Source organism: Anolis sagrei, chromosome 1, assembly GCF_037176765.1.
Source record: "Anolis sagrei isolate rAnoSag1 chromosome 1, rAnoSag1.mat, whole genome shotgun sequence".
Taxonomy (NCBI): domain Eukaryota; kingdom Metazoa; phylum Chordata; class Lepidosauria; order Squamata; family Dactyloidae; genus Anolis; species Anolis sagrei.
Window position 1 is genome coordinate 27,000,615 of NC_090021.1, and position 426,403 is coordinate 27,427,017.

Consider the following 426,403-nt stretch of genomic DNA (forward strand, 5'->3'; position numbering starts at 1 on the left):
ATATTTTAAATATCGAAACAAAAAAACACCCCAATTACGAATTGATTTTAGAAACAAATTTTTTCTTGATCAAACAGGCCTAATAATTACAAGTGAATATGGGACCAGATGAGATTCTACACTCAATTTGCCAATGCCTAAAATTCAACACTGCCTGAGCTCTGCGAGTGCAGCATTTTTCTCAATGAAGCAGAGAGTGTTTGAGGACCGGGACATCCGTAGGGATACCAAAGTGCTTGTTTATAAAGCTATTGTCTTGCCAACCCTGCTATACACCTGCGAGACATGGACAGTCTACAGACATCACATGAAACTTCTGGAACAATTCCATCCTGCAAATCTCTTGGGAAGACAAGCGGACAAATGTCAGCATGCTGGAAGAAGCAAAGACCTCCGCCATCAACTCCACTGGGCAGGCCATGTTGTCCGGATGTCCAACCATTGTCTCCCAAAGCAGTTGCTCTATTCCGAATTCAAGAACAGAAAACATAATGTTGGTGGGCAGGAAAAGAGATTTAAAGATGGGCTCAAAGCCAACCTTTAAAACTCTGGCATAGACACAGAACTGGGAAGTCCTGACCCTTGAGTGCTTCAGTTGGAGGTCAGCTGTGACCAGCAATGCTGTAGAATTTGAAGAGGCACAAATGGAGGGCAAAAGAGAGAAACGTGCCAAGAGGAAGGCGCATCAAACCAACCCTGACTGGGACCGCCTTCCACCTGGAAACCCATGCCCTCACTGTGAGAGAAGATGCAGATCAAGAATAGGGCTCCACAGTCACCTACGGACCCACTGCCAGAACACCAATCTTGGAGGACCATCATCCTTGGACTACGAGGGATCGCCTAAGTGAAGTAAGTAAGTCCATGCCTGGGGAGAGAATGAGAAAATATTCAGGCATGCTGGTAGTTTCCATGTCACTGGCTCCACTCCAGGTTTCAGTTCAAAATTTAACAAAGCTATCCAAGGTGCTGAAGCCTAATTCCAAAATTAACCCCTTTAAAGTTTGGACTGAGTGCCAATACAACATAGTGGTTTGAACATTAGCAAGATCTGAATTCATATTGAGCCATGGATACCCACCGGGTAACCTCAAGCAAGCCTCAAAAGAAGGCAAACGCAAGCCCCATCTGTACAACTTTTGGCAAGAAAACACTGTGATAGTTTGCCTTAGGGTCACTGTTAAATCAGGAACTCAACAAGAGCAAAGTTTGGACTAAAACTCGGATCAGATTAGCCATCCATACTGACATGTAAACCACTAGCCACCAAAATTTCTCTCCCCCAAGAGGCCAAACCAGTGGCTTTGGGTGTCCCATTTAATAAAGAAAATCCATCATGACCATCACATATTTGTACTTGGTTATATCTACATGCATCATTTTTCAAATGGTATGTCCCCATGTAGATTTTGGAAGAAGGTAGACAGAATGAAACATATCTTTGGTCACCTCCCATGTAACTGTGCTAAATTTCATCATTCATCCATCCAATGCCCTGTCTTTCTCCCCATTTCAGATCCACTAACTTAGTGGTTCTCAACCTGCGGGTCCCCAAATGTTTCAGCCTTCAACTGCCAGAAATCCTAACATCTGGTAAACTGGCTGGGATTTCTTGGAGTTGTAGGCCAAAACACCCGGGTACCCACAGGTTGAGAACCACTGCACTAACTGAAGCACCAGATACCTCAGGGAAAGGCATAACTGGATCCAACTATTCCTTTCTGGCTTTATGAAAAGGCTGCCCGTAGAAGATTGGCAAATGGAAGAATGTTACAGTCTAGTTCCAAATTTGTCAATAAGCTTGTTCTTAAGATATGTAATCAAGACCCAATTCTAAATAAAACAGCTTTTCTGTGTGTGAAGAATACCAGGAGCAGGATAACCTATGTGACTTTTCATCAAAGGCCTTTTCTTAGCTCTCTTAGACATGTCAGCAAGGTGTCACCAAAGCCCAGGGCAAGCTTGAAAAGATCCAGAGACCAAGATGATATGTATCAGCCATCCACTCATGGTAATAAAGAACCCTAGCTGCATTTTTAAATGATTGATATTATTTTAAATGATAGTTATCAGCAGATGATTTAAGGATAGGATGCTATTCACAAAATCACTTTACAACGCAATTTAAAATAATTTATTTAAATAAAATAGAAACTGTGATTCAACAGTTCAAAAATAAAACTATACCTTCTGGTCTCTTCTGTAATTCCATGCTTCTATGAAGAATTGCCCACAAGGGTTTTAATGTGAAGGCTCCCAGTTTCAGGGCCCAGGTACAACTAAGGCCCTTTCTACACTGCCATATAATCCAGGTTTTCAAAGCAGATAATCCACACTATCTGCTTTTATTTATTATTTACTTCATTTCCATCCTGCCTTTCTCTACCCCAGAGGGGAGTTACAAATATGGTAAAATTCAATGCCACACAGGTAAACAATAAACACATTTCATCAAAATATAGACATTTTAAACATATAAGCAATTAAAACACATATCAATCAATTAAAACCATATAAAATGCCGTGTCGTCATCTCATGTCCAAATTGTTTTCTAAAATCCATAGTCAGTTATTCAAGTTGTTGAAATGTCATTCTGTAGTTTCCCATTTACCAAACACCTGCGAGAAGAGCCAGGTCTTAAATTTTTTTCCCTAAAAACCAGGAGGGATGGGACCTGTCACTGGGTAGGGAGTTCCACATCTGAGGAGCCATCACTGAGAAGGCCCTGTCTCTCATCCCAACAAATTGCACTTGCGAAGAGGTTGTGAAAGAGAGCAGGGCCTCCCCAGCCGATCTTAAAGCTCTTATAGGTTCATAGAGGGAGATGTGTTGGACCAGAATCATATAGGGCTTTATAGGCCAAGACCAGTACTTTGAATTGGACTCAGAGGCAGACTGGCAGTCAGTGGAGCTGTCGTAACAGAGGAGTGGTATGCTCCCTGTACGCCACCCCAGATAGAAATCTGGCTGCCACCCGTTGGATTAATGGAAGCCTCTGGGATGTCTTCAAAGGCAATCCCACATAGAGCTCATTGCCGTAATCTGTACAAGATGTAACAAGAGCATGGACCATCATGACCAAATCTGACTTGAACTGGATTATATTAGTTTACACTGCCATATAATCCAGTTCAATGTGGGTAATCTGGATTTTATATGGTAGTACAGAAGGGGCCTAAGAAAGAACCCTGCCTACAGCCCCCGAAGATGCACAGCCATTCATTGTTGACAGTACTGAGACTTCTTATGCAGAGAACACAAGGCAGCTTCTTATTTACTACCACATCACCTTGAACACATCTTGTAACCTTGCTCATTTAAACTACCAAGCAGAACTGGGTCTATCTAGTACCAGAATGAAAGACTAATAAAGAATGCAGGTTGAGTATCCCTTATCTGAAAATGCTTGGGGCCGGAAGTGTTTTGGATTTCATTTTTTTTAAAGGATTTCCTGTACTTGCAAATATGCACATAATGAGATATCTTGGAAATGGAACTCAAGTCTAAATACAAAAATTATATGTTTAATATATATCTTATATACATAGCCTGAAAGTAATCTTATACACAGTTATTTTTTAAAATCCTGAGGTGAAATGATGTTTGTGTACATGAAATCATCAGGCAGCAAAGGTGCCACCTATGTGGACAATTTATTAGCAAGTTCTGCACCTTATTTAGGAATTGTATGAAGAAGTCTGTCCAGAATCTGTCAGTTACTTTGGTGATGGGATAGCTTGGAGAAGACTTGAAGGCAGGCCCTGTGAACCACTTGGATTCACTTCTTCTGGAGTAGCTGCATTAATTTGGCAGGTCTGGAAAAAGTTTCTTTTGGACTACAACTCCTAGAAACCCAACCCAGCAACCAGCTGGGGGTCCATCCCCAAAAATTTTCAAATTATGGAATTATGAATGGGATTTGTAAAACCCGAGGCTCGGTATTTCTAAGGCTTACTGACACAGCGAGAATGCAATGGCTTTTTGTGACTAGATGCTATTTGGTTTAAGTCTGAAAATAAAACCTACAATTATGAGAGCTGTTCTACCAATCAAGCCTTCCAGACATTTGCTTGTTATTGTTCTCATTCTTGTCCTTCATAGGTCCAAAGTCTAGACCACCTACGTCAGTAATGGAAGATAGAGGCTCCAAATTTACTCAATGGTTTAAAAGGATTAGGGAAAAGACACTCAGAGTTAATGCATATCTTAGGTTGGCTTCTTCCTAGGTAATCAAAAGCCATTGCACAAAGTCCAATACACCTATAGGGTATATATAAGACAAAGGGATTGCAGATATGTGGGTCTAACACTGATGCCACCGACATTAAAATTGCTTTACATATGATATTTCTCCCAGTACTGACCTATTATATGAGGCTGAGTCTAAAAGTTTTGCCTCCTATGTCATAAAAATGTTATGAACGAAAAAATAACAGCAGAAGTTGATGCAGATCATAGCCTGAGCTATCCTCTACACCAAATGACAATTCAACATAGTCACCATCAATTTGTACACATATGCACCATCATTTAACCCAGGCATCAAAACCATTTTGGAAAAATTTAAGGTCTTGCTTTGTGACCCATTATTTTAAAGCTGTTTTAATATCATTCAAGTCTTTGAATCTGAAACCACATAGGTTGTCTTTCAGAGGTCCATACAGGCAAAAGTCAGAAGGGGCCAAATCAGAAGGGCGGGTGAGGCACTACTGACTAGCCCATTGCAATTGCCTGGGTTGTGAAAAATGACATGTGTGAGTGTGCATTATCATTTAAAGCAGTGTTTTGGGACACACAGGTTGGTATTCTTGTTGATTTTCTAACATGGTGTCACAATTAACAGCAAAACCTATGTAACCACACTTAAGAAACTTAAGGAGGCAATAAGAAAGAAGAGACCACTAAAAGATATTTGTTCCATCAAGCTTCATCACGATAATGCATTCCCACACACGTCATTTTCACAACCCAGAGAACTGCAAAAATGGGCTGGTCGGTAGTGCCACACTCACCCTACAGTCCTGATTTGGCCCCTTCTGACTTTTACCTGGTGGTGGTCCTTACCAGTTGGGTGGGAACTAAGGAATAAGGCAATTCAGACAATGAAGGGGTTCCTGATATCGACTGAGGGGAGGAAAAGAGTATGTTCATCTGTCGAAGTCAAGGGTATTTTCTCTGTCCAATGACTTCATCAGACAGGATACTTTTTGGAAGCATACGCCGATTCACCTTCCCTTTTGTGATTGAGCTCACCAGCTCCCATCCCACAATGTAAAGCTCCTTCCAGTGGGGCTCTGTCATCAAAGGAAATGTGAACCGGTGTATGCCACCACCGTAGCCACATGGGAAGCAGCCCATGTTACATAGAATGGTGGACTCTTCCCCCTGTGGGATGAAGTAGGGAGGAAGCTGGGTGATGCAGGATCATGCGGGAAGTAGAGCGATGGGTTCCCCCCACCAGCCGCAGCCGGATTCGGAATTATTTGTGGTGATTCCGGTGGCCAGTATGATGTCACAAGTCAAGACCATGGCAGTTAAAGTGGTATCAGAATAAATTAATTCTGTTGCACTAAGCATATTTCAGTCAAGTCCAGTGCAGAAGGCACAATAACATTGCACCCAGGCTAGAGGAAAAAGAACAGAAAAAAACACTTTACTCTTATCAGCAGAGTTAAAACATAAACTTGCAATGTTACAAACAGTGCAACAAACTTACACAGTTTTTGTAAGCAATAGAGAAAAAGGTTTCCTCATCTTCATCCAAATGAGAGAGCAGTAGAAATGGTTGAGCAGAAATGCCTGAGCAAAGGCTCCTCAGAGCAAAAGCTAAACTGTATTCTAAAAACCATACAGTTGTACCCCACCGAGTGTGGTCCTAACTTACTAGTTGACCCACTTTAGCAGCTGCACATAATAATTTACAGCATAAGGTTTTCTTTAACAGACACACACACATACTTGATCCTTTTACAACTTACCGTAACAAATTCTAGATGCACCCTGTGTCTGCACATCTGCCAGGCACAGTAGACTTCCCTCCCATGAGGTTTTATCACTTCATAATGCATTGGTGGATATTTTAGTTGAAAGCAAACCATACCAAACACTTTATGCAGAAAACTTAGTCTTTTAGTATCATAATAAAGGGATTGGACAGATTCAGATCAGTTGATCACAATAACATAATGGCAATAACATAATCTCTCTTTTTAAACTGTAGTCAACATTTCTAAATTTATCTCTCAACAAATAAATGAGGATGTGACATTTCCTGCAAACTTAGGCCTTCTCCCTGTATTCCTTTTTGGCAATGCATTTCCTCTCAGTCTTAATGTATAAGTAGCTATTGTTGGAACTGTTGCTGTTCCAATTTTAGAGAGATTTTTTGTGCAGAAAGATCCTGAAGTCCAAGAAGCTTGTAATGGTCAAGTTTATCCTAAGCTTAGATTCTGTTGTCTGTGTAGCCCATGATAAAAATAGTGAAGAATTATAAGGTGGATAGAAAAAGACACCAAAAAAGAAACTTGAAATTTTTTTTGGTAAACAGGTGGATTTTGGCTACTGAAGTGAATCTTTCAATTGCATTTTTCAAATAGTTGTAAAGTTGTTAGGCTTGTATCCCCCCCCCCCCCCCCAAATTAACAAGCTTGGCAAGCTTGGCAGGTTTCTTTCCCCTTTTAACTGTTTCACCAAGCCTGGGGCTAATGCAAGAACATCACAGCTCTGTGCAAATTTCCGCCAAATGTCTGAAAACAAGTCTCCTGCCCAAAAGACTAAGGGAGAGATTAGCAAAAGAGAGAGATTACCAGAAGGAATGCTTTGGATGAGAGAAAAACATCAAAATGAAAAGCCAGCATGAACTGAAATGGGACAATATAGTTGATATTATTATATGAGCTACAAGCAAGAATTTACCCTATGGCCTTGCTCCCATTGAGGCTCAGACATGACCTGTGATATTATGAATTGTTTGTTTGCTTGCTTATTAATGTGTTATTGTTGTTATTTTTGTTGTTGTTGTTGTTGTTGTGTACTTTCAAGTTATTTTCAATTTAGGCAACCCTAAACTGATTTGGAGGAGGATAACATTGGGATGATAGAAGAAAAATAGGGGGTGTTTCTACCAGTTAGAAGGCGGGTTTGTTTGTTTTACAGGTTGAGTATCTCTTGTCTGAAATGTTTGGGACTAAAAGTCTTTTGGATTTTTTTAGATCATGGAGTATATATTTTAATATATGTACATAATCTTTGAGACGGAACTGAAATCCATAGTGCTCAACAGGAATCAATACCTTCTGCATTTCACAGATTCTCACATCTCCTTTCAGCCTTGCTACTTGCATTGTGTCTGAGATGCAAGGATGGAGAGAGACTGAGCATCGAAGAATATAAAGAACTGAGAATATAGGGGAGCCAATATTTGGGGGAAACAGCAGTATGGTACTGTACAGGATATATCTGAGGAGCCTGCCAGCTCCTCCGCCTCCATCTTAAGAACAAATTGATAGGAATACCTCAGTAAAGGTGATGAACGGCACCAAAAAGTTTCAGATTTTGGATTTTAATGTTAGGGATGCTCAACCAGTATTACGTTTCTATGGGTTCATCTATACCAGAGCTTTCCAAATATATAAATTGTAATAATTACATGTATGGAGACACAACATATACCCCAAACCCTTTCATGTATGTTTTTCAATAATAATAATAATAATAATAATAATAACTTTATTTTTGTACCCCGCCTCCATCTCCCCGAAGGGACTTTTGGCGGTTTACATGGTTCAAACATAAAACAACAAAATTCATTTAACAACTTCATAAATAATATTAAATAAACCACTCACAACACAATATAAAAATAATCATCAGGCAAACCACCAATGGCTTGAGTAGTAAACAGTTTCTGAGCTTGGGTGGGTGGGCTTTAACATAGACTCAGAGGTTTCTCGCTATGTTCACACTGAAGCCAATACACAAATGTGTTGCAAAACATAGTTTGGAAAGCTCTGATCTACATTACAGAATAAATGCAGTTTGACATCACTTTTAACTGCCAAGGTTCAATGCTACGGAATCAGAGGAGGGATAGTTTTACAAGGTATTTAGCCCTCTCTGCCAAAGAATGCTGATGCATTACTAAACTTCAAATCCCATCATTCCATAGTATTAAATCATGGCAGTTAAAGTGCTGTCAAACTGCATTCATTCTACAGGGTAGATGCACCCTACTTGGCTTTCTTCCATGCTGCTTAAGGTAGCATATTTATTTTTACAGTTCAAACTAAAATGAATTTACTAGTTGCCCCTAGTTATTTGTGGACATTTCCCTAGTGGCTTAACTAAAGTATCTGCCTTGTTCTAGGTAGCTGTTTACACCAGAGATTTGTGGGCAGCCCACAAGAGAAGGTTCCAGATGGCAGCATATAAACTAACATAATCATTTTTGTAATTGGAGTTTCTCCTGTTTTAATCAAACTCACTGAAAGTGTGCAAGCATGCAAAGCATGGAAAATCTGGATATGTTGGCACTTGTGTGCGTGTTTGACATGTGAATTTCCATAGAGGTGCAGCTGAACTACCTTTATCTTTATTTTTTATGTACATGCAACTATATGGGGTCCATATCTGTACCAAATATCCCCATACTGTATTTCTGTCTTAGGCTGGATCTATACTTAACTATATTTGATGTTTTGATCTCAGATTATCTTCTTATCCCAGATTATCCGGCAGTGTAGACTCATATAATCCAATTCAAAGCAGATAATCAGGGATCAGATCCTGGGATATAGGGCAATGTAGACCCAGCCTTAATCAAGTATACAGGTATGGATTTGTGCTTTCTCAGATAAGTTCAAAGACATATTGTGAAATGATGGCATGTTTATAATAGACCAGTCACACGAGAGAAAATTCTGTAACCCTCCAATGCATATTTTGGATAAGAAACCAACACAGCATAGTTTGCATGCAATAGATAATGTGGATGATAAACAAAAGATGATGAACACAATGGAGAAGGGAATAACAAGACTCCAGTAAAACTAGTTTTGTACACAGACGTCTTCAGATGCCACAGCAGGTATTTTTTCCCATTGACAATAACAAATGAAATCAGAACATAACATGAAACCTACAAACAATTTTCATCCTGCAGTCAAGGTGAAAAATTGCCCTATTTGTATTACCAAATACAAATAGATCCAATCCTCAAGGTTATATATGGGTTTTTTCTCTCTTTAGAATTAAAAATGAATACTGATCTTTTTGCCTGAATCTACATACACTTTATCATAAATGTGTGTTTTTGGAGTTTTTAGCTTCCAAGTTTAGTCCATTCATGTAACCTTGTCCTTGCTGAAGTTTACTAGGCATATTTATCATAAACAGTGAATGGAATTTGTGGTTATTGTTTTTTCTTAAACAAAGGGACAGTCAAAAACATCTCCATGGATAAGTCAGAGGGAAGAGAAGATTTCGTGGTGCTATCACAGAAGGTCAACCCATCAAGACATAAATAGGTATCTGCTTGAAAGAATAAAACCTTAGATTTGAATTGTAATGGCTTAGAGGTACTTTGAGCCAATTCCATGCTCAGTCCTGGGATACTCCAAACACAACAACCCCGAAAGAAGCCCAGGTTCTTCTTGAATATCTTATGTTTTTATGTGCCTTCAACTTAACACCCATTTACATCAATCTCACATGGTGTTTTCATGATAATTTAATCATAGAGAGTTTGTCATTGCCTAACTCTAAGGGTGAAGGAGTATGGCATGCTTAAGATCATTCAAGGTTAAACATGGATTATGGAGCTTGGCTCATGGAATCATAGTTGGACAAGACCATAACTGTCACCTAGTCCAACGCCCTGCCACACAAGAAAATGCAAACAAATCTGAAGGCTTTAAAAAAAAACCTAGAGAAAGATATTCCACCACAGTTCAAAGCAGCTTGTTCCACTGTCAAACAGTTCTTTCTATCAGGAAGTTCTTCCTAGTGACCGCATCTCCCTCCATAAACCTGCACGAGCTCTTCAATCTTCTGGGGAGGCCCTCCTCTCACCCCTACCTTTATCACAAATAGGACTTGTGGGAACAAGGGAGAGGGCCTTCTCTGCAGTGGCCCCTTGGTCCTGGAACTTGCTGCCAAGTGAGATTAGGCAAGCCCCATTCTGGCAGCTTTTAAGAAAGACCTAAAAACATCGCTCTTCTGATGTGCCTTTGGTGAATGAATATATATTCCACTTTTAGTCCCAACTACAGCTCTGTCCTCATGATGCACTTTCCTCCTGTCCCTAATGGATGTTTAACCCCACTGTTTGGCCATTTTGAGTTCCCTCCTCAGAAACACATTCTCCCTATCTCATCCAGGGTTTTATCAATTTTTATCAACTTTATTTCTAGTACATTTGGCTCGCCCACTGTGTTCCATTTCTCTTTCATGTCACTTTAGAGCTGTTTATTTTATTTCATTATGTTATGTATTTATTTTGATGGTATTTTTGTTTCTTTGTATTTTACTTTGCTGTATCTGTATTTTATTTTGTTGTAATTTTGGGCTTGGCTTCATGTTAGCTGCCCCAAGTCCCCTTTGGGGAGATGGTAGCTGGGTATAAATAAAGATTATTATTATCTTTATTTTTATTATTATTAGGTGGAATCTCTATTCTTGCCATTTGAATCCATCGCTCCATATTCTAGTTCTTAGAGCAGCAGAAAACAAGCTTGTCCCATCCTCAATGTGGCATTCTTTTCAACATTTAAATGTGGCTATCATATCCCCTCTCACCCTTCTTTTCTACAGGCAAAACATCTCAAGCTCCCTGGGTTGTTTCTCATAGGGATTGGCTTCCAAACCTTTAATTGTTTTGGTTGACCTTTTCTGTGTTGAGTGATTTCAGATACCATGAGAACCGTGGGTTCGGTAGCCATAATATTATATAAAGTATTCCATAATTTGGGAGGTTTAATTTCTTGATATCATCTGGATTACCCACTGGTTCTTAATTCTTATGTGTTTAATTATAGACTTCAATACATACAACAAGGGAAAACCCAGTATATCAGTGTTTCTCAAGCTGGGGGGGGGGGGCAGTGGGTGTCAGAGGGGTCGCCAAAGACCATCAGAAAACACAGCACTTTATGTTGGTCATGGGGATTCTGTGTGGGAAGTTTGGCCCAATTCTAGTGTTGGTGGGGTTCAGAATGCTCTTTGATTGTATGTGAACTATAAATACCAGCAACTACAACTCCCATATGTCAAGGTCTATTTTCCCCAAAATCCACCATTGTTCGCATTTGAGCATATTGAGTATTTGTGCCACCTTTGGTTCTAATCCATCATTGTCTGAGTCCACAGTGCTGTCTGGATGTAAGTGAACTACAACTCCAAAATAAGGACTTGAAGATAATGATCAGACTTGCCCTGCTATATTTTTCTAAAGCTCATCCCTGGAAAGGGAATTGTACATTGAGATTGTATGCAGAGAATATACTGGGAAAATGGCTTCATTGTCTAAAAATATTATATCTATCTTTGAGGGGCCTTGGATTATTTCTCAGTTCAATCTTCCTCAAATAATTGCTGTGTGGCAGAAAACTTACTAATTTAGACTACTTTCAGAATGTCCCAGCTTGGAGATTCTCAAATATAATAATAATAATAATAATAATAATAATAATAATAATTCCTAAGCAATCTAAATCTCTCAAAGTAACTTTTCTGAGCTGCAAACAACCTCAGTTGTTTTATTCCCCTCAAAAATTGCCGCATGCCATTTCAAATACCAGAATTGTGTTTTATTAATTTAAAATATTTTTATTTTAAACACCTGGTCTTGATTAATCTGTGTATCCTTGAATACAAATTCTCCTCTTTGTGTTTTCCAATCTGTAGCTTTACTTTGCTCCCTTAATCCTAATAGAAATGGGGCCGTTGCTTGGAATGATAATGCCTGTCTAATTTTAAAATGCATGTACAATTCAGGTTTTGGCAAATCCGAAATTGGAGTCATAATTTTTAAGGAGCACAGAATTCTGTTTGGGATGAAAGGTAGTATAAAAATGAAACATGTTATTATTGTTATGTCATTATCATTATTATAATAGGCATAATGAAATGCCTTTTCAGGGAATATAATTAGCTCTCTGCGTTAAGAGGATTGCTTCTAGCAATGATTTGGCTACAGTTATGTCAGCATTTCTAATATAAACTTTCTTTCAAGAGTCTAGGTTACTCAGTAAGCAAAATTATGACTTTGAATAAAAAACTTAGCCGAAGAAACCTTAGCAGAAGCAAAGCTATGTCGTGTTTCACTGACACATTACAATCCTGTTTTTCAAAGGTGATGCAACAGTCAAGAAGCAAACAGAGATCTGGAAACTCATATTGCCACCAGCTCAAACTTTGCTGCAAATGTTCAGCCAAATGATCAGAAGAGTTCTAATACATATCTCCCATTTTAAAAGCAGCAGAAAAGGGGATGACAGATTCATCAGGACTGTCTTTGACAAATTGGGACAATTGGAGAGCATGATATTGTTGCTCACTTGTGTGCATTGCTTATGCTTGTGTGGATATGCCTTATTGATTTATTTATTGCATTTCTATGCCACTTTTCTCACCCCTCACACATATATATATATAACACATTACCTATCTAAAACAATAACATATAACTGTAAATTAAAATAATTAAAAACTAAACAAACCATCATACATGATCGTTAAACATTTTAAACATGAAGGTTCCTGACAATCTGCGGCAATCCCATGAAATTCATTGGGATTTTAAGACAAGGAATAGTCAGAGGTAATTTTGACAGTTCCTTCCGCTGAAATCTAGCCTGCAGCACCTGCTATTCATTGGCAGTCTAAGGCCTAAATACCCTAAAGGCACCAGATCTTGACTGATTTTGGAAGCCTTGCAGGGTCAGCCTTGGCTATTCTCAGACAGGAGAATGCCAAGAAACCCTTGGTGCCAGATTTCTGAGGAAGACACTGGCAATATCATCTCTGAGTATTCCTTGCCTAAGAAAACTGCATGAAATTGTTGGGATCTCCATAAATCGACGAGTAACTTGAAAGCAAACAGACAAACCCATCTGAGTGGAAACCAGAGTGGTCTCTACTTAACTTTATATGGGATCTGGAGTCTTTAGGGTATACTATTTAGGGCTTTGGTTATTGCTCACTTACCCAGTGTATAAATTTGGATTGATAAATGTGGTTGGTAACAGTTTATTCTTCCCATGCTTACTAGTTTTTCCCTGTATGATCCTTTCTGCCACTTTTCTACACTTCATTTATTAATTCAGTTTATGGTCTACTTTTCTCTCAGCATGGGGTACCAAAGTGTCTTACAACAAATTATTACAAAGTACAGCTAAATCTTTTTCATGAAAAAGCTAAAAAAAACATGAAAAGCCCAACATTTATCAATTATACTAAATGGACAAATGAAAACAGTTTGAAATTGAAACTGGCACCTAACAGCTGTTTAAAGGATGGTACTAAAGACAATATGGAGCTGATGAACTTCCTCCAGCCACCCATTCCTTCCTGCCCAGAGACCAATGTATTCAATATTAATACATTAATATTAAATATTTCTTCAATGTGTTAGCATTTACTATGTGATACAGTTTATAATGATATGCGGAGCCCCAGGTGACACAGTGAGTTAAAGCGCTGAGCTTCTGAACTAGCTGACCAAAAGTTCACCAGTTCAAAATCATGGAGCGGGGTGAGCTCCCGCTATTAGCCTCAGCTACTGCCAACCTAGCAGTTTGAAAACATGCAAATGTGAGTAGATCAATAGGTACCACTTCGGTGGGAAGGTAACGGTGCTCCATGCAGTCATGCTGGCCACATGACCTTGGAGGTGTCTAAGGACAATGCCAGCTCTTCGGCCTAGAAATGGAGATGAGCACCAACTCCCAGAGTTGGACATGACTGGACTTAATGTCAGGGGAAAACCTTTACCTATATAATGATATACCTTGAATGGATACATCTTTTCAGGTAAGGCTGATGTCCATAGACAGAAACCTGTTCTTTGGGGGTAAATTTGTACTTCTGCAAAGCTTTGAAGTTACAAAGAACGAAGTGCATTTTATATAGTAATGATGCCAATTATATACATTAAAAGAAGGCTCAAGACTTCAGATAGAGGAAGCCAAATGTTCGTCTTCTTGTTTGATGTGCTACCAAAAGACGCATAGAAGAAATTTCAGCAAGAAGATGCTCAAGAGGCATTTTATTGGTCTGTACCCTCCAGACACAATTCAGGGTGGAGTCAGAGCATAATGAAAATTATATTTAGCAGTCATGGAAAGAGATAGGCTTTGCTTGTCCATATAGCATCTGTACTCAGACAACCCTGGTTATACTTTAGCATGTCAAGGAAATGAAAATCGTCTGGCATAGTAAAACGACTGAGAGCCAATCAACAAATCTATATGCTTAGATATGTTACAATATTGTATATTTTTAGGGCAGTGTACAATAAACTCACTTTAAACAACTTTTTTTTAAACGTACAAGCCAATTCAAAAATTCTGAAAACAATGTTAAATTTTAAAGTTAAGTTGTTTTTGTGTGCCTTCAATGCTGGATCTACACTGCCCTATATCCTAGGATCTGATCCCAGATTATCTGCTTTTATATGAATTTACACTGCCAGATAATCTGGATAAGCAGAAAATCTGGAATCAGATTCTGGGATATAGGGCAGTGTAGATCCAGACTGACTAATGTTGATCCTATCATAGGAAAGATTTGTTCAGAGTAGCTTTGCTTTTGCCTTCCTCTGGGACTGAGAAGAGCAATAATTTGAACCTTGGTCCCTGCAGAGTCTTAGTCCAATGCTCAAAACAACTACACCAATCTGACTCCGTAGTTAACCTATATTTTCATGTATTAAGTGTAGAAATTCTAGTCAAAAATCATCCCAAAAAACCTGGGTCAATTTATCCATGGGTCAGTGTAAGCACTTGTAAAAAAATGAGCCATTCCCTCTTCTGAGTAGAGTGGTGAAAGGCTCAGTTCACCCCAGGACGGGCCCGTAGCCAGGATTTCGTTTCGGGGGGGGGGGGGGCTGATTTTTTTCCAGGGGGGGGTTCAGGGGGGCTGAGTTTCGGGGGGGGGGGCTGAGTCTGAGTGAAAGAGGGTCTAGCCTAGCAAACCTTTTGTATCATTACCCCAATACCCCCATGCATATGGGATATATTGAGTATGGTGATCAGATCATGATATGGATAAACATAACAGTTTAAATAATGCACCAGTAAGGCCTTTTTGCGAACCACCATGAGAATTTCGGGGGGGGGGGGGGGTGAAGCCCCCCGAGCCCCCTCCCCCCCGGCTACATGCCTGCCCCAGGAGAACCTAAAAGAAGCACAAACCCCCCTCGATATTTTCTGTAATTTCTGGCCTTTTTGAATGCTTGGATTGGGAAATGGTCACTGGCCCCCAGTGGCAAGACCGCTGCTTTTTTCTCTCCAAGGAAGGACCCTTGACTTATCCACAGGTCATATCAAAATCCATATTTTTGGCACCAAAGCCTTCTCTCGACTTATACATGAGGTTGACTTACACATGAGTATGCGGCCAATTAAAATAATTTCAATTCATTTGCTAGATAAAATCATTAAACTCCAAAAGCTTTAATGGAAAGCTATGTTTTACTCAAAGTCAAAATGAAGCAACGTGGGCACTCTGAGGACCCTTCCACACAGCCCTATATCCCAGAAAATCAAGGCAGAAAATCCCACAATATCTGGTTTGAACTGGGTTATCTGAGAAAATCCCATTCAGATAATGTGGGATTTTCTGCCTTGATATTCTGGGATATAGGGCTGTGTGCAATGGTCCAGAGTCTCCAAGATGTTCCACAGCAGAGGAGCCACAGCAGAGAAGTCTCTCCTCTACATTTTCACACAAAATATTGCTCCTACTGGTGAGACATATAGAGAGCTGTCTATCAAATCTGAAACTTTGGGCAGATGCATTCCTTCTCAATCATGAAAACTCACTTAGTGGCCTTTGAATAGCCACATTCTCCCAGCCTTGGAGGAAGGCAGAGGCAAGCTCCCTCTGAGCAAATGTGCAGAAAACTTTGTTATAGCTTTGCCTTAGTCAGAAATGATTTGAAAGGACACAACAACAAAGTCCAAAAAGAGTTAACTTTTCCAAGCTTTGGTATAGAATGTTTATGCTCTATTTGGAAAATGGAGAGTTTCAAAAACAGTTACATTGCTCTTTCTAAAGGACTACAAAGAGATGTCCATGTTCCCAAGAGTAAACCCTACTTAAGATGGTTAGTGGGTTTTGATAACTTGTACAGAATTGCGGTGCAGGTAAACCAATCTAACACCACAAACCCCCTTCTTAAAGCATGTCTCATTTTTAAAGAAGCAGAGGTAAAGAATATAATTAAAAACACAAAACAAACCTCCATGTGCAAAATATGAACGACTCATCTCCCCTTAATATCACAAGCAGTACTAGAGTCTACTTTATGGCAGCTTTCCTTCCTGGGCAAATCCATACTGGATCCATACAGCAGGGTCAAATTCATCCTATCATTTGTTCTTTGGTCTATAATGGCCTCTTCCTTCCATCCATAGCAGTTGGTATTTGCTAAATAGAAACTGAACACGGGAGACTCAATCTCATGCTTAACCCTTCTGAGCCAGGACGAGACATTTCTTATCTTTCGGAGCCACGTTTTACAGATATACCTTAAGATTAAGGTATCTGAAAGACTATATACTCCAGAGTTATAATAGTCCAATACCCAAACTGCCATACCACCCTGGCTCCTATAAGGCTGCTAATTTTATGGCAAACATGGGACTTATAGAATCATAAAATTGGAAGAGACCTTGTGGGCCATCCAGTCCAACTCCCTGCCAAGAAGCAAGAAAACTGCATTCAAAGAACCCACGACAGATGGCTATCCAGCCTCTGCTTAAAAGCCTCCAAAGAAGGAGCCTCCACCACACCACAGGGCAGAGAGTTCCACTGCTGAACAGGTCTCACTTAATATTTCCATTGATTTGAAAAGGATTGTGTTTAGGATTCCTGCCTTCAGTGATTAGGTAACTCATTCTTGTGGAAATCCGATTTCAGAATGAAGTACTATTTGTGAAACTTAACATTTTCAGAACAGAGTGCTAGTATGAAGAGGACAATGAGTTCTAAAGAACTCATAGACCTGCTGAGATATGATTCATGCAATGAAATCTGTCTGATCCAAATGAAAGGTGTGGTTCCTTCTGCTCTCCAGGTCTTGTAGATCACCTATCGGAGAGAACATGTTATTACTCAAATGCTATCAATTCATTAATCTCAGGAGCCTCATTTTGTGGAGACTGCGAAAGACGTCAGACAGTTGCATAAGCAGCACTGGCTGCTGGTACCTGTCAGGAGTTTAACTTAACCGAGCTGAGATAGGGAGAGATTTGCTGTGCTGATTGGGAGGACATAGTGTGGCCCCCTTTATCTGCAATACACATAGACATTCCTGCGGACATCTTACCCCACCCAGAGCCTGCCTGTTTTCAGAAAAAAAATTAAGAAATGGCACAGGAACAACCCTTCAGGCGACAGGTGAGGAGTTCCAAACACGGGCTCTTGGTGAAAGATGGGCATAATTATAATGATTGCTTTAATGCACGCTTTGCTTACAGTGTCAGCATTAGGAGGGAAGACAGACAATAGATAAATGGACAGGAGAGATATGGAAGATCTCCAGATATACCAATACATGTTTTTGGATTAGTATGACATCTGCTACACATGACACTCAGCATTACTACATTTCTCCTTAAGCCTCCTCATGATGGAATAAAGTACTTCATGAAGCTGAGATGGTATTGGACAAAGAATGGATCTGAGCCTAGATTTGGATTCAGACATAGGCATGAAGTTGAGTATCTATCTATTAACCAAAATTTTTGGGACAAAAAATATTTTGGATTTTATTTTATTTTTGACTCATCTATTTGCATATATGAGCTATTATAGAGATGGGATCCAAGGTGAAATATGAAATCAACAGAATGGAGGTGGTTGAAACTTTCTTTTTCAGGTCCAGTTCACGTCATGATTGTTCTAGACCAGTGCTACTCAGCCTTCCTAATGCCATGACCAGAGGTGGCCCTAGGTAATTTTCAACGGTAAGCAAACAGTATTTTGCCCCCCCCCCCAACCAATCACTGATATATATTTTCTGTTTGTTGTGGGAGTTCTGTGTGCCATATTTGGTTCAATTCCATCATTGGTGGAGTTCAGAATGCCCTTTGATTATAGGTGAACTATACATCCCAGTAACTACAACTCGCATATGTCAAGGTCTATTTCCCCCCAAGAGCGCCTCAAGAGAGCCCCTGGGCAAAATCAACTATACTGCAAATCCTTACTTTGCGTAATGGGTTGAGCCACTCCTGGCCATGACCTTTTAATACAGTTCCTCATGTTGTGGTGACCCCCAAACAAAATTATTTTCATTGGAACTTCATAATTGTAATTTTGCTGTTGTTATGAATAGTAATGTAAATATCTGATATGTATTTTTGTTCACTGGACCAAATTTGGCACAAATACCTGATATGACCAAATTTGAATACTGGTGGGGTTAGGGGGGGGGGGTTTATTTTGTCATTTGGGAGTTGTAGTTGCTGGAATTTATAGTTCACGTACAATCAAAGAGCATACTGAACTCCACCAACAATGGAATTGAACAAAAGTTGGCACAAAGAACTCCCATGACCAACAGAAAATACTGGAATGATTTGGTTGGCATTGACCTTGAGTTTTGGAGTTGTAGTTCACCTACATCCAGAGAGCACTGTGGACTCAAGCAATAATAGATTTGGACCAAACTTGGCACGAATACTCAGTATGCCCAATTGTGAACACTGGTGATGTTTGGGGAAAATAGACCTTGACATTTGGGAGTTGTAGTTGCTGGGATTTATAGGTCACCTATAATCAAAGAGCATTCTGAATCCCACCAGTGAGAGAATTGGGCCAAACGTTCCACACAGAAGCCCCATGACAAAAAAAAAAGAAGTGTTTTCTGATGGTCTTTGGCGACCCCTCGGACACCCCCTTGTGACCCCACCAGGGAACCTGACCCCCAGGTTGAGAAACACCGTTCTGTACTGTAGCTTTCCAGACTCTTCATGTTGGTGACACATATTTTAGCTATGGATTACTTTGTGACATAGTAATTCAGTTTCATTGGCTTTTTTTCTTGTCAGAAACGACTTGAGAAACTGCAAGCCACTCCTGGTGTGAGAGAATTGGCCATCTGCAAGGACATTGCTCAGGAGATGCCTGGATGTTTTGCCATCCTGTGGGAGGCTTCTCTCATGTCCCCACATGAGGAGCTGGAGCTGATAGATGGGAGCTCACCCCACTCCCCGGATTCAAACCAACTACTTATAAGAGATACAGACACATAAATAAACTGTAATAACAAAATGTAGGGGCCACAACATATCTCATGAAAATCTTTCTTTTATATATTTTTAATAAATATGATTTATTGATTATTTCACATAGACCCCGAGGTTTCTTGTTACATTCACACGACTAACGTATCACAACATACAGTTTGGAAAGCTCTGCTCTAGATACTTCATAAACCATTAAGTAGTAGGCTTGTGCATTTCGGCTGAACCTCGATCTGTTTCTGTTGGTTGAATTCTCGGAGATCCGTGGATCTATTTTCGCGCATATCCTGAAAACAGGCAGGTAGCCGGATAGCTGTTTTCAGACTGCAGCCAAAAAATGTTGCTAGATCTGACCTATTGGTGGCAATTGGGGGAGGGCTTCCTGGGTTTTCCTCCCAAAGGATTATTACTAATACTTATTATTATTACTGTACTTGAAATTCAGAAGGCGGAGCACAGAGAGAAATATAAACAAGAGAGAACTTGTTTACGAAGGAATGAAATTATAGATAGGTAGATGACTGGTAGTAGTTTTCTGAGAATGAGGCTTTACTTTTTGTTTGCTGGGATTATTATTGGTAATTATTATTATCTTTTAAAAGTATTTTCTGAAAGAGAGGAAGGGAGGAGAAAAAGAATCTCAAGGATCTCAGAGCCACCCAAAATTTTCTAAAAGCACACCAAAAGGAAAGAGAGATGCTTCCTTTCTTTTTTTCTCTCGAGTCCCCAAACGAGCATGCACACCCCACCCGCCTGTCCCACATGTTCCCAACTCCCAGTCAGTCCCACTAAATAAAAAGAATCAAGAAAATAAAGGAAAATTGAAAAGATCCAATGCTAGAGAGAGGCCAAGCCAAGCCAAGCGAAAAAATAAAGCTGAGAGTGAGCAGCAAGGTGTCAACCAGACTGAAGCACCTCTCTAGAGCCAGGACATACATCACAGCATTCCTCTATTCTGATTGGTCCAACAGGCAGGGCTCACAAGGAAACACTGTGCAAGCAGCATGCAGCAACCTCCAAGATGCCAAAAGATGGGAAAAGCTGATACATACCTCTATCTATGCAGAATTATCTTGTTTCTGTATAAAATGGCATTGAATGGTTGCCGCATATGTATGTTCTGTGATCTGCCCTGAGTCCCCTGTGGGGTGAGAAGGGCTGAATATAAATACTGTAAACAAATAATATATAAATTATCCATCATAAAGGATAGAATGAGGTTTTGGAACTTTATAGAAGGCACTGTCCTTGATTCTTGAGATGAGGAAATCTCAATTTTCTAAAAAGACTGGTAGCATTTTGTTAAATATTTGCACTTGTTTGAGCAATTTTCTCCAAATAATATTCAATAAAAGGTGGAGTATGCATGTTAATAATGAAATTTAAGTATATCATTCATTGGTATTTTAGAACTATGTAACAGATCCCCAAAAGTCTCTGCACCACCTCTTTTATTAGAATTTGAGTGACACAGTCTTGCTGTAAACTTAAATTTAGATTTTCCAAGACCAAGCAAATTCTATTTGGGACAGAAACTAAATTTATTTCCTGATTAAAGAAACCTCTGTTGTTAGTTTGAAAAATGCCCTGTTCTCAAATATTTGAGCAGAGTCAACAGATGAGAGAAACAGAAACCAAAGAGTAAACATCTCAACACATCAGATACATGTGCTAGTAAAATTTTAGAAAGGGGCTGAACACAGTGGTCAAACATGCTCTTCTTTCCTATTGTGTTGTAAAAGGGAACCAGAGTTTTTATTCAATGAGAACCTATCTGTTCCTAATGGCATCCTATATGGGAAAAGTACATTCGAGAGAAATGGCCTAGGTTCAGGACACCTCCATTCTTACTTGCTTTATGAGTTCTACACTGCAGAATTAATGCAGTTTGATACTACTTTAACTGACATGGCTCAAATCATGGGAGTTGTAGTTTGACAATGGGTTTAGATTTCTTTGCCAAAGACTGGTGGTGCCTCAACTAAACTACAAATTTCAGGATTCCATAGCTTTGGGCCAGGGCAGCTACTGTGGTGTCAAACTGCATTAATTCTACAGTGCAGATACACCTTTAGAACTAAACGGTATAGGGCAAATGTATCAAACGCAAGGGCCGAGAGTGGAATCTGGCCCAACATGTCATTTTATCAGACCCTTCAGATGCTGGACTACAACTCCTGGATTCCTCATCATTGAAGCTATGGCTAGAGAATTAATGGATACAGAGAGCCAAATGTATTTCACTGTGTATCATAATTGATACAAATACTTTGGAGAAAGGCCCACAAACTACAGCATTATTCACTTCTGAGTAAGGTGCCTTTATGTTCTACTTTAGAGGACAGTCCTCTATTTGAAATGATGTCAGAGATTGGTTTGTATAGAAATAATACCCTACTGTGTGCGCTTCCAGACAGCATCAAAATGTGGGTTTTAAAAGTGGGGCAAAAAATCCTAGGACCTGACAGCAAGTCCACACAAAGATCTGTCAGTCCTGGGAAATGCTTCCCTGCAGGCCTGTAGCGAGGGGGTGGTTTTAGGGGTTCAACCCCCCCCCCCCGAAATGTTTCAGATTTTTTTTAAAAAACCTGGTTTACTCATGAATTTTAACTGGTTAACCAAATCCCCATGCTAAGTCAATGAGATGCAAAAAATTAAGAGTCCCTCCAGAACTGTAAGCACTATCTCAAGCAAATATTGACAATTTATTCACACTGTCATTACTTGCAGCAATAGCCGATGTAGTGAAGCAACCAAGTTGGGGGTGTGTGTGTTGAATGCTCTCATTAAGGAGGCCAGATTTGGTGGAGGTGGTTGACAGGGGCGGAGCTGCAGGCTATTGAAGGCTGCTCTGCTTGCTCTGCCCCCTGCTGTGCTCTTTGCTTCAGCGTGAGCTAGGAGGCAGGTTTCAACCCCCCCCCAATTTTCAACCCCCCCCAAATTTTCAACCCCCCCCCCCCAATTGTCAACCCTCCCCGAAATTTTTTTCTGGCTACGGCCCTGCTTCCCTGACATCCTCACACTTTCCTTTGAAGCAGATTTTACAAGTTCGCAAGATTGGGGGGAGGGGGGAATCCAGTGGTAATTTTTTAAACAAAATTCTCTCTGAGATGCACTAGATCTCATGCAAAGATCCAAATGTATACACAAGAAGATTTCTTATTCCCTCTCTCTACCCAATTCTAAATTCAAGATATGTTTAATACTATAAACATTAGAACAAAGGAATGGTTGGTCTAATTGCTTTTCAAACGATGCTTTGGTTGAATTGTTTGTCCGTGGCTCCATTTTTTGACAGCTCGATTATCTGTTTCAGGCTTTTAATATGTGCACGTGTGCTGGAGAGATCCACACAGGGGGCTTGGAAGGAAGTCACATGTTTTCCATGACTGCAGGGATATACAGTCATGTGAAGATCTGCATTTTGTGGGTGGAATTGGATTTTAAGCGCACGTTTTAAATACATGCATTTCAGATGTTGACCTGATTCTGTCTGTACTTTCCCCAAACAACATTTAGCTGCCACCACCTCTTTCTCCTGGTTTCTTCTGAGTTTTTAGGCATGTGTAGAAGGGCCCTGTAAGAACGGTTCTGTTTGAGTAACCATGTATAGGATCATGTTGCAAGGTACATTGATTTCAGTGAGAGATCAGGATGATAATTCACAAGTTCTACTCATCTTAATGACTCTGAATAAGATATAACTGCAACCCAAAACACAAACTGCAGAAGAGATATCCCCCTAAATGCAGAAAGAAAGATGAATTGAAAACAAACCCCGATATCCTGTCTTTTATGAGTTGGTCAAGTTCTGTCTAGAATAGGCAGAAAACTGTGAGAAGAAAGAATGGTAGCCCTGAAATGTCTTTCGGGCTGCATAGGTCCACACCAAGCTAAAATGATCAAGGGTCTGGAGAACAAGCCCTATGAGGAGCGACTTCAAGAGCTGGGCATGTTTAGCCTGTAGAAAAGAAGGCTGAGAGAAGACATGATGAGGGCCATGTATAAATATGTGAGGGAAAATCATAGTGAGAAGGGAGAAAGCTTGTTTTCTGCTGCCCTGGAGACTAGGATGCGGAACTATGGCTTGAAGCTACAGGGAAAGGGATTCCACCTGACTCCCTTTTTATCTGAGGAAGAACTGTGAGAGCTGTTCAGAAGTGGAACTCTCTGCCCCAGAGTGTGGTGGAGGTTCCTTCTTTGGAAGCTTTTAAACAGAAACTGGATGGTCATCTGTCAGGGATGCTTTGAATGTGATTCTCCTGCTTCTTGGTAGGGGTTTGGACTGGATGGCCCACAAGAGCTCTTTCAACTCTATGATTCTATGATTCAATGACTCTTTACAGTGAGGAGAGGAATCCTCCTGCCATCAGAGAAGAAGCACAACATGGCAACTTAAATCCTCATCCATATGATTATCTGTTCAGAAATAAATTTTATTGTCAAAGAAAGCTAATCATTCTAAACTTTTAACATCTCAGCTCCCTCTTCTACCTTACTTTAGTTCAAACGTGGCCCTAATACTTGAGTGTTTGTAGATAACTGTGCCCATCTTAGAATCTGCCTTTTTTCTCAAACAAACAGCAGACAGACTAACGAATGGAAGAGCAAATGACTCAGGTCCTCTTGCCTTCTGGAGACAGAGTTGGTTACTGATGTTCCAATTCTTAGCCTATCTTGCTCTTCAGGCCCAGTTCGACAGCCTCAGAGACGCCTTCCCCGCATAGCATTCCGTCTTGCATTCCTCCGGGGGAGAAGAGACTATCTTTGAGGTTCAAAAGCCTTGAGGGGAATGTCAGGCAGGGTTTCCTTGGCTTTTGGGTTTCTTTTAACCACAAGTTTATCACTAGTAATGTTCCTTAGTCTTGTCAAATGTAAGGCGAAGAGCTTATTACCCAAAAGAGGAAATGCATCACAGAGACAGAGAGAGGACGAAAGAAGGCATGGGAGCATCAGTGTAGGAAAGCAAAGGTATCTTGCATCTCCAAATAAGAATTCTGCCTCCCACAATTTATTTATTTACTATTTATTTATTTACAGTATTTATATTCCACCCTTCTCACCCTGCAGAGGACTCAGGCTGGATTACAATGCACATATACATGGCAAGCATTCAATGCCAGTTAGACATACAACATATATAGACACACACAGAGGCAATTTAACATTCCAGCTGTGCCCAAGCTTTTCCAGCTTCATAAGGTATGCTGGATTCTGGCTCAATTCCACTTCACTGTGACACTGAGTCCTTTGATGGAGTACTTCCCCATTCTTCTGCACACTTCTGGAAGGTTTTATGACATCGTAAATTAGTTAAATTAGCCTCACCACATAAAGTGGTATCTAAATTTCCTACTTGACAGATGCAACTGTCTTTCGGGCTGCATAGGTCAATACCAAACTAGACAAATGGTTGGAATCACACTCCGATCCGGGCTGGCTTCAAACTCATGACCTCTCGATCAATAGTAATTTAATGCAGCTAGCTCCCAGCTAACTGCACCACAGCCCGGTCCTAAAATGAAATAAAAATTTCTTAAAATTCCCAATGTTTGCATTGCTGAAAATGTGACACTTAAAATGATGCACATCTAGGTTTCTTATCATTGCTGTGTTTGCAGCCCCTTGATGCCTTTAACAGTTTTTTCCCTCCAAAGCTGTTGTTGTGTGCTGTCAAGTCATTTCTGATCCATAGCAACCTTAAGGTATACCCATCACAGGGTATTCTTGGCAGGATTTGCTCAGACATTTGCCATTATCTTCATCTGAGGCTGAATACTTAACTGTGCTTCTAAGGGCTTTAATAAAGTTCTAAGTTAACTGCAATGCAAGAACTTTGGGGAGTGAAGGAAAACTTCATTTGTGGGAGGATTCTTATTTATGGGACAGTGTCCTCCTTTAGCCCCTTCCCTCCAATGTTTAAACTAATCACCCCTCTGATTTGTCCAACCATCCTGTCCAGGAAAAAATCTTAAAATCTGGATTGGCATGAGCTGCTGACTCTCAGCCCAGCTTACTGTTGACCTAAGCAGTTTGAAAACAGCTTTCACTGTAATTAGAGAAAATAGGTACCGCTAGAAGTGGGGGAGGTGTTTTACGACACCATAAAAAAAGAAGATCAAAAAAATGCTGGGTGACCAAAAGGAAGGAGGAAGTCCTGATGGCTCTTCGTCATAGAGGATGCAGCGACAGAACCCTGTGGCTGGATTCGAGCCCAATCTTCCATGGCACCAAAAAGCTGGACATTGATTCAAAATAACACATCTCCTTCTGTTCTGTCTGTCTCTGTATTGCCTATACAAAACGGCATTGAATATTTGCTGTGTATGTATACTGTGATCGATTCTGACTCCCCTTTGGGGTGGAAAGGGCAGAATTTACAAAGTGTTGTTGTTGTTGTTGTTATTTAATCCTATGTTGTCCTGTTTTTTCAGATGTTTTTAGATGCCTCAGTTTCTCCCTCATCCTTTATCCCTGGCTTACTTCAGCTGTTGAAAACGGTGTTCAAAATGCAGAAGTAGTACAGGTGAAATGTTTCTTCTATTGTTTCTTCTATTGTTGCAGCCCCTTTTAGCTTGTATATTCTTCCTCATTGTTGCCCTTTACCATCCTGATTACACTCTACTGTATATCAGAGAGGATTCCTCTTGCCAAAGGGTTCCTCCTCTCCATTTCGAAGCCGAAGAGCCAACTTTGTCTGTAGACACCTCCAAGATGGAGTGTCATTACCTTCCCGCCAGAGTGGTACCTATTGATCTACTCATATTTGCATGTTTTCGAACTGCTAGATTGGCAGATGCTGGGGCTAAAAGCGGGAACTGTTAGCTGGATTCGAACCTGCAACCTTTCTATCAGCAAATTCAGCAGCTCAGCGGCTTAACCCACTGTGCCACCAGGGGCTCTTCTGCATTATATAGTTCACTGAAAACTAATATTGGGATGTTATTTTGTCCCAAAACATTACATTGGATAGGGCATACACACATATACAAATATTTTTGTTGGGGTAATTTTGTTTTTCCTGAATATTTTTTTCCTTTTAAACTTGTACATGGCAAGTAGCAAAAATGTTAGAAACCATTTGCAACCATTCCACTGACAATACTTCAGGTCCTCTTGCCTTCTGCAACTAAAAGTTGCAACTAAACTATGTGACTGAAATGTCCTGAATTGGTGCTTGAGATTGGAGATAGGAAATTTCATGCATAGATTTACTAGTAGCCACACTTGTCCTTCAAACTACGAACATGTCATTTCTATAGAGTACTGCCTTTATCTAAAGATGCTATGTGCATGCTCAGAGTCATATTTTATTATTGCCTGAAGATCTAAGTTTTAGTGGTATAGGGGATAGTTGGGATCACTGCTTGCAATAAATCTTTGGACATCCCTTTTAAAATAGTAAGATTAACACAGTCTACGTAGCCTTACACAAGGCATGATGTGCTCATTTGCCTGCCTGTTATGGAAATCTTCCCTTGCCGGAAACTGAAATTTGGGCTCCAGGGCATTTTCATTTTCAACTGTAGTTTCTTGATTTTCAGTCAAGTTTGGAAGAGCATCCCTTTTATTCGAAGACACCAGGATATTCAGCATCCAGGGAAGACGACTGATCAAAAGTCACGACAGCTATCGGCAGTGAGCCAAGTATTTGATGTCAGCAGTTATCTCCCATTCTTGCTTGGAAAGCTCTCTTTGGAAATGATTTCAAAGATTGCCTTGGTTTTTCGTCACTGAGCATCTGTGACAGAAGACGACCAGCCAAATGAGTAGTTTCTTTCACTCATTGTGGGTTGTACGCATAGCCATAGCACAAAGTGGATGGCTTTCTGTGTTGTGTTTGGAAGCCAGCTTTCAAAGCCAAGTGAGGGGGGCAAAGCGGAGAGCGCCCATTAGCATCTCGATCAAGGCTCTCTTTTCTAAATCTCCATCTAAATCAGTATGTTCTGTGGGGACATACTCAGAAGCCTGGCTCTGTAATGGCTTATTAGGTGGTCACATGCTTTGAGAAATATGTTTCCCTTTATCCCAACACTTCTTTTTGTGAAGCTATGGAAGAAGGCCAGCAATTTCTTTTTCCGCTCTCTTTCTCAAATCAACTCTTCTGAACTGACACTTTGCAAAATGAATCATGAATGACTCTGCTGTCCCAAGCGGCCAATGTGTCCTTCTTCTTTTAATCCATTCAAAGGCTAGAATGCATTCAAAAATCACAAAACTCAGGAGATGATATTTGTGCTCCTCAAACATGTTTCTGTTAGCAAGAGGAATTACCTGAGCCACAATTTCTCAAATCTTGCAGCTTCCAGTATCAAAAGTTTATCTGCTTTCAGAGAACGGCAGTGTAATTTCATCATCTCGCTTCCAATAGAAGATTAGCTGAGGGTTGGCAACGCTTTCCATGCAGATGGTAGGGGAATTCCCATTTTCTGTCCAGGGAGGGAGGCTTGAATTGCTTAAGAATGTACAACATGGAATGCTGGGTCAAAACAATGCACTGCATGTGAACAATCTCAAAGAAGTGATGTTGCCCAATTGCAGCCAATGACTTACATGTCACTAAGGTGGTAGATGTGCTGCAAGTTGGAGTCTGAACTTTAAAGGAGTTAAATAATAGCTTTATCCTCAAAATAATAATAAACCTATCCTCAAAAATAGCTTCAGCACCATGGATGTGTTCCTTTAAAACAGTGGTTCCCAACCTGTGGGCCATAAGACCTAAAATAAGTTCTGCAGCTCTTAATTATTAAATATGTTTTTGTGTGGGTGAGCAGATGGTGACTACTGGATGGCCTATGTTCTGTATCAGAAACTAGAACTGATGTGGTCTATCCAATGCAATTTTCTCAATCAGCATCCCCAAATAACCAAACCAAATCTAAAGTTGTCCAAAAACTGATTTGTAACCCCTTTGGTACTAATGTTGGAGAGTGGTCCCTGGTCAATGTGGTCCCTGGTCAAAGTGGTCCCCGGTTAAAAAAAGATTGGGAACCACTGCTTTAAAAGTTCATACTGAAACTCAGAGTGGATTCCTTGCTCTCCTGCCATTGAAACTACCAGGTACTACTAAGATTGGCAACTGACTGGAAGACAACCAAGGTCTTTAACAGCAGACAGTTGTGTCCTCATGGCCTAAAAAAGTTGACTCGTGTCTCAGCTGCTGCAGAGAGTCTAGACATCATATAGCTGAATTTGTAGCAGAAGTGCTGTATCCAACCATTGGTGCCAATCAAGAGGAAATGGGATTTACTTCGGAACTTCCATGAAACTCCAGAGTGATCCCAGAGTTTTGGAGATGTGGACCTCTGAATTGAACCAGATCTGATTTGGGAACACCATGTTTGCCATTTCCCCTCTACTATCCCCCCAACATCTGAAACAGAAAAGAAAAATACTATTGGTGCTACAATTTTAATTCGGGCACATTGTTAGTGGTTATGTCTATGTGATATTTTTAAATCCCCTATCTATATATGATAGTTGTGATCTGACTCGGTTCCCCTGCATTTACTTGAAACACAATGAAAAAACGAGACTTTTCAGCATGTCACCTATTTGTCCTATATTGATGTTGTTATCTGGGAAAAGATGGAATAGGTGACTGGATTGCACGCTTTTATCCTGACAAAAATAAGCACTTTCTAAGAGTCAGAAGGGACTTTGTTTTAGAAAGATATTGTTGTTGAATAGATGGTTGAGAGATCACTGCCACACCTCTGGTTGGGCACTATTTGCATTTGGGCTTTCCTGGTCCACACCAGTCCAATGACCACATTTGATGACATAACCAACCAACACTGTTTTGTGAACCCTTGCTGGCTGTTGTACACTAATGTGGATGTTTTGTTTAGGTTTAGATTGATGTTATTGTAGAATTTTGTCTGATTATGTGTAGTTTAATTATTGGTGTCAGCTTTAATTTACTGATGTTAGGTCTTAATTTAATGTTAGGCTTTAATGTTACTTTTATATGTGGGGGTTTTCTGGGATTTTATTTTAGTATTGTGTGTTTTATTTAGGCACTGGATGTTTGCCATTGTTATGCTGGAATCCACCCCGAATCCCCTCAGGGAGATAGGGTGGGATACAAATAAAGGTTGTTGTTGTTGTTGTTGTTTTTATTATTATTATTATTATTATTATTATTATTATTATAGTAGTAGTAATTCACATACATATCAAGCAGATTAAGAAAAGTTAATTTTTGAATGGCAGCTCCCAGAAACTTGCACTCATTGTGATCATACTGCCCAGAAATTCTAGGAATTGTAATACAAAATCTTTTTTAAAAAACTATCTGTTTGATCTCAATTTGAGTCAACCATAAAGTCTGGTTCATTCCATACCTTCAATCTGTTTATCTAGAAGAGTCCAAATGCATCCACTGTCATCCAACGTTTTCAGTGGCTTTTAAACTGTTCAAGTTTCTCTCTCTTCCTCCCACTTTCCTCCTTCATCCTCAAGTTACAGCTGCAAACCAAGTTTAAAGTACAAAAGTAGTTTGAACTTATTTAACTCAGGGGAGAGAGAAAAGGAGGAGGTAGAACCTTCCTCTTCCCAGTGGATTCAGGAAAAAGGAAACTGCAGTCAAAAGTATTCCAGCTAGTGTGTTCTTCCTCATTAATAAGCTTTTACTACATACAACACCTTGACTACAATGCGATGTTGCCTGGCTACATATGCTCTAGTTTTTATCTGTGGAATATTGGGTGCTGTGCTATTCAGCACACAACCCAGAGCTAATGTCTCCAGCCACCACCCGATCACAAGCTCAGAATTTTGTTGAGTTGGAGATTGCTGCTTTGGAAATGTTCGTGGCTGCCTGAACTCATTCATGATGGCCAGCAATTAAGTATTATGAAATCAACCATTGCAGAGCACAGCATGTGTCTTGAAAGAGCTGTCCTTTGGGAAGCTGCAGCTAGATGAAATCCTGCAGCAATTTTTGTTAATGAATTGTTCCAGGACAGCAATTGATCATCTTTCTCATCAGCTAAACTGGACTGGCTAAAAGCATCTAATGCCTATCTCTACTCTGTCTTTTAAAGCTACATAGTGTGTGAATCACAGTTGTAGCATGAAACACAGTGCCATGGAGTGACCTCTTTTATTTGGCACAGATAGCTGCGTATGAGTAAGACTGGGGAAACCCCTTCTGAGTTACGGGTATGCAGCTTTGTCTCTTGGACCAAAAGGCAGGGCTGGCTGTGGCTTTGGCTTTATACCAGCGCAGATTCAAACTAATCTGCAGCTTGCTGTCATAAAAGGGTCATCACCTTTAGACGTAATGAAATAGTGTAGCTTTTTTGGGTCAGTTTTGGAAGAACAGTAGGATCCTACTTACACTATTTTCAATATATGGTACTGCCTCTATCATCTGTCTGTCTGTCTGTCTGTCTGTCACAAGAAACCACAGGTTCCCCGACTTATGCACAATTACCTAGGAGTAAGATATGCATAGGATTATAAGGATTATAAGTGTGATGGTCAGTATGATGAGCTTTGGACTATGACACTGCATACCAGGGTTCAGGCATGACACCAAGCATAATCGTAGCCTTAAGATGCATCATGGCTGTTGCATAGCTATGAAGCATTCTCATTAGTAAATAGCATCATTATGTAACTGAAGCCCCTTGTGGTGCAAAGGGTTAAACCCTTGTGCTGACAGAACTGAAGGCCTACAGGTTGCAGGTTCGAATCCGGGGTAGCACGGAATTAGCTCCCTCTGTCAGCTATGGCTCCCCATGCAGGGACACGAGGGAAGCCTCCCACAAGGATGGTAAAACATCAAAACATTCGAGCATCCTCTGGGCAACGTCCTTGCAGATGGCCAATTCTCTCACATCAGAAGCGACTTGCAGTTTCTCAAGTCACTCCTGACATGAAATAATAATAACTGATAGGGCTGGGCAACCACGGAAAAATTTGTTTCTAAACTCGATTAGTTTTTTGGGGTTTTTTGCGTTTCGATATTTAAAAGAATTCTGAATTTTTTCTTTAAAAAAGTTCGATATTTACGAAATTTCGTAAAATTACGAAACAATACGAAACTAATACGAATCGATTCGTTAATGGCGGACGCGACCGCGCAATACGCTAAAAAACCTCCATATGGGACAGGGGAAACTTTTGAAGCTTCCCTCTCCCTCTGTTGTTGACTGTTGGTGTGATATTTATATTTTTTTTTCACTGATTAAACAAACAACAGCTATAAAACTTGCCCCAGACATGCGGAAATAATAACGAAACTATTTCAAAACGATTTTGAAACGAATACGAAACGAATACGAAGCAATTACGAAACGAATTGAAAAATTCGTTTCGTTTTTAAGATGCTCCTGAATGGTTCAATATCGCTTCGTTATTAAAAAAAATAACGAATTTTTAACGAATTACGAAATTACGAAACGAAACCGCCCAGCCCTAATAACTGAATGCAGACAAATGTGCACACACGCCTGCATTGTGAAATGCGTGTCCACATGGAATATGTATGTTCATTCACAATGTGCATACGTGTCTAATGACATCATGCACCCAACTTCACTTCTGAAACTTCAAACTGAATATATCTGTTCCAGCATCAGACAACAATTTTGAACTGCTTCCATAGGAAAATGACCAAATGTGTAAGATAACTATGGCTTAATGAGCAAAGGTTCAAACTCAGACTTTTACTAGTTAAGTATTCAAAGCCATGTGCTTAGTGGGTAAATCTATCAGGTTTTTAATCAGTGTCCTGCGTGCATTAAAAATTATCAATGTTTTCTAACTCAAATATAAACAATGTTAAAATGTTCTTGTGTGCACCTTCATGTAATCTGTCACCTCAAGGAGACCCCATAAATTTCTTCAGCAAGAAATACTCAAGAGAATGTTTTGCTAGTTCCTTGCTCAGAAATATAACCAACGGCACCTGGCATTTCTTGGTCTTCCATCCAAGTATTGGCCAGGACTCACTCAGCTTAGCTTTCGAGCAGGATGGAATCTGGTGTCTTTAGTGTATTTAGATATTCTCTTAGTCTATTAGTCTTTTTACCTACAGAGAAAGTTTTCCTTGCTCGTGGGAGAACAGCCAAAGAAGCACACCATCATTACCACTCAGAAGCCTTTAGGGAAAGTTTTATCACTCAAAGCCCTCAAGCAACCCAGGACCTTCTACAGCTGTTTTAACAAATGGGCTGATTGTTCCTCCAGAGAGAACAGGTGCCTCTTCCCAGCCAGAAAAACCAAACTATTTCATCTTGAGCACTAATGGCCAAATAATCCAATTGAGTCATGATCCAATCTCATCCCGCTTTGTTCGTGAGAGCTGCCAGGCAAACTCCTTTATTGCACTCATCAAAGACGCAAAACCTGCTCTGTGAGAGGTAAACAACAGTCCGATCTATTAATTTATTATGTAACTTTATGAGGCTACATTTGCCAATTCATGTTCTGAAAGATTATAGAGAGGGATAACTGATAAGATACTCTCGAAAGCACTGTGTGAAACCATAGCCATAGGAAACAAGACTACTAAAATGGGTGGTATGGCAAAATGAGTTCAAAACAGTGAAGTTTTGGATGATGTTCATTTTGCATATTAAGAATTATTGACTGGATATGGTAAATGCCAAGAACTCTAAAGCCTGTCTCTGACATTTATGCTAAGTAATTGTTTTTAAATATTTCACGTGGATCTTGGTGTGAAAAGTCAGGAAAAATGGCCAGTGGAGCCAAGGAGTTGCGTTCAAGACTCATCATGTCTTTAAACAATTATTCAGTTTCATCTTCGTCTGCATAACTCCGTCATGTACAATGATAAGTTGATAAAGGTCTAAAACAAGCCTCATGAAATATTTGTTTCTGGCATTTATCAGTAAACAGAGCTATCTCAGTATTGAGAGGTCAGGGAGGTCTGTGGCAGAACATCAAGAGCACTGCTGGATAAAGGTGGCTAAGATGGGAGATAGTGGTGGTTTTGCATTGATTTCTTTGTCAATGTTTTATTTTTTTAAATTCACTCTCTTCTCATTGAAACCAATGAGAGGGAAGTAATTATGCTACCATTAGGACTGGTGCAATTTTAGGGCTTTCCTGGCTTCCTACAATCACCTGGATGTTCTCCATTTGGCCCCCTGAATGGCTTCATTTGGTCGGTACCTGTGGGATGCCACAGGTGAGTCAAGGATGGCAACTAACATTTTGTTCTCCGGCTCTCCTGATTTGGATAGACACAGTTCTAATTAGGTTCTTGTGGGTTTTTTCGGGCTATAGAGCCATGTTCTAGAGGCATTTCTCCTGACGTTTCGCCTGCATCTATGGCAAGCATCCTCAGAGGTAGTGAGGTCTGTTGGAATTAGGACAATGGGTTTATATATCTGTGGAATGGCTGGGGTGGGGCAAAGAGCTTTTCTCTGCTGGAGCTAGGTGTGAATGTTTCAACTGACCACCCTCATTAGCATTTGAGGGAAAATCTATTGCTGAGAGGTGTTAAGATGTGCCTGGTTGTTTCCTCTCTGTTGTTTTGCTGTTGTAATTTTAGAGTTTTTTAATACTGGTAGCCAGATTTTGTTCATTTTCACAGTCTCTTCCTTTCTGTTGAAATTGTACACATGCTTGTGGATTTCAATGGCTTCTCTGTGTAGTCTGACATGGTGGTTGTTGGTGTGGTCCAGCATTTCTGTGTTCTCAAATAATATGCTGTGTCCAGGCTGGTTCATCAGGTGCTCTGCCATGGCTGACTTCTCTGGTTGAAGTGGTCTGCAGTGCCTTTCATGTTCCATGATTCGTGTTTGGGCGCTGTAATGGTTCTCGATCTTTGGGTCCCCAGGTGTTTTGGCCTACAACTCCCAGAAATCCCAGCCAATTTACCAGGATTTCAGGGGAGTTGAAGGAGTTGAAGGCCAAAACATCTGGGGACCCAGAGGTTGAGAACCACTGCTCTAGTGTAATGACGCCCTGTGAAATGTTTATGCACATGTTTAGCTTTTGAATGTATTGCAAAGGCAACGGCAAGCTGAATGTTGGTTTTACATGCACGACATTGAAAAAATTGCACGAGCCGCTACACATATTGCCTCCCAATGTCCTCATCCCTTGGCTGGCATCCCATAACTCATGTATAAGTCACACTATGCAGACAGGGTGAATATTTGCCATGATGCAAGAGACATATTCTGTTGACTGCAGCAGAAGTGGAGTAGGGCATACAGAGATGTTATGTATTGTAGTTTCATATTGCAGTTTCTCATTGCACAGTGGTGCACAATCATTGGTATGAGTTGCCCAATATTGTTACTCTGCATGGGGTTTGCAAGGACATGGCGGGCATTTATGCTGTATTGCGGGGACATTGGATTGTAGCAAAGATGAACTAGATTGGTGTGTTTATTAGTTGCATATCTCCATGATTTGGAAATGTATAGGTCTTACCTACATGTGCTTAAAATGTCCTCTCAAGTCCATACGCCTGAAAGTGACTGACATCTTTGCGTTAGTGATTACTTCATTGCATTAGTGTTGGAATTTTAGCAGGTGCCCAATAGAACAAATGAGTTCCATTAATGCAATATGATGAACAAGGATGATGTCCAAACTGCTCCCATCCTCATAAAGAAACAGATTATCATTGTGTCTTATGGTCAAGCTAGGCAACATGTCTGCCATGTATTTAGGAGACATGCTCCCTCAAATGTGCTTTGATTGTGCTTTTCCTGCATGGCAGGAGGTTGGATTAGATGGCCTATGTGGTCTCTTTCAACTCTATGATTCTATGATTTTGGAATTTTCCACAGGAAATTTCCACCAAGAATTTACCAAGGGAATAACCTGTACAGTGTCATCTTGTTGAGGTCATGCATTTTGCATTTTGCACATTTTGTGTTGTGACCTCTAGGCATGTACGTATCTCTAAGGAAATTCTGTTGGTGGGAAGAAAAGGGCCCCAAGTTCTGGAAATATACATTCCTAGCAAAACCACCTCCAAGTATTTCTTCTGGGATTAGTAGTTCTGTGAGATACTTTCCTATTTCTGTAGATAAATCGAATAATTCTGTAGCATTGAACTATGGTTGTTGAGGTGGTGTCAAATTGCTATAATTCTGCAGTTTGACTACAGTCTAAGAAGGCCTTATGAAATGCATGGGGTTGTCACACATCAACAGGTTACGTGAAAGCACATGTGCATGCACACACAAAATGAATGAATGAATGAATGAAAGAATGAATGAATGAATATTTTATTTTGGTCAATGACCAGCATTTGCACACAATGGGTTGCTGTGAGTTTTCTGGGCTGTATAGCCATGTTCCAGAAGCATTCTCTCCTGATGTTTCACCCACATCTATGGCAGGCATCCTTAGAGGTTGCCTGCCATAGATGCAGGTGAAATGTCAGGAGAGAATGCTTCTGGACAGGCCCGTAGCCAGGATTTTGTTTCGGGGGGGGGGGGGGTGAGTTTGGTTCGGGGTGGGGCTGAGTCTGAGTGAAAGAGGGTCTACCCTAGCAAACCTTTTGTATCGTTACCCCAATACCCCCATGCATATGGGATATATTGAGCATGGTTATCAGATCATGATATGAATAGACATAACAGTTTAAATAATGTACCACTAAGGCCATCTTGTGGACCACCATCAAGCCTCGCCCCCGCCTGGCTACATGCCTGCTTCTGGAACATGGCCATACAGCCCGGAAAACTCACAGCAACCCAGTGATTCCGGCTATGAAAGCCTTCAACAGCACACTTGCACACAATGTCCTAAACGCTGTGTTTTAAAGTCCATATAAACATATTTGGGGTTTTACTAGGAAGTGATGGATACCTGGGAAAATAATTGGCATTGTTTTCCCATGTAAAATGGCAGCATCCATATGATTGTAAGCAAGCAAATATGCTGCACATAAATCCAATAACTGATTCAACAGGCAGAATTGTAGCTGCATGAGTAAACATACCGAGAAGGAACAATTATACCATCTTTCCAAATGTATTCCCCACCATCCTCCCAATATGTGTTAAAGTACAAATGGTCATGCTTGCTGGGGATGAAAGTACAAATGGTCATGCTTGCTGGGGATGAGGGAAATTACAGTCCAAAAATCTGAACAGCACCAGGTTGGGAAAGGCTGGGCTTCTATGTTAATCCTCCAGTGCAAGTTTTAAATGTTTCCCTGACCTCCTAATCTTTGCTTGTAAACAACAGATTCCAGGCATTCTCCTTGGAACCATACACTTTCAAGGCAGAAATTAATCCGAGTCGTAAATATTCTTCCTTAAGCAACAAGAAACTGGAAATGGAAGAACAAGAGAGACCTTGAGCATGTGTGTTATGAATATGGAGGAAATCACTTTGGATCTCTGTTGTAGGCCACATTTCCCGAACTAGGAAAAGCACACTGCCATGACATGCCTTAGGAACAGCGAGAATAATGTCATTTGGTTACAATACACATTATGGAAATTCTTCAGATATTTACAAATTAAATGAAACTTCCCATTTACACTTAGAATCATAGCGTTGGAAGAGACCTCATGGGCCATCCAACTTATTTGTTATTTATTTACTTACTGTATTTGTATACCGCCTTTCTCAGCCAGTTGGGGACTAAAGGCGGTTTACAATAACATAATACAGGTCAAAACATCAAAACAATATAAAACACAACAGAAGTAATAAAAAACAACATAATTAGTGTCTCCTTATTATACTTAGCACTAACTGCACATTGGAACAAATTCCACTCCCCCTTCCTTTCCTCTCTGCGGAGTTAACTGAGTGCAAATGGGTTCTTGAGTACAGTTTTCTTCAATTATGCTGAAGAGCCTGGGGATTTCTCCTCCAAAGCAATTTCATAGTCAGCTTCCAGGAGCAATCACCTCCCCAATTTTTTAAAAATCTGTTTCTTCAGAATTTTTCACTTTCACGGGGGTCCTGTGCCAGGTACAGGACTGCAATCATACTCCATAGCTGAATTGTGAAACTTCACATGCTGTTTGATTGTTTTTGCATGTTGCCGTGTTCATTGTGCCTATATACATTTGAAGCTTTAAGATTATATTTCATGTGATTGAGGAAGTAGGTTGAAATCAGAAATAATGCTAAAATATATCTCTTAGGTGGCCGCGGTGGCACAGCAGGTTAAACTGTTGAGCTACAGAACTTGCTGACCTATAGGTCAGTGGTTCAAATCTGCAGAGTGGGGTGAGCTCCCATTGATAGCTCCAGCTTCTGCCAACCTAGCAGTTTGAAAAGATGGAAATGTAAGTATTTCAATAGGTACTGCTGTGGCGGGAAGGTGACGACCCTCCATGCAGTCATGCCAGCCACATGATCTACGAGACGTCTATGGAAAATGTCCACTCTTCAGCTTAGAAATGGAGATGAGCACGAATAGACTTAATGTAAAGGGGAAACCTTTACCTTTACTATATCTCTTAGACTTATAGGTGCCATGAGAGCCTTTGATGTTTTATGAGTATGTTTTTAACCAGCCTGTTAGATGTTTCAAATGTAAAAAAGCATTCATGTACACACGCAAACACATTTCTGTATTGAAATATATGTGTCTGGAGGGCATGTAAATTTGGATCCTCTTTGGTGTGTAGTTATTGGGGTGTTAACATTTCAAAGCTCACAATAATATCCAAGTTAATATATACACAGTGGCTATGAGAAGCTCTTCATTCCTCACTTGGAAACACGTGGGAAAGAGTGAAAACAAATTGAGATTTTAACATCATTGTATTTATTGGGTTCCGAAACAATACACATTCACATCCTTTAGAATACAGTACATTTGGCACAGTAATAATGGCTACAATGAAATAACCCTAATGAATGGCAAGAGAGTCATATTACAACTGTAAGAAAAATTCTGTACAAAGAAAGCCTCACAATAAAAAAGACAACCTCCCCACTCCTGTAAAAACGGAATACATTTCATTATTTTTTTTTTTGCCAGAACTGTTCTGCACACAATGTCAAGGGAGATCTCTCTTTCTCACTTTTTAAACCCCTTTAAAAAGAGATAGCATTATTTTTACTGTAGGGAGGACCCTATCGTCCCATCATTAGGTAATGTGTCTTTTTTTTTAAAAAAAGTAAGAGGAAATAAAATATCACAACTCCTCCAATGTTTGCTCACTTGGTCTACTGACATGAAGGACTTCCTGCATAAGACTATCACTGAGTTGTACTAAATATCCCAGAGAGGACATATATATGTGTGTGTGTGTGTGTGTGTGTGTGTGTGTGTGTGTGAGAGAGAGAGAGAGAGAGAGAGAGAGAGAGAGAGAGAGAGAGAGATTTGGACGTTAACTGTCATGGTTTCATCCTTTAGAATCCTGGGAATTGTAGTTTTGGTGAGGCAGTGGAGCTGTCTGGCTGAGAATTCGAAGTGCCCAACTCCAAATGGTAAAGAGCAGGATTCCATTGGCCAAAAGCAAAGCAGTTGAAGTGCAAAAGAATAGCACTATATTTTTATAATGCAAATGTGTGGATACATGCAATACCAGATACATGCCACATGGATGTGGACAGACTGGCCCATTTCCATCAGTTTGGTCAGATTAGGATGGAGATCTGCATTTATTATGGCAGCAACCAACTGCCTAAGTGTGCTCACCTGCATGGAATCTTTTGCTTGTTAAAGGCAAAAGTTGCAGGACTGCAGTGGTAATACTTATCCACAAGTTTCTGACTTTTTTCCCACTTAGCAAAGCGAAAAATGGCGGCGGTGGAGCATTTTGGGTACAAAGTTTTGTTAAGAGATTTCTTCTCATACAGGAATGAGAGAGTAATACAGTCCACAATTTTGAGTCCAGCATCTTTGTGGAATGTGCCGATCGCCTTTAAAAGAATTCTCCACTTTGTCAAAAGACCTCAATAGTGCATGGTACAACAGTTTTTCATTAGAGCCAAACTATGAGTAGCTGCAGAAGGTAACTTGTGTCACTCTCCAAACCTTCCCTTTCCCATGGCAGGGGTAAGGTAACCCGGGGTTGTCCAGTTGTTGGACAACAACTCCCATCAACCCCAGGCCATGGATCAAATAACTGGCATGATGGGAGTAGCAGTCAGGTAATGTCTATGGAAAGGACTACTTTGCAGTGTCAGTCCTTTCACTGGACATCCAAAGCTAACATGTGGCAGAAACACATTCAACTGGTATTACCATATAGAAAACTTGTGGGTGATTTTTACATGAATCCCCCCCCCCTTCCCGGCAGATAAACATAAAATAATGAGATGATGTAACCCTTGCGACATCTCTGTGCTTACACTCCAGAAGCGAGGGAGCTTTCTGACCCCCAGCCTCCAGCCCTTACATTTTTAGCAAAGATAAATTAAATTATACTAAAAGGTTTGATCCATTATTATATTGGTAAGCCAGTCAACACATGACTTGATATATTTTATATTTTGAAATCATCATATGAATACATATACATATATATGTATATATAATAATTACACCTGAGTTTTTTTTTAAAAAACACCAACAATGGATTTGAAGGTTCTCCTTGTGGAAAGGAGGCTGTAAATAGCCAGCTGCAAAACTCACACTAACCAAACCTATATGCTTGAGAAGATATCTTGGATTCAACTACTCAAAATGCTCTTGCAGTCAGGTAATCACAGAAGTGTTGCAGGAGCCACGGTGGTGTAATGTATTAAACCAGGCATGGGCAAACTTGGACCCTCCCAGGGTTTTGAACTTCAACTTCCACAATTCCTAACAGTCTACTGGGGAATTGAAGTCCAAAACACCTTGAGGACCCAAGTTTGTTCATGCCTGGGTTAAACCCTTTGCCGGCTGAACTGCTGACCTGAAGGTCAGTGGTTTGAATCCATGAGATGGGGTGAGCTCCCATCTGTCAGCTCCAGCTTCCCATACAGGGACATGAGAGAAGCCTCCCACAGGATGGTAAAACATCTGGGCCTTCCAGGGCAACATCCCTGCAGAAGGCCAATTTTCTCACACCAGAAGCAACCTGCAGTTTCTCAAGTCGCTTCTGACACAATACAAAAGCAGTGCTGTTTTGTCTCATGTTCCCTCAGTAACATGAGAAGCTCCAGACCAGTTTTCCACAATCTCATAGCCTCTAGCTGTGTTCAGCTATTTCCATGTCACATCTAGATGGATCTTCTGGGAGCTGACAGCCCAACATAACTGAAGAGCACCAAACTTCAGTTTGGTCCAGATTAGTTGGAAAAGCTTGTGCCTGTTGAGAGCCCATACCAGTGGAAAGCTCATGCTAACATCTGCCAGTTGTCCCTTCGGAAAACCAGGATATGACATCTCCATACTTGATGGGGTATGGAGACCACACTCCATCTCATAAACCTTATTTGTCAGTGAGTTCCCAAGCAGGGCAGAACCATTCATAGCAGGCAGCAATATTTTAATCAGCTATCCTACAAGCAGCATCAGGTTACTGAATGTAGACACTCATTTTAATTCCCCCACTTCAATGTCCTGGCGTGTTGCTAAATCAAGGGCATTTGGGAGGAAAATATGGCAGGTGGACCAAGACGCTGATGCTGGCCCTGGGCTTTGGCATGGGGCTTCTCTGCTTGGTGCACGAGAAGCAAAAGAACAATCCTTGTTGCAGCATGTTCCCTGCTAGTGGGCCAGCGTCAGAATGGAGTCTATTTCTCCAAGCTGGTAACTTGTGTTTCTGGCAATAATGACCCTTCTTTGCTCCACATTACTTTCATTTCCTATAGAATTGGAAGAGAACTATACAGAAGGTTTAGTACAGCTTAATATAGCTCTACGTCTTTTTTTTTTTAACAAAAGAGAGAGAGAAATGAATGGGGGAAAACTCATTATTGACAGTAACTTGAACCAATACACAAACAGAGTATTGCACATGGACATTATAATTATTCTTTCATAGGCTAACTTTTTTATATAATATGCCTGAACATGCAGCAGTTGATACCTCTATATTCATTGAATTCCACAGGCCTTGCAGTAAACACCTATATACAAAATCCTCACCTGTACAAAAGGCAACCCACCCACCCACCCTCCAAAAAGGGGAAAAAGGAAGAAAAAAAGCTTCTTGAGTGCTACTCTGCCGGTCACAAATATATATATATATATATATATTTATATCTATATTTTGTGCAATTGGAAAATCCAAGTGCACCAAGTATAATGGATTCCCTTAGCTGCTCATTCAGTCCAAATGTGTATTTATGCAGAAATGTGTGCATTTGTCTATCTATATATTTATAGATATCCACACACAACACACAAACACACATTAATCTCAACAATACAGGTACACTCACATGCACGCGCACACGCACACATAAACACAGGGTACTCTCAGAAGAGTACATAACACTGTCAGCATATCTACAGGTGGTAACGTCACGTTTGTTAATGCACGGTATTTTCCACATGAGTTACCATAGTTTTTTTAAATGACTACACAAGAAAATTCATTTACAGTTTTCAGCAATGTCAGTTGTAATGTTGCATCTTGATCTTCAGTCTCTCAATACACTGTCATATAACACATGGGTTGGCTTTGAAATTTTCCTATATAAGCACAGTTTTATACCAGATCCCGCCACCCGACATTCAATAATGAAACACAAAAACCAGTAGTCCTACTGGGCATGACTCAGTCTAGTGGCAGAGCATAACATGATCTTCACCCCTTCTTCCCTTCTGACCTTCGGATGGGAACAAAAGTGCAGCTTGAAGATGACAACTAGACTGGATGTTCAATGAATCTTCCCATTTAGCATGCATGGCTTTTGAGAACTGGAAACAGCATCCTTTGGAAGGGTTGATAAAGACCAGGGTTGAAACAACTCGGAGGCACTTAACCCTTGCTTGCCTTGAAGTCCATGCAAAAGATGATTCCTTTGGATTTTCAAAGCGCATGAGACACAATTACTGTAGACACACTGCACTATGGGACATTCACATGAATCATTAGTTGTTTGACACCTGCAGTTCTTTCCAGTCCAAATTCATATGCACAAACTACATACAACCAGTATATATGGGTCTACCCTATCAAGTCCTGGTTGATGCCTTGCAGTACGCCATTCGTGGCCCAAGGCCAACAAGGAAGAGACAGGGGCAGTACAGTCAATGCACAAAGGAGGAATCATGCCCATTTTTTTGGTCAAAGTCTGCAAAAGTAACACACTGCTATTCATTGCAAATAAATATCAGTCTGACCTAATACAATGAAATAATATGGTAGTGAGGGGGGAGAAGGAGTTCAATCCTCTTCACATTACATGTGAAGTGAATCAGACATTAGCTTTTACTATGGCAGGATTATCATGTATGTAATGAAAAAGCTGTAACATTTGTAGAAAACCTACTTTGCTTTATTAAAGCTGTAATAGGCTTTTTGGCAAATTTGTCCATTCTTTAGCCCTTTAACACCTGTCTTTAAAGTATCTGTGTGTATATGTTTTTTGTCTTACATTCTACATATAATGATTTTAAACAAAACTTAAAATCATTGTATTGTCAAAGGCTTTCATGGCCAGAATCACTGGGTTGTTGTGAGTTTTCCGCGCTGTACACCCAATGTTCCAGAAGCATTCTCTCCTAACATTTCACCTGCATCTATGGCAGGCATCCTCAGAGGTGGGACCTCACAACCTTTGAGGTTGCCTGCCATAGATGCAGATGAAATGTCAGGAGAGAATGCTTTTGGAACATGGCTATACAGCCCGGAAAAAACACAACAACCCACTTAAAATCATTGTTATATATTCTTACAAACAATATTTTCCAGGACAATTTCATGTGACTAATTTAATTAGTTATACTTTTTTTCTGTTGGATTGTTTTCCAACACTCTTTCGATCCACAATCTGCTTTGGAAAGAAATCTTGACTGTATTTTTGCCCTATTTTCTTAAGTCTTATTGCAACATAGCCTACTGGTAGAATGGGTTCACACATAAGTATGGAGAGAAAGTGCTTGGGAGGGATTTCTCCTTCTAAAATGGCCTATCTTCCAGGGATAAAATGTTACCAGGAACAAAGTCCTGGAAGAATTTCAGAAATGCATTCCATATTCCTCTTTAACTTCTCAACAGATTCATTCAAGCCAAGGGCTCTCATTCCCAGGTAACTATGTTCCACGATAATACTGTATAACTATGGGAATGTTGTCCTTCGCCTCATCACTACTTCCATCACAATAAAAATAGAGATGATCTTTCTTCAGCCTTTTCTTTTTGGTACGGAGATGAAATTTATAGTTTTGGGGAAACCAACAACCAAACAAGTCCTTTATTTATTATTTTAATTTATATGCTGCCTTTCTCCCATAGTGGTATGCCCCACTTAGATAATGTGTCATTGAATTCTACCTATTTTCCAGATCTACTTCTCTAATAAGATCAAAGCATGGAGATGAAATCAAGCCACATGGAATCTTCCCCTGAAAAATTTGAGGGATTCATGCCCTCTTCAAAAGCCATATATCAAATTTTAAGCATTTCTATCATTAGCAGAGACGGTTTCCCATGTTCCCTGCAAGAGGTTAGATTCAATTAAATAATTCTTTTTCACCACAGACCTTTTCTGCCTGCATGCGAAAAGGTGCTTTTTGCTTTGAAGGGGTGGGACAATATACAGATACAGAAGATACGTGTCCATGTGTCTTTTGGAACACTTTTCGTTCTTCATTAATCTGCTCCAAGAGAATATAGCTATATCTCTCAATTATTTCCCTTGGAACCAGGTACAAGCCTTTCTTCAGAATATGAACATATTCCAATTGTTGGTCTGAAGAACACCGCAAGTTATGATAGGTATACTCCAATCTATGTTTGACTGAGGAATGGCACACAAGAGCATTGCATCTTGCATTGCAGTGACATATTTGTCTGCACCAGTTTGCCTCTTACCTGGGAGAATTTTTCTAGCCCTCAAAAGCAAATGGCTAGCAACATGATTATATCTGTTGCAAAGAGATTTATTAAAGTCAATATAGCAGCCAAATTAAGTGCACTAATCATGAGAGACTGAAATAGTGTTTCCTAAAAAGTCATAAGATAATTCAGTAGCACCTTTGAAACTAACCAGTTTGAACATAAATTGATTTATTCTAGCATAAGCACGCCATGACTGAAATGAAATCTCTTGTCTCCTCAATCTAGTATTTGAAGTGGAGTCTATAAATAAACCATTTCCAAATTATGCTAGAATAAACCAGCTAATTTGAAATATGCCACTGGATTCCGTTATGTCTTTTTATGCTGGCATTCTGTGGGTGACATAGACCTTTGGTTGTTGGGATGAGGGAAATTCTACACCTTCCTTATGCAACAATCCCCAACCCATCAAAACTCGCATGCCTCTTGCATTCTCAATACAGCCATTCCATGGCTAGTGAAGGAGAGCATGGGGCAAGGGAGTGTCCAATTATGTTCCTATAGCCAGACACAATATTTATTTATTTATTTATTTACTGTATTTATACCCCTCCCTTCTCACCCCAAAGGAGACTTAGAGTGGCTTACAATGACATCATAATCTGGAAAATGCTTTGCTGGTCCTTGAGGAAGTCTTGTTGCTTTGTGTCCAGTTATGGGAACATAATTAGACTATCTATGTGAGGCTCCTGGTTTCTACTGGCCACTGTGGAGATGATGGCTCAAGTGGCAGATGATTTATGCGGGAGGAGAAATGGTGAATCTATGTGGACCTTTATGCTGTGTCTCTCAGTCTAAGACCTCAGCTAATGTCAGAGATTCAGTGGCAGATTTCTCAACTATACATCTCAGGTTTATTGTTTTATGCTCATTAGAAATCCGAGATAATAGTCTGAAACCCCTTAATGGAGGGAATTTCCTCAATTTGGTAACTTGTTCTTTTAAAGATCAAACTAGAAATGTCTCATAAATGAATTGGAGGATTTTTCTTCCTTAATGAAGTCCTGTCCTGGGTTGTCCATTCTTTCCTGACCGGTTCCTACAGGTTGCACTGAGAGGAGAAAAGCGATCCGATTTCATTCCAGTGGAAGTTTTCTTATAGGGAAAACTGCAGGTCTTGCCCCACTGACCTAGATCAGGACCACAGCAAGACTTAATATCGTTTATCTCCATTCCAGTGCTCTGATCTAGAGTGTACCTACAATTTTATATTTTTCAGATGCTGCTCACTAGGAGCATCTAGTTATGCCTCAATGTGTATCCATGTGCTTAGAAATGGGCTACAAATCTTTTATCTAGCCCTACCCATGCTGCTGGGCACGCCTTAGATCTGTACCCAAGCTGTCCAAATACCTGCACAATCCTGTCAAAACACAATGGAGTCGATCCTGACTTTAGCGTACATAGAGTAGACCCAGGGACTTAACTGATATAAAGCTTTGATCCAATTGTTAGTGTCAAATAAACTAGACCCACTAACTCATGGAACTTGCATAAGTGGTGACTTTCCAAGTCCACACTGATTAAATAGGCCTACTCTAATTGGAAGTAACAATTGACTTTAGATCCCAAAGTCTGGATCCAATATTATGTTGGTACAGTAAATCCTATATCGTATTTGTAGGCTCAGCTCAGTGGCATACTCCCATGCATGGGGGTGGGGGTGGAAAGGCGGGTGCACAGCCTTTCTGGGAATTAAAAAAGGTCCAAATTGAATTTAAGAACAATAAAGCAGCAGCAAGAAACAACAGCAATGTGTTACACTTACAAATTCTGATACAAAATATTTTGCATTGTTTTGTGATACAGATGTTATGAGAGCCTCCAGATCAAAGATGAGAGAAAAATAATAAATAGATAGATAAGGAAGGGATGGGGGGTATCTGGGCTCATGGTAAGAGCAGTAGTTCTTGATGTTCTGTCTGGAGGTTCTTCCCAGGACCACGTCTTGCAGAGTCAGTGATCTGGTGGTCACGATTTGAGGTGCAGGGAGGGCTCCTATGGCAGCAGCTCTTCTCCAAAATACGAGAAGCCTTTAAATTCCTCTTGGTTGATTTGCTTTATAATTGCCTCATCCACTTGCGTTAATATGGGGTCTTCTCGTGTAAAGTCTTGATCAAAGTTATTTACATCCCTTTTGGTTTTCTGGGGAAGAAAAGCAGAAAGTTATGGATGAAGGGTGAACATTACTGGCACCAGCAAAACCAAAAACACAGAAATAGTGTTGTGGGTGGTGGTGGTCTGAGGTTGTTTTGTTTCATTTGTTTGACTTCTAGGAGAAGTCAGTTCTTCTGAAATGACACATCAAAAGAGCCACTTCATACAGGAGAAAATGTAGATGACCAAGCAATATCGCAGAAGCAAGAATGGTTTTGGATAACTAAGCCAGTTTGACTCTTACGGAGAGGTTTGATAGTGATGGGATGGAACAGCAGACAGCAGAAAGTATGGTTCGGAACAGCAATAAGTTTGATAAGTAAAACATGGATTCAATTTTATCTTGCCTGCGAGTGTTATAATCATTTGATTTTAAATTTGGCATGAACATGACAAAAAAGGCAGAAAATACTGACACTGTGACTAACTGGTGCATCCAGACTGATCAAATAGTCCCAGGTTTTGTTCCTGTTCTTTTATACTAAGTTAAAATAACTAACTAGTATGAAAAGTCTCTTATCCTACCGGGAGCTGAAATAAAATGTTTGGAGATAAAACTTGTATGAATCCCACAAATAACACAGGGAAGAATAGGAACAAAATCTGGGACTTTCTGGTCTAATAAATCTGGACGTACCCTTAATCCAGAATTAGAAAACTTTACTTTTTAGGTAAATGGCTGATTGCTAGTTCTGGTAACTGGGGATTCTGGAAATTGTAGCCCAAAGAAGACTCTTTCAATCCCTATCTTTATCCATGCCAATGTTCAGAATGGTTGTTTACTGACAATTTTGTTTCCTTTCTCAGACCTCTTCTCAAACTTTAAACCTCTGCCCTCCACTCTGAATATATTTGGCTAAGAAAATAGTGACTGATGTCAGGCAAACTCTGTTCTTAGCCCTCCCATACCTTATGAAAATAAGCAAATGTAGTATTTTTTAGGCCAACAAAAAGTATAGGTCTATTTTGTTTGTCTATTACAGTTGGTATAAGCATTAAAGTCGCACTTTGTGTATGCGACTAACCTCTGATCACTGTCGTTACTAGGAGTGAGACTGGGAAGGGAAGTTACAGGATTGAAGTTTCCAAAGGTGAAGAAATAACGCTATTATATGTCCGTACAGGATGAAACTAAAACAATAACTGGTAGTGTTGAAATGAATTTGAGTACAAAAACCACATGGAAACAAATTCCTTCAGATGAAAGAGATATGTGCAAATACTAGAACTATACATTTCTACCACCAGGACCAGTAAGATATCAGGGTTCCTCTTTGCAAGAAGTCTATCAACATGTACAGAAGATATCTCATCTATCTGAGCCATCTTCCTGCTTTACAGTGGTTATCAAGCTGTTGTATTATATTTCCACCATACTGTCCCTTTTTAAAAGATCTGTTTTGTGGTCACTTTTCTACCTTGGTATATAATGGAATTCAGTGTGGACTGGGGAAACCACTATTGATCCAAAACTATTGCTTTCCAAACCCAGTCTTCAATATGACTGCAGATCATGGCAGCAAAAGACAGTGAAAGCTTAAACTTCCACCAGGCTGGCTGGCATGACACCCTGGCATAAGAAGAGAATCAGAAGGATATTGGTTATTGCAAGATTTCATGAGGAATCATGTATCACAAAATGATGTTTGGGATGAAGTTTATATGTATTGGTCCGATTTGGAAGTTGTCCTTCCTCAACAGAACCTAGGGCAGCTCCCAAACCACATGGCCTCACCTGTCTCCAACTAGAAAAGTGAAGGGTCCTATACACCTTATTTTGAAGTATGGCTACATTATGGACTTCATCAGACGGTGTGAGGGGAAACTGGGGGAGAGCGAAGAGAACCATCTCAACCCTTCCCTTCCACTTTTCCCTGTCTTTCCCCATCTTGGAGGATGGCCAGTCATCTCACGTCCTTACCCATATTTCCCCTGTCTTTCCCCTTCTTTCTGGAACCTGTCTGGAGCTGGGTAACACCTGACTCCTGAAGATGGGCTTCAGGCTCCATTTCCATGCATTTAGGAAATTGAACCCAAAGTCAGTAGGATGAAGTCTTAAGTGGTCATCCCTTTGCAGTCTGAGGAGAAAAAAATAATGCCGAGTAGATTGGTGGTGGAAGGGTTGGCATGGCCATATCATGAGAAGATATGACTTCCTAGAAAAGACAATAAAGCTTGGAAAGGCAATAGGAAAAAGGAAAACTGCATTAGAGAAGGGTAGACTCAATCAAACTCTAAGTCTGCAAGACCACAACAGCATTGTTGATGACAGAGTGATTTGGACGTCTCTTTTTCATGGGGCTGCCATTAGTTGACATAATTGTGGATAATGGCACCAAATGGGAGAGGGTTGCTTCCAAGACGTACACTAGCCCACTCTCTGCTTGCCTTCTATTAGAAGTTAGACTTTTTAAACAAGCATTTGCTTGACTAACTGGTTTTGCTGTGTAGTATATTCTTTATTATCTTTTTAAAATGAGTTTACATTGGTTTAAGTGAGTGACCTCTCAGTATGATAAGTTATTCTTTATTTTAGATACACCTTGTTTTAAAAATATCAGCTGCCTTGGCTCCCATATTGGCTCCCATATTGAGAAAAGGGTACAATACAATATAATAATATAATACAGTTAGTCGCACCTATTAGCAGTTTGACTTTTGATATTGATATTGGAACTAAATGGTTGGGAGGGGGATAGAAGGAAAAAAACATTATTGGATCTACTGGAGACAATAAAAGGCAACATAGCGTATATCAATTCTACTTTTAAATATCGGAATGCTTGTTGCACCAGGAAGTAGCATCAATTGTCTTCTTAACACAGAGAATGTCAACTGAAGCAAACAACCCAATTTTTTCAGGCCACATAAGGGTCAAAGGGAACTGGACCACCCCTCCAAAAAAAAACTGAAAAAGAAGCAAATGATGAGAGAAGCATTACTGAGATTTTAAAATAAAAAAGATATCTAGGCAAATAATAAAAATGGAAACTTAAGGGAGCTAGGTCTTTGTATTTTGTATATATTTGCACATGCATGTGAACTTTTGTATATGTGTGTGTATATATATATGTGTGTGTGTCTGTGTGTGTGTGAAAGAGAGAAAACAGGGTGTTTGCGTATGTATACATAAAAATACACACATGAAAAAGGTATATTCCACTGAACTTATATATTTAGCTTGCATCCTGTTAGTGACATATCCATGTATTACTCAATCTTATTCTAGTGTAGGCCTTGCTTTTCTAGTTGTTGCAAGGGTAGGAATTTACTACTTTTCTGGCGTGTGTGAATGAGTGACAAACTGCGTACAAGAAAAAGATGGGATCTTCTGGATCTGAAAATTCATATGGGATATCCCATATCTGTAATCTCAAAATCATTGTGACACTCACTGATATGAAGCCAATTAGTAACCTTCCCAAATAAATCAATTTTTACAATTTTTATGATTTCCTGCTCTTTTTATTTAAACTTAAAAGTGATAAAAGGTCAGACACTAGTAATCCAGCATCCACCTTATTGCTATAGCATTTTGATGTATTTCTTAGGCTGTCTTAATAAAATAATGGTTTGCTCAGTGTGTAACATGATGGGTTTTCTATATGACAGAGTAGAGGGCATAATCAATGCCTTTCCCTTATGAAGTTACTAATGGAAAGGGGCCTTCCCGGGTTCTTTCCCAGTTGAAATTGTACATTTTCACTTAAGGAAGTCTATTTTCTCCCTCCTCTCAGCTTTCTGGCTATAATACCCCACTAAGGATTGAAGAAATGGAGAAGTCAGAGATGCACATACAGAAATAGCCTAACAAAAGAGTACTGTAGAAGAGTACTTCACATTTCTGCAAAGTAACCCTCTACATTCATGGTGGTTAGAGGTGAAGGACCACATCATAAGTGGAAAAACCATAATTAAAAGCTTTTTTTGCTTGAGAGAAGACCTCTCTTGGAATCTCTAGGTCCTTCAGAGTGATTCTATGGTCAACTTCTGGTGGAAATTGACTATAAAGGACTTAGAGATAACAAGAACATATTACTCAAATCAGAAAGGACCATCTGATCAAATGGGACCAGGATACTTTAGAACAGTAGTTCTCAACCTGTGGGTCTCCAGGTGTTTTGGCCTATAACTCCCAAAAATCCCAGCCATTTTACCAGCTGTTAGGATTTCTGGGAGTTGAAAGCCAAAACAGGTTGAGAACCACTGCTTTAGGATGTTATGGAAAATGTCCACTGAGAACTGGCAACTGTACCTTTCCCCAGTAGTGGCCTCTATTAGATTGAATTCCTTTTCATGAAAGGAAGGTGCCCTTCTGTGCATAGAAGGGTAAATCAGAACCCAAACAATAGTCTTTAGTCACCTCACCTAAAAAATTCTCACCAATAGGGTTTCAGATATTTAAAATGATAGCCTATGAACTGTGCATGAGAATGTGTCAGTTTCCTTGATGGAGATGCATGATGCTTCATAGGTGCATCAAAGGGCAACCTGCTTACCTAACCATCTCTTTCTATACCAGATAGAAACAACCCTGCAGATATTCTTGGACTGTAACTCCCAGCATTCCTCACTATCAGCTACTCTGTCTAGGGCTTTTGGAAGCTGCAATTCAACAACATTCATACCTTTTCTACATTACAATAGTACACTGCTGGTTCTCTGTGGAAAATGTCATTTTGACTGACAGATGTTGAAACTGGATTTGAAATATGCTGTTTCTCTTGGTCTTCATTTTGGTTTCCTGATATAAGTAATCTTAGGTATCTTACAATGAACAAATACTGTATATACTCGAGTATAAGCCTAGTTTTTCAGTCCTTTTTTAGGCTGAAAAAGTCTCCCTCAGCTTATACTTGAGTCAATGTTATTTATTATTTTACTTTGTTGTTGTTGTTATTATTATTATAATATTATTATTGCATTTATTATTTTATTATTGCTGTTATTATTATTACATTTATTATTTTACTCTGTTTATTATTGTTATTGTTACATTTATTATTTTACTCTATTATTATTATTATTTTACTCTATTTATTATTATTGGATGACATGTAAGCCTATTTACATTGAAAAAGGTTAGAATAATGGTTTAATCAGAGTTGGACAGTCTTATCTTGGATTACAGTTTTATGTAAATATTCAAAAAACATTTAACCTACTAATGCCTAAATTAATATAATTTTATTGGTATCTATTTTTATTTTTTAATTTACTAGTAGCTGCTGCATTTCCCACTCTCGGCTTATACTCGAGTCAATACATTTTCCCAGTTTTTTGTGGTGAAATTAGGTGCCTCGGCTTATATTCGGGTTGGCTTATACTCGAGTATATACAGTAAGTTTACAAAAAAAGGAGTGATTCATACTTTTCATTATTATCTTCCTGCCTCTCAGTCATTACTATACCATATCCATGAGCTGAATGACTTTGTGGCTACCTAGAGTCTCCTTAAGATCTGAGAAAGCATTTCAGGTAAGCAATCTGTTGACTTGAGTCACAGCTATAATTGAAACATCATAAAGAAAATGTTTATCTTTTAGCAAGCATTTATTTAGTAATCTTCCTCCCTGAATTTCTACTCTCACAATACATTTTTTGAGTTGCTAGTTCCTAAAATGGGATTATTAGGCCAATATTAATAGGTACTTTGTGAATTGATGCCCATACACCAAGGAATGAAACATTATTTTCAGAATTTTCTGTGGAATGCTTGTGTATAATTCCTATGTAGGGTTTCTGTCCACAGTCTAGTTTCTTGGTTGCCCTGTGATGAAGCAATCTACTGACTTGACTGAAGCAAATAAAAAAAGCATGTTAGTCTACAAGTTGTAGTTTCAACTGTCACCTTAGCCTAGGCACTGAAACTATCTAGCTCCTCCTTCCACTGTTTCTCCTATGCACAGAGGATTTAATGAAATCCTAAAACCTGAAAAATCAGTATTCCTATTCATATGGAGGGACTCTATACTGTGGTCTTCATATAGGGAGAGGGATGATGAAAGAGGCAAGAAGTTGGGTATTCACATTCCATACATGTTCGCTTTAATTCTTTTTTATACACTTGAATAAGACTCTTTTTGTATTTATTTGTGACACAGCATCAGGTTCAGAGCTGCTTGTTCTAGAAAATGATTTCTCCAAAGAACCAATACTTGATCCAGTGACTGAATAGCTGGCTAAGTTCAAGGCTACTCTAATCCAGTGATTCTGAAACATTTAGTATATGAATGAAATGTTAATTAAAACTGAATAAAATCCTCAATCTAAATCTGTCCAGAAGTGGCCCACAATATTGCCCAAAGAACAAGATGGTTTCCTCCCTCCAATTCCACTTACAAAGATAAGTAGAGGAACAATTTAATCTTATTTTCAAGCCTGGTGAGAAGATCATGAGTGCTTGGCTAACTGAGGGATGACAGAGCAAGCAACATGGAGCATACAACCCCCTGGGGGTTGAGAAGGGCGGGGTACAAATGTTTGAAATAAATAAGTAAATACAACTGTGACTTCCAATATGGAGGTACAACCAGGAGGTTGCAGTTGCCTTCCCCACCCATGTCTGTCACTTGTGGCCTTCAGGGATAATTTCACTCTGAGAAATGGTAGGATTGGTCTTGACTTGCCCAGTAAACCTTGATCTGCCCAGCTGTGAATAAGGACATGCCAATTGGTCCCATGACTTCTGCTGCATTATTATCACCCTCAATGTATTGGACAGGCAACTCCTACCATATACAGAAAGACCAGATTCTAAATGAAGCAGGGTATCCTGTCTTGGAAGCTAAGCATGGCCAGCCCTGTTTGTAACTTGCATGGGAGACCACCATCTATAACAGGTGCTTTAAGCTATATTTCTGAGGCAGGAACTGGCAAAACAATCTTTGAGTATTCCTGCCTTAAGAAATTTCTGTGAAATTCATAGAGTTGCCTTAAGTTAACAGGCAACTTGATAAAACATGCACTATGTGGGTCGAGTCACTGGTAGGATTTACTTTACAGTACATACTTTCAGCTCTCATATATGGTAAATGGCAACACAGGAAGTCAAGAGAGTGTAGAGCTAATGCATTTATCTCTATCCTGCCCCTCATATAATGGTAATCCCAGGTAGGCTATGGAGGATGATGGAGGAAAATTTAGGTTCAATGGTATTCCCACTTAATGCAAGTGTGCACAAGTTACCTGTCTTTAGAAGCAGAACAGTAATGCAATTCCATCAACAAGTAAAGATGTTAATATACATGGTTGATGGACTTCACTTAGGACCTCATCCCAGAAGCAGGGGGAAAGCAAAGGGAACCATCTTGCCCTCTGGGATAGCCAGTCATCCCACATCCTTTCCTCACCAAGGTTTGTCTTTCTCCCACTTTCCCCCTTTTTGGAGTGGAATACTAATGCATTCTGAGCTCTATTTTCATGCACTGTGGAAATGGAGTCCCACAGAGTCCCACTGGAAGCACTCTTATGTCATGTGATGGCCTCTGTGGGATTCCCGTGGGATTCCATTTCCGAAGAACATGAAAATGGAGCCCAGAATCCATGGGATGAGGATCTTAAATACTACTAGAAACATGTGAAGAACTGCTATTGCTGCTGGAATAATAGTGAAGATTTTTTTCTGACATGGTCCACTCTCTCTCCCATTTCAACCTTTACTCAGGTCAAGTTTCCACAGTATTTCTCCTACAGCCACTGATCTGGGTATGTTTGTCATATCAAGACCAGGAACATGTATAGAAACTCAGGGGAAGGCAATTTTTAGAGGAGCAAATCCTTTTAACACTGTAATTATTTACCTTCAGAAAAAGTTGATTAGAAGAAGGGACATTTGAAAGACAGATTCTTACAGAGAAACAGTGTCAGTCTCCTCACCATATGGAGGTTCTTATAGATTCTTACAGAGAAAAAGTGTCAGTCTCCTCACCTAATGACTCTTAGGTGCCATTAGGGGTGAAATCTATTTATTTCTTAAGATAAGCATAATACTAAAGCTTGACACAAAATATGGTGGATATTAGGCATATAATGTAATACTTGGAAACTTTTCCATCTGTGGTGAGAAAGGACATTTTGACACATTTTGACAAGGGAGAAGCGATTGCTCATTTTTCAATGATTTTGGTAATCTATGACTTTTCTTGTTGAAAAAACCATTAGTATAGTAAATAATTAATGGAGCACACAGATTCCCCCCCCCCCCCCCCCAAATACTGTATGTGGAAAATATTTCTTTGTTTTGCACAAGAACATGCTTTGCACAAACATGATTTTATGCTCATGAAATTTTCATGAAAAAAAGTCTCCAAATACAAAAGTCATTGAAAAAGTGCAGAAACGTTTTTCAGTCTTGTTCAATGGGGGGAGACCCTTTGAAATCATTCATTCTTGCAACCATGACCAAATACAAGCTTATATCGCTTGGAGATTCTGCTCTAACCCTCTACATTCATTAACATTATTATATTAGTGGGTCTATGCTAGGTGCAGGCCAGTTAGAACATTTACTCCTATACCTCAATCCAATCACCAAAAGAAACATCCTGATCTTAGAGTCCATAAAGAGTACAAAAGGAACTTGAGGGAATCCATGAAATAGTGTTTTACAATGGTTTATGGGTCAATTCCACTGCCCAAAGTTGCTCTGAGCAAAATACATTCCATGCAAATGCATGCAGTTCAGCCCCCTCCCTTTGTGCTCCCGCCGCCTGCTATATGCCATTTGCCATGCATCCCAATGACTGAATGGAAATATATGACACTGGGGTGGGGGGGTGGGGTGGGAAAGACACCTCACATTTGTATTAGGCCTAAAAATGGACCTACCTGAACATTTTTCCCCACACTGTAGACCTTACCTTAAAGAGGGACATTCACACTGAAGCAAACTTGAAAAGAGAGAACATTCACACAAAAAGAAATTTACTTGGCCGGTCCTTTCTAGTGTTCCCATTTCTATTAGTGAAGGACATTACATTTTAAGAAGGGATTTGCTTTATTTTATTTTATTTTATTTGCCACTCAAACTTCAAAGACATATTCCTTTGCCTAGGACAAGTTTGGTGAAAAACTGCTTACGTGACATTATGACTGCAACTGAGCAGAACATGGGGAGGAAAACCCTAGTTAAAAAGTACATCTCTTTGGCACATAATTTGTTCAAGGTGATTAAAAGGTTGAAAACACACAGAGCAAATTTCTACTAGGTTCTTTCTGTTTAAATGTTGCCTCCAGAAGGAAGGTCCCTCTTTAAGGATTCCAGTCACATTTTTTGCAATCCGTTTTCTGCTGCAACTCTACCATTCTGTACAGTGGGAGTGTAACAAAATGTGGCAATGTGCAGTAATTGTTGTTTTACTGCTCAACCCACTCCATTTCATTCCCACATTTCCCCTACCCCATTGAGGACATGGAATCCTCATTGGGTTTTGGTGGATATGTGTTTCCTTAAGGTCCCTTAAGGTCTTCTTTTTAATGGTGTTTTTAGATTTTGGCAAACATTGTGGTTTCCTAGAGCCTGTCAACACCTCCCTCTTATGTGGTTGGTGGCACTTGGGCTACAGCCTCAGATCGTGATCAGGTAAATGGGATATTTATTTTTGTCTGCACAAAACAACTGTTCAATGCAAACTATTGGAAACTGTCACCCTGAATCTAAGGGCACAACTACATTGACTACCTAATCGGGGGTAAAATTGGCATAGGGGAAACAGTTTCAGTGATTACATTGTAAGCTCTGAAATTGGTTCTGGGGCTGGATGGTGCTTACATGCACCAAAAAAGCTGCCTTCAAACCAATTTCAGGATCTGCAGTGTCTGCAGCTTGGCAGCTGCAAAAATGTTTTTTTCCCCAATTTCTAGGGACCGCTAGTGCTGATTCAGAAAATTGCATTGTATAGACTACATCAGCTCTAGTTTCTGATACAGAACATATGCCATCCAGTAGTCGGCACCTGCTTGTCCACAGAAAACCATACTTAATAAGCCTCTGCACTATAAGAGGGTTTTGCAAGACTCTCTTTGCAATTGTGTAGTAACGGATATTTCATTCTTGCAGACCACTGGTGGTCCAAGGACCACAGGTTAGGAACCACTGCACTATATTCATGCTGATGTACCTTAGGGGATCTGTTTTGGAATATCCCCCAAATGTGTGTATCTTGTTTTAAAGCCCTTAAAATGCCCTGCAACATGTTTGCAACATACAAATACTACACACTGAAGCTGCTTTCAAACAGCATTAAATGGTGTGTGTTATCGGTGTCATCACCATCTTCTACTTCTTCTTATATTAAATAATAATGACAATAATAATAATACATTAATCACATATTTTATGTAATGTATGGTGTTGTGTGGCAGAAATGTCTGTCTCTGCACAGTTTTCAAAAACATTAGCAAAGGAAGACTTTGGAAAATTGTGGTTTCGTTCCCCCCCCCCCCCCCCCCCCGTGTAATGGCTGACTACATTTGGTAGATATGAGGATTCCTAGTCCTTTTCTTTTAGCAAAGGGGTTATTCAAATGAGAATTTTTGCTGCAGCACAACACTGGAAAATCTAAGATGTTGCTGGTATAATTAAACAAGATTTATAAGGAGCAAGAATACTGCATGGGCAGTTTTAAACAAAATACATATATAACAATTTTGAATTTAGAAATTGCAGCTAGAACTATGGCATCAGCATCCTGTGATCTGAGAAGTTGGGAGAGGGGTGGACAAGCACAATTTCATCCTAGGATGGTGAACTGAACTCCTTGGGGTGTTGGTGGACTACAGTAATTATGTTTAAACCTGGGGTATTGATTGACTATGGTTTTATTCAGGTAAAGGGGATAAACACCTAAGCCTGGAATTAGGAATCAAACAATAACCACACAGGCAAATGCAATGCAACAATCACACCAGAGTCTTGCAGTTTACCAGGGGCTTTTCTGGTTTTTCTGCCTGCCTGGAATTGCAATATAAGGGTTTATGTGGATTTGACAAACACATAGAGGACATGATTCTTAACAGGTAGAGTACATTGCCCTTGTGCTGCTGGTATTAATGACAATAATCACTGTTTTAGAAATCCTTAGAAAGAATGTTATTAAAGATACCGCCTCCAAACTAGGAAAAATTAAATATGCATAGGTTCTATTTCTCATAATGGCTTCAAAACATCTGGCCAGTTTTCATATATACTTTGTGGGGGTTGGGTGGGTGGTGTGCATTAGGCCTGGTATTGGTCCAAAAGTGGGCTACAGGCCCCTTTCCCCATGCAATACTTCTGCCTTTGCCTTGGGCTTCCCTCAGCAGAGCAGACCTTGGGCCCTTTCACACAACAGAATTACTGAACTATGATCCCACTTTATTGACCATGGCAACATCTTATGGAACTACGGGATTTGTGGGTTTTTTTTGTTAACTCCCATCAAGCAGACTTCAATTTATAGCAACACTATGAATGAAAGACCTTAAAGTTACCCTATCATCCACTGTTCAGGTCCTGCAGATTCAAGAATGTGGCTTTTGTGATAGAGTCTATCCATTTGAAATGCATCTTCCTCCTTTCCTACTGCCCTCAACCTTACCAAGTATTACTGTCTTTTCTAATGACTCATCTCTGTTTATGATGTGTCCCAAAGTACAGCAGTCTCAGTCTTGACTTTCAGGTGAAGTTCAGGTTTGATTTGCTATAGAAAACATTTGTTCAGGGAAGGGCAATTAAGTTTCTCACCCAAGGAACTCTAATGTTTCACCAAATTACAAGATTTGATAGGATGTTGGTATGTCATTCAAAATTGAACCATAATACTATGGTTCAATGAACAGCGTAGGTGCCTGCTTTGAGGGCTTACACACCCTGTTCCACCCATGGAAAGGAGTTCCATGTAGAGTGCAATGTGACCCTCACTAGTTCTTCTAGCACCTATCTTGCTTGAATAAGCAACACACTGCTTTCAATCAGATCTTACTAACTGGTTGGAGCGCATCTGACATTGTATCTTCCTGGATATGAAGCTGAGTTGTTAGTTCTTTCTGTCTAACATTAGAAGCAGTGCTTGCATGATAAGGAGGCCAAAATGAAAAAGATCCTATCACTCAGAGATAGATGATGTACTCATGTAGGTAATTAGCAAAATGGCCGTTGTTAATTATGAGTGAGGCAAAAGGCGAAATGAAGGACTGCAAGGACCTGAGAGAAGTAGTATTTTGCATGTTTCCTTGGGATTTGCTTCACTGTAAGTCAAGACACTAATATCACAACCAGAAGAGAGGTGCTCCCTGAATGTTGTGTTTGAACTTAGTATAAGATCCAGTTATTTCTTCCTGTCAGGACCACAAACCTCCTGCCACCAATTCTGCTATTTCCCAATTAATTTGAGTCTATCCAACTACAGTGCAAATTGCAATCTGAGCCCTGTGCCCAACTTCTGTAAATAGGAATGATAGAGAATTTAGGTTCAATCTAGCTATTAACAAGAATGCATATTTTCTAGTATTTGTTTCTTTTCTTCCTAGAATGGAACTTCCCGAGAGATTAAATGCCTCAGTAATTAGTGTTACAGATCTGTACTTTCCCATGACCAACCACAAAATAAATGTATGGAAAACAAGCTAAAGAAAATCACTGGTTATGACATCTTTCACTACTTAGGGCAGCACCCTGGGGTTGTTATGATACACGTTTTGCCTAGTTTGACCTTAAGTCTCTTCTTAAAACAGGACTAGGAATTGTGTGACACTACAGATACTTTATATTATAAATCCCAACAGCTTTAATTAGGGGAGTTAATGGTGAACAAATTGGGATTTGCAGTCCACATTTCTCCCCATCTTTGACACAGAATAAATGTAAATGGTGTTGAGTTCTTGGGTTGTGCAACTATAACATTTTACAAACACCTGTGGATTTGGTCATTTTCCCTGATCTAGCACTGGAGGTACATTATATTCATAGGATTTGACTGTAAGAAATATCAATAGGGATAATTCCAGGATCTAATTATGATCTGAATCACATTTCCTAAGCCTTCAAATTCTATCTCCACAAATGTAAGTAATATGGTCTGGAGCTCAAAACATGCCAAAATGAGATTATAGAATAAAATGTGTTTAAAACAAATTACTGAAATGCACCTTTTCACATAGTTTTTAATTTCAAAAGTTGGAGATCAATGTGAAAATGGAAGGGAAGAGGCTTATGAACATGAGAAGCTGACACAGACTGGAATTTGAGTCGTTTCTGACTGAGTGTACTTGGCAGTTGTTTCGCCTTCCAACTGGAATGAGACCAGCTCAGAAAACTGAGTCTGGTAGAGTTACACTGGGCCCCCTTGGATGACAATGGAAGATTTTGCTGTGATTGTGGCTGAAGTGGTATTTATTAGTACAACTGCATATGAGACAAAGAATTATCCATTGCCTCTGAAAACTGATTAGAAGGAGCAAAGCTAGAGCCTCAAGCAAAGGTATAGATGGCTAGCTTTCTCCAAGGCTTTCATTATTTACATATGGTAGCTTTTCAAAATTGTAGTTATTTTGTTACAATTAAAGTCAGAATTTCTCAGTAAAGACACAACACCCAAGGCACATGGTTTTTTAAAAAGCAAGCTGATGCATGGCAGGGGGCTGGATTGGGTGACCCTTGTGGTCTCTTCCAACTCTACAATTCTATGATTCCATCTGCGAATCTATATAAATAAAAATGTAATGCTAGTTTGTGGGATTAACATAACTCAAAAACCACTGAGCGAATTGACACCAAATTTGGACACAACCATCAAAGTCCTCCCAACAGTTGGCCATCCAGTTGGAAAGGTGCCACAATGGCCATCCAATCCAACCTCATTGGGCAGTAAAGGAAGACACCATCAAAGCCTACCCGACAGATGGCCAACCAGTTGGAAGGGAGCCCCAAAAGCCATCCAGTCCAACCCCCTTTGGCCTTAAATATATGTGTCTGTCTGTCTGTCTGTCTGTCTGTCTGTCTGCCTACCTACCTACCTACCTACCTATGCTCTATCCATCTACCTTCTGATCCATCTGTCAATGTCCCTTCCACCTTCTCTTCTGTTTATTGTTTCATGCCTGGAATTCCTCTGTTTTCTGAGGGCCACAGCAACGCATGGCAGGGGACAGCTAGTAAGGTATAAAATAGGGGGAATAAACTTGCTGGGGCTTCAATTGGAAACCTCTGTTTCTGTGCAGAGCTGACTCATGTGATGAGCTAAAAGAAATGCAGTTTAGTATACCTTGCTGTGATGGTAGCTTATTCTTCGGTTGTGATAACCTACTTTCATCTCTTGGACAGGAAGGAGTATAAAAGACTTCCTGTTTTGCTTGGGATCTTGCCTGAGCATTAAGGTCTTCCTGGCTTTTGTTTAGATTTCTGTGCACTCTTTGCTCTTGGACTAGTCCTGAACCCTGACTCCTTGTTCACCTTTGAGAGACGCCTAGAGATCATATTTGTCACATATCTTGGGTGATGTGTTATCTCTACCTCATCCCAATAACCCACTCCTTTTTTCTTTCAGGTGTCACAAAATCTTAGAGCTTCATTCCTGGGCAAGTTCCATTAACCTCAGGCTGCTACCTCAATTGGAAGATCTAATCAGAGGTGTGAATGCTATAACTTTATATTGAATATATGTCTAATGTGGCAAATGACTATCTGGCTTCTACTATCGCTATTCCAACCTGCAGTTTATTTTAACTACCACATGGAGAAGCAAAATCTTAAAGAAGCCCAATATATCAAGTTTCGGGCAACCCTTCTATCCACAACTGACAGGGCTGATGTTGGTGCCATCATTATTATTAGTAAGAAGAAGAATGAGAAACCATTCAAGAGGGTAAATGAAAGACTGCATGGATAAGAGCCAGCAAATAACGTATTTAATCATAATGTGCATGGGAAAAAGATGGATAATGATGAGAGGGAAATACAAATAAGTTCACTGGAACTCTGTATTTAAATCTTGTGTATTTTTTAACTAAAGGACTTCAAATTGTGATAGAAGAGGGTTAGAAGAGAACAGAATTAAGAGGGGATATACTGTAAATGACAACAACAGAACTAGATCAAATGTGAAATAGTTAAGACTACAAACTGGGTGTAAATAATACATATTAATGAGGACAATTCAAGATAGAAAGTTTTGCTCTTTTATCATCTGATACATCTTGGCTTTCAACTGATGTACACTTTCAGTTTCACATCAGATTGATACTGGGGCATACGAAAAAGACCCATTTGCAGTAATTAACCTGAATGGCTTACTATCCAAGATATACCTTGCTATTAATGGGCATAATATGTGTAAATCTGTTCTAAGGTTTGGAATCCTTGGTACAATTTCTTTTTTTTTTCCAGAAAAACCTCAGGTAAAATCTGCCATAATCTTAATATATTTCTTTTAAAAAGTGATAACAATGCATAATCTTATGTTGTTGTTGAGCATTAATATATACTCAATAGACCATACATTTGAGTCCACTGAAGCATGCAGGGGAAGTATTATCAAGCTATCAATTGTAAAGTGAATCCTTTGAGGTTATGTTTCCATGGCATTAGAAACAAGTTGTTGGAAGTATTGAGAATGTCCATCGATTGTATATGCATGCGAATATGTGTGTATACACACACACATACATACAATATTATAACACTGCTCAAGCAGTTAGGTAAAAGCATAAGAAGGAATGATGTCCAAGGAAACTTGAAGCTTCTTAAGACATATATTTATTTTAAAGGATTGAATACAGAAATGTGTACCAAGGACATTCCTGTGCCCAGGAATCACCTATGGAAAATGGGGGCTATAGTAGTCTCCACAAACTCTCAAGTGCTATCAAAATTAACTGAATTCTAAGACTATATATCTAGTCAAAGGAGAAGCTGCTAAAAATATCCTTAGCCCCAGCCAATAGCTCAATAAGTCAATGCAATATGATTGGTGGGAAAAAGAAAAAAAAGGAGAGGACTGTTCTGTGTACAGAAACATTGGCTGTAAAAGGGATTGAAATCTCCCTGAACTGGCAAATCCCACTGGCATGTCTCTCAAGTGAAGTCTTTTCTCTTTGTTATTTTTATAAATACCACAGATCAAAGCATCCCTAGTGTAGAGACTGTTGCAGTATATATTTGGAGTGAATGTCCATTCCAGTATGGATATGTTTTGATTAGAGATACCATGGAAACATATAGTAAATTCATATGCTCAGAATAATGCAGTAGAAGATAGTCAACATATGATTATCTTACCTGTGAGTTTAGTGATGAAAAGGTGGCAGTGGGATAAGTTTCCTAATCAATTCATGATAAAAATTTAGCTGAGAACAGGTATCCTCTTAGAGATTTAATGTGTGGACCCACTTTTTCAAAAACAGGATCCCATGAGTTAGTAGGAGAGATGAAATGTTTTTTTTTCCAGTTCACTGCATCATTCACTAACATGACACTTACCTCTGAAGAAACCAAGCCCTTGATTATATTTAGCACAGGGCATATTCCACCATATGAGCTTTTGCAATATTGCACTCTGAATATCATAAATGAAATCAATCAGCTGGTATGCTACACACTTTCAACCACTTTCTCTTGTATAAACTCAAATCACTACTTACAATCCGAGGTTTGAAGGGTGGCTTGATTTTCCTTTGTTCTAGAAGAACCCAGTCGATTTCCTTAAAGAATGGGTGTTGCTTAATGGCATCTTCACCATTCTGGGATGCCACACAGCCAAGTCGCTTATTTGGATTTTTTGTCATGAACTAGAACAAAAACAAAATATATCCAATATTATCTATACTGTGTGTGTGTGGGTGGATTATATTGGCAAACTGCAACTATCAAGCCAAGTCACTTTGATAGGTTTGTGTATATCAACCGAATCTTGATCCATTTCTCCTGGCTGGATTCTGGTAGACCGTATCTGTTTTTGTGTGCCTTCCAAAAACAGAGGGGTAGCCGGATAGCCATTTTAGGTCTGCAGCCGAAAAATACAGATAGATCCAGCCCATTGGCGGTAATGGGGAATTTACGAGGTTCCCCTTTCTGTTCCTGGGATCCTTTCCTTTTTTCCCTTCAAGGGAACTTAGATTTCAGCAACAGGGTTAAGATAGCATACTTCCTTGGATACTTTCATTTTTTTCCCTTCAAGGGAGCCGGGTTTCAGCATCGGGTTTCATAGATCTAGACACTATGCTCCTATTGATGCAGGCCAAAGCCAATGGGATTTTGGCCTGCATCAATAGGAGCATAATGTCTAGATCTAGGGAAGTAATGCTACCCCTCTATTCTGCTTTGGTTAGACCACACCTGGAATATTGTGTCCAATTCTGGGCACCACAATTCAAGAGAGATATTGACAAGCTGGAATGTGTCCAGAGGAGGGCGACTAAAATGATCAAGGGTCTGGAGAACAAGCCCTATGAGGAGCGGCTTAAGGAGCTGGGCATGTTTAGCCTGAAGAAGAGAAGGCTGAGAGGGGATATGATAGCCATGCATTAATATGTGAGAGGAAGCCACAGGGAGGAAGGAGCAAGCTTGTTTTCTGCTTCCCTGGAGACTAGGACGTGGAACAATGGCTTCAAACTACAAGAGAAGAGATTCCATCTGAACATGAGGAAGAACTTCCTGACTGTGAGAGCCGTTCAGCAGTGGAACTCTCTGCCCCGGAGTGTGGTGGAGGCTCCTTCTTTGGAAGCTTTTAAACAGAGGCTGGATGGCTATCTGTCAGGGGTGATTTGAATGCAATATTCCTGCTTCTTGGCAGGGGGTTGGACTGGATGGCCCATGAGGTCTCTTCCAACTCTTTGATTCTATGATTCTATGATCGGGGTTAAGGACGCAGACACAGCTTGCGTAAGACATATCATGGCATTCCTCTATTCTGACTGGCCTAAGAGGCAGGGCTCACAGGGAAGCAGCACACATCAGTCTCTTTGCATGCCTGCATGATGCCGAATAGGGAAGGAGAAGCCGTGAGCGGCTGCCACATGGTCTCATAATGGGTGAAAAATGTGATGGCTGGGTCCTTGCCGTTATGGCCACCTGACGAAGCCAAAGAAGCCAGATTGACTGAAGGGAAATGGCTAAAGTGGACCCATGCACAAGCCTACAGTTTGACTTGGTCTGATCTAACTTTCTGTAGTGATACTACAACAAAAGGAATATATTCTGGGCTTCATCAGTAACAATATTATACCCCTTCTGCTGAGTTGACCACAGAATCACACTGGAGGGCCTATAGATTCCTCGTGTGAACATTTTAATCAAACCTGCAGATAATCAAATCCACAAAAGTCAAACCCTCAAATATGGATTCATATTTAAGGATGCTTCAACATCCTTACTTTGACAACCTCCAGCAAACACCTGCAGATAAGAAAAATTAAAAGCCTGCCTGCCAAGATTAAAACAGTTCTGGAATCTATGGTTTCCACTAGCTTTTGCAAACCTGGCCAATGGTGAGAGAGAGAGAGTATCAAAATAAATGCTATGATTTGTAACACTTTACTGCTTTTGATAACAACAGTAACAACTACTAACATAGTTACTTTTGAAAAAGTAGCATGACAGACTATAATGTTGCTAAATTCTTTTGTTACTGAATTAAATAATGGATTAAGTATCTTTGGATACTACTCTGTTACTTTTTCGAAGTACTTTGGGAAGATTTCCATTTTAAAGTGTATCTCAAAACAAATAAGTAACTCAAAAGGAAGGTAACCAATGAACAACATAACAACCTGTTCTCATGTAAAAAAAATCATACACACACACACACACACACACACACAAACTGATTTTCCAAGCTCTGATAAAGGATGGTTGATGTGATAGTTGGTCACCATCTGGAGGACTTCAGGCTTCTGGTCTGCTCTTGAGCTGCCAGGGATAATTTTAGGGCCTTTTGCGTGCAGAGCTAAGCTGCAGTTCCTCCATTCTCCGTGTTATTCTCATCTTTTAAGGGAATTAAGTCTAAGCCTTAAATAAAGGTTTTGAATTCCCAGAAGTCACAAGATACTTAAACATTTTAATAACTTCTGGGCTGTCTAATGTCAAGAAAGCTCTGGAAATGGATGGGACCTTGGCCAAAAGAGCACTGCAAAGTTTCCTTTAGAGAAACTAAAAATATAAGATTCTCACAGCTTTTAGTTTCAAAGCAGCCCTGGTTGCAGAGATTGTATAGTATTTCTGGAAGACAAAGATAAATACTGCAAAGAAAATGCAGCATTGAAAATACTTTTCATGGGCACCAAAGGCTATTCTGCAAGAGTGACTCAAAAATGCTTTTAGAAGTCTAAGCAGGGCTTTGATTTACAGTGCCTGATGGAGAAAACCCATGTCTAACAATACAATGTAAGGAAACAAAGCGTTCCAAATCTAATCCCTTGTTAATATTCGGCAGTCAAGTACATAGACGCCCCGCCATTTCCTCTGTTTTTCCTGCTCCTTGGTTTAACACCATGCCACTAAAGTACAAGGAAAAGAAGACGCTTCTGCCACTAAGCCCCCTTAAAATCTATTGATAAGAAGGCTTTCTTTTCTCTTTTCTCTCATCCCCTTTTCTTTGGGAATTAAACTAGAATCATTCCTGAGTGAAATGGTACTGCTTTGTTAACCTCAACAGTGGTTATGAAACCACCATGAATTCCATGGGTCACAAAGGTAACTCAAATCTTACAGCCCCATGGATTTTATGTTGAGGCCATGAAGTGTTCCTCTGGGTGGCAGTACTCCATCCAATGGACCTAAGATCTTTGCCGCATTTTATTCTAAACTCCAACCTAACAGTAGACGTAGAAATATTTTTATGTCAAGATTGGATAGCATGTTTTTCTTATACAGTAAGAAAGCCATAACCTTGAAACCCTAATCTGCAGTTTCACTTACCTGCACCTGAAGAAAAATGGTTTTTCTAGAAATTTGTGGTATGCTTCCCTCAGAGGTTACCATGGGGTTGAGTTGAAAGATGTAATGAATTCCTAGAGAGAATATCTCTCCATGAATTTCTAGGTTCTGCAGATTAACTCTATACTGTGGTGGGTCTGGAAGTAAGCAAATTTTGAGACGTTTGGTCTTATCCATGGTCTCAGGTAACTATGGTCTGGCCAGGAACATATCTCCTCCAGATATGGGGGTCTTGTTGTATTATATTCCAGTAGCTTATCCTTCAAAACACTGCATTTAAGCTCAGGATAAATTATCTGCTTTTTCAGGAAGTTCTGTATTCCCTGTCACACCTTTCTTATTTGACACAATAGGTGATTGCAAAATATGGCATCTCGTCATGTTATTTGCATCTCAGAAAAAAAAAAACCATGTTGAATTGGTTGAGACTCGATGAGATATTCATTGAAAACTAATTTTTCAACTATAGCAAAATGTGCTGTGGGATACCCCGCAAAAACAAAGTTTTTGCAGTTTAATAAACATTCCCCGTGTTTTTATGATAGATCCATTTATAACCCAGGAACAAAATCATGTTACATAGTGTAATTAACCAATGCAGCATGAAGAAGAAAGCTGGAGGTGGGCTTGGGATGGGGGAAAATGTTCAGTCTTACATTCTTTCTAGAATATAAGTAGAATTATGATAGCTGCCTATACCAGGATCTGGGAATCTATTCCCTTTTGAGAATTTATTGAATTTGCTGTAATTTTACAGAAACTTCTATTCTCAAAAAATCCTGTTGGTATTAGTATAGACAGAGGTCCCTTCTACACATTATCTGCTTTGAACTGGATTATTTAAGTGCAAAGGTAAAGGTTTCCCCTTGACATTAAGTCTAGTCAAGTCCAACTCTAAGGGGGGGGGGTGCTCATCTCCATTTCTAAGTCGGAGAGCCAGCGTTCTCCATAGACACCCCCTAGGCCATGTGGCCGGCATGACTGCATGGAGCGCTGTTACCTTCCTGCCGAGGCAGTACCTATTGATCTACTCACATTTGCATGTTCTGCTAAATGGCAGAAGCTGGGGCTAAAGACAGGAGCTCACCCCATCCTGTGGATTCAAACTACTGACCTTCCGGTCAGCAAGTTCTGCAGCTTAGCGATTTAACCACTGTGCCACCGCAGCCTCTTATCTGAGTGTATCTGAGTGTACACTACCATATAATCCAGTTCAAAGCAGATAATCTGGATTGTATATGGCAGTGTAGAAGGGGCTAGAATGTATCTGGCAAACCCGTGTTTCAGCGTAGGGAGTTTCCAGCCAGCCATGTCTCTTCCTGGATACTCAGTTTCTCTTTCCTTTCCCTGTGGTTTCTGGCTTCCTGTGGTCAGAATTATATGTGCAGTGAGCATGTTTTGCCCTGAAGAGCTTGTTTTGGGAGAAGGAGTGGCTTTCCTTCCTGAGGGTTTGTTTTTTAAAGTACTAAACATCTTTGCTACTTTTACAAACTTCTGGTTATCCCCTCTGCTTGCTGGTATCTCTCTCTCAAATGTTCATATTGTTGCTTTTCAGAGAACTGAAAACCTATGCACTTATTTGGAGTTGGGTGGACAGGATTTTTTAAAATTTGTTTTAAAAGTTAGTTCACTGTCAGAATCCATTTATTTAATGAAGGGTAGATATATTCATAATTATAGTTTAAAAAACAAACCAAACAGCAGAACAGAGCTATTCTTTTGTTCTAAACGAACAGTTCATGCCTCTTTTACTGGACCATAGAGGCCAACACCTACTAAATTAACCATTAACCATAACTATTATAATACTTTAAAAAGGGGGCAAGTCAACTGAAAACTTTCAAATGCTAAGAAAGCATATAACATTTGCAGAATGTAAGCCTAGGCAACCTTTAAGGAATAATTCACATCAAAATTAATATGATATACGATTAACCATAGAAGCGTTATTCAGTTTCAGTTACTTGCATCCAAGGGGAAAATGGCCCTTATAGGAATTTGCTAGCTCTTCCAGGTGATTCTATGGTATGCTTTCTCTGGAAGTTATCACAAAATACACTGGAGGACTTAGCAAATTCCTAGACTGAGTACCTCTCAGGGAATTTCAAGGCCTTTTGACACAACTCTAATTTAATAGTGTTCAATGTATTTGTTGCTGGAAACAGCAACAAAAAAGCCCACTATATAGTTCAGATATGTGGATGACACCTTCATCATTTGGAGCCATAGACAAGAAGAACTAAACAGGTTCCTGGACCACCTTAACAGCAGCTACCCAAACATCCAATTCACCATGAAAAAAGAAAATGCAATTTCTAGATGTCCTAGTTATCCGCATACCAGATCAACAATCGGGTCACCAAGAAGCACCAATGAAGCCCTGGCAGACCATGCAAAAAGAATCTGCAAACCCCACCTCCTCCAAGATGAACTGAACCACCTAAACTGAGCTTTACAGGCCAATGGATACTCCACTACAGACATCAGAAGAGCTGCAAGACTGAGAACAAACCATGAGAGTAAAGACAAAGATCCACCCAGAGGAAAAGTGTTCTTGCCATACATCAAGGGAACCACATACGGAAGCTGATGAGGAAACACAACATACAAACTATCTACAGACCCACTAAGAAAATCCAACAAATGCTACATTCAGCAAAGGACAAGAGGGATCCCCTCACCTCTGCAGGAGTCTACCGTATATCATGCAGTTGTGGACAAGTCTATATGGGGACCACCAAATGCTGCAGTGGGCAAACACAAATCAAGGAACATGAAAGGCACTGCAGACTACTTCAACCAGAGAAGTCAGCCATAGCAGAGCACCTGATGAACCAACCTGGACACAGCATATTATTTTAGAACACAGAAATGCTGGAGCACTCGAACAACTACCATGTCAGGAGCACTCAAACAACTACCATGTCAGGCCACACAGAGAAGCCATTGAAATCCACAAGCATGTGGACAATTTTAACAGAAAGGAAGAAATCATGAAAAAGAACAAAATCTAGCTACCAGTATTAAAAAAAACTCTAAAATTATAACAGTAAATAAAGAACAAAACTCCAGACAAGAAACAATCAGGACCACCCAATCACCTCTCAACAAAAGATTCCCACAGGCAGTAACAAGTCATACCTATAAACTGTCAGGCCATCAAATGCTAATCAAGGTGGCCAATTGAAGTATTCACACCTAGCTCCAACAGACAAGCATTCTTTCTCCCACCCTGGACTTTCCACAGATATATAAACCCAATTTTCCTAGTTTCCGACAGACCTTGCAACCTCTGAGGATGCCTTCCATAGATGCAGGCAAAATGTCAGGAGAGAATGCTTCTAGAACATGGCCATACAGCCTGAAAAACCTACAACAACCCTTAATGGTGTTCACTCATATCCACGGTTTCAAGTAACCCCAGTCTGGCTATGAAGTTTGCTTCCATAAAATGGAGGTCCTGTTGTATATTTAAGTCAGGACTGGGAATCACATAGACATCCAGATTTATTGGAGCACAACTCCCAGCATTCCTCACCATTGGATGAGTTAGCTAAGGCTGCTGGGAGATGTAGTCCAGAAGGGCTGGAAGGTTGCATGATTTCCTCCTTGAACTAAGTTAACAAAGTTCAAGAGTAGGTTTCTGGTTTGTTAAGTGTGTCTTGGATTGTGGCCCAATATAAATATGTGGACTGTATTTCTTTAATTACATAATCTTTTCCCCTCTATAGCAGTCATGCAATGTGCAACGTCAGCTTGATAAAGCACTTGAGTTTGCTTGTGTTTTCCCCCTCCTTCCTGAAACATGATTCTCAAGTGCATAGTTTTATACAGTAATACGGCCACAAGGAACACAAACATTTTGTCCCTTTCCCACAAGAAGTGTAATTCATCCTGGACCCCTTTAATACCGTCATCGGCCTCTGAACTGTGGCTGAACTCCCAGAGGTGACTGTCCTTTAATTGTTGTAGGAAAATTCAGATTGAAGAAAGAAGACAGATAGATATCTTTTTACAAAAAAAAAAAAAAGATAGAAGGGAAGAGGGTGTCTTACGGCTTTCAAAATGCTAACGGCTTCTTTGCTAAGCCACACCGGATACAGGACATCATCATGCAAGATGGACTCAAAAAGGTCGTCTTCATTGTCGGCTTCAAAGGGAGGTTGCCCAGCCATCATTTCATACATGAGGACACCCAGCGCCCACCAATCTACTGAGGGACCATATTCTAATTCCTGGAGGATCTGTTAGGAAAACAAAGAGAGTAGAAGGGAGAAAATGGATAAAAATTAACACATTTGTGATTTTCCCTTCTTATTTCAGGAGGAACCAAACTGAGGGTGTGTAGGGTTCTTAAAACAGTTTGTGAGTTCCACTTAAAACCTTGAAAGCATTTGTATATTTTTTACAGCTCCACTGAAAGCCCATTTTAATATCCAGTGATCCAAATCTCCATTAGTCCCAATTAGAATACATCTACTGAATAAATTGGACTTCCCTATCTGTTGATTGATCATAGTCTGACCACTGAATATCTGTGTCTCTGAAAATTATAGTCTATTTTGTAATATTAGCATTGGAGAGCGAAGAAAGCTGATAGGAAGAGAATCAACTCATCAGAAATGTGGACCTGGAGGAGAGGTTTATGCATAGAATGAACTGCCAAAAAGGCAAATAAATGTGGATCCTAGAGCAAATTAAGCCTGATTGCTCCCTAGAAGACAAAATGACTGAACTACAGCTATCATACTCTGAGTATGCCATTAGATGACTGTAATCATTAGAAAAGACAAGAATGTTTGTAAGTGGGAGGCATAGGAAAGGAGATTGATTGAGATAAAGGTGGACTGAGTTACAGCCATGAGCTTTGCAAGACCTGAGTAGGGTTGTTGATAATAGGGCAACCTGGAGCTGTTTCACTCACAGAGTCACCACCAGTCAATGTTAACTTGACAAATATTAGGAACTGGGTCACCTGATAAAGCTGGAGATGCAGAAAAAATGGAAATACTGTACTTTTGTACATACTTAACTATGGTAAGTAACATGGGCAAATTCATTGTGGATTTTACTACCAACGGTGATCAACCGAGATGAACTATATGCTAACCATTTTGAGTAGAATAAATCATAGAGTTGGAAGAGACCTCATAGGCCAGCCAGTCCAACCCCCTACCAAGAAGCAGGAAAATCACATTCAGAATGAGAGGCAGCAGTTGCCTAGCATATAAATGGAAAGGGACTGTTGCTCTTATTTGTGAACTTCCGAAAGGCAGCTGCTTGGCTAAGAGAATGTTGAATTAAGTTATACTTAAACTTGATCTGACATGCCTCTTCTTATATTCTTGTCATGATACAACAAGGAAGAGATTAGTATTGAGTGAAAGTGGCTTTATCCTACTATTTGTATGCATCAGAACTAAATTTCTCATTTCCCATAGTAACACCTCCTCAAGAGCAACAAAAGGTAGTAGGATGATATTATATCAATGAGTTCTGACATGATGAAGCATGAAGGCTATCAACCATTCAAATTGCAATTTACAAATATTATCTTCCCAGTACGAGCAAATCATAGGACACTCAGTTTGTTCAGGATATATATCTTTTGGAGTGATGTACCCATATCTTGGCCATGACTAAGGTCCTTTATATCATCACCATCTCCTGTTTCCTGCATGTCCTTGGCTGCATAAAATCATCCCTGCCTCAGCCAGAAGTAGACATCTATATGGAATTACAGCAAATCCTAAAATTCCAAGAAGCTCTAATGGATCCCACAGAACTTCCGCATCTTCAGGGGATTACTTTGGATCCATCCCACTATCTTCATAGGTGTGGTTGGTGAGGATGTAGGAGAGAGCCTTTCTTGTGGATGCTTCCAGGCTGTGGAATGCCCTTTCATGGGAAGTCTGCTTGGCCCCCTCTCTGCTTTCATTCCACTAGGAAGGTGTTTTGAATTTTAATCATGTATGTAAAGTGGTGTCCTGTATTTTTTTACTCTTTAATGGAAAATATGTTTTAAATATGTTTCAAGTGTTTTATTTGGTTTAATTGTGTTTTTATACATTTAAAAACTTCTATAAAATAATGTTTAGCTCGACTGTTTAAAATTATTGTAAGCCATCTTGAATCCCATTTTGGGAAAAAAGGCAGGATCAAAATGCAATAAATAAGTGAGAATTGTTGTAATCCCATGAGGTCACAGAGCGGTGTGGTTCCCAAATCCTGTGGCAATGTTGCCCCCTAGTTACCAACATTTATTGTCGAGTGTGCCTTCAAGTCATTTCTGACTTATGATGACCTCAAGTCAGTGGTCCTCAAATATTTTGAGCAGAAGGATAGCTTATAGTCAGATGGTTGGGGACCTGAACTATAGTTTGAAAAACCATGAATGAATTCTAATGAACACTGCACATATCTTATTTGTAGTGCAAAGAACACGAAAAAACCAATATAATATTTAAAATGAAAAACAGTGTTAACCAACCTAAACTTATCAGTATTTAGCCAAGTTAATTAGGATTGTTGTTGTTGTGTGCCTTCAAGTTGCTTCAGACTTAGGGCAACCTAAGTCTAAACTTTACATCGGGGGCCAGATAAATGACCTTGGAGAGTCACATCTGGTCCACAAGCCTTAGTCTGGGGACCCTTGCCTGAAGGCAACTCTATCATGGGTTTTCTGGTCCTGAGAGTCTGTAAATCACCCAATGGGTTTCCAACAAAAATCAGAACCTGGTCTCCTAAGTCATAGTGCCACACTCAAACCATTGCGACATACACAAATCTAACTATGATTGTACAGAAGGAATTCAGGGGAGAGATCCTCTGTTTATGGTATGTTTCTCCACACATTTAGATGTAAAATGCTATACCTCTGGAGCTATGTAGTCTGGCGTTCCACAAAAGGTAGTAGTTGTTACTCCATTCAAGATCCCTTCCTTGCACATTCCAAAGTCAGCCAGTTTACAGTGGCCTTCTGCATCAAGAAGAATATTGTCCAGTTTCAGGTCCCTTGAAAAAGAATAACAAGAAAAGTTATCCCATCTTAGAAACACAAAAAAGGCTTCAGTCTTTCAAAAACCTGGCTTCTTCTTTTCTACTTAATAGAAGTAATGAGCTTATGTACAGAATCAAATTCACTATATATGTGCCTTTGACTCATGTGCACATTTTTGCTAGGTATATGCTGGTTCATATTAGATTGTTTTATGAAGATAATTCTCATATTGATAATCAAAACTGGATGGTCTTGCATGAAATGTTCCTTCCCAACAAAAGATGCCCTTATTTGCAGGTTGGAAAACCTTTCCTTTTATTTATATGAAACAACATGCCAAGACTGAAAAAGACATTTAAAAGCCTATATTTTGGGAGGTGGACAGAAATATGTGTATCATGTCATTTATGGACAATATGTTGGTTTTACAGAGAAATATATAGCTAAATAAATAGAAATCAACACTGTTATTTGACATTTAGATAGACAAATTTGTTCATAGTTCCATGTTGATTGTTCATCCTGTGTGGCATGAACTGTCAGGTAATATAATTTTGAAAACCTGGCAACACCAGCTGGCAATGTGAAATGTTTTCTGCTAAACAAGAACGACACTTTGATAATGTAAGAGTTCAGAGATTTTCAGCAACTCCAAAAAAATCCTGTTGGTAGATTAAATGTGTAGATCCTGAAGAAGGCCAACCAAAATATAGAGCCGAAATACCTTGAGTTTTTATAAAACAGTGCAACCTTTCCAATGCTGCAACCCCTTAATACAGTTCCTCATGTTGTGGTGATTCCCAACCATAAATTTATTTTTGTTCCTACTTCATAAATGTAATTTTGCTACTGTTGTGTATTGTAATGTAAATATCTGATATGCAGGATGTATTTTCATTCACTGGAGCAAATTTGGCAAAAATACCTGATATGCCCAAATTTGAATACTGGAGGTGTTGGGGTGGGGGAATTGCTTTTGTCATTTGGGAGTTGTAGTTGCTGGGATTTACAGTTAATCTTCAATCAAAGAGCATTCAGAACTCCACCAATGATGGAACTGAACCAAACTTGGCACACAGAACTCCCATGACCAACAGAAAATACTGGAAGGGTTTAGTGGGCATTGACCTTGAGTTTTAGAGTTGTAGTTCACCTACATCCAGAGAGCACTGTGGACTCAAACAATGATAGATCTGGATCAAACTTGGCACAAATATTCAATATGCCCAAATGTGAACACTGGTGGAGTTTAGACCTTGACATTTGGGAGTTGTAGTTACTGGGATTTATAGTTACCTATAATCAAAGAGCATTATGAATCCCACCAATGATGGTTTCGAGCCAAACTTTCCACACAGAATCCCCATGACCAAGAGAAAATACTGTGTTTTCTGATGGTCTTTGGTGACTCTCTGACACCACCTTATGACCCTCCCCAGGGCTCGCGACCCCCAGATTGAGAAACATGGTTACAAAATAAGATACTCCAAATCTTCATTTACAGAATAAAATACAACCACCAAAAAGCATGTGAGGACTTGTTCCATCTTCTGCCTATGAATGTCAGGTTTATGCCCATCTCCTTTGACTGAATGAATGAATACTATGTTTCCTTCCCTAGCAAAAAAAGAACTCTGACAAATCAATATGCAATTGTTGTATGCCTTCAAGTAATTTCTGACTTATGGAAACCCTAAGGCAAACCTTGCATGGGGTTTCTTGGCACAATGCGTTCAGAAGCGGTTTGCCCTTGCCTTTCCCTGAGCTGAGAAAATGTGACCTATCACAATTTGTGTCTGATCATGGCATTCAAGAAGGCAGGAAAGCTTAGAGAAGATAACTATGCTGGGGAAAATGGAAGGAAAAAGGAAGAGGGGCCAACGAAGGGCAAGATGGATGGATAGTATCCTTGAAGTGACTGGCTTGACCTTGAAGGAGCTGGGGGTGGTGACGGCCAATAGGAAGCTCTGGCATGGGCTGGTTCATGAGGTCACAAAGAGTCAGAAGCGACTGAACGAATGAACAATAACAACAACATGGCATTCAATTACTATGGAGTAAGTCAAAGTCAATACATTAAGGTAGAGGCATTGAAGTGCACATGTATTTCTTTTTTTGTGTGTATCATCTAAATCCTTTAAAGCACCAGAGCTTAAAAAAAAACCTGGAAAAAGACATATGTTGAAAGATGATTTAAGAGTAGGATGACACTATTGAGTTCAAGTCTGATCAAGTGTGAAGTCTGAATGCTTAAAAATGAAGCGAAGCATGTCCTGAGAGGCCAAATTGATCTACATGCACGTTGCTAAATTTTACATTTGTACTGGTTGAAAAGATTAACTTGACTTATCAAACAAATCCTTGCTTGTTTTGTTCAGGTGCTTTCAGTTCATGTATAGATGAAATGTCAAACTACAGATGAAATGAAAACTAATGATGGGAAATCATAATGCAAAGCCAAACAGCAGCTGGGCTCCAGGAGCAAGATTTATGCAAAGGCAGCAGTTCTCAATCTTTCGTGCCTTAAGTGCTCTCCAATATCTCCAGCAAGGAGTGTGGATCCCACAATACTAGTAACCAAGGCCCTAACAATCACATAGAAGTAAATGTTATGGACAACAATTGCATTAGTATTAAAGGGCGACACTGTCCCTGGCAAAGTGGAACAGTTCAAGAATATGTCTGAATAAGAAGGAGGATTAAGAGAACTAGGAATGAACACTTCTTTTGGGGTGGAAAACATCCCCAAATGCCCCATCCTCCTAACCAAAATGAGGAAGGAAACACTCTTTCAAGGAACTATGATCTTTTTGAGATCATTAGTCAGTAAACTAGGCCTGGGCAAAATCCAAATCCAAAATTTGCATTTTGGTGAGGCATCAGGGCTCTCTGGCATTCTAAGCATCTCTTTCTTAATTTCTTATCCCAGGATGCAATGGGATTGAACCATGTCAGTTAAAGTGGTATCATAGTGCTATAACTTGTGAAGGGGATCTTTCCCTCTGGCAATTTCTATGTTGAAAATCCCAAACTTGCAAGGTCAAGGTGGCCCAATCTTCAGGGATTAAAGTTCCCACCATTTAGTAGGCATCTTGTTGGCATTCCATGATATCCCAGGATAATACAGCATTCCTTTAATAAACCAACAGATTTCCCAGCTGTGCTCTCCAGGGTCTTCTGGGGGAAGGAAACAAGCCGCTTTGAGCTCCCTGCTCCTTCCCATCCCCACAAGTTTCCACTGCCAAAGGATGAACTTTGCAATGGGAAGTCATTCTACGGGCAAATTTATACAGATGACTGTTACATAAAAACAGATGTTCATCTTATTTATGGAACTTAAACATAATGAAATAATGCACCAAATATGTGGTTCCCTAACAAGCTGTATTAAGAGGAAGGAATTTTTTTCTCTTACTACATGGCTGCCAAACGCAAACTGCTGCTTTTGCTTGTGTATGTGTAAAAAATGAAGTTGTGTCTTCATGCATTGGAAGTGAAATACCCATTGGTATACTAAAAAGGTTTTGTAGATCTAAAAGCAAAACATTTTTGTCTGTCACAGAAGCAGCCAAGTCATGTTTCATTAGCTTGGGACTGCAGGAGTCCTATCTGGCATAGCTTTTTTCTTGATTTAACATAGAATTAAGATGCTAACTTTGGAAATCCTTATAATTAGATATTCTGATGAATATTAAGATCAATATCCTCCAACTGTTCTGATTTGGCAAGAAGAGTTTTAGCAATCTTCAATTTCTGCAGATCCTTTTATAATGTCCTTAAATCTATCTAGGACTTCAGTGCCACAGTGGTGGAATGGGTTAAATCCTTGTGCTGCTGAACTGTTGACCTGAAGGTTAGCAGTTCGAATCCACAGGTCGTAGTGAGCCTCCGCTGTTAGTACTAGTTCCTGCCAACCTAGCAGTTTGTAAACATGCAAATGTTGCAGAAATTGAGAACCTTTTCCACACAATCTACCATGCAGCTCTCTTCAACCTGGGTTGTTTCAAATAGGATCAAATTCTACTGCCAAATCTTTGATGGCAAAAGCATAGGGAGATGGGGCAGATATGACACTATGAACAACTTGGCAGGTTTAACTGGGCTGAAGTATGTTGACATCCTCTTCTTTTTATAGATGATGGATTGATGAATAGATATAATGATGAAAGAACTTATCTCTATTCTTTTCATGGTATTTCTGCTTCTGGTACCAAAATGTTCAGGAACACGTCTACTACCAAAACTTTCTCGCTATGTTATGTGTCTATATAATATATATGGGGTTCCACCTTTACTGAACATACTAATATTTATATTTTCCAACTTGGGAAGACAATATAAACTTGTTTTTTTCCTTGTTAAAAAAGAGAATAACTCAATAATGTAAAATAGTTGACTTTAAAACAGAAGATAAAATATGATTCCCACACTTCCTCTCTACAGAATTAGTTTGCTGTTGTTATCAGACAGAAGCACTGGTCCCCTTCCTACAAAACGCTACAGGAAAACGGCTGCCCTCTCAGGAATGTAAACTTGGCAGCCTTTTTGGCAGCCTTCCACTGTTTCTCCCTTTCTCATTTTAACAAAAGAGCCACACTATTCTCCTAAGCTTAAGGTCAAGGCTCTGGCTTAGATGATACACAGCTCTACAGGTGGGCATTAAAGAAAGGAAAATCTTGTAAGATTTGAAAGAAATTCCATAGAATGTTTGGGGATATTTCTGTTTGGACTACAACTTCCAGAATCTTCCAGAGGGCTGAGAATTTTATGAGCTATATATATTAGGGGCCGCGGTGGCACAGCGGGTTAAACCGCTAACCTGCAGAACTTGCTGAACAGAAGGCTGGCAGTTTGAATCCACAGGACAGGGTGAGCTCCCATTGTTAGTCCCAACTTCTGCCAACCTAGCAGTTTGAAAACATGCAAATGTAAGTAGATTAATAGGCACCGCTTTGGTGGGAAGGTAATGGCGCTCCATGCAGTCATGCTGGCCACATGACCTTAGAGGCTTCTATGGACAATGCCGGCTCTTCGGCTTAGAAATGATAGATGAGCACCACCTCCCAGGGTCAGACTCAACTAGACTTAATGTCAAGGGGAAACCTCCCCCCCCCCCATATATATATATTCAAGTCCTGATTCATTATAGGGATGATGGGAATCTATCTGGGACCCATTCACACTGCAGAATTATAGTGCTATCATTGAATGTTAATTGTCATAATTCCTTTGTATGGAAATTTGTGACTCAAAATTGGGGGAAGGGCATTTAAAATTCTTACCAAGAGTGTTCTAGTTTCCTACCAGTGCACTAGTTGATGGATTCCTTAGGATGGAAGTGAAATAATAATGAGATAGTGTGAATGGGTTGCAATTTATTTAAGTATACAAGTTGGTCCTCCAGATCCACCGATTTTGCATCCACAGGTTCAACCACCTATGGCCAGAAAATATTTTTTTAATTACAAAAAGCAAACATTTGCCGTTTTATATAAGGGATTCCATTTTATTACTCCATTGTATATAATGGGACTTTTGCATCCATGGAGATTGGTATTCAAGGAGGCCCTGGAAACACTATACATCAGAACTTGGGGATAACTAGATGTAAAGAAGTTGCCTGTAATTTCTTTCTTTTTGAGGAAACAAAGGTATTACCGATACTTTATCATGCTATGATAATATGAGATAATGTCACTCAATTTTATGGAGGAATTATAAAGTTTTAGCAGAGGTAAGGCTGGCAGAGTGCCCTAGTTAACCAAGCCAACAACAGGTTGAAGGTATTTCTCAGCCTGAAGTTAAGTAGCAAATGATAATTCCTATCTACTCAAGTCAAGCAAGTTAACTTGGCAAATGAGGCTAAAACCCACAAAAATATAAATATAACCATCACAATTCAGTAACAAACATACTCTTGCCATTTCATGATACCCAACTGCTTGGGGTAGTTGCCTCACTCTGCCTTAACAGTGCTCTGCTGACAGGAGCTTTGCATTGTATTTAGGAGAGAGCCTTCAGACTGGAGAAATTGCTATGTTCCGGGAAGGTCTTCAGATTCTCCCCCACCTCCAAACTCAAGGATCTGATCCTTCAGATGAAGTGGCTGGGGCAAGGTGTACCTCACACCTGAGCTTTAGACCTGGTTCAGCGATCCACTTCCAAACTGTCTTGTTTGGACAAACCCAGAATTAATTCACTATCCTAGATGTCTCTCATATAATTCTAGGTCACCTCATGTTTCTGCTCTGACGCTAATCTCTTAAGGATTCAATAATATAATAATCCAAGACAACCTTTAAAGACAGTTCAAGAAAGCAAAGGGCGGTGCGCTAGAACAGGATGGACTTTGATATAACAATGTACCTTTCTATTAAAATATTTATGTGAACTAAGAATGTGGCTTTTGTTTTCCTTACAACCATGGGAATCAGATAAGGATATATGAATTCAAATACATGTTCACGAAAATGAGTTTAAACAAGTGATCATGCCAGCCTGAAGGTACCAAATCCTGTCTAATCTTGGAAGGTGAGTAGGCTCAGCCCTGGTTAGTGGCTGGATGTACTGTAGGCAAAATCAGGGAAACGAATTGGAAAAAAGCACTTCTACTTATGAAATCCACAGGGTTGTCATAAGTTGATGGACTCACACAACTTGAAAACATACTCACATGAACCGTTTTTCTACCTCTGGAGCAACACTTTCTCTCAATGCCCAGAAACTTGTCTTCTTTCGTAGCTGCGGTATAATTGTCCTAAGGTCAATCTGAATTTTGCATCATTTTGGAGGGATGAAACTTGAATGGAAAGAGGACTTATTTTTCCAAGGGTTGAGTAGTCTCTAGCTTTTTAAAGAAGAGGAGCTATTGTTCTCCAATCAACAGTGGCTCTTATTTCAGTGGTTAACTGAATCAACTGCAGGTTTCAGTCCAAATTTTACATGTTTTGTCCATGATGCTAAACAGTCAAATCTGCCTCCACTGATTTGGCACTTTGGATAGGATTTTGAAAGTTCAGACCCAATGGGTATTCCCCTACCTACTGACACTGATTTCACCAGACTCCTCTTCTACACATTAAAATCACTGCAGGAACAACAAATGAACCCCAGTAATACTGTATGGGGCACCACCTGGCATCTGTTGGGAAGTAGCAGTCAATAATAAAAGGACGAAGGCAGTCACATCTCTGGCTCATCCCCTGTTCAGATATCAGCCACCATGCCAATGCCTTAAATCTAGAAATAGTTTTTTAAAGATCTACAATGCTACTCGCGGGAACACCTCAGCAGGCAAAAGTACAAAAGTAGCAGGCTCAAACCCGGAATCTCAATCCTTGGCTGATATCAGATGGGAGACTCTCTCCTGGACACACAGAAGACTGGGTGACTTGGAAGGCTGCACTCTGGCACCTTAAGAAATGGGGCCACAAAGTGGAGTCCACAACATGCGAGTGTGGAGAACAGCAAACCACAGGCCACCTATTACAATGCAGTCTGACCCCTGCCACATGTACAATAGAGGACCTTCATATAGTAACACCAGAGGCACTCCAAGTGGCCAGTTACTGGTCAAAGGACATTTTTGTGTGTTTTAAAATACATCACAACTGTACCTTTGGTTTGCTTCTGATACGAACATAGAATCATAGAGTTGGAAGCGATCTCGTGGGCCATCTAGTCCAACGCCCTGCCAAGAAGCAGGAAAAGTGCATTCAAAGCACCCCCAACAGATGGCCATCCAGCCTCTGCTTAAAAGCCTCCAAAGAAGGAGCCTCCACCACACTTTGGGGCAGAGAGTTGCACCGCTGAACGGCTTTCACAGTCAGGAAGTTCTTCCTAATGTTCAGGTGGAATCTCCTTTCTACTGTTTGAAGCCAATGTTCCGCTTCCTAGTCTCCAGGGCAGCAAGAAACAACCTTGCTCCTTCCTCCCTATGACTTCCCCTCACATATTTATACATGGCCATCATGTCTCCTCTCAGCATTATCTTCTGAAGGCTAAACATGCCCAGCTCTTTAAGCTGCTCCTTATAGGGCTTGTTCTCCAGATCCTTGATCATTTTAGTCACCCTCCTCTGCACACATTCCAGCTTGTCAACATCTCCCTTCAATTGTGGTGCTCAGAATTGGACACAGTATTCCAGATGTGGTCTGACCAAGGCAGAATAGAGGGGTAGCATGACTTCGCTGGATCTAGGCACTATACTCCTATTTATGCAGGCCAAAATCCCATTGGCTTTTTTTGCTGCCACATGACATTGTTGGGTCATGTTTAACTTGTTGTCCACAAGATCTTATTCACGCGTACTGCTGTTGAGTCAGCCGTCTCCCATTCTGTATCTTTGCATTTCATTTTTTCTGCCTAAGTGGAGTATCTTGCATTTGTCACTCTTGAACTTCATTTTGTTAGTTTTGGCCCATCTCTCCAATCTCTTCAGATTGTTTCTGAATTCTGCTCCTGTCTTCTGAGGTATTGGCTATCCCTCCCAATTTAGTGTCATCTGCAAAGTTGATGATCATGCATTCTAACCCTTCATCCAAGTCATTAATAAATATGTTGAACAGGATCGGGCTCAGAACAGACCCCTGTGGCACTCCACTCATCACTTCTTTTCAAGATGAAGAGGATAAATAAATAAATCTTGCCCCACAGCCCACTGAGAACCATACTGCATCATTCTACTGTATGTGTCTTGCATCCCATTTTGGAAGAACGCTAGGCTATAAAGTAAACAAAATAAATAATATCTCAAGAACTAGATCTTCCAATATTAACATACTTGGGCTCTAAGACATTCCAGGGATGGTCTTAGTACCAATCTCCTTCTAGGTTTGTTTGATGGAAACAAAAGTGATTATCTTCTCTGTGACATCCCCTATATAGAACTACAATGTCGTCTCTTGTCTATCCTTCTATCAGGAAGTAAAAATTGATTGTTAGAACTTTTAATAGTTTACAGATCTTAATTGTCAGTTGATCTTAATGTTTACTTTGGCATAACTCTGTATTGCCTTGGTGCAATAGCAGAGGAAACATTCTCACTGCATCCAACTGCTACTTCAGGCTTCCATTCTACCTATGCCCAGAAACAGGTGAAAGACCCTCCTTCCACCCTAACTACTACTGCCCTGGTCCCAGAAGAAGAGAATAAAACTAAGGTATAGTTGCATCTTGCTTTAGGGGCAGATAAAAGGCTCTCCCTTCATCCCAACTGCTGCTGCTCTGGACAGTAGGAGGAGAGAAAAAAGCAGACACAGCTCCATTATGCCTCAACCTCAGCAGCATCCGACGAAAGACCCTCTTTTCATCCCAACTGCCACTGCCTTGGCCTTGGAGGGAGAGAAGTAGAGGTATCATTTGAAAATATTGGGAAAGTTACTTTTTTGGACTTTCTATTCCAGATTCACCAAACTTTAGTCTGAAAATGTGGCTTTCCTGTGCCCTGCCTGTCCTAGGTTTTGGTATTCAGAGGGCCATCTGACAAACAGGAATCAAAGTGACCTAACCTTACAGATTTATTGTCAAGTTTGACCCAGTTAAGGTCAAACCAAACCCGCCAAGATGTCCAGCAAGCAAGCCAAGGAAACGGCCAACAAGAAGCGTCCTCAGTGTGCCACCTCTAATGTCTTTGCTATGTTCGACCAGTCACAGATCCAGGAATTCAAGGATGTGTTCAACATTATAGACTAAAATCATGGTGGGTTCATTGACAAGGAAGATCTGCATGATATGATGGCATCTCTTGAGAAGAACCCCACCGATTAATACTTGGAAGGCATGATGAGTGAAACTGCTGGACCCATCAACTTCACCATATTCTCTCCATGTTTGGAGAAAAGCTGAATGCAACTGATCCAGACGATGTCATCCGCAATGCTTTTGCCTGTTTTGATGAGGAAGCCATGGGTTTCCTTTATGAAGACCATCTACGTGAACTTCTCACTACTAAGGATGACCGATTCACAGATGTATAGGTTGATGAGATGTACTGAGAAGCCCCCACTGTCAAGAAAGGCAACTTCAACCACGTGAAGTTCACCTGTATCTTGAAGCATGGAGTCAAGGACAAAGATGATTAAAACCAAAAGGGATTTCAACTTCTGGGTCACCCTTTTAAGATCTTAATCTCCTTGATCTGCCTTGAAAATGCCTATATCAGAATGGGCTAACCTGAAAGGGATATGTTTATAAACATGAAGCCAAACCCTGATCTAAATGAAGGAAAGGCTTGTCACACATTCACATATGTTACGCATGGATCTGAACTGATCCTTTTTAAAGCTACTCCTCAGTTCTGTACATACAGAATAAAGTACAAGGTATCATTCGTTGGGCTTAATTCTCACCCTCACTGCCACCCCTGCCCTTCTGGGCCATGTCTTCAATAGATTGTGAGCCTGAAGGGAGGGAACTGTTTTATGGTTCTATTACTTGTAAACTGCCATATCCAATGATGATTCTATAGAAAGAAATGATAATATTTTGATTGATTTAAATTTCTGTAAAACAATTTAACTGCATTTTAAAATAGCCCCTTGTTTGTTTTTACTTACAACTTTGTTTTCAGTCCCAGTGCTGGGAGAAGCATCAGATATAAATTATGATGATAAATCATGTGGCTCTACATTTAACCGTGATTTCAATGAAAGGCTAGTGAGTACTGAATGGCGCACCTTACATAACCACAAAGCAGCTCTAATATATGCTGGAGTTTAGAAAGCAAAGACTAGGAAGCTCCAAGTGGCCAAGAAAGCTAGAAAGCCACATCCACTTCCATGTCCTCATGTGCTCACAAACACGCATTCTTCTTCCTGCTTCATGTTTTCTGGGGCTTGCCAGTCAAATTGCTGGTGTATCTGAGCCAAACCCTCCCGCCATGTAAAGTGTGAATAGAGCTTTGTGGCTTGCACCCTCCTAAAGCACTTCATGAAGGAGAAGTGATCCTGCAGCCAACTTCCCTGAACTGCAGTTCATTCTGTATACTCCTGCCAAGATTTATCTGAAACAGTGAAATGCTGCCAATTTCTGGTCTCTGTGTGTATAGGGCTTTTTTTCCCCCGAGGGTAAAAAAAAAAGGAGAGGAAGGGTGCAACGACAAGATAAAGGCCTTCATAAACACAGAGATAGTAGGTGAAAATTTCTCAAGTCGCTCCTTGTTTCTAATAATAAATATTTATGCCCTAGTGCATTCTTCACAGCGTAACAAAAGATTTGCCTCTTATGTTTTGTTATTGTTTAGATGGCGATCTGGGGAGGCCAGGAGCAAATTCAAAGGGCATAATGCACAAAGCCGCACAAAATGATTATCCCAGGTCTATCAGAATGGAGACAACTAGGACAAACAAACTCAGGAAGTGGCAGGGAGTTCAGAAATGGCGGAAATTGATGGCAGAAGGGGAAAACCAAGGAGATTGCAGGGAGCTGCTGTCAAAGTCAACCCCAGGTCACAGCGTGCCAAGCTTTTGTAGAAAGCATTGCTTGTCTTATAATACAAAACTGGCACCCACAGCTGGCGATGGCTGCAGAGACGATTCAGATGTTAACATTGGAATGATAAACAGCCTTCCTGCCCCCTTCCCGTCCTCCAAAGGAAAGAAAGGCAGAAGTGGGGGAAGGTCTATGTAAGCAAGCAGAAGCAAACAGCCAATCCAGTTGCTAAGAAACGTTGGATGTTGGCCAATATCGAACCAAGAGCCTGAAGAATTCCTTATTTCATCCCCACAAAGAAAGTACCTGTAGATGACGCCGTGTTGGTGGAGGAACATGAGTGCCGATGTGACTTCTGCTGCGTAGAAGCGGGAGCGGGGTTCATCAAATTTGCGTGAGCGTTGAATCTGAAACATTAGGTCTCCTCCATTGACATACTCCATGACGAAAAAGAGGCGGTCCTGAAATTCAGAAAGATAGAGCCGTTGAGCCGATTTCCTCCTCTTAGTTACACAAAGATGTCACTGTACATAGGTGGCTAGCATCAGGTCTGTAGCGAGGGGGTGGTTTTAGGGGTTCAAACCCCCCCCCCGAAATGTTTTAGATTTTTTTAAAAAAACCTGGTTTACTCATGAATTTTAACTGGTTAACCAAATTCCCATGCTTAGTCTATGAGATGCAAAAAATTAAGAGTCCCTCCAGAACTGCAAGCACTATCTCAAGCAAATATTGACAATTTATTCACACTGTCATTACTTGCAGCAATAGCCAATGTAGTGAAGCAACCAAGTTGGGTGTGTGTGTGTTGAATGCTCTCATTAAGGAGGCCAGACTTGATGGAGGTGGTTGACAAGGGCGGAGCTGCAGGCTATTGAAGGCTGCGTTGCCCCCTGCTGTGCTCTTTGCTTCAGCGTGAGCTAGGAGGGAGGTTTCAGACCCCCCCCCCCACAAAATTTTCAAACCCCCTCCAGCAAAATTTTCAACCCCCCCCCCCGCAAAATTTTCAACCCCTCCCGAAATTTTTTTCTGGCTACGGCCCTGGCTAGCATACTGTGAAATTGCTTTTTAGGTAGAAGTAGAAGCATAGTAAAAGTTTTGAACAACGGGCAGGAAGAAGGGATCCTGCAAAGCACACAGGCTTGTCAGATCTCAGCATTTAGCCCCAAGTCTCCACTTTCAATGCATCATCTCTAGATAGGATACTAAGATACAGATTCTCCAATTTGGGGCAGACTCCGTTCCTGGGAAGAGAAAGGTCTGTAAGGGTACATATCTCTAGCTCAGCTAATAGCCCTGCTACATTTTGTAAGAATTTCCTTGGAACTTGCCAAGACTCTCAAAGTCAGCAGTTACCAAGCTGTTTTGGTCATGGAACCTTGTAGAAGACTCCCCCCCCCCCCACCACCACCAATGAAACCCTAACTCTATACTTGATTTTCCCCTTGGAACCCTGTCTCTGTCCCTAAGCATTGTGAACCCACAAAGGTCTCCCTTCTTTCATCTACCCCTACTGTCTGGGTATACTGTAGTAGGTTTGGAAATAATCAAAATATTGCAGGTTCTAATCCAAGGAGCAGCATGAGCTCCCGCTGTTAGCCCCAGCTTCTGCCAACCTAGCAGTTCAAAAACATGCAAATGTGAGTAGATCAATAGTTAGCGCTCTGGTGGGAAGGTAACAGCACTCCATAAAGTCATGCTGGCCACATGATCTTGGAGGTGTCTATGGACAATGCCAGTTCTTTGGCTTAGAAATGGAGATAAGCACCAACCCCTAGAGTTGGACATGACTGGACTTAATGTCAGGGGAAAATCTTTACCTAGAGTTATGTGGAATACAGTTTGGAAGCCACTGTTCTAAGTAGTCTAAGTATTTACATAGCTCCTCCCTTTGTTTTTATTGTAGCCTGAACACTCACCCTCCTCTCTACTCTATGTCTAACTTCAGGCTAGAGGCAAGTGTGTGTGTGCCTTCAATTACTTGTTGGCCACCCCCATGAAATTATATGTTTTTCTTAGGCAAGGAATACTCAGAAGTGGTTTTGCTAATTCCTTCCTCTGAAAAATAGCCTACAGCACCTGGTAGTCATTGGTCATCTCCCATCCAAGCACTAAACTTGTTTAACTTGTTTCACTTTCAAGGTGAGGGGAAGGGTCTAGTGTCTTTCGGGTATTTAGCAAATATAGGCTATATTAAATGTCTCTTATTCTGTCTCCCTAAATCAGAAAGTAGGAATAAAATCACTTAATTTCATCTTAATCTGGGCAGAGTTCCCTTAGTTTTGATTTCTGCCTTATTTTCCAGATAGGAAATTTTTTTTATGTCTCTGTAAATGTGCATTTTAATGACAAGCTGTGGTTGGTATTTAATGCCTAACAGATAATGTTATCACCAGGGAACATCCATGTCTCAGATTTTAGCCCAGAAACCTCGGAACATGGGACAATCCTGAACTAGCAACCCTAAAAGCTCAGATTTAACTAATGAAGAGCAAAGAAATCATTGGAATCTGAGGCAAATTAAAAAATACTGGGAAACGATACACATTTTTTCAGACCTACTGAATTTGCTATTCATTTTTTGAAGAATTTACTAGGAACTTCTGCACAAGTCTTTTCAAATTGCACATCCTTACTACCCATTCCCAGCAAACATTTTATATAAAAGAGATGACATGATCCAGAGAGGAATTATTCATATGTTCCTGCAAACATATCCATATTTGTAAAAAAAATTATTTACAGTGGTGGAGTAGTTCAAAGACTCCATCAAGCTCCAGCACCAATATAAAACAGGAAAAGGTGGAAGAGCCACTTAAATTCCCCGTTCTGATGAGCCTTTCATGTTAAGTGTAAACCTTTCATGTTAAGGCCAAGACTATTGTTAAGCAGAATGAGGCTGGTGCGGCAACCGAGAGGGGTCCTTTCATGCTACACAAATGTAATGATATGATTTCACTTCAGCTACCATGGCTGTATCCCATGGAATTTTGCTGAGTTTGCTTATTTATTTACTTACTATATTTCTATCCCTCCTTTCTCAAGCCCAAAGGCGACTCAAGGCAGCTTACAAATTGGCAGCAATTCAATGCCATAGCAACCCACAATATACAGTTAAAACATTTAAATCAGCATTATAAAATCAATACAATACAAAACTCATTAAAAACATATAATAACCAATGTCTTTCTGTTAATCTCACTTTCCAGTAGCATAATCTAAGCAGTTCCATGTTTCAAACTTACATGATTCTGTGTTTGTCCATTGTACTGCATTTCCAAAAGCTTGTTCAAAGACCCAGGATTTTACTTTTTTTTTTTTTGAAAGTCAGGAGGTAGGAGACCAATCTAATATATTTGGGGAGGGAGTTCCACAGCCAAGGGGCCACCACTGAGTAGGTCCTGTCCCTTGTCACCAAACATGCAAAGAAGACGGGATTGAGAGCAGGCCCCCTCCAGACAATCTTAAATTCCTAGATGGTTCATAGGAAGAGATACGTTTGGACCGGTAAGCTGGGCCGGAACCGTTTGCTTGAAGCACTAAAACTCTCTGGCTGAGATTCACAAATGCCCTTTCCTAAACTGTCAGTCCAAGGTTTCCATAAGATGTTGCCATAGCAATTAAAGTGAAATACAATTGTGTAATGTAAAAAAGCCCTAGATTCCAAGAGATAGCAGCAATATATTAGATAAGAGGCTGGGCTGAATGGAGTTGAAGTAAAGCAGCATCTGTTTCACTTTAATTTAACCATGTATGTATTTTTGTGTGCCTACCTGTGCCTGTTTTTCCTAGTTAATGTGCTGGGAACAAAGTAATAGGTAGCCTTGACCTAGTTCAAAGGCCAATAGACAAGGGTGTGGCCTCAAAATTTGAAGTACAAGTATTCAGCATGACATCTGTTATAAGAAAATCCAAAATTGCCAGCAGTTGTGTTTATCCATTCGTGGGACTCCAATTTGGCAGTATAGAGAAGCAGAGTCCACAGTGCCAATGACACAAAGTGGAGGAACAAGGGGGAAAGAAGAGAAGGACATGAGATTGCATAAGATGAACCTCGACAGGAGGGAAACAGAGTACGGCAGTTCCCTCTGCTGTCCCCCACTTTCCCTCTGCTCATGTGACGAGATCCTTAGTGTTAATTCCAAGACAAGCCGCACCAAAAAACTTTGGATGATGATAAGGATAGCTTATGTCCCAGTTCAAATTGTCCCAGTTTCTCTTTCCTCCTGTCATCTCTGTTCTTCTTTTATTTTATTTCAGGGTTATTAACCTTTTTTCCTCCAAGGATCCCCTTTGCCAGTCAGGTGAAAACCATGGATCCCTTCTCAGAATGTATCAGCTGATAGTTTTATGACACTCAGCATAAGCATGTCTTTAAATTAAATAGTTTGTAGACAGCAGGACTGTGACCACGTGTGATCAAGCATTGAGTCTAATAACTACCATAATTTCAAAGTACGGGTCAGTGTAGGCATTTTTTTGAGGCATGCAAGAACTGTAACATGATATGAAATGAAGACTTCTATAATACGCATACAGGGGCGGCTCAACCCATTACGCAAAGTAAGCATTTGCAGTATAGTTGATTTTGCCCAGGGTGCTCTTGAGGTGCTCTTGGGGGAAAATAGACCTTGACATATGTGAGTTGTAGTTACTGGGACGTATAGTTCACCTACAATCAAAGAGCATTCTGAACTCCACCAATGATTGAATTGAACCAAATATGGCACACAGAACTCCCACGATGAACAGAAAATATATATCAGTGATTGGTTGGGGGGGGGGGAGGGGCACCAAAATACTGTTTGCTTACCGTTGAAAATTACCTAGGGCCGCCTCTGTACTCATACATTGCACACATCCATGAATGAAGAAAATGCTAGATTTCAGTTAGAGGTCAGACAAAATAAGGATAAGTAGTTGTTTTTTTCCAATTCAGGGTCACGGTTCCCCCCATCGTTCCATGGACCCCCAAGGAGTCTGCATAGAATTGCGTAATCCTTTGATCACTCTTTTCTCCGTCTCCTGGCTCCTCCTTGCTAAAGCCTTCCTTACTAGTCTGAATAATTTGAGGAAATTGGTCTGTTAGAGCCAGACATCCTCTGTCTGTGGACCCCTGGTTGAGAACCCCTGCTTTAGTTGCTGAAAACTGAGTTCAAAGTGCAAATGTATTTTGTATCCAATTAATTCAGCTGAGGAAAGCCATAGGGGGTTTATCCAGTAGGCTCAGGCAAAAGTCAGCTTCTGTAGCCTACCTTAGTTTTCCCTCTTCCTCATCGTTTTTGCTATCTTCATCACAATCTGACATTGCTTTGGCTACATGTGTTCCAGTTTTCATCTGTGAAATGCTGGAGGAGACGCTTTGTCTATTTGTTCATATCCTGTATACTGTTTGTCCTCTGACTCCTTTTTTGATTCCAGCTTTGATCCTTCTTAACCTCTCTGTATTTTGAACCTCTTGTTCCAAAATCTACCTTGCTTCCTTCAGTTGGCTGTTTGCTCAATGCTATAATCACTCCTTCTCCATTCCTCTGGCTTCTCCTTACTAAAGCCCTCGGGACCTCATCACACTAGAGAATGAATCCACTTTAAATCCGGATTCTGCCTCCTGCAGAATTCTGAGGTTTGTAGTTTAGGGAGGAGCCTTTAACAGCCTCACTAAACTACAAACCCCAGAATTCTGCAGGAGGCAGAAACCAGATTTAAAGTGGATTAATTCTCTAGTGTGATGAAGTATATACGTCTGCTTAAACATCTGTAGAATTACAGCAAATTGGCCAATGGTAGCCAGACACCCTCTGTTCACTACATGCCCCTTTTATATCACAGCAGTTGAGCCAATTACAATCAATACTAATGGGTAGTCCATCAAAAACAATGAAACCTAGAAGGGTCTCTATAAATCTCCTGGTTTTGGTTGGGAGCTGGAGAGAACAGAAAAACAAAGACACTAGTTGGCTATAACAGGCATGGGCAAACTTTGACCCTCCAAGTGTTTTGGATGTCAACTCCCACAATTACTAACAGCTGGTAAGCTGGTTGAGATTGCTGGGAACTAAAGTCCAAAACACCTAGAGGGCTGGAATTTGCACATGCCTGGGCTATAATCTATGCTTTTGAGGTAAATAAGGTGTATCCAAATTCATTGTCTTCTTGAGTTTGACAGTGTAAGTTGAACCATGTTGCAGTTTTTTTTTAAAAGGAAAACTTCTTTTTTTTAAAAAAAAAAAACAAGAAAATGAAAAACTAATTACTTCTCAAGATGCACTGGCTAACTTTATAGGGAACATGTTCTTGTTTTCACTTCAGAGATGCCAGAAAGGGATTAGTCTATAACTATTTTGTTTGTTATCTTGACTCTTATTTTAGTTTACATAATCCAAGAGTTCCCAGAGCTGCCTGCAATTTATGGAACTTCTTGCAATATTGCTACAGCTATGGAGTGCCAAACAAATAATAATTTTAGAATGTATAATATTGTGGATTTTGAAAACATTGATTGTTAAGTCCTTTACAGACAAGGAACAGGTGGATAGAAGGAATGAAGAGCACGTCTGGTAGACTAAACTACCATCCATTCATCTATGATACGCGCACACATACACCTCAAAATGTAGAGGTTTGAAGCTTTCAACCTCCACCCCCCAGTTTCTCCTCTGAGGAGAGGAGAAGGAAGGCAATGCTGAGGAAAGGGAATGCATCAGGAGTTGTGGCACATAGAGTCAAGTTCTTGGCAGAAGGCCCTTGACTCATGTCCTTGGGGCAGTTCTTCCAGTCCAGCTATCTACACCTCAACTCAGAAACTATGACCATTTTGTATATGGGTGCCCATATGTTCTGATGCACAATGTAGAAGTTGATGTGATCCAGTTAACCTCTTTTCATCATACATTCATTTCACTGTTTCATCATGGGGGTTACTGGAAGCTATTTTTGGTTTTGTCTAGGCTTTGAGTAACCACCAACCACTATCCATCCCTTTATATATACCATATATAGTATTTTCTATCATAGCTTTGAAGAATTTTCCCATAGGCCTGAATGGATCTCTTTAATTTTGCTCCTTCAACAGTACTGGACAAGCAAATGTATGCAATCCCTTTTGAACAAATCTTGCCAAGAAAACGCTGTGGTAGAGTTGTCATAGGTAGAAAATGACTTGAAGGTACTCAACAACAAACAACAAACCTTGCCTGGTGCCCATACATACAAAGAGGTCTGTCTGTCTACTACGATACAACTGATCAATTTGCTATGGCAACAGTACTCAAATTGATTATCAGTTGACTGTGAGTCACCAGCTCCAGGTCCCAAGTGAGTTTCCAGGAAAGCATGCAAAAGCAAAAATAATATGCCACAAATATGGTACTGATCCATCACCTTGCATCTGTCACACTGGACCTATTGCACAAAAGCCCCAATGTATCTGGGAATAGTACCATACCCGTATAAGCATAGTCCAATCATATGGACATGAGAAAAAGTGGGACCATGAAATCTCACCACATGAGAGTCAACACGCTTCTCATGAAAAGCAAGGACTTGTTGCATTGTAGTACACTGATACTACATGCACATCCAACCCACAGTTTTTGGATTCTTTCGCATGTGCTCTGCCCTTTCATGTACACCACCATAGTTGCAACTCCCTTAGAATGTTACCCTTCTCACTTGTGAGAAAGTGTTGACTGCATTATCGTTGCTTCCAGGATTATCTCAATGTAAACCGTCGAGAAGAGAATAGGGCATTCCTTATGAGAAATTATGAGTGATGGTCAGCAGCTTCCTGTGTGGAAGAATAAATATTCGTGCCAGTTGGTTTTGTTTTGGTCCAAGACCGTCCACTCACCCCTTCAATGTTTACACATGGAAAGATACCATCAGTGGGGGAATGAGACTTCATGTAAATTCCAGACAAAAGGTAATGCCTTTGACGCATTGTTTTCAGTCTGAGAAAGTCTGCATAAAGAATATTTTTCTTTTCCCTGCCATTCTGCTTTTGGCCCCTGGATTCTAACAAAACTTAATCCACCTTTTCATTTGTTTGTTTGTTTTTCCACTGTTTAATTCAATGACACTGTATTACATTACAGCATGAAGAAAACACACTTAGTAAAGAGCAAAAGGGCGTGCGTGATGAATAGAGATTGCTAGAAATCCAGAGGAAAAGATCTCATCCTGCTCTCAGCTAAACTGGGAAAGTTGGGCAGCCTGGTCAGGCAACTGAAGACAGCTTGATTATCTGAAATGCCTCAAAGCAGAAATGTAGCACGCAATGTGTTTCCCACTTTTGGGTCAGAGACGTGTGTCCGTGCTGTGTGTCAGGCAAGCCACATTGTCACCACTGGTCTGAGACTCTCAGAGCTGCCCTGGCCTCTAGCTTAAACCCCCCAAATCAGGAAAAGCATCATACACACACACCCCTCGATAGCTAGAATTCACAGCTGATAAGACTTATCTATGTTTTCCAAGTGGCATTTTCCACTTGTTTTATGTTTCTCTTATAAATGGGTGTGAAGAAAATTTTCTTGATTCCAACAAGTCCTTAGACTTGAGTTCACTGTGTCAATATAGTTTCTATTCCTCTTTCCCTCCTAGCAAATATTACTGTAAATGGCATTGTTTCTCCAAATAATAAAATATATTACAATTTTGGGGGGGAGGAAAAGAAACATTTTTTTTTGCAAATTGCCAGTCTCTGGAAGCCAATATCTCAACAGACATTCAATACAGAAAAGCATACCTTTCATTTGGCCTTACTACTAGGTCTCTACTCATACCGCAATGCTACTACTTGTGATAACCCTCTTCTGCTTGTCTCTGTGGACTCCTCTTTTAAATAAATGCTGTTATCTTGTGTAACAGTCTCCTGTGTTGTTGTAGGTTTTTGTCGAATTGTATGGCCATGTTCTAGAGGCATTCTTTCCTGACGTTTCATCTGCATCTATGGCAAGCATCCTCAGAGGCGAAACATCAGGAGAAAATGTCTCTAGAACATGGCCATACAGCCCCTCCCCCCAAAACCTACAACAACCCAGTGATTCCAGCCATGAAAGCCTTCGACAATACAATCTCCTGTGTAAACCTTTTTGTACTAATGCTTTTCCAACCATATCCCATTACCAATGAAATCAACTGCAACTGTATGTCCACCATTATCACAGATACCACCATACCTGACCAGAGCGTCAATAACCAGTATCGTGATCCAAAAAGACATAATAATAATAATAATTATTATTATTATTATATTTATTTATACCCTGCTTTATCTCTCCCAAAGGAGACTCAAAGCGGCCTAACATAAAAACATCAGCATAACCATTTCAAATATATGAACATTAAAACGAGGTTAAATATAAACTGTATTAAAAATTTACAGTTACAAATCATTAAAACAAATTCAAAGTTAAAAACTGCAGCACTCCCTGAACTGATCTTCAGAACCCAACATTTTTTAAAAAAAACTATTCACAGTTGTTTATTTTTGAAATGCATATTATTACAATATAATGTCCAAGATCCGGTATCGGTAGACATAGATGTGATTATCTTCCATTTCCTGTCTTAATCCACCTTTCCTTAGCTGTAGCCTCCTGAACCTTATATTAAGTCTGTTTTCTGTGGCCGAAAATGCCATAGCCTACAATTCTACTGTTTAGCTGGTATTGCACCACCTGACATCCATCGGGAAATACCAGCCTATACTCAAAATCCCAAGGCAGTGACATCTCCGGCCCATCCTCTGTTTGGATATCAGCCAGCAAGCCAATGCCTTAAATCAAGAAATAGGACATAAGATCTACAGAGATACTTGCAGGAACACCTCAGCAAGTGAGATTCCAAAAGTGGCAGGTTAAAACCCAGAATCTCAACCCATGGTTGATACCAAATGAGAGATTCCCTCCTGGTCACACAGAAGACTGGCGACTTGAAAGGCACTGAATAGACTGCCCTCTGGCACCATGAAATACAGAGCTAACCTTAAGAAATGGGGCTACAAAGAGGGGTTCATGACATGCGAGTGAGGAGAAGAGCAAACCACAGACCACTTACTACATTGCAACCCTAGCCCTTCCACATGCACAATGGAGGACCTTCTCACAGCAACACCAGAGGCACTCCAAGTGGCCAGCTTCTGGTGAAAGGACATTTAATCAACTACCAAGCTTGCAAACTTTGTGTTTTGTTTGTTTGTTTGCTAAAAAATGCAATACAAATAGTTTTGATTTGTTCCTGACACAATAAATAAATAATTTGCTTCTGACACAATAAATAAATGCCATGGAGCACAATTCAAACACACAGTCATGTTAGACTGGATCAGTATGCAAATGGTTATGCTAGTATTTTTGAGATTACTGAGAGAAATAAGGTTGCATGTGATAGGAAGAAAATAATTTGAAATGTGACACTGGAGATGAGTAGTTCAGATATTGTGGACTACTTTAAAAAATAAATACATGGGCCCTAGGGCAAATGAAGCCTGAAGTCTTCCTTGAACTCAAGTTGATGAAACTAAAGCTGTTGTAGTTTGGCCACATCACTAGAAAAGATGACACTTGGTAAAGTACAGGGCAGTAGGAAAAGAGGAAGACCACATTACAGGTGGAAGTAATGGCCCTAAATCTGCAAGACCTGGGCAGGGGTGTTGAAAAGAAGGTAAGTTCACAGTCTCTTATTCATAAGGTTGACATAAGTTGAAGTTAACCTGAAGGCAGTTTGCAACAACAAGCTGTTAGATAACTATGGAGAAAAACAGATGAATAAGTAAGAGAGACCAACCACTTGGAATAGCTGGACCTGTCCTTAAGCAGCAGGTCACTCAAATTAAAGAACTAGTCAGCTTTATAGTATCTTGGTGGAATACTATTGATTCTTTTTGCTATACGACCATTGCTGAAATGGTAGCCAGAATTCTGACTGCTTCAGTAATATTGTTGAAACAAGCAGAGGACAAATTCGGGTGTTTTTTTCCTGGCAAGCAACCTCAAAAAAATAAAAAAATAAATAAGGTGCCTCGCAGAACACCACTTTTGTACTTCTATATTAGTCTGCCTAAAATGGAAAGATACATTTTGCCCCATCAGCGCAAAAGTCCTTAAGCCGGGCAAAATGTTGTATCCTTAAAACGTCTTGTAAAAAGATATTTTGTTGAGAATTATGAGGGTACAAAATTCTTTCCCAGCTCATATAAAATTATGATTACTTAACTCTATTTAAACAGGATGCTCAAACAGTTTGTTTAAAATTACTGAAAATTGCAGCAACTGTCCCACCCATTTAGGACTTGAGTAAACATTTCCTGCTTCTGATTGAAACTGCACAGACACTTTAAACTCAGTACACAATATTAAATGCAAACAAGAGAAGGGACTGAACAACAACAATCCTATATTCAGAATTGCAAGGTCTCCATCTTGCAGGATGGCTGATGGCAAAGAACAAAGTGAGACACAAAAACATGTCTTGCCAGCAATGCTCCATGAGACATGGACAAACCTAAGTATTGTTTCATTCAGAACAACACTTACTGGAGAAGATTTTCCATCTAAAACAATTGTTTTTAACCTGGACTTTTGCATACATTAAGTGGGTGCAAAAAAACCAAACCAAACAAAAATCCTTTGCTTTGAATTCTTCCTACCATGTTGTATTTTAAGATTTTATGTATTTCAGGATCAGGGCATTTTTAGGGAGACCAAGATGCTTGTTTATAAAGGCATTGTCCTCCCAACTCTGTTATACACCTGCAAAACATGGACTGTCTACAGATGTCACACTCAACTTCTGGAATTATTCCATGAGTGTTGCCTCTGAAAAATCTTGCAAATTTCTTGGGAAGATAGGCAGACAAATGTCAGTATTCTGGAAGAAGCAAAGACCATCAGCACTGAAGCAATGATCCTCCGCCATCAACTCCGCTGGACTGGCCACATTGTCCGAATGCCCAATCACCCTCTCCCAAAGCAGTTACTCTATTTCCAACTCAAGAATGGAAAATGGAAGGCTGGTGGACAGGAAAAGAGATTTAAAGATGGGCTTAAAGCTAACCTTAAAAACCATGCCATAGACATTGAGAACTGGGAAGCCTTGGCCCTCGAGCACTCTAACTGAGGGTCAGCTTGTGACTAGCAGTGGTGTGGAAGTACTAATGGAGGGTGAAAGGGAGCAACATATCAAGAGGAAAGTGCATCAAACCAACCCTGATCAGGGCCACCTACCACCTGGAAACGAATGTGGAAGAACATGCAGATCAAGAATAGGTCTCCACAGTCACCTAAGGACTGGCCACCAAGACACTACACTTGGAAGGCCATCATACTCAGACAACGAGGGATTGCCTAATATAATGTACATTTTTTAAAAAGCTTGCCATTTTGAGATTTTTTTTAAATTTCAAAGAAGCCTCTGTAGAGGAAATCAATTCCCAATGCAATAAAATATATTAAATGCAAACTTTTGTGTGCATATTTTTATACAAAAGCCAGCACAGTATTGTGGTTTGAGTGTTGGACTACAATTCTGGAGAAAAGAGTTTGATTCCTATGGAAACTCACTGAGTGAGTTTCCACAGTCATATACTCTTTGCCCCAGGCAAAAGTTTGCTTTAGGGTCACCTCAATGCACAAACTATTTGAAGGCACACACCAACAAAAGCACATATTTATGTATGCATATTTTTTAAGAGAAGAGGTCCAGAGCTTTCAGCAGAATCTCAAAAAAAAGATTTTGGGGACTCAAAAAGGATACAAACTACAAATCTAAAAATTTTGAGTAGTCTCCTTTCTTGGGAAAATACTTCAATATGGAGAAAAAATAATTTGTGACTAAGAGAGCTATAAATGTTGTTACCATATTTGTAGACCAAGGAATGTAGAAAATCACTTTGCATGGAATAATTAAACTCTACATCCATTTTTCATCAGTACATTTTGTTCCAGACCTCTAATGCTTCATTCAGGTGGTGTACCTAAGGAGAAAAATGTCTCTTACATACGTATGCATTTCACAGCATTCATACAGCTTCTGCTCGTCAACGATGAAGAAATAGTGGGTGGTATGGGTAGTGGAAAGGAGTTAAGTATGTCCCTCCTCATGCTGTTTCTTTACTCCTCAACCAGTGGTTCTCAACTTATGGATCCTCAAGTGTTTTGGCCTACAACTCCCAGCTACTGGGACTTGAAGGCCAAAACATCTGGGGACCCACAAGTTGAGAACCACTGTTCTAGACCTCTCTCCTTAAGCTGCTCTTCCTTCTTACTAACTGCTGTCAGGTTCATCAGACATGTTCACATAATGTGTCATTGGATCCCATGAACACTCATTGGGGAGATAATTGTGAGCGAAAGCAGGAAGCCAACTCTCCTAATCCTCCTTGACCATAGAAGTGTTTCAGCAAAGTTCCCATGTACTTTATATGCGAAGGTCAGCCAGTCACAACAGTAAGCTCCAGCTTCACAGCACAGCAGGAGACTTCTAGAAGCACTGTGATCCTCCTGAATGGAAAATTTACAAAAATGACTGTGGGGTCGCAAACTCTGCCCTTGGGTCCAAGACATAGCTTATTTTCACAATTTAACTGTACACAATGTTCTAAATAACTTTAAAGCCACTGTATTTCCATAAAGCCAGACTTCTTTTCAAAACAGCAGAGAAGTTCTTCTGGGATGGAAATTTAGCATGAATTAGACAGCTGGAATGTACAAAGGCAAATATCTCGTGTGATTTACTACAGAAAATCCCTGCAGAGGATAATGGCTTCAGTGGGTCTACTCAAGAGTAAGCAGGTTTAGAGGGATTGCTGCCAAGGATCTAACTGATTCCCATTCAAGAATCCAGGAGTTGCGCCAACAGTGAAGCATCAATATGACTTACACCACTGGAGAAATTATACTGTTTAGCCGGTATTGCAGAATCTGACATCCGCCAGGAAGTAGCAGCCAATAATGAAAGGACCAAGGCAGTGACATCTTCGGCCCATCCTCTGTTTGGATATCGGCCAGCATGCCAATTCTTTAAATCAAGAAATAATTTTCTAAGATCTACAGACTCAGCAAGCCTGAGTCCAAAAGTGGAAAGCAAAAACCGGGAACTTCAAGTCATGGCTGATACTGAATGAGAGGCTCCACCCTGGGCACACAGAAGACTGGGTGACATGGAAGCCACTGAACAGACTGTGCTAAGGGCACCAGGAGATGCAGAGCCTAGCTTAAGAAATGGGGCCACAAAGTGGAGTCCATGATATGCCAGTGCAGAGAAGAGCAAACCACAGACCACCTATTACAATGCAGTCTGAGCCCTGCCACATGCACAATGGAGGACCTCCTTATAGCAACACCAGAGGCACTCCAAGTGGCCAGCTATTGGTCAAAGGACATTTAATATGTGCCAAGTTTTAAACTTCATATTTATTAACTACATTACAACTGTACCCTTGGTTTGCTTCTGATACGATAAATATAAATATATATAAAATCAATACATTGACATTGCTAACGGCAGCGGAACCAGTTGAATTGCTTTCTGGTTATGAAACTTATACGTAAGTGCACAGGTTTGAATGAATGTAGTATTTCATTTTTTATTGTTCTCCTTGTCCTTCTTCTAAAAAGGTTAACTAGCTCTGGGCCCTTCGTTGTTGTTAGCTGCCTTCAAGTCAATTTTGATTTAGGGCAACCCCATGAATGACAGACTTCCAAGTCACTGTATCATCAGCAGCCTGGTTTGTATTCAGGCCTGCTTTGTTCTAGGATCCATTTATTTCTCTTTCTAGGAATCTATATTTTCTTCCTGTGAATGATTGAGTCGCCGATTTAGGCTGAGAAATAGCGGTATACAAGCGCAGTAATAATAAAAATAATAAATAAATAAATGATGCCATTTTGACGACTAGGCACTTACAAAATGAGTTTGCTATAGAGTACACCTAAAAATCTGTAAAAACTTCCTCACAGTAAGTATTTATTTATTGTGTCAGGAGCAAGCCAAACAGTTGTATTGCATTTTTAACAAACAAACAAACAAACAAACAAAAAACCACGAAGCTTGGTAGTTGATTAAATGTCTTTTGACCAGTAGCTGGCCACTTGGAGTGCCTCTGATGTTACTATAAGAAGGTCCCCCATTGTACATGTAGCAGGGCTCAGGTTGCATCACAGCAGATGGCCTGTAGTTTGCTCTTCTCCACACTCGCATGTCATGAATTCCACTTTGTAGCCCCATTTCTTAAGGTTGGCTCTGCATCTCGTGGTGCCAGAGTGCAGTCCGTTCAGCGCCTTCCAAGTCACCCAGTCTTCTGTGTCCACAGGGGGGAGTCTCTCATTTGGTATCATCCATTGGTTAAAGTTCTGGGTTTGAGCCTGCCACTTTTGGACTCTCGCTTGCTGAGGTGTTCCAGCGAGTGTCTCTGTAGATCTTAGAAAAGTATTTCTTGATTTAAGTCGTTTAAGTGCTATTCAACAATTGAATATGTTGTCTTGGAATGTGTAGGACTCTCCATTCATTCCTATTTACCAATATTATCTTCTATTTCCCCCCAGTATGTATATAATCTTTGATTGGTTTTAAATTTTGTCTTGGTTCCAGGGGAAAGGTAGGATATAAAGTAATTATACACATATACAACTAGAATGTGGTGGGGAGATTTTTTTCACAAAACAGGGAGAGAACTTGATAAGGAGGTGTTATTTTGGGCCACACCTTTTTGCTAATTATAATATATGGATCTTTTCACAGTTTGTTATCAGCGTGGAAAAAAATAACTATGGATTAGTTACTTGCCGTGTGGGAATTCTCATAAAAAAGAAAGGTGCTTGTAAAAAGGAATTTATAGAATGGATTTAAGATAAGCTAAAACTGATAATGGATTGCCTCATCATGGGAGTGTCATGGCAAAAGAAATAGTTTCATTCTGCACAGTTCTAACAATAGTTAAAGTACCACTTTAGAAACTCGTGAAATCCTTCACTATTAAGAAGAAGGTCGTTATTCAAGATATGCTTCAGGATTTGGTGAGAAAAATGATATTCGACCATGACTAAGCATACATATTCATTTAATATCCTTTTTCCAACTGAATACAACTGCTTCCCAGAATGCCTAAACAGGGACAGGAAAGGAATTAGAGCTTGGAAAAGAGGCTTTTTGAACTACAACTTCCAGAAATTCCCAGTAAACTACACTGGCTGGGGAATTTCAGCATTTGTAGTCTGAAAAAGTTATGTTCCCAAACAACTGTGGGGTGGAACAGAAATAGTTATATTCAGAGGCACAACTGCCTGCTCATGAATAAGACGTACCGAAAATACTGTCTGCCATAAATATTAAGTATTATATAGCTATTGGGCTTTACAGGTTCCAGATATTATAGAAATAGTGTGTGTCTCACTATGAAGGTCAGCTAATCACATGATTGGAGCCACAACTTGGAAAAAGTACCCTTCGGATCTGAAATCTCCAAGTTCGCCAACTAACATTCCCTCTGGCTTTGTGAAAATGGGAGTTGTGATCCAAACAGGTAGGTTTCTTTCCCTTGATCATGGTAGGAAGTGAGTGGATATGCGAGTATTAAAAATACATTATAGTCCTCTGAAGATGCTAGGTACGGATGCAAGCGAAATGTCAGGAGAAAATGCTGCTAGAACATGGCCCTACAGCCCGGAAACCACACAGCACCCCAGTGATTCCAGCCATGAAAGTCTTCAACAGTACACTATAATTTAATGAACTGGGAGATGCCACTAATATAATTTTGCCCCTTTTCAGAGAAGTTTGACTACATAGTTGCCAGGGAATTATGATCTTATGCAACAACAACAATAATAATGATAATAATCCTCCCTCCCTTTTTATCTGAGCTTTCTTCCAAAGACAGACAGAAACTGGTTCACTTATAAGAACTAAAAGAAAATATTACTAATACACAAAGTAAGATTAATGGTTAAAACTGTAAAAAATAAGGATGCCTCTACATACTATGGAATTAATGCAGTTTGACACTACTTTAACTGCTATGGCTGAATGCACTAGAATCATGGGAGTTGCAGGTTGGAAGGGTACGAACACTCTTTGGCACAGAAGGCTAAAGACCTCAAAAACTGAAACTTCCACGATTCCTTAGCACTGAGTCCTGACAGTTAAAGTGGCATCAAACTGCTATTGTTCCATAGTATAGATTCACCTAAAAGAGCAATTTTGAAATTGATTAAAACAGAAAGAAAGCCCTATCGATATTTACAAGTGAGTTTAATAATATGACACCAAGAGGTGGGCTTTTGCTCAAGAAGAAATGCATGCAACCTATGCTGGGTTCAGGAAAAAGCCTGCATTATAACAAAAACAAAGAAGGAGCTTGGAGCATTGATTGCAAACTGCCCATAATATATCTTAAGTGTTGATTAAGATCAGGTAACATTAGAAAACCATTGTGATTCAGTTCCTTAAGTAACTGGGCTGGGAGAGCACTTCAAGAAAGACTTAATCCAAAGCCAGATTTATACTCTGAATAACTTCATAATACTCATATGTATTCTTTCCAGTCGGAAGTCTCATGCAGTTCATATTTTATGTCACCCTCATGGAAGTATTCCCCTCCCTCCCAAAGTCTATGGAACATAGGGAAAAAATTAACTGAAAATCAATTCACACAACCTCAAATGCCTCTTAGACAACCAGTTCCGTTCCCTTGTCAGGTGGACGTTTTCAGAGACCAGCCAAAGAAAACATGTTTCTATGTCTGTGCTGAGTGAGAATAAAACAATAAAAATTATTTCAGCTGCTGCAGCTCAGGAAGTAAAACAAAAACAATACACAGGAGCAGAAAGGAAAAAATATTTCTGGCTTTCAGACTTTGAGCATTATTGTCCAGCTCCTAAAATAGGCACCCAGCTGAAGTTAAAAGCATGCCGACTTGCTTCAAACACACACACACGGAGCAGAAATCAAACAGGCTCCCAGTTTGGTTTGTCATCTAAATCCAACCTGCTCTGCAATGGACCAGACACAGCCGAATCAGAATGTGTACCTACCAGGTAGCAACTACAGTCACCTTTAAATATAAACAAGCGGGCCTTACAGTAAAATGTTGCAGTGTCTTGTCTGGACTTTGGAAACTTTATTTTTTGTCCTGCAGTTTTCAAAGAGTATGGGTTCTGCCTCTGGGATTCTGGGAGTTCTCTTACCATCTAATACGGTGGTTCTCAACCTTCCTTAATGCCCCCTTAATATAGTTCCTCATGTTGTGGTGACCCCCAACCATAAAATCATTTGCATTGCTACTTCATAACTGTAATTTTGCTATTGTTAAGAATCATAATGTAAATATCTGATATGCAGGATGTATTTTCATTCACTGGATCAAATTTGTCACAAATACCTGACACACCCAAATTTGAATACTGGTGGGATTGGGGGAGGGGGGTTGATTTTGTCACTTGAGAGTTGTAGTTGCTGGAATTTATAGTTCACCTACAATCAAAGAGCATTCTGAACTCCACCCATGATGGAAATTTACCAAACATGACATACAGAACTCCCATGACCAACAGAAAATACTGGAAGTATTTGGTGGGCACTGTCCTTGAGTTTTGGAGTTGTAGCTCACCTAGAGAGCACTGTGGACTCAAACAATCATGGATCTGGACCAAACTTAGCATGGATACTCAATAGGCCCAAATGTGAACACTGGTGGAGGTTGGGGAAAATAGACTTGTCATCTGGGAGTTTTAGTTGCTGGGATTTATAGTTCACCTACAATCAAAAAGAATTCTGAACTCCACTAATGATAGAATTAGGTCAAACTTCCCACACAGAACTCCCATGACCAACAAAAAATACTGTGTTTTCTGGTGATCTTTGGCGACCCCTCTGACACCCCCTCATGATCCCCAGGTTGAGAAACACTGTTCTAATATTTTATCACAAGAACATAAACTTGAACACAATTCATGTACACTACAGCTGGTAATATCAATGTATCACATTGAATTTCCTTTTAACACAGCTAAGGAACAGACCACTGGATAGGAGTGAACAATGAATGTGATGCAGCAATGCAAAGGACAGGAAAATCGGAGATGGTGAGAACCATTTTTTCACTTCTGTATACACATACACACCCTACCATGAGACATACCAACACAACCAGATTTAATGTCATTTACTTCTGTATTTTTTACAATTTATTGATAGACTTTTTTCCATTTTAAAAGGATGCTGAGAGGCTGTGTGGTTGTGTGAACAAAGCCAAGGGGGCAAAAAAATTACTCTTTAAAACAGGCTTGCCCAACCTTGCAGACAAGAAAGGCTATGAATGCAGCCCAAACACAAAATTGTAAATGATACTTTTTTGCAATTTATTATTATTATTATTATTATTATTATTATTATTATGTATACCCCATTTTTCTCTCCAAAAGGAGACTCAAAGCAGCTTACACTAAAAGCAGTTCAATACAAAATATAAAACTATACAAACATTAAAACAGAATTAAATATAAACAGTATTTTAAAATTCACAGTTAAAATCCACACAAACATAATTAAAGCTAAAAACTACAGCACCCCCTGACTTAATCCTAAAAACCTTCTTCTTTAAAAGCTTGCCTGAATAAAAACCAACTGAGCTTGAGATGGAGGTGAGAACGAGAGAAGGGCCTCTCAGGGCCCAAGCAGATTTGTACAAGAGATGCAGTCAGTTAAATAGCTTGGACTTGAACCATCTAGGGCTTTAAAGATCATAAGCAGCACTATGAATTGTGCCCAGAAACAAACTGGCAGGCAGTGGAGCTGCTGCAAATGGGGGGTTGTCCGCTCCTTGTAGCCCGCCCCAGTTAGGAACCTGGCTGCAGCTCTTTGGACCAGCTGAAGTTTCCAAGCACTCTTCAGAAGCAGACCCAGGTAGAGTGCATTACGGTAATCCAGATGGGTGTAAATAAGGCATGTACCACCGTGGCCACATCCGGCTTCTTAAGGAATAGACACAGCTGGTGCACAAATTTTGATTGTGCAAAGGCCCTCCTGGCCACTGCCAATACTTGGGCCTATAGGTTCAATGCTGAGTTTAGGAGGACCCCCAAACTGCATACCTGTGTCTTCAGGGGGAGCGGAACCACATCCCACAGTGCTGTTAATGATACAGGAGATGATTTACAGTCTGACCACCCTAGCAACAAGTACAGTGGACCCTTGGTATCTTTTGGAATTTGTTTCAGGACACACACACAAGTGATTACAAAAATTTGAGGACACTCAAATCCCATTATATACAATATCACAGTAAAATGGAATTTAAAAAAAATTAAGCCAGGGATGATTGAATTCATAGAATCAGTGGATATGGAGGACCAACTGTTCCTCATGTTAAAATCAGCTCAACTCAGAGGGAAGAAAGTAAAAGTGCTTCAAAGAGATGCTGTGTAGTGTTGGTATCTGCTTTCACACTTTAACGCTGATTGGCTTGGGTCGCATGGGTGGATTTCCTGTAGCAGGTTCACAGTGTCCTTGTAATATGGAAGTCCCGGCAATGTGCCCTTTGCTAGTTCACATAACAAACAACCAATGTGCAAATTTTACTTCCGATATAAATTTTCCCCTTCTGATCCTCAAGTAAATTTGAAAGTTAAACGTTATCCAAAATGTTGGAAGAACTGAGTGAATAAATATTTAATCTTCCTACTTATAACCAGACAAAACATTTGTTCCTCCCAAACATATCACCCACACATAGCTGACAGGACTAATTTATCTGAAACTATAAAGAGGAGCAGAAATAGCAAAATGTATATCCTTTGAGAAATTTGGCTACTTTATGCTTACTTGCAATATTTTTGTTTGAAAGTCACACTCGTAAAAAGGATCTACACATTTTTAGGAGGAGACTCCATATCCTATCAAATTACTGTGAATTACAACAAAACATTACACATGTTGAGATCCTGTTAAATTGTAACTTCAAAAGAGATGCCAAGTTCATGAGTGAGAAAGGCGGGATATAGTTCATTTGAAATTGCTCAAGCTTCTTGCCTGCATATGCCAATAGTAACTTGCACATTTATAAGTTATCTAAGCATAACATAAACTCAGCCAAAACTCAGACCCCTGGGACTTTGCTGTTCAAATCCTTAGCTTATATTTTTATCTTTTTTCCATGCTCTATTTTCTACTGACTCTTCTTTGCATGGATTTCAGCAGGTAAGGGGCTTGCAAATATCAGTTAGCATCTCTTTAATGTCACATTCTGGCAAAAGTTCAAATTATATCTGCATGTGTCACCCTCTCCTTTGTTGTCATCAGAGAGCCTTGAATTCTCTACCCTTCTTGCATAATAACAGATCTTTGCTAAAACCTTACATTTATCATGGCATTAAAGCAGGCATGGGTAAACTAAGCCTCATCTAATGATTAATTAAATACTTTTAGTAGAGATATTTAAGTAAATCTACAGGCCTGTGAATATATTAGTCTTAGTAATTAGACTCATAAGCACTTCATTCCCTTACACGAGAGGCACATTCAGAGCAGAACAGGGCTTTTTTTTCCACCTCTCATCACAACTTGAACCTGGACCTCCCAAACTCCTCTGGCCTGAATACTATTGGTTAACTTCAACTAAATTAGATTCACTCAACAAAGTCACTGAAAGGTGAATCAATGGAAGGCGTTGCTCAAGAAACTAGCCCTGAATCAAGAAGAGATTCTGGCTACACAATATGAAGAACTTCCAGATGCAAAGAGGTGTTAATCAGACTGCCTTGGAGAACCTTCCTTCTTTGGAGGTCTTTAAACCCAGGTTTAAAGTGACTGGATTGGGGTGGTGACGACCGACAGGGAGCTCTGGCATGGACTGGACCATGAAGTCACGAAGAGTCGGAAACGACTGAACGAAAGAAACCCAGGTTGGATGACCATCTTTCAGGAGTGCTGTAGTTATATATTCCAGAATTACAGGAGGTTGGCTCACATGTCCCTTGCAGTCTTGTCCAATTATATGACTCAATATATTGGTCAGGTCCATTGATACAGAAGATCTATTGTAGTTTGGTATAATTAGTTGGGTGAGAATTGTGTGTTACTCCAAATGCTATTGAACTGCATCTCCCGGCACCTCAGACCATTGGCTATGCCGGTTAAGGCGACTGGAAATGGCAATGTAACTATTTTTGGAAGGCAACATGATTCTCAGTCTGGACTAACAATAGGATTCAAGCTTCCAACTGTTTTGCCATGTTGCCACTCTGTTTGTGAGCTTCCTAGAATTATCTAATGAGCCATTAAGGGAAACAAAATGGTAAGCATCACAGACCTTTGGTCTAGCTCATGCCTAGAGCAATTATTATGGCTTTAGTGGGCAGTGTTTGGGTGTGGTAAAAAAGAAAATGAATTCCTGCTTTTTCTTAGAACTCCTTCCTTCAAATGAGCTGGTCGGACTCCTTGGAAACTGCCTGCAAGAGATTTATAGTACTGAGTCACAGGAAAGTTGGGAAATGGTTAAGAGATAAAAGTGTCTTAACACATTAGAGGAATAATTAACAAACTTTTTGTTTTCAAGGAAGGGAGAGGGTTTAAGTTCTCTCTGCCGGCATGAAAAATAAAATAGCAATCAATAGTTTGGCAGAGTCTTGAACATAGAGCTTTCAACAGATTGCTCCAACTATCTAGGGACACATCACAAAGGCGGCGCCAGGGTAGGAAGGCACAGTTAACCTTGACAAGGAGGAAAACGGGGAGGAGAGGACTTCAACAATAAGCATTTTCTTTTTATAAGCAGCAGGCTTCTTGAACTTCACTTAAGCTGCGGAAGTACTGTACAGCTGGGCCATTGCTGTCATAGACTTTGGTTCTCTACACTCCCACCCCAAACTTTTGAAAGTTTGGGCATAAAAGAGGATAGTGGTCGAGAGACACATGACACTCCTGCAAAGCTTATCTTCACCCCTCTCAAAAGATTGTGGTTGCCCTATGTATTTTTAATCTATAAATTGAAAGTATTGCAGCAATGGGCAGATTTTACAGACTACACAGAATTTGTTTATTTTATTAACTCATTTCCAGACTTTATTTTGATCTCGCCTTTCTCCCAATATAGGGACTCAAAACTTCATTTTCCCTCCAGACTTTTAATGGAGAGTTACAAAACCTGGGCAACAAAAATACATTATATTTTGTTATGTTTACATTATACAACTTAATGTATCATTCTGGAGGGACTCTTAGCTGTGCCCCATCATTCAGGACAGTAAGGTGTGGGGAAACATGGGAAAGGGCCTTCTTTTCTGTGGCACCCCAGTTACAAAACATGCTCCCCTTGGAGACCTGATTGTGACCAACACTGCTCATGCATTAAGTGCAAATATAGTTCATGAAAACTTTTGGGAGCCAACTGATATTACTAAAACTCTTGCGTGTACATTGTTTTCATTTGTTTTAAACTATTTAAACTATTATGATATGCTCATTAAAATGTTTTTTGTCTTATACAATCAATTTAATTATTCACACTGTTTTAAATAGTCCAGCTGAGCCCGAGGATCCTTCAATATGAATGCAAGCTATAAATATTTCAACAAACAAGCATATAAACCCCCCCCCTCTTTAAAGCAAATGACCACTCAAAATGAGTAACGATAGCCTAAATCCTAGTGTCAGTCCTGACTGCTGTAGAGTCATTAAAACAGTTGGATTTAACCTATGTGTTGATTCCCCATTTAATAATTGATTCAGTTTTTTTTTGTCATGTCAGGAGTGACCTGAGAAACTACAAGTTGCTTCTGGTGTGAGAGAATTGGCCGTCTGCAAGGACATTGCCCAGGGGACGCCTGGATGATTTTTTTGATGTTTTATCATCTCTGTGGGAGGCTTCTCTCATGTCCCCACATGAGGAGCTGGAGCTGATAGAGGGAGCTCATCTGCCTCTCCCCGGATTCGAACAGGGCTCCTCCTCCTGAATTGATTCAGTTGGCCCAATGTAATGGAGACTAACCAACAGAATTATATAATAAATAAGAAAACTATATTTATATTCTGCCCTATCTCCTCGAGGAAACTCAGGACAGATTCCAACGAACAAAAAGGGAAAATATTCCATCCAATATCTTAAGCTAATCAATAAAAAACGTAAACATAAACTAAAGTAATAATTATTTTATGTAAAGTAAAATAATAACCTACTAATAAAAAGTACCAAATAACACATGATAATGTAACAATACAAGAATATGTGTTATCACTGGGCTTATTTATTTATTTATTTATTTATTTATTTACTATATTTATATATCATCCCTCTCAGCCGCAGGTGACTTGGGGTGGTTTACAACCAGTACCAAGACCATAAAATACATTTAAAAGCATGAAAATCATATAAAACCATAGCAAAATCAATAAAAAAAACATGTATCATTAGTGTCTCCTTGTTAAAAACATAATCCAATCACCTCATCTAGTCATTACATTTACCTATGACTGTTACACTGTATTTGCAAATGCTTGCTCAAAAAGCCAAATCTTAACTTGCTTCTGGAATGTTACAAGGGAGGGGGCCGATCTGATATCCCTAGGGAGGGAGTTCGATAGCTGAGGGGCCACTACTGAGAAGGCCCTGTCTCTCACCCCTGCCAGCCGTACTTGTGACGAAGGCGGGATCAAGAGCAGGGCCTCCCCAGGTGATCTTAAAGTCCTGGAAGGTTCATAAGGGGAGATACGTTCGGACAGGTAAGTTGGGTCTGAACCGTTGGGTTTAAGGACACACAATCCCTTTGAAGATGGAAAAACTTTTAAAAAATAACCACTACAAAAACCGCATAGAAATTTTAAAAAATCACATCTCTAGGAATGTGTATGCCCTCCAGAGAAACTCTTTAAACTCAGTTTGTTAGAACTAAATATAACATGATAAGCAGGAGCTTATTCTTTTGTTATCAGGAGTTTACAGAGAATAGTGCACAGTGCATTTTTGGAAGGGACAAGATTGCATAATAACTGGACCACCTTCTCCTGCCGTTCCAACATTTCACAGATGCAAATTAGGACAATGTGACCCAGAAAGATTAGGGTGGTCAAGATAGCAAGTTATTAATAAGGAGGAGAAGAAGTTAAGAGAGGCTGTAACAGTTTGCTGCTGCTTGAGCTCACCAGGGCATTACTCCCTCCCTGTTAACTGAGCTCACTTTGAATTCAATGTAAACAATTCCAGCTTTGTGAAACAGGCTGATTTTGGAAAACAAAGTTGGTGGTGGTGATGGTGGGACATAACTTTTTCCTTCCCTCCAAATCTTCATGTTTCCAAAAGAAATCACATTCCATATTATCATAGTCAATCCAAAAACAGGAAGCAGAGCTCTAAGACGAGGATGTAGGGACAACCATAAGGGATTAGCAGAAACGAAAACCTTGTGCAGAGCAATTACTGGAAATTAGCAGCTGTTGCTGACATCAGTCGAAGGAAACGAACTGAGAGTTCTTAGAAAATATAGCACAGAGTGAGAAAGTACATCTTTTAAATAGAACAAGATATCTATGAGTTTATTTGGGGCAAAAGGGTGCTCCAGACAAATAGTGGAATATTTATTTTGAATTATTGCCCACCAACTCTTCCTGAGGTTACTGGCAAAGAGGAAGAGGGTGTGTGGGTGGCGGTGCATTTGCAACAATGCCCTTTGTTCAAAATGCAGGCTATGGCAGAGACTTGCTAAAAGCTCTCCCTCATGAAATAAGTGAAAGGGTAGACAGAAAGGTCAAGAGTTCAGAAGACCACGTTTTGTGATATAGGCAGTTTTAAGAACAGACTATTGGATGATGCAGGACTCTCAAGTTAAGCTCACACCTTACTGCAGCAATCGTTAAGGTGTCGCTCCCATGAAATGTAAGAGAGCAGTTCTTAGCTCCAAGTTCTTGATAAGGAAAGCATTGTCTCAAAAATGACATTGAATAGCAGCTCCATCTACTGTATGTATTCTAGCCTAGTTTTACAGCCCTTTTGTTATGCTAAAAAAAGCCCCCTCAGCTTATACTCAAGTCATAGAATCATAGAATCAAAGAGTTGGCAGAAACCTCATGGGCCATCCAGTCCAACCCCCTGCCAAGAAGCAGGAAAATTGCATTCAAAGCACCCATGACAGATGGCCATCCAGCCTCTGTTTAAAAGCTTCCAAAGAAGGAGCCTCCACCACACTCCAGGGCAGAGAGTTCCACTGCTGAACGGCTCTCACAGTCAGGAAGTTCTTCCTCATGTTCAGATGGAATCTCCTCTCTTGTAGTTTGAAGCCATTGTTCCGCGTCCTAGTCTCCAGGGAAGCAGAAAACAAGCTTGTTCCCTCCTCCCTGTGGCTTCCGAAATGCTTACTTATTATTCTACACTGTTTATTATTATTATTATTATTATTATTATTATTATCATCATCATGACATTTATTATTTTACTCTATTATTATTATTACATTTATAATTTAACTTTATTATTGTTATTATTACATTTATTATTTTACTCTATTATTACTGTTATTACATTTCCATTATTTTCCTCTGTTATTATTATTATTATTATTATTATTACATGTATTGTTTTACTCTATTTATTATTATTGGAAGGATACGTAAGCACATTTACATTGAAGGAGGTTAGAATAATGGGTCAATCAGAGTTGGACAGTCTTCTCTTAGATTACAGTGGGGAGGTATTTTACGACACCATAAAAATGCCAGTGGTCAAAGAGCAAGGAGGAAATACGATCAAATGACTTGGTGTCATAGTGGATGAAGCAACAGATCCCCTCTGTGGCCGGAATTAAGTATAACCTCCAGGCACCAGACACCTAAGTGGAAATGCCAAAAAATAACTCTATCGGTCTGTTTCTCTGTATGTCTAGAAAACAGCATTGAATGTTTGTCGTGTTTGTGTGCATTGCGATTCCCCCTGAGCCCCTTTTGGGTGAGAAGGGTGGAATATAAATACTGTAAATAAATAAATAGTTTCCCTCTGGACATATTATCATTTTACATGTCATTGGTCTCTGGCTCACCCTCTGTACCAGAATGCATCCCAGAAGGATACTGAGCAATAGAGGTGTGTGTGTGTGTGTGTGTGTGTGTGTGTATTCATTTGGGGAAGATACAAAACACTGGCTTGAATAGAGTTCTGTGGGTGATTAAGAATAAAACTTTAGGACATGAAGAGATCTCTGGAATTATATCTCAATGGGTTTCTTTGGGAAACCATCACATTCTATTCTTCATTTGTAAAATGTAAACAGCATCATCCTTCCCCACAGGGATTTTGAGAGATAAAGAAATCTGCAAAAAATTTGAGACATACATTTGGTCACGCAAGAGGAAAAGTTGAAAGTGCATCCTTGGTTGATAATTGGTGTCAATGACTGATTTTTTCTTGGGAACCTATGCTTTAGGTTGACATTAGGTTAGGTTAGTGTCAGTACTTTTAAAAACAAAACAAAGAGTTATCCAGGACCTTTCCCCAGGTGGTACAATAACACCAAAACATCACTAGACATTAGTTCTAAAAGACAAATGATTCTACTTGGATAATGGGGTAAGAGGAAGGCTCCATCATCCTTCTCCAAAACCACCTGCACCCTTCACCTTTGGATACCCTGCACCACTGTTTGAAGGAGCTTTGTGAGCCTTAAAAAGGATCTCAACAAATATCAGATGAGGCTCCTCCCCGCCCCCCTTGCCGGACCCATCATTGTGCCATCCGTTCCTAGCTCCTGCTCTGGCTGAAAGCGGGAGGATGGTTGGTGATGCCTCTCGTGCTTGCTGTGCCCTCTCATGCAGGAGGGGGCAGGCCCATGGAATTCATTTGCGCACATGCTCTGTGTTGTCTTCTACCTTTTTTGTATTGTAAGTTTGTTGTGGTTTTGGTGATTTTTTGAGTGATGGGCACTTCTTTTGGTTTGTAGGTATCTTGTAGACAAAATGTGGTGTCATTTCATCCACTGGTTTTTGCGTTATGTGCATTCGACAAATGAACATTACATTATATCTATATATCTATATCTATATCTATCTATCTATCTATCTATATATATATATATATATATGTATATATATATATATATATATAGATTGGTTTTATCTTCTATTGTATTGTGTGTTTGTTTTATGTGTTGTTTTAGGCCATATGTAAGCCATCCCGAATCCCTTCAGGGAGATGGAGGTGGAGTACAAAAATAAAGTTATTATTATTATTATTACTATTATTATTATTATTATTATTATTAGTAGTAGTAGTAGTAGTAATAGTAGCAGTAGTATTTAAAAAATCTTTATGTGTTTACTCAAAAGTAAGCATCACTGTGTTTAATGCATGGATATAGAATGGATTTGAACTTAACAAATAACTATGAAAGGAACTTTTGATCTACTGAAATCAACAGCAAAGCTCTACAGGACTTTCTAGGCCCAAGTATATTTACTAAATGACCTTAGTGGGTCACTTTACACTCACAAATTTACAACGAAGGACATGAAAATATCATTCAAGCTGTCAGTGGCTTTACTGACTAGCAAGCAGCTATGGTTTCACATCATACTTGCATCTACATCCTTTATCTCCTATCACTGCTTCTAAAAGTCTAAGATTTATTTGCTTATTTTACATGAAGACCTGAAATGTGGGCAAGTAATGGCCATGTCTAAAACCTGAGAGAATCTCAACCCAATAGGCAGTAAGGCAACTTTACATCCACAACTTGAAAAAGTTATGTTTCGGGTTATAGCTCTCAGGATCTGGAACAGCATAGAGACTTTGTGTCTGCAAGATTCTAGAAGTTATGCCCTCCATATAAAACCTTTTCTAATTACATGTTAAATTTAGAAACTAAATTGGTTGGAATATATCACCACCACCTCAGTGTGGAAAGCCACAATCCACAATGAGCAAATCCTCAACCTTTGTGAATGTGAGGCTGGCTTGAAATGAAATTTGCACGCATTGTCAGTCAACTATCTCTTTCCCCCAGTTTCCTTCTATTTGGAATTTACTACTTGGAAGGGGTCAATGACTAGTAGTGACACTGAAAAACCTTTTCTATAGCAGGGACTTCTTGAGCAAAGCTTGAAAATGTTGCTCCCAAAATGCAGCCAGTCTTGATACTTGCCATTCTGGCAGTTTAAAATGATAACTTTCCCAAGCTCTGTTCCTGAACATTTCCTTTATGCAGGTAATAACTTCTGTTAGATCAAGTTGCATTCCGATTTAGGTATATGAACAATTTCTACGAATTTCTCCTAAAGTGTATGAGTTTGAAGCAAAACAAACACATACAATTATTCTTTCCTCTCACTTTGGAGAGCATGGGTGTATAATCGGTCCTCCAAATGTGCATTTTTGACTTTTGCAGATTTGATTATTCATGGATTTAATTAATATGTTCTCTCTACGATTCTAGGTCCCCCAGCAATACTTTATGACCAATCTTTGCCAAGCACTAATTACACTATGTAACACGATTTTTGTGCCTGGGCTATAAAGGTCATTTCCTAATTCGTTCTGTCATAAAAACAACATGGAAAAATTTTGAGGAAGCTTGCCATAGATGCAGGCGAAACGTCAGGAGAAATGCCTCTAGAACATGGCCATATAGCCCGAAAAAACCCACAAGAACAAAATGGAAAAAGTTTATAAATTTCAAAAATTTCATTTTTGCAGGACATACTGCAATATATTTTGCTATAGTTTTTCACAGAGTCCCAATCAATTCAACCTCCCAAAAAAAGAATTACTCCAGGTAGCAACCATCCATGCTTTGAAGCTGCAAGGCTATTCAATGCTAATCAAGGTGGCCAATTGCAACATTCACTCTTGCCTCAAACAGACAAGAGTCCTTTCTCACACCTTGGACATTCCAAATATATAAACTCCACTTGCCTAGTTTCCAACAGAACTCACAACCTCCGAGGATGCCTGCCATAGATGTGGATGAAACATCAGGAGAGAATGCTTCTGGACCATGGCCATACAGCCCAGAAAACTCACAGCAACCCAGTGATTCCAGCCGTGAATGTTTTCGACAACACAATTCAACATAGTTTGTAGCAGCTATAAAAATAAAGTTCTGAAATATAACAACTACTTTCATAGTAAGTACTACACAATTAAACAGAAAATAACACTTTCAAACCAGGAACAGAATGTATTTCAGTTTGTTACATAATGTTATGGTGGCATTGGAGGACCTAAGGATTGTTAGAGAGAACACTCACTTATCTAAGTAGGTTACAATAGAATCAACTTCCTTTGCTATGTCAGTCAAAGACTATAGAGTTATTTTATTCACATTTTTCACCACTTTTGCAGGGATCCTGTACCCCTAACCTCACCAAATATGGAGAGGCCAATGTTTTAGGTCGTTTCCTCTGATCAGCAAACAGTCTCAGCAGATTGTGTGTTGTTTTTTGCTGTACAGGGAGGGTATCCTTTTATACAAGAATGGCTGGCAAAAGAAAGAGGGACATACTTTGATTTGGAGTTTTTAAAGCGCGTTTTAAAAAAGCACCAACACATGAGCAATGAATGAGCACCATAACAGAAGACTGTGCATGAAGGAAAACAAACTGAAGTATTGTTTTACTTATACAGTTGAGTTCACAAAGTAGCCCTTAGAATTATATGCAGCACTTCACAGGGTTTTTTTTAAAGGAACCATAACAATACAACATTAGCCTAAACTGTGGGCATAGCATTTAATCTCTTTGGGCACATCACCAGGAACAATTCTTTCTTGGCTTTTTCCCACCAAAGGATCATTTCAGGTCGGGTGTATCTGGAAAAACTCAGCCATTTCACTTAATAAAAACATCCAAAGTTCTGACCCTTAACCAAAGCTCAAGGCTAAAGCTCCAGTTTAGAAATCTTATACTATTATCAGCTGCCTCCTTTTTCTTTTTTTCTTTTCTGTTTTGGGATAATTCCCAAAATAGCAGAAAGCCCCTCCTTATGGTATTCAGATGCAATGAGTAATGATGAGCCAATAGGCTATATTTTGCAAAAGTGCAGGAAAGGGAATTGAACATACAAGGTTGAAATGGTAAAGGGAAAAAGAGGGTGTCACTTTTTCCATAATGGACATGCTAACTGTAAAGAGGTTTTTTTTACCCAAGCCCAAGAGCACAGCCATAACCTAAATATAATTCACAACCACTTAACAAAGCAATCTAATTAAATTGTCAGGAAGTTCTGTCCTAGAAGTAGTAACTTGTCTGAAGCACTGTGCAAAATCCATGTGAAACATGATTCCTGGTGCCAACAGCTATTTAACAGAAGAAGTGTTTTGGCCTTGTAGAAGCTGTTTTAGACCACAACTCCCATAATCCATTTGGTTGTTGCACACTGAAAAATGCCACCCTCACTTTAATTCTTAGTTGTGGTAAGGGAGTGCCTTGGAATTGTGTTTGACAGTCATCAGCATAGATGCCATATTTAAAAAGGTTCAGCAACCCTGATTTGGCAGGGAAGAGGACAATTGTGTATTGTGTGTTTTCAAGTCATTTCCGACTTTTGTGACCCCAAGGGTCACAGGGTTTTATTGGCAAGATTTGTTCAGAAAGGGTTTGTCTTTGCCTTCCTCTGAGGCTGGGAGAATGTGACTTGCTCAAGGTCACCAAATGCGTGTGCTTGGTCGAGTAGGGATTCAAACCCTGGTGTCCAAAGCTTGAACCAAAACATCACACTTTCATTACTACCAAAAAGTGCCAATCCTAGCTGACCCATGGCCCATACAGCCTGTAGGCATTATAGAGGGGCTGCTCCAGATGACTTGTAGGGACTGACAATTATGTCTAAATGATGCATTCAAGCCAAGATGTAGACCTCAATACCTTTTTCTCTCCACTGCATCATCTGAATATACACAATGCCTTTCAGATATGGGCAACACTTCTGAATGTATCATCCCCTTCCTGCCCAAATAGAGCTCTACAGGAATAAAAAGTTTAATCTGGGAAATAAAATGGAGAGGAAGTAGAATTATAGAGTTGGAAGAGATCACATGGACCATCTAGTCCATCTCCCTTCTGTCATGCAGGAAAAGCACAATGAAAGCACCCACAACAGATGGCCATCCAGGCTCTGTTTAAAAGCCTTCAAGGAAGGTGCTTCTACCATGCTCCGAGGCAGTGAATTCCACTGCTGAACAGCTCTTATAGTCAGGACATTCTTCCTAATGTTTAGGTGGAATCTCCTTTCCTGTAATTTGAACCCATTGCTCCGAGTCCCAGTTTCCAGGGCAGCAGAAAGCAAACCTGCTCCCTCTTCCTTATGACAGCCTTTCAAAGTAATCCTCCACTATTGCTTTGCCCCAAAGAATAGCTTCTGAGTTTTGAAAAATAAAAATAGAGCAGGATCACAACACACAATCACAGATTTTCTATGCAAATTCTCTTTCAACCTTGCTCTACACTGGGAAATCAGGACATGTGTTATTATTCACATGTTTTGTGAAGCCTTCTTTTTAAAAAAACAAACTAAGACATCTGCAAAGTTATATTCAGGATGCAAACATAAGCTCCCTGTCATTTCCCATGGTAAAATACTATAGAGTACACTACACTGGCTGTCCTGTCCACCTTTATCTTGCAAAATACTAAAGTGCAGGGTGGGGGTGGGGAATTCCAAGTATATTTTAGGGTAGAGGGAGGGAAGCTGCTAAAGAATTGAGGGTTGCTTTTCCCTGAACATTTCTTCAAGGATGCAAAGTTATTCATTTGAAGGAAAATTAAATTATAAACATGTGACTAAAGGATCTTCCCACAATTATGAGACCGTGGAACCAGCAACAGAATTTTTGCAGTTTGCAATTATTAAATAAGAATTGCAGAAAAAGAAGATTGCATTTTCCAAAACCTTTTTTTTGTTTTGAGATATTTTTTTTCAGTGTTTACTACAAATGGATTCAGAAGTGTTTGCCAATTCTGGAAACACTGACTTCTCTCTAAATTAATTTCACTGTCCTTGATGATCTTCATCATATAACCGAAATATGATAATTCCATCTCATTCCAGATGTATGTTTTAACTCTTCCCACTCAACCTTTCGCTCTCAAAATGTTTTGAGGTGCAAATCCTAGCAGTTCTGGCCACTGACCATGCAGGCCAGTGACTAATAGGAGATAAGAGTCCGACTAATTTGAAAGATACTACATTAGGAAAGGTTATGCTATGTGATCCTTAATTGTCTAGGGCTGCTTTTGGGATGAAGTCCTTAGGTTTAATCTATTGGCTTTAATCTAAATCTAAAACTGATCTAAGATTAAGATTGATCAACTTCTGCAGGCAGCAGTGGCTCTTTGGGATTTCATCAGATTCCTTCCAAAACTCTCTTAAGTTCTCTGGTATTCCCTGGTGGACGTCCATCCTTTCACTAACCAGACCTAGATGAGATTGGGCATGGTCAGTAAGGTACAGTTCTTGTATTGCATTCTTCCTTAGCTATCCATACTTTGAGAAGAAACACTTAAACTGTATACATAATCCAACTCCCAGTGTTGGCTGATGACATTTGGCATCCATGGCCAGGTAGTGAAATGGACTGAGGATAAAATGCTGCCCCTGCTATGAAATCATTGTGCCTCATATGAAGGACAAGACATGCTACAACCCTGTCCTGCTACTCCACGTAGAGAAGCAAAACACACATCAACTGTGTGATGACACTGTTTGGGAGAATAAGGTTCAGCACCAGTTTTAAAACTTGGATTCACACCCAGCATGGATTCATCACTCCTTTGGCATGTAAGCCACTGACTGTTTCTACTCAACAGGAAGAGAAAGTGTTTTTCAGAAGGTTGTAACATTTGGAGAGCCATATGAAATTCATAACTCCCTGATATTTTCAAGAAACCTGGTGTAAATGACCTCACATTGCTGGTGGCATTTCTAATCTCTCTGCCACTAGTATACACAGACCCATATACTGTCTTAATGAGCTTGTGCTGACTAATTCTCACTCTAAGTGTTATAACAAAAAGGGCTACTTGAAACAATAGAGCTTCAGTGAGCTAACCAGGCTTTAATAATTTTCCAAGGACAACAAATCAGCCAGTATTTCCGAAACCAGGTCAACAATCTGAACAAAACAACAGGGGCTTCTGTCTAAGGGACAATAACAACAACAACCAGAATTTGCTCAGTATTGCCACCCTGCTTATTCCTCTCTTTCTATCCCAAATAAGCACAAAAAGGTTCCAAGGTCTTAGGCCTGAACGGATAAATATTTCACTTTCTTATTTTCCCATATTCAGATTTCAAGTTCTTTCCATCAAATAAATGTTTATTTATTATTTATTTATTTACTATATTTCTACCCCGCTCTATCTCAACCTGAAGGAGACTCAGAGCTTAGAATTTTGGCAATAATTCAATGCCATACTGCAGTACAAAACATACAAATACCAAACATCAAGCATTAAAATCAAAACAAAACATATAAATACAATTAAAACTGTTAAAATATAGCACCTAATCCCCTAATCGTCATCCCTGTTGTTTCATTTATGTTGATTTCATAAAATTATATTGCACTTTGGTATGCTACTTGCCAAATGCCTGGTTTCACAGCCAGGTCTTAACTTTTTTTCCTGAAAAACAGGAGAGAAGAGGTTGATCTAATATCACTGGGAAGGGAGTTTCATAGCTGAGGGGCCACCACTGAGAGGGCCCTATCTCTCATCCCAACCAATCACGTTTGCGAAGGAGGTGAGACCAAGAGCAATGCCTCCTCAGAAGATCTTAACGTCCGGGCTGGTTCATAGGGGGCATTTTTGTTCATTTTGGGGTATTTTTTTAACCACAAGCAGACAGAAATGAAATGTATTGTCGAAGGCTTTCATGGCTTTCTTGTGAAAATTGCCTCTTGTATTGTATTTTAAAAGAGAAGACCTGGGGGAATGGGCCATTTTTGAGGGGAAGAATCAGGACTTAAAAGCCAAGTGTCACATATGTAAGAGGAGAGAATGCCTCTAGACCATGGCCCGAAAAAACCTACAACAACCCAGAAATGAAATGGTCAGCACCCTTAGTAGAAATATAGTGCAAATAACTCCAAAATGAGACAACTGTAAAGAAGGTATGGATGAAGTATACTTCAAAAGAGCAAATGTATTTTGTAAGCTTTGGAATGCTGATATTTGGTAATACATATAGTTCAAGATTGCCTAACTGCTGGAAAAGTTTGGAAGATAAAACAAAAATTTGCAAGAGTCAAAGTTCAGGATGCCACACTCAGGCCTAAGAGAGCAAGCAAAGGCACACATGGCTCATCTTTCTGGGCTGTGGGAATTCCACTAGCCCTTTGAATCAGCACTTGGTAGGTTTCCAGTAGCAATAAGACATGAAAGTACTACCAAAGAACTTAGTACTAAATTTAGTACTACCAAACACAAGGGATGGGAAAGTCTGCTAGATCCACATTCCACATTCCAAGTTTTTGCAAATGTTTCCAGAATGGCCCTAACCCAGCTCATTTTTCATTGGCAGGTAAAAGCTTTTCAATGCCATTGACTGGGTGTTAATGAACTGAGTAGGGTTAGGCCTTTAAAGACTGTTTATGTCCACTCAGTTTAATATTTTAAATGTTTAATGGTTTTAATAGCAAAAATTGCTTAATTATTTTTTAAAATTCTATATTTAAATTTTAATGTATCTGCATTAAGTTTAATTAGCACTATTTTATATTTTTTGTTAGCCATCTCAAGTCCCTGTAGTGGGAGAAAGGCAAGATAAAGATCAATAAATTTTGGGAAATTCTTGAAATATGAATGGATTCTTTGCATGGAAAGATCATGTTGTATCTGCCACCATATATGTATTTCTGCCAGCAGGTAGAAGACTTTATCCTATATGATAAAGAAATCTTTGGGTAACTATTTGCTGAGTATTTTAAATTGCCTTCTAGCTATCTATCTATTTATCTATATAGCAGAAATGCAGAATTTCATAATAACTTCTGGCAATCATAAATGACAGCCACCAAGGCTCAGAACATGAAATATAGCCCTTGCAAGGTTCTAACGTGACACATGGCAGACATATTGGACAATATAAATGCACCTTAAATGGATTATATCCATATAGCAGAATCTAGACAGCAAGTTTAGCTGCTTAGCAACCTACACATAAGACAATCAACTAAAATGGATTACAAATCATTGATTACTCCAGACAACTGTAAGAGTCACCAGCCAGACAGTCTAATTTGCACTCTAAATCATATGCGACATATTTTCCCCCTCGAGCTGTTATTCAAAGATAAATTTAGGGTTGCTTTCCATTAATCAAGCACTGCAAAGTTGCCATGACACAGTTTGTCAATGGAACCTGTAGATAATAGCTATTTGAGAGATGTTTCTGCAAGGAGAAAACAATTTTATCCTAATGAGAGGCAGACAAATAGAGATAATTCCTTTTTAAAAACATAAGTGTAACAAGCTTGTGATATTAGGTAGTATCAAAACAATATTTCATCACACTTCTCCTCCTCCTCTTTGCAAGCTGGCTTTACAGCAAATCATCATCATATTTATACCATGCTTTTATCTCAGGGACTGGCACCTTTCATCCAATGAGCTCAGGGCAGTGCACATGTTTTTTTCTTCTTCTCAACCTCATTTTATCATCGCAACAGTCCTATGGGAAAGATCTGTCTGAGCAAGAGAATTATTCACCGAAGTTCACCCAGGCAATTTCCTGGATATGTAGGCATTTGAATTTGAGTTTTCCAAGGCCCCATCTACACGTGCTTTAAAATCCAAAATTATGAGAATTATAGGGGGAGGCCAGAAAAAGGATGCCCCTAATATAGGCACCACATGGAAAACATATGTTTAAAAAGTCAGGTGAAATTGGAAATTTGCAACAAATGTGCTGCAGCTGGCCAGTGAATAGATGCTGAAGAGCAGAAATTCCGGAGTAACATGTGCAGCACTCCTGGAAACAGCACCACCACTACAAAATTCAGATGAAGGAACTGGATATGGTACTCTCTGGAAAAGTAAACAAACATCTTTTCCCCCTCTCCAGAAAATAAATCACCGCCCCCCCCCTTCCAGGCTTTTTTTTTTTTTTTTTGAGATGGGTTCCATTGCTGATCCTGATGGGCTGCTGGAGTACAGTGCACTTCTCTCAATGGAGTAAGAAAAGGAAGTTGTTCTGTTGGGTCGATTTGGCATGCAAGGAGCTTTGTTGGTACCATGGTAGCTTTTTTGCAGTTCCTGGAGTGCATGTAGAGACTCGCTGGAGTGGAATTGGATTTCTTTTCAGATTATGATCCAGTTGTGTAGAAGCAGCAAAGGTAAAGGTAAAGGTTTCCCCTTGATATTACATCTAGTCGTGTCCAACTCTGGGAGTTAGTGCTCATCTCCATTGCTAAGCCGAAGAGCTGGCGTTGTCCGTAGACACCTCCAATGTCATGTAGCCAGCATGACTGCATGGAACACCATTACCTTCCTGCTAAGGTGTTACCTATTGATCTACTCACATTTGCATGTTTTTTAACTGCTAGGTTGACAGAAGCTGGGAATAACAACGGGAGCTCACTCCGCTCCCTGGATTCGAATTGCCAACCTTTCAGTCAGCAATTTCAGCAGCTCAGTAGTTTAACCCACTGCGCGACCAGGGGGCCTGAAGCAGCCCAAATCTAACTTTGGGATAAAAACATGCAATAAAGAAGAGTGCATACTTGTCCAAGATAGTCCATTTCAATGTAGAACAGTTTTTCTGAAACTTTGGTTGGAATATCCTTTTTTTGTAATTTAGATCCAAATGTTCTTCCTGTTGCTGGACTGCATCTCCTTGCAGATCTAAACAACTTTTCCAGTAATAAAAAATGCAAAGCCCAGCAACATCTAGGAGGCCACACTGTGTCTAACTCTGTTTTAGTTACTCCCACTTGCTAAAACACCCAAACATGAGTGATTGCGCAGCAAATCACAGCTGATTTGCTCATTATTGATAAGATAAAATTCTGAAGATTTCTGGCTCTGTTTGTGTGAACTCAGCTGCTGTCACAGATTTTCCTAGTGTAGAAATCCAGTGCATATACCTTGATGATATTTTAAACGAGATGTAGTTGAGGTGTATATAATCCTTTATTTTTTTCTATCTAAATTTCTTTATCTTACATTGTTCTGGGATGAAAACCAGCCACTGGTATTCCAGCTCTGCCTTTTTCCAGAGCAGATTCTGTTTAGGATTTCTGATATGAAATTCCTTCTCTGAACTGCAGTCAAAAGCATGTAAGGAATTTGGTGGTCTGCTGAGTTTAGTAAAGTTATGTTTCTAAGTTGTAGGAAAACACATTATTGCAGTGTTTGAAACATGCCCTTAAACCACAGATTTTGTAATATGTTGTAATGATGGTGATATTGCCTACACAGAACCATAAGCATTGAATTTCAACAGAACTGTATCTGTCATGATAGTCCTTCACACAAATGATGTCTCACTCCATCATTATAATTTCAGGTTGTTATTGTGCATTATGAGGTCCTTGTTAGGAAAATGGAGCCGAGGCTGAAAGTTTATGACTTTGCATCTAGTAAGGTAGTGACTGGAAACTTCCAAATGTGCACTTATAGACATTCAATACACATAGAAAGCCCAATTTGATCCATCAATTAGTCCTGACCAATACTATAGAGACAAGCTGGATGATCTAGAAGGTGCCAAGAGAAGACATATTTTGTTAGATGAGGGTAAATGAAACTGTGAGTACTGGATCTATGAATATAGGAGTTGCATTGTATAAACCTTGGGGGTCCGTTTTCCATTAGTCTTATCTTTGGAGGATGTCTCCAGTTCAGGAGCTCCATTTGGCCAGTAATGGCTGGAGATACAGTGGCTAGAAGTAATTGTTTAGATGCCAAATTCTACCATTATTTGTGAGGGGATGCTGGACCTCATTGCTGAAAGGATTGGCATGCTGTAAACCACCTGCTGCATCATTTACTATATGCCACAACAGTAAAGTTTATCAGGGATCAGAAGCAAACAAACTTTTGGGTGGGGACACCTGAAACTGGAAGTAGTCTGAAACAGGACAGGCTTTTTTCCAGCTCTATGATTTCGTGGGCATCTGGAGGGCCATCCTTTCCTCATCAGTGTGTTAAAGTTACCAGGTACTGACCACAATAGTAGAATCACATCCAAATCCAAACACCATCTACACGGATCATTTAATGCAGTTTGATGCTAGCTTCAAACTGCAGTGGCTAGACAACAAACTCCCGCAAAAGCATACCAGAAAAAAGCCCACTGTGCACCAGTGCTTTGTGGTTTCTATAATCACCACCTGGGCATCAAACCGGTTCCAGGATTTCCTATGTAATCATCTGCACAGCAAAACCAATTTCTTGAATAGCAGTCTGAAAGTGAGTTAACTGGTCAGTGTAGAGTGCTCTTTGTTATTGTCTTATCTAAACGAATTTGAAGCAAAATTAAAAGGTGGTTGACAGATTGTTTTTATAGTTTTTATTGAAAAATTTTAAGTTTCTGATTTGGGATGGATATTAAAGTTTGAAATTAACGTTAAGCTTTTCTGATCTGGTAAACTCCTGGTTAGTTTCACTATAAGTACTCCCACTTATATAAAAGGAGCTGGGTAGGAAATGTGTGCTCCTACATATTGCCAATTAGCTGACTGCCTTACTGATGATAAACAGAGATATTATATTAGAATAATACTATATGCAAAGTTGCAGTTGTTCTACATAAATGTCAATGTTTTGTGCCCATATTGATATTAAACATGGATCAAAATATCATTGCATTTGACAGTTTTGACAAAGTTAACATTTGTGCAACCAACTGAACTTTGTTACTAGAAAAACAAGCATCTTGTTACCAAAATTCACAATGTTTGAGGTACTTAAATGTTTACATAATTTTTGAGGTTCTTAGAAAATGTGCATATTTTAAAATATGCACAGGTAACAATGTATAGAATCAAAAAAATCATTATAATGAATGTAGGAGAAAAGAAGCACATAAATGTCCTTTCAGGAAAATTTTAATTTATGAGGGAAATGGTTCAGGGAGGCCTTATGGAAACAAGATCAGAAAGAAAACACACATCCAGATTTATGAAAAAACAGATCCGAATTGAATTTTCACATTCCTCCTGGTATACCGGAACAGTGTTAAAATAACTTTAACATTTATTTAAATACAGTGGCTCTTGATATTTGTACAGAATTATGTAACCAGTAATTTCCTTCACACAGAGAGAGAGAAAAAGGAAAAAAAGAGAATTGAAGAATTTTTGTTGTATCCTTAGTGCCATCTTCTGGCTCTTGAGGGGCCATACAGAACAACTACAGGCAAGATTTCTTTCTCCCACCCAGGACATTCCACAGATATATAAATCTGACTTGCCTAGTTTCCAACAGACCTCACAACCTCTGAGGATGCCTGCTATAAATGTGGGTGAAACATCAGGAGAGAATGCTTCTGGACCATGGCCATACAGCCTGGAAAACTCACAGCAACCCAACTATCTGTTTGTTCCGATAGGGTTTAAACCAGAGTATTTTCTGGTGGGTTGTGAATATTTTATGCATAGGAAATACTGAGAGTGAAACAATGCACAGTAACGGACACAATTCCAAGTACAAAATTCAGATTAAGATGTTCTATAAATTATATATCAGGGGAGGGGGTCCAAAGAGGGGGCAGGGACCAATTCCCCATGACGACTACCCACAAATTGGCTGCACTGATGTATTTTGGCAAAACAAGCTAATGGACGAAAGCATGACAAAACAACCTATAACACAAATTGCAGCCCAAAACCAATCAGTAGCCCCAACCGTGGAAATCCATTGTTTGGAAAGTTGCATCCTCTCAGTTTGAGAGGAAGACAATGGCAAACTTCTTTTGAATCAATGTCAACAAGAAAAACCTTGAATCTGGCTGTCTTAAGATTGATTTGACTTGAAAGCACATAAGAGCCACAGTTTTGAAGTCTTGCTACTTCAATCCCCCACTAACAAGGGCCCTAACAACACAGTTTGAAGCTGCATTATATGGTCAGTGCAGACTCATATAATGCAGTTTAACTGCATTTAACTGCATTATATGAGCCTAGACTGACTATATAACGTAGTTTGAAACTGCATTAAAATGCAGTGTAGATGGGGCCAAAGACTTTACTACAGAAGTTAGCTTGGTAATACCAAACTTCTCCAAGTTATTTTCCATGGACAAAGCACACCAATTCTTTGTAGAGAATTTGGGCCTTACTTAGGGAATAGATTTAGTTAACCCACCTTGGTCTGGAAGCAGCAGTAGAGTTGCGTTAAGTAGGGATGTTTCCGTGCTAATGCCAGAATCCGTTTTTCTGTCATTGTGCAGTCCACATCGTCGTCTTGTAGGATGACATCTTTCTTTAGGACTTTCACTGCGTATACTTCGTCTTTGCCTTTTAGCTCGGCTAGCATGACCTAACATCAAGAGGAAAAATTAATTCATCCGGACTGCAATGTGCTTATGCTTTATTTCTTTACTGCCATTAACCTGATACAATTCAGAATTACAGCATCAATTTAGTGGTGGAGACAGAAGCCCTACATACAAACCATATCAATAAAGCAGCTTGCGGCCATTGGAGTTATGGCTCCTTCAACAGTGCTTATCTCCACACATTCATGATTTGTACCAAAGCTTTCCAAACATTTCATGTTGGTGATATACTTTTTAGATAGGCATCATTTCGCGACACAGTAATTCTGTTTTAGTAGCAAACTGGATGTTTAACCATCCCCTTGTAAGAGATTCAGACACATACGTAAATTGTAATAACAAAATGTATGGGGAAACAATGTATCTCATGAAAAACTTCCATTTACATTTACATTTCACATAGACTCAGAGGTTTCTCATTACATTCACACAAAACACCTATATACTGTAGCTTCCACACTAATGTATCAAGACACAGATTCTTACATTTGGTGCAGGATATAATTGTTTAGAAATAAAACCAATCCACATTCTTAATACACCTAGCTTGTGGTATAAATATTGTGTGTGTGTAGCTTTTAACCTAATTAAGACTTTTAAAAGGTTTAATCAACTATAGTACTATGAGGACCCTCTGGTTTCGCAGTGGGTTAAACGGCTGAGCTGCTGAACATGCTGACCAAAAGGTCGGCAATTCAAATCAGGAGAGCGGGGGTGAGCTCCTGCTATTAGCTCCAGCTTCTGACAACCTAGCAGTTTGAGAACATGCAAATGTGAGTAGATCAATAGGTACCGCTTTGGTGGGAACGTAATGGCACTCCATGCAGTCATGCTGGCCACATGACCTTGGTGGTGTCTACGAACAATGTTGGCTCTTCAGCTTAGAAATGGAGATGAGCACCACCCCCAGAGTTGGACACAATTAGACTTAATCTCAGGAGAAACCTTTACCTTTACTATAGTACTATGAGTAAGATTGGCACCATCATTAGACAGACTGAGCTTCCCTCCTTCAATAACAGATTTGGGATATCGTGGAAGAGCAGAAAATTATTTGATTTGCTACTAGGGGTGGTGGACAGAATTGACTATGAGATAGTTCACCATAGATTCCAAATAATTTGGCTGATTTTGGATATTATGCAGATAAAACTAGGTGGGGTCATTTGCTACTGTTCCCCAGGAAGCAACATGTCTTAGGGGAGTCCTAAGTCTAGACATGTAGGCATTGTAGGGTGCATTTTCACTGTAGAATTAATGTAGTTTGATGCTACTTTAACTGCCATGGCTCAATGCTATGGAATCCTGGGAGTTGTAGTTTGATGAGCCCCCAGGCTGAAATTACAACTCCCTGGCTTCCATAACATTGAGTCATGTCAGCTCAAATCATGTCAAATTGTATTCATTATTATGTTATAATTAATTATACATATTATAAATAATTTACGGCAGTTCAAATTATGTCAAACAGTATGGATGCAACTGCAGATTTCATATAATCACCATATACCTTGTTAGGAAAAGAAGCAAACATCTAAGTTTCCCTAAAAGCCAGAAGCCACACGAGAGCCAAGAAAAGGAGGCTCAAGGCTGCCACTTCCATCATCATTAAAATCACCTCTACAACTTCACTTTGTGCTGAAGCGGTAGGAGGCAGAATAAACAGACTTTTCATGCCTTGTTGAGTTTGCACAGTGGCTGGTAAGTAGAAAAACAAAACGATTTGACTTTCAAAATCAGAGAACGCAAAAGCAAGAATCGCCTTCAGGGAGAAGAAATGTCAACCCTCCTACAGAGCACTTTCTTTACTCAGGTACAGCGGCAAAGACACCCACTGTAGCTTAGCATTTCAATCCACATACGTACTTTCAAGTTAACAAACATAATGTAATGCTGACATTTGGAAAAATATATGAAGTAATCCAATTTAGAAATCAGAGAATTATTCACCAATGTAGGCTCTATAGAAAATACACTTGTATTAGTTACGATTACAGTTTGTTTCAGTGCAAGGAGGCCATCTGTTGTTCTATTAAAAGTATTCAAAGAACTATCAAGTTTTGTTAGAAGGGAACTTCATTACTTATACAGGAGCACCCGACATTTGAGTACGAATTTAGATAATCATCTGCTGCACCTAAATGTCCTAGATTTAAGGGTGCGAAGTCTCGGGTCCACTTACCAAGATCTTTTGGACTCCAGTTCACAAAAGACCAAGACATGGCTAGACCACAGGACAGCCAGAAATCCACATTTGCTGTGGTTAGGGGCTCAGTACCACAGTGAGAGTGGGAAAATGCCAATAACAAAATTTCTCATTTTTTTAACTTGAGAGGACACCTATCTATGAATGTATAGGTTTTCCAGCATTACTTTATGGTCAATGGCTGCTGATGTTCAAGAGAGGTGTTATTTCTAGACATCTCTAGCATGGCTGGAGGAAGATGACCATGAAGTCGGAATCGAGTAAACCTCCAGGCACCTAAGTGGAAATGCCAAAAATACCTCTGTCTGTCTCTCTGTCTGGAAAACGGCATTGAATGTTTGCTGTGTATGTGTGCATTGTGATCTGCCCTGAGTCCCCTTCAGGATAAGCAGGGTGGAATAGAAATACTGTAAATAAATAAATAAATAAGTCACAATGGAGGACCTAGAGATGAGAGAACATTTAAAATGAAATCTGTGAATAATCAAATCCACAAAAGTCAAAAATGCAAATGTGGTGGAATGACTGTAATAATTCATTTTTGCTAGGAAGAGATAAACAATCTTCTCCCTCTTGGAAAGAGTCGTTTGAAACACAACACTTTTGAGGGGGGAGTTGTTTGCAAAGATAGGATTCCCTGCACAGAAAAAAATGTGGATTTCCTTGACTCCCCTAGGGATTTTCTGTGTGTTTAGGACAATATGATTGCCTACAACAGAACTTTTCAAACTGTGTGTTGCAACTTGTTAGCGTGTTAGCTGATGTATGTAGGTATGTCATATACATATAATGGGAAAGGACAAAAATCTTACAAAATAATAGAAATACATTTAAAATCTTACAAATTACAAATTATTTATCATGAAAAATATAAATGAAAGATTTTCATGAGGTATGTTGTATCTCCCAACCTTTCGTTATTCTAATATATGTATGTTATAAGGAGTTGGTGAAACCTCTGATTTCCTTGTAAAACTGAATTACTATGTTGCGGAATGATGCATATCTTAAAAGTGTATCATCATGAAATATTTGTAAAGCTCTAGTCTACAAGAGAGCAGCTGGCTCAGAGGATATATTGCTATGGGGAAAAAATCCTCTTTTCTGTGAGCAGAAGTCTGTGTAAGTCTTTATAAGAAGTTCTTCCTTTCTCTGCCTTCTCTTTCTTTCCCGTAGCCTGTCATAATCTTGCCAAGTGTATATCGCAAACCTTCCAGAGAAGATCTTGTGCATGGCAAGAAGGAATTGATTTATGGAATCTATTCTCTATTTATAAAACTCACCCTATCAGCAATTCATGAACTTAAATCAATTCTGCATTTGGAAAATACATATAATTAGTTACTTCGGGGAAACTGGGGTTCATTTTTTGCCCTCTCCTAGTCCTTGGCAGAGCACATGGTCTCCAAGCCTCTCATCCAGAAAAACATATTCACTTAAAGTGATAACATCTTGTTTTTTCTCCTGTTTCTAGTCTGACACCAGGAGCAGTGATTTCGCATCTGGATTTATATCCACTTCTTTTGCAGCTGTACACCATGATTTTAGAGGAACTCATCTGCTGCAAAACCCTCTTAGAACAGAGTCCAGCAACAGAATTGCTCCCGTACAACTTGGAGCTGCTGAAGAAGAAGCATCTGTACAACTGAAAAGGGGTTCAAATAAACTGTAAGGCAATGGGGCAATAGATTCACGGGTGACTCTTCTGCATTCTGAAATACCTACAAGCATATTTGTAATAGAATCCCTCTCAAAATGGTGGCCAGAAGTGTGGCATCATTTTGCGACACAATTTCAAGAGGAACTCTGAAGAAAAACAAAGGGATTCATTCTATCGTGTAGGTGCACCTTGTTCAGAAAAGAAGCAAACATCCACATTTTATTTCTTGCCAGAAACCACCAGAGAGCCAAGGAAAAAAAGATTAAAATCACCTAGAATCATAGAATCAAAGAGTTGGAAGAGACCTCATGGGCCATCCAGTCCAACCCCCTGCCAAGAAGCAGGAATATTGCATTCAAATCACCCCTGACAGATGGCCATCCAGCCTCTGCTTAAAAGCTTCCAAAGAAGGAGCCTCCACCACACTCCGGGGCAGAGAGTTCCACTGCTGAACGGCTCTCACAGTCAGGAAGTTCTTCCTAATGTTCAGATGGAATCTCCTCTCTTGTAGTTTGAAGCCATTGTTCCGCGTCCTAGTCTCCAAGGAAGCAGAAAACAAGCTTGCTCCCTCCTCCCTGTGGCTTCCTCTCACATATTTATACATGGCTATCATATCTCCTCTCAGCCTTCTCTTCTTCAGGCTAAACATGCCCAGTTCCCTAAGCCGCTCCTCATAGGGCTTGTTCTCCAAACCCTTGATCATTTTAGTCGCCCTCCTCTGGACACATTCCAGCTTGTCAATATCTCTCTTGAATTGTGGTGCCCAGAATTGGACACAATATTCCAGATGTGGTCTAACCAAAGCAGAATAGAGGGGTAGCATTACTTCCTTAGATCTAGACACTATGCTCCTATTGATGCAGGCCAAAATCCCATTGGCTTTTTTTGCCGCCACATCACATTGTTGGCTCATGTTTAACTTGTTATCCACGAGGACTCCAAGATCTTTTTCACACGTACTGCTCTCGAGCCAGGCGTCACCCATTCTGTATCTTTGCATTTCATTTTTTCTGCCAAAGTGGAGTATCTTGCATTTGTCACTGTTGAACTTCATTTTGTTAGTTTTGGCCCATCTCTCTAATCTGTCAAGATCGTTTTGAATTCTGCTCCTGTCCTCTGGACTATTGGCTATCCCTCCCAATTTGGTGTCGTCTGCAAACTTGATGATCATGCCTTCTAGCCCTTCATCTAAGTCATTAATAAAGATGTTGAACAGGACTGGGCCCAGGACGGAACCCTGCGGCACTCCGCTCGTCACTTCTTTCCAAGATGAAGAGGAAGCATTAGTGAGCACTCTCTGTGTTCGTCCACTTAACCAATTACAGATCCACCTCACCGTAGTTTTGCCTAGCCCACATTGGACTAGTTTCCTTGCCAGAAGGTCATGGGGGACCTTGTCGAAGGCTTTACTGAAATCCAGGTACGCTACATCCACGGCATTCCCCGCATCTACCCAGCTTGTAGCTCTATCGAAGAAAGAGATCAGATTAGTCTGGCATGACTTGTTTTTGATAAATCCATGTTGACTATTAGCGATGACTGCATTTGTTTCTAAGTGTTTGCAGACCGCTTCCTTAACAATCTTTTCCAGAATCTTGCCCGGTATCGACGTGAGGCTGACCGGACGGTAGTTGTTTGGGTCGTCCTTTTTTCCCTTCTTGAAGATTGGGACCACATTGGCCCTCCTCCAATCTGCTGGAACTTCTCCCGTTCTCCAAGAACTCGCAAAGATGGTTGCCAATGGTTCCGAAATGACTTCCGCTAGTTCCTTCAATACTCTTGGGTGTAGTTGATCTGGCCCTGGGGACTTGAACTCATTAAGAGCGGCCAGGTGTTCCTGGACGACTTCTTTCCCAATTTGGGGTTGGATGTCCTCCAATCCCTCATCCACTCCATCTTGCTGAGGTTGAAGACTCTCTTTTTGTGAGAAGACCGAGGCAAAGAAGGCATTAAGTAGTTCTGCCTTTTCCCTATCCCCTGTCACCATTGCCCCATCTTCTCCTCGAAGAGGTCCTATCGCCTCCTTGTTTTTCCTTTTTCTACTGACATAAGAATAGAAGCCCTTTTTATTGTTTTTAATGTCCCTGGCAAGTCTGAGCTCGTTTTTTGCTTTAGCCTTGCGGACCTTTTCCCTACAGGTGTTGGCTATTTGTTTGAATTCTTCTTTGGTGATTTCTCCCTTTTTCCACATCTTGTGCATGTCTCTTTTGTGTCTTAGCACAGTTAGAAGTTCTTTGGACATCCATTCTGGCTTCTTTGCACTTGTCCTATTTTTTCTCTTTGTTGGCACGGTTTGCAATTGCGCCTTGAGTATTTCACTCTTGAGAAATTCCCATCCATCCGTAGCTCCCTTGTCTTTTAGTATCTGTGTCCACGGAATGCTGCTCAGCGTTTCCTTCATTTTTTGGAAATCAGCTCTCCTAAAGTCCAAAATGCGGGTTTGACTTGTCTTAGTTTCGGCCTTCCTTTGTACCTCAAATTGCAGGAGCACATGGTCACTTGCCCCTAAGGATCCTACCACTTCGACCGCATCGATCAGGTCCTCCGCATTTGTTAGGATGAGATCAAGAGTAGCCAATCCCCTTGTTGCCTCTTCTACCTTCTGGACCATGAAATTGTCTGCAAGGCAAGCGAGGAATCTGTTGGACCTTGTACTCTTGGCCGAGTTTGTTTTCCAGCAAATATCGGGATAGTTGAAATCGCCCATGACTACTACATCTCTTTTCTGTGCCTGTTTGGTCAACTGTTGGCAGAAGACTTCATCAAGATCTTCCTCCTGGCTTCTTTATGGTAAAGTGGTAGGAGGCAGAATAAACTTTTTAATGCCTTGCTGAGTTTGCACAGCTAGAAAGCTGAAAAACCCACTATAATGCAAAAGAAGAGTTGGAAAATATGCTCATAGACCCTCCAGAATTCTTCACAACCTCCAAATACTTGTGTTATTGCCAGAGTTCCTCTCAAAATGTCAACTAGAAGCATGGCATCACTTTGAGACACCATTTTGAGAGAGATTCTGAAGTTGGCAGAGTTTGGTGGACACTCTTTCTTTGGAGGCTTTAAAACAAGGGCTGGATGGATATCTGTCAGGGGTACTTTGTGCTTTTCCTGCATAGATGGCCCATGTGGTCTCTTCAAACTCCATTATTCTATGATTTCTCTTCTGATTGAGCTTTATTTGCCCCCCCCCCAGCCATCTATCCCCCCCCCCCCAATTTACAAAGTCACACTATAGACCTTGTGGGATTACATCATGCTTACTCCTGTATGTGTTGGCTCTGTCACGCATCTTCAAGAATATTCACAGCCAGCCATGTTCCTTTCATCAAGGTATATTTTAAACCAAATTTTAAACCAGGAAGAGGCATGTAGAAACAAAAGGCTATTCACCTTTCCAAAACTGCCTTTTCCTAACACCTTGATGAAGTTGAACTCTTCGAGGCCCATGCGCTTTGTCTGTGCTTTGACCTCTCCGTTTTCCCCATTCTCGCCGGGTGTGTTGAGCTGGTTGTCAGTTGAACTTGTTGCTGCTCCCCTGTGTTCTTCTCCTCGGTTATCAAATGATAATGCTTTCCTAATGTTATTTTCAAGCTCTTTAATTTCTGTGAAAATATTGCAGGATAATGAAATAATGAAAAGGGACAGAAAGGGAGGTAGGTATATTATTTGTTTTACAGAAATCACAGCTGACTCTGCAATGGTATATTAATTCTGGAGAAAGTAGAAGAAAACAATGCCTTGGGGAAAATGCCCTTTGTTGTTATAGCTCCCAGAATCCCCCAGACAGAAGCAGCCATGATGATAGAGGAATTTTGGGAGTTATAGTCCAAAAAGATAACTTTCCAGTCATTGTGGCTAAAACTTCAAAATAATCTTGACTGTATTGGCTAGGGCTGCTGTGACTTGGTGTTCAACAGTGTGAAGTCCAATCACATAATTCTCAATAGTACTTTAAAACAACTGTTGAACCAAAAGGCCTGAGACCAAATACTGAGATCTCTTTTGATCCAGTTTTATTGTATCCCATGTCAAAGCCATGGTGAATCATTTCTGAGTTTCAATTCAAACTTTAAATGCACCGTCCAGTGTGCTGAAACTATTTTGTAGATATGGTTCAGCACCTTGGATAGCTTTTAAAGGAGAAGTATAGACTAAAACCTTTGGCTGGTTCACCACCTCGCTGCCTTGGGGGCTGCAAGCTGTTACTACTCTGAATAAGACAGTTCTGGGTTTGAAAGAGCCAAACAAATTTGAATGGCTCTAATGTTTTCTAAAAAATATTTCCTTTTTTATGGTTGCTAAATCTGAGTTGCTATGGTTCAATGATTAGGAGCAAATAATACCAGATTATTATAATATTAGGAGTCCCTGGTGGCAAAATGGGTTAAGCCCTTGTGCTGGCAGGACTGCTGACTGAAAGGTCAGTGGTTCGAATCTGGGGAACTCCCATCTGTTAGCTCCAGCTTCTCATGCAGGGACATGAGGGAAGCCTCCCACAGTATGGTAAAACATCAGGGCATCCCCTGGACAATGTCCTTGCAGACGGCCAATTCTCTCACACCAGAAGTGACTTGCAGCTTCTCAAGTCACTCCTGGCATGAAAAAATATATATTTATTCATTTGGAAAATAAAAGTTGGCAAACCTTGATCACAAGGGGATGTTGGGGCTGACTTTGACCTATCATCTTCCGGTGAAGATCCAGGAACCGGAGGTTGAGATTCTGCACCTGGAACAAGCTAAAAAGAGAACAACAGAAATACTTAATGATGTGTTCTTCTCATGCAACCTTTATCAGTGAGCAAAGAACTAGAATTGGTGTGAAGAGAAAGCTTATAAATTGCCAGACTTGGAAGTATAGAATGGGACACAGAACCCAACTATATTGCATATGTATTTTTGTCTTTCTTAACAGTTTCATTGTCAGTTATGTTCGACATCTGATGTGAAATAGGTGGCTTAAAAATAATGATATACAAAATACTAAAGATTTTTATCCAGCCAATTTTTGCAGCAAGTGACAACAGGACTGCAGTCCAAAGGAGGGAAAGGAAGACCACCAGTAAGCAATAGCAGCCCTTGAGAATCAAAGAAAAGGAAGAAAGGGGACAGTCCAGTGCACATCATTGGAAAAAACCACAGTAAAATACAATGCTTCTGATGATGGTAACAACATTTAGAAACTCCTCCGTCTTTGATAGTAGGCACAACTCTCTGTTTGGGGTTGGGTGAAGAGGCACATGATGAGGGTGTGAGTCTAAGAGTAAAGTTGGCCAAAGTACTGCTTGTGATTTGCAATATGTGAGTATTTCTTTGCTCCTCACAAAGACTTCAGGACCTTGAGAGAGAAAACAATCTTTTGGAGCCTGAAAAACATTTTGGAGCCTGAGTCACCATTCATGAGTGCAGTTCATTATGAGTAAAGAAGGGCCTGTATGTACAATCTTGGAAATGTAACTTAATAAGCTATGATTGCCAAGTGGCATAAATAAATCTAGATAAAACTATACAGCCACATATAAGATCACTAAAAGCAGAGGTACTTTTTATGACTTAATGTTTCTTCTGAATTCTAAGCCTGTCAGAATCAAAGGTCATAATTAACCGAGCGCAAGTCCAATACATACTCATTTTAATATCATCAGTAGCTCTGCATGAGAGAAATTTGGGTGGATATCAAAATATGACTTCATAAAGATCTTTAGCAAGTGCATATTTCTAAATTCTGAATGATTTGTTCTAAGAGTATAGTCTAAAACAGCCTTCCCCACTTCACCAGAAGGAGTGCAGTTCTTGTTGTTGTTGCAGTGATTACAGTGTTCATGAAATACCCCATGATTTACTTATTTTTGCCCCAAATGAAAAACGGACCAGTTTCTGAGGTGTCATTGTGAACATCAGCTGAATTCTCTTTCTGAAGAATGTTATTTCATTGTATTCCATCACTGGAACATCACAGAGGGTTGGGAGGAACATCTGGCAAGGAATGATCTCATGCCAGTTTTTCGACTAGATAAGAATTATTTATGTTCACATGTGTTCCCACAAGGGGACATCAAAGTAGTGGCTTTGATGTTTACATGGCTTTCTGACAAGAACGATCCCTTCTGACAACTGAAAAATAATAAAGTCCTTCATGACTCCATTATGACTGAGGTCAAATCAGTTGAAGGGACAAGTTGAATGTTCTGCTTAATGTGGAGCATGGAGATACTTCTAATTTCTTTATGGAATTTCAGGCAGGGAAGAGATTTGGGGAACCTTGTCACACATTCTTGGTGCCTCTCCTCTGCCCCACACCAGGCTTTTCCACATGAATAGAAACATTTGATACCAATGGGAATTGTTAAAAAAAAAACCCCTCTTTGTACTCATGTATAAGTCAACTTTATGTCAAAGTGGTCACAATTAACTAAGAGAGGGGAAAACACCAATGTCTCCATAGGGCCCAACCATCCCTGGATGCTGCTCAATTTTCACATTCCGGGATTCAAAAAGGCAAGAAGTGGTCCCATAGCAGAGAGGATAGAGGAGGTGGGTCCTTCTTTTAGGTATTTCTGGGATGGACTAAGCTCTTGCCTTTTGCCACTCATATCAGAGAACAGAATGGTTTCCTTTTTTAAAAGGCTTAAGGTCTACTATTGCAGACCCAAGGATGAGTCAAGCCAAATTATGGAATTGATTTAAAACGTGTAGACTTATTCATGCGTATATACAGTAGTAAGGTTCCTATCTGTATGAATAAAGGGATTATCGAGAGGTGGCTAAGTCCTCCTTAAGTATCCTGTCATCCAACACTGATTACAACATATTCTCAAGCTGCTTCCATTAGACAGAAACAATCCTGAGCAATCCTTTGCTATCCCACATTTTCACATGCTTTGAAAGTATTTGCTGCAAACTGAGTTCAAAATGTTCATAGATTCTGTGATCCTCAGCTTACTTCAATTGCTGCAAATTGAGTTAAAAATGTAAAAATAGTTGGCACTCAACTAGCCAAATAGTGGAGAATGTCTCATCCTTTCCAGTAGGATCAGTCAAAAGCAAACTGCTGCAACCTCTCCTAACTAGTGTCATTAATCAAGCTGCTCTATTGACCACTCACAGATGTTTGTTGCCAACTGCTCCTATTTTGTTTGTAAATATTAGAGGGTTTTACAGCTAAGATTTGTAGAGATGCCACTGCAAACATGTGAACATCTGCAGTAAAGACTGAAAGATTTGTAAATTTCTTTTTGATAGTCAAGAATGAATGACTTTGTCATTCCTCTCTCCACTCCCCAGTCAGAAGTTGGATTTGCACTTTCCAGACCTCCATTTAGCTCAGAGGTAAGGAAAGCCTAGCTCAGGTTGATTTTTAAATATTGTATTTTAAGTAATTTTAACAGGTTTTAACTCTACGGGTGGTTTAGTTGTTTAAAATAACTTTTAGCATTCTATTTTTACAAAGTTTTTGTAAGATATTTTAAATCTGCCACAGGTGGCGCAGCGGGTTAAACTGCAGAGCTGCTGAACTTGCTGACCGAAAGGTTTGAATCCAGGAAGCAGGATGAGCTCCCATTATTAGCCCCAGTTTCTGCCAACCTAGCAGTTCAAAAACATGCAAATGTGAGTAGATTAATAGGTATTGCTCTGGCGGGAAGGTAATGGTGCTCCATGCAGTCATGCCAGCCACATGACCTTGGAGGTGTCTATGAACAACACTGGCTCTTCAGCTTAGAAATGGAGATGAGCACCACCTCCCAGAGTCAGACACGACTAGACTTAATGTCAGGGGAAAACCTTTTTTTTTATCTCTTTCAATAAATAGTAAGGTGACTTCAGTCCTATTGCACAATTGCATTGACAAATGGAAAGAACCAAGCTGGAGGATCTTACCCGTATTTTACAATGCAGAACAGTCAGACATTAGATCATGTTTTAAATGGTTGCTTTCATTACCTTCTTCCTTCTTTGTCCACTATTAGTGATTTTATCTGGAGTGACGCCAAGATCTGCGAGGACTTTAGCTATCCCTCTTGCATCCACTCCGCAGTTTGGTGCCACATTTGATTCACAGCGTCTATGTACATTCATCTTGCAAACTGTAATTTAATCCAAGAAAGAGAAGGCAATAGTGGTGGGGAGGGGAAAGAAGAAAAATGAGGTTGAAATTGGTTGCCTTCAAATATCAATGACTACCATCCATCTTAACTGCATTTGCGGACAGCCAATTCTCTCACACCAGAAGTAACTTGCAGTTTCTCAAGTTGCTCCTGACACACACACACACACAAAACCAGAAAAGGGTTGAAAATGGCTTTAAAACCATCTGCTTTCTCCATGTAAACTGCAAATACATAGAATGGTTAAACTGAGCACAGAGTTGAACTAAGAATATCTACCTAGTTGTTTATTTAATTCACAGAACAAACCATTCTGGGAATTCTGCCTTCAAATATATAAAGGAAACAGCAAATAAACCAGCATCTTAAGATTCAAACTCTTTATTTATTTTTGACAGACTAATAATGCTTACTAGCATCCCTTTTATTTGACTGCCCCCTTGCGGAAGAAAGGGTGGAAGTGCATTTTTTTGTGGTGCAAAACTGTGAGTACATAGCTACAGAGTTTGTAGGAAAAATCTGCTCCTCTAAAGACAGTTATTTATTTATTTGTCGTGTCAGAACAACCAGTCAAATTAAATTATCTAAAGACAGTGACGGATGTCGACGATAGTGACAATTATGATGATGTACCTCCAAGGCATTTCTGATTTATAGAATTCCTAACATCAGGTTTTCTTGGCCATTTGTATCCACATTAAATTTGCCATAACACTTGAATAAGGCTGAGAGCTTTGCCCGAAGTCATACAGTATGTTTCCATGGCTGAAGGGTGGTCCAAACCTTGTTCTGCCAAAGTCTTAATCCAACATTCAAACCACTATACAACACTAGCTGACAATTGTGGAAGGCGTTATTTCTGTGTCTTAATGTGCTGGAATTAGTGTCATATTTGATCCCGTTAGCTACAACTGTTTCTTTCTTTCCTGGAACCTCTTCAAGTCCAGGACCCAATGGCTCATGGGTTGGAATCCCCCTTTATAATGATGATCAACCAAATGCTTCTAGGCTTCTGATACATAGAATATGAACTGAAGAACCAAGCACTGTTCATGTGCCTCAGCACCTGGCCTGACTCAAGTATATCCTTAGAGCCAGTGCCAGGTTGCAGAGCTTTCCCTTTGGGATTAAACAGTACATACTGGTATATATTCAATTTCTTCTCAGGTGATCCCTTGTAGCCTGAGGATGATGGTGTACTGTCTTGGCAGTGGGTCCATAGGTAGAGCCCTATTCTTGACTTGCATGTTCTCTCGCAATGAGGACATCGGTTTTCAGGTGGAAGGTGGTTCCGGTCAGGGTTGGCTTGATGCGCCTTCCTCTTGGCACATTTATCCCTTTCACCCTCCATCCGTGCCTCTTTGAATTCTGCAGCACTGCTGGTTACAGCTGACTTCCAGTTAGAGTGCCCAAGGGCCAGGGCTTCCCATTTCTCTTTGTCTATGCCACAGTTTTCAAGGGTGGCTACAAGCCCATCTTTAAATCTATTTTCCTGTCCATCAACATTACATTTCCCATTCTTGAGTTGGGAGTATAGTAACTGCTTTGGGAGACAATGATCAGACATTCAGACAACGTGGTCAGACCAGTAGAGTTGATGGCGTAGGAGCATTGCTTCAATGTTGGTGGTCTTTGTTTCTTCCAGCATGCTGACATTTGTCTGCCTGTCTTTCCAAGAGATTTGCAGGATTTTTCCAGTATTCTGGAAGGTACTGGTACTGAAGAACAAAGCTGCATTTGTCCCAAACACAGTGTGACATCCCCTTCCCTTGCTTAAGTGCAAGAAGGGCAACCTGTATTGATCTAAGGGTGCATTTGCACTGTAGCATCTATGCAAGTTGACATCATTTTAACTACCATAATTCAATATTATGGAATCCTGGCAGTTGTAGTTTGATGACGTGCCAGAACTCTTTGACAAAGAAGGCAAAGACCCTGTAAAGTGATAATTTCCTTGATTACATAACACTGAGTTGTGGCATTTAAGTGGTGTCAAGCTGTATCCGTTCTTCATGTAGATGCATCCTAAGATTCCATTACAAATCTTAGCACCTTTCTGTACATGGAAATAGCCATGAGGGTGTGCTATTCTGACCAGGTTTGGAATGCCTTGAGCTAGCCTTGATAATAACTACAGACCTCCAATTGATTTTCTCATATGTCACATGCTGAGCGCTTTACCCGAAACATCGACTGAGGAGAACTGCTCCTGATGTTAACAACAATTTCCCTTTGAGATCAAATTGTTCCTTGCACTCTTGCCTTTCTGGCACCAGTTTTTAAAAAAATCTATTTGTAGACACTTTCGGGAAATAATCAAGGGCTTGATCTGTCCTTTACTACTGCTTGTTCTTATTGATTTACTATATTTCAGTGTCATAGTAGGCAAGGCATTTGTAACATATTATCCTAAATAATTGAAAATTATTTAAGATAATATATTACAAATGCCTTTCCTACTAGGTCAGAGTTAGAAAGGATCAACCTTGAAAGGATTTTGGAGGAAACTCCAATCACTTCTAGCCAGAAAAGATAATGGTGAAGGATGTTATTGGCTCCAACAACATCTGGAAGGCTACATTTTGCCCCCTTCTTGGTTTAGGTTTTTTTTTTAACTTGTAGTTTTTAATTTGTGTTTTTATGTTGATTATCTAATTCCTTTGGGGTATTAGAAAGAAGGTGGGTATAACTGAAATCACCAGCAGAACAGCCATGCAGGAATTGTTTTAATTTGGTTTCATTTTGCTAACTAATAACAGAGTGGACCAGGTGTTGAATATTAGATTAGCCCCCTCCCTCCTGACCTTCCGAAAGAGAAGGAAAATGCGGCTTTGGGATCAAGCCTTTGGAGAACAATTGTAGTGCAACAGATGGATATGGAATTATGTGTAATGATTATTGGAACGGCCCGGATTACGATTGCAGATAGCATGGTTACTAGTGAATGTAATGTTTTTAAATGCTTTAACGTGTTTTAAATTCTAGCTCAAAATGTCTATTCTAACCTGATCTTTCCAGGGAGGTCAGATTGGCACCCACCTTGGACACCTTCCGTAAAGAACAAAAAACATGGATCTTCCACTGTGCTTTTGACTAATTAGTTCACGAGATAATTTTGGTCCCTCCAGCCATAATTCAATATCTGGCTCTTGCACTTTACCGCTGTCCCTGCCCTATAGTTGTATTGCTTAAATTAATTCGGCCCTTCTAGCCCAAATGTATCATCTGCACTTTCTCACCAGCCCTGTCCTTGAAACCGTATTGCACAAGCTCCTGCCTCGCCCCTTAGCTCAGTATATGGCCACTATGTTAGGCTACTGGTTGTTCAATGTGTTGTCGAAAGGTTTCATGACTGGAATCACTGGGTTGCTGTAAGTTTTTTGGGCTGTATGACCATGTTGCAGAAGCATTCTCTCCTGACGTTTTACCTGCATTTATGGCAGGCATCCTCAGAGATGTCACAACCTCTGAGGATGCCTGCCATAGATGCAGGTGAAATGTCAGGAGAGAATGCTTCAGGAAAATGGCCAGACAGCCCAAAAAACTAACAGCAACCTTGCTGGTTGATGTTGATTTATATGTTTTTATAATGTTTATATTTGTAAATTTTTACTGTGTTAAATTTTAATCTGTGTTTGACTGGGCTTGTACCCATGAAAGCTGCCCTGAGTCCCTTCACGGAGATGGTGGCAGAATACAAAAATAAAGTTATTATTATTATTATTATTATTATTATTAATTGTACATTGTTTTAAGGCATTGAATAGTTGCCTATATGTAAAGCTGCCTCGAGTCCCCCCGGGGTTGAGAAAGGCAGAGTATAAATGTGGCAAATAAATAAATAATGTACAGATTCTTGTATCACTCAAAATGGTCAAAAAGTGGGTCACTGAAAAGCGGGAAACACCTATACACTGTATATTGAACCAAAAGAAAGGCTACATTCAATGACAGCTGATGGCTTCCATGTCAGTGGGGAAGGGGAACTCTTCTGGAATTTGCCCAGCAGTTTAGGTGAGCTAACCAAAATCCTAATCCCTGTTTCCCAAAACAGGGTCTACACCTTGGATGGGTCCTGGAAAAAAATGGGAATTAAACCTGGACTGGATTCAAGCAACAGCATCGAAACCATCCATGTGCTAAAGCTGCCATCCTAACTCCATTTACCTGCCAATAAATCCCAGTGAGAACAGTGAGAACAATGGGACTTTTTCTTGACTAGCCATGTTCTGGATTATACTGCAAGACTAAACCATTCAATCTGGGAAATAAAGATGTATCAGTAGAAGAGCACCTTACCTTTACATTGTAAACCTTGTCTCAGAAGACCCCAGAGCAACGAACCACAGTGGTCACAGAAGGTGGGCACTTTGTAATTGTGAATGCTGAACTTGTGAGGCATGTTGACACTGAAGCGCTGGGAGCCCACCTGGAGAGAAAGCAGGAAAACATGACACCACCACCAAATGCCACACTGACCACAGTCCTTTTCCAGTCAATGACTGATGAGCTCATTATCACCAGACTCAGCTCTGCAGGGCTGGATCCACACTGCCATATAATCCAGTTTCAGAGTGTGGATTAACTGCTTTGAACTGGATTTTATGAGTCCGCATTGCCATATAATCCAGTTCAATGCAGTTAATCTGCATTCAGAAACTGGATTATATGGCAGTGTAGATGGGGCCCAAGATTATTCTTATATAGTCACAACAGCACTAGGACCAGAGGATTATCAACAGGACAGGCTGCAGGGTTCTGTCAGGGATGCTTTGATGGAGATTTTCCTGCTTCTTGGCAGGAGGTTGGACTGGATAGCCCATAAGGTTTCCTCCAACTCTATGATTCTATGATTAATGAAAGCCCAGGATTGATACAACTACTCCTGAAAGGAATTTGGAAAAGAGGGGTTCTAAAATGTGTGTGGGGAGCAAAAAGATGCTTGATGTATTTGGTGGGGGAGGGAGGGATATCAGCAAGACAGTGTAATTGCAAGGAACTTGGACAGAAGTTGAGTTAGACAACTGGAAAAGCCACAGTTGGAAAGTTTCAATAAAGGTCTGGAGACACTGACATGATGGAAAGGATATTCAAAACAGTTCAGAAAATATTAAAATGTATGTGGCTTGAATTTCAGGAAACTGGTGAACATTTTCACAGTTCAGGACTTGGTCCATGAAAAATGTCTGTGCAAGGAGTACTTCATTCCTTGAATAAATTGTTGAATTCTAAACATAAATACATTTTACATATGACAAATTCCCAACTATACCAATTTCTATGCAGGAAACAACATTTTCCACCTGATATCCTCTCCTAATGGGGAGAGAAGTGTATGTTGGGATACTACACTATGTATCTCCAACCATGATCATTTTTGTATATGTGGAAATAAATTAAAATCTTAAAGACTTGAATGTCAAAATGTTCTAATTTTAATTTAATAGCATTTCTTCAAATTCCACCTTTTTTTCTCCTTTGTCTGATAGCGACGTGCAAGACTTTTAGTCACTAATTTTCACATCTGTATCTGCCTTTTACTAATATACACAATGAGGAAAGGATACAAAAGAAGGCAAATTGTGAAAATATGGCATAGGAAAAAGCTATAATAGATATAGAACAGTATAGTTTTGGAACCATGGATTATTAAATAGTCACTCTGTGACCTAGTTCTAGATTAACAATCTTCTAAAAGTTTTTTCCCTTTTTACAGCTGTGTCTGGCTGTTCTAGTTAAGTTTTGATAAATATGTGAGTACATAAAATATTATTATATTAAGTGGCATTAAAGTATGATGCCTGGGAAACCTACTGGGTGAATCACACTTTCTCAGCCCCAGTAAAACCTATGAGATGTCACTTTAAGTCAGAAACTATTTGAAGGCACACAAAAACAACAAAAGTATGCTGAAAAATCATAAAAAGAATAATGCTCATTTCCATCACAGCCTTGGAAAAGTTACCCCTTTCAGATTACCACTCCTAGGGTCCATCTACATTGGAAAATTAATGCAGTTCAATACTACTGAATAAATGGTTTAGAAACAATGGGAATTGCTAAGCTAACAATTATATCATTACATGTAGAAATGCTTAGCTCTAAGATCCAAACATAACCTTTTATTTATATTTTAGACTAGCAAACATTAACTTTGGATGCATCTATACTGTAGAATTAATGCAGTTCGACACCACTTTGAAGCCACGGCCTTCCTCTGCCAAAGATGCTGGTGTCTTACCAAACCAAAACTTCCAAGATTCCATAGCACTGAGCCATGGTAGTCAAAATGGTATTAAACTGCATTAATTTTATAATGTAGATGCACCCCAAGTTCTGATTCTTGCATAAACCTGCCATAGTAGTTCTCTGTACATGAAAAAGTAAATGAGTCTTTAAATGGACCGTAGAATGAAGACTCATTTTGTTTTCAAATGGGAGGTGGCAGTTTCTTGAACAAACAATATATAAAAAAACTAAACAACAACTTGCTGACAGTTTACTTTTATCTAGAGCACTTACCTCGTCGGGGGCTTCCTGCTTCTTCAAGCCAGCACATTTTGTTATGATAAGTTCATGGCATCGCTTGTGGACTACGCAAGTGCAAACTGTAAGCAAGAGAAACCATCAATCTAACAAAGGCCAATTTATTATTTTGGTCACAGTGAAGGAGAGTACTTAAATAAAGGGAGTTCTAAAAGATTGCTCCTCCAACACTAAGGGAAGTGGGTGAGAAGTGGGTGAGAAGGGATCTATAACTATACATGGAGCCCCCAGTGATCAGATCAGATGAACTGCTGATCGAAAGGTTGGTAGTTCGAATCTGGGGAGCGGGGTGATCTCCCGTCTGTCAACCCCAGGTTCCCATGCGGGGACATGAAAGAAGCCTCCCACAGGATAGTAAAACATCCGGGTGTCCCCTGGGCAATGTTCTTGCAGACGGCCAATTCTCTCACACCAGAAGCGACTTGCAGTTTCTTGAGTCGCTCCTGACATGAAAAAAAAAACCTGTAGGGGTGCATCTGCACAGTAGAATTAATACAATACATTACTTTTCAGTATTTTTTAAAATACTCTTGAAATATAAAAATGGTCCCAAATCCATTCAAACAATGCCTCCAGAACAATGTTTCAGGTGCAATATTATTCATTATGTTTATAAAGGAAATGAGGTTGTGAGTTACATTACTTGTTAAAATCAAGGGACTGTAACAGATCACCATTACAACTTGCAACACATCATTTGCAAGCTCCATGATTGGCTGCAAGGCACACATAGGAGTCAGAAGCATTAACAAGAACATAGACGGCAAACAATAGAATGACCCTATCACTTTTTAAAGAAATGGCAAATAAGCCTGCTCCTTAAGTATTTCATTGATATGTGCAATGTAAACTCCTTACCTTGACATTGGTACCCTTGCTTTCCTATTACTCCCCTGTGAATGAGAAGACACGAGAGAGCATATTAGAAAATGAGAATAGAAAAACTATCCAAAATATATAAAGAATTACAAAATACATGTTAAAAATGCAGACCACATGAAGGCACATTCTACAACATGTGCTGGACATGAAATAAGGAGTAATTTTTTGGGAGATGGATACAAAGATACACTACAAGAAATATTTAAGATAAGGATAAACTGAAACCAGAAGTGTTTATCTTGGGTATTCCAGATGAGCACATTAAGATGTCATATTAAAGAGTACTGCCTTATATGATTCTGGCAGCCAGAAATCTATGCACAAAACTGAGGGGAAAGAACCAATGACTACAATTGAAACAAAATTAAATGGCTGACAAATTCTCACCAATAATTAAAGAGAATTGAGTAAATAAATCTATGAAGTACTGGGCACTGCTGGGAAAAGTTTCTAAATTATCATAGACATAAATATAAATAAGAGGGAGGCATTACACTTGGAAGTTCTGAGCACTAAATCCTCTGCAATTGAAAGACTGCTAGAACAGTGTTTCTCAACCTGGAGGTTGGGATCCCTGGAAGGGGGGGGGGGTGTTGTGAGGGGGTTTCAGAGGGGTCGCCAAATACCATCAGAAAACACAGTACTTTCAGTTGGTCACAGGGTTCTGTGTGGGAAGTTTGGCCCAATTCTATCATTGGTGGGGTTCAGAATGCTCTTTTATTGTAGGTGAACTATAAGTCCCAGAAACTACAACTCCCAAATGTCAAGGTATGTTTTCCCCAAACTCCACCAGTGTTCACATTTGGGCATATTGAGTATTCATGCCAAGTTTGGTCCAGATCCATCATTGTTTGAGTCCACTGTGCTGTCTAGATGTAGGTGAACTACAACTCCAAGACTCAGGATCAATGCCCACCAAACTCTTCCAGTATTTTCTGTTGGTCACTGGAGTTCTGTGTGCCAAGTTTGGTTTAATTCCATCATTGGTGGAGTTCAGAATGATCTTGGATTGTAGTTGAACTATAAATCCCAGCAACTACAACTCCCAAATGACAAAATCAATTCCCCTCCAACTCCATCAGTATTCAAATGTATTTATTTATTTATTTGCATTATTTCTACCCCGCTCATATCAGCCCGAAGGCGACTCAGAGCGGCGTATTGGGTATTTGTGCCAAATTTGCTCCAGCGATATATCCTGCATATCAGATATTTACATTATGATTCATAACAGTAGCAAAATTACAGTTATGAAGTACCAACAAAAATAATGCTGAGGTTGGGGGTCACCACAACATGAGGAACTGTATTAAGGGGTTGTGGCATTAGGAAGGTAGAGAACCACTGTGCTAGAGGATAATTGGAAATATCTATAAATAAAGAAGGCTTTATGACTATGTTTACTAAAGTATAATGCACCATCAAATGTAATGCACACCTCAATTTTGAAGGTGCACATTACAAAAATGGTATTTGCCCTCGAATGTAATGCACCCAACGGTGCAAATATAGCACGTCAAGGAGTCAGGGAGAATGAGTGAGGCCATTTAGGAGACCATGTCCCTCCATCAGGCTAAGGCTGGCAAAAGGCTGAATAGTTCTTTTTCCTGCCATTTGAATTAATTGCTCTATTGTATTCTAGTCTCCAAAGCAGTTGAAAACACACTTGTCCCCTCCTTAATTGACATCCTTTCAAATATCCAAATATGGCTTTCACATTCCCTCTCAGAATTATCTTCTCCAAGCTAAACCCAGCTCCCTGTCATTCCTTAAAGGGCACAGTTTCCAGAGCTTTGATAATTTTGGTCATCTTTCTCTGGACACATTTCACCTTGTCAGTATCCTTTCTGAGTTGTGGTGACCAGAACTGGACATAGTGTTATTATTCCAGGTGATGTCTGACCAAAGCAGAACAGACTGGGAATATGACTTTCATCGATCTTGACACTATGTTCCTATTGATGCAACCTAAAATAACATTGGCTTATTAAGCTGCTGCATCATGTTTCAACGTAAGAAAAATAGGCTAAGCAAGTTCACAATGAAACAGCATTGCTAGATGAGCATAGATTTTGGCCAATTTGTTAAGATAGCGGTTGGTGGCCAAGACTAATCTTACTGCTTTTGGTGGGCATGAATATCCAGATAATTGGTGCCTATAGGGGTGGAGCTGTACCCAAGAAGGTATTGAATCCCTCCTTCTGCAATGACCCCAAAAGCAATCAGCAGAATTTCAGTCCTGGGCAAATAAATTGCGTGGAGGGCCATTGCTTACTGCATTCCTATTTATTTCAGGGCAATCTTCTCTTGGCTGCACAGATGGAATTCTCACAGCTGAAACTAGCGCTTGCTTTTTCCCCTCCTACATTTTGTAAAATGCCACCAAGCTATTCTTTGTTGAAATGTCAAGTTCTAATGGATTCTTGGCACTTCAGGTTTTTTTTCTGAAATATCCCCCCTAAAAAACACAAAACCATGATTATATGACAGAAGAAGCTGTATGTGTCTCTATGGCCAGTCAGAAAGGATTCATTGTATTGTTAAGCTTGGAGAACTTAGTCATTAATGGGTGCAGATATGCCTGTATTGGGTGTAATACAGGATAAGGTTTGGAAAATACTTGGTTGTTTTTTCCTCCTCCTTTGTTTTAGTGCTTAAAGGAAAAGATAAACAAATTACTCACCGCCTTACAACCGTCTCACCATCTCTTACTTTATTTTTATATACTTCTCTTAATCAGAGCCATAAGATTATATATAGACCATCAAACAAAAATTTAAAAGTGCCTTTTCAAACAAAACAAGTACAGCAAAAGGGAATGCCAAATTGTTTTTCAGCAGTACTCATCATCAAAGTTTTGGTAAATCAGATCTTGTCTGAGATAAGACTATAGCTGTATCTACACTGACATATAATCCAGTTTCTGAATCTATATTATCTGTTTTGAACTGGATCATATGAGTCTACACTGCCATATAATCTGGATTCAGAAACTGGATTAAATGGCAGTGCATTGGAGCCTGAAAGTGCAGGAGACAAGTCAGTTAGGAGTTTGATAAACTAGAGACATGTTCTTGCTTCCGGGGATTCACCTCTTAATACTATCATGAATTGTTGAAGGCTTTCATGGCCAGAATCACTGGGTTGTTGTAAGTTTTCCAGGCTGTCTGGCCATGTTCCAGAAGCATTCTCTCCTGACACTTTGCCTGCATCTATGGCAGGCATCCTCAGAGGTTGTGAGGTTTGTTGGAAACTAGAAAAAGGGGATCCCTCTTGTCCTTTGCTGAACAAAGGACAAGAGGGAACCTCTCGCCACTGCAGGAGTCTACTGTATACCATGCAGCTGTGGACAAGTCTCCATAGGGACCATCAAATGCAGCATTGCCCAGACACGAATCAAGGAACATGAAAGGCACTGCAGACTAACTCAACCAGAGAAGTCAGCCATAGAAGAGCACCTGATGTACCGACCTGGGCACAGCATATTATTTGAGAACAGAGAAATGTTGGACCACTCTAACAACCACCATGTCAGACTACACAGAGAAGCCATTGAAATCCACAAGCATGTGGACAATTTCAACAAAAAGGGGGGGGGGGACATGAAAATGAACCTAAGTTGGCTACCAGTATTAAAAAGCTCTAAAATCATGACAGTAAATAAAGAACAACACACAAAAACAGGGGAATTCCACACAATAAACAATCAGGGGCAGCTAATAATCTCCCAACAAAGGATTCTCCCAGGCAGTAAGAAGATTGAAGATGCTAGGCAATTAAAAGCTAATCAGGGTGGTCAATTGCAACATTCACACTTCCCTCAAACAGACAAGAGTTCTCTCTTCCACCCTGGACATTCCACAGATATATAAACCCAATTTTCCTAGTTTCCAACAGACCTCACAACTTCTGAGGATGCCTGCCACAGATGCAGGTGAAACGTCAGGTGGGAATAATACTTGGATGGAAAATTACCATCAGGATCAATCTCCAGGAAGGCTAAGAAAGAAACCCGTCCAAGATCATGCACAGTTGCTGGTGATCAAAACTGATATTAATGGACTAGGTTGGTCTACAAACTATTCCAATGTTCTTAACAATGACATTGCTGGTTGAGGTTATAAAACCTGAACCAAAACCTGGAATTTAAAGACATAGTGGGAGAAGTTCAGAAGTTTTTCAATTCAAACTTAGTTCTCTACACTTGCTAAGTGATACCAGTCACATGGACTTCAGGTTATTTAAAGAGACATAAGTTGCAATCACCTTAGGCTATGGACATTTTAACTCAGACATGGGCAAACTTCGACCCTCCAGGGGTTTTGGACTTCAACTCCCACAATTCCTAACAGCTGGTAGGCTGTTAGGAATTGTGGGAGTTGAAGTCCAAAACACCTGGAGGATCGAAGTTTGTTCATGCCTGTTTTAACTTGTCAGACAAACTGTAACTTTATGAAATTTCCTTCTTCTGAAATATAGCCTACAGCACCTGGTATTTCTTCACAGTCCCTCTTCCAGGAACTAACTTCCTTGAAGCTAAGCAGGCCAGAATCTGCTTAGCTTCAAAGATAAGATGGTGCCATTCATACTACACAACTGCAGCACTATTATTCCACTTTAATTGCTCTGGCAACATTTCACAGAAGACTGTGAAATGCCCCTTCCCAAACTACAATCACTTCCCAAACTACAATCCCAGGATTCAATAGGGTTCAATCGTGCAGTTCAAGTGGAATCATAGTGCTATAACTATGTAGTGTGAATGGCTCTTAGGTCCCATTTACACTGCCATGTAATCCAGTTTCAGAATGCAAAATAACTGCTCTGAACTAAATTACTGTATATGGTGTTGCAGACTCGTACAATCCAGTTCAACGCAGTTCAAACTGCATTATATGGCTGTGTAGATATGGCCTTAGTAACTAGAGTGTTTAGGCAGAAATAAATCACTGTGTATTGATTGTGTCTCACTTTCCACACAGTTCAACTATGATTATAGCTTAATTTCACCTCACTGCTACAAGGTGTTAAACATTTGTGGTCTATCATATACGTTTGCTAATGTTAATGATCAGTGATAATAACCATGATGATTGAGCTATTTTCTCCTTAAAGCTATCTGACCAAAACGATAGCTGACAATTATACTACTATGCAAATACATACCAGTCAACAAAATAAATGATTCCTTATAATTTCTTTACCATATAAAGTCTCGGCAATGTGAACAATAGGTTGGTTGTCTAAGATAGGTGGCCATAAACTTGTGCCCGTTGACTTGGTGGACCCGGCGTCGCACTGCCCCCTGGCGCTTCCTGGGGCGCATCCGCTCCCTAAAAACTCGTTCTTCATTGTCTTTGGGTGCTGGATAGAAGAGAGAGAGAGAGAGAGAGGAAGAGAGAAGGTAAACAAAAGGAGATCAACATGGAAGCTTTCTAGATACATAGAGCAGTGAACCAAAACATTCATGCATTTACTTTACATTCTATCTTTCTATCAAGAGAGGATCAAAGGCAGTTTACAATGTAAACTGAAACAGATCACAGTTGACCCTCCATATTTGCATGTTTGACTTTTGTGGATTTGATTATTCATAGATTTGATTAAAATGTTGTCTGTAGGAATCTATAATTTGTGGCCAACCTCTAATGCATAGTTTCTCAAACTCTTCTCCTCCAGGTGTTTTGGACTTCAGCTCCCACAATTTCTAACAGCTGGTAAAATGAGTGGTATTTCTGGGAGATGAATAATAGAATCATGGGGCATCTAGTCCCATCATGTAGGAAAAGCACAAATCACCCCTGACAGATGGCCATCCAGCCCCTGTTTAAAAGCCTCCAAAGAAGGCACTTCCACCACATTACGAGGCAGAAAGTTCCATTGCTTAACACAGTGGTTCTCAACCTGGGGTCCCCAGATGTTTTTGGCCTTCAACTCCCAGAAATCCTAACAGTTGGTAAACTGGCTGGGATTTCTGAGAGTTGTAGGCCAGAAACATCTGGGGACCCCAGGTTGAGAACCACTGCAGATCTTACATTCAGGAAGTTCTTCCTAATGTTCTGGTGGAACCTCCTTTCCTGTATTTTGAACTCATCGCTCCAAGTCCTAATTTCCATGGCAGCAGAAAACAAGCCTGCACCGTTTTCCTTATGACATCCTTTCACATATTTATATATGGCTATAATGTCTCTCAACCTTCTCATCAGCAAGCTAAGCATACCCAGATCTTTAAGATGAAGACCAAAACAACTGGAAGAGCGGAGTTTGGAAACACTGCTCTAATGGAAGAGTGATGCTGGAAGATCTAGGGAATATCTCTCTAGGAATCTCTCCACCACAACTTGTAGTCCTCCAGGTGTTTGGACCTCCAACTTCCAGAAGCCCTAGCCAGCTAGTCCAATGGGCAGGAATTCTGAGAGAAAACCAAAACACCAGGAGAGCCACAGGTTATGGAGCCCTGCCTAAGTCATCCAGTGTGATTTTATCATCCACTTCCAGCAGAAGTTGAACATCAAGTTATGTTTGAAAACATAAGGTTTCCTGGAAAAGTTTTCTCACAAGTATAAAGAGAGCAATTTTTGATTCACTGTTTTTCATTTTCGTGCGGGTCCTGTGACACTAACTACAACAAATATAGAGGGCTGATCATATAGCAAACATAATATATAATTCAATTTTTACATATTCAATTTTTTAAAAATTAGAGGATTCGTTTGAAAGATTTAAAAAATAAAAATTAGAAACATAGTAAAGATTAAAATATATCACATCCCCCTTAAAAACATCCTTCTGCAAATACCAATTTGCAGGTTTTTTTGTCTGCCGGAATAGTAGGGAGGAGTGAGACACTTAGAATTCCCAGCTTTTAGTGCCTCACCAAACAACAAACCCCAGGATTCCATTGGTTGTTGCCATGGCAGTTTGTGTGGAATCATAGTGCTATAACTGCGTAGTTGGAAGAGTCCACCATCTTCCAGATAATCTAAATACAATATGAAATCTGCAATTCCACTCCAATATAATGCACATAAACATTGCATTATATGTCCCAGAATTCTGCCTGGGTAAAGGTAGATAGGAAGGGCAATGCGGCTTTTCCATGTCAGCCACCTGCAGCAAACGCTTCGGTCCGCTGCATCACAGATGCTTTGAATGGGATTGAAAAGCTTTACATAATCCAAACATTGACAATACCCTTCCCACAAAATCTTACAAATGCATTCCAATTTTCCAGGAATGCATGAATATATCCCATAAACAAATCAATACAATAACATAAATGTGTGCTTAACATTTTCTCCAGAGTTATCTCCACCCAGCAACGGCTTGAATAAATGGATCTGTTAGCAACACAGATAAGAGAAACAGGTGTAGGCTCTGTTTACTAAGCAGCATAGAAGATCTGAATTAACCTCTGATATTTTCAAAGCTTGGCTTTCTAAGAATTATAATACTTAAAGGTCACTTTTCCTGGCTCTGGCTATTCAGTGGACACGACAGAAAAGGACCAAGGCATCCTTTGCAACTGTGCTACTTTAAAAAAGGGGGCCATACTTTGCAGTTTGCCCACGTGCTTTAAAAATAATATTCATTTCCTTTCCCTATTCCTGTCTTGTTTTTTCCCCTCTGAAGTGTAGTATAAGGCAAAATGTGGAATTCAAGAGAATGGTTGATGCAACACAGCATGGCTAGCAAAGGCTCTGGTAGGCTAAGTGAAAGAAGTGGGAGCATCAAAGATGAGAAGGAGGGTGATGACGTGGCCCTTAGCAATATGTTGTGGGTGGTACACAGCAGCAATTGTGACAGTAGAGGACACCATTTCATCTTCTTAGCCTTGTGCAGCACAAGCAAGGCAACAACAGCCACTGCCACCACATCCTCCTTAGCTCAGCATTAGTTCTTTATTGAAACTTTCCAGCTCTGGCTTTTCCAGTTGGCTAACTCAACTACTGGATGGATGGCATCCTTGAAGTGACTGGACTGACCTTGAGAGAGCTGGGGGTGGTAACGGCCGACAGGGAGCTCTGGCGTGGGCTGGTCCATGAGGTCACGAAGAGTCGGAGACGACTGAACGAATGAACAACAACAACAACAACTCAACTACTATCCAAGTTCCTTGCAATTACACTGAATGACTGGTTTTTAACTGCCTCCCCCCCACCCCTGCACAGCCCATAAACCAAGTACCCCTACTTTCCAAATTCCCTTTAGGAGTAGTTGTATTAATCTTGGGTTTCCATTAATCATAGAGTTGGAAGAGACCTTGTGGGCCATCCAATCCAACCCCCCTGCCCACATTCAAAGCACCTGCAACAGATGGCCATCCAGCCTCTGCTTAAAAGCTTCCAAAGAAAGAGCCTCCATCACACTCCAGGGCAGAGAGTGCCACTGCTGAACAGCTCTCACAATTAGGAAGTTCTTCCTCATGTTCAGGTGGAATCTCCTTCCTATAGTTTGAAGTCATTGTTCCACATCCTAGTCTCCAGGGCAGCAGAAAACAAGCTTGCTTCCTCCTCTCTATGACTTCCCCTCACATATTTATACATGGCCATCACGTCTCCTCTCAGCCTTCTCTTCTGAAGGATAAACATGCCCAGCTCTTTAAGCCACTCCTCATAGGGCTTGTTTTCCAGACCCTTGATCATTTTAGGCACCCTCACATTCCAGCTTGTCAACATCTCCCTTGAATTGTGGTGCCCACAATTGGACACAGTATTCCAGGTGTGGTCTGACCAAGGCAGAATAGAGAGGTAGCATGACTTCCCTGGATCTAGACATTATACTCCTATTTCTGCAGGCCTTTTGGCTTTTTTTGCTGCTGTATGACATTGTTGGCTCATGTTTCACTTGTTGTCCACGAGGACTCCAAGATCTTTTTCACATGTACTACTGTCAAGCCAGACATCCATTTTTGATTTAAAGCTCAAATTTGCAAACACAATAAAAACCATAGCACACAACGGACAGCGATTATTTACACAGGTGAACAAGGCAAAATGAAGGATCATTCAGCAGACTTGCAAATTCGTTGAAAACATGGCAAAGAAGTACAACTACTCAAGAGTGACTTTGTTGTTTAGTAATTTGTGAATCAGAATTTCCAGCCATTGGAGAAGCTGTCTAGAGCTTCTGGGAGTTGGGGGCCCAAATACCTGGAGAGCTGCAGGTTGTGCAGGCTTTCTTTAGAGCATCACGTTCCCTTTAACTGTACCGATAGGAGCCCCTGCCAATGATCCTGGCCTAGGGTCCTGTTTCAAGATATGAATGATATGGCTAGGACTGCAAGAATGAAAACTGAAGGCTGCTTCTTGAACTTTAATGTTTGTGCTAAAAAGGGAAATTCTGCAAGTGTTGTTACCCAGATACGCAATAGATACATTATCCGCTTGTATGGCAGAAATCATACCCCAATTATCATCTAGATAGCTGCATTGTGGAAAAGGAAGGAGGAACCCTGAAATGTTGGTCTCTTGCACCAGTACTGCAACCCCAGTATCCAATCCCATGCCTACACTTTGAAAATGTTCCCTTTGGAAGGACAACAATTCCCACAATCCCTGGACACAGAGTTCAGGAACACGTTTTTCTACCAAATAGTTTTCACTGTGGTGCACTGCTTGTCTACAGCAACTGATGTGAATTGGTTGTAGCTAAATACATCATTTTTGCCTCTTAATGAAATTGTAGGGTTTTACTGCAATTGCAAGAGCACAAATGTGAAGTATCAGCACGTCTTCTGCATCAAATAGAAATTAATTCTCAAGATGAGGAACAAGTGATTCCCTCAGCATATCTACTTCCAAATGTCAAACGTTCAGCATATTTGCTTGGGTTTCGTTTAGGCAAACAAGAGACAGCATGATAGATACAGGAGCAGCATTGATCCGATCTTTTCTTTTCATGATGCTTCTTCTGTATACTGAAGGGAGCCAGGTTTCTTAATAAAAGGAGTAGACAACGAATTCTTTTTCATCTTCGACTATTGTATTAAACCAAACACTGCTGGGAGGCTCGATGTGCAAAGAGATCATACATACAACTTTTTGGCTCCAGCTGAGACTTTACCTTCAAAGCAAAGTCATGTTGTTTCTGGGTTGCTGCTTCCAGCTGTGTTACATTTCACTGAGTCAGATACAGCTCTCACCCTCCCCCCAATATCTATCACCCTGGCTTGGTAGTGGGGTGGAGAGCGGGAGAATGACAGGAACCAATCAACACTAGTTTCAGGGAGTACACGCAAAGTGAAGCAAGCACCTTCTAAGTGTCCAGAAGCCAATTTTTCATCTTCTGGATGGACCACTCATTGTACTAAGCCCCCAGAGTAAGTATTTTTTCAACACACAGCGACTGGAGTCTAGAGTTATGTAGAACAGGCAATTTTAGTAAGAGACATGACAACTGCTTAAATTCTCTCATCTGCAGAGATATTCAAAATACAGGAACCCTTTCCGGTTTTGACTCTGGTAACTTTGCTGGACTACTTCCACAGCAGTGGTTCCCGAACTTTTTTTTAACCAGGGGCCATTTTGAACAAGGATCACTTGACCAGGAACGACTCCCCAACATTAATACCAAAAGAGTTACAAATAAATTTTTGGTCAACTTTCAATTTGGATTGGGTACTTGAGGTTCTGATTTAGAAAATTGCATTGGATATAGTTTCTGATACAGAACGCATGCCATCCAGCAGTCACCTGTTCATCCTCCAATGTGATATATGTCCACTTTTGCCAGTAATGCCTCATTATATTTTATTATTTTCCCATTTCAGTCTCCTCCCACTAAAATATGTGTTATAAATATATGTCTAGAGAAGGAACACTGCATGTGATAAGTGGGTTGCAATAAAAAAGCTTATGCTTTGTATACCAGATAACGCTTGTTAGCTTTTAAACCACCATCAATAAACTCTGCCTTCATTTCAGTGTGGCAGACTAACATTGCTACCTCCTTGGAACTGTCACTTTAAGTTACTGTAATTATTTCTACATTTCCATTGAACCGATTCAACTATTACATATCACTTTTATATGACTGTCTGCTTTTGGTGATGTGTAATGTGTTAGGGAAGGCACTGTGGGCTAGATCAGGGCTTCTTGAATCTTTTCCATTCATGACCCCATTCCACCCGAGAAATGTTTATGTGACCCAGAGCATGTACAGTAGGTATAAAGATAGGTAGAAATACCAAACATTTACTGGTAATATATCAGCATTGGCAAGACTGGCTAGATAGGGTGATTTCCATTTTATGAAGTACAGCTCAAGCACCTTCTACAGAGATCATTGTAAACACTGTATAAGATATGTTTAAAACTGCCACTGGGTGATATTCAGAAATCTTTTACTGTTGCCAAATTTTTCATGACCTCAACATTGAGCTAACCACATTTGGGGTTGGAACCTACAGTTTAAGAAGTGGACTAGATGGATCAAAGGTCTGATTTAGCTTAATATTTTCTAAGCTTATATGAGTACTTTCTTACACAGGTAGTGCCATGTTAAAGGTGGGAGTTATAGTTCTTTTTCTTCATGGAGGACATTTTAGGCACTGAGCAGTTTTCAGAATCTGCTCTGCTATCATCTGGAGTACCTTCCTCTGAGGTTATGACGCTAGAGCTTGGGAGTGTTGCTTTTTGGAGAACAACTCTTGGAATCTCCAAGCCACTGGGAAATTCCAGAAGCCATAGTACCAAATATAAATTTTCCAAACTTGGCATGTATGTAACATAGAGCCACGCCAGTTAAAATAGTGTAAAAGGCAAAGGTTTTCCTTTGACATTAAGTCTAGTCGAGTCCGACTCTGGGTGGTGGTGCTCATCTCCATTTCTAAGCTGAAGAGCCAGCTTTGTCCATAGACACCTCCAAAGTCCTGTGGGCAGCATGACTACATGGAACGCCGTTACCTTCCCGCTGGAGTGGTACCTGTTGATGTTTTCAAACTACTAGGCTGGCAGAAGCTGGGGCTAACAGTGGGAGCTCACTCAACTCCCCAAATTTGAACCACCAACCTTTCAGTCAGCAAATTCAGCAGCTCAGTGGTTGAACCCGCTGGTTAACTTTTTCTCTGTAGTCATTATTTTGTCCCAGAATGTTTCTTTATCTGTGAATCCTATTATTTTACCTTTATGGTAATATTCTCTTAGTTGCCTATATCGAAACCAGGAGACCTTCTTGTAAATTACATTGATCTTCTCTTGTGTCTTCATCTCGAAAATTTCCTTTTTCTTCTTCAGGTTGTCTTTATAATTGGGCGATTTTTCCCAACCTAAAAGTCCCCTCTGTTGTGCTTCTAGTGGCAAAATCCACAGAGGTGTTTTGAGGTTCTTGTTGTTATTTCTAGTGGGCCCTGACACAATCTCATAGAGGTATCATATCAAGATTGTTTAGATTCAGAAGCATGACAGAAACTAGCAGAGCTTAGGTTATTCTTGTGGCATATTTTCCTAGAATCCCATACACCCTGCTTCCAATTCACCAGGACACTGTGGAAACGGTACTCCACCAAATTATTCTCTTACCATCTGATTACTTCTTCTTCTTCTTTTTATTATTATTACATTTATACCTTGCTTTATCTCTCTTGAAGGGGACTCAAAACAGCTTAACATAAAAGCATTAGTACACAATTTAAAATAAACCAATATACAATATACAAAATATTTATTACATATTTATTTATTTACAGTATTTATATTCCACCCTACTCACTCTGCAGGGAACTCAGGGTGGATTACAATGCACATATACATGGCAAACATTCATTGCCATTTAGACATACAACATATATAGGCAGACACAGAGGCAATTTAACATTCCAGCTTTCTGGCTTCATGAGGGTATGCTCGATTCTGGCCACAGGGGGAGCTTCCACTTCACCGTCCACTTGTGATACTGAGTCCTTGATTGAGTACTTCCTTATTCTTACGCACACTGCTGGAAGGTTTTATGGTGTGGTAAATTGGTTAAATTAGCCCCCATGCATAAAACGGTACCTAAATTTCATACTTGACAGATGCAATGGTCTTTCAGGCTGCATAGGTCAACAGCAAGGTAGACTATTAATAATCAGGAGCTCACTCTGACCCAGCTGGCTTTGAACTCATGTCCCCTCGGTCAGTAATGATTTCATGCAGCTGGCTACTAACTTGCTGTGGCACAGCCCGTATTAAAATTCAATTAAAAACCTTTCAACATATTCAATGCATATTCAAATTATAGACTTGAATGTAGGTTTTCAGAAACTTCAGTTCAAAGATCTCAGATTAGAACATTGGTTCTCAATCCCCAGTCCTCCAGGTGATCTAGCCTTCAACCCCAGAAATCCTAGCCATCATGGACAATGGCAAAGAACTTTGGGAGCTAAATCCAAAAAATCTGTCAGACCAAAGGCTGAGAACCACTGTGTTAGAATGCAAGAAAGCTATGGTCCTTCAGACCATACTGAAACAGACAGCTCTATGATCCAACTCAGGAGCGGGCTTAAGTATTAATATGCCCGTAAATTCCCTTCTCTTCCATATGTGTTTCCAGGAACAAAAACATATGAACGATCCTGTTCTATATTGGTGCTGGCCATGGAATATTCATGCTGTAATTTTTATATTAAATAACAGCAGGTATACACAGTAACCTAATTTTCCAACCTCAGTTTCCTGGAACTCTCAAGCAGTCACTTACAGCCTAGCAAAATCAATGATGTAATGAAAAATCATTACTTAATTTAATTTTTGCTCCACGCCCGGTGGAATTTGGGATGAAATTTAGTGATGAGCCCTGATCCAGCCGAGAAGTGCCAAAATATATTAGATCAAATCTAAACAAACTGGTTGGGCACAAATGAAGCAATTTAGCACTAGAAGGCAATTATCGCTGGGCAAAATGCTGAAAGATGAGCTTGTCCTGCATAATGCCGACCAAATCTCCTGCAGCTTTGCCTTTTCTAAAGTGATCACATTCTCAAAGTATTCATGAGATATTAGACTACAGGCCCATCTACACTACAGAATTAATGCAGTTTGATATCACTTGAACTGCCATTGCTCAATACTATGGAATCACAGGAGTTATAGTTTTACAAGGTCTTTAGCCTTATCTGCCAAAGAGGATTAGCACCTTACCAAAGTACAAATCCAATGGTACAATAGCATTGGGTCATGACAGTTAAACTGGTATCACACTGTGTGAAGTACAAATGCACCTTTGCCTCAGCAACTAGATCAGGACATAATAATAATAATAATAATAATAATAATAATAACACTTTATTTATACCCTGCCACCATCTCACCAAAGGGAACTTGAGGCGCCTTACATGAGGCCACACCCATCAATACAGAAAACACAATATAACACAAAAACAAAACATAGAAATGGACCTTGGACTATCATATCAGAGTATCTATCTATCTATCTATCTATCTATCTATTTCTCTCTCTTTTTCATGTTGATGGCCTTTCCAACAAAATATCACTGCTTCTCACTTTTCTAGTTTCATTTAACACAAGCAAACAAGTCTAAGCTGGTGACAACATCTCAGGGTTCACATCTCAGTAAAACGATGCAGGAAATTATTCCAAGTAACCTTTGCTTGGATTGGCTCAGAAAATAAATGAATTTCAGGGAGGATTTGTTTTATTTCTGAGCTTAGCCAGGATGAGCTTGTGCATCTCAAATTGCAAGGGTCAATGAGATAATTGTACAACAACTAAGGATGTGAACATCTGTCAGTTTGGTTTTCATGGTGTTTCTCGGAAGCCAACCAGCATTCTCTTCCCATCCCATCCCAGTATCTGGCTGTGAAATCACCCCACCCTTCCGCAAATGAAAATCCATGTGCATTTTCGTGCTATTTCTACTAATGCAATTTTGGTGCAATCCCCTCAAATCTAAAACAGGGGTAAGCAAAGTATGGTTGCTGTGGCTATTTTTCTGGCTCCCAGGTCCCTCCAGGTGAGTTGTATTTTTGCTGCAAATAAATGCTTTTTTCAACATATTTTTTTCCTACTTTTTCTTTCTAACAATAATTCTAAAACTGTATAAGTGGTATAGAATGTTGCAGTAAGAGTTGTTCAGTGAGAAAAATCCAGCTGCTTATGGGTGCATCTATACTATAGAATTAATGCAGTGTGATGCCACTTTAACTGCCCCAGCTCAATGCTATGGCATCATGAAAGTTGTAGCTTTACAAGACTTTTAGGCTTAATGGTGTAACATTAGAAAATGTTGACCATTTCTGCTACCTTGGCAGCCACCTCTCCACAAAAGTCAACATTGACACTGAATTACCATGCCACCTGAGCTCTGCGAATGCAGCATTTTTCTGAACGAAGCAGGGAGTGTTTGAAGACCAGGAGATCCATAGAGATACCAAGGTGCTTGTTTATAATGCTATTGTCCTCCCAGGCCTGCTATACATCGGCGGAAGGTGGACTGTCTATAGATGTCACACTCAACTCCTGGAACGACAGGTGAACCAATGTCAGTGTGCTGGAAGAAGCAAAGACCACCAACATTGAAGCAATGCTCTTACACCATTAACTCCGCTGGACTGGTTACGTTGTTAGGATGCTCAACCACCGTCTCTCAAAGCAGTTACTATACTCAAGAATGAGAAATGTAATGTTGGTGGACAGGAAAAGAGATTTAAAGATGGGCTTAAAGTCAACCTTAAAGCTATGGCTTGGACACTGAGAATTGGGAAGCCCTGGCCCTTGAGTGCTCTAACTGAAGGTCAGCTGTGACCAACAGTGTTGCAGAATTCGAAGAGGCATGAATAGAGGACAAAAAGGAGAACTCTGCCAAGAGGAAGGCATGTCAAGCCAATCCTGACTGGGGCTGCTTTCCACCTGGAAACTGATGTTGTCACTGTGGGAAACCATGCGGATCAAGAATATGGTTCCACAGCCACCTACGGACCCACCTCCAAGACACTACATTTGGAGGACCATAATCTTCGAGCTACAAGGGATCACTTAAGTAAAGTAAGTAAGCCATTTCTATCAAAGAGTGCTGGTGACTCACCAAACTACATCTCCCATGAAAAGGATACCAATTAAAGCGGTATCAAACTACATTAATTCAACAGTGTAAATGCAACCTTTCACAGAGACTTTCAAACCAGATGAAATTCTTTTTCTAACTGCCATTCCAAAATTGTATCAGTGCTATTGAAGATCTCAGTAATGGTTGTTATTTAATGAGTAGAATCCTGCTCTTTAGCATATGTTTTTCCTCTGCCTTTTAACAATTCTATGAATGAGATATTTATGCAAAACCAACAGCTACAAAACCTTCCTTTCAGTCCATTACAATTCTTTCCAACAGGTCCCACAATTGCATTTGGTACATATTAAAATATGTGAACATATTGAAACATATTAAAAGGGAAGGCTGAGAGCCAGGCACACCTCATTTCACTTCAAAGTTAAAGCATCGTGAGACATTCACTTGCCCGGCCATAAAAACCACTATATTAATACAGCTGCAGAAAAGGATACATTCATGGAAAATACCTTTTGGAGAAGGTGAGAGCCTCCTTTTATTGTAACTTATATCCCAGTTACAGAAATCTTTCCTGAAATTAAGCTGTACTCATTTTAAAAGAAATTAACTTGTGTTATTCTTACTGGCAGGTGGCCCCACGTTCAGTCCCTAATATCCAAAGGTGCATCTACACTATAGAATGAATGCAGTTTGACCTCACCCTGATGTGCATTCTGACTTCTTGAGTATCCCTGACTTTGCTTCTCCCTGTTTAAAATTTTAATGCGCTACGCTGTGCACATTCATAGCATACATAATCTAAGTTGTATAAACACATAAATAGTTTTCAGTTCTGACCAGATTCTTATTTCTCCTGCTCTTAGTACATTTCATCCTGTTTCTTTATCAATTTGCAATTTTGTAAAAAGTCTGCACACTATACCTGTTATGCTAAAGGGCCAGACTTTAGCACAGCAGGGTAACCACCAGCTGCAGTAAATCTTGCCAACCAAAAGGTTGACAGTTTGAAGCCTGGGTCAGGGTGAGCTCCTGGTCTTTAGCTCAGCTTTTGCCTACATAGCAGTTCGAACGCAAATGTGAATTGATAAATAGATACCGCTTTAAAGCAGGGAAGTATTTAAGGCACTCATAAAGAAATGCTAGAGAAATGCTGGTGATTTGATCAAGGAGAAAGTTTATGGATAAAGCTCTTTGGCAGGGAAGATGGAGTGACAGCATTCCTCTGTGACCCAAAACGAGCACAAGCCTCCAAGATGCCGAAAATGGGAACGTCTATATATACCTCTATCTATGTACAGTTGTCTGTCTTGTCAGTGTATAATGGTATTGAATGTATATGTGTTCCGCTCTGAGCCCCCTTCAGGATGAGAAGAGCAGAATATAAATACTCTAAATAAATAAACAAACACTGTGCTGTAAGTGTTCAATGTAGACGTGTAGTGTGATAGAGTGGTTTGATTAGAACTTCAGAAAACTATTTTCGGCCATGGAAGACCACTGAGTGATCTTGGGCAAACCACACTCCCTCAGTGTAAGAGAAAAGCCATGCCAAACTTCCTTTGAATAAATTTTCCCAGGGAAACACTATGGCGCAGTCAACTTACAGGCACATACAGGCATAAAAAGTTCCTACATTTGCCCTGGAGAAGTCAGTGGTCTTGTCCCCTACTTCTTTCTGTTGCAGGACAGAAGTCTGTGTACATCTCCAAATCTAACTTTCTGACTTCAGATGACATAAAAAAACTATAACTGGTGCTGAAGATTATATAGCCAATCCAGTTGGCTTGAATAGGTGTAATGCAAGGAAGGGACATCTTGTATTTTGCCTTAGGCAGGAACATATCTTGGACTAGGTCTGCCTAAATGAATAATAAAATTTAAGGGATAGAAATAATAACTTTGAAAGAGACAGGAAATCGGACTGTACGTAGACAACCTTCTGAAAGTGCGATGAACATTATGCAGAGAACAGGCTGGGCAGCAGGACCATTAAATAGGTACGAATACTGAAAAGCTACAGTTGGAGAATATAAAATAGCTGTGCAATGAGCAATAATAGAATGCTGTCCTGAGATGGTTTTTAAGCAATTGATTTTAAAGTGGATATAAAGGATTTTAATGTTGTATATATTTATGGTTTTATGTCCCGGCATAGAATGTTTGCCATATATATGTTGTACTCCGCCCTGAGTCCCCTGAGGAGTGAGAAGGGCAAAATAGAAATGTTTTAAACACATAATAATAAATAAAATGGTGGAAGCTTGACAAATGTACAAAAGGTGTATGCAGGCTCTAACAATCCAGACTAAAACTTTTTCAATTTACAGAAATGGTTTCTAAAAATGTCTTCCTAACTCTAGTTGTGCCATTGTGTGAACCCTTCAGAAGCACACCAAAATATGATTATTTATAGCAAACGATTCATACTGAAGTCAAATTATACAATTGTTACTTCAAGCCCACACAAGTGATTCATTTCCCTCCAGGTCAGCAATCTAAATTATTCTTACACGCCACTGGGGGTCACTCTAGCCTGGCAATTAAAACAATATCCAATGTTTTTCTTTTTAATTATGGAAGGACTGAGGCCTTAAGAGCCACTTTCCCAACAGTCTTTACAATTGAGCTGACTTTCACACAAAATATGTGAAAACCCTTTGGAAGAATCAATCAATGTGTGTGGGAGAAAATCTACTTGAAATGTTTCTTATAATCACAAACTTCCCAGCAGAAAGATATACAATGCAACATTGGTTTATACGTGCATGGGAAAGACTAACTTTAAAAAAATCCAGAAATTTATTCCAGCAACTTGTTAAAACAAGCAGAAAAACACTGAAGCCTGACCATCTACTTTCATTAGAATATTGTGCAAATGAAAGTAATTATGAAAATTGTATCAGTGACTAGAATTCACAAAACCTTGCTGTGTAATGAGATATCTCCTGTATGTACATTGTATAGTTAATGCAGCTTGGCACCACTTTAACTGCCACGGCTCAATGCTATAGACTCTTGGGAGTTGTACCTTGAGAATCCAGACTTGGTCACCATAGTCCATGCTCTCGTTACGTCCTAAATAGACTGCTGCAACACGCTCTGTGTTGGGTTGACTTTGAAGACTGTTTGTAAGTTTCAAGTGGCCCAATGGGTGGCAGCCAGATTCCTCACTGGGGGAGCATACAACCCTCCTGTTGCGTCAGCTCCACTGACTGCCAGTCTGCTACCGAGAACAATTTAAAGTGCTAGCTTTAGCCTATAAACATTCTGGTCCATCTTACCTGACTGAATGTATCTCCCTCTATGATCCACCTCCTAAGTTAATATCTTGTGGGGAGGCCCTACTCTTGGTTCCACCTCCTTTGCAGGTGCAGTTAGTGGAGATGAGAGTCAAGGCCTTCTTAGTGGTGGCCCCTCGTCTGCGGAACTCCCCCCCCCCCCCCAGCGAAATTAGATCAGCTCCTTTCCACCTGACCTTCAGGAAGAAAGTAAATACATGGTCATAGGACCAAGCTTTTGGATAGTAATTTTCAGTGCAATAAGTGAATACAAACAGTGAAATGATGACTAGAACAGCCTTGGATTATGATTTTGGACTGCGTGGTTTAATAATTGGTTTTAATTTTGATATGTTTTAACTCTTTGATTTTAATATATATGTTCATTTTATTGTATGTATGTTATGCAGCATCGAATTGTTGCCTACTTGTAAGGCCACTCTGCATCCCCTTTGGGGTGAGAAGGGTGGGGAATAAATATAGTAAATAAATAAATTGTAGCTCAGTAAGGCCCCGGTACTCTTTGTTGGGAAAGGTGAAAGACCTTTTAAAACTATAACTCCCATGATTCCATAGCATTGAACTACAACATGAAAAATGATGTCAAACTGCATTTATTCTAGAGTGTAGATCAGACACTGGCAAACTTTGGACCTCCAGGTGTTTTGGACTTCAACTCCCAGAAATCCAAGCTGTTAAGAATTATGGGAGTTGAAGTTGAAAACACCTGGAGGGCCGAAGTTTGTCCATGCCTAGTGTAGATCACTCTAACTCCCCCCCCCCCCCATATTTGGAGGAAATATGGGATGTAGATAAATAAATGTTGTTAAAGATATAGGTGCATTTGGCACACCCATTCACAGAAATAAATGAACAGTTCAATAAGAAGCCATCAATTTTTATCCTATTTTGCAATTCTATTATTGTGACATAAGATTTGCATTTCAGTCAGAAGTGGCTGGATTTACTTACTTAAATATGAATAACCCAAACTTTCTAGGTTAGAACAATAAGGGTTTTTCTGGGCTCACGTAAGATCTAAATACACAAAAAGATCAATAGAAAACAATCAAAGCTAGCTTGCTGTCTAAACCATCAGATTAAAACTAATCCACCACAGTCCATCAACCAAGGAACTGCTGTACGTTGCAAAGCCTTGTTTAACCTTGAAAAAGTTTAGACATCCAAGATCTTCTAGGAAACCATTATCAAAACAGTTTGGCAGGACCTCCTTAGCCAAAAAATACCACCAAAATGGTCTACCTCTTATAGGAAGTAAATGCAAATTCACACATATTGTTAACAAGCCTCTTGGAAGCAGCTGTTTGGCTCAGGTACACAGACAAAAACTCATCTGAATAACCCAATTTAGCTGAGGACATCTCTTCTGCCAATTCCCCAAAGGATTCTGAATTAGGACATGTTATATCATCGAGACCATCAACAAAGCCTCTGAAAAAAGGGTTTTGGGTTCCGTTGTTTTTGTTAGGAAGGTATGATGCTGGGAGGAAGAGATGAAATACCCTGATTGTTATCCCACTAATGGTGGGATAGATGATGAGTGCTTTGTAATTCTCAGTTAGTTTAGCAAATAGAAGATAAGTACAGTTAGTCTATATACACATATATAAGTGTAGAATTTTAATTTTTTAAAAAATCACCCCATAAAAACTGAGTCAACTTATCCATGGGTCAATGTGACTACTGTACTTTAAGTCTGACCAAAAAATGAACTAATCCCTTCTTTCCTCCAAATGCCAAGGATGCCATCCTGCCCCTAAACCAGTGCCTGTCATCAGTGAGGGCTAATAAGTTGAAAATAAATCCAGACAAGATGGAAGTACTCCTGGTCAGTAGGAATGTGGATCGGATATGAGATTACAGCCTCTCCTCCCACTGTGGCTTGATCTACATTGTCCTATATCCCACGATCTGATTCCAGATCATCTGCTTTGAACTGGATTATATGAGTCTACACTGGTAAATAAACTGGAATAAGCAGATAATCTGGGATCTGATCTTGGGATATAGGACAATGTAGATCCAGCCTGAATGTCTTGCTCTGACTTCACATTGCTCCACCTCTATGAGTTGTCCATAAAAAGAATAATTTGTGAGCATGCTTTTTTCCTCTTGATTTTGACTCAACCTGATGCCTATGGGAAGCTGTCCATCAATGTAACACAGCTGAACAGGACGTAAATGTCCTCACTTATCAATAAGTTGTTTTTTTTAAAAAAAATGCTGATAAGTGTGTAACTCTGTACTTGTACTTTTTCATAACTCCCACCTGAAACCTTGGGGATATATTGACATTTCTTTCAGGCTCAATTTTGTCCTTTTATGGTTTGTCAAACATTGATTCCCCCCCCCCCCCTTGCTTTGTTCTTTGCTTAGTTTTTAAAGTACCACAGCTGTCTTAGCTGTAGTAATGGCAGGGTTTTTTTTTTAACATGCAGTGCAACTGCCAACTTCTTCAGATATCCTTTTAATACAGCCTCTCTTTCCCATTTCACTTTTACACCAGGATGCTATTGATTCTGCAGTGTACAGGCTGACTCCAGATTTGGGGCACTCTGGGCAGGAGGTGCTTGAGGACCCTATTCGAGGAACAAGTAGAATTACCAGACCAAAAACTTCACATTTCCTGAGATTTTGGAACCAAAATCTTTGACCAGCAGGATATTTGTGCAACAATTGTAAAGTAAAGTTTGTGAGTAATAACACCGGTGCTCTAAATCACCTCCTAAACAAAGATTATATACAACACTTGGATGACCAAAGAACTCAATTTTGTGAAATACTCCCAATTCCCAAAGAACTATGCAAAATATCTATAAGCAATTTTGTCACCTGAAAATGGCAAGCAACACCAGGTGCTAGAGGTTATGTTTCAGAGAAAGGCAATGGCAAACCTCCTTTGAGTATTCATTGTGTAAGAAAAGCCTAGGAAAACAAATCAACAGTTGACTTGAAGGCCCATACACATCCAACATGAAAACTTCCTAATTAACTGACATTGCATTTGTTTGTTTGTGTAACAAAGGAAAAGCCATCTTCGGGCTGATATGGGCAGGATACAAATGTTGTAAATAAATAAATAAATAAACTCAGTATTATCAAATGTTCCCCTCCAACCTGAGAATTGTCTCTTTGTCTAGAGTTCTGGACAACAACCCTCTTGGTATCATAAGTTTAATTGACACATTGGAAATGAGTTGCACCATAATGAACCCAGACTAGAGTGTTAGTGCATATTGTATTGAGCATCAAAAAATAAGCCAAGAGTTATGTTTGTTCATTGTTCACACACTGCAATACAGTGAGATATGGACTGCATAGTAGTGCAATGTTGTTCCACTGGGAGATATTTCCATTATGATAAACTAGTGTAGGGTCTCAGACTTGGAAAAACATGGCAATCCCTTGAAACATCAACTTTTGCCCTGAAATATGGAAGTATTAGATAAACTTACTCCTCCTTGACATCAATACAACAACCGCCAGCCTTTGCATCTCCTTCATAATGTGTAAGCTTACTGGCTCTTGGAAGTCCAGTAATGTCCCAATTTTTCTAATCCATTGATGATCCACCATCATCACTGGGTGTGCCTGGTCATATGGGAAGGATGGGAGCAAGCCATTTTCATCTGATTACTCAGCAGTTGTTTCCCATGACACATTCATCACGACTGGGAAATCCCCCCTGGATGGAGCCAAAATAAGATGCCTTGGGGCCCATGTAAGGTACAATTGTAGGTGAAAGCAGGCATGCTACAAATTAGAAGTGGAGACCTCCCAGAGATTTGTGATTTCAGCTTGCCAACATGGGCAATGAAACATGATGATGGATTAGCACTTTGAAACATTTGGAGGGCCAAGTATTTACCTTCTGGAATAAACCCTAGTAATTTCTGCCCAGATATCATGGGCCTCAGCATCTGCTCAGGATGTTGTATTTTGATGCTTGCAGTTTAGATATTTATAAGATTTATATCTCAACTTTTTTAAATGGACAGAATAAATCTTATGATAACAAAATTTTATTCAAAGTATAATGGCATATATATCACCCCACAAAAATAACCATCACGCTGGAGTTGGATTAATACAGCAAAACAAACATGCATATAAATAACAAAAACAACAGCAAAGCCATGGTATTTAAAACTGCTCAACACACATACATGAAGAAGTCAGAAAATGTAGCATAATTCTTATTTATTAAATATACATCCTGCTTTTATATGTATATTTTTTCTGTGAAAAGCCCTGTTGGAGAGAGATGTATTTACCATGTGCATGAAAGCATATATTTTGGGGTTGGAGGGAGAAGTAGAAGTTTCACCTGTTAAGGCTCGTATAACCACTGAGAAGACACTGTCTCTTGTAAATACTAGTCACATTTCAGGCAGATCAAGAACCTGGGGTAATATCTTACATGCCGAATACAGTATGCACAAAAGAACTCACCAAGTCAATAAAGTAACCAGGTCCTAAGGCATACCATTTGCTTCTTAGGTATGCTCGGCCCAATCCAGTCAAAATGAAATATCTTTAACTTCTGCTGATGTCAATAAAATTTAAACTTCTCAATTGATTGAAAGATCAATTGATTTAACTAGATGATCTTCTGACTTGACAACACAAATCATCTGGACCAACAAGGGAGGCATGGAGCAAAGATGTTCTAACACTGATGTGATAGCCATGGAGAATACCTCTCTATGAAGTCTAATTTCTTATTTGGTGCAAAGAAGATAAGGTCAGTGGCCCAAGAGAAGGAATTACAAAGCTATGCTAGATGATGTAAATCTGGAATTGCATGATTGGGCCATGAAAGTTTATTTCCTTCCATTGCACAGATCTAGGTGAGTAAACATTTGAACTTGGAGGTAAAAAAAAACAAAAGGAAAATATCTAGGCCCTGGACAGCTGACTGCAAGAATGTAGGGAAGGAAGGAACCATAAAGGAGCGATACTTTGCATACAAAAGATACCAAGTTGAACCTGGCATTTCAAATTCTAACGGTTCCACTGGAGTTGTAGTTAGAAAATGTAAAATTCCCAAACTCATATGTAAAAAGCTACTGGACATTTTTTCTCTGTCTAAAGAAATTAGGAAAACCAGGTTCACAGTCCCTCCCTCCATAGGTGACTCCATGGTGTCAAGATTGGGGATCCTTGTCGGGCTTAATGGGAGCTGCACTAAGTTTTATAGGAGCTATCCAAGGTTCTGAACCTATTTTGAGCATCAGGTTCAGCACTTTGGATCAACCATTTAAAACAGGGGTCCCCAAACATTTTAAGCTGAGGGCCACTTCATGGTATCTCAGACTGTTGGGTACCCAGACTATAGTTTGAAAAAAACATGAACACATTCCTATGCACACTTATTTGTAGTGCAAAAAACATGGAAAAAACCCAATACAATATGTAAAATGAAGAACAATTTTAACCAGCATAAACTCAGCAGGATTTCAGTGGGAAGTGTGACCCTGCTTTTGGTTGATGAGATACACCTCGTCACACTAGAGCATGGCTTCCACTTTAAAATTCTGGGGCTTGTAGTTTAGGGAGCCATTAAACTGCTAAGCTAGAGAGATCCTGGGCCTCACTAAACTACCAATCCCAGAATTCTGCAGGAGGCAGAAACTGGATTGAAAGTGGATCCATGCTCTAGTGCAGTGGTTCCCAACCTGTGGTCCGTGGACCACCAGTGGTCCTCAAGAACTAAAATATGGTCCATGGCCTCACTGTTACTACACCACTGCAACAAGAGTGACTGGTTTCGCAAAACCCTCTTATAGTGCCAAGGCAATGGGGATGTCGGGAGGGGAGAGGCTGACTACCCATGAAAAGAGTTTTTAGGCCTCTTCCTGGAGCTATTTGGGGTGCTGATTCAGAAAATTGCATTGGATAGATCACAACAGCTCTAGATTATTAAATATGGTTTTCTGTGGACAAGCAGAGGGTGACTACTGTTCTGTGTCAGAAATTAGAACTGAAGTGGTCTATCCAATGCAATTTTCTGAATCATCACCCCAAATAAACAAACCAAATCTAAAGTTGATGAAAAATTGATTCATAACCCTTTTGGTACTAAAGTTGGAGAGTGGTTCCTGGTCAAAGTGGTCCCTGGTCAAAATAGAGGTTGGGAACCACTGTTCTAGTGTGATGAGGTTCCTAGTTAAATTAATTAGGATTGCTGTTCAAGTTTAGGGCGGGAGCCAGGTAAATTACCTTGGATGGTACCTGCTTTAAAAACTAAAGAAATTCCCATAAATCCCAGTGTGAATTCACTATCCTGGTGCAATGGAACCACCAGTCTTCTCTCTCTCTGAAGATAAATAGTGTAGAGAATATTCCTGTCCATGACACAGAGCTCCTTAGTGTCAAAATCCTATTTTGTTCTTTTCTTACAAATGACATCTTTTCAGCACAGTTCATTATGACACGTTCTTTCAGCCAAAGGATTCTTCTATTAACCACAGCTCCCTTCAGCATGTCTACAATTTAACACATATCAATTTAAATGTACATGATGGTCAGTGTCAAAGGTGATTCCTGTCTGTGAAGATAATCTTAATTTATGTTTAAGCAGAGCAAAAAGAATTAAATATCAAAGTCTGGAACTCAGTGTTACATCAAAATCAATAAAATGTTAAAAGCCTAGCAAACCACTTTGAGAAGAATAAACTCCAGGTCCCAAAAGTTAAAGCTACTATTGGGAATCAAATACACTTTGAAGAATGCAAGTAAGGCTTTTTACATGATCTGCATTAAATTTTTTAACATGAAACATAGTCAACTATTTCACATGCAGCATTGGGTATGTACAGATATTTAGAGAAAGGGGAAATGTCAGATTCACCCCTCACTTCCACCCCACAAAGTGGGAAATGGGTATATGAATTTTCACTTAATTCATTCTCATTTATGCCCGAATGCCGCATTTCTCAACCTGAGAGCTGGAACCCCTGAGGAGGGGGGGGGGGTCACCGGGGGGGTCACCAGGAAGGGGGTCAGAGGGGTCGCCAAACACCACCAGACAACACAGTATTTTCTGTTGGTCATGGGGATTCTGTATGGGAAGTTTGGCCCAATTCCATTGTTGGTGGAGTTCAGAATGCTCTTTAATTGTAGGTGAACTATAGATCCCAACAACACAGTGCTCTCAGGATGCAGGTGAACTACAACTCCAAAACTCAAGGGCAATGCCTAAACCTTTTTCTGTTGGTCATGGGAGTTCTGTGTGCCAAGACTGGATCAAAATCATCATTGGTGGAGTTCAGAATGCTCTTTGATTGTAGGTGAACTATAAATCCCAGCAAATACAACTCCCAAATGATAAAATCAATCCCCCAAATTTGAGCATATTGGCTATTTTGTGCCAAATGTGGCCCAGTGAATGAAAATACATTCTGCATATCAGATATTTACATTACAATTAATAACAGTAGCAAAATTGCAGTTATGAAGTAGTAACGGAAATAGTTTTATGGTCAGAGGAACTGTATTAAGGGGTCGGGGCACTAGAAAGGCCCATTGTCGTAATGGTTGGAATCTGCATTTAAAAAGCCTTTTCTCTGCAAAAAGCTAATGGGCTTGCATAAAAATGCCATTCATGATATTACTACCACCCTACCCTTTGCTTGTCCCTAACTGTATCCTGGAAAGAAGGAAAGAGCTGGACAATGTTTTGAAGTCCTTATCTATCACACACCTTACCAAAACTCTTACTTTTGTATTCTCTCTACAATGACGTCCATCTCTTTATCTTCATGCTTTCGTTAGCTTACTGTTTTTCACATACATCCCAGAAAAGTTTCCATGTTAAATGGTTAAGCAATGGTGGTTGACCTAATGCTTCCAGATCTCAAGGCACAGATGAGAATTCAATGCCTGGTGTAGAACACAGGAGGACTACTAAAACATAAAAAGACCATCCTCCTCCTAACTACTTGTTGATTTTAATGTTTTAATCCTGAAACTAACTAGACTATTACAGTTGGTAGATGTAAAATCTGCTGGCTCTTTAGCACTGCATCTCATTTAATTAATTAATAATTTAGTTTTGCAAATAAGTGAATGCTGGAATTCTATCTTGACTGAGCTAAAAGTAAATTTAATTAAGCTCTTCCTGTTAGAAAATGTCAGGCTTAATTAATAATTTTAATTGATTTTCAACATGTAGTTCCGGTCTCTGGTTGTGATATCCAAGGAAGAATAACTTTGGCTGCACAAACACTTGGTGATATAATCTGGAATACTTTGCTCCAGAGCAGCCCCAATGCAGCATAGGAATATCCCTGGTGCGCTTTGGGTGTCCAGGTGTAGGCTGGGCAGACAGTGCTGGGAAGCTGCTTCCAGCTGGCAACACAGTAGTGTGTCTAATTGCCATGTGGACACTGGATTGGGCCAGATGCTTCCCAATCCATCTCTCCAGACCTGAAAAACACAGACACTCCTGTGTAAGTCCTAGTTCACCTTGTGAAAACCAGTCATGTGGACTCCTTGAAGAAGTTGCACTTTATTTGGCCTGTGTAGACATTAGTCTTGATAATACATGCTATTCAAGGTATTGTATGCAAAAACAAAGAAGTTGTTCTGCTATTGCATTAGCTCGAGTTTTAAGATCTGCCGGGGAGGTCCTGCTCTCAATCCCACCGTCTTTGCAGGTGTGAATGGTGAGGATGAGAGACAGGGCTTTCTCGGTGGTGGCCCTTTGGCTGTGGAACTCCCTTCCCAGCGATATTAGGACAGCCTTCTTCCCACTAGTTTTTAGGAAAAAAGTAAAATCCTGGCTGTGGAAACAAGTGTTCAGCGAATTGCATAATTATAGTGCAATAGATTTGCATGGAACCGACAGAGGAATTGATGTTATGCATTATATGTTTTAATATGATTTATTATGGTCATTTTAAACTGTATTTATATATTTAATTTGTTTTAATGGTTAATTGTGGAATTTATTGTTTGATTTTGTATAATTTGTGGCATTGAATAGTGCCAAAATGTGTAAATCGCTCTGAGTCCCCCTCGAGGTGAGATAGAGCAGGATAAAAAATAAAGTAAATAAAAATAAATAAATGAACATCTTTCCAAGAGCTTTGAAAGTAGCTGGATTTAATTTCTTTACATTAGGAAAGCTATAACAATGCTACATTATGAAGTTTGGTGGATGTAAATGTAAATTTTAACTACTTTTATAGCTGAATAATATGGACACAGTAAAATCTGGAGGAGGGATGGTACATGGTTTAATGGCTGTCTCATATTGTTACTCATACTTTTGCCTTGAGCTGTACTGTAAATGTTGAGGTGATGACTAAGGGGATAGGAGAGGGTGTTATATACCACGGGCCAGCTGCTTGCAGCATTTCGGTTTTTTAAGGAAACTATAATAATTAGTCTAGTCACTGCTGAGAAATAGGAAAGTAAAGATTTATGCTCTAAGAACTGCAATCATGATGGTCATTAAATCCATTTTCAGGTGTTAAATTGTGACTGAATACTTTTTAGAAGTAACACACCATTGAAAAGTATTCTGCTTTGTCCTAGGATGTACAATTCAATAATAAAAAATTAATATCATGCTTTTCCCCTTTCATAGCACTCAGAATGTCCTGCCTGCGTGTAGTAATCTATTCATAGGGCATACACTGAATCAAGCAACTAACTATTTATCCAAATTAAAGTTCTCCAATATGCATAAGAGACCTCCAAGGGACCCTGCCATCAACTTGCAGACTCAGGACTATTGAGTGTATCCATCTGGAATATAATCTTCCTTTTTTCCTACTACCTCCTCCTTACCAAGGATGATCACCTTTTCTGCTGAGCCATATCTTCTCATGATATGGCCAAAGTACGACAGCCTCAGTTTATTCATCTTGGCTTCCAGGGAGAGCTCAGGTTTGATTTGATCGAGAACCCACTTGTTTTGTCTTTTTTGCAGTTACTGCTATCTGTTTAACCTTTTTGCAGCACATCTCAAATGAGTTGATTTTCTGACTACCTGCTTTCTTCACTGTCATAAGTTGAAGTCAACCATATGGCAGTTAACAACAACAAATAAAGGTTCTAAAACATAGGATCTAAATGTTACAAGAAGCCTACATGGCTAGCCTCCTTCTATCGAAGTTACCCCTTTGAGTCAGGTAACAAAGATGCAAGTAAAAAAATGGGTTCAGCAAGCAAGAGAGACTTCTCTCCACCTTCCCCCCATCTAATTCTTATGAAAAAAATAGAAATGCCAACATAGGCTCCAATTCTTTAGAGAATGGAAATTTTTAAAATAGGATGGTTATGTGAGCCTTGTTCCAAATTGGAAAAAAAAACAACACATTCCAGATCTGTGTTTTCCGATTTTTTGGAGATGGGCTTCCCATTTCTAAGACATGGGAGGCAGCCTCTAAAATACCCTAAAGGCACCGAGTTCAATACTGACAGTGTCTTAAGCCAGTTGGTCCAGCTGCAGTGCTTCTAAGGTGGTTTTTGAATGGGTCGAATCACAAGGCAACGTCTGATGATGCAGGATCATGGCCTAGATTTGTTTTGGTAAAAATCAAACACCATATGAGCTATATCACACACACACACACACACTGTATTTGTGCTCCATACACAAAAGACTTTTTGTTCCTATTTTGCACTGTATCTGTATCCTTTTATGTAAATTACTTACTGAATAATTTTTAAGAAATTATCTTATCTGTGCAGATAAATTATATAAAAATGGTTATTTTAAATGTTTTTAATTGTTTTAAAACTGATTAGTTTTGTTACTTTGTAGGTTTAATAAATTTGAATGTTTTATTTAATTATTTAAACTTTGTGAGTAATTGTTATAATTGTTATAATTTGCAGCCCTATACTATCCCCTAAAGAATGTACTTTACAGGATTGTTCTGATATATATGTATGTGTACACACAAATACCTTGCCGGCATGTCTGCATGGGGTGCCCTTTTACCTTCCTGCAGAGGTGGTACCTATTTATCTACTCACATTGCATGTTTTCGAACTGCTAGGTAGATAGAAATTAGGGCTGACAGTCGGGAGCTCACTCCAACTCGTAGCTTTGAACTGCTAACCCTCCGGTCAGCAGCTTTTCCTGCAGCTAGCAGTTTAACCACTGTGCTATTGCAGCCCTATACTATCCCCTAAATAATGTACTTTACAGGATTGTTCTGATATATATGTATGTGTACACACAAATACCAGATTAAGCTGACTTGCAGTCTTTAGTAGAATATAACTGTACGAAACATACACACTAGTTAATTTAAAGTCCTAATGATTTGATGTGTAGTTTTTGTTTTGTCTTGTACTTGATTAACTAGTCCAATGTGGGCTAGGCAAAACTATGGTGAGGTGGATCTGTAATTGGTTAAGTGGACGAACACAGAGAGTGCTCACTAATGCTTCCTCTTCATCTTGGAAAGAAGTGACAAGTGGAGTGCCGCAGGGTTCCGTCCTGGGCCCGGTCCTGTTCAACATCTTTATTAATGACTTAGATGAAGGGCTAGAAGGCATGATCATCAAGTTTGCAGATGACACCAAATTGGGAGGGATAGCCAATAGTCCAGAGGACAGGAGCAGAATTCAAAACGATCTTGACAGATTAGAGAGATGGGCCAAAACTAACAAAATGAAGTTCAACAGTGACAAATGCAAGATACTCCACTTTGGCAGAAAAAATGAAATGCAAAGATACAGAATGAGGGACGCCTGGCTCGAGAGCAGTACGTGTGAAAAAGATCTTGGAGTCCTCGTGGACAACAAGTTAAACATGAGCCAACAATGTGATGTGGCAGCAAAAAAAGCCAATGGGATTTTGGCCTGCATCAATGGGAGCATAGTGTCGAGATCTAAGGAAGTAATGCTACCCCTCTATTCTGTTTTGGTTAGACCACATCTGGAATACTGTGTCCAATTCTGGGCACCACAATTCAAGAGAGATATTGACAAGCTGGAATGTGTCCAGAGGAGGGCGACTAAAGTGATCAAGGGTCTGGAGAACAAGCCCTACGAGGAGCGGCTTAGGGAACTGGGCATGTTTAGCCTGAAGAAGAGAAGGCTGAGAGGAGATATGATAGCCATGTATAAATATGTGAGAGGAAGCCACAGGGAGGAGGGAGCAAGCTTGTTTTCTGCTTCCTTGGAGACTAGGACGCGGAACAATGGCTTCAAACTACAAGAGAGGAGATTCCATCTGAACATTAGGAAGAACTTCCTGACTGTGAGAGCTTTTAAGCAGAGGCTGGATGGCCATTTGTCAGGGGTGATTTGAATGCAATATTCCTGCTTCTTGGCAGGGGGTTGGACTGGATGGCCCATGAGGTCTCTTCCAACTCTTTGATTCTATGATTCTATGATTCTATGATTCTATGATTCTATGATATGAGGACATAGAGGGTCTTTTTTTTTTTTTGCTGATTTGATAATTTTGAGGTATTTTTTGTGTTTAAGAGGTTAGGCAAAACATTCAGAACTGTATTCTCATTACAACTTTTGGCACTCACATGAATCAAGTCAACTATATAACAGGATCCTCCAAAAGCCCATATTTAATAAGCCCTGTCATGTCATCAACTACTGGGCATAGATGGAAACATAATTCTTCAACCATCTTTCTCTCATGTGGTTCACTTTTATTTATTTTATTTATTTATTTTTGGTAAAAGAGAAACTCTCTCTTTTTTCTTATTTGGTAAAGCTAGAAGAGCACATTTGCAATGCACAGAAAATTTAAGTCTACTTTTCTGCTCACATTCTGCTCACTTTTCTGTTTGGAATGTCTCCCATTAAAATATCTTGTTACTAATTAAAGTATCTTGTTACTAATAAACTAATATACTAATATACAATGACGAATGACTTCACATTCTCATCTCATTTCATATTCTCTTTGAAAAACATTACATTTTCCTCATGTATATGAAGTATTGTTCCTTCTTGCATTTAGAATTTGGAAAAGCTATTTTTCTGGACCTCAGCTACCAACCAGCCTTGCCAAGATCTTAAAGCTTTTGAAGCCTAATTGATTTTATTTAAAATTGCCCATATGATATGGCTTTCAACTGTTTGAAACTAGATGACCTCTTTGGCAAACTTTTAGTCTATTTAAATTATTTTGAACGTTTTATAGTATTGACTAAACTGATTAGATTGTATGCCATCAGGTGATTGTAAGTTATAGGGAAGGATCATTGAAATGGAAAGTCAAAACCAATTTATGTGAAGAACAACTAGGCTTACTTTAGTACTATCTTATTACTACTATTATATTTATTTATGCCCCACTTTTATCTTGCAGACCGGAAGGTCAGTGGTTCGAATTTGTGGGGTGGGGTGAGATCTCATTGTTAGCCCCAGCTTCTGTCAACCTAGAAGTTCAAAAACATGCAAATGTGAGTAGATCAATAGGCATCACTTCGGCGGGAGGTAACAGCACTCCATGCAGTCATGCTGTCTACATGATCTTGAGGGGGTCTACGGACAATGCTGGCTCTTCAGCTTAGAAATTGAGATGAGAGCCACTTCCCAGAGTCAGACATGACTAGACTTAATGTCAAGGGGAAACCTACCCTTTATCTAAAGAATTGATTAAAAAATCCTAGTGTTTTGCCTCTTATCAGTTAGAAATTTTGCCTTTGGATCTTGATGCTAGCTGCTTTTTTAAATCAAAAGCTCCCTTACTACTTCATCACACTAGAGAATGAATCCACTTTAAATCTGGTTTCTGCCTCCTGCAGAATTCTGGGGTTTGTAGTTTGGTGATGCTGCTAAAGGCTGCTTTGAATGCAATTCCTGCTTCTTGGCAGGGGGTTAGACTGGATGGCCCATGAGGTCCCTTTCAAGTGTATGATTCTATGACTCTAAGGCTCCTCCCTAAACTACAAACCCCAGAATTCTGCAGGAGGCAGCAACCAGATTTAAAGTGGATTAATTCTCAAGTGTGATGAGGTCTTTTGAGGCTTTTATGGGTTTTTTAAAAACTGGATATAAATCTGAAATAGCTTCTTCTATTTTTTTAAAAAAGGATACCCTGTCCTTCATCACTAAATGCTAAATCATTTGTCCTTCAGACACTGCAGAGGTGCCTATAAAAGGAAGCAAAAAAATCACTATGAGCGTACAGACCTTGGTGAATTGCTGTTACGGCTCTTTTCTACAAATCCGGGAGAATGGCTTCTAGGTAGCTGTGCTTAAAGCTGTAACCTAACTTAAACACATTTCTGACAAGAGACAGAGTTGGGTGTGCTTTTTGGAAGACACATTTCCAGAGGCGAGGCCACAGGCTGATGTATTAGCAGTTACATTTTGTTTTCATATATCCATTAGCAAGTATAGAAGAAAGGCATGTCAAGGCAGCCGGTTGATTATAATGAATTTTTAACCAAACAACATAGAGATCATGTGTGAAGGCATAATGGAACGAATTAAAATAAAGCGTAAGGAGAGGCCACAGGGAACTAGAACTAATATGTTAATGTACACCCCACATTTCAAGATATTTTGTAAATGGAAAAAGAACGAAAAAGGTTGAGATCGAAACATTACAGAATCACACAGGCCACAAAATGGGCTGCTAAGCAACCAAAGTCCAGGCAGGATTTGTTAGCATCACTTCTGCCATTAGAAAGCTATTTCCGTTGGAAACTATGAAAGCCCAAACAATCAGCATTTCGTATCCTCCCTGCCACCCAGACAAAAGAAATCAAGCAGAGTGTGCTGTCAAACACGTGCAGATCGGGCACAGATGATGTCTTGAAAGGCCAAAAAGGCTTTATAAAACAGAACAAATGGAAAGGAAGTGACAAGGCCATGAGGTTTTAGATACCTTGGACATGAAACAATATCTGGATTTGCCATTATGCATATCCCAAGCCCCTTTTGTTTTCTTCTCCTTAGCTAAAATTTACAGTGATCAGTCATTGAAAGGATGCAAATTGTCACACTGGTCCAATCTATTCTTGGACTAGTAACAACAATATAAGAATACGAGTCACAATCGAGATAGAGTTGCATGTATCAGCAAACGATGCAGGAGATTTGGATTGCAAATCCAAACTGGTCAGGGATCAGGAGTCAGGGGTCAGGAAGTAGCAACCAATAGTGAAAGGACATCTCCGGCCCATCCCCTGTTTGGATATCACCCAGCAAGTCAACGACTTAAATCAAGAAATAGTTTTCTAAGATCAACAGAGACACTCACTGGAACACTTCAGCAAGTGAGAGTCCAAAAGTGGCAGGCTCAAACCCAGAACATCAATCAATAGCTGATACCAAATGAGAGACGCTCTCCTAAGCACACAAATAACTAGGCAACTTGGAAGGCACTGAACAGACTGCACTCTGACAACACGAGATGCAGATCCAACTTTAAGATATGGGGTTACAAAGTGGAGTCCACAACATGCAAGTGTGAAGAGCAAACCACAGATCACCTACTACAATGCAACCTGAGCCCTGCCACATGCACAATTGATGACCTATAGATCTCCAAAGATATCATACTAATCGAATCTGCAAATCATAGCAACACCAGAGGCTCTCCAAGGAACACCAGAGGCACTCCAAGTGGCCAGCTACTGGTCAAAGGACATTTAATAGAATGCCAAGTTTGCAAACTTTGTGGGGGGTTTTTATAAAAAAAAATACAATACAACTGTTTGGTTCGCTCCTGACACGATAAATAAAAAATCAGATCATCTAGTTAATGTACCCTATGCATGAATGTATATGTCTAGAAGTTTTACTAAAAAAATCAATCCCCAAAATCTGGGACAACTTACCCACAGATTAATATGAGTGCTGTATCTTCACTCTTGCCCCAAAAGGAACCACCCTTTTCTCTGAGCAGATTGGCAAAAGGCAAAGGCTTAGTCCATCCCAGAGGCACCTAAAAAAGTGTTTCTCAACCTTTCTAATGCTGCAACCCCTTAATACAGTTCCTCATATTGTGGTAACCCCCAAACATAAAATTATTTTCGTTGCTACTTCATTACTGTTATTTTGATATTGTTATTAATCGTTGTGTAAATATCTGATATGCAGGATGTATTTCCATTCAGTTGAACTAATTTGGCACAAATACCCAATATGCCCAAATTTGAATACTGGTGGGGTTGGGGCAGACTGATTTTGTCATTTGGGAGTTGTAGTTGCTGGGATTTATAGTTCACCTACAATCCAAGAGCATTCTGAACTCCACCAACAATGAAATTGAATTGAACTTGGCACACAGAACTCTCATGACCAACGGAAAATACTGGAAGAGTTTGGAGGGCATTGCTCTGGGGTTTTGGAGTTGTAGTTCACCTCCATCCAGAGAGCACTGTGGACTCAAACCATGATGGATCTGGACCAAACTTGGCACAAATACTCAATATGTGGAAATTTGAACACTGGTGGAGTTTGGAGAAAATAGATCTTGTCATTTGGGAGTTGTAGTTCCTGGGATTTACAGCATTACAAACCCCACCAACGATAGAATTTGGCCAAGCGTCCCACAGAGAACCCCCAAGACCAACAGAAAATACTGAGTTTTTTATGGTTTTTGGTGACCCCTCTGATACCCCCTCACAACCCCCCCCCCCCCCAGGGGTCTCAACTCCAAGGTTGAGGAACGCTGACCTAAAACAAGCATCAACCCATCTACTTTCTCTGCTATGATTTATTTATTATTTATTTATTTATTTCGTGTATTTCTATCGCGTCCTTCTCAACCCCCAAAGGGGGACTCAGGACAGCTTACAATGGGCCTCGTTATGAGGCCATTACATAACATTTACAATAATTAAAACCACAATTAAACATAAAACATAATTAAACAATACATAGGTCATCATTAAAAGAGTAAAAACAGTGTCCTCAGTCATACTGTCATTCCAGTCACATCCCTTTAAGGTGCTGCATGCATCTATTGTCCAAAAGCCTGATCCCAAACCATGCCTTTAATTTCTTTTGTAAAGCCAGGAGTGGGGTGGCCAATCTTACCTCAGTTGGGAGTGTGTTCCATAGGCGGGGAGCAACCACCGAGAAGGCCCTGTCTCTTGTCCCCGCCAGGGGCATGTGTGCTGTTGACGGGAGCGAGAGCAGGGCCTCCCCAGATGATCTTAGGTTTCAAGGTGGGACATAGGGGTGGATGCGTTCAGACAAGTAAGCTGGGCCAGAACCAGATAGAGCTTTATAGGTCAGAACCAGTACTTTGAAATGATGCTGTTTCTGACTTTTTTGAATGTCTACGCAGGGAAATTATGATGGCGGCTGGTCCTGAGATAGCACTGCAGTTTTCCGATCTCTGTGGACTAACCCTTGACATCTGTAGTCACATCAGTATCTATAATTCTGATCTCAAAACCTGCTCTCGACTTATATGTGTGGTTGACTTATATACCAGTATATCTGGTAAAGCAATTCAAATCTGCAGAGCCAGATGAACTGCATTTCAGAGTATTGAAGGAACTGTTTGATGTAATAGAAAAAAATCACTCATTCACTCAATTACTTAGAAGCAATTTTCAGTTCCCAGAAAATCACTTCTGGTTACTTCAAACACATACTCCAAATATTTCACAGGTGGAAACTAGGACATATGTGGCCAAGCAACATCAAAGTGTTATTTAATATGGGAAAATATACAAGCTAGGAGAGGGTGCAGCAGTTTGTTTTTAACTTAGCCTACTGGGGAGAGAAGGAGTCTAGGGTTCAATTTATTATAAAACTCTAGATATGGTGTAACTTTTGTATTATTTACTATATTGCTTTTCTGGTGTTGCTCTATGTTGCTTGAGTATGGTTTTACCATCAAACCAAGTGGCATGCAAATAAGCAGCATGAGGACAGTGAATTACCTCACAGGGTTGTTGTGAAAATAAAATGGGAAGGAGGGAACCGAGCATGCTGCCTTCTGTCCACAGAGGAAAAGGAAGCATATCAGTGCAATGCATAAAACAATGGAGCAGTTTGGCCTGAAACACTGCAAAGGACAATGTCAATTTAACCATGGAATTTTTAGTCTATACAGATGAATCATCACCCAAGATTGCTTTGTATTTTGTTCATCATGCTATTTATATCTAATGATTTCTGCCACAAGGTATTTAACTCAACTTCAGAGCAATTTGCCACATTATGTAGCATCCAGTGCATTTTCTGTCTTAAGCACGCATTGCTCAGAGACAAAGATACTCCCAATGCCATGGAGTATATAAAGTATGTGCTTGTCATGTGTGTATAGTTTTATCTTCATCTATATAATACACCTTCACAGGGTTTAAGGGTGCAAGACCCCATGAAACTCTGAATTTATTAAAAAGCTTTTTTTGAACCTGAGAAAGAACATCTCAGATTTCTAGGTCTTGCAGCAGAACTGAACTTTACCATAGAATTGTATGGATGACCTATAGATTTCCAGAGATATCATACTAATCAACTCTGCAAATAATTAACTGCAACAGGTAAACCTGCAAATGTGAAGGACCAACTATACATGTCAATAAATTAGGTATAAATGCTAAGACATGATACACCTGCCTTAATGTACAAAAAAGTAAGAAATCACACAATTTTCTCAGAGGATCAAACCACTGGCCCATTTAGGGTGCATCTTAACTGCTACATCTCCATGCTTTTGACATGGGAGTTGTAGTTTTACAAGATCTTTAGCCTTCTCTGCCAAAAAGAGACAGACTTTGCTGGATTACAACTCCCACTATTTCTGTAGGAGTAATCTGGCAAGAAGCTACAAAATCAGATGTTAACATGTAGGTGAAATGTCAGGAGAGAATGCTTCTGGAACATGGCCATACAGCTCAGAAAACTCACAGCAATCCAGTGATTCCGGTGTGTGGTGGAGACTCCTCCTTTGGAAGCTTTTAAGCAGAGGGTTGGTTGGCCATCTGTCAGGGGTGCTTTGAATTTAATTTTCCTGCTTCTTGGCAGGGGGTTGGACAGGATGGTCCATGAGGTCTTTTCCAACTCTATGATTCTATTATAAGCAACCTCTGGGTTGTTGAGACACCAACATTTATTTTGAAAGGCACTCTCAGCCCCTCATATCTACTATCCACAGATTCTACAGGCAGGAATTCAACCATCCCCAAAAGCAAAAAAAAAAAAAAAGATAAAAAATCCCAGAAAGCAAATTTGGATTTTGCCATTTTATATAAGGGTCAACATTTTATTATGCCGTTTTATATACATTTCGGTTGGCTATCCACATTTATGAAGCTGATTAATATGTTTTCTCTAAGAAAATCCAGGTCTTCCAGAATGATTGTGATCAACTTCCAATGGAAATTGATCATAGAGTCATGCTAGAGGACCTAGAGCTTCTTCGAGAGCTGTCCTTTGTAGTAAAAAAAAAAAGGAACAGTTTTTAAATTTACTGTTTCCCACTTTTGGAGGGATCCTGGGTTCTTAAACCCCAGCAAATGTGCAAGACTGACTGTAATGGGACTTGAGCATTCACAGATTTTGGTACACATAGAGGAGCTGTCATAGAAGCCAACCCAGATGGATACCAAGAATACAATGTATTGTTTTCTAACTGTTTGGCTCCCTAGAGGCCTGGGTCTTCTAGATATCCAGCCCCCTTAGACTTTGGTCTCTTCCTTCCCTTCCTTCAATGCTGATTTCTGCAATCCATTTTGGATCATATTTTTCTTCTCTTCCATCTTCACAACTAGAAAGTTGCCTGGATGCACTCTCATGGAGGTCTGATGCAAAAAATCAAATACAACTTCCAAAATTTTGGCCAAGGACTGCACCTAATCCATTTATATTGCCCACTCCTGCTCTGCCTTTCTTGGCTGTCACACTCCAGTTTCAGGCATGCCTTATCCTGCTCCTACTTGGAAATGCCAGATTGACACCTAGACCTTCAGTACACAAAGTCTATGCTCTGCCATTGACCTGCAGCACTCTCCATGTTATCCACCTGATCTTTTAATTTTGTGAGCTCTTTTCCTCCTCCATGGTCATCGCCATTATGTTCAAAGTACAGGGCGTGCTGCACCATTCCACGACCCTGTCAACAATATCATTTTCCATGGAACAGTTTCCCATTGAATATTTTCATTAAACTGCAATCAACACGTCTCTTTCTGTTTGACACCACCAGCAACACCTTCCATTTATATAACCTCTTATCATTGGAGAGCATCTGAGCTGTTGCACCAGCATCACAGCTAACGTCAGCACAGTTCTCAGAATAGCATTTATTAGCTAAATGAATGCTGGAGGGCCAGCAATGGGAATACACATTACTGTGTTTATGCAATCAATACTAACAGAGTGGCTATTGTGTCTGACAGAACTGTGTGGAGGAGGGATGCTCCAGATTACCTTAGCATTGTCCTCCCATAGAACTGGAGGGCTGGAAGACACTGTTAAGAGCACCTATGCATGGCAAGAGAGAGGCAGCCAGGCATCAGATATTGGCAGGGCAACACAAACAGATCTGAAGAGCAGGAAAGTGCATAAAGGAGATGCTCATTGAGAAAGGGAGGGAAAGGGGAGCTGGGGGCATTGAGAAAACAAGTCAAGCTGTAAGAGTGCCAGGGTTATTCAATAATACAGGTAAACCACTTCAAGTTCAATAGCCAGTTGAAAAAACATTTCAGGTTGCAAGGCTATAAAATACCTCCAGAGCCCAGATAAAATTACTGTTGTTGTTGTTGTTGTTATGAAAGATAGCTTGTTTAAAAGGACTAAAAATTATACCTCATAGACTGACGCACAATGTTTTTCACAGCGTAATGCTTTAGGATTTAATCCAGTTCAAAAACACTTGCCTCACCTCACACCTTTATGGAAAAGTTGGATTTTTGAGTTTGTGACCGGCTCTCCAAGTGGCAGTGCTTTGCAGAGTCCTTGGTGGGGGGATTATTCATGCATGGTGTGGGGGGTGGAATGGCCACTGCTGTGCAAAAATAATGCAAAGGACTAGAAATGTGAACCACCCCTAACAGTGGGTTGAGTTGGCCAGTGTTTGAGTGGCCGGTTGTGGCAATCTCAATATGATGTGTGTGATGTTAACAGGGTCACTGCAGGCTCAATACTAACTGGAAAAATGCAGTGCTGGATAGAATATTTTGAGTCAGCATAGACAAGCCCAAAGAGGAGGCAGTAATTGTTAAAGCTAAAGAGACAAACCAAAAAAATAAGAATTCATGTTGCACGCCTGGCTCTGTTAAGTTGTAGAAGAGAAAAGCTTGGGAGTATAAAAGGAACCATGGTTATATGAGGAGGAAACTGCCTAGTTGAACCCTGAAAGAGAGTCTCTCTGGTAGATATCCATCTTCATGTCCTACCAAGCACCACAATTTTATCAGTATCCATCAAATCATCTATTGGCTACCCCGGTACTTCTTGTTTTGCAGATACACAATCTGAGCTAGAAATCAAAATTTTAAGAAGCATTTTTAACGTATAGATGATGAATATTGAAGAAAATATTTTTGAGTACAACTTTCTGAGAGCTTCTCCTGGATGTACCCCCAAGAAATGATAGGGACTTTGTGAACAAAGTCTAGCTAAGCTCTGACAAAGCTCTAATCCATATCAATGAGTTTTGGCACAGAATAGGAACAACTACTCATTCCCCCTATTTCACTGAAATATAAACACCCACAGCTATGTGGCTCCAGTGAGGGCAAGCCTCATCATCTTCCAAATGGATTGGTTTCCTTTGTGTTGGTGCTGAGGAACCATCCTAGCACAAATCCTGTGCCCAATAAATGTTTGAAGAAATTTGCTTAACTCAAATAATTGGCGGTAAGCCTTCCATTCATTTCCCTAATGAGTATCAAATGTAATATATTAATATTAAAATCATTCCAGTCAGTGTGCTGACAGCATGTTATTTTATGAGATACAGCACAATCCTAAATTTTACTGGGTAAGGAATAAATCCTTTTCTAGGAACATATAATCCCTTTCCAATGGAACACAGTGGTTTGTGCTGGTGAATGTCTCGTTGACCTAGACATGGAAAATAAGAGCACCATCGGCAACATGAAAAGTTGTGTATGAAAGGTGAGACTGTGTGAGCTACTCTCATCTCTTCCAACATCTAAATTTTATTTTAATTTATATCATTACACGTTCATTCTAATGTGGGACATGATGACATGTTTTGTGACAAAAAATAATAATACAATTTTTACTTGTTATTCTGCTATGTTCCAGGACACAGATTCAATAGCCTCTCCACTGGAGCATCCACCTGGAATATGCAAATTCTTGAGGTTGATAGAAATCCTGGTTCTTGACCATTTTAGAAAGCAACTGTTGGATCACCCTCTCATCAAAAAATGAGATAGAACATTTCATAAACTCATGATTGTGTCTTCCACCTGACTTCCTCAAATGACCACAACTCTTCCCCAGAACTACATTTTGTTTTTGGCAGTAGCCACCACAGTACACTGGTTTCAAAAGCAATAGTAATTCCAGGAGATTACTACAAGAACTAGAGTCCACTTCTGTGGGTTACAGTATAATCCCTTTCACTGAGAACTGTTTTTTTTCCCCTAGAAGCACATAAAATCGAGAGTCATCTTTCCAAAAACAGTTATCTCAGCAAAGCAAATCCGGGCTTCCTGATTGCTGGTTTCAGTCATACATACAGATTCACTGTCCAAGGTCCTGATGTCTGGAGTACATTTCCACTTTCTGTAACATTCCTAATTAAAGCTGCTTTTTCTAGGGTTTCAAGACCCTTACAGTCCAGTTTATACAAGGGTCTCCTTCAGAGCCATGGTATCAAACAATAAATAATAAATGAACAAAGCCTTCTCATTATATTTCACAAATGATTGTAGTTATTTGGGGAAATGCCTACAAAAGCAATGCTTCTGAGCTTTCATGGTGCACACAAGTAATCTGGATTGAGTGACAGAACATCCATGAGATTATTATTACAGGCAGCGATTTCCTTCTGTTTACAGCTTGGGGTATTCTTGAACCAAATCCTGCCCTTAGAAAGCCGGGTAACGGCTGTGGCCAGTTGTCTCATTGCCCAATTTCGATTAATGTACCAATTGCATCCTGTGCTAGGAAAGAGAGAACGAGCCATAATGGTTCATGCTTCACTTACTTCCTGATTGAAGTCATATAACATAATGTACCTTGGGCTGTCCTTGAGAAGTGTTTGGAAGCTACTGTGAGAGCAAAATGCACAATGTGGTGATCAGACTATTGTATGTGCATTTTAGAGACCACAGAACACCACTCTTACAAGAACAGCCTGGGCTTCCAATTTGTTTCCAACTTCAATTCAAGATGCTGTTTTCAACCTACATAGGTTTGGGGACAGGATCTCTGAAAGACTACATTCTCCCATTTGTGTGTACCCAAAAAATAGAAACAAAATTTAGAATGGAAGCTCAGTTGTGTGTCCTGCTTCTTAATAAAGCTAGTGGGTCTTTTGCTCTATCATCACTCTCAATGTGGAACTCCTTTCCAAAGAAAGTCAGGCTGGCTCCATTCCTTGTGCATTTTGGAAGAAGAGCACAGATTGTTTTATTTTGCCTAATTTTCAGTCCCTAAAATTAGTAGTGGCTCCTCCGGCTGTTTTAAATGTCTGTGGTTTTAAAGCAATGTTTAATTAGGAGGTTTAGTTTATTTTAAATTAAGTTCATTCATGTATTCAATGCTTGTACCCAGCGAGTGTGGTATAGTGATTTGAGTGTTGGAGTAGGACCCCAGGGAACCATGGTTCAGACCTCTACTCTATCACAGAAACACAATGGGTGACTTTGGACTACAAGGTCTCAGCTTCCAAGGAAACCTCCTCTGAATATATCTTATCAAGAAAACCCAAGAAGTTCACCATAAAACAGAGATGAATTGAAGGCACATAACAACAACTCCCTGGGACCATAAAGGACTTCAAGCTAATAGAAAAGTACAATGAATTAACAAACGAACAAACATATATTGGAGCCCTATTTACATGAGGTAGGGATGCTTATGAAACCTAGATCTCTATGGAAATTACAAACATATATATATATATATATATAGAGAGAGAGAGAGAGAGAGAGAGAGCACAAACACTCTGCACCCCAAAGTCCCATCTACTTAGCCAAACAAAATAGTCAAAACACCAGGGAATGCCCTAAATGGTTCGGTCCATACTACTCACATGACTGTGTCTCCCCCTATGAATCTGCTCGGACCTTAAGATCTTCTGGGGAGTCCCTTCTCATGGTTTCACCACCCTCACAAGTGTGATTGGTGGGAAGGTGGGAAAGGGCCTTCTCGGTGGTGGCACCCTGGCTCTGGAATGCCCTCCCCAAAGAAATTAGATACACTCCTTCCCTAGCTCCCTTTAGGAAAGAATTAAAAACTTGGACGTGAAGCAGGCGTTTGAAAATGGTTGATTATAATTTTACAGTGATTGTGATTTTTTTAGCTACACCAATGCCAACTGACTTGAACTGGTTTTGCCTCTGATGGAAAACATGTTTAAAATCAGCAAAAAAAAAATTAAATTAGTGTTAATTCCCTGGTGTTTATTGTTATGTGTTATCTGTTGTTGTTTTTTTTGGGAGGGGGGTGGGTTGATACTGCCATTCAGTATTATGTTTTTGTATTTGCCTTTTTGTATTGTGGTTTATTTTGGTTATGCATCATGTTATAATTTTGTAATTTGTGCTCTGCACTGTGTTTTTATTTCATGTAAGCTGCCCCGAGTCCTGTTTGGAGAGGGGGATGGGATATAAAAATTGTATTATTATTATTATTATTATTATTATTTAATGCATTTTCATGTATTGTATTCTTATATTTAAATTGAACAAAGCACAGCAATAATCATTCTTAACTATGTTTTTATATTTTTTTGAAATTGCACCATTCATCTATGTTAAATGTGACAATGTTGCAGTCAGACTAAACAGGAAAGAGATATTTAAAAAAAACTAAGAGAGGAACAATTTAAAATATCCTGTATGTGCTATTACTATGAAATTGAAGCCTCTTCTACAAATTTATCACAACATGCACATGTTTTGGAGTTGTCTCACAGTAGTACATTTCAGGAGGAAATAATAACATGCCAAAATTAAGTTTTGGAAAGTCCATTAATATTCAGGGATTTGCATGTTCTTTTGAATTATTTACCCATTTCTTGGAAATCTAACAAATGGCTGAACAAGGTGGCGGGGGGGTTGTGCCCTTTTGACTGCAAAATGATTGGGAACTTAATTGCTGGAATGATAATTTTTCTCCAACTGTGATCCAATGGACAGAAGATCTAAAAACACTTGCAACATTTGAAAGAACAACAGAGCTTTGTTTTAACCTTCGCTTTTAACTTTTGTGGTATGCAGTTTTACCTTGGCATTTTAATGATTATATTTTAATTACTTTTTACTTAATCAAGTCCTTAATGTGTTTTAATGTAAGTTAGATCACTATTACAGGAATTTTATGATAGTGATTAATGTCTATTTGTGTACTCTTTTGTTTTTGCCCTTTACTGTTGATATGGTCAGTCGACTAATCAATAAACTTTGTTGTATGGATATACATAAGGGATGCATCACGAGTTCCATTCCTAGATACCTGAAACCATAGATAATAGTGACTCCTATATTTTGACTATATCTGGGGCAAAACATACCACAGTATCACATTGTGAGTCCTATAGAGACCCACAAACCACTTCCAGGGGAATAGTTTTTTGGAACATGGGTAAGTGACAGCATGGATATTGCATCTGTGGATAAGAAAGTCATAATGGATAGACAAAATATAGACAAAATGGGCATTTGGTAAACATTTAAAGAAAGCAACAACTAATCTGGTGATTTCCCTTTCTTTTATGCTTTTATTTTACTGTTTATGTTATGTTGGAACTTTATTGCATATAACAGATCTCTTCCAAATATAAATATTTTTAAATGAATACTTGATTTACTCGTTTAATCAGAAAAATAAAATAAATCTCAAAAACATTTTTTCCTATATGTTATTGCAGTATAAATTTCAGTGGATGTGAGTCACTCTTAAGGTAAAGGTAGGTAGTCCCCTGACATTAAGTCCAGTCATGTCTGACTCTGGGGTGTGGTGCTCATCTCCATTTCTAAGCCGAAGAGCCAGCGTTGTCCGTAGACACCTCCAAGGTCATGCGGCCGGCATGACTGCATGGAGCGCCGTTACCTTCCCGCCGGAGTGGTACCCATTGATCTACTCACATTTGCATGTTTTCGAATTGCTAGGTTGGCAGAAGCTAGGGCTGACAGCGGAAGCTCACGCCGCTCCCCGGAATCGAACCTGCGACCTTTCGATCAACAAGCTCAACAGCTCAGTGCTTTAACCCACTGTGCCACCAGGGGCGTCACTCTTAGCAATGCTTATTTCTAGGAAGATGAATAAAATGGCAATATAGGTATTAAAATTAAAGGTACAACACCAGTCCTGTTAAAAGCCTCCTTTTTCGTCATCAGTGAACTGTCAAAATTTCTCTCTGAATAATGAAGGGGTTCATTTGCACAACACAGTAGCTGCACTGTTATTTCAGTTTTACTGCCATAGTTTTCTCTGAAGGATTTTTGTGTGTTGAGGAACTAGAGCTCTCTGGCTGAGAATTACAAATTTGTTGTTATTGTTGTATGCTTTTAAGTCATTTCCAACAATCTCATCAGATGGGCTGCTGGAATCGCCATGCATCGTGGTGAAATCAGCGGTGCCCATTGAGGGCCGTGAGGAACCCGTATTGCTCATTGCCCCATCCCACAGTGGGAAGAGTTGACTGTCTAGCTTCTCCCCATTGATTGAAATGTAGCACAGGAAGCCTCCTGTGTTGCTACCATGGCATATGCTGGATCTTCTATAGTTTTACGATGGAACCCTGCTAGAAGTAGTTCAACGTTGTGGGATGGGAGCCAGTGGGATCTGTTGTAAAACTATTGAAGATCCAGCACATCCCACCAAAAGTAACCCCATCTGATGAGGTTGCATGTTACTGCATCTCTAATGTAAATCTATCATAGGGTTTTCTTAGTAGGAATTGTTCCGAAAGGGGGTTTGCTTTTGCCTTCATCTGAGGATGGGAGAGGGTGACTTGTCCATGATTACAAATTGAGTTTCTAGGGTTGAGTGAGGATCCGTACCTTCGCCTTCTGATTCATAGTCCAACACTCAACCCACTGCACCACACTGACTCTGAATTCTAAAGCGAGTCTCTCTAAACTGCAAATCTCAGGACTCCATATGATGGAACTATGGATGTTAGAGTGCAATGATTCATAGCATGCTTACCTCCTTCACCTTTTGCCTGCTTTAACTCTGATACAATGGGAACAAAATAATATCATCAAAAGCTGTTTTTCAAAAACAGGCCCGATCTCTTTGTGACTTCTCGCATCCTGGCAGTGACACATTGTGTGACCTGCCATAAGCTTCATGTCCTGCCCCCTTCTTGCAGGCAGGTGGCAAAATGAGAGCACTATTAAGTTCCCATGGAGTTGCTATGCTGGTCGGTGGGCGGCACACAGAGCCCAGGTCTCTTCCTTAACTTCTATTCAGAACAATTCATGTATTTATGTTTTGGATTCCTTCCGTACGTGGGATTTATGCAGCGTATTTTTAAAAAATCAGAGGGGGAAGCCCTGCAAGGTACCATTTGCTTCACTGTAGCTGAACAAAGGCAGCCAATTCTTAAGAACCATTAATAGAAGATGCTGTTTTTGCCATTTTCACCAAGAACATTACCAGCGCGTGATATTCCCACCTCTGTGCGTTTGAGCTCTTAATACAGTTTCCATAGAAACTGCAGCTGGATGAGAAATCAATTTCCAAAGCGACTCTCAAAAAGCAAAGGAGGAGAAAAATTAAGTTGCAAGCTGCAAAGCTTGTAACTGCAAAAACAAAAGAAGCCAAATATATGGAACAAAGGGAGAATCTGTGGAGCACCAGCCTTATCTAGGAGCAAGGCCCAGCAAACCTAATGGTCCTTATTCAGCTGAAGTTTGTCATGATTTAAGACCATTGCAATCCTAAACAAGTTTGTTAGATAATCAATGGGATTTATTTATTTTCCCTCTCCCCAGTTTGCTTTCCTAGAGTTGCTTTGGAAATCAATTTTTCATCCAGCTGCAATGGAATACCCTAAAAATCAAAACCTCATCTTCAATAACGACAAGAAAAACCAACTGATCATGATCCAAAAATGATTCTGAAATATAAGGGGAAATGGCTGTCCTCAATATTGTTTCTTTTGTCAAACAAGTTTGGAAAGACGATATTTTATTTTATTTTTAGTTAGTTTTATTTTTTGCTAAAGCCATTCAATAATGTCCATGCAACCATAGGTTATGGAAAGATTTTCTGAAGTTTTCAAGCCATTTCAGACTCTGTGGTGGAATAGACATTTGAGTAAATGCAGTTTAAAATCTAAGGTTGGCATTTACCATGTACCAGGCACTATGCTGATGTGTAGGAATACCCTGTTGTAGCCTCCTTCCATTTCACAAATCTGCACTCATTTTTGTTGTTTACCATTTAATATAATAAGGGTGGCATGTTACTTACTACTATAGAATAACCTTTCTATGTGCCTTCAAGTCACTTTATGGCAGTGGTTTGGTTCCCAACGTTTTTTTTTATTTTTACCAAGGACCACTTTGACCAGGGACCACCTGATCAGGGACTACTTGACCAGGGACCACTTTGACCAGGGGCCACTCTTTAACATTAGTATCAAAAGGGTTACAAATCAGTTTTTGGTCAACTTTAGGTTCAGTTTGGGGTGCTTATTCAGAAGATTGCATTGGATAGACCACATCAGCTCTAGTTTCTGATACAGAACATATGTCATGGTCAGCGACAGGGGAGGAGAATCAGACAGTACAAAAGGAGTGGAAATAAAATAACTAAAATAAAATAAATTAATAAAGAGGAAGCAGGCTCGCGGATCAGATTTTCATCCTCATGGCCCACTGGTGGTTCGCAGCCCACAGGTTAAGAACCACTGCCTCATAAATTTTCCATAGCAAAGCAAGGAATACTCAGATGTAGTTTTTTCAGTTCTTCCTCTGAATAATAGCCTGCAGCAGCACCTAGGATTTGTTGGCAGTCTCCCATCCAAGTACTAACCATGATCGACTGGGATCTGGTAGCTTTACATTATTACAGATGGTAAATGATACAGTAGATGGCCACAGAAATATTTCAGGCCTTTCCCTGATGGGGTCCAACACTTCTCATGTCAATGGCGGAATTGGACTACCAAACCAATTCTATCTAGACCTATCCTTCAGCTTACAATCAAATCTAATCCCTATTACTGCATATATGGGGTGTCTGAGTTGGAGTACATCTCCCCTCCAGACTGAGGTAAATGGAAGATGGATTCTCAAAGGCTACGTAATGCAGAAGCAAATACAATCAAAGCTCATAAGATCAATTTCCCAGCTATTACAGCAGTGATAACTGTGCAAGAAAAAATTACTCCTCAACCATTTCCAGTGCTTGATAATGTTCTTCAGCATCAAAATACAAGATCCAACAAGGCATTTAGAACAAATGGACACTTTCATGCAACTGAGCAGCTGTTAACATTTGACCATGATGCTACAAGGACTTCAAAACCCATATGCCTGGTGACTGAGGCCTAGATCACTATAAAGTAGAATATAGTAAAGGTTGTCCCCTGACATTATGTCCAGCCATGTCCAACTCTGGGGGTTGGTGCTTTCCATCTCTAAGCCAAAGAGCCGGCGTTACCTTTAGACACCTCCAAGGTCATGTGGCCGGCATGACTGCACGGAGCGCCGTTACTTTCCCACTAGAGCGGTACCTATTGATCAACTCACATTTGTATGTTTTCATACTGCTAGGTTGGCAGAAGCTGGGGCTGACAGCGGAAGCTCACACTGCTCCCCGGATTTGAACCTGCGACCTTCCAGTCAACAAGCTCAGCAACTCAGCAGTTTAACCCACTGCACTACTGGGGACTCTGGTTTTTTCTTTGCTGCTAGCTAATTGTTGCCCTCAGAAGATATGCAGTTTGGACAATGTGATGGGGGAACTCACAATAGCTGCTTGTTTTGTTCTTGCAGCACCCCTGTATCTTCTCATGTCCCCTATTTATATGCCATGGTTAATCAGGAGGATTACACTGTGGAAAAAAAGAGTTCAGGATTCTTAAAGTGTGTTGCATGTGAGAGCGAAGGGAGCAAGAGTGACCTCTCAGTGCCTCCTTTTGTGCTGTATACCATGTAATAATAGAATACAAATTGAACTCAGTCTTGATGCCTGGAAGAGATTTCATATGCCGCCTCATCCAAAGAGCAAAATCTAGGGCATGCTACCATTGTTGTCATAGCCTAAAGGTCACGGCAAAAAAGATGACAAAATCCAAAAAGCAACAACAGCGGCAATGTCTGAACCTGGTGCCTTTTGTATACAAAGCATATGCTCAACCTGTAGACCTAAGTCGTCATTCTTAGTCTCCTTTTGCTCAAGTGTGTTGTTTTCTCCCTTGTTAATACATCAAAAATGTAACTTAAGACTTTCTGGACAGTAGAGAAGCCCAGCGTTTTAAAGACAGCTGTCACAACCTGGCACCATCCAGACGTGTCAGTTGGTAAAGTCCTATTATCTGCAATCAGAAAAGTCCCTGGGTTTAAAAAAAGAGTGCTTGCCACTTTAACTATCTCCTTTCACCCCACAGGAAGGCCAAACCGAATCCAGTTTTTCCTTGCAATTCACAAACTAGGGGATTTATTATTATTATTATTATTATTATTATTAATTATTATTATTATTATTATTATTTACAGTATTTTTATTCCCCCCTTCTCACCCCGCAGGGGACTCAGGGCAGATTATAATATACGTATACATGGTAAACATTCAATTAGACATACAACATATATAGACAGACACAGAGGCAAGTTAACATTCCAGCTTTTCCAGCTTCATGAGGATATGCTCAATTCCAGCCACAGGGGAAGCTGCAGCTTTATTGTCCACATGTGACACCGGGTCCTTTGGTGGAGTACTTCCTCATTCTTCTGCATGCTGCTGGAAGGGTTTATGGCATCGTAAATTAGCCTACCTGCATAAAGCAGTACCTAAATTTCCTACTTGACAGATGCAACTGTCTTTTGGGCTGCATAGGTCAATAGCAAGTTAGACTACTAATGGCTGGGAGCTCACTCTGACCCGGACTGGCTTCAAACTTATACCCTCTTGGTCAGTACTGATTTAATGCAGCTGGCTACTAACTAACTGTGCCACAGCCTGATCTAACAGCTCACTAACCAGTCACAACAAGTCCTCACATAGTACTTAATACATTTCAGGACCAGGAGATGACGTGGTGCTAATCAGAACACGAATGAGACGTAGGGAAGCCCTTCATAATATTAATTGAACATTTTTGCTCATTTTAAGTGTTGTAAAGCAGTGTATTGTAAACCATCTGACATGAAGGTTGAGAAGAGATATGATAGCTATGTATAAATATGTGAAAGAGTGTCATAAGAAAGAGAAAGCTGACTTGTTTTCTGCTACCCTGGAAACCAGGGCCTCGGAGTGTGGTGGAGGTTCTTTCCTTGCAGGCTCTTAAACAGAGGCTGGATGGCCATCTGTCAGAGGTGTTTTGATTGTGGTTTTTCTGTATGGCAGCGGGTTGGACTGGATGGTCCATGCAGTTGCTTCTAATTCAATTATTTTATGATTTTAGGAGTCTATGTGGGGAGTGGAAATTTTCCCCATTGTATCATGGATTCATAGAATCATAGAATCACAGAGTTGGAAGAGACTTCATCCAACCCGCTGCCAAGAATCAGGAAAATCACATTCAAAGCCCCCTCAACAGATGGCCATCCAGCTTCTGTTTAAAAGCCTCCAAAGAAGGAGCCTCCACCACCCTCTGGGCAGAGAGTTCCACTGCTGAACAGCTCTCACAGTTAGGAAGTTCTTCCTAATGTTCAGATGGAATCTCCTTTCCATCTAGCTTGAAGCCATTGTTCTGCGTCCTAATCTCCAGGGCAGCAGAAAACAAATTTGCTCCCTCCACCCTATGACTTCCTCTCGCGTATTTATACATGGCCCTCATCATGTCTCCTCTCAGCCTTCTCTTCTAAAGGCTAAACATGCCCAGCTCTTTAAGCCGCTCCTCTTAGGGTTTGTTCTCCAGACCCTTGATCATTTTAGTTGCCCTCCTCTGGACATGTTCCAGTTTGTCAACATCTCCCTTCAATTGCGGTGCCCAGTATCGGACACAGTATTCTGGGTATGGTCTGACCAAGGCAGAATAGAGGGGTAGCATTAGTCCAAGGTTATCCACTTTGAGTTACGTTGTTGCAGGGCTATCTATTCCACACTCACATCTGTCTGATATTACTGCTGCCCCTCAGTTCAAAATTGCATTCATTGCTCTCACTAAATCCAACTGTGAAGAATTAATTGAGCCAAAGAAATTACTGAGCTTTTGATGTTCAGTCCCTAATAGCACTTCATAGACCAGAGTTCTATAATTTCAATTTTCAATCATGGATGGGGTCAGACCTTTTTTTGAATAAATAACATCTCAGTCTTTCCCCACTGCAGCTTTTTTCTGTTGCTTGGCCCTTCTACAAGATCTACTGGTTAGTAACACACCACACTTGTGAATAGTCAACAAAGGGAGGGGGGATCCAGATTTTAAGTTTCACAGCATGCAGTGAGACTAACTTATCTTAACAAGTTGCTACTCAGATATTGTATTCTAATATTCAAAGTGGGTTTTCTAAGAAGCAGCTTCCCAGTAAAATCTTTTTTCCTTAATCCTCTGATGTTGATCAAATCTGACAAGGAGCCAGAGATTGTGATAATATTATTGCCAGGAACCCTTTGAAGAAAACAACAACAATCCAGCAACAGATTATAAGGCTGCAACTTGTAAAGCCTCCATGTCCTTAGGGAAAGGGTTGTGGAGGAAAAAGAGAAAGAGATTGAGAGAGAGAGTGCAGAGACAGATGAAAAAGCAGCTTTTGCCGACAGAAGCTCTTGGGAAGTAGAGAACGTATGAGTCATAAATGCATTGCTATAATCCAAATACAAATCACTATTGCTTTGTTTTCCATTAAAAGGTATATGCTTCAATCTTTCTGATCTTCCCCGATGAAATCCCATATAATCGCTCTATTTGCTCTCCCCCACCCTTTTGCTTCTTTCCTCACAGACTTATTATGATTCTAAACAAGGTCTCCTTTGGTTCCTAAATTTGGAAAAGCATGGACAGAGATTTTATTTATTTATTTATTTATTTCATATCAAAATCATTGCATACATTAGTATAAAATTTATAAAAATAGAAGGAGCACAGCCGGCTAAATATCTTGTGACCAAAAATGGGCAACAGCAATGGCATTGTCTGTAGCCTCCAACAATTCTTCCTCTGTACATGAGGCAGAGCATAGTGGACAAGCATACAGATGTGGAGTTGTCTGTTCTGCTCGAGTCATACAAGGTGTGGGATTCGTTTAGCTAGTGCCATTTCGCCAGGTTGTCTTTTGATCTGCCCACTCCACTTCTGAGTCTGTTCAGGGACTTCCAAGTTGCCCATTCTAATCACCACACACAACCCTGTCTCTTCTGAATATTATCCGTATTTCATTTCCACCTTTACTCTCTGTTTCCTAAATGCTTTGTGTCTGGGAGTCCTTAAAGAGATGAGTGAGATTCATGAAGATGGTTTCAATTATTGGTGTCTGTAATAACACAATGAGATGTGCTCGGCTCAGTTTGTATTGATTACATGATTTCTATAGCAACGGTTCGAACCTTTGCAACCCCCTGCTATGAATTTTCCCAGTTTTCTCTGCTTCCTTTTTTAAAAGCAATTCCCATCAGCCTAGGTTAACAAAATGATAATATGTTTAAATACAGTCAACTTTAACCTGCTCATCGCCATCCTGATAGTTCTGAAACCCTGAATGCAGCCCTAATTCTGTTATTCTCTATTTTAAGTATATTTATATCTCAATAGTCTACTATTACATTTAGTTCATGTTGGGGCACTGACAGGCTGAGTGCTTACAAGAGCTAGACCGGGCTATTTTTACAATATGCAACTTGGCAAATAACCCAAGAGTTTAGGAGCATTGCATTTCAGCATCTAAGACACAAACACACCCCTCCCCATCTCCTCAAAGTGACATTAGCTCATTCTTCGTCTTGGAAAGAACTTGTCACACTGGCAACAGGTTTACAGATAAGAAGATCTGTTAACCTGCATGAGACATTTGTAGTAGCAACATCTATGAATATACCCAAAACTTTTTTCCTAAGTTTCAGAAGTATCAGGATGATGGTGAACAGGTTCAGAGTTGATAATAACTTTAAATAATATATCATCACCACATTAACTTACTGTAATGTCAGTCACTTTAAAACTGCATGAATTCATTCACCCACACTCCTATATTATCTTTAAACCCTATCTTACAGTACATATCATATGAGTCAGCGATGTGATGCAGCTGGTAAAAAAAGCCAATGCAATTCTAGACAGCATCAATAAGAATGTAGTGTCTAGATCAAGAGAAGTAATAGTCTCACTCTGTTCTGCTTTGGTCAGACCACATCTAGAATAATACTGTGTCCAGTTCTGAACACAGCCGAGCGCATCTCATTGTGGTATTACAGACACCAATAAGTGAAACCATCTTCATGAATCTTACTCTTCTCTTTAAGGATTCCCACACACAAAGCATTTGGGAAACAGAGAGTAAAGGTGGAAATGAAAGAGAGGTAATATTCAGAAGAGGCATGATTGTGTGTGGTGATTAGAGTGCTAGAACATGACTTCAGAAATAAAGAGTCTAATAAGCATTCCTGACAGACGGCCATCCAGCCTCTGCTTAAAAGCCTCCAAAGAAGGAGCCTCCACCACACTCCGGGGCAGAGAGTTCCACTGCCGAACAGCTCTCACAGTCAGGAGGTTCTTCCTAATATTCAGATGGAATCTCCTTTCCTGTAGTTTGGAATAATAATGACTATTCTATTGCTTTTACTAATATTCACCACTTTGAGTCTCTTTAAGAGAAAAAAAATGGTATATAAATAAATATAATAATTATAAAAATTCTTACCTGCCTCTCCCCAAGGCTCAAAGCAGGGTACTTCTAAGTTAAAATTCAATATGTTTTGGTTTTTGTGTTCCTGGAATGGGAGGTTGAAATAAATGGCTCTTGTGGTCTCCTCCAACTCTATGATTCTATTAAATTTAGCAAGTCTGACAATCATCAGATAGATTTCTTAAGTAGCAGTTTGACATGATCTTCAATGGTTCCATTCTGTAGTTTGCATTGGTACCAGAGCTCTCTGACATAAAAGAATAAATACCTAAAAAAAACTACAAATCCCAAAATTCCATAGTATTGAGTCATGGCAATTAATATGATGTCAAACTGCCATAATTCTACAGTGTGGATGCAGCCCAGGACAACAACAATACAAAAAGATTATGGATGGTGTGCCTATATTCCTCCTGTTCTCTCTTCTTCATCCCTAGACAATTCATGTAACTATGATGATGGGGGATACATAGACTCCTTCCTGCTTCCTCAGAAGCTCTTGGATACAAATACCCCTTCTTCTGTCATAGTCAGTGTGTACGGTGTATGTGTGCGTGCGTCGGGGGGGGGGGGGGGGGAGGCACATGAGCTTAAAACATGCTCCTGCACTCTATGGAGACCAGACCAGGAATGCTATGTCTGAGCTGAATAATTTTTTCCACTTGGCAGAAAATAAGAGAAGGGCAAAGAGGAGCAGAAATAAATAGAAACCATCATAATTGCCAGTATAGTATCACTGAAATTTGTTGTAAACTGCTATCAAGTCCATTTCAACCTTTATTTTACCTTTAATTATGTACTTTGGCACTTGTATGTGCTTCTTTAAGCCACCCCAAGTTCTTTCTGGGAGATGGTGGTGGGGTATAAATAAAGCTATTGTTATTGTTATTATTATTATTATTATTATTAACTTATAATGATCTTATGAATAAGAGGCCTCCAAGGTAGCCATCATTAAGTGCTGTCCTTAGGTGCAAAGTCATAGCCATGGTTGAGTCACTCCACCTGTTATATGGTCTCCTTCTTTTGCTATTGTCTTCCACTCTCTAACCAAGTGCTAGTCCACTCTCCACTCTCACCAAGTGCTAGTCTTTTCCAAAAAATCATCTGAATAACTGTTTATATGATTGTATTTATCTGCTGCTCCTTCCAGTAGTCTAAATAGTAAATGCAGCAGCAACAACATAGTACAGTATGCCCTTTGTACCTGTGGTACCAGGATTCATGGTATCACCTATATGCCTCACACAAAATACCATATGTCTTCTTCCTGGAGGACCTAAATTCTCTAACCAACATAATCAACAATGGATTCTGCTAGAGCAGTGGTTCCCAATCTTTTTTGACCGGGGACCACTTGACCAGGTGCCACTTTAATCAAGGACAACTCTCCAATATTAGTATCAAAAGGGTTGCAAATCAGTTTTTGGTCAACTTTAGATTTGGTTTTGAGTGCTGATTCAGAAAATTGCATTGGATAGACCACATACGCTCTAGTTTCTCATACAGAACATATGCCATGGTCAGCGATAGGGAAGGAGTGGCAGGTGGTGTGAAAGGAGCAGAAATAAAACAAGTAAAACAAATAAATAAAGATGGAAGGAAGCTTGCAGACCATTTTTGTCCTCATGGCTTACTGGTGGTCCATGGCCCACAGGTTAAGAATCCCTGTGCTAGAGGATATGAATTGTGGGATAATAAGGCACTGGCCAGGCTACTTACACAGAAACCCAAAAGTAAGTTTTCAAATCTCTGACTCTGTTTGGTCCTGAAGGGTCTTTCTCATAGTTTTAGTCCAATTATATCAATTATCTTCTTCCTTCCTTTGTGTAATAGGATGGATAAATATGATAGCTTCCATGCCACATCCCCTTTTCAGTCATTTGATAATACACAAGAAGCTCTAACCTCCTAGATCAAATAATTATTGGAAATGCTATTACTGAAACTAGGGTGGGGAACATATGGGGGAAAGGACACAACGGAAGCATTTTCTTTGTACATTATATGCAGCTCTTATTACTGAAACTAGGGTGGGGAACATTTGGGGGAAAGGACACAATGGAAGCATTTTCTTTGTACATTATATGCAGCTCTTAAAATGCTAATGGATGCTACAACACAACATGAATGATGGGCCTTTTAAAAGACTAATGGAGTTGTTAAAAGAATCACATCAAAGTACCCCTAGGGCAAGGATGAGTAGATCTCTGAAGGAATGTGAAACTGTTCTACATCTCAAAGCTCCTCCTATGAAATGGAGGTTCAGGAACAGAACGGAAAACAGAACCTCTTATAGAATCCAAGGCAGGAAATTCTTAAAGTAAATGATTTATTTGGTGAGAGTGCAGATAATGATAAGCTCTTCTTTCAAATAAATAAACATATTTTTAAAAATAAAATAAGGTTGGTTGAAATTCTAGAGTCCCCAAAAGGATACCTCTATGCCTTTGAGTACTAAACATCCAGTCATTGGATGTAACTAGATATTGATTCCTCGTGGAATCACAAAATCATAGAGCTGAAAGACACAACAAGGGTCATCCTGTTTGGAAACAATCAAATAGCACAATCCAAATCTTATAATTATTGCCTTATTATAAATGTATAATACAATTATATTACAACTGTAATATAAGAGCCACACTCCTTTTAGTTACATTTCGGCATACTCAAATATGGCTTCACTCAGTGACGGAGAGGAGAGGAGAGCATAATTTGTACTACAAACTGTAAAGTGTAATATTCAGATGTTTTAAAAAGGTAACTACCATCCCAGGAGAAAGGAGACTAACTCTTGTATAACACAAATTTTCACTGTTTCTTATTTTTAATTCCAGCAAGGCAAGACTTCATGATACACTGATTTATAAATCAATTATTATGTTAAATATTACATATATTCCCAATATATCCCACTTAAATCTAAACACTAAAAACAAACCCTCCTATTCCATCTAAAATCTCAATAATAAAAGAAAAAATAAAACCCTACAAAAACTATAACTGAGATAAACTCCCCAGCTCCTTACTTAAACTGATATGGTGAAAACTTATCTATTTCTACCTTACCACCTCATTATTATATACATTTTACCTTCAAAACCCTCAAGCATTTTAACATTGTCTGTTCTTCTTATGAATAGTACAAACGGTTCCCATTCTTTAGAAAAGTATCTATTACCTTCTGTTTAATTAGACAAGATAACTTATCAATTTCCACCAATTCCAGAGTGTTTATAATCCAATTTTCCCTTGAGGGTAATTCTTTGTTTTTCCATTTTTGTGCACAGAGTTTTCTTGCAGCTAGAATCATGTAATGTAATAACTTAGAATTCAAATTCTTTGTTTGTTCACTTGGAAGTCCTAGTAGGAATAAAGTTGGACCTAATTGCATTTTGGTTCTAAAATCTCTTGTTTCCAATATTCTTTAGCTTGATCACATTCCACCAAATGTGTTGATAAGTATCTTGGTGTGTTTCACATTTCCAACTAATTTTAATATCATTATACATCTTTGTCCATTTCTTGTTTTTTTTTAATGCTATAGACCACCTTGGCTCCTGCAAAAATGGAAAGGTGGCATTAAAATAAAATTTTCCTTCCTTCCTTGGAAACTTTTAAACAGAGGTAGGATGGCCATCTGTCAGGGATACTTTGATTGGCAGATTGGACTAGATGGCCCATGTGGTCTCTTTCCAAATTGATGATTCTATTATTCGGTTTTTAGTTGAATGCTTATAATTGTTTTAATTGTATTAATTGTAACTGTGTGTTTTAATGAATTGTTTTTTGGCATCTAATGACTGTCTCCTGTATGCTGTCCTGAGTCCCTCTTTGGAGGCGAGAAGGGAGGGATGGAAATGCCCAAAATAATAAAAATAATAATTCTATGATTCTATAAGTGCCCAGGCCCAGCAAGAGGGGAAAAGCTTGGCCCCAGTTGTGACCTCAGTAGGAGAAAAGATTTTAACACAAAGATTATTGAATTGCTTTAAAATACTTCTTTAGAAGTATTATTAAAGAAGTACTGGGTCAAAATTCACGTATAAGCCAATTTTTTTTGTATTGGGAGAATGGTAGAATTTTAAATAAATGCATTATTGTACATTTTCACTACATGATCAAACTGGCCCATTTTCTTCTTATCGCATTGACAGAATAAGCATCAGGCCCAGAACAGAAAGTTCAGTCCAAATTTTCACATGGAGGCACTGCCACTTTTTGATCAACATTAGACAGATTTGGTCAAAGGTCTAAAATTATTTATAGGCCAATTATTTTTAGATTTGTATTTTGGGCACTGAAAAACAAATATTTCTAGCAGGGTGGTTTACAGGAAAAGGGGCAAAAAGGGAAAACAGCATATTGCAATGCGTGCTTCTGACCGTTGTTTCTTAGGAACATGCACTATATACATGCCAGATGCCTGAATTCTACCTATTCTTATGGTAGTAAACACCCATGGGAAGTAATTTTTGTTCTGTTCTTTTTCAAAGTAAGCAGCAACTAATTTCACACTATTTCAAATTCAGGATTTATTCTGTGCAAAACTCACACCCAGTTGTATTGCATGCAAAACAGCATTCTCTGTGCAGAAAATACTATTCTCTGCACAGAATATAATATTGTTATCAAAAAAATATTACGACCTACACAGAATAATATATCATTTTCTGTACAATACAACCACATGTGAATTTTATGTGGAATAAGTGCTGAATTGTGAAAAATCTCATTAGTTCAGGATTCTTCACGTCACTATTTCACAACATTCAAAAATTTTTTTGCCTACTCTTTATATTTCTACAGAGCAGCAGTTGTTACCTTTAAATCTAAGAGTATATCTACACTGTAGAAGGAATGCAGTTTGACACCATTTTAACTGCAATGGTTCAATGCTATGGAATTCTGGGAAGCACCAGCACCATTTGGCACAGAAAGCTGGTGAAGATGAGATTTTATCTGACCGCAATTTGGATTGATTTGGATGATGTTTTTAACCTGGCAAACTGTTTTAATGCATATGTATAACTATTTTTCTATATTTTATTGTATTTTATTATGTGTTTTATATTGTTGGCATCAAATTGTTGACTGTTGGAAGCCGCCCTGAGTCCCTCCTCGGAGGTCGAGAAGGTCGGGGTATAAATGTTCTCAATAAATAAATAATAAATAAAGCTAAAAATCTTGAAAAACTACAACTACATTCATTCTGTGCTGTAGATGCACCAGTAGTTAAGCTCTAAAAATACAGCATAAGAGCATCTATCTGCTTATGAGGATGCAATTTGCCAGAATTATAAAGTGTACTGTCAATCTGGACACTGGGGAAAAGTAATGTCCTCCTGTAGAGGGAGTTACAAACCCTTTTCTTCTGCCTAGTCTACGGGTCATGCATCACCCTGTCAAATATATGGAAGGGAAAGGGTTGCATTGTTCATCTGCCATGTATTTCCAAACTGTCTAGCTACATGCATAATCCCAGATTAGTTACTATGACAGGTACTATATTGAAGGGCACAGAGTCAGGGGAATATAGGTCAAATTGAGCTTTGGCTTTTCAGGTTGCTGCTGGTCATACCATGTTCTATTTACACATCTGTACAAGTAATTTTCCAATCTGGTCTGGCATTTTACCTATATAAAATGCTAACTGGATCAGAGAGAGCTCTGCTAATTGAGTTCCAAGCTTTCATTCCACCCTACCTCCTCTTGTCTTGAGGGAATGTGTAGTTATCATTCTATTTTGTTACAACTTTGTGTAGGTAGTTGGATTCAGATCTGGGTGACTGGTGTGTCCTAGCCACTGGGCTGTATAGGAGACCTCCTCCCATTTCAACCTTTTGTCTTCATTTTACTGATCTAGTTGCAAACTGAATTCAAAATGCAGGAGTATTTATTTATTTTATTTATTTCCAATATTTCTATCCCACCCTTCTTAACCCCCAAGGGGGGCTTACAAACCGGCCACAATTTGAATCCTCAATATCATACAAATATAAACACAAATAACAACAGTTTCAAACAGTAAATAAAACATTAAGTTAAAAACAAGTAGCATGCAGTCAATTAATTCACAGAGAGAGTATAAGGAGAGGAAGAATCTTATATAGATTCAAGGCAAATTACTATACCGGTCTTCCCTACCCTCAATGTGGCATTTGTGTGAATGGTTGGCCTTTTTGTGTGTCTTATCAGCACATCTCCCCTTCTAATTTGATTACAGCTCATCACCAGCCATCCTGACTGTATCAAAATAAATCCTCCGTTCCCTGATGACTATCCAAGCACCACCAGCTCATCAATATATGTAAAGGATCAGAAGCTCCATATTGATTGTTGCTGCCTCTAATGGACATATTACGCTGAGTTCACTGTGACCTCTGCAAATTCTATATGAGAATATCCACCCAGACCAATATGAAAACAAAACAGTTTGAAAATGACTGGAAAACCAAAGCCAAAAAACTAGAAGCTGGTAAATATTAGGTCAAACCATAGAATCATAGAGCTGAAAGAGACCTCGAGGGCCATCCAGTCCATCCCCATTCCACCACGCAACCAAAGTAATCCCAACAGATTGTTACCTATTTAAAAACCTCCAAAGAAGAAAACTCCACCACACTCGGAGGCAACATATTCCATTGCTGAACAGCTATATCCATCAGGAGGTTTTACCCAATATTTAAGCAGAATCCCTTTTCCTGTAGTTTGAATTTGTTACTCTGTGTCTGATTGGTGTGATCTTGAGAAAGTTACTTTTTTGGACTACAACACCCAAGAGGCCTCATAGGTTTACCAGAGTGAAAACTGGTGATGGCTACTATTTGTTTAATGGATGTATAGAAAGGGGAATTTCAGTAAGTGCTGCTTGAAACTTGGTTGTGTGACAACCAACACCTGCTGAAAATCCCTCTGCTTTGTTGTTGTGTGACTTCAAGTCACTTCTGACTTATGGCAACCCTACAATGTTAGCCTGTTGCAGGATTTTCTGGGGATGAGAGTGTGACTCATGCAAGTTCACCCAGTGGGTTTCTGATCTCCAAAGTTGCAGTCCAACATTCAAAACCACTACACCACACTGGCTTTCTACACAGTTACCAAAGTTAAGGAAAAGAAAATTTCTTCATTGTTCAGTCTGGCAACCCTAGTCCTCAGTCACCATGGCGATACTGGGAGTTGTAGTCTTTAGTCATGACTTTTCACTTTTATGGGGGTACTATGCCCATGTAATTGAAAAAGTGGTGACTAGGACCTGGCTCTATCGAGACTATGACTTGGATCTCTCAAATTCTAGTTCAACATTTGGTGCTCTGCACTCCACTTATATTTGTGATTTATGCTAAAAAGAGGATCATTTGGTGAAACACGGAGAACTATGAACTTGCATCTGCCTGATACAAGTTCTATCCAATAAGATTTATCCAGTCCAGTAATAGTTCATTGATGGAACAGGACTAAAAAGTAATACTGACAGCACTTGAATGGAATTGACTTACTTGATCATTTACCAATCCAACCCAACTTGAAAGAAAAGGGGAAGGTTAAAGAGTGGCCTTTGTTGCAATGTCACTTTGCAGAATGGTTTGTACTGTCAAGGGATGTAAATCCTTGACAATTTCATCTTCTTGTGTGGGAAAATAATTATGATAATTTTCTTCCTGCTATGAAAAAAACAAAACAAATATTCCTTCATGTAGTCTTCTTATTTTCCAAAACGTTGCAGAGGAATTATTCTGCATCAAAAAAACAAAAAACAGATGGCCCGACATCTTGACTACAGTGGACACTTGGTACCCACTGGGGTTTGGTTCCAGGACCCCTGTGGATACCAAATCCTTCATTATTATGTCATGATCATCATGGCATAATAAAATGGTATTGCTTGTATAAAATGGCAAAACCAATGTTTGCTTGCTGATTTTTTTGTAATATTTTCAAGCCATAAGTGGTTGAAACCCTGGATAAGGAGAGCTAACCATACAATAATGGAGCTCTGTTATTGTAGATACATATACAGGCAGTCCTCGAGTTAAAAACATCCAACTTATAAATGGCTCATAATTAAGAATGTGGGAGAGACAACAGGAAGTGAGAAAACTCTACCCCCTGGAAGGGAAATTCCCTCCTGAAGGAGTTATCATGGGGAAAAGGTGTCCCAAATGAATTTTTATCCTTGTTTCCACAACAAGCCACATTTTTTTCAAAATCCAGTTATCACAGGGATAGTAAGTGAGGTGAAATCTGCTGAACAGGGGCAGAGACAGCCAAACAAACACTACAAGGTTGTTAACCTTCCCTATGCTAGCTAAAGCTAGCTTTGTAGTGCGCTCTTTGCCTCCCTCCCTCTCTCTCCCTCGCCATATATATATATGTATGTATAGTGCGCTCTTTGTCTCCCTCCCTCTCCCCCCCCCCCCTATATATATCTTGCTGGTTATGCGCTAAAATGTACCTGTTCCAACTTAAAAACCAATTCAACTGAAGAACAAATCTGCAGAACCTATCTTGTTCTACTGCCTCTATCAAGGTGCTTCCAGGTTGAATCCCCCTTTGCAACCTGGAAGCATTTCCAAAGCACTGGATATTGGGTACTGGGAAACTATATTCCTGATTGCAGAATGCTCTGAGAACAAGCAGCTGGGGAGCCATCTCAGGGTCCTGCCTCAGTTGCTTATCCTAATGCACTTTGCAAACTAGAGCATATGCACATATGTCATTTCTCATACCTTGATCTGCCATGCTTCAAAAAGACTTTGGTCAGTGCACTGACAGGTAGCAGCAGTTACTTTTGGAGATCACATTTGGTTACTCATGACTATAAATGTGAATCCCTAGAAGCTACAATATTGTTAATTTATCTTATGATAATGTACCTGCTGGATGAAGGTACCACAGAAAACAATCCTTTGCACAAGAAACGGGTTTTTTTTCATGCAAAGATCCCATATGATCTCTACAGAAGTTAATTCTTCTGCTGCACTTTTGGATGTTTCAAATATGAAAGAACATTATTCAGGATTCTCACTGCTGTTTTTCAACTGTCAGGAATGAATACACGCACCTTGCATCCTGAGTCTTATCATTCTTCCCTTGACTGTTGGACATGCCTGCATTGCAAAAACTCATCACTTATATCACAAGGCATAAAAATCAACAAGAGCTCACAGTTACCCGAAAGCAGCAGGCAAAGAAGTTAATATTAACTTATTGTTATTAATGGCCATCATTGCAAAGTGATGTCATTGCATTCACCTGTTGCAATAGCAGGCAACTGAGTTCATCATGATATGCTGCAATTTGTACTCAGTTCAGACTCCCACTTTCTCAAACTATGGCTTGTTATATAACAATGTTAAATGTCACAGTGACTGAACAAACTTTTTAATAATAATAATAATAATAATAATAATAATAGCTTTATTTCTTACCCACATCTCCTCATGGCTCGAGGTGAGTTACAAAACAATTAAAATACATAAGCACAGCAAAAACACTACAAATACACACACTAAAACGTACTTCCATAAAAATGTATCTCTATAAAAGCATACCAAACACACAAAACAGAGATCAAACAAAGGACACTTAAAAGTCATGTTTAAAGACTGTCTGGGTAGGCTTGCTGGAAGAGATAGGTCTTTATGTGATTTTAAAATTCTGACAGCTCATTTAGCTGCCGAATTCTTCCAGCAGGTCATTCCACAGTCGTGGGGCGGCCGATAAAAAGGTCCCCTGGTTGGGAGTTGAAGGCTAAAACATCTGGAGACCCACAGGTTGAGAACCACTGCTCCACACCTTCCACATTTTGATTCTTTGGTTATGTTCAACTGAATGTTGCCTTGTGCTAAGATTAGGACAGTGGTCCATCCATTGCAGTGATTCCCAAATGCTGGATCCTCCGGGTATTTGGACTTCCATTCCCAGAAACCTCTGCTGCTTTGGGATACTGGGAGTTGAAGTCCAAAACACTGAAAGACCAGAGTTTGGGAAACCCAGACCTAGTGTCACTCCATCTTCTCTGAACAGTGGCTCTCCAGGATTACAGAAGAGGGTCAATTCTCATCTCATTGGAGGATGGGAATGAATCTGTAACCTTTTCCCCTTGTCTCCAAACATGCCCGTTCCCACCTGCCTCCAAAATATGGACATTTGCAATGACCTGCTGGAAGACATTTCATTCTCAAACTGAATCCAATATCTGCAGTATCTTCATGGTTGTGGTGGAATTGTGAGAATTTTAACTTCCCTCTGCCACACTGTGTATGCACCAGGGTGACCATCCCTTAATCAGTTTTACCATGCCAGGTGGCTTACCCTTTCTGGCTATGGCCCTGATTACAGGCCCTGTATCAGAGTAGACCCCAACTATGCTTACTCTGTTTAATCACTAAATGTACATTGCTGTACATGTTTGTGGCGTGCACCATCTAAACCAGGGGTCCTCAAACTAAGGCCTGGGGGCCGGATGCGGCCCTCCAAGGGCATTTACCCGGCCCACGTTCAGGGTCAACCTAAGTCTGAAACTACTTGAAAGCACACAACAACAACAACAACAACAACAATCCTATATTTGTTTAAATTATTCTTCATTTTAATTATTGTGTTGTTTTTAAATATTTTTTGCACTACAAATAAGATATGTGCAATGTGCATAGGAATCCATGTTTTGTTCAAATTATAATCTGGCCCTCCACTAGTTTGAGAGACTGTGACCTGGCCCTCTGTTTAAAATGTTTGAGGACCCCTGATCTAAACACTCCATTGTCAAGCTGTCTTCAAACTGCATTAAGTGGCCAATATAGATGTGCCCCCACATCTACACTGGAGGGTACACTGCTTGGTTTCTCACTGAGGTATTTTGAACACAACTGCTTTGGAAAAAGTACATTCAGTTGCAGAGATGAGGTGAAAACAAAGGGGGAAGAGACAAAACACGGGGCACTGTAAAATCAGCTGAAAAAGACTAATTGGAACACAAATCAGTTTTACAAAAATAAATTTGGCCTGTAACGTCTTACAAAAAGATGGGTCAAGACAAGTGATCTAACTTGTTTCTTGGTTGTCAAATGGCAGAAATGTCCCCAGACGCAAAGGAACTGGCAATCCAGGGAGCAAGGCTGTGTTAACTCTACGTTGGAATCCATGCATTACAAACCATATCGACATCACGGCACAGCTCTCACACCAGAGCCAGCTTTCCATGCCCGGGGCACATTTTTAACTGCTGATTGCCAACTCAGTTAGCCCCTGCTGCCAGGATAGCAACACCAGATGAAAATCACATTCCCCATTACATTGTCAGCATGAGTATCAAGCACTGTAGTGACAAAGGCCTGGAAAATTACTTGGAGCGATAAAGTGTTTTTTGAGGATTGTTTCTAAATGATGCAAACCCATTAAGACAGTTAATCAATTACATATCAAAATACAGCCACTGTACAGTTAATGAGTAATGTGGTGGAACGGATGGGTGATGGTGGTAGTGGTGGTAAACTGGTATGCTTTTTCAGGATTTATTTATTTTTCTTTCATTATATAGCAATTTGAAAAGTTGATCAAGTGGCAAAGTCTGAAGTATTACATTTAAAAGAGTAAGTTGCAATTAGCATTCCGAGGCTCCAGAATGAACTCTCTACTATTATTCATTGCCTCAAAGAACTTTTCTAAAACAGTTACTTTATAAAATACACAGGAACGGTATGACCCATCACCTGAAATGAGGTGTGAATTCTGAACTTTATTTATTTTACATTTTGTCAGCTTCCTTCAGGCTCCAGCTAGAAAAAAGGCAGGATAATGGTGATGATAATGACAGTAAGGTTCGCCTTCCATCATTTACTGTTACCACATCCTTACTACTATAAAGGTAAATTAATTTTTTTTTCATGTTAGTAGCAACTTGAGAAACTGCAAGTTGTTTCTGGTGTGAGAGAACTGGACATCTGCAAGGATATTGCCCAGGTGAAATGGAAAATGATGTTAAATTATTTTAAAATGTTTATTTATGTTTTATTTTATAGTTGGTTTTATTATATGTATGATTGATTTGTATTATTTTTTTAATGTTTTGAACTGCTGGGTCCCATTTAGGGAGAAAAGTGGGATAAAAATAAAGATATTATTATTATTATTATTATTATTATTATTATTATTATTATTATTAAAGTCACTGACACACAGTTCAGTTATTTCTTATTAGAGGCCCAGAAAGCTTGTCCCTTATAGAACAATCAGGTATCTTTTACTGTAAGGGAAGTCCTCTATTCGATAATTGGGAAGGGTTAATGACTGAATAAGAAACCCCAAAATCCAGTTTTTGAGTTGTTCTTAAAGACAGGAATACGTGCACCATGCTATTTATGAATGTATAAACAGTATGTAAATTATTATAGAGAATTATATGGCTAGGTCAACTGTCATTCAGATTTTGAGCACAAAACATTTTTTAGTAGTTCCTTCCTGAGTATCAGTCCTATTTGTCATATGCCAACTGTCCTTTATTGCTATTTTGAAAACTTGGCAAGACTTACTGCATGTCTAGAATTTCCCAATCTCCAGTTTGAGTTCAGAAATGAACAGTGCAATTTTAAATCAAAGATGTATTGGTTACAGACAGTGTGCTCAAATTAAGTCCAAACTAATCCTGCCAGCAGCTATGACCTTGATCTCAAAAATCTGCCAATAAACCCTTCTATGAGCAGAAGTGCTCTGCTGGCATAACAGGCAAAAAAGGAGGTAAAAAAGGATTGGGGAGAGGGGAGAGATGAATTACATCAGATCCAAGCATACTTGAGCCCAGGAAATGTTAGGCCAAAGTGTGATAAGTAATTTCTGAAGTACGTAAAGATAGGAGAGGCTCAACTCAGGCCTCTTTTGTAGAACTGGAGAAATTATTCTGTTTAGCTGGGATTGTACCACCTGATATCCGCCAGGAAGTAGCAGCCTGTAATGAAGGGACCAAGGCATTGTCATCTCTGGCCCATCCTCTGTTCGGATATCAGCCAGCATGCCAATGTCTTAAATCAAGCAATAGCTTTCTAAGATCTACAGAGATACTTGCAGGAACACCTCAACAAATGAGAGTCCAAAAGCAGCCGGCCAAACCCGGAACCTCAGTCAGTGGCTGATACTAGAGGAGAAACTCTCCCATAGGCACACAGAAGACAAGGCACCTTGGAAGGTGCTGAAAAGTCTGTGATCGGTTACCACAAACTGCAGAGCCAATCTTAAGAAATGGGGCCACAAAGTGCAGTCCACAACATGAGTGTGTGGAGAAGAGCAAACCACAGACCACCTACTATGATGTGGCCTGAGCCCTGTCACATGCACAATGGAGGACCTTCTTACAGCGACACCAGAGACACTCGAAGTGGCCAGCTGCTGATCAAAAGAAATTTAGTATAATATCAAGTTTTTAACTTTATGTTTTTTATACATTATAACTGTATTCTCAATTTGCTTCTGACACGATAAATAAACAAGAAATTAACTCTCATGGTTGCATCCTACAGAGTTCTGGGTTCTATAGTTTTGTGAAGCACTACAGCTCTTTAGTAGGGAATTCTAAATACTTCCCAAACTAAAACCCAAAGATGCCACCCTATTGCACATCAGCAGCTAAAATAATATCAAAGTGCGATAATTGTGTGTTTTGAAAGTGATCAGAGATGAAGCTGACCTAGTGGTTAGTCAGCCATCCATTGGACATCCTGGTAGCTTTGTGCTCATAAGCTTGAAGGCTCATTCTCCAGACTAAAAGCTTAAATATCTGGCTAGCCTTGAAGCATGACCAAGTTCTTGGTGGCACCTTTTTGATGCAGAACTTGACAATATGCTTTTGAGGAGCATGAATATAATGTTGTACTACAGTCATCACTAGCTGAACATTGACACTATGACGTTCTGGTTTTCACACCTTATAGTCACTCGATATGGCATACAAACATTGCTACAGCAATGTAACACAACTTAAAACCACACCAGAGAAGATAAAATATATTAATAAAATTGACAACTTCACTGCACTTCACTGATTTTTTATTGGTGAGCAGATGAAGACTGGTATATAGCACATGTTCTGTATCTCAAAAACTAGATTTTATAGAGGGAAACTGGTACAATGTTTGCAATCAGCAGGTTAAATATACCTGTAAACAGGTCTAATATTTGAGACATCCATTAGGGTCTTTTAGATACAGAATTAAGGATATTCCATGACTAAACCCCAGAACAAAGCATGTTCATGTGAAAAGGAACATTTGTTGTAAAAACAAGTAGGCCCTCCTTCCTTTGCAAAACAAAAACCCTGTAACAATTGCAAATGCAATTGATCTGTTGGGACATTTTTGGTCCCAACCATCTTCTTTTATCTGAGAAAAAAAAGGTACAATGCAGGTAATTTAAACTCGAGGATATTGTTTACAAGTCCTCAGGTGACAGTTTCCTAGTTCTGTGTGAATTCCACCACAAAATGTGACTCTCAGGGACTGGAATGTCCCATCTGCCTTGATGAGGGTTAACCAAACCATGAATTCTCCAGGGAGAAAAACCATCTGTCCCATCTGTGCTACTTTTTCTCACCTATAGTTACCGGTTCACATCACATCATCACCACCACTTGCCCATGAGAATTTTGCAGAGATACAATTTGCAGGAAAGAGAAGGAACTAAGAAGTGGAGCAGGATAATACAGCCTTTGCACCTTCTTGTGCTGTAGTTTCTGTACTGCTTTAACTAATCTCTTGTCTACATGAGGGAAAAACTTGCATCACTTTTGCTAGAATCAGTTCAAACAATGTACAGCCAGTCCTGCAACGTAACCAATTCTTTTCACCTTTACTCCATGACCAGAAGACACATAGGCTACTCCAGAAATTCCAAGAAACTCCAGAATGACAATTGTGTTTTTTGACACATGGACAACTTCTTCAACTGGATGCAGAGCAATTCAGTACTCACATGACAAAACTGCCTGCCACTGTCTCACTTGGCCAAAAGGAGCTACCTGGTAAAGCCTTGCTGGAGACACTACATCTGGTGAGGCTACAAGGTGAAGTGCCCATAAATGTGCTCAATGAGGAGATAGCTCTACCCTCTTCTCATTGGATGGCCCATTGTAGTCCCACTAAACACAATGTCTCCAGCAAGGCTCTGCTGGGGACCTGTTCCTGGGTTGTGAGATATCGGCAGCAGTCAAGAAGACAGTGTATGGATGCTGACTGACTGGTTCACAATCTGAATTGCAAAATAGCTTTGGGCAGCTTCCTCACAGGTACATGTGGCACTCCCATGGTATCTGGGGCAGCTTTGGAGCAGACTACTCCAAACTACATCTGGGTTATTTCATCTGCTGTAAATGTAAGTCAAGCAACTAGGCCAGATGATGTGTTTTCTTCATTTCATCTTTCCTGGTTAAGACTTTCCACCCTCTATGTAAAGAAAGATTTATCAGGAAGCAAACATGTGTCTGATGATGTGATTTGAAGGTAAGCTGGCCATTTTTCTAAATCTTTTGGGGTAAAAGTACTTTTGATATGACCTTCCATCATCTGACTGTATATCGCACCTATAAAAACAGCCCATCTCTTTATCACAGTTACAGGATGCTTCTGTCTGGGGTGGGGGAGAATCCAGGCCCTGACAGGTGCTTGTGACAAAAAACAGGTTGAATGAAGGAAGGAGGTTTACAATTTCATGCATTAAACTGTAAAAATACAGCCCTCAAAGACTCATACTGTACAGTACAGGATTTTATATATAAATGATCCTAGTAATGATTATATTTATTAACTTAAAACAGGCATGGATTACTTCAGTGGGTCAGGAGAGCAGGCAATTCTCTGTCCCTAGTGTTATTAAGCCACAAGACACTCCATCACCAACCGTTACAAGTATTAAAAAGCTTTTCCGGAAGTCCGGAGTTGTGAAATTTCGAAGCATTAGGGGCTCCGGAATGGATCTAGCAGCAGCTGAACCCCGTGAATTTTATTGTGCCTAATCCTTGAAATAAAATGTAATAATTTATTATTTTTATGTAATTTATATCTTTCTGTACTGTGTACTGTATCAATTCCTTATATAGAACTAGCTGTGCCCTGCCACGCGTTGCTGTGGCCTATAGTAAAACTTATCAAAGTTGAGGTAGATATCTGGACTATTATGAAAGAGAGGTGCCTACCTATTCCTTCCCCCTTTTCCTCCCCCTTTCTCTCCTTCCTTCCTTCTCTACCTCTTTCTTTCTTTCCTTCTTTCACTACTTGGTTTCATCCTTCTCTCTTTCCTTCATTCCCTCCCCCTTTCTTCCTTTGCCTTTCTTCCCTCCCTGTTTGCTTCCTTCTTTCTCTTTTTATTTCCTTTTATTTCACCACCATCATAACAATAATGCAATGCATTGCCTCCGGGACCTGACACCTCTCCCATTCCCCCTAAAAGGGTCTCATAGGAATAATAGCATCATAATAATCATAGAAATAACAACCTTTACGCGCCACGTGTTGCTGTGGCCAACCTTCCCTCTTTCTCTCCTTCTTTCCCTCCTTCCTTCCTTCCCTCCCATCTTTCCTTCTCCTCTTCCTTCTCTATCTCTTTCCTTCCTTCCCCCTTTTTCTTTCTCTTCTGGTCTCTTTTCTTCCTTCTCTCTTTCCTTCTTTCCTTCCCTCCCTCTTTCTCTACATCTTCGCCCTTCCTTCACTCCCTCTTTCCTTCCTTTATTCCCTTTTTTCTTTCCTTCTCTCCTTCCTTCCTTCCCCCTTTTTCTTTCCCTCCCTCTGTCTCTTATTTCTTCCTTCTCTCTCTTTCCTTCCTTCCCCCTTTTTCTTTCTCTTCTGCTGTCTCTCTTTCCTTTCCTTCCATATTTCCTTTTCTTCTTCCTTCTTTCTCTAACTTTCCTTCCTTCCCCCTTTTCTTTATCTCCCTTTCTCTTTCTTCCTTCCTTCCTGTCTTTCCTGGATTTTGACAGGGCAGGAAGGGGCGGGGTGAGGTTTGGAGGTGGCGTGAAGTAAAAGGAGATAAGATTGGGGCAGGGGAGTGATGGAGCGTGGGGTTGCGTGTGTGTGTGTGGCGGCGGGGGGAGTGATGGAGCGTGGGGTTGCGTGTGTGTGTGCGGCAGCAGGGGGAGTGATGGAGCGTGGGGTTGCGTGTGTGTGTGCGGCAGCGGGGGGGAGTGAGGTTGCGCGTGTGTGTGTGGCGGTGGGGGGAGTGATGGAGCGTGGGGTTGTGTGTGTGTGTGTGGTGGGGGGAGTGATGGAGCGTGGGGTTGTGTGTGTGTGTGCGGCAGGGGGTGTGGGTGTGCGGGAAGCAGCGCGGCGGGGCTTGGAGTGGGCATGGCTTCCACAGAGGGAACGTTGGCCGGAAGACTGTGTGCGCGCGCGCCAGGAAACTTGCGGCTGGGCACCAATGCGCATGCTCAGTTGTTTTGCCGTTTTGTGAGTGTGTTGTTGTGTTGTTTTTCATTTTGAGTAGATATGTTTGTACCTTATGGGTTGTGTTATGGGCATGGGAATTTTGGTTAAGTTTCGTTGGGGGGTTTGTGAGTTTTGTTGTTTTGCCGTTTTGTGAGTGTGTTGTTGTGATGTTTTTCATTTTGAGTAGATATGTTTGTACCTTGTGGGTTGTGTTATGGGCATGGCAATTTTGGTACAGTTTCATTGGGGGGTTGTGGAGTTTTGCTGTCCGGTTGAACCAACCTAACAGATTTATATATATAGATGTATGAACTGTCCTCTAAATATATGTATTAAAATGTAACTTGAAGGCAGCCACTCTCTGTGACCCAGTTTGCACAATCTCTTGAGAAGGGGACCATGGCCAAGGTCCCTTCAGCCATTTCCCAAGCCAAATAACTATCATACCCATTGTGTGGCTATGTGGATAGATAATCCTCTTTTCCAACTGCCGAAGCTGAGAAAGTTTGTCAATTTAACCTGAGGCTGAGAGTCCACTGCTCCCATGGAAGAGGAGACTTAAGAGATGTGCATTCATTAACTTTCTATACTGGCAACCAAGTCCTTGGTTGTTTAAGATCAGAACCTTTGTCTTTTGAGTCTTACACCTTTGTCTCACACAGAACTGGACACTTGAGTTAATCAAAACTTCACAAGCACCATTATTTCCTCATGGGCTGTGCCCTCCCAGGGAGCTTCTTGACAGCAGATTGGCTCCTTGCACAGACAATCCCTGGATGCCATTCTTCCCACCACAGGAATCCCCACCTGTAGGATGTGCAGTCAAAGGAACCCTCAGCCAATCCTGGCACTGATCCTGGCTGGCCCCTTTTTTTAGTCAATCATGGGAGGGAGTGGGAAGTCGGAATAGCTGTAAGAACTCTATAAGTTGTCTTGCATTTCTCTGTGTGTTCATACTTGTACCATTGAAGCAAACTGCTTGTACTTGCATCCTTTCTGGCTGAATTTTAATAAACCTTTACGGCTTGTCTTCAACTTGGTGAGTTTGTTTCTCTGTCCTGGCCGATCTGGTTTAGCATATGCTCGCCGGGCAGGGACCATTTAACTGTGGTCCTAGCTGAAATCACTACACTAGGATCCTCTAAGAACCTTACTCTAGCTGCACAGAGGCTAGAAGTCCATTTTTGGTGTAGAAAAATTGATGTTAAACAATGCTGGCTCTATTAATCTTATTTAAAAGGTGATTCACTGCTTGTGAAGACTCCCAAAAGAAGCATTTGTCTTTTTAAGCAAAAAGTGGCAGTCCTGGGAATCAGGAGAAAACAACTCAGAGGCTGCATTTTGCTCACTGCCTTAACACTATATTGTATCTGTCTATTTGATTCCCTTCTTAATCTGCTCAAAACATAGTTAGCAGGGGAGATAAGAGGAAAGCATTGTCCCCAAATAAGAATTCTGCATTCCCTATCAATTTTTCTGCAAATGTCTATCATTGCATCAACTTAACACTTTAGTTGAGCATTTAGAAATAAAACTTAGGGATTCAAAGAAAGAGAGTATGCGTGGTGTAGTGGTTTGCGTGTTGGGACACCAACCACCATTTTTCACAATACGCTTTGGAGGCTTGGGTTCAAATTCTTGATCACTCATGAAAATCCATTGACTTTTGGGAAAGCATCACTCTCTCAGCCCCAAGGAAAAGCCATGGCAGGCCTTCTGTGAACAAATCTTGCCAAGAGAATCTGGTGATGAAGTTTCTATTTACAAAGCTGCTTTGAGTCCCCTTTGGGGAGATAAAGCGGGATATAAATAAATATAATAACAATAAAAGTCTTTTTACGGCTGCTCAGAATGCATTTTCCTTCTTGTCTTGAATGTCGCTGAAGGGTTATTGGTCGCATCAACACTGGGAGGGTGGTGAAGTAGTTTCGGAGAAACAAATACTTCTGCTGTTTAGTGGCAGCAGTGTGTCTTTAGTAAACAACACAACAAAGTTCAAGCTTGAAAAGAACATTTTTTCTCTCTAGTGATGTTCTATTACATCTGTGTATGCCTGCCTGAGGCTCCTTCCATGCTGCTCTATATCTTAGGATCTGATCCCAGATTATCTGTTTATCCCAGATTATATGGCAGTGTAGACTCATATAATCCAGTTCAAAGCAGATAATCTGGGATCAGATCCCGGGACAAAGGGCAATGTAGAAGGTGCCTCAGACAGGCAAGTTAAACAGTAGCTGCCTCCAAAATCCTTTAGTGAGCATAAAGGAGAACAGCACAGAGGCAGCAGTGACCCCTTTTCACCAGCTCCCTCCAGCATGTTTTTAAAAAGCATAGATCCATCCATGTATTTGGCCACCAAAATGGAAATCATAAGAAAAGTAGAATTTAGTGAAAGAAAAAGTCACACCTGAAACACATTTTGAAAGACGCTTTCAATTAATTTCTAGAAGGTTAAAAGGGTTCTTGCTTCTGCAAGACTTACCTGACCTAGTTCCCTCATTTTTCATGTGCATAGTTTGTTAGTTTAGAATAAAACATTTGCTGAAACACACACACTAAACTGCTCTTTCTTTTTGTGATACTTCTCCCTATTCTTTCCATACTATTTCTGCCTCTGGTACCAAATTTTCTGTTAAAGAAGCAAGGCCCAGAAACACATCTGCTCTGTTAAGTGAGGCAGACCTGGATAAGAGTTCTTTGTGGAAATGGTTTTCAATGCCTCATTCTCTACAGGGTTAGAAATTTGAGGACTGAGGGAAAGTTGCATGGGGGACACATTTTTATTGAAGAGCAAGAAAAAAAAACCCTTATTTTATTCATAGTTAAATCCCTATCGTCATCATCATCATCTGCCTGAGATAATTTTGTGGATAATTTTGTGGATGTATTTATTATGTGTTTTATATTATGTTTGACATCAAATTGCTTCCAGTTTGAAAGCCGTTTTGAGTCCCTCCGCGGAGGTCAAGAAACGGGGTATAAATGTTTTAAATAAATAATAATAACACTTCTCTAGCAATCTCTATGTCTTCCAGTGCAACATAGGGCAAAGGTTTACCGCAGAGTTCAACTGGAAGACCTAGAGATTTCCAGAGAGAACATATTAATCAAATCTGCAGGCAATCAACTACGCAAAAGTTAAACCCATAAATAGTGATGTCTGATTTCATATGTATATGAATCTATACATATTAATCAAATCTGCAGGAAGTTCCCAAACTACAAACAAGATAAGTTCTGTAGGTTTGTTCTTACATTGAATTTATATGTAAGTTGGAACAGATACATTTTTAAGTTTAACTCCAGTTCAAAATATGTATTCTTTAGGGTTGGACAGCATAGGGAAGGGTTGACACCCCTGTGGTGTTTGTTTTGCTGTCTGTGCCTCTGTTCAGAAGATTCCAGCTCACTTTCTGTCCTTGTAAAAATTAGATTTTGAAAAAATTGGCTTATTGTGGAAACAAGGATTTGAGATAAAGCACCAGAGGAGACACGTTTACCACATGATAATTCTTTCAGGAGTGAATTTCCCTGCCTTGCAGTACATTTCTCTCATTTCCTGTTGTCTCTGCCCCATTTTTAACGATGAGTCAATTGTAAGTCAGATGTTTGTAACTCAGGGACTACCGATACATGTATGTATGTACGTATGTATATGAGAATGATAAACCAGGGAAAGCAGATTGTAGCCATTAGAAATTGCAGTTGTAGGTCTTCTTCTAATTGAAATTACTCCAAGCTCTGCCTTTGGCTCTAATGGCAAGTGGCAAGGGGGCAGGGAACAGAAAATGGGAACCACCTGGGTTTTATGGCAATACTGTATGGATGTGCTGCATGGAGTCTTACATTTCTTCATTAAGATGAGGGCCTGCAAGCAATCACAAGGTGCTAATTCCTTCCAGATTGTGTGAACAATAGCTGATCTCTGCCACAGTGGAATGGAAAATAATAATGAAGGAAAGTCAAAGCTATTCAAAAACGTACCTGTGGCAAATCTTTCCAAGCACTGGAATAGGTTATCAGCTATTGAACAGTTATTGCTCTAATAAATTGGTTCCCCAATTTTTTCTAGGTCTCGTAGGCGATCCTATAGGATATTTCCATCATTAGATACTATAGAGTTCCCCTGGAGGACCAAGCAAACCCCTAGAGGCCAAAACTCTAGATACCTTCTAGGTTCTAGGTCCTTCATGGCAACTTCTGGTGGAAATTATTCATTTCAATACAGTTTGGTATCCTATTTCCATAGTATCCATGCTATCCTATTTCCATGGTAAGTTCAGCAATATCCCCCAGGAAACAGAGATTGTGTTATACCTTTTGTGTAGGTATGAGAGGGGAAGCTTTTCAATGCACTACATTTTCAGAATAAAAACAATTGACACTTGTATACCTCTTTGTGCCTCTTTCTCAATCCTCCCTTTCCAACCACACTATTCAATTCCTCCCCCAACCTACTTTTCACATGTTTTTCTCCTGTCACTCAATCCTTGTTCCATGACCAGTGAATTTAATCAAGTCAAAATGGGCTGCTTGTGGGGTCCATTCCTTAATTCAATCTCTCCACAAGGTTTTTGTGCTTCTTTAAGGCTTACGGATACCTTTAGTTTGAAGATACCTTTCTCTAGTGAGAAACTTTGGGCCACATCAGCAACAACATTCTAGAGACCTGAAACAGAATCAGGACACAAGGGTTTTTTTTTCCCGTGTCAGGAGCGACTTGAGAAACTGCAAGTCACTTCTGGTGTGAGAGAATTGGTCGTCTGCATGGACATTGCCCAGGGGATGCCAGGATGTTTTGATGTTTTGCCATGCATGTGGGAGGGTTCTCTCATGTCCCTGCATGGAGAGCTGGAGCCAATAGAGGGACCTCATCCGCGCTCTCCCTGGATTAGAGCCTGCAACCTATCAGTCTTCAGTCCTGCTGGCACAAGGGTTTAGGCCACTGCGCCTCTGGGGGCTCCTAGGACAAAAAATGCCTTCATAAGTGAGTCAAAATATGTGGTTTCTACCCACATAATGTCCACTTCCAAGGGGAAAGACCTTGTCAAAATGTATTCCTTTCTCCCATCATAATAGAAGTAGAGTTGGACTACACCACTCTCTCTCTCTCTCTCTCTCCCTCTCCCCCCTTGGGTGAGCCTGAATTTACAGAATTACTATACAATGGTTCACACCTCATATTCTATGGATAATGAACATTCTCAAAATGATATTATGAATAGATTTATTAAAATCATTAATCAGCATTGCCATCGTCTTACAAAATAGCATGTGTGGGAAGCAGGTAATTTCCCAAACAGCAGAGCAGGAAACCTGTACGAAAGAGAAGACAATGTTTTAGGTAAAAGCCAGCAGACTGCTCTGAACAAGAGTCAGGAAATGGTAAGTTTAGCTTGGCTATGTGCTGCTTCCTCATTCAATGTACAGTTTTCTGAAAAGGCTTCTTAGCAACTGTGCCAATTAAGCAGATTTCTCATTTATCTGGAGTTTAATTGAACCCAATGCAGTATAGAATAGATGTACAGGAAGAACCCAAGCTGTGAAATATATAGCTTGGAGAAAAGTACATTTCAATCTCCCTCTTTACATTTGAAATATTTATACCTTGCCTTTCCAAAGTCAACTAACTAGAGAATAAATTACCTTAATAACCATATGGATAGAATTAATCCCTAGCAATGTAGTTTTGAATTTAAAAAAAATCTAAAAATGAAACCAAGACAAAGTTAGTTGCCAAAACTCTGAGGAAATAAAATCACCTTAACTTTCTGGTTGTGATGGAGGCTCCTTCTTTGGAGGCTCCTTCTTTGGAGGCTGGATGGCCATCTGTCAGGGGTGCTTTGAATGCAATTTTCCTGCTTCTTGGCAGGGGGTTGGACTGGATGGCCCATGAGGTCTCTTTCAACTCTATGATTCTATAATTCTATGACCCCAAAACATTGGAATTAATGTTTTCTTTAGCTCTGAGAAATAATTAACGGTTGTGATAACTAAGATCCAAATTAGATATCAAATGTGTCACACTGACTTAACTGGAAGCATGGTATGTTTTTAAGCCTTTGCTCCAACACAGTCCTGATAAGAATCAGCACTTCCTTCAATAGGAGGAAGGTTTTCACTGCTTATGATAGCTTTTCTTCCACTGAAAATAGCAAGAATGGGGGGACTGATTATGCAACTGGATACCAACCATGAGAAAATCCTGTACCTGACTGCCATCTGGCTCAGGGTCACTAAAGATTATCCAAGCAAAAAGGGAAATTTCAGATAGAACATGAGGTGCTCCAGGCAAGATTATTCTTTTATACAACCCTAGGTATCCAGCCATTTTAATGCAGATTTGATTAATATGTTCTCTCTAAGAATCTCTAGATTAGTGGTTCTCAACCTGTGGGTCCCCGGGTGTTTTGTCCTACAACTCCCAGAAATCCCAGTCAGTTTACCAGCTGTTAGGATTTCTGGGAGTTGAAGGCCAAAACATCTGGGGACCCACAGGTTGAGAACCACTGCTCTAGATCCTTCAGTGGATCTCTGTGCCCAATTTCTGGTGGAATTTGACCATAGAGCCATCCTGGAGCACTGAGGGATTTCTAGAGAGAACTTCAGCATAATTATACAGTCAATTTCCTGTGGATGTTAACTACAGAATGACATAGCAAGAGTTACACATTCCTAGAGCTATTTTTAACTACATTTTTCCACTTTTATGAGGATTCCTGTGTCCTTCACCCTCACTAAAGTAGGGGAACATTGTACATTGAAATCCCTACAAAATCTGAATGAAATAACCTAAAAACTATTCCATTTTGACTTTGGTAAGTCAATGCTCTGGTTTGAGCACCAAAATGTAAGTGCAAAGAGAAAGTAGTAGCCATGAGCCAAAATGGAGAGAACAGTTGACCAGATGGTTAAAAAAAAAAAACAGAATCTCACAGATATTTTTGTTTTAATAGGATGTCCTCAAACGAACAAAGCTCTCCCACATTTGTAAATTTTCTTCCAGAAATCAAATGTGGCATTATGACACCTCTGTGACTGCTAATGAAAATCTTCTGTAGTGCTTGTCTTCATTATTTGTTTCGCCTCCATAACTGCTTCCTACAATATATGTCATTGTTAGCAGAATAAGAGTTCAAAGACATAGCTGTGCTATCCAGAAAATACACAACCAAGTCTTGCAGCACTTTTCAAAGTAACTGAGGGTTCTCCCAGACATTGCCTTTATCCCAAGAGCCCTCTCAGCTGGAGTGTGGCCAATTGCTATTCCCTGTAAATGCGGAAGCAATCACTACAACTGGCAAAAAATGTGAGATTTCAGGTTTAGCCAAAAATCCGCATCTTCAAATGACTTGGAAAACACAGGATTTTTAATCTGGGCTTGTTCCCAGGTTTCCGGTGTTTGATCCTGGTTAGTTGGTTCCTAAAAAGAAGCTGACAGTTGAGTAGAACACAAAAACTTTGCTTATGTGCCGGAAATTTCATGAAATGTGTTGAGGGCACATTTTATCTGGCCAGGACAAAGTTGTGGCGCCCTAGTCACCCTTTTACATCTTTTCACACTAAGAGCAATCAGGAATAGACATGTATAACGCAGGAACAGCACCCTGTCTGCACAGGTGACCCTGCAGCTTATGTAACCCAGGAACGGAACTTATACAATGGTTAGTATCTTTGTATGTTTGCAACTTAAGTTTTTTTTTTAAAAAAAACTGCCAAAATTTCCAGAGGAAGTCCTACAGCAGCCATTTTGGGGGATGCAAAATCTGCAACAAAGAAGCAAGTGTGGACAATGAATGCAGAAATCCCAGGGCCAACAGGTCTGTATCTAGACATCTTCTCAGATCCTGAGGTTTGGGGTTTTTTTTTTGCTCCTGACTAAAGCACATGATTTGGTGCTGTCTGGAACAGCCTTGAGAGAAAGAAGTTGGTAGCATAGACTTTTGTAGACTCCTTGCACCTGAGGAAACAGACTTCTATAATGCTTCACATGCTGAGGATCTGAGTTCCCAACTTATAGCAATCCTAAGATGACCCTATCACAGAGTTTTCTGAGGCTGAGAGTGTGTTGCCCACCCAAGATTGCCCAGTGGGTTTCCTTGGCTGAGCGGGAAATCAATCAAACCCTTGCCTCTAGAGTTGTAGTCCAATGCTCAATGCCACACTAGTCCTCTACAATTACAGAAGAGAAAATATATGACATGCAAAAAAAATGTTTCATACATAATACAGAGTATTATCCCACTTGATACAGCTACAGAACTTACAATAAACCTCAGGCCTTCTATATTTTTGTTTTTTGATTGTGCAATTTCTTTTTTAAAAAGACTGCTTTGCGACTAATCCCATTCTTCAGTAACTGAATGTTAGCTGAATGAGCCAAAAACAAGTGGGCAACCTTTCATCAAAACCCACAAAATATAACAATTATGCTAAGTACACTGTGGTGAGGAAAAGGAGGAAGAAGAAAAAAGAATAGGCAGGAGGAAATGTGCCATTAGGGACACATGGAACCCATTAAACGGTCGTTCTATTGACATGAGATCCTGAGAGTGTTCCCCCTAAAAGCTGACAGAAGAAGTCTATTTTCACTGTGGCATGACGTAGATATTTAGCATCCCGTAGTGAAAGTGGTGGTGGAAAGACAATGCTTCAGTAAGCACAGTCAGAAATGAAAAGCTTGGGATGAAGCCATGACTTGCAAGCTTGGGAGCTGGGAGATTTCAATGTGTTACTCTTGGTGACACACAGGTATCCACCTACACCCAAGAGCTGTGATATTTTATTACAGCTTCATCTTCCCACTCATGTGCTGAAAGCCAAACTGTTGTTTTCAATGAAGTGCAGGCAACGAGACAAACGTAATTAACCAGCTCAGTTCGCTGTGCTCAGAGCAAAATATATATATATATACAGTTCTGGGAAGCACAGCTAAAGGACACAGGAAAGTGGAGGAAGCGGCTGTGAATCATGATGTGGCTTTTCATCCAGGATTGAAAGAAAAGAAATCGATGGTGCCTCCCCTTCCAAAACAAAAGGAACGACTTGCAGCTGGAATGTATATGAAGTGTATTTCACAGTAAACTGACAAGTTATGTTTTGTAATACGTTGGATTTCTGACACCAGGCAGATGGTTTTGTGATCCTTATTGGCCAGATATAAACAAGCGTCCAGTGGCAAGAGTCTATTTGTATTTGTGATCTTGTAAGACACTTTTTACATTAGCTTTGCAGTTTGAAATTAGGGGGGAAATGAAGGAGGGGAATGAGCTTGGAGAGTGAATTCCCCCTGTTCTTAACCTGTGTCCACACTTCTCATAGATATAGGAGATGCATGGGTCATATCCAAGCACTTTGATTTTGTTTGTTTCATCTTTCACCATCATCTGAGATGAGGGACTCCATTGACGGCTGGTCTGGGAGAATCTGGGTAGAATTAATTTAGAAATCCATTTCTACCATTGGTTGTGCATCAGTGGCAGGGTTAGTATGCCTCTCTGTGATCTATCATCTGCTGTATCATTTACCACCAATAAAGCTTATGTTAAGCAGTACTGCATGTCAGTATTTAGCACTCAAAATTCTTGGGTAGGCCTGGAATTGAAAACTGTTCTGGCACAGAACAGGTTGCAACTGGTAACGTGTAAATGAGAATTTATGAATTGCTACTAAGAGAGAAGGGAGTTCTCTGCCATAACTCGTAGCCATCACAGCCAGAGGCATACCCAAACAAGGTATGGGAAACAAGACTACTTCTTGCTGCAGCTTGGCTAAATATTAGAATAAAGAGTCAAATTGGTGACAAGCGTTGAGTTTGGACCTGGCCACAAAAAATTATGCAATCAAACAGGAGGCTTGTTCAATGCTTTGTCTGGACACAAAGGTCTGCAAGAAAAAGAGAATCTGGAAATGTTTGTTTTCTGGGCTACAACTTCTAGAATACAAGAGCCAGCTCTGAAAGCTCTCCTTGCCTGGCTCTACCCCAGAATTAACTGCCATGGCTTAATGCTAAGGAATCCTAGGAGTTGTAATTTCATATGGTATCAGCACTCATTGGCAGAGGAAGTTAAAATTTTGTAAAACTACAAGTCCCATTATTCCATAGCATTAATGCATGGCAGTTGGCTTGCTAAGTTCGGTGGCCAAACTGCTAACTGGAATGAATTACAGCCAATGGAGCTCCCTGTTTAAGGAGCTCCATTGGCTGCTGTTCATCTTCCAGTCCCAATTCAAGGTGCAGGTTATCATCTACAAAGCCCTGAATGGTTTGGGACCCGCCTACCTTCGTGACCGCATCTCCTTCCATAAATCCGCATGATCTCTTCAATCCTCTGGGGAGGCCCTCCTTTCACTCCCACCTGAATCACAAGTACAATTGGTAGGGATGAAGGAGAGAGCCTTCTCTGCTATGGCCCTTTGGCTTTGGAACTAGTAAGATTAGGCAAGCCCCTAACCTAGCAGCTTTTAAGAAAGACCTTAAAACTTGGCTCTGCTGATGTGCTTTTGGCAAGTGAACACATATCTCATATCTTGTTTGTTCCAACTGCAGTTCCATCCTCATGATGCACTTTCCCCCGCCCTTAATGAAGGCCTAACCCCACTGTTCGCCTCTTTTGAGCTCCTCCCTCAGAAAGATATTCTCCCACTGGGTTTTATCCTGTGCATTTTGGCTGCCCACTGTGTTCTATTTCTTTATTTTGTTATTTTGTAACTGTTTATTTTATTTTGGTATTTTATGTATCTTATTTTGATGTTATGTTTGCTTCATTGTATTTTATTTTGCTGTATTGTTATTCCGGGCTTGGCCTCATGTTAGCTGCCCCGAGTCCCCTTTGGGGAGATGGTAGCGGGATATAAATAAAGATTATTATTATTATTATTATTATTATTATTATTATTAAGTTCCCATTGATTCAACTGATTTCCATTATACCCATTAACATCTTCCATAAGAAAGCAATGAAACAAGAGGCCAGGTAACATCAGAGCATGGCCAAGCTGGAAAAAAATCGTATTGAGGAAATAACTAGGAGAGGCTACAGGGAAGGAAAATATTGTGTTCCCTCCTCCCCTCTTCTTTGTGGTGAGTTCACTGAGTGCAAGCTACTTTTGCACTTTGAAATAAGTGTGTGACAACATGACCAACATAATCAAGGGGGAGGAGCACACAAACTAAGGGGGGATGCAATGGTTGATCTTTCTCTGTGCTTACATGGAAGGGCAAAATTTTGCCTCTTTCTCTCTGTTCTTTCAACTGACAACCCTTCCACACAACCCTATATCCCAGAATATCAAGGCAGAAAATCCAACAATATCTGCTTTGAACTGGATTATCCGAGTCCACACTCAGATAATGTGGGATTTTCTGCCTTAATATTCTGAGATATAGTGCTGTGTGGAAGGGCCCTGAGTTGAATATGAACTACTTTTGAACCTTTGAACTCAGGACCCTTCTACACTTCCATATAAAATCCAGGTTTGCAATTTTGAACTGGATTATATGCCAGTGTAGACTCATACAATCCAGTTCAAAGCAGATAATGTGGATAATCTGGTTTGATAATCTGAATTATATGGCAGTGTAGAAGGGCCTCAGTAAGCAAGTGGAGTAAGGTGAAGACAAAAGGGGTGAGGTGAGAGAAGCTGGGGCATTTTAAAAGTAGCTAAAAAGTGAGATGGCAGAGGATTAATTGGGACCTTTACTGTCATTTGGGACATAGTTGGGACTAACAATTGCATTTTAGATCACTGCATCCTGCTGGTACAAATTAGGCTTGTACATTTCAACTGGACCTCGGTCTGCTTCTGCTGGCTAGATACCAATAGACCATTCATTTTCATGCACCTCCTGAAAATGGATAGGTAGCCGGATAGCTCTTTTCAGTCTGTAGCTGATAACTGTGGCTAGATCCAGCCCATTGGCAGCAATGGGGAACTTACAAGGCTCCCTTTTCCCCTGCCATCCTGTTCCTTTCTTCCTTTCAAGGGAGCCCTGGTGTCAGCAATGGGGTTGAGAAAGCACCCTATTCAGCGCATTGGATGGATGACTTCCCACAGGCTCCGCTTTCATATCCTTCATTAAGACCTGGATTTAAAAAAGAATTAAGATACCACTTTTTCTGGATCCCTTTCCTTCTGTTTGTAGAGGTGATCGGGTTTAATGCTTCTTATAACTGTTCCTGCTCCAGAGGCGAGGTGCTGCAGGTGCATACTTCCTCTCCCAGCACCAGCAGCACGCCACACAGCTTTCCAAGACATTTTAAGGCAGCCTAGGGAAGGAAGAGAAATGACCTGTAGCTCAGTGGAGCTATCCTCCCTGGAATATCTTTAAAATCTCCTCTGTTTTCTCAATTGATAGCAATCTCCTTTCTGCTTGGGGTTTTGCTTCCTTAAAGCTGTTTCTACTTTCTAATGTAGAGGAGAGGTAGGCTTCTCTTTTTGCTTGCTGGGATTACTATTATTAATAATTATTATCTTTTAGAAGGAGAAAAATGAAGCTAAAACTGTGACTCTCCAAGCCCCCAAATGTGCACGCACACACACACCTCACCCACCTTCCCTCAGGTCCTCAACTCCCAGTCAGTCCCACTAAATTAAAAAAACAAACAAACAGAAAATAAACTAAAATAAAAAAGATTCAACTATGATGCTGAATAGAAGAGGGGAAGCTGTGATCGGCTACCACGTGGTCCCTTTTCAGATGGGAAGCCCTGATGGCTGAGCCCTTGCCATTACAGGCACCAGAACAAAACGGAAAGCTGGATTGGCCAAGGGGAGTGGCTAAAAATGGATCTGGGCTCAAGCCTGGTGAAAATATGAAATAACTCAAATCACCAAAACAAATTTAATGAAAATGTCTTCAAATTTGTCCCCCTACAGGTGAGAAAAGCGGTATAGAAATACTGTAAATAAACTGTAAATAAAATTTGTGTTTAAAACAATTTGAGGGTTTTTGTTAAAAAAAAAAAACCCCAAGCATCGCAGCAAGGAAAACTGGGAGATTTCACAAATCTAGACATAACCAAATGATATGGACAATAGAAGAAGGCTCACTGAGAGAGTAGAAAACGATGAAATTATTCCTCTTATTTTAAAAAAGCATAGCCATCAGATGTTCGATATCACATTCACAAAAGAAAAATGTCATCCTTTATCCAGGAGGCATCTTTAAAAGCATTGCTCTAAGAACACCAGGGGGAAGGCAAGCAGTCTTATGGACATAGTCTGCGAAAACAAAACTGCTTACCACAGAGAAAAGTCAGCTTACTATGGAAAATCAATGTGCTTTTGGGACAACTGCCAGCAGAAAAGTAGGGGCCAAGGAAGCAAGAATGTCACACTCTTCAGACTATTCTCTTCCATCAAAAGAGAAGAGAACGGAGAAAGGCTTTATTTGGGAAACTGCTGACTCAGTGATAATCAGAGCCGAAGATTACGAAGTAGGCAGCTCTGGCCCAAGCTAATGGAAGCAGGGCGCCTAGCAGAGAAAAGCATCGTTCAGGAGGAGATGCGTTGAGATGAAATACGACAAGAGGCTGGTGCCAAACATAGAAGCAAGGAAAAAAGAGAGAGGGAGGGATGACAGCATTGCAAGAACAGTTAATGGAACAGTTGGAACCATAACTATTTTTCTTCTTCCCTCCCCCCACCCCCTTCTTGGCTTTATCGACAGAATTACCACTTCAATATGTCTGGCTAGCAATAGCAAAAATCATCAGCGTGGAAATCCAGAGAGTATGTTTCAGTAGTCTTCTTGATCAACTGAGGCTGGAATCAACAATCACAGGGGTCAATAGAGAATTTTATAAGACAACTGATGTAGATTACAAGTCCCATTATCCCAAGGCAGTACGACCAATTGAGGAAGATAGGAGGTGACATCCAACCGAACAGACAACTGTTTTAAATAATAGATCCAAGTATTACAAGACAAGAAATATATAGCCATGCTGCCCAGGAATTCTGAATATTGTCATTTTTTTACACTGGCTAAAATACTATAAGGGTTCAATGCAAGGTTTAACCCACAAAAAAAGACCCTCTCTTTGGAAATAAAGAATGAATCCTCTGTGAGGAAGAGAAAGGTAGAAAATACATCCAGACTGGGAAGTTTCCAGTACAAAAATGATTTTTTTCAACAATAATCCCAATTTTTTAAACAAAATCAGGAATAATAATAATAATAATAATAATAATAATAATAATACTTTATTTGTACCCCGCTACCATCTCCCCAAGGGACTCGGTGCAGCTTACATGAGGCCGAGCCGGAACACAACAATACAAGCAATAATCACAACAATACAAGCAATTAAAATGAAGGTTACTAGGAAACAACCTTCATTTTAGTAATCTTCATTTTATTCCTGATTTTTTTTTTAAAAAAAATGGGATTATTGTTGAAATAAAATGAAGGTTACTAGGAAACAGGAGCCCCAGTGGTGCAGTCGGTTAAACCCCTGTGCTGGCAGGACTGAAGGCCGACAGGTCGCAGGCTTGAATCGCGGGAGAGCTCCCTCTATCTGCTCCAGTTCCCCATTGCAGGGACATGAGAGAAGCCTCCCACAAGAATAGTAAAACATCAAAACATCCAGGCGTCCTCTGGGCAACATCCTCGCAGACGGCCAATTCTCTCACACCAGAAGCGACTTGCAGTTTCTCAAGTTGCTCCTGACATAACAAAAACAAAAACAAACAAAAAAAACCTAGAAAACAAAGGAAAAAGAAGGAGGGGATAAAATGGGGGAAAGGATTTCTTTAAGATTAAGGATTCTACAGTACTATTATTGCACTTTGACTGCCACAACAATATTCTGTGGAATTCTGGGCTTTATAGTAGTGAGATCCAAGAGTTCTTTGGCTGCAAGTTCCAGGATTCCATAGGAAGCAACCTGAAGTTGTGTCCGGTTTATTTATTTATTTACTATATTTGTATACTGCCCTTCTCAGCCCTTAGGTGACTCAGGGCAGTTTACAATGGCAACAATTCAATGCCCCAAAACACCATAAAACACCATAAAACATTTTAAAACATTAACACATAATATAAAACCATAACAAGAATACTAAAAGCATACACTTCTTGCTTAGAAAAAAAACTCCTCTTCTGGGCCCAAAAATGTTATGAAAATTTCCACAGGCCCTAGAGATGACATTTTGGGCCATAAAAATGGAAAAAGCTGAAAAGGTGGGACACTTTTTTCCAATCAGGGGTTTGGACTTGATGATCCTAGTGTTTTCTTCCATCTCCATTATTCTATGAACAGAGGATTAATTGGGATTGTCCCTGTCAAGTTGGGGGGGGGGGGGTATGCTTGTTTATATTATACCACTGAGGTTGGAATTTGTACATTTAAGAAGACATACTTTAGAATTTCCATGAATGGACCGGAAAGTTTTGACTTTATTTTTCCTGATGGATGGTCTAACAATCAAAAGAATAGTAACCATACTAAGAAAGGACACCTTCTGCTACTTGTTTGGGATTTTTCAGTCACACCTTCTCCCCTGTTGAGGCTGTGCTTGTGCATGTACATCTAGAAACCCTTTTAGACCACGCCATGCATGAAGACTACACTGGGTCAGAGTAAATACCGAAGGCTTTAGGATCTCATTCGTTTAATTTTCACATGATGAGTTCACCGGTTTTCTCATCTCACTTCCCTTTGTGATGGGCCTCTCTTTAATTTACAGAACAGCAAGAGAAAATCTGACTGTGCAGCTCCTGTTACTATGACATTTCAAGACTTCATTTCAAAGGCTGCTGAAAGCATGGAAAATATAAAGGATTAGGGCCTCCAGTGAGGATTTCAAAATTGGGGACCACGTTCCATTTGATTCCACTAGAAAGATAAGCACTGCTCTTTCGTGCTGTAACCTCAAGTCACCCTATCACTGGAGAACACAATCAAGTCTCGTATTGCCAGGTTTTCAAAACAGCAATAAGGGACAACTGAAACTCATGTGAGGCAGTGCTCACCATTAGGAAGTAGATATTAGACCTGTGCACTAATTTGGCCATTTTCAATCAGCTTTTTCGCATGCCCATAACAGCAAGGGCTCCACCATAATGGTTTTTTCAACAGAGCTGGACTACATGGCTGTCGGTCACAGCTCCTTCTACTCTATTTGGGAATATACAACACACAGAGATCTCACATGTGGTTTCTTTGTGAGCTGTTCCTGTTGAGCCAATCAGAATAGAAGAAAGTCATGATGTGTCTTACACGAACTTCCTGACTGTGAGAGCTGTTCAGCAGTGGAACTCTCTGCCTCAGAGTGTGGAAGAGGCGCCACCTACCAACCTACCTAAACTTACCACCAAGAAATGCCATCATATATTTGTTTACAATTGGGATCACATTCTGCCTGAAACTAAGTTCTGTCTAAACTTCTCAGAACATACATGTATTGAACAATACATGGCTCTTTCTGCTTTTTTTTGTATATCTCATGTGTGTTATGGATTCTTTAATTTACATTTCCAAATCTAAAGTGTGCAACTAAATGAGCATGGGATTCTAAGGCCACATACCCAAAACACAATACAACCCCCCCCCCCCAATCTTGGTCAGGCTATACAAAAGGAAAAAGTCTTCTTACCCACAAATAGAGGCTGTTCCTTATAATTAGAGACGCCAGACAGTGAATTAACAAGCTTTCTGGCCCTCAAATGAAGGACATCTTTTCTAATAATGGATACCTGGCAAGCCTAATTACAACTAAGGTCTGTAATCCTGTGAATAGTTTTCTTGAATATATAGAAGATCGTTAATGTACACAAGAAGCCTGAAGAAGCCTGAAGAAGAGAAGGCTGAAAGGAGATATGATAGCCATGTATAAATATGTGAGAGGAAGCCATGGGGAGGAGGGAGCAAGCTTGATTTTGCTTCCCTGGAGACTAGGACGCGAAACAATGGCTTCAAACTACAAGAGAGGAGATTCCATCTGAACATGAGGAAGAACTTCCTGACTGTGAGAGCCGTTCAGCAGTGGAACTCTCTGCCCTGGAGTGTGGTGAAGGCTCCTTCTTTGGAAGCTTTTAAACAGAGGCTGGATGGCCATCTGTCAGGGGTGATTTGAATGCAATACTCCTGCTTCTTGGCAGGGGGTTGGACTGGATGGCCCATGAGGTCTCTTCCAACTCTTTGATTCTATGATGCTATGATTCTTCTGCCTGTGATTGTGTCTGATGTTCATGATGGGAATGGGGATGATGTTCCTGATGATGGGCCTGAGTCTGTTGGCAATGGAGATTAGGGTTTGCCTGCGCCTGAGTAAAGCTCAGATGAGAGGCCCGAGCTCTTTCAGGAAGATTCAAAGGGTCACATTCTTGGGAGAGGCCCTTCATAGTCTTTCTCAGAGCAACTGTCTGAAGATGATTTGTGAGGTGCAGAAGTTAATGAGAGTCAAGTTAATGAGAGTGTAGGTAGAAGGCAAGGCTTTTGTAAACAGAGACAGAGTGCTCAAGCGTAAAGAAGATCAACTCGTGTATAGGAAAAGACAAAAAAGAAACCTTTATCTGGTGGTAGGATCAAGAGAAATGCTTTCCTTTTGGGTTTGGGATCTGGAAAAGTCTTATATTGATTCATGGGAAATACTTGCCTCAGTTGAGTCAACGATGGAATTTCATAACGGTTTTCTTAGTTTCATGTGCCAAGTTTTTGCCAAGCTCCTGATTTGTCTATTGGATTTTTCATGCTGCCCTGTTTCATGGATTTCTGTGCTTGTTTCATGGATATTTATACCTATGGATTTTGATCTGCCTTGAAACTCATGGACTAACCTTTGTATTGGAACTTTAGTGTTTTTGCTAATTTTACTGCTTTGCCTACTTCAATAAAATGTTTGCTGATTTTACCAAGCTGGTGTGATGTTTAAGGTCAGAAATGTTCTTGCTCTGGTGTACAACAAAGGATAGTACAGTCAATATTCCTGGAAATTCCCTAGTTTAGCAAAGGCATTTTTAAAGGCAACTTTACAAAACATTAGTTGCCATTAAAGCTTTCTCGTTGCTGATTAGATTTGAACACCTTATATTCCTCAAGATAAAACACTCTTGTTTGGGAGGTGGGGCTCAATAAAACTCCCAGGGTTTTGCTGCCTACCTGGAGCAGCAGAAAAAGGAGGAGTGGGTGAGTGAACAAGCAACTGCTGGAACATAATATATGTTCTGGTGGGTTATGGCAAATCACAGCGTATGCTTCCCTGCCATAGACATTATTACCATTCTGGTATAGCCCTTTCATTCACTTTACAACCCCTATATCAGATTCAAAGTTGGCATAGGCAATTTAAGATGAAAAAAGTTGAAGGATGCAAAGATTAAGAAGATAATTAAGGAAAATTGTGGGCATTCAAAAAGGCTTGCGGGAATTACCTATTACTTGGAAACCATGGGCTCTTTCTGAAAGTCTGAAAATTGCAGCTTTCATTTTAAGAAAAGTAAGAAATGCCATTTGTCCTTACATTCTCAGCCCCTGTGATTTCTTGCTGTGTAGATACCCCATGTTCAAAAATAGAATGTAATTGATTCATTTCCGAATACAACACATTCCTTTTTCAAAAGTCAAAGACTGGCAGAAAGTTGAGGCGGAGCATTTCAATTTGTAGCTCATATACAGATGCACTCACTGAGAAAGCAGCGAACACAAAAGACTGGTATTCAACAAAGGTATTAACAGAACAGAAATACAATAAGTGCATTGAATCTCCGTGACAATTGAATCAATGCAAAATATGTACCATTTGGTTTAATTATTTTTATGAATACTCTCAAGCATTAGTCACACTCAAAGATTGTAAAGTGTCGAGTCTAAGGCAAACAAAGTAAAAGTTCCTTGCATTGTTCAACATTTCTCCAAGATTTTGGATTCAAGAATATTTACTATTCATATTAGAGGGCAGGAGCCCCCAGTAACACAGTGGGTTAACCTGCTGAGCTTCTGAACTTGCTGATTGAAAGGTCACAGGTTCGAATCTGGGAAGCGATGCAAGCTCCTGCTGTTAGCCCCAGCTTCTGCCAACCTAGCAGTTCAAAAACATGCAAATGTGAGTAGATCAATAGGTACCACTCTGGCAGGAAGGTAACGCTGCTCCATGCAATCATGCTGGCCACATGACCTTAGACGTGTCTACGGACAATGCCAGCTCTTTGGCTTAGAAATGGAGATGAGCACCAACCCCCAATCGGACACGGCTGGACTAAATGTCAGGAGAAAACATTTACCTTTAACTTTATTAGAGGGCATTCAGATGCTAAACATTTTTCATAATTTTTAAAATATCCAGACATTGTTCAGAGTACAGAAGAGTAAAGTTTTTGATGGCATAAATAATGATAGTAGTAGTAGTAGTAGTAGTAATTGTGCGGTTTTCTGGCATTGTATATTTCTGCTGCTTCTGTGACTGTTCATTTGTATTTTGATTCTGTAACCCACTTGTCAATGGATGTCCAGAATCAACAGCACCCCCCATGGTCCTTTTTATCCTGGGTGACAACCAAGCCAGTATAGACTTGGTTTTCGTTCGTTTCTCCTTAGTGCTAATGGGTTAGGTGCCCTTAGTTCCACTCTTCAGCTGAGACCTTTCTGACTTGGTTGGACCTGCTGGTAGTTACACTACCACGAGCACAGCTCTCAGCATCCTTGGAGCAGTTAAGCCCCCCACCATGACAAGGTGGCACCCATCAGGGGATTATTATTATTATTAAAGTTTGATTATTGATGTTGCCATACCAGGTGACAGTCGAATTGACAAAAAAAAAACAACAGGAAAGACTCATCCATTATCAGGATCTCAAAATTGAACTGCCAAGGCTCTGGCATAAATCAGTAGAGGTTGTCCCAGTGGTAATCGGCACACTGGGTGCTGTGCCAAAAGATCTCAGCCAGCATTTGAAAACAATAAAGATGGACAAAATCATGATCTGTCAACTGCAAAAGGCCACCTTACTTGGATCTGTGCACATCATTCAAAAATACATCACACAGCCCTAAACACTTGGGAAGTGTTCGATTTGTGATTTTGTGATATGAAATCCAGCATATATATCTCGTTTGCTGTGCTTTTGTGTCATAATAATAATGATAACATGACAATAATAATAATTTTGTTTCTTATCCGCCTCTCCCCACTGCTCGAGGCGGGTCTCAGCACAGTTAAAAAGACACAAATACTATAAAAATTCTACAAATACACATTAAACTGAGAAGGGCAGTGATAGGAATAAATTCTAACAAATCTCAGAGGATATTACTGGCTGCTTTGTTCCACTAAACATCTCTCTTTTTCAATATTATTCTGTCATGGTGCAGCATCATTTGGCACACTGGGGACAGGATGGGTGGAGAGGAAAATAACGTCATTCCAAATAAGCAATGCAGAAGAGACATCATTTATAATGGTAGAGCTATGGCCATTGAAAATGTAAGGAAAAGGCAGTTAAAATCTAGCCCTTGCCTAGCCTCTCATCTGTTCCCTCTCATTCTACAGGTTCCTCTCTTTCCTCCACTCTTATTGTGTGGAAGGAGGAAGTCATGGTAACATGAATGGTAAATTCAATTCAACACTGGTCAAACTGATCTATGCTTTCAATGTATTGTATATTTATTATTTATTTATTTACTACGTTTATATCTCACCCTTCTCACCCAGAAGGGGACTCAGGGCGCAATTAAATGCCTTGAATACATATAAAAAATAGAACAATATATAGTTTAAAATCACATAATTAAAACATATCACTTAAAACAATTACTTAAAATCATGACGTCCAAAAGCATATTCCGGGAGCCATTCCAATTGTCATTTGCATTGTTCATGATTGCACTGAGAGGTTATTGCTGCACTGGGAATCACTGCGCAAATGCTTGTTCCACAATCATGTATTCACTTTCTTCCTGAAGGTCAGGAAGGAGGGAGCTGATCTAATTTCCCCAGGGAAGGAGTTCCATGGCCAAGGGGCCACTGCTGAGAGAGCCCTGTCTCTCGTGCCCACCAGTCGCGCCTGAGAGAGGGGTGGGATTGGGCCTCCCCAGACAATCTTAAACCTCCAGGATGGTTCATAGGGGGAGATATATTCGGATAGGTTAAAGCCCGCATTTTGAATTGTGCTCGGTAGCAGATATCAACCTTCCCATTTCAATCCAAAAGCCCACCAATGGTAACCAACTCATTCTATATCACGATGCATTCATTTTTTAAAGCATAGGCACATATTCCACTGTGAAACTATTTCAGATACATTAATTGCTATTTACTACACTTACTTCTTGTTCCTCTTTTTCAAAAGCTGAGGGTTATTTATATGGAACTTGCAAAGTTACCCATTCAGCTAATGAACAGAAACAGAGATGCAGATGAAGGAAATATATCTTTAAAACATGTATTTATGAAATTATGCCGTAAAATCCATCCGTCTTACCTTCACCTGATGAGCCCGAAAGGTCTATGATGACATACACTCTTCCTTCTGGCTCCAGATCAATCTGTAGTTGAAGGAAGCAAATATTTATTATTAGAATTCTATTGTGTTCCTTTCATAGAATATGTTTATTTTTTTCATTCAATGTCATCCTGTGATTCCCTACCCAAAGCTCAATGTAATGATGGCAGTCAATAGCCTTAAAGACTTGAAAAAGTTGGCAGATTTAGATGCTCCACCTTAACCCAACATCAAGAAGGAAGGGTTTTTGTAAATATTTGGTTATACACTTCTAGCTATGGAGCTCATAGGACCTCTTAAAAGAAAACCAGTAGGGAGAACACATTATCCATCTGAAGATGAAGTACATAAATAAGAGGTTAAATGTCAATACAACATATTCAGCTAACAATATATTAAAACTACAAAAACATTAAAGATATTAGAAACTTTAAGAGCTTGTCAGCCTCATTGGTTGTCAATTCTACTCAAAGATGATAGTGCATTAGATGTGCCTGAAAACGGATATGCATGTGATTTGTGTACCCACTGGCATAACAACACGGAGAGAGAACTTTCAGACACATCTTAACAACCTCATCATATGGGGCTAGATTTGGTGGCAAACATGGATCTAGCCCTGGTCTTCTCCTTCACTCTTCTCCTCCTCCATTTCTTCCTCCTCCTCTTCCTCGGAGGCCCCTTGGGAAGCCCAGGCTGGATGAGAAGAAGAGTGAAGGAGAGTGCCCCTGAGCATTTGCAGCAGGCAGTAACAGTGCAGCAGCAGCAACTTCCTCCTCCTCCGTTTCTTCCTCCTCCGCTTTCTCGGAAGCCCCTTGGCAATGGGGTCAATGCTGCCCAAGGAGCCTCCAAGGAAGAGGCAGAGGAGGAGGGAGTTGCTGCTGCTGCACGGTTGCCGCCTGCTGCAAATGCTCGGGGGCGCTCTTCTTTTCCTTCTCCTTCTCTCTTCTTCTAATCTGGCCTAGGCTCACCCTCTTCCTCTGTATCCTCCTCCTCCTAGCCCAAAGGAAGCAAGGCCCCACTGCCTCCTGGGGCTCCGGCATCCTCTGGCCCCACCATTTGCCAGCACTTGGCTCCCCCTCCCCTCCTCCTCCTCCTCCTCCTCTTCCTCTTCTTTATATAAATAAAAGTTAAAGTTGGAGATTTCATTTCAATCAGAAGAGACATCCTAACATAATAGAGAAAAACCCGTGAAACAACGAGTCCGCAATAGGCGAACCATGAACTAGTAGGGAACACTGTATGCTGACTTCTCTCAAGTTCCACAGCTGTATTAAAAGGAAAGCTATTCCACCAGAATGGAATCCCATTGCGGCTTCTGTGATTTCCTGTACCAGGAGACAAAATAACTTAACCTGCTTTGGGGTCCTATGTACTTGAGTTGGTGCCTAACCGAATGGTAAGTGATACCTTGGTGGAACTGGGAAGCATTTGCTGCTCTTCTTCAAACAAACTCTGATTTTGTACTCTGTGAATATAACGTTTAAGCTTCAGCTCGTGTGAAACGTCTCGTGTATGAACGTCTGGAGCAGGAATCAAAAGAGGGGCAAAATTTAAAAATTAAGCTGTGCACTGATCCAATATGCATTCGTTTAGAGTACAAGAGCTTTTAACAGAAGTAACTAACACTTTAGGGTGAACCCAAGGGAGTAGATTGTACGCTGCAAATGCTCATGTTAAAATAAAGCTGTTAGTCTTAATGGTACTGAGATTCCTTTCCCCACTTCTCCTCCTCCCTTTTATACATTACTGTATGACTCCCGTACTCAAGGGAGTCCTGCAGTTTCATCAGGCAAAATATGCCCTCTTTAGAAATGTTCTAGGTCCTCCAGGCAATTCTATTGTATGCCTCTGCCAGAAGTTGCCACAGAGTTTCTCATGGATGACCTAACACAATCCTGGGGATGTCCTCCAGGGTAATTCTATGCTAATTTCTGGCCAAACCCATTCATTTCAATAGAGTTTAATATTATCCATGGTTTACTGTTTCCACAGGATCCCTGCATATATGAGTATCATACTGTGCCTGCACTTACAACATCTGTAACACCTTAGTTTTGATCATAATAAGGAGGTAAACAACTTTTGAAAGTAATACAACAACTGGTAATATTGTTACTTTTTAACATATCAAGTAACATTTAATCTGCATCCTTTATACTTCTGTATAGGTCATACTAAAATCGGTCAGAAGGGTAAAGTTTCCTATAGTTGCGTTATTGCGCTGTCCCAAAGGCTTGGTCCTAAAGCCAAGTTTCTACCATTTTTTGGAAAGACAGGAGGGAAGGGGCTGATCTAATCTCGCAAGGGAGGTAGCACCTGCGTTGGTAGTGGGACCAAGAGCAGGAAAATCTTAATCTCCATGGTGGTTCATAGAGGGAGATGCATTCAGGCAGGTAAATTGGGCAGGGGCCATTTAGGGCTTTATAGGCAAAAACCAGCACTTTGAATTGTGCTTGGTAGCACACTGGCAACCAGTGAAGCTGATGCAACATGGGATTTGTGTACTCCCTGTTTGCCACCCCAGTTATTAACCTGGCTGCTTCCCGCTGGACTATTTGAAGCTTCCAAACAGTCTTCAAAGGCAACCTCACATAGAGTGCATTGCAGTAGTCTATCTTAGATGTAATGAAAGTGTGGACCACCATAGCCAGGTCTGACTTCCCAAGGTACGGGTGCAACTGGCACACAAGTTTTAATTGTGCAAAAGCTCCCCAGCCACTACCAAAACCTGAGTTTCCAGGCTCGGCGATGAGTCCAGGAGGACTCCCAAGCTGCAAACCTGCGCCTCCAAGGGGAGTGTAAGCCCATCCGGCACAAGCTGTAACCCTATAACCTGTTCAGCCTTGCGACTGGCCAGAAGTGCCTCTGTCTTGTCTGGATTCAACTTCAATTTATTTGCCCTCATCCAGACCATCATTGTGGCCAGGCACTGGTTCAGGGCCTTCTGGATGCTTGCATCTACCCTCTGGCCTTCTGGATGCCTGGATGGAGAAATGGCAGTGGCGAAACATCAGGAGAAATGCCTCTAGAACATGGCCATATAGCCCGAAAAAACCCACAAGAACTGAATGGCAGTGGTGTTTCCATCCTTTGGACCGATCTATGGGTCACATCAACATCTATAATTTTGGTCCCAATCTATACATGAGAGCAACTTAAACATATATATGGTATTTTAACTATTTGGAGAAAGCAAAAATGCTTTGAGTGGCCATTTTCTTGTTACTCTCTGAACAGTAAGAACTAATAGTAACACTCCTTTGAAGAAGAAAAAAACTTTCCAAGCTCTGGCAGATAATTCCCATTGAGTTCAGTAAGATGTGCCCCCCAAGATGGATGTATAGCAGTGAAGAAAGCATCCAGCCTTTGGAAAAGCATTAGTTCTTAAAACGTGGAGGAGGATCTGATATGTAGGAAATTGTCTGAAAGTAGCTTTCAAATCATTTTCCTTAAAATTCACATCATGCTTGCTAGAACACAAAATAGTTTCCAACATCACTAAAAATGAATTATTGTAAGCATCTTATTAATTTACAGTGAAGATGAGAAGCCCATGCTAATGATCAAAGGAAATGGAGTACACATACATACTAACAACTGAGCAGAAATGTCTTGGAAATTGCACTTTGGTCATTAGTTTTGACAAGCAGAGTTTACTTTTTAATTATGTATGATAATGTCTGAGTAATGTGAGAACTTATCAGGTTGCACCACGATGACATCATTGCTGGGAAGAACGATCCTTATAGGGCATTGGCTAGTATAATACTGCTCTTGATTTTGTTAGACACAAGAACTGTTTAGAGGAACCTTAAGCCTGCCAGATGTTCATGGGTTTACGACTTCCTGACAACTGACAGGTTGGTTGGGATGATGAGAAAAGGAATATGACAGCATCTGCAGAGCTACAGGTCCCCCGACCAGCTTTAGATTCAAGCAATTTAGAGATCACCCCTAAACATTAGGAAGAACTTCTTTATTTTAACAGCTAATCAGCAGTAGCATAGACTGCTTCAAAGGATGGTGGTCTCTTCTTCTTTGGTTATCTTGAAACAGAGGACTCCTCTGAACAAATCTTACCACAAAAACCTTGTGATAGGTTCGCCTTAGGTAACCCTTGACATTAAGTGTAGTCATGTCTTACTCTGGGGGTTGGTGCTCATCTCTATTTCTAAGCCGGAAAGCCAGCGTTGGCCATAAACGTCTCTAAATCATGTGGCCGGCATTCCTGCATGGAGTGCCATTACCTTTCTGCTGAAGTGGTACCTATTGATTTACTCACATTTGCATGTTTTTTAATTGCTAGGTTGGCAGAAGCTGGGCCTAACAGCGGGAGTTCAGCCCACTCCCTGGATTCACCTTAGGGTCACCATAAGTTGGGAAGAACTTGAAGGCACAGAACATGGGGTGGAGGACAAGGGGTTTAGAAACACCATTTTTTAAAAATTGCTAGAAGTTGTATTGGTGAATTCCCACCATTAAAACTCAACAAAATATTGGCATTTTGTACCAAATAAAAACAGACATGGATAATGTTGAAAGGAGCAATCATCCTCTTTTGTAAACTTTTAAACGTTTAAAATATTTTGAAATCAGAATTGATACATATCTTTGAGCTAGATGTATAATAGTCTGCGAATGGCCCCCTACAAGGAAAAGAAACAGTGCTCCCAACTACCAACTTAATCTGTTCATACAAAGAGTTTACTCTTAAGTATCATACAATGCAAGATCTTTTCAATACAGTGAACCTACAAATTACATTGTGGCCACATGAAACCACAATCCAACAGCCCCCGTTTCTTTGGAAGGATGTATTTTGTAGCAAAGAGGAAGACCAAGAAAACCTAGAAAGATTCTTTTTATAGCTTCCTTCTCTGAACATATCCAAACTAAATACATTATTAGAGCCAGTTGTACTGTCCACTGTTTAACAAAATAAGTTAATTTGATTTCGGTACCAGAAGTCCTTGGATATCATCTGGAAATCTAGGGGTTTTTTTCTAGGTAGTGCCATTTAGCCAGGTTGTCTTTTAATTTTCCAACACCACTTCTGAATCTGAAGAACCCTCCACCTTGTGGAGCAGAAGAAACAACTCAGCACCACAATGCTCTGCCTGATGCACAGAGGAAGAACTGTTTCAAGCTACAGACAATGCGATAACCATTGTTCAGTTTGGTCTAAAATTATTTAGCCACGTGCGTTCACTCTATTTTATCAGTTTTGCACTAATTTATTTATACAATGCTTTTGACATGAAATAAATCTGGAAATCCAGGTTCAACTTCTAGTCCACTTTGGGGTAAAGGGCTGGTGCAGAGAAGCACTAGGTGGCATGGGAGTTCCATAGATCCTTTTGCCAATGATGTCCATCTCAACTTGAGTTTCAGAGAAAAATAAATACAGACTTGCTTAAATTCAGCTGAAAAAAAACATATTGCCAGTCTGAGAACAACTATTTTATGTACAATTTAGTAATCCAGACTTTTTTCGTATCTCAGAAATGTGGCGTAATGCATTGAAATCTCTCTGATTAATTAAAAAATCTTCAAATAAAATCCATTTAAGCACTTTCTATATTGTATAGAAAACAGGGTTCGGCTGAATATCTAGCCACCTCTGAAAAACGAAAGGTGGGTATCCAATTTGGAATTACCATCTTTGTTCATTAAACGGCAGTTTAAGCCTGCCATTCTAAAATGAAAAAAAAGCATGCTGCCTATGAAATATAGTATATTATTGTATTTGTGAGAGTCTCTGGTACTCATGATCTATAGGGAGCCATAAAATGAAATGAACCTCAATGCCACAGTAGCAGCAAGCAGAAAATTCCTCCCCTGCCCCCCCCCCCCCCCAAGAATACAATCTGCTTTCTGTCCATAAAAGCACCTACTCCTTGTGACATTATGCATTATGCAATGTCTTGAAAGATAAATTCTGGAGCACTGCAGACGATCATATTAGTAATGTTGGACTGCAACCAGTCAGAATTCTCCTGTCTAAACATATGGGGAAAGGCCAGGCCGGCCTTCTTCCTAGAGCAGATGTGATGTTATTATCACATTATATACATGAAAAAGCCTGAGACTTAACCCTTCTATGTTTCAACTACTTTCTCATGAACATTCAACATCAAAATAAATGCCATTTATGATACAGCACAGCACTTTCATCCCATGTCCCTGTTCCTTAGCTACAACTTGCATTATCCCCTTCTCTTCTTCTTTTTTTACAGTTGGCTATGTTTTCACGGCAGTTGACACTATAGGTTATTGAGTGTTGTTTTGAGTTCAAATTGTTGTTTGATATACTCTTGGTTTTATTTTGTATTTGTACTGTGTGTTTATTTTATGTGTTGTTTTGGGCACTTTGTGCCATGTGTAAGGTGCCCTGAATTCCTTCAGGGAGAAGGAGGCAGGCTACAAAAATAAAACTGCTATTATTATTATTATTATTATTATTATTATTATTATTATTTTACTCATATTCTCTCTCTGTTACCCAAGTTATCTGCTTTTGATTTCATATAATTTTCTTCTATTTTGATGTTACTAGTGCTTCTGGGAATGTAGATATGATGCTCTCCAACCGTCGTTGTAGGGCAGGGGCAATCAACCTTATTGGGGGTAATTTCCAAAAAGGAAAAACTATTCAAAAATGTAAAGCAGCGGTTCAGCAGACCAGAAGCTTCTAGTACCAGCAATAGAGCAATTGAGTTTAAGTAATTCAGCCATAGAGTCAAGTTTTTAAAAATTATACAAGACTTTTTTCAAAGAGATACATTACTAGACAGGAAAATAAACAATGCCTAGCAATCTAACTCAAGACAAACAGTCTAACACAGGCATGGGCAAACTTCAGCCCTCCAGGTGTTTTGGACTTAAACTCCCACAATTCCTAACAGCCTCAGGCCATTTCCTTTTTCCCCTCAGCCACTCCAGCCTTGGTACATATGGCCCAGACTCTGCACCAAAGGGAAAAAAGAAATACCCCTTTCTTCTTATCTCTATCACTAACCACTGAACATGTTGGATAGGGATGATGGGAGTTAAAGTCAAATGATACAAGAGCCCACGGGTGGAAATCACTGGCTGCTCAATGACAATCTAATGTCTCCCACAGCTATAAAGCAACCTCACATATATTATAGAATGCGTAATGGATGAGATTCCAAGAATACTATCCTTTAGGTCGTTGCAAGATGCCTTATTATTGGCAGTATGCTTGGAAAGGGAGGTTAACAAAATTTATTGCAGTGCAATGAGCTTACTACATGAGATTATTGTTTTTACAGGAATTGATGTTTTGTACAAGCCTGGCAACAAACACTCTGATGACAGCATCTGTTGAGAAAACACATTCCTTGAGGTCAGAGTTCCTTGGTGTAGAAAAAAAGATTGTGTCAAGAGTGTAGCTAGAGAAGAGGCGCAAAATGAAGACATTGTATCTCTATAAGAATTCCTACTCCAAAAGAATTTCTGTTCAGTTCCAAAAAGTTATGCACTTTAGGGAGAGAGATATAGATAATAGTTGTCACCTGAGGCTCAGATTTGCTACACTTGCCTGTTCTTGGTAACTGTGCCCCCTGCTTTCTTTCAATGCCTAAACGTTGTAGTCAGTCTTCCACATTGGTAACTTTTCTCAATATGATTACCAGTGGGTTTGAGTAATTCCCTCTAGAAATCTCAAAGTCCTACAACATGGCTCTGTGGTCAGCTTTTGCTAGATGTTGATCACAGAGTCATGGTGGAGGACTTAGTGATTCCTAGATGTTTTTTCAAGTTAAAAGAAACAGATTTTTAATGTTTTTTCACTTTTGTGGAGGTTCTGCACCAGTAACAACCATAAAATTGGAGGGCTACAGTATTTCTAAATATTTAACTGAAGTTTTAAGTTGCTGCAATGCTGAGAATTAAGGGGTTGAAGGAAAACCCCATTGGATGAGTAGAATGCTTATGGAGATGTATAAATCTTTGAGGGGAAGTCATAGGGAGGAGAGAACAAGCTTGTTTTCTGCTACCCTGGAGACTAGGATGCAGAACAGTGGCTTCAAACTACAAGAAAGGAGATTCCACCTGAACATGAAGAAGAACTTCCTAACGGTGAAAGCTGTTCAGCAGTGGAACTCTCTGCCACAGAGTGTGATGGAGGCTCCTTCTTTGGTGGCTATTAAACAGAGGCTGGATGGCCATCTGTTGGGGATGCTTTGAATGCAATTTTCCTGCTTCTTGGCAGGGGGGTTGGATTGGATGGCCCACAAGGTCTCTTCCAACTCTATGATTCTATGAGAGGCAAGGAACTCATTTTGCTTTGTCTATAGCTACACTTCCTGTTTATGTACTGTTTCTCAACTTCATGATCAATTACCTTGATCAACTTTTAGTGGCTCTGGGTATCACCTAACATATTATCGGGGTAAAAGCAGAAAAATGGCTGGATCTACATCACTATATAATATAGTTTGAACTGCATTATATGGGCAGTATAGACACATGCAATGAGGTCCAATGCAATTCAAACTACATCATATAGCAGTGTAGATCCAGCCTAAGTTTCAAAGTACACAATATTGAATGCACATTTGGAAGAGGTGGTCCCTCAAGTGGTGAAAGACATGCACATGTGATTTTCTCATGCCTGTATCATGGTTTCAGTATGCTTTGTTTTGTTGGAAAGTACCGTATATACTCGAGCATAAGCCAACCCGAATATAAGCCAAGACACCTAATTTTACCATGAAAAAAATGGGAAAACTTATTGACTTGAAGATAAGCCGAGGATAAATTTCAAAAATAAAAAATGATGGCTATACAATTACATTAATTGAGGCATCAGTAGGTTAAATGTTTTTGAATATTTACATAAAACTGTAATTTAAGACAAGACTGTCCAACTCTGATTAAACCATTATTCTAACCTTCTTCAATGTAAATGTGCTTATGTATCCTTCCAATAATCACCATAGTTTATTTTAACTGTACGTTTTGGGGATATGTTGTGTGTATATGAATAAGGAAAAGTAGGAAAGACTGGCGTGGGAATAGGGTGGGAAAGAAGGACTGGAAACATGAAAACATTGGAATGGGAAGGGGTGGTTGAAAAAGTGGGGAAAAGAGGTGTAAAAGGGGTGGCTAGAAAAGTAGGACAGATTGGGGTGGGAAGGGGGAATGACTGAGGTGTGAAAGAGAGGGTTGGCAACTGGGAAAGGTTGGGATGGAAAGGGGGACTGGAAAAGTAGGAAATACCCCAGTATAGAATGTTAAGAGGAGGATTTCTTTCCCTCCTTTGTTCCTTTCTTTCTTTCTTTCTTTCTTTCTTTCTTTCCTTCTCTTCCATTCCTTCTTTCCCATCTTTCCTTTTCCCCTAACTTCCCTCCCATCTCTTTTCCTCCCTTCCTCCCTTTTCTTGCTCCTTCTCTCCCCCTCTTTTCCTTCCTTCTTTCTCCCATTCCTTCCTTCTTTCTCCCCTTCTACCACCAACACTCCATACATCATGCTCCGGAATCAATAAGGAGACACCGCTTCTGAGGAGCTGCTGCCTTTGCAAAGGAGAAGGGCAAAAGTAATGTGCCCCTTTCTCTCCCACTTTGGAGGGCAGGGCCACCGAGAAAGAGAGGAGAGGAAGCAAGGCACACAAGAGAGGGTGAGAAGAAGGAAGGCAAGTACAAGAGAGAGGTGAAGAGGAAGGCAAGCGCAAGAGAGATGAGAGAGCTGGGTTGCTGTGCAGAGAAGTGAGGGTCCTGGTGAGAAGACGTGGGGCTGAAAGAAAGGCCTTTTTCATCCCCACACCTTCCGCCAGGACTCTCACTCAAGTATAAGCTGAGGGGGGCTTTTTCCGCCCTAAAAAAGGCTGAAAAACTAGGCTTATACTTGAGTATATACAGTAAATGGCAGTTTAATTTGCAACTCTGATTGTAGAGATGCATTTCTGAAGGTTTCCCTTTATGGGAAAAAAAATTGGTTCATCACAGGAACCAATTTGTCCTCCCTTCAGTAGTGTCAATGATTATTTCATTCTTGCATGCAAAAATGAAGTATTTCAAAAGCTTCCCTCATCTAGGTGAGTGTGCCACAGTTCTTGTGCATTGATCAGATTTTGAAAATCATTGCACAATGCGTTATCTGTGCAAAATGTTGCAGGTTTTGCAGAAGTTTTAAACAAAACCAGGCATTTTGGTCCAAAACAGGATTTTTAAAAAATCACAAAATTAAAAAAAAAATCATACACATAAATCATTTTGCTGACAGGGTATGTGGTTGGAACAGTAGCAAGCATTCTTTGCATACCTAATTTCCATTAATATGTAGTTTGACCCTCAGCATTGTGTATAAACAATGTTCAAATCAACACATTCCTTTGGTTTTTTTTAAAAAAAAAACCAGACATTGGGTTAAGAATATGCAATGAATTCAGCTTTTAGTTTCCTTACAGAATTATAGCTGAACCTAGTAGGAGTAGAGCTTTGAAAATATACTTTTTGGAGGGTAGTACTAAAAATCCCACCAGCAGATCATCAAGTCTGGCTGTGAAACTGCTCAGTCTTTCCCCAAGCTCTGACCAGGAGGCATTCAAGAAAAAGTCAAATGCTGAACTCAGGGCACAAAATGTTCATATTGTGCTTTGTCAGAAGCAGGACAAGATGAATCGTCACATCGATGTGAGTGTTTCTAGTTTGTCATGACACAATGTGATGACATTTTGATACACTTGCTGAAATTGAATCCTCATTTTCCCCCTGCAGCTATGCAGCATGTCAGCGATTGCCCAAACATATTGCTTGCATGTTTCATCTTCAATGCATGAATAATACACAAGCCACTAATTGAAAGGGAGGCTGAAAATGTGGAAGCCAGCAAAAGCCATTACAATCAACCTGCATACTTGGTGTCCACATTAGGGGGTGTGCAATAGTGATTAGAATGTGGAAGGATGGGTATTTTGTTTTTGTAAGTGAGCAGCAGCCAGATTGCTCACTGGAGCAGCGTTCAGGGAGCATATGACCCCCATGTTATGTCAGCTCCATTTGCTGCCCATCGGCTATCGAGCACAATTCAAAGTACTGGCTTTAGCCTATAAAAGTCCTAAATGGTTCAGGCCCAGTTTATCTGTCTGAATGTATCTCCTCCTACGACCCATCTTAGAGTTTAAGATCACATGGGGAGGCCCTGCTCTCAGTCCCGCATTCCTCACAGGCGCAATTGGTGGGGATGACAGACAGAGCCTTCTCAGTGGTGGCCCCCCGGCTGTGGAATTCCCTCCCCAGAGATAACAAATCAGCCCCCTCCCTCCTGACCTTCCATAAGAAAGTTAAAATCATTGTCACGAAACTTGAGAAATTCCGGGTGAGCCATGATGGCGGCAGGACGGGTGCTTTGAGAGCTCCGAAGAGCACCAATCACTCCTCCAGTTGGTGGCCGATTTCGCCCCCACCCCTGGACAGATCAAGGTCCTAGGGTCGCTAAACCAAGCAGTGGCACCGATGGCCTCATAAGATTCTTTCCCCTCAAGGGTAGGAATCGAGTGGGTCTGGTAAAACACTGCAGTAAGCGGACTGGGGAGACGGGAAGCTGGCCGACAGGCTAGCATTCAATGCCAGCCCTGCTCACTTTTAAATGGACAAGAAGAATCAATAAGGAAGGCTGGAGAAGAGAGAACCAGTCACATGGAAATGTAAGTTCCTAACGAAATAATCAACTTCTCAATGGGGAACAGTTCTTGCTTAATTGGTTCCCCACCTCATACTATTAAAATATACTTACAATCTTTCAGCTTGCATTAGTTTGCAGTGTACTAAATAACAGGAATCTCTCTCTCGCTTTCTCCCTCTCAAATATTGTCATACAAAGCATATCTGCATAAGACTTATTATTTCTTTATTTAAAAACACCCCTTTCCAATGGACACAACTTGCAGACAGATGAATCATTGCATTCTGAAATCAATTACTTGTTAAAAGGTACAGAACTGACAGCGTTTGGCCCTAAACCACTGGCCATGTCAATTCAGGACACCAATATATGTAAACAGTCTCCTTCATTGCTATGGCAAAAGGGCCAATGGGCAAACAATATTGGAAATCACTACTGACGCATCAAGACATGGACACTGAATACATAACCTTATTTATCTCTGCAGTTTGCCTGGGAAAAGAGATGTCACCCTCCAAAGCGTTTAGTCAGTCAGAAATCTGGATGTACACCAGAATGTTTTTCTCACTCAGGTTTTACATAACGGTCAGAATGGGGTGAAATAATTTGAACTAGAATTGATCAGTAAACTTAGATTGTATTAATTTAAGTCTCCATTGGGTTTCCTTTCTCAGTTTCCAGTTGTCACATATTATCATAATAAAAGCCAATCATAAAAACATAAGAAGAGCCAGGTTGAATCACACAGACATCACATCTAAACCACCCATCTTGCACCCCCTGGCAACTGGTATGCAGAGGCACATCACCATAACAGAGACATTTTCATTTTATTCCATATCTGTTTAGTTTTCACAAGAATCATAACTATGGGTCTTTACAGAAGCCTTTCATAAAGACCAAGAAGAAAATATCTGCCAGGTCAAATGTGTCTACATTGCCCTTAAATGTTTTATTGGATGGTTTTTAAAGGCAGTGGATCCTTTTAGACTTTGAATCTCTCAACCAATATGTCCAGTGGCTGCCGTCGATGGGATTTAGAGGCTTGATTCTTATTCTTGTTGTAAACCGCGTTGAGTCGCCTGTTGGGCTGAGAAACTGTGGTATACAAGTAAAGTAAAGTAAAGTAAATAAATAAATAAATAAATAAATTTGATACAAAAAAAACCTTTTCAAAATCCTATGCTTCAGTAGACCTAGAACCCTTTGCATTGTCTAGTCATTTTTCTACCCTTTCAGGCAAATGTCAAAGATTTATGCTGAATTAAATTTCTTAGTCTTTAAAGTAGTATATAAATGTCACTTTTCCTGCAGCAGACAGACGTGACTCTTATCTGGGACATGATAATGTTAAGAGGTCGCTTTTCGTGCATCAGAGATTGCAAATCCTACAAACATCCATTGAAACCTGAATGAGGTCCATGGACAATAGATTGCCGCACATTTGCTGGCTGAAAAGTAACATCTACATTGCTTCTTCTTCTTACTTGTGGCAGTGACGGAAGGCCTCCCACGCGGAGCAAGCTTATAGTGACAGAATGTTCAGTATTCAAGGAACAAAGTATTGTTCCTTCCAGCTTGTGTAAGCGAAGGTATAATTGTCAAGTTGGGTGGGATTAACTCTTTACATAAAGATGGACTCAGGACAGGAAGGAGATTTGGATTTGAGAAGTGAATCAATGGAAACCTAGCAATGTTGAGGGTATTTTACATTTCTTGGGGTTTCTACACTATAAAATTAATGTAGTTTCACACCACCATAGCTCAGTGCTATGGGATTCTGGAAGTTGGTGTTTAGCAAGATCTTCAACCTTCTCTGCCCAAAAGTGGTGGTGCCTCAACAAATTATAACTTTCCTGGTTCCATATAACTGAACCATGACAATTGTAATAGTGTCAAAATGCATTAATTCCATTGTGTAGATGCACCCTGAGGGAGAAAAAAAAAAGAACCAGTTGCTCTCCTAATGTAGTTGAACTATAACCACTATAAAACCTTGTCATTAGGGCTTATGTTGTGGGAACTGCAGTCCAACAACTCAGAGAGTAGCTCTGAAATAAAATATGGGCTTGTATAGATGATTTTTAACAGACTAACACATATTCCCTGGTTCCCTCTGTGGACACTTTTGCCTTTGACATAATTACAACATCTCTTGTGAGGAAGTTTTTCTTTTTGCATTATTATTGTCACAATATTCCTGTCGCTGCCATACAGGCCTTTCCCAAATCATAACAACGTGCCTGAAATTTCTGAAACACATAGGGTGGCTCTTCCCCATACATGTATCCCAGAAGATGGTAATTGTGGCCCTCCAGAAGTTATTGTAATAAGTTATTTCCCAAAGCATTTCATCATTGGTTACTCTGGCTATGGCTGATGTAGGCTAAAAACATACGTAGGGCTATAGAACAAGTTTTTGAGATCCAGCTCAAACCAGCTAAGTCTGAAGTCTCAAGTTTAGCTAGTTGGACAAGTTACATGACGATAAAATTAGGTTTTCTAAGCAACTATCTGTACAATTAAAGCCTACTTTAACCAGAACCACTAATGCATTTCACTACTTCCTTGGCAGAGCTAAATGGTGTTAGAGAGAAGACACAGTTTGAGTTTCTAAGATGGCCCCAAAACTGTCTTTGTGGCATGCTAAGAAGCCATATTAAACAACATGGCACCCTAATTTGCTAGGTTTAGAGGTATAGATTTTTCTGTGCAAAAATGGAAACTTGCGTATTTTTTATTTAAAAAATCACAACATAATTTTATACACCTCTCTAGGGATCGCTAGATCCTACAGCACGATTCTATGGTGAACTTCTGCCAGAGGGTGACCAAAGTGTTGTTTTGGATGATCAAAAGATTCCAAGAGAGAACACTTCTCTAAGCATTTATCGGTCCTCCACCATAATTTGATGGTCATCGTCAAGAAGACCTTTGTAGGTCCTTCAGCATAATGTAATTGTCACTGTTAAGCAGCTGTTTCAAATTGTGATCCTCCAGCATAATTTGATGGTCAACACCTTAGAGATATAGACCATGGATGGTACCAATAGAATTATCGCAGGGAGAATTGTAAAAATGGCAAAAGATTCTAAATAAATTTTGTAATGGAGATAAAAGACCAAGAATAAATAAAAAGTTATGGTATCTATTCCAGAAAGAAGGAGGATTAGGTATTCCAAACATTGATTTATACTATATTGCTAACCAATTAAGACATGCTCCAAATATGATACACAGAATAGAAAGCTTGATTTGAGGAGAAATAGAAGATCAAGAATCTCTTGATCTTCCAAAGCAACTCTAAAGCTAACCATAGAGCAGTGGTTCTCAACCTGGGGTCCCCAAATGTTTTTGGCCTACAACTCCCAGAAATCCCAGCCAGTTTACCAGCTGTTAGGATTTCTGGGACTTGAAGGCCAAAAACATCTGGGGACCCCAGGTTGAGAACCACTGCCATAGAGTCATGGACCTAGAGATTCTTAGAGAGAACATATTCATAAAATCCACAAATAATCAAATCTGCAAAACTTAAGCCTGCAAATTTGGAAAACCAACTGTAGTCATTTCAATGCTTTGAAGCAAAAACCAAAAAGGGACCATAGTCACTGAGAGGAGTCTAGACATAGAACAGAATAAGCTTTGTAACCTTCTAAGGCTATGAGCATCCAAGTCAAATGATGAGAGAAAAAAGGGGGCATGAATTGGATGTTTGGTGATCTGCTTCAAAATGTTTTGCGATATGAGCTCCAGCATCTTGTAGTTCATATAATAAAATCCCCATCTGCAACTGACATTAATTGGCACACGTCTTGGCAGTCTCACCAGGGAGATTGAGAATTAGCTAGGCATGGAAACAATTAGTCAAAGAAAGCTGAACTACTTTTAACCCCAAAACACGTGTATCATTTCCTCTTGCGAGAGGTAACTGGAGTATGTTGGACGAGAATCACATGATTGCAGCCTTGAACGATTTTGAATTTATGAATAAATTTGGAATAAGCTTTCTAATTTTCCATGGCTTTCTGCTAAATGCCTACTCAACAGAAATGTAGCATGAATATATGTATTTAATTTGACTCTTTTTAAAATACATGTGTTTCAAAGCATTAAAGGATCTTGATTATGAGAAAGATAACGGTGTCAGTAGCTCAAAAAAATTGTATGCTTCAGTCTTTTTTCTTTTTGGCAATTAAATGTTTTTCTGGCAAGAACACAGTAAGAGTGACACAACTTCAGACTCAAGGCATCTCTTACTCCTGGGATGGCAATGGAAATGCCAGCCTAAGATTATATTTTAGTGGTGGTACACCACTCTCGGTTCTATTGGACAGGAATGATATTTCAAATTTAATGTGAATTTTAGAATTCTAGAATATGTAGTCTGGAGGGTACATTAGAGTTCTCCCACAGAAAATTCTAAGGACTGCAGCAAACTCTAAATCCCAGGCTCCCACAGGATAAAACCGAAAATTTCTATGGGAACCAAACTGCTATAGAAGAGCAGTTTACTGCAGATTTATTTATTTATTATTTCCGATATTTCTTCTCCTCCTTTCTCAAACCTGAAAGTGACTCAAGGTGGCTTTACAACATAGGCAGCTATTAAATGCCATTAAAACAATGTAAAATTACAACAAACTTTTAAAACAGAATGATAAATTACGTACATTAAAAACTTTAAAAACATATAAAACTACTACCTTCACTATTAGCCTCATTGTCCCAAAAACATTGTCTAAGCCAATCCAGTATTCAAGTTCACATAGTTCCATGTTTATCTATTGCACTAGGTTCCCAAAGGCTGGTTCAAAAAGACATGTTTTCACTTTACTGCGGAAAGTCAGAAGGGAAAGGGTTGATCTAATATTCCTAAGCAGGGAGTTCCACAGCCGAGGGGCCACCACTGAGAAAGCCCTGTCTCTCGTCCCCGCCAGTTGCACCTGCGAAGAAGGTGGGACCAAGAACAGGGCCTCCCCAGATGATTTTAAACACCTAGAGAGATATATATTCAGACAGGGAAGCTGGGCCAGAACCGTTTAGGGCTTTATTGGCTAAAGCCAGCACTTTGAAATGTGCTCTGTAGCAAACTGGCAGCCAGTGGAACTGGCGTAATAAGGGAGTTGTACGCTCCTTGAGCGTTGCTCCAGTGAGCAATCTGGCTGCCACCGTTGGACCATTTGAAGCTTCCAAACAGATGCACACTAAGTCAGCTTAATCAGTAATTTATTGGGATATCTAGTGTTATCTCCTCCACATCACATGCAGTTTGACTTTTTATTTGTAGTTTAACACAAATTATCATTTGCGGTGCCATCCAATAAAGATTTGTTTTTGCTTCCCAGACTGCAATTTGAGAGTCTAATTTTGCTGGCTTTGAATCATATAGACATGGTAGCTGTATGCTTTCTCTCACAGGGCAAATAGGTGGATTAAATAGTAAATACAGTATAACCCCCCATACCCGGTGGGCTGTTAGAAATTGTGGGAGCAGAAGTCCAAAGTTTGCCCATGCCTGATCTATCTCTAGCAGAAGCATATCATAGAATCATACTGGAAGACCTAAAATACCTAGAGATAATGCATTTTTCAGATATGGGTACCTGAATTTGGGAGCAACTGTTTCACCAATGCAGGGGTCATACTGAAATAATAGAGATAATTTAATTTTTCCTTATTTCAGTGCCACTCCCATTGATACTTTTCACTGGGGGAGAAAGAAATTGAGAGATCTCCAAAATACCATCTAATTTGATCCCTCATACCTTGTTCAAGTTTAGCATCAGCAAAAAAACCCCACATATTAATCAGAAATAGCTATTGGGGAAATTATCCACTCATTTTGTTGCTTGCTATATCCAGAGCTTAGCCATCTGACATTTTCCCATTTACTTTTGTTAACATGCAAAGAAGGTCTTAATCTGCTTCTTATCCAACATTTGATAGCCAGCCGTGGAAGGAAAGCAGACTGTGTAGGTAATCTTCTGCAGTCATTCAAGGAGTTTGTCATAATACATTATTTCTATTTCCATCCATTAAGTCAGTGTGTAAAATGAGATTGGGTATTATTGATGTTCCTACACAGAGCCAACTTGCCTTCAGACTTAGCTGGAAAAGTTATTTTGGGGGGTGTAGCTACATTACCACTGAAACCTGAAGCAGACCAAAAGTTTCTACTATAAGTCAACATAATGTCCAATGACTTCTGGTCCCTAACACAGGCTAAACTGGGGTGGATAATTGAGATTCACACTAAAGGCAGTTGGGGAATGCTCCAGAATTGGGTGTTATTGATGTTTGAACCGAAAGCCAACTTGCCTTCAGATTCAGTTGGAAAAGTTATTCTTGGGGCTTGTCTACAAGAGGGAAGAGGGTGCAAGCTTGTTTTTTATTGCCCTGAAAACCACCTGAACATTAGGAAGAACTTCCTGACTATAAGAGCTATTCAGCAGTGGAATTCTCTGCCTTGGAGTGTGGTGGAAGCTCCTTCCTTGGAAGCTTTTAAACAGAGACTGGACGGCCATCTCTCAGAGGTACTTTGTGTTTTTCCTGCATCTTGGGGGTTGGACTAGATGGCCAATGTCGTCTTTTCTACTCTATTATTCTATGATTCTACATGAATCCAAATACACAAAAATGACCAGAAGATGCTCCTGGAAGTCCAGGTAGTTCCAGACCTTAATGTGGATAAACCAAGGTGAAATGTTCAGATCCACACTAAGAAATGTTAAATAATCATACAATCATAGAGTTGGAAGAGACTTCATGGGCCATCCAGTTCAACCCTCTGCCAAGAAGCAGGAATATTGCATTCAAAGTACCCGTGACAGATGGCCATTCAGCCTCTGTTTAAAAGCTTCCAGAGAAGGAGCTTCCACCACACTCTGGGGCAGAGAGTTCCACTGCTGGACGACTTTCACAGTCAGGAAGTTCTTCCTCATGTTCAGATGGAATCTCCTTTCTTGTAGTTTGAAGCCATTGTTCCGTGTCCTAGTCTCCAGGGAAGTAGAAAACAAGCTTGCTCCCTCCTCCCTGTGACTTCCTCTCACGTATTTATACATGGCTATCATATCTCCTCTCAGCCTTCTCTTCTTCAGACTAAACATGCCCAGCTCTTTAAGCCACTCTTCATAGGGCTTGTTCTCCAAACCCTTAATCATTTTAGTCGCCCTCCTCTGGACACATTCCAGTTTCTCAATATCTCTCTTCAACTGTGGTGCCCAGAATTGGACACAATATTCCAGGTGTGATATTGTGATATAGAGTAGAGTTTTCCAAATGGTGTGTCATCACACATTAGTGTGTTGGCTGCAGTGTGTTGGTGTGTCACATGAATGTAACAAGAAACCGATGTGAAATCTATGTGATATAAGCATTAAATCATATATATTTTAGTAAGTGAAAGGTTTTCATGCAATATGTTGCATCTATACATTTCATTATTTCAACTTATTTATGTGTCCTTTTCTCTTCTAAGGGGTTGGTTTAACCTTTGGTTGGTTTAACGTCTACAGAGTGTGTCACCAACATGAGATGTTTGGAAAGCTCTGGTCTATAGACTTGACAAATCTTATTGGTCCCATCTTCTCCTTACTGACATGAGCAAAGGTGCCTGCATAAGCAGAGAGAAGAGGAGAAGAATCCAGTTTTTCACGCAATTTTTTTTTTTTGCAAGATTTAGTTTAAATTCAGGGCCCATCCAGACAGGACCTTTATTGCAGTATCTACCACAATAAAGGAGGGGTTGTCCAGACAACATTCTGGAGAGTCCCAAATTAATTCACTACAAACCAGGAAAACGAAAACCCTGGTTTGTAGCTAATTAATTTAATAGTGGATTTATTCCGCATGGGATAAATCTACTATTTGCGGTGTCTGGATTACAGTCCAGACACCATTCCCAGAGTTTACTGCAATAAATAAGCCTGGTAAACTGTGGGAATACCCAGCCCCTCCCCTCAAGCTCCCAAACCTCTTAGAAAAAAAATGTATCCAGCCTCCATTACAAGCCTTGGCCTGCTCTCCCAGCATGTAGAAATGATGCGCCAGGAAAGGGTGGAGGGAAGAAAATAACCCCCCTACTCTCCTGGCATGTCATTTCTATGCACCGGGAGAGCTGGCCAAGGCTTGTAATGGAGGACGGGTAAGTTTTTATTACTTTTCTAAGGAGTCTGGAGGCTTTGAGGAGGAATGTAGGTCCTCCAGACGTTCTCTTGGGCTGGTCCAAAGAGAACGTAGGGACATCCACCCCAGAAACCTCACACTTTCTGGGGTGGATGTGGAGAAACCCCCAGGAAAATTCGCATTTTTTAAACATGGATTCACCTGGGATAAAGACCTGTCTGGATTCGGCTGCAGACAAGAATTTGGATAATTGAGTTAGATATATGCAATTGAATATGAGCAACAAGAAAAGTCGCTTCATTTTCTTTCTTGCATCAAAATAACTATTAAATATATAGTTTGCTGTATTCAGCCCTCATACAACAGGATTTTTTATATTTATTTCATGTCAAAAGCATTGCATAAATAAGTATAAAACTAAGAAAATAGAGGGAGCACAAGCAGCTAAATAATTTTTGACCAAAAACATGAAACAGCCACTGCACTGTCTGTGGCTTTAAACAATTCTTCCTCTGTATATCTGGCAGGACATTGTGGGCAAGCATAAAGGTGCAGAGTTGTTTGTTCTGCACCACAGTCGCACAAGATGGAGGATGCCATTTTGCCAGGTTGTCTTTTGATCTGCCAGGAATAAACTTAGGCTATGTCTACATAACCAAAATAAAGTGGACTCACAATTTGGCTGCTGTGGATGACTTTTCTCAGAATTCCCATCTAGACAAAATATGGGGATTACGGGAATTATAACTTCCAAAGTATTTTTCCTAAGCTTTTCAAAAAAGTCCCTTATATCTCTGCTGCTTCAGGTATCTCTGGAATATGTGGAAAAGAAATAAAATTCAAAAATGTAAGAGAGAAGAAACAATTTAAAATCCAAGTCCTCCTCCAACTTGGAGTCTAAGAAGAAACATACAAGGTATTTGTATATACAGTTTCCCTTTGTGTTTATGGCAGCGGAAGCAAGACATTTACTCCACCCGAACTCTCTCTAGGCCTTCAGATACACAACAGCGGCTTAAAGAGATATTCAGGCTTTTAAGTCCACTCTAAAATAAATATTAATAAAATTAAAATAAATACCTAATGAGACACAAACCACAGCCGTGACAGAGCTGAGTTTTGCAGGGAGTGTTTGAATAATGTACCCACCTCCTTGCAAAGACTTGGCTTTGACCCCTTACTGTTTGCCAAGTACTGTATTTTGCAGATTTAAGTGCTTTTCAAAACATCTGTAGTTTCTGTAAGCAACAGCTCTTCAAAAGGAAAGAAGAGTGTAAAACTAACATTGTTTCTGGGATTCCCCTCACTTCTTCTGAGATGGTTTAATGGAGTGCAAACTACATTTGAATTAGGAGCTGAGCTTGCCGGCACTGAAGTAATCTAAAGGGCAAAAGTGAAAGAAGGAGAGAGAAACCTGGACAATGACTCTCAATCATTTCCCTTAATCTTGACTTAAGTTACAGCTACACTGTTGATTTAATGTAGTTTGACACCACTTTATCTGCTATGGTCAATGCCATAGAATCCTGAAGTGTGCAGTTTGGTTGGATACCAGCACTCTTTGGGAGAGAAGCTAAAGACCTTGTAAAACTACAAGCCCCATGATTCCATAGCACTGAACCATTGCAGTTAAAGTGGTGTCAAACTGCATTAATTCTACAGTGCAGATGCACTATAGGACTCAGAATTCAAATCCCTACTCTGCCACTGGAATCTACTGGATGGCTCGGGCAAGTCGCATTCTTTCAATCGAAGAGGAAGGCAATGGCAAAGTTTCTCTGAATACCTCTTGCCAAGGAAACCCTTATCACCATAAGTCAGAGTCAACATAAAATCATATACCAACAAAAATGTATAACATCAACAGGAAGAACATATCTCAGTGTAAGACTCATCCACTTAGTCCTAAATTTTAAAATCTTCGAATGCAGGAATGAAGGATTTAAACCCAGAAGTCATTGATTTTTATAGTTTTAAATTGTTTTTATATGAATTTTATTATGTGATTTAACATGATGTATTTATGTGTGTTCGGCATCTAGTTGTTGCCAGTCTGTATGCTGCCCTGAGTCGCCTTTGGGCTGAAAAGGGCGAGATAAAAGTGTGGTAAATAAATAAATGAAGTGTTTTGGATAAGGATGGGGAGGCATATATGGGAAAACAAGTGTTTCAAGACTTGCACCATATACGTAGTCTAATTCAAGTTTTGTAAATGAAGATTTTTTGCTCACTCATTTATTCCTCTCTTTTAAGGTTAAGATGTTTCGATATTAGATAATGTGGACAAATTAGTAGGCTTTTTAGGGGGCTCATTTGCCAGACAACACAAAACAAATTTCAGTTATTGTTGAAGGATAACTGAAAATTTGAAGCAATGCTTCTGAAATGTCTAATTATGCTCTGGAATATATCCCTGTCCCTGGGAAAAAAATAAAATGAAAGTGAGTATATTTTTTTCCTATCTGATATAAATGTTCCTTTGTTTCCCTCAGCTAGCATCAGATGTATTCAAAAACAACAAAAACAGTCCAAAGAAACATGACAAATGCTTTGAGATGCATTTGTGGACCACTTCATTGTTTTCTTTATTTACACAGCTTTTCTCCTCCTCTCAATATGGTGTGCCTCTGTTTACTTTAGTAGAATAGAAAGGGATTAATGAAGCCAATTCTCTGAACAACATGGCCATCTCTGCCGAAGACAGCAAATTATACATGATTCACTCCAGTTTCCTCTCCTTTTCTTTAGCCACAACAAAAACACCGACAATCCCAGTGTCCATTTCAGCTAAAAAAAGAAATCTGTCCTACCTGTATTTAAGGACAGACAGGAAAGGATTTTGCCCCAGCAGACACTAGCTTACCCAAAATAAACTACTAAAACCACGTATTGTTGGAGTAACCAATGTGACAGGAATCAGAAGTAAAACATGTAAATGCTGTCTTCTCAAGGGCAGAGATTAAGACACCAAATAATTAGAGATTCAACATGTTCACAAAATGAAACAATAATGAGAACAGCAACAATATATAATGCAAATTGAGAATCAGATTATCAAATGAAGAAATGTTCAAAATCCTGGAAGCAGATTTCTCAGTTGACACAAATCTCTTCTAAGGTAAAGGTAAAGGTTTTCCCCTGACATTAAGTCTAGTAGTGTCTGACTTTGGGGGTTGGTACGCATCTCCATTTCTAAGATGTAGAGCCGGCACTGTCCGTAGACACCTCCAAGGTCATGTGGCCGGCATGACTACATGGAGTGCCGTTACCTTCCTGTCGGAGCGGTACCTATTGATCTACTCACATTTGCATGTTTTCAAACTGCTAGGTTGGCAGGAACTGGGGTTAACAGCGGGAACACACTCCGCTCTCTGGATTCGAACTGCTGACCTTTTGATAAGCAAGTTCAGCAGTTCAGCGGTTTAACCTGCTGCACTACCGGGGGCTCCAAATTCTTCTATAAGTGTTAAATAAATATTACATATAAAATAGTCAAAATAAAGAGATAAAATGATAGATAAATGAAGGGATGGGTTCATTTAAATGAAGGGATGGGTTCATTTCAGCCTGTTAAGGGCTGAAAAATGCGGTATAGAAATAAGGCAAATAATAAATTTAGGATAAAGCAAATTAAGCAACATCCTCTGAAAAAAATGCAATGGTGAAGGATCATAGCTAGCCATGTTCCTGTACAGTTGGCCTACTATAGCTATGGATTCTGCACCCAGGGATTCAAATATTCAGTTTTCAAATACAGTCAGTCGAAGTTAAGGGCAAAGGACCCCTGCAATAAGTGTAAAACCACAAATAAAGACATTACAGGGGAGGTGGGTACTTGAAAGGACATCTCTCTATGAATTTCTAAGTCTTCTAGCATGACTCTGGTAAATTCTTTGCTGGAAGCTGACTACAGAATTTAATTGGTGGTCCTAGAGATACTTTGTGAAAACATTTTAAATCAAATCCATAAATAATCAAATCAGTAGAAGTCAACACCACAAATGTGAGGGGACAACTGTGTTTTTTTTAAAATTCTGAAAAGCAAACCTTGATTTTGCCATTTTAGATAAGAGACACAATTTGACCATGCCATTATAAACCATGGGAATTGAGCATCCACAGGTTTGGATTCCACAATGTCCTGGAACCAAAACCTGGGAAATACCAATACACTTCTTTCAATGTTGCAAGCAGTATGTCTCCAAACACCCTTCATGGATTTCCCAGTTAGAAATAGTAAGAGCAGATTTATCAAGACAATAGGTAGAAAAAAGCAGCTGGAGACCCAGAAGAAAATGTAAGATTTCACTTTACTACTGAACACAAACCACATGCTTTGTTGGAATTGAAAAAGGCAACTGTATTGATTTCAATTGAATAGACTTGGCTTATAGCATGTGTCTGGGTCCAGAGATCTGCCCACTTGCCTGCCAGACAATGGCAACTCATTCACTGGCTGGTTCAATTGCCAACCAATGGAAACATATGCAACCAGTTTGCTAGAATTACAGGCATGGGCATACACTCAAGCAGGCACCATGTCACGATGAGTTCAAACTGCAGGAAAAGAGATTCCATCTAAACATTACAGAGACATTTCTGATAGTAAAAATTGTTTGACACTGGAATATACTACTACCTTGGAGTGTGGTGGAACCTCCTTCTCTGGCAGATTTTAAGCAGAGTCTAGATGGCTATCTGTGCTTTGATTGTGTTTTCCTGCATGGAAGGATATTAGACTGGAGGATACTTGTGGTCTCTTCCACAAGGACTTCATCACATAGGGGACTCCTTTCCCTCCATGCCGTTTTGTCAGCCTGTGTGGCGATACAGCAGGAATGAGGGCTGCCCCATGCACCACTTTGTTGTGGCAACACTTCCCTCATCATATGAGGGAAGCATCACCAAAGTGCCATGGATCCAGGATGTCTCCATTGGATCCAGCACAACATGGGCAGGCTCCCCATGTTTGGAGGGAAACTTCCTGCAATGCTTCCACTCCGGTTGTGGGCAGGGCCTTTGCCGGAAGCCCAGAAACATCATGTGATGGGCAACATGTCCATCCATTGCTGGACTGGCAGAAGTATCCTAGGATGCTAAAAAAATCCTGTGTGATGAAGTGGTGTGATGGCCATGACCTGGTTTCTTGTACCCACAAAGTCTCTCATGGGGATCACATCTTACGGTCGGGACTGACTTATTGCTGACACGGTGGAAGAAGAAATTATATGGGCTAAGAGTGGACCTGAGTGAGACTTTTGTCTACGTTCATGCCCCACTTGGCTGTTGTTGACTGGTTGACCTTCCTGAGAAAACCATTTGGGCTTCTGGTTGGAGTATGGTGGTCATTCTTACTTCATCCTCAGTTATGATCTGTGAATTCATACTGCTGGGGAATTGGGGGGAAATTGTCTAAATTATTTCCTTGAATGAATCAGTAAAGAGAAGGGCATAAGTCTTTGATTATTATTTCTTAATGCTCCAAGCTTATATCACTATGTCTGGACCTGGTAATCTAGCATTCAGTAACACATTTTCCAGACACAAATTAACCCATATCTTACAGAAACAAGCATATCAGACAGTTTGTGCATGACCTGGTTCACTTCACCTAGAAGAGATAATGGAGTGAACAACTTTGGAGTGCAGATGGGAAACCACTTACAATCCCAACATAAGCGTGGTGAATATCAAGCCAAGCTAAAACCTTAAACCTTTCTGAATACAAGGTAAGTCCTTGGTCCTTCTTCCCATGTTAATAGTTGCAGGTTGACATTTTTCTCCACATGGGAAAGCACTTGACAATCAAATTCCCACCTGCTGTCTAAGGTGAAACAGTCAGTTTTCCCTTCTGTCTCTCATCTGCTTTTGGCTCAACTGAGAAACAGATAAAGACCATCTCCTTCTCCACAGGTTGTTTTGTTCCACAGGGGAAAAATGCAAAGTATACCTCTATACTGTTGAATAAATGCAGTTTGGCACCACTATCTGGCATGGCTCAATGCAATCATTTGAACTGTAGTTTTAAGAGGGCTTTAGCCTTCTTTGCCAAAGAGTGCTGGTGCCCCACCTAATGTCACAGCATTGAATCAAAACAATTTAAAGGATGTTCAACAGCATTATTTGTATAGTGTACACTTTTGGACTATAGGTCCCAAAATCAATATGGCCAGTGACCACGAAGATAAGTGACAATGGCAGCTGTCATCTAAATGTATTTCCAATATTTTCACCTGATGTATTTCGGTCCTGAATGCCGCAACATTAAAAATGTAACTCGGGAAAAAGAGGGAAGCAGCTTTCACATTTAAGATGGATTTGTTGTTTTTTTAAAACAATGTGTTACATAACCTTTCTTTCTCTCAAAGCTGGAACTCAAAGCTCCTCAAAACAAGCTGAAAAAAACAGATACCAATGAGAACTCAAAGATTGTTGAAGGCTTTCATGGCGGAATCACTGGGTTGTTGTAGGTTTTTCAGGCTGTATGGCCATGTTCTAGAAGCATTCTCTTCTGACATTTCACCTGCATCTGTGGCAAGCATCCTCAGAGGTTGTGTTCTCACAAGTTATGTCCTGCAGTTGAATCCATTGCTCTGTGTCTTAGTCTCCAGAGCAAATGAAAACAAGGTTGTTCCCTCCTCAATGTGACAACCTTTCAAATATTTAAACGTGACTATCAAGTCTTTCTCTAAGCTAAACAACACAGCTCCCCCAGGCCTTCCTCATAGGGTTAGGTTTCCAGATCTCTGACCATTTTGGTCACCCTTCTTTGGACACATTCCAGTTTGTCAATATATCTTTCATGAATTGCAGTGCGCAGAACTGGACAGTACTTCAGGTGAGGTCTTACCAAAGCAAAATAGAGTGGGACTATTACGTCCCTCAATCTAGACACTATATTTTTATTGATGCAGCCTAGAATTTCCTTGGATTTTTTAGCTGCTGCCTCACACTGTTGGCTCATGTTCAGCTTGTGGTCTACTAAGACTCCTAGTACTGTCTTCAAGCCAGGTGTCACCCATACTATATCTATGTATTTCATTTTTATTATCAAATAAAAATACATTTTACCTGTTGAAATTCATTTTGTTTATTTTGGCCCAGCTCTCTAATTTTTAAAGACCATTTTGGGTTCTAATCCTGTGTCTGGGTTATTAACAATTCTTCCCAATTTGTCGTCATCTGCAAATTTGATTAAGCATGTCCTCTATTCCAGCATTGAAGTCATTGATAAGGATGTTGAACAGAAAGTGTCCCCATGCAGATATTCCAGAACATTGGTGAAAAGGATATTGCAGACAGGAAAAGAAACAGGAAGAGAGAAGCACAACACATGGCAGCATGAGAAATACATGGAAGGAGGCAAGGAATATTATACTGAGTGTGGTCTCTAATTTCAGATATTTCACCAAGATGGATGGACAGATTTCTGAATGTACATGCATAAGACTGAATTCACTAGGACTTACATTGGAGGAGACAAGGTTTTATTGTATGTCAATAAAAATGCATATGATAAAATCAACTTAGAGCAGTGTTTCTCAAACTTCCTAATGCCGCGACCCCTTAATACAGTTCCTCATGTTCTGGTGACCCCCAACCATAAAATTATTTTTGTTGCTACTTCATAACTGTAATTTTGCTACTGTTATGAATCGTAATGTAAATATCTGATATGCAGGATGTATTTTCATTCATTGGATCAAATTTGGCACAAATACCCAATATGCCCAAATTTGAATACTGGTAGGGCTGGTGGGGGTATTGATTTTGTCATTTGGGAGTTGTAGTTGCTGGGATTTAGAGTTCACCTACAATCAAAGAGCATTGTGAACTCCACCAACAATGGGATTGAACCAATCTTGACACACAGAACTCCCATGACCAAGAGAAACTACTGGAAGGGTTTGGTGAGTATTAACCTTGAGTTTTGGAGTTGTAATTCACCTATACCCTCTGTGGATTCAAACAGTGATGGATCTAGTCCAAACTTGACATGAATACTCAATAAGCCCAAATGTGAACACTGATGGAGTTTGGGGAAAATAGACCTTGACATTTGGGAGTTGTAGCTGCAATCAAAGAGTACTCTGAACCCAGCCCACAATGGATCTGCACCAAACTTGGCATACTACTTACATGGCCAACATGAATACTGGTGGGGTTGGGTGGGGGTTGCTTTTGAATTCTGGGAATTGTAGTTCACCAACACCAAAAAAAGAAGAGGACAGGCGGAGAGATCTTCAACCTTCTCTGCCAAAAAGATTCCTAAGACCATCAAAATATGTGTTTTCTGATGGTCTTGGGCGACCCCTCTGAAACGCCCCCAGGGGTCCCAACCCCCAGGTTCAGAAACACTGACTTAGAGGATCTGTACTACACAAGTATACCACTGATATAATGTCAACTGTCATAATTTTCAGAATCCTGGGGATGGCATATGGTCCAACCATCCCAATTTTTTTAGTTGCTTTCAAAAAGGAACTTATAACCAAACCAAACTAGGCATTCCATTGGGACACTTGCACACACTCCTTGCTGCTGTTGTTGTGTGCCTTTGAATCACTTTGACCTATTGTGAGCCTGAAGTGATCCATCATAAGGTTCTCTTGGCTAGATTTGTCACCAGAAGTTTGGCCTTTGGGTTCCTTTGAGGCTGAGAGAGTATGGCTTGCCCACGGTCACCCAGAGAAGTTCCATGGCTGTAGAGAATTTTCGAACCCAGATCTCCAGAGACATAGTGAGTCTGCTGTGCTTGCTGCGAAGGGGCAATAAAGATCTCCAGCCTGCTCCCAGGACTCCTTGTGAGTAGCCAGCAGCCCAGGCCTCCTCCAGTGGGGTGTGACTCAGCAATCTGCAAGGAGGCCTCTACATCTATAAAGCTCTACATCTGCGGCCGCCATCTTGCGTCTCGCTTTTCCATTGCCGCCGCCGTCCCTTCACCGCTGCCGCTGCGACCGGACCACCGCTGGGGCCAGGGCCAAGCCAGGGCGTCCCGCTTCTCCATCGCCGCCGCCGTCCCCTCACCGCCGCCGGTACGACCGGACCACTGCTGGGCCACGGAGAGCGTCGCGGCCGCTGAGGCCGCCATCTTGGCGCCCCGCCTTCACCATCGCTGCCGCTGCTGTGACCGGTCCACCGCTGGGGGCGTTGGGCCAAGCCAGGGCACGGAGAACGCCGCGGCTGTTGCGGCCGCCATCTTGGCGCCTCGCCTCACCATCGCCGCCTTTCCATCGCTACCGCTGCAGCTGCTGGGCCGCCGCTGGGCCATCGCTGCCGCCTTCCATCGCGGCCACCACCATTTGGCCCGCCGCCTTGTCATCGCTGCTAGATTTCACCTTTGCCACCACTGCTGGATCTTCTAGAGTTTCATCTTTTCAGCGTTGACTAATATTGTGTAGAACCTTTGTATGTGCCTTAATATTGTGTAGACCTCTTGTGCTGGCCTCAGTAGTGTGTAGACCTTTGGTGCTAGCCTTAATAGACCTTTAAGCCAGCCCCTATATTGATACATACTGAATGAGAGTTTGATTGACCATCTGTGCTGCCCACCGCTGAGTTGTCACCTCCGGAAGCCCCATCCGCTTGTATACCAACCGTCTAAAGATTCCACCGGGGATCATATCAATAGTTAACTAATTTGCCATCACTTTCATCCCCATTGGAGGGTAATATATACTACCAACTTAGTATATTCCTGGTTGTCATTTGTACCAATATGGTGAGAACATAATAGAGCACTTTAGGCGCCTGCCGCCTGCTGCTAGATTGCACCAGCACTTTCGCCCCTTCCCCATCCCTCCGTGCCGCACTTTAATTATTGTCGAATAGAGCACTTTAGACCTAGCACTTTATGATTGTGCCCGATAGCACGTAGTGTCTGCTGTTGATTAAATACTACTATAGACAGGGCTGCATTTAAAAACTTGCACTTTAAGATCTAGCCCATTGGTGTGGCTGGAACACCACCACCATCTGTATTGCTGCTATCCATGTGGTTCCCCATCCCCATTTATGTACTGTCCCTGTTACTTCTGTGTAGCGGAGGGGGCAAAAAAGGAGGTGGGTTGGAGCCTGCGAACGAAAATGGGATAGGGAGGGAGGGGGAGGGGGAGAGAGGATGTTGGCAAGAACCAAAAAATCTAACAACGAGCAAAGTAGAAAGCAATTTCTTGACTATGGATGGCGGCATGGAGGGGGGGAGGTCTTCCACTAGCCGAGGGGCCCCCATAGAGGTCGTGGTGGGAAGGAGGAGATGCGGAAAAAGGAGACCTCAAATTCGGCCTAATTCGGAACGCTTATCCATATTAACAACCCCCAATCGGTCTCCTAAGGTAAATTGGTGTAACCAGGTGAGCGGACCCTCCGGCTTGAAGGTGGTGTTGTTGAACGCCAGATCTGTCAACGGAAAAACGACCTGGATCCAGGATTTAATCCTGGAGGAGCGGGCAGATCTGGCGTGCATCACGGAGACCTGGTTGGATGAAGCTGGGGGCGTAAATCTCTCCCAGCTTTGCCCTCCAGGTTTCTCCGTGCAACACCAACCAAGAGCCGGAGGACGGGGAGGCGGGGTCGCAGTGGTCTATAGAGATTCCATCCATCTGACCAGGAGCCCCATCCCGCAGACCACAAATTTTGAATGCGTCCACCTGAGGGTGGGTGACCGGGACAGAATAGGGATTCTGCTAGTGTACCGTCCACCTCGCTGCACTACAGTCTCCCTACCTGAGCTAGCGGGGGTGGTCTCGAGCCTGGCGGTGGAGTCCCAACAGCTCCTTGTGCTGGGGGACTTCAACATCCATGCCGAGGCAACCCTCACAGGAGCGGCTCAGGACTTCATGTCCGCCATGGCAACCATGGGGCTGTCCCAACGGATAACTGGCCCCACCCACTGTGCTGGACACACATTGGACTTGGTCTTCTGCCAGGGATGGGAGCAGGGTGGCGGTGTGGAGGAGCTGTCTATCTCTCCGTTGCCATGGACCGACCACTTCTTGACCAGATTTAGGCTCACTGCGCCCCCTAACCTCTGCAGAGGTGGAGGACCCATTAAGAAGGTCCGCCCCAGGAGGCTTATGGATCCGAATGGATTCCTGACGGCTCTTGGGGATTTTCCCGCCACCTCGGTAGGTGACCATGTCGAGGCCTTGGTCGCTCTCTGGAATGGGGAGATGACCAGGGCAATTGACAGGATCGCTCCGGAACGTCCCCTCTCGAGTAACTGAGCTAAACCAGCCCCTTGGTTCACTGAGGAGCTGGCAGCGATGAAGCGAAGGAAGAGGGTACTAGAAAGCGTGTGGCGCTCGGACCCAAGCGAACCAAATCGAACACGGTTTGTGTCCTTTCTAAGGGCATATGCCGCGGCAATAAAAGCCGCAAAGAAAACTTTCTTTGCGGCTACTATTGCGTCTGCAAAGAACTGTCCGGCGGAGCTGTTTCGGATTGTCAGAGGTCTTTTAACTCCCCCTACCTCAGGTGGGAGCCCTGACAATTCGGTCACGCGCTGTGAAGCATTTGCTCGGTTCTTTGCAGACAAAGTCGCTTTGATCCGCTCTGAGCTGGACGCCACATTAAGTGCAGTCTCTGTGGATGTGACACAAGCACCTGCTTGTCCTATTTTGTTGGATTCTTTTCAGTTTGTGAAGCCCGAGGATGTGGACAAGATACTTGGAGGAATGAGGCCCACCACGTCCATCCTAGATCCCTGCCCATCCTGGCTTCTGAAGGAGGCCAGAGGGGGATTGGCCGAGTGGGTAACGGTGGTGGTGAATGCCTCCCTTCGGGAAGGCAAGATTCCAGCGAGCCTAAAACAGGCTATTATAAAGCCGCTGTTGAAGAAGCCATCACTGGACCCCACCAAATTCGAAAACTTTCGGCCTGTTTCCAATCTTCCCTACTTGGGCAAAGTCATGGAAAGCGTGGTGGCCTCACAACTCCAGGTATTCTTGAGAGACACGGATTATCTGGATCCGGCACAGTCTGGTTTCAGACCGGGACATGGTACCGAGACGGTCTTGGTCGCCTTAGTCGATGATCTGCGCCGGGAGCTATACAGGGGGAGTGTGTCCCTGTTGGTGCTCCTGGACCTCTCAGCGGCCTTCGATACCGTCGACCACGGTATTCTTCTGGGGCGCCTTGCAGAGATGGGTCTCGGGGGCACTGCTTTGCAGTGGCTCCGGTCATTTCTGGAGGGCCGTACCCAGAAGGTGTTATTGGGGGACTCCTGTTCAACACCACAGCCTTTGACCTGTGGGGTTCCTCAGGGCTCCATCCTGTCCCCCATGCTGTTTAACATCTACATGAAGCCACTGGGTGAGATCATCCGGAGTTTCGGGGTGCGGTGTCATCTGTACGCAGATGATGTCCAACTCTGTCACTCCTTCCCACCTGCTACTAAGGAGGCCGTCGAAGTCCTGAACCGGTGCCTGGCCGCTGTAATGGTCTGGATGAGGGCGAACAAACTGAAATTAAATCCAGACAAGACAGAGGTACTCCTGGTCAGTCGCAAGGCCGAACAGGGTATAGGGTTACAGCCTGTGCTGGACGGGGTCGCACTCCCCTTGAAGGCTCAGGTTCGCAGCTTGGGTGTGACCCTGGACTCGTCGCTGAGCCTGGATCCCCAGGTTTCAGCGGTGACCAGGGGAGCATTTGCACAGCTCAGGCTTGTGCGCCAGCTGCGCCCGTATCTTGGGAAGTCTGACTTGGCCACGGTGGTACACGCTTTGGTCACATCCCGCCTCGACTACTGCAACGCTCTCTACGTGGGGCTGCCCTTGAAAACGGCCCGGAAGCTCCAGCTAGTCCAGCGCGCGGCAGCCATGTTGTTAACAGGAGCAGGGCGTAGGGAGCACACAACGCCCCTGCTGTCCCAGCTCCACTGGCTGCCGATTTGCTACCGGGCCCAATTTAAGGTGCTGGTACTATCCTACAAAGCCCTAAACGGTTCCGGCCCAAAATACCTTGCAGACCGCATCTTGGCCTACGAGCCCACGAGGACCTTGAGATCATCCGGGGAGGCCCTTCTCTCGATCCCGTCTGCCTCACAGGCACGCCTGGCGGGGACGAGAGAGCGGGCCTTCTCGGTGGTGGCCCCCCGGCTGTGGAACGCCCTCCCTGCTGAAGTTAGACAGGCGCCCTCCCTTATGGCCTTTCGTAAGAGCCTGAAAACATGGCTCTTCGAGTTGGCCTTTAACTGAGTGCTATATCTTGGCAATGATGACCGGAATGGACCACGACTATGAGACTGACTATGACCCATGATATGACGAAGCGGATTTTTAGTATAAGTATATGTCAAGTAGTAGTAGCATGTTATGTATTGTTCTGATTACTGTAAATTGTCTTTTCTATGTTGTTGTTCACCGCCACGAGTCGCCCCCTGGGCTGAGAGTGGCGGTAAATAAGTGCAAGTAATAATAATAATAATAATAATAATAATAATAGTGCAAAGTTGAACACCACGCTGGCTCTGTTTGAATGCTTATTCCACCATAAATCTGTTTGTCTTTAAGATGCCATAAGCCTTTTTATTGTTTTAACCTTAGGTCTTGGTTCATTTCCATTCATAGACTATGAAGACAGCACAGGCTGAAACTAAAATTAGTTCCCAAAAGAGTGGCAGATTTTATCTGCTAGGGATGAAATGAATAAAGAGAGAAAGAGAGAGAGAGAGGAGAAATAGGCTTCGATAAGCTGGCTCTTTGCATCACTGTCCCTTATTCCGTCTTGACTCAAATACTTAAATTCAGTGTTGAAATATAAAACGGGTCAAGAGTCAGCCAGATCCCCTTCTACATTTGGAATACAGTACTGACATTTTAACAGCTTGCTGTATCTTAACCTAATCCTTTTGGCATGGGTCCCTCTGGTTTCAATCAGGAAAGGCTCCAGATTTAAAGGAGGCCAAGAAAAAGAAATACTTTCAAATGGAGCCCTCCAAACTCAGTGATAGCTGTAGAAAATGATGTACTACATTTCTTGTGGTACATAAATCACAATGGTCGATATTGCCTAACAGTTTGTATATTACAATATTCAACAAACGGCAAAATTAAATGGTATAGGCATAACCCAGTATATAATGAACAACAACCAGTTGTTTACAAAGATTACACATATATAACATAAAGAGTCTTTTGTTGTAAAGACAACTTGTCTTCAGGGCATAAGATCCCTTGCTTAAGAGTAAGCGTACTGTAAAGAGTCTTTCTTGGTGTAAAACCAACTTCTCTTCAGGGCATAGGATCCCTTGCTTTAGAAAATTTTTGGATATCCACATCCACGACCGGTTTCGACTGGAGTCTTCCTCAGGTGGATATATGAGACATCAAGTTCTTCACAATAGTAATCCCTCCTCGGGTGTTTAATACAATGGAACAGTGGATCTATAGGGAAAATACACAGGTGGCTAGAGTATGTCTCAAAGGGGGATAAACATTTGTATGTATTACTCCCATAACAACAGAGGACAAATAAACAGGCATAGGTTACTTACAGGAACTCAGAAGCCGTGCTCTGCAGCAGTTTGATTCTCTAGCAAGCACAAAGGTCATCAGGTAGAAACTAGTTTATAAAGTAACCCAGTTAAAGGGGCTCCAACCAGGTAGATCAAGCCAAGAATGTGTTAAAGGGCTATGTACTCTGATTTATAAGAAACACTGATATGAGATGGTATCATTCAGACCCTTGGGATGTGTAGTCTTCAGGGTGAAGATCCAAAAGGCTTCACGCTGTAGTAATTTAATGCCAAAATCCAAATTGGAGGGGGGTGTGACAACCTCCAAAACAAGCACCCGGAGTGAATCTGCATCATGATTTAAATCCACAAAATGTTTATAGAAAGTGGAATCCACGGAGCAATTTCTAATTTTGCTCTTATGCTCTATGATCCTTTGTTTGATCTGTCTACTTGTTTGGCCTATGTACATAAGCGAGCATGGGCAAAAAAACAATGTAGACCACTCCCTTGGTGGTACAAGTAGCAAAATGTTTTATTGGGTAAGAAGCCTTAGTGTCAGGATTCTGAAATGTCTTTGTCTGAATAAATTGTGCACATATCGAACAGTGATGGCAAGCAAAATTCCCTACCAAATTGTGTTTGACCTTAGAGGTTTGAAAACAATGATCTATATCAGAATGTACCAGCATATCCTTGATGTTCTGTGTTCTCTTGTGAGCAATCACGGGAGGTCTTTCGCACCCAGGTATCTCCCTTATCAGTTGCCAATATTTTTTCACAGTTTTAATGACATGCTTGGACAAATTGGTTAGTGTAAGGGGCCATATCAATCTGTTGCCACAAGTGATTTGTTTATCCTCAAATAGAGTGGTCCGAGAGATAAAAATAAAGTAAATAAATAAATATTCCCAACTTTACTAGAGGAAATGTGTTGGAGAATATGAAAGTGCTATATTGCATTTATGTCCTGCTTGTATGCTTCCCAAGGCAACTGGGTGCTCAGTGTTTGACCAGAATACTGGCCTAGATAAGCCTCGGGGTCTTTTCTACATGCAAGACCACCCATGACTTTGAATGTAGGTCAATATGTTGCATCCTGAATGCTGTTGAAGGAGATGTCACAGAGCTGGAACAATGACAGACATGAATACTTGATGCAGTGGGCCCTTGGTGTCCACTGGAGTTTGGTTCCAGGACCTTCAGTGGAAACCAGAATCCATGGATGCTCAATTACCACTATATACAATTCATATAAAAAGGGAAAATCCAGATTTTGGAGAATGAGTCAAATATTGTCAAGCCATAGATGGTTGGATCTGTGGATGCAGAATCCATCGATATGGACGGCCAACTGTAACATTCTTGGAAGGTCATTAGGACCATCCCTGGTTAGTATTTGAATGAGAGACAGTTAAAAAATACCAGGTATTGTAAGTTTTATTTCAGAGGAATCAACTGGGGGGAAAACCACCTCTGAGTATCCATTGCCTAAGAAAATGCTATGAAATTCACAGGGTTTCCATAGGTCAACAGGCAACTTGAAGGCACACACCCACACACAAAATGGAAAGAGTCTAAAAAGATGATTTATTTATGAAAAGATGTGCTGTGAATAGGTCTGAATAATTTCCCCCGTTTAATTTCTTTGTCTTAAAAACAGAGTTAAAATGTAATTACATGTAAATTGCTCCAATTAGCTGTCTTAAGCTAAAATTAAGGTGGGAGGAGTGTGACTTTCTCTTTCCTGCATTGCTACCACTCTTTAGCAGGAGACAGCAAGATGGGATTTGAAGGGCAATACCACGTAACTTTACACCTTGGTAATAAAAATCAACATCGCCTTATTTGAATAATTCTCTTTCTACATTTAGTCATGGACCACAATGAATCATACCTTCCCCACCAAACTGTAATTAACATTTTATAACAGGAAAATCCAAAAGCAATTTCAGGGATAACAAAGATAAGATGAAAGGGACATTTAACTGGGACCCCCATATTTGTGCACTTGTAAACTACTTGGTACTAAAGGCTAAATGAAAATACATCCATTGCTGATGCTATACATATCAGAAGAAAACAAAGCTCGACAATATCCCATGTCCAGCACAAAAAGGCATTTTGCAGTGTAATCCAATACATATTTACTCAAAAATACACTCTGGTATGATACATGGGGCGCCTAAGTTAGCGTGCCCAGTAGTCATCACAGAAGTGAAGGAGCTCCTGGTGGCGAACTGCATTAAAGCCTTGTGCCGGCAGGACTGCTTACTGAAAGGTTCAAATCTGGGGAGCGGGGTGAGCTCCTGACTGTCAGCTCCAGTTCCCTATGAGGGGATATGGGAGCAACTTCCCACAGGATGGCAACACATCGGGTCATCCCCTGGGCAACATCCTTGCAGATGGCCAATTCTCTCACTCCAGAAGTGACTTGCAGTGTCTCAAGTTACGGCTGACACAAGAAAAAAACCACCACAGAAGTTAACGAGAATGTACGTTCTCTGTGATTAACTCACTTTTTCTCCACAACACTATTGTATCACAAATGCATATTTCATTAGTAAAAGACATGCAAATTAAACTTGTGTTGCTCTTTTACTGTCTAATCATGAAACAATGCATACTTAAGTATTTTAAGTTGGATAATGAAGGATATGTGTGTCAAGTTTGGTCTAGATCGGTTAAGCCATGTGGTACAAACCAACATACATATATATCGTCACTTTTATATATAGGTAGACTGTTAGTAGATGATTTTCCTACAGTCTTTTGTTAGACTAAGGGTACCATAGTCCATAGTCTGCTCCAGAACTTGGAAAAGTTAATTTGTCATACTACAACTCCCAAGAATCCCCAGGCAATGAGAAAACCTGCTTCCAGTGCAAGTCTGAGGTGGCAGCAACACATGGAGTGCCTCATGTTCTATCAAAACCAAATTCCAAAAAAAGTACAAAACAACCCCTCCTGTTTCAGAATTTTGGTTCATGGGTACTCAGAAAAGCCAAGTATAGTGAAAAAGCCATTACTATTACTGAGAATACATGTGCCTTTGATTTAGTTGTGGAAATAATCCATGTAGAAAACTGTGACAGTACAGGAGTCTGTTGATGGCACCAATACGATTTTCTTTGGGCAACAAAACTACTCCGCTATTTAAGGGCAGAATGGCTACATGAAATACTTTCCGTGGTGGCCCCACAACAAGGGATGTCTTTCTGAATTATTTGGTCCAATTCGTCTCACATCTTGACACAATTACATGAGTGATTGCCCATGGCAAGCAAAATTACTTGGCATGAGATGAGGAGAATTCAAAACTAAAAAAAAAATGCCAGGTCACCCAAAAGGCAACTTATACTACATGTTATGGAGGTGAAGAGGAAAACTTGACAAGAAACTGGCATTTCTGGAGACAACCCAGAAGTTGCTTTAATATGTAGTTACAGATGTCTTGGGGCCACTTGTTTGGAAGTGACTACTTCACCCTTATTCTTTCCACATGATAATCTTATACACCATAAAGCTAACTAGTCTAATCATTTCTTTAGTTGGAAAAGTGTCATAGCTAAAACACAACCTGCAACAACAGAGGATCTCATATTATGCCTTTATAATTACACTTTCTTAATTAGGTCAATCAAGCCACAATTTCCACCATACCCATTCACACCTACAGTCCTAGTTGTTGTTGTGCGCGTTCAACTCATTTCCAATTGATGTCATGGGTTTGCTGGGACTGGGAATGTGTGCCTTGTCCAAGTTCACCCAGTAAATTTCTACAGTTGAGCAGGAATTGAACCTGAATTCAGTGGGGAACTGGACCCTGGTCTCCAGAGTTGTAGTCCAGCATTCAAACGACTGCACCATGTTGACATACAATACTGTGTACTTTTTAAAAAAAAAATTAAGAGCAGTGTGGTGTAGTAGTTTATGTGTTGGACTAGGACTCTGGAAACCTACTTGTTGACCTTGAGCAAGTTATACTCATCAGTCCCAGAAAATAATAGCAAGCTCTCTCAAAAGAAATCCTACTTTTTAAAAAAATCTGTGATAAGGTTGCATCAGGGTCACTGTAAGACAGGAACAACTTGAAGATACACAACAACAATTTGCTTATTACATTTTTGCCCCATTCTACACACACACAAAGGCTTAACATCACTGCTAGTTCCAACTACAGCAGACGCAGTAAGCCAATACAAACATAGCTTGCTAATATCTACACAATCTAAAGGCATCACATTTATACTTTCAGTAGAATAAAGTCAAAGTCTTGATATACAATGTCTCAAGCATAGCTCTCTTAAAAAGTTACTGTTCTTTTGCATATAGTGATTTTTTTTGTTACATATTCAGGAAATATGTGTTACTAGCTGTACCCACCACGCGTTGTTGTGGCCAACCTTCCCTCCCCCTTTCTCTCCTTCCTTCCTTCCTTTTTTTCTTTCCTTCTCTCCTTCCTTCCTTCTCTTCCTCTTCCCTCCCCTCCTTTTCTTTCCCTTTTTCTTTCTCTCCTTTCTTCCTTCCCTTTTTTCTTTCCTTCCCTTTTTTCTTTCCTTCTTTCTCTACCTCTTTCCTTCCTTCCCCTCCCTTTATCTTTTCCCTTTTTCTTTCTCTCCTTTCTTCCTTCTCTACCTATTCTTGGACTGCAATTCCCAGCAGTCCTCCTGATTGATCTACCTACCTACCTACCTACCTACCTACCTACCTATCTATTTCTATGTAATCTATCTATCTTATCTATCTGGAGGATTGCTGAGAGTTGCAGTCCAGGAATCGGAAATTGGAAATATACACTGTATTGTCATTTATTTTATTTTTTTAAGTCCTTTCTGCTGTTTTTTTTTTGGGGGGGGGGGTTGAGGGTTTGGTTATGAGTGATGGTCACTCATTGGTCTGTTAAGGGTGTAGTGTTCAAATTTTGTGTCAATTTGTCCAGTGTTTTTCAGTTATGTTAATCCCACAAACTAACATTACATTTTTTATTTATATAGATTCTCTATATTATTATTATTGATATTCCAATCAAATAATTTCCACACAATTAATGTGTTAAAATATAACATTTAGAACACTGGCTTGTGTGTCTGAAAAAAAAATCAGAAGGAAAAAAATCCAGTTCTACTTTTTCTGGAAAACCCACATTGCGATTTGGGTCTAAACATTGGATCACTAAACAAACAAAGCCAAGAACAAAATAAACAAAATTGATATTTGAAATTATCACAGCAATAAAGGGGAATAATAATACTTATTTGTATGGCTAGCACTTATAACACTTGAGAGCACTCTACAAATACATTGTTATTGATACTCTAAAGGAGCAGATTTTTATTTCTATATATTGCACTAATTCAGATTCAAGAGGATGAGCAGATGTGGCTCATTTTCCTCTCTTCTCCAACAGAAAAGGAATGATTTGTTATGTTATAAAAAACAGCCAATGTGACATAGTGAGTTTGAGCCTCAGACTATAACTCTGGAGGCAATGGCCCAAATCCATGCTCAGCTATGGAAATCAATGGGTAATCTCAAGCAAAACTATCTCTCAGCCTCAGAGGAAAGCAACAGCAAACCTCCTCTGAAGAAATCTTGTGAAGAAAATTCTATGATAGGTTCCTTATGAATCCTAGGATTCCAATGTTATAATGGTGTAGTGTGAAAGTAGCTACCATGGCGTGGGAGGGGTGGAGTTGGGGAACATATGGAAAACACAAAGACCTTCAGTTGGGGCAATTCCACCAAAAATATAGCAGAGTATCATGCTTCCGGTGGCACAGTGGGTTAAACCACTGAGCTGTTGAACTTGCAGACCAAAAGGTTGCAAGTTCGAATCCATGGAGCAGCATGAGCTCCTGCTGTTAATCCCAGCTTCTGCCAACCTAGCAGTTTGAAAACATGCAAATGAGAGTAGATTAATAGGTACCACTCCAGCGGGAAGGTAACGGAGCTCCATGCAGTCATGCTGGCCACATGACCTTGGAGGTGTCCACAGACAACATAGGCTCTTCAGCTTAGAAATGCAGATGAGCACCAACCTCCATAGTCAGATACGACTGGATTTAATGTCACAGGAAAACCTTTACCTTTACTTTACCATGAGTAAACTCCATAGCCAGCAGAAACTTATGTGGGGTGAGAAGGGATAGTTCTCTATTCCTCAGGATGGCTCAGGATTGGAGAGTCACAACTTTGGTTCAAAAATATGAGTTGAAGTAAAAATAAATACATTCCTGATAGAAAAGTATTGGAGCTAACTACCTTGCTAAATCTCATCTTCTAAAGAAGGTAAAAGGGGGGAAAAAGTCCATGCAGCTGCATTTTGCCTAAAGAGATGCAAAATGTGCATCCTCACAGGGAGAAAGAAAAGCAGAATACTAAAAATGGTGGAGACCACATGGTCAACCCAGGGCAATTTAAACTTAAAAGGAGGTTCCCTCAAAGAAATTTCATTACTATGTCATCAAAGGAGGAGGAGACAGTGGCTAGCAGTGAAGAGGAAAGAAAGCCCTGTAGGGAAACATGCATATGAATGTGGGGGAAAGCTATCCCTCAGCTTAGCCCCTTCTCTAGTCTAACTACTCATTGAGGACTAGAAACTTGATGTCACAAAAACTTGTGCAGTCCAGGGATGAAACCCAACAGCTGCCACCTCTCAACGTCTGCTACCTAAGACAACTGTCTCACTCTGCCTAAAGATAAGAGTAGCCTGGAAACTATTTCTTTTTAGACAGAACAAGTATGCAAAACCTATTCATCATTTAATTAGCAGTATAGAGGAAGATTCGTCCTTTGATTAAACTCCAAACAATTAGAGAATAAAATGGTTTTGTCAAGAAGGGGTGATCTTATTCAAATGTCTTTTTTCACCCACAAAAAAATAAAACCTGGGGCAAACATTTTACTAACTATATTAGATACAAGACACAACTCTTCTATGAAGAGTTACTGTGCCAAATATAGAGCCTTAATGAAGCCATTCAAGTGGAAAACAGAGGGTGATTCATCCAATTTTAAGTGGAAATCTCTATGCAGTTCTGATCTATTGAGTTGCTGCTGTTCCCTGCTGCCTCCGATAAAAGCTAAAGAGGGTCTCTACACATTCTGAACTGTTCCCACTCAGACCATTATAATCCTATCGGCTTTAGAGGCACTGCATGTTCACCTACTCATTTATTGTCAGAAATACTTTGGATAAAAGTGGGCGAGGTGGGGAGCATGTTTCCATTTTGCAGATATTTCTCTTCTCTCTGCAATTTGAGAGAATTGGAAAGAACGGATTTCCAATTTTCCAGGGAATTGTACGATGATGTCGACAGTCTAGAAAAAACATAGGGCTTACAAGCAATTAGACCATTGACTTAGCCATTCAATACTGTCTGCATCAATGAATTGATAGGACTATAGTGTTTCAATCGAGGGAGCTAATAGTATTCCATTCTGCTTTGATCAGACCTCATCTGGACTAGTGTGTTCATTTTTGGGCACCACAATTCAAGGAGGATATTGACTATCTGGAAAATGTCTAGAGATGAGTGACCAAAATGGTAAAAGGTCTTGGAAGTCAAATCTCTATATCTTTTTTTGTTTCTTTTTAAATCCTGTGGCACTTTATATGTGTTCAAATGTATTCTTTTCTTTAAAAAAGGAAGAAAAATAAGTAAAAATGATAATGTTACAATTATTTTTTCAACACTGTAAAGAGCATCGAGAGCATGTTACTTGTCAAATAAGTACCAAACTAACAGAAACCAGCATTTAGTTTTTAAAAGTAGTTTCTCAAACTTAGGCTGCTTCCCTATCCTTGGCAAATTACTCTTCTGGACAAGAACTCTCACATACTTGCAACAGTTGGGAGATTATGAGAGCTAAAGTCCAAAAGGAAACTCTTCTCTCCCTGTCATCATCCACTGCTGGTTTCAGGGCCATCTCCTCTGTTGGTATGATAGTTAACTCCAAAAGTAACGTGCCAATTGATCCCAAAACAGCTGCTCATCTCTGCTTGAGAGAAGGACTAGGAAATCTTTGAATTTCCAGGTGCTTATGATGACAAGGCACACAAATGTATTTACCTGCCCACGTTTATAACATATATTTTCCATGTTCCAACTGCCATGGCTGTGGCTTCAGAAGGAGAGGAGATTGCCAGACACCGATTCTCACAATGCCTGGCCTCAGTAGATTTAATTAATCACTGACATGCATACCTTCATCTTGCATCCTTCCTCTTGCAAGACACCTTTCAATTTTTAAACTGTACTTCCCTGCATTCCTGTAAGTTTACCTAGTGGCACAGACACCAAGAACTGGGAAGTTCCGGTCCTTGCACCAGGTCAGCTGTGACCAGCAGTGCTGCAGAATTTGAAGAGGAACAAATGGAGGGCAAAAGAGAGAAATGTGCCAAGAGGAAAGAGCATCAAGCCAACCTTGCTGGGACCACCTTCCATCTGGAAAACGATGTCCTCAGTGCGGGAGGACATTAGGATCAAGAAAAGGGCTCCACAGCCACCTATGGACCCAACAGCAAGACACTACACTTGGAGGATCATCATCCTCGGGCTATGGGGGTTCGCCTAAGTAAGTAAGTAAGTAAGTACCTAGCTGTACACCCCACAGGCGTCAAAAGAACTGACGTCAACAAACAGACTTATTATCTACAGGTTTTGGGTTGCTGTGAGTTTTCCAGGTTGTATGGCCATGTTCCAGAAGGATTTTCTCCTGACATTTCGCCCACACCTATGACAGACATTCTCAGAGGTTGTGAGGTCTGCAGGTTTGTTTGGAAGTAAGCTCCACAGAGCTCCATACAACGTAGTTTACAAGTGTTAGGAGAAGTAGCTCAGTAAAATTTCATTTAGTTTTTCATTACTCTTTAGGATTTTTAGATAACAAGTGGAGGCATTATTACTTTTACTACTTTTTAAAGATTTTGTTTTTGTTTTACATACTATTTTTTATTTTATTCATTATATTAGAAACATTATTTTGAGGTATTTTAGAACGATTGGTCAGTTTGGACAGTGTTGGACAGTGATGTTAGTAGAAGCCAACTATAACACATGGCCATCCATGTATTATTGAAAACTAACGTTTACTTCTAAAGACAATGAGTAAAAGGTTGCTTTTTAAAGTAAACATTCCAAGGTTTGCATCAGCAACACAAAAACACACTTTCTTGTTCATCTAATCCAGAACTGTCAAGTCTTGCCTGGCAATATTTGATAAAAACCTGTTTTAAAAATTGGAGATGCTAGATAATGAGTGAGAAATTAGAATTTTCCCCCTTTTCTTGACCCCTGTTCAAATGACAATAATAACAGTGGCTCAGTTGATTGAGGGATTCTGGGAAATGTAGGCAAAAATAATAACTTTTACAGGATCCAGTATACTGGCCAGATTCTTTAATCAACAGCAGCTTTGAATCCTGAATTTCACGGAAAGGCAAGATATGCATCAGATCTTTTTCAGCAAAAGTAGCCAAAGCAAACAGTCTAAACTCAGAAAATGTGTTACTGATCCTTACCCAAAGCATACCAAGGGCTGATTCTTAAAACCCCATCACTTTATTCCAAAGCAGAGCCCCTATGATATATAATATTGTAGATGAGCTCAAATCCTGCCTAGGAATTAGTACGTTTTAATAGTCAGCCAGCAATCATAAATCTCTCTCTGCGCCCCCACCTCCAGAAGCTTTCTGCTCTGTGACAGACCTCATGTCACATTACAGACCAAGTAATATGAGATTCACATCTCCATCCCTGCTTATTCATTCGCTTGGTGAGTCACTCAAGACATTCCTTGGAAACTGGCTGGAAGGGTGAAAATGCATTCACACTCCTTGTAAAGCCTGTACTATTACAAGGTCTGTGCCACCGGTCTGGCAAGTGCATATCAAACAATCTGAGTAAAGAGAACACAACACAGTTCATTTTCAGCAGAGAGTGGATTAGTGCATTTTAACCCAATGCATCAAATCATACTTTATTGTCACAACTTGGAGAATTTCTCTCTCTTTTTGAACTACAACTCCCAGAATCCCCCACCAGTATGGAAGAACTTGTATACTTGAATTTGCCGTATACAACTTCCTGTATAGCAGAAAAGAAACTGGGAGAAGATCATCCAGGGAGGCTCTTCTTTTGCTTCTGCCACCCTCTCAAGCATGGTTGGTGGGGACAAGAGAGAGGGCCTTTTCGGTGGTGGCCCCCGGCTCTGGAACTCTCTACCTAGGGAGATCAGACACGCACCATTTTCTGTAAGGACTTAAAAACTTGGATGTTCTGCTGTGCTTTTAATAGACAGTTCACCAGAGAATTGGCCTGACCTTATCTAAGCTCCTGCACTTTAGTTTGGTCCTCTTTCTGGTACCCTCAACACTTTATAGCTAAGAGTATTCTAGTCCAGCCCTTTTGAATTGTTGCACTTTCCCTCAGCTCTAGTTAGGAACCAGTGCACTTACTTTGAGCCCAAACCCAGCCTCGACTTTGTCTCTGCCATGATACTGTTTTTATGATGTCGCTTTGAGATTGTTATATGATTTTATTTTATTGCTGCTGTCGATTTTATTTTAATGTGTTTGTTTAATTTTTAATCTTCAGGCTTGTCTCTGTGTAAGCCACACCGAGTCCCCTCGGGGAGATGGTGGCGGCATATAAAAATAAAGTTATTATGATTATATTATAAGAGCAGATTCAAATGCTCCCAAAAGGCATCACTTAGTCCTATTGGAAGGCTACATAACAAGAGAGATCAGCTCTCTTGTTACTTTACCTCATGGGCGGAGAGAATCACTAGGTGGTTTTGTTGTTGCTGTATGTTGTTCTTTGCCATCTAATTAGTTTTGATTTACAGCAACCATGTGAAGTGAGACATCTTCTGGTCATCAAAGGCCTGCTCAGGTCTTGCAGACCCAAAGCCATGCCTTCTCTGTTGGAGTCAATCCACCTATGAAGTTGTCTTCTTTTCTTAACCCACTGGTTCTCAACCTTCATAATGTTGCAACCCCTTAAAACAGTTCCTCATATTGTGGTGACCCCCAACCATAAAATTATTTTCGTTGCTACTTCATAACTGTAAATTTGCTACTGTTACGAATTGTAATGCAAATATCTGACATGCAGGATGTATTTTCCATCACTTGACCAAATTTGGCACAAATACCCAAAACGCCCAAATTTGAATACTTGTGGGGTTGGGGAGGGGGGGGGGATTGATTTTGTCATTTGGGATTTTAACCTCTTCCAGTTTACTATCTTAACCTCTTCCAGTTTACTATTGCCATTTCTTCCTGTGAACCTTGTTATCCCATAAATATTCTAATTTTATCATTTTACAGGAAGTTCAGTTTTGATTTGATCTTAGCTCCCTTAATATATGACCGCTATACTTCAGTTTCACCTATCCGCATCTAACAAAATATATCATCTCTAGGGATTTTCTAGGTCCTCCTGCTAATGCTTCCACTAGCAAATTCTTATAGAGGATGCCTCTCTTGGAAATGTTGAGGTCTTCAAGGGTGACTTCATGCTTCTAGTAGAAGTTGTTCATTTTAATGGGAGTTACCAGTATCCTATTTCCTTTTTTTCATGGTAAGCTCAGGAGTGCATTCCCTATCCTAGCCTTCTTTCAATTTCTTGAAAACATTCCAATTTGATTAATGACTGGCATTGCCTCTACTGGTGCCAGTTTCAAGCTACCATTGCTGATACTGGCTAAAAGCCAAGTTAACAGAAGTTAGCAACTAGGTAAGGAACATGAGGTCCTCCAGATTTTCTAATATTTTTTGTCTGAACTGCTATTCCTGTTCTAGTTGGCACAGTAGGAGGGAAGGAACATAAAAGCAAAGATATAAAATTTTATTTGATTATCTTAAATGGAAAAAATAATTGAACAATGAAGGCTGAGCTCTTGCGTTTGTTGCTGTAGCCTTTAACGATCTTAAAGGAAATATATTATAAGGTCTTCTTGGGAAGAGGTTGGCCATTGACTTCCACTGAGGTTATGATTTGCCCAAGATCACCCAGAGGGTTTCATGGCTAAGTGGAGATTTGAACCCTGTGTTCTCCAGAGTCATAGTTCAGTATTCAAACCACTACGCCACGCTGGCTAGAGGAGACCCTTTAAAAATAGGAACCACTTGAGTTTTTCCAGAAACCTCCAAGAATGAAGAAATAAATCATCAACACTATTACAACTAGGAAAATGATTGTGTTTTCATTAGTCCCCCAAAAGTTGAGTAAGTATAGTGCATTCATTTCCATATAATTATCTGATATTCTGCATGGACTTAGATAAAGATCGTTCTTTTAAATAGCGTTTAAATATTATTTTAAGGAAATGAATATGGAATACTTCATTTTGAATATTTTATTTATCCTTTTTTGGGGGGAATAAATGGAAGAAAAATGCATTTTCCCAAAGCTTTATGGGGGTTTTTTGGGGGGGGGGGGATTTCACACCCCTTTATGGGAGTGACAACTCAAAAACATCCCCATCTGTTCTGTTTTGGAAGTGTTGAGGATGCACCACAATGTAGCAATAGGATTGCCTGGTTTACACACAAGATCAGTCCCTAATATTTCAAGATTATAGAGGCAAGAATTAGAATCCACTGGCTACTCTCATTCTCTGATACCTCCTTTTGTGAAGTCTGAATATATCACTATTTTATATTAATGCTGTCATAATGTGTCAGCTTGAAGGCGTTGTTAGAATGTACTTCTCATTCTGTACGGGCTTCTAAATATCACTGAACATGACTCGAAGCCACAAAACAATGATTTGTTCAAGAATTAATATATCAAAGTTTCCTGAATTTATGAACATTTCTCACTTTGGCTCTACAAAGATAAATAGAAAAAAGTGCTTCTGATTCAGCATTATCAAATGTACTTAAAAATTAAAAGCTATAATTGACTAAGTAAGACCAAATTTCCCAATAAATCAAAGATGTCCTTTACCTATCTTCCTTCCACGGAAATTTGGAGCAGGAGATAATTTAATACCGGGCACAGTGGGAGCTGGTGACTCAGCATCAGATGGGATATAAATCCACTCCATGTTCTAGTTCAAACTTTAATAGTTTGGAGTACTTAATCCTATCTTTCAAATAGGTTCTGCATCTTGAATTTCTCTTTCAAAATCTGAAGTAGGACCCAAAACAAATTCACTACTCCACTGACACCAGTACAACCAGTCAACAATGGCTTAAGCACACTGTCTGTCTGTCCATCATCATTATTATCATTTTACTTGTTATCTACCTCTCCTCATAGCTCAAAGCGAGATAAAACATTGTTGAAACACACAGATACAATATAATACAGGATGTCCATAAAGTCTGTTTACTATTTAAATGCTAAAGAAACTTTAAATGGTAAAAACTTTATGGATACCCTGTACTATTTTTTTCGGGCCAGGAGAGAGTTGAGAAACTGCAAGTTACTTCTGGTGTGAGAGAATTGGCTGCCTGCAAGGACGTTGCCCAGGGGATGCCTGGGTGTTTGATGTTTTACCATCCTATTGAAGGCTTCTCTCATGTCCCCGCTTAGGAAGCTGGAGGTGACAGATGGGAGCTCTCCCTGCTCCCTGGATTCAAACTGCCAACCTTTTGGTCAGCAGTCCTGCTGGCACAAGGATTTAACCCATTGCACCACTGGGGCTCCTAGCCTGTACTATTAAAATGCATAAATTAAAATACACAGAACAAAGACTGACATCAATGCTAATAAAAGGTAAAGTTAAAAGTCACCGTTTAAAATTGACTGGGTAGGCTTGCCAGAAGAGAAAGGTCTTCAGTTGTGTCTTAAATTCTGACAGGAACGTTGGATCTCTTCTGGCATTGTTTATGTAATACTGGAAATATATTTTTAATGCAAATATTTCAAGTTATGTGTTTTGAGTCAACTTATGAAGCCTTGGGTAAGTCACGCTCTCTCAGCCTCCCAGAACAATTTTTTTGCCAAGGAAATCCTGTGACAGGTTTTTTGGAGGAAGACCTTTGAGCCTTATGAGCTAATTTTATGCCATTTGGACAGCTCAGGAACTAGCACTCAAAATATGTCAAAGAAGAAGTAACACAATACCAGGGAGGGAGGGAGGGAGGGAGGAAGCGATGAAAGAAAGATCAGAAGAATCAGCTTTTCTGTATCTTTTGGCATTCCCAAATTGCTGAAGTTCTTCTTCCAAATATCTTTTGCATATATATGAAAATAATTACATGCAAAGGGGCTTTCTCAGCAGTATCCCCCAATTATTGGGGCTGGGAAATACTTCTGGTGCATGCTCTTGTGTCTTCATACTAGGCAAAGATCTCTCAATCTTTATAAATTGACACTCTTTCTACTTTTGTGCTAGTTTTTGAAGAGCATTTAGATGTGTGGATCTGGAGATTTTATTTTTATAATGTTGTTTTTTTGGTACATCTTCAGAATAACACTTACAGGCTGACTAACAAATCAAAATCAATCAATCAGACAAGGAGAGATGACTCAGACTGAAGCAGGCTCAGATGTTTAAACAACTCTGCAATTATTATTAATTGTTAGTTGCAACTAGTTATTTCCAAACTCTGGTTTTGGCTATGTGAAGATGTGCACTCACTGAACCTAGCATATGATAAAGGAACTAAGATATCTTTTTATTTGTCCGGTAGGAACATCCCTACATAAGGTAGCATTAGGACAAATAAATAGAGTATCTTGGCGAGGTAGTAAATTGTGATTTGTGTCTGAAATCCAATTCCCTTTCTTAATTAGACATTCAGTAGTTGATTCAGCAGGTTGGGACTAACGGTTGGGTTCTGGCCATTTTAAAAATGATCAGTTTGGCATTTTTTTAAAAAATATTTATTATTACTTTTTTGTGTCAAGAGCAACTTGAGAAATTGCAAGTCGCTTCTGATGTGAGAGAATTGGCCATCTGGAAGGATGCTGACCAGGGGATGTCCAGATGTTTTGATGTTTTACCATTCTTGTGTGACCCTTCTCTCATGTTCTTGAATGCGGAGCTGGAGCTGACAGAGGGAGCTCACCTCCAACCTGTCGGTCTTAAGTCATGCTGGCACAAGGGTTTAACCCATTGCGCCACCGGGGGCTCCTATATTATTACTGTGTGAGATCGAGAGATGTGCCGCTCTCATGGGGACCCTGAGACCTTGTTCCAAAACAACTTGGTTGACACTGGGTATTATATGTCTTTTCTTATATGAGATTCCTTGAATTTTAAGATGCAATTGGAAGGCTTTCTCTTGGTCCCACTAGTATCAAAGGCAGATCTGTTGAAGACATGGGAGAGAGTCCCCTCTTTACCCTCTTTCTGCATCAACAATCTTTTCATTGAGGCAGAGCTTTGGCTCTTAACACTCAAGGCAGAAGGACCTGTTGATCTAGTGGGCTATGTTTATATGTTGCCCCTTTTCCTTCTTTTACTTTTTAAACTGCCCCTGAAGAAGGCAATAAATATTAGTAGGCTGTAACAAGTTGGGATAAGTATTGTTGTTGTTGTGTAAATCCAAGGTATTTCCAATTTATAACAGCCCAAAGATGACTTCATCATAAGGTTTTCTAAGTGTGGGTTTCCCTGACCGAATGAGAAATTGAACCTTGGAGTCCAGCTCGCAAATCACGACATCCCATTGGGTCTTCTTGGGCTAATTACTAGGATAAAACCACCTTTTTCAATACCCTGAGACTTTGTCTCTTTGATGTATCTTTTCTATTATGTATTATCAGTCCGATTTGCTTGCTTTTTGTTGGTGGCAAAGACACTGTTATTTAGGCAGGACTTTTAATGTAGTGTGCTGTGCTTTTATCTCTTTAACTGTATTTTAAATGTGTTCTACATGGTTTTAACTTTGAGGTTCAAATTGAATTATTGATTTAATTGCTTTTTAATGCTAGTATAACAAGATTTTCGCCCTAATTTGTTTTCATTTTTGGTAAGCTGCCTTGGGTCTCGTGTCAGGAGAAATGCAATTAAAGCAGTCAATAAATAAATAAATACTACTATGCCCCTTAACATGGATGACTGGAAGGAGAAACTTCTCCTAGTCTGCCTCCAACAGCAAAATGTGGCCTTGTTGCTTTGACTATGCAAGCTGGATTCTTCTGTCTGTATGCCAGCCAATATTTCACAGATCAAAATGGGGACAGTCCTTATGAAGCAGCAACAGAGTGTTGTCAAAAGGGTAAATGCTCCTAATGAAGAAGATAATAAATCCAGACTGTCCCTGCCAAAACGGGCCAATTAGAGAGTATGACAATTATAGGCATGGGCAAACGTCAGCCTTCCAGATGTTTTGGACCCGTTCCCAAAAATCCTAGCCATCTTACTGGCTGGTAGGAATTGTGGTAGTTGAAGTCTAAAACACCTGGAGGGTCAAAGTTTGCCCATGCCTGCCATAGATCAAATTTAGAGGGATATAATAACATTAAGGATGTAAGAATATCTCAGCAATGTCTCCATTTTGCTTGAGGCAAATTATTTTAACAAACCCAAGGCAGCAACATCCATATACCAAATGTGCATCATCTAAAATTTGCCTCCAAAACACACCATACAGAGCTAACATCTTTTGTTTCTTGTAGCACAGCATAAACACCAATGTAAGCTATTTGATCAAAAAGTTACAAACAACCCATCCAGTTTAATGACTGTTTAATGGCCCATGCAACAAGGCAACACATATCACTGTTTTGTATTTTCTGCATTTACAGAAATGTCCAAAAAAGTTTTGAAAAGATAAAAAATTACCATCAAATTTAAGTATGTGTAGCTTGATATGTTCCTTTTCTGTAACCTTTTCAGGCTTGTGATCCCACCAGTTCTTTGTTCTTTATAATTGTTTTGTTAAAATTTGTATTCACCATTTTCCACTTTTGCGAGGGTCCTGCAACTGTAAATCTAGTGAATGTGAAGGTCCCACTGTATCAATAACCAATTAAATGCCTAGTGCTTTGCTGCATTTCCATGATGCGCAATACGTGCTGCCCGAGGCAGCTGCTCCATCCTGCCTAATGAGAGGAAATGGCTGGATATCAGCGTGGGCCCTGGCTATACCTACCTGCAATTGGATTGCTAGATTAGCCTCCAAGCTTTATTCTTATCTGGCTTTCAAAATCTTTTGCCATTCCATATGGATGCACCATAATTGCCTTAGAACATGACTTTTCATTATCTAATTGCATGCACCATGTGGGCAGGAGCCTCATGTGGGAGACAAGGACTAAGAGAATACTCTGTCACTTTCCTTATTCAGGAACAAGACAGAGGGAGTGAAGAGGAAGAAATCTGGTTTGAAGAGGGAAAGGGCCTGAAATTATGATCCTGGACATACTCAACAGATACCATATGGGCACAGCAGCAATAAATGCCTCCTACACGCAACATCAAAAGGAGCAAGAATAAAGGAGACAAGCACTAAAGCAGCAAAAAATGCCAAGGGCATACAGAACTGTACCATGGAAATGAATGAAAAGACAGAAAAGGAAGCTAGAACGACCCTTGGAGGCAGAAGAATTTGGAAGCCAAAGAGGGCCATGTCAAACCCGCAACGTTACATGAAGCCCATTTGATTCCACTGAAGGTCAAAGGAAGAAAAGTAATTATTTGTCTGCCAAGGGACATGCATAAGGGCTATGTCTGGGATGGAAGATAGTGATGGAAGCACAGCGGGGATGCAGAAGGAGAATTTCCTTTCGGTCCTCCTTTGAGGAATCAGAGCAATTTCCAGAGCATTCAAACAACGTTAATAAAAGCAACATTAAACATCGTTTGAAGTATACACTGAGATAATGGTAATAAAATACTACCAAGAAATAGAGGAAGCCAAGCAAAAACCCAGGAATGGCCTAAGGCATTTTGTTGCTTAAGATGGAGCATAAAATCATCAATTTGCTTGTCCAAGTGAAGTTCATCGTGTCCAAATCTGACCAAATTATATTGGTATCTTGGACATTTATAAGCATTTATCTCTGGGAATAAAATAAAAAGACTAGAAAAGGCAACTAAACCAGAGGACTTGCTGCCTTTTGCTGAGCTATGAACAATGGTTTCGTGACAAACTATGCCTATGTTCCTACCATGGTTGCATCTAGTGAATGTATTTATTTATGCACATAAAACTCCCCTCTCACGAGTCCCAACTGACTTTCAGTAAAGAGATGCACTGACCTAAATACCTTCAAGGTACCAGATCCAGTCTGTTCTTGGAAAATAAGCAGGAGTAGTCTTTGTTAGTACTTGGATGGGAGACCACCAATAAATCCCAGGTGCTGTAAACTATATTTCCGAGGAAAGACCTGGCACAGCCACCGCTTTCACACCAAAAAAGTCTGAGAATCAGACTGTCAAATTAGTATCACCTTACACAATTGTTTGACGGCTTATGACCAAGATCCTAAAGGGCTTCTTTCTGTATCTGCTCTTTTTGTTCTGCTCTATCCTCAATTATACAGCTCCTAAGATACCAGAGGTCTGATATGAACTCCTTCGGTGTGTGTGTAAGAAGCGGCTTGAGAAAGTGCAAGTTACTTCTGAAGTGAGAGAATTGGCTGTCTGCAAGGACATTGTCCAGGGGACACATGGATGTTTTTGATGTTTTGCCATCCTTATGGGAGGCTTCTCTCATGTCCCCGCATAGAGAGCTGGAGCTGACAGAGGGAGCTCATCTGTGCTCTGCCCGGATTTGAATCTCCGACCTGCCGGTCTTCAGTTCTGCCGGCACAAGGGTTTAATCCATTGCGCCACCGGGGGCTCTAACTACTTCAGTAAATCTATAAAGAAATGGATACAAATCCATGAACCCATGTTGAAATAAACCAATTTGTCTTAAAGATGCTGCTAGATGTCTTCTTTTCATTCTTCTTCCCCTTCTTTTTATGCTGCAAAACACTGTTATATTTTTTCAAGAGAGTCAAAACCAGATGGCCGACTGAATACATGACTGAACAAAAACATCTTTCACTTATAGTAGTGGTTTTTTCTTTCTATTTTCACAGTTACTAGGGGTGCAAAATGCCTGTAAAAGTGGGGGGAAACCTGAATAAAGACACTATACCTTTTTAATCTGAGAGAATATCTCTCTAGGACGATCTAGGATTCTCCAGGGAAACCAAAGGACCTTGAAATTCCTAGAGGAATGTTCTCTCTAGGAATTTCTAAGCCCTTCGGGGAATCTTTGCAGTCAACCTCTGCAAAAAGTCAAAAGAACATAATCAAATAAAAAAACTAATCCCACAATTGTGAATGACCAACTGTAGCATTTGGGTTTTTTTATTTTTCTTCTCTATTTATGATAAGTATAACATGGCATGCAAGTGAATACAGCAGAATACAAAGGATTGGATGCAGGCTTAGTTATGCTTAGTGTAGACCTAGTGAAATCAACGGGGGAACCATGATGAATTTAAGTTCCCTCAATATCCAAAGTTCTGTTCCAGGCAAGATTAAATCCTGATCCAACCCTATACAAGCATGTAATACACAAATACAATACCTACAACAATAAAACCCTAGATACCATTCTCAGGATGTGGGACCTACAGTAAAAGTGGAATTAAGTGAAGGCCACTCTACTTTCCCAGGTTTGAGACTCTTGTAGTGATGTATAGATCTTTTGCTGTTTCTGGCATCCTGAGATCTATTAAAAGAATAACAACACAACCCTTGCTTGTTATTGTTATCCTGTTTTGAAGCAATCCAGAGTGAGGGCTGCAAAAGCAGTAGGATCCTTTGACTCACATGCAGATCTATACTGCAGAATTAGTGGAGTTTGAAACTATTTCAACTGCTCGATACGATGCAGTCATGGGACTTGTAGATCTATCCGGTCTTTAGCCTTCAACCTAATATTCCACAACATTGACTCAAGGCAGTTAAACAGGTGTCAATGTCCACTAATTCTATAGTTTAGGTTGCATTTTACAGTGACTTTATGGATGCCCCTGCATGAGGCACAGGCAAACTTTGGTCCTCCAGGTGTTTTGGATTTGAACTCCCAGAAATCCCAGTTAGCTTAATTGTGGGAGTTGAAGTCCAAAACACCTGGAGATCCAAAGTTTACCCTTGCCTGGTCTACATCATAGAATGAATGCAGTGTAACCCCACCTTAACTGCCATGGCTCAATGCTAGGGAATCCTTGGATTCGTAGTTGGTGAGGCACCAGCACTCTTTGACAGAGAAGGCTAAGAGCCTTGCAAAACTACAACTTTCGTGGTCTATAGTACTGAGCCACAAGGTGTCAAAATGTATTGATTCTACAGTGAGGATGCACCCTATGTCAGGTTTTAGTCTTCATACTAGATAGTCAAGCAGCTATCCAAGGTACTGAAACCTCTCTCCCAAAATATATTCAGCACCATGAATAATATGATCTTTTAAAAGTCTGCATTCACTTGCCTCTATGACTGGAAGTCATCAGGCACCATCAAACATGAGTTTGTGCTGGAAACAGTATCTGGAAGCAGCCCAGAAAACAAACAGAGGTCAAAAGGCAGCTGAAAAAAAGTGGTGGGGTGCTGCAGGATGACATAAAAAGTATCTTCCTGCCTATGGTGAAAGGAGCATATAAGCAGGGAAACAATTCATTCCATTCTGTAATAAAAGTGGGATATAAATTCAATCACTAAATTCATTTCAGTATCACTTGCAGGCAGAAGAAGGCTAGTTAACAGTACTAGGTAACTGCAAGTTCCCGAGAATAGTCTTCCATGATCTACAACCTTTTCTGAAACTCATAACAACTTGGCCAGTCAGTGTGGCACAAAAACAAATGTATGTGCCAGTGTCCTATGTCACTATCACCTGAAGTCCAGTGCTTTGTCTTTTTCAAGATACAAATTTCCCTGTCATTTCCTTTTACAGGGGCCAAGTCGGGCAAGAAATCTATTTATCGATTGCTCGGCTCCCATCTGGTACTTAAGCCCATTCTGTACTCCAGCCAACCTTAGGCTTTGTCTCCTCTGTGGAGAATTAAATGATTCCCACGTCATTTATAAAAATCCTTGGGGAGGGGAGAGAAAAGGAGGAATAGAGAGAAAGAGAGTTCAAGATAACCTCTGAAGATTTCAGTATAAGGCCAACAGCTATTCAATCTGGCATATTAGCTGAATGCTAAAAGGGGTTTGAAAGCCAAGACCTGATGGAGAAAAAAGACAGACATTTTAAGAAACAAGTAAAGAAAGGTTGAAGGGAGAAAGGGAGAAAAAAAAGATAAAGCAAAATACTTTTGCTGACAGTTCCTGCCTTACTGCACCACTGTTGCAAATCAGCTTATCTGTATTATCAGAACACCCTTATCCCAACATACATTTTAAACCTGTCACAATAATTACAGTATACTAAATGAAACCAAAGATATCTCAAATCCCAAAGATCATGCGTATTCAAAGCAGGCACGTTACAGATCAGGAAAGAAATTGGGAAGTTGAAGACTACAGTTGGCCCTGGGTATACACAGATTCATGGGTTGAAAATATTCTTTTAAAAAACCCAAATAAGCATACCTTTATTTTTCCATTTTATATAAGGGACACCATTCTATTATGTCCTTTTATATAATATTACTTGAGCATCTATGGGTTTTGGTATCAATTTGGTATCAATTTACCTGTCCGAACATATCTCTCCCCATGAACCGGTTAGAGCATTAAGACCTGCTAGGGAGGCCCTGCTCTCAGTCCCACCCCTTTTGCAAGGGCGACTGGTGGGGATGAGAGACAGGGCCTTCTCAGTGGTGGCCCCTCGGCTATGCAACTCCCTCCCCAGTGATATTAGATTGTCCTCCTCCCTCCTGGTTTTCAGGGGGGAAAGGTAAAGACATGGCTTTGGAACCAGGCATTTGGGGTGTAGTGCAAAATGGAATTGGCCTGATGTAGCAGCATGAATGATGGCTTCAGGACTAGGTCTCATGTATTGAACAGTTTTATTGTATTTCTTATCTGAACGCATCTTCCCCCTATGAACCATCACAGAGATTAAGATCCTCCAGGGATCCGTCCCACCATTGTCAAAGACGCGATTGGTGGGGACAAGAGACAGGGCCTTCTTGGTGATTGCTCCCCGGCTAAGGAACTCCCTTCCTGGTGAGATCAGGTCGACCCGCTCCCTCCTGTCCTTTAAAAGGATGGTAAAAACTTGGCTGTAGGACCAAGCTTTCAGGACAGGGCAATAAAGCAGCAATGGGAAAGATTACCAGGCCAATTAGATTTGACGCAGATTACTAGGACAGTTTTAAATGGTGTATTTTAATATTGAGATAAATGTTTTTAATGTTTATGTATGCGTATATGAATTTGTGTCCTGGCATTGAATGTTGCCGTATATATGCTGTGCTCCGCCCTGAGTCCCCTTCGGGGTGGGAAGGGTGGAATATAAATATTATAAATAAATAAATAAATAAATAAATAAATTGTATTTATATGTTTTATTGGCAATGTAATTGTGTTGTATTGTATTGTATATTTGTTTTGTTTATGTGGCACTGAATATTGCCATACTGTAAGCCACTCTGAGTCCCCTTTGGGGTAAGATAGAGTGGGATAGAAATATAGTAAATAAATAACTAAGGTGGCAATGGGGATCCTGGAACCAAACACTATACTCCTATTGGTGCAGCATTTTTATGTTTCTTACATGATCTAAATTACTAGAAATTTAACTGGTGCACCAGCTGCGACCATACCTTGAAAAGCCTGACTTGACCACAGTGGTCCATGGCTTGGTTACATCCAGAATGGACTACTATAATGCACTCTATGTGGGGCTGCCTTTGAAGATGGCTTGGAAGTTGCAGTTAGTGCAAAGATCAGCAGCCAGATTACTAATTGGGGCTAGCTATAGGGTTAGGAAACATACCATGCCCATATTAAAGCAGCTCCACTGGCTTCTGATATCTTTCCAAACTCAATTCAAACTGCAGGTTATCACCTATAAAACCCTATATGATTTGGGTTAAATTTATCTTCATGACCACATCTCCTTCTATGAACTGGCATTTACTTTGAGATCTACCGGGTAGGCCCTTCTCTCAGTCCCACGGCTATCTCAAGCACGGTTGGTGAGGACGAAAGAAAGGGCCTTCTCTGTGGTGGATCCCCAAGTCTGGAATGTCCTCTCTAGAGAGATTAGATTAAACCCCACTCTTAAAGCCTTCCAGACTAGTTTAAAAACATAGCTTTTTAGACAGGCTTTTGACCTTGTGTAGTTTAGGGCCATATTTGAGGATTTAGCAACTGCTTGCTCCAGCACTTTGGACTGTTAAGGGAAGACAGCTAGTCTTACCCACAGGTTCGACTGCATTTTATGAATTTTAAAATTTTACTAGATGATGTTTTAGCTGTGTTTATTGTTTATGGATCTATGTTGTTGTTTTAGAAGCTTATGAATTGTTTGTTCTATGTCTAGCAGTTCGAATGTACTCTTGTGAGCTGCCCTGAGTCCCTCCAGGGAGATGATGGCAAGGTAGAAATAAAATTTAATTTAATTTTTTATTATTATTAGAAATGTAGAGCTATCAACACCAATAAATACCTGGTGCTGTAGATGATATTTCAGAAGAAGGAACAGGCAAAACAACTTCTGAGTATTCCTTGTCTAAGAAAAACTATGAAATTCATGGTGTCACCTTAAGTGAGTAAGTGACTTGAAGGCGCGTGCGCGCACACACAACATACATATGCTTCAACCATATTAAAGTCATTAAATTTTGATGCTGAAGTAGTCTGAAAGCCCATGGGGATAATAACTTTAGACTATTTCTTCAGTTATTACCCCTTTGTTTTCATTCCACGGGGCTGTTTTGCTACAATCACTGCTCAGAAATTGGCTTAATAGTGTACCAGGCAGAAAACATTTACTTCTCATTTACCTTGAATGACCCCAATGGAAAATATAGCAAACAACATAGAACAAGGACATGACAGGAATATATCAAGACCACAGTGTTCACTAAACATTTGTGATGGTGCTGTAGCCTCCAATTATTTGCTATCAATCCAATAAAGACATTGAAAGACATATATACATATATACATACATATACAATGTCTTAGAGAAACACTGCAAATCAGGACAAAAGGTATTGGGTACTAGGAGGGAGCTAGTTCAGAAAGTAATGGTAGATTTCAAGGTGATTTACAATAAGTGAGCACAAAATTCAGAATTGTTGATTCCTAAAATGTAACAGTTCAACAGGAACTACAAGAACATTTTTCCCATCACCACCCTCAAATTGGTGGCATCTACACTGTAAAATTAATACAGTTTGGCACCACTTAAACTGCCATGGTTCAGTGCTATATAATCCTGGAATTATACTAGTTTGATGAGGCACTTGCACTCTTTGGCAGAGAAGGCTAAAGACCTTGTAAAACTTCAACTTCCAGGATTCCACAGCATATGACAGTTTAAGCATCGTCCAACTGCATTAATTCTACAATGTAGGTGCTCCCTAGATGGACCAACATAGAGTGTCATCACCTTAAACCGCAGATCTATAATCATAGACCTGTAGATTTGGAAATGATTCCAAGTTTTATCTAAAACAACCTTCTGCAAGTGAAGGAAATTTACAGCTAACCCATTTCAAACAAATAGTCATCCAACCTCTGTTTAAAGAACCATTTTTAAAATCCCCCAGCTTGCAAACATCTCAAACATTCCAGGTCTTGCAGCAGTGCATGCAAAGGCATTTTTAAAGTAAGAGTCATGTGTCCAAACGGACACCAATTCCTGGCTAGTAGAGACAAATTTAAATGAACTACATGTTTCTCACTCTGGTTCAGTACTTTCAGTAAGATGCTACAAAGTAATAATACCCAAATATACAGCATATCATCTGAAAGGCCTAGATCAGGTAAAGGTAAAGGCTTCCCCTTGGTATTAAGTCTAGTCATATCCGACTCTGGGGGATGGTGCTCATCTCCATTTCAAATCCAAAGAGCCAACGTTGTCCATAGGACGCTTCCAAGTTCATGTGACTGGCATGATTGCATGGAGCGCCGTTACCTTCCCGCTGAAGTGGTACCTATTAATCTACTCACATCTGCATGTTTTTGAACTGCTAGGTTGGCAGGAGATGGGTTTTACAGCAGGAGCTCACTCCCTAACCCATTTGAACCGCTGGCCTTTTGGTCAGCATGTTCAACAGCTCAGTGCTTCAACCCACTGTGCCACCGGGGGCTCTATTAATCCTATATCAGTTGTGCTTTATAACAGTTTTTGTAGTCTTATAAGAGTTTTAGGGATTTTTCTTCTTTTTAATTCAGGCATTTTCTGGTAGTGGGCAAGAGAATAAAAACTGTGATGATGCTGATGTATGCAAATGTATTTGCAGTTCTGTATTGACTTCCGCCTTTAAAAGTATTTTTTATAAAATTTGAATGTCAGGATGTTATGTTGCATGAAACAGAAAAATGGACATCCAGTAAGAATTGTTTTTAAAATATCCTAGTGTGCACTCCATGGTTTTATTACCTATGAGCCAAGATGGCTTTGAAGCAAATTAAATACTCATTACCAGAGTTGGGTTAGGCAGCCTTTATAATTAATACCAACACAGAGCAAATTATGTGGATCAATGGTCAATGTGCATGGCTGACAACCCAGAGGACAACTGCAATGAGTAATAGGCAAAAACAATGCATCAAGGTAACATTAATTCATGCCCTACTTGTACCACCATCACCTGAATCTGACTGCTATGAATTGTTCAAAAAATCATTCCACATGCATAGAATCACAGAATCTTTGAGTTGGAAGAAACTTCATGGGTCATCTAGTCCAAATTGCATTCAAAGTACCTTCGACAGATGGCCAACCAGCTTCTGTTTAAAAGCCTCCAAAGAAGGAGCCTCCACAACTTATTCTTGTATATGTCATCACCAAAAACCAGCCATGGTGTGCTGTGTTGACTCATCTTACAATGTTAGGTCTTTACAAACTGTAACCTAATATCAAGCATTTGGGTTAAAATGTGAATAGGTCAAGCACATGAATACGGGTAGGCTTTGATGTCAAGCTAAGAGATCCAGGCAGGAGACACAACTCAAGAAAGCACAGTAAGGAATGATGTATGCCTTCACAAACTTTCTTCATGCAAAAGTTAAGTTGTTCAGCATAGTCAGCATGTGTCCCTCCAGGTGTTTTGCACTTCAGTTTCAAAATTTCCTGACCATTGAAGAAGCTGGCTAGGGCTATTGGGAGTAGGAGGCACAAACCCCTGAAGGGCCACAGATTGAGAGGTCTTGGATCTAAGCTAAGGCTAGGAGTTAGTAAGGTTTCGTGAACACGGAGTCAAATGACAGAATATTCAGGAAATGTTATATTTCAAAAGTTATAAGTACAGAATTCCATCCACTAGTCACAGACTATTTTAAATTATTTTAAAATATTACTACAGCTCCCAGAATCCCCACTGGCCATTGGATATGCACACCGGGGGATTCTGAAAGCGTAATTCCTTTGTAAGCTCTCCCAAGCTCTGGGCAGGGCTGCAGGTCCTCCATGGGAAGTCTGGAAATATATCATCAAGATACATCAAGGATGCATCCGCACCAGACCTGCACAACCTGTGACATGCCCCCCCCCCCCCCCCGGTGTTTGGAACTCAGTCTCCCAGAAGCCCTAGCCAGCTGTTCAATGGTCAAGAATTCTGGAAGCTGAAATTCAAAACACCTGGAGGGCCACAGGTTGTGCAGGCCTGATTAACATTGACTTGAGTTGCCTTTGGGCTGAATAGGGCGGGATTAAAATGCTGTAAATAAATAACATAATAAATAAAATAAATTTTTGTGATGCCACTTTAACTGCCATGGTTCAATGCTATGGAATCATGAGAGTTGGAAATGACAAGGTCTTTAGCCTCCCCACCAAACAGTATTGGTGCCTCTCCAAACTACAACTCCCAGGATTCCATAGCATTGAGCCATGGCAGTTAAAGTAGCATGAAATTGCATTCATTCTACAGTTTAGATGCATCCTAAGAGAAGTGAAATACTAAACAGAAAGTCAGAGAAAGAGAGATTTCAGTATGAAATGTCTATAACTCTTGAGATTCACTCAAAACAGAAACAAAGAGGGCGCCCGCCCCCCACAAAGTGAAGGGAGAGTACGATAGGGCAAAATTGTTATTCCCAGTAGATGGCAGTATTGATTTCTTGCATGCTTCTGAAATAAATAGTTAAACAAATAGCACCCTGCCAATAATCAGTAAACTAAAGGAAAAAATAAATTGATCTTTAGCATTTTCTTAAGGTGAAAAATAATTGCAGTATATTTGAAAAAGGGTGGGGGCGGACACAATGACAATGAAAAACGCCTCCTCAGCTTTAAGCCTCTGCGATAACAACGAAGAGCTGAAAAATCCTTGGTCCGAAGCATCTAGAAGATTATGCAAATTGGAGAGCATTAAATAGGATTGTGCTACATCTTTGGAGACTGGTAATTGCAGTGACTGTGGCATTACGAGGTCTCCAGCTTAGTTTCTCACACTCTGGGTCAGTAGGTATATAGCCAGCAGGTTAGACTAGGTGTGGGCAAACTTTGGCTCTCCAGGAGTTTTGGACTTCAACTCCAACCAGGGCTGTAGCCAGATTGGGGGGGGGGGAGGGGGGTAAAATTTCAACCCAACCTGAAATGTGTCAGGTTAAAAAAGAAACCTGGTTTACTCATAACTTGGTTAACCAGTTAAAATTCTTGAGTAAACCAGTTTTGGGGGGAGGGGGGTTAGAAAACTCCCCCCCTCCCGGCTACAGCCCTGACTCCCACAATCCCTAACAGCAGGGTTTTTGGGAATTTTAAGTCCAAAACACCTGGCAGGCCGAAGTTTGTCCATGTCTGGGATAGACTTAAGGAGCAAATAATGATCTCAACTCACTTTTCAGCATCTCACTCAGACTTTAAGTGAAGGCTTGGAATAGAATTTACAAAGTTGTACAGCACTGTCAAAAACTGTAAAATGTTGTCTTTTCCTTTAACATGTAAGAAAATATCCACAGAAGTTTCCAAAAAGTCAAAAATTGCTTCAGAATAGCCATTAATATGCCCAACATATTCTGCCTAGCAATTTATACAGTACAACCTCTGCAACTGTGGGAAATGTATTCCTGGACTTTCTGTAGAACCATGAAACAATGGATAATAGCAACCCCTATTGAAATGAATGACTTCCAATAGAAGCTAACATAAAATTGTCCTGGAGGACACAGAAAATTCCTGTAGAGCAGTGGTTCTCAAATTTCCTAATGCCCTGCCCTCTTGATACTGTTCCTCATGTTGTGATGACCACCAACCATAAAATCATTTTCATTGCTACTTCATAACTGTAGTTTTTCCACTGTTAAGAATCATAATGTAAATATCTGATATGCTGGATGTATTTTTCTTCACTGGACCAAATTTGGCACAAATACATCCAAATTTGAATACTGATAGAGTTGGGAGTGGGATTGATTTTGTCATTTGGGAGTTTTTTATGGTCTTTGGTGACCCCTCTGAAACTCCCCTTGCAACCCCCAGGTTGAGAAACACTGCTGTAGAGAGATCTCTATGAATCTGCTAAATCCTCCAGGGTATCTCTATAGTAACTTACAGAGGAAGCATATCATAGAATCACCCAGAGGATCAGAAGATTCATAGGGAAGGCATATAAAAATAGTTTACATTTCCCATAGATAGATGCTGTTCATCAAACAAGGATATAAGCATTTCAAAATATTCATACATCTTTCTATCTCCAACCTGCTAGGATTTATAGTTGATCTACCATCAAAAAGCATTCTGAGCTCCTCCAACGATGGAATTGAACCAATCTTGGCACACAGAATTCTCATGATCAACAGAAACTACTGGAAGGGTTTGGTGAACATTGACCTTCAATTTTGGAGTTGTAATTCACTTACAGCCAGAGAGGACTGTGGACTCAAACAATGATGGATCCCGACCAAACTTGGCATGAATACTCAATATGCCCAAATGTGAACACTGGTGGAGTTTGGGGAAAATAGACCTTGACATTTGGGAGTTGTGGTTGCTGGAATTTATAAATAACCTGCAAAGAGCACTCTGAACCCAACTCACAATGGATCTTCACCAAACTTGGCAGGCTACCTCCATGGCTAACATTGAATACTAGTGGGGTTGGGGGGGGGGGGTTCTCTTTGAATTCTGGATGTTGTAGTTCACCAACACCAAAAAGAAAGAGAAGGACAGGCATAGAGATCTTCAGCCTACTCTGCCAAAGGGGTTCCTAACATTGTCAGAAATATGTGTTTTTTAATGGTCTTTGGTAACCCCTCTGAAACTCCCCTTGCAACCCCCAGGTTGAGAAACACTGCTGTAGAGAGATCTCTATGAATCTGCTAAATCCTCCAGGGTATCTCTATAGTAACTTACAGAGGAAGCATATCATAGAATCACCCAGAGGATCAGAAGATTCATAGGGAAGGCATATAAAAATAGTTTATATTTCCCATAGATAGATGCTGTTCATCAAACAAGGATATAAGCATTTCAAAATATTCATACATCTTTCTATCTCCAACCTTGGAGATCTCATACTCAGTGTTACATTTCTTGAAGCTTGGAAGGTCACTTTCCTTTCCTTGAAAAGGGAGCTGACCTCTTCAAACAGACTCAACCAAATGAAAACAGAAACAGAATCAAACCCACTTTCTAGCCTTTGTATCAACGTATGGGCCAACGATCTGATGAAATACAAACATCACAATCTAAATGGAAAGACAAACACAATCGTAGCTATAGAACCTGCACTTATCACCTGCTATAATAATCTCATACTCCAAAACTGTGTTTACTTAGACTGTTTTATAAACTCCAAGCACATTATTAAGAGGCAGACTAAAACTGTATTTTACTATTAATTCCAATATAATTTATATGTGTCTGATCAAATCATGATTTGCATTAATCACAACTTAAAACACTAAACATGGTTTGACTTTCCAAACAAAACAGGAGACAACATTTGTCCACCGGCACATAATCCTACATCATTTCTGTGATCCAAGTTTTTCCAATGGCAAAGCAGCAACTACTAAGTATAAATGTTGATTTACAAAAGCTCTGTAAAAGATTCCTACACTGTTGATTGAATACACAGTATTTTGGATTCACTCAAGTTTCTGGATAATTCCCAAAGGCAGGCCCATGTAGAACATTTTACAGTAATCCAACTGGGATGTAATCAAGTCAACTGACATCTCAAGGAACCGGCACAGCTGTCGCACTAGTTTTAATTCTGCAAACACACTCTTTGGTGCCGCTGAAACCTGGGCATTCAGGCTCAAATCAGAGTCCAGAAGCACACTCGTCTCAAAGTGGAAATCAACAGAACCATGCAAACCATTTCCAATTTATCTAGGGGGAAAGGATACCTTTTCTTATAATGAGAAGTTTAGAGGCTATCTGATCATGCCCTCCAAGGGCCCTTTCAGATAGGCCATATATCTCAGGATTGGATCCTAGGTTTTCTGCTTTAAAGTCGATTATATGAGTCTCCACTGCCACATAATCTGGGATAAACAAATAACCTGGGATTAGATCTTGGGATATAGGGCAGCCTCTCTTAAAGGTTATTATATTTATTCATTCATTCATTCATTTATTTAAAACATTTATATTCTGCCCTTCTCACCCCGAAGGAGACACAGGACGGAGCACAACCTATATATGTCAAACATTCAGTACAGGAACATAAAATAAACTATAAATATACATAAACACTAAAATCAATTATCTCCACTTTAAATCAATTGTTTAAAAACATCACAGATCAGCCATACTGGATCCGGTCAGCAGGATAAAGTTTCCTATTGCACTGTCCTGAAGGCTTGGTTCCACAGCCAAGTTTTTACCATCTTTCTGAAGGACAGGAAGGAGTGGGCTGATCTAATCTCATCAGGGAGGGAGTTCCATAGCCAAGGGGCAATCACTGAGAAGTCCCTCTCTCTCGTCCCTGCCAATCATGCCTGCGATGGTGGCGAGACTGAGAGCAGGGCCTTCCCAGAAGATCTTGATCCCCGCGGTGGTTCATAAAGGAAGATATGTTTGGACAGGTTAACTGGGATGGGGCTGTTTAGGGCTTTATAGGCCAAAGCTAGCACTTTGCGTTGTGCTTGGCACCAAACTGGCAACCAGTGGAGCTGATGCAACATGGGAATTGTGTACAGAGGTAGCCCTAGGTAATTTTCAACGGTAAGCAAACAATATTTTGCCCCCCCCCCCCAAACCAATCACCTCTGATATAGATTTTCTGTTCGTCGTGGGAGTTTTGTGTGCCATATTTGGTTCAATTCCATCATTGGTGGAGTTCAGAATGCTCTTTGATTGTAGGTGAACTATACATCCCAATAACTACAACTCGCATATGTCCAGGTCTATTTTCCCCCAAGAGCGCCTCAAGAGCGCCCCTGGGCAAAATCAACTATACTGCAAATGCTTACTTTGTGTAATGGGTTGAGCCGCCCCTGATTGTGTGCTACCTGTATGCCACCCCATTTAAGAATATCTATAGTTACATGCTATCCCCGGTCATTGCATTTGCAAAACAGAATGTTTCAGAGGAGCTACTGCAGTTCTCTCAGGTCGAGAGTATGTGACTGCCCCAAGGGTTTCCACTGCTGCGCCTGGCCTTAAAATGTGTTATCTAGTGTCCTGAAGTACATCTACTCTGTAGAATGAATGCAGTTTGACAACACTTCTAGAATTTGCAGATTGGGTTTTTTTCTTTTCTTTTCTTTTCTTTTCTTTCTTTTTGTCATGTCAGGAGCGACTTGAGAAACTGCATGTCACTTCTGGTGTGAGAGAATTGGCTGTCTGCAAGGATGTTGCTCAGGTGATGCCCAGATGTTTTACCACCCTTATGGGAGGCTTCTCTCATGTCCCTGCATGGAAAGCTGGAGCTGATAGAGGGAGCTCATCCGTGCTCTCCCCGGATTTGAACCTGTGACCTCTCAGTCTTCAGTCCTGCCAGCACAGGGATTTAACCTACTGTGCCACCCGGGGCTCCTGCAGATTGGTCAGGCACCTGTACTATTTAGCAAATAAGGCTAAACTACTTGTAAAACTGTAAATTCCATGACTGCATAGCACTGAGTCATGGCAGTTAAAGTGGTGTCAAACTGCATTCATTCTATAGGTCAGTTCCATGTAACATAAATATAGTTTTATAATTCCACTTCAGTTATCATGCTTTCATTCTATGGAATTATGGGATTTGCATAATTGTGGGATTTGCATAATTATCACACTTTCATTCTATGGAATTATGGGAGGAGCATTTGGAACTCTCTGTTAGAGAGCCCTTTGATCTCACTAAACTACAAACCCCAGATTTCCCAATATGTTGTCATGGCAGTGAAAACAGAAAACAGAATCCTAGCACTATAATCATGTTATGTGAATGGGTCCTTGGTCCAACACTCAGACCACTAAACCATGCTGTCATCAAATACAACTCCGTGTAGGTGCTTTTGTGTGAGTTAACAAAAGTCAGTTAAATGACGTTTCCTGCGATCAGATCTCCATTCCAGTTTGAGGATGTGGGAGGGTGAGTTCATCATTAGGGCTAACATGAAACATTAACATTTCAGAGGTGAAAGAATCACCCACAAGATGGGTGGCTTACTAGAAAAAGGCTCACTGGATGAGAAGAATCTGCTTGCATTTGCCAAGACAAAGTAATTTACATTCCCCCAGGATGACCAAAGGACTTCACCTCAGCCAAGCAAAAGGCTGAAGGGGAAGCACTTCTGTAAGTCAAATCTGTTCCTGTGAACAAAATCCTTCTTAGTTAAGAAAGAGTGGAGGTAGGGGCAGAGAACAGATGGTTTCTGTAGAGATAGCTAAGCTGTGCTACCATGGAAATCCCTCTACGCTGCCTTTGCACGTTCTACCTCACTCTTAACAAACACTCGTCCATTTCAACAAGATGTCGGAGGCCAACCTGGATCAAGTCATCCTCTATTATAACCGTCTTCTCTTTTTTTAGGAAGTGGGAACAGTTCTCACTTTACAGCAGAGACCCAGCAGATAATTGGCAAACCTTTGGTAAGATGTTCTAAATGCTGGTTTTATAGGACTTTCAGAGGCACAAAAGAAACTGGAACTTGTTTTAACCTTATGTTTATGTATTTTAATATACGTGTTTTAAAGCAAGATTACTTCAGACTTGCTTTCCAAAATATAGGTGGAGTTTTCTTTACAACTGGCTTTAACATTTTTATTTTTCTAATAAGTGCCTAAGGGCACTTCCAGACAGCACTAAATCACAGCTTTTAAACAGAGGCAAAAAAATCCGTAGAAGAGGTCCACATATAGAACTGTTGGTCCCGGGATTTCTGCTTCTGTTGTCCAGACTTGATGCTTTGCTGCAAGATTTAGGGCTCCCAAAATATCCGCCATGGGACTTCCACCAGAAACCTTGGCAGGTTTGTTTTTTTAAACCCAAGATGTGGATATGTAGATACGCGGAGTTCTAGATATGTGATTACTGCAAAAGTTCCATTCTTTGTCTTGGCCAGAGAAACTGTGCCTCCACATGTTTCATGAAGTTTCTGGCACACAGACAAAATTTTTGATTTCTATTCAAGTGTCACCTTCTTTTTAGGAACTGACCAATCAGAAACAAACATCTAAAACCCAGGAACAAACCTAGATAAACAATCCTGTGATTTCAGATTGCAGGAACATATAGACATTCGAAGATACAGATATTCGGCTCAAAACCACAATATTCCCGCACCTGGAAATCTTATTAGAAGGGATGGCACATATTTGTGGGTTGGAAACTTTTTCCACGGACTGTGCATGATGGCAAAAAAATCAATCTTTTGGGGGTGTGAGCCCTTCAAAAAGGCAGAAATGTAGCATGTAAGTTAATATTACATAGAAACACACAGCTAGATTAAGAGAAATCTATTTAGGTAGAACAAGGCTTGTGAATAGAGACTTCCTAACTGTCAGGCCTGCTTCTCATGAATTCTGACTGTGCCTCAATTATATTTTGAAAGCCTAGCAACATTAAGGATGCATTTACATTGTGGAATTAATACAATTTGACACCACTTTAATAGCCAAGATTGAATACTATGGGATTTATTTATTTATATACTTATTTATGACATTTATATGTCATGACTGTTGTCTTATTAAGTCTTTAGCTTTCTTTGCCAGACTGCTAGTGCCTTCACCAAACTACAATCCCCAGGCTACCACAGTCAACTGATTTCACAATACACTAATTCTACAGTGTAGATGATGCACCATATGCCGGTATAATAAGTTCTACATTGTAAAACCAGTGAAAAGAGAGTCAACTCCACACACAAACACAGAATGGCTCAAAGTAATTTTAGATTCTTCATGAATAAAAGGCAAGATGACATTACAAAAACAGGGGCAAGGCAGCCAAACAAGGGAAGTGTATTATTCAGAAATGTTCCAGTACAGCTCCGTAGACAAGGGTGTATCCCATTTGATGACCCCGTCAGAGATGAACTGGCAAAAACAAGAGAAAGCTGTTGGATATTTTTTTCCCCTTTTTCTGCGGAGAGCCATGTTTTCTGTTTTAGTTGGCCATACCAACCTCAGATATTGTAAACAGAAAGAACAGATTCATAAATTTGCACATTCATCTTTAACAGCCTTTGATAAACATTGGCCAAGTTTCTGCACTGTCAGCATATTTCCATCTGATGATACCATCCTCTCAAGCCTACCTTTGCAACTTAGCAGTTCCCGAGTGAAGTATTTAAAAGATGCTGGAGACTGAGATGCTGGGAACTGATGTACGTGCAATTCTCCATGTCATGGAGTGCATCAATACTTGAGGAACTCAGCATTAACAATTTTTCACAAGGTGCCCCATAACTGAAGATGCATCTACACTATATAACAAATGTAACTGCTAGTGGAGTTTAAAAATTGTATAGAGGCACAACATATATCAAGAAAACACTTCATTAATTTTTTTTAAAAGATATGATGCATTGCTTATTTTACACAGGCTCAGAGGTTTCTCGCTATATTCACGCGACACATCTATGCATTGCAGCCAACACACCAATGTGTCAAGACAGACAGTTTGCAAAGCTTTGGACTAGGCATTCATAAACTGTGACAATAAACATACAAAACTGTGATAGCAAAGTAGTAGTTGTTGTTATTTCGTTTATTCATACCCCATCATTCTCCCTGAGGGTATTCAAAGCAACTAACAGCCACACACTTTGAACAATTGTAAACAAAGCAAATACAAAAAATTAAAAACAATTTAAAATGAACACACAGGCAGGCAGAAACAGCTTAAAGTGTTTTTCCAGTGACCAGCCTTAAAACTATTTCATCTTGGTTGGATTTGGAGATATACCGTAATAAGCATCACAATGATATATCTGTAATAAACATCGCACACTTCATGAAAGTCCTCCTTGATGGAGGTTCACATGGACCGTGAAGCAAGAAAGTTATCCACTGCTACAGGATTTTGTCAATGACTCTACAAGATGACACTGACAGAATTTAGCTCATGATTGCTTTTTCCTAAAAATAGCTGTGTCAGCATTAGCCATTATCCAATTGGTGGATTATCTTCTGAGGACCCCTCCCATTTAGAAGCTGGACAAATCTTCTAATTTTAAACACTTTATCTTTGAGCCTCCCTTAGGAAATGGTATCTACAGAATACTTCAATCCATTATCCTGCTAATAGCAGGCAGGGCTATCTTGAACTACTAAAGGATTTGTTCCAATCCCTGTCAAAATGCACTTTTCTTTTGCAGAATCCTCTCAGAACTAGACTTCTAATGTAGGTCATTGTGCAACACGGTCATTTTGAGAGCTAGAAACAAGGCTCCCAATTTCAGTCACTTTGCAAGAAACATTTTCCCATATAAATGGGGGGGAAATATGCAAGACCAAAAAAAGGTGTCCTCAAAAATCTACTGCTTTTAATCACTAGGACAATATTTGCCCCACCCAATACTACACAATTTTCTATCTCATTTCTATTGCATTATGTAGCAAAGCAGGAATTACATGCTTCAGTTGTCAGTAAGCTAATTCCAGGATTTTTTTTCCATTTGGGGAACACTGGAATTCATTGGGTTCAAAGCCATACAATATTACTCCCTACCTGCAGGACTGTCTGCGGTTTCACTAAGAAAATATGTCCTCCAGGTAGTTTTATGATACAATTTCCGCTAGATATTACCACAGAGTCATGTTGGAGGATCCAGCAAATTCCTGGAGATTATATCTCTCTAATAATTTTCTTTGTCCTCCATAGTAGCTCTATGGTAAATGTATGGCTTCCAGCAGAAGCCTTACATTTCAATGGGGTTCACTATTATCCATAATTTCCTAAATTTCCAGGAACGGTCTCCTAGATAAGGAGGTCGAACTGAACAATAGCAAATGTCTTTTATTTTATCTGATTTTATTTATTTTATGTTTAATTCACCTTCTGTTTCCTGTGCATAGGTGGGGCACATTTGATTCTGAACATACAAATGCTCATTTAGGGCCTTTCTACACAGCCATATAACCTAGAATATCAAGGCACAAAATCAAGGCACAAAATCTCACAATATCTGCTTTGAACTGGGTTATCTGAGTCCACACTACCATATATTCCAGTTCAAAGCAGAACATGTGGGATTTTATTCAGCTGTGTGGAAGGGGTCTTAGTCACAGAGTAGTATTATATGACACAATGCATCAGAACTCTCGGCAGGTATTAAAATATCCTAAAGATCCCAGATCCCATCTGATCTTGCAAGCTAAGCATGGCTGGTACTTGGATGGGAGACCAGGTACTAGAGGTTATATTTCAGAGCAAGAAGGTGGAAGAATCATCTTTGAGTATTCCTTGCCTATAAAGCTCATGGGAGGTCACCATCAGTCAAGTCAACTTGAAGGCATGCCAACGCAATGTCTCACAACTCATATAATGTAAGTTAATTTCTCTTACCACAGGTAAACATCAGCTAATAAAGCAGATGGACATTGAACAGAAAAATAAGTACCAGAGGCAGAAATAGCAGAAAGAATAGGAAGAGGTTCCTGCATTTAGAAAAGAAGCCCTGTTCACCACGTTTCAGCATACTTTGTATTCAAAATGAGTATTGTGTACATGCAGAAAGAAACAACAAGGTCACGTTATCTGAATAGCAAACAAAAATGTGCTCAGCTTTCAAGAGACTTCTTCAATGCTTTTTTTCCCAAAACACATCCAGATTTTTTTTCCATCATCTTTCACTTTTCTTATGATTTCCATTTTGGAAGCTATGGTTCATTAAAATGCTAGAAATAGCTAATAAAACACGCTTATCTGTTTTCTCCTCCCCCACCCCCCATTTTGCCATTCGGCAATGCTCAGTAAGGAATACTAGATTCAATTACTGTTTGATTTGCCTACTATAAGAAGGCATGTATGCAACTATAGCAGAATGGGATAAAATAGAACCTCATCCCTTCTCAGCTTAAGTTTTATTGCATTGTTTATAGCATACTGTGGAATCAGGATTCCCCTTTCAGCCACAATAAACCCACTGGATGATTTTGGGCAAGTCATACCCTCCCATCCTCAGATGGCAAAGCTATACCATATAATTGATGCAGTTTGATGCCATTTTAAATGCCACAGTTCAATGTGACAAAATCCCGTGATTTGCAGTTTTATGAGGCACCAGCACTTTTTGCTACAGAAGGCTAAGGACATTGAAAAACTAAAACTGTCATTTTCCCACAGCACTGAGCTAATTCGACAGTGTGGATGAATTCAGAAAATGGTAAACTTCCCCTTAATAATCTAGCCAAGAAAACTGTGTGGCAGGATTGCCACAAGTTGGAAATGAAGGCACACAACACACAAGAGAATTCACTGGACATCAGGCATTTGAAGGTGCTCAGAGTGGTGAATACAAGTATTTTTGAGTTTTATCCCCAATGTGGGAGAATATAAATATTTGGTGCAATGCTCATTTGGAATTTGCACATGCCAGAGTGCGTCAGGAAATTATTCTGTGCAGAAAAATATCTTGATTGATTGCATCAACCCCTCCCCCACCCAATGCAAAAAAAAAAGATTTTCCACATCACAAATTTCAGAACCAAAACTGTCATATTTCATGTACAAGAGTAAGGAAAATTGAACACATATACACAAACTCATGTACTTATCTGGAAACAATGGGGTTTTTTTTGTATACAAACGTTTTTGCACACAAAAAACCCATGTTTGTTACATGAAAAGTCCCACCCAAAATTCATATGGATTCCTGGGGAAAATTTGATTTCCTTGTACAATAGGAAGATCCCAAAAAGAATGAAGATTTATTCCTTGGTGGTTGGTTTTTGTGTGCACAAAGAACACAATTTTAATACATACATACAAAAAAGTAGCTAGAAAGTCACATTGTTCTCCCCTCTCAAAATCATCATTTTCTTCCTAATTCAAACATCAAATGATGGAAGATTTGGACCATAATGAGGCCATTGAGAATGAAAACTCTCTCACCAAATCCCCCCAGACGCATTTTGAGGTCTCAGTCCGAATCAGTGAGGCTAATGAGTTTTAAAAGTACATTTACATTACATCTAATTGCAGGAACAGCCTTTCATCCAATATTTCTCTTAGGAGGAGAGAAGGAAGAGATGATATCACTGCTAACAGACACTGCCCTTTCCCTCCATGAAATTCTCCTCTTTATTCCACATTCTTTTTCCACTACCTCCATGCATTTGCCCTCTATCTGTAGTGAAATATAGCATCTTGCCCAGTTCCTGTCCATGTTAGAAGAGACTGAGTAAACCTGGCACTAGCAGCTAATAACACAGCATACACAAAGTCATGCACTCTATTGAAGACCTCTATTGAAGTTTTCCGTGATCTGGATCTAGCTATTGCTTCTTGAATCTGTCCAACCTTACCAGATACCCAAGCCATTCACATCTGCTTCCTATCTTCTAATAACTTACATTCTTCCAAAGCTTGATTTCCATATAAATATTGCAACATATGAAATAATATGAGGCTCAGCAGATTTTTCTGTTAGAATAAAATATCCAATGCTGCATCCAGGATTGTGTGCTAGTAGTATGCTTTTATCATTCAACATTGTTTGCAAACTAAACTCAGAGACCAAGACCCTAACCATTCTTGGCCTTCAAGAAGCATTAGCTGGCCAGTTTGAGTACCACATTAATATTTTTGGTCTTAATTTTTATTTGGAGAACTTCCCATCCGTCATCATTAATCATGAGCCCAATTATTCACGTTTCTGGATGCCGTGGCTTAAGGTTCTCAAATCCTGGCTCCATGTCAGAATTCGTAGGTAATTAGATACAGAGAGCTTTGATTGGAGAATGAAATCCAACACTTACTTTTAAACAATCTTCTTATTCAAACTATTGAACCAATGTCTGTTATGTACAAGAACCTCAGTATACAAAACTGATGAGTAGGACAGAGCATTCTGGACCTCCAAATGAAATTCAGCCAATGGGCTAATTTGCCTAAGGTTTTAACCAAGAGAAGGTGCCCAGAAAGTGAAATGTTTAAGTTAGAGTTGTGGTGAAGAAGAAAGGAAGCAAGCGAGGGAGGGAAGGAGAAAGGTTGGTTTATTTGCATGATCAATGAAACTAGTAGATATAACTAAAGGCATCCACTGACAGGTACAGTGAATCTGTTAGATCCATGTGCTCTGGGTCTGCAGATTCAAGCACCTGTAACTCAAAAATATTTGAATAAAATCCCCAAACCAAACTTTGATTTTGTCATGTCTCAAGCACTTTGCTGATATGAATAGCCATACTCCACTGTAGCCTCCCACCATTTCACAGATCCTCAGGCTCTCTCCAGAACTTGCTTGAGCTATTCCCCATATTATAGACACAATGTGATTTTTATGACGCATTTAGCGGGGCCTGAGCATCCACTGGTTTTGATATCCACAGGTTCCTGGAATGGTCAACTCCACTTCTAAACCAAGGTGTAATAAAATGGTGCCCTTATATAAAAATGGCAAAATCAAGCTTTACTTTTTACTTATTATTTATTTACCGTACTTATATCCTGCCCTCTTCAACCTCGAAGGGGACTCAGGGTGGCCTTATAAAGGCAACAATTTGATGCCGCATGTACACATATCAATAAATACAATAAACACATTAAAACACTAAAAACCAACCTATTAAAAACATCACATTAAACAACAACTTAAAATCACACAATCCAAGCCATCATCCAGGGCCAGTCCAAGTCGTCAATGTTGATTCATAGTCTCTTATTGCACTGCTCCCTTTACTGACCAAAAGTCTGATCTCAAAGCCATGTTTTTAGGGGGGTTTTTTGAAGGCCAGGAGGGAGGGTGTCAATGTAATATCACTGGGGAGGGAGTTCCATAGACGAGGGTTCATCAATGAGAAGACCCTGTTTCTCGTCCCTACCAATCGTACTTGCTAGGAAGGTGGGACCAAGAGCAGGGCCTCCCCCAATGATTGAAATCTTCAAGGTGAACTATAGAGGGAGATATGTTTTGAGATCTCTCTCTCTCTCTCTCTCAAACTGGATGTTTGAATCCATGGATACAGACGACTGGTTATAAATAAGTAAAACCTGAATTCTCTTTCAGAGAAAACCTACTATCTTTTGGTAAGAATTCAATCTTTGTGATTTGACTTCTGCTTTCTATCTGCAAACTTGCTCTCTGGAATGACTACTCTGGATGATATTTGACAATCAGGGTAGCAAGCAAAGACACCAAATATAGGACTAATGAAAGCAAGCTGTACCTTTTGTCATCACAAGCTGAAAAAGAGCTGGATATTAAACCTTTCTATAAGACTATCTGTTGTAAGGACTTCCCACATTTTGAAAACTCCTGTTCTGATAAACCTTTGTGATCTAACATTTCCCCCATATACCACACCACAATTTGCACATTCTCAGTCAGCATGGTCAACAGATAGATGGGATTTGTAGTCTGAAACAATTGTAGGGCATCATGAAAAAATAGGCTACACTTCCACAATATAACTGCCTTGTGAATAATCCTTTCTCTCTCGATTTGTGCACGGATATTCTCCTGTTGCTGTGGTGATCACACTGCACTGTACCAAACTATGGGGAGTAGGAATTCAATGAATAAATCAGACCCAAAAAACAATAGGATACAGATGGCTTTTTATTCATTCTGCCAGGATGCTGTGCTGAGAAAGCTGGTTTTATGGGACAGTATAGCTCCCTGAAACAAAATCGCCAATAGCATTATCCAGCATATGCATGCATGTGTGTGCTTCTGTTTGCTTTTACATTTTTAAGAAATGAATTTAACACACAACCATGGAGCAGATTGTGTGGACCACATATCAGCCATGACATTAAGTTGCAGAACACAAAGAGAGAGAGGAAAACAGGGCTATTCTATTACCTCTGCTGAGTGGCCAGCTGTCACTGGTTTCTTCCACCTGTCACCTACCTTGCAGTAATTCCTTGGGCTACTTGACCTGCTTTCATCCCAGCTGGTCCTTTTAGAATCACAAGGTTGGGAAGAATTCTTTGAAATCATCTAATCCACTCTCCTACTCATCTTAGTATCTTCACTGAAGTATGTAAACAATAGCATCCAGACCCCGATTAAATATCTCCAATGAAGGAGAATCCATCATGCTCAAGGTCGCCTGTTCTAATGCAGAAAGCTCCTCCTATTATATAGTTACTTTGATATATAGTTTACTCTGCTGCCCTGGAGACTAGGACCTGGACCTGGAGCAATGGGTTCAAATTACAGGAAAGGAGCTTCCCCCTGAACATTAGGAAGAACTGCCTAACTGTAAGAGCTGTTCAGCAGGGGAACAGAGAAGCATAGAGCCTAGGAGTGTGGTGGAAGCTCATTCCTTGGAGGCCTTTAACCCCCCCCCCCCCCCATTTCTATTGATGGTTCTAATACTGTCCTCTGAAATGACAGAAAACGACACCTGGCTTTTTAGACTACAACAGAGATACAACTATGGGGGAAGCATGGGCAAAATGAAGGCATTTTTCTTAAATAATAATTCCGCCTCTCCCAATGACATTTTCCTTTGCTCTCCAGTTTTCTAACATTGCAGAGAGAAAAAACATTGAAAACTGTTCACAGCAGAACTCTTGTATTAGGTTTGCATCCTTGTGGATGCCTAAATTATATTTCTAAATGTTCAACTGAAGTATTCTGTTATTGTAATGCTAGACATTTGGAAAATGAAGAAAAAATGTCATTAGGGGTAGAATTCATATTAGAGAACAATGTTTCTCTCTGTCTCTTTCTCTCTCACACACAAAATATATAAGATACTTCAACTGCTTGGTAAATAGTCATCAATATTTGATCCTTGATTCAGTGCCTAGTAAGATCCATCATAATAAAATATCTGAGTATCTCAAAACAGTAAAATTTAGAAGTATGTTGTTACAGTCTTTGATTTACCATTTGTGTGTCTTATGTCAGAATCCATGATGCTACTGGCAGCACAAGCTGTTCTCTCCAATATAAATCATCCTAAAGACACTCCCAAGATTTTGTATCCATGGATTTTAAACCATCCACAGCAAGAAAATATCCCCAAAACAAACGTCCCTAAATCCAACCTTGGTTTTGCCACTGAATATAAGGGGAACCATTTTACTATGCCACTATATATAATGGGAATAGAGCATCTGCTGATTTTGGTATCCACAGGGGGTCCTGGAACCAAAGTCTAGTGGATACTAAGGATCCAATGTCTGAAAGGCAATAAAGGCAGTAGATCCTGTCTGATGTATTGCTGAAGGCTTTCATGGCTGGAATCACTGGGTTGTTGTAGGTTTTTCAGGCTGTATTGGCCATGTTCTAGAAGCATTCTCTCCTGATGTTTCACCTAATCTATGGCAGCCGTCCTCAGAGGTTGTGAGGTCACAACCTCTGAGGATGCCTGCCATAGATGCAGGCGAAACATCAGGAGAGAATGCTTCTAGAACATGGCCATACAGCCCAAAAAACCTACAACAACCCAGATCCTGTCTGAATTTGGAAGCTTATCGCAGTCACTACTTGGATGGGAAAGAGTAAAAGAATATCAAGACTATAAGATACGATTTAGGAAGGAAATGGTAAAATTCTTCTGAGTATCCCATACCGAAGAAAACCCGACAAAATTTAAACGTTCGTCATAGGTTGACAAGTAACATACATAACACATTTAAAATTATCATCGCTAGGTGACCTGAATGTAAATGCATACACACACCAAATATATACCAGTTATCTTCATTTCTAAACAATAAAGAACCAGTGGTGCTTTAAAGGCTTTTGAAACATTTGGGGCCATAAAGAAAGTGCCCTAAGGCCTTGTGGGTTTTTTTTTAACTGTGACCAATAAAGATGGCTCCTCTTCTGTAAATTGCTTTAGTCTGAACTTCCCTTGCATACATAATCTGAAGAGTTATTTTTCTAAAGTGGTAAACATGTTGTTGAACAGAGATTATTTTCAAAATGTATTCCTGGAGGCAAAATAGTTGTTACAGATGAAATATAAAGTATTCCTTTTAACAACCTTTTGTCTAAGGTACAGCATGTCCACAGCTTGGTATCTGGTAGGTCACTGACCCTGAAAAGTAGAACAGTTAATGTGTGTTATTATTTCATTCTATAAATACCACTGGTAATAATTCAATATTTTCAATAAGAGATTTGGGGCCCCAAAGAGAGCAATTCAAACTATTATCCCATCTTCAGAGAATCTTCCATTTTCCAAAAGTTACCAAAGTTTAAGAGTCTAAGAGGAGATTGGAAGAGCTGAAAGGCAATAGATATGTATGTATGTATGTATATGTGTTTGTTTGTGTTTTTTACTTAGAATATATTTTGATGGATTTTAACTGTAAATTTTTAGCACTGTTTATGTTTAATTCTGTATTTGTATATTTTAAATTGTATATTAATGCTTTTATGCCAAGTCACTTTGAGTCCCCTTTGGGGAGATAAAGTGTGGTATAAACATAATGATGAGGATGATAATAAATGCTCGAAATAAATATAAATGTGGGTACACAGACTAGAGATTAACGGTATCATTAAAATTTGTTCTCAAAAAAAGCAACCAGGGCCGGGCTTTAGAGCAGCAGGTAAACCACCAGGTGCAGAAATGTTGCCAATTGAAAAGCTGACAGCTCCTAGCCTTCAGCTCAGCTTCTGCCTACCTAGTAGTTGAAAAGCAAAATGTGAGTAGATAAATTGGTACCACTTAAAAGCGGGGAGGTATTTAAAGCACCTATAAGGAAATGCCAAAAAATGCCAGCAATTCAATCAAAGAGGAAGTTTACAAACAATGCACTTTGGAAGGGAGATGGAGCAACAGTACTCCCCCCCCCCCCACCCCCCAAATGACTGGAACCGAGCACAAGCCTCCAAAATGCTGAAGATGGGAAGTCTAAATATATCTCTATCTATGTACAATTGTCTGTGTTGTCTGTGTATAAAATGGCATCAAATGTTTGCTGTATATATGTGTTCTATGATCCACCATGAGTCCCCTTTGGGGTGAGAAGAGCAGAATATAAATACTGTAAATAAATAGATAAATAATAACTTAATAAAGGTCAAACAGGATCTTGTGTGTTTAAGTTATGTTGGTATGAAATGTGAACAGTGGTAATTGATTGCTAAAGAACTTTCAAATAGAGCATCAGTGACATTTCTGTGTCAAGCTGAATAATAATAATAAACTTTATTTATATCCTGACCCACCTCCCCGAGGGGACTTGGAGCGGCTGAACAACAATATGACAGTGTAAATGATATGGAGAATAATAAACATATAAGCAATTTAAGATTAAATCAAATCAAACAAATAATAATAAAGCAAAATCAATATGAAAATAAAAACAAAACATTAAATTGACACAAGCTGAAATGCTATATACAAATTTGAAAGCAATGTTTGCCTATCTCTTTTGTTCTTTTTGATTTGAAATGAGAGAAAAAAATTATGACACCTTAAAAACCTGTTTTATTTGACTTAAGCTTCCGTGCCAGACCACATAAGTCCTTGGTGCAACCCAGCACAGGCGTCCCTTCTGTTATTATCCATTAGGAACAGCTTGTCTAGCTTGCATTCATAATCTGGAAACTTGACATTTTGCAGAACAGAGAGGCATCGGCAAGGAGCACTTTGGGGGCAGAAAAAGATATAGGGAACTGAAGGCTAGGTGTGTATGTCTGTGGGATGTGTGACTGAGTGCTATTTATTGAACTCAGGTTCTGTTCCTATATATCACCAGGAACAGAATTGGAATCCATGTTCAATAAATAGCACTATATATACACACACACACACACACACACACACACACACACATACATACACACATATAGCTGCAAATCTATGTATCATTTAAATCTTTTATGAACTAGGTGCATCAAAGACTGGTAATTGCGCAGCACTAGTATGGTGTTGTAGTTTGGGTTTTGAAACTGGAATCTGGAGACCAGAATTCAAATATCCACTAAGCCATGGAACCCATTGGGTCACCTTGAACAAATACGCAATATTTCTTAAAAGAAAGAAATAGCTGTTCTGAACAAATTTTGCCCAAACCACCCCTAGGATGGGGTCTCCATAAGTTGGAGGCACCATTTCAACAACAATGACAACCACAACAAATGCCAGCGAATGGAACCATTACCTTAAAAGCTGAGTTGGGCCGTAATTTTCAAATATTACTTTACTCTTAATCAACCAGAAAGCCCAACAAACACATAGTGATGCATGGAACTACTCCCACCCCACACCCAGAAGCACCACAAAACCCCATACTGCCTCAAAATGACTCAATTTCCTTCTGGAGTCACTATCAAAATAGGAACAGAAAGAGAAACACTTTTATTTCCAATCACCATTTTGAGAAGATCTACCAAAGAAAAGAGGTATTTCAGTTTGTTTTGGGTTAATTGGCTCCTGGTCCCAACACTGCCAACCTCTGCCCTTCTGTAAATGAGATAATGCAAGCAAGTGGATGCTAAGAGCTGAAAAAGATCATTTCCATATGTTTTTCTCAGAATCACAGAATAATCATAGGATCAAAGAGTTAGACAAGACCACATGGGCCATCCAGTCCAACTCCCTACTTTGTAGGAAAAGCATAATCAAAGTACCCTCGACAAATGGCCTTCCAGGCTCTGTTTTAAAAGCCTCCAAGGGAGGACCCTTCACCACACTCTGAGGCAGAGAGTTCCAGTATTGAACAGCTCTCGTGGTCAGGAAGTTCCTTCTAATGTTCAGGTGGAATCTCATTTCCTGTAATTTGAACCCATTGCTCTGAGTCCTAGTTTCCAGGGCAGCAGAAAACAAGCCTGCTTCCTGTTCTTTATAGCATCCTTTCACATATTCTTTTTTCTTTCTTAATAAAGCAATATTTATCCAAGGCTACCTGCTCTATTTCATTCTAGGCACCCTTGCTGCTGAAGAAATCAATATGAAATTGATTTTACTTGTATTCCACTTTGAGATCCAATGATACAGGATGAGAAAGAAATAAATAAGTAATGGCTCAGGCCTCTATTGGGCTTCCAGCTCCACTATCTGGAAGTGGATCAAAGCATACTAACGATACACTTGCAATGAAAGTTCTCTTGACCACATATGTCCTAAAGGACATCTTGGAAAGGTTATCTCTTGGCTTACAATTTCTATAATCCCTCAGTCTGCAATAACATGCTGGCTGGTGGAGTGGAAGAACTGTAGTCCAAAACAGTCCAATTTCCTTACTCTGTAATGGTTCTCTAGCTTGTCCCACATCTACCCAGCTCTTGGAAGAACTCTTTGTTCAAGGTCTACCTCCTTATTTTGATTCTGGTCTTCCTTGTTTCCTAGCAGATGGAGTAACCAAGCAGTGACACATTCATCAGCTTGGGCTGTTCTGTCATTCGGCACTGTACCCATCTGTATTGACATTTCTAAGTCAGCCTAACAGGATGAACTAATCAGTCGTCATCCCTGCCACGTGCATGAGACACTTGGGATGCATTCTGCTGTTTATTCTGCCAAGAGTTCTCTCTCCGCTCTCCAACTCCACAAGAATGTTGGGATGCGCTGAGCTGGATTTAATCAGAAAATGGAGTTTAGAATATTAGAGGAATCTGAAATAAGGGCTGAAATACACCTACCTCTTGATTTACTCACAATTCCAAGGAATACTATTGCTGCATCATAGTATTCCCACTTCTGCCCTTCTGTGCTTCATTGCCATCCCCCCACCTCTAAGCCATAAGGTGCTTATTCCAGACATATGCACTCCATGATGGTTACTGCAAGCTCGTCAATACATATGTGTCCACTCTTCCCCTGTATTCCCCCATCCCTAGTGGTAAATAAGACCTACTTCCAATTACTGATTTTATAAAGTGGAAAATAACATATGTAGGGATCTGTTCACAAGTAGACAGGTATATCTGCAATGTTGTGAGCTCTTTCTATAAGGAGATGTGTTCTTCTGTTGCCACATACCTTACATTGGTAATGTGAGGAAAAATATTGTATGGGTGATATATAATATGGGTACAACTATGGAGAGATGGAAATGATTCCAACTACAGACATAACCATCTGAAGACTCCAACAGTGCTTTTCCTCCTTCTTTACATTCTTCTGTTTTGGTTCTCAAAACCACGATAATTGTATGGAAGTTGGTCAGCAATACCCAACAAAAAGTTTTAAAAACTGCACAAAAGGACAACTAGAGCACAATCTTCATACTATTGGTGAGACTATACAAGCAAAAAACCAACATTACTCACTCTAAAGATGGCATTAGGAGTCTTCACAACATGCAACACCTTCTGACAAGAAACTGGACTTTTTACCCCTTAACCCAAACTTGCTCCTCAGTAAGGAAAGTGAGAGATACTCCAGAGCAGGCCTGCACAACCTGTGATCCTCCAGGTGTTTGGACTTCAACTCTCAAAATTTCTCTCCATTGAACAAACTGGGAGTTGGAGTCCCAAACATCTGGAGAGCCACAGGTTGTACAGGCCTGCTCCAGCATATCCAAGAAACTCTGGAGTTTTCTTGGGGTTTACAGTCATGTGGATAGCTGGATTGGGTCCAATTTGGCCCAATTAATTGTCCAAGTGTACACTGCTGTGATCACCCTTCTCCTGTGCTGATCAGTACATGGAAGGAAATAGATCTTCCTTGTGTCACCATTATCTCATTGGCCCTGCAAGAGCCTAGCCATTGTGGCCACATATACCCAGTCATGCGATCAATATGGAAGGGATCATTATACTCCCTCCATGTATATTGCATGTACATCTCATTGTGTAATCTGGTTTGAGACTGCATGGGCCCCTCTAGTGCATCTACTTATCCTTCCCAAGATGCCTGCCATGGCCAGAGAGGAAGTTCCTTGGGAAGCAGTGATGGCAACAGGAGGACTAGGGGATGAGCCAAAAGAACCCATGCAGTCCCAACCAAGATTTCTGGTATGGTATGACCCTAAATTCAGCAGGTACATGTAACATCGTCATGCTTGATCCAGGGAAGCTCCAGGGTGCAACTGTCCTGGATTAGCTACGAATGGAGACACAGCCTGTGTTGCAACATTCCACCATCATTCATCATTATTTTTTAACCCAACTCATTATATTAAATTAACCAATATGTCTTCTCTTGCTTCTTCTGCAATGCCTTTTGGAACCTTAATCTTCACTCCCTAAGGAAATCAAGCATAAGTACATGTGTGAATTGAACACATAATTTATCCCAATTTATCCTCACCACCATCTTCCTTCTTTCTCTTGAATTGCAGATTGCCAATTCATAACTAAATAAATGTCATACATACATAACCTCACAGGATCAGAGAATCTTAGTCTTCTTAGATCAGAATACAAATCTGATTGTTTTTAGCATAGAAAGTGGCCTTAATTGTCAGCTTTCTTCTAGTTCATCCATCCTCCTCCTAGCAGCAAAGTCAGCTACCAAGTATTGATAGAGCTAACAGCCAGTAGGAGTACCAGCAGTTACCTCAAGAGAACACCAAGATTTGCAAATGGAGAAGGAAGAATTTTAGAAAAAGAAAATAGAAGCAGAAAATACCCATCCAAGGATGGTAGATCTTACTAAATGGTTTGGTGTCTACAGAATGGTGACTCTGGAAAGTATAACATCAGCAGCTGACAGAAGAGGAAGTTCAAGGGAGAATTATGGTTGATGCTAACCTGTTAAAATTTGGAATGGAAACAATACTCAGCCAAGTTTGGAAAAGTTACATTTTTGGATGGCAACTTCCACAATCCTGCAGTCAACATCTTACACAGGTATGCGTAAAGCAGAGCCATCATGCTCTGGCTAAGGATCAGGAAGCTCTAGTTACCCATTTTCTATCCATAGGTCCTACCAGAAGTGACAACAGTCATAGAAGCCAAAGACAAGAGAAATCAAAGCTTGGAAGTAACTAGCATTTCACTCGTGTTCTGTTTGTTTACTAAGCAATGGAGACAGAGAACTTCAAGAGACAAGGGGTCTTATACTTTATTTTCCTATTCTTTGACCACAAAAGTAACCTAGTATGGGACTAGGTGTAGAAATTCTGCTGGTCTTGTATGTGCTGAATAGTTTCTGTGCATTCTTGCTCAGTCCTCAAAGACAAAATACTTTAAGATCTGCATCCCTTTTTTCAGAACATCTAAAAAAAACAAAATGCAAAGGATGTTTAATTGAATGGCTGCTTTAATTTTTTTTCTTTTTATGATATGCAATTTTACTGTGTGTTGTTTTCCTCCCAGTTTAACTGTTCTCTCTATTTCAGGCATTCCAGCTGTGAGTCCCACATTTATACAGCCAAAATAGCTCCACTTGCAGCCAAGAAAAAGGTGCCAGGCAGTTTAGAGAAAACTTTTAAGTTTGCAAAAAGGCAAAAGATTCCCCAGGGTGAACAAGGACCCTATAAAACTGCCCAGTGGGAGCTTGGTGTGCTTGCTTAGTGGTTATTAAACGCTGATTAACTACAGGGGAAAACCCAGAAAGCAATATGGTGTGAAACCTGGAATCCTGGAGAAGAATACTTTGAGAATATCTGACATTCCTGTGGCATCCCACTTTCAAACTATCTTTAAAATACCCCGGTTTTACTTCCCTTTCACTTGTCTACTTTGTCCTCGGCCTGCTTGATTTGCTGCAAACTTGAGTTCAAAGTGCAAGACCTAGAGAGGCCCACAATTTTTTCTTTTCTTTTTTCATTTCTTTTCTTTGGTGTATAGGAAAGTTAAATTATGGATATCAAGTCTGCAGATATGCTCCATGTTCTTCTTCCTACATTAAATTCCAAGCCCACTAGCTAAACAATAATACCTTCAACCTACAATACATTCAGGGTCAACCTTAGGGAGAGTAAGGTGGCTAGACTCCTTGTGTTTACGCTCCTCAGGAGAATGGGGGTGTTCCACTGCATCGTGATCTATTTGCATCTAATATCAGGCTCTAAATGCTAACTAGCAAGCAGCATTGCCTCACACAATTCTGCCATATGGAGGAAACATCTGATACTTCTCGAATATGACTCCTTCCCTATCAAAAACACGTCAAAGTGCGCCATAGATCACCATGGTGGCATTTAAATAGTAATAATTTGGATGTGCAAGCTACATTTAAAAACATGTTGCATGCTAGAAGCATAAATTCCTCCAAGCTGGGATGAGAGAATAACAATTAGTCACTGTCTTTCAGCAGCAGAAGGCAAGGGACACAAATAAGAACCCCTACCATCTAGCATAAAATCTACTCTTCCTTTTCAGCCAGGGGAAAAGACTGATCACATTTAGTCCCTTCTCCACCACAACACGTATGATTTAGACTAGAGGAATCAAGTCTTTGCTGAGCTTTGAAGCTCATTTAAATGACCTTGGGACTCTCAGGCTGTGCCCCAGAGAGACCTATCCACAGGAATTTTGTGAGAATAAAACGGAGAGCAGATGATACCACTTTCAGTTCACTAGGAAGTGAAAAGTAAGTGCAACAAATAAAAATAAATGATAACATCAAGTTTATAGCAGAGTTGAGGCTGTGGTTTAGAAAACAATATTTATTTATTTACAGTATTTATATTCCGCCCTTCTCACCCCGCAGGGGACTCAGGGCGGATTACAATGTACACATATATGGAAAACATTCAATGCCAAAGACACACAACACATATAGACAGCTGGAGTGCTTTGCTGGAGTCTTTTTTATGGCCTCGAAAATTAGTTAAATTAGCCTCCCCACACATAGGTGGTACCTAATTTTCCTACTTGACAGATGCAACTGTCTTTTGGGTTGCAAAGGTCAACAACAAGCTACATTGGTTGGAAGCTCACTCTGACCTAGGCTGGCTTCGAACTCATGACCTTTCAATCAGAAGTGATCTTAATGGAGCTGACAGTCAGCCAGTTGTGCCACAGTTTTTATCTTGACCAAATACCAAACTATATCATATTCCAAATTTATTCATCATATTTGTGTGCCTTCATGTAACCAAAACGTACTGTGACACTATGAATTTCATAGGATTTCCTTTGACAAAAACTATTCAAGTGTGTGTGTGGGGGGGGGGGGGGGTGTCACTTGTCTGTTCCTTCCTCTGAAATGCAGCCTATAACAACTATTTCCAGCATGGGTTAGTGGTTTGGGTATTGGACTAAGACTCTGGGAGGTCAAGGTTCAATTTTCATTTCAACCATGGAAACCCACCAAATGACCATAGACCTTCTCAGCCTAGATAGGGTCACCACATGGTTCAAGAAACAATTTGAAGGCATACAGCAAGAACAACAAAAATACCAAAATTCAGGCCATTTATACAAGTGATATTTAAAGCCCAATTCCAAATGTGTATCCCAACTACAGTTGATCTGCTGTTGACCTACCATTCCACATTCAATAACAAAATGAATGGGTCTACTCTAGTTAAGATTAACCAAAAAGATTCATACTTAATGCCTTGCTTGCTTGAGAATTTTTTGCAATAAAACTGAACACTTAAATCTTCAGTTACTAGAAAGTTGTTTACACTTGATAATGTTTAGTGGAGAGTGAAGAAAGCCAACAAGGAAAAAAATCAATTCATTTGAAATGTGGTTCTGGAGGAGAATGCTACAAGATGCCATGAACATCTTAGAGCAAATCAAGCCCTAACTCTTACTAGACATCAAAAGACTAAACTGACACTGAACTTTGGGCAAGAGATACGACTCATTGGAAAAGACAGTAATTCTTGGTAATGTGAAGGGAGGGAGGAAAAGAGGGAAACAACATTAAAGATGGATTGATTCAATCAAGGAAGCCTTGAACCTGGAAGACTGTAAGATCAATGCTTTTACAGGTATCCACAACTTGATGTTGACTTGATGACTAATAACATTAAACATGTTTGCACAGGTTTTTTTAATCACTTCTATTTTGTATTTAGAACAGTTAGAAGTGATGTCTTCCATTCACATTAGACTTTCATTATTTCATTTTCTGTACTATTTATTCATTCAATTTGTATTTCACCTGTCTCCCAACAGGGAACACATATTCATAACATCATGAACAGAAATGGGGTTGTAAATAATAATAATAATTAATAATAATAATAGCTTTATTTATATTCCGTCCACCATATCCCAAAAGGACTCAGGGAGGCTTGCAGAAGTGCAATAATACATAAAAATAGAGGTAAAATTACATCAACATATTAAAGAATGACAATTTCAGTTAAGATAAAACTGTGGCATAATGTAAAATAAACCACATGTAGTTCACATTTGATCAGCCCACACATTGCCTTACCAAAGAAAGAAAATACGCCTCACAGGTGAACAGTAAAGAACAAGTAGTTTACTCTTATTAATTCAGAACAACATATGTACAATGTGATCAGTTGCAACAACTCACATAATGTCCATTTATGAGAGATTTAAAATGGTCTTTCTTTGTCCATGTTGATAAACTCCTTCAGCAGCTCATGAAGCAAAAAACACACTCCAAAATCTGTCTCTCTCTGCTTCTCTCTCTGCTTCTCCAAGCACCTGCACAGCTCAAGCCTGAACAAAAATGTAACAGTACGTAAAAGTCCGAAGCTCAGCCAGCATAACCCAACCAATCAGCTTCATGCATCTTATTTTACAGTTCACACTCACACACTCACTGATTCCTTACATGTTCCAACAAAAACAACATATTACAAAAAGTCCAATTTAAAAAATTAATTCAACACAGTACAAATTACCATTAAGACGAATAGTACAATAGTAAATGAATAGTAAATGTAGCATTGCAATAAATCACAGCCTTTAAGGATACCCAAACTAATTAAGGGCAGCCAAGGGATAGTAATATTCTTACCAGTAAATGGGGCCTAAAATGTCTAGATTAACTCACTTGAAAAGCAAGACTGGTTTAAAAGAGATGCTAAGGAAGGAGAAAGTGGGCTACCGCTGCTAGTATAATGTTACCCCACGCTAGCACTCTTTCTTGTCCCCATGGGCCAATCTACACGACCATTTATCCCAGCATTGCAGCATTGCACTTATGTATGGATGACACAGTGTGCTTCCTCTGTTCACTGTCCTACTGCTATTCTTGCTTGAATGTTTTCGCTTTCACCTACAAACAGGTGCAACAAAAGCTGATATCCCTACTTGCTGAGAGCGTTTTGCTATTTCCTCTCCCTGCAGTCAACAAATGATATATTTTCCAGAATTCCTACAGTATCTAGTGAGAGCACTTCACTCATCTTCCCCTTCTACCCATGGAGGGGAACATGAAAAAAGCAGAGGTCTCTTGTCAAAGAAGGAATTGCAGTTAGTGCAGCCACTAGGAGGTTATGAGGGGTTTCAACCATGCCAGGAGATACCTTGGAGTGACAGCAAGATGACTAAACTTTTTGTACAGTGTTTCAGAAGATATTTATTATTTTTATAAAACATATCCCTACAGTTAGATATAGCCACAAATACATTTTCGTAAGCCCAGATTGCCTTTTATGGTTACTAATTGCGTTTTATTTATATATCACATATTTGTATCTCACCTTTCTCATTCTAAAAGGGGACTCAGGCTGCCTTCCAGCAGGCAGCAATTTGATGCCAATACATATAAATATAAAAATAAACAAAATACAATTAAATCCATACAATTAAACATTAATTACTAAAATGTCAATTAAAATCACATAATCCAAATCGTAGTCCAAGGCCTGTCCAATTGTCAATTCCATTAGTTTGTTATCCTTATGGCACTATTTACTGGTTGAATGCTTGGTCCCACAGCCACATCTTAAGCTTCTTCCTGAAAGACAGGAGGGAGGGAGCTGACCTGATTTCATTGGAGAGGGAGTTCCATAGATGAGGGGCCACCAAGGAGAGGGCCCTGTCTCACGTCCCCACCAATTGCGCTTGTGAAAGTGGTGGGATCAAGAGAAGGAATCCCCAGATGATCTTAACTTCTGAGGTGGGTCATAGGTGGATATACGTTCGGACAGCTGGATCGGAACCATTTAGGGCTTTATAGGCTAAAGCCAGCACTTTGAATTGTACTCGGTAGCAGACTGGCAGCTAGTGGAGCCAGTGAAACAGGGGGGTTGTATGAGCAGTGAGCAATCTGGCTGCTGCTGGAAGCTTCTGAACAGTCTTCAAAGGCAACCCCACATAGACCATGTTGCAGTAATCTATTTGGGATGTAACAAGGGCGTGGACCACTGTCGCCAAGTCTGACTTCCCAAGGTACGGGAAGTACAGTTCCTGTTACAGCTATTACAGTTGCTAATTTCATCTGTTTGTCAAGTATCTTAGTTACAATACTGTAGTATGGTTCAGACTGGAGGAGGTCCATGTAGGTGGCACCATGAGTAGCTGTATCGGGTGACACCAACACAAGCCACTGGGTACACCATAGAAGAAGGAATCTCGGCTGAAATTTCCATCTTCCGTGCAGTTATTAAATGTACATGAGCCATGTTGACTCCTCCGCTCCATGCCTTACCTTTATGTGAAAATAGAGTAGAGGATTCAAGCCTGGTTTCTGGGGCCTTTCACAGCATAGTTCACCTTCAACATTTGCAGGTTTGACTTTTGCAGATTAAATTATTCGTGGATTTGATTAACGTGTTCCCTTTAGAAATCTCTAGGTTCTCCAGTGGAAGTTGCATTGGAGGACCTAAAGATTCCTAGAGAGAAAATATGTGGCATGGGGGTTTCATCCCCCTTCCCAAGACAGTTAATTTCATATAATCTTCCTCTGTCAGATGGCAATGCTTGCTTTACACAGGATAAGCATGGAAAGATATCTCCATAAAAGACTCATGGCAGCCTTGACATGTCTAGTTTGACACCCACTTTCAAACAAGGAGCTTGCAGAATGTCTAACAACAACATAGAAAATCTAATGTAAATGTTGACATCAGCACAAAAAAGAAATTATTCAGAAAGCCATGCTGGTTTTATGCTATGGCTTGAGTAGTTTCTCCAGCTGAACTTGTCACACGCACACATACAAGAAAGGGAAAAGGAGAAATAACCTGCCAAGTCTGAGTTCTTTTAATGAAATCCAGAGAAGCTGCTGGCTCGTTCTCTCAACCTCCGTCTCACACACAATCCACAAAAGGCAAGCTTGCAGTTTCAACTGCCTGTCAAACCAAAGCGGAGATTTCCTTCCACTGCTAACCAGAACAGAATGGTCAGGGTTACTAGGTCTTCTGTCAGCTCCAATTTAGCTGCCCAGAGACAGCATTAAAGATCCTCAAATTCCACATATTTGTAGCTAAATAAAAGGGATTTGCCTAAAGATTCCTAGTGACCAACATGCCAAGAAAAATAAGCATTGAAGAGTCTAGCTCCCCCCCCCCCCCCAAGTTACGATCAAGATGGGTTCTGTAGGTTTGGTCTTAAGTTGAAATTGTATATAAGTCAGAAAAGGTACCTTTTAAGTGTAACTCCAGCCAAATACATGGATAGCACAGGGAATGGTTAACACATCTGTGGTGTTTGTTTTGCTATCTGTGTCCTGTTCAGATTTCAGCTCACTTTCTGTCCCCATGATAATAGGATTTTGAAAAAAAAATGCCTTATTGTGGAAAGAAGGATTGGTGAGAACGCTTCAGTGGTGACACCTTTTCCCCAAGATCACTCTTCCATGAGTGACATTCCCTTCCAAGAGGTAGATTTCTCTCACTTCCTGTTGTCTCACGCCCATTCTTAACTATGAGTCATTTATAAGTTGGATGTTTGTAACACAGGGACTGCCTGTACTTAAAAAAGATGACTGCTGTTTCATTACATTTTATTTTTAATCTGCTTTTCTCCTTATACATGATTTAAGAGAGGTCCCATATTGCAATCATTTGCAATCAGTCAATAAGTTAATGATTCAATTACAACCTATTTTTTAAATTCTGTTCTGGACAATCAAATGAGTTCCCCAGCAGCCTTTTCCCCTGCAAAAATACAAAGTGTTTGCTATTATCTTTGTATTCCCTCAATGTTGTAACATTGTATAGTGGTTTTAGAACTGGACTACAACTCTCAAGACTAAGTTTCAATTCCCTATTTGGTTATAGGGGCACACGGGGTAACTTTGGATGTGTCACACATCCTCAGCCCCACACAAAAGACCTGTGATAGGTCTGCCTTTGGGTCACTGTGTGTCAGAAACTATTTGTAGGCACACATTGACAACAGGCTATTGTAAACCATAGCTCCTCCAATATGAGCCTGTCACCACTTTCTTTTCTATCGAGAAAGTCATTTTGTCATTTAGTGTCATTCTGTAGTACTAAATTAAAGGGATGTTTACCAGTACCTACCCAGCCTGAACACCATGGACACAACGTGAGTCCAAACAGTTGGGGTAAGAGTACAAATCTGTAAGGAATCATGGGACGTCTAAAACTAGGGATGGCAGGAGGACCAGTAAAATATTTTTACTGAGTTCTAATTGATGCCAAATTAGAGGTCAATAAACTTATTTTGGAAGCCCTCCTTCAATGTAGTGCTAACCAAATGTGTTGGACTCCAATTCCCATCACCCTATTGCTTGACTAACTGCCTCCCAAATAGGCAGAGGATATCATTTGGACAGAAATCTATCACCTAAGGGGAATGCACAAACCATAACTGCCCCCTCCCCCAAGATCTAGAGTCCTATGTAATGGGAAAATATGTATATAGTAATTCAGTTATACACACACACACACAACACCCTTCAGTGATCTAAAGTGGTACAATACAAAACAGGGCAAAATAAACCTCTACAGATTATTACAAACATCTCTCAGATTTACCGCTTACATAAATACAGGCTGGCATACTGTTGGTGAATTATAATAGGCTTAAGTCAGACTTAGCAATTGCAAATCACTTCTTCAATGATTACAGAAGTTGGAATTCATTACCAATTATGAACCAACCAAAATCCCTCCCAAGTCCACCTTTCCGAACTGCAGTACTGTGGAGTTGAGTGTCCAGTTGTTTTCCTATAGCTGGACACAAAGTAACTACATAATCTTCAGAAAGAGCATCTGAGGTCCCTGAGGTCACTTGGTATCCAGCTATGGGAAAATAGCTGGATGGTTTCTACTCCTATTCACAAAATGTGAAATGGTTGGACTGGTTTCTACTCCTCTTCACAAAATGTGAAATGATTGGACTGTGGGCTTCACGTGACAAAAGTTGTGTTGGTGTTAGATTGGATGACTATCATAGATATATTTTGAAGCCAGATGACTAAACTGAAACTATTGCGCTTTGGACACACCATGAAAAGACAAGACTTGCTAGAAAAGACAATAATGCTTGATAAGTTGGAAGACAATAGGAAAAGTGGACAGAATCCATTAAGGATTCCACCACCCTGGATCTGCAGGACCTGAGCAGGGTGATAGATGATAGGAATTCCTATGAATGAGATCTCTCATTCATAGAAAGTCCATAAGTTGAAGTCAACTTGATGGTTAAGAACAGCAACAACTTCACTTCTGGGATAATATTATTTCAGCATTTCTAGATTTAATACTCTTCTGGACCTTCTTTGTCAAGAAAACTTTATGCTATCAACATGTTCTCCCCTACCCTTCCTTAATTCCTTGAAAAAATAGCAAGTAATGCAATATGCTGGGTGCTTTTATTTGGTCTTTTCTTCCCTTGTTATCTCTTTTATTTACCCTTCTATCATTCCTACTTTAAGAAAAAAGAATGGAAAAGATTTTGCATGTAATGAGCTCTTCGTCAACATCAGCCTTCACCAACCTGGTCCTTGCCAAGTACATAGTTTATAATTTCCAATGCTGCCAGAATGGCAGAGGAAGATGATGATGGGCATTGCAGACCAAACCATCTGGAGAGAAACATATTAGAGAATATTAATCTATACCAGCTCTAAACTAAATCCTTCAATCTCTCCAAAGATATAATCTAGGTATTTCTAATCAATTCTCTACTTCTATGGCTGTTGGCTTCTCACTTCTTTTTTAAAATATGGGGCATTTAACGAAGAGCATATTGTCTGACCAGCTGACAGGAAAAGAAAGATGGCAGGGTGGCAAAGATGCTGGCTGCTTATTAGAAATGTTCCTGCCCTTTGATATTTTTAACAACATGCTTCCTGATATCAAAATGATAGATGGAGCCTAAAATGAGAAATGGCAATCATGTGTTCTTTCATTACTTGACAACAACGATTACTTATGAGGGCACAAACTGTTTCCATGAATGAGTACACGTACATTTCTGAGTGAAATCACAACAGAAGCATTTGGAGCCATGTTAAAATCTACTGCCTACAATTATTTTCTAAAGAACATGTATTTCCAAACTCACATGACAAAATAGCACCATCGCATCCCTTGTGCAAATATAGATTAATGAACCAAATAAAATAGCCAGCATTCATGATAAATTGTTTTGTCACTGGCAAATTAGCATCTGAAATGTGCACTTCATATGGAAGAATGTTGAGAGATTCAAGATGACTCATGCTTAATTTTGATATTACACACCTAGCCTGGTCCTGACGTCAAAATCTTGGGATGGTGATGCTGGAGGTAATGACTGTCATTATTACCATTTGTATCCAGCTTTTCTCCAGAATTGGGACCAGATTCAAATTTCAGATCATGGAATGTAAACAACTATTAAACCAAGTTTCCTTCTTCAAACATCACAGGAAAGTATGGCTTTGAAAATCTTTGTTAGAAGCTTTAGGATGGAAACAGGTGGATGTTTGGTTTATTTATTTGCTGACACAGAAATGGGGTATTCACGAAACATTATGACTACTGATTACTAACTGGAGCAAGCTACAGGGAGCAATTAAAATAGCTCCACTGGCTGCCGATGAGTTTCCAGTCCCAATTCAAGGTGCAGGTGATTGCCTACAAAGCCCTAAACGGTTCAGGACCTGCCTATCTTTGCGATCACATCATCCCCTATGAACCAACATGAGCCTTTAGAGCCGCCGCAAACTAGCATCTTGGGAGAGCAAACTGTGCCAGCACAACCGATGACGTCGAAGACTCCACCTCTTTCTCCGCCTATTTCTCCACGCCCGCGTGGTTTCCCCTTTGCTAGGGCAGCGATGCGAGCGTACTCTCGCTGTTGAATTCTGTCAACAGTGAGAGTACGCTTGCATCGCTGCCCTAGCAAAGGGGAAACCATGCAGGCGTGGAGAAATAGACGGAGAAAGAGGCGGAGAAAGAGGCGGAGTCTTCGACGTCATCGGTCGTGCTGGCACAGTTTGCTCTCCCAAGACGCTAGTTTGCGGCGGATCTAAGATCATTTGTGGAGGCCCTTCTCTCGCTTGCGCCTCCGTCTTAAGTGCAGTTGGTGGGGACAAGGGAGAGGGCCTTCTCCTGGCTCTGGAACTCTCTTCCTAGGCAGATCAGATTGACACCTACCCTGTCCTCCTTCTGCAAGAATCTAAAAACATGGATGTTCCATTGTGCCTTTGACTAGGCAGTTCCAAAGAATTGGCCCAATATTACCTAACTTCCAGCACTTTAGCATGGCCCTCCGCTCTACAATCCTGACATTTTAATGCCCATGAACAGTATGCTCCCAGCCCTGCCCTTCTGAATTTTGCACTTTCCCTTAGCTCTATCTAGGAATTTGCACAAGCCCAGAGGCCTCTGAACTCAGTACTTTTATCGTTCTGTATGGTACGGTTTTTATGATATTATGTTTTATTGTGATAAGTTTTTTATTTGGTTTTGTTTTGATGCTATCTTATTGTGTTATATTTTAAACTTTGTGCTCCCTGGGCTTGCCCCTTTGTAAGCCACCCCTATTTTTAAAGTGTGCACTTGTGATTGTAACTGTTTTGCTGATGCTGTTGTTGATTTTAAATTGTTTTCATTTTATTTTATTGTGTATGTTTTTACTTTGTATTTTTAACTTGTCCCCTTGTAAGCCACCCCGAGTCCTTTCGGGGAGATGGAGGCGGGGTATAAAAATAATGTTGTTGTTGTTGTTGTTGTTGTTGTTATTTAATGAACCATACTTTGCTTCTCTCATTACTGATATTTCAGATAATATTCCTTCTAATCTGAATTATGAAGGTTTACATGTTTTCATTTTTTTTACTTTTTTACTTCTTTTTACTATTTTAATACACAGCCTAGGTATTCAAAATGATAAATATAAATCAATGAATTAACAGATAAATGATCCAAGACACCTAACTACAAATTCAGTGGGAATTCTGGAATTTGCAGTTTAGTGAGGCTTCAACACTCTTTGGCCAAGGAGGTTAAAGACCTACTAAATATACAGCTCTTATGATTCCATAGCAATGAGCCAAGGCAGTTAAAGCGATGTCAAACTGCATTAATTCTTATAGATGCACCACTAGCCTCCCTAGGAAATGAATTCCAGAGCTTAGGGCTGCATCTACTCTGTTAAAGTAATGCAGTTCAACATCACTTTAACTACCATGGCTCAATGCTATGGAATCATGGAAGCTGTACATTGGTCAGGCACCAGTGCTCTTTGGCATAAAAGGCTAAAGACCTTGTAAGACAACAACTCCTATAACTCCCTAGCCATAGAATTTAAAGTGGTCTCAAACTACATTAGTTCTACAGTGTAGATGCACCCAAAGGTATGTGAAACATTACAGCTAGGGCTGGACCAATAGCAATGTGATTTGTTTAAAGCTTATGACTCACCACAGATCTCCATTGCACTTTTCAAAATCAGTAAGCTAATGAGAAGTCTGCTGTTGGGAGGAAGGAAACCATCATCCTCGTAATCAACAGCGTAAGATGCAGATGAGCCTGAACTACACAGCATCCCTGGCTGTCCTTCCAGCTTCAGTTTTAGCTCTGAGGTATTGGGAGAAAACCCAGCATCTGCCAAACCTCTTTGAAATCATGCTTCCAATTATCTGAATGTGTTATGAATCTGAAGAACATCTGTGCAGCCTGGAACTGGAGACAAACCTCAAAAGGGAAGGGGGGTTGAACATAAGGACTAGATGCAAAGCTTGGGAAAGTGTTTTTTCAGACTACAGTTCCCAATATGAGCAATGGCTGGGGGATTTCAAGAACTGCCTTCCAGAAACTAAAAAGAGGTCCCACAATCTTCTCTAGTCATGTCTCTTAAATCCTAATTGTAAAGAACAGCCTAAAATCATTCTGGTACCTTTCAGGGATGATAGTCTTCAACTCTCATCTTCAAAGGGATTACAAAAGAAGATGTCCAGCACATCTGGAAGGCACCAGGTGGTGGATGGATGTTTTGTTAGTTTTTTAAAGGTTCATTTAAATTTAAGGAGAAACAGGTGGGGAAAAGTATGGGTCATATATTTTATTCTCTGCAGAGAAAGTCAGGGTAAACTTAAGGAAGAGGAGTAGTTTATATGCTTGAATTGGCTCAAAAAGCCATCTCCAACATGTGCTATGCTGTGGTTCCTTACAGAACTGTGGTCCCTTCTGAATTGGCATAATTTTCTCTTACGATGGAATCCATCCATCTAAACACTTGTATTCTGTTTTTTGTCCAAAGGCTGCTTTTAAATCCCAGATGATGATGACAACAACAATGCCTTTGGAACTTCAGTTTCATACCATTTCACTTATCGACACTCAGGAGTAAATGGTCTCTCTAAGAATTTATTATGCCCTCCAGATTATACTATATTATGCTTCCTCCAAAAGTTGTCTACAACCCTTCAACATAACTTTATGGTATACTGGGACTGAAATTACGTTAATTTAACAAATTTCGGTCATATTCACAGCTTCAAGCAATTGCAGTTTCATGGTTATGGGGCTCATAGTGTTGTTTTGAATATTGTTTTCCATATTGGTATTAATTCCTTCCTTCCCTTTTAAAACATATAATCAATTTAAACAACAAGTAGGCACTGAACTTTTATCACAATTTAAGTGAAACAACAACAACAACAGTTTAGCATAATTAATATGGAAAACCACAATCCAAGAAATCAACACCATGAGCTGCAAAATTTTTGGGTGAATAGCCTAGTTTAAATTTGGGACTAAGAAGAGGTCAATTCTCAGCACCAGCTGCCATACCAGGGCAAGTCTTTATTGCTAACAATCCTAATCTAAACCCTGGTAGAGGGTAATTCCCTCTGAGAAGGGCAGTATAGAAATATAGTAAATAAATACTTTCCTACTATGTGTTTTAATTATTCTGTAAGTAGCCTCGAGTCATGGGGAGAGGTGATTAAGAAATATCATTATCATCATCACCCCAATTTGGCAGAGAGAGTTCTAATTAACTCTCTGTCATCCCACTTGATCAGATATTTTTAATGTCCCAGTTTTTTCTCATGCTCCCACTTGGTCCTCAACTTACACTGCTGCAAGTTGAGTTCAAAACACACAAAAAAAATCACATTTAAATAGTTCAGCAGGTAAGAGAGAAGATGAGAGCTGGAGTTTTAACCTCCCAAATAAGATCAGGCAAAAGGCAACTGCTGCAGTCTGTCCTAGCTTTTCTGTTTTACCCATGAATAGCATTTGCCACCATGGTCACACACATATGACTTAACTATATGTGTCCTAGTTTTCATATTTGAAGTACTGGAAGGTATTTAATTCATACACAGATATGACAGATCGTTTGACATTAATTAGAGTCCCCTAATTAGCACAATATGAGAGTCTCAATAGTTAGACAACACTAAAAAATTTCTAAACCTCACCCACTGGCTGTTTTAGACATTTGCATGAATCTGGGATGCAGTATTTACAGTGGACTCTATAGAACAGGGGTGTCAAACTCATTTTCATCGAGGCCCACATCAGCCTTATGGTGGTCTTCAAATGGCCATTGAATCCATAGATGGGGAATCAATTGATACAGGGAGGGGAGGGGGATACACACACACACACACACACATAGTGATCAGTGCTTTTTAGTTTTTTACCAAGTTTGGGTCTCCAGATGTTATTGAATGACAACTCCCAACACTTTTGATTATCCAACATACAGACTGGGGATAATGGGAATTGCAACCCAACTGCACTTGTCATTCTGAGGTTGGGGAATGTGAAAGGACATTTTAAAGTTAGATGCCATCTGCACTTGTCTTGTATCTAAATCCAAACCCCACTATCCTGACTACACAGAACAAACTACAGCCTTCCAGATATTACAGTATCACAGCTCCTATAAGCTTTAGTCATGTTGTCTAATGATGAAGAATTCAAGAGTTGTAGTTCACCATCTGGAAGGTCACATGAAATGGGTGGATTTGGCCAGCGGGCCTTGAGTTTGACACATGTCCTGTAGATTGTACTTCGTAAAAAGAAAAAAATGGGGGTTTCCGGGCAATGTTTGTTAAGTATGATTGGCCATTGTGTTTCTTTGAGGCTGAAAAGAGTACTAATTGACGAGGGACACCAAGTTTCTATGACTAAGTGATTATGATTAGCAGTTGCTTAATCCAGCATTTAAACAAGTACACCAACTCGTTCTTACAATTCTAGAAACCCATGAAAAAATGCTACTTGCATGAATTCTCGAATTCATTCCAGTCCTTGCACAACACAGCAAATACTGATAGACGCATTTCTGATTTCCTGTCTATGAAAGTGACCTATATACTGGATCATGGCTTCTTAAACTTTTCAACTAAAGACCCATTTGGGTTGAAGAAATGACCCAGGATACATAGATATACAAAATAGGTATAAAATCAAACATTTGTTGACAACGAATCAGTAAGCCTTGATAAAAATGCTGGTTACAGGTGTGCCAGAAACAATTTGAAGCAACAACAAAAACAATGGATTGTGGGCAAGAGATGAGTACCACTCATGTACACAAGCTCAGTCCAAGCTTACATTTAATATCAGCATTCAGGGCCTCTGTTGGTTAATTTTTGCACCACTAAATTTCCCCTAAACATTTACAGTTTTGACTTTTGTGGATCTGATTAAAATATTATTTCTAAAAAATCTCTGGCTCCTCCAGTGTGACCCTATGCTCATCTTATTCAGATCATGCTGGAAGGAGGTCCTTCAATGTAATTTTGTGGGCAGTTTCCAGCAGAAGTTGGACACAGTGTCATGCTGGAAGACACAGAATTTCTTTGAGTTGCCCCTTTGGGTAAATAATATAACAACAATTTATTTATTTATTCCTTTACTTTGCTTGGATACTGCTTTTCTCACCCGGGGGGATGGGGACGGGGACGGGGGGACGGGACTCAAAACTGTTTCCAACGTATTTATGGCAAATTTTAATGTCTCACATACATATAAAACTTAACATAGAGGAACCATAACATATAACTATCAATTAGATCATAAAAACATAACAAAATTTAGACAATTAAAACGTCAAGTTAAAAACCTATTAACGTTAAAATCACATAATCCAGAAATCATGGTCCAAGGCCGTTCCAAATATCAATTATCAACTACACATAATCCCTGATCACTACATGGGAAATCCAAAGACTTGGTGCAATAGACAAGTTTTTACTTTTTTTCTGAAGACCAGGAGGGAGGGCATTGATCTAATTTCGTTGTATTTATTTACAATTTTTCACTTTCGCAAGAGTTTACTCTCCCTGACCCCAGCAAAGGTGGAGGGCTGACTGTATGTTCATATCAGATATTCCTATACATTTCAGCTAGAGTCTCATGCACAAAACTTGGTTAGGTTATTTCTTGAAAATGGGTCCACCGAGCTGTGTTTATGTAACTTGGGCCACAGTTATTTCTAATGTTTAAATGTTAATCCTTCTCAGAGAGATGGATTAGTAATAACACATCTCTTTTACCTTCGCTTTGGGAGCTCACGGCTTGGGACTTTCTGAAAACGCTTGCTTGCACTTGGGAACGGTGCCCAAAACATCCGTAACTGATGCTTACACAAATGCCCATCTGTCCATGGCTGGATGCCAAGCCCACCCACGGATACAGGGAATAACTATCAAAAAGGGAATGAGAGAGAGGGAAGGAAGGAAAAAGAAAACCCTGCAAGGCTTTGGGCTGCAATTGTGATTCATATCTACAAGAGCTCTTTGGCAGGAGAGATTCTCAGGTATCTCAACACAAAAAAGGCCTGTGGCTCCCCAGATCTCACACACTTGCTTATGGAGGTTTGTAATTATGGGAACCTTTACCATTCCTTGAATGGTACAAAGGGAAAAAAAATACAAGGATGCAATGTTTATATTCTCCCAAATCCATGCTCTCAACAGGACCTGCAGTCAGATGAGTTAGCAATAAACCCAGGATTAGTATTTTGTCCACAATATTTCTTTGGTGACTAACTGGAATTCCAGCTCTGGGTTGATTTCCTCCATTTCTACATTGTGTCTGCATGAGCCTTCAAGCCGCCTGTTGATTTATGAAAATCCTATAAATTTCATAGGTTTTTCTTATGCAACCTCTTGGAAGCTAAGCAGGACCAGACCTGTTTAGTACCTGCATGGGAGGTCGCCAACAAATACCAGTTGCTGTAGGCTATATTCCAGAGGAATGAACTGGCAAAACCTCTACAGTAGGTTCCTGTTATTCATGGCCTTAATTTATATAAATGGCTCCTACTCTGTACTTTCTAGGCAGAGCAGAGAACATGTAATTTAGTAGAATAGTAAACCTTTAAAATAACAGGAGGAAAGCTGAACACTTGGAGGAACAATACAAACCAGGTTAAGAAACAAACTGTGCTGAGCTTAAGAGAAAGCTTTTACAAAGGACAGCAAAGATTGCATCTGACTCCATGAATGTTGAAAAGGTTTCGCCTATGAGTTGCAGATATTTGCTGGAGATGTGTCACCATGCTTGCAGATATTCATCACACATTTTAGTCATGCTTTTTGATAAGAGAAAATTGACTGTGCGCTGGAAATACTGCCACTGGGTCCCTTAATATTATTATTTTGCAACTCGCCCCATATAGGGCAAAAGTCTTTGCTGTATAATTTTGAGCATGAAAGATTAATGCAATGGTCCTTATGGAAGTCTCCTTCCAAGGCATTAGGCAAAGATTGGCAAGAAGCTCATTTCAAAGGTATAGCCCACAGGCCATGTGTAATCTTCAAGTACATTTTGGTGTACTTAAAAAAACTGACATACTAATTTACGGACAAAGTTTGGCAGCAGACTGTTAAATGCACCAATGGCAAAAAGGAACCCAATGCACTATTGTCAATAGCAGATAATTTAATCAATTTTAGTTCAATATTAGTTGCCTGCATCGTAGCTAATTATCATATTAATTAAAGTCACTCTAAATATATTTAAGTCCACATATATAAATATACATTTAGTAGTAATCAAGCAGAAGTGAAGGATTTTACTTGCTAGTAATTAGTGGAGGACTTTTAATGAATTCAATAGTATTTAATTGGACAACCAGGATTCAAATCCCCATATGGCCATGGAAACCTTCTCTAAAGGAATATTGCCAGGAAAACCCTATGGAAGGATTGCCATAAAGTGGAGTCAACCTGAAGGCAAATCTGTACAATAATAAAGAAAAAATGTTTTAATTAATTTCAGGTAAGTTTTAATCCATGTTATATACAGTGGACCATTAATATCTGCTGGGGTATTGTTCCAGGATCCCCTATGCACATAACATTTGTGGATGCTCAGGTCTCATTATATAATAGCCTAGTAAAATGATGTCGCTTCTATAAAATAGGCAAAACATTTATTTGTTTTTTCCATTTAAAAAAATCAAAGCCATGTATAGTTGAATCCATCAATGCAAAATTCATGGAAATATATGTGCAATACATTCTAAACTAGACATTCAACTATATATGCAATACATTCTAAATACAACAAAGTCGCCTTATCAGGCTGAAAAATGCGGTATAGAAATGAAGCAAATAAATAAATAAATAAATAAATCTTAAAAATAAAACCACAAGCAACAAAAATATAGCTGGGTTGTTGTAGGTTTTTTTCGGGCTATATGGCCATGTTCTAGAGGCATTTTCTCCTGACGTTTCACCTGCATCTTTGGAGCACAGGATGCTCCTGACACGACAAAAAAAAAATCAAAACCAAAAAAAACCTTGCATCTATGGCAAGCATCCTCAGAGGATGCTTGCCATAGATGCAGGTGAAACATCAGGAGAAAATGCCTCTAGAACATGGCCATATAGCCCGAAAAAACCTACAACAACCCAGTGATTCCAGCCACGAAAGCCTTCAACAATACAAAAATATAGCTCTCTATCACCTTGACCACCCTGATATAGGTGATCCACAAATATAACAGATATATATAAAAAAACAGCTCTAAAGTAGGGTTTCCAACAGGTTTCCCCAACTATTTTTGCAGCTTCAGAGTCCTTATTTACTAATGCCTTAAAGACTACCAGAGTCTTAGGCTGCATCCATACTGCAGATTTGCAGCTGTTTGCCACTAGGAGCTCCTGTTGGCGCAAAGGGTTAAACCCTTGTGACAGCAGGACTGAAGACTGACAGGTCAGAGGTTCAAATCTGGGGAGAGCACAGATAAGCTCCCTGTGTCAGCTCCAGCTCCCCATGCGGGGACATGATAGAAGCATCCCAAAAGGATGGTAAAACATCAAAACATCTGGGCATCCTTGCAGATGGCCAATTCTCTCACACCAGAAGTGACCTGAAGTTTCTCAAGTCGCTCCTAACACACACACACACACAAACATATGCACTGCCATGGCTCAATGCTATGGAATCCTAGGTGTTTTCTGAGATATTTACCCTCCTCTATTAGGATTTCTGGTGGAACAAAAAACTAAAAATCTATAGAATGTTCAACTGAAGTTTTTTTAAGTTATTGAAATATCAGAAATTTGGTGTCTGAAGGAAAATTTCGTGGAGTTTGATCTCATTATAATTTCCTCTACAATAACATCTCTATCTCTGTGGCACAACTATGATACAATGGTTCAGCCAAATAATATGCAGAATGTGCATTTCACCTTCTGTTTTTCTTTGATTTCTGGGGTTTGTGTAAAGAGAGTTTTTCTTGGGAAGCCACAATGCATGTATTGAGATGCTCCACCTTTTCCTTCCAAGGAGTGATTCCTCCACAAAAATATGGTGGTAAACTGAGTGGAAAACCCATTGCTCTTAACTGCATGAGGGATTTCTCAGGGAGGAAGGTTGTCATAGCCTGAAAAAGAATTATTGCCCCCTCTATGTGAATTGCATTCATCTGTAAAATTTAAAGAAAACCAGGAACCAATTCCACATTACTTCTAAGATCTAATAATTTCAAAAGCATCTACATATAACAAAAAATGAAACCTGAGAAACAATCACAAATTTCTAGTTTATATTGTCAAATGGACAGAGCACAACCATCTGTATGAACATCCTGTTAGATCATTAAAGCAAAATGCCATTTTCTCCATTACTAATGGGTATTTTTTAAAAGGGAAGTTAGAAGTCATGGTTTTGTTTTTTTCATTGCTGTCATGCACCTATAAGTGTGTCTTGACAAACAGCAGAAGTAATCCCACATTCTAAAAGCAGCAAGGCATATGTTAGGCTTCATTTAAATATGACTTATGGATCCGAGTCATAGGAAGTGAGGATAATGAAGTGCTTCAGTATCAAATCTGTAAACTAGAGATGGACAAAATGCAGTCCTTCGGATGTTGGACTACAGCTCCTATCAGCACTAGCCATGCATGCTAGGAACTACAGGCTGAAATATTCTAAAGAGTCACTCTTTACCACTTTCTGTTGCCAAAACAAGCAATATGTGGGAATAGGTGTATTTAGGACAGCAAGTATATCCTGATAATCCAAAACGTTGGTTCTGTATCAACTAGCAACTTTGGCATTGTAACACACTAAACTTCAGCTATGACTTGGAGCAAAAGATTCCCACCTAAATGTCAGATTTATGCAGAAAGGCATCACTCTGCATGGGGATAACTGAAATAGGTGTAGAGCAGGTATGGGCAGGTGCTTTGGACTTCAACTTCCACAATTCCTAACAGCTTAAAAGCCGAAAAGTGGTGTGGTTACCCCCCCCCCCCCCCCCAAATAAACACATATACACAGAGGCAAGCCAGAATTCACATCAACACATTAGTATTCTCAGTGATGGCTAATGTAGCTTTGATGCAAACTTTCATATCTGTAAAAATGTAATTGATCATGTTATCTCCAAGGAACCAAGCAAGGCTGGGATAATGTGCACTCCAATAAGTGATGAGACTGCAGCACTGGCAAAGAACAGTTACATTATTTTTCACATTGCAAAGCTCTATTTCTAGGTATTAATATGCAAAGTCCAATCCCGACACCTTATTTTTTATAGTGCAATATTCAACTGAAATCTAGCATCGCATTCAGAGCAAATCGGAAAGAGCATAATGAAGTAATACAACATTTGATGAAATGTAATAAAAGGAGACATTATTGATCACAGTGTGCATTATTCAGACCATCCTGGAGGCCTGTTAAAAAGATAGTACTCCTGCATTTGCTGAATACATCAAGGTTTTACTATTCTTACTCTATTATGACTAAATTGGATTGTCACAAGGAAATTATTGCTATGGAGTTGTGGGGGGTCAAGTGGGCAAAGCGGCCGGCTCTATTCTGAAAGGCTGTAGGTTCGGATAGGGCTCTCTAATGTATTATATATCATCATGCAATGGGTATTTTGAGACTGAAAACATGATGGACATCAGGACAGAACACTCAAACAAAATTTCTTGCTTGCAATATTTGGTGGAACATCATTGTTCAAATCTATTTCAGTACCTTGCCCCATAATCTAATAATAATAACTTTATTTTTGTACCCCACCTCCATTTCCCAGAAGGGATTCGGGCAGCTTACATGGGGCCCGATCAACATAGTTTAAATATAACTGTAAATTATAGAAATATAACTGTAAATCATATAAATTATATAAATATAACAGTAGCGAATGGGAGTAGAGAGCCAGTGTTGTGTCGTGGTTTGAGCATTGGCATATGACTCTGGAGACAAGGGTTCGAATCCCAACTCACCCATGAAACTCGAACCCAAAGTCAGTGTCTGTGGCCAAATTATATTCTTTCAGTCTCAGAGGAAGGCAACGGCAAACCTCTTCTGCACAAATCTTACCACTCCATCCCCACCCCTGTGATAGGGTCGTCATAGGTCGGAAATGACTAGAAGGCACACAACAACAACAGCCAAAAGAGAATAGGAGGTATATCCATGAAAGTAGAGATAAAAATTAACTATCATATATATATTATTGGAAACAGTAAGAGCCGGTATTTGGAGATGAAGACAGTCAACACACGGTGTCAAAAGATTATTTACAATAATAATTGAGAAATTACTGCCCAGTACTTAAAATGTCATCTCAAAAGAGGTGTTTTGGAGGCTGGTATCAGTGGGGGATATGGGATCTATGACATCACAATGGTTAAATTATTTATGTGTTTGTTCACAGTATTCAAAACATACAGAACCCTTTTAGATCACTTCTGTAATGAAGTGTGTTTGCTTTCTCTTCTGAAGGAGTCCGACAGCATTATTCAATTATATGCAGCCCCCTTTACACATGGACAATGCAAAAGGCATATAGGTGACATTTATTAAGTCAGTAGTGATTTAATGCAGCTGGCTACTTAACTAACTGTGCCACAGCCCAGGCCAGAGCTAGTCAAAAGTTATGTTTTACTACATATAAAATGGAGCCAGCATGGTGTAGTGTTTGAATGTTGAGCTATGGCTGTATGTACAATTTGTAGTTCGGTGAGGCACTAGTACTCTTTGACAGAGAAGGCTAAAGACCTTGTAAAACAACAACTCCCAGAATTCCACAGCATTGAGTCATGGCAGCTAAACCAGTGACCAGCTGCATTAATTTTACAATAAATTATTGATGTGCACCCTAAAATCCTGGAGGCCATGGTTTAAATCTTTCCATGGCCCTGGAAATCTCCTGGGTGGCTTTGGGCAAGTCACACACCCAAAGAATTATTGCAAGAGAAATGCAGTGGAGCTGGGCTTCAGTAAAATGCTCTGGGCAAAGGAAGATAATTCAGCTCTCAGTATCTGTTCTTCATCTCAGACTACTTGCTTGCTCCTCATGGCTGTGCTTTCAAGGAACAAGACTTTCTATGAAGGAATAGATCACAGTAACATTTCACCTAAGGCTTACAACGTAACCATCTTGGAGGTTCCTGGAAAGGTCACTTGAACAATGGTCCCATACCAGGAACATCTTCAGAAATGACTGAATCACATTGAATAACTTCAGAACATAACTATTCTGTTGCATCAAGGATTCAATCAGAGGTGGCTGACTTACCTAAATTCACCTTAGATTCACTCAAAATTATCTGAAATATTTTGCAAAAATAAAAGGAATGGGGAGGGGGCAAGAGAATTCAGGGACATGTTTACTCTCCAAGCTAAGTGTTCCTGGAAGAAATATACTCTTCAAGAGAACAGCATCTTCAGTCCAGTGTAGCTCAGGAGAAGGAAAGAGTATAAAATGCTGTCACTACTGTATGATGGAAGGACACAATGTGGTTCAAGCACAAGCTCATGCGATGTCTCATCCTGCTGCCTCTTGCTTTGTTGGGAAAGAAAGCCAACAGTGGGATGGGAGGAGAGTATGTTTTGCAGCAAAAATCAGAGGCTCATAACATTTGGATTTTTAAAAGTAATATTCGTTTCCCCCTCCTTTTGACCCCTTGCTTTTGATGACTCGCTATTTCAGCACTTACAAATTAACCAAAAATCCCATTAATTTGATGAAAGTTCTGCTCTTTCATTAGCTCTTGTTTCCTATGGGGCTCACTTGGGACTGCCTGCATCTCCATGCGTGGCTGCAAGACTTGTATACAAAAATAGTAGACCCCTCCTTGAATCATTTTTTATGTGTGAAATAGCCCTTTTAGCTTTAAAACACATTCAAAAGTGACTTGATTACATTTTTCAGCAGCCAAAACACATTTGCAAGCTAACTCTGGTTCCACTTTTCAACTGATTCTACTTTCTGACAGCACTCTGGTCCCTAACCTGTCAGAAAAGGCGAGAGCTTTTTAGAAAATGGGAAGGTATGGGTTGTTGTAGGTTTTTCGGGCTGTATAGCCATGTTCCAGAAGCATTCTCTCCTGAAGTTTCATCTGCATCTATGGCAGGCATCCTCAGAGGTTGTGATGCCTGTTAAGGTCTATCAGAACTTCACAACCTCTGAGGATGCCTGCCATAGATGTAGGTGAAATGTCAGGAGAGAATGCTTCTGGAACATGGGCATATAGTCCAAAAAACCTACAACAACCCAGTGATTCCAGCCATCAAAGCCTTCAAAAATACATCAAACTAAAAGGATCTTTTTAAAGTTCTAATTATAACAAGAACTACTGGTTTTGGAAGCTGCTCTTTTGGAAAATAAATGTTATTCCTACTTAAAAGTAACTTTCCAAGCTGTAGGGAAATTTCCAACTCTACCCTGTAAGAATGGGATCATAAATTTCTATAACTATCAGGAATCTGTATTGTTGAAGGCTTTTGTGGCTGGTATCATGGGGTTGTTGTGGGTTTTCCAGGCTGTATGTCCATGTTCCAGAAGCATTCTCTCCTGATGTTTTGCCTGCATCTATGGCAGGCATCCTAAGAGGTTGTGAGGTCTGTTGAGGTCTATCAGGAATCTACAGTTCCCCATCCATAAAACAGAAGCAATAGGAATTAATTTTACAGGTTTGTTTTGGAGAAAAATGTTTACATTCTTCGGTTGTGAAAAGTTCTCCGTAAAGTATAATGATATCAACAGTGTCCTATGTTTTGCATACAAACTCATGTGTTTTTTTAAAAAAAATCTAGCTATGAAATAGTTAAATAATTACATTTAATCCTCTAAAAAACCCAGAAACATCTGGAGAACATTATAGCATGGTGTGTGTGAGAGAGTGTATTTAAGAGCTGGCATTCTAAGAGTGAAAGTTTCTCAGTGCCAAGCTCTCTCAATCTGTATTGCACGAGTTTATAATGGAAAATGTGACTCAAGCTTCAACAACAAGGCTGATAGATGCATGCAATACCAACTGCTGGAATGCAACTGCAGCTTGTGTAATTGACAAGGGAATGTCCCTAGGATTCGCTTCCATTATAACACTGAACAAACTGGAGCAGCCTGCATACAAAAGAGGTGACTTTCCATAGCATTCTTTCCTCACTTCTTTCCGGCAATTAGCAATGGCGCCAAAGTTCAGCTTTATCTGGCTCAGAATATAAACTTGTCCAGCTCATAATCCTCGGCTTCATAATGGAACGAGTCCACTTCTTTCAAAAAATCTGCCTGCATTTCTCTTCCCAGAACTGTGAAAATTGTTGTCTGCAATCTAGGTTTTTAAAAAATGAGCCAAAAAACCCTGGGCATAGGTCAGTGTTAATACTGTACCTTCACTCTTATCAAAATAAGAGTAGCAGAAGGCATTTTTGAATGTCTAGTCAGGAAAACAGCAGCAATGATGGCTGAGGTGGCTGACCCTAAGGTCATACTTTTTTGGCCACAAAACCTGCCAAGTTATACATGAAGTTGACTTATACACAAGTATAATTTCCCCAGAGGCTTGATCACTGATATCTGGGTCACAGAAAATAATATTAACCTTATTTTATTGGTGTATATGTCCTGTCTTTCTCTCTATTTTGAGAGAAAGGTGGAATACAAATTAAGTAGATAAATAAGTAAGACATACATCCAACAATCCGCACATTTCCACAAGGATAGTGAAGACACTCGTAGATTTATGCCCACTTTTCTCACAGTTTTCCAAATGTTGGATGTGTTCCTGATGGAGGTTCAGCTCTGGAAAGACCCAGAGCAGATGAGGCAGAAGGAAATTGAGAGTGGGTTTGTCACCTCCAAAAGAACAAAATTCACCAGCCAAAACAAATGTATTTAGTCTGCAATAAATGAATAAATAACATAAGAGTGGGGATGGAAAAAAAGTTGGGAAATATTTTTTTAAATAATGAGAAACTGCTTCATAGGAGCAAACATATGACTTGCATTTGGAGCCTGATGCAATGTGATACCACTTTAATGGTCTTGGCTCCATCCTTACAGAACTGTGAGATTTTTAGACTAGGACTCTTAGAATAGGATGCTAGGAAACAAAGGTTTGGATCCTTGCTCAGGCATGGAAATCCACTGAGTGATCTTAGACAAGTTACACCCTTAGTTTTAAAGCAGCGGTTCCCAACCTTTTTTTGACCAGGGACCCCTTTGACTAGGGACACTTTGACTAGGGACTACTGTGACCAGGCACCACTCTCCAACATTAATACCAAAAGGGTTACAAATAGTTTTTGGTCAACTGTAGATTCAGTTTGAAGTGCTGATTCAGAAAATTGCATTGGATAGACCATATCAGCTCTAGTTTCTGATACAGAACATATGCCATGGTCAGTGACAGAGAAGGAGTGGCAGGTGGCATGACAGAAGTGGGAATAAAATAAATAAAATAAATACAAAGGAAGGAGGCTTGCAGACCAGATCTTTGTCCTCATGGCCCACTGGTGGTTTGTGGCCCACAGGTTAGGAACCACTGTTTTAAAGAAAAGCAACGGCAAATACTTTTTGGTAAATCTCACCAAGAAACCACCCTGACAGGTTCATCTTGGGGCTGCCATAAATCAGAAATAGTTAGAAGGCACACAATAACAACTCGAGGAGATGAATTAGAGCTACTTAGAAATCAGTTGTCATAGTTATTGTTGTTATATGTATTCATATGCTACTCTCTCTCTCTCTTAAAAGAAACTCAAGATGGCAAACACTGCTAAAAACAAGCAGCAATCAATGCTAGAAATAGTCTTAAGTACCTTGCCAAACTACAAATCTCTGGAAGATACAGCTCTCCCAGTCAAAATAGCATCACACTGCTATAGCTACATAGTGTAGATTCACTCAGCATCAAAACACAAAGACAGCATAATCCAGGTGTTGCCTTAGGAGAAGCCAGATAACAGCCTACTTCTGGCATCCATCCCAAATGCTTCAATCCAAGGGACAGTATGTTCTTAGTATAGCATAGTGAACCAGCTTTCCTCCACCACATTCCAGGCATTTTTCTCAGTTACGGGGATGAGCTATAGTAGCTTGGAGTTTCATGCAGTATGATTCAAAGTGATGTAATTGCGCTTCCGTATCCTGGTGGCGGCAGTGGTTTTTCATCTCGTTCTTTGCAGTTCTCCAACTCTCCCTTAGAGAGAGAAAGAAGACAAAGAAGAAGAAAATTGCACAGCAGCTGAGCCAAGAGGGAAACTGAAACCAAATTGCTCTGAAAATGCTAGTGGTTCCTACAAGTAAAAGTGCCCTGGAAAGGTCATGGAAGCGCACGGCCGCCTTTCCTCTTAGAGAATGCACCGCAGAGAATCCCTCAAGGCAGGCAGCAATAACTTGTGATTCACGGGCTGTTTAATCATCTAACAGATGAGAAACAAGGACACTGTCTCCCGAAAGAGGAACTGTTAAGTGCCGCACACGCTTAATCACAATGAATAAAAGGAAGGAGGAAAGAAAGAAAGAAAGAAAGAAAGGGAAGGCAGATCTGAAGGTTACACTGCAGACTAGTAAGAGATATACTGCAGGCAACAGAGGAAAACTATCAAGGCAAGGAGACAAGATTCAAACCTCTTCAAAATGAAAAGCAGTTTCAAAAGGAGTACTGTTTCATTAACAAGCAGAGAGAACCATCAGGCCCTCCGTTTCATAGTATGGATCATACACAGATGGGGGTCTCTTTTTATTAAAATCTCTGAATCCAAAAGACTCCAAAATAAAAACAATTGCTCCTTCCATCCACTTCTATTTTTGATTTTTTTTAAAAAAGCTCTTTATAAAGGAGGAAGGACTCCATGTCTTAAGGCTTAACATACACAAAGCAGACATCAGAGGAAGGAAAAGTGAAAATGTATACAGTTGCTGCAAGATCAAGGAAAGTTGCTGCCAAGCTGGCTGACCAGCCCATACCATATAAGACAGCACAATCCTGCACAGTCTTGAAGGATAATCAGTCCTACAAGACTTCCATCATCATCATCATCATCATCATCATCATCATCATCATCATTTTAGCGACACAAAAACAGTCTGACACAGCAAATGAGATATATATGCTGGATTTTGTATCACAAAACCACAAATCGAACACTTCCCAAGCATTTAGGACTGTGTGATATATTTTCCAATGGTGCACGCAGATCCAAATAAGGTGGCCTTTTGCAGTTGACAGATTGTGATTTTGTCAATATTCATTATTTCCAAATGCCGGCTGAGATCTTTTAGCACAGCACCCAGTGTGCCGATTACCACTGGGACCACCTTTACTGGTTTATGCCAGAGCCTTTGCAGTTCGATTTTGAGGTCTTGATAATGGTTGAGTTTTTCCTGTTGCTTTTCGTCAATTTGACTGTCACCTGGTATGGCAACATCAATAATCCATATTTTTTTTCTTTTACACAATCGTGATGTCTGGTGTATTGTGTTCCAAAACTTTGTCAGTTTTTGAAAGTCCCACAGTATTATCATCAACATCATCATCATCATCATCACCATCATCACCACCACCATCATCATCAATTTATCCCCATGGGGGCTCAAGGTGGCTAACAATCCCATACTTAATCAAGGTTCACACCAGATCTTATCTGCAGTTTTGTAAGGGCAGTCCCACTGCAGAACTTCAAGAAATACCAGTTTTCAGAAGTTGCTTGGAGCTTCCAAGAACCAAGGTATCCAGCTATGAGAGACCTGGTGCAACAGCACATCTTTGGTGAGCACTGGGTTGTCATATAAGGAGTTTACATAATACAAACTGCAGGACCCAAAGTTCTCCCTTCTTCCCTCAGGAAATTTCTAGTATTCTGAAACCTGAAAAAAATCCAAAATCTGATAAAGGAGACTCAGTCTATACTATAGTCTTTAAAATTCATTGGAAAAGTAGTGCTGTTCTCTAGCTTGATTGTTTTTTTTAATTCTGTGGCCAATTATGTGCTACACTTAAAGAGTTCTGAAAAAACTTAGGGGGGAAGTAGATGAAGTGTAGTGCTTGCCAAGGGGTACTGGTAATTTATGTCCTGATCCATGACCCATGTCAATCACTTCACAAAGTTGTGACAAAAGGAAACAATATATTGGCAGACCTCCAAGTTACAAACAAGAGCAATCATGACAAAGAAAGGTTAGGTGAGAAGACAACAGCCACACATGCATGCAAGATGAAACTTTTATAACACCACCATACCGCTCGACTGGACTGAAGCCTACCGTGAGGAATACTCTAGTCAGACCCACCAACCAATGAGTCCAAAACAAGGTTCATACTCATTGAATTGTCACGACTGCATTAGGTGCAGAGGCCCCCAGAGAAGAAAAAGAAAACGTCATGCCAAGATAGCCTACTCTACTTTGCTTTTCCACATCATCCACAGTTGGCAGTCCAACCTGAAGATTCTCCACACAATGAGTTGTGTAGCTCCCTTACAACATCATCTATGAAGCAGATAGGAATTTAAGATCTTCTAGGGAGGCCCTGCTATCAATTCCACCTTCACTGCAGGTGCGTCTGGCGGGGATGAGAGACAGGGCCTTCTCAGTGGTAGCTCCCTGGCTATGGAACTCCCTCCCTAGGGATATTAAATTGGCCCCCTCCCGACTGACATTCCAAAAAAAAATTAAAACCTGCCTTCTTGAACAAGCCTTACTGGTGTTTTATGCTTTTAATGCTTTTTACAGGGTTTATATAATGTTTGTTAATTGTTTTTAATTTTGTTTTAATTTTGTTTATTTCATTGTGGCATCAAATCGTGCTAGCATAAGCCACCTTTAGTTACCTTTGTGCTGAGAAAGGTGGCATAGAAATGCAGTAAATAAATAATAAATCTTGCAACTGTAATCTAAAAGGAGTAAACTTATTGTCTAATATGATACTAGAAAGAATGCTGGACACTTCTGTCCTTATCCACTGCTGGCTCTGGTTTGTCCACCACCAGATATTTTCCAATGTATTTCTTCTAAGTGATACAGCCCTTTCACAAAACTAATATCTTATCATTCTCTCTGTAGAATAAGGTGAGGTTTTGTGAAGAATGCACTTCGCATAATAAAGCAGTGTTGTAAGTCTTAAGGAAAATATCTGAAATGCATAATAGATATCTTCTATTCTAAAAGGACCCCCAAAATGCATTCCATACCAATCAAAGGCCAAAGGTTGTATTTTGACTTCTACTACACAAACTAGAATAAGTAAACCTAATGACAACATTAACAAATGAATCAAGAAAGATGGCCTGCGATGTGGCTGTCTGGAAGGAACACGTATTTCTAATTTTAACAACCTTGAGGAACTATTGCCTTAAGAATAGCAGGAATTGTTGCATATACTGTTCGTCCTCCTTAATTGTGGATTTGACTTTACTGGGTTTGGTAAAGGCAGATAATCCACAATATCTGCTCTGAACTGGGGGCCCTTCCACACAACTGAATAAAATCCCAGATTTTCTGCTTTGAACTGGAATATATGGTAGTGTGGACTCAGATATTGTGGGATTTTCTGCCTTGATATTCTGGGTTATATCACTGCGTGAAAGAGCCCTGGGTTATCTGAGTCCACGTTGCCATATAAACCAGTTCAAAGCAAATACTGTGGGATTTTATACAGCTGTGTGGAAGGGGCCTAAGAATCTCTAGGTCATTCATTACAATTCTATGGTCAATCTCCAGCAGAAGTTGACCATGGAGTCATGATAGAGTGTCTAGAAAGTCCAGTTTAAATGTCCCTAATCCCAGTGAATGTCAAAGGTTGACTGTACTGCTTTGGGTATACTGGAGGACATCCCCATCCAACTAATACTGTTGCTTTGTTTCACCTGGGTAGGTTTCTATGGCTACTTTCAGGAGGAAATGTACATTTGAAGAGAACAAAATGCACACGTGACACCAACAATATGCTTAAGAAAAGGCTAAGCATCACAAAATCATCTCTAAGAGCAGTATGGCTACTACTTCCTCAAGACGTTGCTCATACAAGCTGTTTAGATGCATGAGCATCAAAATGTGTTATCAACTAACACATGCATATCCTTCTTCTTCTATGTAGGATGGGTACAACTTGTGCTTTTCCTGTCCATTGAGTCAACAAAGTTTCTGTAGCAAGTCCATCACTTACGTAGTATGTCAACCAACCCAGGGAATCAAAACTTGTGAGCAGCATTTAGAATCAAAACACTTCATTTAAGATAGTTAAATATTTTTTTCCATTGGCGATGTACACCAAATGATACTACACATATTTAAACATGCACAGATTTGTACTTCTAGAAATACTGTCCACTCCAAGATGTTTAGTGACAAGCTAGGGAAGGCGGGGGATGAGATGGGCCCAAAACCAGAGCCCAAGGGCCCACTGCACAAACTATAGAAAATAATTAATTATACATATTCAAGGAACATGAAAGGTACTGCAGACTAAATCAACTTGAGAAGTCAGCTACAGTATAATTTATTACTTATTATTATTTATTACTTTACTTGTATACCGCAGTTTCTCAGCCTGGCCGGCGACTCAACGCGGTTTACAACAAGAATAAAATCAACAAACAGTATACAATATAAGATCACAAAAGCATAATACACAATATTAGCACAACAATAGTTAACCCGATACAACTCATAACTAAAATCATGATCCAATTCGTCGTCCGATTTTCCAATTCCTGTAATCATTCACATTGATTGCAGTGTTAGCCGAATGCCCGTTCAAACATCCAAGTTTTTAGTCTTCTTCGAAACACCATCAGCGAGGGGGCTGATCTTACTTCCATAGGAAGGATGTTCCACAGCCGGGGGGCCACCACAGAAAAGGCCCTTTCTCTCGTCCCCACCAGCCGCACCTGTGAAGCAGGCGGGATAGAGAGCAGGGCCTCCCCAGAAGATCTTAGGGTCCTGGTGGGCTGATAGGCAGAGATACGTTCGGATAGGTAACTTGGGCCAGAACCGTTTAGGGCTTTACAGGCCAACGCCAGCACTTTGAATTGAGCCCGGTAGCAAATCGGCAGCCAGTGGAGCTGGTGCAGCAGAGGAGTTGTATGCTCCCTGCGCTTCGCTCCTGTTAGTATCATGGCTGCTGAGCGTTGGACTAGCTGAAGCTTCCGAGCCGTCTTCAAAGGCAACCCCACGTAGAGCGCGTTGCAGTAGTCTAAACGGGATGTGACCAGAGCGTGGACTACCGTGGCCAAGTCAGACTTCCCAAGGTACGGGCGCAGTTGGCGCACGAGTTTTAACTGTGCGAATGCTCCCCTGGTCACCGCCGAAACCTGAGGTTCCAGGCTCAGCGATGAGTCCAGGATCACACCCAAACTGCGAACTTGCGTCTTCAGGGGGAGTGCGACCCCATCCAACACAGGCTGTAACCCTATACCCTGTTCGGCCTTGTGACTGACCAGGAGTACCTCTGTCTTGTCTGGATTCAATTTCAATTTGTTCGCCCTCATCCAGACCATCACAGCAGCCAAGCACCGGTTCAGGACCTCGACAGCCTCCTTAGTAGCAGGTGGAAAGGAGTGACAGAGTTGGACATCATCTGCGTACAGATGACACCGTATCCCGAAACTCCGGATGATCTCGCCCAGCGGCTTCATGTATATGTTGAACAACATGGGAGACAGTATTGATCCCTGAGGAACCCCACAAGACAAAGGTTGTGGAGTTGAACAGGTGTCTCCCAGTAACACTTTCTGAGACCGACCTTCAAGGAATGAGTGGAGCCACTGTAAGACAGTACCTCCAAGACGCATCCCCGCGAGGCGTCCCAGAAGGATACCGTGGTCAATGGTATCGAAGGCCGCTGAGAGGTCCAGCAGCACCAACAGGGACACACTCCCCCTGTCGAGCTTCCGGCGCAGATCTTCCACTAAGGCGACCAAAGCTGTCTCGGTACCATGTCCCGGCCTAAAGCCAGACTGTGCCGGATCCAGATAATCCGTGTCTACCAAGAATGCCTGGAGTTGTGAGGCCACCACACGTTCCAGGACTTTGCCCAAGAAGGGGAGATTGGAAACAGGCCGATAGTTGACGAATTGAGTGGGGTCCAGTGATGGTTTTTTCAACAGCGGTTTTATAACAGCTTGTTTTAAGCTGGCTGGAATTTTGCCTTCCCGAAGGGAGGCATTAACCACCACCTTCACCCACTCGGCCAATCCCCCTCTGGCCTCCTTCAGAAGCCAGGATGGGCAGGGGTCTAGGATGCATGTGGTAGCTCTCATTCCTCCAAGCACCTTGTCCACATCCTCGGGTTGCACCAATTGAAATGAATCCATCAAAACCGGACAAGCAGATGCTCGTGTTACATCCTCAGAGACTGCCGTTAATATGGTATCCAGACCAGAGCGGATCAAAGCGACTTTGTCTGCAAAGAACTGAGCAAAGGCTTCGCAGCGAGCTGCCGAGTCATCAGGGTACCCATCCTGCGTGGTGGGTTTTAAAAGGCCTCTGACAACTCGGAACAGTTCAGCCGGACGGTTCTTTGCAGACGCAATAGTGGCCGCAAAGAAAGTCTTCTTTGCAGCTTTTATTGCCGCGGCATATGCCCTTAAAAAGGACACAAACAGTGTTCGATTTGGCTCGCTCGAATCCGAACGCCACACGCTCTCTAGTTCCCTCTTCCTTCGCTTCAACGCTGCCAGCTCCTCAGTGAACCAAGGAGCTGGTTTAGCTCGGCTACTTGAGAGGGGACGTTCTGGAGCGATCATGTCTATTGCCCTAGCCATCTCCCCATTCCAGAGAGCGACCAGGGCATCAACAGGATCATCAACCGAGGTGGCGGGAAATTCCCCAAGAGCCGTCAGGAATCCATCTGGATCCATAAGCCTCCTGGGGCGGACCAACTTAATGGGTCCTCCACCTCTGCAGAGGTTAGGGGGTGCAGTGAGTCTAAAGCTGACCAGGTGGTGGTCGGTCCATGGCAACGGAGAGATGGACAACTCCTCAACACCGCCACCTTCGTCTCATCCCTGGCAGAAAACCAAGTCCAATGTGTGTCCTGCACTGTGGGTGGGGCCAGATACCTGTTGGGACAGCCCCATGGTTGCCATGGCAGACATGAAGTCCTGAGCCGCTCCCGATAAAGTGGCCTCGGCATGAACATTGAAGTCCCCCAGTACAAGCAGCCATTGGGACTCCAATGCCAGGTCCGAGACCACCCCCGCTAGCTCAGGCAGGGAGACTGTAGTGCAGCGAGGTGGACGGTACACTAACAGAATCCCTATTCTGTCCCGATCACCCACCCTCAGGTGGACGCATTCATAATTTGTTGACTGCGGGATGGGGCCCCTGGTCAGAGGGATGGAATCTCTATAGAGCACTTGATGAACCAATATGGACACAGCATATTATTTGAGAACACAGAAATGCTGAACCACTGTTACAACCACCATGTCAGACTGCACAGAGAAGCCACTGAAATCCACAAGCATGTGGACAATCTCATCAGAAAGGAGGAAACCATGAAAATGAACAAAATCCGGCTACCAGTACCCTCTAAAATCATGACAGCAAATAAAGAGCAACACTAAAAAGGGGGGGGGGGAATTCCAGACAAGAAACAACTAGAGCCAGCTAAATCCTCCTGACAAAGGATTCCCCCAGGCAGGAAGCAGCCAGGCTTTGAAGCTGCAGACTAATCAAACTGGCCAACTGCAACATTCATACTTGCCTCCAACAGACAAGAGTTCTTTCTTCCAACCTGGACATTCTACAGATATACAAACCCAACAGACTTTACAATCTCTGAAGGTGTCTGGCATAGTTGTGGGTGAAATGTCAGGAGAGAAGGCTTCTGGAACATGGGCATACAGCCCAGAAAACTCACAGCAATCCAAGAACACTTTAGTTACTTTTGGGGGGCACAGCTCCCAGAACCCCTAGACTTATGAAACAATCCTGGGAATTTTGCTTGCTCAACAATTAGCAACAATTAGTTACTGGGTGCGGTTTTTTGAAATTAAATGTTCCTTCCACCTTTTCTGAGAAATCTTTAACATTTCTTCACTCCCAAATTTGCTTCTTGGATGACAGTATCTCTTTTGCCTTCTTTCATAAGTAGCTGTAAGTAGAAAGTTAAACATCCTCAGTGTGCCTGTTAAGGCAGTCACTTCCAAATCAAGAGTTTGGTTTGACATTAACATAGTGTTCCACAATCTACCACGCATAATTTTCTGTGTTGATTTTCCATTTTTATTCATGCTGTCTGGACGACCATGGAATTTAATATTAAAATCAGTAATGTTGTCAATAAAACTTTCATTTATCACTTCAAATATTTTTAATCACATGATTAAAAATAATAGGAGCACCCAACAACCTACTTCACACATCGTTTATTTTATTTTTATTTACTTTTTTTTTTATTTTAGCATGCCCTTTTCCCCTAAGGGACACAGACAGTTCTGAGAGGTCTTAAAATGGAGGCTTGATCCAGATGTTGCTACATTGCAAATCTCACTAGCTTTGCAATTGTATAGGCAATTGTGAAGGACAATGGGATCCAAATGCAGACAGCTCTTCATATTTGCTGAGTAAGGACCCTAATAACCCAATAAAAGTGAAAAAAAAATGTGAATGCGAGAAAAGAAAATACCTCTCTAGAAATCTCTCAGTCTTCCAGTGGAATTTTACTATCAACATCTTCACTGGAAATTAATCACAGGGTAACAACAACAACAACAACTTTATTTTTATACCCTACCTCCATCAACAAAGGGACTCGGGACGGCTTACAAAGGGACATGCCCAGCAAATACAGATTAAAAACAAGCACAGAAATATAGTAAGCAACTAAAAACCATATAACATCACATCAGACAACATCATAAACCAGTATTGGGTTGTGCTGGAAGACTTAAAGATTCCCAGAAAGGTGTTCTCTCTAGGAATGTCTAAGTCAATGGTACTCAACCTGTGGGTCCCCAGGTGTTTTGGCCTTCAACTCCTAGAAATCCTAACAGTTGGTAAACTGGCTGGGATTTCTGGGAGTTGTAAGCCAAAACACCTGGGGACCCACAGGTTGAGAACCACTGGTCTAGGTCTTTCAGTACAACTATATGGCCAACTTCTTGAAGGAGGGCACAGAGTCATTTTATGGGGCCCTCCAGATGCTGGACGACAACTCCTGTATTCTTCATCATTAGGAATCCTGACTAGAGCTGATGGGAGTTGTGATATAGTAACATCAAGAAGGCTGCAATTTGACAGTGAAGGTTGAATTTAGAGACAAGGCTTGTGGATACGACGCCTGACATTAAAATGCATTTTAACCTTTCTCCAACCTCAGCACCATAAGTGCTATTGGGTTGCAATGCCCATTAAATTGTAAGTTGCTCAGAGCACTTTGGTGGAGAGCGACTAATTAAGAAATAAAGTGATGATGATGATGATGATGATGATGATTACCCCAGTCTGCATGGTGGATAATCAAAGTAATGGGACTTGTTATTCAATAACATTTGGGGACCCAAACTAGGCAAAAACTAAAGCCCATTGACCACTATGTCAAAAATTACAGTTGGCCCTCTGTATCCATGGATTCTCCACCCACTGATGCTTTTGGAAGCAACTATTAGGGTGAGGTGGCTCTTGATGAACATGAGTTTGACACCCTGCTCTAGGTCCTTCAGCACCACTTCATGGTGAACTTCTGGCAGAAGCTGAGCACAGAGTCACATTGGAGGACTACGGCTGGATCTACACTGCCATATAGTCCAGATTATCAAATCAGATAATCCACATTATCTGCTTTGAACTGGATTATATGAGTTACTGCCATATAATCCAGATTATCAAAGCAAATAATCCACATTATTCGCTTTGAATTAGATTATATTAGTCGACACTGCCATATAATCCAGTTCAAAGCAGACAATCTCAATGTTCTATGGCAGTGTAGAACAGCCATAGTGTCCATATTAATTAAAACTGTGAATAATAATATTTCAACTTGTAAATGTGGAAAGAAGACTGTACATCTTGGTAATAAATCCAGAGTTATTGTTATGCAATATGAAATGGTCTGTACTGAACTGAGATGCTTGCAATATGCTGAGAAACATGAACTGATAAACTAAACTAAAAGAGCCCAGACATAATACTAACCCTATGCAGTATGAGATGGGATCAATAACCAGAAATGTCTATTGAACCATCATCAGAAAAATAAGCATTTTTGGACAATAACTTCCAGGAGTTGTAGTCCCTAAAAAGGAAGATTTCCACTCTTAGTCCAACCACATACTGATCCATCTTATGTTTCAAACAGTTTACACACTGCCTATACCATTCACCTACAGCAGCGAGCAGCTGCACACAGCATAATGTTAAAGGACAGCTAAATATGAGTGCTTACCAAGCAAGTTGCTATGGCCGCCAAGGGGAGCATAACCATTTTGTTCTGCCGGCAAATCCCGAGCCTGGCATTTATCCCAATTTTACAGGACGCCATGTACTGAGGCCAAGATTTCAATTATAAATAATCATAAAGCAATTATTAAGAGAAGAAGATTAGTCACCTGCTCAAGATTCTAGCTGAGCCTGGCAACTGATACTGTTGTTCCTATCTTTCTTCGATGGGAGCATCAGCACTTTGAAACCTCCGCAGGTTAATTACCCTTCTTAACTGTGATGTGCCAACTGCATGCTACAAGGGATGGAAGATCCCATTAAAAGCACAAGGATTTTTCTTTTCTTTTCAGCGATGCTTCACCCACACATCCAGGAGGTCCAAAAATCTCATGTGCCAGACTGACTAGACATCCCTGGACAAGCTTGTTTGTCTTGGCAGCTGGGAAGACACTGCACAGCAGGCCATAATGATATTATAAAAAAATGATTCCAAATCAGTGCTCTCAAAGATTACTTTTTGGATGACCATTTACCAGTTTCTCAAGCCAACGTGGAAAGTGACCATGCCAGCTGGGAAATTCTGGTAACTGTAGTCTTCAACCAATTTCTGCTCAGACAAAAAGTATTACATAACACTGGTGGTCTACGCTTCTTAGGATCAGTGTTTCTCAACCTTCCTAATGTCGCGACCCCTTAATACAGTTCCTCATGTTGTGGTGACCCCCAACCAAAAAATTATTTTTGTTGCTATTTCATAACTGTAATTTTGTTACTGTTGTGAATCATAATGTAAATATCCGATATGCAGGATGTATTTTCATTCACTGGACCAAATTTGGCACAAATACCCGATAAACCCAAATTTGAATATTGGTGGGGTTGGGGGAATCGATCAATTTTGTCATTTGGGAGTTGAAGTTGCTGGGATTTTTGTTAACCCACAATCAAAGAGTATTCTAAACTCCAGCAACGATGGAATTGAACCAAACTTGGCACACAGAACACCCATGACCAACAGAAAATCCTGGAAGGGTTTAGTGGGCACTGACCTTGAGTTTTGGAGTTGTAGTTCAGCTACATCCAGAGAGCCCTGTGGACTCAAACAATGATGGATCTGGACCAAACCTGGCATGAATACTCAATATGCCCAAATGAGAACACTGGTGGACTTTGGGGAAAATAGACCTTGACATTTGGGAGTTGTAGTTGCTGGGATTTATAGTTCACCTACAATCAAAGAGCATTCTGAACCTCAGCAACGATAGAATTGGGGTAACCTTCCCACATAGAATCCCCCATGACCAACAGAAAATACAGGGTTTTCTGATGGCCTTTGGCAACTCCTCTGACATCCCCTCGTGACCCCCCCCCCAGGGGTCACAACCCCCAGGTTGAGAAACACTGTCTTAGATGGAGCTGCAAAAACAATTTTTATTTATCGTGTCAGTAGCAACCAGACAATTGTATTACATTTTTAACAATTTTTTAATAAACAGACAAAACAGAGTTTGCAAGCTTGGTAGTTGATTAAATGTCCTTTGACCAGTAGCTGGCCACTTGGAGTGCCTCTGGTGTTGATACAAGAAGATCCTCCATTGTGCATGTAGCAGGGCTCAGGTTGCATTGTAGCAGGTGGTCTGTGGTTTGCTCTTCTCCACACTCGCATGTTGTGGATTCCACTTTGTAGCCCCATTTCTTAAGGTTGGCTCTGCATCTTGTGGTGACAGAGTGCAGTCTGTTCAGCACCTTCCAAGTCGCCCAGTTTTCTGTGTGCCCAGGGGGGAGTCTCTCATTTGGTATCAGCCGTTGGTTGAGGTTCTGGGTTTGAGCCTGCCACTTTTGGACTCTCGCTTGCTGAGTTGTTCCAGCGAGTGTCTCTGTATATCTTAGAAAACTATTTCTTGATTTAAGTCGTTGACGTGCTGGCTGATACCCAAACAGGGGATGAGCTGGAGATGTCACTGCCTTGGTCCTTTCACTATTGGCTGCTACTTCCCGGCGGATGTCAGGTGGTGCAATACCAGCTAAACAGTGTAATTTCTCCAGTAAAAAAGTTCTATTGAATGCCACAGACCATATTTCTCAGTAGGTACCTCTGATGTAAGCAAAATATATTTTTTAAAGAAATTTCATTTTCTTGTTTTTGGTCTTCCCTGTCAGCAAATAAAGAGGACTCTATTGCTCTTGAGAATTTACTTCCAAAAACTTTAATAAAGAGGAAAATTCATCTCTATGGAATTTTATGTAATAAATAATGCTGTTCAACTCATAAAATGCACAGAGGACGGCAGATTTATGCGTTGCTTTCTTTTTGCAAGGGCTCATGAGGAAAGCATTAACTTGTTTGACTGTTTTGAATATGGTAAAAATTTGTCACCTCATATAGTTTCCATTTCTAATTTCCAGAATGAAGGAAAAAATGGATTGTAAGTGCTTAGATTAAGAGTGCTGTTACTCAAAATTATGACTGCTGGTTTTCAAGAAAGGGGGAAATTTCGCTACAAGCTTACTGTTTTCAGCTAACGTACAATAATGTCAACTATATCTTTCATTGCCCAGTAACCTGATGGAGCAAAAAGTTTCATCGGGTTCCCACAGACTTTGTCGCACTCAAAATACAAATGATCTTGCCAGGACAGCCAAAATTCAAGATATGCAGGGTTGACAATCATGAAAAAGCTATTAATAAGCTTAGAATTTTATTATTTATTTATTATTATTTACAGTATTTAAATACTGCTCTTCTTGCCCCTGGGGGGACTCAAAGCGGAATCATAGAGTTGGAAGAGATCTCATGGGCCATCCAGTTCAAACCCCTGCCGAAAGGAAAATCACATTTAAAGCACCCCTAACAGATGGCCATCTGGCCTCTGTTTAAAAGCCTCCAGAGAAGGAGCCTCTCCCACACTCCAGAGCACAGAGTTCCACTGCTGAACAGCTCTCACAGTTAGGAAATTCTTCCTAATATTGAGGTTGGATCTCCTTTCCTTGTTTTTTTTTTTTTTTTTACTAAATGGAAGTATTAATTCCATAGCAATCTATGTCTCTGTAATATTAACATGCTGTCAACACTCATAAATTACATGATGCACATACTTCCAGCTTTATGAAAGAATTACCTGGAATATTTGGCATCTTATTCAGTCTATATATAAAAAGAAAGGCCTTCCAAATCACAAAGAGAAGACGCCCCTTACATTGGGGGTCACCAACCAACATTATAATGGACAAGCTTTCTGACACTCAAGGAAGAGACATCCCTTATAATAAAGGATTACCCTAGTTACAAACCTTGTAATTTTAGAAGACAGAACTCTAGAGTCACAAGGACATAACCTGAGATGCTACAGGTCTGAAGCCATTCAAGGTATGTACTTCTGGGTCAAAAAGCCTGCCAAGCCTAGTCAGTCAGTCTTTTTTAACATAGGTGATAGGATAACATCATTAATAGCACCTGCAGGTAGCAGGCTATCTAACAGGGTTCCAGTTAATCTTTGTCAATATGGCGACAATGGGAGCTACAAACCAACCGTGCAAAGGTCATACGTTTCATAATCCATGGAAATGATCAGACTAATCAGCATCTATAGTAAGCATTTCTGTTTATTATAACTTTATGCAACTTTAGTGGTGGGACAATATTGCCAACTTCTCTGTGTTTTTTGAACCATCAAGAAGGTGGTCACATCTGCAGCACTTTGAAGCCCAATGCACTTCTATTAGATTTAGACACACCGCTAAAATAATGTGAGTGTGAGCCAGCTGCTCCCTTCCTATTCATTTCCCTACCTTTATATTCCAAGCATGATAACAGTGTGAAAACAATCAGGGGCTCCAACAGCACCTGTCTTTCAGGGCTATAGGCAGTGGCTGGAAGTGTGAACGCAACAGGAAGAGGTGTGGATGAGAAGGTAGAGAGACTGCCACAACAACAGAATAGACTTTTCCCCAGGTCAGCTTTTGCAACAGTCAAGATGACTTATTGGGGGGGGGGGGGGGGGGATGTCATAATTTTCCCCATCTCTACCTAACCCCAGGGCCAATTCTTCCCTCTGAGGAAGGACCTCTTCAGAACACAGTAATGGGACGTGCAAGCACTCCAAAAAGCCCTGCTAGATATTATCAGATTAAGCAAATAGCTAAAGTATCTTTCCAGAGTGTTTGTTGCTCTTGAGTGCCTTCAACTTGTTTCTGAGTTGTAGGGAGTGCAAGACAACCTTACCACTGGGTTTTCTTGGCAAGATTTATTCAGAGGGAGGTTGTCTGTGCCTCCCGCTGAGGATGTGTGTGATTATTTTTCCACATATGTGTTTTTACATCAGGGTCGGACACATACAAAAGGAGGTGCTAGTTTTCATCCATGCAATGATGTAAGACAAAAGTCAGCTGAATACGACAAAAAGTCAGCTGAAAACAAAACGGACAGCAATCTCCATGTCTGACTATTTTGCGCCATTCTGTTATTACCTGGATGCTCCAGTTTTCACCACTTACATTGATTTCCAGTTCAGGAGAGGAATGCAAGAGTTCTGGGGACAAATGTTGTGGGGTACAACTAAAGCTTGTAGTCCTAGAAAAAGCTCCCCTCTCCATGGGGCCAGCTTCTCTATCCAAACAACATCACCTTCAGGTTACGTTGCCTCCAAATTTAACTCCCTGAGATCTGCATCTCCTAGAAAAAGCCATTTGGCGACTGGACAAAACAGGGACGGTGCTTTACTAGGCACACATTTAAGAAATAGGGTAGTCTAAGACACATGGGATATGTGTCTTAGACTAGTTTTTTGAGGCTATCTGATATAAGAAGTCAGTAGTTTCTCCCAAGGTGCCAGATACCAGTAGTATATCCACACAGTTCAGTCTCTCTGTCTTGGAAACTCACCAGGGATCAGCAGCCAATGGCTCAGGCCACAACTTTAAGGAACAATGTGTTAGATATCATTCAGAAGTCAAATTTATCAGAAATCCACTTCTTGCTTTAAGGATGGCCATACCATCTATGAATTTGTATCTCAAGCTATTTCCCTTCTGTGGGTTGGGCATGTTTTTCAAAAATCTACATTCTACGCAAAATAAATAACAATGCGTGAACATAAATTCAAATCAAACACATTTGTTCATATTTGAACAAACTGTTTGCAAGCTAAGGGGATAACTAAGCAATGATGCCGAGTTTCCTGTAATATATTTTCTCAGGTTTCTGAACATTTACCAGATTTATCTCAGAATCCACAAGGGTTTATAGCTTCAAGCTGTGATTTCCTAACCCTGAGCCAGGATATTTACCGCTGCATTTATTATTATTTTTTATGAGATGCGAGAAAGGATTATAGAACACATATTACATAATATAAAATTAGATATTTTTTTGTCTCTTCTACTAAACCTTCCTTCATCTCTCAGAGAAGTATGGTACATAACGGCAACCACAAGAAGTTTTCTTACTCATTGTAATAGTTGACTTCATTCACAAAGTCCTAGGAAATTATGAGCTCATGTGTTTCTGGATGCCAACAGGCCACTGTCCCAGGAAAAAATGCTTCTCCTCAATTTGTATGACCAACCTATAAACATTCTAAATTCCAGGGAATAAGCCAATATTTTGTAACTAGAAAACCTAGGGGATAAACTGCTGTTATCTCTTGTCCCCTCATATACATGAGATTGAACCAACCATGGGAAAGAATGGAGACTTAATAAACATAATCATATTCTAACAGTAAAAAATCATTTCAAATATCCAAAGTGGCTGAAAATATTGATTCGACTAGAAATAGAATTTAATTGCTTGGATAAGGAGTGAATACTGAAATGACAACCCTGCGATCATTTAGTTAAAAGTAAGACCCATTAAATTCCATGACACATATGTCATAGTAATCCAGTATTAATGCAGCAACAGTTTAACACAAGGCTTAAAGCAGTGGTTCTCAAGATGAGGTGTTTGGACCTTCAACTCCCAGAAATCCTAACAGCTGGTAAACTGTCTGGGATTTCTGGGAGTTGTAGGTCTAAATACCTGGGGACCCACAGGTTGAGAACCACTGGCGTAAAGCATGTTAATATTACAAAGCAGGAATACTTAGCAGTTGTAAACTAAAGAACAACCTGCACATACTAAATTCATGGAGCATGTCCTAATTGAATTACAATACCAAGTCCTGGAATTCCTCAGTTTCAGGCTCAACGTTTATTATTCAGTTTCTAGTTTAATAGACTAATGCTTAGCTTGTGTGTGATCCTTTTGCTGGCCACAGGAATCTGCTACTAAGGGAGAAGAGGATAAGGACATAGACCACAGTATAAACTCTATGTCCTCCACATGAAATTGACATTCATTCCCCAATGAAGAGACACTGAAAATCAGAAATATCTAGAACTCTCATACTTGCTGTCTGTATTTCCTTAGTAACTTCAGGTGTGTCTTCAATACTGAATTAATTCAGTTTGGCACCACTTTAACTAGCATGGCTCAATGCAATGGAATCCTAGGAGTTATAGTCTTATAAGATCTTTGAACTTTTCTACTGAAGAGTTCTGGTGCCTCATTAAACTGCAAAATCCCAGGATTTCACAACACTGAGCCATGTCAAACCACATTTATTCTATAGTGTAAATACATTCTCAATCTGCCGCTTTTCTTTGTATGCCTAAACTGTATTTCTAAATACTCAAATGAAGTTTAGGTTACTGCATGAGGTCTAAAAAAGAATCATGTCAGACATCAACATTTTTATTGAGGAGGCATGACTTTCATTCTCTCTTCTCGGTAACTGCATTCTGTCTGACCATCTTTCATTTGCAGTTACTTAATTCAACCTCTCTGCACTTTGTTAGCAGAGGATAAAAATAAATATGTTAATTCCAAATCAGAAGACAGAAATAAAACACTCCATTAGAGTAGCTTAGATGCTACAGATGAAATGCAGTGTTCCCAAAGGAGTTGAATGTAGTCCTTACTGGAGCACTGGGTAGCTGTTGGACTGCATCCAGAAGGAACTTTAATGTCCTGGCCATATAGTAATTCTTGTGTGGACTTCTGAAACACATCTCATGACATTCCCTTTAACCTTCAAATGCAGCCGTCAGAACAAGAAAAAAACAAAAACCTAGGAACATAGGGTCATGGACTGGGAATATTATTGTTGTTGATTGCCATCAAGTAGACTTCTACTTATGATGACCTCATGAATGAGAGACCTCCAAATCATCCTATCACCAACATCCCCACTCATGTCTAATAAATTTAGGGCTGTGCCTTACATGGATGAGCCTATGCATCTGGAATGTGGTCTGCCTCTTTTCTTCCTGCCTTCTACCTTTCCTAGCATTATTGTCTTTTCTAGTGAGCCATGTCTTCTGGTGATATAGCCAAAATACAACTTCACTTTAGTCATATTGTTATCTAGGAAGAGTTCGTGCTTGTTTTGCTCTAGAACACATTTATTTATCATTTAAGCAGCCCAGGGTCTCCTTATCTTGACTTATCTTAACATTTCAGGTTCTTGACCTGTTATTTCACAGCTGCCCTTCCAAATCCTAGTCTTCTGATTTCTTCACTGCAATCTCCGTTCTAATTATGAGTGAGTCAAGATACTTACAGGTCTTGAATTACAGTTGGCCCTCCATATTTGTGGGTTTATGACACAGAAATCAAACTTTGGGTCCCCTTCCCCCAAACACCATTGTGCAGAAAATTCTCTGTCATGCAAAGCACACTCAGAGTTCTGACTTCCTTCTCCTTCTCCCATTGGCCCAAAGAGTGGGCAATGCATGATTGATAGCTCCTTTCTACCTTAAATGCCCATATCCCCATATTTAGAGACCAGGAAATGATAAGTTCAAGCAAAGCCATACCCTCCTGACCAGACAAGTCAAAGAAAGACAAACATAGATATTTTACTGGCTAAAGTTTTTATGAGATAAGTTGTGTTGCCATACATTTCATAATTACAACTCATGCATGTTTCTATATATGGGGCTAGTTTAACCTCCTGTTTGATAGTAAAACTGAATGACTGGGTCACGAAATGAGGCAGTTCTATAAAATGTGTTACCAACATGAAATGTTTGGAGAGCTGTGATCTATACAATCAAAGCTTTTATTATCTAACTACACATAAGGAGAATATGTTTGTATAGATCTATGTATTTATGTATCTATATATGTATATTACAAAATGTCTCCCACTTCAGAGAGCAGTGTGACTCCAACCAACAACAGATCTGGACCAAACTTGGCACATAGCCATCATAACCAACTTTAAATCTTGGAGAGGTCAGGGGAGGAGGGAGGATTAACCCTGGATGATGAGAACTGCAGTTCACAGCACTGTGAACCCCACTGATGGTGGATCTGGACCAAACTTGGCACACATACCCCTTATGACCAACTTTAAGTACTGGTGGGATTGATCTGGGATGATGGGAGTTGCAGTTCACCCACATCTAGAGACCACTGTGAACCCCAGTGATGATAGATCTGGACCAAACATGGCACATATACCCCTCAACACCAACTTAAAATGTTGGCACTGTTTAGGGTGGATGGACCTGGGATGATGGGAGTGGTAGTTTACCCATACCTTTGTGCATTTTCTAATGACATCATTCATAAAATCCAAAAACAAACAATGACTTTTTCTAATAAACAGTGTTACAAAATCCCTAACCTGGGCATTCCTGGGTACCTAAGCTAGTAGACTACAAAACAAAAGCTGGCTTTCTTCTGACATTCTTTAATGTAACCCTTTTCAAATATATATTTGCAGTATGATTCCTAGTGTCTCTTGCTTTTCTGAATCCAGCTTGGATATCTGGCAAGTCTTAACTAATTTATGGCAAAAGTATTTGTTATAGAATTTGGGGGCTGTCATACATCCCATTATTTCAAGATGAAAACCAGGGCACATTTGGCTAAGCTATACTAGAATGTGGAAAGTATTGCAAAAAGTATTAATGAGGAAGAACACAGAACTTAAGAAAGGCTGCAGCAGTTTGCCTGAGGCCCCATCTACACTGCTATATAATCCAGTTTCTGAATGCAGATTAATTGCATTGAACTGGATTATATAGCAGTGTAGATCAAGCTTGAGCCTACTAGGAAAGGCATAATTCTAGCACTTTATATTATCAGCACCTTAATCCTTTAGCACTTTAAATTGTTATCCTGTACTGTATTGGTTACTATCCAGGTGCTAGTCCCTAGCTTCTGAAATTGGGGTTCCTCCATGACGCACCTTATTTTAGCACTTTAGAACTATCTCAATAACCTCTTGCACTTTAAGACCTGGGAGGTTGCTACAACCACTGGCTGCACTTTAAGAACTTTGGTAGCTTTAGTGTGAGTGTTACTATCCTCCTTTGCACTTTAAGAACTGTAAGATTTATACAACCACAAGCTGCACTTTACGAACTTTGGTAGCTTTATTGAGACTGCTAACATCTACCACCCATGCTAGTTTCGATCTCCTGGTATCTTGTAACACTGCTGTTAGCTGCCTGCGGGAGAGGTAAGGAGGGGAGTGAATTGGAGATCCCAGTGCGAGTTAAACCGGTGATAAATCATATAACCAGCAGTGAAGCATGGGGTGAAAATAGGAAGGTAGACTGCATCATGGAGGAGGGAGGGTGTTCCATTGGTCGGGGAGCCCCCATAGAAGTCGTGGTGGGGATGGGGAGATACGGGAAAAGGAGACCTCGAATTCGGCCTAGGGATCGTACAACAACATTAGTAACTCCAACTCGGTCTCCTGATATGGTGAATTGGTGTAACCAGGTCGGCGGTCCCCCCGGATTGAAGGTGGTGCTGTTGAACGCCAGATCTGTCAATGGCAAAACAGCTTTCATCCAGGATTTAATCCTGGATGAACGGGCAGATCTGGCGTGCATCACGGAGATCTGGCTGGACGAAGCTGGAGGTGTGAATTTGACCCAGCTTTGCCCGCCAGGTTTCTCCGTGCAGCACCAACCAAGATCCGGGGGGCGGGGAGGCGGGGTTGCAGTGATCTATAGAGACTCCATTCTTCTGACCAGGGCCCCCATCCCGCAGTCAACAAATTTTGAATGCGTCCACCTGAGGGTGGGTGACCGGGACAGATTAGGGATTCTGTTAGTGTACCGTCCACCTCGCTGCACTACAGACTCCCTGACTGAGCTAGCGGGGGTGATCTCGGACCTGGCATTGGAGTCCCAGCGGCTGCTTGTGCTGGGGGACTTCAATGTCCACGCCGAGACCACCCTATCGGGAGCGGCTCAGGACTTCATGTCTACCATGGCAACCATGGGGCTGTCCCAACAGGTATCTGCCCCCACCCACAGTGCTGGACATACATTGGACTTGGTTTTCTGCCAGGGATGGGAGGAAGGTGGCGGTGTTGAGGAGTTATCCATCTCTCCGTTGCCATGGACCGACCACCACCTGGTCAGCTTTAGATTAACTGCACCCCCTAACCTCTGCAGAGGTGGAGGACCCATTAAGTTGGTCCGCCCCAGGAGGCTTATGGATCCGGATGGATTCCTGACGGCTCTTGGGGAATTTCCCGCCGCCTCGGTTGGTGATCCTGTTGATGCCCTGGTCGCTCTCTGGAATGGGGAGATGACTAGGGCAATAAACACGATCGCTCCAGAACGTCCCCTCTCAAGTAGCCGAGCTAAACCAGCTCCTTGGTTCACTGAGGAGCTGGCAGCGTTGAAGCGAAAGAAGAGGGAACTAGAGAGCGTGTGGCGTTCGAATCCGAGCGAGCCAAATCGAACACGGTTTATGTCCTTCTTAAGGGCATATGCCGCGGCAATAAAAGCCGCAAAGAAGACCTTCTTTGCGGCCACTATTGCGTCTGCAAAGAACCGTCCGGCCGAACTGTTCCGAGTTGTCAGAGGCCTGTTAAAACCCACCATTCAGGATGGGTGCCCTGATGACTCGGCAGCTCGCTGTGAAGCCTTTGCTCAGTTCTTTGCAGACAAAGTCGCTTTGATCCGCTCTGGTCTGGACACCATATTAACGGCAGTCTCTGAGGATGTAACACGAGCATCTGCTTGTCGGGTTTTGATGGATTCATTTCAGTTGGTTCAATCCGAGGATGTGGACAAGGTGCTTGGAGGAATGAGAGCTACCACATGCATCCTAGACCCCTGCCCATCCTGGCTTCTGAAGGAGGCCAGAGGGGGATTGGCCGAGTGGGTGAAGGTGGTGGTTAATGCCTCCCTCCGGGAAGGCATCTTTCCAGCCAGCTTAAAGCAAGCTGTAATAAAACCGCTGTTGAAGAAACCATCACTGGACCCCACTCAATTCGTCAACTTCCGGCCTGTTTCCAATCTCCCCTTTTTGGGCAAAGTCCTGGAACGTGTGGTGGCCTCACAACTCCAGGCATTCTTGGTAGACACGGATTATCTGGATCCGGCACAGTCTGGCTTCAGGCCGGGGCACGGTACTGAGACAGCCTTGGTCGCCTTAGTGGATGATCTGCGCCGGGAGCTCGACAGGGGGAGTGTGTCCCTGTTGGTGCTTCTGGACCTCTCAGCGGCCTTCGATACTGTCGACCACGGTATCCTTCTGAGACGCCTCGCGGGAATGGGTCTTGGAGGAACTGTTTTACAGTGGCTCCGCTCATTCCTCGAGGGTCGGTCTCAGAAGGTGTTACTGGGAGACTCCTGTTCAACCCCACAACCTTTGTCTTGTGGGGTTCCTCAGGGCTCAATATTGTCTCCCATGTTGTTTAACATCTACATGAAGCCGCTGGGTGAGATCATCCGGAGTTTCGGAGTGCGATGTCATCTGTACGCGGATGATGTCCAACTCTGTCACTCCTTTCCACCTGCTACTAAGGAGGCTGTCGAGGTCCTGAACCGGTGCTTGGCCGCTGTGATGGTCTGGATGGGGGCGAACAAATTGAAATTGAATCCAGACAAGACAGAGGTACTCCTGGTCAGTCGCAAGGCCGAACAGGGTATAGGGTTACAGCCTGTGTTGGATGGGGTCGCACTCCCCCTGAAGACGCAGGTTCGCAGTTTGGGTGTGATCCTGGACTCATCGCTGAGCCTGGAGCCCCAGGTTTCGGCGGTGACCAGGGGAGCATTCGCACAGTTAAAACTCGTGCGCCAACTGCGCCCGTACCTTGGGAAGTCTGACTTGGCCACGGTAGTCCACGCTCTGGTTACATCCCGTTTGGACTACTGCAACGCTCTCTACGTGGGGTTGCCTTTGAAGACGGCCCGGAAGCTCCAACTAGTCCAACGTTCGGCAGCAATGATACTAACGGGAGCGGAGCGCAGGGAGCATACAACTCCTCTGCTGCACCAGCTCCACTGGCTGCCGATCTGCTACCGGGCTCAATTCAAAGTGCTGGCGTTGGCCTTTAAAGCCCTAAACGGTTCTGGCCCAACTTACCTATCCGAACGTATCTCGGCCTATCAGCCCGCCAGGACCCTAAGATCTTCTGGGGAGGCCCTGCTCTCTATCCCGCCTGCTTCACAGGTGCGGCTGGCGGGTACGAGAGACAGGGCCTTTTCTGTGGTGGCCCCGCGGCTATGGAACGCCCTGCCCTTGGAGGTAAGATCAGCCCCTTCATTGATGATATTCCGAAGAAGATTGAAGACCTGGATGTTTAGGCAGGCATTTGGTTAACCCAATGCAACGAATGGTAACTGACTAAAGGACTGGCAACATGGATGACGAACTGGATCACGTTTTTAGTTAAGAGTCGAACTGGATTGGTATTGATGTATGAATTGTGTTTTTATGTTTTTTATGTTTTTTATGCTTTTAACTTTTTTACTGTTGATTGTTATATTATGTTGTAAACCGCGTTGAGTCGCCGGCTAGGCTGAGAAATGGCGGTATATAAATATAGCAAATAAATAAATAAATAAATAAATAAATAAATCCACACTTTTCTCTCCTTTTCTTGCTAATTTGCTGAGTGCAAACTGCTCTTGCACTTTGAAATCAGTTTGAAACTATTGAAATTAACCAAGAATGAAAAGGGTAATTGGAAGGAGAAGATAATATACAGGGGACCTCTTGCAAAATTATCTGCGGCACTGTTGACTCACAGAATGAGGTTTTCACATGGCCCCACAGGGGCTTAAATAATCTGCCCAAAGCATTACATAATGCATCCTGATTGAAATCTCCATCAGGCAATCCTGCATTTTGCACAGCTGCAAACGGATATACTGTTGTGATGAAGCTCAGGCTTGGGAGCAAAGGAATTCCTGTTCAGTTAAGGTCATGCGTCAGAAATACCCTTTTCTGTACATTAGGTGTTTGAAGGATAACACCTCACTTCCTGCTTGGATCCACTGACATAGTATTCTTTTTCTCCCCCAAAATGCAAAAGTGTTTTTTAAATAGCTTTTGTCATTATCACATTAAACACTTCCAAAATTACAATAAAGTTTTATGGGTCTTTTCTTATTGTATTTACACCAATTAGTTCAATAGATTATGGGGATGAAGAAGGCAAAATGTGTTGGCAAATTGTTCCCAGCACATTTTTCTTTTGGTCATATCAGAAAAAAGATAAAAATGTAAAAAAAAAATGTGATAAGAATAAGAAAGGCCCAAAATGAAATATTCTGGCTCCTTTCCAATATGCTATAATGATTACAATAACTATGTAAATGCTTAGAATAACTTACTCCTTGCTATATACTCTTTGTAGCATGGCAAAAAGTGGGTAAGCAAAGTTCAATGTTAGGCATTATGGTGTGTGTATGTGTGTGTGTGTGTGTGTGTGTATCTGAGACTGTGCAGTATATCTTTCAGAATCGGGATTTTGGGCCCTTCCACACAGCCATATAACTCAGAGTATCGAAGCAGAAAATCCCACAATATCTGCTTTGACTTGAATTATCTGAGTTATTCCTATTCAAAGCAGATAATGTGAGATTTTATTCAGCTGTGTGGATGGGGTTTCAAAGGAGATAGCAGAAAGAGATCAGTATCTGTGTTAACTCCAACATAAACAATTCATAAAATTCCTTGGAGGATCTAGAAAATGCCAAGAGTGGACATATCCTGTTGGACGCAAATAAATGAAATTGCAGGTACTGGTCATACTAGATTTCTGTACTACAGCTCCTATTTTCTGGGATGCAAGATGGCTTACAAAATTAAAACAGAGAGGGAAAATATACAAAAAAGATAATTAAAAATAATTAAAAATAATAGTTAACACAACTTCTGAGCAAAAAACTCATTTTTGTAGTCTTTTTATTCATGCCCAGCCTCATTTTTTCTCCATCACTATTTAGCTGGAAAGTTTTTAGCAGTATTGCCAATGGGACCATGGTGAAGAGGTCTGGAGAAACACAGATTTTCCGTATAATCATATGCAAAGGCTTACATGAGCCGGTTGTTTCATATCATAAGTAGATATTGTTAGTTTTGGATAAAAAAATTTGCAGAACTTTGCTAAACTACTCTTGGGTTTTGTTTTGTTTTTTGTTGTTTTTTTTTGGGTTTGGTTTTTTTAATGGTATAGGAACCTAATCTTGTTCCATACATGATATTTATGCCTCTGGTACCAACGTTTCTGTTAAAGAAATACACCTCTACTTCGTTGACATTTAGAACTATATTTAAAATATTCTTGTGTTGCTAAGTATATCAGCTTCTTGACAATTTGTCATTGTTTCCCCCAAGAATCCTGGCCAATTTTAGCTTGGTCAGAGCACCAGGAATTCTCAATTAAATACTACGGTTCCCAGTTTTCCCTGGGGAGAGGAAATGTCGATTTAACACATCGAGCCTGGAGCGTAAATAGGAAACTACTCTGGGCAGAAATCATCAGCCCAGTTCAGTAACTATAAACTGGGGTGATTACTCTAAAGGACAGATTGTCTATATTTCTAACCCTCTTTAAGATGATCAACATTATATCCAGAGTAATGTCAAATGTAGGAGAAAATTGCAAGCGACTTAGGGTGCTTATACACCGTTGGATTAATGCAGCTTGACACCATGTTAACTGTCATGACTCAATGCTATGGAATCAAGGGAATTATAGTTTGGCAAGGTCTTTAGCTTTCTCTTGCCAAAAGTGCTGGTGCCACTCTATGATTTCTCATAGCATTGAGCTTTGGCCATTATAGTGGTGCCAAACTGCATTCTTTCTGCAGTGTAGGATTTCCTTCATGCTGGAAGATTTGGAGTACGGGAACCAGTCAGAATTTGCTAATAGTGACACTTCAGCGTTTCATGAGCTACTCAGCATTTTGCCTGATCTAAGCCCCTGTTGTTGTTTTTTTTTTTCAAAGCTACAAGCTGCCTGTGCTTTTGTTTACTGCTCACTTATCCTGAACTCTGCAGGGCTTTCCAAAATGCAGCCAGTTTTGGAAAGCATTTCCCTCGTGTTTCTTTGATGGTTTCAAAGGACAGGAAAGGATCTCTCCTCCTTTGAAAGAACCAAACAGCCACACTGAAGAAAGCTGCTGGTGTGCAATCTGCAGAGCCTATTATAACTCCGCTGACCTGCCTTGGCCTTAAAATAACTTGTCCTGTCCTTGGGAAAGGTATACTTGGGCATCTGATCGAGGAAGTTCCTTGGTTTGCTCCAAAAGAAATTTCCAAGAAAACCTTAGATGATAAAGACTGCGCAGGAGAAGATAAGCTCTCTTGCAGTCAATCTTGAGAGATCTAAGGTGAACTCAATTGATCTTTTAATGTCCCTGCTCTGGATTTATTTGTGCTCTTCCAATAAAGGAGGCACATGCAGTTCGGAAATTCGTGCTGAAATAAAGGGTGGGTCATGTTTACTCTCAAATGCCATTTCAAATGTTGTAAGAGCAGAGCGCTCCTTTAATTTTAACCATATAAAAACACAATGTCTCTACTATCAGATATTTGAGAATACTAAAGCAAAAGTTGTACTGTATATACTCGAGTATAAATCTAGTTCTTCAGTCCCTTTTTTAGGCTGAAAAAACTCCCCTCGACTTATACTCGAGTCAATGTTATTTATTATTTTACTCTGGTATTAGCATTATTTTATTCCATTTATTTTTTATTCTAATTATTATTATTATTATTATTATTATTGTTATTACATCAGGAGTCCCCGGTGGCGCAGTGGTTAAACCCTTGTGCTGGCAGAACTGAAGACCAAGAGGTTGGAGGTTCAAATCTGGGGAGAACATGGATGAGCTCCCTCTGTCAGCTCCAGCTCCCCATGTGGGGACATGAGAGAAGCTTCCCACAGTATGGTAAAACATCCAAACATCCAGGCATTCCCTGGGCAACGTCCCTGCAGACAGCCAATTCTCTCATACCAGAAGCAATTTGCAAGTTGCTCTTGACACGAAAAAAAAATATTATTACCTTTATGATTTTTCTCTATGTATTATTGTTATTATTACATTTATTATTTTACTCATTATTGCATCTATTATTGTACTCTATTTATTATTATTATTACATTTATTATTTTACTCTATTTATTATTATTATTACATTTATTATTTTACTCTAATTATTATTATTATTATTATAACATTTATTATTTTACTCTATTATTAGTGGAAGGATATGTAAGTACATTTAACATTGAAGAAGGTTAGAATAATGGTTTAATCAAAGATGGACAGTCTTATCTTAAATTACAGTTTTATGTAAATATTCAAAAAAATTAACCTACGGATGCCTCAAGTAATGTAATTTTATTGGAATCTATTTTTATTTTGAAATTTACCAGTAGCTGCTGCATTTCCCAATCTCAATCAATACGTTTTCCCAGGTTTTTTTGTGGTAAAATTAGGTGCTTTGGGTCGGCTTATACTTGAGTGTGTGTGTGTGTGTGTGTGTGTGTGTGTGTATATATATATATATATATATTATTTGACTTGTATACCGCTACTCCCAATTTGGCTCGGAGCAGTTTACAACAGTAGATTAAAACAATACAATTAACTTTAAAATACAATAAAATACATCTTTTTGGGAAAAGGTACATCTTTTTGGGGAAAAGTAAAGTTTTTAACCAGAGGTAGCTCTCAGAGATCATAAGGAATATCTAAATTAAAAAAATAACAAGAATTTTATAGAACACAGGGTTGGTAGACTCATGATTATACATACATCCAAATAAACAAGGTAATACATGCTGAAGGTGGCATAAGTCTTGTTAATGTATAGATAATATCTTTGTTCCATATAATACAGTTGCCAGTATAAGGATGCTGGTATTTGTTTATTTATTTATTTCGTACATTTGTACCCCGTCCTTCTCGCCCCTGAGGGGGGACTCAGGGCAGCTTCACAACAATCACTATTAAGTGCCCTCCACAGCCATAAATACGTTTAAAACAAATTCGTTAAAAACAGTTACATTAATAAACATTTGTTAAAATCACACAGGTTTAAAAATAAAGTCTGGGTGAGTCCATTGTCATTTATATCACTAGAGTCTTATTCACAATTGCTGCCTCTATCGTTCAAACGCTTGGTCCCATAACCAGGTTTTGAGTTTTCTTCCAAAGGAAAGGAGGGAGGTAGCCAATCTGATGTCACTGGGGAGAGAGTTCCACAGGTGGGGGGGGGGCACTACTGAGAAGGCCCTGTCTATCGTCCCCACTAGTCATGTTTGTGATGGTGGTGGGATTGAAAGCAAGGCCTCTCCAGCTGATCTTAAACTTTGTGATGGTTCGTAATCGGAGATACGTTTGGACAGGTAATCTGAGCCGTAACCGTTCAAGGCTTTATAGGTTAAGATTTTATAGTAAGTGATTTTAATCACACATGCAAATAATTTTCCTCAGATTTTAGATTGGATAAAGAAGCAGGAAAATGATCGTCCTTGACTTTGGAGATTTCTCTCAACTGAAAATGCTGAAAATATTTTCTATAGATAATGGAGCCTCCACTTTGGAAGCATTAAAAATAGGACAAGTTGAGCATCCCTTAGAATTCCAAAATATCCTGCAATCCAAAATTCTTCACCTGGATAACTGGGTAGCTTTTTGGTGGTTCAGTGTTCATAAATCTTGTTTCGTAAACAGTGTTTAAAATGTATATGAACACACAAATAAATGTTACATTTTCAAGTGGGTCCCACCTCCAAGGCACCTCATGATGAACATATAAGCAAATAGAGATCTTATTTTTTTAATATAGAAGTATACTGAATTTCATCAAGATCTTCATGCTCTGGCATGATTTTTTTAAGAACTTGGTACAAAAGAACCCTAGTGTGCAATATGATGACGGGTTAGGTTTATGATAGCATACCTGAGCCTATGGGAAAATTACAGTGTCTGGTTTTACTTGGGGGCTATCTGTATACCTTCTGTTAAGATTAAGACCCTTAGCAGACACAGCCACTTTAGGCAAGATGAAAAGATAACCAAAATGAGTTTACTGCAAACAAGATGAATAAAAGGTTAACTCCACCTGGGACTATCATAAGGTAACTTAAAACAATATATTACAAAAGGAGCCTCTGCTGGCTGCAGTCATCTCTCTAGAGTTTTCTGCCTCTGGTGCAAAGCGATGGTTATAAACTGCCTCAATCTTCTTTCTTGTGAAGCTTAAACTGGTCATAAGTTTCTGTTGTCCTTTGGACGACTGGTATAAAAATACTGATGAACCCAGGTGCTAAGGATGCCTGCTTTTGGATTGCTTGGACCTAGGATACCAGACAATGCCCCAAGCCTCTAGAGCAGGGGTCCTCAAACTTTTTAAACAGAGGGCCAGGTCACAGTCCCTCAAACTGTTGGAGGGCCGGATTATAATTTGAGAAATGCTATGAGGCAAAAAATAAATGAATTCCTATGCATACTGCACTTATCTTATTTGTAGTGCAAAAATACTTAAAAACAATACAATCATTAAAATGAAGAACAATTATTACTGTTTCAATGGGAAGTGTGGGCCTGCTTTTGGATGATGAGATAGGATTGGTGTTGTTGTTGTTGTGTGCTTTCAAGTGGTTTCAGACTTAGGTTGATCCTGAGCAAGGGCTGGGTAAATGACCTTGGAGAGCCGTATCCCTCAGGCCTTAATTTGAGGACTCCTGCTCTAGAGACTCTAGGAAAAGGAGGAGTCCAGTAAGAGAGCTCTATGCTGGCAAATGTAATAGACCAACTAATTCTGGCCTCTGGGCGGATTTTAAGCTCTACCCAAAACTAATACAAAAGAAGGTATCTACACTATTGGGAAAACCTATAAACAGGGGGAACTGAAGCAGAGGAAAGGAAAGGGCAGAGCCAAGACTTCACAAGGTTCAATCACTGGTGCTACATCAAAAAGCACACTCCTCAGTTTGATGGAGCTGTGAGAAGACTGCTTTGTAAAGTAAAGTCAATGAACGCTCTATCCCTTAATTGAAACAAATCTGAGTGCTTCGTCCACCCCCATGAGGTTTGCAGGTAAAAAGAGAAAAGCCTCACAGTTAATGCAAGACCCAGCAGCTGCAATGTGTGGAGTTGCAAGCGATTCACCAGATGGTGCCTTAAGTGTCTGTCACGCACATAGTCTTTCGCATGCACAGGAGGGATGACAATGCAGTCATTCAGAGACTGTCCTAAGGAAGTAGCCACCCCCAGGTGAGTAACAGGCCCAGTGGCATGTCACACCAGAAAAAAATCCCATAAATGTGAACCTTGAGGTTGGAAATCAATTTATCCAATACAGAGCCTGGATTCGAAAGCCCGCTCCTGATACATAGGGGCAATTGAGGGGGGGGGGGAGTATTCATTTGGCACCCTGTCTTGTCTGTCGCAATTCAGAGACCTGAAACCAGTCATCAAGATAATAGGGGCTTTGCTGTTGGAGACATATGGGGAAATGCTGAGCAGACCTGGGCAACTTGAGCTTAGAGGAAAGAGGATTACCAGGCAAAGCATGATAGCAGTTTTCAAATATCAGAAAGGCTGACTTAAAAGGGGATGGATCAGGATTACGCCGAGCAGCAAGGGAATGTCCCTTGCATTTCCCAACTGAAAGCTGGTACTATATTCATTATATACTAGACACAGTGGTATTTCCTCAAAGTTTAGAAAAGGAGTAATCTACTCATACAGGCTCTGATGATTAACACTTTTTCTTAAGAAAAAAAAATACCCTCCAAAATCCAACCAGAAAAACAACATGCTTCTTTCTCAGATAAAGATTAGCATTTAATTTTGGGATCAATGTGACAATATAAAAATTCTCAATTAAAAGAGGCATTATTAAAAATATTTCTTTCTACAAATCTTAATAAGGCGTGCCATTTGCCAGAACCGCCAAGATAAATTTTGTTGTTGTGTGCCTTCAAGACATTTTTTTAGTTATGGTGACCATAAGGCAATCCTAATACTGGGTTTTCCTGGCAAGATCTGAACAGAAAGGTTTTGCCACTGACTTCCTCTGAGGCTAAGAGAGAATGATGTACCCAGCATCACCCAATGGGTTTCTAGGCTGAGAGGAGATTTGAACCCTGCTCTCCAGAGTCGTAGACCAGTGCTCACACCCCTATACCACATTGTTCCATTATAACCTTTACTTCACAACTACATAATAAACATTATTCTTTGTTTTTCTCAGAGCCTTTGCTTTTGTTAACCATTTGCTTAAAGCTTGTGAGGATTTGTAAAAGACACCATGATGTAAGTGGGTTGACTGGAAAGACATGTGTTGGCAGCTGATTGAGCATGCCAGGACCCAGAATTCTGATTGGCTACTGTCTCTGGCTTGCTGCAGAGACAAACGGTTTTAACTGCCAGTTTCGCCTGGAGGGTGAAGAGAGCACTGACTGGAGGAAATGGAGGAAATGGCTGCCAACTTTCTGAAGCCTGATCATTTCTAAGGCATGAAGCATATTTAAAATACTATTTTAAAAGGGCTGTTTATTCCCTCTGTTCTCTGTAAGAATTCAGAAAGAGACTGCTGTATATATTGTTGCCTTGTTTGAACTTTTGAACTGAAGTAAAGTTACTGCCACTTGTTACACATATCTGAGTGACACATTAATATACTGCAGGGTATATCTTGGTTCAGTAACTGTGATAAAGCTTCTGCTTATCTACATTTACAATCCACAACAAAGAACAATTCTTCTTTTAAATACCACACATTATCACAGGATGTCTATGCCATACACTGCTGGAGAAATTATACTGCTTAGCTGGTATTCCACCACCTGACATCCGTCAGGAAGTAGCAGCCAATAATGAAAGGATCAAGGCAGTGACATCTCCAGCCCATCCTCTGTTTGGATATCAGCCAGCATGCCAAAGCCCCAAATCAAGAAACAGCTTCCTAAGATCTACAGAGATACTCATAGGAACACCTCAACAAGCGAGAGTCCAAAAGTAGCAGGCTAAAACCCAGAACCTCAATCAGTGGCTGATACCAGATGAGAAATTCTCCCCCGGACACACAGAAGACTGGGCAACTTGGAAGGTGCTGAACAGACTGCGCTCTGGCACCATGAGATGCAGAGCCAACCTTAAGAAATGGGGCCACACAGTGGAATCCGCAACATGCGAGTGTGGAGAAGAACAAACACAGAGCACTTATTACAATGCAACCTGAGTCCTGAACACATGCACAATGGAGGACCTTCTTACAGCAACTCCAGAGGCACTCCAAGTGGCCAACTTCTGGTCACAGGAAATTTAGTATAATGCCAAGTTTTTAACTTTGTTTGTGTTTTTTTGTATACATTATAACTGTATTCTCAATTCGCTTCTGGCACAATAAATAAATTCTTTTAAATGGACCTAAAACAGGTATATCTGAATCACTAATTTTAATATATAGTCTTGATAATATAACATATATGAAAATAACTATACTGTTGGCTGATTGGGATATCATATCATTTAAATAACTTTTGGACTTCAAAACTGGCATGTTTGCCAACACTTGGGCAATTATATTCTCTTTTTAAATACCCATGGCTTCAGCCAAGTTCTGGATTTCTTTTTCTATTTGAGCATGAATAAGTTGTCACAAATCTTCTTAAAATCCTTACAGTTTAATCCAAAGTTTAGACCAAGAGGCTTTTTGTTAAAGTCAGTCTGAAGTGTGAGGAGGTCATCTGGCAAGAACAAAAACGCCTCAATAAAAATTAGCGCCTAAGTAACACCAAAAGGTTCAAACATGAGGTGTATGAAAAATAAATGCATTTGCCCCACAAATACTTAGTTCAAACATAAGCACTGTAAACTTGTGAGCACAATGTCCTTAAGGAAAGTTTGCACATTTTTGGTTTAGAAAGGGAGGGATGGTGTATAGTGTAGCATTAATGTAGCATGAAACCACTTTAACTGCCCATGGCTCAATACTATGGAATCATGGGAGTTGTAGTTTGGTGAGGCCACAGCACTCTTGCTGAAGAAGACTTTGAGAAACTACAATTCACATCAATCCATAGCATTGAGCCATGACAGTCAAAGCTGTATCAAACTGCATTAATTCTACAGTGTGGATACACTCAGAGAGAGAAGTGGAGGGACTTGGAGTTGCTGTCCACCAATAAACAGAAATGTGGAGTTTATCATCCGTTGTGCTATTTGTTTGAAATGTACAGATATAGGATAGGTGACATCTGGCTTGGAAACATGTGGAAGAAATTTAGGACTCATAGTCAACCTGGGGCTGAACAAGAGTCAACAGCGGGATGTGGCAGCTAAAAAACCAATGTAATTCTGGACTGCAACAATAGAAGCTTAGGACCTCATCACACTGTCTTCTGGCTCCATCCTAGGAAGCTTCCAGGATGGAGACTGATGGAGCCCTTCACATGATGCAGGGCTACATCCAGAAGGACTCCATCCTAGAAGCATCCTAAGATGGAGCCCAGAGAACAGGAGAAGCTTCTCATGTTCTCTTTTCTTAGAACAAGGCCAATGCCGGGGGGAAGCTGGGCAGTGACACTTTCCTCCAGCAATGCAGGGCATGGGGTGATGCTTTTCCTTGCTGCTCCATGGATTCACCACAGTGCCCGGTGAATCCCCCCGCTGTCGCCCATGTTTGGGACCTCCATATGATGAGGTCCTAAGAGAAGTCATAGTCCCACTCTCTTCTGCTTTGACCATACCTCATCTGGAATACTGTATCCAGTTCTGGGAGCTATAATTTAAGAAGGATATAGATAAGCTGGAAAGTGTCCAGAGTGGGGCAACCAAAATGATAGAAGGTTTTGAAACCAAGTCCTTTGAGAAGCCAAGCCCTATGGGGCTTAGGGAAATTGTTCTGTTTTGCCTGGTAAAGAGAAGGTTAAGAGAGTACATGATGCCTATGTTAAACTATCTGCTTTACAAACTAGAAAACTGAGCCATGGATTCAAACTTCAGGAAAAGAGACTCCACCTACATTTTAAGAAGATGGTTAGATTTGTTCGACAATGGAATATGCTGCCTTGGAGTGTGGTAGTGTCTCCTTCTCTGCGGGATTTCAAACAGAGACTGGATGGCCATCTGTCAGGATTTCTTTGTGTGTTCCCAATAGAGCACATGGGGTTGGACTGGATGGCCCTTAGGGTCTCTTCCCATATTTTGATGATGATGATGATGATGATGATGATGATGATGATGATGATGACGACGACGATGATGATGACGATTGCATCAGGATTTTGTCATTTTGTCAGATATGACATTGGGGATGAAACAGAACTTGTAAGAAAGAAGTTCTTTTTTCTCCGGATTGTGCAGAACTAAGACCGCATGCCTACAAAAAGAGGCTGTTTTGGGGAGAGCCATGGATCTGCTTTCTCCATCCTAGGGGTCTGTGTTGATTTAACACAGGCCTGGACTCAAGGAGCAAGGAAGGGGATTGGCCAGAGCACAAGCCATTGGAATCTTGTTTATGTAGAAACCCACTTAACACGTTATACAGATGACATGAATAGACTACTGTTTGCTGAATTGAAGCCACAGAACTGTTTTGAGAGCTGTTGCAATTAATTTGTCCGGCTCAAAACAAATTGGACCAGCCCGTGTTCCTGACACTTCCTGCTTTACAACTCTGTCTCTTTTTTAATGTGATGCAATCGTTACAGGGAATAATTTCTCCTCTGGCATTGCCTAATCTTAACTGGTTGAGCCAGTTTTACAACCACATGGCTGACGGGTGATTAATTCTGCCCATGATCTGGTCTGTTTTGTGGAATGCCTCCTTCCCATCCATGTGGTTTGCTGTCTTGGCTTTTGAAAGAACCTACTTCTGAAAAGCATGGAGCATCCTCCTTAAAGTTATGGACCAAAACTTGTCAAGAGAGGAGAGATTTTTCCCTCTGATGATCACTGTAGCCATGCTGTCAGTAGTTCTAGTTTCAGATCTATGAATGTGTTACTGAGTTACTGGGTAGAAGGGATTTGAATGGAGATGGCCAATGGATTCAGAGGAAGGAACTGCCAAAACCACCTCTGAGTACTGCTTGCCTAGAAAACCCAATGAAATTAATGGGTTTGCCACAAACTGACTGGCAGTTTGAATGCACCCACACATATTGAGAGTAGGGATTTGAAGGTTGGTTGCCTAAATATGCAATAACATCCTTCCTTCATTAGCAAAAGCCAGCACAATTAGCTTGTGCAACAAAACAAAAGTTCTGTACGATCTCATCTTCTCAAGAGCTTGGTCAAATGCCCTAATGAACAGTGCACAAAACAAAATATTCTTTCACTGCATGTGCAAACATTTATGTCACATGTAAAAATCTGACAAGTTTTGAAATTTGAGAAGAAAATGGGGTTCCAAACTGGGAAATTGTTTTCTTTCAACAATAACTACCCAAAAGCACATGGTTCTGGGAGCTGTCGTCCAAACAAATAACCTTCCCAAACTCTGCCTCAATCCACATTTTCTGGTGCCTTCTTTATTGCAACACATGTATGTGCACACACACACATCCCAATGGTTCAAGCAAGAGCTTGGAAAAGTTACTAGATCACCGTTTCTCAACCTGGGGATCGGGACCCTTGGGGGGGGTCATGAGGGCGTGTCAGAGGGGTCACCAAAGACCATCAGAAAACACAGTACTTTCTGTTGGTCATGGGGGTTCTGTGTGGGAAGGATGGCCAAATTCTATCATTGGTGGGGTTCAGAATGCTCTTTGATTGTAGGTGAATGATAAATCCCAGCAACTACAACTCCCAGATGTCAAGATCTATTTTCCCCAAACTCCACTATTGTTCACATTTGGGCATATTGAGTATTCGTGCCAAGTTTGGTCCAGATCCATCATTGTTTGAGTCCACAGTGCTCTCTGGATGTAGCTGAAACTCCAAAACTCAAGGTCAATGCCCACCAAACCCTTCCAGTATTTTCTGTTGGTCATGGGAGTCCTGTGTGCCAAGTTTGGTTCAACTCCATCGTTGGTGGAGTTCAGAATGCTCTTTGCTTGTAGGCAAACCACTGTACTAGATGTTTTGTTGTAATTATTGCTGTTCTGCCCCCTACCTATGGTGACCCTAAGGGTAACCTATCATGGATTTGATGGGCACAATAGTTTCAGAACGGGTTTGCTTTTGTCCTTCTCCATCCTGACTCTTGAGAGAGTGTGACTTGTTCAAGGTCACCCTGGGTTCATCTATATTGCAGAATTAATGCAGTTTGACACTACTTTAACTGCCATGGTGTCATGCTACGAAATCCTGGGAGTTGTAGCTTGGTGAAGCAACAACACTCTTTGGCAGAGAAGCCCAAATACCTTGTAAAACTAGAACACCCACGATTTCATAGAGTTGAGCTATGGCAGTTAACATGGTAATATTTTATAACCCATCAGCTTTTGTGCAGTGCATCCAACTGTTCCTAGGGCTGAAAATGATATTCTGGTGCTGGGTTTCATTTGATATAATTGAAGATAATGAAGTAATAGGGCGTATCAATGTTTATTTTTAATGTGGAAGGTACCTTGCCAAGATGGATCAAGAAAAGGCACAAAAGCTAAAATGTGGAAAATATTGAGAAGTTGACCAGAAAAGAGGACTAGACTAAATAACAATATGACTTATTAAAACAAATGGAGTTATCAAAGAGAAATCAAAAGTGTTTGTGTTGGGTCAATCCAAGACACAGCAAGATGCATAACCATAAATAACCTGTTTCCTATCCTCCTCAGAAACCCAGGTGACAGTCATATGGTCCAATATTTATGTTGCCAGGGATGACAGGATGGTTGGTTTGCTATACCCCTGTTCTTTTCCAATTACTCAGTAGTGTACATACACTGTGTACATAAGCTCTGGAGATATAAACACAGAAACCACACAAGTGTGGAGAAATTAAGTTGGCAATCTTTCCTTCTCATCAAGGCTCTCTTTTTTGAAAGATTCATGGACTGTCAAGATATAGGATATTCCCTTGTATTCACCATTTGCACGTCACTTTAAGCCCGTCATAGAACCTCTGATGTTTCATAACTAATCTGCCAAATATGGCATATTTGCAGCTGTAACAACTATGACTAGAACTGGCGAGGCATACGAATAGAATAACCAACAGCATAGTGAGAGTTGGAGCAAGCAAAAGAGATGGGAAGGACATTTGTAGTAGTAACAGACCTGGTGCAAGCTGAGCATTTTAGCTAAGGATGCATCTACATTGTATAATGAATGCAGTTTGACACCACTTTAACTGTCAGGGCTCCAGGAATTTTCAGTTTGGCAAGACACCAGCACTGGTTTGGCAGAGGGGGTTAAAAACCTTGTAAAACTGTAACTCCCTGAATTACTTAGGATTGAGGCATGGCAGTTAAAGTGGTCACAAACTGCATTAACTCTACAGTACAGATGCACCCTCTTCCCACACTTGCTAATTCAATAAAGCCTTCCCAGTCATGTTTCCCAGCAACTTAAGGTTAAATGAGATAATACATTATGCATATTTTTATTATCTTGGCAAAGGTTCTACCCAAGTGGCAAAGGACACCTGTCATAGTACATTTCCTATGTATTTTGAACACTGTGTTTGTTTTTTTATTGTTTATTGGAAAGCAAACATGAGCTTTATTGGCTGAAGCCTTCATCTAGGAGGCAATCCCATTGTATTTGACAAAATAGGTTTATTATAGGAAATACACATTTTCTGATTTAACTACAGTACTTGAAGGCAATATCTGGAAGCAGCATTAGTTCCATGAGGATTATTTATTTATTTCGTTATTTATTACATTTATATCCTGCCCTTCTCTCCCCGAAGAGCGGTCTTACAAATAAGCAGTAATTCGATGCTGTTAGTAGCCAGCCACAGCCTTATTCTCCATCAATGTCTCTAACTCCCTATTAACATTTTTTAAAGTTGATGCCATTCATTGCCATAGTCAAACTATGGTAGCGACTACCATAGTTTGACCTTTAACTATAAGGTAGGATGATATGCAAGTAGAAAAGGGTGGAACAGAATTCCAACATATTTCTGTGTAAAGCAAACATATGCAAATAACTGACTGGCAATATCTTTCCTCACACTCTGGGATTGTTAAAAGCCACTATTATGGCTAAACAAAGTTTGGGAAATAAAAGATATGGACAAACTGACTTTCTACTTGAAAAATCTTACTAGAAGACCAATAAGGAAAACTGACTGGAAAAGGTTCAAAGATTACATGAGAAAATGGTCACCAACTACATAATTAGGGAGGTCCATACAGGAGAAAAAGAACCAAAAACAATCAAAAACCTAAGCCAAAGAGATGAGGAAGATAGAAGTTCGGTAAACATAGAAGAAAACATGGAGAAGAAGATTGGGAAGCCAAATGTCCCCTTCCCCCTTTCCCATACCCCCGTTAACCCTTCCTGATAGACAATATCTATCTATCTACCTATCAATCTCTTTCTATATCCTAATCTAACACCTCCCCCTCATTATATATTTCTTTTTTACTCCACTATCTTTAAATTAGATTCCCCCCTTCCCTCCCCCCCCCCATCACCACCCTTTTCCCCTTTCTTTTTATGTATGTTTATTTTGCAAAACGTTTAATAAAAGTTTATAAAAAGAAGAAAAAGTCACAATTTTGGAATAGGATAGAACTACTCCACCAGCTTTTTCCAATTTATGCTCCATTCTCTTCCAACACCTATTACCAGGAGCTCATTCACTTAAGACAATTATCACCCTATCATACCAGCTTAACTGCCATGGTTACATCATATGAAATCCTGGGATTTGTAGTTCAAGGAAAGGGACTTAGAGAGCTCTAGGGTCTCAGCAAACTACAAACCCCAGGATTCAATAGGATGGAACTGTGGCTATTAAATTGGAATTAGAGTGATATAATTATTTCTGGTGAATAGGATCCCTGGGTTTTTTTTAATCTATAAACGCACAGTAATAACATTTTTGTAATTGTAGTACAGGTGGCCCCCAAGTTACGAACAATATATGTCCTACATGTTTGGTCTGAAGTTGAATTTGTCTGTAAATTTGTAAGTTGGAACTCCAATAGATAGCATAGGACCAGGTTGTGGCCCAGCTGGTTGGGAGTCAGCTGCATGAAAATCACTACTGACCGAGAGGTCATCAGTTTGAAGCCAGCCCAGGTTTGAGTGAGCTTCCATCCATTTGTCTTGCTTGCTGTTGACCTTTGCAGCACAAAAGACAGTTGCATCTGTCAAAACACCATAAAACTCTCCAGCAGCGTGCAGAAGAACGAGGAAGTACTCCATCGGTGTCACAAGCGAATGGTGAAGCGACAGTTCCCCCGGTGGCCGGAATTCAAAAAGCATACCCTCATGAAGCAGGACAGTTAAATAGCCTCCGTGTCTCTGTCTACTGTGTGACTATGGCATTGAATGTTTGCCATGTATATGTGCATTGTGATCCGCCCTGAGTCCCCCATGGGGTGAGAAGTGCAAAATATAAAAGCTGTAAATAAATAAATAAATAAACACCCCTGTGGTGTTTGTTTTGCTGCCTGTGCCCCTCTTCAGGAGATTGCACTTCACCTTCCTTCCCTGTGATAATTGGATTTTTGAAAATTTGGTTGGTTGTGGAAACAAGGATTGGTAATTCAGGACACTTACAGACAATACCTCTATCCCAGAAGCTTCCGCAACAAACAAGAGGGAGGGCTAGATGCCTTTACCTGTAAACAAGGAAGCAATTGCTACAAAAGAGCAAAAAATGTGAAATTTCCAGGTGTGGAATTTTGAGCCGAATATGCAGATTTTCACAGATCCGTATCTCCATGCATTCGGAAATCACGGGATTTTTTTTAAATCTGGGTTTATTCCGGGTTTTAGATGTTTGTTCCTGATTGGTTGCTTCCGAAAAAGGTGACACTTGAATAGAAAGCAAAAACTTTGTTGGTCTGCCAGAAACTTCATGAAATATGTGGAGGGCACATTTTCTCTAGTCAGGACAAAGTTGTGGCCTTCTAGTCAATGTTGTACATCTTTTCACAAGAAAAGCAATCAGAAACAGCCATGTATAACCCATGAACAGCACCCTGTTGTTTGATGCCACAAATACACAACCAAATCTGTTTGGACAGATGGCCTGGCAGCCAGGCTCTAAAAAGTGGCAATAATGACAAAGTTCTGTTTCTGGCTTGAAAGTATGTGCTCCTGTTTGATTGTGCACTGCTGATTTGGGCAGAAGTGGTCCTACCCCATAAACTTTGTTTGTGTGACAGACACTTCATGAAACGACTGGAGGGCATAGTTTCTCTGGATAGGACAAAAACCGGAACTTTTGCAGTGATTCGCTGCAGTAGTTCTCCATATATCTGCATCTTGAGATATACAGTAAATGTTCAGTTAACCATCACCTATGGAGATTGGCAGATGCCAGATAAATGAAATTTCTGGTTGCTTGAGAGTTACCACTAAAAAAAAAGCCTAAATATTACTATACTCCACACTTTACCATACCATAAATTCTGTATGGAGTTGATATTAATATTTAAATACAGTAATTAAAAGCAAATAAAGACAAAGACACATTTAACTTAATATGACACAGTTTTATGGCATTATAAAAACTGATTTTATTTAAAATATTGTTTCTTCTATTTGTTTTTGCTGGTTGCTTGAGGGTTCTGGTTGATTGAGTTCCAGTTAACAGAGTCTACTGTACTCATCTGTGATCTAATTAACTACAGTGCAGACAGAGGTTAGGACAACCGGAAGGCCACGGAGTGTGCCTCAAACAGTAAGGAAACTAAAGGAAGGCATAAAAGTTTTGCTATGTCAGTAACAAATCTTATGCCAAGTCAGATCACTGATCGATCTAAAGTTGCACTTGAAGTCGTCCGGGAAGTGAAAAGTAGAAATCCAAGCCTCCTCAAACAAGCCAAAGTGCCTCCTGCTTGCATAAATATTCATTTGGATCAAAGCCAATGACCTTGTCATAATCCCTTAAAAGAGCCACTGTCTTAGCCTGCTTTCACGTGCTTTGCAATAGATCCTTGGCTACACCAAACTCTTAAAGAAGGATCATTTTTTTTCCCCTACAGACTTACAAATTGATTCGGTGTCTGCTGTAAGAATCTATCTCTGGGTAATTGGCTGGGGAAGCTTTTCTGTAATCCAAAAGAGCAGTGTTTCTCAACCTTCCTAATGCCGCGACCCCTTAATACAGTTCCTCATGTTGTGGTGACCCCCAACCATAAAATTATTTTCGTTGCTACTTCATAATTGTGCTACTGTTATGAATCACAATGTAAATATCTGATACGCAGGATGTATTTTCATTCACTAGACCAAATTTGGTACAAAATACCCGATATGCCCAAATGTGAATACTGGTGGGTTTGAGGGGATTGATTTTGTCATTTGGGAGTTGTAGTTGCTGAGATTTATAATTCACCTACAAGCAAAGAGCATTCTGAACTCCAGCAACAATAGAATTGAACCAAACTTGTCACACAGAACTCCCATGACCAATAGAAAATAGTGGAAAAGTGTGGTGGGCATTGACCTTGAGTTTTGGAGTTGTAGTTCATCTACATCCAGAGGGCACCGTGGACTCAAACAATGATGGATCCAAACTATGCATGTATGCTCAATATGCCCAAATGTAAACACTGTTGGGGGTTGGGGAAAATATACCTTGACATTTTGGAGGAGTAGTTGCTGGGATTTATCGTTCACCTACAATCAAAGAGCATTCTGAACCCCACCAATGATAGCATTGGGCCAATCTTCCCACAAGGAACCCCCATGACCAACAGAGACACAGTGTTTTCTTATGGTCTTGGGTGACCTCTCTGACACCCCTTCACAACTCCTCCAGGGGTCCTGACCCCCAGGTTGAGAAATGCTGCAAAAGAGGTATAAGGGATCCCTCCGCCCCTTTTAGATCATTGATGTGCCACTTGGTGGTAATTTGCAAAAATAAAATCTGGTGCACCAGTTGATGTGTTTGTCTATGCGGTGAAGCCACCTCTCTCATTGTTCCATGGGAAATTCCATTTACACATTTCACAATAAACAAGAGTGATTGGTTGGCTGGTGAAATGTTTTACATGGCTTTCTCTTAACAAACCAGAACTGTTACTTCCTATTTACAACTGCTATAAACACAACCAGAAGTCTGCCCCTGAACAACTTTTCTTTTCTTGAGACACCAAATTCAAAAAAAGGGAAAAGCCTTGTTATCTACCTAGGGATGGGAGCACGTTTGGGGTATCAGGGAAAGATAATGAATTCTTGCTTCTTTACCATCTTTTTGCCAAGGACAGAGAAAGATGCTTATAGGGTTTTCTTTGGCAAATACAAAAATATATAATCAGTCACTTCAGTAGTGTGTGCCTTGCCTTGGATGTGGGAAGGGGGTGTCTTTTAGTATTCTGTCTTGGGCTGGCCCTGTGTTTGCCACTTATAAATTACTAGCTGTCCCCTGCCACGCATTGCTGTGGCCTAGTCTGGTGATCTGGAAGATAAAGTAATGAGAAAGTGTTGGTTTCTAATATATGTAATTTCTTTATGTTTGTGGGTAAACAGTATTTCTTGCTGTTTCTTTATCAGTGTTGATGTAGAGCTTGCCTGGTTTGCCTACTCTGGAACATGCAACATATAATTGTCTTCTTTAGGGGTCCCTTCCAAATCTATGATACTGTATCTGTCATATATATCTATATATGTGTGTGAATCATATATATATCTATATCTATGGCTGTATGGCTCTTTGTCAGGAGGGCTTTGATTATGTTTTCTTGCCCTGGTGAAGCGAGTTGGACTGGATGGCCTTAAGACAACATTCCTCAACCTGGGGGTTGGGATGCCTGGGGAGGTCACGAGGGGGTGAGTAAAGGGTTGCCAAAGACCACCAGAAGACACAGTATTTTCTGTTGGTCATGAGGGTTCTGTGTGGGAAGTTTGGCCCAATTCTATCGTTGGTGGGGTTCAGAATGCTCTTTGATTGTAGGTGAACTATAAATCCCAGCACCTACAACTCTCAAATGTCATGGTCTATTTCTCCCAAACTCCATCTCTGTTCATCTTTGTGCATATGGAGTATTTGTGACAAGATTGGTCCAGATCCATCATTGTTTGGGTCCACAGTGCTCTCTAGATGTAGGTGAACTACTATTCCAAAAGTCAAGGTCTATGACCACCAAACCCTTCCAGTGTTTTCTGTTGGTCATGAGGGTTCTGTGTGGGAAGTTTGGCCCAATTCTATCATTTGTGGGGTTCAGAATGTTCTTTGAATGTAGGTTAACTATAAATCCCAGCAACTACAACTTCCAAATGACAAAATCATTTTTTGTCACTCCTTGGTCACTCCTTCGGTTAGTAGGTGTCTTGTGGCCAAACTTGGTGGCAATTAGTCCAGCGGTTTTTGAGTTATGATGTCACTCAAAACGAACAGAGCATTTATATATAGATAGATAGCATTATAATTCCACTGTAATTGCCATGACTTCATCCTATTGAATTCTGGGTATTATAGCTTATGAAAACATTAGAACTTTCTGGCTGATGTATGTTTGTTGGCTGTTAACTTATTGCCAGAGCATTCCTTGGCAAATAATATTTAGAGCAGGCATGGGCAAAATTAGGCCCTCCAGGTGTTTTGTACTTCAACTCCCACAATTCCTAACACACCTCAGTGTTGTGGGATGAGGTCCTTTGTGCTGTTGAATGGACTATAGGTTAAGGCATGCATTCATCTGATTTAAGGATCCTTCAGAACATCTCTATAACAAAGGGCTTATAAAATGTTTCACTTAAATACACACATATGCTCTTAGATTCCAAACAATATTCCGGAACTACAAAGGCCCGCAAAGAAGATGGGATCAAGAGCAGGGCCTCCCCACATGATCTTAAATTCCTAGATGGCTCATAGGGAGAGATACGTTCGGACAGGTAAGCTGGACCAGAACCATTTAGGGCTTTATAGGCTAAAGCCAGCACTTTGAATTGTGCCTGGTTGCAAATTGGCAGCCAGTGGAGTTGGTGCAACAGAGGAGTTGTGTGTTCCCTGAGCACTGCTCTAGTTAGCAACCTGGCTGCCCCCCCACTGGACCATTTGAAGCTTCCGAACAGTCTTCAAAGCCAACCCCACATAGAGCACGTTGCAGTAGTCTATATAGGATGATTTTACAAATGAAGCACCAAAACATCATGTTTTACAACAAAATGACAGAAAAAGCAGTTCAATACATGGTAACGTTATGTAGTAATTACTGTATTTATGAATTCAGCACCAAAACATTGCAATGTATTGAAACAGCTGTGAATCTGGACAGGATGCAAACTGTGTTGGATAACACAGAACATTGGATGAGTGAAGATTGGACAAGCAAGGCTCTACTCTGTGTGTGTGTGTGTGTGTGTACAGAGAGAGAGAGAGAGAGAGAGAGAGAGATTGTTGCACACATTTTAATGCCACTCTGAATTTTACAAGAAGGTGGCACAGATAATAACAAGACAGTTTTTTTCTATGTGGGCACAAGTCTGGTAATCCAGCCACTTGACTACTTTTCTCTATTTATTTATTACACTTATAAAACCTTCTTGCAGATAGCAAGCATTGTACGGAAGCAATAATGCGAATACAGAAGATAAAGACACTTTATTTTGTAGTTCACTATGTTCTCATAAGCAGATGTCTTGCAAGAACCTATTGCTCTGCCAGACAATAAATGCATTCTATGGATGAATGCAGCCACTGTGCTCTTCAAAATGTTGCACTCTTTCCCCACAATCCCACCTTAACCATGTTTACTTGGAAATATTCCTGTCTGATTTCAATAGTACTTCCAAATAAGTGCATTTAGGATTTCAGCCTTAAATTCAAAGGTGTATGCTAAGATTCAATAATGCCAGTCCCCGTGACACAAAAACATGGTTTAAAGTGTACTTATGTCACACTTACATCCGCTTTAATAGGTCTTATTCTCACTCCATAGCAGTGTAACAAAAGGCCTCAATTTGAATTTCTGGTACAGGAACAATCTACAGAGCTTGCAAGGTCTAGAAGAAATTATTGCTATATTATAATCAGTAATTAGGAGCAAAAATATTTTTGTTTCATGAGGATCCTTGCATTTTGAACATTCTTTTGTGTGTTTGTGTCTGGAGCGACTTGAGAAACTGCAAGTCGCTTCTGGTGTGAAAGAATTGGCTGTCTGCAAGGACATTGCCCAGGGGACACTACCATCCTGCAGGAGACTTCTCTCATGTCCCCGCATGAGAAGCTGGAGCTGACAGATGGGAGCTCACCTCACTCTCCGGATTATGAAATTATACATTCCCAAATCAGATAATTTCATTAAATATAAAATAAAGAACCTTTCTTCTAATAGTAAGGAAGTTCTTCCTAATGTTCAGGTGGAATCTCCTTTCCTGTAGTTTGAAGCCATCGTTCCGCAACCTAGTTTCCAGGGAAGTAGAAAACAAGCTAGCTCCCTCCACCCTGTGACTTCCCCCCACATATTTATACATGGCTCTCATTATGTCTCCTCTCAGCCTTTTCTTCTCCAGGTTAATCATGCCCAGCTCTTTAAGCCACTCCTCATAGGGCTTGTTCTCCAGACTCTTGATCATTTTAGTCGCCCTCCTTTGGACACATTCAAGCTTGTCAACATCTCCCTTCAATTGCAGTGCCCAGAATTGGACTCAGTAATTGGACTGGTCTGAACAAGGCAGAATAGGGGGTAGCATGACTTCCCTGGATCTAGACACTATACTCCTATTTATGCAAGCCAAAATCCCATAATAGTTAAGTATGTTATAAACCATCTCAAGTTTCAGTATGGGGAGAAAAGGGGAAGATAAAGAAATAGAATAATCATAATAATAAATAAGTCATAGTGCATTTGATTTTTTCCTTTTCAGCGCCAGTTTAACACTTTGCATCTTGTTTTTGTTTTATTTTATTTGGTTGGATGAATCTATGGAATCAGAACTTGTGGATATGGAGGGCTGATTATATATGGTGTCAGATCATGTTAGCAGTGCAATAATATAATATAATTGGAATAGGTGCAATGACTACGGAATGGCCTCAGACTACGATTTTTGGGTGGCGTGATTTTAATATTGAATGTCATAGAATCATAGAATCAAACAGTTGGAAGAGACCTCATGGGCTGGATGGTGCCCAGAATTGGACACAATATTCCAGGTGTGGTCTGAACAAGGCAGAATAGAGAGGTAGCATGACTTCCCTAGATCTAGACACTATGCTCCTATTGATGCAGGACCCACGTACTGCTCTCGAGCCAGGCATTGTCCCCCATTCTGTATCTTTGCATTTCATTTTTCCTGCCAAAGTGGAGTATCTTGCATTTGTCACTGATGAACTTCATTTTGTTAATTTTGGCCCATCTCTCTAATCTGTCAAGATCGTTTTGAATTCTGCTCCTGTCCTCTGGAGTATTGGCTATCCCTCCCAATTTGGTGTCGTCTGCAAACTTGATGATCCTGCCTTCTAGCCCTTCATCTAAGTCATTAATAAAGATGTTGAACAGGACCGGGCCCAGGACGGAACCCTGCGGCACTCCACTTGTCACTTCTTTCCAGGATGAAGAGGAAGCAACGTAAGTGGAAATTGAGATCCTCCCAAAGCAATTTTCCTTGGCTGCGCCATCACCATGCTAATTGGGGGATTATGGGATTTGTAGTCAAAAAAATTATCCCCCTCAAAACCTCTTTATTCCTCTGCTGCCTCTTGACCACACCTAACCTAGCTCCCTGTTTTTGGCAAAAGGTAGATCAGGCATCTTATTCCCATCCCAAACACATCAGATATGATTTATTATGGTCACTAGCCACTGGTACAACTTTGTGGCAGCCAGTTCTGCTGTCTGAGAACTGGAACCGAATTGCACCTATTTGCATCTCATTTTGAGAACGGCAGAGAAGCAATGAGCTTCCAGCACTAGGATACTCCTATATGATATACACTGTGCTACAAATTTAAATGCATGAACAAAGGACACAATATCAAGCATGAAGGGGACGCTCACTCTCTATGGATTTGCTACTGAAGGGCCACGCTGAGCATACTGAAGAAGTGAACGTGCTGTTTGACCTGTGCTGAAATGATTAAGATTTAATTCTGTGTCTCCTGCTTACAGCAGAACTCCTGGCTATGTGTCAGCTACCCTGAGTTATCACCACAGGGGGAGAGGCACAAAAGATGAAGAGCAGGGGCAAGCACCAAGGCAACCTTTACAATTACATGAACAAAAAGCACAGAGCTTGCTGGTTGCCACGATGCTCTTTACCAGGGAGATTACTACCGTCTTCTGCCCAAACAAATGCATCTATGGGTTGTTGTAGGTTTTTCGGGCTGTATGGCCATGTTCTAGAAGCATTCTCTCCTGATGTTTTGCCTGCATCTGTGGAAAGCATCCTCAGAGATTGTGAGGTTTGTTGGAACTAGGAAAATTGGGTTTATATATCTGTGGAAGGTCCAGGGTGGGAGAAAGAACTCTTATCTGTTGGAGCTAAGTGTGAATGTTTTCATTCGCCACCTTGATTAGCATCAAGGTGGCAAATGGAAAAGGAAAATGTTTCTAAGTGGCTGTTCAAAAATTGGCTTTATTTGCTTCTACCTCACCATAAGACTAGTGTCTGAACAAACAAAAGGTAATAACTTACTGTTGTTGTTCTTGTTACTACTACTACCCCATTTTTTCACAATTCGGCAAGCCACAGCACCTTGCAAAACTTAAAACTAACAAAATTAAACATAGTTTGAAAGAGAAATATAAAAACATAAAGGGTGTCATTATTAAAATACAATTAAGCAATATCAGCTTGTTTTCTGCTGCCCTGGAGACTAGGACTCGGAACAATGGCTTCAAACTACAAGAAAGGAGATTCTACCTGAACATTAGGAAGAATTTCCTACCTGTAGGAGCTGTTCAGCAATGGAACTCCCTGCCCTGGAGTGTGGTGAAGGCTCCTTCTTTGGGGACTTTTCTTTTTTCTTTTTTAAAAAAGATTTTATTTATAAATTTGTCCAACAAAATGTATAAGCATACATTCTTCTCTCTTTTTACAGTATCTTAGACAAAAGAGTATGTCATGCTATATACAATCTAACAGTAAATAAACATCAAAAACATCTTTAATCATATTTATCATTATTTTTAAATTTCCATTACAACTAATGCTACATATAAGTCTATCACATAGAGTGACAGACTTTGGAGGCTTTTCAACAGAGGCTGAATGGCCATTTGTCAGGGGTGCTTTTAATGTGATTTTCCTGCTTCTCGACTGGATGGACCGTGAGGCCTCTACCAACTCTATGATTCTATGATTCTATTATTCTATGAATACCTAGAATTAAGATAACCAAAAACAGTCTTAAAAGTACCCCATGAAAGATCTTTTTTTTTAAAAAAAGTTGGAAATTGGAAGATCTTAATTTGCTACCTAAATTATAACAATGAGGGAATCATTCTATCTTTGCAGCCACCACAAAGGACATTTTCTGCACTTCCAGCAAATGAATCTGAGAAGGAGATGGGACTGAGAAAGGGGTCTTCCTGAAGATCTTAACAACCAAACAAGCTCATATAGAGAGATACCAAAAACATAGTCATGGTAGTCTTCAATATAAGGATGCTAAGTTGTATCAATGTAGGGCTTCTTTACATGTACTAAAAAAAATCAAACTTTCCTCATAGGCATTCTGATCCTGATATGCAACATATATGATTGTTTGTTTCTTTAAGCTCTAATCAGTTTTTAAAAACTTTGCCTTTTAAAAGAGCATTTAATAGAAAATATGAATTTTTAGGTGTGTGGCCATCACTTTGCTGTGTCATCAGGGAAGGAGTTACAGATGGAAGAATTGGGGGATACCTACAGATCAGTATATCAGGAATATGTTTATTCGCATGCATCTCTGACAACAACAACAAAAGCAATGGAGCATCCACTGATAATGAATCAGACTGGAAATGTGGCCTTCTCCCTAACAGCAAGGTGATTTTCATAACATAAAATGTATGGCAAGTTATGGCAATCTCACCACAATGTGTGTGATGTGTGCGGCATTAACAGGGGTCACGGCAGGGTTACTGCAGACCAGGAAAATGCAGTGTCGAACAGAATTCTTTTCATCTATGTTGACAGGCCCCTAGAGACTAACAGGGAGAATGAAGTTGGTAGCATCAGTTTTTGTAGACTAAATGCACTTCCTCAGAGGTATCGAGTGAAATGTCTAGGAACGGACCTTTCTGGGCAGACTGTGTGTGTGACCAACCAGAGAAATGCAAAACTTGTGGGTATGGTGATACATTGACAAGTCAGATGTACTTCAGAATTGGGCTATAGTATACCAATGCCAATGTTGACATGAACTGATTAATCTTAAAGGTGCTTCAAAGAGTTCCATCATTTATACGTTTTTTTTTCATGTCAGGAGTCACTTGAAAAACTGCAAGTCGTTTCTGGTGTGAGAGAATTGGCCATCTACAAGGACGTTGCCCAGGGGACACCCGGATGTTTTACCATCCTGTGGGAGGCTTCTTTCATTTCCCCACATGAGAAGCTGGAGCTGACAGAAAGGAGCTCACCCTGCTCCCAGGATTCAAACCGCCAACCTTTAGGTCAGCAGTCCTGCCAGCACAAGGGTTTAACCCACTGTGCTACAGACAGACAATATTTACATCAGCATAGCGACAAGATAACATCTTTTAGGATACCTGAAGGATTCAGACTACCCTAGGGCATGCAGGAAAAATCAAATGGCACACCTACTTCTGTTCTCCTACAGAGAAAAGTGGATGGTGAGTCAGGAGAAACAGTGGGAGAAATACCACTGTCACCCCTCCCAGCGTCTCTACCCAAAGCTGTTAACTAACTTTGCCTAACAGGAGGGCTGGTTCTGACAAAGAATGCCTCAGTAAACCCTATTCCTCTCTCTTCTTTGTAGAGAAATCAGCAGCCATCAGTAGCATCTAAAGTTCTTGCTTCTTCAGGCCCCTGTGCATTTTCCAATACGCTGATGGGAAAAGGATAATTGTATGCAGATGGATAAAAGGCAGATGTTGCATCTGCTTCAGAGGTCTTGCAAAAAGACCAAATTTGCAGGGTAGAAAGCAGCGTTCTACTGGCAAAGAGACAAGCTGTTGCTGCCTGCTTCAAACAACCGGGTACATATATGCACCTTTGCAGACCCAATGGGCTTTACTGCCAGGTTAGCACAAAATTCAATCTGTTTGTGCAGCAATAGAACAGCTGCAAACTCAAAAAACGAGAAAGACATTCTCCCTGCAATAAAATGTGGTTAAGCAATACCTTTCCTATCTCTGAATACATCTGGCGAAGAAAAACAGGCCAGTTTGAAAGGATAGTTCTTCACTAATACTTGTTTGGAGCCAGCAGGAATGAAAAAAAAAAACAGAAAGAAATTGTAGGCCGGGGGAATCACATGATAGTCAAACAAAGCCTTGATGGTTTCCCCCTTCCTCTCTGCTACCAAATATTGTGAGTTTGGATAACCCTTTGTTCAGGCAGAGTTTAAATTGAGGCCAGCACAGAAAGCTTAAGTGTAATGTTGTTGCATTCTTTCAGGAAAACCAAGGAATGTAGTACAAAAACCTGTGATGTCTGACTATAAGTCAAGCAAGCTTGTCCCTTTGAAGGAGAACTCAGTGCATACAATGACTTCTTCAGGAGGCCAGAAGTTGATCCTGCAGGTACCTGCCAGGGCTTGTGACCCAGAAGGTGACTGCAGTTGGTCTCAAGAGTCCTCTGGCACTGCTGTTTTTCCTCCTTGCTGTTGCTTTCCTGAACGCTTGCCTTCTTTGAGTGCTTTAGACATGACACCAGTAAGAAGGATGAGCAGCTTTCATTTGCTTGGCTTTTCCCCTCTAGGCAATCTGTGTAGAGGAGGCTCCAGGGGAAAGGGGCAAGCGAAGGGTCACAGATTGAGTGCGGTCAGGAACTAGCACTCTGCTATCCTCACTTATCTATATGCTTTACAAGGAAAAATCATGCCAGTCATTAGGAAATCTTATATATATTAAGGATATTAAGGACAGAGGGTTAAATGGGAACCAGAAAATGATCTAGATCTGGGGTGAGGAATCTCTGGACTTCCAACCAAAATTGATTAATGTAGAAATCCTACCAACATTGATCCAGTTGTGATGAAGCCATGGCAGCTTAGCTTTGAGAGAAATAATTTCAGCACAAGTTCGGATGCAGTATATTATTTATCACTACTTTGCACTTCAAAATGCTAAATCCAGGTGCTCAAAGCAAGTCCCAAGAGTGAATTCTGCCCTAAATAAATCCATGCTTTTCTTAAGCTCACTGCTTTGGCCCAGGGAATATCTGAGTCTGCAGCATTCCTAAAGTTGAGCAAGTTGAACCTGTTCTGCCCCAAAGCTGGGAGTCCATTGTAAAAGTAGGGCAAATCTACAACAAATATGAGGGGGGAAGCTTTCAGTCCTATTTGAGTTCATACAATTTAAAATTTGTCCTATTCAGAAGGTTGGGAATGAGATCAATCCTTATAAAGTTTATTTGCTCTTTCACTTTTCTTGTTGTATGGTTTAAAAAGCAAAGAAGATTTAAAAATAAAGCCAAATAATAATATTCCCATTTTACAGATGGGAAACTAAGACTGGTTTCAGACAATAGAATCCCAGTGTTACCAATCCAAAGGTATTCTACTAATATTCAATCTTTTGCTCTGTAAGGAATATTTTTGTTACTTGGAGAGGAGTGGAAAGTAAGAATATCCAAGATGCTTAAAATGAAATATGACCAAACCTGGATATCCACCACCCCATAGAAACATCTGGTTGAGACAGGGTAAATTTTCAATAAAAGCAATAAGAGCCTGATTTGGTATGAATCTGGGAAACATATGGACTATAATCAGTAAAAATAATAGAAGAGGGTGACATACTTTGGTTACAGACAGTTTTCTTATCGACAAAGTGGAATTTGAACCTGCAGGCATCTTTTCCACACACACAAAAAGTTTCCCTTTCATATTCACACATGCATAATTCAAACCAAGCATCAACAGATCACTATTGAAGATAACTGAAGAAAGTTAAGGAAGAAAATGCAAAAGCAGATTTATGACTGAACATAAAGAAAACAATAAATAATGACCACATGTGATTTACATAGCTTTTAAGTAAATGATGAAGACACTGAAATAGTTCAAGACTTCCCTGATCATTAATAAAAATGAAAACTGCAGTCAAGAAATCAGAAGAGGGCTATGACTTGGAAGGTCATGAATGAAGCTTCTACCCAAGATTCTGAAATGTACAGTGATCTCATTCAATATTAAGTTAGGATGGTCCATGTCATTGTATTTTCCATTTCTATCCATGGCTATGAAAGCTGGACAGTAAAGAAAGGTGATAGGAAGAAAATTGACTCAACTGAAAAGTGGTGCTGGAGAAGAGATCTGCAGATACCAAATAAATGAGTCATAGAGCAAATCAAGTCCAAATTACCCCTAGAAGCCAAGTTGATTAAACTGAGGATGTCACACTTTAGACATATCATGAGAAGGCATAACTCATTAGAAAAAACAATAATGTTTGGTAAAAGCAGAATGACTTGAAGGACTCACATTCACAGTCGCCACAAATCAAAGTAAACTTGATGACATGGAACAACAATCAACAGAGCATCAGTTCTACACTTGCAGGGTGATACATTTATTACAACTGCCATCGCACGTTTGTGGAGCTATCTAGGTTTACAAGCACGGATTCAATATTGTATGCAGTATCAATTTGCACCAGGGAAACTGCATCCTCCATATATTATTGGATTGAAACCTCCATTGGGCTTACCATGAGCAGGCTAAGTGTGGGATGAGGGGAAATATAGTTCAACAACATCTGGAGCACTGATTTACCCTTGATTTACATGATGAATTAACCACTTATTTACATAATGAGTTGCACTGTGCAGAACTACAAATAAATCCATCTGCCTTGCGAAGCTTAGCTAACAATATACTTATCTCCAAATGTTCAGGGGAGGGGGGAAAATCAGAAGCAAAGCACAATGAAAAAATATGTATAAAAGCATTACTAATCAGGACAAGAAGTGTTTTGGTTTGATTTTTTTATATTTTGCATAGACATAAACATTTTTATATCTAGGAGAAGGGAACCAGGTATAAACACAAAACTCATTAATGTTTCATGTACATCTTAGACACACAGAATGAAAGTAATTGTATACAAAATGTCTTCAAATAATGTTGTGCATGAAACAACATTTGTGTACACTGAACAATCAGAAAGCAAAGGTGTCACTATCTCAGCCACCCGTGTGGACAGTTTTGGATTTTGGAGTATTTTGGATGTTGTCATTTTGGATAAAGGATGCTTAACCTGCAATTTTCCATTTCTCTGAGATGATAAAAAAGAGAGTGAGCCAAAAGAGAAGTGAATTCTGGAGAAGGCTTAGAAAGAAGAAGGTGACATTGAGTAGGTGTTGTGATTGAGCATTTTAGACATAAGACACATGTCTTCGGTGTCTCTAAATGAAAGTGACATCATTCATTCACCTATCAGCCATCCTTGTTTCATCGTGTCCAAACAGTCCTGCTGTTTACAGCTACTATGGCTGTAACTGTCAATTTTGTTAGGGGCGACTCACATTCTGTGGAAGTCAGCAGGATTTAACTATCCATCTGCACAGGCTTGTAAGCCTTTAGGTCTTCAGCCAATTTTTGCAAGGCTGCTTTGATAGGCAGATGTTGAAAGCTTAATGACTGGAGGCCTTTAGCAATCTCTGCCCTGCTCTGTGAGCTTTGCCAACCTTGTTACAACATGTGACACTCTAAATGTTGTTGGATTGCAATTGCTAGCAAACATGGGCAATGGAGACAATGGGAGTTGCAATGCAAAAATGTCAAGCATTGCCCATTGCCTTGCTACAGTCCATAACGGTCTATTAACATTTAATCCATCAAAGCTAGTATCCAATATTGCAGAAACACTATTTGGATTTAAAAACCTGATGGTAAGATTTAAAGAAGGATCCGTCTACACCAGTGTTTCCCAACCTGTGGTCCATGGACCACCCGTAGGCTGCAAGAGAAGCTGGTCTCGCAAAACCCTCTTATAGTGCCAAGGCAACTGGGATATCAGAAGGGAGAGGCTGACTACCCATGAAAGATTACTACTACCACATCAGCTCTAGATTATTAAATATGGTTTTCTGTGGCCGAGTAGATGGCGACTACTGGATGGCATATGTTCTGTATCAGAAACTAGAGCTGATGTGGTCTAGCCAATGTAATTTTCTGAATCAGCACCCCAAATAACCAAACCGAATATCAGGTTTTGGTACTAATGTTGAAGAATGATCCCTGGTCAAAGTGGTCCCTGGTCAAAAAAGGTTTCGGAACAAATGGCCTACAATGACCATATAATGCAGTTTCAAACTGAATTATATGTCAGTGTAGATGGGGCTGAAAATACATCACTATCAGACCAAAGCACTTTTTCCTAATGCCTGTTTTTAGAACTGAGCAACCATTGCAGTCAACCCACCATATCCACAGATTGTACATCCACAGATTCAACCAAACATGCCTCAAAATGTTTTTTAATGCAAATAGTAAACAATGATGTTGCTATTTTCTATAAGGGACATATTTTTACTACACAATTTTCTAATAAGCACCCATGGATTTTGATTTTCTGTTGGCAGTCTTAGAACCAACCCTCTTTGGATTCCATGGGCCCACTGTATATATATCCAACCCTTCTCTCCCCAAATATACAAGCAATAATTTCTCCAACCCAACACAATTCGGCATGAAGCATTTGGTAAATGGGAGTGATCCTATTATACAAAGCCTCCCATTGATAACATTCTATGAGCTACAGATACAAAGTAGGCTATGTAAACATGGGCCAGTAGTTTTGGTTTGGGGCTATTTGGTGAATGACTAAATATTCCACGAGTCTAAGAGGAGAGAAATGCCTCCTTTTAGTGCCCATCCTATTAACACAACAGTTGCTATCAAGATTCCTGGCACTGTGCTTCTGTATCATTGCAAGAGCTTGCTCTGTAACCATGGAATCAGTCTACATCGCAGTCATAATGGAGAGAAAAATATCTAGCATTTTCTAACAGCAGCTGATAAAAAAAAAACATTCTTTAGAATCATACTTTGGCAGATCATGCCATTATCACCACTGCGTCTTTTGCCTGTAAATGTTTTTGTTTTTGTTTGGTTTGTTTTTTTTTTTGGGGGGGGGGGGGGTCAGAGCTAACCAAATACATGAAAATTTATTTTTTTAAATAATCCACCCTCTGACTTTGCTCAGCAAAGAACTTATGTATGTAGTTTTGAAAAAACAGTGCTGATTTGAAGGACTTGTGACTAGTTTTTGTTTTGTGTGTGTGTGTGTGTGTGTCAGGAGCAACTTGAGAAACTGCAAAGTTGCTTCTGATGTGAGAGAATTGGCCATCTGCAAGGACATTGCCCAGGTGACGCCCAGGTGTTTTACCATCCTGTGGGAAGCTTCTTTCATGTCCCCGCATGAGAAGCTGGAGCTGACAGACAGGAGCTCACCCTGCTCCCCAGCTTTGAACTACCAACCTTTGGGTCAGCAGTCCTGCCGGCACAGGGGTTTAACCCACTGCACCACCAGGGGTTAGTTAACAACCCTGTATAGTACAACTCCCAAATCTGTAGGAGTTACATTTTCAGATTTTGCACAGGTGTGTGAAACCGCAGATATTAATAAACACTATAATTTTCAATGTGATTAATTGTTGGATGTACCAAGAAGAGAGTGTAGCTTGTCCAAGAGGCCCTGAGTGAATAACTGCAGTAGTAAACCTGTGAAGTGAGACCATGTATATCAGTTCTGCACATACTGGGGTTGAAATGTATTCCAGCTACAGCACAATCTGTGTGCCCTCAACATAAGGATAAGGATCACATTTCAAGCACTGCCTTGCAAGGGAGTACAACCCAACTCTCCTTAGGTAGGAAAGACTCACCATAAAAAGATAGCATATATCATGAAAATTAAGAGTTGGAGGGATATCTTATGAAAACAGAATGAAATGGACCCTGGGACTGAAAATATTGACAGTTTGTGCTCTCTGACAGCCCATTAAAGTATTTATAATGAACAATGATGATCAAGGCAGGACGACTGACTATATCAGGGCTATGTCTCCCACTCAAAAATGGCACAGCATTCCCTCCAATATGCAGGCTTGACTCTGGAGCAGGCATGGGCAAACTTTGACCCTCCAGGTGTTTTGGACTTCAACTCCCACAATTCCTAACAGCCTCAGGCCCCTTCCTTTTCACCCTCAGCCACTTAAGGTTCACTTGCTGGAAGTGCAGAAAAGGTCCTTTGTGGTGGCTGCAAGACTAGAATGATTCCCTCGTTGTTATAATTTAGGTAGCAAATTAAAATCTTCCAATTCCCCAAGTTTTTTAAATGGCCTTTTATGGGGTACTTTTAAGACTGTGTTTTCAATTATCTTAATTCTAGGTATTCATAGAATCATAGAATTGGAAGAGGCCTCGTGGTCTAGCCAGTCCAACCCCCTGTCAAGTAGCAGGAAAATCACATTCAAAGCACCCCAACAGATGGCCATCCAGCATCTGTTTAAAAGCCTCCAAAGAAGGAGCCTCCACCAGGAAGTTCTTCCTAATGTTCAGATGGAATCTCCTTTCCTGTAGTTTGCAGCCATTGTTCCGCGTCCTAGTCTCCAGGGAAGCAAAAAACAAGCTTGCTCCCTCTTCCCTATGACTTCCCCTCACATCTTGACCCATGGCCCTCATCATGTCTACTCTCAGCCTTCTCTTCTTCAGGCCAAACATGCTCAGCTCTTTAAGCCACTCTTCATAGGGCTTGATCATTTTAGTTGTCCTCCTCTGGGCACATTCAAGCTTGTCAACTGTGGTGCAAAGAATTGGACACAATATTCCAGGTGTGGTCTAACCAAGGCAGAATACAGGGGTAGCATGGCTTCCCTGGATCTAGACACTATACTCCTATTTATGCAGGCTTTTTTGCCAATGGTATCTCTAACAGTTACAAATAAAGGAAGGCATTGGTTTGTAAAATAAGCTGCTGAGAATTAGCTTTGGTATGCTGCAGAATATAATCAAACTATTAATATGCTGGGACAACACACTATCAATGAATCTAGATTTGGGCAAATCAACTGGAATAACAAAATACAGTTTGGGGAACAGTGCCTAAGAGGATCATGTCAGAAGCTTAATTGGCAGCAGATGGGCTGCATCAGAGATTCATCACACTGAATGGAAGTTACACAAAAAAACCCACAACAAAAGTCATCAGATTTCTTTAGTTGCTATATTTCTATCCTGCCCATCTCACCCCAAAGGGGACTCAGAGCAACACACATAAAGGCACAATTCCATGTCCTACAATACAATACATATTCAGCAAATAAAACATAAACATCTGCATTAAAAATAACCGGTAAAACAATTCAACATTAAAATTATTAAAATCACAAAATCCAATAACCAAATCTAAGGCCGTTCCTGTTATCACTGCACCATTTCACATTTTCACTTATTTCACTAGTAGATTATCCAAAAACTTGATCCAACATCCACGTTTTCAGTTTTTTCCCCTGAAGGTCAGGAGAGAAGGGGCTGATCTAATATTGCTATGGAATATTCCACAACCAAGGGGTCACCACTGAGATGACCCTGACTCTCGTCCCCACCAGCCACACCTGAGATGGAGATGGGACCGAGAGCAGGGCCTCCCCAGAAGAGCTTAATCTCCTATATGGTTTGTAGAGGAAGATACTTTTGGATAGGTAAGCTGAGCCAAATACTGTCCTTCATTGTATTTGGGGGACTGAAAAAGACAAGGTTCACTAAAGTATGGCATAATATAGGCAACATAATCATGCTGTTTTCACTGGGCCATCTAGCTTAATATTATCTACCTAAGAGATGCATCCAGGTGAGACCAGAGATAATTTTGGAGGGTCCTTTTGTGGGCTGGATGAATCATACAAACTACCATAGAACAAAGACAAATTCCAGAATTTGTCCAGAATTCCCTCTCTGGAATTTCAGAGTTTTTTTTTTAAATGCAGGGTGGAATCTAACAACAACAACAACAATAACAATAACTTTTTTTTTGTATCCTGACTCCATCTCCCTGAAGGAACTTGGGGTGGCTTACATGGGGACCAAGCCTGATCAACAGTTTAAAATAGCACGATAAAATTCATAAAACAATATTATAAAACAATATAAAGCAAACAACATCATAACACAGTATAAAAACAACTATCAAGCAAACAACTAGTAGCCTGATATAGTAAACATTTACTAGATTCGGGTGGGCGGGCTGGTGCAATCCGTTGCAAGGACAGGGCTAATGGATAAAACGCAAAAGTCAGATGACAGAATTGGGAGTAGAAGGGCAATATAAAGTAGAATACTCTATCTATGGGCAGTGGACAGTAGTAAAGTGCAAGAACTAGATCTTGGGTCCAATTTAGGGCCAAAATTATCTGAAGATTAATTGCAACTAAAAGATTAATTGATGCTTCTCTGAAGTTTCCAGGGGGGTAATTCACCCTCTTTGTTTGCCCAGAAAAAAATATGATTATGATATCTGAAAGCGCCAAGGACTACAAAAACAAGTTTCGGCCACATGAACTGTACAGTGTCTAGCAGTGACATCCTAGGATTTCACATACAAGTATTAGAGACTAACTCTAAGACCTTCTATTTGCAATGTGCAAATTCTACCAACAAACTATGGCTATCACAAAAAAATGATCGATAAAACTTGTAAGCTCATTAACAACAATGAGACAATTTGCCGAGAAACGGGAAGATCAAAGGTATATATTTCATTATGTGATATAATTCTATAATATGACAAAGCTTCAATGCATATACTATCTTCATGTTCACTGCAGCCACCGGTCCACCACCCATCAATTTGTCTGTGCACAATGTATTTAGAATCTGCATCTGAGCATCAACACTATGTAAATGTATTTACTTTGAAGAAAAAAATGAATGCATATTCTTATGGACTGAAATGTTTTACGCAGATCATTGTACTGCATGCAGTGCAATCCAACATTAAAAACTATTCTGTTTGAAATGAAACACACATCCAGAAACTCATGATGCTAGAGCCAGAAGGATGGGCATTGGACAAGTGACATCTTTACAGGTTAGGAATGATATGATTAAGCCAACCATGAAGAATATCTGCTTCCAGAAAGCTTATCCATAAGACAGGCACAATGTACGTGACACTACAGATGAACCCACAACTCAACAAAATAGCAAGATGTTTTCTTCTAAAATCAACCCTGATCAAATGGCTATTGATATTCATGATATTTTAAAGAAGATTGATGATTCTCAGATTGCATCCTTTCAAATTGTGCGCTGCTCTTCTCCCAGCAGCTCTGAGTACACAGGTTAGCAATGGGCTTCCTCCAATGCTGATTTATTTGTTTGTTTTACTGTTGAGAATTCAGGAAGCCACTGTCAGGAAAAAGTAATAATAACTCATTTCAATTATAGATTTGAAACAGAGACGCTGGGGCTGAGAATGGCAACTGCACTAAGGAGCATAATAGGCAACAGTAGCACAGAAGTCGATCATGTGTATTATTGTGTTTTGGCAAAAGTAACAATTTTCCATTCTATTTCCCCATTATTGAAGTCAAGGTGAATGTTTTCCATGTAACGACTTAGGGTGTGTTTGTTTGTTTTTGTAACAACCAATACATTTCATTTCAAAGATACTTTGTTTAAAAAAGCATCCTCGTGTTATCAATTTTCTTTGATTTTCATCTCTACCCATTTTAATCTTGTTGTTAGTTGTCCCTGAGCCTCAGTTCAGAGGAAAAGGTAGGCTAAAGGCCTAATAAGTGATATAAAGAATACACTTGTTTTTCTTCCTCTTTCAGAAGTAAAGCACAGGTTCAGTCAATATTTCTTTAATCCTTTGTTAAAGGTTTTTATGTATCCTCCTAAAAGGAGCCAGTCTGAAAAAAAGTAAAACACCCAACCTAAAAAACAATTGCATCATGCAGTTAAAGTTCTTGGAGAATATGGATTGGAAACAGCTCTCTGCTGAATACAAAATCAGCACTAAAAATTGCTTCTGGGTGATGTATGAAGTAGCTCTTATCTATTTATTTTTCTATATAATTCCCCCTCTTCCACTATTTTTTTTCAAGATGAAATCAAGACAAAGTATTGGGGCATTTTATCATCTATGTACAGACACAAACAATATCTTCAGCAAAGTAGCTACATCACATTCCTGCAAACCATGTCTAGCGAACCTTGAATATCAGTCTATTTCTTTAAGTACCCAGACAGGTGTGGAAGAGTCTCACTTATCCAACATAAATGGGCCGGTAGAACCTTGGATAAGGGAAAATGTTCGATAATAAGGAGAGATGCCTGTTAAACATCAAATCACCAAAACATCATGCTTTGCAACAAAATGACAGAAAAAGCAGTTTGATACACGGTAACGTTATCTAGTAATTACTGCATTTACCAATTTAGCACCAAAACATCGCAATGTATTGAAACAGCTGTGGATCTGGACAGGAGGCAGACTGTGTTGGATAATACAGAATGTTGGATGGGTGGAGGTTGGTTAAGCGAGACTCTATTGTATTTTCTTCCAAATTGCCAAATTAATATATTTGCACCCAATCTGAGTTTTTTCTGAGTAACTATCTACCAGATGGGAATACAGGAATCTAAAACTGAATTTAGACAGCATTTGGTTTCTTACATCGATTTCTCAATGCTTCACAAAGAGGGACAATGTGATACAGGTATACCTTAACCATCCAGAAGCTTCCTTCACTTTTTACCTCTGATAAAATAATCGCAAGAAAACAAATACAGTGGATTTTTTCACTCTGTGAATAAACTGAGCTAAAGGAACAATAGAATGAATGAGTGAATCCATGTTGCTTATGTGGGGCCTTTCCACACAGTCGTATATCCCAGAATATCAAGGCAGAAAATCCCACACTGAGTGTGGGCTCAGACAACCCAGTTCAAAGCAGATATTGTGGGATTTTCTGCCTTGATATTCTGGGATATACGGTTGTGTGGAAGGGCCCTCAAATTCCTGGGTATCATGAAGCTTAGGTAGGACACTGTTCTTTCAGTTGGTTTTCGGTCTAGTATATATGCTTGTAATCCCTGACTCAAATAAAATATCTATGTAAAAAGAGAGAGGAAGGCAACTTTGTCTTTGAATTTAGAAAGTCCTCAAGCCAGGTGCTGAAACCCTGGCTTTGCCATTAGAGCTCTCCAGATATTTCTGTGGATACCAGCCACTGGAAACTTCCAAATAATATGTCTCTATGTATTGTCGAAGGCTTTCATGGCCGGAATCACTCAGTTCTTGTGGGTTTTTTCGGGCTATATGGCCATGTTCTAGAGGCATTTCTCCTGACGTTTCGCCTGCATCTATGGCAAGCATCTTCAGAGGTCTGCTGGAGCTGGGAAAAAGGGGTTTATATATCTGTGGAATGACCAGGGTGAGACAAAAGGCTTTTGTAAGTTGGGCTAGGTGTGAATCTTTTCAAACGACCACCTTGATTAGCATACAATGGTCTAAGCTCAGGTGGTAGCACAACAGAGAAAGACCACTACATCATACTTTTGAGAGAAAGGGCTGACGCTCAAAAAGCAGACAGTGCTGAACTAACTGGACCAATGTTCTATTGCAGGCTTAATAACACATACTGAAACATTTGTATATGGGGCATGGAACATGCATGTTCAAACTATTTCCATCACAATATATGTGCATTTATAGCGCACTATTCAGCGTATGGCTGCAATCCTGTGTGCAATTAGAACCGGCCTTGATGTAACCAAACTTTTGAGCATAGTAACAGCCATGTGTTTGTGCCTAAAGATAATGTGGTCCAGAAAAATGGAAGATTTCAGGAAACCATTCCCAGCTAATCCTTGATTATCTGCACACACATTGGATGATCTACCACAGTGGTTCTCAACCTGTGGGTCCCCAGATGTTTTGGCCTTCAACTTCCAGAAACCATAACAGCTGGTAAACTGGCTGGGATTTCTGGGAGTTGTAGGCCAAAATACCTGCGAACCCACAAGCTGAGAACCACTGGTCTACAGCATCTCTATCTTTATCATCTCTCTTCCTTATTCTCTCAGGGTATTTCTATATGGACAGCTCCTAGAATTATGAATTACAAGACACTGTGTTGCTAGTTTATGTTTTTCTCTTTGATGGATCGTCTGAAGGGGGGAAAAGAGGGAGAAGCAGGGAATCATAATTGGAAGACAACAATCTCTTGTATTTCCCTTGCCTTCTGAGGAAAAAAAGACAATGAAAGGCAACTGAAAAAGAAGTAATCAGAGCAATTGAACAATAAAAACCTCATCTGGAAGCACCACAATCTGTGAAATTGCTATCTGTAAAATGGGATAGCATTAACAAGGTTGTGGACAATTTTGCACATTAAATCAACAGGGATAAAATAAGACTTACATAAGTCCCAGAGGTTCATTAGGTCTGTTCTAGTTGGAACAGCTAATGGATCTAGGCTCAAATAGGCAAGGCAAATAATCGATCACAGCTTCTGAAAGAGGCTGCCAAAATATATTGACACATTCAGATATTGGATGTACCACATGCTATAATAATGCAGCACCATGAGGTTATTTTCAAGGACATACCATACATATTGAAGCACACTTCCTTCCAGCTTAAATTTTCACTTGCTATCATCTTGTCCAAAACAATAATCTCCGATTACTTCTTTTGGGAAAAGCCACCAAAGACAAGAGAGAATTGAATACGGAAATCACTTGAGAATTAGAGCCTAGTCATTTTTTAATCACCAGAGTTATCTCACAGATTCAGAATATTCTCATCACATTACTATGTTTTTTTTTTATTTTTACAACAGAATGAGTTTAACAGCTCACAGAAGAATGTGAATATGTGTAATTAAAACAAGGCTACATCACGTCCCTTTTGTATTTTGTAGATAATCCATAAAGAAATATATATTTTCCCATTGTAACAGCAATGGGGGAAAAGATAATTGCAATGATAGTCATGTTATGTTTATGTTGATGATAAAACCACTTTTAGCAAGGAATGGACAACTGCAGTAGAGGCTTCCCCACAGTGGGACATGCTATGAAAACCTGGTCAAAAATATGAAAAAGTCATTTTTAGTTTTCACTTCTAAGGTTTTTTGGGACATATTTGGGCTATTTGGTGTGTTTGGGTATGATTTGGGTGGATCAAGGTGGAGAGCTTAGTTAACAATGGCATTCTAGATGATATTTTGGGATGTTTCATCAATGATATCCATCCCTTTTAAATATATGGTGTGTAAAAGGTTTTCAGACTGCGTGTGGCACCCAGGTGGCACTTTCCTCACACCTGTTTTATGTTGTTTTTGAATCATTCGGGAGGTTAGTCTACATTTAACATCCATTCATTTTTTTAAAAAGACACAGCTATTGCTAAGGTGTTGGTATTGAATTAAGCATCACAGCTGTTCTCTTGTACATTTTTTTCGTGTCAGGAGCAACTTGAGAAACTGCAAGTTGCTTCTGGTGTGTGAGAATTGGCCATCTGCAAGGACGTTGCCCACGGGACGTCTGGGGCCACTTGATCTTGGAGGTGTCTACGGACAACACCAGCTCTTTGGCTTAGAAATGGAGATTAGTATCACCCCCAGAGTTGGATGTTTTACCATCCTGTGGGAGGCCTCTCTCATGTTCCTGAATGAGGAGTTGGAGCTGACAGATGGGAGCTCATCCCACTCCCTGGATTTGAACCTCCGACCTTTTATCTGTAGTCTTGCCAGCACAAGGGTTTAACTCATTGCGCCACGGGGGCTCCTGTTATACAATGATACTTTTCCTAAACTACTGTCACAGATGTGATATTAACCCTAAAGAGAAGGGGGAAAATCAGGGTCTTTAACTATTTATTTCTTCTCTGAAATTTTACCTGGGATGAGACCTCAGATTCACATTTCAACTTCACACACGGTGGGTAGAAAATAACTTGTGGATGAGATGATCTACCATTTGCTGGATCTCCCAGTTTCATTCATTGCTTTTCCCTATCTCTGTGAAACACCAGGGCAGAGAGAGTTCACAAGCACACATTCCTTTCCTGATGTCACCTCAAGAAGACTCCCCAGTGCAATGCAGCATTTCAACAGGCCTGAAATATTCTCTGCCAGCCCTATCTCTTAATCTGAAATGAGATTGTTTTATTGTTTTATTGTTGGCATTATTTCTGAAACACCGACTTTCATGCCAGATCGGTTGCGGACAGTCTCACCTTCTCAACAATAGTCTTCAAACTCTGCGGATCCCTCAACCCTGTTGCATCATAACATCTTGCGATGCTAGACATATACTTTGGGAGGGCAGGCAGACCTGGAAGCACCAAGATGCTGTTTAAGCATTCAGAGCTACCTCTGTCCTTTGGGAAGGCCACAACAAGCCGCGATCCAAATCATCAGACCACTTCTCCAGAAAATGTAGCTACTCTTTTGCTAAGCTATTTGTGATTATCTCAGGAGATTTAGTTATGACAAACGTTAGGGCTAGATGGTCTTTGGGACCCTATAGAACTGTATGATTCCATGCCAGTGCGCTAGATATTACTGGGGAATTAAAGACCTGGGGGGGGAGGGGGACCTTGGTATTTATTTTGCCATTGTGCTAAAGCTGCTCAGCAAAAGACTGTCTTGATCAGGCATGGGCAAACTTGGGCCCTCCAGGTGTTTAGGACTTCAACTCCTACAATTCCAAACAGCCTCAAGCCCTTAAGTGGCTGGGGGGGGGGGGGGGGAGGAAGGATCCTGAGGCTGTTAGGAATGGTGGGACTTGAAGTCCAAATCACCTGGAGGGCCCAAGTTTGCCCATGCCTGATCGAAAGTCAAACACTGGTTGGGCAAGCATAACCCTGTAACCACCAGAAGGCACCAGGAGCCCAACCTAAGAGTCACTCATGTTCGCTTATGCTCTGGAAAATTTAGAAATAAGTACATGTCTAGGTAAGCAAACACTTGTAAGGGCCCCTTGGTGGTGCAGTGGATTAAACCACTGAGCTGCTACAGTTGCTGACCAAAAGGTTGGAGGTTCGAATCCAGGGAGAAGAATGAGCTCCTGCTGTTTGCCCCAGCTTCTGCCAACCTAGCAGTTCGAAAACATGCAAATGTGAGCAGATCAATAGGTTCCACTTCTGCGGGAAGGTAACGGTGCCCCGTGCAGTCATGCGGGCCACTTGATCTTGGAGGTGTCTACGGACAACACCAGCTCTTTGGCTTAGAAATGGAGATGAGTATCACCCCCAGAGTTGGACATGACTAGACTTAATGTTAGGGGAAACCTTTACATTTTATTTACTTGTCTGCTTACTTAAGAAAAATATTCGGAATCGCTTGCATGAGAGACATGTGCAAATAAAACTGGTAACTGTCAAGGCTAAAATATTTTCACTCAGTGGGGAGGACAGGATTGAGTGTGCCTCCATGCTCACATGCCAGACTTGGAAGCCTTGAAAAACACATCATCCAGAGATGTACAATGTGGGCACCTGCCTGACCACCATCTCCACCTGCTTTCACCGTCTCCACCTGCCTTCCAAGATGTGGCATGTCACCGACACATCTGTCAAACAAAGAGTGATATACCACTGAGCTCAAAAGCCATGTATCTAGACTGACAGATAAACCAACCCAGACCGACACGGATGCGCAAACGGTCTGGCCACTCACCCAGTCCTCGAAGTGGCGGCTCCCATTCTGCAGCAAGTCTTCAAACTGGATCGTACAGTTGGCCACAAAATCGTCGTACCCAATGGGGGCATCGTGGAAAACGGCCATCTCGATCTTCCGTCCGTTGTTCACGTCCGTGACAAACTCATCATTCCATGCAGGGCTGTTGGTCTTCTGCTTGGTGGAAGTCTGCCCGATCCTGGAATCGTCCACATTGAGGGCAATGTACGGGTCCAGCAAGAAGGTCTGGGGCTTGGGACCCACGGCATGGCGGAGTGACCACGCGGTGGGCTTGAGATTGACGGCTTCGCAGATCTTGATTTTCAGCATGCCATTAAAAACCACCATGGTGAGATGGCTTCACTTGGGACTCTGTGTCCTGGTCCTGGTCGTCGGCCTCCTTCCCCCCCTTGGGACGAAAAGCACACTCTGTGAAGCCAGGAGCGAGATCAGTGTGGAGGTTCCTCCAATAAATAAGAAGGCGGGCTTCGGCAAAAAAAAAAAAAAAAGAAGGGTTCTGGCAGAAAAGCAGCCTGAGAGTAAGGGGGTTCCTTTTGGTTGCTTGCTACCTATGTTGAGTTAGCCTTTCCTCTTGCGACACCCAGTGAAGACATACATGCATGCATACATAGACATACATAGGGGAGACTGAGACTCTTTGCTAGTGTGTGTGAGAGAGAGACAAAAACAAGGAGGGGAGGGCGCTCTACAGTCCCTGGTGTGCAGAAATCCCAAAATGCACAATCAAGAGGAGGGTGGGTGCATTTATTTTTTCACACAAACACACACACACACACACATGGACTTTCCTCCTCTTCCCCTCCCCTCTTCCCTCCCCCCCTTTCTCTCCCCCACCCCTCTTTAGAGCATAATCCTGGATCAAGTCTTCCTTCTGCAGCAGCAGCAACAACAACACCAAAAAAGCAATCCGGCGTCCTTGCAACGCTCTAGTGCTGTCTTGTCTGGGTGTGCAGCAGGAGAAGAAACAACACAAGAAGGGAGGGGAGAGGAGGGGAGGAAAGGGGGAAGGGGGGAGAAGAGAGAGAGAGAAAGAGAGAAGGGAGGGGAATCTCAGAAACAGAGACACACACAGAGAGAGAGAAAGAAAGAGCCCTCCTTCGCCACCCAAGCCAAACACCCAGCCCTGCCTCCTTGACGCAGCCGCCCGATTTCTTCCTTCCTTTCTTTTTTGGCTTGAGAAAAAGGGGAGGGAGGAAGAGATCAAAAAAGGGGGGGAAATCTCCCAGTCCGGAGAGCCTTACATCCGCCTCGGCTGTTGCTGCTGCAGCCGCTTCCTCGCCGCCGCCGCCGCCGCCTTCTTCTCGGCGTCCTCCTCTTCCTCTGCCTCCAAGGCCAAAGATCCAGTGGATCGGATCCAAGGCATGGGGAGCCACTGATCCGGATCGCTGGGGGGGAAGGAGGGGAGGAGGGAGGGGGCAGGAAAGGCGTGGGGATCTCTCTCTCTCTCTCCCCCTCTCTTGCTGCGTTTCCTTGTCTCTCTCTCTCTCTCTAATTAATATATTTTCTTAATGCAACAGCGCTCCACCCCGCAACGGCGTTGGTTGCCTGGCGCGTTGGGTTGGGAAGGGAAAAAGAAGCGCGTTGGGTTGGGAAATGGGGAGGACAGGGAGGGGGGGCGAGTGTAGATCGGGCTGATCTCCGAAGCGTTCCCCCCCCTCCACCTCGGTGTCTCTGTCTCTCTGTGTGTGTGTGTTTCTCTCCAGTGCAGGAAATGCGCAAAAGACGTCAGGGGCGAGCGATGTGTGCCTCTGTGTGCGCGCCGAGAGAGAGAGAGAGAGAAAGTTTTTGCCTCTTGGGGGAGCCGTGCGCTCTGGGCCAGGCACACCAAAGTTGGGGGGGGGGGAGTGTGGACAGGGGGCTTCTCCTTTCACTTGGGGGCAGATTGGAGGCGAGGAGGAGGAAGAGAAGGGCGCACCTCTCTTTCTTTCTTTCATTCTTTCTTTCTCTCCTTCTGTTTCTTTAGGTCAGTGGTTCTCAACCTTCCTAATGCCACGACCCCTTAATACGCTTCCTCATGTTATGGTGACCCCCAACCATAAAATTAGTTTCATTGCTACTTCATAACTGTCATTTTGCTGCTGTTATGAATAGTAATGCAAATGTCTGATATGCAGGATATATTTTCATACACTGGACCAAATTTGGCACAAAGACCCAATACACCCAAATTTAAATACTGGTGAGATTGGGGGAGGGTATTGATTTTGTCCTGTGGGAGTTGTAGTTGCTGGGATTTATAGTTAAACTACAATCAAAGAGCATTCTGAACTCCACCAATGATGGAATTGAGTCAAACTTGGCACACAGTTCACCTATAACCAGAGAGCACTGTGGACTCAGACAATGATGGATCTGGACCAAACTTAGCACAAATACTCAATATGCCCAAATGTAAACACTAATGGGGTTTGGGGAAAATAGACCTTGACATTTGGGAGTTGTAGTTGCTGGGATTTATAGTTCACCTACAATCAAAGAGCATTCTGAACCCTGCCAACAATTGCATTGGGCCAAACTTCCCACACAGAACCTCCATGATCAACGGAAAATGCTGTGTTTTCTTGTGGTCTTTGGTGACCCCTCTGACACCCCCTCGCGACCCCTCCAGGGGTCTCAACCCCCAGGTTGAGAAACACTGCTTTAGGTCTTTCTTCTTTCCTCCCTCCCTCTCCTTCCCAATGGTTTGGGGTCGATTCCAATAGCAATAGGAACCCCCTTGGCTCTCTATTGTTGAAGGCTTTCATGGAATCACTGGGTTGTAGATTTTCTGGCTGTATGGCCATTTCTAGACCAGTGTTTCTCAATCTTCCAAATGCTGCAACCCCTTAATACGTTGTGATGACCCCCAACCATAACATTATTTTTGTTGATACTGACCAGGTGTGCCTTGGTTTGACCACACCTGGAATCTTGTGTCCAATTCTGGGCACCGCAATTGAAGGGAGATATTGACAAGCTGGAATGTGTCCAGAGGAGGGCAACTAAAATGAGCAAGAGTTTGGAGAACAATCCCTATGAGGAGCGGCTTAAGGAGCTGGGCATGTTTAGCCTGCAGAAGAGAAGCCTGAGAGTAGACATGATGAGGGCCATGTATAAATATGTGAGAGGAAGCCACAGGGAGGAGAGAACAAGCTTGTTTTCTGCTTCCCTGGATACTAGGACGCGGAACAATGGCTTCAAACTACAAGAAAGGAGATTCCATCTAAACATTAGGAAGAACTTCCTGACTGTGAGAGCTGTTCAGCAGTGGAACTCTCTGCCCCAGAGTGAGGTGGAGGCTCCTTCTTTGGAAGCTTTTAAGCAGAGGCTGGATGGCCATCTGTTAAGGATGCTTTGAATGCAGTTTTCCTGCTTCTTAGTTGGGGTTTGGACTAGATGGCCCATGAGGACTCTTCCAACTCTATGATTCTATGATTCCTTCCCTCCCTCTCCTTCCCGATGGTTAGGAGTTGACTCCAATAGCAATAGGAACCCCCTTGGTTTTGTATTGTCGAAGGTTTTCATGGCCGGAATCGCTGTCATTTTAGTCATCCTCCTCTGGACACATTCGAGCTTATAAACATCTTCCTTCAATTGTGGTGCGCAGAATTGGACACAGTATTCCAGGTGTGGTCTAACCAAGGCAGAATAGAGGGGTAGCATGACTTTCCTGGATTTAGACACTATACTCTTATTTATGCAGGTCAAAATCCCGCTGGCTTTTTTTGCCACCACATCACATTGTTGGCTCATGTTTAACTTGTTGTCCACGAGGACTCCAAGATCTTTTTCACACATACTACTGTTGAGTCAGGCATCCCCCATTCTTTATCTTGGCATTCCATTTTTTCTGCCTTAGTGGAGCATCTTGCATTTTGCACTGTTGAACTTCATTTTGCTAGTTTTGGTCCATCTCTCTAATCCAGGGGTCCTCAAACTTTTTAAACAGAGGGCCAGGTCACAGTCCCTCAAACTGTTGGAAGGCCGGATTATAATTTGAAAAAAAACACGAATGAATTCCTATGCACACTGCACATATCTTATTTGCAAAAAACACTTAAAAACAATACAATAATTAAAATGAAGAACAATTTTATCAAATATAAACTTATTAGTATTTCAATGGGAAGTGTAGGCCTCTTTTGGCTGATGAGATAGGGTTGTTGTTGTTGTTGTTGTGTGCTTTCAAGTCATTTTAAGACTTAGGTTGACCCTGAGCGAGGGCCGGGTAAATGACCTTGGGGGGCCGTATCTGGTCCCCGAGCCTTAGTTTGAGGACCCCTGCTCTAATATGTTAAGATCATTTTGAATTCTTCTCCTGTCATCTTCTTTCTTTCTGTTATTCTTCCTTCCTTCCTCCCTCTCCTTCCCGAAGGTTAAGGGTCGACTCCGATGGCAATAGGAACCATCTTGGCTTTGTATTCATAGAATCATAGAATCCTGGAGTTGGAAGAGACCTCATGGGCCATCCAGTCCAACCCCCTGCCAAGAAGCAGGAAAATTGCATTCAAAGCACCCCTGACAGATGGCCACCCAGCCTCTGTTTAAAAGCTTCCAAAGAAGGAGCCCCACCACACTCCGGGGCAGAGAGTTCCACTGCTGAACGGCTCTCACAGTCAGGAAGTTCTTCCTAATGTTCAGATGGAATCTCCCTTCTTGTAGTCTGAAGCCATTGTTCCACGTCTTAGTCTACAGGGCAGCAGAAAACAAGCTTGCTCCCTCCTTCCTATGACTTCCTCTCACATATTTATACATGGCTATCATATCTCCTCTCAGCCTTCTCTTCTTCAGGCCAAACATGCCCAGCTCTTTAAGCCGCTCCTCATAGAGCTTGTTCTCCAGACTCTTGATCATTTTAGTTTCCCTCTTCTGGACACTTTCCAGCTTGTCAATATTTCTCTTTAATTGTGGTGCCCAGAATTGGACACAAGACGTTTGTTGAAGACTTTCATGGAATCACTGGGTTGTTTTTTGGGCTATATGACATCAAGTCTAGTCGTGTCCGACTCTGGGGGTTGGTGCTCATCTCCATATCTAAGCCGAAGAGCCGGCATTTTCAGTAGACACCTCCAAGGTCATGTGGCCAGCATGACTGCATGGCGTGCCATTACCTTCCCACAGAAGTGTTATCTATTGATTAGCTCACATTTGCATGTTTTCAAACTTCTAGGTGGGCAGAAGCAGGGACTAACAGCGGGAGCTCACCCTGCTCCCCAGGTTTAAACCACCAACCTTTCGGTCAGCAAGTTCAGCAGCTCTGCAATTTAAACCACTGCGCCACCAGGGGGCCTATAGATACCATATTCCTATTTATTTCTTATCTGCCTCTCTCTTTGGATTGAGGTGGGGAACAACCATAGAGCAATCATGTAGCATATGGAACCAATGTATGCATATTATGAAGCATATGGAACCAATGTATATTTAAATCAATGTTTTAATATTCATAACAAAAATAACCTGCAGACAGTGTTACCATCTGACTAATCAACAGGTCCTTCCACAATCTGGGGGTGGATGGATAAATAAAACTTAGTTCAGACTGACAAGTAAATATTCTCCCTGGGACCTGAGCGTACAGGGTGGATTACAGTTTTAGCAATATTTGAAAAAAATTCTGTTCCTGGTTTGAAAGTATTGTTTCCTGTTTAATTATGAAGTACTTACTTTGAAAGTAGACTCCAGAAACTTCACTTTTGTGGCTGCCACACAGTATGTTGAATTGGTGAGACTCAATGAGATATACATTTTAAAAACTATAGCAAAATGTGCTGTAAGATGTCCTGCAAAAAAAAAGGTTTTGCATTTTAATAAACTTTTCCCATGTTTTTAAAGGATATAACCAATTAGAAAATGTCATTTATAACCCAGGAACAAAAATCATTTTACATGGTGTAATATGTAGGTAACCTGGATCCAAACTTTGTAGGCTTTTAAAGGTAACAACTCATACTGTTTGTTACACACAGTCCTATATCCCAATATATCAAGGCAGAAAACACCACATTACTCAGATAACCCAGCTCAAATCAGATATTGTGGGATTTTCTGCCTTGATATTCTGGGATATGTGTACAAGGGCCCCTAGAAAGGGGGACGAAGTGGCGCAACAGGTTAAACCATTGAGCTGCTAAGCTTGCTAACCTTAAGGCTGGCAATTCAAATCTGCAAAACAGGTTGAGCTCCCACTATCAGCCCAAACAAGCAATTCAAAAACATTCAAATGTGAGTAGATCAATAGGTACTGCCTCGATGGGAATGTAAAGGGGCACCCCACAAAGTCATGTCGGCTACATGAACAGGAGGTGTCTACAGACAACACAAGTTCCTCAGCTTGGAAATGGAGGTGAGCACCTCCCCAGAGCCGGAGATGAAAGGAGAAGCCTTTGCCTTTGCCTGTGTATGTGTGTTTCAAAGGTATTGAATGTTTGCCTGTTTTTGTATATATGTTGGAATCCACTCTGAGTCCCCTTGGGGAGATAGGGCGGAATACAAATAAAGTGATTATTATTATTATTATTATTATTGACACAAAAGCACAGTATGTCACAGCAAACGAGATCTATATGCTGGATTTCGTATCACAAAATCACAAGCCGAACACTTCCTAAGCGTCTAGGACTGCGTGATGTATTTTTGAATGATTCGTGCAGATCCAAGTAAGGTGGCCTTTTGCAGTTGACAGATCGTGATTTTGTTGATGTTTATTGTTTCCAATGGGTGCCACCTTGTTGTGGTGGGGGGGCTTAACTGCTCCAAGGATGCTGAGAACTGTGCTGGTGGTAGTGTAACTACCAGCAGGTCCAACCAAGCTAGAGAGGTCGCAGCTGAGGAGTGGAACCAAGAGCACCTAACATTAACACTTTGGAGAAGCAAACCAAAACGAAGTCTATACTGGCTCTGTCGACGCCCAGGATAAAAAGGACCGCGGTGGTTGCTGCTGATTCTGGACATCCATCGACAAGTGGGCTATAGAATCAAAATACAAATGAACCATCACAGAAGCGGCAGAAATATACAATGCCAGAAAACCGCACTATTATTATTATTATTATTATTATTATTATATTAGGTCCTAAAGAGGACATTTTATCAAATATGCAAATAATCAAATCCACAAATATGGAGGGCTGGCTGTAAGATGGTTACTCCTAGAAATACCAGTAACCAATCTAGCTGCTTTGTTTTGAACTAGTTGGAAAGTCCAAATTTAGTACAGAAGTAGCTCTGTGAACAGTATATTGCATAAGCCCAGCCTTGAGGTTGCCAGCATAACCTCGTCTTTAGATCCTCTAGTTTTAAGAAGAGGTACACTGCCATAGCATAACTGAACCTGATAGTAAACACCATTGCGGTACATCTAATTGGATTGCCATTTGTATTGATGAGCCTAGGGGCACTCCCGAGCTATGAACATTTTTTCAGAAGGAGTATAACCCTACCTAGGACTGGCTGACAGAATTCCAAACCAGGTTAGCATTAATACAATTGTAGAAGCAAAGAGTTGGAAGGGGCCTCATGAGCCATAGTGTCCAACTCCCTGAAAGCTGCCATGTGTAGGTTGGATCCTTGACCTTTCTGACATTTAAAAAAGCTAGAAGGCACTGCCTGAGTAGGTAAAGGCACTGGCCTTGCTTTAAAAAGGCAGAATTCCAGCTTTCCCTGAAAGGTAACATTTATTTTTAAAAAGCTCTCCTTGGATCCCAGAATTCTGGATAATTATCAGTCATCTTCTATAAGTCAGCATCATCTGATGTGTGACTCGTGTATGAATAGGACAGGGGCTTTTCACAGATGACACCTTGGTTCTGGAATGTCTTCCAGATGCTAATAGATTTGAGGTAATACAAGAAGGCCAGAAAATTCCAAATTTTGTTCTTCTTCGTTCTGATTTTATTTTGGATGTCCATCCCTACATGTTTTGTTTATGTCAGAATATTTTCAGTCAGCTCCCACTATGATCAGAGGCTTTTATACCAATGTTCCAGGTTGGTTTATTTTAACTCAATATAAAATCAAGAGAAAACCAGTGTGGTGTAGTGGTTTGAGCATTGAACTATGACTCTGGAAGCTAGGGCTTGAATCCTCACTCAGCCATGGAAACTCATTGGGTGACCTTGAGTAAGTCACAAACTCTCAACCTCAGAAGAAGGCAAAGGGAAACCTCTCCGAACAAATCTTGCCAAGAAAATTTTGTTGTAGGGCCATTCGTAGGTCAATGTTGACTTCAAGCAGAGAACAAATAAAATCAGGGGAAAACACAGGTCTTTTCAGTTAGTGTAGATAGGCCATGGGCAAACTTCGCCCCTCCAGGTGCTTTGGAATTCAGCTCCCATAATTCCTAACAACCTACTGGCTAATGGGAATTGTGATAATTGAAATCCAAAACACCTGGAAGGCCAAAGTTTGCCCATGCCTGGTCTAGATGCACTCCAGAGTCAATTTATTTGTTTCCTAGCACTGGAAAGAAACGTGAAAATTGCTTGTTTAAACATGCCTTCTGAAACTAGATAGCCCTAGAGTTACAGGATGAAGACAAGAATGATGATTTTGATGACTCAGTTTGATTATGCTTATGAGCTTTGGGGTGCTGTGCAGAGTCAAAACATAGCAAGATAGTGCATCTGATAGCAGCTGTATCTCAGCAGTAAAAAAATGGAGGACGACATATTCCCCACTCTTGTCTTCAGCTGTCCTATTTTCAGGCACAAGGCAGCTGCCTTCACTGTAACCCATATTATATTCTGTTAGGTAGAGATCTGGATCTTTATCAAGCCCCACCATTAGAGCACTTTGATACCACTGAAACTGTCATAACATTGGGGTTTGTAGTTTGTAAAGTCTTTAGGTTTTTCTGTCCGAGAGTTCTAGTGCCTCATCAAACTAGCGATGTCAAGATTCTATAGTGTGCAACAAAGGGTGCATCTGTACTATAGAAATAGTGTAGTGACATCACTTATGATCATAATAATAATAACAATAATAATAACGATAACAATTTGTATTCCGCTCTATCTCCCCAAAGGGACTCAGTGCGGGTTCCATCATATATACAGACACAGGCAAACATTCAATGCCTTTGAAAAACAGTGAAACACAAATACAAAGGCAAAGGCTTCCCCTTTCATCTCCAGTTCTGGCGCCGGTGCTCATCTCTGGCTCTGGGGAGGTGCTCATCTCCATTTCCATGCCGAGGAACTTGCGTTGTCCATAGACACCTCCTGGTCAGGTTGCCGGCATAACTTCATGAGGCGCTCTTTTGACCTTCCCGCCAAGGCGGTACCTATTGATCTACTCAAATTTGCATGTTTTCGAACTGCTAGGTTGGCAGAAGCTGGGGCTGACAGTGGGAGCTCACCCCTTCTCGCAGATTTGAAATGTAAACCTTCAGATCAGCAAGCTCAGCAGTTTAGTCGGTTGTGGAACCACAGCCCCAACATAACTGCAGTGGTTCAATGCTAAGGACTCCTGAGAGTTGTAGTTTGGTGAGGCACCAGCACTCTTTTACAGAGAAGGCTAAATGCCTTGTAAAACAACTACTCCTGTGATTCCACAGCATAGAGCCGTGACAGTTAAAGTGATGTCCAAGTGCATTTATTCTACAGTGCAGACGCATCCTGCGTGAACCCCTCTCCATGCTGCTTCAGATATAGATGGCAAACTCCAGCATTTCAAACACAAGTCAAGAAACAAACCAACATTTTAAGTCAAGGCAGGAAATAAATGTCAGGGAAGACTGTTTGGCAGGGAGGCAGCCCAATACCCACACTCCCATGCACATATCCACATAAATTAATTGTAACAGGATTACATTGTTGATATGAGTACAGCACATAATCATATGGAGGCTCATGTCAGTGTATGACATGAGCACAGGAGAATATGTTATGGCCTGGTGTGAATATTTACACTTGCTTCGAATTTTCCATCCAGCTGTTTATTCCCTGGCCTCTGGTCATTTGTCTTCCAATCAAAATCCCACTGGAACCTTTTTAGCGCTCTCCAAGCTGTTGACAAATGCAAGTTTGGAAGCAGATGGGACTGGAAATCTTCCATGATCCATCTCTCCACATTTCTTTGTGACTGGTTTTAGCAACTTTTTCTCCTTCTATTGTACACAACTTATACATATTTCAGTATGTAGTCCTTCTGAGCCGCATCCGCTTTATGCAATTGATAAAACTCCTTTCTATGTAATTAACAGAAGTGGCATCAAAGCCTTGGTTTCTATAGTTCAGATTTTCATCTATAAAGCAGTCATTTCCATCTTATGGTGACTCATCAGTGGTTTCTTGTGGCCTCATATGCAGAATTTCTCAAACAGTCATTGCACTCCCAATGGTGATAAACAACTGGGATGGTTAACTCGCATAAGGTGACGCTCAGATATTGCACTTAGAAAATATAGCTGTAGTTTTGAGTCAAGCTGAAATATTTACGAGAGTTTAGTTCAGCAATTCTCAAACTTATTTTTTATCTTCATGGGAGAAACACTTGAAAATGAGTTGTTAAAAGACAACTAAGGCCCCTTCCACACAGCTGGATAAAATCCCACATTTCCTGATTTGAACTGGAATATATGGTAGTGTGGACTCAGATAACCCAATTCGAAGCACTATTGTGGAATTTTCTGCCTTGATATTTTGGGTTTTAATGTCTGAGCTGCTGAACTTGCTGTCCAAAAAGTCAGCAGTTTGAATCCATGGATCAGGGTGAGCTTCCACTGTTAGCCCCAGCTTCTGCCAAACCAGCAGTTCAAAAATATGCAAATGAATATGCAATAGATACCACTCTGGCAGGAAGAAAATGTTGCTTCATGCAGTCATCCCGGCCACATGATCTTGGAGTTGTCTATAGACAACGCCAGCTCTTCATCTTAGAAATGGAGAGGAGCACCACCCTCCAGGGTTGGACACAACTAGACTTAATGTCAAGGGAAAACCTTTACCTTATGGCTGTGTGGAAGGGCCCTAAGGGCCCTTCTACACAGGTGTATAAAATCCACATTAAACTGGATTATATGGCAATGTGGACTCAGATAACCCACTTCAAAGCAGATATTGTGGATTATCTGCCTTGATATTCTGGGTTATATGGCTGTGTGGAAGAACCCTAAGGCCCCTTCTGCACAGCTGTATAAATTCCACATCTGGTTTGAACTGGATTATATGGCAGTGTAGACTAAGATACTCCAGTTCAAATCAGATTATGTGGATTTTCTGCTTGATAACCTGGATTATCTGGCAATGTAGAAGGGGTCTCAATAAGATTTGTTCAATACATGAAAGAGCATATATGATCCATATTCGTAACATTTTCCCTGCATGACCAACCTCAAGCCTATGAGTATGTTTTGAAAATATGGGTCTTTTTCCAGACCACTAAGTTAACAGGCAATTTTCTGCAAGCTTTCCAGACAACCTGTGCAATGTGGTGACTGTGGAATATAACAAGTCAGCAGAGAAAAAGGAATGTTTTTAAGGAGTCAATTTTTAGATTGCATTGACAGAATCCTATGAAAACTGGTCACCTTGGGATGTTTGCATAGCCAGTTCAATAATGTAGCTGCAGTTGAAACAACTTATTATATTAAGGGAAATCAAGTCAAGGACCAGGTGCTAGATTTCATAAACTAGAAATACCATGTTAGGGGAAAACTGTGTCTGACCACCACCTGACAGCTGAGCAGATCACAGAGGTAATGTGTGTCCTTTTATCAAAAGATGCTAATGAGAAACAGAATTTGATCCAGAGTTTGGAGACCAATGACTAGGACATGCTCAATGTTTCCCCTTCTAACAGTAAGTCAACCACAGAATTATAAAGTTAGAAGGGACCACAAGGGCCATCCAGTCCATCCCCCTGCTATGCAGGAAAATGCAATCAAAGCATTCCTGGCCATCCAAGTTGTTTAAAAATCTACAGAGGAGGAGACTCTACCACGTTCTGAGGCAGCAGGTTCTACTACTGGACAGCTCTTACCGTCTCTTACCGTCAGGAAGTTCTTTCTAGAGTTTAGGTGGAATCTCTTTTCCTGAAATTTGACTCCATTGTTCTGTGTCCTAATCTCCAGGGCACCAGAAATAAAGCTTTAACCTCCCCCCCTCCCCAATGT

General features: G+C 40.4%; 1 protein-coding gene and 1 pseudogene across 1 annotated transcript; one reads left to right on the top strand and one right to left on the bottom strand.

The window, feature by feature from the left end:
• Positions 1–46,259: 46,259 nt before the first annotated feature.
• PRKCE (protein kinase C epsilon) lies at positions 46,260–416,056 on the bottom strand. Its single transcript, XM_060754401.2, has 15 exons — positions 414,289–416,056; positions 238,962–239,025; positions 150,951–151,110; positions 145,723–145,757; positions 144,841–144,926; positions 142,618–142,747; positions 138,155–138,297; positions 134,859–134,952; positions 133,605–133,816; positions 126,159–126,332; positions 85,193–85,347; positions 73,332–73,470; positions 70,512–70,700; positions 63,165–63,311; positions 46,260–46,535 (listed from the first exon to the last, which is right to left on the bottom strand). Exons 1-15 carry the CDS (start codon positions 414,634–414,636, stop codon positions 46,389–46,391), a joined length of 2,223 nt encoding a protein of 740 aa, XP_060610384.1. The 5' UTR covers positions 414,637–416,056; the 3' UTR covers positions 46,260–46,388.
• Positions 83,021–83,538, top strand: LOC132761785 (myosin regulatory light polypeptide 9 pseudogene; annotated as a pseudogene).
• Positions 416,057–426,403: the final 10,347 nt, after the last annotated feature.

Coding starts and splice junctions, on each gene's coding strand:
- PRKCE (XM_060754401.2), bottom strand. CDS start 414,636: ATGGTGGTTTTTAATGGCATGCTGAAAATCAAGATCTGCGAAGCCGTC. Junction 151,111..238,961: donor TTCGGGCTCATCAGGTGAAG/GTAAGACGGATG, acceptor TCTTCTATCCAG/CACCCAAAGACAATGAAGAA. Junction 126,333..133,604: donor GAAAAGGCAGTTTTGGAAAG/GTGAATAGCCTT, acceptor TCTTGATGTTAG/GTCATGCTAGCCGAGCTAAA.